Source organism: Phyllostomus hastatus, unplaced genomic scaffold (genome assembly GCF_019186645.2).
Source record: "Phyllostomus hastatus isolate PE091 unplaced genomic scaffold, TTU_PhHast_1.1 phas_scaffold_46, whole genome shotgun sequence".
Taxonomy (NCBI): Eukaryota; Metazoa; Chordata; class Mammalia; order Chiroptera; family Phyllostomidae; genus Phyllostomus; species Phyllostomus hastatus.
This window is the reverse complement of record NW_025334032.1, coordinates 31,761,592-32,338,307: the sequence shown is the minus strand read 5'-3', so window position 1 is coordinate 32,338,307 and position 576,716 is coordinate 31,761,592. Positions and strand designations below refer to the sequence as shown.

At 40.7% G+C, this 576,716-nt stretch overlaps 2 protein-coding genes and 1 non-coding gene across 6 annotated transcripts; 2 read left to right on the top strand and 1 right to left on the bottom strand.

Moving 5' to 3' along the window:
• Positions 1 to 178,892: 178,892 nt before the first annotated feature.
• CUNH8orf48 (chromosome unknown C8orf48 homolog) lies at positions 178,893 to 181,338 on the bottom strand. The gene has a single exon (XM_045821572.1). It carries the CDS (start codon positions 181,226 to 181,228, stop codon positions 180,362 to 180,364), a length of 867 nt encoding a protein of 288 aa, XP_045677528.1. The 5' UTR covers positions 181,229 to 181,338; the 3' UTR covers positions 178,893 to 180,361.
• A 34,297-nt stretch (positions 181,339 to 215,635) lies between these two features.
• On the top strand, positions 215,636 to 555,689 carry DLC1 (DLC1 Rho GTPase activating protein). 4 transcript variants are annotated; one of them, XM_045821281.1, is made up of 18 exons: positions 215,636 to 215,847; positions 229,360 to 230,513; positions 300,642 to 300,791; positions 308,064 to 308,204; positions 374,949 to 374,982; positions 526,119 to 526,190; positions 531,023 to 531,104; positions 537,728 to 537,791; positions 540,340 to 541,766; positions 542,171 to 542,347; positions 545,434 to 545,593; positions 545,712 to 545,910; positions 547,494 to 547,707; positions 549,397 to 549,511; positions 550,052 to 550,270; positions 551,306 to 551,523; positions 552,207 to 552,380; positions 553,136 to 555,689. In XM_045821281.1, the coding sequence occupies exons 2-18, from the start codon at positions 229,485 to 229,487 to the stop codon at positions 553,254 to 553,256; spliced, it is 4,596 nt and encodes a 1,531-aa protein (XP_045677237.1). In that variant the 5' UTR covers positions 215,636 to 215,847; positions 229,360 to 229,484; the 3' UTR covers positions 553,257 to 555,689. The 4 variants fall into 4 exon arrangements, with proteins under 4 accessions (XP_045677237.1, XP_045677239.1, XP_045677240.1 ...); XM_045821283.1 differs by lacking the exons at positions 215,636 to 215,847; positions 229,360 to 230,513; positions 300,642 to 300,791; positions 308,064 to 308,204; positions 374,949 to 374,982 and adding an exon at positions 399,003 to 399,354; XM_045821284.1 differs by lacking the exons at positions 215,636 to 215,847; positions 229,360 to 230,513; positions 300,642 to 300,791; positions 308,064 to 308,204; positions 374,949 to 374,982 and adding an exon at positions 511,153 to 511,676.
• LOC123807845 lies at positions 508,642 to 508,804 on the top strand. Its single transcript, XR_006783719.1, has one exon. It is a non-coding gene; the product is annotated as a U1 spliceosomal RNA (small nuclear RNA).
• Positions 555,690 to 576,716: the final 21,027 nt, after the last annotated feature.

The following is a 576,716-nucleotide window of genomic DNA, read 5'->3' as shown; positions in this document are numbered from 1 at the left end:
CATAGAAAATAGCTCAGAATATTCTCTTTGAAGTGAAAGCAAGTTGCTGGGCCTTGCACTGCCCACCATGAAGAAAGACGTTCAGTACTTACTCAGACCCTTGGATTTTGAGACACCATGCATCATGTTTATGTGTGCTTCTCCGACCCATTACTGGATAACTCATTAATCTGCCAGGTTTGAGTGGTGTCTAGAATAAGAAAAGACTCTGCAGCAGAGAAAGATGCCTTTCAATTTGGATTCAATCAGCAGACCTGATAGTATTGGGAGTGTTTATGGCAGACAGATGCTCTATGGAGCTCTAGGAAGCCCCAATAGGAGAAATAGCAGAGACCCCTAAGTTTTTAGAGGAAGTCATGGATCTTTCAGTCACCAACTCTTCTCTGCTTGAAAAGCATCTTGTGACTTTATACTGGTCCCCAACAGAAACAAAATACTTGACCACAGGATAACAAATAATCATGTGTCCCTGCCTGCACATAATCAACAGGATATTAACTGATCTACTGAGTCATAAAATTGGATGAGTACGGTAGGGTACCACTGTGTAATGGGAAAAGAATTTACAAGACTGGCACCAAGCAAGTCTGGAACCACCTCTCTCTCAGTCTGTACCGGTGACTAATGTGACCATAGAGTTCACATCTAAACCAGCACAGTTTTGAGAGTGAAAAGTGGCACTATGAATAATTAAGAATGGACAGTGCGTGTAAGTCAGAAGTGTTCCAGGCAAACCAGGATCTACCACCACTCCACATGTGACATTTAAGAGGGAAAGGAATAAAAGAAAGAAAATGTATGGGTTTAGTTTCTAGAATAATGTGAACCATATGCCAGAAACTGTCAAAACTGGATAGTTCCTACATTATAGTCCCATTCAGGAATTTCCTTGAAAAGCCATAGTGTAGGGACATCCCTGTAGTCAGCAGACTTTTGGGAAGTGGAGGTACATCACTGCATGTAAAAGACGTGATAGTCTGAGATGCACATCTGTGATGATATGGGAGTAGTGGCTCATAGGTTGGCTGGCTAGTCAAGGACTTAAAACAAAATGGGAAAATCAGTGATGAGGAATTCAGGGGTGAGGTATGGACCTGTCCAAATAAGCAAAGAGTGTAAAAATATTTTGATGCCTATAAATGCCTACCAGTGGACTGTCACCATAAATGAAGTTCTCAACAGTTCTGAGATGGGGCATATGAACTGTGCTCCATTGAGAAGCCATCCAGGTGCTTTCCCAATAGGTCTATTTACTAATACAAAGAAGAGACTGATGTTGGGAATGGGAGATATGTATCAATCAAACAAGAGGCATTTAGGTATTTCCTTTTCCAGGCTGCTTTACCTACTGCTGTTGTTCTCGACTTGCCAAAAGTAGAGGCCAATATTTCACCCCCAATTCTGTTTTATTTCTTGGGGGTACTAACTGACCACCTGGTGACATGATGATTAGCATGAAAGCCTGATATGATGGAGATCTTGATTAGATTGATTTTGTTATAGTAAAATCCAATCTTAAACGCTCAATGGCTTAAAACATTATCAGCAGCAAAAACTATTTCTTGTTCATGTAACATGTGCTTACTGTGGGTCTGTTCCACTTGGCTTATGTTCTAATATACTAATCCGGAGCCCACTGTGAAGGAGCAGCTCCAGTTTAGGGTATCCTGCTATTGTGACAAAGGGAAAAATCAGAAGAGACTGAAACAAATTAATTACATAATTAAAATTCTCTTTTCTATGTGTGCAAATAATATAATCACAGCCACTCATTTTCTTTTTTAAACATTTTATTTATTTATTTTTAGAAAGAGGAAAAGGGAGGGAGAAAGGGAGAGATATATCAATGCGTAGTTGCCTCTCATACATACCCCTGGCCAGGGACCTGGCCCACAACCCAGGCATGTGCCCTGATTGGGAATCAAACCAGTGACGCTTTGGTTTGCAGGCCAGCACTCAAGCCACTGAACCACACCAGCCAAGGCCCATTTGCTCTTGACCAAAACAATCCACATGATGAAGCCCGGTAGCAGCATTGAGAAAGTAATCTCTGAAACCGTTTACAAGGAGGATGAGCAAATGACATAAGCAAGAGGCACTGGCATATAATACATTTCCAAAGAAAGGAGCTGATATTTGTGACAATAATTCAGTCTTCCACAAAATAAGAGGAAACCACTTCACCTCACCCTGCAGATACACGTAGGAATAGATACGTATTCCAGAAACACATCTGCCATCTCTATCCATAATTACTCTGCTAGAACTACCATATACGCAATTACAGAATGCCTTATCAACTGTTATGATATTCCATACAAAATATCCTTTGATCAGGAGATATATAGCAATGCAAAGGTGATACACAGAATTTATAGGTATTACCATATCTTCCATCACCACAACACGTAAGATACAATAGTCTACTAAATTAGGGTATCAATCAAAAGGATGTATTATATGCCTTAAACCCGTGGCCAATATACACTGTCATCTCCTTCATAGATAGCATGTATTTAAGAATCAAAGAGTAGAATCGGTAGTGATTTCTCTCACTGTTAAAGTCATAACCTATTGGACAGATTTTAGGTCTTCATCTCCATTGTTCAGGCTCTCTGCTTATCTAGATTTCTGTACTCACAAAAGAAATACTTTCACCAGGAAACACCATTATGATTTTATTAAATTGGAAGCTGAGGCTGTGCTCTGATCAGTTTGTGTTCACTCCTATTTCTCTTAATCCTGCAGACGGAAGAGTGATTATTGTATTACCTGAGGTGACTGATCCTGATTTCAGAGGAGAAAATACCTTTCTGTAACATGGGAGAAAGGAGGGCAATTCCAGGAACCCAAGTGATTCATGATCCAAAAGGCTCCCCTTAGTAATGCCTTACCCAATGGTTCAGGTCAGTGACAAAGTACTAGAGGATAACCAAAGACTTAAATCCTATAGAAATAAGAATTTAGAGGTTCCTCCACCAGATAAACAGTGCCATTCAAATGGGGAGTGGCTAAAGATTAAAAAGCATATGTGGTTTGGTAGCAGAAGGTACCTGTGATTACCAGTCCAGGCCTGATGACTAACTAATTATATGAAAACTATCATATCTATGTTTATGATAATTGTTTCTTTTCTTTCCTATTTCTAGTAGTATCTATTAATAGGATTTTATGTAGTTTCCAGAACTTATTGTGTCCTTTGTATTAGGGACATGCATTTTTCAGATGAAAAAAATGATGAGTGGGTGCCAAGAGAGAAAGGGATGAATTGTGTTCTATAATTTTTATCTCCCTTTCCAATAAACTCCCCATTTCTTTTAAACCTACTCTGTCACAAGCTGGAACAGTATAAAGTACACCCTCTAACACATAAACAGATTTATGAAAGTAGGCACAAAGAATTTAGATCTTGTTATTGCATTTTAGCATGCAGAGAGCATCTGCCACAAAATAAATAAGAGACATTAAATAATCCGGTAAAAAAAGCAACCTGAGCAGGTGATGTCAGGCAGCCTCTGGCATTAGCCATGAACAGCGTTGGCACATTTCTCTTAAATGGAGTATACATGGTGTAGTGATGTGGGTGGAGGCGAGGCATGGGCTCAGCAAGATCACCCTCCTATCAAGGCTATACCAGCTACCACCAGTGCCAAGTGTCCAAGCTTTTTGAAGTGGAACCAACTCTGGAACCTCAGTGAGACACCATCTCTAGAGACCAGTTGGAGTAGTAAGTTTTGTAGTTAGTTTTATCTTCCTACTAGTCATAATCCTGGAAGAGCTGCCCCAGATAAGGTAAAGTTGTGTACAAGGGAAAACGGTTATAATGTAGTGGGAGCTATGATGAACCACTCAAATGCCCCACCTCTAGTGTTGGACCAGTCATTTTCCAGGCTGCTGGGTATATTGGCTGCTAATGGCTAAGAGCTAATTCTCTCTTTAACATTATATGCTTTATGTAGGTCTTTACTTAGTGTGGTAGAGGTTCAGCTAATAATTTCAATCTGAAGATGAATATTTTCCATTCTGGGGAAGTTTCTCCTATCATTGCATTGGTTATTTCCTCTTATGATTTTCTCTTTTTCTTTCTGGAATTAATAATAGTTGGATGGTTTTTATTTGTTCTCTTCTGCTTTCCATTTCTTTGTCTTTTTCCTCATTTTTGGTAGTGGTAAAGTCTTTTTCCTCATTTTTGGTAGTGGTAAAGTAGAAGTTTAATTATTAGAGATAAATTTAACAAAAATAACATACCCTTTGCCTATCTTTCACATCAATCACTGATGTTCCAGTTAGTGGGAACTGTATTGTTTTGCCCATATTGAGGTCAATGTGAAGCAGAGCTTCCCTGTCTGTCAGTTTGTAATGAAAAATAAACCTCTGTTCTTTGATGTGCTTGAAATCTGACCTGGTTATGTCAGTGCCATTTGGTCAAAGATGGTCAGGAATAACCATAGTTGGGGTTTGGGGATACCTGTTGCAACAAAGGCAACCATACAAAATATAGAACTGTTAGGAATGTAAGTTACTATTGGGGTTTAGAAGAAACTTGTTCATAAGATTTGGGCTCAGGTTAGGTATTTGGTGTAAATTTCAAGTAAGCAAATGGGGTTTGCTCTGGACTGAGTGTTTTCAGTAAGCAGAGACAAGTAGTCAAACAAGAGGGGTGTTTGAGTATAATCAAGGTTTGCACAGAGTTCTTACTTTATTCTGTGCTCAGACATGATTACAGAGTGGTCTTGTTTTTGCCTTGCTTTTTCATGGTTAAGTAACCTTATCTAGTGATGGTGTTCTGTGGAATTGTTTATGTCTAGTGTGATAATACTACAACTTTAGCTGTTAGGGCTATACCAGCTTCCTGCTGAGAGCATTATGAGCTACTTTTAACCTTTTCCTTTTCCAGTTTCTGCTTTTGTTTAAGGTTAAAGTCAGGAGGGAGGACTTTAATCCAAGACATCCACATCTTTTCCATTGCCAAAATTTTGCTGAGGAAGTTGCCCAGATAATGTGCCTGTTCTTGGCCTGGACTTAGTCCCTCTTGCTCCTTATATTGCAGAATTAATTGTCTAGTCATATGACTTTCATTGCTGTGCAGTTGCATCTAAGACTATAGATAGGATATGTAAGCTAACTGCAACACAGGAAACTATCAGAAATAAAATGGTTGTATTAGTTCTTATAAAAAAAATTTCAAAGCAAGGGAACTAGATTATTAAAAAAATGCAACAGAAACATGTGAAAATCTAGGTTTCTTCTAGAGGTATATTTTTCCTTGAGCTGAGACATAGATTATTCTATTTCATATATATTATTTAAATGGGTTCAGCAAGAAGAGTTTGCTATAGCACAACCTCCCTTTCCTTGACTAAGCAGAGAGGCAATTATATGATCATAAGGACTCTTGTGATACATTTGATCTACTCAGGTAACTCTCCCATTTCAAAATCCTCAATCATATTTGCAAAGCTCCTTTTCCACATAAGGTAACATCCTATTCATAGGTTCCTAGGATCAGGACTTTAACATTTCATGGGGGAGGCATTATTCAACCAGCTACAGTCTGTCCCCTGGCCCCCAAGCAAATGCATTCATTTCACATACAGGATACATTCACCCTATCCTTATGTCCCAAATAACCTGAACACATTACAATATCAAGTCAAGTTCAAAATCTTCTGTATTATTATCTCAAGAGCCACAAATCTCATTATCTAAACCATCTACAGTAGGGAGGTGAGCTCTGAGTATATTTCATCCTAGGGAAACATTTTTCTCCATCTCTAGATGTGTTAAGTAAAAAAATAAGTAATATACTTCCCAAATAAATGTGTGGAACAGGCATGGAATAAAAGTTATAAATAATCCCATTTGAAGTGGAAGAAAATGAATAAAACAATGGAGTTATTAGTCTTATGCAATTTAGAATCCAACAGAACTAACTCTATCAGGTTGCAAAGTCTAGGGATGACCCTCTGTGGCCATGGCTCCACACTCCTGGCTCAGAGCTCTGCTCTCAGAGTCATCGTCCCATGTGCATGACTGGTGACATGTGTTTGCAGCCGAGTAGCCTTATTTTAAAAACTACATAGGCAAGACATGAATATATATACATTATAAAAATGCCAACAATACAGAAGTATATAATTAAAGATGAAATATCCTTATATATACCACCCCACTATCAACTGCTTCCACTAAAGAAACACTGGAGTTGTGAGTTCGATTCTTATTTCTCTAGATATTTTTACATCACTTTGCATATATATATATATATAAAATATGGAGATGATAGGAAGGAAGGAAGGAAGGAAGGAGGAAAGAATTGGTCCTAATATTTTAAATATGATGGGAAGGTAGGATCTGACTAATGTACTTGCTAATATCTTCTCTATGATCTATAGGAATATAAATTTCCATAGAATGTGCCAAGATGATTAGTCAAGAATAGTCCATTTTTTAGGATGTACTAATGGAAATGTCGACATTTTCTTTATTGACATATAAATAAAGGGGGAGGGAGACTGGATGGAAGAAGGAGCAGGGATTAGCCAAGGAATATGTATGCATAACTCATAGATACAGACGACAGGGAGGTGACTGACTGCCAGAAGGAACGAGGCACAGGGATGGGGGTTGTAGGCAAAGACAGGGACAGGGGGACATCTGCATTAGTGTCAATAATAAAGATAAAGGGAAAGAGAAAAATAAAGTGTAAATATGTGCATATTTATAAAATGTTTCAAAATAGTTCAAAATAGTCTAATTTCCAAATCAGTCTTCTATTTGCAATAATCATACTTTACCTTCACTTTTGCCAACATCTCACCTGCTTACTCGTCTCTATCCGAAAGACAGGATGTCTCACATTATCTCACATGGGGGTGGTATATATCGTGGCTACATCTCCTCCCAAGAACTTGTAATTCTGCAGTATTCATGAAATGTTCCATCTATTTCTTTAACAGCAGAGGCCTGATTATTTAAAGTAGAATTGGCAGCTAACGCAGGGGTATGAAATCAATGTTAGCATCCACAGAAGAGTTCTTCATATCGCTTTTTAGTCACACTCTCAGTTTTTCCTTTCACTACCCTGCTGGAAAATATTCTCCTTTTCCCCTTTAACAGGTGTTACTAAGAGTCAATTTCCATGCTATGTTCTTTGTTGAATTTTTGAAAGAAGTTTAACCTTAACAGAGATTATGAAGAAGTGCTTCTCTGTGGGAATCAAATGTTGTTTTACATCCATCACATCAGGATTCATATGATCATTTTCCATTTTGTGTAGAGTTCTTAAGCACCAAAAAAGGGAAGGACCACATATTCTAACAGTGCTGGCTGCTTAAATTGCCATTTCCACTGTATTTACATCCTCCTACAGTGTTGAACGTAACAGCACAAATCTCATAAAACAGAGTGCGCTGTGCTGAAAGAAGAGTTCAATCACATGGAACAAAGCATCTCTGCATCCTTCATGCCTTTATTCTGTTGTGTGACAAATACTGTCCTTGAGGCATTGGAAGATTTATTGATAGATTCTATGTATTATACTTGGTGAATAGAAGTACAAGCAGTGTTTTGCAAATTTAAAAAACTGCATAGTTCTACCACAAATTTATAGACAGGAAGGAAAATCTCAAGAAGAGAAAAACAATCAGAACCATGGATGGTTCTCTTAATCTCTAAAGTAAGACACATCAGCAACACTAAAAATTCAGCCAGGTGAAACTAAGTATCTTGACGTCTTCACTAATACACATAAGTGAATTAAATAATTACTTAGACTGAGACCAAATCCGACACACTCCAGGAAGCTCCACAACCCAGAATATGGAAAATGTGGAAGAACATTATTAAATTTGGAAACTTCTTGGGTAATGGAAATAGTTTCTATATTAACTGAGATAACAAATTCATGGGTATTACATTTGTAGAAAGTCTAAACTGCATACTTAAAGTTCATTCTATGCCATGGAAGTTATTAATTAAGAGAGAATCAGATGCAATGGAACAAGAATGTAAAGACTTCCATGTGGCCTGGCATGCAAGATGAAGTAGAAGTGTGTCCAAAAGAAACCATTTTCAATGAAAAAGAACACCATATCCATTTTTGATAAAGAGATAAATCAACCAAATTCCTTAAACATTATTGGTACCAATGTAATTTGCTAAAACCACTTTGAACTACAAATGCATGTATATCGTATAACCGAGTATTTCTACTCCTGGGTATATTCCCAACAGAAATGTGTACACACAACTTCATCAAAAGTTGTTTGATAGACTATTTACCACTCTTTTAGTAAAAGCCAAAAGCTAGAAAACAACCAAGTTCCACCAACAGTAACAGATACAAGTAAATTATGATATAGTCATGAAGCATTATAAAAGTAAATGATTTATAACTATATACAATATAATGGGTAAAGTTCTAAAACATAACTTTGAGCAAAATAAGTCATACAGACATAAAAATAGATATCATATTTAACATACTAAATATCATGTATACTTACATATATAATGTACAAAAGCAGAACAAGTTAATCTACAGCATAAAGAGGCAAATAGTGACTTGTGTGTACAGCAGGAGAAATGGTGTTTCCAAGCGTGTGATGGGGACTCTGGAGTTTTGAACCACAAAGGGTCTTTCTTTGATGAAGTTGTTGTAAGTCAAGGAGTGGTCAGCATCTGAAAATGTATCAGGTTACACACATATAATATATGCACCTATAACTCAATGCAGTTTTTTAAAAAATCCTTTTTGTGAAATCACATATTAAATAATGCAAAGAGGTATTCAATATCCTAATCTAAAAAAGCAAACAGCTAATTGATGACTTAACCAATACTGATTGCTCCAACCACTTGCCACAAAGTTTTAGAATCTATGTGATTTTATGAAAGGAATTCTGAAGCCAGGCTCAGAAGCCACTAGAGTCTTGGCCCCAAATGTAGTTAAAAATATAACATATCTAACTATTTAATGTTTGTAGGGCTTTACATTTTCACCTACACAGGATGGGGCAAAAATAGGTTTACAGTTGTGAGTACATGAAACAGTTTATTCTATTATTCATTTATTAATTATTGTATCATTTTCCATATGAACAACTGTAAACCTACATTTGCCCCACTCTCTAAGATGGGAGAATTGTATTAGCATCTACATAATTATTTCCACCTCTAAAATTCTTTGGATCGTTTGCACAAAATAGATTTAATAGTTTAAAACATTTTTTTAATTTTAATGAAATTGTAGAATGGTGATATGATGTTTAATTTTTTATTTAGTTGTAAATAATCTCCTAATATTTACCAAAAGGGAGAAATAACTTGTTAAACTCTTCATCTCTTTGGGTTTGGCAATAGCTACCAGGTTGATTAAATTGTAAATGAAATCCATTGAAGAGCCAAGGAAACCTCAAGAGTGGCATAATGCCAGCAGCTTTTGTGAGCCTCCATTTCTCTACATTTTAATGTGATTTCATTATATGAGCTTTGAAATATTTATGTAAGGCTTCTGTTTCGGAGAACAATTATCCCGTCTTCATTTTTATGATTTCTCAATGCAATGTTAACTGCATTGGTATTGATTCAGATAATAAAATGGCAATCAGTATTCAATGAATTGGATAATATTCTTATAAATATGGGGGCCTAGTGTCTATCTGCTTTTATATCCAGGCTTTTATTTCAGCTCCCAGGATGCCTTTCTTTCACAAACCATTAAGTTTTGCAGTGTGTAGAAGCTTTTAGATTGTTTAGATTATCATAATAAAACAGTCCATCCAGTATAATCTCTAGAAAAGGTGGACCACATCTGAAGTAATTTTTATTTATTCCTCTTTTTTTATAATAATAAATGATGTGTATTGGTTTTGCAAATGCATAAATAAATATTTTAGGAAAAACTTTTAGGCATCATGACTTTTAATTTTTGTTCTCACTCCTGAGCCAACAGATTTATATACTGGGAGTCTTCTCACTGCCAAAACAAAACAAAACAAAATGAAAATTAAAGGTCTCCCTATTGAAAACTATAAATGTTAGGGAAATAATAAATTTAATGGAACAAGAACTGTTAACATTTATAGCAACCATCTATCACTTTTGAACACAACCTCTCCATCCTTCTTAAGGAGTTCATGTTCCAGCAAGAACGGACCAAGCTAGTGCTAACCTTCTGCCTTTCTCTCCCTCTGCTTCTTATGTAGCTGGTGCATGTGCAAGAAGAAACCAAGTATGCTTGCCTCACATACTTCAGGGTTTGTTTTTACTGAGTTTATAGAGAGGATGCTGTCCGATCCTCTTTCCCACAATGCCTCTCTGAGGGAGGTGTCCCCAAAACAACTCTCCTTATGGCTGTGTGGATCAATCTGTTTAATTCAGAAGTAAAGATTAGAAGTTAATTGTGCCCCCATAGGAAATTGACATACTTCAGTTCTGCTCTATCTATTATATAATTATTATTTTGAACTCCACTCACTCATATACCTACCTTTCAACTTGGGGGAATGAGGAGGTGGTTATGCAAATAGCAAGTTCACCAAACCTGTGTGTGTGTGTGTGTGTATGTGTGTGTGTGTGTGTGTGTATTTCTATTTTGTAGAGATATAATTCAAATACAGTTATATTTACCCTTTTAACTTGTACAATTCAGTGAACTTTGGTATATTTACAAAATTGTGCAACCATTACCACTATAGAATTCTAGGACATTTTTATCCTTCAAAAAAAACATGCCATACTATTATGGCAAAAACAAATAAAAATTTATCATTGTCCCTGAACGATCTTTTCTTCTACTCCCTGACTCTCTGACAACTACTAATCTACTGTCTAACTCTGTGAATTTGCCTATTCTGGGCATTTCGTGAAAATGTGATTATACACTATGTGGCCTTTGGGTCTGGCTTTTCTCACTTAGCCTAATGCTTTCCAGGTTAATCCATGTTGTAGTATGTCTCAGTACTCCATTCCTGATGGCTGAACACTATTCCATTGCATTGATAGCCTCATTTTGTTTATCAATCAACAGATGCTTGGTTTGTTTCAACTTCTATCTTTAACGAATAATGCTGTTGTGCATATTTGTGCACAAATTTTCTCATGGATATACATTTTCCACGACCTTGAGTATATTTCTGAAAGCAGAGCCCTGGCCTGCGTGGCTCATTTGCGTGGAGCATCATCCACCCAGGGGTCAGGGTCACACGTTCTTTCAGGTAGCAGAAAGGTTACCCGTTCAGTTCCCTGTCAGGGCACATACCAAGGTTGCAGGGTCACTTCCTGTCCAGGGAGTCTATGGGAGGCAACCAATTGATGTTTCTCTCTCACATCAATGTTTCCCCCGCCTCTCTGCCTTCCTCTCTCCCTAAAACATCTGTGAACATATCAAAATAAATAATTAGTTAAATAAAAGTGAAATTGCTTGGTCATATAGTAACTCTTTGAGAAGCTGCCAAGCTATTTTCAAAGTGGCTGAACTCTTACGTTCCCACCGGCAATATTTGAGGGTTTCAATTTTTCTATATCCTAATACTTGCTGGCATCTACTGTTTTTATTAGAGCCATCTTTGTGGGTATAAAGTGATATCTAATCAATGCTTTGATTTGTGTTTCTATAATGATCGGTGGTGTTGAGAATTTTTTTCTTGTGATTATTGGCAATTTGTTTATCTTCTTTGGAGAAATAGCTTTTCAGATGCTTTGCCCATTTTTAAATTGGATAATTTGTTTTTTACTGTTGAGTTGTAATGATTTGTATATATTTTAGATCCCACACCTGATCAAATATAGGATTTGACGTTATTTTCTCCCATTCTGTGTTCGCTTTCTTGCTAATACCCTTTGAATAATGAAAGATTTTATTTTTTATGAAGTATAATTTATTTTTTGTTTTGTTTTGTTGATTGTGCTTTTCATGCTATACTTAACCATTGTTTAATCTATGGTCATGCAAATGAACACTTAAATTTTCTTCTATGAATCTTATATTTTGATCTCTTACATTTAAGTCCTTGGTCCATTTTGAGTTAATTTTTATACATGGCATATAGAAGGAATCTACGCCTATATTTTAAACATTCTCAACTTGAGAGAGAACAAAAGGGTTATTATTCACTGGGCCTCTGTAACTTCAACAAATACAATACAAATGCTAATGACTCCAAATTTTAGGTTAGTGAATTCAGTCTTAAACTCTCCTTTGAGCTCCTGTTGTTTCCATGCAACTTCTTGCTGACACCCTTAATTGATACTCAGATGCTTTATGGTCCTCTCAATAAATCATATGGCCAAATTCTAGAAATACCTTCAAACATACTGTGAGTTACACAACCTTCAAAATAAGCACTGTACTCGACTGCACCACCTTCCCACACCTGGAGAACAGGTACAGCCTCTGAACTCTCTCTGCTTCTAATCTTCCTTCCTATGTTCCAGAAAGGTGGACATATATATTCCAGAACAGTAGATTTACAGACCAGAAAAGTGGACTTCCTTCTTATACCCTCCAGAAAAAGCAAGGTGGACAATTTTTAAACACTCAAATCACTCCATTCTCAAAATGCTCCAGTGGCTTCCCGGGAGAGTGATTTTGCCTCCCAGGGACATGTGACAATTTTTTGAGATGTATATGGTTCTCACAATGACAGGGATGTGCTGTTGACGTCTAGCATGTACAGACGTAGTATCCTATTACACAGCTACAACAAATAGGAGAGCCCAACAACAAAAGCCAGTGATCTGGCTACAAATTTCGTTAGTGGAAAAGTTGAGACACCCAATATTTCACTTAGAATAAAATTCAAAATTCTTACCTTAGACTAGAGGGCCCCAGAGGACCCTGGCCTACCTCTCAGATCTCGTCTTCCATTCACCACCACCTCTCTTAGTACGTACGTTGTGTTCCTTCAGCATAGTCAATACCTCGCTGAATCTGAGCCTTTAAACTTGCTCTTAGCTTTGCCCAGGATACTCTGCCCCCAGGTTTGTGGCCTGAGTGACTTCTTCTCCTTCATTGGCCAGACACCTGCTCAAGCATTACCTCCTAAGAGATTTAAGCCCTCACAGCACAGAGGAAAATGGCATTTTAAAAAAGGTGGGATTCTGAGGGAATCATAGGGGAAAAAAAGAAAATGAAAGGATTATACACCATCTTAATGAATTGAAGGCGTGAGTAGCTGAAGTATGTAGTGGATACCGTCTCTCTGAAGGCGAAGTTGCCTGGAATTCACAATGTCAAACATAAATGGTAACTCCTGATTGGGAATTGATAGGTGGATGTGATAAAATGGCAGTAAGAGAGAAGATTGAGATTTTAATTAGGATTCAGACTGGATTGGAACAATGGCAAAGGAGGTGAAGAAGGTGCTCCTGGAGTGTGGAAAATACAAAAAAGGGGTCATCACAAGGCATACCTAAGTAAAGGGCACAGTAGGGAAATGTTTTATAAATGCAGAGGGGCACAGGTTATGGACAAAGGTATTTCAGAGATTCAGATCTCAAAGGCAATAATTTCCACTAATGATGAGATAAAAACTGTAGCTATTTCATTTAGGAAAAAAAGAGTTAGATGGAAATCCGTGCAGCTAAAGAGATTAAAAAAAAACTACATGTAGAAGGGACAGAAGAGTCCCCACATAAATATTTAATTTCACAATGCGACAACAGGAGATCAGGATGAGAAGCTTCAGATTTTGACCTGAAGATAATCAAGAAGGTGTTAAGCAGGACTGAAAGTTCATGCAAGCAAATTAATGTCAATTAATAGTGGCTGCCGGGAACACTCACTGAGTGTGCAGAGAGTGATTCTAAAGCCAGGCCAGGTTCAGCAGGAAAGCATGATCTACGAGAACTGGGAGAAGAGAAAGTGGGGGTGCCTCTTCTGGGGACTCCCCCTGATTATGATAAGAAATGGCTTGGCCGTCAATCCGTCGCAGAAAGTATTATAAAGGGTATGGAAATGCTAGGCTAGGAGTAGCAGGAAAGTTATGTAAAAGAATGTGTAGTGCAGAACAAAAGGAATATTGATACTCTCCCCCCAAACCTGCGCAGCGGGGACATAGGAGCAGCAGCAGCAGCAGGAGACTCTGCGTGAGGGAATTGACCACATTGGAGTGGAGGTGAGAGGAAGACTTGGATTCAATTCTTTTGGAAACAAACCCTTTTGGAGAACACAGAACTCAAGACATTTTTATGAGACTGAGTTTGGGTGTGAAAAGCTAGTCCTCTTCCCTGACTCAGCACCCCTGTGGCTGCACGTGGAGGAGACTAGGGGAGATGAGCGTCTTCTCCGCTTCCTCCTCAAAGGTGGAAATAAAGGGTTTTGTTTTCTTTAATTGCAATAAAACATCTCCCACTAGATAGCTTACCCTGTGAGTGTTAGATTTGCTACATGAGTTATCATTAGGCCCCATTACTTTTCTTAAGCTGTTTTTAAGTTGTTTCATGTTGATATCCATTACGTAAATACCATCAAAGGAAAAACATAGGATTTGATTATCAGTTAAAATGTCAGTTGAATTGAAACTCAGTGGGTGGAAAAGCTCAAGAGCCACTTAGGATTTTCAAACTGAGCAGACAAATCCCAGTTGAGTAAATAAACATTGCTTTTAAACATCACGTAACTTTTGCTACCCCACCTAAAGAAAATAGTATTATGGATGGTCCTTCCACTGCTGTAATTAGAGTTGTTCATAATTTTGACATGTCTTTCTAAAACACATGACCCACTGTAAAGGGAATCTGGGTTGGATGCGCTTACATTACCTCATGTCAACAAAAATTGTCGTAAAAGACCTATGTATTTTTATTCACAGACATATGGCTAGTTTCGCATCGTATATAAGAATAATATTCTTCTAGCACCTAGAGAACAATAATAACAGTGTCTTTGGTGAAATTCACCTGTGATATGAGCAGCATTATTTTTTCAGACATAAAGATATCATATAATGAGGCTTCTATTGATAGTACAGGCTTTCCTTTGGTGATATGAGCTGATTGCAACGCTTTTTTCTAAAGCTGAAATAAGATTCGCATATATTTTTATATCCTACAATTACTTCTGAGCCCTGGGGAGCACAGTCAGTAAGAATTCCCTCCCATCCCCATACTTCGTGGATTCCTAAGGAACACTCATGCACGTTCAGCCATGGAGGAAATATACTTGGCCACAATAGAAGTTACATTTCTAATTTCCCAGATGCAAAAGAGGCAGGTCTATCATTATTAGCAGTCTTTTCTTTTTTGCATACTACCCAACTACATAGATATGAGGCTGTAATTTTCCAAGAAATAAAGCATTAAAGTAACAAGCAGTAAAACACTCTGGAAAACGTTATAGTATGATAGAATGAAATGACATCAAAATAACCAAATTGGTACATGATAATGTTTATTATTTTATTACTTAGTATCTCCTCAGAATGGATAGAGCGCTATGAGCTATAGGCCTGAATGGAGTATCACACACACCTGCATGTACTCACACACATATTTTCTCCAGGCAGTCATATGTAAAGAAATCTAAAGAAGAGAAGTTTAAACTCAAAGCATACGGGATTTAATATGCACATAAAATAAAAATGCCACTTATATATTAACGATTTATTTGAAATTGTACAAGACTGCATTAAAATGAAAAAGTAAAGAGCATAAAAGATCAAGATCTCAAATTGCATACATTATGCTTCAGTTAAAAATCAAACATTAGGAAAAGAACTGCAGATTTACTCTGAGTACTCATTCTAAAGGATGCAACAGACACTTGTTTGTATGCAAATGTGTAAATTTATATCTTAGTTGTGTAGCTAAAGATAAGTATCAGTAAGAAAGACAATTAGGTTCCCCAATTGTGTTCTAACAATTTGTTTCCAGTTAAGTTCTATTTTCTGCCTTGTTGTGATCCTGTGCAGTGCAGCCTGCTAATGATATGACAACACTTGGCTCCAGCATTTCAATGGCCTCCAATGACACACATGCATTTGTCACTCACATTACACGGCCATGCGAGCCAGGTCTGGCTTTGCTCCCTGTCATTGTTATTCTGAGGCTCAAGCTCAGGAGCCTTCTCTACCTGAGACCCCGCAGGTCTTACAAAAGACAGAAAAGAGCTTGGTAAGGAAGCTGCTGGCAAAAACAAGACATCGATATGGTGGTGAGATAATCCTCTCATGGGGAAGGAGACTCTTAGGTAGCAAAAGTAAATCTACTAACAGTAAGTCAAGACACCCCGATACATTAATATGTATTTTCATCTATATTTGGTACCCCAATCTGAGTGAGGAGGCAAGGAGGTAGGACAGAGAAGCTAAAATGGACAAATTTTAACAGCTTTTATATCCTTATTCCTCACACAACTTCTCTGGCCCCATCTCCTATGTTTTTAAGTTGTCTTATTATTTGCCGCCTGTTTTCAATTAAATCCCTCATCTCTATGTTTTATGCCTTTTCCTGATAAACTGGCCGCTTTCTGATCATGTCTTTGGGATAGCAATTTAACCACAGTTCTTGTTTTTTTCTGGGAGGCTTGATACTTATAATTATTATAGACAAAAAAAGAAATAAGGTTGTGCTTACAGATCTACTTCTGCCTTGACTGCTGTTCTTACCCTGGTAAATCTAACCAAAACCTCTCAGGGAGAGAGACTGGAGATTCACTTTTTGGCATCTAGCATGTGCTTATACACTAGTCAGGAATTGCATGTTTTAACAATTCTCGCGGCACTCGGGTTGCAAACAGCTGTGCTACAATTTGACTTGAATTTCTGGAAAACCCCTCTGGCTGGAATGAAAAGGAGGAGCATGTGCGTGGGGGAATAGTTTACTGAAGAGAAAAACACTGAGAGAACTTTGGCAGGTTTGGTTCTATCACAGAATTATCTTCATCTCCCCCATTGTTTTGAGTCTAAGAGCATTCTCCTCGAGTCTTCATTGTGAATTCCACCAAGGCTCATTTATTCAATAGTCTCATAAAAAGCTGCATTCATTTGTGCTTTGCCCCATTACTTCACAGTCATGCTGCATACCCAGTCCTATCACCACTGGTAACTTCTTTCTCCAAAAATCAGTTCGTATCCCTAGTTCCTTCATTAAACCTCCCCAGACCTAGCCATATTTATGTCTTCCCATTTATTACAATGTAATCAATACCACCAATATTTTTATAAAACTACCAGAGATATGTTATTTGTCAACATGTTTTTTCTTTACCCTTCATGGAAACAGAGTGCATCTCATACCTTGTTTTATTTCTATAGGATAATGTCTCTAGAAAATCAAATAATAATTTTGTATCACTGTGCAGGTCAACTTGGCACAGAGCACCCCCTCAGCAAAGTCACCAGTAAGAAGGTCTTCCCCAAAACCCTGGGACATAAGGAGACCCAATTGCCTACAGCATCTGCCCACCACTGGGCGGAGGTGGTCTGGCAACTTGGGGCTGCAGGGTTAAAGCGTGTGGGTATGAACAAAATGAACAAATTAATAAACTGAACATATATAGAAATTGATGAACAGTGCATTTTAACCATCTCCATCATAAATTCTTCCCATATTATCAAAACCAAGGAGATTAAGATAAATCACTTATACTCGTATATATTTTAAGTAACCCAAATGCATCGGGTATTTTATTTGCAGTTGTTTCGGAATGCTAATTTCTAGCTATTACTTCTACTTCTGATGACAATGATGATAGCAAATGCTGATATGATGCTTACTCTTTTCCAGGCCCTGTTCCAAATGCTTTGTATATATTATCACACATTTAATGCTTTCAGCAACCTTTCTATTTCCATTCTACAGCTGAGGAAAATGAGGCATAATAAAGTTGAATAATTTGGCCAAGACCACAGAGCCAGCCAGCCATAAGTCTGGGATAGGAACACACATACCCAGGTTCTAACGCCTACACACCCACCCACTATGTCCTGCGACCTCCCTTATATTTAGAGTCTCCCTGCTGTAGAAGCGTGTGTCACTGTGCTCAATGTCATTTCAGAAGTCAACAGGATAAGTCCATCTGAGAAGCACTTATCTGCCCATCTCGTTGTAACAGTCACTTCACTTGGTCACGCATTTGTTGAGATGTTGGCGATAAATACTAAATAAGGGCGACGATCATTCACATAGGTACCTGAGTAACTCTAACCATTCACAGAAAAGAGGAAGAGCAAGTGCTGTGCAAGCAAATGTAATTTGCTTCACCTAAATATATTTTCATATAGTGTAATGGAGATAAAATATAAACAGCATTGCTTAGTGGACACTAGCTATATTTTGACACTTTTTAGTAATGAGGACAAATTTATCACACTTGGGCAAAAACAGCTGCCAGTATGGTTCTGAGGTATTTGCAAATAGCTTTGCTTATGAGGTGCTCCAGGAAAGTGATAAGTGAAAGTATTTAAATCAATAGGCAAAAACATAAAGTTATGCTTCTGGGCCTCAGCATAATAAAAGAACTACACATAATTGAATTCTGGCCATCGTTTTTTTTTTCAAATATGGTCATTGAAGCTAAAACTAAAGTTATAAATATACCACAAAACTCATTATAACAAGCAGGGGAAGAATGTTATTGGGCCCACAAATCAATAGAATAGGTGATTCCATTCTGCCTCAGCCTCCAAGAGAATAACAATGCTTTCTTTCCTGTTTTTTCCTTCAGTAAAATGTGAGGTTTTTTGTCATTAATGCAACGAAAAAAATTATCCTATCTTAGGTGTTATTTTCTTGAAGTTTAGTGTGTTGTTACATTAACTTTCATCCCTTATTGGATGTCAGAATGCTTAAAATTTTCATTTCCTGGATTTGATGCACCAAAAGCATTTTTTCTGTTTCTCTTTTCCTTTTGGGACACTCATCTGCTTTTTCTAGAATTTCTCTCTCTCCCTCTTTCCCTTTCCTTCTCCTCTTCCTGTCTCTTTCTTTCACTCCCTCTTTCTCTTCTTCTTCTCTCTCTTCTTCTCTCTCTCTTAACAAAATATAGGATCTCCGAGAACATTGAGTGTCGATTATCCTTCTTCCATTTTTCTTCTTCATTTAAACAGACAATAGACTGAAGGTCGCGCTCTCCTCGCTCTCATGCAATCCCCCAGAGGACTGTTTCCATCCTGAAGCCATCCACTTGAGTACTCTTACAGGATATAAAAATGTTATCCTTTTCAATTTTTGAAAATCATATATTCCTATATTTTTTTCTCAAAATATAAATAAACTATAAATTCTGGACATTGCTGTTTTCATTTAAGAATGTACCTTAGAGATTTGTCTGTGTCAATTCAAATGATATATTTTCACTCTTAATCTTTCTTTTTTCTCAGGCACTATAATTTTAAAAATTACTTAATATTGAATATTATACATATGTTATATAAATATGTATTTACTTATAAGTAAAATAATTAGATTCCTGTGCATTCTCTGTCCTACATAATAATACAAATATCATTTCATCTATGAATGGGCCCCTTTCTTCTTTTCTCTCCCATTTTTCCCCAGAAAAGAGAATTATGCTGACGCTTATGTTATAATCATTTTGTTTTTAAATTTTGATCTCATTTGTTTTTGCTCAGGAACAATATTATTTCATATTTTAACCTATGTAAATATGGTATTATATTGTATGTATATGAGAATATTCAACTTAAAAAGAAAATGCCATTTTTTCCTAAGTGATGGTACAACTTTATACTTTAACCAACAATACAAAAGTGCTTCCATTGATTCACATCCATTCGACCACTTGGTATTGCCAAAATTCTTGTATTTGTGCTCATTTCAATTGTACATATATGTAGGCACAGATTTACTTGTCACGGGTAGTTGTATGTTTTACAGAAATCATCAAACCGTTTCCAAAGCAATGATATAACTTATTTTACCTCAGAAAAGTAGTATTTTTAATCTGCTTTTATCTGTTTCTTTTCCTCTGATTTCTTTTGCTTTTCTTTAATGTGATCGTTCTGTTAAACAAGCACAACTTTTCACTAAGTAAATATTCAAGCCAGGAGATGGATGCCAATCAGAAAAAAAACCACTGACATTTCCTGTTTCTTTCTTCTGTCATTACTTTACCCAGAAGAATTCTGTCCTCTGTTCTCTCAACCAGAGGATATCAGCCCAGATGTCAACATTTTGTGGCACGAGCAGGCTAAGACATGCCTGGAATTCTCTGTTTACTTAATTTCCTTTCTGAACGTATTTAATCCTGTTCCTCAGCAGCCTCTAATGTCTGCAAATCTAGATTCTCTCTGGTTACAATTCTCTATGGAGCAAATCTGCCAGTTACTGTAGGCTGGAGGAAGGGTAGTCACCTATCTGCCCAGGATGGAGAAAGAACTGAAAATACTTTTTTGATAAACAGACTTGTAATCTGTCTTCTCATTCTCAGGGTGCTTGTATGTACATCGCCATTTTAAGAAGTACCACCTTCTCTCAATTCCCAAGTCTTCTGGAGAGAATTACATTGTTAATTTGCTTGCTTCAGCTCCTATTTTGCATTTCAGGGTAGGTTTCAGATTTCTCCTGACAACTTAATTAACACTTGTCTGGCTACTTTTCACCTTTAAGGTTTGTTGCTGTCACGGTCTGTCTCTCATGCCTCACCGGTGAGTGTTGATGTAAATTCAGCCTCATTTTCCGCCACTTTAATTTAGCCTCAGAAGGAAAACTAGGTAAATCAATGTATTTTATCCACCAGGTTCCTCTCCCTCATCTTTCTAGTTGAATCCCCAGTACTGAGACCAAATATTTGTCTGGCTCTTCCTTTCTGGAGGCCAGTCTAAATCCATTTTGATCCTTTCTGAGCAACTTTCTAGCTACTCGAAATGTCTTCCATTGCATTATATAAAGCAGTTTCTCTCATACTGTTTCAGTCCGTGGACACTTTTGATAGTTTTTATGTAATAAATTCAAAAACACAGAGCATACCTCTCTTAAGAATCCCTATATTATCTTTAAACGACAAATGGCATTTTCTTTGTTTTCTGTATTTTGCATTAACAAAACAATAAAATTTTTTCAACAGAAAATAACATTAAATAGACTATTTAATATCATGTCAAACTGCATTGACCCCAGAGGAGTGTGACCCTGTTTTGAATAAATTATTTAGAGCTCTCCAGTGGCACAGGCACAAGAGATTTGAGTTGTAGCCAACTTTGTCAATAACTCTTACAAACTTCATTTAACCCCTCTAGAATTCAACCTTCATATCAGTAATTTGACAGGATATGATTCAATGGTCAAGGAGCCCTAATACACTTGACTTGGAACAGTATTCAAGTGGCTTCTCTCAGGGCTCGTTGTGGCACCATAATATCACATCCCTCTCTGTAATTTAGCAAGGAACAACTGAACGTCCTTTCTGTACAAAACTTTTAAAATAAATAGCTTTATAAGGCTTCAAAGAAAAATTGTTTTATAAGATATTTGAGATAAATTATCTTGAACATAGAAATATTAAGAGAAGTTTGGGGAATAAAACAGGAAAATAGCCATAGATAAGGTGTCAGCTAAGACAGATAGCTTCTACAGAACAAACTAGAAGGGAAATATTTAATAATTCTTTTTCTGTTAGGAAATACTTCCTTAATGTAAGCCATTGATTGAAGAAACACAAAAGCTTTTTCTTCAGTTCTAAGATCTTTGAGTTATTCTTCTGGTCTCCTCTGCACTTCTGTATATACTCACACAATTGATGAGCAGTAACCTGGCTGTAACACCTTATTCATATTTAATGTTTTAATCTAGTTCTCTGTCTTCTCTGAATTTCTTTTCATTTGTCCTTGTCTTTTGGGCAAATGACTTCTGGTAAACAACTGTATATAGTATTCCAGATACTGCTGTACCTCAGCTGTATATACGAGGACTTCCTACGTATGTGCACATGACCCATCACAACACAAAATTGTGTCCAGGTTGTTACTTTTTGTGGTCATCGGGTGCCTGTGTTAAATATATAAGCAAGGAAATTTGTTGTGATGTGTGGATAGATATTTTTCCAAAGGCATACCAGCATAATTCTAAGAAATCTTTCTGTTTTCAAAGGACTAACACTATGAATTCTTTGTTAATACATGGAGAATTAGATTTACCAGGTGCTCATTCAATTGAACATAGTAAAAACTGAGTATGACACTCAGCACCCACTAGTCCCAAAGCCACTGACCCAGGAACAAAAGGTGATCCTCAGGAAAAGCCCAGCCCTGCAAGCAGCCTTCCTGCTGGACAAGGAACACATGAGACACCTCCCTTCACCACAGAAGTCTGCCAGGAAACACATGGTTCTGTATTCCCAAATAGGTAGGATGCATGTGTTTTGAAACTAAAATCTAGAACCAGAACACACCTTTCAATTTCCCTGCTAGAGATGACTTCGGGAAATTTGTCCGCCTCATCCCAGTAACATTAGGGTCTGTTGGAACAGACACCCGGCTTCCAGAGGAGGGCTCTGCTTCTGCTAGAACCACACGAAAGGAGTTCCACTAACCTCTCTCTTCGTGATTTCAGTAAGACTTTTGTTCATTGGATCTAAAATCTTTCTGCTTACACAGATTATGAAAGAATTTAGTAGGCTTCCTATTGATTTCACTTCTAGGAAAACCATGACCAACTAGCCAACACCATAGAGCTACATGCACCGGACTATTCTGATTATGGCTGAGACTCTGCTGTCTGTCATGGCTACTACAAAGCCTGATGTATTGCACTGTATGTACAGCAGCAGGAAAAGTATAGAATTTTCAGTTATCTCTGCTGGGACATCATTTGGGAGAAAAAATAAAGATCTATTTCTGTAAAAATCAATTACAGATGGGTTAAGGATTTAATTGTGAATAGAAAAATCTTTAAAACATTAAAAAGAGTACAGAGAATATCTTTATTGCCTTTTCAGGAAGGTAGTGGATAATATTTCATAGACATGATATAAATCTTAAAATCAAAATGAAAATACTGATACACTCACACAGGGAGAAGGTATTTGAAACATATAATTAACTATCAGAATGCATTAACAATTCCAGTGATTCAAGTTTTTTAATCTATATTTTAATGATTTTAAGAGACATACAGTTTTATATAATTGTTTAGCATTTATTGTATAAAGTATAATTAGTAAAATTGTAATTATACATTAATATGCATGTTCACTTAAAAAATTATAGAAAGCCAGAAAATAGTAACCTGTACTGCATGTTAAATAATAAACAAATTATAAATCCATACATGTGTGTTCATTTTTTTCATCATTGCCCATTTTTTAAAATTATTTTATTGTTCATTAACAGTTGTCTATATTTACCCCCATTGCTCCCCCACCCCAGCCATCCCCAACTCCCCCCTTGCTTCCACGCTCCCTTGGTTTTGTCTGTGTGTGCTTTATAGTCATTCCTGAAAACCCATCCCCGCTTCTCCCCTTTATCCCCTCCCATCTCCCCTCTGGTTACTATCAGATTGTTCTTAATTTTGATATCTCTGGTTATATTTTGCTTGCTTGTTTGTTTTGATTATGTTCCAGTTAAAGGTGAGATCATATGGTATTTGTCCCTCACTGCCTGGCTTATTTCACTTAGCATAATGCTCTCCAGCTCCATCCATGCTGTCACTAAGGGTAGGAGCTCCTTCTTTCTTTCTGCTGCATAGTATTCCATTCTATAAATGTACCATAGTTTTTTGATCCATTCATTTACTGATGGGCACTTAGGTTGCTTCCAGCACTTGACTATTGTAAATTGCGCTGCTATGAACATTGAGGTGCATAGGTTCTTTTGGATTGGTATCTCAGGGCTCTTGGGATATAATCCCAGCAGTGGAATTGCCGGGTCAAAAGGCAGATCCATTTTTAGTTTTCTGAGAAAATTCCATACTGCTTTCCACAGTGGCTGCCCCAGTCTGCATTCCTACCAACAGTGCACTAGAGTTCCCTTTTCTCCACATCCTCTCCAACACTCGTTGTTTGTTGCTTTGTTTATGATGGCCATTCTGACTGGTATGAAATGGTATGTCATTGTGGTTTTAATTTGCATCTCTCTGATAGCTAGTGATGCTGAGCATCTTTTTGTATGTCTCTGGGCCCTCTGTGTGTACTCCTTGGAGAAGTGTCTGTTCAAGTCTTTTGCCCATTTTTAATTGGGTTGTTTATCTTCCTGGAGTGAAGTCACATGAGTTCTTTATATATTTTGGAGATCAAATCCTTGTCCAAAGTATCATTGGCAAATATGTTTTCCTATACAGTTGGTTGTCTTTTCATTTTAATGATGTTTTCTTTAGCAACGCAGAAGATTTTTAATTTGATGAGGTCCCGTTTGTTTATTCTTTCCTTTATGCTGCTTGCTCTAGGGGATATATTGGTTAAAATATTGCTGCATGGAATGTCTGAGCTTTTCCTGCCTATGTTTTCCTCTAGGACTTTTATGATGTCGTGATTTATATTTAAGTCTTTTATCCACCTTGAATTTATTTTTGTGTATGGTGTAAGTTAGTGATTGAGTTTCATTTTTTTGCATGTAGCTGTCCAGATCTCCCAACATCATTTGTTGAAGAGGCTATTTTTACTCAATTTTATGCTTCTGACCCCTTTGTCAAATATTCATTGACCATAGAGACTTGGGTTTATTTTTGGGCTCTCTATTCTGTTTCATCCGTCTTTGTGTTTGTTCTTATGCTAGTACCAGGCTGTTTTGATTACAGTGGCCTTGTAATACAGTTTGATATCAGGTATTGTGATCCCTCCTATTGTTCTTTCTCAAAATTGCTGCAGCTATTCAGGGGCATTGATGATCCCATATAAAATTTTGAAATGTTTGTTCTATATCTGTGAACTATGTCATTGGTACTTTAATAGGTATTGTATTGAATCTATAAATTGCTTTGGATAGTATGGACATTTTGATTATGTTAATTCTTCCAATCCATGCGCATAGTACATGCTTCCATTTGTTTGTGTTTTCCTTAATCTCTTTCTTGAGTGTTGTAATGACAGTTTTGCTTCTTCCTTTCCAATTTGGATGACTTTTATTTCTTTTTCTCATCTGATTGCTGTGGCTAGGCCTTCTAAACTAGGTTGAGAAAGAATGGTGAAAGTGGGCATCCTTGTCTTATTCCTGACCTTAATGGGAAAGCTTTAAGTTTTTGCCCATTGAGTATGATGTTGGCTGTAGGTCTCTCATACTTAGCCTTTCTCATGTTGAGGAATGCCCCCTCTATTCTCACTTCGCTGAGTGTTTTTATCGTGAATGGGTGCTGTACCTTATCAAATGCTTTTTCCACATCTTTTGTTATGATCATGGGATTTTTGTTTTTCATTTTGTTTATGTGATGTATTACATTTATTGATTTGCGAATATTATACCATCCTTGCATCCCTGGGATGAATCCCACTTGCTCATGGATTATGATCTTTTTAATGTCTTGCTGGTTTGCCAATATTTTGTTGAGGATTTTAGTGTCTATACATGTGTGTTAATTTTTTTAAATAATTTAGTTTTTAATTTGATATATTTTAACTGCTAGAAATTTCTAAAATATGATTAATTGCATTAAAACAAAAATATGGTTACTTGCATTAAAATTATACTTAGACTTAAATATGTATTTATATATGTATACATATGTATTTAGACTTAAAACTTAATTGCTAGGAATGAAAATTATCCATGTAATTCCAAGTTGTATAACTACAGAAGAGCAGATTCAGTCAATCCATAATATGTATAAGCAATTTTACAGAAATTTTACCCCTTAAAGAATAACCCTTTTCAAAACTAAGCAAATAACATTGATCAGAAAGTACAAATGGGGCCGCACCAAGGGACCTCCCATTTGAAAACTGATAAGCTGAAGCCCTGGGAGGGAATTCCAGTTTTCCACCTCCATACTGTTCTCCCTCCTGACATACATTCCCTTTGAAGCCCTGCCAAGCAACATATTTTTTGTACGTACAAACCAAAAATATTTATTGCACATTATGTATATCTGATCCATGAAAGTGCAGAGGAAAACAACAATAACAACAAAAAGAATAGAGCAGCTCTCCCTGAAAGTGTCATAGGGAAAAGGGAAATTGGGAAATAATTAAGTATTTATAATTACAAATTTAGTGCTATAATGGAAAAGAATGTACTGTGAGGTCTCAGTTGAGATCAGGAAGGTGAGCAAATAAAAGTCAAACAATAAAGAGACAGGAGAGGAGTGGAAACATCCTGGGAAGAGCCTGGAGTACAAATAAGGATAATGCATTGAAGGAGCTAGAAAGAAATCACAACAACTGAAAAATACAGACTAATGAAAACTAGTATGAGATTATGTATAGCCTTGGTCTTTCCTGAAAAACAAAAATAAGCCAACAAAAGATGTAAAGCATTGAAATTACATGATCAGATTTTCACTTTATCAAGTGTGGGAAACAGACTGGGAACAGGGAGGAATGGCCATAAAGAGCAGTTAAGGCATCTGGGCAGTGTTCTGGGCAAAAGATGTCAGCAGGTTGTAGACCTACTGGAAAAATAGAGGCAATAGAAATACAAAAAAATGTCCTGATATTAATTCTCTTTTAAGAATTCCAAATAAATAGATACTATTTGATAATTAAATAATCGTTTTCCTCTGCTCATTTCAAGCACTCTCCAAGCAATAAAAGTATCCAGATAGAGATATATGACAATCTGGTAAATGATGTGATATTTCATCATGGCTCCTATTAAAAGTCTCAAGGTGATATTGTTCCAGTTCTATTTGTTAGTCCTCTCAGTACCTGCATGTTATTTGTAAGGTAATTGTTATTGAGAGATGGTATTTTATTGCCTAAGAAAAGTGGCTGTAACCTGAGAGTTTGGCATGATATGGTAGCTATATTTCATTCTATTCCTGGATACTAAATTAATCATAGTCCTGAACTAGACCTCCTAGGATTTAGTCTAGAGAGCATCTTTGATCCTCTCTTGCTCCCACTCATCAATAATTTGCATTTGTGGGCACAAAGCTGTTCCAAAGTTTTGGCTCCACATAGCTCTACATTTAGCTTCCTTAAGCAAGTGCTAGGTAAGAAAACATTTCTGTTCAAAAACAACGGGTAAGCCAAATAAATGCTATCTTCATTCCAACTCTTTAGACATTCTGTTCAATAAAATTCAAGTAGTTTTTCTCTACACTAAATTTCATCATTGTGTACTCGTGTTTCCAAGCATATTACTTCACTTGTGACAGAATTTTATTTCTGTCAAACTACCTATTGGCACTGTACAATAAAAGTGCATGCACTTGAAAATTAGTATATTTTCCCATATTCTGTTTTCATTTTCCACCATTTTTAAAGGTGATTAATCACGGTGTCTATAACTGATAGTTCCCAGCTGCATAAAGCAAAAATGGGAGTCCATCACAAGCCATGGGAAGCCAGCAGAAGTGCTTGCAACTTTGCAGTTTAGGTTTTATTACAATAGTATGAGAACTTAAGGATCTCCCAACATACTTTTAGATTGATATCCCACTGAAACCTATGCCAGCAGTGTCCTTGGAAAAAAAGCAGGTAATGTAAATATCCAGAGCATGTATGTTCACAATGTGGGGGGCCTTTGCAGTGCAGAATACACCTGTCTTAGATCTGCCCCAGTAACACTAACTAGAGAAAACCTGGACACCTCAGACCATCTAGAAGTCTCTTCACCCACCGTGTTACTGCAATGCAGCTGTAAGTCTTTCGTGCTAAAGTTCTCACCAGAAGTCAAAATTGCATCCTTTTCTCAGCAGAATTCTACTGTAGCTCTTCCTAATAGCTAACAGAAGGCAGAGATGGGGGGAGGGAGGGAGGGGGGAGGGAGGGGGGAGGGAGGGAGGGAGGGAGGGAGACTTGGGAATGAGACCCAGGACAGATCTGAGTTGAAAATCCTGACATGCCACATTACCAGTTGTACGACCTTGTTGTGCATTTTGCTTCTGAGACTGGGAGTACTTTCAGGATGTCCTCCTTTGCTGTAACAGTTACACAAACTCTTCCTTTTTTTGTCTAAATTTACCTGGATATATAGTGCTTCCCTTATTATTTTCTGAGTAACACTGTAGTGTCAATGAGAATAAATGTAGAGGGGAGAGAACAGAAGGGCAGGTGGGCTTTTCCCATTTCCTGGCCATCTGTCATAGAATGACGGAGCAGAAACAACTAAGGTGAACTTTGGAGAGAAGGGACAACGTGCTAATATTTGGATAAGCACAAATTAAACTATAAGCTAATGTCATTGCCCAGGGTAAGAAATACCCTACGTGCCCTAATCCACAATGAGAAAGTTTGGGAAAGTTTCCAGAATTGGGAAAGACATGGAATAAAAGATAAGAGTTTTTTTCCTAACACATAACCATTTTTTTTAATTGACAAAAGACTGTTCTATGATCCACACAGCTTTGGCCCCTGAGACGCTATTTGCTGAAAAAAAATCTCAATGGTTCTCAATAAGTGCCTTAGATTTAAGAGATCATTGCTTAATACTAGTTTCATCTTTTTAAATTTTAAATAAACACTTGTCCAACTACAGTAATTAAAAGGCTGATTTTTGTCTCAACTTTGCAGAGAGTCCAGTTGCAAGGTATGAATATAAAATTTAAATTGTAGCGAAGTGAAGGTGGTATTGTCTTAGGAAGCGTGGGTGAGCTCAAGAGCAGCCTCTCAGTTTCTACCATATTTGGAAGCAGGTGGATGGAAGTGGAGTCCATGGGCCCACCCCTAAGCCAACGGCCAATGGCTGCTCCTCCCTGCTGCTCCCAGCTGCTAATAACGCCTCCCTCTCCGATTGCTGATCACTCCCCAGGGGGCCTGGATGCAATCTTTCCACATCTGTCTGCCTTCCCACATTTTACCAACAGTGGGGGTAAATAAAGAACAAAGTATAGTTTTCTTAACGTTTCTACTGCTTCATTTTCCACACAAACACTCTGATATGTTGCCAGATATCAGACTCTATTAAAATAAACTTGTCAAATTTAAGAAAATAAAATATAAGAGAAAAAAACTTAAGTGCTTGCTTTAAGTAAGTGCTGGAGTGTCCCAGAAGAGAATTTCTTTGTGTGGGTCCATTGCAGGCACACTCCAGCTCCTAGCTGAGCTTCGTGACCTCAAATCATTCGATGCCGACTCTTTGAAAGGCAACATAAAAGCTATTGATTGAGCAAGTTAGTTTTATTAAACTAGAAGCAATGAAGAACATCACCTTATCAAAGTCATAGTGGGATCTCAGAGGGGTGATGGCAAGGAGCACCGTTTTAGTATTCGAGAGTCTGGGCTCAAGGAGTGAAGGCAGGTCTTTTAATGTAAGGCCTTGGTTGCAATTGGGAAAAGTCTGCGATACAGTAGTTTAAGATGAGTGAACCCCAGTGAGGTGGGGTTCCTGAAGCAATTCATTGATTGCTAAGCAAGTACTTTTCCTGGTGAGCAAGATGTTCGCCCCAGGCATTGGTTTGCACGATTTTCCTGCAGTGAATACTTAAGTGATTTATTGGTTTAAATATTTATCTTCCCAGAGAAGTATTTCCTTGCCCAGTGGTCAGCCCATGTTGACACAGATTAGGTCAGTCCTTCGTCCCAATGGTTCTGTGCTGTTGATGCAGGGGACCTTAGTTCTCAGGTCTGCCTGCCCAAGAGAAAGTATTTTCTTAGAGCTTTTAAAATACAACCCTCCATGCACTCCACTTTAGAGCAGCACACACCCTGTTAAACACGGAAAGTGTTTTGACTTAAGATCTCAGTGGTTCGATTTTCCCAGTCAGAGTCACCCCACCCAGAGATAAGGCCTTTGCGGGGAGAACAAGGAAGGTTGAAGGCAAGCATCAAGGAAGTCTTCAAGAGAGGATGCTCGGATGGACTTCAAGACTCCAAGCCAGACCCTTCTGACATTTCCCCCACCGATAGCTACAGAGTGGGGTGCTTTCTTGTAACCCAGAGGGTGCATTGGTCAGTAGTGTCCTTAGACCTTGGCAAGAGTGCCTACTAACCTGAACCAGAGCTTTTGCGGCACCTCTCTGGCCCTACTGCCTTGAGCCTCTTCCCATGTAGTAAGCAGTTTGAGACTCCAAGGGAGCTGCCCCCTGCCCCCCAGAGCCCACAGATCAGCTTAGGGCATCAAAGACCTTAGAAATGTGTTAGCAAAGTAGCTCCTGAGCCTATTCTGAGATTTGCACAGCTTCTCTGATGCTGTCCTGCTGAAATCAAAAATCATGCAAACTAGTTGTATAGCCTTACGTTCCAGGTGCAGCCAAGTGGTAGCTTTCATGAGAAAAAGGAGGAAGAAAGAGGGGAATGAACCTAATAAAGTAGGGTGGCTACTGCACCTAAATACAAGATTCTATGAGACTTTATCCGTGCACCAGAGGCAGGAAGGAAAGAGGAGTGGGCTGTAGGCGTGGGATAAGGAGTAGCTTGCCCTGCGCTGCCAGGTTTTAGTCCTAAATCCCAAGGTCTCTAAAAAATCTAAACTTGAGCTTGACCTTCCAGGTATCTAAGAAGTTGTTTGTCAAGATATGAAGATAAGATGTATTTTACTTAAGAGCTTACTGACTTCATACATAACTTGGAATAGTTAGACATAAGCATATACACGTGTGGGCTTCCATTTTTGCTCAGCTCCCAATCCACAAATGTTAAGGGTATGTCAGTCTTAGTTCAAATACATACATGTATGCGTGCACATGGGTCACATGCACACACATGCCACAGTGTAGTCTAGACCAGAGCTTTCCTCAGAATGTTAATACACTTTAAGTGGGAGGACTAGACTGCCTACATACTGATCCTACAGCTCCCAGAGCAACCAGGCAGGGCCCAGTCTGCAAATCACCTGCCCAGTTACCTGAAGCAGCAAGCAGCTTCGTCTCTTTCCGCCCAGCATCACCACATGCAATGCCCTTTTCTAAATGTGCTAGAATGTAACCTTTGTAAAGAAAGGGATCTTTGCCTGTTCTCTTTCCAGATTCATTCTAGGGTCTTAGAATGATCATGCTTAATAATTATTTGCTAATTTAATAAATGTGAAACAGTTGGGAAACACTAGTATAAATATCAAGGGAAAAAAGTTTCTCAATAAAAAATTTTCCCAGAGCCTTACTCAAGAAACGGTGCTTAACATTCCCGTTGATATCATGTCTCCATGCCCAACAGTCCTTACATTAGAGCCTCTGTCTTCGGGGTGGACTTTACTTGCATTAAAATTGGTTCATTAACCAGACAATCTGCCCAACTGCCTACAAAAAAAAACCCTCCAAATACTATTTAAAGAAATCTCACTTAAAAATACTTTGATTTTAATCAATGTTTTCACTGCATCTGAGGCCAGACTCTCCCTGCGAAGGCATCAGCAGCGGCTCAGTATACATGGGCTGGAGGAAGCGTGGCGGTCCTCGACCCCTTCTTTTCTTTTCTGCGTTCGTTCTCTCTGCACCCAGACTCCCTTTTACAGAGCAATCCATAAAATGTAATATTCCTTCATGTGTCACTATTTCCTTTTCTTGGCAGACTTTACGTACTTAAACATATGAATTATATTATTGAAAAACAGTTATGCTAGTCCCCCATTTCCAAACCTTCTCTCTTCCTGAAATGTATAGGTTGATCATGGCTGCGTCTTAACTTCTGACTATATTATATTTTAAAAAATCATTTTTAAATTTATCTGTATGGCCCTTTCAGTGTTCACTACAGAGCAGATGCTTAAGTAAGTAAATAAGAGACAAAGAGGAAAAAGGAAGAAAAGATGCATGGAATTCGTTGCACACCTTCTCACTTTATCCACTTCCCACTCCAGGAAGCTTTCCTTGTTTGAATCCATTAAAAGTGAGAATTCTCACCTCCTACAATCCTCTCTGTAATATATACACTTTTGAATACTACTGCTTAGCGCCTACTTGCTGTGTGGTGTGTGTGTGTGTGTGTGTGTGTGTGAGAGAGAGAGAGAGAGAGAGAGAGAGCGAGGAAGGAAGGAAGGAAGGAAGGAAGGAAGGAAGGAAGGAAACAGAGTCAAAGGAGAAGGGAAAGAAGAGATGAGGAAACACAAACATGTCCATAAGTAAATCTAACCAATCAGGAAAATTCCAGCATTCCCAATAAATGGAAGAAAAGTGATAACATAAAGTATTGGGCCTGGTCACTTGCAGTTAGTTGTAGCCAAACCATGATGTCATTACATACGCTGCGAGGAGAGGTGCCCTGAGAAGTTGGTTGATTTTCTGGTGAGGTCTGCACACCCCCTGGGGGCAGCACAGGTTAGGGCACTGCAATACAAGACGCGTTGCAGGGGTTTGGTAGTGAGGTCACGTACCTTTTTTTGGCTGCAAATCTCGTGATCTCTTAGCAAAATTCATTTTCCTTTACAATTGGAAGGTATTGGAACACATAAAAAATATTCTTCTTCCTTTCTTCCTTATAATAGTTTCTAATTAGCTCTATCTGGAAACCAGTGGGTCATATGCTGATAGAGGTCATGTGCTTACTGCAACATTTAAAAACATCATGATTGTTCAATTATATTAAGCTACAACATTTACAAGATTATTTTTGTTTGCCTCTATTATTCATGACAGGAACTAAAGTAAATATGTTACTAAAATAATTTCGTTTTCTAAGAATTTACATTTCCACTGGTTGGAAAGTAACTTAGGTATTTATCATTATAGATGAAATGCAGTTCTTACCTTCTGGAAAGCTTCTTCAACTTGCTAATACATTGTGCTATATTCCAGTAACAGCGGTATTCCAGGACTATTTTTTAATCAGTAGAAAAACTTGGTGTTTCTTTTGCTAATTTTCTTTCTAGTCATTCAACCAAGAGTGTGGGAATGAGTCACAGTACTATTTCTCCTGCCTTTTCCTCCAACTTTTGGAATTATCCTTCATATGCTAACTAAATGATCAGCAAGATGCCAGCAGACAGAGGCAAACCTAGCCTTCGTATGCCCTTTCTTTCTTCCAGCAGTCAAGTGCAGTCCTTTTTGAAATTGCAGAAGTCTCTCAAGCATATAATTTGTGGCTTCCAATGAGTTTGAACTTCATGCTTGGAGAGATGCACAAGTCAGTGATTAAATTCATGCACCTGTATCTGGATTTTTTCCAGTCATAATGAAATGGGTAACTACTCCAGGATTTACCTAATGAGCGTTGCAGCAAGACATCAGACAGGCGTTGATTGGCATGTCTGGGCAGGACAGGGAAAAATGAGCGTCCAGTAGAGCTGTGACAGGCGCCCAGGTTCCGCCCTTGAGACAAACACTGAGCATTTCTCAGCCCCCAAGGCCAAGCCCTTTGACTTCAGTGATGTACAATGTTCTCATTACAAACACTATTGTACCCAAAGGAATTCCCATCAGCTTTCTAATTATTTTCTCAGTTTGAAATAAGACCTTGTCTTTAATAAGAAAGGGGATTTGGCGTGTGATTGTTTTCAGCACCGACACACAGTGCAGAGAAAGAGAGCCCTGGGAAAAAACGATGCTTCTCCTCCCCGGCCCCACACTCAAAGTAAAAAGGAGAAAGGCCTTTGGGGAATAAATGCAAATCATTTCCCACTAGTGATTATCAACATGTAAAGGATTATGCTGAGGTCAAGTATGATAGTCTTTGGCTAGAGGAGACTTAAAAAGTAAAAAATGAAAATATTGCCTTGCCTCTCTGTCTTTGACAATAACATTTTCATACTTATTATTGATGAAGTCACACAAACCCTAATCAAGATGCTTTAGGGTTTTGGATCCACCAAGTATCCACATAAGCCATTTTCTACATACCCTGTAGTCTCCATGTATCCTATTCCACGTGGAAACTCAATAACGCCATGGCAGATAATTGCTGCATTTTTGCAAAGTTTATAAGTGTTTGATATAAATACATTTTTATAGTCAGTATTTTAACAATCATCCAAGACTGTTTTAAGAACTGTATTTGCTTTATTCTATATTTTGTTATACTAAAGATTACATTTACTGTATGTTTCCTGTTCTCTCAAACAAATATCAATGGAGTAAAGTGCAGTAATCCATAAACTGGACCTAAACTGAAAATATTCCAACAAACAGAAGAGAATAGGGCATGATAACATCATCAAAAACATTTAGTTGAACATAAGGATGAACTGGGCAGGTGAATCTAAAGGACAGAGCATTGAAAATTCTGGCAGTGGAACAAAAGTCCTACCAGCATCTCCATGTTTCTCTCACCTCGTCCACTCAAAAGTCACAGAACTTTAATGCTTCAATTCCCTCCTCAGGAACAGAGAGGAAAAGACATAGTTCTTGTACATAACAACATACAACTGCAGGAAAATTAGTTGACTAATCAGAAAAATAAACAAGACCCATTCCACTTATGTTTTCATTCACTGAAACAGATTTGGTTATTTACTCTCATGACCAAATATTGAATAAATTGTAAGTTGTAAGTTATAAGAAATAGACCATGTGGGAGAGCTTTGAACACAGAGATCTGTATTGACCACGATATGAGAAACTGTCACATAAATTGAGTTCTGAAGGGTGAGTGGGATGGGTAGGAGCGAGCTGCTAATATTTCAGGTATGGTAACAGCATGTGTAGAGATCCGAACAAAAAAGAGCATAGGACTTGAGAGGCACTAAAAGCAAGGGAGTGAAAATGTAAACTGTCCTTGAAGGCCATGTAGAGGTGTTTTGTTTCTATATTAAGAACTATGGGAACCCCCTGGCTGGCATAGCTCAGTGGATTGAGCGCGGGCTGCGAACCAAAGTGTCGCAGATTCGATTCCCAGTCAGGGTACATGTCTGGGTTGCAGGCCATGACCCCCAGCAACCGCACATTGATGTTCCTCTCTCTTTCTCTCTCCATCCCTTCCCTCTCTAAATAAATAAATTAAAAATAAATAAATAAATAAAATCTTAAAAAAAAACACTGAGAAATTTCAAGTAAAAGGATTAGTAGTTTCAAAATGACTTTTGAAAAATAGTTTTGGATTAAGTATAAAGAAAGACTGAAAGAGATCAAAAGTAGAAGGTAAAAATAATCATGGATTATTGCAATAATTTTAAGATTGACTTGGAGATAGTTAGGTGGGGTGTGGTGACAGCGTAAATATTAAGGTTTTTTTTTCTTCATATAACAGTGGATGATGACGCTACTGATTACTTAGGAAAGACTGGAGAATAAGGAGACTGTTTATATGTTTAGGGAAGTAGTTAAAAATTCATGTTTAATTTTAAAAATGTTTGTTTGGACCATAAGAGCCTAAGTAAATAATAATAATAATAATGCATTTGGAACTTGGCATAAAAATGGAAATTAAATACAAAAGAATAGATTTAAAAAGTGTAGTGATTGTAGAAAATGAGAAATGCTAAAGTAGACCAAAGAGCTGTTGAGAGAAAGAGAAAAACTATGTAAGTGTGGTGGCAGGAAGACTAAGAAAAGTACATTTTGAAGAGTAATGGATGGCCAGTAGTGCAGAATCCTGCTAACAGATCAAGTAGGATGGGAAACAGAAAAGTGTCTCTAGGGTTAGCACTATGGAAGTCATGGTGGCTTTAGCTGGAATAGTTTCTAAGGAGCAGTACTACCCAATACAGTATTTTGAAATAATAGAAGTGATTCGTATTTGCACTGTCTCATGTGATAGCCACATGTAGCTATTAAGCACTTAAAATGTGGGTATGTGGAGAAATGTCAGATTTCAGCAGGTTGAAAAATGAAGCAGGTCGTTATACATAACTTGTGCGTGAAGTTTGCCTCCGAAGTAGGAAAGTGAGGAAGAGCAGATTCTGGAAGGGAGTTTGAGATTGAGAAGTGGTTGCTTTAAGTGAGACCAGCGTTAGAATATGTTGAAATGGTCAGGAGCCAGAGGAGAGGCAGCCACTTAACACATGGCACAGAGGGAGCGATTGGTCTAGATAATCTTGTACCCAAAGCAAAAAACAAATACATAGGTATGAACAGAGGTCAGTTTGTGATTCGGAGGTAAAAATTAGGATAGTTGCTCTTTGGAGTCTACATTCACTCCGTACAGGAGGAGGAAAGGAGATTGGCTGAGAGAGTAAAGGACAGTGATAGGATGGAGGGGCTCTGTGACTCGCTTCCAGGTAATTTTATCTCTTTCTGGCCGGTCCACACGCATTTCCTGCAGGCGGGCTCACACATTTACAGCACAGGTATTCCATTCCACGGTATGATGTGGGGAGAGTGCAAGACCCACCTCCTAAAAATATCTCACAGAAGAAGCTTAAATAAGGGAGACTATTGGGGGACAACTGTAGTCAAACAACAATAAACATTTTTTAATTTAAAAAAAGAAGCTTAAACCTCTCCTCTATTTCCTACCATTGGAGTCAATTCCTGTGATACTTTGGGAGAAATATGCATTTAATCAGGGGAGAACATCAGATAAAATACAAGCATCTACCTCATATTAACACCAGTTAGTTTACCTGATTCACTCTTTAATAAATATTGCAAAAAAACACTAACCAGAAAAGAAGCAAGACATGTTTCTGGTCATGGAGGCTCCTGGAACTCACTAAATCCTAGGCTTCTGTGTGGTGAGGAGGCAGTCCTAACCTTGGCAGCACTAGGCTCGGAGAGTGCTGAAAAGGACAGACAGACAAAGCACTGAGACGAAAACTAGACTGGTAACTACTCTTAAATCTCAGCACTTCAAGTCACATTTCATAAATCCAGAATCTAATCCCCATAAAGCACCTTCCAAAGCGAATGTTTGGTTTGGACCTCAGTCTACAGAGGATACATGTGGCTGGTTGAGGAGGAAATGTGTATATCTTCCTTCCGTGGCTTATCAGAATTCTATGGAAGAACATCAGATGGATGCAATAAACTTCGACTAAGGCTACATGTGAAGGTCGAGACCAATTGCTGCAATAGTGGGTATATGAAGCCTGAGTCCACTAAACAAGTCAGCATGGGAAGAATGAGGGTGAAACAATGACATGCAGATAGAGTCTGCAAGCCGGCCCAAGAAGATCAAACCCAGAGCTCCAAGAGGATACCATCCTGTAGCGACTCTCAGCTTCTCAGCCTCTTAAGGGAACCATGGTAGCTTTTATGACATGGTAGGTTGGTAACGACCAAGGAAAGTGAGAACCAATGCCCATGGTGTTCAAGTACAATAAACATCTGCCATTGTTCTTAGAGTGATGTTAGGTGGCATGTAGCCATGTCCGAGAGCTCAGAAAGTAGGCATCTTAACGGCCTTTGGACCTAGAATAACTTTAGCAATTGTCAGCGTGAATGTGGACACCTAGCCCCACAACTTCATGTAATGCAATTATAACCTTTTATTTTCATTTTTAAATATTATTTTAAATTATATTAGTTAATATTTTATAATTAAATACAGTTGGAATTTTTCTTATTAAATTGTCTAAGTTCAAAAATACAGTCCTAAGGTCTACAGATATTCCACAGAGTTAACCAGAGCTTAACATAGGCTTCTCCTTTGCTTTATAATGGTCCTGGCCTTTATTTAAGCCTTCTTTCTTTTTTTATTTAAAGTTAACTCTATGTTTTATTACAGAAATTTAAAACAACTGCATCTGAAACTTTGTTCTAAAAATATCATCACTAGGCATTAATAACAAGTCCTAGAAGCTTGAAGGAAAGAATTTAAGAAACCTTTCTCCAAATTCACTGAGTACCACAATATGAATGTCTAAAACTAATGACCATGGTGAATGCTTTCAAGCATTCTCATACATGCATGTCATAAAACTCTTTATTGGTCTATGTATTTTAAAGTTCTCCCATGCTTTCAAACTGATTAATGATGATGAGAAAACTAAGAAAATCACTAATCTGTAGAAATATGATAATAATTTTGTAAGATTAGGCATCAATATATGTGTAATTCAATAGCCTCACCAAAGCTTCTATGTGTTTGCCACCAGTATGGTCTATAAATTTATTAATTAATTACTTGCAAAAGTGCCAGACATAGCAAATAAAAATATTGCATGGGACATACTTATATTAAAGCTTTTATTCATTGTTTACCTGAAACTGAAGTTTAAATGGCCATTCTGTATTTTATCTGTTGGCCCTATATATTCCATTATTTTCATGAACAATGTGTATAAAATTTTCTTAGAGAGTTCCTAGGAGTTTCCATCCAAGGGATTGCCAAGTTATAATCCCTGAATTTTCAAGTTCCTGCAACCGTGCCAGGTATATTTACCAGGAAGAAGGCCTTTCACCAAGAACACAACCAAGCTGGCACCCCTAATCTCAGAATCCCAGGCTCCACAACTGTGAGAACTGAACAGTTGTTTAAATTGCCCAGTGTATAGTATTCTGTTCCTGCAGCCAGAACTAAGGCAGCAGGCTAAACAACAAGAAATTCACTTATTTCCCCAAAACCTGTGATGATAGCCTTGCAGATTCCTTACAAAGCACTCACTCAAGTATTCTAAGGACATTAGAATTGTGTAATCCTATTACATATCCATTTTTGAAGACTTCTTTTGAGAGTATTTAGTCATTTTCTATTCTCTTGGAGTATTGGGGTAAGGGAGAAGTATCTATTAATGTCACTGACAGAAAGAGAAAAATTGTGCAGAAGAGCAATGTAAAATAGATTCTAATAACCTCAATTTTCAGAAGCACACTGGGAAATTTACCTATATAGTAGTAAGAGAAAAAGCAAGGAAATAGTGTGGCTGACCTAATAGTAATTTATTTAACCATGATTAAGCCATGAGCTTTACTGAAAAAATATCCACTGCTATGTAATGTGTCCATCTTACATCATAGCCACATGTGTATGTGTGGTGTGTGTGTGTGCATAAATTCACTGAACATGCCTGTGGTATACAAATGCTGCCTGAAAATGATGTACAAATAAATGAATATGTACATACATTCATATATTTACAGCCTCTTTAAATGCCTACAACTATTGTTTGTGCCATGCGATTTAACAGTCATGTATACATTAAATATACTTTCAAATCTGTATATGCAAGTCAACTTAAATCCTAAAGTCCTTGGTAGTTTGACTTCTCACAGTCACACAGAAGAATGAAACCATCAGGGAAAGATAAAGGTGAGAGGAACAACATGAAACACAGGGACCATGCCGGGACTGGACACCAAAAGCAACTTGGCAAGGGAAGAAAACCCACTTTATTAGACAGGTGCCAAGCTGGACAAGCAAGCTCCATATGCAGGAGTAGCATAAAAGCAAATGCCAAATGCAAACTGAGACAAGTAGGAGACTAAAAGCTCACAGAAAAAATCTGAAATCAACACCAGCCAGAACTACAAAATGATAAACCAGGGCCTAATGTAGGCCCGCGAATGACAACACCAACTGGTGTGAATGGTCTCTAGTATCACAAGAGAAAATTAGAACGTCTAGTGTCCTGTTTCTGGACACATTGCCATCAGTGTTAAAGACACACCCTTTAGCACAGCAATTTACTATTCTTTTTTGTTCACTGCTTCTTTTTCTTAGAACCTTTATTTATTTTATTTAATGTTTAATTAAAATTTGATTCCAATGTACCCAGCACAGTTTGAGTGCATTCAAATAAAATGTTGGCTATTAATGGATTAATGCTCACCTTTGGGTCCTCACTCTATGCTGTTTCAACACCTTACTTTTAATGACCGCTTCAATTTATGTTGCAACAATAATTCACGGAAACACATCTCTATGTATTTGTCTAAATGCATCTTAATGCATCTTCTCTATGATTTGTCTAAAATACAACGGCTAGATGAACAACAAGTAGAAAGTAAAAAATCATGTGAAACAAACATTTATCCATAAATAACAAATTCAAAAAACATATTTGTTTATCTACTTTGGTTTCTCTAATAATTGTTGAGATTGCATAAAACAAAAACAACAATCCTTGATGCCATATTGAGGAGCCTGATGAAAATATCTTTTCTACCGAGGCAGAATGTAATGTACATTGGGTAGTTCAGCTATTTCCTAGGCCTGGGAAATGCGCATAAATATTCACAAATAAAACGGAAATAAACATTGATGTGATGCTCTTCAGCCTGAAGTGTAGTTAAGCCCAGCAATAATGTTCTTGCTGTTTCTAATTGGATGCTGGTTTTAAATTATTGGTTGGATTTTAAACAATAAAAATCCTGAAATTGGAAGGACTCGGAGGTACTAAGAACTGGTTATGTGACAGCACAGGAAACCTGGCTTCATTTGGCAACAGAAGGCCATCAGCTGCACGTCACACGGCGATGGCCCTCGCAGGCCCCATGCAGCACTCTGCACTGTGAGAGGAAGCATCTGCTCACTTCGGGAGGCAGGACAGTCCTGGAGCTTTTCCACAGACCTACCCAGGTCCATTCAGATGTGTTTGTGCATGTATTCCCGGTGGAGCAACTTTGGATACATGGGTCATTTGGGAAGTAAAAATATAAGTTTAGGATAATGGTCAAAGGTTTCTTCCAGAGAAGGGATACAATCAAAGGATTTTATATTCTAACCCCTAGTGATCAAATCACAGTATGCGCTGTTATTTAAAAATAGTGGTGTTCCACAGCGTTTTGGCAAAAATTGAAATTGAAGGTCAGGGTGGGAATGGCAGCCAATAATAACACTGAAAAAAATCTTTGGATGACTAATACAAATAATACTAATGAGCATTATTTAGGGCTGACTATGTATCAGGCACTGAACTTAGCACCTATAAGAAAAGTTTATTTAAACTTTGAAACAGCCCTGTAATGTAGGTATTGATATCTCCATTGTGTATGTGGGAAAAGTAGAGTTTAAAAATATTAACTGGTTCGCTCTTTGTCACAGAATAGCGAGTAGCAAAGCCTACATCAAACCGAGGCCAGAGACCCCAGGAGCCTGTGTCCTGGAGCGTGAAATGGTTGTTGATTATCACATCGACTATCAATTATGTGCACGTGTTATGCCTGGCTTCAGCTTCTTTCATCCCCCTGCTTACAGCCACCCGCGTGCCCATATTCATGAGCAACCCAACGGAAGTTTAAAGACAGAGCCATTTTACCCTTTTCTGGATCAGAGAAGAAGATGAGACAGGCCCGTTTGTCATTCGTACAATTTTTCTCTGAAACCACTTGTGATGTTGGGTAATAATCCCAGATGGAAGTCATTAAAGTTTAATTTGTATGCATATGTGACATCCTGCTTTTCAAATCTTTTTGACTTTACTCTTTCCATTACTGAAACTAATGGATATATATGGGAAATAACTAATTAAAATGAGTGTAAAGCAGTTTTCTCAAATATAAAAACATGCCATAAAATGCTAATAAAACTATAAAAATATATGGAAAAATCTGTCAATTACAAAATTAACTTTACATGGAAAAGCAAATATCATTTATCCTTTACAATGCCCAAATAAATGACTTGTTTGACAGCTACATGCTCTTTTTGCTGAATATTAATAACATCTCAAGATTAATAGTTGTCTTTATTTCCTAATGCTCACCAGAATAAAATTTTGAAGATGATCATTGTAGTTATAAGTTAAATTTGAAACAATTTTCTAAGTAGCTATTTGCCAGGACCATTCTTGGTTATGGTTAAAGAAAAGTAATCTCTAGTTGGCAAATCATATGCGAGTGGAAGAGTTCCCTTCTCCTCTTCATGAGTGACTTCCATCTGGGTGATGGGGAAAGGAGAGGATGCCCTGTGGGAGAGAGAACCACCATCAGTGGAGGTGGACACAGTGAGGAAATCAGCAGGACTCAGGTTCCCAGATGGCCCTGGGTTTAAAGGGTCCCTCACAAGAGTTCCAGGAGGCCGCTGCACTTGACCGGGAAGATGCTCAGGTAACATTTGAGTGTAGTCTCAAAATAATAAGAAACTGGCATGGTTTGTGTGCATCCATTGAAAGAAAGGTCTAGAAAAGACAGTCCTCAAATATGTCAGTGTATTAAATAGAATTAAGTCAAGCTATGTGCTGTATTTAATAACTTTGTAGAAATTTATTTTTTTAATGAGGTGCTTTTCTTGATGACCACCTAGATATATGTCTTCATTTCTTTAGTCACTCATTTATTCACTCTTCTTACAAATATCTATGGAATGTGTGTTTATGTCAAACGCATAATGTTTTTATTATCCCTGAAGATGAGCCATCCTCTCCATGGTAGCTGATCTCATAGAGCTTACTGTCTAATACAGGACACAAGTATTTTCTGTATAATTTCTTAAGTAAGGATTGGGATATAACTTAAATGAGTGCAAAATACAGTGCTGGACAACTTTCAGCCAGAAACTCTGTCCCCTCTGGAAATCACCTTTCAGGAAGTGCCGGGCTCAGCAGTCAGGAAGGTCATTGTGCCCTGCAACGCATAGCAACCGACGGAGCTCCTGGACCGTGGAGAACGCAATTTAGGAGAACTTTGCCAAGTGACCCTAAGGGCATACATGTGACCCAAAGGACACAAGTAGGACCACAATTCTTTCTAACTTTATTATTCTCTAGATAAAATTCTTAGCTGGAAGCAAGCAAGATTTGATTATAAACAATCAACTCAACTCCTCCCACTATTAGGAAAGCAAGATAAAAGTAACATTGTTGTGTAGGGGACCAGCTTGTTTTGGTCTGGCAACTGTGACTCAGCTCTGTATGGAAAACCTACAGAAGTGATGTAGTGGGCAGGAGCCAGACCTTCAAACCGAGTTTTCCCATGGGAATCAGGCCTAGAAAATGCATACAGACTGTTATGGTTTGCTCTTGCTAAAACTCTATCACTGTGGTCTAAAACAACAAATGTGTACTATCTATCTTCAAGGTAATTTCCAAAGCCTGTGTGAATTTTCCCAAGAACAGAGCTCATCAGCTCGCCGCCTTTCCCTTCTGCATGTTATTTTCATTTTCTTGATTGTACCTAAAATGTAGACAATATTCTATGTAATAGATAATAAATCCTTCTTTGACGTAAAACCTGAGAAAAACAATAAAAGCCTGTCTAGGCAAGGGTCGGCACACTCTCCTCTTGAGAAAGTGACCGATGCACCCAGAGGTGCTCTCCCCTTGAGAGAGTGGCCGTGCAGTCCCCCTTTCCCCCACAGGATTGCTGTCTCCTGTGCATTTACTCTCGTCTTAACTCACAACAGACAGACTCTGCTGGCCGGAGTCTGAGACATTGTTGGGATAAGAATAACATTATCATATTATCCTTGGATTACAGGTGTCTAGACTTCCTTTCAGAAGGGGCTATGCCTTTCTCTACTGCTTATCACCACCCCTGATGAGCATATTGTGGGACCGGCTGACAATAACATCCAGGAGACAAAGAGACAGGGTGGAATACAGGGAAAAAGGAAAAGTTCTGAGTAGACTGGTGGGGAACACAGTCATTTAGGTTTCCCTCCTGACCGAAAGGCCAGGAAATCTGGAGAAAGATGCGACTGAAACAGAGGCATCTTGGAGTAATTATGACGAGGTTTTAAAACGTGGTCTCAACATGTACAAGCTACTGACTGGGTTCCTTCTGTATAGACCGCATGTTCGGGCCCCAGCCCCAAACCCTGTGTGGAAATGCTAGTGCCTAATGTGACAGTATTTAGAGATAGGTCCTTGAGAGAGAACTAGGTTTATTTGAGGTCATAAAGGTGGGGCCCTGGGGGATAGAATTAGTGTTCTCGTACGAAGAGGAAGAAACACAAGGGTTCTCTCTTTACGAGCACACAGTAAGAAGTTACCTGTCTGCAAGCCAAGGAGGTGGGCTCTCTCCAGACACTAGATGTACCAGTGACTTAATCTTGGACTTTCAAGATTCTCTAGAACTGTGAGAAATACATGTTTCTAGTTTAAACCACTCAGTTTATGGTAATTTGTTACAGCAGCTGAGGCAGAGTAAGATGTCTTCTCAGGAAAATTTGATTAGCATTAAGATCAGTAGCCAAGTTTCTTCATAAGATGTAAGTTCTTTCGTATGGCTTTGCAAAACCACCGTTCATGTTTGTGTTTCAGGTCCAGATCATATTGGGGTGATGCTACAATACCCTAAATGCTGAAACTGTTTGGCCAAAATGTCTGGCTTCTTCATTTATGCATAAGCAGACATTCTACATTTAAGGAGGGTCCAGATAGTATTAAATAATCTTCGTCAACTTTGTTCATTGGGAACTAATGAATCAGGACAATTGGGGGACCTGGGGTATGGGAATATATAAGTAAATCAACAAGAAAACTTCAGTGCACCCAGCTTTACTTCTGGTTCTTCGGCATCATGACTGCAAGAAATAGCTCATTAAGAATGATTTTCTACAGTCATCAGCCAAAGAAAGAGAAAACATAATATAGGATTCTGAGTACAATCCATTAAGAGGGTTATTATTCATGAAAGCCTTAGCTTTCCGTTAAGACTTAACCTAATGAACACCAAAGAGAGGGACTGACAGCTGAAGAAAGTGATGCAGAAAACATAGAAAAATTCTTTTGCTTTACAGATAAATAGGAGAGCAAGATCACTTTAAATTTTCCCGAGTTTCAGACAGAAAAGAGGTAAAGAGGATGTTGTCAAAACTGAATTATTTATAAGCCTAGTAAGTATTTTCTTCACAATACTGAATCGGCTAGGGAGTGTCTTCTGACACGTGACCTCAGTTTTTGTGCCACCATGGAAATATGGCAGCAGCAGCCATGCACCTCTGCTGTCCCCAAACCTCAGCCACCTTCTGGTCCACCTGGACACAGAGTTATTCTTGTGACTTCCAAAGTTTAAAAGAAGAGATCTAGAACTTCCCAGCTATAGAGAATCTAGTGTTCACTTTGCTTATATTCTACAGTGGCCATGTTCCAAAGAACATTTTTGTATACTTCCTAGTCTTAGCACTCAAAACACTAAATTCAAGAGCATCAGTGAAAGATATTTTATAAAATCAGCTCCATTCCTATTCCTTTTCTCCAAGAACAAGCTATCTGGGAGGGATCTGCCCTGAGCCCCAAGAAACAGTCAACAAATTCATGTTTCCCTGCTGTCTTCTTCTATACCTAGCGTACTTAATTTTTCCTGTATCAAGTACATTTCAACAAGTGTACTTAACAAGTCTAGATTCTTATCATAATACAGAAATAAGCAGGTGTCTGGGGTTAGTCTTTAAGCACCTCGTCAAAAGTAAATGTTAATCCTTATTTTCACTTCTCTGGCTGATGAACTCTGTGTCAGGGAACATCGACTTTGATAAACAAACCTTTTCTGTGAGTTTACAGGTTGCCATCATTGAAGTAAGAGTTGTAAGCAGTAACCTTTCCTCTAATCCTAATATCTTCAATAAAATAAATATTCATTTTTTGTACATGAGGCTTCGTAAAAGCAAAAAAATAATTATCAAAAAATTTACATTGTACTCACAGTATTTCTTAAACACACGTCATGTGCCAAGACCTGTATCAAACAATAGATTATTTATTTAATCCCGGAACACAATGAGCTGGGTTCTTTTAGTTTCTCAATTCTGAAAAGAGAACTAGAGATGTAAGGAGAAATATTCTATCTCAACAAACTTAAGATACTGTAAATTTTTAAAAAGATTTTATTTATTTATTTTCAGAGAGGGGAAGGGAGGGAGGAAGAGAAGGAGAGAAATATCAATGTGTGGTTACCTCTCACACACCTCACTACTGGGGACCTGGCCCAAAACACAGGCATGTGCCCTGATGGGGAATCGAACCAGCAACCCTTTGGTTCATAGGTCGGCACTCAATCCACTGAGCTACACCAGCCAGGGCAAGATACTATATGTTTTAAATTGCACCATTAATTTTACATATCTATGAGGAAAAAATGTGGACAAAAAATACTGACTATTCTTTTAAACATCCTGATTAATAATGTAGTAAAATGTGAAAAAAAATTGACTTATAATCAATAACGTGAAGCATCTTGTTTAAGGTTAATTACCAAGAGAGATATAATCCTGTAGAATTCTCGAGAGGAAAGCGGTGCAGTACCAGACTGTACAGAGAAATATAGCTGGAGAAGGTGGGCTGCCTTCCAAAACAGGTGCACGGGATAGGCATGTATCTTCTAGAATCTACCACAGTTCCGAGTCCAGTGTCTGCCGCAATAATTCAAAAAATGTATTTTATTAATGTTCCAGAGTTAATTGGCAAGTAAATGCTGATTTATGTAACCAGAACTCACAGGAGACTTTCTAGAAGGTCAATTTAGTAGGTTAATTTATTAATTTGTCACGAGAAATATAGTATCTGTCAAGACTGAACCTGACCAATTTGTTTTCCATGAGTTAGTTACATAGGGAAGGCAAGTTGTCAAGAAGTTTCTTAGTAAGCGCGTGTTACAGGCTGAATTGTGCCCCTGTCCTCATTCATATGTCTAAGTCCTAACTCCCAGCTCCTCAGGATGTGACTGTATTGGAACATAGCACCTTACAGAGGTAGCTAAGTTAAAATGAGGCCATAGGATAAAGCCTGACCCAATCGGACTAGTGTCTTTATAAGAGGAGAATGCACACACTGATAGGTAGACACCGGAAATGTGAGGGCACAGAGAGGAAGTTCTCGGGCACAATAAGAAGGGGGCTTTTTGCCAGCAAACAAGAGACCTCAGAAGAAACTGAACCTGCCAGCTCCCTGATCTTGGACATCAAGGCTCCAAAACTAGGAGAAAATAGATGTGTGTTGTTTAAATCACCCACTCTATGACATTTTGTCATAGCAGCCCTAGCTAACTAATAGCAAACAAAAAGAAAATGCAATTAGACATATGTATCAAAGTTTTAATGGCCTCAAGTCCTATGACTGGGGGCATGGCTGCAGTGAGGATATACCTTATCCTCACACCAAAAGTGGGGCTGATCTCATTGGAAAGGCAGAGAGCGTGTCCTGGTAGAAGGTATTTAAATGAGCCTTCCAGCAGAATTCTTTCAAAAAAGAGACATTAAAAAATGTCAGTGTTTGCCAAAGGCCAAATACATATTCTGCAGCTGCATTTGTTTCATCTTGTAAATCCTTTAGGAAACTCTCGTTAAAGGAGTTTTGCATATTTATGGTGATCCGATATATCTTGATTTTCAATATTTACTCTCAGACATTATTTTTACTTTAAGATTCATCTCTTATATCCATGCACGATCAACAAGACAAGCATAGCAATAAATCAACATAAGTATCATAAAATCAAAGCACCACATAAAGTCTTTAGAGAGGCGAACTTTATTCAGAAGATCCAGAAAAAGATTCCTGGGAGATGGTCTTGAAGAATGGGTAAGATTTTAATAAAATGGAGCTTAAGAGGCAAGTTTATTTTAAACTGAAAGAAACCTCATATTGAAACCAAAAGAAAAGGGAAGTATTCTGTATAATAACAGAACTTAGAATAGACTCCCTGAACAAAGTTGTTAAGGTAAGAAAATAAAGGGGACCAAGCCTCAGGTGGAGATCATAAAGGCCCTTGAATAGCAAGGTAAAAAAAGTTAATATATTTTGGAAGACAGTAAAGCCTATAGTGGTACATCCATTCAGCGAAATGCAACTCAGCACTCAAGAGAAAGAAACGATTACTACCCGGCACAACCTGGATGAGTCCCAAAGGCATTTTGCTGAGGGAAGGAGGCGAGTCACAGATTATTGCATTCTGTCAGATTCTTCCACATGGCATTTTAAAGAAGACAAAAATTTGGATGGACTTTGGACAGAGAACAGATCAGTGATTGGAGGGCATTAGAAATGAGAGGAGGGCGTGACTACATGAATATAGCATAAAGAATGTTGGTGGTGATGAAACTGTTCTGAATCATGGTAATGGCAGTATTTATCTAAAGCTATCTATGTTTCAAAATTTGTAGAACTTTACAGCAGAAGAAAAATAAATGTCTATTACATGATATTTAAAAACAAATTACTAAAAGGTATGAAATAAATAGGATGGTAATTTTCTTATAAGAATGAAGGATGGATGGGAATACACTGTTTTAAAAAGATTTTATTGGCTTAAGCTAATAGTTTAGTATACAGGAAGGAGAAATAAGGAAATCAAAGATTTTTCAGAGGTTTAACAGTGGGCCAGTGGATAAATATTTTTTGTGATGTTAATACAAAAAAAAATAGTGAACTCAGAGAGAAGATTTCATTGACTACAAGAAAAAAGATGATTTTAGAACTAATATGTTTTCCTCCTAAAATAAGATCTGGAAATCATCACCAATTAGTTAGAAATATGGCTCTGGAATGTAAAAGAGAATTTTAAAAGGAAAGTCTCATTAAACACATAGAGTTTAGAGCCTGCCTTTTTAGAAGTGCTCATCGCAACTCTAGTCATGGAGAAGGTCATTCAGCAGGGACCATAAATACATGTGATGATAAAATCCTACAGGTGTCAGTTTTATGGGAGACAAGAAGAGACACTAATGAATCTTTCTCTGAAAGCACCAACCTATCATGAGCCCTTCTCAAATATATTGCAATATTCATTTGGCATTAAGTATCCATTTTCTATTTTTAAAACCAGTATGAGCTCATTTTAACAAAGTGTATGCAAATTTGAGTGTTTACCCAATGGGAGTACACGGCACACCTTCAACGTACAAGACAGTGCTAGATGATATAACCTTACTATTTATTCCCTGGAGACAGGCCTGGAGTTTTATTAAACTCTAGGAACAAATTATGTAAGTTTTTGAGCTACAAGCTCATTCTTGCAGGGAACAGGTGATAAATCGAAGCAGTGAGTGTGGGAGTGAAGACGCAGAGTACATCTCATCGATTAGATCTCAGGCAGATGAAACTGGAGACTCCTTTCTTATAGTACTACGTTTTTCTCAGAAAATGTGCCCTACAGCTAACTAACATTTCCTTACTTTTGTTATAAATAATCTCTAAAAGCACTTTTATTCTTCTAATATGAACCTTTATTAGAAGCTTGTGTCTTATTTTCTTGTTTTTCTGTCACCGCTGTGCATTATAAGGAGTCATGCTGGCTACAAAGTCAGGTTCAATCACCCAGTCAGATCCATGCAATTTTTAATAATATGTACATGTTGTGAATGATCTAAACATTCTTTAAAAATTATTGTTCCTGCTGATCTGTTTTTTGTCTAGGAATTCTAAGAAAAGCTGAGAACATCCCTTCTATCGAGTTGTGATTGAAGCCCCAGAAATTGTTTGTTGGAGACAAAAGTTAAAGAAAACCATTTGAGAGATGCACCATTGTGGTCTTGCTAACAAAACCCAATAAACTTTATAAAATAGGGGTTTGGTTAACTACGCAACTGTTGCAACTTAGGAAAAAACCAAACTGGTAGTTTTTCTAAAAGTAGCATATACTAAAGTATTTGTAGGAGGACAGAATTAAGGTGTATAGAATCCCCCATAGCAATTAATCTTTAAAACAAAAAAGAAGAAGAACTAAAGGACATGGTAGATTGGTTTCCTCAACCTGTATTTCACTTTTCATTTAAGTGAGAAGCTTATAAATCAAAAGGAAACAAAAAAGAACATATTTCCCAGATTCCTTTGAAACAAAGGATCTGGAGACAAATTAGATCTGTCCATCATAGGCATGGACACGAGACTTGGAAGGCAAAATTGAGGCAGAAGTTATCCTCCTGTCAAATTCTATCTGCTTCTGCTCAGAAACTCATGGGGGAGACCAAGATTTCTCTGCAAGGGCGGGGCATGTCTTCTTCACCCTGCTCTGCCCTGTGGAGACTCTCCAGCCCCCTGTGGGTACGGAGCACCTGAACTGTGGCTAGTCCAAAGGAGATGTTCTCTAAGTATGAATGCACACTGGATTTTGAAGTCTTTGTACAAAAATAAAGAAAGAGGCCCTGGCTGGTAGTAACTCAGTGGATTGAGCACGGGCTGCAAACCAAAGTGTTGTAGGTTCAATTCCCAGTCAGGGCACATGCCTGGGTTGCAGGCCACAGCCCCCAGCAACCACACATTGATGTTCCTCTCTCTTTCTTTCTCTCTCTCTCTCTCTCTCTCTCCCTCCCTCCTTTCCCTCTCTAAAAATAAATAAATAAAAGCTTTTAAAAAAGGGAAAGAGAGGGAGACGGAGGGAGGGAGGGAGAGAGGAGAGGGAAGGAAGGAAAGAAGGAAGAAAAGAAGGAAGGAAGGAAGGGAGGAAGGAAAGGAGGGAAAGTTATTCCATACATTTTTCTATGTCTTATATTTTCAAGAGCTTCAATTTTGGCTAAAACATGGTAAATTTAATTTTACTCTTTCATTTTACTTTTTTTTTAATAAATGAGGCCATTAGAAAATTTGAAGTTACACACGTCCTTCTCTTTGCCCTTTGACTAGACAGTGTTGCTGCAGCTTCCTGTGTGGGGAGGGAACGTCATGGGGTGGAGCAGTGACCAGGCTCCTCCTTGCAGCTGCCAAGCAGCTGGTTGGCTGCTGCAGATGCAGGTTCTCCAGCTCATAGGCTGTTCAGAGGCTGTGGGGTGGGCTCCTGGTTCTGGCTTAGTCTCACTGACAACCTGCGAAGTGGCTCTCCCAACAGGTTTGTCTCAAATGGTTCTAGCATTTGTGCCTACATACCCTGCTTAGAGTCCTTCCCTTTAGTACTCTGTCTTATTCTTTAAATACCCTCTTCTTTATATTACATTTCTTAGTCTTTCTTGTTTTTTTTTTTTTGTTTGTTTCTTGAACTGACCCTTGATTGATTTTTTTTTTAAAAAAGGATTTTCTTAAATAGTAGGAGTAATTTCTGGAATAGAACTCCTTTAGTTGAATTTTTTTAAGTTTCTTGGAGGGAAAAAAATCTATTCTGATGACAAACCTTCCGAAGTTTTGAAAAGGTCCCTAGTGTATATTAATGGGGAAGATGTGTCCATCCTCTTGCCTGAATATAGCACTTCTAATACCTGTATTTGCATGTTCCAAAAAGGTACTATCCCTGAAAACTCTAAGCTTTAAAAGATAGACCTGTTAGCATAGGTAGCTAGATACTAATAAAGGAAGCAAAGGAGATTGGACATTATTAAACGTAATCAGCTGGGGAGCGGGAGCCTACTGGCCTAGCCAGGAAGCTGCAGCTTCTCACACTCGCTGGGAAACCACCCTCTGTTCCCCACAGATCACTGTGGGGAGCGACCACACAGAAAACGCAGAGTAAGTTCATGGGGACTAAGAGCCAATAAGGTGGCCACAGAGGCCTGTCAGTCTAGCTCGGGGAAACAGTGAATTGGCTGGGAGGCGGGCCCAGCGCCAGCCTGGAAAAGCTTGAAAAGTAAATTGGTCTTTCCCAAACTCAAAATAATATAATCCCAGGGAACAAAGACTTTCTCTCTCGCCCAGTAACATGAGCAACCACGTGGGACTAGCAGCCAACTGGGCCTACAGCAGATCACGCAGGCTTCAAAGGACTGAACTTGAATATGAAGCAGAAACCCTGGACATAGGGCTTTGATTTGGCCTTGCTGAAGACAGGGCTGCACTTCTTCCTTGCAGGCCAGACGGAGCTGGGACACAGGGGCAGCCCTCAACTTCCACCCAAAGAAATCCTGCCGCACCACAATCTTCCGAGCATGGGCCTGTGAAATGCTTTTCTTGGGGTCCAGTGAAAGGGCCCCGCTTCGCTGACAACACCTCCGCAAGTAACACTGTTTCTAAAAAACGAAAGTTTAAGAGAAGACTGCAATAAAGGAAGAAGAAATTCGTTGGCCTCAATCTGAGGCATAAACCATTCCCTGGTGGAATCGATTTCCATGATAAGGGCCTACAAAATTACTTGCAGTTTTTCTCATTTCAGCATATCATAAGGGCATCAAAATAGTGACCTCCCTCCCCGTGTTCCCATGTCTGTGCTGTAAAAACTATTTATTAATCTGCCTGGTTATCACTGGCATCATTCTATTTTATATAAAGGTTGTTGCCTGTTTCCCATCTAAGCTTCTCCGTGCACTGGTACTGGGCATTCACTGATGATATCACAGCCTTGGAAAATTGCTGCCATCTCTGGTATATCTCTCCAGGTTGCTTTTGCAGCCGGAGGAAATGCATGTGTTACCCCCAGCCGTGCAAGTTGTTAGGTGTGAATTAATAAAGCACCAGCCTCCACCTGTCACAGTGAGGAAGTGCAGGAGTTGTTTAAGTTCAAAAACGGTACAATAATCGTTTGGCCACACACACTCACATACACACACAGACTGTGTTCTGTAAGGAGAAATTCACTTTTCCCCTATCCTTAGTGTATCCTTAGTAAGAGATTTTTAAAACAGTATTTGGAAGAAAAGGCCTGGGAAGTGCTGAATAAGATTTTTAGTTTGGGGTGCTACTTTTAAATCTCATATTTTAGATTGACTTAACCTAGTCTTAGCTCATTACATTTCTTGGTATGGCTTCAACTGCAGTGATGTTAGGGTAATGGCTAAAAGATTATATAAGCATGCACCTGGCTGGCGTAGCTCAGTGGATTGAGCGTGGGCTGAGAACCAAAGTGTCGCAGGTTTGATTCCCAGTCAGGGCACATGCCTGGGTTGCAGGCCACGGCCCCCAGCAACCTCACATTGATGTTTCTCTCTCTCTTTCTTTCTCTCTCCCTTCCCTCTCTAAAAATAAATAAATAAAAATATTTTTAAAATATTTTTTAAAAAAGATTATATAAGCTTGGACAAAATTTGAAAACTATAACATGTTTGAAGCAAAGAAGAGAAGACTGCTGTGTGACTTTCAGACCCAAGGTCATCCTAGTTTTAGAGTGAGAAGCTCTCAAGTTATCTCATGTAGAGATTTATAAATTTTTAGGTTTAAACTTTTATAGAAATACAAGTACAGACTTGACAGAAAGGCGTAGATTTACTTATAATGTGGAGAGAATGGAAAAAGCAAAAAGAAAAAAATAGGAAGAGAGAAAAGATATAATGTAGAAAATGTTGGGAATACAAGGAGAAATGGAGACTTAACAAAGGAAATAAGAAGAAAAGCAGGGAAAGGAGAAGGAGAAAGAACAGCATGAAGAATGAAGAGAGACTGGTGAGAAATCTGTGAAGACTTAATTTTTGGTAAACTAAAAATTCAAGTGCTGTATTCTTTTCCTCCGTGACCACTTTCCTGTTGGACCAGAGGGTCTCTCACCCCTAGGTGGGGCATCCATTGTTTACAAGAAAGTGTGGCCTAATGGATCCCATTTCACTCCATCTGCCCTCACACCTTACCCTGCACAAATGGAACACCTGCGGTGGAGGGAAGAAAACTCAAGAAGTTTAGGAGGAAGAAGTACTCTAATGCCCATTTGCTCTGGATAGGAGGGAATGCCCATATTTAAGAGTCGGTAAATTTCACTGTATTTCCTATAGGAAAGTGTTTGGAAAAAATACAGTTCTATACTCTGGCTCGTATGACTAAGTGTGGGGAGTGACTACTAACAAAGCAAAAAAAAAAAAAACATAAACAATTTTGTGCATGTAGACCCAAAAAGACTAAATTCTCTTCCCTTCATGTGTTTATCACAGTAAGCTTATGACACAGAAGACATTTTTTGAGTTATGAGTGAGAACCCCAAAAGTGAGTTAATGGAATGAGAGGGAGAGGGAGAAAGGAGCTTTTAGCAGATTGATTTCTGAAATGGGAAGGGATTTGCATCAGGGGGAACTTGTGAATGATTCACTAAAGATGAAGGATAATGAGGCTGCATCACAGTTCACCAAAATGAAGAAGGAAGGAAGAAGGCAATGCGTTTTTGAACCCTTATTATGTACCTTCACATTTAATTCACAATGGTCTTGTACTTTAGGGTATGATCACTCCAATTTTCTTTTGAGCAAGAAGAGGACAGGAGGGACTACTAGTACAGACACTAGGAAATAGTATTCTTGAACTGACTATGGGTTCAAGGTCGAGACAAAATAGCATCAGTGAATAATTTGCCCAGAACAAGGGTAGCAAACATAAATCGATGAGGGAGAATGTAAAGAAAATTTCCTTCTTGAAAAGACAAATATGTGACGGTCCATTTGCAATCACTCTTCTTAATTCATATAAAAATATTTGTATATTTCAACAGCATGTTGTCAACTAGAATCATATATGGTATGTACCATCAGAATGATACAGTTGAGATAGATGCAGCATCATTAGTAAAACTTTTACAACTTTCTCTTAGTGTTAAATTTGAAGCTCTAAATACAAAATTATTATTTTTAACATATAAAAAGAAGTCTACAGCTGACTCAGTAACCTTTTTCCTGAAACAAATAAACTAAACCTAAGTACAGACTATATAAACATCATCATAAACTTAGATGTGAAAAATTTAATCAATTCCTATAGTACTTTTCTAAATTGACTTTGAAAAGGACTTTAGTAGATAGCTTATTTTCAATAACTACTTTATTAAAAAGTAAAATGAAAAAAATATTATTACCTAGATGAGAAAAACCTTTATACAAGAAAAAGAAAAATTCAAATTATGAATTTGAATTTGGGGCTGGGAGTACATGGGAAATCTCGGTACCCTCGTGCCAGTGTTGCTGTGAACCTAAAACTGCTCTAAAAACAGAAGACTATTTTTTAAAAGTTGATATGATTAAACATTATTAAGTAATTAAAATAATTTACTGACAGCCACACAAGTCAACATGATTGAGTCTTAGAACATAATGTCAACTGATGAGTGAAAACAATTTGCGGAGTGTGACCCCACTTCTATAAAGCAAGATAGAATGCAGGACGTTTTCTTGATAAAGACACAAAATTCAATGCAAGCAGTGCCTTTGGGGAGAAAGGAGTGGACTGGCTTTGTCGCGGGCTACAGAGAACACCGGCTGGGTAGATGAAACTCAGCGGCAGTTTCACAAGTGCTAACTTAAGTGTTAACTTAAGTTCTGTTTCATTTTGTGTTATACTAATTTGTATAAGCAAATATATCTTTTTGATATGTAAAACTATAAGATTTTTATTACTTTATAAAAATATGTTTTAGAAAGCCCAAAACAAATAAAATTAAACTGTAGGTGTTTGAAATAACCTGACTAAATCAAAGGTCTTCATTTCTCTTCTGAAAGAACTCACAACAACCTTACAGTAGTGTAATAAAGCAGAGCACGGTTAAATGCTATCTCAGTTGGGAACTTATTTCAAATTGATTTATCAACTAAGTAAATGATTTTATTTAATTGCAGATTTCTTAACAGCTCATAGAGAGACTTTGCAAAATGTACCAGAGGTAAAATACTTAGGTTCTCAGAAAATGTTTCCTTTTTTTGTGAGAGACTTTTGTCTACTTTTCTCTTATAATCATAGTTGAGGAGAGTTGGGGGAAAACACTGTATTGAAATCTTACTGACTCTTTTCTTAACAAAACAAAGACAACCTCCTGTTCCACAATCTTCCCTGGGTGATTTGGCAACACCGGCTTTCTTCAGAATTAAATCTCTAGGAGGCACATAATTTCCTTCTACTTTGACCCTCTTTTCAACTCTGTTCCCAAGTACCTGTTATGTGATACTTATCCAAACTCTTAGTGAGATAAGTCTCTTTGCATTTGATTAACAATGTAGCTTAAAGCAACATCTTATCAGCATTAGCCACTCATATGCTAGTGTGCTCCTACACCATGATTACAGGTCCAGTTCTAGATCATAGGCATGTTCGGATTTTTATTTTTAGTTACGAATCACATCATATTTAGATTTTAAATAATCGGAAATATATTGCAGCATTTTTTCCAATGTATGTGTAGCATTTATTTCCAATGATACTATACATCCATTTTTTTTTCCGATCAGAATAAAATCTAGAATCTATTAGTTCTGTAAAACCATAGTTCTGTTAGTGAAATGCACCTTGTAATTTGTAATAGAGTATTGATCGTGTTAATTTTAACTGGTTCTAAAATGTTAGCCAAGTATCTAACTTCTAAAATCAATTGGGTCATTTTACACATTGGGAGAGCTAGAGTCACAAGCTCATCAAAAACAGCTGTGACACGCAGGTTGTGTTCCATTTCATTATGAACAACTATGGGAAATTTCTGGTATCCTGGAGGTTTCAAAGGCAGAGCTTTAAAATATAGAGATCAAGCACCATTCACAAACATGTAAGTGTTCCAGATTCTCTTTTAATGAGGCAGATTCTGTGAGAGACAAGTCATGCAGGGACATTACTGGGGAATGCACTCAGCGACCACTGTTAAGTAAGGCAGTGCAGAACACAGGATTAGACAGAAGGGGCCAGTCAACCTCTGAGTTGCTCACCAAAGAATACCTCGATGTGGAGGACATGCAAATTTTCAGAGGTCTTATTACCCAACCTTTGGAATGCATGTGTCGTCACAATAGTCCAACATCCTTTGCACCTCCCACTGATCTTGGATTAATGGAATGTCACTGATAAAATGGACTAATGCGATGTTGCATAGAGTATCTAGTTGAGCCAGGTTCTTTCAGACTATAATTATGAAAAAGAGCAGGGGAATCAACATGATGCTGAACGAGACCATCCATGTATAATGCTGTGCTAGGATGTAAAGCTCATCAAATCCTCCTTCCTGATGGAAATGGGAAGGTTGTTACATTCTGGTCCATACCAGATACTCAAGGCTTGGTTAGACAGCCTTGCAGAGACACCACATCTGTCGCCACAGCTATGAAATGGGTCCACTGCTTGGTTTGATTTGTGTTAGTCTACTGTCATCGCTCAGAACCCAAGAGTCAAACTGGTGAGTTAGTAAATGGTGACATAATGAAGATCATCATCCCTGCAACATTTAGATTATTGAGGGAAGAGCACTATTATCTGGCATTCTTCCTGAGATGCAATATCATTTTTGATTTACTAGTTTGGCCAGATTTATTATACTCACTGTGATAGCTCTTACCACACAGGCCAAAAACAATTGTGATACTCCACCAAGAATGCAATATGTTACATATATTTGGACCAAAAAAATGTTCGCTTCATGGTGCATGAACCCAACGGACCCACTATGAACCTGGCTTTATTGGGGATCTATTTTTTATCTGTTCCCCATAATTTCTCTCTTTAACAAATGCTTTGATTCCTCCAGACAACACCTCACTTATCCTGTATCCAAAAGTCTTGGAAATGGTTGGGTATTTGCATTTCCCAGCATATATTTATCCAAGTTAATTGTTTTATGTCTTTGGGCGATATATCACAGAAATTAGTTTGGCATACATTTGCTGTGGTGTTGCAGAATCCTTCCTTAGGGCAAGGTTCTGGGTCTGAAAGTGGTTCAGGTCCACAAACTAAGGATTGGATTATGACTTTGTTTTGGAGCAGCAAACTTAATATTTATTTTGCCCCCTAAATATTGTTTTGATTGCACAGTTTCAGCAACCCTTCCATTCTCTTCCCATCTCTCTTGCTCTCAGGAACACCATGATCTGATACCTATCATCAGAGCTTTCTGTAGGCTAAGTCTCCTGGACTATGACCTTAACAATCATATTATATTTGTGTCCATCTCATTACTTACAGTTAAGTATCACTGCCTAGAGTTTATCATTTTGAGAGTCTATTATCCAGAGTTCTGTCATAGCACCTCCTGTCATTGGTTCTGGTCTACAAGAGGTAGCCACAACTGAACTTCTTAGTAATTCTGGTACCACTCTCAACAGTATATAACTTAAAAGACTGGTAATTATAGGTTTTCCTGGGTCTCCATGGAACATAGCTGATTGGTAGACTTTCTGGTCTTAGGTAGTATGTGCCATTCTAGTCTGCTGATTTCTCTGGGGTTTTGATCCCATTCTAGTACGCTGATTTCTCTGGGGTTTTGATATCTATTCTCCCACCTACCATGGTATGCCTTATATTTCTACTTCATTATGTTGTGCCACTTTTTCCAAGCTTTCAAGAGTCATATAGCAACATGTTATCACTTTCTGTTCAGGCCCTTCACAAGGTATCAAAAGTTCTGTTCCAACTGAGTGTTTTCCTAACAATAAACTCTTCCTTATCCAACTTTATATGGAATCCCAGTAGACCTAGCACCATCCTATCCCAATACCATACATTAGTCTTCTAGTTCTTGCTGACACATGTTGGCTAGGTCACACAACTCATTTGGTGTGTAGTTTTCATCCTGGTCTTCCCTTAGCTAACCCAGTATTACCTCAGCTGGGCTATGCTGTGATTTGACCTTACTTATCATCATGAGGACCAGGAGGAAAGCCAGAGAAGAATCTGAGGGTAAGGGCATGATGTTTTACAAAGCAGTGGCTTCTGCATTGTTTTCAAGCAATGGGAGCGGGTCTTAACCTCTAATATAAAAAAGCATAACTTCTGCAGGCCCAACAGTCTGGTGTTTCAAGGTTCTCGAGTGCATCAACCAAGATATCCCAATCCCAAATTTCATTTTCCTACTTCGTCTACATTAAGGCCATTGCCTAGGCATTGGAGACATACTAGAATTGAGACTTAAATATTTTGTAGACATCAGCTCCTTTTAAGGCAAGCTGTGAGCCTCCTATTTAGCTTTTTCCATCCTCTAACTGGAAAGAATCAGATTCTCTTCATATACTGCCAAAAGGCCCTCTGACTCTCACACCTTGCCTTGGATTGGTGATCAGTCATGCTCAGCATTTTAATATCTTTCTCCAGTGCATTGATTTTACCCAGCAACAGCCATTACTTCCTTAATATTTAGAAGTATTTCCCCCATATGTCTCAGAAAAAAAATGAAAGCAAATGTGTTCCAGTCTGTTAACGACTAGTGAAAAATTCAATAATTGTACACAAAAGCATGGCAGGGGGGAGACCAGAAATCAGGTCCTAATTGCCATTTAACCAGTGGGCGATCCATTTTACCAAACCTCATTTTTAACCTTATCTCTAGCACAACTTTGGATACCTATTGTCTTGGATAAGTTTTTCTAGAAAGGAATTCCAAGATGAGGTTTGTCTGTAAGAAGTTCATTGGGAAGTGCATTCAGGAACAGCTTGTGTAAGAAAGCGGTGAGAGTGGGACTAGGCAAAGGGCACACTCAAACTATGCTGCAAAACAGCAGAGATCTCAGAAGATTCCACGGGGAAATGTAGGTCTGGCATGGTAACTTCAGGTTAAGGCAAGGTCTCCATAGCCACTGAGCAGTTATTGGATGTAAACTGCTCTGGGAGAAAGAACATGAACTTGAATGAGGCAGCATTCTTTGGCTGAGGGCAAGTCCTGCTGCAGGGGTATCTGCCAGCCATGAACATCCACTAGGGCCATGAATGCCTCACATCACAGCATCTTCCTGACAGGTCAATACGAGTATTAGAGTAACATATTTTCCTTTTGGGTAAGAACAAACAAAATATACTAATAGCAATGAGAGCGAAACTCCCGTTTTCTGAGATCAGTCTTAGCCAGTTTATGTTTACAAACCCTTGCTTTCTTCTGAAAGCCATTGGATGGCACACAAGAGCCAAGGGAAAATGATAGAAACAGCAAAATATGATTAACGTGCTTTTTCACTCTACAGCCTAAGTAACTATTTCGAACCATTTAGCCACTGATGCTGCTCATTCATTTTCACGTACTGAAGGCCTCCATTTCACTGTTTGGTAGATTGTTGTTGTTATTGTTGTTGTTGTTTGTTACCAAGCTGATTCCTAACATGATTATTCTATTTTTACACTGTGAAATTATTAATATGATAAGAAATGGTCAATAAATCTTTTTCTGGCACAGCGATTATGAGCACCACCACAAAATATGCAAGAGTCCCTAGAACAGAGAAGCAGTGGAAGATGAGGAAGACGCAGTGGAGGTTCACCAATCATAAAAACGAAAGTTCACATTTGCTCGAATCAGCAAATGCCCTCTGAGGAAAGTGGCTTCTCTGCTTACCTCTCTCCCTGAACTCTGATTTTCCCCTTTAATTTCATCTGAAATTTCACCCAATCTTCTCAAATTTTTGTTTCTTCACAATAGGCAATTAAAATTTATTGTATCCGAAGATTTCGGCTGCTTTCACTCGGACATTTGTTCTGGATGATGTATGTGGCATTCTGGGAAACAAAGTCATAACAGTTCATTTCTCAGCATTACACGGTGTCCTTCCATTCCCCCAGCTGACGCTGGCTGGCTGACGTGTGCAGTGGGCACGGGGGTGGATCTCGAGGGTGGGACATAATTCATTTGTGAATTGATCTTTACAGTGAGTGCAAGTGGGGATCCCAGACATTTCCCTGTCTTTGACCACATTCAGCTTTACTCCTGGATACTCCATTCTGAAAACTCTCATGGGGTCATGAAAACAGGTTAATACAAACAACATTTCTTCCTCTGGATGAAATCAAGGTGTGTGTTTGCAAAATGCAATTACAGTCAAAATTGATCTGCCTTTCCTTTTTTCTTTACAAAATAACCTACATTATAGGCTTGACAAATTGGGCTGGATTAACAATTCTATTGAGCCAGGTTGGAAAATTAGAAGCATACTAATTATGTTTCACTATTTCTATCATCTCTCCTTTGTTCTTGCATACTGTGCAATTGCTTCTGTGACCGAAGAGAAGGAAAATGTCCTTAGATGACCCCATAAATCATTTAAAGGGTCATCAGGTGAGTTGGTACAAAAGAGTTTCTTTCAGTCTCTGAGAAACTCTCTGAGCATGGGGCCTGATCTTTCAGGAAAAATATGGTGTCTTCAACTTTCTGTGTACAGGACATTTTTTCTAGAGTGACAGGTTTAATGAAGGTAAAAGAGGCTTAATAAATAAGGTATATACCGAGATCTAGCAAGCAATGATAATAGTTATCCCTGCCCAGAAGAGTGTGCATTTTTGAACTTATAGTTGGCTTGTGACTTTACTTTGGAAGACAAAAGGTATTTTGTGCCATAAAAGCAAACTCAGGATTTTTTTTTAATTCTTAGTTTTACTTTAGAATCTTTATGACCTTTTTGTGATAGAGAAAAAAGTGAAATAAAGGCTTCTTGTTTATAAGCCTCTTTTGAAAGAAGGCTAGTGGAAGATTAACTACTATCTTATATAAGCACAGAATAGCTAAAAAAAAAAAACCACGGTATCATCCATGTGTCTTGGAGGATCTGAGAGAATAAATGACTTCCCATGTGGCCCTGTAATGCAAGTCTCTTTTTTTCCTCTTATTTTTTTTTGTTGTTCAAGTACAATTGTCTCCATTTTCCCCTCACTACTCCCCCGCACCCCAGCCATCCCCACCTCCCACCCTCTATCCTACCCCCCTTTATCTTGGAAGCTTTGATATAAAAAATTTAAAACATTAAGATTTGCTATCAGGATGAGATGGAAGAGAATAACAGATAGAGAATATACCTGCAAATGAGAAATAGCTGCAGGTGGAATACAGGGAAATATACCAGCCAGATCAGGGACAAATATAAAAGAAGGGAATATTTCTGTGTTTAGTGCCCAGAGGTGCTGTCCAAATAGAAACATGTTTTCTAATTGGTGATAGGGGTATTGCAATGGCTCTTTATCAGAACTGTAACTTTTTTGCAGTAGAAATTAGATTCACTAGTTGAATGTTTTCCTGTTCCTCTGGCTACAAAGGATATTGCAGCAACTTGGGACAGGAATCTGTAACATTCAGTCTGGTAGTCACTGAAGGTCAGCCTCCTCATCCGACCACAGAGTCACAAACTGATAGGAGGCATAAATGTAGCAGTCTCATGTGAGTTGTCACTGGAACAACCACTGTGAGTAGGGCCTCACTTAAGTCAACAAGCACTGAGCCTTTTGTTCCAAAATGCTCTCTCAGTATAGTCCACCCCCATCTACTAGATGGCCACCCAAACTTGTCAGAGTGGTTTTACCCTTCCTGTAACGATAGGGAGAAATAACGGGGAGGAGATTTTTAATAAAATGCAAATTGGCCAGAATAAAACCCAAAGAAACACTTGCAGCGTGAAATACAACATGTGTGTGGCATTAAAAACCTTAGTAAACAAGGAGACGCTAGGAAATCTTGACTTCTAAGAGCACTGTGGCTCGCACCTGTGTTGATTTTGGATTCGGGTGCTTTTAGGACATGAGAATGTGCAAACTATGTTCTAACAACACTGACACAGCGGAGATGAAATTGTTACTCCACTGGATATGCTGATCTGGATCAGGAGACTGAAGTTCGATTAGGGCATTTGGCCTATCAGAAGTCTGGGCTGTTCTATAATTCTGAATATGAAGTTAAGATGAAAATTGTTTTCAGTGATCTTCCCCAAAGTGAGGGTCCCGGCAGAGTGAGGGTTCCACCTTAGATGGAAACCTTAACCTCTTATTGTACCCTTTCTGACCTCTTTCTTTACTCCTTGGCATAGGACAGGGTGTGTTCTCTGCCATGCCCCCCTTCCTTATGCCTTTGAATTTCTGTCTGATTTGCCACCGTGAAGCATCATAGCTACATATCTTTGAATTTCCAACTTATTTCTCCGGGAACTTAAAAATGCTGTAACCGTAGTGTACTGACATGAAATAAGCATGGGTCCACATAAAAGAGATATGTACTTGTTAGGGGACTTTGTTTCCATATTTCTGTTCAAACTAACTTACAGCTGAGCGATCAGCTTCATAATAAAAAAAATGAATAGCACTCATTAGTATATACATTTTACATTGAAATAACTTAGACATGGAAAGAATTATATTCATTTAAAAGGATGGCTGGAGTTCTTCAGCAAAATAAATTCATATTGCATTTTTAATTTTTTAACAGTCACTTACCTTTGAAAAGAAATTTAACTAACAACTCTAAAAAGCTTGTGCATTGTTATGGGGTGAATTGTGTGTTCCAAAAGATAAATTGAAGTTCTAATATCTCGTCCTTCAGAATGTGACCTTTTGTGGAGATAGGGACATTGCACCTGTAATTAGTTAAGAAAAGGTCATAGGGAATAGACTGAGCCCTTAACCCTATAAGACCGCTGCCCCTAATAGAGAGGAGAGGACACAGAGAGGCTGAGATGGAGGGACACAGACGCACAGGGGACAGAAATCAGACAGAAACTCAAAGGCATATGAAAACAACAGCAGAGATTGGAGCAATACATCTGCAACCCAGGGATCCCCAAGGATTGCCAGCGAACCGCCAGAAGCCAGGAGGAGGCAAGGAACGATTCTTCCCTGCAGGTTTCAGAAAGAGTATGGTGCTGAGGCCTCTGGATTTCAGCCTCCAGAACCGCGAGGCAAGAAGTTTGCATTGCTTTGAGCCACTCGCCATGGCACTTTGTTGTGGCAGCCCAGGCAACCCGGCCCATGCTTTCGCTCACTTAGTTGCCATTCCCCGTAACCTTCATTCTTTTGTGTAGATCTGTATTTCAACTTAGTATTATTTCCCTTGTGCCTGACGGGTTCCTTTTAACGTTTCCCGTAGTGTGGTTCTGCTGGTGGTGACTTATTTTAGCTTTCGGATTTCTGAGAAACCTCTATTTTTACCTTCGCTTTTGAAAGGCATTTTGCTAGAGATGGGATTCTACGATGACAGATTTATTTTCACAACTCCAAGATGTTACTCAACTCTCTTCTCACTTGCATTGTTCCTGACAAGAATTTTGCTACGTTCTTAAGTTCGCTCCTCTTCACATAATGTGTCATTCCTCTCTGTTTTTCTCTGTTTGCTTTTAAGATTTCTCTTTATCATTGGGTTTGAGCAATTTGATTATTATATGTATTGGTGCCATTTTCTTTATGTTTCTTGTGCTTGGATTTCATTGCGCCTTTTGTATTTGTGGATTTATACATTTCAACAAAATCAGAAATGTTTCTGTCATGACTTCTCCAAATGTATTTCCTGGATACCTCCCTCCTTTTGTGGACTTCAGTTACATGTGTACTATGTTGTTCTGTTTCTAATAATTCTGTTTATTTTGGACAGTTTCTACTGTTATGCCTTCATCCGGTTGCTGTTTGGTTTTGTTTTCATTTTGTTTTGTCTCACTTTCTACCATTGAGTCACTTTTAATTGATTGATTTTTGTTTCTCTTCTTTATAGTTCATGTTTCCCTGTTCATATATATGCCTGGCCATTTTTTTTTTTACTGGATGTCCAATTTTTGAACTTTAACATCCTGGGTGGGAGATCATTTTACTTCTGTGAATATTCTTTAGTTTTTTGCTGAGCTGCAGTTAAGCAACCTGGACATTTTTTGATAGTTTTGGGCTTTGTTTTTAAGATTTGTTAAGCATCACTGGAATAGTGTCCTGCCTGGTACTAATCTTGGGAGCCAAGAGGCTTAAGCGTTCTCTGCGAACTTCTCCATGAGTCAGGAGATTTCCTCATCAGTCTGCTGGGAGCAGGCGCTCCTGCTGGCCCTGTGCGAAGCCAAGCACTGTTAGCTGTCACCTTTTGAGCTGCTTCTTCGCCCAGTCTTGGCTAGTGTTCTCACATATATGCACTGAGACGTCTCCAGGGAGACGTCTGACTATCTCCAGAATTTTCTCTCCATGTACTTCTTTTTTCTGTGGTATTTTACCCTGTCTGTGCTGCTACCTTGATTTCCCTGAACTCTCAATTTCCCTTCAACTCAGGAAATCTTCCAGGCCTTGCCAGGGATTCCCCGCCCCGCTCCTCGGCCTGGAAACTCGGGAAGCTGGGCCAGGCATCGGACTTACGTCATTTGTTCCCCATAGCTCTGAGCTCACCGTCCTCCACTGCCTGTCGTCCAGTGACTTTGGGTTTAGATGCAGTTAAAGTTGCTACTCAAGTAACCTTACAATAAGGAGATTTTCCTGAGTTATCTGGGCTGGCCCAAAGTACTAACAAGTATCCTGAAATGGGGAAGAGGGAGGAGGAAACTAAATACCAGAGCAATGGCATAGGGAGAAGGGTTTGGACAGGGGTTGCTGGCTTTAAGACGGAAGGAGACCATGAGCAAAGGAGTGTGGCAGGCCTTGGGAAAGACAAGGAATGGACTTTCCATCCAGAAAGGAGGGCAGCCCTCCTGGCACCTGGATGTCAGCCCCAGGAGACCCATTTCGACCTTCTGATCTCCAGATCTATAATGTAATAGTTTTTGGATGTGTTAAGCCGCCCAATTTGGGGTAACTTGTTATAGCAGCAATATAGAATTAATGAAAGTGGGCTGCTAATAAACGCCATCAAGCATTCAACGCCTACTGTTCGTCTTGGGTGAAAACCAAGGCCTAAAGCATGGGTTTTATATTTTTTAGATTTTTTTCTTTTAATGTATTTTTTCCATGACCATTTATTCCCCCATACTCTCTCCCCCATGCAATCGCCACACTGTAGCCCGTGTCCATTGGTCCCTTTTCTTTCTGTTCAATCTCTCCACCCACTAACCACCCCCAGAGCTGTCAGCCTGCTATCCACCTCTGAGTCCATCTCTGTTTGCTTGTTCGTTCAGTTTATTCATTAGATTCCACATGTGAGTGAAATTACATGACATTTATTTTCTCTGACTGGCTTATGTCACTTAAAATCTATTAAAACTATTAAGAATATATTTTTATATGAGGGCAATACAGATTTTTTAAAAAGAAAAAATAATAAGGCAGATATGAAAGTGAAGGGAGGGGAACATTCAAGGGCTAAATCCTGAAACACGGGTCCAATGCACAAAAGGAGAGTGAGGATTTCACAAACTCGAACAGTGTCTTTGTTCGTTCATTTGTTTACATAATCCATTTCCTCCAAATCTTAACCCTGTGGGAAAACAGCTGAAACGGAGCAGGGCCCAGTATAGAAGCTGCTTTCTTTTCTACTCCCTCTCCCCTCCCCACCAATATAAAAACCTGGATATGTGTGTGTGTGTGTGTGTGTGTGTGTGTGTGTGTGTGTTACAGAAATTAATGTTCAAGTAAGCAAACTTCCTCTTCAGGTTGAACAGAAAGGTGAATTGAAAATGAAGAGAGGTCAGACTAAAAAGTGGGATGGCTTATTGAAGACAATTAATACTAGATACGGATATTTGGATTTCACAAGTCTGTAATAAGAAGACACTCTAGATTATTGTCACTCTAAAAGCATTGTTCTTAAATATTCTCCTGGGTCATATTCTTCCAATTAAAATTTTTGCAGACTCAGGTTTATGAAAAGACCAGAGGCAAAGCTTTTGCAAACATAATCAATTTACAACCAGTTTTTGATGACGGGCATTGTTAGATTTATTTTTGTTTTGCTTTTAGAGAATACTCTGGTTGTATTTTATGTTAAAATGTGGATTTGCAAAAGAAAAACTGAAGGCAGAGAAGCCTGTGGGGAAACTACCATGGAAACATGGGGAGAATAATGAAGAATTACAATAAGACAGAGGCTGAGCTGACTGGTGCTGCAAAAACTGGGTACTCAGCTAGAGGCAGAAGCATGCGCCAATGTAGAGGACATAAATTGGGGAGCATTAGATCAGTAAGCAAAACATGGGGCTTTGTGGTAGGCATCATTGTTTGAAGTGACCGTGGTAAACGGAATAAAAAGGCACAACAGGCAACGGAATATGCAGGTCTACAGTGAGAATAGGGACCATGCACCTACTCACCCCTAATGAGTGCTGGCCCACTTCTAGCACAGTGTCGCCCAGCTCGGTGGGACAATAGATGCAACGAGGTTTGCTACTTCCGGCCACGTCTCTATTTCAAGAGGGCAGCTTACCGCCACCTCCAGAAAACTTAGCATTCCACTGGCTTCGCAATGTTTCCATTTCATCGGCAGCACAAATTCCTCTGTCTTAAATCATCAGACAAATTAATCTCTAAGGCCGCTTCCTCCATTGCAGCCATTATTCTTTCAGCTTTGGCAACCATAGGAGCTTTCTTTCTCTGATAATGCCAACTAAAGGGCAGGCACTTTAACGATGTTTAGAACCCACCCTGTTTTTCAAATGAAGAAGCATGCTCCTGGTTGATGATTTATTTAGACAGGATAAAAAATAAATCAGAAGGAGGGCGCTGGATTTTAAAAGTCTGAAATGTGTGATGGCCTTGATAAAAGATTGAGCTAGGAACTCTTTGGTGCTGCTCTCGGAAAGTGATAACCACTTGACGTAGCCAGAGGATGATTTAATGTCTTGCTAATGTATTTAGCCCTGATGGCAACAATTCTGCTTCTTCAGTACAGCTCTTCCATTTCCCGGTTTTCCATGGGTAGGAAACTTTAGCAAAGATGAGACATTTTTTTCTGAAGATCATTGATATCCTAACAAGATAATGCACTGAGTACTGAGTTGATAATTAGAGCATTTGGGGACCATGTATCTATCTCACACATCTTTGACATACTAGAAATTTCTAAACTCTCTGGTCATAGCGACGTCTTTGTATATGTTAGATGGAGTCTGCATCATCAAACCCAGCTTCCTCTGCTAAGTTTTAAAATTTGTTCATGATCAGACCCCACTGAGAAGCAGATTTTCCATGAAAGTAATGAAGCTTTGTATCAGGGCTACTCACTTGCACTGCGGGAAGGGCTCACAACACCATATGTGACATGGGCTAAATCATACTTTCTTTTTAAACATAGTTAGGATAGCTGCCCTTTCCACCCCTACCTCCCACTTGCCTTCATGTCAGGTAATATTGAAATGACTAGAGGGGTTTGGGAGGTGCAGCCAGGGGGAAGGTGAGCCCACAGGACATTTCATTTGTGCGTAACCGTATATTTGTGCAGCCAACAGTCATCACTGTGCAAGGCTACACTATCGCCTTGTACGGGAATGACTTCCGGGGAGACATCTGCCACCCGCTGCACCCAATTCCCCCATGTCACAGAAAGGGGTGCAGGGAGAGATGATATATAGATATCCTACAGGGTCTACAATCAAAATGGGAGTGAAGGGGAGGAAAAACAAGGTTTGAAATGTACCAGGGAACATTTTATAAAGGATTTTCCCATCTCCAGTAATTTAAAACTCTAAGCAGAGGATTTATTTCTCACCGGTCACTAGTCTAACTCATCAATAATGAAAGATAAAATGCTCATGCTGGAGGAAAGGCAGAACCATCTTTCTGTTTTCCCTGTATTAAATGATACTTCAACGGGATCATCCTGTGAAGAGGTGATTATAGAGGGTAGAGCCAAATCACATGGAAAAGAGTGTCAGAGAGGCGTGCCTGGCACTACGTAACACAGATATTATATAATTTTTCTGAACTTTTATTAGCTTTTCAGATTTTTTATTTATTGTGATTACTTTCCTTAATCCAAGCAAATATTTCCCTTTATATGTAAGAAAACATCTAATTGTACTGTCCAGTCTTACTCCTATAATTCACCTATCTTCTTTCCACAATAATTTCATAGATATAAGCAGAGGCAGAGATATGAGGCAGAGACAACACAGAAAAGGACCAGGACCTAGAACGCAACTCCCCAGGGAATCTCTTCTCACTCTTGAGCCCACGTGAACACAAGACATCGTTAAGCGAAAGGCACCGTCACCTCACTTACAGGGGAGCCGTGTGGATCCTGACACATTTCACACACAGATGGTTACACGGTTCGTGGGACATTTTCCAGTCAATTTGTAGATTCCAGGTATATTTCCTAGAAGGGCTCTATAACATCAACCTCCTTGTATGTGTGGTGAATACCATCCCCACCCCACCCCCAATGCTCCTCCTTAGCATGCTTTTGACTATGCTACTGTCTCTCTGTGATTGGCTTTTACTGGCTTCACCATCCCTGTTTGAATTGAGGTCACCCGAACCCTGATTGGTACTTCTCACCTGAGCCTCCTCCGACATGGGTCGTTTCCACGGCCGCCTGTAGAAGCTGCAACTGCTTTCTAAAGGTCTGTCGTGAGCAGCTGCCTCTGACAGTGTACAAATCCAAAGCTAGGCTGTCTTTGCCTTTTTTGCTGCCCCCCAAAGGCTTTGCACTATGTATATTCAGTTGTGGTTCATAATAACCACGGGACTGCTTGTAACACCATCTTCTCTGATTGTTTCAATGTAGATTTCTCTGCTGGGACGCTCTGCACATTCATTCATTTTTTTTCCATTGACTCTGGGAGCAAAGGCCATCAAGATTTCCAGAAGAAGAAGATGATTTCACCAGCACCCGAAGAGTCCCAATGACCTTCTAGTGTCTTTCTCATTGGCGAGGCCTGTGAGAACATGTTTCTCAGGTAAAGCTCTTGGTTGTTCCTACGTAATTCCTAGAATTTCATAGACTCGGCTAGGCCTTCACTTTCCGCTGGTACGTCAGCCAGCTTCTGTTTGCCCTCCAGTTGCTGACTCGGAGGAATCTGTCCCAGTCATGTCATCAGCGCAGCGCGTTCACGTGCTCTGTGGTTGGTAGCAACTTCAAATCCTGCCTCCACAGATAGTGGCCAAGTGCCTGAGAACTCAGATTTCCCTGTATCAGAACAGTGAATACATGCTAATTTTCACTCCCAAGATTGCCAACTATTCCTTTCTGGACCCCAAATCTGGTATTAAAAAGAATGTATCAGCTGAGTAGGTAGCCTGCCAGTCCCCGCCGGTCTGCTGTACTTGCCCTGTCATCTCTGTTATATCCAGTACTGCTGAAGCAATCAAAGAAACCACGTGGGCTACCCTTCAATAGTCTAGTGGTATCCCCTAAACACTGTTTTCCATAAGCACTGGTCAGACAGGACTATTAAAAAGGGAGATGGAGAAATCAAAACCTCACCCCAACCATTATCTAATGACAGCAGCAATTTCATTTCCCACTTGGGAGTCTCTGTAGCTCACCGTTTATTACTGAGGAAGGTTTGGTCGCCAGGGTTCCCACTTACCACGGCCATCTAATATTGCCTGCAAGGCGGGTTTAGCAGACATCTACCCTCTAAAGAGTAACTCGTCCCATTTGCATGTAACACCCATCCCAAGCACTCATTCAGGGAAAGGGGAAGGGAGTATCCTTATTCAGTCACTCTTTCCACGCGGCAGTGATCCCACCCAGATGCTGGCTCACTCGGGGAGACCTCTCAGGGTCCCAGGGTTACCTCTGGTCGTTAAGAGCACAGTTCCTCCCACCACCTCCCCATACGAGTCATTCTGCACTGGACACCTCTATCTAACACCCCCACAGAGGTTCTGTTTCCCAGGAACTTGATCTTATCATTGCATACAGTCAAAGATCCCTTGTCAGATTAAGCAAGCCGAATGTGGCCTCTTGTCAATCTTTTTTTTTTTATGGCTTAGCTTTTAACAGAGAGAGCAAATTCTTCCACACAGAACGTGTAGGGGAAATTTACCATGGCCCTTTAAAAGAAAAGAGGGAGGCTGAGGAAGCTCCCTCACCTTCGTATGTTGCAGCTTGTTAGTTGCAGACCATCCAGATGCCTTTGCTCATAAAAGGTCTCAGGCACTTGAGGGTCAGCCATCAACCAATATAATAACTTCCATTCAGCAAGATATAGTGTCAGCAATAGGTTCCCTGACTGCTGTTTCTAAGAGACCATGCCAATAATTATTCTCCAGGATTTCTTGTGGTTTTTCTTTTTATTGCCCTAATGCTTGAATGGAAAGAGTGGGACTCAGTTACCTGGATTGGGCCTGCAGCTGCTTCTGTCATTTTTGAGCAATCAACAATCATAGCGGAGTTTCTTTGCTAGTGAAAATAACATCTCTCTCGAGTATAAAAGAGGCATGGGAAGCCTTCTAGGACTAGAAAATCTGATCTTACTGATTTCATATTTTCCCACTTCCACCTACTTTTTTCAAAGTCTAGCTTTTATCAAGACTGCTAACAACGGCCAGGAAATAACACTTTTAATTAATTCACCCTTTTTCTGACCACTTCCTGTCTATCCACTTAGCTATTTCTCCCAAATCTAAATGGATTGCCTACAAACAACATTGATAATGCACATCCCAGCAAGAGGCATTGGATTTTACCATTTCATACAAAATTTGATAGGTTGCTAACTTGGCATCAAGTTCTCATCACACTTTCTCCATCTCATCATTTTTCTTGCCAAAATAATAATAGTAATGATAATAATAAACAAATAATAATAATAAATGTCATTGCTATTGTCACTTGTGGCTCTGAAATAGAACCCTGCTCCGTGTACCAATCTGTTACAACATGAAGGGTCATACTGTCACATCAGGCTCACACAAATCAGAGATCTCGCCGAGCAGCAAGCTTCACTATAATGTAAAGAATTCAAGTAATCGTGAGGCTCAGGCAAAGCAGAGAAAGTCCAGGACCTCCAGGGCAGCTCCCAGATGCGTCCCGGCCTACAGTAAACATATGAGATGTGTGCAGTGACCCCTCACATGGAGTTAATGTGACGCTTTCCCCAGAGCCATCCTGTGAAAGTCTAACTTTTATGTTTGTTGGCCCAGCAGCCCTAGAGAACCAGGTTTATTCTTTGGAGAAAGCACTCCAAAGAAAGTAACCCTTCTGCTAGCAAACACCATCGATTCGCTTGCTGAGAGGTCTGTCACGAGCGAGCTTACAATGAATTGTGACGATGTCAGGTGTTTCTCTCCTGGAAGCATCCCTTGTCCCTGGAAAGGGGATAGACAGGATTATAGATCTGCTGCCTGCTACTTACATTACAGGGCCTAAATCTGTATTTGTCATCTTGGATTCTTTTTTTTTCTCAAAAGCAGAGGGCTCCAGATATATTTCAAGTCCCCCAGATGGATCAACCCCTGGCTCCGCTTGCATGAGCAGCTGGAGAAGAGTTAAGATACATTTCCATCTCACTCTCTTAATTCTTATATACCTTTTCTGCCGCGCTTTATCCAATCTCCTGCACATCCCGTTTATCCTGTGCACATTTCACCCTGGGCTCCTCCTTGTCTGTTTAACTTGGCCTGAAGTCATTTCCTCTCTTTTTGGAGCAAGTGCTTCATACCGCTCAAATCACAGCTTACTTCTCATTAGCTATGCAAACCTTTCTCTAATTTTGCTGCCCCTTGCAAATGTGTCCTTTCTTTGAAATTTCATGGCTTATGCAAACTTCTTTGAAAGAACATTAATAATAGCTCTTTCAGCTGAGTGCCTACTATCTGCCATGGACTTTTTTAGGCAAGGTACAGGCTTAATGATAGCTACATCAACCCTACAAAGCAATAATCATCGTGCATTGTGTCACCACTTGCCCAACATCGTATAATTAGCAGGTAGTGGAGTCTAAGCTCAGATCTCATTTTGTGTCTGACTGCCTTCCAAGTGCAAGATCCCTTCATCATAACAACATATCAATCCTTCTCTGTCATTTGCTCTAAATGCTTAATTTTTATATTTTTAACTTTCCCATTAAACAATACACATTCATAGGAAGCATCATGCATTTTAATCTTAATATCCCCATTTGCATTGAATATTGTCCTATCCATATTATAGCAGTTTAATATTATCTGCTCGATACATACCTGAATGAATAAATTAGATAGTAAAAGCAAAGACTACACTTTGTGCTTATTTTGCATTCCCTGTGGAGGGAATATAGTAGAAAATGTATCTATAAATTCTTGTTGACTTACTATGTGTTCAGGTTGATACATTTGTTAAGGTAAAGATATGACGATTGCAGTAACCACTCCAAAATGCAGGGACTTAAAGAACATAGAAGTTCTCTATCTCTTTCATAGAGAACACGGAGCTAGTAGGCTGCCTCTGGTAAGTTTAAGTCATCCGTGGACCAACAGCACGGGGTAAGCTCTGCCATCCCCAGCACGAGGCGTTCCTGCCGGCTGCGGACATCGTCCTTCCTAACCAGAATGGAAGTGAAAGCGCAGCCCAGGGAAACAGACATCCTTTCAAACACACAATGTAGAAACTGGAAACATCAGTTCCCTACCCATGTGTTGGGAGAAACACAGTCACATGGCTACAAGAATGGACTGGAGAATGGTAGCCCCCGGCCCTGCAGGTGCCAGCATGGCAGGCCGACACTTGATTGACATGTGCTGGGAAGGATAGGCTAGTTCATTCCATGATAAGAGTCCATCATCATCTCAGAGGCTTCAAAGAACAACGTTTAATTCTGACCCATTTGCCATGTGCAGCGCGGGTCAGGCAGGAGCTCCGAACAACATTTTTCTCTTCATCCTTCCTCTGAGATCCTCGCTGATGTACGCCACTTCGTGGATCTATGCCAGATGCTATGATAAGAGGGAAAAGCAAATTTTAAGAGTCTTTCATTGGCATTATATGGCCTAACCCAGTAGTGACACATAATAGCTTCCTTTAAAAGTTCACTGGCATATATGTGTGTGAGAGTACAATATATATACACAGAGATGCATAATATGTACACACATACCACTGGCACACACACACACACACAAGATCTCAACAGCCACAGGGACCACGAAGCACAGTCCCCTTTTCTTCAATATTCAGTGAGCCCCAGTGAGGTTGGCCACAAGTTAGAGAAGGCAAAGGATAGATTTGGTTTTTATTCAACACTGGCTGCCTCTGTATCTGAAAAGAAGGCAACCGACATAATTTTTTTAAAGTTAGATCCAAATAATTGGCTTTCCCATTTTGGGATTCTTACTACTTGAGGAGAGAAAACCCCCTTTTGGAAGAGTTGATAATTGTTGGTATTATTGGTCTCTTACTCAGGTCTTATCGACCCCAAAATTCTCGCTGGGCAATGAACCTCCCCCTGACCGCACCCCGTGGTTTGCATGAACTGAGTTCCCACTCGAAACCAGGGGTAGGCATTTGTTTGTCTACATCAATCAGCATAATCTTATCCACAGGATCATAGTGATTTGATCCAGAAATAGACATGTACGAAGTAGTCTAGTCAGCAAAAAATCCAGAATTTTAATCTTTTTTTATAAAGTTATCTATTTTATTTTTTTAAGATTTTATCCATTTATTTTTAGAGAGGGAAGGGAGGAAGAAAGAGAGAATCATCAATGTGTGGTTGCTGGGGGCCGTGGCCTGCAACCCAGGCATGTGCCCTGACTGGGAATCAAACCAGCAACACTTTGGTTTGCAGCCCGTGCTCAATCCACTGAGCTACGCCAGCCAGGGCCAGAATTTTAATCTTAATGTTGAAGGAGAGACATGCTCTCAGCATACACACAAGCAAGATGAGGCTTTGGTGAATGTCAGCACCCACCTTTTCGAAAAAGCCCACCCAAACATGAAAATTATCATTTTTTGACACTGCTCAGTTGCTAGACCAAATCAGCCTTGAAGTTTTATTATATAATATAGTTCATGCTACTTTGTTAGTGGTAAAATTAATTCCTAATTAATTAAGCAATTTGACCCACAAGGCTTCAGAAACTGCATGTGTGTCACTGCATGTGCATATAAGGAAACAAGTGTTGGAAAACCAAACTGGAGCAATGTCACTTAACCAAGAAGTGACCCCAGAATTTCCCTTACTGACTGTGTCCAAAAACAACCTCATGCAATGAACAAATCCCTACCCTTAACCCATGTCTTTGTGTTGGCATTTGCTAATTTTTCCAATAGAAGAGCCAATGACTCTGTCAATTGCAGAAGAAAGCGTTTAGAGTTCTTGAAATAATCGGAGCCAGAGGTAACAAAGAGAAATGGAACACGGGAAGCAGGGGCTGGCCGAAGGGCAGGAAGCTGTGAGCTCTGTAATCAACCCCTTTCTCCAAACAGCGGATCCCCCCTCCCAACACCTATAACCAGTCAAGTCCACTAACCTGATGAATGCTTGGCATCAGAGGCTTACTTTGTGAATGAGTCCCACCTAGGGTTGGGGTGGTGTAGAAACAAAACTCCACATGGAGAAGCCAGAGCCCAGACAGCAAAGATGGCCCAGAGAACAAAACCACACTTCAACCCGAAGAATTAACAAAACTTTGGGTGAGGGCTTTGGACTGAAGACATGATGCCATTTGGAGGAGAGAAGATTAACAATAAATTATAACTAAACTTTGAGAAAATATGACCTCACTTATATGTGGAAACTAATGAGAAAAATAAACTGCCGAACCAAACAGAACCAGAGGCGTGGATGCGTAGTGCAGATGGACAGATGCCAGAGGGGACAGAGGTGGGGGGAGCGCTGGACAAAAGAAAGTGAAGAAATTAAGCAAAGAACGTATAAGCATAGCCCATGGACACAGACAACAGTGTGGTGAAGGCCAGGGGAGGGGGGTTGAGGACAGGGTGGATGGGGGGTGAAAAGGGGGGAATAGGGGACATCTGTAATAGTGTCAACAATTAAAAAGAAAGAAGAAAAGAAATCTAGATTACTTTGAAAGTTACATGAATAGAAGGAGTTTACCTTGAATCTACGTAAAGGAGGCATGCTTCTCTCTTCTCCTCCTGAGGAGCATCTAAATTAGCCCTGCTTTACAATGAAGCCAAACCCATCCACACTGCACACACACCAATGAGAAGTCCGTCCAAAATCATGGTATAAACGAGCCAGGCCAGGAGACAGGTGTTTTAAACCCCACTGCAGGTTGGTCATTAATAACCGGATGGAGGCTGTCCGGCCTTACATGAGAGGGAATAGTGTAACATTGCCTTAGGTTCTGTGAATTGTGAAAAGTAATAATATCTTGAATACATGACATTAAACAGTTATGCCATGTCTTTCTCTGTTTCAGTTACCCTGCTTGCCTGGAACAATATGATTTAACTCACTTGTATATGACATTATAACTTTCAAATTCCTTTCCCGGATACCCGGCATTTTCTTTGTATAAATTCGGTGCAGTAGAATGACTAATTAATATTATGTCCATTTCACTGATCAGGAAACTGGGCTAAAGTGAGGGCAAGGTATTACAACCAATAAGTTGCTGAAACAACAATGGAATCCAAGGCTTTTTCATTCTTACTGAGGATGTTGGGATGACAACGAGGGAGTACAGCAAAATGCTTTGTATTGCTGCAGAGAGAATAAGTGATGGAGGAAATACACACCTTGTGGTGATGTAACCCAGAACAGAGTTATGTGGAAGAAACAAAAGATGCTTAAGAGGTAAATAATTTTGTTTGGATAGGCAAATTTGCAACACATATATGCCAGCATTTTTATGAAGAAATAATATCGCAGATCTGACTGAAGTAAAGCCCAATCATAAACCACAGTACCTTAACTTAAGTGAGCTTTTTAAAAACACATCAACAACCAAAGATTAATTCCCAAGGACAACAGGCACTGTTGGCAGCATAGCGGAGTGAGTCCAGAGACAAATGACTGCGAGAACGGAGGCTCTTCAAGACCAAGAGTAGTGACAGGGAGGTACCTTGGGAAGCCGTACAGAGACCAATTTGGCTCACTTTCTGTCTCCAAGGCTGGGGAGGAAGCAAGCAGTTAAAACAATGAGGTTGCAAATGCTAAAAGAAAAAATAATAATAATCCCGAAGAGAGGGGATAAGTTAGGAAGGCATAACTGAATTCGGAATAACTTCGACAAAATTGGAGTCCAGGGAAATAATTTACTAATGTAATTCAACGTGAGTAAATAAATATGAAATAATAAGGCTCGTGACAAATATAGCAAAGCGAGCGAGATGCAGCAATGATGAGCAGAACGGGGCCCTCCTGAGGTTTTCAAGTACCCAGTGACGGCACATTATACTAACCAATTCGGGCACGATGGCCGCTGAGGGTAGCAGCTTTCGCGCATCGATCTTGAATCTGGGATGCAGAAGGGAAAGGGACATAGTTCGATTCCTGTGTTGCCTGTTTCAGAGGCTCCTTGTTTCATATTTACCAAATTTGAGTTCTTGCTTGTTCTCATGTTTCACGAGTAAAATATTTTTTGTTTTATGACAATCCCAGATATTTATAATTTAAGGAAATTTGAATGTATCCAGCCCAACAGCTTTGCTTTATAGGTGGAGGAAACTGAGGCTCAGAATCAATATTCTATAAATTTATAAGATAAATTTTATGGTCGCTTTGGTCCTATCAATCTCTGGAACTTTCAAGCATGCACGAGTATCCTTCCACATGGCTGTACAGGACTATAACCTAGTTCTATAAGGCAGTAACAAGGAATGCCTTCTACAACACAGATGTCTAATTCATGCGAAGGGGTATTTACATTTATCCCAAATGCCAACCATATAGCTGCTATACATTGTAGCTATAATGAACATTATTTTTGGGCTTATATTCTGTCAGTGGAATCAACATTTCCACCAGAATTAGGAATGTCAGATTTAATAGCTCCCCCAAGATCTTTCTACTTGCTGTAATTCCAAAACTCCCTTACAATTTATTGTCGCACTCATTACAGCTGTGGGACATCTAGTCCCATCCTTCTGCCAAAGCTACTGCTGCTAAAAAATAAAACAAATCATGTTTTGTCCCTCTCAATGAGGAAGAGGAGAGCTATTCCTGGAGGTGATTTAAGCAGTAGTAAAATCCAGAACCATCGTGAGTAAATAAATATAAGGTAATTATATTTATTATATCATATCTGATATCTGTAAATATAAAACAATTATCCCTGATGACAGCAGCACCTCCTGCAGAAGAAGCATTTTGGACACAAAGGTTAACAGAAAGCAGAGGCCTTGGGAGAGCGCCAGAGAAGAGTGGGCTGGAAATCGCAGGAAGGAGCAGGCTGAGCTGTGGGCACTGTTAGCCCTTCACTCCCACTTCCTTCCGTCTCCGCTGAAATTCCGTCGAGCAGTCCTACATCCAACCACACACAGAATATCCAAAAACAACCCACACCAGTGCTAGTGAACCGGACCCGAGATGGAAGAGCCCAGCTAAGAGGGGTGCCGCCGTTCAGCTCATGTGGCAATGGGGACCCCACCTAGCCAAACCTTAACTTTAATTTTTTTAGAAAAGCTGCAAATATGACTTTTTTGTGTAAAATATTTAATTTTTAAGATATTGACCTTCAGTTCAGTGTTATTTTTAAAATACTGTGTTGGCCAAAGAAAATGTATCTGCAGACTCTCTGTGGTCCCCAGGTAGCCAGTTGGGGGTTTGTATTCTGGTCCAAATTCTAACATGTAGTAATATAAAAACACATCTATCCCCAGCCAGGATGTGTTAAGAGAAACCGTTTCCTTTTTCAGTCAATCTTTTGACGACCTCCGAGGAGCCTTGTGCCCTGCAGGTTTTAGGGGACACCCTGTTTCCCAAAACCATTATGACAATGAGGGCAAGTTGAAGTTTTGTGTTGTTCGTCACCAGAATTTGTTGAAAGAGTGACACGAGGCCTGTCACCAATCATCCACATAACCTGACATTTCATTTTGAAATTTATTGCCACAGAAAATTTGGAAAATTAGATTTAGATTTTTAAGTGAAATTAGCACCCTACTAAAAGCAACTATAAGATATCTTAAGTGCATTCAATCTTAAAACAAAACATTGACGACCATAAATTATCCAATAGTCAAGTAGAATAAAATTATAATGTATGAAACCTATGTTCACACTGATACGACTACTCTATTTTTCATATTAGATTTCATAAGCTAATGGGCAAGGACAGGAAAAGCATTTGCGGTATGTTAATGATATCACCAGCCAAGAAGGACAAAGCTTGAGTGAACAGAAATTTGGTGGCTAAACTATAAAAGACTCACTTAGAGATACTGTTTTAGATCTCAGCTGGATGATTTATAGATCCTAAATGCATTGGATTAATCAATGTACGAATTTGAATCAACTCTGTGAGAGTTCCTTTGTTTTTGATTGTCTTTTCCCCCTCTTCATTCATTTCTTACATGCCCAAGAAGTCAAAGAGAAATATTTAGATGTAGAACGTTTCTTCTTTTCTGTTCTTGGGGCATCTCTTTAAAAAAGAGCATGAAAGTACAGTTTGAAGACTAAGAGAAAGAAATAATGACAACAAAATTGTCAGTATTTAATTTTAAGTATTACCCCTGAAATTAGTATTATTAAACCAGGTGTTACATTTGCATGATGCGATAGCTTTAGAGTCCAAATAAAGCAAATTTGGAATAAGCAAAATCTTATTTTAGAGATAAATATTATAATAAAAATATTATAATAAAAATATACTTTTATTTTCAGTGTAAACCGTTTTTATGTTACTGCTGAGTCTTACTGTTATTTCTCATGTTAACAAGTAAAAAGGTAGGGAAGAGACTGCTTTCAGTTTCCCCCAGTATCTATTTTCTTCTTCCCATTAAAAAACATAACAAAACACAAAAAGAACAAGAAAAAAAACCCCTGCTGAACAAAGGCTACATTTCCCAAGCGATCTTGCATCCAGGTGTGACCACATGGTCAATTTCTGGTCAATGGGATGTATATGTGTATCTAGGGTCATTGAAAATGTAGACCACACAAAGCCTTGTATATATTTGCACATTTGTACAGATTGCACATATTTCTTCACAGCAACATGATTCATAATGGCCAAAAGTGGAAGCAATTTAAATGTCTGTCAACTGATGAATAGATAAATAAATTGCAGACACATCCACACAAGGGAATATTATTCTACAACAGAGAGGAGTAAGGCAGTGATCCATGCTTCAGCGCAGATGAACCTGAAAACATTATGCTAGCTGAGAGAAGGATGTCACAAAAGGCCACATGTTGTATGACTCAATTTATAGGAAATGTTAAACACAGGCAAATCCATAGAAGAAGGAAGTACACTGATGAGTGCCCGGGCGGAGCCGGGAGGTGGGGAGCTGGGAGGTAAGCATTTCTTTGGGGGCAGAGATAAATACTCTGGAATTAGGTAGTGATATGGGTGCACAACTCTGTGAATATGCTGAAAGACACCAAAGGAACACTCTAAAATTTCAAAATGTGAATTTTATGTAATGTAAATTTAACTCAGTCTTTGAAAAAGGAATTCCAATAACGAAGGGGTGTGACCTCTCTTTCTCTTTCCTTCAGCGGCCCAGCCAGGGAGCAGGCGTAGTGGCAGGACTTGTCTAGGCTGCGTAGATGGAGGCAGCTCACCAGTAAGGGGGGAGGAAGAGGAAGAAGCGTCGTATCTGATACCACGAAGTTACCCAAGCAAACCTGCACGGCATTTTCCTGAACAGTCGGGTGGAAGATCATTAAAATTCAATTTAGTTGGAGCTTTTGTTGTTTAGGATCTCTGTGATAGGAGATAAACCTTTCTCGTAACTCAAGTATTAAAGGGACAGTCACATAACTTTCAGAATTGTGGGTAAATTTTTGCTATTATTGTCGAACTTCAGTCCAGCCCTCTGGATAGAGGCTGAGATTCTAAGTAGCATTTCGAGAGAGGCAGAGTGGTGCTGTGCGTGGGTGCACAAGCTTTGCTGTTAGACAAAGAACTGGCCCCATCTGAGGCTCATTTCCCACACAACTGACAAATTTATTCCATCACCCCTGTTTTTTCTCACCTGTAAAAAGAAAATAATGGTATAAACTATATGCTAACGTATAGCAAGGACTCAATAACCTGCAGATCTTTAGGGTGAGCACTTAACACTTGGAGTTATTGTTAAAGGTTTTGATCTTTGGCTCGTTATGTGTGAGTTTTTCTCCAGGCAAATTGCTACTTTCCTTTTCTGCCTTCTGCTCTTCCAGTCCTCTATGGTTTTAAAATTGATTGCTAACCATTCAGTGAAATACCGCTTCTCAATTAATGTTCAATAACACTGATTAGGAAATGAATAAGAGCAGTCGACAGCTATAATTTCTTAACACTAATGATATTAGTAACGAAATGAACAGGTAGTATAAATCAGAAATATTGGTAACAAGCTATTTTTTAAAGCAATTCACATTCGATTGTCTTTGGTAGACACCCTCAGGAGGTAACAGTGCTCTTGAAAAGTTGTTACTCATGCCCACGAGACATGCAGAGAGCAAATTACAATCTCCAAAAACCCGTGTCGTCCATGCTGACGCATAGTGCCAAGTCTCGCTTGGCAGTCTGGGGGTAAAGTGCTAAATTACTGTACTTGCTGACACCTTCACTGAACCTTAAATGAACAATTCATCTCTGGAGCTCAGGAGGCTATAGGCTTGTTATTAAGGGAAGCCTAAGGAAATATTGTCTAACAGTAGAATTTCCCTAGTCCATAAGAACCTAGATAATAAAAATTATCTCAAATATGCATTCAACTAATATATAAGCTCAACATTATATGAAGCACAAGTTATTCCAATTGAATACTGTAGATTCTAATTCATTGCAACTTTATTAAATCAATGTATATGTCTCAAAGGTCTGACTTTAAGATTTAAATTTCTATAGATTGTTTTAACATAAATATCATAAATTGCTTTAACTATTAAGTTGAGTAAGGGGACTAACAGAGTGTAATCAGATTATTAGATTTATTGTATAGTAAAATACAATAAATAGTTAATGTAACTAAACCCTATAAATGATCATATTAGAGTTTCTCGTACTCTGATCTCTACTTATCAGTAAGAATATGATCAGTAATGAACTAGTTGAATGGTTATTTTTGTGGGTACCAATCTGTATGTCTATACTTCAATGCCATGTTTGGCTTCTTAGTCAAATACAACATTGATTATGCAAGTTAATTTATTATGCCTTATGACCATCTGCTAATATGTATATGTATATATGTCTGTGTGTGTATATATATATGTGTATCACACACATGTTTATATGTATATATATATTGCCTGAAGTTATTTTCAAACATATTCACAACCCCCTTGAAAACTCAATCTATTGAGAGCTGATGTCTATATCCCCTTCCTTTGAAGCTAGACCGGCCTAAATGAATCAGCAGAATAGAGTCAGTGGAACACTGCAGAAATGACACAGTGTGACTTCCAGAGCTGCCACCTCTTTTCCCACTGGAGCGCTCATGCTTGGAGCCACAAGCCACGAGACATGGACTACCTTGGTGTCACCACGCTGAGAAGAGGCCCAATACCAGAGAAACTGAGAGTAAGTTCTCGGTTGAAAGATTCATGTTAACTTTGTCCACATTACTTTGTGTGCATTGCATCTGACTTCGGAGAGACACGCCAGAGCCCTGTGTTGTTATGCCTTTTCCCTGTTGATCAAGGTATTTTCTGGAACTTTTATTAAGAATGTAGTTGACCAAAAAAAGGACAATGTTTCTAAAATTCCAGTATGATTCATTGTTGGTAGAACACATTCAGGGGTGTTAACAAAAGATGATCTGGAATAAACTTTGGCCACAGGGGTCTTTGATGACCTTCCAGAGAAAACTTAAAGGAGTCCAAACAAAAATCTGTTTAAAAGCTGATACACTGTTGTGTAGTTTGTTCAATGCTAAAAAAAGGTATGTTCATCTAGAAAGGATTAGAGACTGAGGGATATTTTGTGTTTGGTATTTTTTGACATGCATTGTTAATTCAGTAATTTGTACTTCTCTGTATTTAGCAACTCACCAAGGAAGACTTCTCCTGGTACTTATTATATATGAATAACTGTAACTTAACTGAATTTTTTTAAAGAAAGTAAATGGAAAGTGGTAGTCATCCTACTTTCCCAGACCTGTTAAAACTAGGCAGTTAAAAACCATTACACAGGTCTTATTTTTAATACTTAGAATAGAACGTCAGAATATACCAATTATTTCCCTAGAATGATGGGAGAAAAATTTCTGAACCATATATGACACTTGGTCCAGGCTTCTTAAACTTCCAGAATTATGGTTATATGCACTCTGCCTTTCTTTAGGGCAAAAGAATTCCAAAGAGAAAGAATAAAATGAAGTGATTAGCCTTGAAGTAGATGCTAATCAGTTACGATGAAAAACACCTTTCCTCTGTTTATGTTTCATTCTCTTCATCATCTACACATCCAATCAAATATTTCCTCGAGGTGTATTGATTGTTGCATTCATAATTTTTGTCTTGTAATAATATAAAGGCATCAGTAATAAATCTAGACCTTAAAATCTTTTCTTCTTTGGAATTGTATGAGATTCTCCAGTGACGCCAGTGACTCCCAGCATGGCTCTGGGAGGCCAGCGGCTGCCACCCCAACAGCCTTCTGATGTGGGGACAGTCGATCCCCCAAGCCCCAGCTGCAAGTCAACCACAGCGAGCAGGTGTGCAGGCTGGAACTTTCTGGCTCACGCGCACGTGTGTGTGTGTTTAAACAAGCATCAGTGCACTTCCTGGAATTCTCCTTTCAGTGTGGTATCTGTTCTGTATGAGCAGGACCATAAGAAGCAAAACTTTCTAATATTTTACTCTTCTTCAGGAGCATAAATTAAATATATAGACCAGAAAGCAAGCAGGCATGGCAACTCCCATTTATTTTGTATCACTCATGTGTTGTACTGACACTGGGCTAAAGACCTCAGGTAAAACTCAATCAATCCTGAAAACCCTGACTTCACAGACGAGGAAACTGAGGCTCATAGAGATTAAGCGATTGGTTCTTGTCATGTAACAATGATGAGGCGCAACACAAAAATCTGAACCCAGCTACTGCTGATCCCACTGCCAAATGAACCTGCAAAGTAGCTCTAATATTCAGTGATTGACAGTGGAATCCTTCTGTTTCAGTCAACAAAAATGTAACTGAAAATTTCTGAAGGTTTTGTCAATACTGTACTTCATTTAAATATGAAATAGATTATTTGCATAATAAGTCTTCCTAGTTCATGAGCCCTTCTTAATTCCTCTCTATTAAAATTCATCAACTTGTAGTTTATCAGATGAAAATGACCTTAAACAGCCAGGTGCCAAGGTTCTAAAAGGTCACACTTAAACACTTAAAATATATATATATATATATATATATATATATATATATATATACTATTTATACAATATTATTTGTACATCTCTTTTATGATGTGAAAATTTAAAAATTAATAGAAATTTTTTTCCAATTAATAATAAAATTAGATTGACAAATCTGATATATTACTTACTGAACATGGATAGGTAAAGAAAATTCATTTTGATGAAGTCATAGACAAATTTTCCAAAGTTAAAGCTTGAAAGCAGAAACCATAAGGTCATTGTTCATTACAACAAATTAATATATAGGCATACATTTTAATTTTTAAAGGAATGTATTAACATATTTTGAAAATATCAACATCACTTTTATGTACTGTAATACCTGTTTAATTTTTATTTTTAAAAGTTTTACTGGCATTATTGAATTTTGAAAGTCAATAAAAAATTTTCACTGTCTGCAATTTTACTGGCTGCACTTATTCTTTCTTTCATTTCATAGTTAATATTGAAAATAATGTCATATTGTAGAGGAAATATCAAATATATGAAGAATACCACCTCTGTGAGGTACATAATACACTTCCAGTACCTGTTTCCTTAGTGTAGTCAGAACAGATGCTGTCACTCACAGCTCAGAGCCCTGGCCCGCGGGGTAACCAACGGGGCTGCCGTAAGGGATTTCACAGGCAGAGAAACACGGCCGAACTGTGCCAACGGAAGGAAACCGGGGAATGACAAGAGTCTTGTGATTATTATGGAATGTCTTCAAGGTTCAAATGAAAATTATGATATCACCTCATCTGTACATTTAAACAATAGCAAATATTTTAGGGCCTAATTTTGCATTTCCCTGTTCAAATTCCCATTTATTTGGAGGACCTCTATCCAACCAAATATTGATAATAAGCTAACTGTATTGAATCTCATCTATGTGTCAAATGTCAACTGGTATGAGTTCAGAAACAGGATGGTGGACACATTTTTTGCTGTTGTTTGGACAGGAATGCACATGTATTTTTAAAAAGTGAAAATTAGAGTTGTATAAGCTCCAATGTCGATGGGCAAAGGTGATAAGATTGTCCTAAATATGTTAAGATAATGAGAGTTTGAAAAATATTGTTTTAACTTTCCCGTTGTTCATTGTTGGTTGTGTCATTGGGCCCAACGTCCTATGAATATTTGTTTCATGTCACGAAAAGTAATAATAGCATTAATATCTGACCTTAACTGCCCGCTTCTTTTGTGCGGAACATTCTTCTGAGCACTGCATATGCTTTCATTTGTGAACTTAGATTATTCCGGGCCTTGCACTAGCTTTCAACCTTAAAATAAAATTAAAATCAATCTATCATTAAAGAAATGCAATCCTAAATCATGCAAGTATAATTTATCAAGGAGAAATGTTTCTCATGCTTTTAAAATTAACAGAAATAATTTGTTTAAAATATAACATAATGTTCCTTACATCTATTTCTCCCTTCAGGTATTCATGTTTCCTGAGCAACTTGGACACTTTTGCTCTCCCAGGGTGTCATCGAAAGCTTCTCCCGTCCACAGCCACGGCACTCTGGGTGCACGTCTCTGCCCATGTGAACCTGCCTCCTGTGCAAATGCCACACTCCCCTGTGTCTCCAGGTGGTCTCCGCCATCAGTGGAACCTGGGGGATGATCATGAAATGCACAAGACACGAACCACATTAAGGAGCAATGGTCTAAAGGACCACATGCACTCAAAAAGTCATTTGCAGCAAGTGGAAGGTAAGAGCTTCTTTATGTAATCGATTTTACTTAAGAGTTCATTTTTTTCTCCACTATAGTGTATTAAATAAAGCAGCCCATTAACTTTAATTAAATGAGTAAGTGCACTGATGATCTTCTCAAACAAATACTTTGTAAAGTATTTATACCTTTTATAATTAATAGTACTAATTTATGAACTTTTGTAATAGCTTTATGCCTTATGAATTTGTCTGGTGTTAATGTAGGTGCCAGTTTTTCCGGAGGGCAGTGATAACAGGCGGTAACAAAACGAGCAGATAGACTTTTCAAGAAATAGATTATGGCTTTAATAAAAACAATGTACCATTTAGGACAACTAAAAGTGGAGATAACAAATGTTATTACAAGGCACAGAAGCTCACATTTAGAAATAGCTAAGAAAGAGTTTCCAGTATCTCTGCTCATTTTGTCATACCTAATGCTTATATAGGAGGTCTAAGTTTAGTCGTAAAGCAAGGTTACACCTGAGTGTGTTTGGAACAATCCCCGTGCCTCCTCCTGTAGCATTCCGCTGCCCCCACCTGTCCTTTGCCACACAGGTGCCTGATGTCGTTGAACTCCCAGCGATGCTCTTCTCCCAAAGCCTCTCATCACAAAAGCAACAGAATCATTCATTTACCTAAAGGATAAAATAACTGATCACACCATATATATATATATATATGTATATCTTTACTTCCTATAGGGTGTGTTGATTGTTTTAAGTTATGAAAATAAGTCCATTGAGATCGTTACAAACCTTAAGTTACAAGGTAAATCTTCCAACAGAAAGAAAAGTTCTAAGATTTGAATTTCAGAAGTTTTAGTCCACTTACTATAGCTCAGTGAAGAAGTAGCAGCCCTATATTTTGAATAGTTAAATAGGACTTATTTTCTAACCAATATCAAAACAATTTAATATAAGGTGGGAGTTTAGTGGTGTTTCAATAACAAAATCCAAATTTTCATACATAGTTGGCCAACTTTTCTTTGTACTGTCTTTTATATTAAGTAGAAATTTCTATATTTAAGCTAAAACATCTATGTAAAGCCATATTTTATTTGAATAGAAATTTGTATTACAATACCATAGTTATTTCAAAGTGTATGAAATTTTCAAAGCACTTTTATTTTTTTCTTTTCTGGAAGAAAGAACTTCCACAGTTATTCCTGAGTGTTCTTAAAATGTTTTTAACACTTATTTTTACTTTTCTAAGTTTTAAAAAAGAATTTAAAAGTTGCATACACACACACACACACACACACACACACACACACACATATATATATATATATACAGGGCCATGCACAAATAACATGCCTTTTATCACAAAGTCTTTTATTACAAAATCATAAGCATGTAATTCTGTAACATAACAATATCAAGTTACACACACCATATGACATTTTAGGTGAAATGTTCAAATTAAAACTATACATTATTACATCCATATTACTACCCTACCAACCACACTGAAGCAGGCATTACTTCTGCTGGACGCTGTGTGTGTATTTATGGTTTGGGAACAGTGGTTTGCTACGGAAAGGAAGAGCAGCGTGAAAATCGACGCACCTGAAGCAGGCTTCTCTTCCGTTTGCCTAGAGGCAGACAAGGTCCTGCCGACAAACCCAGCCTGGGGGTGATCCAAGAGCAGTGACTGAGCTATTATTGCCCTTGGTCGGAGAGTGAATAGATTTCCATCCCCGTAAAACGTTCAGCTTCATTCAAATAACTCACGTTCCCTTATGAATGATAAATGTTGTCCCTAAATGATTCTGTTTTCTACATATTTTTCTTCTGTGGTGATAAAAATGCTCCCGTTGGAACAAAAGTTTGAATCCAGTTACACTACAATAGTCTGTGTCCCCTTTGGACAGTGAAATACAATAGGTGGACACCGTATCGTACAATAGGTGACAAGTGGGCTGGTGTGCCCATGTCTTGGGAAAGCCTTTATTTCTTGAGGAGTACATTTTTTGCTTTTTTTCATGAATGGTGCAAATTGTAGAATAAATCACCTAAATAACAGCATCACTTTTTTACTTACATTTGAGTGCATAAGATTTTTTTAAGAAGTCACAGGCTATAAACTCTGTAGAATTATCAAAGTACTATGTTTTAAGACTCAAGAAATGGTAAGGTAATAATGGGAATCAAAAACTAGAAAGAAAATATTATGGACTGTAAAAAATATATATATAGTGTTAACTTTGTAAATTCCTTAGACACTCCATAAAAATGCATATATTAAATTTTGGTAAATTTATCATTTGGCAGATTATTTCTCATAGAAAGATTTCTTTATAATTTTTAACTCCATTAAATAAGAATAGCTTCCGGTCTTTAATTATATTTTTACTGAATCTTGCAGTTTCTTGTTTATAACTCCTTGAGTTATAAAACATTCATGATCATTACAAGCCCTGTTTCACAAACTACGAAGTAAAGTTCTGTTTGAAAAGCTTAGCTGTCTGCATTTCCAATTACATGGCAGCTATCTTTAACAGTATTATTACATGGGAGGTTCCTGAGTAAAATCACAATAGCAAAAGAGGTATGAATTGACCAGATAACCCCAGTGCACCCTGTTAACACCTGAGAGCACACACTAACAGCGACGTCTTTTAGCGAAAGCAGCTTTTAAGGCTCCCAATGTTGAATGCTGGCCCTTGTTCACAAACTGGTCTTCTGGAATCAATGACTTATTTAAAGGGGGCTACATAGCCATCAGGGATCGAAAGGTTGCTTTTAGCAAATTTTGATCAAATAATTTTTAAAATCTTTATTTTGTCGTCTACCTCCTTTCATGAAGTTTTTAGCCTAATTAGAAATACATGATACCTGAAATACTATGCTATCAGTGAGATAAAATTAGAGTTTTGGAACTGTTTTCTTTTTCCTTCTAACACCTTGCCTATTCTTTTCTCACCGTGAAAACTGGCAGTCAGTTTCTATTTCTTCCCCTAAAGGATGGCTATAGGAACACAGGGAAACAACAGTAACTCCAAGCATTTCCGTTTCCAGCTCTTTTCTCCAAAACTCTAAGATGTGAGTGAACGTTGTCTTTACCAAAGGGTAAAGATTGTAGAGAAAAGACTTTTTGTGCAGCCTGTACAGTAACTGGCCTGGGGTTTCTGAGTGTATGTGTTGGGGGCGGGGGGACAGGGAGGTAAAAAGAAAGGGGGTAAAAAGAAAGGGGAGAATTAAAATGCGAATCATGGGTCACAAATTATAGACAGCAAGAACATGCAGAGGAAACGGCTGTTAGTTACACGCCTGGAAAGGTGACAGCGGAGCAGGAGTGAGACACCCGTAACACAGGTGTGGTGCACAACCAGCCAGTGACCGCCGGGGAGAGATGTTGCTCCAGGCCCCAGTTTTCCACTGGCGTAGAGACTGGACCCAGAAACTGCTCAAACTTCACTCAAGCCAGCTTCATCCCTTTGCTCCTGAGCCAACCAGTAGTTTTTCATGTCATCTACAGAAGATTTCAATGTATTAGCAGTCAGGACTGTGTCCATCCTCCCAGAAGGAGTGATGTCCATTCGTGTTAGAAATTTTCCCAGAAGCCCCATCTGAGTTTCCTCTGGTTAACATCTTTCCTCCCAAAGCTGAAGGATCCTTTTAAACCCAAAGAGAGGCAGATATGTTATTTTAAATTAAATTATTATATTAAAGGCAATTTTGCCTTTTGATTGAATTGTTTAATTCATTGGCATTTAATGTCTTAATAGAGTTAGATTACATCTGCCATATTATTTTGATTTATATATCTCATATCTTTTTTGTTCCTTTAGTCATCCTTTATACCAGTGAATGTTCCACCAAGTTCATATTTTTAATGCAGTTTTTAATTTGAAATGATTTTTTTTTTACTTTTTAAAAAGTTATTTTGTTAGTAGCTGCTTTAGGGATTTTTATATGCCACTTAATTTATTAGAACCTAATTTAGGTTTATATTAGATTAGTTCCATATAGAAAGATTGTTTCCATATAGCTTGGTTACCTTTATTTCCTTTGGTGGTATTCTTATTATACATATTACATTTATATAAGATATAAACAAAACATTATTGGAAATTTTATCATTTTATTTTAAAGAAGCTGAGTAAAAAGAATAGGTATATATTTATAGCAATTATAGTATATGTATTTATATATTCTTATACATTATTTCCGGTTCCCTCCATTTGACCCTGTGGGTTCAAGTTACCATCTGGTACCATTTCCTTAGCTCAGTACAGCTTTACTCCTACTCACCTCCTTTGTGCTGCTATTGGCAAATCAATTGTGTATATTTTATAGGTCAAACAATACAATTACATACAAATCATTTTATACAAAATTTTTGTGATTCTCACCTGAAGATATCACTATTGATTTTAGAGAGATAGAGGATGGGGAAGAGAAGAGAAAGAGAGAGAGTGAGACATTGAACATTGGTCAGTTGCCTCCCATGCCTGCACCCAGGTGCCTGCCCTGACTGGAACTCAGTCGGCAACCTTTTGGTGCAGGGGACAATGTTCCAACTAACTGAGCCCCACAGCCAGGGAATGATTTATTTTTAAATCAGTTAAGAGAAGAAGAGATAAGCTTTTTACCACTTCTATGTCTCTCCAAACTTGAGGAATGACTTATACTTTGTATAAGCCTTGGACTGTGAATCTGAGTGACTTAGCAGACTCATGCTACTAAGGAGTTCTTGGGAATTCATACCTAGATCTTAGTAAAAGTAGGGCTAACTGGAAGGGATGAAGATTCAGAAACACATGCCCTGTGTCTCCCCAGTTTGCCCTCAAAGCTTAAAGGACATTACAATTTCAATGTGTCGAGGAGCCCAGCCCAGTGAACATTTGCCAGCCTGTTTTAAAATTCCCACATGCTCAAGGTCCGATGACCGCGGTATAATGAAAAGCTTAAATTGAGCCCTGGCTGGCGTAGCTCAGTGGATTGAGCACGGGCTGCGAACCAAAGTGTTGCAGGTTCGATTCCCAGTCAGGGTGCATGCCTGGGTTGCAGGCCATGACCCCCAGCAACCACACATTGATGTTTCTCTCTCTCTCTCTTTCTCCCTCCCTTCCCTCTCTAAAAATGAGTAAATAAAATCTTAAAAAAAAAAAATAGAAAAAGCTTAAATTGGTAAATTAACAATTCTGTGTGCGGAAAAAGGGAAACATTAGACTTCGATGCCACAGAGCCCCAAAAACAGATTTCAGGCCCATTCTCCAGGCTGACGTAACAGCAAATTTATTTGACGATGCAAGGGTGAAATAAATGACCCTTGGAAAGGTACCATGCAGCCATGCATGCTGGTGATTTCAATGGTCACAAACATTATTACTCCCTCCCCTCAGTTTTAGTCTATTTTTTGTTGAAATGTAAAAATCAAATTGTATATGTGGGAGAATAAAGCTTTTACGGAAAGGAAAAAAGAGGTTTTATCTGAAAGAAGCAGTGCCTCTCATTTTACAACCCTGGTATCAAAAGAGACGTATACCCTGACCTTGCATTTGAAAGAATGCTGTATATAGTGTGATAAAAAGTCGTGCAAGGATTAGCAGACTTGTAGGTACAGGCACTAGAGTCCATGGGTAACAATGCAAAAGTAAAACCATTAAAAAAAAAAACCTGCCTAAGTGGAATGATTCCTGCCCTCTGGCAAAATCATTGCCTCCAAGAAATACAATGTAGCATCCAGATTCTTTCAAGACAGACCCTCTGATTTTTCCTCACCGTAACCCAGGGGTCATATCCAAAGCCATCCTGCTCTTAATAAGCATCAAGGTTACAGTGAATGTAAGAACTATCTAAGGAGCCGCACTACAAATGGGAATGCCTGTAAGTCAGATAAAGACAGCTGAGGAAGGCTACAAAGGAAAGCCCAAAAAGCCAAAAAGAAAATTAATGTGGTACAATTGAGACCAAAAAAAAAAAGAACTATAAATTCAATGTATCAGAAAAAAATGTTTTCTTAATTTTTGACACTTTCTACCCTAAGTTTGGAAGGATTCTGAGAGTTCATCTACTCGAACTTCTTAGTCTTCTAGATGAAGAAATTACAGCCTAAAAACATGAATACTGCCCCAAGTATGTTATTGGAGAGTCTTCTGAACCTATCATTCTAGAAAGAGTAATAACTGAAAAAAGAAAACTCATGCAGTTGGGAGGGTATAGGCACAGGTTTAAGGGAAGAAAGTACATCAAAAATAAAAAGTTAAACTTAAATCGATATTTCTTTGTAGATATACCCCAATGAACTAAAAGAAATAAATAACTGAAGGACCACTTTTTAGAGATTTAGGGTGAATTTTAAGATTAGAAAATTTATCATAATATTTGGGAAATGACTAACAGGTAAATGTAAAAACATTGCATTTATTTTTGACAAGGTATGTGTGGGGAGTACCAGAAAATTTCCACTAAGGAAGCAGGATTATGTTTCAATATCTTTTTCAAAAGTGGAAAATGGTCAATGTTTACTCCTGACAGCTAAAATGGAAGAGGCTGATGATGACTCTGAAGAAGATTTAAGAATTTAAATTGTATATAATCGTACCTACTAAGATGGATAAGCCCAAGGCTATTATTTGGCTTATATCAAGTAATGCCAGCCTTCAGTTGTATAAAGGGCTTTTACACAGAGAAAGAGTTAGGATCAGTTTACCATAGAAGAAACCACAACACAATAGCTACAAGAGAACAGAAAATACAGAGAATACATAAGAAGCATCTGTTAAAGTCCTTCCTTTCTCTAACTCATATTGTGCAGTGGATTATGGAAAGGAAAATAAAATATAAGCAAGCACATGCAGGTAGACACTTGCAGCCAGGAATACTACATTATTGTAGGTCCTCAAAGAATCTACAAAGCCTGAATTATTATTTACCCTGGATATAGACAGAAGTAACCTCAATAATAGGAATCAGGCCATGATGATCTTTTCTAGAATAGATTATTTACTTGCATAACATAAATAAGATGAGAAATGGTTTAAGCACTAAAAGGCAAACCTCTAAAATGCCACCTACTACATACTGATATGAACTTTTCTATCCACTCAGTTATCTCCTGAAAGTATAAAATTTTCTTGAAAAATCAATGGAAATTTATTCACAGCTTTAAAATCTAGCCTGACACAGATATTCCAGGTAGGTAATGGCTAGCACGTTAGAGGTTCAATAGATATTAAATAAATTACAAGACTAGGCGGAATTATTCTGTTTCTATTTTGAAGGGATAGAAGGGCCCATTTGGCTTCAAGGAAGGCTGGAAGTGTATTATTATAACTACACATTAACACTCCTGCTAAAAATGAAGTTCAGTTAGAAAAATAAGGAGATAATGAACATTCAGTAGGTGTGTAACATTCTACTGTAGTAATAATGAAATAATCGACCCACTTCCTCACCAGAATCGCTGATGAAACTGGACCACTCTTTCATATTATTATCACTGATTATTATTGTTATTATTATTATTATTATTATTATTATTACCAAAATAAGTCTAGTTCATTTTCTTTTCTGAAATTCAATTTTTCTCTGTTGTGGCATCATAGTCTACATCACTATGATACATAACATTCGTATTTCATGGATTTTTATCTGAGAACAGAAGCCAACATAATGTCTCTCATTTGAACAATACTGGGCTCTTAACTATTAAACTACAATGCCTTGTGATTTCAGAAGTTGTCTCAAATGGACCCAGGGGCCAATGGACCATGAGAGAATGGAGTCAGTCATTTGATTGATTTGTTTACAAATTTCTTCAGTAAAGTTACTTCTACTTTTGCAATCACAACAACAAAAATGTTCACCATTACACATATGTACTTGGGGTTACGTATGCCTGTAATTTTTGGTAGAAAGACAATAGGAGTAAAGTCAGTGCAGCCTAGGTTCTAGCTCAAAGGTTCTTTGGCAAACAGGCTGGAGTCTTGAGCCTTCTCTTCAGAATCTGCAAACAAATGCAATAACACCTGGGAAACTTAGGCTGCTACACAACATGCCCACACGTGCCGTGTGTAGCCCGCATCACCTCTGATTGGTTGGTGCCCCTGCCATTCCCACTGTTAAATATTCTGAGTAATCCTTGTAATATCTATCATACAGGGCATTTTGAGGAATTAAATAGATTGTGACTTCGTCAAGCTTCAAAACGTAATTCCCTCCTTTGACTCACTATTACTGTGTAACAGAAACACGAACCAAATTATTGATGCAGTTGGAAATGCATCTTGTATACTTTTTGTTTGAAACATGGTATTGGAAGAAGATGGTTATATTGCTCTATCTGAAAACAGTAAGTATTCTCTTACAGATACGTAAGGGTGAAAGCTATGTCAATGTCTCTCTAAGACAACTTTCTAATGGTAACTTATGTTAATACATTAGTATGTTACAGTAATATATTCTTTACTTGACAAATATTAAGAAAAAAGGTTCTTTTGTGCTATATTTATATCACTTTAAATGCTTGTGATAACTCATAAATTAGAAATGTAGTGAACATGTACTTTTAGTTGTCTTATTTTTAGTTTTCCAAAGGTTTTATACACTCATTTAATGCGTCTTAAATGAGTGTGTACAAAAATTTAATAATTCAGACATTGCAAAATAATGAGAAAGTGTGTTGGTTTTTTAAAACTCCAAGTTCTTTTCAAGGATAACAACTGTTACAGGCAGAAATTTTTAATTTGTTATTTGGAGTTTGACTGCCACCTACAGGGGTAATTTATTCTTGTCTTCCATTTACAAATGGTCAATATAACTAAATCTCTAACTTGATAAAATTTAGTGGGAAAATACTTGTAAAAAAAAGCATTTATTTCACTTAAAGATTGCTCTTAAGAAAATTTAAATGATCATCCTTTAAGCTCTATACGTGATGTATTGTGCATTGATTTACTGTCTCATTGAGATATGGACTAATCTTTTTAGTTTACACGATAAAATGCTTAAAAGCTCATTTTAGAACCACAGCATAATAACCTACATACAAAATGATCTCAATTTAATGCCTAGTTTATTCCTTTACGCATTAATTTTCATAAAACTTCTAAATGCTTCGGCCAAAGGTATTGATAAGACAATGAATGCACCAAATATAGTTGTACAAGATAAATAGCAAACGGTTTTGTGGACCTGATTCAGAAAATCACCAGGCTAATAGCAAAGTAGAAAATGCTTAAGTTAAAATGACTGAAAGGAGGAAATCCTTTTAAAAGCAAGCTTTATTTTTTTGCATGGCCCATACTTACAAGCAGTTCATGCATGAGTTTCTCTGTACATATGGAAATATTCATTTTTAAATAGTAGAATTAATGCATATATCCAGTAACAGATAAATGTCCATGTGAACTGTAGACTATATGACAAAATCCTTTCTATCTAGGCCCTTTCCCCGATTTCTAATTTTGTGTCTAGTAGTTGTGCTTGTTAGTCCCATGATTTAAAAAAAAACATATCGTTTCAGCATGCGCGTGTGCATATAAATATACCTTTTAAACATAGCATGTATGTATGTATCTGCAGATAAGATTTATTAAGACACCCTGCGTCTGACGGCAGCAGCCCACGCCAGGCAAAGCCAACCTTCCTTAAACTGCCCCCCAATCCCGTACCACAGGCCCAGCTTCTGTACACACCTCTTCTCACACATCTGGTCCACAGGCCCCACAGCTCCCCACGGAGTTCTTTCCCTGCTGTACCCAGGAAACAAGCCCAACTTGTTCAAATGCAGGAGGGTCCCTAATGGCCTTTGGCTGAGGAACACCGACTCATTTAAGTTTTATCACAAGAACAACACAAAATATTGGTTACTGAAACTAGATTGAGAGCGAAAGTCAAAATGGAATTTTCTCCAAAATGTCTGAAAGGCTTGTCGATGTTAACTTCTAGGGTTTCTTCTTAGTTAGGACTCTTCCGATTGAAAGAGTCCAAAAGTGGTCTGGTCTTTCCCCCCACATCACCCGTTTGTACTGTTCTCTGCCTTTATTTTGAGTCTGTGTGAGCTGCATTTCTTTGTTGTGTAACCAACATCCATCTTCCTTAACACAAGCCTTTTTGTTCCAGTTCTCCTCCTTCATACATAGCACTTTGTCTCGGGAGAAGCTGGGCCACCTTTACGTCCAGATGTGGGCTGTGGGGCGCCAGAGGTAATGCCGCTCCCTCCACAGCAATTGCCCCCGAAGGGCGGTGGCCCATGAGGTGCCACAGGCAATCTGCCAGAGGGGTCCTGGGGAGAGATGCGCAGCTCTGGGTGATATCACAGCCGGAAGCAGTAACTGCTGGGGTCCCAACAGCCTGAGGACAAGGGCCGCAGTGACTCCGGTAAAGCAGAGAGAGGAAAAGGGCCAGGTCCTTCAAGACACTGTTAATACATAGAGTCAAAAATCCTGATGTTTGCTCTCCTTTCTCACTTTCCTAGAATGAGATATAATAAACGATGTTATTGATTAATCTAGAATTAAGTGAGATTTCTTTTAGAGGCAATCAGAAATCTCACTAAAGCACTCATTATCTACTTCACATAGTAGATGAAGAATAACTATCCCTTGGTTCTTGAGCTGAAGGTTACCACCCCAAAAAGTAAGTCTCTCTCTCTGTGTCAAATGCTCTGTGTCATTCTCTCTGTCTGTGTCAAATGCTCTCAATTTTGCTCTCACTCTCACAATTTCCAACTTTTTTAAAAGATTTTATTTATTTTTAGAGAGAGGGGAAGGGAGGTAGAAAGAGGGAGAGAGAAACATCAGTGTGTGGTTGCCTCTCACATGCCCCCTACTGGGGACCTGGCCTACAACCCAGGCATGTGCCCTGACTGGGAATCAAACCAGTGATTCTTTGGTTCACAGGCTGGTGCTCAATCCACTGGGCCACACCAGCCAGGGCACAATTTCTAACTTTTAAGGAAAGAACTTGGTCCAGGTGCCTCCCCTTGTTACAGCCAGCTGTGGCCGGCGACTGAAACAGGGCACGGAGGATACAATGTCCTTGTGAACTAGCACAGTCATGTGACATGCGTGTGCACACACACATGCCACAGGGCCCACGAGGGGCAGAAGGCACAGTTACAGAAGAAGCGGTGACTGTGAAGCAGGAAGAAAATACAAAAGGTATCTACTACAAATAATCATCCTGTGAAATAAATGTAAAATAAAACTATATTTGGATCATCCCTTTCAAATGTCTGTAACTCAAGTATAGAATAAGCTGCCTTACCCTACCAGCTGTGCAAGCAAGGCAAGGATTTAATTATTCAGGATGATGTCATTTATGTAGTTAAAAACATTTTTCTTAATAATTTTTTAAAAAAACTTAATTTCTTGGAAATATCCCCATTTACTGTTCATGTGGCTTAGATAATTGCTATAAATAGGAATATGGTTGCATTATCTTCCAAGACATTTTCAATTAACCTCCATATGTGTAGTATAAAAGAAGTCATTTATTTAGAGTAGTGGGAAAAATAATAGCAACTTTTCAAAGCTTCTTTATTAAAAGCAATTTAAAATACTAGAGCTATTCTCCTTGTTTCTATTTCTCCATTAGCTGCAATACATATGTCCACTTAGTGCTCCTTGTGCATTTTGACATAAACATCATGCAATACATGTGAGGACCAAGGCCAGGAACATACTCAGAGTATCTTTCTAGTAGCCCAGTGTAGCACTTGCCCTGAAATCATAGAATATCAGGTTTGGGAGACAGCTTAGAGCTCGGTTGTCCCAATAACACGATGTTACAGAGGATGAAATGCAGCTCGGGGTCACACCAGAGCTAACAACTAAGGCAGCGTCCTATTAATTCTACTCAGTGCTCTGGGCTTTGGGAAAACAGGGATCCAGAGAAGAGTCAGAGAACAGCATAGGAGGGTGGATTTGGCTTCCCTGCTTGGTCCTCAGGAAGAACTGAGGTTCACACGGCCATGAAAGAGGCCAGATTTCAATACCTTCTGGGCCCAGGGAGCCAAAGCTAGTTTTCTATAAGTACAGCTTTATGTAAAACAATACAATCACCTTGCTTATTGTTATGAGTTGCGTTATGCCCCCCAAGTGCTCAATTCCACAAGATGTGGTCTTACTTGGAAATAGTTTCATTGTATCTGTAATATGGTTGCCCCTAATCCAATATGACTGGTATCATCATAAAAATACCAGTATTACAGGGAGGAAGCCTCATTGGGCAGAGTGCAATTCAGGTCAGGCAACAGCTTTGGCTGTAGTGACCATTCTCATCAGTCGTGGGGAAGGGCTTGATTCCGGGAGGAAGTTGGCAGTTAAAGGCATTCCATGGAAAGAACTCCCTGGCAATGGGCAACACATCTTTTCTTGATCGGGATGTGGGTAGCTCATCTCCATGCCCGTCGCTCTACACTTGGAACCCCTTAAAAATTTCTTGAGTAGCCCTTTGAGTAGCCCAAAGTAATAAATAAATAAGAAGACATGCAGCCCCTTTGTGAATGCTACTAGTACCCCCTCCTTTTATAGAAAGGCAGTCAGTTTGTCTGAGTATGCATGACAGTTTCCCGGATTTGGAGAGTGACAAGATTAAACGTGGAACAAAAGGAGGGCCAGTGTGGCGAAGGTGTTAACTGCTGACTCCGCAGTTCCTTTCTGAGGTCTCCCTCTCTCTGTCTCTCTCTCTCTCTACCCGCACCCCGTCTCCAGTTTTACCAGCAGGAACCTGCCCTTAGATCAACACTAACCCTGGAGTTGAAGAGTGCTGTGTGGGGCTTTGGCAGTAAGACAAAGCATTCGTTTGAGAAGGTGGCGCGAGAGCAGAGATGGACGTCAAGAATGATGGGGAAAAAGGAGGCGCTGGCAGGATCTAGGGGGCGGGAGAGCAGAGAACATTTAGAATAAAACTCCGGGGTTCATGTTCACATTCTACCTATTGAAAGATTTTATTCTGAATGTGGTCTCAACATAAATTTCTCAGTAGTATAAAAGATGGACTAGAAAGACAGTGTAAGGGCAGAGAAAATATTAGGGTATCTATGTCAGGATTCAGGTAAGTTGGAAAAGACAACTAGTATAGCCGAGAAGATATATTAAAATGAATAGGATATGATGACCTTTTGATTTTTGTTTTTTTTAATTTTTTTATTTTTTTAACTTTTTTTTTAAGATTTTATTTATTTATTTTTAGAGAAGGAAGGGAAGGAGATAGAGAGAGAGAGAAACATCAATGTGTGGTTGCTGGGGGTTATGGCCTGCAACCCAGGCATGTACCCTGGCTGGGAATCGAACCTGCGACACTTTGGTTCGCAGCCCGCACTCAATCCACTGAGCTATGCCAGCCAGGGCCAGGATATGATGACCTTTTGAAAATGAGTAGACGAAAGGGGTGAGTCAAAGGAGAACTCAAAGGTCACACCAAGCAGAGCTTGGAATGAGAAGAACACCCACCTTGAGGAAATGTCGCATGCCTCTTTTAAGACACATTGGAATTTGAGGGGAACAATCAGTCACAAACTAGGTTTGTATCAGGGCTCAGAGGAGGACACAGCTAAGAAAGAGGTTTATTATAATCGTATTGAATACAAGAAATATAATGTTTTTTAAGTACATGTTTCAAATTACTGGATTTTTTCCAGTTTATACTAAAAAATAATGGACCCATAAAGACACCATTAATAATGCATTTTATAAAAAGGCTATATCTAACCTAATTTCACTTTCCATCTTTCAATATTTAAATTTTAATGATCATTATTTTAAATAACTATGATGTAATCATTATTTCACATTAAAATTAACCATGTTTTGTTATTCTATTCTCATATGCAATAAATCAAGATACAGGCAAAATATAATTATTAACTTACAAATTGGTTACATTACAAGTTGGGAATATAAGATTGTGAGGTTTGACAAGTGATTAAAAATTTTAATATTAATTCAAGTGAATGTATTTTTATAGTACTGTAAGTGCGTTCTCCCCCTGATGTTATCAAAGTAATAAAAAATGAATGCAGTAAGTTTAACTTTGCAATTAGAGGTTTTTTGGACATTATGCTTGTATCAAATACTGTCTGAAGTCAGTAATTGAAATTAGTATTCTACCCATGCAAAACAAGTACTTTTGTTTTATTTAAAAAAGGTAGAGATAATTCTCTGTGTACCTTATACTTGTGATTAGAGCAATGCTCTTGACAAGAGGTTTTATTCATTCTCAAAGAAAAAAGATTAATTATAATTAAATGGGTAATTTCAGTAATTCATTTATCTTGTAAGCCAAGATTACTCTCGATTGAAGTAACGCGTGATTCAGTAATGTAAGAACGTTAGTTCAGGGCACGTGAAAAAACTTTTTTGAGAAAGGAACTAAACACCCACGAGATCCAGTCATGAGTTAGTAAGTCCAATACAACTCTTGCCGCGCGGGACGGGTGTTGATTTGCTGGTGTGAGCACATGTGGCCTCTCTGAGGAAGACGTAGCCGAGCAGGGAGAATTCCAGGTGCTCCTCAGTGCTGCTGCCACCTCCATTTCCTCTGTGAAGCAGACGTTCTGCTGTAGTCTGGCCAGTTAAATAATAAATGGGCACCCAGTGCTAACTTGTATGACCTGGTGCTGTATTTTAATGCAGAGGAAGCACTGTAAGATGGCTGTGTATTATCAATGTCTTAGAACCTGGAGAGGAAACCCCAGGCCTTTGCAATCTGTATATTCTTATGGTAAAGTAAGTAACACTTGGACAGAAAATAACACAAAAAGTAATTCCAGAGAAGCTCTTGCAAGAAAAGCAAAATGATAAAACTTCCAGACAATAGAGGAAAATATCTTCATTGCCTCGGTATTAGGAAAGATCTTTTCAACAATACACAAAAACCATTCATCTTAATGGAAAGATCAATAACATAAACCACTTTAAAATTAAGAACATCTGTTCATCAAAATAGTACTATACTATACAAAATACAACCTGCAATAAGTAATCAAGAAGAGCCTTGCATCCAGAATGCTTTTTTAAAAACTCACATTAATCCATAAGAAAATATGTAGATGACACAATAGAAAAAATGGACAAAAGTTATGAAAATATGAACAATTAAAAGTGGGCCAAAATTCCTTAGCCATCAGGAAAATGTCAATGGAAACTTTATTGAGATACTACTACATAGGCATGGGTGTGGCTAAAACAGGAAAAAATGTCCCCAGTCACTACTAAGACACAGAGCCACAGGGACTCAATGCTCCCTGCAGGACAGTGTGTGGGTTCAACTATTTAGAAAGAGCACTGGACTCCCTCCTCATTTGAACAGATGTGTAACACAAAGATCTCACAATATACTCCTAAGTGTAGTACCAACAGAGATATACACCTCTGCATCTGCATATGTATTATACATAATAATCCCAATTAAATATGGTTGCAAGGCAGGGGAAACTAAATTATTACATGAGAAGTCAAGAGAGTGGCTATGGTTGGGAAGGAAGGGGGGTTTTCTTTTCAATAAATCTGGATCTTCCTACTTCCAAAAGAAAAGCCCGTTACCTGAACAGGCAGATATTTCAGGTTTGCACAGTACTGATCTCCTTCAGTGCCTTCTGTGGGACAGAGAAGCCCAGTCACCTCACAAAACAGTGCTCTATCAACCGAATGTCATTGCATAACAACTGAGGACAGGTGTGATGTCAACACACCAGAGAAATAGAATCCCATGCTGATTGGAGGGAGTTGGTCTGAGCCCTTAGCCATACTGCATCTTCTTCGGAAGATAATTGCACAGAGATATGTTCAATTCTCTGGAAACTGTTAATTGAAAAGGGAAGGACCTTGGGAGAATTCAACCTCCATGCCGCATTGTCTAGGAGAGTTCTGATTTGAAAAAGTATTTTTCCTTTGCATTGCTCAGTGGGAACCCTGCCCTGCAAAACATTCAGCTCTGGAGTTAAGTTCCCTTGAGAAATACAAATTAATATTTTAGGAGCCAAATTCTTTTCACTGTCAGAGTTTAATGTGGATAAGAAGCATATAGGCGACTGGAAGATTATGTTTAGCAGATTAACCATGTCCTCCAAAGTGCCGCACATCTCTGAGGCTGCTCATGTGATGAAATGAGAGCTTCCAGACGAGCAAGTGGTTGCACTGGGACCCACGCTGTATCTGAAGTCAGGCCAAAGGCTGCATGCTGCTCTGAGCAAAGAAAATCAATGTGAAAAGCAGTCTCTTATTTTTCATATCCTGTGGGTAATGGTACAATATTGAGTGAAAGAAGTGATGAAGACTTTTCTAGGTTATTAAATGGCTTACATTGTCCTTGAGACATGGGGCCCAAAGTCAGATTATTTCTGTTGGACAAAAAGTAAAAGTCTGGGCTTTGAATGTGGGTCTTAATAGAACATTAAGAAATAACCAGGTAAGAGAAGAGCCAGCCAGCCCTCGAGCCTGCTCCAAGACAGTTATTAGAGGAAATCCGACCCTGTCCGTAGAAAGTGTTCAAATGGAAATGAAATCAAATTGACTACCTGGATTGGTTCGGCATTGCAAAGAGGCAGAATTCATTGTGCTTCCTAGTGAAGGCAAGAACTAAAGCAGTAAATCAAAGAGTAAATTCCATGGCCTTTCTTTTTTGCCCGTAAATGTAGTATGCTCTGGTAGAGATCTGCATAAAACATAAAGTGAAATCTATTTCCATTAAAGAAAACCCTAAAGCAGATAGGGGACCTTCTGTCTGGTAATTCCATGTTTAATTAATACCATGCTGGCCAATCAGCACGTGAACTACTTCTCCAGTTTAGAAGGTGCCTTTCCTACCAGCTGGCTCTCTGGGGTTGGGGTGTGGGGGAAGGATGTAGAATTGGAAAAAGAAACCCCTCTTGAGACTCCTCCCAAATAATCAGGAAAAGGTACCACCCCACTATCTCAGCCCACCATCATCTTGTACCTTCTGACGGAACACAGGATGCGGTTTCACATTGCTTTAGGGATGCCGGATGATGTAACTCTGCAAAATGTCAAGTACTTCTCTAGATACAGCAAATTGCATGAGATTCCCCCACCCCCAAATTTACTCTCAGATAAGTGTCTTAAATATCTATTATGGAAATACAAGCCTATCCTACCTGTACAAACTCATAAACCTCAACCATAACTCTTGTTAAGTGGAGCTTTATTTACATGCACTGTAGTATATACCTCCAAAATTTATGCCATTATTGTCTAAGATTTTTAAATCTCTTTTTTCTAATTCCACCTATTAAATGTATCATTACTAATTCATGTAGTTGGTATTTGTCTCGGCTTACCCACAAGTGTCCCACTTCCAGAACTGGCCTCTCACATCTTCAGGGACCATTTTCATGTTCCCTGGAGCACATTTGTTCACCTGCTTTTTAGTATAGTCTGTTGGTAATAAACTTTCTCCGTTTTGATTTATCTGAAACTCTTCATTTCACCCTCGTCCTTGAAACATTTTCCCCAAGTCTATCACTCTAGGTGGAGAGTTATTTTCTCTCCCTATTTTAATCCTATTACTCCACAGTCTTCGGACTTCCTTCGCTGCTGCTGAGAAGACAGCAGTTTAGCTACAACTCGTTTATGTGTAACCCATTTTTCACTCTGACAGCTTTTAAGATCTCTTCTTTTTCTGTGCTTCTTTGTCGGCCATATCTATTACACATAGATTGAATTTGCCTGTATTGTATTTGGTATACAGTTCGCTTCCCATAGATGAGGATTATTATCTTTAAACAGTTCTGGATATTTATCAGTTTTCATATGTTTGCATTATTATATGTTGTATATTTCTCATTGCGCTTCTTCTCATTTCCTCACAGAATTTAGATTATGCCCATATTAGACTACCTCACTCTATCTTCCCATTGTTTGTATTCCAGTAACAAATGAGGAGTAAATAACACACCCAAATTAGAAAAATTCAAAGAGAAAGAGGTTGCATATAAAAACACCTGTTTAAAAGTTGGGCAGAAAAGGGAACCAGGAGACAGGCAGCAACCACGTCAAGCGGTACCGAATCAGATCGGACCTTGGGTCCCCAGGAACAAGGAAGCGAAGCGGCCTCCAGCACTCGGAAGGCCAGAGAGCTGTGTGTTGCAGCCCGCCTTGAGGTAAGCAAGGACGTTTGGAGAAGGATAAAGCTACCAAGGCAACTAGTCAGAGGGTTAACTACCCTTATATCACTCTTCTCCCTTCCTCTAGTTCTCTACCAGTGCTCCCCACCAACTGGCTCCGACTCAAAGTAGAGAGCAGGGATGCAGGCCAGACAAGTGAGCCTGGGGCAGACACTAAGAAAACTGGTCGGAGAGTGGGGTGCGGCTATAACAAACTCCTAGAAATGTGAAAGTGGCTTTGGCTCTGGGTGATGGGCAGTGTCGATTTCGGAGATGCACGTTTGAAAAAGCCTGCCGCGCTGGGCACGAAGGGTCGAAGGCAAACCTGGCGAGGACTCACCAGCGGAGCTCTGGAGGGAAAGCCCCAGGCTCCTGCGAGAACATCTCAGCGGCCGCTAACTGAATGTTGGTAGAAATACAAACAGGGAAAGCTGTTCGATAAGGCCTCAGACAGAAATGAGGGACGTCATTGGAAACTGGAAGAAAGGTGACCTCTGTTCGGAAGCGGCTAAGTGTTCAGCTAAATTGCGTTTGTGTCCTAACGTTTTGTGGAAAGCAGAACCTGTGAGCAAAGACACTGGATATTTGGCTGAAGCCATTTCTAAGCAAAGTGTTAAAGGAAGAGCTTGGCTTCTCTTCAGTGCTTACTGTAAAATCGAGAAGAGAGAAATGGCTGAAAGACAATGGTTAATGAAAACAAAACCAGAACTTAAAATTTTCAAAAAAAATTCTCAGTCTACCCATAAGGAATGCAATAAGAAACCATGTTCAGTTGAGAACTCAAAGGTTGTGTCCAACCTTTGAGGAAGGGAGTGGTGTAGATCAACCATCTCAACGGAAGCTAGGAGCTATCTGTCTAAACATAGGGCATCTGTCTAAACATAGCCAGGACCTGTTGTCCAAAGCTGTGAGAAAATGACCCTGCAGGCATTTCAGAAATCTTCAGGGTTGGCCCTCACATCTCCCATCACCAGAGCAGTGCCAGGGTCTGCTGGGAAGAATGATTTCAAAGGAGGGATGTTTGCTACCAGAGCTACTTCATATCCTGGGCTCAGCTGTAGAATTCTAATCCTGTCACTGTAATCCTCAAATGCCCCAGGTGTGACCATTTGTAGGTTGGCCACTCCTCCAAAGGGTGCCTTCTCCATCAGCCAGTGGACAGCAAGAGCCATGGAGATGTGGCTTCCTCAGCCTGGATTTCAAAAGACATCCCGGGAGAGCCTCCATCCAGGCAAGAAGGCCACCATCCCTGCGATGGGGGTGCGGAAGAGAGTTCCCCTGAGGGCGTTGTCCAGTGGAGCCATGGGGTCGGGTAAGGTCACCTCTACCCCGTATAAATATATCTGTGCATTTCCAGATCAACCTGTCAGAGCTACAGTGTGGGCTTTTCCCGGAAGAGTCATTGGGATGGCCCCCCAAAGTCTTGGGGGCCTACCTGCAGCCCCAGCAGGTCCATTAGGTGGGGCCCTGAGCCCAGAAGGATTGTTCTCAAGCCCTAGGGTTTAATGTTGTTTTCCCAGTTAGACTTGGGACTTATCTTGGGCCTGTTAAATCCCCCCTTTTTTTTGCCTCCTTTTTAGAATGGGAATGTTTATTCTGTGCCGGTCCCACCACTGTCTCTGGGAAGCACGGAGCGGTTCGTTTGATTTCACAGGCTCACAGCTGGAGAGCAGTCTGCCTTAGGACGAACAGCGTGTTGAGTCTCCCTCATTTCTGATTTGGGTGATAGATGAGACGGGACTGAGGCATTGATTTGATCCTGGAACAAGGTAAGACTTGGGAAGCAACTGGGATAGAATGGATGTGTTTTGCATTTTACGAAGATGTGAATTTTGGGGCTCCGGAGGCAGAATGCTATGGTCTGAATGTTGGCCTCCCAAATTCATATGTTAAAATCTTAATGCCAGATGTGATGGTGTTAGTAGGTGGGGCCTTTAAGAGGTGCTTGTGCTATGAAGGCAGCACCCTCATCAATGGGATTAGTGCCTTAGGAGAAAGATCCCTGGCCCCTCCCACCATGTGAGTGCACAGAGAGAAAACGCAGCTGTGGACCAGGACAAGGGCCCTCAGGGGAAGGCAACTGGGTGGGTGCCTGAATCTTACATTTCCCAGGCTCCCCACCTGTAGGAATTACATTTCTGCTTCTGAGCCACCCTGTCGAGTGGTACCTGATACAGCATCGCAAACAGACTGGGACAGGGACACTAAGCAATCTGGCCCGAGTGTCTTCAGGCCACAGAGGAGTTGTAAACTTTGACTCCAAATATGCAGGTAGTCGGGAGTTGTCGGGGGATATTTCCATTTGACTACTCCGTTCAGAGACTAGAGTTCGACACACACATGCTCCTTACTCTGCGGGACAGAGTCCCCCCAGATAGCCACATGACTGTGCTGTGTTGGGGGGACTCCAGCATTCTTTGCAAATCCCTGGTCCCGCATCGCACTGTTTTTATACCCCAGGCTTGCTCCCTCTGCCTTATTCGCACAGCCCAAGGAAGCCACGGAGGTTAGAAAGATATTTTCAAGTCTAAAGCTACTTTTTTCTTTTTGTTTAACAGCTTTATTGAGATGTAATAGACAAATAGAAATTGTACATATTCAAGAGATACAACTTAATGCTTACGCATACATGTATATATGGATATGTATATGTATACATATATATATATATCCATATATATATGTAGTGAAATGATCACCATGATCAAGGCAGGTAATGTGTCCAGCCCTGCATATATAGTTAGCATTGTGTGTGTGTGTGCATACATGCATGTTGAGAACACTAGAGATGGACCCTCATAGCAAGTGTCCAGCATACAGTGCAGCATTGTTACCCGGAGGCTCCACGCTGTACCCTAGGCCACCTAAACTTGGAGGAGGAGACCTGTCAGAGCGTGTGCCTCCTCATCATGTCTGTTCTACGAGGAGTCCTCCTGCCCTCCTGTGCTCCTCACCTATGCGCTTTCGGTGTTGCTGTCGTTGTCACATGCGTGCTCAGCATCTCTAGGACCCTGTGGTGTGAGAGTTTCTTTGACCATTTGGTCTGCCACACTGGTTGAAATGAAAGCCCATATTCACCTTTGGGAACTCAGCAAATGAATTTGATGAATATGCTTCTTTGAAAAGTAGAATAAAAACGACTGAAGTCCCATCACCATTATGGGAGTTCACATACTTTACTGCGCATAATGGCCAAAGGAAAACTGTTTTTCTGTGCATTGTTACTTCTTTGCTTCTCATATTGATCTTATTCCGCACTGTTTATGCGGTGCTGTGCAGTCACAGTCGCTGCTTATCAGCCCCAAACACAGGGCTACCTGCTTTCACCCAGTGTCTATGGCCACAGCTTCCCCAGTGGCTCCACCTTCTCTGAGATGGTGACTTTCAAAACGCGCCCAGGAGACCACCTGGCTAAAAATCACCTGGGCTCACAAAAATGCAAATGAAGTGTCCTCAAGGCTTACGAGAGTCATTATATTTACGAAGGGGAACAGACGTCTTCCTGTGAACTCAGTCTCTCTGTGATCAAGAAGAATCATTGACTTATAGCATAAGAATTTGATGCAAACACCTTCATTCTCTTTCCTACCAGGTCCCTGGAAAAGGAGTTTAAATATCATTAGGTAGAAACAATCATGACTTCATACAGAAAATAGACTCTTCTAAGAGTCTGTGACTCTCCTGTTTCAATGATTAATGTCTCTGTAAGAGAAGTTCCAAATTCATCTATTTTTTTCTATAAAACATATGGATATTATTCAAAGTCTGAAGTGTAAGATATGTTTTATACATACCCTACCTCTGCACTTTAAAAATGTCAGAGTCAGTGGGAGTGAGATCAGTGGAGACCTCGTGAAGCGAGGAAGACTTAAGGAACAGACGACGCCAAGTGAGGGCACGTGAGAGAAAGAACGCCAACAAGGGGGTCAGACGCAGGTGGCAGAGGAAGGACACTAATGCAGCATGTGAAGAACAGTGGCAGCTTCTCACTGCCATAAAGAATCCTGTTTGGTTACACGGAAGATGAGTCGGGGCTGGACTGTGCAAGGCTCGCCAGACCACTCTGGGATTTTAACCTGTGGTGGATCCTTTGGCTTAGTCGAACCACTCCCAGTCCCAACCCCCGTGGCACTTGTTCAATATGCTTAATTTCTCCAGGGAGTACGTGAAAGATAAACACCCCACCCCTAGTGTCACCGGTGGGTGTGGTCGGGCGGGAACATTCTTGGCGATGAGAAATCCCGGGGAGGTGTCAATGACATCTGCTGCTTTCCTGTGAAAGGAATAAATAAATACAAGGACCAAAGCCGCCTTTCCTTCTTCTCACCCTGAATACAGACGGTGTCTTCATCTCTCATGACCTGTCTTGTGACCTTAAGATTTAAAAACTTAACATGTGAACAGAACCAGTTTGCTCATTTTGGTGGATGGATATCAGAGCTCCGCTGGACCAGGGCCAGCAGCTGACCTCTGGACTTGGTGTTATGTGAGAGAAATACGCCTTCGTGTTTAAACCTCCCCTGGTTGAGTTTTCGGCTGTTTGAAGCCAGACACATCCCTACCTTACATTTTATGAATGTACAGAGTAGGTCTTAATCTTCAACACTAGTGGGGAAAAAATGTCATTTTCCCTTTATTTTCCCAAATGGAATGTAACTTGCTTCAATTCTCCAGATGCTTAAATAGGCAGAAAGTTCAAGGCCAATCATGTTTGAAGGATCCCAACTTCTACTTTTAGGATAGTGTAAAAGTGTTGGTGTTTTAAAGATTCGTCAACGTTGAAGGAAATAACCCCACATATTCTTCCCTCAGCGGTCATCAATATCATGACTCTTGTCTGTGCTTCACGGGCAACCTTGGCCTTGAAGCCTTCTGTAGCAGCTCCCAAGGCTGCAGGTCTTACTCTTCAGTTCTAACATCTTTCAACAGTAGTAGAAGTATTGTCGGGAAAGACTCCACAGGAGATCAAGAAGTTGGACTTTAGTATCTACAAAATCCATGGAAACTTCCTCTGATTTCGAGGCTGAGGTAAGGTCTACAACTGTGTCTCTAGGCTCCCCATTTAAGATATCCAATCAGACAACCCTTGCCTCTGACCCATCACTTCTGAAATGATTCTCCCTACATTCTCCATCAACATGCAGAAGCTTTGACAACCTGGATACTGGTAATATTTATCTGGCTCTTTGGCACCATGATATAAAATCTCCGAAAGCATTACCTTCTTGAGATGAGGGAATGGGGCTGGGGGGTATTATACAAAGCTAAGAGAAGAAAACATACACTACTTTCTTAAGAAGTCATTAAGACACACCCAGGTGGTGGGGAGTCATCAAAGATTTTTAAGTGTCAGTAGCATTTTAAGGATAATTAATCTGGTATAGTAATGACATGAATTAGGAAACTAACTCTTATGTTTAAAGATGTTATCATTTGCAAGTGAATAATCTAAATCTAAAATAAATTTATAAGCATGTTTTTATTGGAGCCAAATAAAACCACTAATTGCATGCACAAAGAATGCCAAAATCCAATCATCCATGCATGTTCTGATGCACCATAGTCAAAAACTGGAGGCCACCCCAATGTTCGTGTTTGTGAACGGGTGGACAAAATGTGTTACATCCACACGGTGCACCATTACTCAGCAATAAAAGGAACAGACTACTGACATATGTAACAACAGGGATGCATTTCAAAGTAAGTAAAGATGCTCCTCAGCTTACAATGGGATTAGGTCCCCAAAACCCCATTGGGAACTGAAAATTTCAAGTTGAAAATGCATTTAATACACCTAACCCTCCAAACATCACAGCTCAGCCTCACCTACCTGAAATGGGCTCAGGACGCGATTGCAAAAAAACACAACAACACAGGCCACTGTAGAGCACCAGCAGTTTACCCTGGCAATCGAGACAGGGGCTGCCTGTCTGTTGAAAGAGAAAAAGCAGATGAAAAAAGAAAAGAAGAATACACACAGTATGGTTTTGTACATACCTAATTCTAGACAATGTGAGCTCAGCATTCACAACGGAAAAGGCCTATGGGTTGTTGCCTGGGGCAGTTGGAGGGTGTGGGAGGGGCCAACAGGGAGAGTTTACTTAAAGGCGCAAGAAAATGTTGGGAAATGATATGTTTGCTACTCTTGATTTTGATGGCGATTTTATGGACTAAATGTGTATCAAGATTTATCAAATTCTGTACCTTAAAAGTGAGCAACATATTATACATCAACTTCCTCAACCATGTTGTTTAAGGGGATTTGTTTATTTTGTACTAGTCCTTTTAGCATTAATCCACGGGGCCACTGGTTGTATTACCTTAATTCCTAAACATATTTCAAATTGCAGCTAACATATATACTTCTTAATGTATTTAATTTTTCTTCTTTTGCTTTTAGAATATTATTCCCTGGTTCTTTAGAATTAACCTAGTTCCTGTCTTATTTTCTCATGTGCTTCTTTATGCCCCTTCATTCTAAGTTAATGTGATTTCTCAATCTAGTTGTAAAAAGGAAAAAAAATGAGTTTTATATAACTTTCTGAAAATACAAGTCATTGTTACTTAACAATTATGTATATATAAAGTGCTTCTTGCTCTATAATCTTCATAACCCCCTTTAAGACAGATAAATGATCTTCCTAATGCAGATAAGAAATTGAGAAACCTAGGTGTTAAGTAACTTTACTTATTTATATTATAATAAGAAAAGCTAATTATTAGAAGAGATTTTATAGTCTAAAAAAGCCAGAATACTTTAAATCATGTTTAATATAAGATGTATTATTGTAGTACCTATGCAGGAACCAAACTGACATCATTATTGTAAAACAAACATAAAAAAAGTGATATAGAGGCAGAAAGGAAGTAGTTAATACTTAAAGACACACTAACATAACTTTAAACATAGGCAGAGATGAAAATGAAAAAAAGTAGTTCAGACTGTCACTATTCAGAAAACCCAGATTATTTTATTAAAGATAAAATAAAAGTAAAATATGTGTGAGGTAGAAATTCAAACAAAATAAATATTTTAAAAATAATAGAACCTTCCTCCCATTAAGCCTTGTGCTCCAAAGTAAACACCAAATTAAAAGGTTAAATATATAATATCTTCTATTAAAGTTATTCAAATATATACATTTATGTACATAGTATATATTTGAATTAAAACAATAATACAAAAATACACACTGTTCTGTACCTCATATCTAATAAATCTTGAAAATTTTTATTTCAGAATTATTTAATTGTTTTTAAACACTATGTAGTATTTTTAAGTATAGTTTATTGATTATGCTATTACAGTTTTTCCAATTTTTCCCCCTTAATCCCCCCTTCACTCTGCAACCCCCACCCTCCAGCATCCCCCCTGCTTTAGTTCATGTCCATGGGTTGTACTTATAAGCTCTTTGAGTTCTCTGTTCCCTATACCATTTTTGATCTCTACCCGTCTATTTTATGCCTACCAATTATGCTTCTTTTTCCCTGTATCTTTCCCCCCATTCCTTCTCTCCCTCTCCCCACTGACATCCCTCCATGTGATGTCCATTTCTCTGATTCTGTTCCTGTTCTAGTTGTTTGCTTAGTTTTTGTTTTCATTGATTTTCTTTTATTTTAGGTTCATTTGTTGATAGTTGTCAGTTTGGTGTCATTTTATTGTTCATAGTTTTTGATCTTCTTCAGTTTCTTAGATAAGTCCCTTTAACATTTCATATAATAAGGGCTTGGTGATGATGAACTCCTTTAACTTGACCTTATCTGAGAAGCACTTTATCTGCCCTTCCATTCTAAATGAAAGCTTTGCTGGGTAGAGTAATCTTGGATATAGGTCCTTGACTTTCATGACTTCAAATACTTCTTTGCAGCCCCTTCTTGCCTGTAAGGTTTCTTTTGGGAAATCAGCTGATAGCCTTATGAGAACTTCTTTGTAGGTAACTCTCTCCTTTCCTCTTTCTGCTTTTAAGATTCTCTCCTTCTCTTTAATCTTGGGTAACTTAATTATGATGTGCTTTGGTGTGTTCCTCCTTGGGTCCAGCTTCTTTGGGACTCTCTGGGCTTCCTGGACTTCATGGAAAAGTCTGTTTCTACCAGACTGGGGAAGTTTTCCTTCATTATTTGTTCAAATAAGTTTTCAATTTCTTGCTCTTGTTCTCCTTCTGGCACCCCTATGATTAGAATATTGGAATGTTTACAATTGTCCCAGAGGTTCCTCAGCCTCTTTTCATTTTTTTTTGAATTCTTGTTTTCTTTCATTCTGTCCTGTTTGGATGTTTATTTCTTCCTTTTGTTTCACATTGTTGATCTGAGTCCGGGTTTCCTTCCTGTCACTGTTTGTCCCCTGAATATTTTGCTTTATTTCGCTTTGGGTATCTCTCTCATTTGCTCTTTCATTTTGCAACCAAGCTCAGTCAGTTCTGTGAGCATTTTGATTACCAGGACTTTAAATGTTCCATCAAATAGGTTGGCTCTCTCCTCATCGCTTAGCTCTCTTTCTGGAGTTTTGCTGTGTTCTTTCATTTGGGCCCTATTTCTTTGTCTTGGCACACCTGTTAAGTTGTAAGGGGTGGGGCCTTAGGCATTCACCCAGGCAGGGCAACCCCCCTTGCTGCACTGTGGCTCTGCCTGTGGGGGAGGGGCCAGAGAGGGAACAGTGCAGCTCACCTGCTCGGCTCTAGCCCCACTTTCCAACGAACTCTCTCATGTGAGACTGGGAGTCCTCCCACCGGGGCAACCCTCGCTGTAGTCCACAGTCAGCTCTGGGCCTCAGTTTCCCGTTCAGCCAGCCCGGCCTGCGTGGTCTGTGGCCTCGCCGACAGCCCGTCCTACCCGTCTGGTTGATCTGGTTGACTGTGTCTTTAATTCCTTGGTTGTTGGAATTCCACGCAGTTTGATTTTCTGGCACTTCTGGTTGCTTATTGATTTTAGTTTGGTGGTTATCCTCCTTGTGGTTGTGTGAGGAAGCAAAGCATTTCTACCTACGCCTCCATCTGGGCCGTAATTACTACTATGTAGTATTTTATTGTATAGATATAGTATATATGAAGAAGGTGAATCATTATTTCAAACAAAGTTTATGGTTATTTGTAGCTCACAAGACTTAAATGATGTTTATTTGTCCTTCTACCTGTTAGACATGCTTTCAAGCCTTTAGTGTCAATCTCCTTAACTTCCAGCAGATGGCGATATGACAACATGCCAGAAAATGTGAACTGGCTAATAGGAAGCGAAGCTACTCAAAGTCCTTTCCAAAGTGGGGGGAACAAATCACAAATGGCATTCTGTTGTGACTTAAATGGAACTTTGAACAAAATTAGCCAAGTTGCTCTGTGCTTCAATGATTTAGGTGTTCGTGTAAAAGCCTTGCCAGAGGGTAGTGGCAATGGGAAAGGGGCCAGATGATGAACATGAGCCCCGGTAGTGATAGTAGTAGTGATTTGTGAAGTCTCATTACTGGTGACAAATATACACTTTCTGAACCAGTCCATACAATGACCCCAGGAGGTCAGAAAGCCAAAAGTTATCTTCCTTACACAGGTGGGAGAGCTGCAATTCTCGGGCTTTGCAAAGGCTAATGGAAACAGGGCGGAGATGGGGGTCTGCTGGCTCCCAAATCCGGAGCTGCTCCCAATGCAGCCAATCACGTGCTGAGGTCCATTCTTGGTTTTGTTGGCTTTGCTTGCTGGTTTGTGCATGACAGCTACACATCGTAACACTTCTAAGAGGAGGTAATACATGAGCATTTGATTAATGCAACCACTGTTAACTCTCGCCCAGTTGTGAGGAGAAGGAAGAAGGGAAAAAAATGAAAGATAGAAGATCAGAAGGGGGAACAGGGAAGAGGTGAGGAAGATGGGAAAGGCAAAAAAAAAAGGCAGGACTGAGGGGATGGAGAGAGGAGGCGCCAGGCCACTCTCAGTTGGGGGTAGACCACACTGATGGCGCCCTCTGCTGCTCACATGGCCGTTACCCACAGCCCGAGGGAGTGCTTCAGCTGCTCTAATTCCTGAAGGCTTTTATACGGAGAATGGGTGATGTGTGTGCATACAATGTTCGACAGGTAAATACTTTAGTATTTTAAGTTTTAGTATTTAGTATTTCAAGTTAAGTGTCACCCAAAAGCAAAAAGAAGAAAACAAAGAACTGCATTTTTTCACCAAGGTTTGCAACACACCTTCAAGTGAAGTTGAGTGGCTTAAATCCTCTTAAATCTTACTTCTCATCTACAAAACTGAGAATTTGAAAATAGAGACTTATTATGAGACTTAAATGCAATCATCACACAACAGGTATGCAAATGTCCATTTCATTTCAGCCCTACACAAGGGCTGTCAGTGTTGGCGTGAAAGCACTAAGCCTGGGTGAGCTCACCCATGTTTATTTCTCCAGCCCGATCTTCTTATCTTGTCCCCAGTCTCTCTTCCACCACAGCAAAGCTGTGTCCTTCCGGGTCTTTGTTTGCTTTGTTTAATGTGTGTTTTTACTTCACTTTGCTCTTTTCCTCTTTAAACTCTTTTCATCTCTCTCATTTTCTCTCTCTCTCCCTCCCTCCCTCTCTCTCTAATGCCCACTAGAGTGCACACAGCAAGGTAGGGACCGTGCTTACTTGACTTACAAATCATGCAGCATATAGCTCAGAGCACAGAGCCAAACGTGTTGCAGGTATTCCATTAAACCATGTGCGTTGTATTTCTTCAGGCAAATTAGTCTGACAATATTGCTAATTGCCATCGAGGACATCAATTTTTGTTTTAACCGAAGACCACCCAAAACTAGCTACCACATCTCGTTAGTAGACTACGCGTCACTTAGGCTGTTTTCGTCACCCTGCATTGGAGGTGGCAGGACATCGGTGCATCTCTGTCAGGGTGGCGTCGGGAGATTGGCTGACGTTGCCCGCGTAACCTCCAGCACTCTGTCCAGGGTGGGCTTCTTCAGTGTCTAGGATCCTCGCCGTGCCACGGGTCACTCAGTCGAGGCAGCTGGTAGGAACAGATGTCATGGCCAATAGCTAAGCTTAGTGTGGGGAACACAGTGACTGCTTCTGAGTGACATGCTATCTGACTCTTTTTTCCACTTCCTCTCGAGCAACATGATTAAGTGCAAGGTGTCATCCATTCACTTTACCCTCGCCTTAGGGCAGGTTAGAAATGACATCTAATTACCCACTGATCTGAGACACTAATTAGGCAGAATGATGTCCAGAGACCCTTAAAAGAAGCCAGCATGATTTTCAAGGAAGCATAGAACCGAAGATTCTTTAGATATACTAATTTCTCCTCCTCAATATTATCTACACTTGCAGAAATGATGTTCACCGATCTTGAGGCATATATGTAAGGCTAATAGACAGCAGTCGTAATTAGATCATTGCAGCTTTTCCACAAGAAAGGAAAAGGTGTCACTGGCTAACTCCCTGCCTGTTCGTTTCTGGGAGAGGAGATTAGACTAACCATCTCTCCAAACAATTCCAAAACTCAAATATTAATTCTTGGTTGAATTTTAGAAGAATTCTGAAGCTTGCTTTGAAAAATGGGAAAGTCAGTTTGTAGTTAGATTGTTACTTCTATTCAGTACAAGACTTGTGCCGTGCTTGTTGATCTGGGACGGGAAAAGAGTGAGCAATGGGGATGAAGTCTCCATCTCGGTCCTCATTCTCTCCTCCAGCTCATCCATCTCCTCAGGTTTCCCTTTGGTCCCAGTGTTTTCAAACAGCAGGTAAAGCATGGAGCTGAAAGCTGTCTGCCTTAACTTCCCATAAATTAAAACGAAAATATAATGAATTCATACTGAAGCACAGGACACATTATTCTTGCCCTGAAATACTAGGCCATCCTAAGTATGACTATCATTCCGAGACTGTAGTTCTCTTCTTGATGTTCAGTAGAATGTTAATGTGTTTTGTCAATCAATTTCAAAGACATGCAATGAATAAAATACACTTTCAGCAGCACGCTTTCCTAAAACCTTTGAGAGGGCAAGGGTGCCCCTGCTATAAAAGTTGCCACAAGGTGGCACTCTTGCTTAATACTAACCTCTGAAAGTCTGGTATTGTGCTGAAATGTGTTAGACTCCCAGCTGGGAGGGAGGAGTCCGCTCTATTCCTTAGCTCCAAGGAGTATGTCCGTCTGGTGCTTCAGTAGGCTAGCTGATTCATTTGTATGTGACAAAATGAATTTATTTGAGTACAAATTTTCATAATTTTCCATGGATGGAAATGATGCCGTTGTGAAGAGGTACTTTTGAAGATGGAGGGTGTTGATGAAGAAAACACGATGGACTCTGGAGCGGGAAGGCTTGGGTTTGAATTCCAGCTCGACTGATTTATTCCCTGATGAAGTGGAAACACGCTGCACTCAGTGAGTCAGAATGTCCTTACCTAGGTCACGATCGTCGTTATTCGCTCCTCGTGCAGTCACCTGGATTATTACACTGGCGCATGTGCACACACACACGGCACACGGGAGGAGCCGCCCCCTGCACACACCCCCGGCTCTACGCCAACACGGGCCGACCTCGTCCGTGAGTCACAATGACGTTTTTTATTCTCTGAAACAAAAATTGTACCGCAATTTGTTTAATCGTTTTCAACCCACCTTTTTTTTCTTTGGCTCTTTAAACCAAGGAAAACCCTGTATCATATTTAGGATGTTAGGAAAATCTATATCACATTTAGCCTATATTTTGAGTGCCTACTACGTGCCAGATACCTGTAGTCTGTGTGTTTAAGACATAGAGCAGTGAAGAGAAAACAAAGACTGCCTTCGTAGAGAAGACCAGGCAGTGTGAACCGAGAAGGCCGTATAGAGAGACCCAGAAGGCTCCCTGAAGAGGTGACGTTTGAGTTGAACCTAGATATTGAGGGAAGCCATCCTTGCTAAGACGCAGGGGAAGAGAATAACAAGAATGAGGAGCGGCAAAGGCCCCGCCAATGTAATTCTTCTGAATTGACTGCAGGCGAAAAGAAAGCTGACGTGAAGAAAGAGCCAGGAATCCACAAGGCAGTGGAGGGAGAAAAGTTGGAAACGCAGATAAGTCGGAGGGTATTGAGGGCCCTGAAAGGGGTTTATTTAGATTTTATGCTGAGATGAGATGCCTCTGGGATTTTAAGCTGAAGCGTAATTTATTATTTTATGTGCATTTCAAATATATAAACATGATGTAAACAGTAAGTGATGGATGGCACTGTTTAGTCATATTGCTTAATAATTCCCGAACTAGTGCTTGTTTACGAACAAAAGCATCATGCTTTCTGAACACATAAGAAAAATAAACATTGGATCCTGTGGTTTCAACATAATTTAAGAGTTGCTTGTGAGAGAATAATTTCTTGCCACAGTGAACACACTGAAACTATTTCTCAATTGCATTTACATTCATGTAGAAATATATATATTTTCTCCAGCCTCGGAGATAACATTATCAATTCTCTAACAATGCACGGTTTCCCTCCCCAAAAGTGCAACTGTTTCCCACGGGCCTGCAGCATGCAGCTATGTTGTGTGGGTGCACAGATGAACGGTTAAGTGAGTGAATTAGCAGATCAAAGCTTACATCTTCAGCTCCTTGGTTACCATCTTGGCAGATGGAAATGAAATGATTCAGATTCACTGGATGGTCCTTCTCACAGTTGGGACATGCACCTTACCCCCCTGCATAATCCTTCTCCCCGTAAGAGTCACTCCAAGAATCACCCTGAGGTGCTGGGGAATGAGCGTGGCACAGTGACGAGCTTCAGATTGTTAAGACGAAAGTGGGGAGTGTAGAGTAGGGTCTCAGAGTCACTGATGTGACCGCTCTTGAACTTATCCAGCTCTGATTTCAGTTCTCTCTGTGTTCTCTTTTTTTTTCTTTTTTCAGTAAAAGCAGTTTGTCCATTTTCTTCTTTTTCTTTTTTTAAGCATCAATGTGTGGTTGCCTCTCAGAGGCTCCCTACTGAGGACCTGGCCAGCAACCCAGGCATGTGCCCTGACTGAGAATCGAACCAACAACCCCTTGATACACAGGCCAACACTTAATCCACTGAGCCACACCAGCAAGGGCTGGTTTGTCCGTGTTCAAGGTAACATTTCTCTTTGGCTACCCAAAACAGATTTTAGTTTTTCTAACAATCTAACCATGGCCTAGCCGGGCTGAACAACCTCACCGATCTCAGGGCAGCAGCCAAATGTGGACCTGGATCTCTCTGATCTTAAGGAAACCTCTCTGAGTTCGGTCTCCTTATTAGTAAAATAGAAATAATATCTTACTTGAAACAGCTGTGGTGAAGATTGATGAGTTAAAGCCTGCAAAGCAGTAAGCACAGTGTCTGATACACGAGAAGTTAAATGATAGGTTTTGCTTTATGTCTCTTTCTGATTTTCAGGGTGAGCGCTGCCCACTAGTTACCTGGGAACTAATCTACCTGAGTCTCCTGGAATGCTTCTCCCTTCCTCTATCATTGTACCTGTCACTTTGCAACCTCCATTCATTCTTTGGGAGCCAGCTACAGTTTTCCCAGTTTCCATAATCAACCTTGGGGCTGCCAAACTCTATTGATATTTCTGCTACAACCTTGCCAAGTTATGCTGTTACTTACCTGTTTGTTTGAACACCAGCATCTTCCCACTGACCATGACCCTCCCAAGGTCAGAAGCTGTATTTCATTCATCTTTGTCTTCCCAATGCATAGTACAAAGTACAACACTTAGGAAGTCCTCAGTAAAGGTTTGCATTGATGAATAAATGAGTGACCCTTCTCAGACCTCACCTGGACCACGTGTCAAATCTCCCAGTTCCCACAGTCCTCTCTGAGTGGATTGCAAAGTCAGTTTGCTCTGCCCTTTTCCCAGGACGGTGGGAGGAACTGCTTATCTAGTCCCTTTGATTTGGGGCCAAGAGGAATTACTGGTGGGAAGATTGCCCTGCTGGAAACAGTGAAGCTTTTACTCTTTTTTTTTTTCTTCTTGATTTCCCTTTTCTAACTCTCTTTGTCATATCAGGCTAAGAGGATTTAGGCCGTGTTTCTGTGCCCACTGAATGCTCCTGCCAAAGATAAGAAAGGAAAAGGTAAAATTGGAATAGCTTTGTTAGATTTCTGGCATTATGGATAATTGAGCTGTTTATGATATAATTTAATTTTCACAATTAAAAATAGAGGAAAGAACAGCCCATGGTTGAAAAGAGTCTCACTGCTCTACTAAAATCTATTTTCTACTCTACCGAAGATAATCTAGCCAGTAATGTAATTTTTTTAATGCAGTTACGTGGCATTTGGGAGACTAAGGAACAGATTGGTTGGCTGTTTTATTTTTTCCACTTTTCCACTGCAAGTTGTGTGTTGCTACCATTTAGCTAAGTGAAAAAAAAAACACACAATGACCCTTCCTGAATTCAAATATGATCTTTAGTCACACCTTTTAAACTCAGACAGTGCTTACCTCTTACACCTCATACCTGTCTGAAGTCCAAATCCATCATCTGTTAGAAAGGCTCAAGATAGAGCACATCTTTGCCAGATTCTGACAGCGGCTCGGAGATACTGCAGCCGTTCCACAGGAATTTCCTATGTCTTGAAAAATAATGTGGCTTAAAAAATAATTTATTCATGGAAACTCAAAAATGGGGATGAATCACCAAGTGAAAAGGAAATTTGAAGAGCAGCATGAGAAAACTTAGTAAGATAGCCCCCGTGGTGGTGTCCCAGGTGCACAGGAGGTGGGTCCAGCTCAGCCGGCACCGGCAGGTCATCGCCGCTAGGAAACGCCCGGGGTCCACGCGCTCCCGCAAGGGCCTGGTGAAGCCCAGGAATCCTCCCCGCGGGGGCCTGCAAACAGATGTCCAGGGGTGCAGTGATTGTAATTGAACCTTTCAAAAACTGGTTTCTAAATGTCTTTAAAGACTGAGTCCACGTGCTTTGGGGGCATCTGCCCATTAGGCCGACACATTCTAACTCAAACTTACAGTCATCCAAGCCACTCAGGGACAACCAGCCTGTGAAGGATCAGCTTCACCTTCCAATAAGGGGTTAATGTATAAAGACTTTCTCTTAGGATTTCAGACAGCAAGCGCCCTCTCACCTGGTTACTTTGGTTCATATTTGATCATGTAAACACATTAGCTCCACTGCACGTCGTTGCCTCTTCTCCTCGTCTTCTTTTTCTTTTTTTTTTCCCAATTGTCAGTATGGGTTTTCCTTCTGTGTATCTTATGATGGAGATTACTAGTGTACCAGTACTGGTGTACTAGAGATTACACTCGTAATCTCCATCGTAAGTGTGGAGCTATTTGGGAAAACAACCCATCCCACCGCAACTGGCTCTGATGGACATTGGTCCAGTTGGGCTTCTCCCCAGCACGTGACGTGTGGGTATTTGATACAACTTAACTGAAAGAGAGGCAGGGAGGCAAGTGGTAAATGATGCTCTAGGCCAACTTCCGGCAGGAGCATCCAACCTGTGGCCCGAGGGGCATGTGTGGCCCAGGATGGCTGTGAATGCGGCCCAACACAAAATCGTCAATTTACTTAAAACATCATGAGATTTTTTTTCTGTGATTACGTGTCACAGTCTATGACTGTGTGGCCCAAGACAACTCTTTTTCTTCCAGTGTGGCCCAGAGACGCCGAAAATTTGGACACCTTTGTTAGAGTATTCCTTTTATTTCTCCCCCATGCCCCAACCATCTGGTGTTTACGAGACATCACAAACTTTGAAGTCATATATAATAATCACCTTCATAATAAAGTGGGTTATATTAAATATGCCAAAGCAAATTAAAAGATAACTTAATCAGAAAGTGCCCAGGAGGGGTATGAATTTTGTAGTTAGCCATTAAGAAAATTACTCGGAAATTAGCTCTATGTAATAAATTATGTGTAGAGAGATCAAAAACATAAATCGTGTGACAGGCCAGAGAAAAAGCAAAGGAGTCAAAACAGAGGAGATGGACCTGAAGACGCAGGATCTGCTAATGTCTTCCCAGGACCAGGGCAAAGTCAATGTCAAACTCTAACATTCTGATTCCTGGGGATGTTTTAAATGTCGGCAAACAGAGTCAAAGTGAACATTTAATTTAAAAAACTACTTATAAAAAAGAGTAAATGTCTCTGATCAGAGTCTGCATGCTCCTTTCCTTGGTCCCTCAGAGAGGTAACAGCCCTTGGGCTGTGTTCAAGCTCCTGCCTCCACATGCCATGGGAGTTACTATTAGCCAAGAAACAAGGGCTCACCAGTCCCACTTGTGTGATATGAGGGCTCCGCGTCGCAAAGATTTCCAACCCTATGAACATGTTGCTACAAACAATATTGAATAGTAAAGATCATATTCTGTTAGCCTTTACACAAGTTATTCCACTTAAAAATTATTCAGAGGTTAATGGCTAATTTGACATCAAAATATGGCAGCACATCAAACATAATTAATAATTATGCTTAATTTATGTTGCTAAGTGATTTATCACTAACAACTATTGAGTACTCCTAATATGGAGCGAATTGAAACCTCATGTAACTGAATAATTATTGGATGTTAACAAAGGGGAGATTATATTCAGATCTTGTGCAATTTATAGTGCATGTGATTTTTATTAGTTCTTGGCTGTTTGCTTTCATAATTGTTCCAATTTTTTTTACTAAAATTGGTCTGAATTGAGTTTAGTGAGCAAGATGAGTTCTCATTTCATTATCAAAGTTTCCAGCACATAATAATAAAAATCTGTGATGTAATTGTATAAATATCTCAATTGCCTAGCAATGAGAAAGAACATACAAATAAGAAAAAAATTATCAAGTGAGGCTCACTCCAGAAAATTATCACAATATTTTTATTTAAATCCATTGTTTCTTTTTTTATCAAAGGTAATAGTACCACTTTTACCTATTTGAATGCAGATACATCTTTCATTATGTTCAATTTTTAAATATCACTGAGATGAAGTTATTGGGTGGACATATTAGATAATTGAGAAAATCAATTCATAGCAATTAAAAGATTTTAAACACATCTAATGTTTCAGAAATTCTATTACTAATTATCAATAATAGGCTTCTAATTTTTAAAATAATATTTACCTGAGAAACACAAAAAATACATGTGTTTTCTGAAAAAATCACGTTTCTGAAAAACTTATGGTGAAAACAGCAGTGATCTGCCTAATGACTATTTTTCCTCATTTTTGCTTTCAGAGGGAAAAACCATTTGTTGTTCTAAATTCTTCTCATAGTTACCACTTTATGTGTAAGTTATGTGATTCTACTGATGTTTTCAAGTATACATTATTGATTATGCTACTACAGTTGCCCCAGTTTTTTTCTCCTCTTTACCTCCCTTCTGCCCCGCACCACCCCCCTCCAGCACTCCCCACCCCCTTAGTTCATGTCCATGGGTTGTACATATAAGTTCTCTGGCTTCTCCATTTCCTACACTATTCTTAACCTTCTCCTGTCTATTTTGTACCTATCATTTATGCTTCTTATTCCCTATACCTTTCCCCCCACTCACCTCCTCCCTCTCCCTACTGATACCCTTGTGATCTCCATTTTTCTGATTCTGTTCCTGTTCCAGTTGTTTGCTTAGTTTTTGTTTTTGGTTTTTAGGTTCAGTTGTTAGTAGTTATGAGTTTGTTGTCATTTTATTGTTCATAGTTTTTTATCTTTTTCTTTTTCTTAGATAAGTCCCTTTAACATTTCATATAATAAGGGCTTGGTGATGATGAAGTCCTTTAACTTGAACTTATCTGGGAAGCATTTTATCTGTCCTTCCTTTCTAAATGAAAGCTTTGATGGATGGAGTAATCTTGGATGTAGGCCCTTGCCTTTCATGATTTCAAATACTTCTTTCCAGCTCCTTCTTGCCTGTAAGGTCTCTTTTGAGAAATCAGCTGATAGCCTTATGGGAGCTCCTTTGTAGGTAACTCTCTCCTTTCCTCTTTCTGCTTTTAAGATTGTCTCCTTATCTTTAATCTTGAGTAATTTAATGATGATGTGCTTTGGTGTGTTTCTCTTTGGGCCCAACTTCTTTGGGACTCTCTGGGCTTCCTGGACTTCCTGGAAGTCTATTTCTTTTGCCAAGTTAGGGAAGATTTCCTTCATTATTTGTTCAAATAAGTTTTCAATTTCTTGCTCTTCCTCTTCTCCTTCTGGCACCCTTATGATTTGGATGTTGGAATGTTTAAAGTTGTCCCAGAGGTTCCCAAGCCTCTCCTCATTTTTTGAATTCTTGTTTCTTCGCTGTGTTCAGTTGGATGTTTATCTCTTCCTTTTGTTCCAAATCATTGATTTGAGTCCTGGTTTCACTGTTGGTTCCCTGTATATTTTGCTTTATTTCACTTGGTGTAGCCTTCATTTCTTCTTTCATTTTGTGACTGAGCTCAATCAATTCTGTGAGCATCCTGATTACCAGGATTTTGAACTCTGCATCAGATGGGTTGTCTATATCCTCATCATGTAGTTCTTTTTCTGGAGCTTTGATCTGTTCTTTCATTTGGGCCATATTTCTTTCTTTCAGTGCACCAGTCTGGATGCATGTTTCTTCCTTAACTCCTTGGTTGTTGGAGTTCCATGAAGTTTGATATTCTGGCAGTTCTGATTGTTTATTGTTCTTAAATTGGTTGTTATCCTTCTTTTGGTTGTTCGAGGAAGCAAAGCTTTTCTACCTACACCTCCATCTTGGCCGGAGCTCCCTGGTGTTTTTGATTTATTGACTATAGACATTGTTTATTGTCTTTTTGATAGCAGAAAGGAGAATTCAGCTCATTTAAGCCACATTTTTTTTCCACTCTTTCCTCTCAATAGTGATTTTTATTGCTTACAGATGCTTCCCTGGTATTGTTACAACTTTAAACAATCAATTTAAACCACTCATTTCTCATCCATTAATGATAGTTTCACTTTGTTCCACACTTTGAAAAATGAGAAACTTCTCACTTGTACCCCGTCCTCTCCTACCCCTTCCAAATATATTGTCAGCTATGCATTTACTTTTGTATCATCAGAGTTGATCATATTTATATTCTATTATGTCTAATTAATCTCTGGAATGAGTTGACTAGTAGAGTGTAACAGCAACAACAACAAAAAAATATTTTAAATCTTCACTTACCTTAAACATATTATCAAGTTTTTCCAAATTTTCAATCTTATTTTAGACGTCCCTTTTTTTCTCAGAAGGGTGACTCTCACATAATTCCATGAACTCTTCTCCTTGTGGTTTTATGAGCCTGCTATCAACTGGCCATCCATAATGACCCTTTGTTATTGCTTTGGGTTGGATTTACTCTTTAATGAATCCTACATATTTCTCTTCCATGTTTTGCTAAAGGTCATTCTCAAAAACTGCAAAGAAATGATATATAGAATGTAAATTTTCAGTGATTATACATATCTAAATATTACTTAATTCTACTCTTGTATTTCATTTGTAGTTTGGCTGGGTATAGAATTCTAGGCTACAAATAATGCTCCCTCAGAATATTGTTACATGTTCAGTTAATAATCAGTGATGCTGCTGAGACAGATACTTCCTGAGTTTTGTTCCTTTCACATTTATCTGCATGTTGTCTCATGAAACTCTATGAAATATATTTTACATCACTTGTATCTTCCCTCTTAAAAACTTGTTAATAGTCTGAGATTGTAATGATCCTCTATGTCTCTTAACTTTTCTGTCAGTAATTGTAGTCTCTTTGTCTCTTTGTCCTATACTACAGAAGTTTACCCTAATTTATTTTTCAAGACTTTATTTTGTAAGTTATATTTTTATTATTCAAAACTATTATTTCTTAATTGTGTTTCCTCCAAAATGTAACTGAGAGTACATATATGTGTCAGAACTCCTTATATTTCAAATGTGTGCATTTTATTGTATGTAACTTATACTTTAATAAAGTTGATTTTATAAGCCCCATTTATCTCTATTTTCGCTGTTAACCTCTCTTTCTCACTCTTCCAAATATTTTCCTTGGTGATCCTTTTCCTTCTACCCTTGTCGATCTTGGAAATATCATCCCCACCCAAAAGTAAACTTTTACTGGACACTTAAACTGGACACAGAATTGGCTCTAGACACCTGGGCATAGACCAGAAGGTCTATCTATTGTCTGACCCCCCTCTCTGACATCACTGATGAATTTTCTCTCCCATTCACCAAGTTTCAATAACAGAGCTACTGGCGGGGGCATGTTTTTGAAAATGCCACACTCATTTTTCCTTCACAGCTTTCCGTTACTTCTACCTAGAACTCAATCCCTCTGGTGTTTGCATACCTGATTCATCTCATCATTAAACCTCATTTATACTTTACCTCTTCAAAGGGGCCTTGCTGACCACCTCACATAAAAGTCTCCTCTATTTACCACTCTGCACTTCACATGTCCTTTGTGGTATTTAGCACTATCTGAAATTATCTTGTTTTCTGTTTCCCCTCAGCAGAAGAAAGATCCAATGGATTACACAATCTTGATCTTAAAAAAAAATCCTGGACCGAACATGCACAGGTTTAAAACCAGAAAGCTCTTTGGAAGAATTCTGAGTTTTCACTCATTTTGGGATCATTGGTGAGTTAGTCTCTGGAATTCAGTTGTCTAATCAGTAAAATAAAGATTGTGTGTGCTATGGAAGGGATTATTTGAATAAATTATATAACTATTTTTCTAAATAGAAAAATAGTTGGTGCTCAATAAATTCAAATCATCTTCCCTATCTTCACTCATTTATTCCAAAAATATTGAGAGACTACCTGCTCTCTGCCTTTAGAATTCTGGGTCTGCATGCATGCCCCCAGCGCAGGAAACTTACAGCCCTCCAGGAAAACCTATTCCATTTTGAATCAGCACTAACGTTAGAATGGTTTAGTTTACGTTGATGGGAAATTTGACCCCTATTATCTTCACAGATTCTTCAAATGACAGCCTTGTGACAATACTTCGTCTTCTTCTTTACTACAGCTTAAATATTTCCATTTGTAGTAAGCATCTCTCCAATGACACAGCTGCTATTCAACAGTTTCTGGGTGAATTTCTGGTTGTGGTTTTCCACACAGTACTTACTGCCTGGAACGCCACAAAATTCCCCACGTGTTTTCACCGTAGGGCATCCTGGAACAACACTGTCCTCTCCTGAGTGTATTTCACTCGTCATCACATCAACTTTTACTTTTTTCAAGTGGCATCGTATGAAGCCTCATGTTGAGGCTCCCAAGTGGTTTCCCATATGTTTCTGTTAAGCACAGAAACCTATCATCTGTCATCTTCATGTCGTACATTTGCAGATGACTTTCTGTCCCTTAATTCAAGATTTACAATTATTCTTAATACATTTCAAGGAAAAAGACTTTATCTGTAGCCTATTCTAATTCCCTGTGATTTCAAATAAGCAACGAGTAGAATATTCGAGAACATTCTCAACTCTTCCCCCAGATTCCAAATGATGTTGGATGCTAACAATTATGTATTGCATATTTGTGTTTATCCCCACTCATTAAAAGTGACATTTTGAAAATATTGACATCTGGGCTCTATGTGTGTGTAGTTGTAGCATCTGGTGCATGTTACCTCCCTGTGGAACGAAAGAATTACACAGTATTCTAGGAAGGCTGGCTTGGCACACATAACCATAAATACAGAACAAAATGAAAATAACAAATCAGTCGCTTTAATTCCAAATCTGTATCCATTAACAAGCAAGTAATAAATGTAAACATCTGGAGTATGTAATGCTGGAACAAATTTTAATCTAATTCTTAGATACATCCTTATTTTATTTCAATGGTAACTGATATTTTTGTGGCATTGACGCTCTATCTTATGTTTACATTACAAATTCAGAGTATCCATTTATCAGCTAGTTTTATGTTCCAAGTCAATTATTTTCATTCATTGTCTTACAGAACATCATTTTCCCTAAGGTGTTTGCTGAGCATCCTTTGAGGGTAGGATCATGGTGTCAGAGTTTAGCTGAATCAAGTTTTGTATTGCTAGAAAGTATCCCTAGAGGTTGAACTCAACTTAATAATATTTTTGTGGTTTTCCTTATCCCCCCACCCCCCAAAAAGCAGTTGTATGTAATATTTTTAAAATACATTAACCTAAAGTTTACTTGAAAAACTATGGAAGACAAATTGGTTAAATTGAAGCATATGGTTGGTAGCTATTGTTTTTGCTCACCCATTTTGCATTCCCTTAGTTTCTGATATAATAGCTTGATTTGCCTTTGCTTAATTTCATCTACTTCAGTTTTAATCCAAACCCATCCCATATGTCCAAAGAGCAGGAATGTGATGTGCACCTGGCCAGAATCCATTAATCTTTAACCATAGGTATAAGGCATGACCATTGGACTTATGTTAGAACAATAGCATTATCTCTAGAACTTTTGCTGATATAGGGGAAGAACATTCATGGGCTTACTGAAATACTAAGCAAGTAGGATATAAACCCAGACATACTGCAGACTATTTTTAAATTGCTTGGAAGTTACTAATCTACAAAAGAAAGACCACATACAGATAAACATAATGGAGAGATAAGGATATATTTCTAAAAACATCGTTTAATCCTTTGGACCTTTGCTATACCCGAAGATCTATTTCTGGGCTCTTCGGTTATGTCAACCAATAAAGGTTCTTTTTTTCCTTAAACAAATTGGAATTCTGCCAATTTGAAATGGAAAGGTCCTGATTGTAACACATTGCAACTCTTAACAGTTCTAACAGTTTCTCCCCAAGCCCTATTCCCACAATCGACAAATATTTCCAGGACAAACAGCTAGATTGCTATGACAGGTATGTGTAATCTCCAACCCCGTTCCCCAAATATAGTTACAATATATAAAGATCAATGCCAACTTAACTATATTTAATTATAATAACAATTAAAAAGCTACAGTACTCATAAGAAGACAATATAAGGGCTAAATATTTCAAGTAGAGAAGTAATCAGAAAACTATGGCCCGTGGACCAAATCTAGCTCACTACCTGTTTTTATAAATAGTTTTATTTGAACACAGCCTCACCTTCCCATATTGGTTGGTTTTATATGACGATGGCTAAGTTGAATAGTAGCGACAGCGCCTCTATCACCTGTAAAGACAACAGTATTTATTATTAGGATTTTTACAGAAAAAGTTTGCAGACATTGCTATTGGTGAATCACCAATTAAAATTTACACTACCAAAGTGATTAAACATGGTGTTTGTAAGCCCATAAGTAGCATCTGTCTGCTCTCTGGAGCCCAGAGTCCAAAACTAGGCTGAAAATATACATTTTTATAGTGTCAAAATCCATCATCAACATTCAGTGTGGGCCAGTGGGAAACAAAGTAGGCAAAGTCTGGTTGCCTTTTTATTTCTACCTGGTCACACAATCAGACCATTTCCCAGACTCCCTTATAGTGGGGTAATACAATGTGCACAGGAATAATGGTAGAACTGCTGCATCTCCCCATCTTGGTAGTGTGGTCTTATGTAATAGATGTCTTTTAGGGTCCAGAGGCATAGCCTCCCTGTTCACCCAAGTAGGCCACTCCAGGTAACCCCCACTTCCACCCCCAATATGGGCCATGCACACCCTCCTGTTGTAGTTGAGTCTTGATTACCGTTGGGAAGTCAGTGTGAGGGGTTTACCCCCAGGCCTATCAGCAGTAAGGACCAGCTGGGACCACCCTGGAGGATTAGCTGTGCAAGGGCCCACCCCATAGAGCAAGACTCACTTCACCTGGGCTCTGGCACCTGCTGAGTCTGCCCCTTGAGTGTGTCACTTGTGGAGGTGGTTGGGTGATGTTTCAAAGTGATCTGAAGCTGCCCACTGGGTGCACTGGCTCTGGGGCTTCCTAGGAAGTACAGGCCAATGTCACCCACCACCTGCATTCTGCCCGGGGCCACCCGGCATGAGCTGCAAAGTTATCTGCAGGTGGCTGCTAATTGTGCTGGGCTTAGAGGTGCACAGGTAAGGCCAAGCTGTGAACTAAGGCCAGCTGCTGCTAGTGCCAGGCCTGGTGCCACTTAGTGAGAGGTACAGGTCACGCTGGGCCAGATGCTGCTTTTTTGAGAGACTTTAGGAAAGTCTGAAGCATGGACCAAGACAGGCCATTTGTATGGAAAGGCCACAGGAAGCAGCTTAGGTATGCCAGCAAGTTAGGTTGGGCAGGATCTCAGGGAATCACCAGGGTGGGACAAACAGTAATAGCCAGGTAAATGGAGACTCAAATATAGTGCCTGTCTGTCAGCTTGAGGAGGGAAGGCTCAGAAAAAGAGCAATGGTCGCAGCCAACACTTCTATCCTGAATAAAGCTGCCTCCTCAGGTCTCGCCCTGATGCCAGACAATTGGGTTTCTCCCTGTATGTACCTGATGCCTTTTGAGCCGGTGCCCCAGTGCTGCAGCTTAGACCGGGTGAGTCTGATTAAGTTCAGGCGTGAGCCTTTGAAGAGGAACTAGGTGATACAAATCTTACAGATATCAGGTAAAGTTAAATCTCTAGCTACAAAAAAATTAATTAAATTTAAATTTTAAAAAACTCTATGACTGCAATTACTATACCACAGCTTTCTCTGTGATCCTGGCACCTTTTAAATATATATTAGGCAGTATTTTATCTTTATTCCATTAATAAACAATGAAGCAAAAAACCTTTGTAATTAAGAAATAGAAATAAATATAAAAAAAACTTAACCACTCTTTTTTTCATTTGCTTAATCCACTGATTTGTTTTATGTGCAGCGAGGTTTGGAAACCCCATGTCTTTCTCCAACATAAAGCCATAAGGCTCAACATGTACAAAAATACTTCCTCTCAGATACTGACCTCTGGCCATCATATGATTTTAGCTTCAACATGATAATAGGTACATGTATAGTCAACAGTGTGATGGTTAATTTTATGCATCAGCTTGAGAGGACCACAAGGTGCCCAGTTGTTTGACATAAATAACATTATTTTGTAAATGTCTGTGAGGGTGTTTCTAGATGAGATTACATTTGAAACAGTGTATTGAGTCAAGTTGATGGCCCTCCAAGTATGGATGAGCCTCATCCAACCTGTTGAGCCCTGAATGGAACGAAAAGGCTGAGCAGGAGAGAAGTAACTCTCTCTGCCTGTCCTCAAGCTGGAACATCAGTCATCTCCTGCTTTTAGACTTGAACTGAGCTGGAATGGATACTATCAGCTCTCCTGTTCCTCAGGCCTGTGGGCCCATGGTGAAACTGTACCATTGGCTTCCCCAGATCTCCACCTAGCTGGACTGCAGAGCTTAGGGTATAGGTATAGACACACACCCACACACATATGTGTGTACCTATAGATCTATACATGTATATCTTCTATATATATGTCATATATATCAATATAGAAATAAATATAGATATAGATAGTTCCTTTTGGTTCTCTTTAGAGAAAAAATGGCCACTTATCTGCATTTGTATTTTAATAATCACATTAAAATAAGTTCATTACAAAACTAAATAGATTGAAAACATTTTATTAGTATCTTAGGACATACAAGAGCAGCAAGGTATGTTATTTCAACAATTGAATCCAGGACATTAAACAGCTCACAGTCCAAATACAGACTAAAAGTGTTGGTTTTTATGGTGCCCCAATCAGTCATATGAACATTCAATGCCAAGCATTTTAAATGGTTTTTATGAACCCCAAAATCAAAAAGAAAAAAAAAAGAAACTAAATTTACCTAACACTATCTTAAGGGGATATGTACAGCTATAAAATCTAGAACTCCCCACATCCTTTATATGTAGTAAATAAAAGACTGAAAATAACTTTGTTATGATATGCAGATATCAAGAGACTTAGATCACTGAGTGCTTTAGCCCAGAACTTAATTCATCTGGCTTGGTGTTTTTCCAAAAAACTCCGTGTGTGTTTGCAAAACTACATCTTGGCTTTGAAACACTTTATTTACCAAACATAAAACAGACCTGACTATTAAAGCGTGTGTGTGGTGGTTTTCCTCTGCGACTCTTCCGCTTTCTCCACTTGCATGAATCTAGCAAGGAGGACAGCTTCAGGGGGGTCTCCAAAAAAATGTCTCATTCATACTTCTCTTGGGGACATTTCTGCTGCCACCACCAGAAAAAAAGATGTTTTCTCCAGAGGTGGGGTCTGTAGATGAGCAGCCCTCAAATTTCCATGTCTATAATAATGATTGGGTCATATATCTATTTTCAGATTCCTCCCCCCAAAGAATCTGATTCTGTGGGTCTGAGGTAAGGTTTAGGCATCTACAATCTCACAGAGCACTAAAATAATGCCAATATAGGAGGTAGAAGGCCTGTGCTTTGAAAATCACTGCATAGATTTCCTGTTGCCAATGGAATGAATTTTTTCATCCAGTTGGAATAGTTAATTTTCCCTGTTTAACAGCAACACAGACAATGTCCATAACATATAATAATAAGCATTTATTGTTCAAGTAGCTGGAATCAACTGAGTGTCTCTAAACAGCTCTGTGTTTAAAGACAGAGCTTGCTTGCACATCTGGGGATGGGCAGGCCGATCTGCCCATCCAGACTGGCCTCGGTGGATGTAACTGGGGCGCTTCTCATCCTCCGGGGGGACAAGCTCAGAGGTCCCTGGATGACCGTTGAGATGCAGGAAATGCAAACAGAAGCACTGCAGGTCTCTACCGTCCTACGCTCAGAACCGACCTGCTGCCACTTCCACCTAACTCCACCAGACACACCACGCCACCGAGCTGAATTCCAGGACAGACAAATCTTTTCTGACCTTTTTTTTTTAAGATTTTATTTATTTATTTTTAGAGAGGGAAAGGAGGGAGAGAGAGAGAAAGAGAGAGAGAGAGAGAGAAACATCAATGTGTGGTTGCTGGGGGTCATGACCTGCAACCCAGGCATGTACCCTGACTGGGAATCGAACCTGCGATGCTTTGGTTCGCAGCCTGCGCTCAATCCACTGAGCTTTGCCAACCAGGGCTTTTCTGACCTTTTAAGGGAAGGAATTGAAAAGTGACGTGACGAAGAGCATGAGTACAGGGAGAGGTGAAAAACGGAAGCCATGATTGCAATCAACCCTTTAAAAGTACTGAAAAGACTACAGATGGAAAGTGAGCCATGAGGCACACATTTCACTTGGGGGGACGTGGGTTTGTGGACATACTGACTCAAGGCCATGTCCAAAATGTGTACTCAGTGGAAATGGGGCAGGCAGTACAGTCCTATCGAGATGCTTATCTACAGCCTATGCCGTCTTTTCTTCTACTGTAACTGTGGAGTCTGTATAAACAGCTACGGAAGTTCCCACTGAGCATGACTTCTGCCCTGAGCTGGTACCAACCTGCCGTAGTGCCACATCTCAGGCATGTTTGATGAGGCCATCTGAGGAGTCTGAGCAAATAAATAAAACAGAGCTTTGTATTAAATTTAAGGGTCCCAAACAATAGTCATAAATGCTTATAAATATCATCCATTTGAAAATCAACTTATTTTGGTGAAGAAAATATCTTAGGTTTCCACATTTTAAAATGTGCAGTGTCCTGGAATGACATGATCTCAGCCAAAAGCTACTGGAGCTATGATAAAATGTATTTTTGAGTATGAGAGAACGTATATTTCCAAAGCAAGATGTTAAATGTTAACATTATTTTAGAACTTTTTTTTAGTGATTTTCATATTCTGGATGGTTATTAACTCTAGCTCATTCCTACCCATTTATCAGACAATGGTATCTCAAGACTTGGATCAGTCACAGTTGTAGCCCATCAGACTGGCTCCCTTTAAAGATCTCCTGAAACTGACACTTTAATTCAGCCTCGTTTTTGTTTTAATTAATAAGGATTAGTGGGATTTTGCATTTTAAAAATACCAATATATCTTTATTTTAATAAATTATCCCAGTACTCGGAAAACTGAAGCTTCTGTGTACATAACGTGTAAATATTTAACCGAAATTATGTCTGACACACATAAATCAGTGCTGGAAGAGTTACTGTTCCCCAAGTAAACGCAGAGTGAAAAGATCAATTATTAGTCTTTTGCCTGCTCTTGTCATGGGAGAACATGAAGGACCTCCCTCTAATAAATAGACGAGTCTTTCTTGTAAACTCACATGATCTCAGGCATTTATAAAAATAGAAATTACTGTTGATAAATACTCTTGACTTGGAATGCCAGCGAGACATCCTGCTGAGGATTTGTTTTTCCAGAGTCCTTACTGAATCCTAATATTCAAAGACGTTTCTAAAGAAAAACTTGAGGAGGGAGAGAAGAGCTGAAGAGGCCGGAGTGTTGGAAGTTCAAGTATTTACTGCAAGAACATGTTCACCGTTCACAAGAAACAAGTGCTGTCAGCTCATTTTCGTTACCTGGCTGCAGTTTTGACCAGCCTTTTGAAAATGCCAAGGACATCTGCCAGGGATATGATGACATGTGTTGATTTTGTGTTATAGACCGAGACACCAAAACCAAGTGAACGTGGTGAAGATGCTCAGACTAATTCAGAGCTATTTAGTGGTGAATTAGCTAAGGCAGGTCCTTAAACCAAAAAAAAAATCAGCCACAGACTACCTATTGAAGCATCGTTCTACTTTATTTCTTATGAGTCTGTAAGGCCTTAAATCTTTGCTGTTGTTTTGAAAACTTCCTTTAAAAGTATAACAGCTCTGGAAGTATCTGTCCTTGAAACTTTATGGCATTGCGGTTGATACTTAAGTTAGTGTGATGGTACAAAACAGATTTGACATTAGAAGGAAGAGATTTTCAAAGCAAGTCTTTTCCTGCATCAAACCCTAACTTGACACAAGTGCAGACTTTTCAGCGGGAGGTACCTTTGCTCTCAGACTGTAAAGGGCTAATCTCGTGTTCATGAGTCTTCTATCCGGCACCCTGGAGGCCTACGCTCCCGGCGGAAGACTGAAAGGCTGTCCTTCCTGTCACTTGTGTCACGAAGCAATCAGTGAAGCTCCATGAGGGCAGGATTTGCTTGTTCACTTCCGCATACACGAGGCCCAAAGCCCTCTTGGCACATAGTTTGTGCCCAATTGTTGAATATATGAACGACAAATTTAAGATCTTTTCTAAGTTCCCTGTAAAAATAGTGATTCTGTTGCAAAGGTAAAGCACTCATGAGATGTGGGCTATGTATGATTCCGTAGTTACTGGCTTGAGACAAAGGTCTAAAGTGTCACCCTGGCTGGCGTAGCTCAGTGGGTTGAGCGCAGCTGTGAACCAAAGCATCGCAGGTTCGATTCCCAGTCAGGGCACAGGCCTGGGTTGCAAGCCAAGGCCCCCAGCAACCACACATTGATGTTTCTCTCTCTCTCTTTCTCCCTCCCTTCCATCTCTAAAAAAAAATAAATAAATAAAATCTTAAAAAAAATAAAGTGTTCATAGCAGGACCTTCTGGAGACAGGGTTTGCATTTAATCTGCACATCAGTACACATTTCCTCCCAAGCCACCCCCCACACCAAGAAAGATAGCTTTGAGTTCTTTTTGCATTGTCATTGATTAGAAGTAAAAGAAATCAAAGCTGTTTTACCTGTTTAATAACAACATTACCTAACATTTGCTAGTGACTCATCCATACCCAGGTGTGAGTGAAGTCAGTAAGTATAAGCATATTCTGTAACTTGTGCTTCATTAACACAATGTTAAGCATACATTGACTGCTAAGAATGTCCAGAGAAAATTCTCATAAACAAGTAAGTTAGGACAGAAGTCAATGCTTCTAGAAATCCCTTTAAATACAAGAAACATAGTACATAGAATGATGATGCCTCAGTCCCCTTCAGAGTAGGCACATTGGGACCTCACACAGTTCTATCAATCACCATCAGCTGCCCGTTGTATTTTCCTGAATTTCATCAATAGTCTGAAACCTCTCCCTTTTCAAAGGTGATTTTAGTTTTGGGAAAGCCAGAAGTTGCAGGGCACCAAATCTAGGCTGTCAGGGGGCTGAGTCACCTGGGTGCTTTGATGTTTTGCAAAAAAACTCTGTATAAGACATGATGCATGAGTAGGCGCATTGTTGTGATGAAGCTGCCAATCACTAGTTGCCCATAGCTGCAGCCTTCTGAATCATCTGAATAGTTTTCCAGAGAGGACTGTCTAAGCTTAAGGCAAAACCCGATGCAGATTCATTGCTCTACTTGCTCAGTCATTTTGAATGCAATGGCCACACAGTACACATGCTCACTCTATGGCTCTACCCCCCCACTGACTAGTACAGTGAGGTCATCATTGTTCACACATGCACATTCCAGTCCACTCTCCTTGGCTGCCAGGTTACACGGGTGACGGACAAACTGTTCTCATTATATTAAAACAATTACTGGACTTTTTCCAGATAGACTTTGTATGCTTGTGAAACCACTACCACAATCTAATCCATAAACATATCCATTATCTCCAAAGGTTTCCTCCCACCTTCTGTTTCTGTTTCTGTTGTTGTTGTTGTTGTTATTATTACTATTATTAAAGCAAAAAGGAGCACGTTAGTTGTCAGGGACTGAGGGCAGGGGGATACAGGAAAATATTAGTCAAAGGACACAAACTTTCAGTTATACAAAATGAAAAAACCCTAGAGACCTTCTGTATAGCATACCTATAATTAGCAGTGCTGGATCATATACCTAAAGGTTGGATGAAAGGGTAGCTATGCTGTTAAGTGTTCATACCAGACACAAAAAAAACTTCATTTTCATTGATTCCTTTGAAGAGCTCTGTCGTGATTTTTAAGGGAACAACACTGAAGTGAATAATACTAGAATCATTTGTCTTAAATAATGCTAAGAAAGGTTGGCTTGTTTTTATTCTTTTTTATTTGGTCCTTCCTTCAAAAAAAAAGTGTGCTAATTTAGACAGGGAATTTGATCCACAGAGGAAATGCATAAGGATGCTGAGGGCAAAATGAGCCAGGCACTTGGATTAGTTTAGCAAAATCTAGAAAATCTGTGGTGTGGGAAAACTAACAAGCAAAGAAAAACACATGCTCCAAATATTTTTGAAGTTTAAGAGCCAGTTGTTGACTGTGAAGGACTCAGTCCTGGTAAGTCTCCAAGCTGCTCTGCTTCCCATTTCTTGAGAACGATTTTGTTTAAAGGACACATTGAAAAACTCTGACATCATGTTATTTTTCTATAATCTGGTATCATAATCTTAGTCTCCATATTGTTAATAACATACATTTCCTATGGAGTATTTTCTTGGGTATCATAGAGTGTTGACTTTCCTTAACTTTCAAGATTATATATTATAAAAGATTATAGATTATAAAAATATATATATTTTATTTTCTTATGAATACTTCTAGTCCTACAGATCTAATTCTTCTTTCCTGTTGTCTGGGTTGCTGACTGATCCCACTAGTTTTTTTAATTTACTTTCATCGAACTTTTTCCCATGACCATTTATCCCCCCATACCTTCTTCCACCTCCTCCATTAATCTCCTTTGATGGGAGAAAGTTATTTTTACATGGCTGGGGGGAGAGAGAGCAAAGGCCCACCTGTGCCATTAAACCCTCCCCTCAGTGTGCCAGACCTTCAGACACACACTCCATCTCTCACCCTCCGCTCAGTGTGGATTGCGTCAGAAGATCCCTTGCCTCCTGATTTCAATTTCACTTGAGTGAAGAACTCAAGCAGAAGAAGAAAGAGGGATGAGAATGGGGTTAGGGATTTCATCCTCCCCTTTTTTCCCCCCACAGGAGGGTCACCCTGGAGACCGGCTGCATTCTCAACCAAAGGAGTGGTGGTGGATGTCAGGCTGCCCTCTTCACGCAATTTCTCTCCCTTTCTCTCTCTCTCTCCCCTCTGCCCCTCACCCCCATAATCCCACGATCTTAATAGCTCTGGGATCCTTGCATTCTCTCAGTTCCCTTATACCTAAATCATATCTTTGAAAGTAGTCCTTTATCAAACTTGCTTCTTCCCTAGTTCTCCAACCACTACTCTTTGTCTGCCCCTAACTAGAAGTGAGAGCAATTTATTTATTAGAAGAGTAATCTTTGTCCTCTGCCTCTAAGTCTTTGCTGCCCATTACTCCACTGAGCCTGTTATTATCAAAGCCACTGGTTGGTTGGCACGCACAAGCCGGATCTTTTAGAAATAGCCTTCCTTAAATTACTTGTGCCCTTCAAAGCCCTGGGGAATATTACTTATGCTTTCTTTCTCAAATATTTGTTTTAGGTTCAGCTTCTGCCGTATCACTTTCTCGTCTATCTCCTTAAAAGCTCCTATTTGATACTCCTAATTTAAATGATGTTGTTCTCCAAGTCTCTGTATTCACTGCTGTAATTCTATGTGATTTTATCAATAACTGTGGCTTCAACTACCACTTATATGATGAAACTTTCTAAATCTATAATTCAGATCTTTGCTAATTCAAGGCTCACGGATCCTACAGCTCCATTACCAGACCTAGTTGGAGGTTCCTTGGATACCTCAAAGTAAACATGTCCATTAATTAACCCACCTTTATCTCACACCCATCTCTTCCCCTGAATTATTGTACATTAAAACCATCTGCCTGGGCACAGCAGATGAGGAGAAGGGATTCTGGGGAGTGCCATCCAGATCTCCCCTCTAAGTCCAAGGCATGCCTTTCCCCAGTTGCTAAAGGATGCTGACAGCTTACTGGTGAGCTCCTCTCTGGAAAGGGCCCTTGGCTAAAGGGAGCTCCTTTGCTGGTGGCTAGAGCCCTCTCTTGGGAGGTCCAGCATCTGGAGATTGCTATATGTAGAGGAACTGAGTCTCACCCTTCTTATCTCCATTGGGGACAACTCTGGTGGCCACCCCAGCTCCCGATCTGCATGCGGGACAAACACAGCCCTCCTTCCCTGCAAGCACCCTCACGGCTCCACTCGGGCTCAGCCCAGTTTAACAAAACTTGCTATTCTCTTTCAACATAGTGCTTGTGAGTCCCATCCAAAAGGCTGTATACCTCTTGATTCATGTCTCACCTATGTTTCCATTACTTTGGGTGGTCATGCCGCCATTTATACACTCATTATCCTATAGATTACATTTTCTTTTTCTGGTCATTTGCTAAAACTCACAATGCTACTATGATCATTGTTCTAAGTGTCTCCGTAACCTGTAGAAACGGAATTTGGAAATGGAATTGCCAAGACGTAAATTATACACACCCCGAATCTATCAGATCATAACCAGCTGCTCTCCAGCAGAGCTCAAACCTCTTTCTTCGTCAGTGAAAAGAAGTCCTGGTGCTCTACATCCTCACTAGCATTTGTTGTTGTTGGACTGTTGAGATTTTTCCCAGTGTGAGGGCTGAGAAATGGTATTTCTTTGTGACTTCAATTTGCATTTCCCTGATTTCCAGTGAGCTTGAGCATTTTTTGTGTGTGTGTTTTGGCCATTTGTGTTTCCTCTTCTGTGAATCGCCTTTTCATATCTTTTGCTATTTTTCTACTTGGTTGTTTTCTTTTTCGTTTTTGATTTGTAGCTTGAAAAATCTATTTTGAATACTAATCTCTGTTAATTTTTTGCATTCCGAATAACTTCCCCCAGACTGTCTCAGTCGCTTCACTTTCTGTGTCTCTTGCTACCCAGGCATTTTTAGTTTTAACAAAGTTATTAATCATTTCCTTTAGCATTTGTGCTTTCTCTAAAGAAATCCTTCTTCTCAACCCAAAACTTCTACAAATTTTTTATTGTATTCTAATTGATTTGACAGTTTTATTTCCTCTCTTCTTTTTCTTTCCTAGGATGCCAATCATCATCTATAAAATTTGTGTGTGTGTGTGTGTGTGTGTGAGAGAGAGAGAGAATTCTTGGCTTCATGATTTTGGTACTATTGACTATTTGTTTTTGTCTCATTTGTCTATATAACAGGAAAAATACACCCATTAGGCTTTCTTCCTTAAGATTATCTTACTTCTTTTGGACTCTGATTTTTTTAAGCATTTTTAGAATCATCTTGTCAAAATGCCAATCAAAAACCCACTCAAGAGTTTTGTGAGAATTGTATTATCTTTATAGACAGAACTGGTAAAAAATAATTGACATTGTTATGATATTGATTATTCTTCTCTATGAACATAGATAGACTATGTATTAATTTTAAGTTCTTTGTAAATATTAATTTTAAAAATATATTTTAGTAAAGTATTATACTTTTTCCCAGGTAGCTTATCTGATCTTACAATTAATTTACTCCTAGGCCCCGTATGTATATATTTTGTTAATGTGAGTCACATATTTTGAAGTTTATGTTTTCAAATGTTTTATTCTGGGAGGTAATAAATTAAATTATTTTTGTAGATTGTGTATCTAGCAAATTTGATGCATACATAAATATATCTCATAATTATATTCCATGTTTAAATTTTAATATTTATTTGTACATTCACTTTCTCTTTTCCTTTGAAAAAATCTTCCAAATTTGATTACTTTAATAGTGTCTTCAAAGAATCAACTTTGATTTTGTTAATCCTTTATAGTATAATTTTTCTCTTTCACTAATTTCACACTAATTTTTATTACTGTATTTGTTTTACCATCTTCAGGTCTATTTTGTTTCTTATAATTTTTTGAATTTTTATGTCACTAATTTTTAGCTAGTCTTCATTTCAAATATTTGCATTTATGAAAATGTATCTTTTCTAAATATTATCTGATTTAACATAATACAGTTGAAAAACCTCCTGCATACCCTCCCCAAGTACATTTAATAAATTATTATTATTTAATCATAAAAATACTTATAAATAAACATATTTACAAAATAACATTTTATTGGTGATTAGTTTAAAAGAATATGCCTTTCCTTTTTCTAGATATGTCCATTTGATAAGTATGTTAACTGTTATTTAAATCTTCTCTATGAATTTTTCTTTGAAGTCTATTAATTATTGAGAGGTGTATATTAAAATTTTCCCTACAAAGAATAATTTTAAAATATTTTCTTACAGTTCTAGTAAGTTGTGTTCATAAATATTTGTTATATGATAACTAAATTCTAATTTAGAATTGTTACATTTCTTAGTGAGGTTGAACCTTTTATCCTTACGCAGTAACCATCTTAATACTCATTTTTCATTTTTGCACTAACGGCTATTTCCTTATACTAGTACAGTCACTGCAGTTTTCTTCTGTTATTATTTGTCTGGTTTATCATTATCTTGTTGCTGTCAACTTTTCTTCATTCTTTAGTTTTAGATGTGCCCTGAGCTTGTAGGTAGACCTGATGTATTCAATCTAACAATCTCTCTCATAATTGAGAAATTAGATCCGTTTATATTTATGGAGATTGTTGATATTTTTGCATTTATTTCTGCTGTCTCACATCTAGGTTATTTTCTTTCTCTATTCTCCTTTACCTTTCCTGACTTACGTTTTTCTTGATTGGGCTTTTAAGTTTTGTTTTCTAAATTCATTTAGAAATCATATGCCCTCTCTTTCCTAACCCACCGTTCCCCTAGCCGTGGAAGCATTACCCTCTTCATCACAGATTTATTTTACTTTTCATACATGTATGTGTGTAAATTCAGCTATGCATTTGCCTTGTTAGATTTTTATTTTATCCACCATATTTAGGGATTTTTTCTCACTGGGAGGGTTTTTCTCCCTTACCAGTCCATAATGTTAGCAGAAATGAAAATCTCCACCATGTACTCCCTCACCTGTTAACATCCCCTTCAAACTCATCACTTGAATAATGTGGAAGATAACCTTTACCTAGAGATAATGCAATTTTTTAATAATTACAAAAAGACAGAGAGGAGAAATTCACTTTTTCCTTATTTCTGTACTGATAATAATAATAATCAAAGTTTATATACAGGAGTAGTTCTCTAAAACATGTTCTCCTCAATTTCTGCTGAAGAAGTGGTCACAATACCTTCTAGTAGACCCTGATTCTCAACAGTCAACAACAGAATGTCTTGTATTACTTTTAAAAGTTTCCCTTCTCTCAATTATGTTATGTGGAGAAAAAGGTGAAGGGATTGTATGCATTTCTCTGAAAAATCATCTTCAGAAACTGTCATTAGATTTCAGGGCATACACTGATCGTGTCTTCTCCACTTTGCCACCACCTGCCATAAGCCAGCCTCCCACTGCCATTCGAACTGTCCACGTTCTGTGCCTGGAGTGTCGATGCTATTATAGGGAACAGAGACCATTAGCTGACCACCGAAGTTTCCCATGGTCTTTGCTTAAACAAGAGTCATCTGTCTAACTCACTTTAGACTATGACATGAGCAAAACAAACATTTTTATATTAATCCACTGAGGTTTGGCAGTTGTTTAAAATATCAGTTGCCTAACCTAGCTTATACAATAACACACCCTTTCAACAGACACCTTGTACCTTAAACCTCCTAAATCCACAGCCATCACTGGGTGCTTTTATGGTAAACATATCCACATAGTAGGTTTGATAGTGGACATGTGTTTTCTGTGAAATATTTTATAGTATTTTAACTTTTTTAATTTTTATCCTCAGCTAAATGTATAACTATGAACATATACTTCTTTGGAGATAGCTGTGTTGAGAGTCAGAGGTATTTTTTAGTTTATTGGCATATTGAGGGAAGTGAGTTTCTTATTCGCATTAACTTGCTTTAAGTTAATAACGATATAAACTATTTCCAATGTGGTGGTTAAGTAGAGCCAATTGCATTATTTTAACTGGTACTTAAAATGCTTCTAAGTCTTCAACCATTTACTGCCTTAAGGCATTATATAAAAATGTGCTAGATGCTTTTTTTTCTGTGAATGCTTGTAAGTGTAAGAGAAAGCTATGTAAGAATTCAACTTTGAAATATCTAATCCAATAACTATAATTTTACTTCTTAAAACCTAGATAAATATTAACTTTATCTTTAAATAAAAATAACTGTATGAAAAATTTCCTAGTTAGCTAATTATATTCTAATTTTTCTATAATTAGAATTTGGTGTGACTAAGAAAACAATATTTAAAAAATAATGATGTAGTTCATTAAGCTCCTGATGCAAACCTTCCTTTTGGGAACACTTGATAGTCTCAGAAGGAATGAGGGAGCTTTTCCCCAGTCCTGGCCTAAATAAAGGTACAATTGGTACCACATATTACTCAAAATGAAACAGTTTACCTCTCTACCAAGGTCATGATCAGAAGCTGTATTTTCCCACCAGATTTGAGCTGTTTTCCAATATTAGGATGCAAAATCCATAGCACTCAATTTCACGATACTTTGCAAACCTGCAGGGATGGAACGTGCGCTTATTTCTTAGGAATACTGCTTTTAAATGCAAACAAATGCAGAATTCAGTTAGCCCACAAATACACCAGATTATTAACCCCACCTGAGTGATTATTTGTATGTATAAGTAAGAGTGTGCCATTGTCCATTTTCTAGATAGACCATGCATACCATTAGAAATATATAAGATATACATTTTTATTATGATAAAATGAATATAATATATCCATTAACTATAATAATAATAAATAATAGTTACAAAATATATAAATATGTAGGGAATAAATGATATATATGAAAGTATGGCTTATATATATTTATAATAACATGTTTATGTTATATTTATATTATTAATAATATAATTTATATTTCTATGAATTTATTACTATCACTTATTATGTAGCTGGTATGTGCCAGGAATTATGATAAATGCTTTGCAAGGGGAGGCCCCAAAACCCCAGAATTAAATGACCAAAAATTGTGTATTTATTCTTCCATGTTTCAACTTTGGTCACCCATTCAATGTTCACAGCATCCTGCAAGTTAAATTCTCATTTTACACGAGTAAACTGAGTCTCTAAAAGGACAAATGAATTGCCCAAGGTCACATGGTTACTTAATGGCATACCTAAACATTCAGTGCTTCCAAAGTTGGTGCATTTTCCATAAAAACCACACTGTCTGGTTTCCTGACTATTTGATATATTTTTATGAAAAACTCACATATATTATATTGTGTTTACTCAGAATTTAAGTATTTTTTTGTAAATGCAGCTATCCTATCCCAAATGACTGGAAAACAAAAATGCCACTATTGTTACTGTTATTTTTGTTCCAGAAACAACTGGTGGCTCACGTTTTCTGGGAGATAACATATTGAACAACTGCAAGGAGGAAGTATAAATCTGCCTCCTAGCAGAAAGAGTCCCGAGAAGGAAGCCCTCTCTGGTGCCACAGCCGACACTGGCTATGGACCACCCAGTGCCAATGCTCTCTTTCCTCCTGATCCAGACACCAGTGGTGGAGAGTCCGTCATTTTAGCTAAGGAAGTGGCCCCTGTTGGTCACCAGGAGAGAAACTGTGAGGAGCATAAGCCAATTCCTGAAGTTCTTTCCCCTTCAGAAGTGGCTGGACGCACTCAAGTTTTATGGATGGAGCTACTAGAAAGTCTGTTTTTCTAACGCAGATGCTATTTCTCACCATGTTGCAGTCGTATTATGGGTGTGCAGACAGACAGCATTCTAAGAAGGCTGCACAGAAGGTGGGGCGAACCCCTTCAAGCTGCGTGATAAAACTGCCTAATCTTTCTCAGCTCAGTTTTCAGGTAAGTGGGTCAAACATTGTAATACCTAATTATTCTAAATTTATAGACACTATATCCGTATAGGAAACGATACCCTAGCATGTATAAAGAACTTCAAAATGCATACTTTATATGCTTACTTTTCTTTTTTCATTCAATATTATAAACAACAAAAACAGTAAAATTAATCAAATTTTTTCTCTGCCCATGTTAGAATATTAAGATTAAAAGCAAAATTTTGCATTCACTCTTCTATCTTGAAGCTTTTTAAAAGTGTCCCTCTAGGGCCTCAGTAGATAAAATCTAGGCAGTTTTCATGCAAAATGACTTCTTTCAGGTTGCTTACATGGAAGTCAGTGCAGATGCTGTTTGCTCCTTCCCTCCAATACTCTACCTGGTCCTCTCTACCTGGGGGTAAGGAGGGGACAGGTGAGTACTAGGAGTAGGGAGGATACCTGGATAAGAAGTAAAGAAAGAACTGAACTAACAGACAAAACAGAGACAGACTCATAGATAGAGAGTAGGGTGACAGCTACGGTGGGGGCTGGGGGGTTAGGAGGTGCAGGGATCAAGCAAAAAAGAGAAAGAACTCATGGTTATGATGGACAACAGTATGGTGACTCCAGGGGGGATGGGTGGAGGTGGAAGAAGGTACAAGGGGGATAAGTGGTAATTGGAAATACAGTAAAAAAACTATTAAAAATAAAAATGTCATGTGTACAGCATTAAAAAAAAGAAATAATGAGCAAAGGAGATTTTTAAGACATAGGGTACAGGAATTGGGGTAGATCAAATATGCTTTTAACATGCAGATACTCTTTAAATCCATTTTGTAAAAATTTTGTTAATCCTGTGGCTTAGTCCAGAAGGGGCAAAGAAGATTAGTGTAACGGGCTTTGTTTTAGCCTCTGACAAAGAGGGCTTTCGACAACCCGAACCCTGTGCAGAAGGCTCTGACATTCTTTCTCCTGAAGAAAAGGTAAAGACACAATGGGATGCCTATGATTGGGAAACATTTCAGAATAAAGATGATGTGAAATGCAAATCATCATTTCTAATTTTTCAGCATGCAGGGGAAAAGGTCTGTCAAATACAAGACGAGGCCTCTGCCAGGTGAGTACATGTCTGCCATCTCCCATGGGACACCGTCTCGATGGCGAGGTTCTTTATCTCTTCCATCACACTGCAAATTGCATCAGCAGTTAAAACGACAGCTGCGTGAAAAAGGTTTTCCATTTTCAAGGGGGAAGGATTATTTTATGAATTCAATTTTCTCTAAGAGAAAACACAGTCAATCTGAAAAAATGGAGTAAGATAATTTCATTAACATCTAACTATACCTTGGCCACTAATGGATCCAATGTTCCGTAACCAGTGTTAAATTCAGAAAACACGGCTGCCAGATTAAGCCTCCCTAAAGGAGCAGTAAGACAATATATGTATCTAATCCATTTATATCAGGAGAAATGACCTAAGGCGGTAATGTCATTTTCTATTAAGGTAATCTAGAAAGTGGATGGAAACCAGTTAGACAGTAATTTAATATAAGCGCAACACAGGACTCAGAAAGGAGCAAATTTATTCTTTCGCTGAAGAACAGTTAAATGGTATCTTGTATGTGATCTGAGAAAATGATTTTCAAAGCCTGATATATAGTTATTTTATGAATATTGTTACTTCAAAGGTCATTGAGAAGTACTTTCCAAAACCAATATAAAGGACATAGTTTCTCTTTAGTGGTTATAAAATGTGTTAGAAAACTATCACCTTAACTCTCTTTTTCATGGTAAAAAAAGACAATTAAGGTTAGCAGATTTTACTCAGAATGAGATCTCTGTACAATGTAGTAAGTCAACATTAGATCCCAGTCTCCAAACAGACTTTTTACATATTTACATTATGTATTTATATTTAAACTTTGTCTTATCAGAAAACAGGTGTCATCCTTATAAATTGGATGTTTCAAAAACAACGCAGACATCCATTTATAAAACAGTCTGTGTGTGGAGTAGTCAGAGACCCTTCCAGATCCGTGTCTGTGCGGGAGGTGGGGCTCTAAGTCAAAGCACGCTCTCTGTGCCCCTGGCCCGTTCGCTCCGGTGGCCGCTCAGCGTGGCGGAGGAAGGACTAGCAGGCAGTCACGGCACCCATGGACTGGACAGGAACATGGACAGAAACTGGCTGAGTTCTAGTTTTAAAAAGTGTCATAACACTGCTTCCAGCTATTCAGACTGAACCGCCAAGGCCCCAAATAATGCCATATTGAGACTTTATCATGAGGCAAGTGTGATGTTCTTTCAAACATTTATGTACATATTCTCTCCATTTGAAGACCAAGTGTTGTCAAGGACACCTTTAATAATGGCTTTTTAAGAGAAAAAATTCAATAACCACTTTTAAGCAATAGAAACATTTTATTTGCCTTAATAACTACCTTGCATGTACTTTAGTGACTGCATGCCTTCTGCCCCTTCAAATCCAGAGAACAAAGATTCTCCTGCATCACTCACCTTCACCGGTGAAACCTCTGGCAAAGTTACATCCTGCTCTTGATCGACTTTGCTCTGGATCTTGACCTGTTTAGCATACAAACAGCACCAGGATGATTTTTCTCAAATTTCCTATGGTTAAGCTCATGGTTTCACTTTTTCTTTAATTCTTTTGTATATCTCTGGAAACTGAACAACCTCCACTGAAGCCAGCAGTAAACTTGCTGGAGAATGTTTTAGCATTTGCTTGGCAGTTCATAAGGATGTATACATTAGCAACTCCAAGGTCATCTATTTTTCCAAAAATATCAAACTATGTAATCTAACAGTACACGTGGCAATTTCTACTTCAAATGTGTTAAATTGTTCAATGGAATAAGTATAAATGCCTTTTTATCATACATGATTCGAATAATACAAATATAACTTAGACTCCATTCCCTGGTCCTTATCTAATACTTCAATATCTCAATTCTCTGTACTAATCTTGATGGTCAGTTATCTTCTACACATTGATGTAATGAGAAGAGGAAGAATACAAACAAAAACAACAATAGAAAATTAGCACAGATGAGGGTTCTCCTTCTATTATGTGCCCTTCATTAGCAAAATCACTAAGTAGAATCTGATGACTCAGCCAGAAATTTTTGAAACTTATTTGTAATATGGATTTCTATCCTTTAATGTTAACAAGAAACTGTGCTCTAAGAGTTTATTGTAACTAAAATATTAACTAATAATTATGTACAGATATAATAATTTTTGTTTCATTTTTCTTTCACCCTTCCAATTTGCTTTGTGCATGTGTGTGTGTGTGTGTGTAATTTTAAAATGCAGGGCTTACATAATTTAACCAGCTATACATCTGGTTAAATATTAAAACACGTCACTACCAGTTGGTCACTAGCTGTCGCATCAAGTGCCCTGAGCATCCTCACGCAGCTCAGTACCTACGCTGAGGCTTGTGACTGTCTCTCTAATCCAACAGACAGAGTCTTGGCAAAGGAAGGAGCCTCCAGAACCCTGCTCCAGGGATCACCATCAGCATGTATTCCAATTAGTTACTGCTTCAGCTGTCCCCACTGTTAAATATTCTGAATGTCTCCCCTTCACAAGTATGGGAAGAGACAGATGGGGGAGAGGGAGAGAGAGAGAAACATACACACACGTATATGTGTACATACACACATAGAGACATAAGACACAGAGATGTATAGATAAATAGTTTATGCTAAAATCCTGATAACAATATGAAATCAAAAATATTTGGAAACAGTTGTTTGAAAACAATCAGGACTCAGGTATTATTCACTCCTTGATTGGTTTACCAAATTTATAGCCACTTCAATTATACTGCTCTATTAAGAGCTTTTTAGAACCTTCAGAGAGATTATTAGAAGAAACAAACCAGTTTTTATGCAGAGAATATTTTCTTAAAGACAATTAAGTCAGTTAAATGGATATCAAAGGAGATTTTTAAAACCTATCCATAAGTTCAAATTTGGACCAAAACATAGTCCAGACTGGTAATAAAAGATTAATCATGGTGAATGTTAACAGGTCTTTAGGTTCTAGGATCTTATTTTATTTTACTTCCTTTTCATCAGATTTATGGGTGACACTGGTTCTAGGATTTTAAGAAATATTTAATAGGTGATTTATACAACCACACAAACCATTACTAGAATAGAGTGAAATTTCATTTATTCCATTAGATTTTAATTATTAAACTACAAAATGTAGAAGAAAGAAAAAAGCTTAAATATTTATTAATTTAAAAAATATTCAATACCTACTCACTGTAAAGCCTGATTCAGGATGCTGAGCTGTGTGAGTAACTACAACAAAGTCCCCTCTGTCATGGAGCTTATATTCTACTGGGTGTGACAACTAGTGAACAAATAAAAGCATAAATTACTGAATAGTAAAAGAAAAATTAAAGCAAGGTAAGAAGGGCATGAGGAAGTATATATTCGCTACTTCTATTGGTAGTTAAGGAAGAGTCCGCAGTTAAACTCATCTAGGGAAGAGTGTTCTAGGAGAGTGATCAGCAGGTGCCGGCTCCGGAGACAGGAGTGCCTTTGGCCCCGTTAAGACATGGCAGGAAAGCCAGTCTGCCTGGAGTGCAGGGGGCCAGGGGGCCCGTGGAGGAGAAGGGGTAAGTGTTACATAAGGTCAAGAGCTGGGGTGAGGGGCCAGGTGTTTTAGGCCATTGTAAAGAATTTATTTTATTCTGAATTCGGTTAGGAGTTATTAGAGAATATTCAAGGTGACTTATTATAGTCTGATGTAATTGAAGGATCAGGAGAACGACATGGCCCGACTTACGTTTTAAAAGGATCCGCCAGGCTGCTGTAGAAAGGACAGATGGCAGGGCCTCAGTGTGGATAAGGGGAAGCTGGTTAGGATGGTTATCTGATCATCCTTGATGTTAGGACACTAGTGGTCAAAGTGGTGAGAAGCTTTCAGATTCTAGATACAGACCTAAAAGAAATTCAGAGACTTGGATGAAGAATGCATCAGAACAAGCTGGGAGAGCTACACAAAAAGGAAAAAGTATTTCTGAAAAAATGCGACTCTCAGACACAATCAAACAAAGATATCTTATTTGTAATACAATATAAGATATATGAGTTTGTATACAATTTTTTTAAAAATAACTGAGGGAATACAGACTGGTGCAGCCACTGTGGAAAACAGTATGGAATTTCCTTAAGAAATCAAAAGTGAGTTTGCCTTTTGACCCAGAGATTCCACTGCTGGGAATATACCCTAAGAATCCTAAACACCAAGTCAAAAGAACTTATGCACCTCTACATTCTTATCAGTGCTATATACAATGGCCAAGTGCTGGAAACAGCCTAAGTACTCATCAGTAAACAAATGGATTTAAAAGCTGTGGTACATTTACACAATGGAATACTATGCAGCAGAAAGAAGCAATTCCTACCCTTTGTGAAAGCACAGATGGAACTGGAGACCATTATGTTCAATGAAAAGTCAACTGGTAAAACACAAATACCATATGATCTCACTCATAAGAGGAATCTAATGAACAAAATAAACTAACAAGCAAAACAGAACCGGAGGCATGGAAACAGGGAACAGCCTGACAGCTGCCAGAGGAAAGGGGGGCAGGGGGCAGTGGTGGAAATAAGGGGAAAGGATGAGTCAAACGGCATGAATGAATGACCCTCAGACACGGACAATGGTATGGGGATGGACTGTGGGAGCAAGGGTGGGCTGGGCAGAGAAGGGCAAAGGGGAGGGGGGAATTGGGACAATGGTAATAGAATAAACAAGAATTAAAATAATAAAGAAGAGAAGTTTTAAATTTAAAAAAAGAAAATATTACGCATAAGAAATCATAATATAAAAAGACATCTAATATGGAACACTGTCCTGAGTTGAATAGGGTGGGTTCCAAAAACAGTGAGCCTCCATTCCTTTCACGAACATTTTCAGGGCGGAGACCACATGTATCCATGCCCAAGTCTTGTTCCAAAGGGCATCCCTGTATCCTCAGGTGAGGGAGACGCTGCTTGCAGTTAAGCCTTTTTATGATTTTCACCTCAACAGGGAAAACTTAGAAGAAATGACTACACAAAGGAAAAACTTCAAAGCAATGAAAGATGAATCTTATTTTCATATAATCCTTGTTTCAAAATACTCTTCATAGCATAAACTTCAATGAAATACACGTCCTTTCCCTCTACTGATGCATGAATACACCCACAGCAGATTGTCCATACAAAACCAGGGTCAACAAATGGAGAATAGTTTCATTGTCTGCAGTTGCATTCTCTGATTGGAAGCAGCCCCTTGGGAATCCATGACTGAAGACAAGCGCCTCCCCTTGAGACTGCAGTTGCCCTCACCCCTTTAAAGTGCAGCCTCCTTCACTCAGGATTATCAGATCAGACCTTGCTGGGGAATCCACTTGTTCTCCGCAGCTTGAGACCAACACAGGTGATTAGCCAGGTAAGACTTTTACTCCTCCTTTGTGTTTAATATCACATAGAACAACATATGTGCATTATTATGAGAGAGATTTGCATGTTCACATGTTTCTGAAAATATAGTAATCATACTTAATGCATGAAATGAAGTTCTATAAATAGATTAAAGTACCTATGATTAAATGTACATAAAAAGCTTAAGATGCTTAGTGTCACTGACATTGATTGAAATTGTATCCACCTAAAATTGTGTCATGCTTTCTCATGGAAATATGACTTTTTAACAAAAATCGGTCATTGCAACGCTGTGCCATATAATTGTTTGGAAAGATGATTTCTGCTAAATAGTTCCAAGGGAAAATATTTGTTCAGTTTAGAGCAGATGATACTGTTTGGGATTTGCATTTGCATTTTTTCCATCTCCCTTTTGTTATTGGATAATTTCAGTACAGAAATCGTAAGATTATCATTGCTCTTTAAAATAATGTTTAAATATGTATATAATTATTTTGATTATAAAAATAATTTGTAATGCCCTTTTATCATAAACTTTTACATAGAATTTATTGTTTTTTTAGAATTTATTATTAAATAAAACATTTACCTCTTCTGACAATTAACTAAGGGATCCAACAGATCTAAGCAGAGCCAGAGAAGCATATTATCAAGGCTATATTGTCAAAAAGCATATCTTTTTAAAAAATTGGAGCTGCTTAATCAACAATGTTGTAAGTGAAATGATCACTTGCCTTGAGGTTGAGAGTTAATTGAATGAACAGACAGCAGGCTTTTCCTTACAACAACCTATAACACTGATGGATAAGCTCATTTTTTTTCTTTCCTAAAGTAATTGCACAGACATCCTTCATTTAAAATCATTGGCATTTACTCAGTTGCTTGTTTCCAAACAGGGCAAAGGTCTTGGATACTTATACGAGGGAGATTCAAAATGTCAGTACAATGCAGGGTGTAGGACCTTTCAGTATAAGCAATTAAAATTTACCTTGCATGTTTTTTATGTTGAATATGTTACCTATTTTAGTTTGCAGAAAAGGAAATGCTACTACAAACTAATCTTATAAAACCCTAGTAATGATTTTATTGTTTCTCTGTTGGTTCAATGACTTATCTTCTGTTTTGATACCACGTAGAAATTTCTGACACAATATGAAGAAAACATTAGTGATTCTCATTAACCAAACTCTGTCTAGATTAGTGAATTGTATATATTAATTAGTATTTTAACATTGCCAGGACCCCTACCTCAGTGAACAATGTTAGAAACATCACACAGAAAGGAGTGAGGGTGAAACTCAGCACCCCAGTGCCCAGATGGGAAATACTAGGTCCATAGCTCCATCAGTGTATTTATGCACAAGAATAAATGATCACAAATTAAGTATTAGTCTTCGTGTTCTTAGTACTTCTCATTAAAATTTTCAGAGTAATATTTTTTAATTTTATTAAACAAACCTGTCCTTCTTTGAACAATTTAATTTATTCATTATCTTACATTTAATTATCTTAAAAGCATGTTCACTCTATGTTATATAACCGCAATGTTATGAAAGTTACTACCACCTAAAAAACTTAAGAAATCTTAATTTCTGGTATTTTAAAATAAGTCTACAATCTAGCAAAAAGATCTATACCTTAAAATTCAATCGTATTATCGATACGTGTGGAATTGTCTAATAATAAATAGAAGAGTATGTGAGCCACAGATGCTTTTATATGAACAAGTTTTCAAAATAAAGGTTAAGACAAAGTCCTTTTCCCTTAGCCTTAACAGAATCGGATATTATAAAAAGCCAAAGTTATGGGAAACAATAGGAATTTGAAAAGTTCATTTTATTTTTATTGTCTATTCAGTGGCTTGGAACTGCCTTTATTTTGCCACAGCCTTAAAAATCTATGAGGAATTTTGAGCACATTAAAAAATCAGCAATGTACTGAACTCCCAGGCACCCAGGACCAAGCATGGAGAATCACACATGTGGCCATTTCTGTTTCACGCCCAGCCCCTTCCATTTTTCCTGGTTCCCACGTTATTTTGAAGAAAATCCTAGAGAGCATATCATCTCATCTGTAAATATTTCAGTATGCCTCTCCAAAAAATAAGCTTTCTTCTTTACTTCACTACAATACTATGGATCACAGTTTTACATCCTTAACAATTAACACCCTTAATATCATCAAATAAACAACAAATGGGTAACTATCCTGTAGTCACCTAAATGTCACTTTCAAACATTTATTAAAATCAAGATCTAAATAAAATGATTGATTGATTGATTTGTTAGATTATTTGTATTTTTTAATCTAACAGTGATTGCATTTTTTCCATTACCATTTAGTGCCCCCAGCAGTCACCACCCTGCTGTCTGTGTCCATGTGTCCTTTTTCCTTTTTGCTCAGCCCCTCCACCCCCTCACCTCCCCCACCCCCACTCCACTAGCCGTCACCCTTTTCTCCATCTATGAGTCTGGATTCTTTTTCTCTCCCCTTTTTCTTTATCTTTCACTTTATTGAGAAAAAAAAAAACCCTGGATTTTTGTCTCGTAGAATTTCGCCGTCTGGATCTTGCTGATTGCAGTCCCACGGTCCAGTCGAGGGTATTTCACTGCCTTCTGTGTTTTTTGCACGTTGGTGTCTGGGTCTAAAGCGTTGCTTGGGTTCAGGTTCCCTGTCTGGGCCAGGACCTTCGGGGCTGGCCTGTGTTCTTCCATCAGGAGCCACCTCACTCGTGGCTGTTTTCCTTTCTGTGATGTCAGCAGTCATTGGCGCTCAGTGTCATATATTTTTTTGAAATGTAAAAACACAGAATTGATTTTGAAAAATAGTGGACACGCTGAAAATTCCTGTGGAAAAACAACCCAAGATGAAATATAAATAGTACTTCTGGGTTCCTTGGTTAGCAAAAATGCCAAAAGCAGGTTTTTTTCCTTACATATGATACAGTTTCTAGAACTTGAAATTATGTAATATATATAGTGAAAGTTAAAGGTCTCGGATTTCTTAGAAAATGCACACCCTGTTCATTCCTCTATTCCTCTTTCTCTATTTTCTTTGTCCTGTTACTCGAGCTCTTCACTGGATACTTAGCCAAGTTATCCAAGCTGCCATCTCATATACCAGGTTCATATTGTTAGCCTGATTATTCTAACAAGTACTTCCTTGTGATTATTAATGTGGTTAGAGCAATTATGTTTCCAGGAATCAAAAATAGGGCACGTAACCTGAAAAATAATATTTGCCCCATTTCTAGCAACCTGAGAAATATGGCTCACATGGTAAAACGTCAGCATTTCTTTACAAGTTCTGTTATTTATGGGATCCAATGGATAGAATATTTTTAAAAATCATTTTCTCAAACAGGAACTTAGGTATGAAAGTATACGATGGCATCTGCTTAGTGGCAGATGGGAATTTGAGCTCAAGAGCTAGTCAAAAGTGTGACTATTGGAATGCAAAGATGACAAGCCAGACCTAGAGCAAGGCTCACTTACTGGTAGGTGGCCGAGCGTTGTATTAGAACTGCTTGGGGCTACCTCGTCTATGACAGTTGTAACTGAGACAAGGGTGTGCCTGCAGAGGGCTTCGTGTGACTTTGTAAAAGATTGGATGAAAGCAGAGACCGAAATTTAAAAGTGTTGGGATCCAAAATAAAAGAATATGTATTTGTTAGGAAACAAAGAATAAAATACAACTTAAATTGGGAAAGTATCCATGGTGATTGCATGAGTATTATATGTAAAATGAGTTTACTCTATTTGCAGTAGTTGTTAAAAGATTTTAAACTGTAAATAGGCAAATCTATAAAAATAAATGTCCTGATCAGTCGATGCTTATAAATGTATATATGTATACAATATGAAAATAAAATTAATAAAAATAAACTTCATTTTGGATGCTGTTTATGGAAACCTCATTGTTTTATGCTAAAATGAGGTTACTTTAAATAAAATAGAATTCTTCAGCTACCTAAGATTTTGAAAAACATAAATATAAAAGGAATCTCTATTAGGAATAAAAATAATCTTATACAGGAATAATATGGTGTATTTTCATATTGCCATTTTTTCCTTTATTTCAAATATTTCTACACTAATTTCTGACTGGAGTAAAGATGACGGTGTGAGGATTGTGCTAGTAATGACAGAAACTGCAAAATGTCTTTGATGTTCAGCTGTTTAAAAGGCACTCCTGTTGCAGCTAGCTTTCTGGGGTTCAGACCAAATGAATAACTAAATATTTTTTCCAGTAGAATTGTTGACTGCTGGGCCTCATTGAGACATTTCCATGACTTTAGGTCTGAATTTCCCCTAGGAATTCCTTAATTTATTTCCTCTTACTTAAGATTTTAGTTATTAAATTCCTTACAACCCATTCCTCAAGAGCGTTTATAAATTAAATGAAAGGTTATCAGAGAAACGGTATGTCTCCTCACATTGCACTTACTTAGATAAAAATCCACAGAGAAATCACTGAGAATTACATAGTTTGGAACCCTCTGTAGTCTGACTTTTTGGCGCAGCTCCTAAAAGAAAAGAAGCATGTTTTCCATGGCCCTCTAATAACAAGGTGTAGGGTTCTTGAGATACTGCCGTCTGTTCCAATTTCTCCAGGTAGTAAAACTGAATAGTGCCTCTCAGTCGAGCAAGACCATTTAGGGAGGGTGACCATGGTGAGGATGCTAAGCCTGAATCAGACTGTCCAACAGGTCCATACCTCATACAAACCAGTGCGTACATAGTGAGTTTGAGATTTGTTTTCTTTCTCAACTCTGCATTCCCTTGTTATTCTAAGGACTTCTATAATTCTTCAGTATTTTCCTGGCTATTCAAGGATCATTTCCCAACTTACAACCAGCTTGTCACTTTCTATCAAAAAGGGAAGATTTTGCCCTGGCTGGCGCAGCTCAGTGGATTGACTGCGGGCTGCGAACCAATGCATAGCAGGTTCGATTCCCAGTCAGGACACATGCCTGGGTTGCAGGCCACAGCCCCCAGCAACAGCACATTGATGTTTCTCTCTCTTTCTCCCTCCCTTCCCTCTCTAAAAATAAATAAATAAAATCTTAAAAAAATGGAAGATTGTTACTGAAATTAAATTTAAAGAAAATGCCAGTGTATTCCAATGTAAATGTGTTAATATTAGCTTGTAAATTGAAGTAAAAGAAAGATAACTACTTTTGGAGAGCTTTACATTGTTTTCTGGTTCACAAGAGATAAAATACAAAAATAGTAAATTAATTCTAAAAGGAATATTAGAAATCATTAATCAGGTACTCTTCTATCTTATTTAGCCAAGAAATTCATTCTCCAACAAAAACATCTGTTGAGTGTGTAGATGATAAAAGTGACCCAAACAGAACCCTTCTGAGAGGGCTCAGCACAGCGGGGGGAGGCACGTGCCCCCTTCTCTCCCCAGCCTGCTCAGCAGAGGCAGCCCCCGAAATGCTCCGATTAGTAGCGTGCACCAGACACGGCTCTTACATGTTTAAAAATGACATGAGTGAAAAAAAGTGAAATTTTCATTGGGTTTCACTTTCTCTGGTATACCTCTCTAACATGATATTATTTTTTATTTGACACTTTAATAATTCCAACTGTATTTAAAAGTTTGAACCAACAGTCCAAAAAGCTCCAGAAAATAAGGCTCTCTCTTGCATGAAAAACTTGAAGCTGACGAGCATTGATTTAGGCAAAAGGCAGACCACTACCAGCGGCAAAATAAAATTAGTAATCAGACTCTGATACCTCTTTTTTTCTTTTCATACATAAACTTCTTTAACTCTCAATAACTTATGCAAGTCTGCATTCCACACAAAAGTGGCTAAATGTAGTTGTCTCTTGGCACCCTTATTCTATATATGATGTAATGTCAAATCTTGCACGTAGCAATGCAAATTAAAAATAGATCAGAATGTGTCTACAAGGGTTTTTTTTTTAATTCAGTCCTTCTGTGCAGTTGTGAAGTGTATTTTGAGTGGGGACCTGCAAGAGGGCAAGATGTTGACTTCGAATAAAAATGTACTCATTAGATGTGTGCACACGTCACACGCCATCATGGAATGTATGAGAGCCTGGCCAGTGCCTCTCACGTTTGTGCGTACGGCAGTCCCGCTCAAGCTCTTACCCTTTGACACACACACACACACGGTTCTTACCCGACTTCAGGGACACGGAACAGAAGTTGCATATTTTAACTTAACCCAAAGCAGTAAACTATCTCAATTTATCAATATGCCGAGAAATAGAGCCCAATAAATGGGATGGTGTTCTAGGCAAATTTTTTTACTAGTTTTCACAGGGCAGTAAAACTCATTCAAGTGGCCAGAATTAGCTGTCTCAACAATATCGGGTGATTAATTATCTTAAGCAATGGTGTAACAGGGTGCAGCCAAGGCAGTGAGGGCAAATAGGGGTTTGGAATGGGGTCCAGAACTCAAGGTGTTCAGGAAATATCAGGATGTCCTCACCCCATCCCCTTCAGGTGTGAGCTAGGGGAAGGGACAGATGGAGCAGGGGATTTGAGAGCTGTTTTGCATAGCAACAGCTTTGCAGCTAACCTCTGGTGTGGTCATTTAACATATCTATAACCTTTAACTGGTTGCATAGATATGTTAAATAGCTGTGGCCATGCTCTGAGCCACAGGAATGGAAGTAACTTCCCCACCAAGATGTAACTGGGGGGCAGGTCCCCTGAGTTGTATACAGTGCCTGCATGGGAGCTTGGAGAAGATGGGCTCAATGACATGGGGCCACACCTGCCCAGACTCATGATAGCAGCCCAGTAAAGCTGGAAGGATATGAGAGTGCTGGCATGTGTAGCCAATTGTAGGAGGAGTCGGAAACGGGGCTGCAGAGGAAGATTGGTGCGGGGATTTAAACCCAGACGCGGCAGCCACTGGGGGGAGAACAACGCGGTTTTGGCTGAGTGGGAACTCCCGTGGCTATTGTGAGGGGAGAACCACTCATCTGTGGCAATCAAAAGGAGAGCCACGCAGCTGTGGACATGTGAGAGAACCACTTGGTCTTTAGCAGAGTGAGGACTCCCACCCCCTGTGAGAGAGAATCACCATGCAGCTTTAGCAGAGAATCACCACTCAGCTTTGCCAGAGTGGAGACCCTCCCAGCATTAGTAGGGGGAACCACCACCCAGCTTTAGCAGAGATCCTGGCAACACAGCTGATGGTACCAGGAACCGAGGGAGGCCTACCAGCTGAGACGGATAACTGGGAAGAACTGGGGGCTGCCTGAGCCATGGACTTCTATTTCTTTTCCTGAGATATGGTACCCCAGACTGGGCAAAGGGGGAAGGAAGAAAGAACTGTGAGTGTTTGTGGGAGTTTTAAGGGACTTTGGGATTTTGATGAAGACATTAGGTCACTACTTTAAGTTTGTATAGCATTAAATAAACATTTCCTTTCCTTTTCACGAACTCTGGCATTGAGAGATGTCTTTCCTCTGGCAGCGGACATAACGAACCTGGGGGGTTCCTTTTGGTAATAGTATATCATCCCAGCTCGACACCCTCCTTGTTGTTCTGTAACAATGGGAGAAGCAGAAACCAGCTCTCCTGGGCCTCCAGCCTGCCAGCCCACATTGCAGATAGTAAACCTGCCAACCCCATAAACACACAGGCCACCTCCTTATAATAAAACTTACTCTCCTGATACACACATCATATTGATCTCATCTTTCAGCTGAACACTAACATAACATGTTATGAATTTTTTTATTTTTAAGTGAATAAATATTTTGAGCATTTCTTAGTTTTAATATCTAATATAGCAAATATATATAATCCACATATAAACAAGATCTTTTTAGGTTTCTCAATAATTTTTAAAAGTGTAAAGGGGTCTTAAGACCAAAATGTTTTGAGAAACACTGGCAAAATCTATATTTTACTGTTTTTAATATATTTTATTGATTATGCTATTACAGTTGTCCCATTCCCCCCGTATTCCCCTCCACCCTGCACACCCCCTCCCACCCGCATTAACTGCCCCCCCCACCCTGCCTTTAGTTCACGTCCATGGGTCTTACATATGTTTTTTGGCTTCTACATTTCCTGTACTATTCTTAAATTCCCCTTGTCTATTGTCTACCTACCATTTATGCTACTTATTCCCTATACCTTTTCCCCTTTCTCCTCCTCCCCCTCCCCTGATGATAACCCTCCATGTGATCTCCATTTCTGTGATTCTGTTCCTGTTCTAGTTGTTTGCTTAGTTTTTTTTCTGTTTTTGTTTTTTAAGCTAAGTTGTTGATAGTTGTAAGATTGTTGTCATTTACAGTTCATGTTTTTGATCTTTGTCTTAAATAAGTCCCTTTAACATTTCATATAGTAAGGGCTTGGTAATGATGAACTCCTTTAACTTGACCTTATCTGGCAGGCACTTTATCTTTCCTTCCATGCGAAATGAAAGCTTTGCTGGACAGAGTAATCTTGGATGTAGGTCCTTGCCTTTCATGACATTGAATACTTCTTTTCAGCCCCTTCTAGCCTGTAAGGTTTCTTTTGAGAAATCAGTTGATAGCCTTATGGGAACTCCTTTGTAGGTAACTATCTCCTTCTCTCTTGCTGCTTTTAAGATTCTCTCCTTATCTTTAATCTTGGGTAATGTAATTCTGATGTGCCTTGGTGTGTGCTTCCTTGGGTCCAACCTCTTTGGGACTCTGAGCTTCCTGGACTTCCTGGAAGTCTATTTCCTTTGCCAGATTGGGGAAGTTCTCTTTCACTATTTGTTCAAATAAGTTTTTAATTTCTTGTTCTTCCCCTTCTGGCACCCCTATGATTTGGATGTTGGAATGTTTAAAGATGTCCCTGAGGTTCCCAAGCCTCTCCTCATTTTTCTGAATTGTTGTTTCTTCCTTCTGGTCCAAACCATTAATTTGAGTCCCAGTCTCTTTCCCGTCACTATTGATTCCCTGTACATTTTCCTTTATTTCACTTTTCATAACCCTCACTTTTTCCTCCCTTTTGCAACCATACTCAACCAATTCTGTGAGAATCCTGATTAACAGTGTTTTGAACTGTGCATCTGATAGGTTGGTTATCTCTTCATTGCTTACTTGTATTTTTTCTGGCCTCTTTTTTTTTTATCTCAGCACACCTGTTAGTAGTAAGGGGTGGAGCCATAGGTGTTCACCAGATGGGGCAACCCACATGGCTGCATTGTGGCACTGTATGTGGGGGAGGGATCTGAGAGGGAAGAGTGCCTTTTGCTCAGCTCTCGGCCAGCTTTCAGTCACTTGCCCCACTACTTACAAGCAAATTGTAAGTACCCTTCTGGTGCTGATTCCCAGGTGAGTGGGCTTGTGTGCATTCTAGGACCCTGTAGGTCTCTCCAGCAGGCTCTCCTGTGAGGCCGGGAGTTTCTCCTGCTGCCTCAACCCCCACAGGTGTTTTCAGTTGGAGGTTTTGAGGCTTTATTTCCCTGCACTGGAGCCCTGGGTTATGCAGTCTGTCTGGCTCCCCAGTTGTTCCTCCTGGTTTATCCATACGCAAATATGGGACCACCCAATCCACCAGCTGCCACCTTGCCACAAGTCCTCTCTGCCCCGCTGCCTGTCTCTGCCCCTCCTACCAGTCTAGGTGAGTGTTTCTTCTTTAACTCCTTGGTTGTCGGACTTCCATACAGTTCGATTTTCTGTCAGTTCTGCTTGTTTTTTGTATTTTAAATTGGTTGTTGTCCTTCCTTCAGTTATGGGAGGAGGCACAGTGTGTCCACCTATGCCTCCATCTTGGCTAGAAGTCCCAAAATCTATATTTTAAGTAAAATACCCTTTATTTTAAAATTTCTTTAAAAAGGAAAGAAAGAAATGGGATATGTTACTTCTTATGTCATTCCTCTAGTTTAAAAATTATCCAATGCCAGGTATAATGAAAACTTGAAACATAAGCTGGAAAAACACTTATCTTTAATCTAAATTTTCTTTCCAATTAAGTGTGAATAATATGTTTTAAAATGTTAATGTCACTTACTTTGATAAGTACTTTTGGCTCCAATGATGTGAGTATAATCGCATTACTATATATGGCCAATAAAAGTCTGTATATAAATTATCCTTGTCTTTGCTGAACTTTTTAATGAGGAACAAGATGGCACCCTGTTCTAACCTCTCCTTCACACTGAACCTTGGAAAAGAAATGAGTGTATCTATATCATGAGAATTTAGAACTCAGAGTTCTAAAAGTGGTTCCAGTCAAATGTATGATTATGGATAGGGATTTGACTTTGGGTGGTAAACACACAATGCAATTTACAGACAATGTGTGATAGAATTGTGTGCTGCAAACCTATATAAACTTCTTCATCAATGTCACTTAAACTTAATAAAAATAAATAAAAGCATGCTTCTGATTTGTACCCTACCCCCATACTGGGTACATAAGCATTTAACAAGACAGAAAATTGTAAGAATGTCAAATAATTTACTGCTCTCAAGATTGACATTATGAAGAAATTGGTTATGACAAGTGTTGGTAAGAAAAATTGCTCGAGTTCTAACTTTTTAGCACACCCCTGGCTTGTGTGAAGCGTTACATGTGATTATTTTTACTTCAGTGAAGTCAGGGTTCTGGAAGGAGCCTGGAAGTTGCTGGGGAAATGTGGAAGGGAAGTCAGACTTGCATTTGAAAGACTGCCATACAGGGAGTGTCTCCATTCTCCTTTCTGCCTCTTTTCTAAGCTCATGTGCTCTCATTGAAACCACAGATTCTTCCGAAAATCTAGTGCTGCTCCTCTGCTAACCTCCTAAGGAGCTAAAACATTATCTTTCCCATGAAAGTATAACTACGTTTAAGAAAGACCACCAGAGCCCTGGCTGGCGTAGCTCAATGGATTGAGCGCAGGCTGTGAACCAAAGCGTCGCAGGGTCAATTCCCAGTCCGGGTACATGCCTGGGTTGCAGGCCATGACCCCCAGCAACAGCACATTGATGTTTCTCTCTCTCTCTCTCTCTTTCTCCCTCCCTTCCCTCTCAAAAAATAAATAAAATCTTTTTTAAAAAAGAAAGACCATCAGAAATCTGATTATCAAAACGCTTGAGCAGGTTGAAAAAGTGCCTCAGAGCCTCGCGACGGAACAGGAAATAGGAGGCATAGAGGCTGAAGCGTGTTTTTCCAGGGCACTGTGCTCCACGGCAGCTCAGGGGCTCTGCCGAGGAAGGTTTCCCTTCTGTCCCCAAACTGCCTCCAGCCTCCCAGTCCTTCCACGTCAAGAGAACTGGCAATAAGGAAATAGAAGGCCATATTGGAAGGGTTCCCAATGCCTTCCCTTCTATACACTGAGCTGCCTTATGCTGAAGCTGCCATCCAATCACGGACTATAAATGTGGTGCTATTAGGATTCACTTATTCATCATTTAACTCTATCCACATGACTTGTATCGTTTTCCTTTCCAAAGAACATTTCTAAAGTGAAAAATGAGTTACTTCAGGGAATAATCTCATCAGATGCACTTCTAGGAGACATAAGCATATATATGTATAGGCAGGGATTGTATATATAAAAGGAAGAGACTTAATATCTTATTTTTCTAGGTAATTTTTGTGCAACATATTTAGAAGTGAAAAATTCCAGTTCCATAAATAGCAGTGATCATAGGTTTTCCACAAGATTCACTGAAAACATTTTATTTAGGTTGATTTAATGATTGTGCATCTACAGAAAAATAAATGTGTTGTTCTATTTAAAGATCTTCTTTAAGGCACCGTGATACAGTAAACCACAAGCAATTTCTGGCACTGCATTTATGATACATATTTTCACAATTAGTAATCTTTCTCTACTTAAAAGCATGTTTGTGTTTTAATATGTTATTTCTAATCAATACCAGCATATCTTTCACCCAGATTTCTTTAACTCAGCAAGAGTCAAAGCTTTTAAGATATCTTTGAAGACTAAAATATTCGATGTAAATTTAATATCTGATATTGATTTTGCTCATAGAGGGTATGTTGAAAATGCCAAAATTAGGACATATTGATGAATTTTTCTTTGTCATCAAACTTTCAAACACAGAACTGACTTTCAGGTACTGAGAGATATGTTAATTCTGCTTACCTAATTATGATTTCTATTATTCTAAGAAGCTATATTCAGTAATGTTGGTTTGATAATATACTTTCATGGAAATTAGTACATTTATAATAGAACAGTCAGGAGAATGGCCACCTGACATCTAGTACACTACTCTCATTCAAAAAAGGAGCATGCTTGTGATTTTTATTAGCAAAAAAAAAAAAAACCTTTAAGTAACTAAAAGTGCCTTTGATTAGGGAGGAAGAGCAGGAAGCATCTCTACAAGTTCTTTCTTAGTGATCCTAATGCCTGTGACCGTGCAGAAGAGCAATGATGACAATGCCACCAATGACCATTCATCTTTCCAGTCGGATGCTCCAGCTGTCTGAAGCGAAAACTGATGTCTGTGACTCAGACAACCTTATTGTTCCACAACAAATGTGTATGTGCAGAAGTGTATACAAGTCGCAGTGAAACAGGAATCAAAGACTGAGAGTCATCTTCAAGACCCACTGAAAGGGATGATGCAATACATCGTTAACATATGCATGCTTTACATAAAATGTTTAAATTAAATAACATTAACCTGACATTAGGCTATTGCTCCTAACTTGCTTGTTCTGCAACAATCTCTGTATTACAAGTGTGTTCCTTGCGGGTGATCAGAACCTTGTTTTGAAAAGGCGGTTACATGAAATGTAAAGACACCGGGTTTAGAAGAAAGGGAAACGTACAACATACAGCTAAGAAGAGGGCTGCATGGAGGACAGAGGAGGCTTGCACAGAAAGCGGAAGCACTGCGGCGAAGCACAAAGTTGGGAAAGCCCGTCAGAATGCCCGCAAAGAGATAGAAGAAATGAGGGAGAATCTGATACCATGTAAGGAGAGAGCCAAGGAATTAGATTGTTTCTAAAAATAAATAAATAAAAACAATTGCCATACAATCAACAATTAGAGAAAACTCATCTAAAATGAAAGGTAGGCCAAAATAGCCTCATTGAAATACCTTACACTGTCCAAGGAAAAAAATCAATAAAAGAGGTCTATGGGGAGGGATAAGTAGTAATGAAAAAATACAGTAAAAATGAACTATTAAAAACAATTTTCAAAATTAAAAAATAAAAGAGACCCAATCTTCAGCAGATCATAAAGTTTGTTTTTTGTTTAAATCAGTCAGTCTGATATTCAGGCTTCATGTTTACTTTTATTCAAGTTGTATTATTAACTTATGGTGAGAGGATCTTTGCACGAGTATTTTCTTTCAACTTCTTGGCCTGTGCTTTGTCACAATATTACAATTTTTAACTTGATGAACAACAATTTTACCAGCATGAACAAATCTACATGGGTAGTCAAGTTCTTTGCCCAAGGATGCGCTCAACTGATTTCCTAACCAATTTGTACTGTGTCAGTGTGGTGTAACTATTAACAGTATGTTTTTCTTTCAAAAAATAAGTTTTCAAATGAGATGAGTACCATAGCAACCCACTACAAGTTACCAATCCTGTATCAGTCAGGCGGTGCTACATTACACTCTAATAATAAACCACCCTGTAAACTAAGTGACTTAAAACAACGCTTATTTCTCACTTGAGGCACATGTCTGTTCACACTGGTCCATCTCCAGCACCCAGCTGCTAGGGCAGACAGTCTCTGGCACTGGCAGGTCGGTGAATACTGAGTCTTACACCTCCCACCTGGAAGTGAGGCACCTCACTCCCATTCAGCAGTTCACTGATCCATGCAGATCAGATGGTCACACTCAGTTTCAGGGAAGCAAAGAACTGCAATCCTACCATGTGCCCAGGAGAACTGGAGATATTTGATGGACAAAACTAGTGGCTGCCACAAGTACCCTGCTGAACTGAAGCGGTTAAATTCTCTGATGCTAAAACTGGTGTGCTAAAAAAATAAATGGATTAATAAGGGATCCAGGCATTCGGATTAGGGATGCCAGATTCTCTCTCCAAAGCACCTCGTCTGGGTCTGCTGCTAACAAAATTGATGATGGGTCTCATCGAAAGTCCCGGCCAACTGGAACACAACTGGGTGGGAGTCAGTGAGGAATATGGCAGTGCAAATTCGGAAGAAATTTTAAACAGCCTTACTACTTCTTTCTTTTAAGATACTACTTCTGTCTTAAAAGAAATAACACTCAGGCTTGAAATATTGGGTGGGGAGAAGAGGGAGCAGGGTAGGAGGGTGTGACTGTTTAAAAAGCGTGACTCAGTAACATTTCTGGGATGAATTACAAACGACAGATTCACACAGAATAGTTGGGAAGCTGACATGACCAAACCTGGTTAGCAGAGATTCATCACTGCCTGGACACTGAAATCAAACCAAAACAAAACAGAATCCTAAGGCTCACAACAAAAGAGGCTGTTGGCTCAGGCAGTATAGGGTCCTGTGTTGTTCGCTGCTCCCCGGTCCCTCGGCCCCTCGCTGGGGCAGCGCTCAGGGTTCTGCGCGGGGAAGTCCCTTCAGTAACAAGAACCTTGCCAGCGAGATTGGCTAACCGAGATTCACTCGGCAGTTTCAGCAAATGTCTGCTCAGTTACCCAAATGCATTCCAGATGAATTAAAAAGCTGAAGTGATTTTTAAAATAAGAATGTATCAAAATTGGGAAAAATACATTGGTCAGTGTTTATCAGACTTTGGATGGGCAAGTACCCACTAAAGGAAAAAAAAAGCAGTGAGTTATATAGTACATTACAGTTATCAGTAGATTTGGCTACAGAAAAACAAAAATGAGGGAGATACTAGAATATAAATTAAACAAAAGACAGAACGGGGGGGGAATTCAAACATTTTATAGCAAAGTGTGTTATTGATATATGAAAACTTTTTACAGTTAATAAAATATAAATATCTCAATAGTAAAAAAATGGGGAAGTGGAGACAGAATACTTGAATTAAAAGTCATTCCAAAAGTCAGTAAATATAAGACCTTTTGTCCCATGTAGCTAGTTTTTGTCACCCTACTTGCAGAACCTCCTTGTTCTGGCTTCTAACTTTTGGGCCACCCAGGGACCTTGTCTTTGGTCTCTTTCTTTATCAACAGGTGCCCCCTAGGTGACCTCACCCAGTTCTAAGGCTTTAATCCCCAATGTGTCACTGAATTAATATCTGATCTCTACCCCTAAACTTCAGATATTTAATTCCAAGCTTTAATCCCCAACCTGTTGCTGAATTAATATCTGACCTTACCCCCAAACTTCAGATATCCCAACTGCTGATTTTAATAATATTATAATATTGTGCCTCACAATAATATTCAGAGGTACACTAAACTGAACAAGATCGAACAGAACCCTGGATCTCTCCCTATCCCATAAATCTAATCCTCCCTGAGTTTTCTCCATCTTGGAGGGTTTCACCACCATCCATCCAAGTTGCCCAAGTCCAAATCTGTTCATGACCATGAGCCCACTTTCTCTCAAATCTCAGTAGCTTATACACCCGTACATTCTATCAACTGTACCTCTGAAATATTGCCCACATCCTTCAGGTCTTTCTAATGGCACTGTCACCAACCAAGTTCAGTTCACCCTCCGCTCTGGCCTTGCAATACAATGAGGGTGCTCGTTTATCAAGTGTATATTAGATTATTTCGTTTCCCTCTTTCATATCTTCCCAAGATTGCCCACCACACTTTAAATAAAACCTAGCTCCTTACCATAACTTAGAAATGCCACCCAGTAGCTGTTTCTTTTTCTCTCATTTCACGTCGTGTACATGTATTCCATCCGTTGTGCTCACTCACCCTGACCTTGGAATCCCTTGAAGTTATCCATTTTAAAAATAAAAATATTTATACAATATCTGTTTTTTAAAAAGGATAACTGATCCAAGAGGTGTATAAAATGCTCCTTAGATCCGTGAGAATAAAATGGAACATTCCATATAGAATTGGGCAGAAGAAACAAACAAACAGAAAAATCTACAAATTAAGAAATACACAAACAGCTGACCAACTTGAAAAAAATCCTCAAAGGACTAGAATAAAAAAGTGGAAATTAAAAATGACTTTCCATGATTCAGTAGTTGAGCTGCTCAGCAACACGGTCAGTTCAACACCACTCAACACTGACCTGAAACTTACTCTCAAAGAGTGCATGCAAGCTGGCCAGCAAAGTGCCTGCCTCAGAGCTGTTGAGAAGATGTGTTAAAATTTCCCAGAAAAAATAGAGAATCATTGCCCCTGAGTGTTGTAAATGTAAATGTTGTTTTATTAGATCTTCCCAAACATTCTTAGAAAGATTTGGTTTTGGTTTGGGTTTTCCAATTAGTTTTTTTTTTTCTGTAATTGTTATATATGTAATGCAAACATTTTCATTTTGTTGTAACTTTTAAAAAGCATGCATAAGCATGTCCAGGCCAAGAATGGTTACGTTTTATAAACTAACAACAGCCTGTTGTTTAGACAGATGAGGGATAGCCTAATGAAGAATATGGATCATGTGGTTAAAATACAAAGAAAAACTTGGCAAGGACGGGCTTTGGTGTTTGACTTCTCACTGTGCACTAGCAACCCATAATTGTTATCAGATTCTGTTTTATGCTGGGTGGATATGATCCAGAACTGTGAAAAAATATCTTCTCTTGTAGGAATGTGTGGGTAATCTAACTCCATCCATCACCTGGTGGACCGCCCTTGGGTAATCTAGCTAGTTAGACAGGTGACCCCTCCCTTCTCACTTATCTCACAACTATGTGCGTGGTCACAAGACAAAAGAACTTCCCTAGATGTAGAGCAAAAGAGTAGCCGTGACCTCTCCCAGCCCCCACACTCCTCCTAGTCTAATAAATATCACTTAAGCATGAATCCCAAGTCTGTATCTTTAGTCTTTGTGAAAACAGCTGCTGAGATAGTTAAGTAGCCATAATTTCTGAATCATCTTATATTGAGCCAAAAGTTCAAGGTAAATGGTACCAAGATTTTTATGTGAACTTTTATTTAATATTTGTTTCTGTCATTTTTATGGAATATACTTCAATTTTATTGCTTGATTATCCAGTAAAATTGGAGGGTTTAAATATACTATACCCCAGGCCATATCTTTTTTGTAGTAGAGTGAATTCATATTTAATGGTCTTATGTTGGATGAATATAGCAATTATATTTTCCTACTGCCTCCAAAAATGTTAATCTTTGCCTTTGCTCTCTTTCCCTGTCTCTCAACTACTGTGGAATAAATAGATGTTATATACCAAATTCAAAATAATTATTTCCTTCTCATTCTGCCAGATTTCTCTTTCCTGGGTTCTCTCTCACTGGTAATCTACCCAGTGGCTTAAGGTAAATATTATGCTTAATACCATTTTCTCTCTTTTAATCAATTGGTTAAATTGATTGGTTTAATTGGTTTAAATCAGTCAAGGTTTATTCATTCTATTATCCCCAATCTTTTTTTCATTTTTCATCTATTTCCTCTGCGGAAAACTAATTTCAAATCCTCAAAAGTCATCAGTTAAGCTAGGATGTGAATCTTTGCAAAATGCACTTATAATTAGGAGAACTGCAATTCGGGCCAAAGACTTTAAAAGCCTGGAATCTTAAGTCCTGTTGAAAAGAGAACTAGGACCTAGATAATAAAGTCAAGGATTTTGAATTTTAGTCCATACACAATAGAACTGATGTTTTAGAAGATTAACCTGGAATTATTATGTAGAATATATTGGTATAAAAACATACTATAGTCAAGTGAAGAAAGAGTGAGTAAGTTGTAGTACTTAAGGCATGACATGATGAGAGTCTAGTTATAGTATTTTCCATGGGAAAATTTAAGGAAAGGGGTGAGTCCAAGAACAAATTACTAACACACTTGAGAGATAGGCTAGTACATTATGTTAGTTGTCTAATTGTCCTATTGAAATATTAAATAATAAAAGACTTAATTTTTACTTCCCAGTTATATGGTACCAACTGATTAAATGGCCAGCATTATAGTTAACAACATTGCCCAATTACAAATATAAATTACATGTCACATCAATTATCAAAAGCAAACCATTTGTGCTGCTTAAAGGTTTAGTTTTATGTTTGAAACACACACCAATGCTTTGGATTCTATAAAGCCCTTCAAACATGTCTCTTCCACATTTATCATTTTGTTCAACAGAGTTTTGTTTGGAAAATGTCTGTGATAGCCAAAAACAAAGCTCCAGATGGAGGAGGTGAAAATAGACATATGTTCCAGCTGTTTTTAATCACTCTTTTTTTGGTAATGGTTAAAATGAAAACACACCCTTTAAAAGACAGAATCGTCACTTCAAATGTGTGGGGTTCATACAGTGGCCACTCACAAAATCTTGTGTCTTCTGTTAAGAGCTGCACCTGTGCATGTACGTGCTTGTGGGGCATCTGTGCACGTGTGTGTGAGTGCGTGTGCATAAGCCATCTCCCCGAGAATTTCTTGAGGTCAGAATGGCTACCTATATGTATGTGCAACTGCCTGCTGGGTGTGCATTATGTAAAATCCTAAATTTAAAAAATTCCACTGTGTATTATTATACTGAGGAAGCTGACAGTACACAGATCTTACTTAGTTTTGGTAGATTTATATGGCCTTTGAGCACTCAAAACTAGGTATAGAGCACTTGCTACAGAATGCATCCTAGCAAGTCTTACTTGCCCACCATCTACTGGCACCTGAAACTCAAAATGTCCCTGTGGTGATGGAACTGTCTGTTTCTTGAATACATCAGTGTGCCATGGCACAATAGGTTTGCAAGATGTTACATGGAGAGAAACTGAGCAAATGGTACATGAGATCCCTCCCTGTTATTTCTTACCAGGGCATGTGAACCTATAATTAGGTCAAAATAACAAGTTGAGTTTTTAAAGGCCCAATTAATTCAATGATTATGCTCTTGGCAAAAGAACCAACATATTTTATCTTTAATATCTGCTGATGACACCAGCATATACCTGATGGGACACAGGTGTCACCTTTCACTCTTTGCTATCACCACCCCTCTCTCCAATCACTTACCAAATCCTTCTGACTTACTTCCATTGCTAGAAACCATCTATCTTATCCTTTCTTCCTCTTTCCCACTGCTGATGTCTTGTTTCAGAACCTTATATATTTGTCCTTAATTAATGAGGCAGCCTACAAATTTACCTTCCTGCCTTATGCTTTGCCATCCTAAAACAGTAGTTCTAAATGCACCTTTGCATCACCCCATCTTGGGAAGCTTTTTAAAGATACTACTGCCAGACCTCTACCCCATGACAATTAAATCAGAATAAACACACACACACACACACACACACACACACACACACACACGAAGGTCTGGGCATTGATAGATTTTGAAATCTTCTCAGATAATTCTAATGTACAGCCATTATTGAAAAAAAATTACCTTGACTACCTGCCTTCAGCTAAGAGTCTAGAATGATCTGACAAGAATGAAGTTCTGGGAATTCCATCCTGCTGCTTTGTTGCCTCCTCTACTATGGTTTGACTTTTTTGTCCCCCTCAAAATCTATGTGCTGAGGTCCTAACCCACAGTGCTTCATTCAGCATGTGACTTTGTTTGAAGATAGGGCCTTTCAAAAGGCAACAGAGTTAAAACGAGGTCATTTGGGAAAGCCCTAATTCAATATGGCTGGTGTAGTAACAGGAAAATTTGGACACAGACAAGGACACAGAAAGAAGCCACATGAGCAAAGATTGGTGTGATGCTTCTATAAGCCAGGAAACACAAAAAATTGTCAGCAAACCACCGGAAACTAGGCGAGAGGCAAAGAACAGATTCTCTGTCACAGCCCTCAGAAAGAAGCAACCCTGCCAACACCTCGATGTTTTACTTCTAGCCATCAGAAGTCTGTGACAGTAAATTTCTGTTGTCCTATAACTATCTCTCCACTCTTATTTCTTCCTTCTTTCTACTCCAGAAATATATCCTTGACTACTTTTATCAGATAGTATATTCTATTGAATAAATTTCCTTAAAGTACCAAGATCTCTGACTGTATTCAAAATATATTTATCACTGCAATAGCCTCATTGTATTGTATACATATTAGTTTTGTGTTCCAAAAAGACAGTAAGTCCCTTGAAAGCAGTGTCATGCCTTATTCTGTAAACTCCTAGTGTTTACAAAACAGTAAGCTCTCAACAATATTTTTAATGAATGAATGAATGAATTCCTTTATACCAAGTATTGCATTAGTTTGGGTCCATAAGAACCAGGGGCCAATATGGGATTGGAGGTGGGAGAGGTTTGCCAGGAGGGAAGGCAATGGCAGTTGAGGAAAACCTTTAGACAGCAATGCAGTTTTGCTGGAAGGAGTAAGGGAAGGAAGGAGGAGTGAGTAGGAAGAACTTTTGTGCACACTTCCAACAGAATTTCCATCAAATCAATGGCCAGCATCCTTGAGCCAGCATCACTTTTGGGAATCTTCATCTCATCCACATCTCACTTGAATGGGCCTGCCTCTTCGCCCCACCTAAGCTAAGGTATAGACACCTGCCACAATTTCGGTTCTCTCTCTGGGGGTCTTTGCACCTACAAAGCATGACTTCTGCCTGTGTGCAGGCCAGATTTTCATCCTATGCTTTTTTGCCATGTTTTTGTTGTCTCAGATTATGGCAGTGATCCAAAGAATTAACATAAGGTCCCAGTTTCAAGGAGATTCTAATGTGGTATGAAAAATTAGACAATTTAAAAATTAAACATCACATAGTTGATTAAAGCCCACTGGAGGAAATAATGGTAGATATCAAGTGCGAAGTAACTGGTGGGAAGCAACATTAATTTATACAGGGTGAGCCAGAAGATCTCTGAGCTGGTAGTATTGGGGGGAACTTTGAAACATGAGAAGCCAGAGAATAGCAATTGAACTGAGGGGTGGGGAACTCTGTTGCTTTGAGAAATGAAGAAAAATCTGAGTGCCAGCAGCAGATTTGGCGACAAAGTGAGATGCGGGAGACTGTTGGTGGGGGCCACCTTGATTTTGTCACCCCTTGTTTTGTCCCCATCCCCTACCCTGAGCCGGCCTCTAGATTGCCTGACACCTCGGAAGCCCCAGGGTTCAACACGGAATGATGGCGGGGCCCAGGTAATGGTACAGGACATCTGCTTCAGGATGTGAAGAAGCAGTGGGATGCTCCTGTGCTGTTTGCTAAGGAGGCCCAGCTTTTACCCAGGGTCTCCCAGAAGTAGACAAGTGCCAGAGTCTATAGAAGAATGATATTGCCATGGCAACCACCAAATCTGATCAGTTTAACTTTCTCAGTGGTACTTTCCCAGGAGATCAGGATTGCCAACATGTCAGGAGCAGGCTCTCTGGCTGAGCCCATCCAGTCCTACCTCACCCTGGCTTAGCAGCTCGCTCCTGCCCAGGGCCAGGTCCAGGGCCAGCATCAAGACCAGCGGACCATCAGCTCCATGACCACCATCCAGCTCAAGCAGATCGTTATAACAATGTGGCCTCCGTGAGGCCAGACCACACTTGGGAAGCTGCAGGCTAGATCAGATCAGCAGATCCTATCACCCCTGCTCCTGGCACTCAGATTTTTCTTCATTCCTCAGAGCAACAAAACCCCCCACCCAACCCCTTTCAGGACATAGTCAATTGCTATCTCTGACTTCTCATTATTCAAAGTTCATCCCGAATGCTATCAACTCAGATATCGTCTGGATCACCCTATTCAATTAATGTTCCCTTCCCAGATCCAGCCGCAGGACCAAGCCCAGCAGATTCAGAGCAGCCCTGAACAGACCCTGAAGGTGATGCAGTGGAACGGGACCAGCACAGGAAAGATCCGCAGGTGCATCAATCTGCTGCTACAGCTAGTAGCGGGCACTCAGACACTCCCACCAATGCCCAGCAGAACACACAGACAGAAGTACACCCAGCACAGCACTAGTTCGGCCAGCTCAAATGAGAAACAGCTTTCATGGATTCAGCAAGCCACCATGATCGCTGGCCAGGATCCCACCAGTGATCACTCCATAAGCAACCAGCTCTAACAAGGACAAGCTCCTGAAGGCCTGTGCTGACAAAGTCAGTGACACCCAGTGCAATTTTTACAACTTCATTTTACCATGCAAACAACCTCAGGCATTGAGTGTAGTCTCCCTCCCAAAGGAGCCAACCACACTCAGAGTCACTGACTCACAGGAGGATGCGGTATTAATTACTTTCCTTTCTTGCCTAAAGAATCAATATTTTGCTTAAAAAAAGTAGTAATAGGTTTATCTGTGTCACCAATACACTGAAATGATAATATTATATACTGTATTTGTGATGCTGTATTGTACAGAATAGTTGTAAAAATGTTTTTTTCTGTTTGTTTTTGTCTCACCGCCTAACCACTTCATTATGGGAGAAAATCTCTCCAAGGGTGTGCATTCCCATGTCATGTGTTTTCAAAAAGTTGCTGCCCTAGGAGCTCTGTGTGAGTACCTCCAGAAGTTGTAGAGATATTCATGTTTTTAAGAGATGAATTTGTTCTCCAGGAAGAGTGGATGGGGTTTCTTGTTCCCTAACATTTCTTCTCTTTCTCTCTCTCTCTTTCTCTCTCCCTCTCTCTCTGAATTTTAATTTTATTTTCTTAATGCATTACATTTTTTTCTAGGTGTGTACTCCAAATTGAATGAAATACAGGGTGGGGCAAAGGTAGATTTACAGTTGTGAGTAGGCGAAACACAGAGTTTATTCTCATATTATTATTTTATTAATTATTGTATTATTTTCCATAGGAACAACTATGAACCTATTTTTGCCCCACCCTGAACAGTAAATCTCTTTTTAGATAGGAAGACAAAGCAGAAAACAAAGATGAGGAAGAAGAGAGAGAGCACAAGAAAAGGAATAGGCATTTCCCTGTGCATAGTACAAGGTCTTATAAGCCCAGTTAAATTCCTGAAAATTACTTGGTAAGCTGAGAGTTTCTACATCTCTAATATTGCCAGGAAGAGCAATTGACTCTCTCTACACCCACAGCATGCAAATGGGCTTAATATTTTTAGGCTTATTTTTGGATTTGGAGGCAACAGATTCCTCATTTACAAATTTTACTTAAGCATATTTAATTTGTTATTCACAAATTGGCCCACCTTGAATTGGGACCCCCTATAATAGAGAGCTCCAGTGTCTATTCAAATTTTAATACAATAGTACCTCCCAGTAGTGCTCCCGTCTCTGTGCCCCCAGAGAGTCATCCACTGGAGAGGCTTCAGCAACCTCCCCATGTAACTTCTGAAATCCCTGGACCATCCCTGAGGACCATAAGTTGCCCATGGATTTCTGGTGTGGGAAGGTGCCCACCTCAGCCCCATACCATGCACCATCGCAGTGATAAGTGCTGACCACATGCACACAGGGCTCTCCTGGAAACAGAGGTTCCCGCAGGTCCTGAGCCTGTGACACACCATACATTTCCGTGGGGCAAGAAGCTGCCTTCCCCAAGCTCAGCCACAGTCACCAGGGCCTCTTTCCTGTGACAGACTGTCACCTAAAGGATACAGCTACGTTTGGGCCCTCTGGAGTATCCCACCCACAGGAGAAGGTGGCTTCTTCTGTCCTCAATCCCAGGTCAGTTGACAAGGTGCTAGAAGAGTTCTCCCCTCTCAGACCTCTGGCTACCTGGAGAGCTCTCTGGGGTCAAATGACTGAAGAGCGGTTGGAGTGTACATTTTATGAACAGTGTCCAAAGTACCCACAGTGAAGACTTGTAGAGGGCTCCTGCTTTCATTTCTTCATCCAGACAATCTTTATAAAGAATGGGATCAAGGGTTCACAAAATTAGCTGAACTTGAGGCAGTCATCTTACCCTAACCAACAATAGACGCCCTCCATGCATTTCTACAGACTCTTGGGCCATTGCCAATGGAACTAGCCACAGACCTGTTCTGCCAATGGGAGGAACAGCTATTACTTATCCAAAGTTTTCTACTTCAAGGAAAATAACTACAGGAATCTCTTGTCTCACAAATACCCAAAATATGAATCAAGATTACATAGTAAAGCCAAAATACAGGCCTCACTTTATCTACTTTGGAGTTTCAGGCATTAAGAGTGACCACTTCTAAAAACAGACAAAGCTGGGCTCTTGAATAAGATATTCAGTGGGACTTTTACCACCCTTACCGGTCAGGCTAACAGGCCTGATAAAGCACCATTGTGCCACACTTAAGCAAGTTACAATTTAATTAAATGAAACATGGCACACTTCCATCATCAGTCAAACATCAAGGATGCATTATAATATAGTCTGATTCCATCTCTGGTGCTTGACAATCAAAAACTTTCAAGCCTTACCCTCTGCCCCAGGTTTGGGTTGGTAAGAAAACCACATGCTCCCTCCTTTGGTACTGGCAGGAATTTCAAACCACGTGAGGAGGTCCAGCCTGCAGGTGGGAATCCTCACCTCAGTCCCTCATCCTCACTCCCTAATCATAGAAAAAGCCAAGCCAGTCTCTTCTCCTCTCTCTCAAGCCATGCACAGATCAGCTTGAGAGCCTGCCCTGTCTCCCCAGAAGCCCTCATCCTACGTGCGATGAACCTTTTCATACCCACTCAGGCATTGTGTGGGGCCATCCATCTTGACATCCAAAACAGATTTTCAGTGTGATGACCACAATCTACTTTCTCCTAAACCTCAGTTTATACTTCAACAAACAGTGGAATCATCAAAACTGGGCCTCAGGATGATTAGAGCCACCCTCATAGAATTTTGCAGTTTGCACTGTACTCTGAGTCTACTACAAATTGGAATTTTCTGAATTCTCTATTGTAAAAGATGTTGTCAACTAAGAATAGATGTTAAGCTATCTTTTCCTTTTCTGTTTCTTAAATTAACTACTTTGTATTTTTCATCTGTCAGTTCCAGAAAAACTTGAGGGAGAACCCATGCCCAGATAGAGCCAGAATCCCTATTTCTTTGCAACCTGTTTAGCTATGTTGCTGCAGAAACAACTAAATTTCTATATTAGGCTTCATTATGAATTAAACTGACATGTTGAAAATTGGAGGTATTCTCAGCTGAGTGTCCCAAACATTCCTAAACAGTTCTTAGATTGGAATTTGAATGACTCAGATGTTCAGGACCAAACTTCTTTTCAAGGATTTCATTATTCTTGTGTTCGTTAAATGCGTAGCTTTGGTTTTTGGTGCAGGATTTTATTTTTTGGTAAAATATCTATAAGACAAAAAATAGATGCATGTTTATATAATTTAGGTATTATAGTTACATAAATTAAATATTAGTATAATTCTGTACTGAGTTGCCAGGTACATTTCTAGTGCATTGGAGAAATACATGGTTTCTTAGCATCTGATCTGATGGGATTTCTTTTCCTTTCCAAATTTCCAGCTGTGTTGGAATCTCTTGGGTACAACTATAAAGATTTTGGAGAAAGAATATTCATTCCTTTTACATTTATTCAGAGGCAATAAAAATTACTTTCAAGCATCAAGAATGTTCACACCATTTCAAAATTGCAAAAAGTCATAAACTCTCTTTAAAAATAACAATTCAGATAAAAATTTTCCATGTAAAATGTGGATTCCAGAGAAATATTTTCAAATTAATTCTTTTAAATGAATACTGTATTGATTGACTGCATACTTCCTGGAAATATGTCTTCTCAAAAAGCTTTCCACTAATTTCTACTGAGATAAATTATGTACATACATTAAAAAAAGGGAATCCAATAATCCATGGAGACAAAAATTACGGAAAACAACAACACAAAGGCAAAACACTGACAGAAAAGAGTATGCTACCAGATTGTTTTCTTCTTTTGGTGCAAAAGACATTAAATTTCATTGTTCAGATGCTCCTTTTATCAGCCAGGAAACTCTTGTCAAGCACCATATGTGAGGCACTGTGCTAAGTAGTGTAGATAGGACGTGAGATAGAGTCTCTATCCTTCAGTTGCTCACAATCAGGTAAGAAAGAAATCAGATTACTTGAGACACAGGTTATAGTATGAATTTATCTTGGCGCCTGAGGAGCGCACAGGCCATACAGGCTTTAAGTCTGACAGTCGCTGTGTAAGGGTTATGGGGTGAGTGCAAAGCTTGGTAAGGTTTTAGGCTGGGCAAGCCACAGGATCACTCATCTGGTCAAAATGAAACAAAAATTTTAAAAAACTTTTACAAAATCCAACATCCTTGTATGATGAGAACATTGAATAAACTAAGAGCAGAAGGGAACTTTCTTAACATGGAAAAGGCCATATAGGAAACCCACAGTTAACATCATACTCAGTGGTGAAAGGCTGAAAGCTCCGCCCCTTAGGTCAGGGATGTGATGAGCATGGCTGCTTCCAGTACTTCTGCTAGTTAGGGCACTGGGAGTGAGAGTCTGGGGAATTGGGTGAGGAGGGGAAAGTATCCAAATTAAAAGAAGAACAGTAAAATTATATGTGTGTAGATGACATAATCTTATAGCTAATGAATCCCAATGATCCATTTAAAAAAACTGTTAGGACAAATAAGTAAAATCAGCAGGTTCAGGATACAAAATTAACATGCACAAATCCGTCGTATTTCTATGTACTAAGCAGTGAACATGTAAAAAGAAATTGGATTTGGGGAAATCTATTTGCAATAGCAATCAAGGTAACAAATTAGTAATAAATTCAACAAAAGGAGCACACAACTTATACACTGAAAAATAAAAAATCTTGTTGAAAGAAATTAAAGAATGCCTAAATGAATGAAAAGATATCCCTTGTGCACAGATTGGAAGACTTCATATGGTTAAGGTGACAACACTAAGCAAAGCAATATACAGATTCAACGCAATTGCTACCAAAATTACAATGGCATTTTTCCAGAAATAGAAAAATCCATCCTAATATTCATATGAAATCTCAAGGGATGTTGAATAACCACAAAAAAAAACTTGAAAAAAAAGAACAGAAATGAATACGAGTATTTAACACTTACTGATTTCAAAACTAACTAAAAAGCACAGTCATCAAAACAGTGTGGTCCTGACATAGGATGGAGATAGAGGTCAGTAAAACAGAATAAACCTTCACATTTATGGTGAACTGACTTTCCACAAGGGGTACAAGGCCATTCAACAGGGAAAGTACAATCTCTTGAAAAATGGTGCTAGAAAAACTGGGTATCTACATGCAAAATAATGAAGCCTTATCTCACACTAGAAACAAAATATTAACTCACATTAGATTACAGATCTGAACATAAGGTCTAAGACTATAGAACACTTCAAAAGAAATATAGGGACAAATCTATCTTAGATTTGGCAATAGTTCTTAAATATAGCAGCAAAAACATTGACAACAAAAGAAAAAGCAGACAATTTTGACTTCATTAAAATTAACATCTGTGCAGTAAAGGATACTATCGAGAAACTGAAAAGGCAACCCACAGAATGGGAGAAAATATTTGCAACTCTTATATCTGACAAGGGCTTCATATTCAGAATATATAAAGAACTCCTATAACTCAACAAAATAGACAAACAGCCCAATTTTAAAAGTGGGTAAAGGACTTACATAAACATCTCTCCAAAGAAGATAAACAAATGGCCAATATGCACAAGAAAAGATGCTCAACATCACTCGTCATTTGGAAAATGTGAGTCAAAAGCAAAATGGGACAGCACTTTATTCCTACTAGGATGGTTATACTTTTTCAAAAGTGGAAAATGGGCAAGGATGAGAGGAAACAAACCCTGGCATGTCACCGCAAATGTAAAATGCTATAGCTCCTGAGGAAAGAATTTTAATGTTCCTTAAAAAGTTAAACATAAAATGACCGTGTGATGCAGCAATTCTACTCCTAGGTAGCAACCCCAAGCAATTAAAAACAGGTGCTCATTAGCCCTGGCTGGCGTATCTCAGTGGATTAAGCATGGGCTGCGAACCAAAGCATCACAGGTTCGATTCCCAGTCAGGGTACATGCCTGGGTTGCAGGCAATGACCCCCAGCAACTGCACATTGACATTTCTCTCTCTCTCTCTCTCTCTATCTCCCTCCCTTCCCTCTCTAAAAAAAATAAATAAATAAAATCTTAAAAAAAAACAGGTGCTCAGATATATGTCTGCTAATGCTCATAGCAGCACTGTTCACAATAACCAAAAAGTGAAAACAAAGTGCCCATCACAAATCAATGAACAATGTTAATATACACAAAGAAATATTATTCAGCCACAAAGGGGACAACATTCTGATACATGCTACAACATGAATAAATCTTGAAAACAGTATGCAATAAAATAAGCAAGACACAAAGAACAAATGTTATGATTCCACTTATATGAATATGTAGAATAAGCAAATAAATAAAGATAAACAGTACATTTGAGCTTGGTAAGATCTGGGAAGGAGATGAGAATAGGGAATTATTGCTTCATGAATCAAGAGTTTCTCTTTGGGGTAATGGAAAGTTTTGGAAATAGTAGTAACAGTTGCACAACATAGTAAATGTAATTATTACCACTGATAGTACAATTCAAAGCACTATTCAATAGCACTGAATAGTAGCAATGATTAAAATGGCAAATTTTATTTTATACAGGTATATATATTTTACATATTATGTGTATTTTATCACATATATATTTTTATCACAAGAAAAAAAATAGCAAGAACAAAAAGGTACCAAAGAGAGTACATAGTGAATTATCTTTAGTGTTTGTATTTGTATAAAGAAACACTGGAAAAATACATGAGAAACTAATATAAGTGGCCTCTTATGAGCTACATGCATAGCTAGCCACATCCACTAATTTGGTTGTACTAGTTGCAACACAAATATTCTGTCCTGGTTGGTAAGTAGCCACTCCCCAGTTCCCTGCATTGCCCCTGCCTCTGCTGCTATCCCAGGATGTCTGACTTCCCCACGATCTAGCAAATGTCAACCCTGGCGGAGTAGGGGTGCGACAGGCCAGCTTAGAATGAAGTCGGTTGGAAACAGTGTGGAAGGGCAGCTTTTCACACCAATTCTGTGATATCCTTTTGATTTTTGAGCCATGTAAATATATTACTTATTTTATAGTTAACATTTAAAACTAAATGAGGAAGAGGAGGGAGAGTAGGAGAGTGGAGCGTGAGGAAGGGGAAAAGAGAAGCACACCAGCTGGAAAAGGCAGTTAAGAAAATTTTAGTAAAACAAATGTGTACTTGTAAACCATAATGAGCTCAGAGAATTGCAAGTCTCGTACAGAGGCTTAATATAGAGGGGTGGGGAGAATAGATGAGATTATACAGGTAAATTTGGGCTTTAATATGTGGCCTTGATCAATTTAAACTATTCTTATGCACTGATTAGTCATTTAAATTTTTTCAGTCAAGGGAATTAATTGAACGGACGTGTACATTGGAAAGATAATGCTGAGAACTATACGGAGAAGCGCCGAGTGGGAGGGCTGAGATGCGGAAGTAGGTGGCAATGAGCTGGAAATAAGAAGTTATGGCCAGGAGACGCTGAAGAAGAAAGATCTAATGGTCTTGCTGAAAAATAGCTTCGGGTTTGAGTTACAGAGAGAAAAACAAAAGATGATTCTATGATTTCTAGCTTAGTTAACCACATGGGTGGATTATGACCTTTAATGGGGGGATTCTAAATGGGAAATTATTCAGAATTTTGATTATGTGAAATGTGACTACATGGAGATGCCAAAGATAAAGTATGACATAATGTGTATTTCAAATAGAAAGTTATTATGCAAATGTTAATGATTTGGTTTCCATTTTATTTAAGAATGACTTAAGAAATGCAATAAATTGTAGAGGAGAAGGAATATCTTTATGCATAAATGAACATCTAAAAATCAAAGAGTGGTATTGGAATATATTATAAATACAATTTTATGCTGATTTTTACAAATTTCTTTTTTGACCATGATAGCTTAGGTGTTAGACATGTAGAAAAATGACTTCTAGGTATTGTCACAAATTATAGGATCTATATTTTTATGAAAAATAAGTATAATTCCTCAGAATGCTAGCTAACATTTTCCCCTATAACTATATTTTCAAAAGACCATAGTATTTTCAGGGGATAATACTGTTTCATCAGAATAGAAATCAGGATGGACAAGAGAAGTTTCATAAACTCTTTATGACCAAAATAGTTTTTTAGATAATTTATTAGGGCATTCTTCCCTCAATTATACGTATACCTCCAGCTACCTCACTTTCTTCCACAGCTGAACTTCGAGAAGTAGTCTATACGCACACCCTTCATTTCCTTACATTTGTTCCTCAACACACTTTGCCTGTCTGGCTAATTTCTATAAGTGAAGTGGCTGTTGCTAAGGTAACCAGAGCCCAAGACGCGACTACAGCCTCTCACGTGAACTCTCTATGGCATTTGTGTGCTCATGAAACCCCTCCTCCTTGAAATAGTCTCTCTTTGCTGTCTGTGGCACTACACGTTCCTGGTTTTATGATTTTATGACAATTTCTTCTAACTCTCTGCTGGCTTGTTCTCCTCCATCCAGCCATTAACTGTGGAATCTCTCAGGAGTTGGCCGTACCTCTTGTTCACTTCTCACCCTCCCCTCTTCCAGAGCAGCGTACCACGTCTATGTCTTCAGTTTCCAACTACATGCCAATGGTCTGTGGCCCTTTCCCTTTACTTCAAATCTGCAGACTGTGAGCACAAATAACCAAAACTTTCTCAACCTCTCAAAGGGGATGCCTCCAATGTACCTCGAAACAATCCTGTCCAAATAATCACTCTTAATCAGTCTTATCAAACATGATCCTTGCCAATATTTCTGTATGTAATTTAGTGAAATTACTATTTATTCAAGTACAGAAGTCAGAAACTTAATAACACTCTCAGTATTTACCTTTCATTAAATACCCATATCCATTTCTTCACCAAGACGGTCAATGATTACCTCTCTAAGTATCTCTTACATTTCCGTGTTTCTATCTGTACTCTCAAAACCCTAGTCCAAACCACCAGGATCTCCCTGAAAAGATGCTGGTTTGGAAGTTTTTAGTCCTCGAATCTATGAAAAAAGCATAATAAAGTTTTAAGTTAGTTTCCAGACAGCCTGTAGAAATGATAATTACTCAAATACACAACAGAAACATCTATCCACATTACACATTATCATTAATAAACAGCATCTCCTGTTTGGTTAGAATAAAAGGTGTGAGAAGTGACAGAGCAAAAGCACTATTAGAATGCCAAGCGCTATTTCCATTCTGCTACATCTTCTGCTCTGTATCTGACCTTCCAAACCCAGAGTATCTCTTCTGACTTTTCTCCTTCAGTCTTTTCCAGATCATTCTGGGGTCATCTGAAAGCCTGGGAAGGCCCTGGTGTGCTTCTCCAATAAGGGTAAGAAAGTCTTTGGTATGAAGATGTTCATCTATTTTCTCTTGGAGTAGAAATGACTCCAGTAAAGTCTTCTTTCGTTTCAGGAAGGCAGATTGAGCCAATTCTGCTCTTTTTCTGTTACAGTTCGGACACCTGGAAGGAATGTGTTGCTTAGCCGTGGCCACCTGCTTCAGTGTTGCCATCATGTTTTTTAAACAGATTCTGTTCATAAGCTCATCAGGGACGGTACAGTTTAAGGCACCTATGTCTAAAGCCTCTGCATCCAATCTATACGGCAGCTTTTTATGTCTGCTGCTTTTTTTCTCCTTAGAGGTTGTTCTGTGATGGATCAGGTTTACCTTACTGGTGCAAAAAGACTGCAGGGCATTCAGTTGTTCATCAGATACCGGAGTGATTTCTGTTTGAAGAAGTTTAGTGTCTGGTTGGTACCGTCCACAGTTAGTTTCTTTGCCCTTGAGGTAGTTGATCCTTTTCCAACTAAACCTCCTTTCTGAAAGTTCAGATGGTTTGTCTTGATATTCCCAGCATGTGGTCGACTTCCCACTCCCAGGCCTGCTTCCAGAGTCCTGGGACCTGGGGGGCAGTCCTCCGGAGGAACTGAATGAGCCGGAACTCTGTACCTCCTCAGTGAAGGACGGGATGGTCTCACTGGAAAGGTCGGCCGTAGCGCTGATGTCCGTTTGGGCCAATTCACCTTGCTCCCCTGAATCCTCAGCTTCTAGGCGGGTGGCCATTCCGTTGCAACAGACTCAGCTCCTCGCCTGCTTTACCTTGCTTAAGACTGACTCAGGAACCAGTCAGACCCGAGACAGCACGGAATACCAGGTCCCTCTGGGTGCCGGCAGCTGAGCCGGGGCCCTCTTCCAGGTGGCGCCTTTCCGCTGCCTTGGCAACGCAAAGCGGTCATGCGCACTGGGTTGCAGCGCTGCGCTCCTCCCATTCCCCCCGCAACCAGTGCCGCTCCCAGCTCCCAGCAACGCAGACTCCGCCTGCAAGGTTTGAGCTGGGGTTGCAGGTTACCCTTTCTGTTCGCTGTGCGGCCGCTCTTCTCGATGCTCTTTTAAGTACAATATGTAGTGATCCTTGAGCAAAGTTGCAAGCACCTTTTCCTCGGGGGTCAAACAAGAGTATGTGTGCGAAGCCAGCAGGGATAGGCAGCCTCTGAACAAAGCCGAGAAAGTATGACCTACCGAAATGATTCATTTTTTTTCAAAGCAAAAAAACAAACAAAAAAACCCTGCTGACTAAAAATCGCAAGCAGAAACATGGAAACCTGTCTGCCCATGATTATAGCCAGGAGATAACCCATTTGAAGACCCTCTTAGTTATAAAAATCAAAATATTGAACCAATCCTATAAAACTCCTACACAAGAGGCTCCTACCTATATTTCCCCAGCCTCCTCTGAAGACTTTGCAGTGTTTCCAAATGACGGTGTTTCAGCTTCTTCGGTTCTGGCAGGGCTCCTCCGAATGGCACATCAGCAGCCCCCTTCCCTGCTTGTATGATTGATCACTGCTGCTCCTTAAAGTCCCTTTTCCTGAGAAGAGCCACATAGTCACCCCAGCTCCCAAACACTTGACAACCTTCCTTTCACAGCTTGCAACTATGTGTTTGAGTATTTGATTATTATCAAATCGCGCCAGTAGATTAAAAAAAAATCCCTGAGCGCAGAAACCTTGCTAGTGTGCCCCCACCTCCTCCCCTGTTCAGCAGGTACAGACACACAGGAGCTATTCGGGAAATCTCTGTTGAGTCAGTGAGGTGAGCGACTGTGGAAACAGAAATTAGTATTACCTCTCACAGTCCAGTGGGTTTTGGGGGATAAGTATTAACAGCGCAGAGAACTTCAATCTGTTCTTCCTCTGAACCCCCCAAATTCAGCTGTTACTCTTTGTACAACAGCCTTTTAAAAAACACAGTAGTTTTACAAACCACTGTTCTCAAAAATTATAAAATGTTGTCTATGGAGACTGACTTTTTCTAGGTCTTAGTGATGATCTGAGTCTACAACTTAGTTTATGTTAGATATTATTTCAGAGTTTCAAGAGAATGGGCTTCCTCGCTCAGTTCCTTCTGTGTGTATGTGTGTTTGTGACTATGTGTGGTGTTGTTATTCAAGTCTAGCCAGATATAGTTAATGCTATTCCAAAAATGTTCACTTTGGCAAAGAGTCAAAAGTCTGTAATGTTTACAAAACATCTCTCAAATATAAGCCATATTCATAATGAAGAAGAAAAGATTACAACTTCATTTATTCAACCCAAATTATATACCATAATAAAATATTGGTCTTTAAAAAGAGGTAGCAAATAATTTGTAGATAGTTCCAAGTAATTTCCAAGGCTCAAAATTTTCTATCTTAATTTTTATTTTAAAACCTTTCTGCCCTGGCTGGTGTGGCTTAGTGGATTGAGTGCCAGCCTTCAAACCAAAGAGTCTCTGGTCCAATTCCAGGTCAGGGCACATGCCTGGGTTGTGGGCCGGGTCCCCAGTGGGGAATGTGCAAGAGGCAACCACACACTGATGTTCCTTTCCCTCCCTCTCTTTCTCTCTTCCCCTCTCTCTGAAAATAAATGAAATCTTAAAAAAAAACTTCCTCATTCCCTGAATATTAACACATAAATCACCATAATACATATTATTCTCAAAAATACTGAGCAAGAGAGCTATACTTTAAGTAAAGTATATTCACATTTTGTAATATGGTAAATACTTTTAAGAATAACTTTGTCCCAGAAGCAGGTAAGTTTGGGGGAATATCCTGTAATTACTCAATTTCTTTGCAATAACTACCATGACCCAGGAAACTGTTTAACACTCCAACATGAATTTTCTAAGCAAGTAAAATAGCTGACAATACTATCATCAAATAAGAGTCACAAAGACAGAGGTCAGAGTCTGCTTTTAAACATACAAACTATTACTCTTTGTATAAATCTCACACTCTTTATTTTCATCTCTAAGTCCATCATGGAATAAATTTAAAGGCTATTCTACTTCAAATCTACACTGCTCTTTTCTCTTTTCTATATATAAAATAAAAGTAAATTGTGCCTCCTTTCTTCTATGTGCGAGTTGTCAGTGATGTACAAGTGAAAAGAAAATTCCAACCATTACATAACTACTAGCAAGAAATCTATATTCTGTACTGTTAAGGGAGATTGTTAAGAGATCTGTGAAGAAGTATAATGTCTTACACTATTTTTTTAATTAGATGTTTCAAGTGAGACAAAAAACAAGAGTGTATAAAGGAGAAAGGGAGTGGAGAGTTGAAACTTTTATATTTTATCTAAAGTTTTTTTATGCTATACCAATGGATACAAATCATTCCAACTTGCTAAATGGAAAGCAGATTTAATCAATACTTTCAGAAAAAAAATTACAGTATAACATTTTAGGCATTGTATTTGTATTGTTTTATCAGTAAAAGACCAAGGGATTGATAGAGAGGAGATATTTATAGCTTTCTCAGAAAATTCATAGCAATATTTCAGCATCTCACTATGTTTTAGAATTACTCTTTATTTAGGGAATATCTGTGCACCTTGATGGAGTCATTATTTGTTGCAAAACTAAAATTAATTATCTAAAATTAAAACCAAATATTTCAACCAATACTCAAATGTACAAAGAAAATGCTGCCTATTTATTTCTTGTTATAAATGTAATCTTCTTTATAAGGTCTCACCCATTCTAGTAGCTATGGAAAACTATTAACTTGGTAATTAATGATATCCCAGACATTCTCATGTAAGTCAGTCTCCTTTTAGCCAATATTCAGTCAATGCTAAATTCAACTCCCAAAGGAACTATTTCTTCTTTCCTAAGATGGTGCCTACATAGAGGGAAACCTTTATCATCCTTGGAGCATTTGGTGTTTGGGGCCCTAACTTTGCGCTTACCCTTTAGCTGGTCTTCACCACGTAGTGCAGGTGGTTCTTGGGTGTGTGGCATTTTCCACTAAGGCCTAATTAGTCAGTTTGTTTCCAGGGTCCTGACAAAGTCCAAGGCTCAAGGCACTTCTCCAAACCTCCCCTCCTGGCTGTCTCCTGACACCCACTTTCCAAAAGCACCCATGGGTACTTTGACTCCTTCCTGGAGGCTGGTCCTGTTTCTTTCAAAATCATGCCGAGAAATGGCACAGGAACAAGGGAATGTGCTCTGGCACTCACAGCACAGCCTAGAGGCCTTGCCACCCCACCACCTCTCAGGAGACTGCCTCTGGCAAGCCTTCCCTCCAGCAAGTTCAAGCATCTTGACATCCCTTAGGGACTGCTGGGGATCCTGGGTCATTTATATATAGACCACCCTGTGGCTGAGGCAGCCTGGGGTGGGAGTAGGAAGGAAAGAGACGAATGGGGTGTTCCTACCTAACCACACTATGGCACTGCTTGTATTGTCCTGCCATCGTCATTTCTTTTGTCATAGCTCTTCTTTCAGCTTTTCCTCAAAAGTCAAATATGCTTTGTGGTTATAAAGCTTACCCAGAGAGAAAGGGAATAAAAAAAATCAGTCTTCCTGTCTGATCCCCTTCCTCTCTCATCTCTTTCTTTGGAGGGAGAAGGGCACACTTTCTGCTTCTTCCTGTCTGGTGAGCCCTTCTCCCAGGTACAGAGTGCCCTCCTTGCCACAGTGGCATTTCGCCTGCACCCCCTCCTGGAATATTCTTCCAATATTGCCAGTGCATTGCTCAGCATATCTAGATTTGTTTAAAAACTTAAGTTTAAATAAAATTAAATCCTGCCAGTATAATGATTTTAATTTTGAAATTTCCTTATAACCATTGCCTTGAACTCAATATCTGATAGTTGACTTGCCTGAAATAATTTTTAAATATGTGATATTTATTTAAATTTTTTTCTAAATAATTATGGGCAAATGAATTTAATGTAACTCTTATAAACTAGAAACACACTTTGAGCCTAAGCATTCAGAATATCATAATTTTAATCACCATATTTCTTAGAATTAAGAAAAATAAGCATAATCTCAGTTATCTTTTCTTAAAAGAAATTCCCAGAGATGTTAAACATTCTCAGTTTCTTGTGCAGTGTATGAATTTGCTACAGTTGCTATAATAAAGGACCACAAACTGAGTGACTGAAACAACAGAAGTTTTGGGAGGCAGAAGTTTTGGACGGTAGAAGTCCGAAATCAAGGAATGGGAACAGTTGGTTCCTTCGGAGGACAAAGAAGGAAGAATATGGTCCAGGTCTCTTGGCCTGGCTTGTAGGTGGCCATCGTCCTGTTCTTATGGCATGCCTCCATGTGTGTGTCCCTGGGTCCAAATCTCACCTTCTAAGGATACCAGCCATATCGTTGTCCACTCACATTGTAATAAACTCGTTTTAACTTGATTACCTCTATAAAGACTATCTCCAAACACAGTCACATTCAGAAGTCCTGGGGCCGAGGACTTCCACATAAGAATGTGTGGAGGGGATACGATGTAGCCATAGCGTGTGGTTTTCCTGGGAAACAGGTTAAAGGCTGATTAGACAGTCTGCCTCCCGGATAAACTTTTAGTATAAAAGTGCATGCAATTTACTAAGAGACAAAAATAGAGTTGTTTAATTCAGGGATTCCAGAAAAGACAAACTCCTTTACAGGTTTACCTAGAGCTACAGTCTAGTAAGTAAGGTGGAGTATATTTGTAAGTTAATGAAGAAGTATTTCAATACCTTGGTTTGTTTTATTTAAAGGCCCACGGGTGCCTGGCGATTGCAGTATGTTCTCAGACACTCTCACAGCATATTGACTGATTACTCACATTTGGGTTTTTAGTAAGAAATTATTGTCCTCATTAGAAAATAATTAAAATTTAGCATTAAAATTTTAAACAATCTTTTTTGGTGTAGTTCGGGATTTTGAATGTATTTAGACATTAAGCACTGAATTAACACTACTCCATCTATCTGGTAAAATTGCAAACAAGTTTAGCTCATAAATTATTCAGTTATTAGAAATAATATCTCCAATATATTTAAGGGCATCAATGGTGATTTTCTTCATGACAAATAATGTTACCTGTGAATGCAAAATGTATGATCTCCTTTGCCATTTTGTCTTGAAAATTCTGTCATAACAACATAATATGTAGGTTCTCTAGATTAGTCCAATAGATAACTGCATTCTTCATTTTCCATTCATTGTAGTTCAAATTTAGAACCAATCATTCTCAGCATCTTTATGCAATTTTATGCAGTTAGGTCCCTGAGTCTGTGGGCAATGCTATTTAAGACTGACATTTAGGGAATTAATATAAATCAGACCCTAAATATAATGTATTTCTGTTCAAAGCAAAGAGGAAGTATGAAATGAATTCAGAAAAGTTGCCATGAATTTGAACTTGTGTTATATAGTTTTGTGTTCTCCTTGAGGGACAGAAGTGGCTCTGGATAATAGGGCAACAGACTGGAATTCACAGTGGTTTTCCTGAAAACTACTACATAGAACTATTTTTCAATAGTTCCCACTCAATATCTTTGCAAAGCATTTTACTGTAATTTTCCTACTTACAAAGTAAGCTTTCACTGTAAAATGAATATTCATATGATTGCATAGGGTTGAATGACATAGAAATTGTGCATAATCTCATTTGAGGCCAATCTTTCTGTAGAACTATTTTATTGAAGTGTCCCGTGCAATCATAAAAACATCGCTCTGCTCTGCAGAGACATCTAATGCAATAAACTGAGCTCACAGGCTCAACGTATTTTATCTCCTTATTTTAGATAGGCATTTTCCAAAAACAAACTCTATCGCTGAAGAATGTATGACTGTTTCTTTAGAGCCTTCCATGCTTAACTTGAAAGCTGTCAACCCAGCAGGCTGAAACAGAGCAAGATTATGAAACCTGAGTGAATAGCTCATTCTTCATGCCCATGCCCTTGCTGCGTGCTGCCCCGTGGTACAAGCCTGAGAGGTATGCACTATGATAGCTAATGAAGCACTTCCTTTATGCCGCGCTGACCAGAACTCTTGTTTGAAGCCTGTATATTATGCCACGGAAACCTCACAATGTCAGCCTTTGTCTGGTTGGCGGTGGCTGTTTCTTGTTTTTTTCTGTGGCCAGATTTCAAGCATCAGACTTGTTAGACCCTTTACTAATAAGTGTGGCTGTCATTAAACTACTTTCTGTTGTTAGTAAAGCTGTTTTTGTTTGTTTGTTTTGTTTTGCTTTTGTCCGTCCCCTTTTTATTATAGCATCTTCAAAGCCAAGGTTTTATCATTTCAAACTACCTGGATATAGAAACCTGGAGGTGAAAGCCACTGGGCCTCCTGCAACTCTCTCTTCTATGTTAAGTATCGTGATAACAATTAACATTATAAGAACAAAAACAAGAGTAAAACTTACCCAGAATGAAGAGAATGATATTGAGTGGATCAAAATGAATCCCCTCATCCTAAATGTGACTGAGAAGTATTCAAAGTGGTCTGCTTGTGACATGTTAACATATTATTTTTATACCGTGTTATCTGATCAGGCATCTTCCTTCCCTCAACTACTACAGCAGAGGTATGTCCCCACGTAAGCTTTGATAAAGTGACCTAAAGAATAATCAAGAGTAACTGCCAAAGCTGTCCATAAAAAATATGTTTTAGCTAACTTACATGCAAACAAGAAAAGTTAAAATGTTCTTCAGAGCCTATAAATTTCAAAAAGAAAGTATTATAAACTCCTTCCTCTAACTTGAGTTGTATTAGTCCCTTCATTTTTGTTTCTTGTAATATAAAACAGGCAGCAGCACCCATCTCTTGGGGTGGTGGTAAGTATTAAATGGGATATCATAGGCTGGAGCTTACTACCCGATACAGGGTAGAGATTTTAATCACTGTCATCATTACACGTCTGGGGTAAATGTAATGGGCACCAGAAGACCAACATCTTTCTAATACTGGCTCCTCCATTATGAGTTATCTAATTTCTTGGCATATTATGCTTTATTATTTCTTTTTAAATTATATTTTGTTGATTATGCTATTATAGTTGCCCTAATTTTTTCTCCTTTACCCCCTTCCACCCAGCAACCCCCACTCCCTCAGGCAATCCCCCCACCATTGTTCATGTCCATGGGTCATTTGCAGGCAAGAAGGGATTGGCAAGAAATATTCAAAGTCATGAAGAGCAGGGACCTGCAGCCAAGATTGCTTTACCCAGCAAAGATATCATTTAGAATCGAAGGGCAGATAAAGAGCTTCCCATACAAAAAAAAGTCATCTAATTTTTAACAGACATTTCACTTTTGATTCTTAGGTTTTGTGTTTGTGTCTTACCTACCTGACATGATTGTCCAGAGCACAAGGAAACTTAAACATGTAGATATGCTTTTACAAATCACTGTTATTCTATTACAGTTGTATATAAATATACTTTGAACAAATAACTACATACAAGTTACTTCCTCAAACTAAAAAGTGAAGTAATTAAAATATATAACTCCATAGGCCCTACTATCTCCACATTTCTACCATCTTTATATATTTTCTGATCTTCTGGTTTTAGCAAGATTACCAAACTTTTCAAGTCAACCGAATGTAAATGCCAAAAGAGTACATCTCACAATGTCAGCCTTTGTTCTAGCTCATGGTCAAGTTCCGCCCTTTCCTTTGCTCAAATGTATGCACCAAACTTGTTAAACTATTCAAGCACAAATACGTGTCCCTCCTTCGAATTTATTTTGTTTTCCTCCATTTTCTTTCTAACTTGAGATTTAAAATGTTTTTTATCAAATTTTCTAATCTTTGACCAAGGAAAATGGCTTGAGTGAATAGAGCCATAATCTGAATTAGCTTCAGATTTCAACTTCATGTTGGAACATAAGACGTGGCATTATAACACATTCATATTGTAATCAGAACTGTAATAACATTAATGCATTTTGTTAGACTTGTAGTATTTCCAGTAATTGCTAAATCACTTCTCCCTTCCAGTTACATAGTAAGATATTTTAAAGTATCCCTTTAAAAAAACTACTGAATTCTAACAAATAATTTTGAAGTATATTTCTGTTCCTCATTCCCACCCAATACTTGTTCAGGATTGTCTTCAGAAACAAAATTTCAATTTTGGAGTGGAAATTGGAGTGGGAGTTGAAAACTACAAATATGGCTTTTGCCAATCTTTTAAGGATTGTATGCAAATCTTCATTTTTTAAGTATTTAACTATCTCACAGAAAAAGATATCTAGATAAGCATCTATTTTATACCTGCCAAGTATATCTGAACAAAATGATTAACCAAAGTAAAGACAAACTCCATGTGAGATGTCATGGTATTTTGTCAATGGTTTCGGGAATTTATGGGGAGTATCAAATTCTCATCTAGATTTGATGCTTCTCAGGGTAGGCACTATTTTTTCCCATCTCTCTGGCACATCTGCCCCTCCCCACCCCCAGCACTCTCTCGCAATCGGTACTGCAATGGCCCAGTGACTCAGAAACATCATGTTCTCAGTGCAAAAGGAATTCAAAAGGAATGCCCAACCATAAACTTCCACTTATATAGTATTCAATTTCCCATAAGAGCACACAATATTTTTTAAAAGCTAAGAAATTTGATTTTCTAGGTTTTTTCCTACTGCCACTAAATAAGGGATTTATGCCATCAAAAGCTTAGAATTACCATGTATTAAAAGTAATCAGACAAAACAGAAATTGGGTAAGTGGAATATGGACAAGAAATTGGTTATTAGGTTAAAAACTCATGAGACACAGAGCAGAAACCAGCAAATGAGCCACGGAGTCTGAGTCTTGGGAGTCGGCCGTAGGCCCCTCCTCTCCCCACCACGCATCTCCCATCAATCACAAAATCCCGTTGACGCCTCTCCACGCTGCTACTTCTCTCCAGCCCCTTTTCAAGGCCCCTGCTACAGGACACCATTCTTTTTCACAGGATCTAACGTGCCTGTCTTCAAGTTGGCCTCACAGCCTCTAGACAATTCCTGCATCCTTCACTTCCTTTCTCCCTTCTTTCCACTCCAACTCCTTTCTAAATAATTCTGCAGACACGGCAGCCAGAAGGAAGCCCAGCTCAGACTATGCCTCTCCCTCTCCGGCTTCGTGTGTTTCTTACTGCGTTTCATCGCTTTATCTTGTCTGAACCCATTAGCTCATGTGGATTGGCTTTTTCAAGTGGAGAGGGGAAAAAAACAGTAAGACAATTACTAACACAGTTACTAACGCTTTTGTCTAAAAATACTTGAGGAAGAAGGGGAAAGGAAATTGTTTAAGCAGCTGAAAATTCCCCCAAGAAATGTGTAACAGTCAGTATTGAACAGCAGCTTTCCCCCCAGCCCCCCCACCGCAGCCCCAGCTGACTACCATTCATCCTTCAGGCCTCAGCTCATCCGTCACTTTCTCAGACAAGCCTCTCCCTCAGATCCCTACCACTCATGCTCTCAGTACCCAGAATATGCACAGAATAATTACACATCGTAAACAAATTCACAGCAGTGTAATAAGTTGTTTATTGTCTGTCATAACTGTAAGCATTCCCAGGGCTGGGGAAAGTCTGTTTTCTTTACCATTAGATGAGGGCCTTTGATAAATTTTGAAAATCATACATGAACTACAGGATTAAACAATGGAATTTCATAGTCTGGCAACACTTCGGGCAAGTCAACGGCATCTCTGAGAGCGTCCTCCTTAGACGTGGGCATATGTTTTCCCTGCGGTTGCATTGCATATCATGGTGATTCAAGCTCCTGAAGTAATTGACCACCCAGGCCCGAGTCAGTAAAGGGTATGCCTGTCAGGGGTCCAGCCTGTGTTTGCATTTGGGTCCTGATTCCTGCCACGAGGTCAGGCCTGAGCATCAGCAGCAACTGATACAGCTCAGTGACCTCTACCCCAAAAGCCCTCAGAAGGAAACTGCAGGAAGCAGACATCTCAAGGGGTCCTCAGAAGAAGTAATAAATGTACTGGGAAGGCACCTGCCCTGGATCCCCTATCGTGGCTCCAAAGTCTGCTGCACGTAAAGGCCACACCCAATGCCAACTGAATCCGACTCTTTGGCAGTTGGGCCCAGACGTCGGAATTTACTATCGCTGCCCCGGGGTTCCAGTGTGCGGCCGAGTCTGAGGTGCCGCTCCACGGGACCCTGTCCGCGCTGCTCTGGCACCAGCAGAAGGGGAATCCCCTGGGACAGTCTCACCAGGACGGAGTCGCGGACCTCCCAGGGCACCTGCAGGGGAATTTGCTTGTTAGAGTGAATCTCTGGGTGACTCCTGTGTGTGCCAAGGTTTGGAAAACACATGCCCTAAATATGAGTTTATAAAATAGCCACACGCACACGCCTGCTTTGTGCCTGGCCACTGTCCTTCTTGTCCCTCCTTTTGCCATCTGCCCCACTCCCTCATCTTTGCTCCAGCCACCCGGAACTCCAGTTTCCTGAGGTGCTACTCACTGTCTTTCTCAGTAAACTACTTTTTTTAACATTATAAAATATTTTAAACATTCAGAAAGTTCAGAGGAAAACAATGCAACTTTAACCATTGTATTTACCATGAATATGTAACAAATTAAATCTTATCACAATCAAGTCCTTTATTGTTTAAAGAATATCATACAAAAAATAAATCCAAAACCACCTATTTATCCTTACATAGTTTGATTTTGTACCACTGCTCCCTAAATGGGCACCCAGAGTTCATCAAAAATAGCAGGTAGAAAGGTGGTATGCACGTACAGAAAAGCTAATAGGTGTTTAATTTGTAACATGATTTATAAAGGTTACTTATAATTAACTATCCATGGCAACTAGTGACTAATGCTATCAAAACTTAAGTAGGTTAATGTTCTGTGCGTACCGCTCACTGTAGCCTTCATGAGGCTGCTACTGTGTAAGTGCAAGTAACAAGCTTTTAGTTCAATATTTCTATTCCTGATTCTGTGTTTAACCACTGACAGCCAGCTCAGTTCCTTAAAAACATACCACAATTCCATACAGTTGTGTATTCACAACTGAAAACTTACCTTTGCCCACTCCTTTATGTCTGGAAAATTTTTATGTGCTTCCAGAGGTATGTGTATGTGAATTGAAAACCATAGTTTAGGAGAAAGAGTGTTAGATTTTAAAAAGCTAAAAGCTAAATTCTTGGTCTTGGCTCACAATAATTGACTTTTGACTGTGTAAATCACTTAACCCACTGAATCTTAATTCTGTCTTTTTTTCATTTTTAAATATATTTTTATTGATTATGCTGTCACAGTTCCAATTTTTTCTCTTTGCCCCCCCAACCCCCACGCCCTTCCCTCCAGCAATCCCCTCCTTAGTTCATGTCCATGGGTCATAAATATTAGTTCTTCGGCTTCTCCCTTTCCTAGACTATTCTTAACATCCCCCTGTCTATTTTGTTCCCACCAATTGTAATTTTTGATCCCTGCACCATTTTCCCCCACTCTTCCCCTTGCCCCTCCCAGCTGATAACCCTCCAAATGATCCCCACACTATCTTTACAAAGTAAGGAAGTCAGCTAAGGCCATATTTTCCAAGGAGTTTTCAGATAACTAACTATTCCCCGTAAAGTGTTCTTGGAAATATGTATGTATGGTCAAACCATTGGGAAGTGCTATAAACTGTCTTTCTGTGGAAAATGCAGTATACACTTGTACAGTAAATTCACTAAGAATTCTTACAGGAGAAAAATGCATTTAACTTCATATATCCCATTGATTTCTATACTCTTTGACCATAATTTTTTTTGGTGTTTTAGAATACACTTTGAGACTCTCTGGACAGGAGTTTTCTGTGATTCTTTCTAGCTCTACACCCTCATGAGTCAACGTTAAACATGTAGCCAGATTTAAGTCATAATTGCAGTCACCAATCTGATTAAATCATCTATCTATTCATTAGGGCTGAAACTTACTTTAAAATAGCTGAAGCGGCTTTAGAACTAACTAAAAGAATGTGCGTAATGCTTTAAGATTCCGTGATGTCACTTCTTTTCTATTTCTACAAAGTGTTTCTGCAGAAAACCATGTATGTCTCCATATATATTTTTGTCACCATTGAATAGGAAAGAGTTTTACCTTCATCTTTAAATTTTAAAATTTTAATTTCCCTTAATTATCTCAAGTAGATCATGCAAAACCTCAGACTGGGTTGGTGTCTCTCTACTGAATGGTCAGGATAATTGCCAGGTTTCTGATCAGACTCTGGAGTCTCAAGGATGAAGATAGGTCACGTGTCTCTAAGCTCAGTACCTGCCTGACACATAGTAGGCACAATGAATACTTTCTAAATGAATATGAATGTTTCTGCTTATTCATATGTATTTCTTAAACAAGCCAGAGAGTGGTTATTGAAAACAATGGAAAGAATAAAAGTAAAGGATCACACATTGCTAGACTGACTCTTTAAGCTCCAGCATTTTCATGTGATCCTGTAAAATCCAAAGGTATTACATCCCCGAGCTGCCTTTGTCTACTTTGGCAGTAGTATTCTCGGAGTTCTTTTGGAGATTAGTTTAATATGACCTTCCATTCCTGAAACCACACAGGCCTATTTCAATCAACCTGTTCTTTTCCAGATGTTTTTTCTACCACATCCTTTAACATGGCTTAAAATTTTAATTCCTTTGCTGTTTAATGTATCATCTTTTCTTAGACTAGCCGTGTCACATACATGAATTATGTCATGTGTGCTAGCTGCACAGCAATGTTTCTGTGTGATTTCACTCGACGTCTTACAGAAGTGTGGAAGCACAGAGAGTGGGAGTGCAATGGCAGGGTTACCGCAGTTCAAGCTGCTTACCTCACCTAGCGCTTCATGGAGAGTTTGTGAAACAGTTTTCAACACAGATGGAAGTGCCTTCTAATACAGCTTGTCATGTTCTTCCGAATAATGTGTTCCTAAAGAAAAGACTTTTTACAACACTATTGAGTTCCTTGTAATACAATTATTTTACCTGCCCTTCAGCATTTTGTCCTATTACTTGTAGACCTATCACTTCACTAAGAATAGTTATTGGACTTAACTGACTTTGGCTTGACTCAAAGTAATTCCTACTTACCATGTTTATTTCCTTCATGTGTTTTTACTGCTGATTTTTTCCAGCCTTAGAGCACAAAAAAAAATTAGTCTTTTTTTATAAATGGAGACTCATTTCTTGATTTTTAATATAGTTGGTAAATTATAAATAAATTTAATAGAAGGAAAATATTGAAAAATAATATCAATTTTTTATATCTTATAAATTGGGGTGATAAAGTATAAAAGAGAAAAGAATTCTTTCACTAAAATTTAGTAATTATAACTGCACTTTCACTCAATACCTTCCAACATTTTTCTGGAAACCAAGCAAAGTATTTTTTTGAGAGAAATTTTGTTGTCAAAAAAATACACTTAGCTAAAAAATTAATCAGTAATACCAAACCAAAGAAACCACATTGTGTTGGTTACCAGCTTTTTCATTGTTTATCAAAACAACAAAATGTTTTCATAGAAATGTATCATATTTCTTTGCTGTCAAGAGGTAGAAGTCTCTTAAGATACGATGTCAACCAAAACCATAATATTGCTAAATGTAGATGAGAGCTGAGCAGGGTAAGATGTGGTTTCTTAAACCTCTAGTGTAGCTTTTTATATCAAACTTCTTTTTCAGAAGTGATAATATTTGTGCATATTTTAACAATTATATTATTGTTGTCTTAAGGCAAATATTTGACACTACTTGTTAAGTACCTATTATGTGCTAGTTTGTGACAATAAAAAGAATGAACTCAAGTTCAAATTGAAGAAGACATAAACAAGGCACATTAAGTTAAAAAAAATCTTGGCAGCTGATATCAGGCAGCTCAATATTTTTAATGGAACTAGAGTAAAAGGGTGGGGGAAGATGCGTAAATTCATTAATTTAACAATTCTCTACCATTTCTCATGAATAATCCCTTGGGGGGGCATCTAAGGAAATGCTTAAAATGTCCCTTATTTCACGTTTCCAAATATTTATTTTGTATTTCTATAGCTTTTAAAATTTCCCTTACAAATTCCTTAATGTTAGTCATTGTCTTCAAATCTACTTCTACGTTCCAGACTTCAAATCTCACTTTTCATTTTCCCCTGGGACCTAATTTCTTAGTTCAGTTTAATACCGGATGCTTGGTTCACAAAAGTGACTGAGATGTGCACAGAGAGAGAAATATATGTCCAATGTGCAGTTATTAAATTTGGCCAATGCACAAGTACAGAGGAACAGAGAAGCATGTAATAGACTTAGGTAGTCTAGTGTGGAAGGGTGGGGTGAAGGTAAGGAGAGGGTTGTTAAATTTAACATGAAGAACTAATAACAAAAACCAAACATATTGAATTCTTACTAAATGCTAGACACTATGCATTTGTGTATATATTATGTGTATGCACTTAGTTTAGGATTTAATATTAGCATTCCATATTTTGTGTTATTTTAAATTCATTTATGTTGGTTTGGGTCCATTGAGAAAATTCTAAGAGATGTTAACACCTAAATCTTGAAAATGAAGAAATTTCATCCAGAAGACAAGGAAGGAAGGGAGGTTCCAAGAAAGGAAACAACCCGTGAGAAATAAGTGAGAGATGAAAGTGTTTTAGAAAAGGGTAAGTATTTCAAAATGACTAGATAAAGCGGCTGTAGAAGCAAGTGCTAGGAGAAGAAATTAGCGAGAGAGGAGGAGTTAAGTACATCAAGGTGGGGACTTAGGTAAGTGTACAAATAGACATGAAAGTTGTAAGTCAAGCTAACAAACTTCTAGATAAAGCATGTTGTATTTTCCAGCCTCGACAAATATGCCTTTTAATTGCATGAGCCATGTCTGTTTGTACTCGCAGCAGAGGCAAACCCTCAAGCTTTCCGACAGTCAGAACAACAGGATGTGATGCCTTTCTTTGGAGGACAGAACACAGGAGATGGAGAGAGATGTATTGCTTGGGGTCGGAAGAGTGTTAGTCAGAGAGAGGTATCTATAGCTACAGGCGGTGCTACGTCACTGACAGAGGTGCCCACTTGCTTCTTTAGTAAATTTGGTAAATGATTTGGGACATGAGTGGCCCTCTCTGCTCTGAGTCCACGGCAAGAGAGCTCTGCTTACCCAAGTCTGTATGAAGACCATTTCATAGAATGCTGAGGGCTTTAACTTTCATTCATAAAGCCACAGAAATATCAATATTTGATTAATAATAACTATTAAGAATCTCTAGAGCATAAAAATGTTTTCAGTTGTTTATTGCAAGTTCTGATTTGAAAATACTACTATTCCCCATTAAGCTGCTTTTGTTGCAAAATAATCTCTCTATTATATAATCAGCTTTCTGTCCGATATATGTGACATTTTTTCCATCATTGAATTGAAATAATCATATGCAATAAAAGTAGTTGATTCATCAAAAGATTTTAAGGAATTATGTGTCATAGATCATTAATGCATGATTGATTATTATTAAGCCAAAATAATGTTTTTATATCTAACTTAATTCAAGAAGAAAGAACTTCTCTGGACCCCTTGACTCTAGGATATATAGAGTGTCTATTTCAAGAAATGTAGGACTGTTTTAACAATATGCAGCATTCTAGAAACTCTTGCCAAGTTATGACAGAATCCATGATGGATGAGTAAAATACGGAAGATGGAAAAAAGCCTAAACCTAGGATACAATATTCCAGAGCAATTTGGGCCAATTACTAAGATGTTGACCCCACTGGAAGCATGACCTATCTTGATGTTGGCTTTCATTACCAGAAGGCAGGGCAGACTGCGTGGCTCCTACAGTAAAAGACCTAAGAGAACAGAGGGCTCTGGTATTTCCTTCATTTGCATAAAACATCAATGCAGAAGCAGAATGACATGCTGGTGATTCATGGATGAACCAGCCATATTCTGTAAATGGGACATCTGGAAGGTGATTTTAAGTCGCACCTTAAACATGATCTTGTAAAACTTTGCCACTAAAAATGCCTTTTTAAAAAGTGCCTCAGTGTAAAGGATGAAATGCAGTCCTTGTTGTTGCTTTTTCAAAGCATTTTAAATATTTCATCAAATTAAAATAGTTTCGTAAGATTGAGATTCATAAACATTTTACAATGCCACTGATGAAAAGAAAACAAATTCTGGAATTCTTGGTCTATTTTTAACGCTTAGGAATTAAATTGCAGAATAATTTCAGACCACGAAATTCCATGGGTATGTAGAATTTATGGTGGTCTGCGATTATTGCTGAAACAAAGATTAATGACCGATATGAGAAAACCATTACATCTGACAAGCTGACCGTAGCCCTATAAATAGCATATCCTTTACAAGATTTCCAAAACTATTTTTGACTTTATAATAGACAAGATTTCCAAGATACCATAAAAAATTGTTTTTTTAATCCCCTCCCCTATTTTCTTCAACATACTTTGGAAGCCAATGCACACATTTAATGACTATATATGTACTATTTTGCTTGGCTGGTATCCTAATGTGCCTTTAAAAAAATTAATCGACTTAAAGTTACTAAATGATTAATTTTAATACATTTCATAGAGTTCGTGGCATTTTATTCACCGTAAAATATAGACATATTAAATTCCAAATTGCTTAATTACTAGTCATAATAGAATAATAATTGTGAAGTTTCTCTTCACCTCATAGACAAACAAGAGAATCAGGCAAATTGAAAGTCTTTTTTTATTTAAATATGATATCATTTATCTTAGCATAAATGGTTTAGCCAGATGTAGAATTTTAAGCTCCAGATTCCAAGTCCAGTGCCTTGTCATCATTAGTATTATCAGCTAGCTAATGTTCTGTGTCTACAGTACAACTAGCACTGACAAAGTATATTAAACAGAGAAGAGTCCACGGAAACAACTTACAATAGACTAGGGTTTTCAGGACAGAAAATAGAAAAGGTAAACCAAGAAGGATAAACCTTGTCTATAAAATGTACTATGGTCCAATCCTGAGGCTACAGGAAGCCACTCCGGGCCCCACTTTTGGCCAGGAAAGGAGAGACCGCTGGCAGGCCAAGGTGACTTAGAGGAAAACCTAAGCTTTCCTCCATTACATTCATGAACTCGAAGCTTTCTAAGTTCTTTCCTTTCCTGTACAGGCACCTCTCTATTACCTTTCAGTCAAATGTTTTGCTCTGATTTAAACAGGATGTCCATAATATTTTGTTCATATTATAAAAGGGCATTTAATAAAATATTAGCTCTTCTGAGGACTAATTTATATTGTTTTAAAATGCTGCAATTTATATTTAGTTCCATACACATTTATTCATAGTAAAATAAATGTTGTCAAGTGCCTGCTTTGTGCGGTGCGCTGTCCTTCCTGGCCCTGGGGATTCAATGGTCAACAAAAGAGAAGCTTAAAACCCCAGCCTGGGTGGACCTGACTGCAGTACCGCACAATTCCATAAGGGGTGCTATTAAACTTGAAGTTGTACCAATAGCGCCCCCTGAAGTTGGCAGTATGCGGACTGTGCAGCTCTTCCATGGTGAGTGCTCCTGGGTATTCCAAATTCCTTATTCAAGCAGCATTACTGAACAAATGGATGATGAAATGTGTTGTCCAAGTGAATTTCCCAAGAGAAATAAAGCTTACTGCAAAAAGTGTCAAAATATTTTTTAACTATTTTAATGGGCAGATTTTCAAAATGAATTGTACACTTCCATGCCTTGTTAAACAGAATATACTGATCAGACTTAACTTATTCCTAATGACTCCATTTCATCATCTTGAACAAAGGCTATTAGACTGTGCTTAAACTTGGTGATTATTCTCAGGGGCATGAATCCATGCGATCACTGAGCAGCCCCAGCTGCTACACTTTTCAGGGGGGTTTTGTCTGCTTTTTGTAATCGCTTCCTTTACAATGTTGGTTCTCAGATCCTCCCATCTCTGCACCTAATGCTAAAGCTCATTTTCCCATGCTAAAGTACTGTGTTTAATGTCCCATGCAGAGATTAGCCACATACTCGAACTTGCTCCAAGCACTTATACTATGCATGTCGCATGCGTATCACTGTATTATCTATCTACCTATATACTGTGTATACATGAATTTGAGTGTTATAGCCATTAGAAACATATATGAAAATAACTGATAAAATTTGCTTAGTTTGGCTGCTCTGAGACCTTAGTTTGGCTTCTGGACTGTAAATTGTTTGGTTTGTCACTTAAGTGACCAATGTTTTCAGGCAGTCCATATTTGCACACATGTGTGTATGTGTGTGTGAAAAAGAGGGACAATGATGGAAAAGAGTGAAACTGATTAATTTGCCTGTGTGTCTACAATTTATGTATCTATTTTACATGAGTTGCAAATGATATAAAATGAATAATCCTATAAAGCTTTGGGCACATAGTAAGCATTTAATATTATTTAATAATTATTACTAGATAAATATTTAAATTACAATTTTTAAATAGCATTAATTACTTTTATTACTTCAGTGAATCTTTGTGAGATTTAAATGAGGTAACTGTTGCGAGTAGCCTAGCCCAGAACCTGGAGCGTAGTAAGCTTTGAAGAGTTAGCTGTTACTACTATAACGGTTAGTATTCTTGTTGCTGTAATTATTTTTACCATTATCAATAGTTGCCCTCCCTCTGCACTGACCCTTTTCCTACATGTGTTTCAGTCTCATAGCGTGTGTGTACTTGTTCACTAAAACTTTGACTCAAGACTTGAGATTGTTTCAAAGCATAAACAATTTGTACTATTTTTGATTGAGAAACTGGGTGGAATCTTCAGCTTGCATTCCTAACAGTTTCAATGTCTTATTGTACTTTCAAAGATGTCAAAAGAGCAATCTATGATATTAAGTATTGCCATTCGTATTATTTTACAACAATACTTTAGAATGATTAAGTCTAGTGAACGTGAAATGTACCATATGGTCACGGTTTATTATAGAGAGTATAATTAATAGAACCAAAGTGCAACTACAAAAAGTGATTCTTGATGTTTTAATAGAAACACAGGGTGTTTGTCTTTCTTAATTTTGTTTTCTTTATCTTTTTTTTTAAAGATTTTGTTTATTTTTTAGAGAGGGAATGAAGGGAGAAAGAGAGAGAGAGAGAGAGAAACATCAATGTGCGGTTGCTGGGGGTCATGGCCTGCAACCCAGACATGTACCCTGACTGGGAATCAAACCTGCGACACTTTGGTTCACAGCCCACGCTCAATCCACTGAGCTACACCAGCCAGGGCTGTTTTCTTGATCTCAAAACAAGTAAGACCTTTCTAGCTTGAGTTTCTGCTTATATATAGCATACTGGTGTATTTTTATCTACTGTTACAATTTTTGACTAAATAGTTAACCTGCTTAGAACAGAAACTTGAAGATTCAGAAATATACTACCTTATTAATTGCATCACTCCCAGTTTTTACAGATACTGTCAATGTATACTTACACTGTTTTATCAGAAAGATGTTAATAATTTTGGCATTTTGACATACAATTTTCTTATATCTAATGATACCCAATAATAATATGTTTTCTAAAAATATGGTAACTCTGAAACAGATACTTGGATGCACTGAGAGTTTTTGAAGTGCTGATGGCCTAGTACTTTATGGTTACAAAAGGACTAAAACAAAGAAGATTGAAGATGCTCTAAGTACATGACTTATTTCATCATAGTATATGGATATGCAAAATACCTAATCCAAAAGTCATCATTGCCTGTGGTTTTAGGTCATTGTGAAAGGCTGGCCTGTGACTTTGAAATCAAGAGGCCACCTGGGACAGTGGAAGAATCTGTGGCCCTGACTCATGTGACCTGGGTTAGTCCCGCCCTGTAACTCACTCACTTCCTACCCAGGCCCTACTCATTTACTCTCTCTTCACTCTGATCAGTTGTAAAATAGGGGATGGGAGTAATTGCCTTACTGTTTTATATAGTCCATGAGAAGTTCCTGCTGGGTACTGAATATGAAGAAGTTTGTTCCTTCAGACCGTCATCCTACCTTCACCGGAATCACTCCTAAAAACACATCTTTTACCTGCCACTCTAAACTACATTAAAACAAAGCTTGGAACCCTGTCATTCCACCCTGAGATTATAACCTACGATCCTTAGAATTCCTTATTCCCTCCACTTCACCTCCTCCCCCTCATGATGGAACCTCTTAACTTCATTGGCCTTTCCATGGATCCTCCTGCCTTCCATGTCATGCATGAAGTGTGCCTCTCCTTCTTTATAAATCATGATGTGCAACTTAGCTCAACACCATTGGTGTGTAAGCAGGGAGATGCTCTTCACCGTTCCTAGCTGTTACTGCCACTGGTGGTAAAATAAATCTCCTTTCCCCCAAATTCATTTTATGAGCTACCAGATAGCTGGGATCGCACAAGTTACCTCTGTGCAATATCTAATACGGTCATAGCATCTTGGATGTGTTAGGGGCTCAAAAATGTCTTTCGAAAGGTGATTTGAATCTACACCCTCACCCAGGAGTAAATGTATGGATGGTTCTATTAGGCTGAAAAAATTCTATATAAAATGTTGAGCTGTCAAAATCTATTAATCATGTAAGTATAGTTATGCATCTCAATAGACACATTGTAAATATTAATAATATACTTCAAAAGATAGCACATTGTTTTATATAATAATCCCTGATACTTGTATCACAATATATCTTTTTGGTGAGGGAATGTTTGTTTGTTTTATGTGCAATCATACCCGCTCCCTTATTTAAATCTAACTACAACCCAGTTTGATGGTTTTAGGGGACAATCGAGTCTTCCAACAGTTATCCTTTATAAAGCCAATTGTTGTTTAGACATATAAATATCTACATGTCAAAATTTGACCTTATAAGTATTTTTTAGACAGTCTATCTCACTTCTTTATAAACCAGTGAACGGTGTATAGTGGGAGAGTCCATTCATTCATGAGAGGTGTCCACCCTGACTGGCGGGGAGATCAGGACACTCCCTCCTTGTGCCATCTGTATTTGCTTCTCGCTCATCAGGACACCCCTTTCCCCATGCTTGCAGGCAAACATCACTTTCATATGGAAAACTTCTTTCCCGATGGCCTATATAAAACAGTACATGTTAGGACCCCCCCCCACACACTTCTTTCACAGATGAGGAAACTGAGACCCAAAGAAACTGTTTTCCTGAAACCACACAGATAGTTGCTTCACAATCCTGTCACCCTTCATGTATGCTGTGGCTGCTACATTTCAAATACAGCATGTGGTCCTTCCATTACTGAAATAGTGCTTGCTCACTAGGAAAATATTTAGAATCTACTACAATTGGAGAACTTAAAAAATATATCACCAAGACCTTTTACTCAAAGACAATCATTTATATTTTGATTTTTTTTTCAGTGTTTTTCTCTATGGATAGATTTGTGTGAGTTTTTTTTTCACTTTGTTGTGGTTTTATTGCCTCCAATGATACTAATTAGTATTTTAATGTAAACATTATTAATGGCATGCAGCATTTCAACTCATGCATACTCCAGGTTTATCTGGCAATTACTCAATAGGCTATTCTGAAATTTTACATGAGGTTTTGTTGTCATACACAACTTTGAATATAAGTTGGAAGTAATGGGAGTTTAAAGTACTTATTCCTTCAATTTACTTTTACCTTTCAATTTATGTAATTGGAAGATTTCAGGCCAGTGTCGAAGGGAACTTTGTAGGCGGTTGAGCACAGTAGTTTGGAGCTGGAGAGGTGAAGGCTCACAGGTCGAGAAATGATCATGAGGAGTATAACACAAACATTTGAGAGGCAGTAGTCAAGAGCTTGCGCTTTGAAGTCCAACATGCTTTCCAATGTGAGAACTTTGACAAGTCACTTAAGCACCTCTGCCGCAGTCACCTTATCTACACAAGGAACATATTAATAGATCCTGCTCTCAGGATTGTTATCAGGTTGAAATAGCAACCACATAGCCCTGAGAATAGAACCTGACAATTAGGGAGCACCCAATGCATATCCATTATGATTCCAAAAGTTTTAATAATGAAAACAGAATCAGGAATTACAGTTCCAAATGGAAACAAGATCACATGATGGCTTCCTTACTTAAGGGAAATGGAAGTACTTATTTTTTGGACCATAAGATGCACCTAGGTTTTAGAGGAAGAAAATAGGAAAAAAAATTTGAAGCAAAAAATGTGGTAAAAATTTGATAACATAAATAACATAATATTTCACCAATGTAAATGTAAACAGAACTCAACGGCAGCATTAACAGCCATTATTCCTCCCCAATGGGGGGGTGGGGGGAAGAGTGCATCTTATAGTCCAAAAAGTACAGGATATATAAATATATAGAAGGAAACATATGAAGAGGGATTCTGAGAGATGTTATCCTTAAAATACCCCTTAGTTTGAATTAAGCAGTACAAGTTGGTAGTTACAGAACAGTCACAGTGATGGAGATCACAGCACAAAGAACATAGTTGATAATGTTGTGATAACGATGGTCGGGGCCAGGTGGGTTCTCAAAGCAGCGAGGGGACCGTTCTGTGGAGTGCGTGATTTCCTGGACATGTTGCTATGCATCTGGATGTAATGCAGAAGAATTTTAAATGTGAGTTGCAATTTAAAAATAAAAAAATCATTAAAAAAATTATGTCTCCCTTAGTTTGGCAGAATCATATTTGGAAAAATCTTTTGCCCAGGATTCCCTTTTCCCTTTTATTTTCTTGTTCTCATCCAACCCTGTTAAACTAGACAGCCCCATGCCTACTGCCTCGGGGACAGAGATGTGTTAGGATAAAGGAGGGAATGGCAGCCTCTTTTGGCTTTTGGAAGAAGCCCCCATCTCTTTTATATCTTTATTTTTCTTTTTTGGCCCTAATCAGGCCTTAATGAATTCAGAGCATGCACAAAAGGTTTTGGAGAACAATATCATAGGCAGAAGTTAGGTTTCTGCCCTGAGACTTTGCCTGGGCTGGGAGGAGGGATCCTTGTCTCTAACCAGCTGAGTGACTAGAGGAGTCCCCTAAGCTATTGGAAGTTCTGTAACTGAATCTATTTTTAAAAGTAGCAGAGATAGATCATTTTTTTCTTTTGAAATATATGAAAAAATATCTCTAAAAATATCTGTGCAAAATGTTTAATTTATCTTGCGTAGAGATAGCAATGCTGAGAGTGGTTCACGTGTTCACTGTGAGCAGCGCCAATATTTATTTAGGTATAAAGATAAAATTTTATCCCCATCTTAATCGACTTTTCTCCAAGAATTTTAGTGAGAGGATATAATTTATTAAATCCCATCCATCATCATCATCATCATCGTCATCATCACTATTACTACTTATAGGCATTGAGTTTTTTAAATTAAGTTTTACTTTAAATACAAGCCAATGAAGTTTCCAACCTTGTATAGTGCTCTTTTTCACCTTAAATAAATAGAAATCCAGATATTTCTCCAGCAAAATAGATTCATTCAGGGAAAAAATATCATAATTAAGGAGATGAAGTCTAATGGCAAACCAGGGGCAAGTCCAGAGAAACAAAGCAGAGGAGCATTATTTTATGGACTCAGGAATCGCTATTATAAATGAAGAGTCCATTGAAGGAAACAAAGTTTGAAGTGTAGTGACTTTTCATTGGCTGAGCTACATCAGCCTCCCATTGGCTAAGATGTTACTGGGCAAGGAGGAATATTTTCTTCCTCCTGCTGAAGCAGTCAAGTGCTTAGAATCACTGTCTGTCAGATATGCGAGGTACATATTCCTGGTGGGTTTAGGAACGTGTGTGGAGTGACACGTTTGTGAGGGTTCTCTTCTAGCCTCTCCATTTTAAATGAGGTTTATTTATTAACTTCATACTGTATTAGTCTTCTCTGACTGCTATAACAAAATACCATAAACTGGAGACTAAAACAACAGACATTTATTTCTTATAGTTATGGAGGCTTGGAATTCCCAAATCAAGGTGCTAGATAATTTGGTTCCTAATGAGTCATTTGCTTCCTGGTTTACAAATGACTACCTGTGTGTCCTATGTCCTCCCATGGCAGAGAGAGAGAGAGAGCAAGCGCTCTGATGTCTCTTCCTCTTCACCTAAGGGCACTAACCCCATCATGATGCCCACAAAGGGACCCACCTTCATGGCCTGATCTAAACCTGTTATCTCCCAAAGCCCCCATCACCAAATAACAATTGCATCATTGTGGGTCAGGTCTTCAACATATGAATTTAGAGGAGGGAGCACAATTCAGTCCATAGCAACTGCCAAAATACTTACATATACAATTTTAAAAATAAGCAAACTACATCTGGTGACTCCAGAATTAATTTGTGTAATAGCTTTTGGATCTACAACTACATTTCGCTTGCTTGTATTTGAAAATCTTGATAGAACACACTCTTCCTTTCCTTATTAAAATATGAGTACTAATGTAAGATTGGAGCAATATGTCATCTGATTTACTGTATTTTGGGTCAAGTGGTGAAAAAACTATTCAGACAACCTGCCAGGTTCTGTTAGGTTACACCCAAAGCTTCACAGTTTAAGACAAATGCAGGCTGAAATTTTGACTCATAGGCATGTGGTCTGGCTCAAGAATATGCTACATGTTTCTGGAAACAGACACACACATATGCATACACACAGCCAAGAAACACAGAAATGTCTTTAAAAAAATGAAAGAAAAACCAGAGACTGAGTATCTTGTCCTACCAATTTCCTCCATCTCTTAGAGAAGCAACTAGGTATTTCCTCTGTGGTTTGCATTTCAAGGAATTTTCAAAAATCAGCAGTAAGGGGTTTTTTTTTTGTATTATCTCATAATTCCATTTCTGTTAAGAAATGGATGTATTAACCTTTGACACCAGCAGGTTGGCAGGTAAGAATAGAGGACTTAGAAAAAACATATAAACAAGGTTTTTTAAAATTTGGGTCAGCTCCACTGGGTCAGCACACAGGTCAACTCCAGCTAAGGCTGAAAACAGCCCTCATTTTTCAGCATTATCTTCAGCCCTTCAGGTGCCATACATTTCACTCCAGTTTCCCATAAGCCTGCAAGTGTCATTGCAGACCAGCCGCTCAATCCCTCCATGCCCAGACGTGCCCCTTGTTCAAAATTACCCTTGCCTCTCCCACAGTCCACACTAATCAAAAGTCCTGTTCCTTCCAGTGCACGGATAGGAGGAAAACAATCTAATTAAACTAATGCTTAAATGTGATTTCCTGATTGCCTTTCATCCCTTTTTACCTAATCTCTTCACTCTGAAGTATCAGGAATAGAATTACAAGTAAGATAAGGCCTTGAACTCACAGTAAGAGAGTCAGACATACTTCCTCTTAGCCTGCAGGACAGTTACATACATTTACAATACAGGAAGAACAAGGACTCTGGCAGTGACATCCCTATGGATTTCTAGGATTTAGTAATTTCATCTTTCCGGGTTTGTTTGTTTTTTAAGTCAGCACTTGAAAAAAATAGATTACTGCTGACAAAGCTACTTGATCCACTTTAACAAAACTATTTCTTCTGATTCACTTATTCTATTCACTTATGTGTCTTTCACATTCTTTAGTTTCTATTTTGTCATTGGTTAGCAACAAATATCATTGTTATTATCATCCCATCTCAAAGAAAAGCCAATAATCATGTTGGCATAGCTACACAGGCATAAGCTTCAAGAATTTTTTCTGACCTACTAATTTTTCTTAACTATAAATGTTTGAGCATACATGCTAGTCATGGGGTGATCTCCACTGAAGAGCTTCCATGGCATCAGACTGCCTTCACGGCCGAGAGCCCAAAGAAAACAGTCTCCGAGAGAACCATCACCCAAGGGATTCCATCTGCAAGTTCAATGGGTCTGTTGCTCAGAATGACTTTGCACGTAGAGTTGTTTTTGTCCTAAACTTTAAAGTCAAAAGTCTGTGTTTTTGATAGTTCACACTTTCTACCTAAAACCCAAAATATTATTTTAACTCAGTAAAAATCCTGAAGCTCAGCAAGGCCCCAAATGAAATAGCTACTGGGTTTCTGTGATTCATTTGTCTACATAGGAACTTGGCAACTATAATCAACAGTCTACTTTGGCCCACAAATATCTAATATAAGTAAAGGAAACTCTGCCATATTTTATTCCACAATAGAATTACTTTAGTAGTAAAATTCAACCTTTCAACGCAAGGATAGAAGAAACCTATTATGACATGTGTTTTACAAACTCTTTCAAACTATTTTCCTAACATTTAAATTTTGGCAAAGTTTTTGCTACATTCTGCCCAACATAGTTTTCCCCAACTTAAAATGAGATGTGTATTTTTATAAAAACTTTAATTTTAAATATTTAAAAAATGTTCTTTTTATACTAAATGGAAACATGGTCATTGAAACCCATGAAAGAAAACATTGTTGTGTGTTGTTTTATTCAAGAAAATATTTCAGGCCAGGCTGTAGAAGTGATACTATGGAAATATGGGTATGTCCTATTGGATACTAAAGAGAACCTCACAAATTTTCAAGAGTTTGGGAAAGAATTATGTCCTTTCAGTTCTAATTTTTGTCTTTCATTTCTCATGGTTACCACACCACTTCTATGAAGGCTGATAATCTGTAAGTAAAACAACAACTTCTATTGGATGCCTAAGCAGGCACATGCATTGCTATGTTTCAACTTAAAAATTCACTGAACTCAATCATCAAACCTTTGGTTAATACCTAGTTAATACTCATTTCAAATATAAATGATTGTTTTACTGATATGTAGAGTTTAAACTAGATAATGCTTAAAGTCCCAGGAGCAGGGTGACCTCCGTTTCAAGATAATACTGGATTACTCAGCGGGAGCCCACTGAAAGAGAGGACTCTCTAAAGATAAGCCTCCAGTTCATAAACAATGGATGCTATTTATTGTGCTGAACAGAACAGAGGTGAAAGTTTTTAATTATTTGTACCTTAGTCAAATACTTCAGCTATAAAAACATTATAAGAAAAAACAATACACTTCTTTTCAAATGCACTTACTGAAATGGGCCATATGTTTAGCAGTAAAACAAGTCTCGATGAATTTTTAAAAATCCAATTATTCAGCCCTGGCTGGCGTAGCTCAATGGATTGAGCATGAGCTGGGAACCAAAGTGTCCCAGGTTCGATTCCCAGGCTGGGTACATGCCTGGGTTGCAGGCCATAACCCCCAGCAACCACACATTGATGTTTCTCTCTCTCTCTATCTCCCTCCCTTCTCTCTCTAAAAATAAATAAATAAAATCTTTAAAAAAATCCAATTATTCATAATATGTTCTCCAACCATAATGGAACTAAATCAGAAATCAATAGCAAAAAGAAAAAAACTAATTATTTTGAACACAGATGCAAGAATTTCAGCAAATTGAACTCAATGGTATATAAAGACAATACCACATGACAAACTATGGTTTATTGAAGGAAAGCAAATTTGTGTAATGTCTCAAAATCAGATGGCACTGATGAACAATGCCATCATTAAGAGACTAACAAATAAAAATTTATGTAAATTAAATAAGAAAGCTATTTACAAAAATATTTTATTTCCAATATTTTTTCTTGATTTTAAAAAATACTCTCAGCAAACTAGAAGTAGAGCAGGGCAAGGTTTCTCAACCTCAACATCATCCACATTTTGCGTCAGATAGTATTTGGTGTGGGAAGCAGTCTCGAGCATTGTAGTATATTTTGCAGCCAGGAGCATCACTCTGCCCCTGTTGTGATTGCCAAACACATCTACAAAAAGTTCCAAATGTCCCTGGGGAGCAAAAACCTTCTTGTTTGAGAACACGGACTAGAGGGAATTTCCTAAACCTGACAAAGAGCATCGACAATTAAACCTTGCAGCTAATATCATAATGAATGGTAAAAGACCAAATGCTTTCCCATCTCAACCCAAAACAAGACAAGAATGTCTACTTTCACCAAGTTATTCAAAGTTGTAATACAGATATGGCCTGTAGAATAAAACAATAACAAAAAATAAAATGCTTTATTAATAAAACACATTTTATTTCTTCTCAAGAAAAAATGCATTTTATTTCTTCTCAACAAACAGAAGAAATAAAAAGCATTTAATTGGAAAAAAAGCAAAACTATCTTTATTCATATATAACACAGTCACCCTATACAGGAAATCTTAGGGATCTTCAAAACAGCTAATAGAACTAGTAAGCTCTGCAATTTTGGAGGACACTAATCAATGTAAAAAGTAAACTATGTTCTACATAATAGCAGCAAATAATTGAAAGTGAAAAATTTTAAGGTACTAGTTACAGTGGTGTCAAAAATATACTTAGTGATAACCCTGAAAAAAATATGCGAGACTATTATAGTTGAAGGTACAAAACACTGACAAAATTAAACCTCAATAAAAGAAGAGATACATAGTGTTATGGAACAGAAGACTCATTATTAAGATGTTAATTCTCTCCCAATTAATGTAACTGCCAAATTTATCAAAATTCCAACAACCGTCTATTTTTTGAAAGAAAAGCATAAACTGTTTCTAAAATTTGTATGGAAATGTTATGGTAATAGATTATCCAAACCAACTTTTAAAAAGAAGAACAAAGTTAAAATGTTAATAATACTTGATTTCAAAACTTCTGTAAAGCTATAAGATATCTCACAACTCAATAAGAAGAAAAACCACCAACCCGATTTTCTAAAACAGACACGTCATCAAGGAAGTACTGATGATAAATAAGCACAGGAAAAGATGCTCAACATTAGTAACTCTTGGGAAAATGCAAATGAGTTATGACTACATGTCTTTTATTAGAATGACTAAAGTGAAAAAACTAATCATACTGTTTGCATGCATATGGAACAACAAAAATTGTCAGAAACTTCAGGTGGAAATATATAGTGGAACACCTGCTTTATTTTTTTTATTTTAATATATTTTATTGATTATGCTACTACAGTTGTCCCATTTTTTCTCCCCTTTGTTCCCCTCTGCCCTGCAGTCCCCTTCCCACCATCATTCCCCCACCTCAGTTCATGTCCATGGGCTGTACATATAAGTTCTCTGGCTTCTCCATTCCCTATGCTATTCTTACCCTCCCCCTGTCTATTTTGTACCTACCATTTTTGTTTCTTATTCCCTGTACCTTTTCCCCCATTTTCCCCCTCGCCCCTTCCCTGCTGATAACCTTCCATGTGATCTCCATTTCTGTGAATCTGAAACACCCACTTTAGAAAACAGTTTGGAATTCTGAAAAAGTTAAAAAAAAACTTGTCTATCAAATGGCGCTGCCATTTACTCTCAGGTATTCATCCAAAGAAATGAAACAATACATGAGTGCCAAAATTTATACATGAATGCTCGTAACAGTTTTATTTGTAATAGTCAGATAACTTTATCCCAATGTTATGGTCCCAACTGTCCATTAACAGGTGAGTCAGCAAAAAGTTGTGATACATGCCTACAATAGAACACTACTCAGCCGTCAAAAGAAATGGATTATTGACACATGGAACAATATGAATGGATCTCAGATAATTATGCTAAGTGAATGAAGACAGAAGAAATACATACATATGACTTCCAGTAAATAAATGTCTAGCAAATGTAAACTAATCTGCAGTGACAGAAAGCAGACCAGCGGTTGCTGGGGGGTGGAGTGGGAGAAAGGACCAGCAGGGGAGGATGACAAGACGGCACGAGGAGATTTGGAGGTGATGGATACACTCTTTATTTTGATGGTAGTGGTGTTATCACAGGCATAAGCATTTGTTAAAACCAATCACATCATACACTTTAAGTATGGGCACTTCATTGTGTATCGGTTAAAGCTCAATAAAGGCATTAAAAATACATATGAGATATGGCAAAAGCAACTTAAATCTAGAAAAACTGAGAGATTAATTAAACAATAAAAATAAATAAAGAAATTAGCAAAAGGACTCAGAACTAGAAAACAACAGCAGAAATACACTGCCTGAAGATGAGAGAAACAAAGTATCCCCTTTCTTTACAGCTTTAGGGGATGGAATCCAACTGCACGGTGCTGGGAAAAGGTTCTCCAGCACCTGGTTGGACCGGGTTGCGTCAGAGAAATACAGGAGGTGGAACAGTATAATCATTCACACAGGCAAGCACATTTGCAAAATTGTGAGTTTTGTTCCTTATATATCATCTATTTAATCAATTATTTATTTGGGTATGATCTTTATGTGACTAAGAGCAACAAAAAAAAATAATTTTAAGTTCAATACTGACGAAAACCATAAGAGTGGTTAGCTGAAATCTGTTGAGTGACTAACTGAATCGTGATATCTGGTATCCACTAGTCTTCACAAGAATCATACTCCCATCTAAAATCTGTCCCTGCTCCTAGATCCCAAGTTCTCTGTCCTACTCAAAAATTCACTCCAGCATTTCTTCACCCTTTTCTGTACAGCACCTTTTTCCTGCCTTCAGGAAGATGCCCTACTGAATAAAAACCAAAAATAGGCAAGCGTATTGTTATTCATCTTCCATCCTGATAATAGCTTCTCCTGGCCCCAGCTGCCCAGCCTTTGGTTTGCTTTGTTTCTTTTTATTATTATTATTTTATTGTTGTTCAATTATAGTTGTCTGAATTTTCCACACGCTGCTCCCCGCCACCCCAGTCAAACTCCCCTCTCTCCCTTGCTTCCACCCTCGCCCTTGGTTTTGTCCACGTGTCCTTTATAGTAGTTCCTGAAAACCCTTCCCTCCATTATCCCCTCCCACCTCCCCTCTGGTTACTGTCAGATTGTTCTTACTTTCAGTGTCTCTGGTTATATTTTGCTTGCTTTTTTCTTTTGTTGATTATGTTCCAGTTAGAGGTGAGATCATATGGTATTTGTCCCTCACTGCCTGGCTTATTTCACTCAGCATAATGCTCTCCAGTTCCATCCTTGCTGTTGCAAAGGGTAGGAGTTCCTTCTTTCTTTCTGCTGCATAGTATTCCATTGTGTAAATGTAGTTTTTTGATCCATTCATTTACTGATGGGCACTTAGGTTGCTTCCAGCACTTGGCTATTGTAAATTGTGCTGCTATGAACACTGGGGTGCATAGGTTCTTTTGGATTGGTGTTTCAGGCTTCTTAAGACGTAATCCCAGCAGTGGAATTGCTGGGTCAAAAGGCAGTTCCATTTTTAGTTTTCTGAGGAGATTCCATACTGTTTTCCACAGTGACTGCCCCAGTCTGCATTCCCACCAACAGTGCACTAGGTTTGCTTTCTTCTGCAGTAAAACTTCAAAAGAGTTGACTCTACTTGTTGTGTCTTCGATTCCTTTCTTCAAAGTCTCTCTCAGACCGTGCTAACCAGACTTCCACGATTCTTTGTCATTATCAACAGTGATTTCCACATCATTAAATCCAATGGCCAATCAGATGTTTCTCTTCTTATTTTCTATGCACTTGACTCTATGTTAAATATTTAGAAAATTATCTCAATATTTATCTTTATATTCATATTTGGTAAAGCCTTTATAAGAATATAAATTCTGAGGTTTGTTTGGAGTCAGGCAACTGAAGGATGAAAAATAAATAAAAGTGATTAAAGATTTGGGAAGTAATCTTTCTAATAATAGAAAAAAGCATAAGGTCTTATTTTGTTTAAAGAAGAGAATGTTAAGGAGAAAATTATAAAATAGAGTAGATATCTAAAAAGGCATTTATAAATGTATATGAATAAGGTTTTGTCATTTTCTCAGTCCAATATAAACAGAAATATGGCAAAATTACCAGGGGGGTGGAATTACAGCATTCATGAGGAGAATCTAGCTAAGAAGAATTAGCAGAATACTAACACTGATTGAGCACCCACTATATACTAAGGGCAGGACTAGAGGCAGAGATAGAGATATATGAGCTATTTTAGGAAAGAACTTACGTCACTTCTCATTCCACTCCAAGGCAGTGTTTCCTAAGGGAAACAAATAGAGATTTATAAATATTTGCATATACAAAGTTACTCCTGCTTTCCCATCGGTGAGTTATGTGAAATTGTCCCTATGTTTAAAGAGGAATCTAAAAGTGTGTGTAAGAAGTCTTCCCAATTTCACACAGAGGCAGGGACGGGGAAAGCATGAAATTGAGAGTTCTAAAATCTGGGTTCTAGTGTGTACTCGACTATTTTCTACCATTTGATTGTGGGAAAATTACTTTCTGGTACTTTATGTGTAAAATAAAAGTAAGAATACGCACAAAGAATATTGGAAAGATTTAATGGGCGTAGTTTCCATGAAAATATTTTGAATATAAATATAAATAGTTCTTCAAAGAACTTATGAAAGTACAGGCGTCCTTTTTGCCATACAGTTGAAGGTTAAAGTAAAGGAATTTAAATGATCATTCTTAGTGAGTCATATTTTATATAAACTTTTAAAAATTGCTCCTGCTTACATGTTTATTTGATTGCTTCTCATCTTCAAACTCCTACACAATTTAAGTCATTACCATTTAACATTTCTTAGTAGTTCATGCTCTATATTAATTTTGAGAGATTTTAGTTTTCCAATAAGAAAAGGAAGAGTAGCTATCACATCAGGCTTCTTTGAGTTATCACCTACCCGATATTCTCAGGGAGTACGAAAAAGATATCCATTGTGACATCCAGGTGTCTGTCAGCCTGTATAAAACTTACTGCCAGCTGAGAATGGACGTGAATAATGAAAATTCCTTACAATTCCAGAGACAGACAGTATGGATCTTAGGCCTAATTGGTTTACTATTTCTTATACCTCTTTCTAGGGTACTCACGTATCATATTGAAAGGGAAATTGTTCTTATTCCTCCCATTATTGGAAATCTCTAGAAATGTGTAAGCTGCACACAGACCCAATAATCAGATTGATCTGATCACTAATCACTGAAAAAAAAATGCTTAAGTCATGAATACCAAGAGAATCCATTGACTGTAAACAAAATGGAAGTGAGGCATTGCTGAGCAATTGCAGCTGAGTAAGATAATTGAGCTCAGAGATGCTGTTTCCTGTTTCTCTGGGATAAACAAGGCCACTGCCCCGCCTCTCCACAACCTGGATGTCTCACGGCCACATCTCTATTCTTTTCTTCCACTTTCCCTAAGGAGAAGTCAGGGTCATGAAAGAATGAGAACTGGTGTAACTTTCCTGAAACATTGTGAGCTCCCTCTGTGTTTATATGTACGTTATCTTATTAGAAGACGAGGTAACATCTATTATTAATTGATGCACTAATTAAAGCCATGCTTGCCATTTCCATTAGCTTATTCCCTGAATTCTCCGAGTTAGCTGTCTGGTTTTAATCAAAACCAAATGGTAGTCCAAGTTCCCAGCCTGGAGCAGCTAGGAGGAAGTCATTCAGTGGGGGCATAAGAAAGCAGAAAAGATAAACAGATGATAGTTCACAAAATTTGTGTCCGACGCAGGATGCAGATACTGGGAGCCGCTTTAGCGATGTGACTCAGGGACCCTGTCCTGCTGGAGGGAAGCAGTCGCAAGTGGTTAATGTCAACAAGGCTGTAATAGGATCAAGATGGAGTCTGTCTTCTGCTTTTCCAGCACTGCATTTCTGTAACTGGAGGCTTCTGACTAGAGGTAATGCTGCTGAGCCAGGGCACAAACTTCTTTAATTCTGGGAAGGATTCTTGGGATCGGAGAGATCTTGAAGAAAACATTCTATTTCCTGGACTTGGGGGATTTTACTTACAGATTACCTCAGGTAGAGTCTATGAGGCTTGCAGCATTTTAAGTTGTCAGCGGTGTCAAGAAGGATTTCAAATTTAGAAGAATTACGGTATCAGAACTAAATTCGTCTTGCTGCTTGCCTTAAAAGATCTTTTGAAAGGAGAACTGCAGTGGTATTTTGGTGCAGTTGTGTCTATACATTTAATAGTGTGGAAAAGTCGTACAGGAGGGAGAGAGCTGTGTTTTCTTTTCCTTTTTTTCTCATAAGCAATGCGGGATAGAAAAAGCTCTAGGACTTTATGACTCTCCAGCTAATCACCTCAAGAGCTTTGACAAACTCACTTCAGTTCTGTGTAAAATCAGAGCTCCTACAACGCCCAGGCGGGCGGCTCCCCCCACCCACCCACCCGCCCCTCTGCTTCGTGCAGTCTCTCTCACATGCACACTCCTCGGAGGCAGGAAATGCTTCCCAGGCAATCTGGGCCTGGTGGTGGAGGCCCCTCTCGCAAAACATCAGTCTGAATTTAGTAGACAGAAGTCACTAGGAACGCCTTGACAGACTCCTGCTGTAGCTAAGGCTCCCTCCAGCTGCGGAGGGTGTTTTTGTTAGAATCACTCACTGCGTAAAACTGCTTAGAATAGAGCCATGATCTCAACCACGAAATGTGAACTCACATTTTGGAGAAACTCACGGGGACGACTGCTCTCCTAACCTGAGAGTTGAACAATGTCACGCCTGGGCGTCTCGGCTGCTCCTTGTCTAGGTAAGAGGCTGTGGGCTCTCTGTCTGTATCCTCGGAGGTTATCTGTGCAGAGGCAGAAAGATTGGGATAAACGTTAGCATCTTGCAGCGAGTGGTGATTTCCTAGGATTTAGAGCTAAGCCATGAAATCAGAAGTGGAAAATGTTTAGTGAGTAGAAAACTGTGAGTCAAACTGTTTTAGCAAAATGTCAATTCTAAAATAGGCTCCGGAGAGACTTGATTCCTTTATAAACTAAGATTTTTCTATGAATCCCTTTTTATTCTTAACTTATATATGAACAGAGCTGTATGTCCAAGTTTCCTATTATATGGCATAATATGAAACAAACATATCCTCCCACGTAAGTGTGAGATGTAAATGAATCCCTTTTATCTCACTTCTTTTGCTCACAGGGAGAGTAGATAGCACTAGAGCAACTTTTCTTAATAATGAATCTCTAAAGAATATTTTGTGTCTCATTTAAAATCTGAAGATTGGACGCCTCAATATTTCCCCAAACCAGTTTTACCTCTAGGTCAAGCTGCTAATGTATAGCTTAAATAGTTGGTTAATAAAAAAAAGTAAATACATAAATTTTCGCCTCTCCTAAGTAGTATTTAATCTGATTTTCAAAAATTTAAATATCAGAATTGGATTTAATTTATATCACATTAACTTTCTTGAATTCACTATTCAGGCCATATTTTTGTGAATATTTATGAATAGTTTGAAGTAAATCTCAATGACAATATCATTCATTTTCATTATTTTAAGGCAGTCAGAAATCACTACAATTATATGAAATACTGATTATGTGTTTATAATTTGTATAATCATAAGATTACATTTCCACTAGACTATAGTCTCTTTAAAGTATCTTATTTTCTTTCTTTCTTTTTTTCTTTAAAGTGTCTTAAATTCTTAAATGTGCAATATATGAGGAAATATTTTATTAATGATTAAAATGATATTGACTTTTAATGCATAACATACTGTTACATTTATATTTCTGATATTTAGAAACTAATTATTTTATTAAAATAACATGCAATGGTATGTAAAGGTAACAAACATTCATGTATATTTCCAAACTTATTAGATGAACATAAAATATACTCAATGAGAAAAAAAATATACTCAATGAGAGATGAGAGCTATTTGACAACTGAATGACAATAAATTGTGTTTTAATTATAAACTTTCATATATTGCAAGGTGACCATTGGCAGTATTAGCTACTTATTCTTAAATTCTATGCTAGAATAACTTATAATTTTAACTATTCCCTAACAATTCAAGTCATGTTAAGACTTTTAAATAAAACCCCTGAGTAGAAGTTCAAGGAGAGAAGTAACATAAGACAATCACTCTTCTAACACTGTGACGCGGTTGCCGCAGGAGCAAAGGAAGGACATTTGGAAATGACCTGTCCAAGGTCACACCATTGACTAGTAGAAGAGATGCCAGTGGAACCACAGTGCCTTGATTTACAGTTCAGATATCTCTGTCCTACAGCAGCACGCTCTCAAATGTCACTGTGCAGAATGGAGCACTCACATGTCCAGTAGAAGTCTACTTCTAGACAGAAAATTGGAGTGCTTCTTAAGTAAAAAAGCTGCCCCCACTCTTACAGTGTGGAAAAAAATATGGCTTTAAAAAAGTCAAATTTACTCAGCAGTAAAATTTTCTCAAATGCGAGTTTTCTCAAAAAGACGTAACATGCCTTCAACGAACATTTTAATGGAGTAACTTGTTTGTGACTACTTTGTTACATTTTGTGATTCTGCCAAGAAAATCAGTCCATATGCTAATCATCATAGTAATTTTAAGTGCATGTTACTTAAAAACATAGGGCTAGAAAAGAGCTTGTCTGGTTCATACCCTTGTATTCAGACAGTATCATAATGAGCTTACCCAACCAATGAAGTTCAGAGGAGCTATTAACAGCCCATTGAAACTGGTTTAATGTATGCAGACTTTCTTTCCTTTATCTACTTAAATTTCTATTGCTAGAGTCTATTTCCAGTTCTACAGGGTTTTCCTCCATGGGACTATAAAAAGCCTAAGTGGACATATGAAGACATAAGTGTACATTTCTGGGCTCAATAAGCCCACTTCCTGTCACGTTCCCTTCTATAGCTTATTTTCAATTCTTTCATTGACTGTATCTACTCCGAGCCTTCTGCAAGGTCCTTCGGTTGTAAAATGCAGAATTTGTTACAGCACACAAACAAATGTCTGATCAGCGCAGTGTAAAGTGGGAGAGCTGGCTGCTTTCTCTGCGCTGCACCTCACACATGATAACGTATGTTGCTGTGCATGCTGACACACAGCGCTTCCCAAGGTAACAGCCTTTCTCAAAAAAGTAATATATGCCATTTCTGTCACATGCTGTTTCTTTAGAGAAAATGTGTGTAATGATGCTTTTATCCCCATTTTTATGAAACAGATTGAATGTCATTACCACTTAAAAATTACACTGTTCAACACCTCTGGTGTTACCACACTCCGCATCATTGGTATGAAGAATAAAGGCAGTGAAGAAAGAGCTTGTATAACTGACTGCATTATTCTTACAGGGCTGAGTAAACGAGAGCACATCATTCTAATTTTTTCTTAAGGGCATTATCATAAAAAAGGAGAATTTTTAGGCATGGTGTAATCTTACAAAGGATTGGGTCTTATAGGCTTAAAATAAGTCTTAATAGGGACAGTTAAAATTTACCATTTGTTTTTATCTTTGTTGTTTTTTCTGGGAGAATGAAGAAATTGGTGTCATTAGTCAGTATTATCTTACAATGAGAATCTCTCTGGAGAAATAATTACAGTACAGCGAAGTTCCAAATGAGAGATGACCTAGATCTGGATCAGAGAATTTTATTATCAAAATAGGAAAATGTCCAGAATTTAAGGCATGAGAATTTCAAGAGGATGAGGGAAAAGCAGAAAATACCCCAGATTTGAAGGAAGTGGCGTGGGTGCTGTGCCTTCCTCCCCACGTGAATGAGAGCCCCCCATGTGCACAACTTGAACTAAACAGGTTTATAGAGAAGCCCAACTCCAGACTGAATTTGATGTGGATATAGAAGTATAACCTGTAACCCTGGCTGGTGTGGCTCAGTGGATTGAGTGCTGGCCTGTGAACCAAAGAGTCGCCAGTTCGATTCCCAGTCAGGGCACATGTTTGAATTGCAGGCCAGGTCCCCAGTTGGAGGCATGTGAGAGGCAACCACACATTAATGTTTCTCTCCCTCTTTCTCCCTTCCCCTCTGTCTAAAAATAAATAAATAAATAATCTTTTAAAAAAAAGGAAAGAAAGAAAGACAACCTTTACTTGTATGGTTCTATTTTGGCATTAAACTATTAGTCAGTTCATTGAGAAATAGATGGGCTTAGTTGTTAAGGAAGTTACACAGAAAAAAGTTGGAATGTGTTCCTTGAGACCTAGTTAAAAAAAGATTGTTGATTTTGATTCAGTGGATTATAGAGTATATAAGTGAACTTAAAAAGATTATACAGGGACTCTGATACACACACACACAAAAAGCTGAAAGGCAATGTAAACAGTGTGCACGTGAACTTGTACATTACTTTAGATGGGTAGAAGAAGCTATTGTAGCTAGTTGTATGGGTGAGTTTCCCACAATGTAAATGGGGTGATGTACTGAAAATCCCAATGGGAAGAGCTAGGAAACTGGCTCTGATTTGCATCTTTGCCACTTGAGGCTCTATGATGGGAAGCATGCCCCATCACTGCCTTGCACTTCTGCTTTTTATTAGTACAGTGGGCAAGATAATGAAAATATTTATATCCCCTGGTCATTTAAAGCATCAAGTGAGATTTTGTATGTGCAAATTGGTTTGTATAGAGTATAAGAAATATTTTGTTTAAAAAAGCATACGTCAATTAATCGAGAAGGGAAATGTGGTGTTTCACATTTTGGTCAAAATCACATATCTGTATTGAAATAACATGGGTGTACAAGGGACAAGTCCGGCTCATACTCAGCCATGGATTCTGTAGCTAAGATCAACCACAAAGTAAAGGAGTCATTGTCATTGTCATCATCAGCAGCAGCATCCTGTCACTTAGCATCTAGTGAGCTCTTATAACACGCCATAAATTAAGTGTTCTACATAGACTATTACTTATTGTTATTAGTTTAGCAGCATATTTTTATTATTCTCATTATAGAAGTGAGAAAACTAAGGAGCACAAACTCAGGTGACTAACTGAAATCAAGGGGGAAAATATTCTTTAACAGATATCTTGGTCTTTACAAAAAAAGTGACAAGAACAATCCTTACCCACCAATATGTTTGACATTGAGGTAGTGACTTAGTAGTGCCAAAATTTTTCCCAGTAAAATTAGGGTAATGATAGTACCTGCTTCATAGAGTATTTATGAGTATTATTTTTAAAGAGACAGGGTAAATAAAACACCAGACACAGCACCTGACCCATAGCAAGTACTTAATAAATGGAAGCTTTCTTACTGTTACTATTTATTATGATCATCGAAAGTTTCTAATGCACCTGCTATTACTCAGATATATAGAAGACCACTTGGTAATGACAACAAGCTTAAATGTACATAGGTAGATAACAGAATTAAATGAGAATTATAGGTATTAAACACAGGAGACGAAAGTTGGTATCAGAGGCATTGACCCCTGATAGGATGATACCGACCTAAGAGAAGTAGCAGAGTTCCCAGTGATTTTATATCCCTGATTTTAGTGAAAGGTGTACTTATTGAATGACTGGAGTCTCAGTAGCCTGTTATCGCCTAGCTATCTGAGCACCTGTGTGGATGTAGCCATATCTCTTATTTATATTTAGTGATTACTGTGTCTACCATTAGAGTGTTCCTAGAAATGATAGCAAAGTTGAAAATAGAAAGTGACCACTTAAGCAAAGCCACATCTCACCATGCTGATGATAAAGCGTTGTAATCTGTGTCCCTTGTTGAATAGAAATATCATTTTATAATAAGGCAAAACCACATTTCAGTCATACTGATTTGCCATAAAAAAGGCAGCCAAATTCTTGATATCAAATTTAACTCTAAGCTATTTCCTGTTGCATGAAAAATTTCATGTGAAACAAGTTCAGAGCATTATTTTGTGTGTGTGTGGTTGTAAGGGATTCCATAGATAAATAGATATCAAGGCAAAAAAAAACCCAAATTACCAATTATTCATTAATGAATTTAATAGCAGAATTATCTAAGATACAATGTGCTTCTAAATGCTCAAAATGTTCTGCATAACAGAGAACACTATTGTTGAGAATACTGTATATTTTAAAAATAAAACAAAACATGGAAATCCAAAGACAACACAGATATGTGGTATGATTACATACATGTTGCAATATTATTCTCCATGATTGTGTTCATTTTGACATCTCTTGGAAACCACTTTCCCCCAGGAAAGTCCTAGTGCTATCAGGCTATATCATTAAATGTTCCAAGATCTCTTCAAATTACGTGTGGGTTACTTAAGAAAACATTAAGAGAATCTGCAAATCTTGGGGAACTGAGCTGTAAAGTGGTGGCGAGTCAAACATTGCCAGTATCTGGGCTCCTCCCTGCAAGAAAATTAGAAACTACTAAGACTACATTAAATGGCAGGAACCTAGAGGTAAAAATAGAAGGTACCATGGAAATAATACCTTGTAATTTTGTAACACCCTACTCTTTTCCGATGAGCTGTTTTCGAGTGGATTGACAGAGTTAGTTTTCAAGTTTGCCTGATTCCTCGAATATCTTTGACTCTGAAAACTAAGAATGAGAAAAAGTTCTCCAATCTCAGGAAAACTGAGATAAGCATAAAAATAGGAAAATATTACAGAGAATATTTTACTGGGTACCCACTTCATCTTCCTTTTAAAGACCCAAAATGATGAAAGCTTGGATGTTTCCTTTGGAAAAGGTGATGCACTGCTTATTCCACTGACTTAGTTCATGATAGGTGGTTTATTCTCTCATTCAGTAAAATTTTTAATGATTTCTAGACAGCCCAAAGCCATAAAAGCTATTTCATGTATAATATTTTAAGCTTCATTAAGCAATTTACCAATGAAAAAAAAATTTAGCAGGAGTTTGTGATTTTTTTCCACATATAGTTAATGAGGCATAATGTGTGAATTCCAACATTTGGCAAGAATCGTGAATGTAGATGGGTAATGATTTTGTGAAGGATTAAGACACAGCCTGCTAGCAGAGAAAGGAAACCTGCGTGAAATCGCATGGAGATACATTCTTACATCGTGTTATTAAAGGTCTCTCTCTCCCATAGCCTAATTTTAGCCTTATCTAATGTGGATTAGGTGGCATGAAAGGAAAGGCACTAGATATCTTTTAATAAGAGTTGACTACGGTGACTAGCCTCACAGAAATGCTTTTTTAAATGTGTTGTTATTATCCCCCTTTTGCTGTTGGTTCACACATTTACATAAAGGAATTTTTAAAAACAGAATCTGTTCTACGCTTTCTTGCAGCTCTGAGGCACCTTGCATGGGGAACATCAGTTTGGTAACGAAAAGCAATCCTCTTCACGTTGTCATTGAGTTAGGGGCGAGGGGAGGAAGCCTGAGGATGCACAATTTAGTTTGCTAAATAATTTGTTCTTTGACGGCTCCATCAAGAAAATGAATCTTATTGTGGCCTCCACAAATGCTCACTGTAATAAATATTTACTTTTGGCATTAGTGAGCATACATTTGAAGAACTGTATTGAGCTGTGAGCATGTCTGTTTCTACGTTGTTGATTCTGTTGTAATTATCTAATTCAATTCAAAGTGTTTCGGGGACACTCACCCTATGGACATGTGACTTACTGAGAGTAGACTAAGATACTTTAAGATTTCACATCACTATAGATGTTCCCAATCTTTCCATCTTCCCAACTGGACCCTTGTCATATCATAACAAAGAAAGCCAGTGCAGAAATGTTTTTCTTGCTTTAACTACATTCTTTATTCTTGCAAAAGTGTATTTCAGAGAGTTTACCTTACTTTTAATTAAAGGATTATTTTCCTTATACCTTCTTTTCCTTCCCAGAGTGACTGAGAATAGGCTAAGTGATAGATTACACATTGCTATGCTTTGAAGTAGTAGTAGAAGTGCATGTCCTAGGAATTCAACATGGAGTGGGTAACTAAGAAGAAAGACTCTGAGGGAAACCTGCAGTAACTCTGGCCATCTAAGGAAAAAGTAAAAAATATATATATAAAGAGAAATGGGCAGTACTATTATGTCTATATTTTCCCTTGTATTAAATATGCAGGATCTGTGTGAAGGTGTTTTAAAAATTACGCAAGGGTCAAAAATATACATGTAATTATATAATCTGGGTTCTGAAAGGACAAAACAAGATATCCATGTTTGAAGGGATGAATCAAACATTTGCTATCTTTTCAGGAACTGTGGTTGAACTGTCCAGGAAAAGTTGGAAAATCACATAATAGAGAATTCCTCTTTTCATAAGTATTTGTTGGGTTAGCCAAAAATTTTGTTTGTTTTTTTTTTCACAAGATGGCTCTAGTAGCACTTAGTTATCTTTAACCTCATTCAAAATGGTCTTGTTAGATTGTATTGTGACAGGTGTCATATCAGCATGCATTTTTAAAAAAAACATCAAAATTGGTGAATTTTGGTGCAGGCATTTAAATATTGAAGAGGGAAGAAAATAAGCAACATTTTTGGAGTATTATGCTTTATTGTTTCAAGAAATGTAAAAACACAACTGAAATGCAAATAAAAAAGATTTGCGCAGGGTATAGAAAAGGTGCTGTGACTGATTGAATGTGTCTAAAGTGGTTTGCGAAGTTTTGTGCTGGAGAGTTCTCACTGGATGATGCTCCACAGTCAGGTAGACCAGTTGAAGTTGACAGTGGTCAAATTGAGAACAATCAATGCTATACCATGCAGGAGGTGGCCAACATACTCAAAATACCCGAGTCAATAAAGCTGTTGGTGAAAATGAAATGTGTCCTTTATTTTGTGGAAAAATCTAAATGGGCCTTTTGGCCAAGCCAATAGTGCTATTTATACATTATTTTGTATGTCTTAAACTTCTATTGCGGTAACATTTTTAAAAGACTATAGCGAAGACAATTACCAAGGACGCCTACCCTGACTTTCAGGAGTTCCCAGAGGGGTTGGGGGAATAAAGGAAGCCATAACAGAGACCACCCAAGAATCTCATGGGAAACAGCCCTGACGGTGGTGGTCAAAAATAAGTGCCCCAAACTGGCACCTTTACTTTGCTGCAAGTGTGAGGCAAGTGTGTGTGTGGTTGTGAGGTGGCGGTGCACTGAGTGGGGCAGGAACAGAAGGGTTGGTTGGGTCCTGCTGGATGTATTGTAGAGGGACTGTTGGCGTGCAGGGGTGGGCAAAAGTAGGTTTACAGTTGTTCGTATGGACAAATATGTAAGACAAGAATAAATCCTGTTTTGCATACTCACAGCTGTAAATCTACTTTTGCTTACCTCTGTATTTATGCATCAACTCAATCTTAAAGTGACTGCTCTGGAACATATTAAAATTTAGAGTATTACTTAATATGCTTTCTGAGATTGATAGATGCGACACTCTTTTGCTATCTTAAGCAAATAACACAGAATCATAACACTTAAAATTATTTTAACTGTTTCTCCTGATATTTATTTCCATACTTCTAAACAATGCAATTATGTTATTCTTTCCATTTTACACATTATCAGTTAACATTAGCTCTCTGAAACTACTCTGCCCACCATCCCTAACCCCTCACGCCCTACAACCTTATGCTCTGAAAACAGTTGTTCCATCATTTTTATTAATTCAGTGTTTACTATTTGCATTATTTTGGTTACTGAAAACTTTCACAACTAAGCCAGGTAGTATACAATGATTACATTTCCTTTCTTCTAAAACTTTCTTTTTTCCTGGAGTTAAACAATTTCCTTAGCTCTCTATGTAATTATTACTAATTCTTACTCTTAAATTGTATGTCTTTTATATAAAATTCCTCTCAATATGGTTACATACATCATATAATCTATTATTTTCCTGGTTTTTTCCTCAGAGACATCTCTTATAGAGCACATTAGAATTTATGTGAAATAATTTTCCACTGGACCTACTACATAAATTTCACCCTGGAAACTGATTCCCTGGTTATTGTGTTGAATTCCTGGCTTCCATGTTTTTGTGTCCTTTCCACATTTTTTATTCTTCATTTGGGTGGAACTATTCCTCCAGTAATTTCTTGAGAGGAAGGAGAAAAGATATAAGGCTTCTCATATAATTTCAAGGCAGAAATAATTTCCTACCAAAATTTTGAAGGTATATTTTCCTGTCTTATTCCTGGTGTTGCAAAACCTAATACCATTCTAATTCCCAGTATCTCATATGTAATCTCTATATAATCTCTTTTTTCTCTCTCTGATTATATTTATGATCTTTTGTTTACCTCTAAATTTCTGAAATTACACAATAAGGATTGTTGGCATGGTCTATTTTTATTCCTTGTATTATTGCATACTCCATGGGTTCTCTTCAGTCTGAAAACTTAGGTCACTAGTTCTGGGAAATTATCTATTTTTTTTCTTTGAGAAATTTCTCCCATCGATTTTTCTCTGCAATGCTCCATAGAAGTGTGCTTCTGTTGTGTGACCAATGCGTTTTCAATTTGTTAAGTAATTCTCTAGAGCTTATTGTTGCCTCTGCCCTCTTTCCCAAAGAAGTAATTCTAGAATAGTAAAAATCTGAAGCCAAAGAAAGAAAGACTTCCCACATAGAGGAAGAGATCTATCTCAACTCCCATTTTTACCTGAATGTATTGGAGGCAGGGAGTTGTCCACGGAGGGCCTCATTCTCGCGTTTCCTCATCTGGGAACCTATCAGACATTTGCACCATCCACAATACTACTGGGAGGAAGGAACACAGGGAGGGAGGGAGGGAGGGACTTTTACAAAGACTTCACAGTCTTACAGGGTGGATTCTAGTCAATTCAGATGATTTACAAAATGAGGCCAATAGAAAGGAAGGAAGGAAGGAGGGAGAATTGATGGCCCCTCCTTTGTGTTAAATTTTCTGTGGTATTCGTGGCTATGCAAGGACTCATTATCCTTGTTTACATGAGTTTCTCCCATAAAACTTTAAGCTTCTTTAGGAAAGGTAGAATATATCATTTAGGTTGATATCCCCAATGTTTAGCAGTGTCTGCAGCCCACTGGGCACTGAATAAACACTTGTTGAATGAATGATGCTGATCAGCCTTGTCGGCAGTTCTGCAGTACTGCCACCTCGATTCCAGCCGCAAGTCCTTCATGTGCGCCGTGCTCTCCCGGGCTATAGAATCAGCCATGGTGGTTAGCATCAGGCTCTTCTGCCTTAGGGACAATTGCCAGGCCAAAATGTAAGGTATGTGTTTATTTCAGCAGCAAGTTCAAAGGACAGCATGATCATTTTTTGCTATCTGATAGATGTCCATGATTCTCAGTAGAATTTGTTTGTTGTCATTTTTAGCACAATTATACTTAATTTAAGATGTATATACTGTATGCCATAAAAATGCTTCTTTTATAAAGTGTTAACTGTTACAAAATTAATCCAAACAATACATTTGAAATCACTTTGTGTTTAAACATCCTATGTACTAATATCACAAAAAAGTAAATTTAGACATTTCACAAACATTTTTCAGGAATCTTACATAATTAAAGGTACACACAGTCTCTCGTAATATTAATAGAATGGTGTTTGAACACATACATTTAACAAGTGAAAAATCCCCATGGAAACTCACTTCATGAAATCAACACCCTGGAATGACCTATACTTTTCCAGATCCTCCATCCAAATCCTCAGCAGCTGATCTCATTCTGAATGAAGTTGCATAAAAAGGATTACCAAAAGAAAAGGAATAGAAATTTACATAATTAGTAGTCAGTAGTTAGAAATATAATTTTAAATAAGACAGCCTGGGGAGATGGTTTGCAGGGAGTCGGGACTTTTACAAGAGTTCACAATCTCCCTTACAGGATGGACTGTAGTCAATTCAGATGATTTAGAAAATGAGAACGATATGCTGAGATGCAATTGAAAATAATCCAGTGTTCCTTTTTATTAACATTCTCTTCAGCCTTTACCTCAAGGAGGCAGATTTTAACTATAAATATTTTAAATCAGAATCTAAATAGCAAGTGAAAATAAGAAAGCTTGTAGAGATGTTTTTTAAAAAATATATCAGACCACAAGATATTATGGAATGAGCACTCAAACTGTAGTAATGATGCTCGTGATGATAATTAGGACATTAGTCTTAAAAGTAAAGACTCTGTACATTCACAGGAATAATTTAGAAATAACCGAAAAAACCTGGATTAGAAATTAGGACAGAATCAATATTGTGATGTATATATCTAATGTATAATCTCTTTTTGTAGCCAGACTGTCTCAGAACTAGTTGAACTGTCTTCCTCTGATGGTATAAAAATACTTACCTACTTGTCAAGGATGAGTAAAATAAGTTAATGATAAAAAATAAAATAAAATAATGTTTATTTAAAAACTAATTGATATAATGGTTAGGTCCTAAAAGAAAAATTTAATGTAATCTGTTTCCCAGGGAGTTAATAAAATTCTGTGTCTCCTTAGTAAAAGAAATGGAACCAGAATTCAGTGTCAGCTTGAATGTAAATGTGGGTTAGGAATGACACAGTCATACCACTTGGCATTTCTTCAGTGAGCCGTCTCTGTCTACACCAGATAAAAATAAAGACAAGAAAGCATCTAAAACTGAACCACCCTATTACAACCCAAATTTGACCATGAAAGTGAACATTACCTGACCCGCACCTATGCGTTTTTTCCACTTTCCGCAGCCTCCACACTAGAATGACTTATGCATGGAATTCAGGGACTTTATATTTTCTTTTGAGTGCAGAATGAATGCCAACATGGAAAGTCTGAATGCTGACCGTTTTCGGTGATGGGCACAGACCTGTGAGGGAACCACATAGTAGCCATAAAGACATTTGGCTGGGCTGGGGAACCATATTCTAGTCTATTCCTTAACTTCACTGATCTTCACAGGATGGGAATATTTACCTTTCTGGCATGTGCTGAGCGCTTAGTCAGAATTGCCTGAAATTTTTGGTGAGAAGTCAGAGTCCTTTTCAGTAGACTGAAGTGACCCAAAACCAGCACAGCAGTTAATCTGGTTTATGGCTGAAATCAGTAAGCCAGCCCACGTTATGTGCTGACAGTTCTTATGCGTAGTAAAAACCAGAAGTGTCTGTTCTTTGAATGGGATTTTTCTTGTACAACTCTATTAATTTGGTTTCATTATGGAAGAGTCTGTAAGGCTGAGTTTACACTGGTATAATTTGTTTCCTTTATCTTGGGGTTTGAATAATTCAAAGCAAAAAGTATGGATACCAGGAATGTGTTTATCTTCTGACCTTATCTTATGCCTGGTTTTCTTGTTTATTTAAATTCTTATGACCAAATTCTAACAGAAGTATACAAACTAAACTCCATAGAATCTAAAGAAATGAGACCGAAATTTCTGAAAAACTATCCCAATTGTCTTATCATTCTCACAGCTTCCTTTGGGATCCCCTAAAGTCCTGCCTGAGGAGCTTAGATTTTATACACACTAAGGATATGCAGAGGGAAGGGGTGGGAGTGGGATCTCACTCCACAGAGATAATACAGTGTGTTGAACATCTACGCCTGGCCTTAGAACCAGGGCCTAGTTTGACTCCGGTGAATTGGCTTACTTCCTACATGTATGTGTAACCTTGGGCAAGTTATTTAATTTCTCTCAGCTTCAACACTAGCTAGCTAGCTAGCTAGTAGTGGCAGTAATAGGATGCACGTAAATGTGTTTATCCTGAGGCACTGTAAATGGTATATGTTATGCTCTCTTACTCATGAATTATGTGTTAATGTGAGCTAAACTGGATTATTTCATGTTTCTTAGTCACTCCCTGGAGTAAATACATCCTGAGAGTTCGTGATCTGTATTAGCTCTTTCACACACTAATACATTACAAATGCAGTCTTAGAGCTCAAATTGTGCATGAACAGTTCCCTGGTGGCCTTTGTGGAAATTCAAACCAAACAGCAAATAGATTTCTGTAAAGACTTGTGTTCACCAAACTAAGTCAGGAGAGCATGTAAGCCAGAGCAATGCGTTTCTTCCGGTGAATTGTACTAAGTATTGCGGTCCAAATATTTTCTTACTGGAATTTTCAATGTTTAATAGTTATGTATTATTCATCAGTAGATCAGTCAACCCAGCTGCATTTTAAACTATTGTCAATGATGTTTTTTATCAGAAATATTCAATGTGAAATTTTCTTCTAATATTAGGCTGCTTCTTAAAGAACTAGTACTAGTAAAGCTATTAAACAGGAATTTTATAAACTCTCTTATCTTTCTAGCACAGATTAAGTACTGTTTTTCTCTAAGATGTATTTTTACTTTTGAATCACATCCTGAACTACATATATATTTTTAATTTTTTAATAGGTGATGAAATGATAAAACTCACTCTCTTCTTCAGTCAGCGAATCTGAAGTAATCTTTCATCAACTTTGATCTCCTTTTGTCTCGTATGGAATGTCTCTCTCTATCTGTTGTTAAACTACAATGACATGTCTGTAGCTATCAGAAAGAGAAGCTGGGAAGAACATGTGACCCAATGGATGGGACAGCCCTTCAGTTCTGATGATCACAACACAGCATGTCATCATGGACTAGTAGCTGACAGCTTGCAGGCAAGGATGGAAAAAGATGCAACTCTAAATGCGGACCGCAAAGAGAAGTGCGTTTCACTACCAGACTGCTGTCATGGATCAGAGCTGAGAGATTTTCCTGGGAGGCCCATGGGTCACATTTCAAAGGAGGTGGATGAAAATGACAGCCACGAAGGTGAGGGTGAAGATTCGTTTCTTTCTTTGGAAGCCAGCACGGAGACACTAGTGCACGTCTCTGATGAGGATACCGATTCTGATCTGTATCTTACAGATGGTAAACAGATTTTAACTTCCCAAGAGCATAAAACGTCAGACCAACATAGCATCAAAGGAGCAGGCTCCTTGGTGAAGATGCCACCTATCACTAAAAGAAACCAAGATTCTTGTAACTCCTGGGGAATGGCTGGTGGAGCTGATCTAGCACTAGTAGGAGAAAGACAGGAGAGAGAAGTTATCGACTTTATCAGTAAAAGCCTGGAGCTTTGTGATGATATAAGCCTAAGTGAAATGAAAGATGCACCCCAAACACATGTATTCGATTCATTGAATGTGAAAGATATTGTGCCTGAGAAGCAATTGCTTAATTCTGCTGTAATTGCTCAGCAACGAAGGAAACCCGACTTCCCAAAAGAGGAACATGAAAGAAACACCTGCTGTGTAGTACAAGATGAGTTTTTTGCTTTTCCTTGCGCAGACAGAGGACTGCCATTATTAAAAGCAGATACCAGAAGCTGCCTTCTGCAGCCTCCTTCCTGCCCTCGGGGAATGTCAGCTGAAAATCGCCTGCAGGAGAGTGGTTTCTCAGAACATCAAAACAAAAGTCTTCCAGAGGTCAACTCAGGAGATGGCATGCAGTGTTTACACTCAAAGGAACCTCTGGCCACCCAGGAACCCACAGATAATCAAGTCAGGCTTCGCAAAAGAAAGGTAAGACCCAAATTATCCAGCTTTGGGAATTTTGTAAACATCTTTGTTTCCATTGCTTGGTATTTCGGTAGCATTAAAAAGCTATGTAGATGTTTCTTTGGCCCTATAATCTAGCCATGTAATGTAAGGAGTATCTTCTTGGGGAAACCATCAAAATGGGTAAAAATTAAAATATAATAACCTGCCCACTTCACTAATATTTACAATGGTTTATGAACATTCTATTTTGAGATTGTGTTGAAGGCGGAATTGGTTTCACTTTCTTCAGGTGGAATTACATAGTCATCAGAAAGCCCAGTGTTCAGAGTCCATCTGAAGAATTATCTATTATTTTTAGAAAAAAAAAAGTCAAGGTATTTTTTCATTTAGTACCATTTCTTTGGGCTTATTTCTTTTTCCCTTTGAAAAGCATATTTAATCATAACAAAAGTGATATAAATTACATAGTAAAATGACCCCTTAATATAAATAAAGGCAACAGCACTCCCTCCCTCCAAATATGCTGGTATTGTTTGAAACGATACCCTGACACATTTGTTATCAATAGATACATGAACTTTTCTTTAATTCTGGACCAAAAATGGCCAATAACTTCAATTAATTTTTTATGCCAAGGCTCCAGGACTAGCCCTGTGGATGCCACGCTCCCCTAAGTAGTCTGCAAGTGCGGGAAGCCAGGTTAGCATGGAGCTACGTGAAGCAGGGGGTGGCTCGTGAACTCTTGGCCCAAGTTTGTCTTGTATTTAGGGTTTTCCCCAAATGCTTCCAGTAATGTAGTACTCTGTAATCCTGGTGTAAATATAATTATAATTTCTTCTATAAATCCAACAGGGCCATAGACATTGCAAAAACAATGCAGATTGGACATTGTAGTGTAACATCCTTGCCCCTCTTTTGATATCATATTAATCCATGATTGAAGTTCTCACACACAAATAATGTTCTTAGTTCTATTCAACTGAGCTATCTACGATGAGGGTTAAAAATCTCAAGCTCTCTGTGTGGTGAAGAAATCTGGTTTCCATAAACTGCGGTTTCACTAACAAACTAGATCAGTAACATGTCATAAGTCAGTTTCAGTGAAGGCAAAGGCAGAGATCGATGTGCTCGAACTATATGCCAACAGAGCATGCTGTGCCTCTGGCAAACCCCTCCTTCTGTCTATAAATCGTATTAAAATGCTAATGCTCCATCGAATTGTTTAGATTGGAATGCTTGGGTCCGTTTTCAGAAATTTCCATATATCCTATCAAATCCGTTGGAGGGAATGCAATAATGACATAAGAAAGTATTAACTGACCTATGACATAGCTTCCCTAAAATAAGACAAACCCTGCCCAACTGCCGACAGAAACATTAAACATTCCAGGAACATATGCTCACCACTTGGACATTTATACCAATACTAAGAATGGTGGAAAGAATTTGCTCTTGGATATGTCACTATAGCATAGCTGCATTATGAGAGCTGTAATTGTATCTCATTTACAAGTGCTAACTTAAATATTCTATTTTAAGCATTTCATCATTCTGAAGTGTTATGGCATTGTCTGGTGGGATATTTGCTTTGACTCAACAACTCATTTGTGATGCCTTGTAATAAACAGATTTCATGCAAAATTTTAGGTTTGGAATTTACTCTGGAAAAGTCTAAGAGAAGCCTCCAGAATCAAAACACATGGGAATTTTTGTTCTATTTGATACTTAGGAGTTAAAATGCCTTTATTTATTTTACTTTATTTTGTTTTATTTTAATCATTGTTCAAGTACAGTCTTCTCCCTTTTACTCCCAGTGCAGCCCACCCACCCAACCCTCCCCTCCCCCCTTCCATTACCACCCCACCCCCCAGTTTTTGTCCATGTGCTCTTTAAATTTGTTCCTGTAAACCCTTCCCATTGTCCCCTGAAATTCCCTCTTCTTTCTCCTGTGGTCACTGTCAGCCTGTCCTCTATTTTAGTGTCTTTGGTTATATTTTGCTTGTTTCTTTGTTTTGTTGTTTGGGTTCCTGTTAAAGGTGAGATCATATGGTATTTGTCTTTCACTGCCTGGCTTGTTTCGCTTAGCATAATGCTTTCCAGCTCCATCCAAGCTGTTGCGAAGGATAGGAGCTCCTTTTTTCTTTCTGCTGCATAGAATTCCATTGTGTACATGTACCATAGTTTTTTGATCCATTCATTTACTGATGGGCATCTAGGTTGCTTCGAGCATCTAGCTGTTGTAAATTGTGCTGCTATGAACATTGGGATGCATAGGTTCTTTTGGATTAGTGTTTTAGTGTTCTTAGGATAAAGACCCAGCAGTGGAATTGCTGGGTCAAAAGGCAGATCCATTTTTAGTTTTCTGAGGAAGTTCCATACTGCTTTCCATAGCGGTTGTATCAGTCTGCAGTCCCACCAACACTGCACTAGGGACCCCTTTGGAGTTAAAATACCTTTAAATTGGCAATTAGCCATATTAGAACATTACCAAAAGAAACAATAAAACAAAAGAAATAATTAAACAACAACAAAACATTTTTAAAAGAAATAATAAAACAATTTCATAAAAATATATGTATAGAAATGTTCATAATTATATTGTACGTTACTGACAAAAAAAGAAAAAACAAATATCCATCGATAAAGAATGTTTAATTATTGCTTAGAATGCTGTGGCTGAAGTTAATATTAACATTTTACGTATACACTGTGCTGCAGTTTGGAATACTATGCGACCATTAAAAAGGTGGAGTGAGGTCGTCATACACGAACGGCATGATGCTCATGGTATGGCGCATCTGGAGAACGGCAGTGGCAGGCCAATATGTACAGCATATCCCAGCCTCGTGTGACAAAATGTGGGATGCAGTGACAGAGATAAGGATAGAGATGGAGATGGAGATAAAGAATGATGGAAACAGAGGCATAAACCTATGTGACTCCATAAGAATATTCCAAATTTTAGCAAAATAGCCACACAATTGTTAGCAGAAGTTACTTTAAGATCATAGGATGAAAAGGGTAGAGGCAGGGTGGGGTTTTTTTTACTTTTTACCCTATATGAATTTTATAAAAGGTCATAGAATTATGGGTGAAATGCATATAATTAACAGAAGTACAAAAACAAAATAATATTGGGTAAAATATGTGAAGCATTTTTGCATGGCACAAAGCACCTTTTATCCAGTTTTCATGATTATTACTGCTTTTAGGAAGTGGAAGCAAATATCTATCAAGTTGTTCAAAGTATGAATAAGAGTTTCAATCTGCTCCTCAATTCCTAATGCCAGTGCATCTAGTTTAAAACAGCTAAGTCTTGTTGAGAGCCACATGAGCCACATTTTCATGTCTAAAGTATTAGGTGCCAGATTCTGAAAAAAGTTTCCTTAATTGTCTGTATCTCTTGAACTATTTGTCGGCTGCAGTGATGACTTTAAGATTAGAGCTTGGAAAGGTGCAATAGAATATAAGCTAATAAAATTTTAATTACAGAACTTTATCTGATGGTCATGTGAGTGAACTAAATCCTTCTTTGAATTTATGAGCATGAGTTTTGGGGGTTTTGAGGAGGTTTTCTGGATCAGGATATAATCAAGATTCTACAACGTAATAAAACTAACAACAAAAATCAGAGTTTATAAGAGTAAGCTTCAGAATGCACTGAAGTTGTACTCTAGAGATACTGTACTTTAGATATAAATTGTTATTTCTTGAAGTCTATAAATCTTGGCAGGCATTTATTGTACTGCACGATGTGTTTTTTGTTGTTTTCCAATGACACTTCTGGCTTGCAAGGATAGCCACACATATATTTATTAAGAGTTTCAATTGAAGAGGACTGCAATTGTAGTATATGTAAATATTAATTAGCCTTTTAAGCTAATGATTTCCCTAGATACGATGAAATATATCATTAAAGTGACTTCACTTTAATGATAACCAAGTCGATTATGAGCAGACATTGGAACTCAGCCAGCCAGAAGGTCGAGTGGCATAGAACCAATGCTCACAGGGTGTGGGTGGGCCTTGGGGGTAAGGCAGCTGCTGGTCAAGAGCAATTCTCAGACACAAATTCCAAAGAAATCTGGAGGAGGGAGGCAGCCGAAGAAGTAGTCTCTTTAAACCAAATGAGATGTGAAGATGGAAAATATGTAGGGAAAGACTTGAGGTTAGACTTTTTTTAGAAAACTAGTGTATTTGTTCTTGATGGTGGTTTACTAATTAAAGAGAGTCCAAAATTCAGTCTTCTCTCGAGGCTATTTAAATAGTTCCCAAATTTTCAAATAACCACAATAGTTACATAAATGTATGAACATATTTTCATTTGCTCACATAAAACATAATTCACATTGGAAAGAAAAATAAACTCCAAAAGATAATGCAAAAATGACCTGAACTTTGAGAAGACACCTCCTAGCACATTAAAACAAAAACCTCACATTTGAACAAGAAACTGAATGTTACCATTTATACTACAGATTTGACTGCCAGCACAGAAAACCAGCATGACAGTGGCTTATACAACCTCTGTTTCTCGCAGACACATAATAATTGTATATAAGCACTTCTGGATCCAGGTGTTGGCTCTGTGTTTTCCAAGTTCCGGGCCCCTTTCTTCCAGCTGCTCTGCCACCTGGAGCCCTTATCCGTACTGAGGTCAGTGCGGAGGGGAAAGGGTGCAGGACGGCCACGCTTCTCTGTGAAGCGGGACCCAGAGGCACACACTTCTCCCTCTTCCACATTCCGTGTGCTAGAACGTAGTTTCATGGCCACACCTACCACGAAGGGCTGAGAAATGGAGGCCGCCTTCTGGGCAAGCGGATGTCTGCACACCACTCCGTTGTTAAGGGTGAGATAATTCATAATGTAAACAGGTTAGTGAACAATATCCTAGCATAAATATGTTCCAGTATATCGAACTGTGGAAGGGATAAACGGGCTGCCAATATGTTCTGTATCAATACCTGATGCTTTAATTTCATGCTGCAGAATACCTTTCCATGTCAGGAACTCTTGTATGTGGAAGTGCGTTTATCAGATCATACACTTGTTCTTGTGGAGAACTGCCCAGGAGCAAAACATTGTACTGTGTCTACATGGATACTCTAATGGAACATTACCTTAATTAGCAATGATTTACAAAAATCAAATGTTTTAGTTTTACTCTATTTTTAACATATGTATAAATTTGGTAAAATCACACCTATGTCTCAAATAACTTTCTCATTCTTTTCTGTGACTTTCTCATTCCTTCTATCTCCTAAAGACCTATTTGTGAGCCGTGTGCCATGGGGAGGTTAATACTGGCCAATGGGTGACACAAAGGACATAGTGGAATGTGCAAAATGTAGAAGGGGCCGAGAACAAAGGCCCGCTGGCAGAATATGAAAGGGAAGGAAAAACTTATGTAAAAAATAAAACCCAAGAAGATGGTTAAGGCCCAAGAAGGTATGTAGAATGACAGCAAGGATGAGAGTTTGTTAATGAGCCTGGTATTAGTTGACATAGGAATGGAAAGCAGGGTAAGTATATACAGGGCAAAGAAAAAGTAGGTTTACAGTTGGGAGTATACAAAACACAGGGTTTATTCTTGTATTGTTATTTATTAATTATCGTATTATTTTCCGTGTGCACAACTGTAAACCTACTTTTGCCTCACCCTGTATAGTTCTGTAGATAGAGTCATAATAACAGTGTGATTTACACTAAGTCACCCTGATTGTAAAGACACAGAACTGTTGAGTAGCTTGTATTGTTTTTAAACTTTGTTTCCCTGGGTCAGGTATTAGAGTTGGCAGAGGAAAGGTGTTACTGGGTGGAAAGTTGGTCTGCAGTTGGATAACACCAGTTCACCTCAGCCACGCTTTAGTTGTGTTTGAGTCCCAGGTAAAGCTGGTAGCTCTGTGAGTAGCTCATTCTGTGCCCTTAGGTTACTCAAAACCATCCTATTACTTCATGGCATTCAAACTGGTGCTTGCCTTATAAACAACTAGAAAGTCAAAGAACATCGTTGCAGATATTTCAAATATTTTGCCTCATAACAAACATAATTCCCCTTAAACCAACTAGAAATGCAAAAACATTTAATTATATGATAAAGGATAAAGCTAGATAAGTGTCTGATGAAACCCATCAGTCACAAATATTGAGCATTTTCAATGTCTCGGGCCCTGTTCTGTGCACCTGGTACAGCACCGTGAGCCAGAGAGCAGACAGTCCCTCATGTTGTGCACCATATAGTTCCTGAAATGCCGCTGGGGTTGCCAGGTAACGCTCCTGTTTGGCTAACAGTAACACTCCTGTAAGGCTAGCACTGAGGACAGTGGGCGACAGTAGTGAGAAAGAAAGAAGAGGGAGGGGGTACAAGGAGTGGCAGGGGTGAGGGGTAAGAAGGAAAACAGAGAGATAGAGATGGGGTGTGGCAGGGGGTGACAGAGAGAGAAAAGACTAGACCCAAATAGGATACCAAGAGAAGCGCCAGTCAACTGCAAGGAGAAGCAACAATGCGAGCTTTTGTTTGCTTGTTTTAGTGGTACAGTATTTCTTTCTTTCTTTTTTTAAAATTTATTTTATTGTATTTTTTCCATTTTCATTTATACCCTCTTCCACCTCTGCCCACGCGTCCTCCCCACAATCGCCACACTGTGTCCCATGTCCATGAGCAATGCCAGTCTTTTCAAAAAGTGGATTTGTGGCAGCTGAAATCAGACTGTATTTCAACATGATGAAGTTATGGTTATCACAAGGAGACAAAAATATGAATTTTTCTCCAGTGATTACAGAGCAGGCGGGGATGAATTATTCCTATCATTTCACATAAGGAACTCTGCTCACCTGGGCTGTAGCTCCACCTGGCCAAAGGTGAAGCCCTGAGAAGCTCCTATCTGAAGATCCAGAAATGTTTTCACGTGGGGGTGGGGAGGCCTTTCCCAGTTTCCTCAGCCAGGTTTGTTGCTTGAATCTTTCTTCATTCATAGAGGACTTATTCCTATTCTAATGTTTCCCACAAATGTACCTGATCCCACCATTGCTAACTGAAACATAAGGTCACTGGGGGGAGTTTTGTGTCTGTACCTATTCGACTTTTTGTCTATAGCATCCAGCCCTGTGCTTAGAACCCTGTCCGTAAGTGTTGGAATGAGTAAATATCCCTGTCATGGTACAGGGCTTATTTTCAGATGACAATATCAGGTGTCAAGAGCTCAAGTTATAAAGATATTGAAGAAATGAAGTCATACAACCAAAACCAGTGACCAAATATCCCAGCCTTTATACCATAACCTCCTCTCTGTTCTTCCTGACAGTTCCAAGCTAAATCAGGGCATGAGATAATAAGAGAGAGCAAAGAATTATGTAAAATTTGGGTCTCCGAGGCAACTTTAAAGTTTAAGATTATTACTACCCTTTGCCACAAAATAACTAATTAATTGTACCTAGTTAATTATTTAGAATGTCCTCAGTCGTCTCCAGAGAGGAGTGGGCCAGGGTCAGTGAAAATGAAGAAAATATTAGAATGTTCATTTACATTTATTTTAAAATTTATCCTATAATTTTGTATATGTTATAAAGATATGCAGTATATTACTACAAAAGCATACGTGTTACAGTTTATAAGTAAATCGGAGTACAAAATAAAAAATGTTGGGGGCCATTGATTTAGAAATCCTCTAACTTTTCTGTTTTGTGCCACTCTGAGGACATTGGGAGTGGGGTGGAGGGGAGGTGACAAGAATAACAGAATAAGAGATTGAAAGACAATGAGTGCAGGAGACTGAGGGACTTTTATTTACAGAGTATCAGACAATAGTAAATTTCTTTAAAACTTCTATTGTGAAAACCACATAAAGGAGGGAGATTTGTTGCCAGGTGCCTTTAAGGCTGAAAAAAATATGCTCTGAATGAAATAGAAGCAATTAGATCTGAATTTTTCTTGTTCCAGCTATTTTTTTAAGCAGCTATGAAGTGTGATGGGCCTCTGGTCCAACAGTGCCTTGGCCCAACGCTGCACATTTACATTATTAGTAACAGGATCATTAATAAGTTCACATTTACCCAACATCAGCTTTTATTGGAACAAGAATTAATACATTTTACGATGTTATTTTAAATAATTAATAGGTATTTCGGAGCCAATTGTACATTAAAGGCTATGGTAAGAGTGAAACATTTCGTTTCTTCCTCGTGGATTTCTGTTACTCTAAACCAGGACCGACTTATTAATCTTTTAATACCAACAAAACCACCATAGGTTCTGGCTGCCTCCCTCAAAGAGAGGCCAACATCCACAAAGGCTGGGATAAGTAGCATACCCTACATAACAGGGCCATGTCTCTGTTATCTGGGCACTCGACTCGGTGCTGCCAGCAGACTCTGTTCGCTTTCTGGCTCATGTTCTTAGGGATAAAGCACTTCCCTGCTGCCAACAAGATCTCTGTTCCACAGATAATTTTCTAGCTGTCGAGACAATTATAGTGCTACTTGAGAGATAACCTTACATTTTCAAAGGAAACATAAGCAAATCGGAAAGTACACTTTTATTCTTTTTTTTTCCCAGTTCTGGCTCTACATTGGCATAGGAATAAAACTAGTGATTAATGAACCACTTCAATTTTTCGTTCTATTTTTTGAGCCAGTGAAACTTCAAAGGGATTTGCTGCTTTTTATATACATTAAAAGTCTTAACCCAGAGGTTTAAAAGAAATTAAAATAGCACCATAATTTAGTCTAGGAAATGAATAGCTTGGTCTGAGCTTGATTTTCTAACCAAGAGATTAAGCTGGGCTGAGGAGAAAGAGCACAGTCTAAATTGAGGGGCGTTGCTTAATATTCTTGAGTCTTATAGGTCCCTGAAAAGTTGAGAGAAGAGTTCCTACATCGGAACACTGTTGGGAACATTCAAGGAGGTAGAAAATGTGATGAAACAGCTACGTATTACAACCACTAAAATGATCCATTTGTAACCAAAATTTGAGGTGAAGCTTTGACAGCTAAATGACTTCAGAATTGCAGAACTCTATCTGGAAAGAAGTCAAATTCTAGAAAAATCTGTATTCACAGCATATATACCCAGCCAAGGTCACTAGCTGTTCTAGCTGATTGCCGGAATGTGGCTCAGCCCACGGTAAGCCTGAACAGCTCCTACACAGGGCAAAGTAACGAAGCCAGTAGACTCAGAAACCAAACTGCTTCCCTCACTTACCGCTTTGTAATCTTGCATGTTACGTATTCTCACTGTGCCTCAGTTTTTTATCTGTGTAATGGGATGCTTCCCTCTAGGGAAATGAGATAAGTTAGTGTATAAAGTACTAAAACAGTGCCTGACACACAGTAAACACCATGCAACTCTAACTAGTAATAGTTGCTATTTTTTGTTTGTTTGTTTTCCTACGTTGCCCTAGTGATAGACGTGGGAGTAAGCTGAAATACCTAGGGATGATTGTGGGGAAACCAACAAAATGTAAGACCGGATTTAGAAAGTAAGTCACCCCACATAGGCACGGTTGCTATCTAATTATCCTTATATAGTAGAGCCTGGAACATCCATTCACTAACTAAGTATTAAGTACCTTCTCCTTCCCATACACTTGGCTATGTGCCAGATACATTCTGTGTCTGTGGTACAGAACGTGAATACAATCATGCATGCATCCTTAGCGAAAGGAGCTTCCATACCAGTTGGGGCAATGTGACACAAAGAACACATTTTAAAATACTCATTTGAACTAACCTTGATAACTATTAGAACCTAATGTAATTTTAAACCTATACGTATAAATTAATACATACATAAATTCTATACAGATATAAATTAATTGCTCATGTCTGCAATAATCAAGCGCAGTCTGAGATGCAGGATTGGGCTTCCTGTGGTAAGTCCGTCTCTTTGCCGAGACTTGGAGTAGAGGAGGTGAAAAGCAGCAGGAACTACGTGGAGGTTGTGCACTGCAGGGACTCGAGCGAGTTGGCTGACGGAGCTCTGCTCCCACGTGTTTCTAAGGAGGTGCCAAAGGGATCTGGAAGCAGGCTCGGTGTCTACAGTAAGCATCACCTGTGCAGTCCATGGGCCGTTTTCTCTCCCCCAACCCGCCCCCAGAGTCACAGGGAAGTGGAATTTGAGTAAACACAGCAGACCAGTGCCTCCCTTAACAAACAAACAGCTGAGCTCTTAAGTGCAGAGTAGTTACATCTCATGGGATGTATCTGTTGTTGTGTGGGTGGAACATTAATTTTCAATTCGTTCCTCAATAGTGCTCTTGGCATTCTGTCTTCATTTTGCTGTAAGATCCTAATACAAAGCTTAATGCCCTGTCCCACGTTCACTTACCCGACAAGCAAGACATTGCTCAGTTGGCTAGGCTGTTGCAGGCAGCATCCTACAAAGCAGTATGGCATGGGACACAGAGGGTTTGCTTTCATAGGTTCGTGGCATGGTCCAGCTGAAAGAGGCTTTAAACGGTCTTGCATTTCACTTTAACTGGAATAATCTGCGTGTATTGACAAGGTCAAGGAGCTGTAATTTAGAGTGTTAACAGTGGTATGTTCTGTTACCAATGCAAAGTCGCGGCCCCACAGAGAAGATGCTGAGTTGCACATTATCATAGAAAAGCTATAATTTAAAAGTAATCAGAAAGAATTGGCCAACAGCGAAATGTAACACAAACCTAATATTAAGGTTTTTTTGAACGATGAAAGGAAATGTTTTATCCTTCTATTTCAGACATTTGTCTACTTTGTGTGCAAAAAAGAAAAAACAGCTTTGGGAATTGAACTACCCTTTCAGGTATATGCTGACAAAAATATAAAATAAAATTTTAAAAACTAAAAATAGAATCCAAAATGAAGTGTGTTTTTCTGAGATTCCCCTGGTTTCCAGTTTTTAATGAAAAGTTGCTCTTTCCTGAGGCATGATTTTCTTGTAATTCAATTATTCTGTAATCTTTCCCTAAGACCAACCTAGATTTTTATCGTATATATTATCTCTATCCACTTAGAAGTTACAAAGTGCTTTCTCTCAGATGTCCACAGTGTTTGGGTTGGGACATGATCATTTTAAACAAGCTGAAAAGTATTTCAAACAAGTTCCATTCTGTGAGCCATCATTAAGGAGGCAAGGGGAGAAAGGAAGCTAGCCAGTGCATTCCAGTATAATCATCATGCAAATTTTCCTTGTAAACGTATTAGTAATCATGTAAATCACTAAATTTTTACACTTAAAATTCTATCTAGACTGGAAACAAAAAAAAAAAGCACTCTAAGTTGTACCTCAACCTATTCTGGGCAATTTAAAATGGAAATAAATCTGTTTTTCACATGTAATATCTTATGGTTATTATAATCCTACATTTCCCATCCTGGCCACGGAGCTCATTTATTTTCCTGATAGAGAATAAATGGGCAATAATTGTATTGCTTACAGTAAGCCCCTTGGTTATGGAATTAAATTACTGTCACGCAAATCTTTTCATTTTCAAGGGGACCGAATTTACCCAAGAGGTGTCAACAGATAGGTCACTAAGTCGATGTAGTGAGGGAGGCACGTGACTGGCCGCTCCCCTTTCCAGCCTCCATGTGCCTCCCTAAAGTCAGAGGCGGAGCTCTGCTTATTGCACAGAGCATCGCAGCAAAGCCTCTTAGGGGTGGGGCTGCTCTGTGAGAACTTGACTGCTGCAGGCTCAGAGAGGGGACATCTTTATGCTGTTTGTTACCAGCTTACGTTAAAAAGCCACTTCAACTCTATGGGTTATCCTAAGAGACTAAAACAGAATATTTCGAATAATAAAAATGGCCACATTGGTTCCCTCCCCCATATGGAAGCTTGGGGAAGAAATATAAAAGTTTCTACTAAGCAGAAACATAGTAGAAATGTTAATAGAACCCAGAAACCCCTGTTGTTGGGAGGGAATATAAAGCAGCCACAAAGTCGTGCTCAAAATACCAACGAGGTGAATGGGCATCCCCGACCTTGTCTGGGGATGTATGTGGTGGTGGTTCTACGTTTCAGATCCAGGAAGGTTATACTTAACTGTGTTTTCAAGTAATTGTTACCATTGCAACCACTTAATGATAAAACTTGATACTGGAAGGGTTATTAGCAAATTATCAAATATCTCCCCCCTGAGGTTGCTTTGCAGGCCACTTGAGCAGCCCAGTAGCCTTTCCTGCCTGCAGGTCATTAGGCAGCCCCGCCCCCCACCACGTGGTCAGTGGGCACACAGGTGAGAAACAGCCCGACATGCACTACTGTTCATTCTCCTTGACGAACTGCTTATGCTCAAAGTGACCTATTTACCTTCTCCCACTGCTGTTGCCTTATGTCTCTCTGTACAGAATTCCCTTATCACTCTGATAACACCGTGCTGCATTCCAATCATCTTCTAGTGTGAAACTGTTTGAAACCGAAAGAACTATCCGGGAATATAGAACTAAGAGTGAGTCATAGACAATATCGACCACCCAAATGCCCAGCCCCGTCCTTTCCCTTAGGAAGGAGTTTAAATAAGCCAGATTTCCTCTGAAGCAGTGCCAGTTCAAGTGCATCCATAGCTCCAAGACCTAAAGGCAATCAATCCATGCAAACGTCACGTTCCACAAATTTAAAATGCTTGTTAAAAACTGCTGTTAGATTTGTGTTGTTGCATGTCTCTATATACTTGTGGGTAATCATAGTTCTAGAAAGTTCAGCTAAAACATTAGAAACAATGCAGAAGTATACCTGTGAGTTTAGCAGTCCCTAGTGATTGTTATGAAAATAATAATTCTACATCCTCCATATGTCTGCTCTCCATCCCCTTTACCCCTCTGCCATCTCTTGCTCTAATCACTGCAGCAGCACCCTGACCGTTTCTCTGAGGTCAGCCCTAATCCCTACCCATCCGTTCTTCGTACTGTAGCGCAAATTACCCTTCTGCAGTGCGGATTTGTCTCTCTGCCCTCCGCAGCCTGAAAACACCCAACTGCTAGACAAGATTTCCAAGGACAGTTGCAGTCTGGGCCCCATGTACCTGTGGAGTGTTAAGTTTGTACATCTCCTCATCACATTTTACAGCCACGTTCACTTCTCTGAGACACTCATCATCCTCTTGCACCCAGAAAGCTCTCCTCAGACTACCTTTCCGCCCTTGCCATTCTTCAGGTTTCATCGTACACCTCACTTCACCCCAGAAGTCTCCCCTGAGCCCCTCTGCCTGAGCTGGGGTCTTCTTCCAAATGTCCTCTGTGCATGCTCTAAGCCCCGGTGCGAACCCTGGCATGGCACCACGCTGTGTGGGAATGACGTATTTACCTGTCCACACTGCAGTGGCAAAATAGTGCCCACCCCCCCAAAAAAAGTATGTGAGTGTTCTAACCCCTGGAATCTGTGAACATGACCGTATTTGGAAGAAGGGTCTTTGCAGATGAAATTAAGCTAAGGACCTCAAAATAAAATGATCCTGGACTATGCGGGTGGGCCCTAACTCCAATGCCAAGTGTCCTTATAGAAGACGGAGAGGAGAAGACACGACCCAAAGGAGATGGCCGTGTGAAGATGAAGGCACACATCAGAGCGGCACAGCCACCAGCCCAGGAACACCCGAAGCTGCCGGAGCTGGAAAAGGCAAGACAGGGATGCATCTTCCCCTGGAGCCTTCCGAGACAGCGTGGTCCCGCCAACTCGCTTTAATATCTGGCTCCAGGAGCCATAAGAAAAAGAAATTCTTTCCCTTAAGGCACTAAGTTTGTAGTACGCAATTTGTTACAGCAGCCTCAGAAGACTAGTGCACATACCCACCTTCCAAGCTGAACTTGTTGAAGGCAGGAAGTAGCATGTTCATCCCTTGCTCACCGTTGTCCTTTTGCTGCCTGGCATGTGCCTGGCCTACAGGTGCACTTACTACTTCTCTGTAGGATGAAGGACTGAGTGGAGGCAAGCACAGCATTTGGAGCATTATCTTGGTGTGCATTACAATTGCTCTTCTTAACGTCTTCTTGTTCCAAGGAAATCTCTTAAGCACCTCACGCCATACTTTCTCATCTTTAATTCTACCTCACAGTTCTTTGGAAATTGTAACAAAAAAATACATATAAGCTATAGAAAATGACATGAGTGCATTTCTACATAAAAGGTACCTTTTTTCATTTGAACTGATGAGAGAAGGGAATCCAGTGTCCAGGAGGGACTGGGTTTAGACTGGAGCTGAGAGTTTTTACCTGTAACCAGAGCAAAGATGAAAAACGTGGCGTGTGTTCTCTGCTTGTAACTTTGCTAGTAATACATTCATGTGTTGCAGATACAGTTCTCTAGTATTCCTCTGAGAATACTAATTACCGTGGTAATTCAATATGAGGTTTGGAGGCTTTTAACGTGTTGTTGGTATTACATTTTTGTACAGCAGCCTGGTTCCCTGCTATTGATTTTTCTTAAAGATTTAGTGATTTTAGTTGACCTTCCCAGGTTATGACTCTAAGGAGATGTGATTAGAATAGGGGATTAGTGCGTGATTTCTCTGTGATTCTTGCAGGACTGTATTACTTGTGTGTCCACGTCTCATGTGTGCACCCTATCCGTGTGCTCAACTGGGCATGAGGAAGAGCTGTTGGTAAACTCCTCGCTGTCTCTCTGGTCCCAGTTTTTTCTCTTATTTTGACTAATGATACACAGTATAATAGATTTAACCCTCACAAGGAAACTTCATCATCAAGTACTTCCCTTCATAAAGAAGCTAACCCAATCTCCCGGTTTTTCAGATGAGGATCATCTCCCCAGCCTGTGTGTTCAAGTCCTCTGTACTGAGTCCTTGTTAAAATGCTAAGCTCACTCCCACTCCTCCAACGAGTCCTGTAGAAATGCGCTCCGAAGTCACACTCTCCGGCCACTGTGTGCTCCTGGAGTCTCTCAGCAGTCACTCTGTACACCTACTTGCCTCATTCCAGCATTCACCATTTAGTTGTCTGAACTCATTCAAGTTCCCAAAGCCACATGCTCCTCCCTCTCTCCCTTGAAAAGTCTTTACTGAGAATAAAAGTAAAATGAGTGAAAGTTATTAATTTTTTAATGTGTTTGAGGACAAACCTAATAAATTCCGGGATTTGGTGGTCCTTTGTGCACATTGAGGGCAGAGGCTGTGTACTGCCCCTGTCTAGTCTCAGGAATCAACCTGGAATAGTGAGAAACAGGAAGTCATCTAGGGGATGATGGATGGATGGATGGATGGATGGATGGATGGGTGGGTGGATGGATGGATAGAGAGATGGATGGATAGATGGATGTATGTATATGCAGGCTCATAGATGCATGAATTAGTGAGTCTGTACTCCCCAACAACTGGCTACTAAACTGTCTCCATTCAGTGAGACTGACATAGAAAGAAAGCAGAGTATCTCTGGCTATGTGTTTGAATGAAGGGAAGAAATTCACTCGCTATATTGTCTTCTCATGTCCTTCACTCTGCTGCTTTCATCTTCCTTGATTTCACATGCATGAAGGAGTATATCCTACAATAAAATTATAACCATTTGCATAAATACATTTATGTTAATTCATGCAATCATTAATTCATTCATTTAGCTTTTTTAACCATCTAACATTTGAGCATTAGGTTCATTGCCAGATAATGAAAGCTGAATAAGTGACTGTCATTCTCCTCAAGAAACTCGAAAACCTTGAAGCAAAAACCTTCATAACTAATATTTGTGGTGCATGCTCCATCAGCGTGGTGACCGTTCATGATGGTTTGTCTGGACACTCAGGTTGATGCCTTTGTCTCCACATCCTGCCTGCTCAGGTCCCCCTGTCACTCTCTAACATCCCATTTGGGTGACAGGTGACATGGGGCACTTGTGCACGAGCCACACTGAAAAGAATTGTGGGGGTCAGTGTGTACATAAAAATGAAAATGGTTCTTGTCTCCTCATCTAAATTTAAACTTCCTAGAGGTACAAGGAAATTCTGTTGAAACTATAGAATATATTTGCTTATGCTTTTAATATCCTTAATATTTTAAGAACTTCAACGAAATATTTTTGATACATATAAAACTTTTAATAACTGATATAATGCTTTAAAAGCATCATGAAAATAAAGCTCTTAATGCTGGATGTTCACAGAAAGTCATGGAAAAGCTAATATTCACAGAGCAAGAAATGGCACTAATTAGGTTCGTGAAACAATATTATAATAAATTCTTTTTTATTTTATTTGAAGTTCAAAAGTATAAAATGCTTATTACTTTTAAATGGATACATTTCCCACACCACAATTCACTCCTACAGCTTCCATTTGCTCTAAGAGATGACCTACTCACTTTCCTTATTTTGGGAGATGGTAAATGTAATGAGAACTGTCCATCTTATAGACATTTCTGTACCACCCAATCAGAACTCAGTGGAGAACTGGTTCTGAAATAGTGACCCCTGCATGTGGGAACGACAGAAAATACCTAATTGAAAGAATGAAGGAGAGTTCAGGTTCATTTTTCTTTTTAGAGTCTACATAGTTCCATTTAACTCTGATTAGTTTTCCAAGATGACATCCTGGTCTCTTTCCCTTCACAAATTCAGCTCTTGGTGCCACACACCCAACACCAGTCAGTCATTGGCTTCCATCCATAGCCCCTCCTTTGGAGGGTCTGGGTAGTCGCTCAGCCCCGGCCTTTCCCCAGTTCTCCTCCGAGCCAAAACACCACACGGAGCCTCCCCATCTCCGGAGGAGATTTTGTGGTTACGGTTCTTTTTTTCTTTGTGAAACTACTACTGTTTTTCATTTTTATTTTCTATGGTTACTATTCATAATAAAGTCTTTTATTCACTTTCTCTCTTTAATTCATTAAGTAAGTCCAAGAATCTCTATGGTCTCTGGGCACCGGCTAAGAATAACAGGAAATTCATTATGTTAGCCATTATTTTTTTTAGCCAAAGGCCTGATAGGAAAGATGGTCTTATGTGGGCTACTCGCCTTCAGAAAACTAAAGTCCTTTTGAACCAAAATTGAAAACCAATGTTTTTTTCAGAGTAAAGATTTTCAGAAACAAACTTTAATTATTAAGATGCTGTACTGTATTATAGGTAACACCTTTTTTTAAAAGGCTGTTTTAAAGAAATTCAACCCTGATGCAACAGGTTTAAGTCAGAAAGAAAAACCAGCCACAAATATTTAGAAATTTACTACTTCTTAAAATTAATATTATAGTCTGGTCTTCTTTGTCCAAAAAAATGCCATTATAATTGTGTCACTACCTAAATATGTTCTCATTCAATCATCAACACCTGCACTTGGATTCAGTGAAAAATCACCAGAAACTTAATGACCAAGTAAAAGAAAACCAAGACCAACTATTCAGGGGAATCAACCTCAGAGGTATTTTATTCTAAATAAACCCGACTGACAAGTTTTATATGCATGCTACACAACAGTGACGACAAACCTGTCATTGTTTCTTTTGTTATAATGGAGCGGGTACAGAGTTAGCTCAGGAAGAGTGTTGTTCTTATCCCCGCTTTGCAACACCTGTGACCCAAAGCAGGTCTGTCTCTGCAAAGGCCTGTCTCCCCATCCTTCAGGGGAGTGTGTTGAAAGAGGAAACCTTTCTATGTCTCCCAGCTCAGCACCTCCCTAATTCTCACATACTTGTTAGTAAATTAGTTGTGTTTGTGTCTCAGTGTAACGATTGTTGTGTGCTTCTCAGTGTTTACTCTCAAGCATTAGAGTTTGTCACATGCACAAAGTTGTTACTGCAACTGAGAAATTGTAACAGTATCCTTTTTAAAAAAGGACTTCAGAATTTCTCTTTGGAAAATCTGTTTCCTGCTCCCTGCCGGTGGTTTACTCGTAGACTGCACCTGAGAATTGGGTGTGTGTCCTAGTCTGCTCAGGCTGCTATAACAAAATGCCATAGACTGGGGGGCAGGTACACAAAAGACTTGTGCTTTCTCACAGTGCTGGAGGCGAGAAGTCTGAGATCAGGTACCAGCATGGTCAGGCCTGGGGAGGGTGCCCTTCCTGGCTTACTGATGGCCACCTTCTCGTTCAGTCCTTATACGGTAGGAAGGGGAAACTCTGCTTTCTCTTCCTTTTCTTATAAGGATGCTAACGCCATCATGGGGACTCTACCCGTGTGATCTCCTCTAAACCCAAAGGCCACACCTTCTAATACCACCACATTGCGGGGGACACAGGTATTCAATCCACAGAAGTATCTCTCTGGTGTATCAGGTTGCCTGTCACCCTCCAACCCTGACATGTCGCATCACGTAGTCTGGCTTTTGGCAGTCCTCTAATTTCTTCACATTTGTCTCCTCAACTGTAACATCTTTAAGGCAAAGACAGGCTTTTCTTTTTTCCTGTCTCCTGCAGCGACTACTGTTTAGGCACTCGATAGATACTTACTGATAGATTGGTTGACCCTCTGTAGTGGTAAGCAAGATACTGTACCAAAAAAGAGTTAAGACATTTCTGAGGGCTTTGTACATAGTACTCTGCTATAATACCCTCATTAGGACTATCAGTATAACACAACTTGATTACTTAATAGTCCATTTTGTGTTTCTTGTGCATAGGGATTCTCTACCACTACAAATGTTAGCATCACCCTGATTCAGCAAATGGCACGGTTTTGTCCTAGACACCAGTATTCATTCTCTGCCAATTGCAGCCCAGGGAGGGCTCTCCCCAGCGAATCATGACCTAGCAAACCAGTACGGAGGTTGCAACTATGTCTTTAGAGACTAATGCTGAAGATTTCTAGGGATGCAGGCCAAGTCTAATAGTGTATAAGGAAATCCCAAAGATTAATGGTCATTCATTCAAGATATACAATGGATTCCTAAGCAGGGATAGGGGTTAATTTCATAATGTTTAGAGTAAGTTATAGAAAACAAAACACTGAATGAAAACATAAATATTTCTGCAACATTTCCATCCTTCTCAAGTCCTTACTCATTCCCCTCCCCCAAGAAAATGAACAGCCACTCCCTTCATTCACTGACATGTGTATGTAAACATACACGTATGTCTGTAGTGAGAGCAGTGGCAGTTTCTCCTTGAAGGAGAGGCAGGTTTTTAAAGGGACGAACGCTGCTCCCAGCCTCTCAACCATTCCCTGGGAAAGTTAAAAATAAGTCCCACTGAAAAAATAAGTTGGCACTTGTTATTTGAGAAAATTGCTTTATTCCAGGAACTGCCTCATGTAGCAGAAATTTATTTACCATCTGTGTGGACTTTAAAAATTTTCCATCTTAACTGATACACAACTGAAATAGAAACAGACTTCCCGTGCGTAGGTTTTCCACAGGCCTCAGTCTTTTAAAGGGTGTCAGCAAAGGAACGTTTGGGATTTTTGTGGTCCCCGGAGTGAGAGAGCCCCATGCCTGCCTCCTGGCCCCAAGACCTCCTTCTGGGGAAGGGCCCCAGGCTGACGTCACCCGGTGAGATCAGGAGTGACTGCAGGGTGGGGCAGGAGGGTAGGAGTGGAAGAGGAGAGGGTATCTGCCAGGGAGCACTCCAGGGCTTCGCTGAAAGGCATGCTTTATTTTAAATGGCTATTAGAATGGTCGTCTAGCACATTATGCTCAAATAATACAATAAAAATAAAAGCCCATTGGGCAATACATTTCTTTTTTCAGAACAGCTTTTAAGTTATGTAGTCAGATAAGACAAATGGGCTTTTCTCTTTTTCAGCAGTATCAAAGGATTATTTTCTCAAACGTTTTAGTAAATTCTTCCACAAGAGGAAGTCACGTTGTTCACTGAGGGAGGAAAGGAGGTTGAATGGGCGGCCGCACACAGCGGGTTTATTGTTGGACAGTGCTCTGTATAAACCGCAGGGAAATCGAGGGGCATCCCGTTGCTGCTTTTTATACAAAATAAGCTCTCCTGACTGGATGTTTTCCTAAAATACTGAGTTTTTGTACCATTATCCCAGATGACAGAAACAAGAGTTACTTATGTATTTATTTCTCATCACAATGTATGCTTTCCCTCAGAAAACTCAAGAGCTGGACCATTTATATGTCCATATAGACCTTAGCAAGGTAATATCACATTTCTCTGGACACGCAATTTTAATAACTGTTAGGTCAAAATCATGTCAAATTATGTAGATTACATATTTCAGTTGGATCTTCCAATCATTTCTTGTTGCAAATTTAACATACAAACATAAATTTCAAGAAAACTTTTAGGATGTGGAAAACTGCACAACCTATTTATAATTTATCTTTGCAAATAACTATAATTTCCACTTTGTAAGCGTTAATTTGTACCAGCCCCAGACCACAGTTCTTTGTATGCATTATCTCATTTAATCACCACTGTGATTACAGATTAGCTACAGAAAGGTAGAGGAAAAAAATGAGCCTTGCCCCAGCTGGTGGGGCTCAGTGGATTGAGCGTGATCCTCAGAACCAAAGGGCTGCTGGTTTAATTCCTAGTCAGGGCACATGCCTGGATTTTGGGCCAAGTCCCCAGTAGGGGGCATGCGAGAGGCAACCACACATTGATGTTTCTCTTCCTCTTTCTCCCTCCCTTCCCCTCTCTCTAAAAATAAGTAAATAAATAAATGTTTTTTTAAAAAATTATAAAAGAGAAAAATAATGTGTAAAAGAATGGATTCTGGAGACTGACAAGATTCAGTTTGACTCTTAGGGGCTACCGCACATTAGATTGTGACACTGGGAAAGTCTTCTGACCCGTGAGTCTCAATCATCTGTCTATAGCATTAGAACAACAATGAGACAAGCGTGGAAAATGATTACCATGAAATCTGTCACAAAGGAGGCAAATGAGCCGTAGCAAAAGCTGATGGTGATGTCTGACTCATGGGAACTGGTTGCAGTTAAGGGTAGGTACAAAAGAATATATGAGAGGTAGTACAGGTGTAATAACTGGATTCTACCATATTCTCGAATCACAGTAATTGCTTCTGCGAGAACAAAAACCCGACCACATCCTTACTCTGCATCCCATCAGCGTTTGTGTATTACTGCTTTGCACAACTGTTTTGCATGTTTTAGTAATAGCTTTAAGGTTAAAAAAAAAAGAGTATGGAGTTGAAATTTTTAAAAATAAAACCAAGTGTTCAATCTCTTCAATTGCTGTTGTATCTCGTGCGAGTTAGCTTTTCTCCGTCATAATTTCTTCAAGGTAAATGAGTGAAAATAATGCCAACTTTACTGAATTACTAAAATCTTTGAAAGGAGACTTCCCTTACAGCAATCTCGCCCCAAAGTAACATCCTTTTTCAGTTCACCTAATGCCTGGGAAGGACAGACTCTTCCAGGCTCCCTGGGTGTCACAGGGATGGGGGAGATCACCAATGACGGTCTCTCCTAAACACATGACAAGGACGTGAGCTGGAACCTTGGCAGGAACCTGCGACATGAGCAGACAGGTAGAGCAGGGTGGCCTGAGGACTGATGTTGACACTGCAGCTAGGGAACTGCATCTCGAGTCAGCCCAAAACAGGAAGGGGGGCCTGGAATTCCCAAGCAGGGCAAAGACCCTCGAGCTGGACAGTGTGTCTCCTAGCTACTGACAGAAGCAACACCTCTTTTGCAAGAGTTTTCTCCAATCCCAGCCCTGGCTGGCTTAGCTCAGTGGATTGAGCATGGGCCGAGAACCAAAGTGTTGCAGATTCGATTCCCAGTCAGGGCACATGCCTGGGTTGCAGGCCACGGCTCCCAGCAACCGCACATTGATGTTTCTCTGTCTCTCTCTCTCTTTCTCCCTTCCTTCCCTCTCTAAAAATAAGTAAATAAAAATTTTTAAAAAAAGAAAAAAGTTTTCTCCAATCCCTTATTTAGGCCCATGGAGTTCCCACCTATTAAAACCAACCAATGAGAGCCGATCACAGACTATAAAATAGAAAAGACAGCTGCTGTGACTGAGTGTAAGTCAGAAGTGTGATGATCAGAACAAAAAGGTCAAAGTTCCTTGCATGTTTCAAGAAAGTGGAGATTGAATTAAGACTTTTTTCACTGTAAAATTTTTGATGTAAATTTGCCATGCTAAAAATAAATGGCAAAATTGTAAGGATAATCACTGAAGGAATAGAAATAAGGTAACTAAATTTTAGAGAAAAAAGTAAGATACCGCCCTAGTTGGCATGGCTCAGTGGATTGAGTGTTGGCCTGAGAACCAAAAGGTCACCGGTTCGATCCCCAGTCAGGGCACATGCCTGGGTTGGAGACTGGGTTCCCAGTAGGGCATGAGTGAGAGGCAACCACACAAAATAAGATACAAATTAAAAGTTGACCAATATCCAACTATAAGAAAAAATATTTAAAATAGAATAAATAAAATAGAAAAATGTTAAAAGGATATAACAAAATCCACCTATATCAATAACCACAATAAATATAAATGGACATTTGTAATCAATTAAAAGCTTATTATATGAAAAGTAACTTTAGCCAAATGCTGTTTAAAAAGATACATAAAGAATAAGGATTTGGAAAGTTTGAAAGGAAAAGGAAAAGATAAAAGGTAAATACAAATGAAATAAAGACACTTAAGACAATAAAACATTAAAATCACCAAAAAATGTCAATAATGATAAAAGTTTCTATTTATTTTAAAGATATAGTAATTTTATTTACTATATACAAAAAAGTCAAATATACAAAAAAAAAGACTTAAAATGTATCAAGAAAAATCAACATAACTAGGTCGAAATTTTGAAAAAAATCTACAATTTTGGTGGAAGCCTACAAGGTCTCTTAAATATTGAAAATCCAAGTAAAAAGTTAAATAAATACCTAAACAATTTAAGCAACATAATCCAAAACTATCATAGGAAATGATTAGAACATATATGTTGTTCTCAATCACACGTGAATCATTTTGAAAATTGATATTGTAACCATGACAGATGCCTCAACAAATTTCACAAAATTGCTATCACAGAAACCACACACATACTCAAACCACAATGCAATTAAGTTAATTAGGTTAGATTTTAATAATAGGAATTCCCATACATGTGGAAACAAGAACATATTCACACTAATAATTCAAGAGATAAATCAACACTCATAATTGAAACTGTAAAAACAATAACCAAATGACAGTAAAATAATAGAGTGCATTTAAACATGTGGGATGAAAGGACCCAGGCAAATTTGTAAGGGGACGTTAAGCATTAAATGCTTATGTTGTAAAAGAAGAGAAGCTGAAGGAGAGAATACAATGTAAACTTTAGGCCAGTAAACTTGAAAAATTAAAAGAAATAGAAAAATTACTAGGAAAATACATCTTAACTAAACTTAACAAAGAAAAAATATAATCCTATAGCACTTTTAAAAATAAAAGGTCTTTAAAATTCTCCTGCAAAGAAAACCCCAGACCCAAATGATTTTACAGGGAAATTCTACTCAGCTTTGAAAAAAAACTAATTTCAATCTCTTGCAAACTCTTGCAAAGAATAGGAAAGAATAAATCTCATTCATAAACATTGCTGCTAGAACTTGAACAAAAGTCAGCAAACAAAATTTGCAGTGTAATACAGATAAAATAACTTAACCAAAATGGTTTAATCCCAGTAATAAAAGCATGGTTTAACATTAGAAAAGCTATATATGTCATTTTAAATATTCATTTATGGATTAATGATTTATGTATTAAAGGGGAAAAAATGTATGATCATCTTAAGAGATGTAGAAAAGCATTTGGAAAAATCCAACATCCATTTTTTTTAAATAAGAACAGACTATACCCTTCTTAACCTACAAAAGTGACATGTGTTTTTTTAAAGTCTACACAAACAGCATTTGTAATGAGGTCTCACTAGCACGGCCTCTCTTCAGCTTGACACTGGAGAGCCACACCAATAGGACTTCAATTGGCATTTCTTAGTGGCAGCAGCCATACAAGGCTAAGAATCAGCTGTTTCACAGATGATATGATTGCCTACCCAGAAAATACAACAAAATAATCAGGCCCTATTTAAACTAATAAGGGTCTAACAAACCCACCAAAAATGTAGAAAATGTGAATGTTTAAATTTACCATTTATGAACACAACAAGAATTATAAGACAAAAAGAAATCTGTATGCATTGTACCTTTGCATCTTTATACCTTATGCAGAAAATTCTAAAATTTTATTGAAAGATACTAAAGAATATTTGGAATATATCATATTCACAAATAAAAAGGCTCAATATTCTAAAGATGTCAGTGCTTACAATATTGTTCCATAGACCAATTAAAATCAAAGTTCCAGCAGGGTTTTTCAGGAAGCCTGGCCAGCCAATTCGAAAATGGGCGTGGAAGAGCAATGGGCAAAGTGTAGCCAAGAGACTGTTGAAGAAGCAGTGCAAGGTGGTGGGAGGACTGGCTCATCCAAATGCCTAAAGTTTTAAATGCGCTGACTTACTGCAATGTGGTATTCATGAAAAACAGACAAATTAACTAATGGGACAGAAGAGAGAAAGTCCAGAAAAAACCACATGGTTAGAAATTCAAAATAGATTAGAGGAGTCTTGAGGGAAAGAGGGCTGATACCCACAAAATTGGTTATTTGTACGTAAAGGTGTAAAATTAAATCCATCTCTCTCTCTCCCTCTCTCTCTCTAGCTGTCTCTCTAACTCTCCCTCATACACACACAATTCTAGATGGATTACTGATTTAAATATGAAAGAAAACTTGAAATATTTTAGATAAAAACAAACAGCTAAATATATGAACTTGAAGTGGAATAGTAAAGAAGAAATAAACAATATAGAAAAAACACTGATTACATAAGCCAGGTATATTTAATTTGTTAAAATCTAGAAATGTTGTTTATTAAAACACAGTATACACAAAGCACAGTTAAAACCACAATGATGCATTAGACACAGACAACACCATGGTGATGACCAGAGAAAGTGGGGGCGGGGGAGGGAGAAGAGGGTAAAGGGGGGATGAATGGTGATGGGAGACTCAACTTGGGGTGGTTGAGTCTCACAGTACCAAATGCAGATGATGTGCCATAGAAGTGTACACCGGAAACCTATATAATTGTATTAACCAGTGTCACCCCAATCAATTCAATTAAAATTTTTTTAAATAAAATAAAATCACAATGATATATATCTTATGCCCTCTAGAACGGCCCTAATTAAAAAGTGTAGTGTGCCACCCGTCAGAGTTGCTCAGAAGCAACAGGGGCCCTCCACACTCTGGTCTCAGTGTGATGGGTGCAGAGTTTTAGAGAACAATCTGGCATTACATCTTCAAGTTCACATTCACATACTGTATAAATAATCTCACTTCTACATGTACATCCTTAGAAACGATCTTGAATTTGCCCTCCAAGAATGTGTACAAGAATATGCATTGCATTCATGTCCACAATAGCAAAAAAAACCCCAAAATAAAAAACCTAGAAATAATCCAAATATCTATTGATAAGAGAATGGATAAATATAGGGTTGGACAAAATAGTTTTGCAGCTGTTTGTATGGAAAATAATATAATAATTGATAAATAACAATATAAGAATAAACTGTTTCATATACTCACAACTGTACACCTATTTTTGTCCCCACTTTTACATTGAGTTATAACAACATAAAGGCATATGACACAGACATAAAATAAATTAAGCATCTCAATCCACAACACTAGATGTTTGTAAAATAATGCTGCAGGAAGTGAGAGGCAAGTTTCAGAAAACTACATAGAGTTCAATGTTTATAGAGATCAAATAGAGAACTAAATTTTATCTTATTTAGGCACACATATATATGAAATTTAAAATCTACATATTTTAAAGCAAGAGAATAAAAATAAAAACTTAACACAGTGGAAGGCAGTGAGGCTGAGTTAGGAGAGGGGCATATTAGTTCATTTGAGTCATTGCTAGTGTTCCAGTTCTAGGGTGAGGTGTGGATTCACAGGGGATCGCTGTGATGTGCTTCATAATTTACACATCTGGGATATGTTTGATAAGTAAATTGATATATTACTAGATGATATAGAAAAATGCTTACGTGGGATAACAAATGTGAATGCACTTTAATCATAAAGATTTAGAGGGATTTTTACTGTCTTCTTTTAAAGTATTTTGCTTAAGATCTATTTTCCCTAGATTGTAAACTGCTTAAAGGCAAGGAAAACTTAGAGCTCTAAGTAGCACTGGGTAAATATAATAATACATCAATGCATTAAGTTGGTGAAGAAAAAAAGCGTGTCTACTGTGGCCTTTTGATTATATGTGCTGCTTTTCTGGCTTGTGTGGCTCCAGATCACATCCGACCAGTGTGTGCACTGGGTCACCAGCTTTCTTGGCCTCTGACATAGAAAGATAAAGGTTTCTCTCTTCCTAAGGTGCTCAGGGCTTTAGCAAGCTTCTGTCCTCAGTGTCCCCCAGGACCAATTCTACAACTTGTCCCAAGGCCTCAGTCACATCAATGAGCCTGCGATTTGTCCTCATTTTTAGCCTTGAACTTGAGTCTTTCTTGACTTAGGGGGAAACTTTTCACTGTATTTCAATTTTTTTTTCTCTTCCTCGCATCTCAGTTTATCTCTTTCATTTATTTCATCCCTTGGGCTGCAAGAAAAGGAAGCAAGTTAGCTGCCTTTCCCTCTGTATAGCTCTTCTTTCAGGCCCTACAAACACAGCCAGTCCCAGATGGCCCTCGTTCCCTCCCAGGCAACTCTCTGGGGAAAGTTGATAATCCTTGTCTTTACAGACATAGGTCCTGGGAATCCAGCAAAATGTCAGGTTTCTGCTTCCTCATCAGAGAGTAATAAGCCAAAAATAATAACTCTAAACAGCTATTAGAACAATGTTGTTTCCTCATGACCAGAAATGACCAGTCCCGATGTGGAGACAATAAGCACGAAAAGCTCTTTTATCTAATCTTCATACAATCTGTACCAAACTCACTGGTTTTCAACAGGCCTGCTCCAAAGGAAAACAAAATTAAAGCTTTTTCATAAACAAAGATCTACAACAAATCAGTAAGAAAAACAAAATAGTGCATGTCCATGTGGTTTGAATATGTATCAGATGATGGTCTTTTATTCCTGGAATAAATCTCAAACTAATCCATGTCCTAGAAGGTCATATTTTTAAAAACATTTCCTTTCCATGATCACTCTTTTTTACCTTTCACCTTATAGCACAGAGGTTGGAATCACCCAACCAGTTATTCTTCTCTGCAACTAACAGAACCTGAAACTTGGGGCCCTCGTGGAGGATCAGATTCCCACAGAATGGCCAACCTGGGGCACATCGCCACACCAGGCTGTCCCAGCAGATAACAGTCTTTTGTGTAGTTCCTTGGATGTTGGCACCAGATAAAAAGCATCTCCCAAACTCCTTTGCTTGTTTTTCTAAGAATATATAAGAAGCTATCTTAGATAGTCAAAGAATATTTCAATTCAAAATTGCCAGATGTATGTTGTCCGTGATGACAAGGAAAAAGGCCAGTTGCTTCTGATTTATTTTTAATCTTTGACTAATGACACCTATGCATCATAATGACCAACAATAAAACTGCAGGGTTATGGGATTTCCAGAAACAACCGCAGCAACGCATAAAACATGTGTTCAGTCCTCTCCTCTGAAGACTGTTGGTAGAGAGCGAGCCTCACCACTTTGGAAAGGTACTTGGTGCATAACCCTGCTCATTTCTTCTGCCTTCACAAGGACATTGTACTGAGATGTAAAGAACAGACACTCTGCGACACAAACAGAAACAGCAGAGGTACTTCAGTCTCTTGTTCAGGATGGATTGCCAACTGAGTTAGGGAAGGAAAGGACTCAGGTGGACTGAGGGTTTTTCAATTATTCTTGGCACATATGGAATATGTTACCATAGACTCCAGGTTGGAAAGACAGCTGAAGAATGGTTTTGAACAGATTTGAATAGAATTTATATGGAGTAAGTTCAGAATGTATTTGCTCCATTATAAGGCCTGGGCCCTCCTAGGAGAAGGCTGGAGTGGGGCACAGTAACTCTCATTCTGCCCCATCTGGCCCTCCAGTGGGGTTTCCCCCTTTTAGTGCAGATACATGATAGAGTGGAAAAAGAAGATCCCGGAGCCAGGCTTTCTCTGCATGACTGCTAAGATAAAATGAGCTAGATATAAGCTGAGACAAATGTCCCACTAAAATTCTGTGTGCTAGGCACGCTGAAGCATCACGCAGTATTTCTCATGCAGCAGCCTAGCACGCTGTGTGCCCTGAGTTACGTATAAATGGGAAAGATATCGCGGGAAGACAGAGCACTGGCATCGGAGAGGTGAGCCCTCTGCCCGAGCTACCGCTGTCTAGCTCTGGGATCTGAGCAAGTCTGTGAACCTGCTCCTCCGCCTCTACAAAAAGGGGGTTGAGTCCAACACTTGGCAAGAGAGATGAGCGTGGGGTGGGGGAATGCCCCCTTTGAAGGACCATGCACAGTCTGAAATAAGTCATAAATATGATTTTATATTTGAGAAAGAGGCAAAATAACCATTGTTTTTAAAATGTATTATTCTTTTTTAAAAAAACGATGGGAGATTAACTCTGTTAAAAATGTGGCCTGAGGGGGCGTGGCAGACTAGTCCTGTTTGGCACCTGAAGGCGCAGGCGTGGCCTGGACAGGGCGGGGCTGAGGGGCAAGGGTCGAAGGCCTGCGTGTTCGTGAACCCGGCCGAGGAAGATGACTGGATGTGCAATGGAATGTTGAGAGACACCGTGTGGACCGAGGTGCTGAGCTTTCACGTGAAGAGGTGGCGGAATCACCTCGGGGCACGTTGACACGGGATGCTGACTCACTGGCACAGTTGTTTCCATCGCCACATTATTTCTACACATATTTTTACGCCCATAGGGCCCTGCTGTAACCTCACACCGTGAAACATAAACCACCATAATTCCCAGAAGAAACGAATGTGTCTTCAGAATTAGTGCTCCCGGTAGTATGTTTGTGATCTGCATTGCGACTCTTAACTCTGCTTGGACTTAAGGTGTGCATGTACAGATCAGACACCACTCCTTACATGAGGTCACCCACCCTTTCCCCCCTTCCGGTGGCAGCAGCGCGCTATGGGGAGCCTGGGGGAAAGCCTCTCCCCGTGCCCCTGCATTTGGATCCGCACCAGCGCCTCCCCAAGTCTCTCCCTCTCCCTTCTCTTGTCTCTTCCCAGAACCCTGTACCCCCGCAGCTGTGCTCTCAGAGAGTTCCAGTGACGCTCCTTACCCAACGCCAAAGGTTTCTGTACTTTGTCCCGACTCTAGGAGATCCTCCAAGGTAGAGACCACTTTTGAGTTGCCTTTGCAACTCCAGCACATAATCAAGTCTATGTAACTGTGTCACGATGACTGAATGAGTAGATGCATAGAACATTCACAACTTGAGGAAACTCATTGTGGAAGTCTTTTCATTAGACAACCAGCATTCGCTGAGCTATCACCGTGAACAAGGCAGGTACTTCACAAGGAGATCGAAAGTTGCTATGCAGAGAAGCAGCACAACCCTTTCAATGCTGTGAGTCAATCAGACAGGCAGGCCTTTTTGCACGGAAAGGGTCCCAGGGTGGCAAGAAGGCCCTGCACGATTTTTTAAAATCTGCAAGGGACACAGAGAATTCGTATCAGCAGAGGCAACCTCGCTTGCTGCTGGGATTCATTGGTTCGTGGGCTCACCAGTTCTTTATTAACAATAGTCAATAGTGCTCCACAAGTTCCGAGCACTGCCCTGGATGTTAATCCTGTGGCCCTGAGCAGAATCCTCCCGGGGAAGTTGCAGAGTGGGAGGTATGAAGTCATTTCAACTTCACTGAAGGCTGGGCGGGCTCAGGAATGGGCAGAGCGGAATCAGGATGGTATTCCCGCCCATGGACACAAAGCAGCATTGGGTGAGTGTTCCCCGGGCCATCCTCCTACTCATAAACTTATAAAGAGTGGTGCACAAAAATCTTTTTATAGGGTATGTTATGTGGCATTTGTAGGGTTCTCGTTTTATTATGCTTACTCACAGGAAGCCGTTTTCCCATAACATTTCCCTTCTCTAAAAATCAAAGTGGTCACTACTGAGGCCAGATGGGGAAGGGAAATGATAACAGCAGCCCTTCAGAAGCGCTGCTGTGCGGGAGAAGTAGGTCCACAGTGTGAGTGTGCTGCTGCCAGTGACCTGAGGGCTCTGGGAACCGGAGGGCTGGTCACTGCGTGCTCCGGTCCCCACCCTCACCCCTGTTAGGAAAATAGTGCAGTTTCAATGAACAAAGAGATAATACTTATTTCTCTAAGAGCCCAGTAATTAGCCTCAAAGGAGTCACTGGCTCTTTTACAGCTTTGAAGAAGGAGGGGGAAAAAACATTTAGAACACACTTATTGACACAATTGCTGAAAAATAAAATCAGGAAGAAATTCACAACTTGGCCTCTGTGAAAAGACCACCTTCTGACACTGGGAAAGATCCAGATGAGGTCAACACCCTCGACTTCCTGTCCCAGAGCAAAAAAGAAAAAAGACGGGGAATGACAGAGGGGGAGGGAAAGAAAGATATCTGGAAAAAAAATAGAGCTTCACAGAACTTAGAAATTCTCCAGAGATAGAGCAAGAAAAAACAAAACTTTCAAGAGAACTGCTCTTTAGATAACTTGTAAAAGAAATGCTACACTTCAAAAATCAAACTATAGTTTGTTAGTCGTTTAAAATCATATTCTATTAAGAAAGAATTTTTATTCACTAGCCAGACACAAGAAATGGATTGATCTCCCATAATGGAACAGCATTGAAGGATAACATTTTTTAGCTGGTTAGTAAGTTAGTTGGTATTTTTCCTACAAAAAGAATACTCCATTATCTTACATGAGGTTTTATGTTTAATATGCTATTTTACATAGTTGGTTACCTAGTTAACAATACATAAACTTTTAGGGCATTTTTACTAAAAGTAATAAGTATGTCATTTTTTTCTAAGTGGAAAAAAAATTATGGACTTGGTTTGTAATGTTCATTACAGGTGACTGGGCTAGGGTAATGGTGGAAATGTCACCAAATCTGCTTTGAGAAGAAAAAACAAACTGCAATTAAAGATTTAGCTCATATTTCAAAAGGTCACTTGAAGCACTCTCCACTGCTGACTTATGAAGTGTTAGCAACATCCGCGATTTCCAAATCGTAGTAGTGGCTTAACCTCAGATCACTGTTTTCACGGATTGTACAGGGTGTGCTCCATGGCAACAGAGGACAAAGTATCATTTGGGAGTTTTCTCAAATGTCAGCTTAGCATTTCAAACAACAAGGGGATTCTTTAATGGGCTCACCCCATGCTAAAACATTTTATTGACTGTATCTTATCAGGCCTCCCCAAAAATCAAAGCTTCAATTAGGAGCAATAGCAGTGGGCTGGGAGTTAGCAGTTCTGTGTTTTAACTCTTACCAGCTTGACGCTGGAAACGGCACTTCATCTTTCGGGGCCTCACGTTTTTTATCTAAAGTGAATGGGTGAGACTGGATGATCAGTAAGGGTCCCCCCAAACTCAGAAAGTATGGAACTTGCCAAAATGGCTTCACTGAAGCGGCACACTTCGTGGAAATAAGCTTACAACACTCAAATTTGGGCAAGAATTAAAATTTCTCATTCCAGTAACATTTGATTGTCACATGTCCACATAGGACTTAAACTTTGTGTTTGAGAACCATTCTGGTATCCTTGTGCTTTCTTTCTTAAAAGGCTCTGCAATAGCCTGTCCCAACATTTAGAGGACTTTTCTAGTGTCAACTGACCACCTAGAAATTCACCCTGAGGCTCATAATCCTCACACAGCCATTTGCTGTCCAACCTCGTGGTGTGTGTAGGTTCTCTTGGAACCGATTCTATACTTTAATAAAGTATCTTGGAAAAGATAATAAGTGATTAAAATTGGGAGAAATGATAAGTAATTCCTCTTTTCAGCTATTCACACACGATAGCATAAGACAGAGGCGAAAAGTAAAGGTTTGATTACTTCCTGGTGGGGAGGAGGGTGAGTGTAATTAAATCACATCATTGAACTAAATCCCCAAACTCCCAAGGAGGGCTGGGGTGGACTCTGTTTTTACTTTCACAATCTCACTCAGCGTTACTTGTTTACACTGCCTTCCTCTAGAAAACTGCTCATGTGTTATTCTTGTTGATCTTCTTAGGATCTTCTACACCACCAAGTTATTTAATTACATGAACCGCACTGGCCTTGCTCTTTTGAAAATAGCTATTATACTACTTTTCTCTTTTTCTCTCATTGACAGATATATTTATAAAACAATGTCCTAGTTTATTTTATAGCTTTTGTAAGATACATCTTACTTCTAGCTTCATCCCCCCTGAATTCACATCTAAGAATCTTCCAGCCATTATTATAGTACAATAGGACAGGAGTGTATTTTTTAATATGTAATAGCATTTGTTTGACAGAAGAGTATCTTAAGTTATTCAACAAAATATACATAGACATGGTGGCTTTTAAAATAATTTTGTCTTCATTCTCTCACTCAGTAAACATTTGGCAAGCAATGTGAATGGGGGCATAGTGCTAGACTCAGGAAAGGAGCTCACGATACTCTGAGAAAGACAGCTAAAAAATGCTGAGTGTAACCAAAGAGTCCTATGCAGAAATAGAAACATATCAAGAAAAAAAGACTTTCAATCCAATTTTGAATTTAATACAGATCATCTCAGCCACAGTTAAGGGGGTGTTCTAAAAATGGACGTGTTATCAGTTATCAGGACTACAAAGTGAAATAAGCAGTACAGCCGATCAAACCCACTGATAACACCCCGTATTTAATTATGTCGTCTTGGACTGATTTTCCGCAGCATTGTATATAGCTGGAACAGCCTTTGTGAGCACCTAGCTCAGCGCCGTGACAGGAGCTCAGTCGACACTAGTGGGATCTGCATTTGGAGCTGACCCCAGCTTTTAAACCTGAGGCTCCCCAAAGGCCATTTTATTTGGGGACTCTGCCACCTGTCAAGCCCCATATTTTAAAAAGTTGTAAACATGTAACTCCTACTTTCAAGAGCAATGTACACCATGTTGAAAACGTTCACGTGTGGAACTACTGGTCTGCAAGTACCACACTGTCTGATACTGGACAGGAAAGCAAAAATCATTGAGAAGAAAAGGTACATGTAAACAGAAACAGTAGAGAAATGCAACATAAAAGAACCATCTGTAGATTTTTTTAAGCCAGAAAAAGTCTACAGACTCTATAGAGATGCCTGACAATGTTCCTGAAATTTCATTTTGCCTGGGATGCGGGTCGCCTCCATTGTTCTATGTATTGATACACACCTGACAGCATGGAAAACTCAGTAAATGTCTTGAGTGCTGCTGGAAATGTTGTGGCTGCCACACGAGGAAGATCCTTGTGAATTATGGTTGGAGGAAGCTCATTAGCAGAAAGTAAACAGGTAGCATGAAAGAACCTTGGACTTTGCTTTGAGAACCAGGTGTCATCATTTCTCCTTAAGCATGTTTCCTTGCTGGGGAAAAAGGAGAATACCTACCCACCTCCACAGACCTCACTGGCCTGTTGAGATGATCTTGTCTGTCTCCCACAATCTTTAACATCTACGGACCTCTCCAAACTGTCCCGATCCTGAACATTCTACAAGTTTTTTGTAAAAAAAGAGCTTTTCTTATCATCTCCTTCTCCATTATGCATTCATCAGGCAGTTTTGTCCTCTCCCGACAAAGTTTTGTGCTTTTTCCAGAACTTGGTGGAAACGATCTTTCAAAAAATAATACATTTGTGAATGTGCTTTGCATATAAAATATAGGATTTTAAGAAGACAGTAACATGTTCTTAATAGATATTTCAATCGTAGAATCAAAATCTTTCTCCAACCACTTCTTTACTTTCTCATATTACATGTTAGTTTGCTTTTACGAGATTTTTTTTATGCTCATGAAACTATGACCTTGTATAAGTTTCCCAGGAGACATGATTCTCAGCATTTTGCTGGACAAACATTTGTTTTTTGTAACTACATGGACAAGCCAAACTGCACGTAGTCCAAAAAATAATTCTGCCTTTTTCACCACTCTTTTTAAAATCCTATCTCCAAGGAATACTAGTGTAGTGGCAATTAAAATATTTTAATTTTATCATTTAACCATGAGGAAATTTGAAACCTTGGCACATGTAATAAAATCATTTAGTGTTCTAAGAAAGGTTTTGCATTGTGTTCTCACTTTTTTGTTGTTAGCCAAGTGGGCATGGAGTAAAGAGAAGGCAGGAATGTTTCGCAACTTCAGAATGCATTTGCTTAAACAATGAGCAGAAATCAGTCTCTTTTGCATTCTAACATTTATTTTAGCAGATCGAGAAGGCACCTTTGTAATTAAATTTAGCCTATAAAATAATATTTCCACAATGGTAAGTACTACTGAGTTTCAAATTACAGGAAGTTGAACAAAAAGAAAAGTTAGCCAGGCTAGTGGCATTTCTATGAATTCTTTTGAGGACAGTCAGAAGATTTCCAGCGAGATCTGCTCCCTCAAACCAGACAGATGAATTGGCTCCTCCGTTTAGACTTAGTCACATTTCTACCTAAGGAAACACGTAATACCCGGAGCCATCTTTTTTGCAAGTAAACTTAGTAAATTTCTCTATTGTCATAATTATAACAAACAAAAGCAGGAATAGCTATACATGATTTACTAATCTATTAATCTGTTTGATAAAATAAATCTGTTTTTGTAATTGCATATATAATTATATTATATTCTGCTGTATTTTTGTCAATAAGTACATGCTTTTAAACTATTTCATCCTTTGGTTCTGGTGAAAATATTCAAGTGACTCATTGTGTTGTAGGCTAGTTACTTACCTACTTCTTGGTTCTTCTATAAATGAGGATGAAATTGCCTGATAGGTTATTATGAAGAACAAGTGAGGTAGTAACTGTGAACTCATTCAGAAAGAAACAAATGTTGAAAAGGAAGAATCTTATGAATTATAGCAATCACATCATTGATTTGGCATGAGGATATCTGGATATTTTGATGTCAAATAGAAAATGTTTTTCCCTGGCTGGTGGGGCTCAGTGAATTGAGTGCCAGCCTGCAAACCAAAGGGTCGCTGGTTGGATTCCCAGTAAGGGCACATGCCTGGGTTGTGGGCCAGGTCTCCAGTAGGGGGTGAGAGAGAGGCAACCACACACTGATATTTCTTTCCCTCTCTTTCTTCCTCCCTTCCCCTCTGTCTAAAAATAAAATAAATAAAATCTTTAAAAAATAAGTGTTAGAAAAATTTAAAAATTAAAAAAAGAAAAGAAAATGTTTAGCGTCTCTTCTAGCCATACATAGAATGACATGAATTGGGAACCCTTTCACACTCACTGTGTGATATTTCATTTCTAGAAAGATATAACTACTGTGGTCGGTCAAATTATGCACAGGTATAGATAGAACTATGGTCTGCTACAACTCTGAGAAATTAAATAATGTTTAAATTTTAATATATAAAGAAATATGTATTTATCAAGAAAAATTATTTAATTCTAAATATTAAATTCACTTTAACATTTTTTATGAGACAACTCTTCAAATGTTGCTGTAGTCTTACTGCATATTTTACATAAGACTTCTAAAAACTCAAACTCAAACTCAAAATTGGATATTAGATGCAGTTGAAAATAAGGCAGGCTTAATATCAATAAAGTCTGATTAAGAAATAGCCAATAAATGGATTCAGTGTGACCTAAACCAGGCAAAGATAATTGTACACCCTTGCTTTCTCAAATATATTTACTCTATATTTTACTTTATCTCAGATAAGATGAAAAGATTTGAATGCAAAAAACTCTAAAATCTCTGCATGTCAAAAATATTTCACCATTAACATGATTAAAGGCTTTAAAAAGTGAAATAGATGTATATATCTTTTATTTTCATCGTGATTATAATTTTATTTGAAAAATTATCATGCTCATTAATTTTTTAAGAATTATTTAAGAAAATTTCCAGTCTTAAAATATGAAGTCATCAAAATAGCATTAAATTGCATACTAGAAAAAGAAAAAATGTTAACAAAATAAACTATACAATTTCAGTTAAAAATAATTTACTTCTCAGATTTTCATTCTAACTTTATTTTTTTCTACTTTATTTTTATGTTCATTCCACAAACTTTCCAAGTTTCATTACCTCTGATTTTTCATATATTTTATTGTAGACACTCCTTGACTTTAAAAATGTGTTTTCTTAAGTTTTTGAGAAAATGATATCAAAATAGTTATAAATTATGGTAAGATTTGGGGACTAGACACTGACAATCCCACGGGCACAAATGTAACTACAACTTCCCCAGTAACATTGCATTGGGGAAACTTACAGCCTCAGTATCATGAAGTTAGAGTTCTCACCAGGTTGAAAAGTTTCCTCTAATTTGATCAAGAGTCTGATTTTTCCTTCACATCACATCACAACTTGCCACGAGCATGCACAGGGACAACACAGAATTCACTTATCCTGTGGCAGGTTCCTAAACCTTGTCCTGTGATTGCCAGTGATCCATCCAATATCCAGCGAATAAAAAAGCCTGAGCATTGCACTTTCTGGGACGACTAAACCAAATGTCAACACGATCTCCTCTTTTCAAGAAACAAGTATCCCTCATTTGGCACTGAAACTATTGTTCCATGAATTCCAGAATGATCCTTCCTTGTTCTTCCTCTTTTAAAGGCAAAGGTTACCTCTACTTCTCATTATATATCAACTTCGTTGGAACTGAACTGTGTGACAATCTCACCATCCCCGAAGGCTATTATTTACTTAAGTCCAACTGTATACTTAGCTTTCTACATTAAAAGAGTCTTTGTCAAGCCCAGCAATCTCTGATTCTAGGTCATTTCACAATACTGGGGTGATTTTTCTTAATTGCCTCATAAGGTTAACCTCTGGAATGGTTGTGGCTTGTAAGGTACAAGATGCTCATTAAATCAGCTTCCTCAGTAATCCACGAAATGCCTGCACAATGGCCCCAGTAGCCTGAGTTCATCTTGGCCTCAGAACAAAACAGCTAAAGGGGACCCACAGTAGGAAAGCACAGATGCTCCTAACCCTCTTGGCACAAGAACATGATTTTTTAAAAAAAAAATGGTGTGACCCTTGTTGCCAAATCTGCTATTGTACATTTATGGCAGTATATTAGAACTATGTCATCTAACCACAAAACATTCTTGACTAAAAAAGAGTGTTCTTGAAGTTAGAAGGAACATTAGACACTAAACACCTTTAAGGGACGGGTGCCATGATGTGAGGGATAATGGAGACACTGCTGCTAAAAGACACTTTAGGAGATGCAGAAGAGAAAATCTTGCTGGAAACTATTCTTGGGAAATCCCACGAATATGGCTCGAAAATATGCTTCTATTCCAGGCCTTCATGATTCATACCACCCCTTTTTCCATGCAAACGTAAGCGGATACCCACAGTGACATACCAGGGACTGAGCAAACGGGACTGAGTCACGGGGGATGGGGGAAGAGGCCTGCCCAGCCATAATTACTGATGGCGACCAAGTCAACCAGAAGGACTTTCCAAGATGACTTTTGTTTAAAAAATTGTGCTATTCAGAGTCAAAAAGTTATTAACATTTAGTTGTCCATGTTGCCAATATCCTGAACCTTAAGTTCCTCACATACGCAGTACCCTAGAGACAGAGCTTAGGAGGATTTGCACGTGCACTACTCTAAAATTGTTCAGAGCCCGATCAAGTGTGCATATATGTTTGCTGAAAAAATGTTAAATAAACAAGCAGGATATTTTAATGTTTGAGATTAGTTTTTCTGATTCTCAAAAAATCAGGAATACCACCTTAGCTGGTCTAACTAAAAAAATAAATAAACATAGAAATTAAAATAAAAGACAAACTTATAATACCACCTTCCGCTCCAGAACAGCAGCAAATATTAGAAAAAAAATTTTCTTTTTCTTTTTTTTAAAGATCATATTTATTCACTTTTAGAGAGAGGGGGAAGGAAGGAGAAAGAGAGGGAGAGAAACATCAATGTGTGGTTGCCTTTCACATGCCCTCCACTGGGCACCTGGCCCGCAACCCATCCATGTGCCTTCAAACCCATGACCTTCTGATTCACAGTCCAGTGCTCGATCCACTAAACCACACCGACCAGGGCAAAACTTTTCTTACATGATCTTGTAACTTAAATTGCAGCCCATCTTCTGCATAAACCAACATTTAAAAATATAGGAGAAAGATTTTATTGTAATGCTTATCATCTAGAAGAAATAAAGACCTAATATCTGGTAAGCAACTCTCTTTCTTTTTTTCTAAAATAGTATTGAGAAGTTGTAAAGAACAAAGTCTTGACTTGGCTGGCGTAGCTCAGTGGATTGAGCGTGGGCTGCGAACTAAAGCCTCACAGGTTCGATTCCCAGTCAGGGCACATGTCTGAGTTGCAGGCCACGGCCCCCAGCAACCACACATTGATGTTTCTCTCTCTCTCTCTCTCTCTCTCTCTCTCTCTCTCTCTCTCTCCCCCTTCCCTCTCTAAAAATAAATAAATAAATAAAATCTTAAAAAAAAAGAGCAAAGTCTTTGGAGTCAGATTGTCTGGACAAAAGTCCCATCTCCATCAATTACCAGTTGAGTGAATCTGGTCAATAAGGAGAAAATATTTTAAAATGTATGGCAAGTCAATTCTCCATAGCCGCACATTCACCTAAACCAAACCTAATTTATGCCAAACAGATATTTCTCAATGTCCCAAAGAGTTAATGATAAATTAACTCTTATTAGGTAATATGATAAACCATATACCTAATAAGAAAACATAAGAATTACATGATATGCACAAAATTCAATGAATGCACAGCAAGTGGTTAGTAGAAACCAGCATATATTTAAATCTCAATAATGAAGATGATGTATAGGATGACCATTTAATCTGATGGAAAAATGACCTACAAAATAAAAATTTAAAATATTTTTAAAAATTTAAAAAAAGAAAATGAACTGTATTCTGATTCCAAAAATCAACATTTGGGGGAAAAATTGCCAACAAGTGAAGACTTATAGCATAAGTGTTAGTTAATGCAGAGAAGGCTAGAACCTTGAATACTGTAAAAGTTAGGAGGAGCATTTTAAAATCACAGAAGAGCCCTACTGGTGTGGCTCATTTGGTTGGGCATAGTCCCATAAAGCGAAAAGTCATCGGTTTGATTCCCAGTCAGGGTACATGCCTGGGTTCAGGCCCGGTTCCCCTTTGGAGCACTTGCGAGAGGCAACCAATCCAAGTTTCTCTCCCAAATGGATGTTTCCCTCTCTCTCTCCTTCTCCTGCTTTTTCCCTCTCTCTAAAAATAAATACATAAAATTTAAAAAATTTAAAAGCCAAGTTTTAAAAATAAATAAGTAAATAAAATCAAAATAGACATGGAAACTGAGTCCTAGTTTCTTTTTCTTTTTCTCATTTTTGTTTCATTTTGTTATGTTTTTAAAATTTTCACAGAGCCAAAGTTTTCTGCCTGCAATGTCTGATGACTTAAAACTTAATTATGGCAAAATAAACATGTCCAGGCCATGGTTTCCAATAACAATGTTTCCCACTGGTAAGGGTTTGTGGAAATCAGGAGATGCAAACAATAAATGTGCTATTTTTCATTTCTCAAATTATGAAAAGTACAGAGAAAGAAGTTTCTTATTTAAATGCCACAAAGTAGGTAGTATATTATTCACGAGATTGAATTCCGCTACAATCTTGCTGAAATACATTATATCACATATTTTACATCCCCTGAGAGTTCTTGCGATGAGCAAGATAAAAACTGCATTTAGAATGAGGGTAAATATTATTTTCTACCATCGTTTTTTATGTTTCTTTGTTCTCAACTATGAAACATTTGTCCGTGTTATTTTTTATTCTTTTCACAGGCAATTTTACCATTCCTTCACTAAATACTGCAAAGCTAATTTAGGACTACACAGTAAATGGGTTTTGTGTTTTTGTTTTTGTTTATGTTTTCATTTTTAGAGAACAAACCCAAAGTTCTTTGTTTTGATGTGATTTTTCTGATTTGTTATTAATATACTACTAAATCTTTTCCCACAGCTCACAGGGAGTAAATATGCATATAAGCTGTTTTACCAACAGGCTGATCACTATTTCAGTCAATAACTATATGATTCAATAGCTGGTTATTACATACACCATTTCATAACTCTTAGGATTCTCTATGACTTCCTTAGAAATGAAGTATACTAAATATGGGCAATAGGTTTGAAATGTGCATTTCTTGCATCTCTTAGTAGCACACAGACATGCTGAATTAACTTTGGCTCCTTGGAAAACTCTTAGGTGCTGAGTATGCAGATTCCTCGGGTTTTTAACCTAGAAATAGAGAAATGTCTGGGTTGTATTATTTTTTTTACAGCTGCTGTACCTCAGGGTAGGATGATATCACTCAAAGAAGAGGCCTCCCTACAATAATGTCTAGTTAAGTCTGTAGTCACCGTCATGTCATAGATACTAATTCTGTCTACGCTCATTGCTGTGGCTTTTGTGGAATTAACCAGACCATCTGCTCTTTTGGGTTGTCAGTGTGACAGCTCTAATCATTGGCAGTTCCTTACTTTGTGCCTACGTGTATACCTTTGGGTTTCGGGTGGAAAGTCAAACACGACAGGCTCTGCAGCTGTGGCTTCGGTCCCTGGTTTCCAGGTTCTGTGAAGATCTAGACTCTGTGTGTGCGCTTTTGTCTCAGAAACACAGGCTCGTGTTCGCTAGTGCCTGGAGCTTCCTGCTTCCTTCTTCAGATCACTCATTGGCCCTCCCACCTCTCCTCCAAAATAACTCTACTTTCTGTTCTTGGTTAAATATGTAATGAATACAGCAATCTATGGCCAACTGCCCGCTGACTTTTGGACAGAAGCGGAAAGATAGCAAAAGCATATAATGAGATCAACCCGTGAGGCTGTTAACTACCTCTTTGCCTGCCTTCCTTCCTTCCTTCGTTCTTTATTCCTTTCAACATGGAGTTTGGGAAATACATGAACGCCAGGGGAAGAGGGCAGGTGGAGTTAGAAGAGGATATAGTGGGATAAATGGTGATGGAAAAAATAAAATAAAATCTTTAAAACACCTCAATATTATTTTAGCCTTAAAATACTACATTAAAGTTTTTTGGTTTTTGTTTTTTTTAAAAGATTTTTTTTATTTATTTATTTTTTAGAGAGGGAAGGGAGGGGGAGAGAGAGAGAGAAAGAGAGAGAGAGAGACATCAATGTGCGGTTGCTGGGGGTTATGGCCTGCAACCCAGCAATGTACCCTGGCTGGGAATCGAACCTGGGACACTTTGGTTCCCAGCCCGCGCTCCATCCACTGAGCTATGCCAGCCAGGGCTTACATTAAAGGTTTTAACATTAATTTTCTTCATTCCTTTGAAAGTATAAAATGCACCTAAACTTACCTCATCAATAATTGCAAATTCTGTCACCCATTTGACATAAATTGCTTAAAGACCAAAAATTCTGAACTTATCCTCTGAGCTTATGATTCCAAAGTGGATTTGCTTTGAATTTTAAGAAGAATTTGTGCTTTACAGAACTACACTAGAGCATTAGAAAATTGTATTGGTGTCTTTACTTACATCATGGACATGACTGATAAGATGCTTTGCAGAGTCTGGATAACCACAGAATATTGCTGGCTAATCTTGCACCTAAATAGGAGCAGTGAATCCTGGAAAAGGGGGGAAGAAGTGAAATGCCAAACAGAGCCACCCACTCATTAGCAAAGACATGTTATAGAAATGCAATACAACAGCTGCCTCTTGGATATCATACCATGGCTGAGAGAAGTATTATACCTTCTCTGAGAACATCTGTGCTGTCTGTGTTCAACATAGTGTTCCTTAATTAAATAGCTCCCACAACCTTTTTTCATGAAAGACCTATTAATTATCTTTGAAATTAACATAGGATAGAACACTTTAATAACAAACTAAGTAGTCTAAAACTTCAGCTGTCCGAGGGGTAATTTCATATCAGGTCAACATAATGTAACAAATCATGAGGACCAATGTGTCTAACAGACAAATTCAAGACATGGGAATTACAACATATTTATATATAATCTCTCTAGTTTGCTCTTCTTTTAAAAATTACTAAAAGAACTGTAGGAAATCAATGTAAGAGAAAAACAAAGTTGTTCTATGTGCTCCTGGCATTTTTCTCATGTTCTTCTTTGGTTTCAACTCAAATTGGGTAAAAGAAAAAAAATGAGATGAATGATAATAATAATAATTAATAATAATAATAACAACAACTATAACAACATGTTTCTTCTGGCTTTCAAATCAGGCACATTTGTCCACTCAGGGGTTTTAAATATACAGAAGATAAAGGAAATTCTTCATAAGGGTACTTTAGTAGAATTATCCCAGGATATATTTTAAGTTTGAACTGCTTGACTGTTAATATCATATATCATTAATTGGAATTACTTTCCAAAGAAGTGTGAAGAAAACAGTGTTCTTGAAAAACATTTCTAAACATGTAAGTAGAGGGTAAAAAGGGAAAAAGTAGTTCAACATAAAAGCTAGGTAGTAAAGTGAAAAAAATATTGCTAAAAAGAGAGGTCTTTTTAAATTGACTTATGTTTTAAAATTGACTTGTATTCTTCCCCTAGTTGCAGTATTCCTGGGGAGTATTTTTTTAACCTAAAGTCCCATGAACTGTACTCTTTCATTGAGCTTTTATGTTTCAGAATTTACTACTTTGAAATATTTATCTATTACATGGAAACAGGACTAGATGCTTCATCTAAAAAAATGAGCAGGGTTCCTATAATTTTATACTGAAATTTTAAATATGTGAAAAGCAATATCACTCTTTAAAGATAATACATTGAAGTATGTAGCTAATCCACCAGAGGTGAGACAGGAATGTGGAATTTTTTAATAGCAAACTACATTTCTTTTTTAAAAATATTTTATTTTATTTTAGTTTTTAGAGAGGGAAGGGAGGGGGAAAGAGAGAGAAACATCAATGTGCGGTTGCTGGGGGTCATGGCCTGCAACCCAGGCATGTGCCCTGACTGGGAATTGAACCTGTGACACTTTGGTTTGCAGCCCGCGCTCAATCCGCTGAGCTACGCCAGCCAGGGCACATTTCTATTTACATTTACTAACATGTTTTCAAAAAACTAACAATAAATAAATAAAGTAGTTTGAATCAGTCGCATTTGTGAGACTTGGTAATACCAAGGAAGTCTCCAAGGTTATAACATAGCTTTTCATGGACACAGGATTTAATAGTTTCTCTCAAGATGGACTCCATGGATCCCTATTTCTGCAAGATACACTGCAAATAAAATAAGTGTCCATGATCAAAAAAGAGTGGACTCCAGGTAGAATATTCATGAATTTTGCAGAATACCCGTGATGGATAAAAGTAGCCATGGGTGTTCTGAAAATCCTGCAGTAAAGAAACACATATTTTCAATATTTGAGCAAAAGCTCTTTTCCTCCTAATACCTATCAGCCTCTCACAGATCCAGTGTTAAGTGGAATACACTTGAAGGGACATTGAGCTATTTTTATTTCATCCTTCTGCTGGCAAGGACATTGTTATAGTAAGTGCAAAAAGCTGATGGTCCAAAAAATTCATTTCTCTGTGATTGTGTTTAGAGCTATCACAATCTTCCTCATCAACAATCATGAAGGGAAGACCTTCTTGCCCCTACTGATCGGGTTTAGGAAAGACACAGGCACCGAGTGATGTTCTGGCAGCTGGTTAGTAATGGTAATCAGGAGGTAATGTAACACTTCCTTCTGTGATCACAAACAACCAGCTGAAGTCTTTTGCTGTCAGATCTGATACAGATCCCCAAAGCACTGGAGAACAAGTTTGGGCTTTATCCTTCAAAGGATTTTGACTCAAAAAGAGCATACAAAGTATATGCTCCCATTAGAATTAAAAGAAGAGCAGGATGGGCCTAAGTACTAATTACCCTTGAACTTTGCTCATTTACATTCACATACATTATTACTTTGGAATTTTTTAATGGAACGTGTTGTATCAGTAACAGAAAATGCAGCACCTAAACCCCCAAATGTGGGAAAATCTCACTTATATACCAAAGGTCAGCAAACTACCACCAGTAATCCAAATCTGACCCTCCGCCTATTTTTATGAATAAAGTTTTATTGGAATTCAGTCACATTCATTGGTTTACTTATTGTGTACAGGAGCTTTAGCACTATAACAGCAGAGTTGAGTAATCCTGACAGAGACATATGACATTCCAACTCTGCTACATTTACTCTCTGGCCCTTTATAGAAAAAGTGTACTGGCTGCTGGGTTCGAAGGTGTTGCATGCATTTTGATGAAGTGCATGAGTCAGGGTAAGTGGGAGGAGAGTAACTGTGGAAGGTGGGGGGCTGTTTTGGAAAGGCCGCATCTCTGTTCAGAAAGGACATCTAGAGACATGAAAAAGAGAGGAAGCCAGCCTGTGAAAATCCTGGGAAGAGTTTTCTTGGCAGAGGCAGTCAACTTGGCGTGCTGGAAAAACATCTGGACATCCGGTGGGAAGAGAGTGACATGAGAAACACATGAGTGGCGGAGATGTGGTCGTAACAATAGGCCAGTTCGCAGCTTCTCCGCCACGTGAATGTGGACTTTGAATGATGGGAAGCCTTTGAACTGCCTTGAGTTAGGGATGTAACACAAACAGACTTGTTTTAAAACAATCGTCCCAGCTGTTTTGTTCAAAACTGACTCCAGAGAAACAACTGAGAATGAAGTAGGGCAAATTTGAATTTAACAAACAAACAAAAAGCTATATGTTTATGCTACCATCAGACCACAAAGATGCTACTGATGCAGTACCTGTCACCAGGAGAGGCCATCCGTGGGAGCGGTGGTTTCGAATCCGGCAGCGCAGGCAAACATCCTCAGCAGCTCTGAGAAGTACCAGTGCTACAGTTCCCAGAGAGATCCTGCTTTAGTTCGATCAGAGTGGGTTTGAGTATCAGTGTTTCGTTTGTTTGTTTAAAGGTCTCCAGATTTCTCTAATGCACAACCAAGGCTGAGAAGCACTGCTTTCAAGAAAAATATTGAATATGAAAAAAAGGTCCATTTTTCCATGATAGCTCAGAGGAAATCAATATGCAACATAAATTATTAAGGAGTTTGCTCTTCCTGGGGACTTTTTAAGCATCTCATAATTGGTCAGTGCCCCGGGCAGTTTTAAAATCAGATCGGGGACCCGTTTGCCTGAAGCACGCCTCACTCTGCTTAGGAGCTGCATCAGTGTCCGATGGCCTTGGGAGACACCAGGCAGCCTCCTGATTCTGTTATTTGAATCAGTTTGTACTATGTATATGACCTGGTGGTGTCTGCTGGCAGGAAATTTCATAGGTTGGAAGTTTAAAACACAGTCATCTGCACCCCAACCATCCTCTAAAAGACAGCCTACACAGTGCCCCCCAAGAGCTAGTTACCTGAGTAATGCAACATTATTATTTGTTATATGGAAGCGTGTGGACCCTCTGAGCCTCAGGCATAGCCATTACGTGAGGTCATGTGTACTGATGGGATTTGTTGAAAGAAATAAATATAGAATTAATCATGAAAAAGGAGACCTTATTACTTAATGCGAAAATGATCCACTTGGCTTAGATCATGTATGAGATCAAATTCTGTGTTTTGACTGTAAGAATATGACATTTGACTGTTGAAAGGATGCTTAAATGACTGAAATATCCACCCGCATGTCCTGGAAATGCCGGAAGCCAGCATAAACCTAAAGGAGAGCCAGCAGCACCTCTAATGACAATCAAGCTCCAGGCCCAAAATCCATGGTTGCTCCTTCGTCTCCTCTCCCGTTTTTGCTTCACCTTCATTCGAAGGAAACTGAGTCTGTTTGCTACAGCCTTCAAGTCCAAATTTCTCAGCTTGAGAAACAGTAGGAGTGGCACTAAAGAGAGGAAGAAGGCAAAAAGAGGTGAGGGCTATGTTAATGTTGAGGACAAAGTAGAAGTTCAGTGGACCATCAGGGCTTTGGGGAAATCTTGGAGTAATGACAGAAAACTATTTTGATGTTTTGGGGCTCATAACTTGAGAGAGTCCACTCAAAAACTCTGTGTCTATGAGTTGAAATATATTCTCTCAAAATTTGCATTTTTATATACACTTCTAGAAATGCAGATTTTTATAGAATATTTTATACAAGGAACACTCACTCTCCTTTTACACAACAGCTAGGTCACAAACCCTAGTTTCCCCCCAGAAAAGCACAAAGATATAATGAATGTTTTTTTTCCAAGACTCAAATCTGGGAGCATCCAGTGACTAAATACATCCCTATATTTTCTGTAGTATATGATTTTTTCCTCTAATATTCTGTGCACTTTGACCACGTGTCAAATAAATAAGTCATTATGGCAACAAGCACCTTTCACACGGCACGAGATCTCACAAAGCAGAGCAGTGGAGCAGAGCTCTAGGCAAACAGTTTCCTCCTTAGCTAGTCTGTTTTCTGCATTGTCCCATTGCTGTGTGCTGAAAAACTGCTTTAAAAAGTTTTTTGTAACTCCTAAGGAACTTTTAAATTTGTAAAGCCCCACTTGTCCAGACATGATACAATTTTTTGAAAACCTAAGAATCTGTTTTTACAAGAAAGTCTGGAAACATGCAAGTACTGTAGACTGGAAAGGCTCTGTCCTTTGCTTTACTGACGGTTTCTCATTTCCAGGATTAGTCTTGGTAAGGAACTGAGCACTGGACAGTGAAATTTGACACAATGGTGTCTACAGGAGAACCATAGCACCTGTTGAAATAAAATAATAAGGCAAAATCAGGAGACCTAGTCTCCTTTCCCAGTTTATCTCTATAGAACGAGACAGGTTTCCTGCATACATCTGGACGAGATGAAAAAGGAATGACAGAATGGGAAGCAAGACACCTGGATTCTGGTTCCTGCTTCCCATTAATCAGGTTGGGGGAGGTAACTGTTACCCCTATGCTCCTCGAGTTCCTCATTTATAACTGAGAAAGTTGTGCTAAAGCTCTAAAACTCCTCATCTATATCTCAGTGTTGGTAAACTTCACGTTTCCACTCCTTTGGCGGGGTATCATAAAATGTATGCATTGGTCTCCTAAGGCTGCATAACAAAGTACCACAAACTGCATGGCTTAAACCAACAGAAGTTTATCGTCTCACATTTCCGGAGGCTAATTTAAAATGAAGGTGTCAGAAGGACCACGCTCCCTCTGAAGGCTCCAGGGCTGAGTCTCTCCCCATGTGTCCTAGCCTCTGGTGGTTGTCAGCAACCCGTGGCGTTCCTTGTGTTAAAGATGCACCACTCCCCTCTCTACCCCTGTCGTCGCGTTGTCTTCTCCCCTCTGTGTTCATGTCCGAACTTCCCGCTTTGTGCAAGGACACCAGCCATTGGAGCAGGGCCCACTGTCATTCACTATGACCCCATTTGAACTAGATTGCTTCTGCAAAGGGCCTGTTTTCCAAATGCAGACATGTTCACAGGCGCCAGAGATTAAGACTTGAAGATATCTTTGGGGGAACACAATTCAACCCAAGACAATGTGTGTTAAGACTTCCCGCTACCTAAAACCATGTCTAGGTGGGAAATAAGCAGAATATTTACTCTCTGATCTCTGTCTGATGTTTATTTGTTTAGCTGTCCAATAAGCAGCCTAAAACTTCAAGTATAAATTCAAGAAGTGGTTAGATTTTTTTTTTTTGACAGAAGGCCGAGAAAAGGCTCACGTCGATTTTTCTTACACAAAGCTCGGTCCACGCCAGCTCGCTAATACCCACTTGGACAATTTCTCACATATGGATTTATATTTTTATTAAATGCTTAAGTAATTGTATCATGAATTCCCAAGTCTTCAAATGTATGTTTGTATTCCTGCCCCGAGTCTAGTATGGTGTTTTACATACCACAGATACTCAATAATGTCTCAGTTGAGAGAATATCACAACAGTAAAGGAATTCAGTTTCATCCCGCCAGCACCCACCCAGAGTCCTCAGCCACATCACCCTCTCTCTCTCATTCTCTCCTTTGTTTGCACGCACGTGCCCAAGTGCACACGCACATACACGCATTCTCAATCCATTCGCATTATTTACTCCCATGCCTGCACATTTTCACAGCTGCAAAGATAATGCTAATAACGTTGTGGGCTGAGAAGGGGAAACTAAAATTACTGGTTTCCTATGTGTGTGTTTAAAATCTAGAGGAGTGACATCTTGAATTATGGAGACCTATTTGGTAAAAAGAGCAGTGGCTTAGAAGTCATTATTCTATCTCAACTCTATTGCTAGCTGGTTATGGAAGCGGTGTCTGGCATTTTATCCTCATTTGTAAAACTACAGAATTAAATTAGAGTGTGTCATCAAATCCATTACTCCTTTTCTTTCTCCTTCCAATGAACACAGAGTAATTGGGGAAATCATTGTTATGTTTTATGTGTTCCCAGAAGATTTTTTTGCATTAACAGAGCATGACTTGTAAAATTTATAAAACCAAAGCACCCTGACATCATACATAATTGAAGATAACAGCCTGCACATAATTGCATAATCTCATTCAGTCTGTCCATTTTCTAGATAAAACAACAGTTACTTGCTACTTCGAGAGAAGACAAGAGTCTTGCAACTTATAATTGGATTGATCATTTAGATATTTGACAAGTGGTCCTCTGTTACCTACAATTTCAATTTCCATGGTTTCAGTTACCTGTAGTCAACCATGGTCCAAAATTACGTGGAACATTACAGAAATTGATAGTTCATAAGCTTTAAATTGTACGTCTTTCTGAGTAGCATGATGAAATCTCGCAATGAAATCTCACGATGAAATGTCAGGATGAACTCTCCAGACTTTCTGCTCCTCTTGCTGCAGCCAGGACTCAGCCCTCTGTCCAAGGTCCCCACCCTGCTGATGCTCCCCACCCGCTAGTCTGTAGCAGCGGTGTCCATCACTAGATGGACTCTCCAGGTAACCCAGTGCTTGTGTTCAAGTCACCCTTATTTTCCTTAATAATGGCCCCAAAGTGCAAGAGTAGTGATGCTGGCATCTTGAATACACCAAAGCAGTAAAGTGCTGCCTTGAAGTGAAATAGTAAGTGCAGTCGATTAAGACATTAAAATATTTTGAGAAAGAGAGACTGAGACTGCATTCACATAATTTTTATTACAGTATTTTGTTATAATTGTTCTATTTTATTATTAGTTATTGTTGTTAATCATTTACTGTGCCTAACTTATAAGTTAAACTTTATCTTTGGTGGGTATGCGTAGGAAAAAACACAGAATATGTAGGGTTTGGTACTATCTGTGGTTCCTAGCATCCACTGGGGGTCTTGGAACATTTTCCCCATGAATAAGGGGGTGGGGGCGGCTACTGTCATCAGAAAAGCACACTTGGTAGTAACTCTTCACACCTGGGACAGGCATTTGTGATCGGTTTAGGTAAGAGCAGCTTTTAATGCGTGCGCTTTCCTGACCTGCAGCTACCTTAATAGAAGTTTCCCTTGTGGAAATGTGATACACCCCACCTCCCGGGGAGGCGATCCCAGAGATTTCTATTACCACATCCCTCCAGTCTTACAGAGCACCCTCGCCCCAGTACACCCTCACACACTTTCAGCAGTGAAACTTGCCTCCTCTTATTTTCAAAAAAAAACAAAAAACAGAGTCACAGGTCGAACAGTCCCTTCAAGTTCCCATCCTCTCCCCACAAATGTGCATGCTTCTTTATGATTCATTCTTTCAGCCTCAGGGAAGAGGGAATCTTCTTCCCTCCCATAGCCAGCATCTTCTTCACCTGTGCTCTGGACCCTGCCTCTTCTACCTCTTCGGGGGCTTGGGTCCATCAACTGTCCCCAATTTCAATGCGATCAACAACTTTTTCTTCTCAACTAGCTTTTTATCTTGGATTTACAAATGAGACTGAAGAAGGAAAAGAGAATGAAGGAGAGGTGAGGCAGGGTGGGGCAGCGCAAGGAAGGGAAAGGAACCTTAGCAACAACTTAGCAGCTGTCCGGACATGTGTTTTTCTTCTCAGCCCAGCTTTCTGTAAGGCCAGTTTGATATCATTGTTTTCATTTGCTTACCTCCTGTCTACACTGCGGCTAATTCTGCCTTCCAGCTTCATTACTCTCACAAAGTTCACCCGACACCTCCTAGTTGCAAACATTTTTTAAAAATTAATTTTTTCACCCTGGCTAGCATAGCCCAGTGGATTGAGCATGGGCTGTGAACCAAAGTGTCACAGGTTCGATTCCCAGGGTACATGCTTGGGTTGCAGGCCATGACCCCCAGCAACCGCACATTGATGTTTCTCTCTCTCTCTATCTCCCTCCCTTCCCTCTCTAAAAATAAATAAATTTTTTTAATTAATTTTTTCTTTGTGTTTTCACTGAAGCACTTGACACTCTTCATTCCCTACCTCTCTTGCTGTAAGTGAAAGAGATTTTCCAGCCCTGAGTGGTGCAAAGCACAGATCAACCTTAAAGTAGACTTAAAACTTGGCCTTTCTCAGTGAAATGATTTGAAACACTTCTCCGGTGATCCAGAGGTTAAATCTCCTTCTGTTTTTGATAGTTTTCATTTGTAGTTATACATATTGAATGTAAATGCTACCTGATGCTTACACGAGCATGTCAGAGGTCCATCACCTTGTTTAAGCATTAGAGTCACACAAGGGTATTAGGTCAGAATCTTAGCTGTAGGGGAGAGGGGAACTTGCATTTCCAACTCCGCAGGTAACTGCTACACATTCTCAAATTTGAGAACTATTGATCCAAACAGCCCTGTAGCCCCACCAGTATCTACTCTGAACTCTTCCATATACTGGTTTGCTGTGTAACACAGTCTTCGAAGAAATAGTTCAATGTCTTTAAAACTTTTGAAAACCACAAAATTAGTCCAATGTTTGTATTTCAGAAATGAGCTAAGTCCTCAGAGAAGTTTTCTTTGCTGCCCACAAGCCTGAAACTAGAAAATGGGAGAGCTTAGAAAAGCAGAAAAACAAGAAAGTTTTTAAAAATGTACATAATAGTAATAAGATATGTCCCCTGTTCTCAAAGAACCTAAAGTGTAACTGTAGCACAAGAATGTTGGAAATGAAGTAAGACACAAATAGTACTAATGTAGGTTATATGGTAGCATATGCTTTGGGGGGACCAGGAAAGGTTCTATACAGAAAGCAGAGCTAGGGCTAGGCTCGAATTGGAGTAAGAATTATAAAGAAAGAAAATATATGGAAGGTCAGCCAGTGCCCTTGCCTGAAGGAGACGCCTAGCAGGACGTATGAGCAGGCTGAGGAACAGACTATACCAAATGATCCTAGCGGCCCTGGGCTGAGGAAAAGGAGAAAATGAGTGTGGGTTGAGGGCTTCAGATCATTGTATGCAGGACCTTTTGAAAACAGCACGAGTAGTTTTCTCCTAACCCATTTCCTAATTTCTCAAATTTCTCAATTCTTCTTTTACCCTACTCAGAAAATGTCCACTAGAACAGTATCGAATAGGCAGGCACAAAGGACCAGGCAGGAGACTCATGGGCTTTCTGGAAAGGTATGCCGATGAGGGGAAACACAGACGGGACTGGGAGCAAGCACGCAGTTGCACCACCGCCCATCACGCCAGCGGGATGCGCTGTGATCTAGCTGAGCAGAGATCAGACTCTGCGCAGGGCAGAACTGGGCCCACACGGCCACATGGTACTGCAGAGCCTCAGCCTCCGGCCCTGTCCCGCTCCAGCGGGCCTTGCTTAGGAAGCACCAGTCCGTTCCCAGGAATGGTAATGGGACCGGGGTCCTCAATGGCTCCGTGGCCTTGTGCATTTGGTCAGCATTCCACTACCTTGCAACTTAAAGGACTTTGTAAAAGCCAACATCATCAGTATCACCACAGAGTCTGTTAGAAATTCGGAATGCCAGATCCCATTCCCGACATACAAAGTCAGAATCTGCATTGTAGCAAGATCTCCAAGTTGTTTGTATGCCTATTAAAGTCTGAGAAGCACCGCTTTATTAAAATTGATTGACTTGAGCAGTTATCTATAGCTAGCATCTGGAGAGCCCTTCAGGGGTCCTTTCCACTGGGAAGGCCCCCAGGTAGGAAATTTGCTTGGACAACCTATGCCTTACCTCTCAGAGATACAGCAGATGCAGAGAGGGCAGCCTGCAGTCTCCCAGGGCGTATTTTTCTTCTGAACTCAAGCCGCTCTGGAGTAGTTGGTCAGCATTCCTCAAACAAGTGTTCTATGAAAAACAAACAGCTAGATAAAAGTGTTTCATGCTTGGATATGTACGAGAAATGTTTCGTTCAGTAAAGCTATGTAATTTCACTGACCTCATGAGTTCTCAGAGCTTTCAGTATGCAGGTAGACATTATAATGCTTTAGTAAAGAATGATGGAAAGTAAATATTATAGAAAATAGAATTTCACACATTTATTGGGTTATTCATTTTTCTCAAGTCAAGCCGATTAACAGCTCAAAATAAAAAAAAATCCCTACTAACATCCTCAAATACCAGTTCAGGGGATATTAAAGTAGGCCCATGTATGTGCTTGAAACAAATTCATAATTAAAGTAGAGCACACAGCATCTCTTGCCAATAACATGATTTTTTCATCCTCTGATTTCTGTGGACCCAATGAATGTTTTTGCATCTGTCATTCCTCTCCTCTTTGGCTACCTTATCTTTTTACACCAGCTCACACCTATACAAAGACCTAGAAATGGCTGAGATTAAAAAACTAACAAGAGAAACTAAATACCTCTTCTTCCTGGGCCCTAAATTTTAATCGTATTGGCCTGTTCTCAAAAGTCATTTGCATATGGGTTTCGTCTCTCTGTGACCAAACTGGGAAACTCTGCTACTGGATGTCTGGCCAGATGATCAAGCAGTCAGTATATCAAGTGATCGCCATGTGCTTAACATTTATTAGGTGCCGTGAGAAGGACAAAAGCGTAAGAAGACATTATGCCTGCACCCCAGAGCAGTCTACTAAAGAATTAAGAGTTGCTTTGCAGCAAGGACAGAAATTGTAAAAGGCTCCAGAAAAAAAGCACACAATTGAAAAGTAATAGGTTTATTCCTGACCCCAAGAAGGTCACAATTTTTTCAAGAAGATAGAGGAAAATTACTTTAAGAGAACAGAGGTTTGTGAATACAGTGGGGAAGAGTTGTTCAATTCTGGGAGAAAAGGGGATAGGAAAGGAGTCATAGAGAGAATGACTAATAAATTATGCCCTGGGGAATGAATATGATATTTCCACATGAAGTAGGAAAAGATACGAATTCTGAGTGGAAGAGTAACATAGATTTTAAGTGAACAGAGACAGAACCATGATTTATTTAATCTTTACAAATGTTTCGGAAATCCAATTCTATACAATTCAGAACAACGGGGGTGAAATTATATCGCATTCACTAGAATGAAATGCACGTGTGAAGAAGGGCGACATGAGTGAGACCAGAGTGGTTCTCAGGAGCTGAGCCTGTGGAGGGCGCCAGGAGAATAGGACAGAGCAATCCAGTGTCAGGACAGGGCCCCAAGGGCCAGGAATTGTCAGAGACCTGTGGCAGAACCTTGACGGGAGGGGGCAATGCACTGATAGCTGATGGAAGTTTGGGGAAAAGAGCTGGACGCCTGGAGCTCACCTGTAAAGCAGAGCATTGAACTGGGTAGACAAGGAGAGAAACTGAGAGCTACTCACCACCTTTGCACAATCGTGAGAGAAGAGTGTGAGGCGTGTGGGATCCAAGTGAATAGCAAGAAGTCCTGAAACACAGATTAAAGTTCGGGCCACATCTGCAGCAGACAAAAGTCAGGAAGATGGACGTTAAAAGTGACAGGTGCAGGCTAGCCCTGGACAAGTCTAAACCAAAAAAACCCTACGATATGACAAGAAACGTTTCAATAGGGCCTCATTGTAAGTAACTGAGGGGAGAATGGGAGGAAATTCAGGGGCGAGGGGTAGATGTAGACAATTTTTAAAGAGAAGGAAGAAATGTACAGACTTAGGCAATATTAACACAGGAATCCCTGTGAGATAGGAGATTGTGTACATAAGAGATCAGTAAGACACAGATCTGAGCAGAGGAAGAACTGAGTTTTAGTTCTACCTCGTCCTTACTAAGAAGCTTCTTCTTGGCCTCAGTTGTCCTGACTGTTTAAAGACAATGATACCCTAAATGGTCTCACGGTCTCCTTGGTGCCTTTAAATGCCATGATCCTCCAAACAAAGATGGCACTGAGGGAGAGAAAGTCAGGCAGCCACTGAGTTTTCTTTGAATAGAGAGATTGTGTGGGAAGAATTTTATCTGAGATATGAAAAGAAAATATTTATTGTGATGTAGAAGTGTTTAGATAAGTAAAAATACTGGTATGCTAATATTACTAATAAAAAAACCTTCACATCTGTAGAGCAACATATAATTTTTAAAATGCTATTGAGATAGTAAATAAGAAATTGTTTGTTGAATGTCTACTATAGCTTGACACTTAATGTTAAATATTTACATACATAGTAGCTGTAATTTCTTGATTAAAAATTGACTGTTACTAAACAGTTACTTGTACTATTAATCATGGACAGCTACTCAGTTTGTATACAATCATGTTGGTCTCTGCAAAAAAGGGAGAGAAATAGTTTTCTGCTGGTTTTTTTTGGGGGGGGGAGGGTAGGTTGTTTTTGCTTTATATGCATTACACTGCAATCAGTCTGACCATGGTAATGTGATACATTTTTGCTACAAAAATAGTATAATAACGATTGTGACCCGATACTTCAAAAATTTCAGCAAAATCCAGCAATGCCATTCACCAGGAGGTGTGTAGGACCCCGTCCCACCTTCTGTGGACACACTTCTTCGCCTTGCAGGGTTTTCACGAAGTGAAAGAGTGATTGAGATAGCAGACCACTCTCTCACTAAAAACGTCAGCCTGTCCGTGTTGCTGGTAACGTCCCCACTGCTGTTTGTTTGTTTTCTGAGTTTTCCTCTTTGGCCGAATGAAAACACTCAGCCCCGCGAACTCTGCGAGCAAGATGTGCCATTCTCTTGACCCACCGCACGGCTCCGTCAACATTGATTTGAAACAAACCCTCCGGGGCTGTCTGTGTTCCTGGCAGCGTTTCAGTACTAACATGTGGTTAGTTTTTCAGAGGATTTTTCTTCCCCTTCCTGTGCTCCAGAGGAGCCGGGGAGTTTGTGGGAAACGGCGGCTCGACTGGTGCATCTGTGGCGCTCGCGTGTCTGCCTTGGAGACGGCGACCCTGCCTCTGAAGCTCGGCCTTCTGCGGCACATTGTGTTCCAGGAACTCCGAAAGAGAAACGGAGCCTACATTCTGATCAGTGTCTTATTTTCTTATTTTTTTTACTTTATTTATATTGTTGACACTCTGGCAGATGTCCCCACCCCCTCCCCTTTGGCCCCCTCCGGCCATCCGCTGGCCCCCTTCCCTCTGGCCAGCACCACACTCCTGTCTGTGTGCACGAGTTATGGACTCGTGTTCCGTGGCCAGTCCTTTCACCTTCTTTCATCCCGACGCCCCCTCCCCGCTCCAATGCTCTTAGAAACTCATGTGAGAGAATTCGCGGAATTCTCACCACCCTCTCCCTCACAAAATTGAACAATGAATACATATTATCGCAGTTTTAGCCCTTTCTATCCAGTGTACATCGGTGCCTTGTGTTAGTAAATGTAGGGGTGTTCGTTAGATGTCCTTGCTCAAGGCAGGTCGATTCTACTAAATAACTAATTTCTGACCGAGAGCATAAAAAACATCTTAAAGCAAACAGTAGAGATCTGATTTTTTTTAACCATTACTGTTATTTTTTCCAGGTAGGAAAATGAGTTCTGTTTTATTTCCGAAGTTCATGAGAACTGTCTAATAAAGTATTGCTCTTTCTATTTTTAATAACACAAGGAAATGTCCCTTTAAAATCCTAATAATGGAATAAAAACATGTCTTAGGATTATTTTATTTATTTCCTATTATCTTAGTCATAGGAAAATTCACCTTTGGTTTATATTTTGCTGAATAAATAACGGAATCTTAAAAATAAGACAGTCATAATTCCTATTTTCTCCTTGGTTGGACTTTCTAAGTCTGGAATGGATCAACACTCATCTTCAAGAAGACATTTAGAATATCCAGTCCTTCCTTTCACTTGCTCTCAGTAGAAGAGCATGTACTCCCAATTATTTTATCAGCAATGGTGACAGGTTCTACTAAAAGATCTGTGCTTTCTCATGCATTGGACCTTTTAGTCATCAGCAAACATCTGCTTTTGAATAAAGTTTGAATAGAATTGTATTAAATTGAGTAACAGCATACACCAAAGCAGAAATTGTGTGGAAATGCCATTCCTGATTGAATAGTCACAGGATGTTTTAGAAGTGCATTGCAACTTTATACATGCAAAAATGTATCCGTGTGAACACTTTCTACTAGGACTTAGCTGTTAGCCAGAGAACAGCAAGGTAAAACTTTGTCAGCCTAGCAGAGGATCCCGCCCCCCCCCCATCAGCTTATAAAACATCTCACATCTGCACATCCCTTAAAGGGCAAATACAGGTTCACCTTGAAACAAATGGGGGAAACGTTGTCGGAGACTCTTATACAGAGGGGCCCCTGTCAAGGAACAGGGATTACAGAGAGAGCGAAAAGGGCACATTTTCTCTTCCCACTTTCAACATATTTTTTCAAAGGTATAATTATTTTTCTCATGAGAATAGCATAATAAAGATCTGCAGAACGGAAGCTGGTGGAAGAAGAGAAAAAGTGGAAAGGTAACGTGCATGGTCGGCTTCGGGGACGAGGCAAACCAACGGAGTTCAGTTTAATACTTTTTATGTATGTTCAGCTTCTATCATTCATTGTGCTATCTTTGCACACTTTGGGCAGAGCTGTGTCGTGCCTCTCCTCCACTCAGTCAGAACGCAAACCTATTTTTTTAACATGTTTTATGCCCTGTTACCCTCCCAGCACACCTTGTGTGCCTTCCAGTCTTCCCAGTCTGACTCAGTTTTATCTTCTCTGTGAATCTGGCCCCAGCTCACTACGCGGAATATCTTCTTTCTTATTTTTATTTTTTGTTGTTGTTGTTTAGTTTTGTTTGGGTTTAATTGTTTTCTTTAATAAGACTTTGTTATAGCATGAAACTCAGACTCATTCCATTTAGTTTTGACAGTCTGCATGTCAGTCTACTGAATGTCATATTAAATTCTTGAGAGGAGAGGATTTGTTTGCTCTCCTGTACACCCCACAGTGTTATCTATATAGTAGTTGCTCAGTATATATGGGGGGGATTTACACAGCCCCCTCCCAGAAACCAGGACCAACAAAAGAGAAGTTGGCTAAATTTGCTAATGGGCCAAGAGGAGCTTAAACATTCAAAAAGAGGAGATTTATAGGAGATTTAGCCAAATGCCCATTGGTCTACTAATATATGCGGTAATCGTGTGTAGTTTTCCAGGATATATTTTAACCTTCTCTCCAGCTACCCTCTCCTGCAGTCAAGACCTAGAATGCCAATTGCTTCTTGGTATTACTAATCTTAGATAATTCTTTCATTAATAAAAAATTATACAATATCTAAAATCCTTCCCAGCTCTAAATGACTACTTTGTGGCCTGTTTCATAATTTTACCATGAAAATAGAATTTTATCACCACTATTTCATCTACCTTGGATTTCTTTTTTTTATTAGTTGTATTTTTCTTTAAGATTTTATTTATTTATTTTTACACAGAGGGAAGGGAGGGAAAGAGGGAGAGAAACATCAATGTGTGGTTGTATGTAATGCACCCCCTACTGGGGACCTGGCCCACAACCCAGACATATTCCCTGCCTGGGAATTGAACTGGCAACTCTTTGTTTCACCCACCAGCACTCAATCCACTGAGCCACACCAGCCAGGGCATACCTTGGGCTTCTGAGAAGAGTTATACTTTATTGTCCTAAATCCCACTTTTTGGAAATACAGAAAGTTGCTTTTAATAATTGGTACAACTCTCATTGAGTATGTATTCTAAATATGTACTTTAAACCATAATAATATTTTAAGAGAACTTAAATCCCATTTTAAATGCTATTTAATATTATTCTTAAGTTCTCTAACTCATAAACCTTATCAGTCACATTTTAATCTGAGCTTATTTGTGTTTATATAATTGATAGCCAAAGAATTACTCCTCATTATAGGAAATAGGTGCAAATCAACGACACAGGAGACTCACATATTATTGAATTTGACCATTGGAATTAAAAACTATATAAACTTTTGGGTCCCTTTTATGATTACATAATTTTTATGGAGAATGAACAAGATGTATAGATAAAGGAAAATTTTTCTTCAGTGTGCTGGATTCCCTAGGCAGAAATTTGGGTTAAGAGTCACTGCCAAGTTGGGAAAGAAGGAGGCACAGTTTGGTTTCCTCATGCACAAGGCAAACAAACAGGTCTTAATGATCTCAGGGAATTAGGGGATGAGTAACCTCAATATTTTGGAAGTGAAAGGCTATTTTCCAAATGTCCCTTCCCCTCAGAGATATCATACCACAAAGACATTTTAGAGTTTTGAGTAAGTCTTGTAAGGACACAAACAATGAACCACTCTCCTGCCAACACATTTTCTAATTGGTGCGTCTGAAAGTTCCCTGCAATTAAAGAGTCCCCACAAGAGCTATTTTGGCTTGCTTTCTGTAGAAACATTGGCTTTAGAGACTGGTCATATTGTCTTGATGCTCAGTCAAGACTGGTATTATTAGATAACTAATTGTTAATTAATCAAAAATACTTTTGAGTCCTACTATGTGCATTGTCTGTGCTAGGTATTTCAGTGGTTACACAAAATGAGGCTCTGTTTCATCTCCCATGAAGTTTTAAAATTGACTGAGGAGACTACATATGCATGAAATGCTTAATAATATAAGGGAGTTATTACTGCTCAGTTATTCTTTTTTAAATTTGTAGTCACCAAAAAAGGATCAATGAAAGAAATTTTTATGATAAAAGTAAATTATATACAGCCTGGAATTTAATTGTCATGGATTGTTTTTCACGTTTTTAAAACCCCCAAAGATAGGTATCTTTCCAGATCTTTATACATATATATATGTACACACACATACACACACATACAGAATTTTGCTGTGTATGTATGCATTTCTGCATGCTTCTTTGGTCCCTAGAGTTTCACCCTGTAGGATATTGTTCTTAACCTTTCTTTCTCCACGTAACAAGCCTTCTTGGTGCACTTTCCGATGAGCAGCAGAAGCCCACGTACAGTTGTGTAGGTACTAACCTAAAGTCCTAAGTAGAAAATGATGAGCAACCTGTGTTTTATCCATCAAGCATGATCCCTCCAAAGGGGCACACTTTTCTTACTCGCACTGAAAAGTTGAATAGGTTACTCGTGGCTCTGTCCGTGCACATAAATCTACCTCATATTTGCAATGATGTATAACCACCCAAAGAATAATAGTAATATAACTTACAGTTCTATCAATGGCAACATAGGTTATTTTCAGTTTTTTGTCCACTGGGAAGATAATTTTCAATGGATATTATCAGGCACACTAATTTTTGCACGGGTACAGTACTTCTCTAGGGTAAAGGTGTGAAACCAGAATGCTGGATCTTCATAGGTACTGCCAAACCATCCCCCAAGAAAAGAGAAAATTTACATTTCCGAAGATATTGTTAACCTTGAGTACGATCAATATTTTTTTCTTTAGTGATAATCTGATCCGTGTAAAATAATAATTCTCATTTTTTATTTAATTTGCATTGTTTTGATTACCAGTAGTGTTTAGGGTTTTAAATTATTAGTAATTAGTCTTATATGAGTAGACTTTTTGTATGATTTGACTATTTCAGTTAGGTTGTCTTTTTCTAATTTCTTAATCCTTTGTGATATAAGCTCTAAATATTTTCTCTCAGTCTATCAATTGCCTTTTAACTTGTATTGGCCTTGTAGTTGTGGATTTTTGTAGTGTCGTGTTCCATGGAATGCCTGGATGATTTCATTTTTTTAAGATTTTTTCATTAACACTCATTTCTTCTTGCAGAAGAATTTTAAAATCAGTTTAACACATTGAAACATTTGTGGGTAAAATACAATGTCTGGGAATTGCCTAAAATACTACTTTCAAAGTAAAAATAAATAAATATAAAAACAAAATTGGAGGAGTATTCATCATTTCAAAGTTAGTAGTTGCATCAGAGTTTATTATATTCTTTTTTCATTGATCTGTTAATGTAAGGGATTGATGGATTTCTTTTTTGTGAATGACTCTGGGTGAGAGTCTAATCCATATTGTCCTAATTTTTGTAGAAATCATAAAATGGCTTTCTCTGTAATATATTTTAGTGTTCCTTCACTCTCTGTCTGCTTTGAATACATCTGTGGAACCTTCTGAAAACAACACTAGTTTGGCCCCGCCCTATACTTACTGAATCAGAATTGGGTGGGTGGAGCCTGAGCCTGTGGGAGTTTCAAGGCTGTACAAGTGCACTTACCATCTGCCTGGTTAAAATCTGTTGCTCTAACCTGTGGCGCCAAGGTTCTCAAAGCATGGTCCCAGCAGCGTCAGTGGCAGTATTACCTGGGAACTTGCTAAAAATGCAAATTATCCGTCTGCATCAAAGACCTACAAAGTCATCAGCTGTCTCTGTGTTTTAACAAGTTCTTCAGATGATTCTGGTGCACATGAACATTTGAGAACGGCTGATAGTATTGGTTGTTAACAGACAGAGAAAGAAATAGAGAGAAGGAGGGAGGAAGAAGGGAGGGAGGGAAGGAGGTAGGAAGGAAAAAGGAAGGAAAGAAGAGAAGGAGGGAGAGAGGAAGGAAAAAAGGAAGGGTAGAAGAGAAAGGAGGAGGAAGGAGAGAGGGGGAAAGAAAAAAGAGGAAGATGGAAGGGGAAAAGAAGGGATGGAGGGAGCAAGGTAAAGAGGAGGAAAGGAACAAATTATTAATGATATGATTATTTTATCTTCTAAATTTGTAAATTTATAACAATAAGATGATGCTACCCATATGTGACTAAGCCTATATTTTTAGTCTGCATGTATTCAGCCCAGGTTTTTTAATGCATATAAATTTGTGTTAAAAATATTTCCTTTTGGGTCACCTGTAGAGTTGTAAGTTTCTTATAGTACTACTTGGGTAAAAAGAAGCAAAGATTAATCAAATCAGGAGACCTAGATTTTCAGTTCTGCAATGAACTAAGTTTGTAGAATTGGAAAAGTCTTAAACTTGCTAAAGCAATTACTTTATCAGAAAAAAATGAAAGGATTGGGCTAGATAAAAATAATCTTCATTAATTATTGTAAAGTTAAAAAAGCCACAGACATACCTTACATGACAGTAGTGAGAAAATATACAAGTGGCAAAAATTTACCAGAAACTTACTCATCCACAGATTTAGTAGAAAACATTGACAATTTAGGTAAGTTTGCAATTCTAAAAAGATCACAAGAGCAGGCTGATGCACTTTTCACAATTTATTTTGTTACTAGAGAAAAACCAAAATGGCAAGTCTCTGTTTTGCCTAGGATTATAACGCTAAATAAGATACCGAGAAAAGAAAATTTCCATTTATTGAAGCTGTACAACCAAACTTAAGCTGCAATCACTGTTTACTCAGTCCAGGGAAGACCTTGTCAAACACCTGTCTATTGGAGTGCCATTGTACCTGGAACCAAGGGCTGCCTCTGATACCCTCAAGCAGAGAAGTGTGTGAGACCGAGGGAGTATTATTACATGGGTCAAAAGTAGAAGTTAAAAAAAAACAAAACAGGATTCTTATTCCATTTGAAATGTAGATAAACAACCAAAAAAATGGTTTAGTATAAATATGTCCCATGTAATATTGTTCCATATGATTTTTGGTACATATGCCCATAATACATATTTTCTACTTTTTCCAAAATTTGAAATTTAATTGGGCATTCCATGTTTTTATTTGGTAAATCTGGAAATCCTAATTGCAGATCTGAGAGAACATGGATTACTTGAGACACTAAAGGAAGTTCTGTCCTTTAGCAGAGCATTTTCTAAAACACAGTTATGGTTTATGGGAGATTACATCAGATAGTAAAGGATTTTTTATTTCTATAATTGTTGGGTTAAATATTCATCAAAAAATATAAGATTATCTATGTACCATTTATACATTAAAAGTGCCTCTTTAACTATAAAAAGGTGAGCCCGATTAGAGAAATACACTAAGGAATATATAGTGGTGGTCCGCGGGGTAACTGACATTGGAGGAACGTGGCAGGGTCAGGAAGAGTGACAAGGGGTGAAACTAGATAATCAGCAAAAGCTAAGTCAATAGAAGACCTTTTTTCTAAATTTTCACTTTTGTGGGGGGAGACAGAAGAATGAATTTTATTCATGCCTTCATTTGTTATCTAAGGAAAGACCATCATAACATTTTTGAAAACATTTTATGGAATTTTAATGTTAAGTGGATGTTTTTCTTATGATTGCAAACCAGGAAAAGTCTTGTCTCCTTTAATGCCTGAATCCAAGCAGAGAACTGCTGAGAATGGCATCAAACAAACGAACAAACAAACAAACAATGCTGCAAGAATTTGCAGATAGTATGCTGGCATTATGGCACAGAACAAATGATCAGTCCAGAAAGCTGGTTTTGTGTCTATCAACGTATTAAGTAGCCACAAATGTCAAGCTCCACCTTTAGCACCAAAAGTGAAGACTGGTTCCAGCATGCACACCAAATTATTCAGGCCCGAATCGTCTCCCAGTCCCAAGAGTGGGCCTTTGCAGCCAGGGGAGGAAGCCATCCTCAGACTTTCCTGGGAGAGAGAGGACTTGCTGCCCACACAGTTCTCTCCCTGGTTCACACCTGCCACTTCTGAGCACTCCTTAGAACCAGCTGCATAAATGTCCCTTGATGCTATTCAGGAGACTGCATAGACAGGTTACAAAAGTCTCAGCTCAGAAATGCTCCAACTGAAGTCTATCTGGAGTTTAAAAATCAAGCAAAAGAGAAGTCTATTTTCTTCCTGTGCCTTATAACTGGGGGGAGATAGATAAGGAGTGGCCATAAACACTTACTATAAAGCCACCATTGACATGTCAGTTCAAAGATTCCGTGTAGCCACTTTAAATGGGGATATTATTTATCACTCTTCACCACCTAATATTAAAATGATGTTGACACATGTTATTAAAGATAATATACAAAGATTTTGTGGTCGAACAGACTGTATCTGACAAATAGGAAATAGTTGCTGGTTTGTTTTATTACCTCCCATTCTACATAAGTTTCAGCTGGAAATGCACCAGAATAAAAATCAAGGTTGACTTTATTTAACTAGCCTAGAAACTCTGACATGGGGTAATTATATTATCTCTTATCTTCTGACTGTCAGTTCAGATGAAAACCTTTACTGCTTCTGCAGAAAAAAAAGGAAGATTGAATAAATTTCTGGTTCTTTGGGCAGGATATTATTTTAAGAAAGGAAAGTCTAGAATGAGGAATTTATTGTCAAATAAAATGTATAACACTAATATGAGATTTCAGACTAGTCCAGCTGGCTGCAGATCAAATAGTTCAGAAGGAAGCTGAGCCAAGCCTTTTGCTAAAAGGTCCCTTTCTTTTACGGGGGAGCAAGGACCATTACCAGCCCAGAATAGCCAGTGAGATGTGTATGGAATCAAAGGCAGGGTAGGAGCCAGAACCTTGGATTATGAAGCAGGAAGTCTTAGTTCTATTCCTAGCCCAGCCTCTAATTTATCACGGCTGTCTATGCGATGCCGCAGCTCATTGACGAGCAGAATATTCAGGCCGTGCTGTATCGGCTGAGCCAAATATCCAGTCTTCGGAAGCATCTGGGTATTTTACTGAGTCTTTTTGGTTTTCTTCCAAATGCTCCCGATTAGGAAAACAGAGCCCGTGCGCCTCCAGGGGAGGCGCCCTCTTCGCCGGTCTTCATGTTTGCCCAGTCTGTAAAATATCCGGTAATTTTCACCTCCTCGCTACGTGTGTGTGCCGTGCTCTGGATTGCCCCATAAAGAGCATCTGAGAGAAGAGGAGGGTTGGATTATCCTCCCCAGATGTAAGGAAAGAAGGGTAGTATAGGCTCCTGTTCTCCAATTCAGAGGCTTCCTGGAGAGAACGACCCCCTGAAAACCCTGTTTCACTCTCCCCCAGATACCACTGCGATCAACGGGACCGCACTGCCCAGCGACTAACTCGCAGTTGGGAGTAAGGAAGGAGCATCTTTCAGGTTTCCCAATGAACACCAAGTGGCTTGGCCACGCTAGGTTTTTGACAACAAATAAAATTCAATATACTGTTCTCTCTTAATTTGCCTAAGTATCCACTGACTTGTGTCTGAAAGAGATATAACTGGAAACTTCTCCACATCTGCTACCTATATCATCTATACCTTGCTAACAGCTGCTTACAGTCTCAAGAAAACAGGCTGGTTCTGTTCTCAGCAGCACACAGGCGCATACTGGGGAAAGGAGACATATCCCACACCATGGACTCAAGGGCAGCTCGCAGTCAACTACAGGCTATTTCTTCACTGAAAAACCAGACTGTGGCTAACCAATAAGAATAGTCCGTTCATGTTCTAAACGGGCACTTCATTCTTAGACTGCATGAAAGAGCATATATAGAACACGGGGAAGTACTTGCTTACTCTGCCTTCATCAGAAAACATGTAGAGTAATACATTTAATTCTGGGCACCCACCATTACTTGGGTCATTGACAGAATTATGTCATATCCAGAGGAGGGTTAATGAAACTAATGAGGACTTGGAAACATGTCATAGATGAAATAATTACAGGAAATGAAGATGATTCACCTAGAAAAGGAAAAAATGGGCATAACATAGTTCTTCAAATATTTGAAAGGCTATTTCATGGCACAGACACTACTTATGCTGTCCAGTTCTGGAAGGAGGACCTGGGGCGTAAGAGGAAGTCTAAAAATTCCAACTGTACAAATATGAAATAGGTTGCTTCCAAGAGGATGATATATAGTAGTAGATGGTCAACAAACATGTCTTGGATAATTGTTAAGTAAAAGTATAAAGAACTGGACTAGCTGTTTCAAAGATTTTTTGCAATTAATTGTGGTCATTGGTGTTCTTCTGAAACATGGTTTTGGGAAAGAATGGGAGCGAGGTCGCAGAAGTTGAGAAGAGAGTACATGATGCCTAAATGTCTATTAAATTAAACATTGTATCCTCAGAATTAAAGCAAAAAGAAGTACTGGACAAAGACCAAGGCAGGGAGTAGGGTCAGCTGGGCTGCAGTCTTAACCAATGTGTCAATGAAAGAGTCACTTGAACCCTCTGGAATCCACTTCCTGGCCTGCAAAGTCCAGACACTGGAACCAATAACCATTGTCCCTAACTAGATTTCTAATGTCTTAAGTGAAGGGTTGAATAAGGTATCCCAGTGACATAATGAATAACTTAAACAAATTGTTTTGACTTACATAAATAAAAATACAAACACAAAGATAAATTAATTATAATGAATTTTAAGAAATTCTGAGCCCTGGCTGGCATAGCTCAGTGGATTGAGCGTGGGCTGCAAACCAAAGCATCACAGGTTCGATTCCCAGTCAGGACACATGCCTGGGTTGCAGGCCACAGCCCCCAGCAACCGCACATTGACGTTTCTCTCTCTCTCTGTCTCTCTCTTTCTCTCATCTCTCTCCCTTCCCTCTCTAAAAATAAATAAATAAAATCTTAAAAAAAAGAAATTCTATAAACATAGATAATGGATAGCCAGAAAGGCAGGTAAAGGAGGCAACACTAGAAGAAAAGAGAATCCTCTAGAACACTAAATTGAAATTTACAGTTTATACCAAACTCTACCTGGACAAGAAGAAAAGTTAAGGCAGATAAATGTATTAAATAAATAAAATGCATTAATTTAATATGTTGTGTGTTTGTCTTCCAACTCCAGATTTAATAAAATCTTATTTGTAGCTAAAAATCAGCCATGAGAGTATTGACACCACAGGAATCAGCACACACCACAAACCAGGACTTGATTTTTATTTGGAGATCCAGTTATTAAACATTTACCAATATATCACCACCCACCTACTCCAAACTTCTATTAAACAGGTTCCCGAAACAATTTCTTCTTTTCACTTTGATCTAAAAATATGTAAGGCCTCGTTATAAAGCCATCTGTTATTTTTTTATTACCCTATAATGTGGGCCCAATTCAGACTTCAGCATAAAATGGCCTATGGTTAGAACTGGAAGTATAATCTGGAGGTAAATTGAACTACTTAGCATGTATTAGTCATGCCCCCCTCCCCTCCCCTCTTCTCGCCATTTCCTTCCTCATCTCCATTTCTTTCTCTCCTCTCCATCATTCTCCTCTCACTTCCTCAGAAAGCTTGCTCAGCCCACCCCGTACAAAGTGGGACACTCCCTGCACAGTTCCTGTGTATCTCATTACCCTTTTTATTTTCTTCATACATTTGTCCTATTTATGAGTATGTTAACTTTCATTGTCCGTCTTCTCATAGTTGACTATAATATTCAGGAAAGAGACGATTTTATGTTTGTTATTCACTGGTAAGTATTGTACCCTTTAATAGTGGTTGGCCCAGAACAGATGTGACTGCAAGGAAGAAGGAAGGAAGATAGGAGGGAAGAGAATTTAGTATCTTGGCCTTCATTGAAGAGGGTCAAGTTACTGAAATACTGAGAAGTTCATTAATAGGCTACTTCACTTCTAAGAAGTTAGTTCCTCTTCTTGGACTGTAATGACAGCATGAAATGAAAGCTTCATTGTAGAAGTAAATGTAGCCAAAATCTGCAAATACACATCTCTGTTTTCAAGCATAAGTATTTATTGGAGTTTTCAAGCTTTAGTGTTCATTAGAGTAGCCATGGGCATATGAAAAGTTAGAGCTTTGCAAACTTAGTTCTTGGACTTTAAAAACAAGAACAATAATATTTATCTCTAATTTGTGGTCAACTCTCTTTTGTGAAATTTTATGAATGTGGATATAACATATGATACTGATTTGTGTACTTGACACTTCAGGCTGAACGTAATAATTAGAGACTAAGTAGAAGCATCATGAAGGAAAGGGAGGAGCAATTGGCTTATTTCTCTTCGGAAATGTTGTAGACCAAGGCTGTTTGGTTCTGCTCCTTTTGGCAGATCATTTGAACTAATTTGACATTCAGCCCTTGGGTTTGAAAGCATTTTTAAGGCACGATCTCAGCATCCAGTTAATTCAAAGGCAAATTGTTTCTGAAGCTACTGCTTCAGGATATGCTGCTTTATTTAATATTAATTTAGGGGGAAACATTGAAATATATTTTCTAAGGCTTTGGGGTATTATTGCACTGACTCCTATTGATTTTATTATTATTGTTTCTGAAAATGTATTGCATGTGCAAAGTATAACTTGACTCTATGTCTGCCAGCTAGAAAAATGTAACATTTGTGCTTGAGGATGTTATAACTGAGAAAGAAAAGACAACTATACCAAAACGTATGTATATGTTGAAATGCAAAGAATATTTATCTTGCCAAACATAACTTAGATATAAAAGGGAAGGAAATTACAAACAAATACATTGGAGGAATAATTAATGGGACTTTGAGTCTTCTTTTCAGTCAGATTTTTTTCCATTTTTCTGGATTACTGAGAAGAGAATGAAACTGTATAATCTCTGATATTTCTGAGACTCTATTTTAAGGTATAAGCAGAAGTTTACTACAAATAATGCTCTTTTTAATATAACAAGTTTTGTAACATTGAGAGATATGGTATAAAGTTCAAGTTTGTTTATTTGCATATACCCTGAACCCTCTTAAGTACAGTAAAGCTTTATCATTATAAGAGTTCTGTAGTTGTCTGTCTGAGCCTCATTACATTGTTTAGAAGCAGGGACAATGGAAGTAAATTGAAATACTAATCACAATATAGTATTCTAAAGGTTAACACAACCCCCCAAATTCTTAACTTATTCTCAAAATTAATGGATTTGTTGAAAGATTACTAGCTTTTTACTTTGGCATAAGTCTGTTAAACCAAGCAAAAGTTTAGCTTACCCAAATAATTTACTAATATTAGATTAATGATTCTTTGACCAACTTAATATAATAAAGCAATTAATTGACATCTGAAAGATAATGTTTGTGATATTAACAATCTGTTCTAGTTGCTTGAGGTACAGAAACTGCTACAGAATTAGATTAATCCATGAAATTATTCTGGCTTCTGTTCTTTGTTGGTTTCTCCCAATGGTAGCTTAGAAATGTAGGAAGATTGAAAGAAAAATGGCAAAAACAAAATAAAAGATCTCATTCAGACAGCCACCTCATTCATGTCACTACTGATACCATCCCCTAAGCAAAGACCCCCAACCTTCTCCCTTATGTCCACACTCTTTGGCTTCTTTTGTCATATAGTGTCCCTTCAAGGTTGCCTCTGGTGGTCCTTTCAAAGCTGATGTCACCTATGTAAATATTTCCGACAGATGAGAAGATGATAACATGAGACACACATGATGATTTCTCTCAAAAGGGCTCTCTCCCTGAGTCCACTACATCCCTCAGTAGAATCTTACTGTGCTTCCCCTGATGTTACTTTTTTTCACCCAATACTCTACCCAACCCTGACACCTTACACAGCACACAAGGAATCTGGAAGCTTTCTAATATTAATTGACTTGCTTTGATCACACAAGAGTAGTAAAAGTGATGCCTAAATAACTCTATACGGTCAATGAGAAGCTTTAGCTATTTCTATAAGCAACAGTATTTCCATAAATATATGTTTATATTGTACATAATTCAGAATAAGTAACCAACATAATTTACAAATATATATACCATCTTTGATGGTAGCATCTACCCATATGTGACCCTAAAAGTATATCCTAAAACTTACTCAAATACTTCTATGTTTTATATATATGTATATATAGCTTAGAAATGTATATATATATATATATATATATACACATATATATTCACATACATATATATGAATGATTGTGAGGCTTTTGAAAGAAGTTTGTGAAAGAAAAAGAGGTTGCAAAGAAATATTGACAAAATATAGCTTCTCATTTTTTTACTATGCTCAGAAGTATTCTTCCCAAAATATTTTTTTATATTTTTAAAGTATATTTTATTGATTATGCTATTACAGTTATTCTATTTTTTCTCCCCTTTATTCCCCTCCACCCTGTACACCCCACCCCTCCTGCATTCCCCACCCCTTTAGTTCATTCATATAAGTTATTCATATAACTTATTCATATAAGTTCTCTGGCTTCTCCATTTCCTATACTATTCTTAACCTCCCCTGTCTATTTTGAACCTACCATTTATGCTTTTTATTCCCTGCACCTTTTCCCCCATTCTCCCTTTTCCTCCTCCCTACTGATAACCCTCCATGTGATCTCCATTTCTGTGACTCTGCTCCTATTTTAGTTGTTTGCTTAGTTTGTTTTTGTTTTAGGTTCAGTTGTTGATAGGTGTGAGCTTGTTGTCATTTTACAGTTCATATTTTTTATCATCTTCTTTGTCCTAGATAAAGCCCTTTAACATTTCATATAATAAGAGCTTGGTGATGATGAACTTCTTCAATTTGACCTTATCTGGGAAGCACTTTATTTGCCCTTCCATTCTAAATGATAGCTTTGCTGAATAGAGTAATCTTGGATGTAGGTCCTTGCCTTTCATGACTTGGAATACTTCTTTCCAACCCATTCTTGCCTGCAAGTTTTCTTTTGAGAAATCAGCCAAAATATTCTCTTATATGTATTTTTAAATGTCTAACCACAAATAATTTAATGATTTGTATGTTATAATTAATGTGCACTGTGACAAGGGTAATATATAACTTTTCCCAAGAATAAGTAATTTGAAAGTCGTGAATATGTATCAGTGCTCATTGATGTTATACTTCCTTTTCATTGTGCTTTGCACCAGAAGACATGTATTTAATATTCATGTAAAATGCTTTCTTGGCAGCCGGTTACTATCTTCGCAATGAAGAGCCCATTGATGATACAGAACAAAACCTTCCTTTCCCCTTAAGTAGAAGACTGCCTATTATTCAGTGTCCTTTTTGTCACATTGAAGAACAGGGCACTTCTTATTCTTTCTAAGAAATGGCCTTTCAGATTCAGTAACAACATGTTCTGTTCCTCAGGAAATAAAAGAAGATCGAGATAGGGCGCGGCTAGACTCCATGGTGCTGCTAATCATGAAACTGGACCAACTGGATCAGGACATTGAGAATGCTCTCAGCACCAGCTCCTCGCCATCCAGCACACCAACCAACCTGCGGCGGCACGTTCCTGTGAGTCTTCCAATTTCCACTTCTTTTCCCACGAGCATGCTATCTCTTTACTTCGTGCAATCCCTCTTGCACATGAAACATCTTTGATGGTGGCATCTACCCCTATGTGACCCTAAAAGTGTTTCATAAAACTTACTCAAATACGTCTATGTTCCATGCAGGGTCTGTAAGAGAAGGGTGTGACTCAAAAGAAAATAGTTATTATTAGACCGAAAGAGGGTCACCCTGGAAAATTATGCTTCCTGTTAATCAAATCCTCTTCCTTATGGTCATTTCCCTAATTATTCAACAATATGCTATGAACACCATTAGCAATGCTATGTCTATCTTACTTAGTATTTTATTTCCAGTATCTTCAAATTTGCATTGCATGTAGAAGATGATTAATAAATATTTGCTACATGGATGGGTGGATGAATGGATGGGCACATCCAGCATACTACAAGAAAGAACTTACATTAATTTGAAAATGCTCTAAAATTAACTCAGTGAATAAGACAGAAGTGAGAATTTTATTCTATGCATTCATTTTATATAAGAATGATCACTCCTCATAGATTCTGACACTCATAATTTGCATGACACAGATTCCAGACTGACTATACACTTTACATATTTATTATTAGCTCCATATTAAATGACTTGGATTTTACAGATCCAGCGAATGTGATGGTAAAATGTATTCATAATTAAGCCATGCATTTTTTCATTTAATCTGTTACTTTCATTATACAGTAATAAACACATTAAGTCAAAAAAATATGTACTTACCTAAATCAAAGGGACAGGAAATCCTACACATAAATTTGAGCTTCTATCAAAATAGAACTATTCTGTATCAAGTGTTTTACTTAGCATAGTTCTACCATGGATTCTGTCGTTATTCAAGACTCATTTCTGACTGTGGGACAGAATATTTCAAGGTAAGTAAACAAACTAAAATAGTAACTAACTTTAGTATATACTAGGTATTATTCTAAGTTCTCTACATACGTCAACACATTTATTCCTCACAACACGTTTCAAGTGAGTGAAAAGCATAGAAAAGTTGGTGATGGCATGTGCCAGAGACAGCATGCACACCTAGTCCAGAGACAACATGCACTGGCTAGTCCTGATCCAGAGCCAGGCCATGTAACCGCCACACCACACTGTGTTCTCTAGCTGACTTAATGGAAATACCATAGCTTGCACAAAAAAAAATAATTAAAAGTGAATATGAAATTAAGTACTTCAACCTAGAAAGCCAATGGGAATTTTTGTTTTTCCTTGTAACCTTCCAGATAATTTTTTCTTATCCTTCAGGATTAGTCTCAAATGTGTTCTTTAGGGTTAAGTCTTCCCTAAGTCTCCTCTGTACTCCCAGACAGAACCAACTGTCCCTTCCCTGGTGCTGCCACAGTGCTTACGCACGTTTTTCGTAGGACAGGCATCCAAATGGAGGAAATGCAATCAAAGGAATCTAAAGACTAACAAGAAGGGATGTTTAATCTTGTTTACATAGGACAGGTGTATAGAAATGTCATACTCATTTTCATTAACATTTTTAAAGCCAGAAATAACCATATTTTTCGATAGGAGTACTCCTTAGCACTTCTTTGCTATAAATGGAGACATAGAACACATTTTTTTCTTTTAAAATTGCCTAGTGTGAGTGGTTCATCTCTCTCCTATCTCTTTAATCTTTCCCCTGTTCCCTCTGCATTGAGCTTTCCTCAGTCCCCGAGTATTTCGGAGAAAAGCCTGAGCCCAGAATTCTGCTATGTACAGCTCCGTGGTGTTCTCTTCATGCCAGAGAACAGGATAGCCAGTGTCCGTTAGACACGCTTCTCTGTTGAACGATAAAGACGAAAAAGGAGGGGAAGCAAATGTGGGGGATGGTTTTGAAATTCGCCTGTATCTCCATCTTCCACCTCCACTGGAGGTATAAACTGGATTTTATATTCTATGCACTATCTCGTGGAATATCACCACCATTGCCGAATGCGGGTTCATTCTGTAAACAAACATCTACTTCCGGGTCGTCAGTTCAGCGGATCCTTAGAGTAGGCAAAACAGCATATTAGAAACATTAAGAACCTTGAAGTCTCCAGGCCTGCGTCCAAACAGCAACTCTACAGCTGACTGTCTGAGAACACAAGAAAATGATTAATTTCTCACCTCCACGATGGTGTGAAGAAGGAGAGGTTGTTTGCCGGCTCGTTGGGAAAAGTAGACGAAAGAATGTACGTAAGACCTGTCGCGCAGGGTGGCCAGAGAGTGCGGCTCGGTGTGCGTGCACTCCCCTCCCTTCCCCCACGTGCTCACCCGCACCCGACTCTGGGCCAGGCGGAACAAAACCTCTCCTGCAGCCCTCCACACTTTTTTTTCTGGTCTTTATGCTTATGTTGGGTCATCCCTTGTTCTTTACTGATGTTCCTTGGTATTTAAAAGCTAATTTTAAAACTCTCCCATCATCAAAATATTTTCCACAGGCGCTTTCCATTGCTTTTGATCATCGTGCCATGGAATAAAGGGATTATAACAGAATGATCAGGGCCTTGATTATCCACCAAGAAGCGCTGCCCAGATGCAGAGACTCCCTCTGCCGCACCCTCACACTGTCCTGTGAATTTAGAGCTTAGGAGGCAGGACAAGACGCACAATGATACAGAGACCTCACTGTGAGACTATTTCCGAGCAAATGCTGGAGCAAATTCTACTTATAATAAGATATTTAAAGGATAGTATAGGCTTGAGTCTTTCAGGTGCAAAATAGATATACTAAAAGAAGAATAGAGGTAAAGACTTTAAGGAGGCTGCCTTGATAGAGCCTAACCAGTTGGGGCCAAATAGACCTCATTGTTAAGGCCAGCTCTTCCACAGAATGTGAACTTGGTCAATTGAATTGCCTCAAGCCTTGGCTTCATCATCTTTCAAATGATAATGAGACATTAGCTTCTGCGCAGACTCGGTGAAAATAGAAGCAGAGAATAGCTGTAAAGTGTGGTCTTTAAAAAGTAAAAACACCTAAGTGATTGATTTTTAAAGTTTTATTATTTTACCTCAGAATTGTAGTACTATTAGAAAGATTCAAGGTCGCCCTGTTATTTATTGTCAAATTATAGACAAGAAGGAAAAATTAATGCAAGAGATTTCTGATGTACGTAAAGGTCAAGCATAAATAGCTTATAAGTTATCTGCTACCTATAATTATGCTTTTGATGTTTATAAATGACCTGCTATTGGTGATTGTTCACGTGAAGTTGGTTCCATCTGAAATTTTAATGAATCATATTTCTCTTCAGTAAACTGATATCTTTTCCATGCAAAAAGGGAAAATATGGCCACTTATCTGAAATCACTCAGGGGATGAGAAATTTGGTTAGGGTTATATGTTTTTAAACACACACACCCCTAAATATTGTATACTCCATTTTTATATTCATTATCATTGAGTATGTCATTTGTACTCCTTTTTAATTTTTATCCTACCTTTTTCTTTTCTTTTTTGCAGTTTTGAGATATAATCGATTTATAATCATATAACATTGTCAACACTTAAGGTGTGCAACATGGTGATTTGACACACACATGGCAAAAGGATGACCAAACTGAAATCAGTTGACACAGCCATCACCTCATGCACTTACCATTGTGTGTGTTGAGAACATTTAAAATGATTCTCTTAGCAACTTTCAAGTATATAATACAGTCCTATTAACTACAGTCACCGTGTTGAATGTTAGATCCCAGAACTTACACGTCTTATAACCGGAAACTTTTCCCCACTCGGACTGACATCTCCCCATCCCCCTGCCAGCCCCTGGCCACCACCATTCCACTCGGTCGCATGAGTTTGGCTTTTTGTTTTGTTTTGTGTTTCTAGATTCCACATTTGAGATTGCACAGTATTTGTGTTTCTGCTGATTTATTTCACTTGTCCTAATGCTTTCAAGTTCCATCGTGTTCCCAGAAGAGGCAGAATTATCTTCTTTTCTATGGCTAAGTAGTATTTTATTGTATGTATGTATGTATATACATATATTTTTTGCATCTATGTGTGTCTATATATGAGTGTGTATATGTATACACACACACACTCTTAATTCAAATAGGCAAAATAATACATTAGAAACATTAGGAATGTTGAAGATGTGATATGATATATGTACCACATCTTCATATAAATACACACACACACACACACACACACGCACACATATACATAATCACATCTTCTTTATCCACTCATGTATCAGTAGACACTTAAGTAAGTGGTTTCCCTCTCTTGGTTATTGTGAATAATGCTGCAGTGAGCACAGAGATGTACACATCTCTTCAAGGTAATGACTTTACTTTCTTTGGATAAATACCCAAAAGTGGAATTGCTGAATCATATGATCATTCTATTTTTAATTTTTTGAGGACCCTACATACTGTTTTCCACAGTGGTTGTACCAACTTACTTTCCCACCAACAGTACACAAGTTTCCCTTTTCTCCAAGCCCCCATCAACATTTGTTACCTCTTGTCTTTTTTTTTTCTTTTTTTAGGGAGGGAAAAGGAGGGTGAAAGACAAGGAGAGAAACATCAATATGTGGTTGCCTCTTGCATACCCCTTACTGGGTACCTGGCCTGCAACCCAGGCATGTGCTCTGACTGGGAATCGAACCAGCAATTCTTTGGTTTTCAGGCTGTCACTGAGCCACATTAGCCAGGGCTCTTGCCTTTTTGATAATAGTCTTCTAACAGGTGTGAGGTGATATCTCATGGTTTTATTTTGCATTTTCCTGATAATTAGTGGTGTTGCACATCTATTTATGTACCTGTTAGCCATTTGTATGTCTTTTTTGGAAAAAATATCTACTTACATACTCTGCCCATTTTTTTTTTGCTATGAAATTGTATGAGTTCCTTATGTATTTTGGGTATTAACTCCTTATTTGACATATGGTTGCAAATATTTTCTTCCAACTCTGTAGGTCATTTCTAATTCTGGTGGTTGTTTATTTTGCTGTGCAGAATCTTTTCAGTTTGGTGATATCTCATTTATTTTTGCTTTTATTGCTTGTGTTCTTGGTATTTTATTTAAATAATTATTGCCAAGACCAATGTTATGGAGTTTTTCTGCTGTTTTTTCTAGGACTTTCATAGTTTCAGATCCTACATTTAAGTCTTTAATTCATTTCAAATTAATTTTCATAAGTGATGTAAGAAGGGATCCAAATTTATTCATTTGCATGTGAATATCCACTTTTCTCAAAAGCATTTACTTAAATGACTATTTTTTCCTTACTGAATATTCTTGACCCCCTTGTTAAATATTTGTTGACCGTGTATGCATGTGTTTATTTCTGGATTCTCTATTCTAATCCACTGGTCTGTATGTCTGTTTTTATGCCAGTACCATACTCTGTTGATTGCCATAATTTTGTAATATAGCTTGAAATCAGGAAGTGTGATGCCACCAGCTTTAGTCTTCTTTCTCAAGCTTGCTTTGGCCATTTAAGATCTTCTCTGGTTCCAAAAAAATTTAGGATTGTTTATTTCTATGATACATGTTTTTGGATTTTTGGCAGAGATTGCATTGAATCTATAGATCACTTTGGGTAGTATGAACATTTTCACAACTTTTATTCTTTAAATAAAAAATATGGGACATCTTTCCATTTATGTATGCTTTCAGTCTCTTTCTTCAATGTCAGTGTACAGATCTTTCATTCACTTCCTTGGTTAGATATTACTATTTGTTAGCCCAGTGTTTCTTTCCTAAAACAATGTTTAATGAGTATGTTCTAGATGCGGGCATTGTTCTAAGATCTGGGAAATGTATCAGTGAGCAAGATGCATAAACTACCTGCTTTTATGATCAGTAGATTACATTAGAGGAAGACAGACAAGGATTAGAAAAAACGAGATTAATTGAAGTGGATAGAGAGCAGATAGGTAGACAGGTAGATACATTGATTTAGATAGATAGATAGATAGAAAACAAATGGATATAATTGATTTGGGATAGATATGCAAAGTGATAGGATTGTAAAAGAGGGAATGACATGCTGTAAAAGTTTAAGGGAGGAAATACTTTAGCTTGAAATGTCAAAGGATGCTTTTCTGAGTTAGTGATACTAAAATTGAGATCTGTGTGACAAGAAAGAGCCAGCAAAGGGAAATACTAGGGGAGGGGACAAGAAAGGACCTAGTCCCTGACATAGAACCTAGTTCATGTACCAGAGGGGCTGAGACAATGAGCATGGCTGGAGCATATGAAGAACCAAGATAATGATAGAACATAAAACCAGTGAATGAGGATACAGGGTAGATGGTATTTGACCATGTGGGCCATGGTAAAGTTGAGGTGTAGAAAGAGTAGACATAAAGATATTTAACTCATCATTTTCTCAGATCAAAATTTTGAATGATAAGTGCCTTTATTTTCATCCTTCTCCATTCTGCTAACCCCATCTTTCCTCTGTGTTCTCAGGCCACTGTCTAAAACATACAGAGCATTTGATGAATGAAAAGCACAGCCTTTGGGGAGATTAAGGAGTAACTGCCTTCACTCAGCAAGTGTTTCAGCCACATATACATACTTGTTACTAATAACAATATTTATAGTAACAGCCAATGTTTAATGGAAATTGTGTCCATTACACACACTTTGCATATATTCTGCTCAGTCCTCATGAAACCCTATGAGTGCATGCTATCATTACACCCATTTGCAAATGAGGGGATTGAATGGCACATGACAAAGCATAACTTCTGCCCTCAAATATTTCCTAGTTCATTAGATAGACACTTGAGCTTCAACTGTTAAATTACCAAAGCTGTATGTTACCTCTGGCTCCAAAACTTGCCTTCTGAAATCACAGAATAATGCATAATTATGGGTGACATGTCAGTTGTCAACAACTCATTTTTTAAAGGATTATTTATTTATTTTTTTAGCTTTGAGGGCTGCTCCTTTTTTTTTAAGATTTTATTTATTTATTTTTTAGAGAGGGAAGGGAGGGAGAGAGAGAGAGAGAGAGAGAGAAACATCAATGTGCAGTTGCTGGGGGTCGTGGCCTGCAACCCAGGCATGTACCCTGACTGGGAATCGAACCTGTGACACTTTGATTCGAAGCCGGAGTTCAATCCACTGAGCTACACCAGCCAGGCTGTCAACAACTCTTTAGTGTGCCCATATGTGTTGGGAGAAGGAAGAGGCAGGAAGTTGCTGGTGGCAGGGAGAAAGGCATGGGAAGAGTATGTGCATGCCCTTCATATCAATGCATTTTTTAACAGGATCTGGAGTCAGGATCTGAAAGCGGAGCAGATACCACTTCAGTAAATCAGACATCAGTAAATTTGTCTTCTAACACCGAGTCCTCTGACCTCCCATCGTCCACCCCAGGCGCCAATTCTGGAACAAAACCCAAGTCTACGGTAAGTCATAAATGATAGCAGCCAGTTTCAACATGAAGTGTTGAAGATCATAAGGTAAGAATTGATATTTCATCCATTCAATATAGAAGAAATACTCTCGAAGTTTTAGTTGCAGTGACTCAATAATATTTAAGTGCAACCCAACATGTGCTGTTTGTTTTATAAATGATAATGCAAGTGCTTCACTGGTACTTCATGGTTCCAGAATTGTGCAAAATATGGTATTACATTTTGTTGCTGGATACTCAGAACTTTAAAGAACCAAAAATGTAAAATCTGAAGATTGCTCTCCCTGCATTATTTCCTTGACCATACTGCTTATCAGTTGGAAAATTGCCTCTGCAAGCTTAGATAGAGAGATATAAAATCACACACATCATAAACTTTATGTGAGCATTAAATTGGCATCGCTCATGGAAAGTGCTTAGTGAAACGCTTAGTGCAGAACAAATACTGAATAAATGTAAGCTACCATCATTGTCCTTATGATGCTTCATTGACTTTAAAATGCTACCAAAACAAATGAAAAGGAGAATTACCACATATAACATTATAACATGGTGAACTGTGAATAAAAGACATTTTCCTTTAAGTAAAAACTTGAGCTGCAACAGAAAAGCTGTATTTGACTCTAAAAGGTAACATTTATGGAGGAAGTAATTACTACTTCAAATATCTAAGGTCCCAGCAGCTCCAAAATAACCTTTCCTAGTTTAGTGAAAATCATAGTGTCGTATTATTTTTTTAAATGCCCATGTTAGCTAAACACAGAGAAAAGGTTGGATTCCTTATTTCCCTGCCTTTAAAATAAGAGACAAGTCTGAAATAAGACCCAAAAGAGAATACTGTCTTCTGAATTTAAAACATAGTGGATATGTTCATTTGCAAGAATATCTAAACATTTTTGATGGAATAAATATTGATTGAACATCTACTATGTGCCATGCATTGTGCAAGATGATAAAAACTCAGAATAAAACATATTCTCTGTCTTTAAGCAGCTCACAGTCTAACAAAGGGAGGTACACAACTAAACAGTGAAATGCAGTGTGTGCTGTAGTACAGTATATATTGAAAATAAAAGAAACCAACAGCATACTACACAATCCTATTTGGGGATACACTGAAAAAATAGGGTCAAAAAAATCGTGTCCAAACAGGCTGACTTCAATGAAATGGTGCTCTTATTTTTTCATAGTGGGTAAAGAAGGTTGAGATGCAAAATTATAATACGAAAGTCGGTGATCTCATTTTACCTCTTTCTCATTAAGGCAAAAGATAAAAGCCACTCAACAATTTTAACTTGAAGGTTTAAGAAATATTGGAGCATTGACTTTTTGAATACTGGGGACAAGTGTGGGGCTGACATATAAGAAGGAAATCAAAAAGAAGGTGAATTAGCTTTTTAAAGGTCCATATGCTGAAGAGCCGTTCTTTTGCCTCTGACATTTATTGCATGAAGTCAGAATTATTCTAAAGTAAAAGACTAATTACCGCTGAACTGGCACTCACTACTTCTCCCTTGAAGCATACATAATTTAGTGTGTGGCCACCTTACAATTTGTTACAATTGCCATAACTCCGTGTACAGTTCCTTAGTCTTTTCTTCAGTGTCCCCATGTTTATAAATGGGATTACTATAGTTCTATTAAAATATATGCATTATTTTTATGGTAACCATCTTCAGTAAAGTTTTAAAATGAAAAGTATAAAGTCATTAGTCTTTCCAAGACTTTAATCCATTAGAGCATTTTATGACAGGCTCTTATTCAAATTTTTCATGTTTTGCCTTATCAGTTGGCCAAACTATTCACTCCACAGGCAAAATTAGAAAAGAGTTAAAATCAATTATTGAATAGAAACATATTTTTTCATGTGCCACAAATCAAATATTTACTGATAAGTTGTCAATTTTGAATGAAATTGAATGTGAATGTGTATTCAGCTGCTCAGGTGTGAATTGTCACCTGGACACACAATCACAGCTTCATAGTGATGCCACACTCATTCGACAGTGAGTGTGTAACACAGTATTCCCCTTGAAGACAACCCCAAACTGCTTACCACGTCATCTAGGCCATTGCCACAGGGGGAGCTAGATGATTTGGACATGCAACTCCATTCAACCACTGAACTTGAATCTTGTAAAACTTTCTAGCCAGCCCTGGGAAGTGCCAGTGGGGAAAAAACACTCACTCTGCTGTCAAATGCAACTGACTTTTAGGAAATTTCTCAAAGCAAATGGCCAATAATGAAAGTAACCTGAAAAAAAGACTTTTGTTTTAGGGGAGAATGATTGTTTTAATTTGTGGGTACATCGTATTTCTTGAAGCTATTGGTGGTGTTATTCTTTTGAGACCTCCCTTTTTACTACGATTTGAAAATACTTTGGGACAATGGGTTAAGTTTATGTTTCTAGGTGTTCCTGGGCTAGAATATTAGGATGAAAAATTTCACCTACTTGAGAGATTAAACAGATACTTTTTCCCACCATTTTCATCTTAGGGAATAAATGATGTGTGATGGCTTTCTGGCTAATTTGTGAAAAGAGGGAAGACTATGGTAACCTGAAATGCTGTTCTTTTCATCATGAACTAAAATTTCAATTTTATGATTAAGTAGGAACATAAAATTCTAAAAGCATCCTCTTCTAACATCCACCTAAAACAAACTAACCTTCTGCTCCATAATGTTGCATTTTTACAGAATGCTTACTTTCACTTCAGAATTATTTAAGGTTATATTTGATTTGCTGCTGTGAAGTCTATTTATAATGGTGACTAACTACCAGAAATATTTGGCTTTCCTTTTGAGTGTAAGGTCTCTGGGTTTCTAAGTGCCTATTTTTCAATAAGATTTCTTCTTTTATATTTATTATTAGAATAAGAGCAATGAGTAATCTTCAGATTCTTCATAAATACTACATGTATATCCACACAGGGTTGTGCAAAAGTAGATTAATAATAATAGAAAATAATACAAACTAATAAGAATAGAACAACAAACTCTGTGTTTTGAGTGTTCATAACGGGAAACCTACTTTTGCCTACCCTTTGTGTATGTTTATAGACCATGCTGAAAATTGAACATTCAAGTAGATTTCTGAGATGTATTTCACACAAGCATTGAAATGTTAGAACGTAGAGTATCCACTACCAAAAAAAATTCAAAAAAAGAGATCTAGTTCTTCATGTCAAAAAGCTCGTCAATTTTTCCCCTAAATTCTTTGCTTTGTCCCCTTGAGGTGGTCGCATAGTGCCCTTCACGCTAGACGCTTCGGCAAATGGCCCGCGAGTAATTGTGTCATTTCATGTCAAGTGCTTTGAGTCTCTGTAGAGTGCCGCACTGGCATCCCCCTGACCACGGGATTTGGTTGCTCGGACTGTCTGGTATTAACTGACACACAGTTGTTACATGCACGGTTTTAAAGCTGAGCACTAAAACCCCAGAGGTTCTATTGTTCTTGTTCTTGTCGTTGTTTTTCCTAAAGATCCTGGTAAGTGTAGGTGTTCACAAAATCACTATTAATCATACACTTAAGAAAAAAGAGACCAAGTCCTAGATAAGGAAAACAAGGTATTTTGATTTGTGGAAAAAAATGTAACAGAGGGAGTATAGCTGTACAGAATAACTGAGAGCATCATTAAGAGCAATATCTGTTTTTAATTTAGTCTAAATTCCCTTCCCCACCCCCAGAAATGTCTTTATTTTCCTTGTGCTAGAGAGAGTTCTAATACCAGATGAGATGCTCAATCATTTGGGCATGATGGAACCCAGCTAGACAGAGGAGCTTTGAGTGGATCCTAAGCCCTCTAAAGCAATGCTGTAATATATTGGCATTCATGCTGGAATTACAAAATAGTTGAAGACATCAAAAACAGCAGAAGGTATTAACCTTCATTATTGTAATTGTTACCAGATTTTTTTTAAAAAGACAGATACATCTTATTCTAGCTCAAGGTGGCAACAGTAGCTTGAACTCAACCCCTAATCTTTTCATCGTTACCACCAAACAACGACGAGAAAGATGAAGGGGGAACACGAGGTCGTGGAGGAGCGGGAGCTGAGGGCAGGCAGAATGGCGCACGGCCAGAGACCGCAGCTTCGTTACAGAGGGCTTCAGCATAGACCCTGCCAAAAGGCTACCAGGGAGGGACCAAAACAAAGCTTCGAGAGTATGTCCTGACAGCAAGTTTATGGTCATTTCTGATAAATTTAACAAAGAAAAGACTCCACTGCCATGGTCGACCTGACACTGCTTTCCACAGACATTTACATGCCCACGACCCAGCTCCAGAACCCATATAATAAATTGGTTTGAGGTGTTACTATATGAGAAACAAATGTCACTACTGTTTGGGTTCTCGAGGTGCACAAGACCAGTTCCCCTGAGGAAGGAAGAACAGGGGCCCGTTCATCAGCGCATGGCACAGGTTACATTATTTTAACGTCATTTTCTAAGTCATTCATCTCTCACAGCTTTTTGTATGTATCTATATACATACATGTGGGTGATTAGATTAAATGTACATGTGTGTGTGTGTGTGTGTGTGTGTGTGTGTGTGTGTATATATATATATATATATATATATACACCAGATTATAGATAGATATAGACATAGAGATAGACCATACAGACATACACATAGACCAGACAGACTAGATATAAACATAGACAGACCTAGGCCAGACAGACATGGACATGGACATGGACTAGACAGATTAGATATAGACATAGATATTGATGTGACATATAGACACACATAGACTAGACAGAGGCTTTTGGAAAATAACATCAAAGAATGGGTATTTCCTGATGTTATTTTCCAAAACTCTGTGTGGAATAATGCTTAACTATATAAATTTTAATAAAATGAAATTAGTGATCATAAAGGTCTTTTTTCTAATTTTTTATTTTTTAATTGCAGTTGGCACTCAATATTATGTTACTTTCAGGTATACAGCATGAGTGGTTAGACATTTACCAAACTTACAAGGTGATTCCCCAAATAGGTCTAGTGCCCCCCTGGACCACAGAGAGTTATTACAATATTACATCTATATTCTCTATACTGTATTTTACATCCCTGTGACTGCTCTGTAACTGCCAGTTTGTACTTCTTAATCCCTTCCCCTTTTGCACCCAGCACCCCACCCCCTGCACACACACCCCCTCCCATCTGGCAACCATCAGTTTATTCTCTGTATCTCTGAGTTTATTTCTATGCTGTTGTTTATTTTGTTTTTTAGATTTCACATGCAAGTGAAATCACATGGTATGTCTTTCTCTGTCTGACTTACTTCGATCAGCACAAAACCCTCTAGGTCCATCCGTGTTCTCACAAACGTTAAGATTCCATTCTTCCACAGCTGAGTAATATTTCCTGGTCCACATGAACCGCCACATCTTTACGCAGATGTCTGTCGATGGACACTTACTTTGCTTATAAAGTTCTCATAGAGTCACATAATTATGAGATGATATAAATTTTAGTAATATATTTATTAACTGTGTATAAGGCTGTTCCTCGGGATGAACTGGAATGCTGGTTTATTCGCTGTTGCCAGGGGTGCAGTGGGACGGTGTCTGTATCTGGGATAGGAGATTGGAGGTTTAGAAGGAGCTGAGGATGGGTTTCGGAAGAGAAAAGCCCGTAAGGTGGAAGGAGAGGGGTCAGGGGTCATGTTTTACAACCAATAGTCGACTTCATTGTTGCGTCTGTAAAATGAGGAGTTCCATGTAAAGCTGATTATAAATAAAAATTATAAAGCCTCTAAAGTATCACTTTGATGGAGAGTTACTTATTAGAGATAAAAAAGACAATCTGACTGATAGTATGACATTAATCCATGATGAAGTAGCCCCACGAAATCAGAAAAAAAAAAAGAGTTCTTGACCTCGAAGTCATCGGTGGGGCCAGGAGGATAACTGAACCCTCCGGAACAGTGTTGTAAACTATGTTCACATGCCGGGATCTGCCCACGGGACGGCTGTCAATAGTGTTATCAGACTCTTGAAAGACTTGGCAACCTCTGTAAGGAAATGCTTATTCATGTTTTGATGATTCAATCGGTTATTCTCAGGGGAGACCTGATAACTGTGAAAATATCTCTTACAGATAATGCACTTCACACACATTGACAGGAATTGCTTTATTTCGGTTTATTTCCTCGTAGAGAATTCCACAGTATCCCCTTTGCAATAAATTAGGCTGTGCTTCCTGGTTAAGCTCAAGTCAGTTTGCCTGTGATATATTTGAATGGTATATTCAATTGAATATATTGAATGGGATATTTACTTCACTAAAATGGAAAGTAAGTATGTAGATGCTAGAGTCCAACTCACATCAGTTTAAAATATCACTTAAAAACCAATTCATAGGCAAAATTTTAGAATATGTCTTATTTTGTTTTACTAGGGTATTATACACTATGTTTTTATTTAAATGGTTATCAGACAAAAAATTTTTAACAAAGCTGGTAATTTCACTAATGTCCACTATTTAAAACAAAATAGAGGGATAAAGCATTGTCTTTTTTACAATAGGAATTTCAAATACTCATTTTTTCTGAAGTCTTTGAAAAAATGCAAGGTAATATAATGGATTGGCCAAAAAGTTTTAGTTTTTCTGTAAAATAAAAGACACGTTTTTCATTTTCACCAGTAACTTTACTGGTTTGGGTATTTTGAGCATGTCAGCTAGCTCCCACCACTGGCTTCCAGTGGGCAGAGGCCAGGGGTGCTGCTGACCATCACACATCGCTCCCGTATCCGCCAGTGCACAAGACAACGCCACTGCAAAGAACTATTTGGCCAACATATCAATAGTACCAGGAAACCTCGCAAACCACTTTCAAAACGTTTGATCAGTCACAGCCCCTTCTCCACACATACCCTGCACAAATCTTGTTTTGTGATTTCAGTTGCATTTTTGCCTTTCTTGAATAATGAAGTATAATACACCAAAATGTTGTGTATTTCCTTCCATCTTCAACATTAAAATGCACAAAAACTCACCAATTTTGATAAGCTTTTTAAAATGCATGCTGATATAACAGCTGTCACACAATTCAAGTTACTAAAATTGCTTTGAATGAAGTTAAAGACAACTAAGCACTACTAGAGCCATTGCACAGAAAAAAACAAGTGAACTTTTCAATCAACTCATATAAAATTGACTAGAACTTAAATAGTATTTCATAATGTCACATGTGGTAAGTAAAAAATAATAGCATAGTAAAGGAAATACCCATGTACAGAACTTTTAAAGAATGTTTAATAGTCTCCTATGGAACATGAAAAATTAAATTAGTACTGTTCACAACAAATACAAACAAAAATGTAATGGTCTTAGAAAAATGCCTTTGATTGTAATGTTTTTGAATGTGGCAGTTCAACTCGGATAGAGCTAAGCAATAATATTACAGTGATTTTTTTTAAAAAATTGTCTTTTTTCACTAAGGTCCTCATTGTTTATAAGAAAGAAATATTAGACAAAATATATTACTTTTTCTTAAGAAAAAGTGAACCCTGGCTGGTATGGCTCAGTGCATTGAGTGCCGGCCTGCAAACTAAAGGGTTGCTAGTTCGATTCCCAATCAGGGCACATGCCTGGGTTGTGGGCTGGGTCCCCAGTAGGGGGCACACAAGAGGCAATTACGTATTGATGTTTCTCTCCCTCTCTTTCTCTCTTCCTTCCCCTGTCTAAAAATAAATAAATAAAATCTTTAAAAAAAAAAGAAAGAAAAATTGAGTCACCAGAAAGCTGAAAGAAAATGTTTCTAAAAAAGAAATGATTCTGTGATTATTATAATGAGATATTTCTTAGAAGTCTATGATTCTGAAGCATTAGAGTATTTCATTTCCATATTCTGGATTTGAAATATAAATAAATATGTAATTCATTAACCTTGGGCTTTGAAAAATAGAAACATTTTTCATAGCCATTGTTTTTACATTTAACATAAATTCGAAATTTTGTCATTTCTTGCGTTGGAAAACACTGCATCAGTTTCCATTTACTGCCCATGAATTCATGACACTATTGTTAGGAATGGGTTGTTCAATCTGCACAATGACCTCCTCACATAAGCTTTTCCATGTTAAATCTTGAGGTTTCGTTTTGCCAAGAAAAGTATAATTTGTATCCAGCTACTTGGATCCTTAATTTTTTTAAATGATGAGCACATGGTATTTAAATAATTTTGTTGGAGTTGACATTCTTTTTCTATCTTGTTTGTGTCTAGTTGAAAATAATCTTGTTAATTGGATGTCTGGAGCAGAATTCCTGAGACCAAAAGAAAGATGGGGAAAATGAACACGTATGAATGATGACTTAAAACTGAATAGATTCTCTTAGGACAAGAAACAATTTTTTTCATCCTTTCTGCAACCTAGGATTTGGGCATATGAATAGTACTTTTGTATGTTATCATCACTACAATGAGAAAATTTTAATTTTTCCGTGTGCTGGTGTAACTTCTTGAATTCAGTTCACATTTTCATCCAAGAGAAATAACAACTTCCAGTTATTTCTGGGCAATGTAAAAGGGCAAGCCAACAGCATGCCACATCACAGCAACCAAGAACATAACTCACAGCACTGAGCGGTAATAAGAGCCAGCAAGCCGGTTTCACAGAGTCCTCACTTTCTTCACTGCAAACCTAGTTGTCCCAAAATTCTGATCTAATGAAGGAAACATGTGTTCAGTATGTCCCCTTTTCTTCTACTTCTCTACTTTGATTCTTTGATAGTTAATTCTTCCCCTGATATCCGATGGCCTCTACACTCACTTCGTAAGGACAGTTGAGTCTGTTGAAATGTTTAAAGAGGGATTGCACGTGAATAGTCAGCAGTACTTATACAGTTTACAAGGAAGGTCTTCTTGATCATCGTTTTAAGCTGTCGATCACATACCAGATTTATAAAGGAAAAAAATAGAAACATCAACGAAGTACTTGAGTATTCTGAATATCACACATCTATAGCAGTTGGAGTCATGTAACCAGAACATGAAAGTAAGGGAACTGTTTTCTCTTTATCTTCATGGGGTAGGACACCATCATTTGCAAATACCAATATTCCCAACTGTTCTGGATATTTAATGACTGTTTTATATGCTATTTTTTAAATCAGTAGTTTGCATTCTTTAGATTATTGTTGCCACTGTTACCTTTTAGTGATTATTTCTTCTTTCCACTTTCACAACTTGTAATCCATGTGAATTCTGGATTAGTAAATTCCTCCAAAGGAAAATCAACTAATGTTCATAAAAATGCCTCCAATATTTTCCTCTTTACCATAGATTGCTTTATCCATCTTATTTTGTTGTTGTTCTGTTGATTCATTCCGAAGGTCCTATACTTGTGTAAATAGCTTAGTAACTTACTGAACGGGCATTTCTCGAATTATCCATCATATGAAGTGCAGAGAACCAAACAAACAGACAACAGTAACTGAAAAATCAGTGTTGGTCAGGCTGCACCCTCTGGGGTAGTTCCCACCTCCCGGGAATGCTTGCATCCTCCCACCCCACCCAAGCTTAGTTACTTTTCTCTTTTTTATATATTAGCCTTCTGAATGAGATCTTCTTTGATTAATCCACAGTTTAAACTTCATTGAAATCCTAGACTAAAAAAATTATATGAATGAGGAAAATGTTTAAAAAATTTTTTGTGAGTCCAGGCAGCCTCTGATATATGTTCTACTCCATTTCCGAGAACCTGCAGGTGAAGCTGCCCCAAAAACTGCCCTGCTGCTAGGGCAACATGCTCATTCCTACAGCATCTCCTTCATCGCCGAGTCCTGAACTCTAGGGACAATCAGGGACAAAAACAGTGTGAGAGGGCGCAGACTTGATCAGAGCCACTCAGCTCAGCCCAGGTGTGCGGCTCTGCCGGCCCAGATCATTCAATTCTATGCTCAGACAAAGTAAACAACCTTAACTGGTTGAACACAGAGTAAACTCCTTAACTGGTTTGAAGAATATTAGTATAGTGGATTATCCCTAATTCCATTTGCTGCATAAATTGGAAGAGGCATTACAGGGGCGTGAGCTCTATGCTCCCCTGTGCATCTCTTCAATGCAATTGAAGTTGTTAAGTTAAACACATAAAGGAAGTTCTGTTACTTTTTCTGGCTAATTCAGGACTTCCAATATTGTCATAAAGAAAGGAAAATATGTAACCAGATGTATGAGTTTAAAATAGATTTCAGATAAGAGCACAGAGGTTTCAAAGTTTTGTAAACAGATAAAATTTATTTATATAAACAGGTAAAATTGATTTATTTACATATGATATTTACATATGATCTCCATGGAAGAACATCTTTATGTTTTTAAATTCTGTTTCTATACAATACCTTGTACAGTGCACAATAACAATTTCTCCACCTCAAACAGATATTTTGGAGAAAAATTCTAACACATTTAATGTCTTTCTGGATCTTAAGTTTTATTACCACATATATTATGTTCAAATATTATTTTTTTATTCCAAGAGAAAACTAATACACCACTGACTTCAAATTCTGTAGCCTTTACATAATTGTTGGATCTTTCAAAGGATTTTTTTTCTTTTTTTCAGTAAAAACAATAGTACAGGTAGGCTTTTAGAATTACTAAGTTATTTTGGAGGAAGAAATAAGGACATCTTGCACCTTGATAAGGATAATGTCCAAAAACAGATCAACACTAATTAAAATAGTTTTGTCAAAACTTTGAAGAATAAAAAGGCATGGTAATTGCATTATCTTGCTTTTTGTTTTCATGTTTTCTTTCTTATTGGTTTTTCCTTCAGAATACTGCCATCTTCTGGTCAAATTGTAGATCCTGTCACACACAAAGTAGATCCACAATGGGAGGCAATTTAGGTTTATATAAATTCACCTTTTAATCATTATAAGTCACCTATTTAAGATTTGTGCCTCCAATGTTTTAAAAGACTTTACAGGAACTTTAGGAAGTTAAATTTTCAGAGAAGGTTTCAGGACTTGCAATGCTATCAAAACACATCTTGCACAGTAAATCCATATGATAACAATAAGGCTAAGTACCTCCAGGGAATATTTGTCTTTGTTTATTTCTGTTGGAATCTATGGCTAAGCATAATTAAACAATTTGACATATAGTTGCTATATTTATTTCTACAAACTTTTAATTTTCAAAGTGGTTCACCTTGAAAGAAATTTTTATAGCATTCTATTTTAAAACCCCCCTTAATTAATGTCCTCCTTACAACAAAAAGGGTTCTTGTGGCCAATCCCTGTCTTCTTGTCAGGGTTTTCATATTTGTAACTTCTTTTGGAGTTATTTTCTAAAGGATAATCATGTGAAGGTCTAGCTTTGGTATACTTGAATGTGATCACTTCCTACTTCCATATTATAACTTTTTCCTTTTTATTAACTTACTAAACAAAAATTAGGGCTCTTACCAGGTTCCATTTCTATGGTAGGCACTGAAAATTCCAACAGAAGGTGCTGGTTTTGGGCTTAAAAGCGTGCAACTTAGGGGGTTCTTTCCGCCAAGTCCTTGGAATCTTCCTGGTACCATGCTGCCCTTAACTGATCCACCAAAACCAAAAACGTAAATAACAGTGCAAGAGACTAAAGCATCTGAAAGACTCAGCAGTTACTTTGATTTTGTCTTTGATGGTTTCTACTAGATTTTCTTTTTTTCCCCCTTCATCATATTTACAATTTACTGCCACATATAATTCACATCTAATAGTCACGTAATCAGGGGCAGTGATCAATATTTAACAGGTGAGGGACCTTGACCCCATGAGACTTGCTGACCTGAGTTACTCATCGAGAGCTAGGATTACGTATTGGCTGAAAAGAACAGCCTTGTCTTGATTTTGTCACGTGCGAGACCTCTCCTTGCGAATGCTGGCAGGTCTTTTGCCAGACTTCTGAATGATATCGGGCAGAATCCTCCAGAAAGATGAAAAATGTACAGACCATGTTAAATTTCTCCTCTCCTCAAACTAGCTATAAATTCATAAAACAAATCACTTCTACTTCACTCCCACACACACACTTGCCTTATTTCTTAACATTTCCAACTAGTATTACAAAATTACACTTCCTGTTCTCACTATATTGCCTTTCCCATATTCAAAAATTGCCTAATTAAAAGGGTCAGTAAGGTCGTGGGCAGGGAGGAAGGGCAAGGGCGAAGGAGGGTTACATGTCTTTAGCGGGTCTTCCACAGCTTTGCCTTATTTCACTGGCAGTACCCCACTGGTATTTTTTAGTATTATTGAGAAAACAAGTAAATGGTCACATGCATGGTGGAATAATATTTACTGTGAAAATGCTTCCATATTCTCTGTAAGAGAAAATATTATCCACTACACGGACATTAAGCTTAAGAATTCACATGATCAGTTCCTCCCAAAGCATTCTCTTCTCCAAGAAGACACACTCTGACTACATGGGAACGGCTTTCTTCTTTGGGGTACTTTTTCTTGGAGCAATCATCAGAGCATAATTTCAATTTCTTCAGGATTCATGCTGGTGCAAAACATTAGAAGAAACTTTAAAATCTGCAAATCACTCTAACAAGTATTCTAGTTACCGATATTTCCTAATATTTTGGAGTTGATATAACATAACATAACATAACATAACATAATATACTTATTTTCCTGGGTTTTTTAATCCTAGTTTAATGCATTACTCAATTACGTGTAGTTTATGCTCTTCTTTGAATTAAAATAATACCCAAGCTTTGAACGATTTTTTAAATGATTTTTTAAAATTGCCATCATGTGCACAAAAAAATTTTCTATAGAAATTTCCAATTCAGATATTAGGTTTAAAGAATTTAGGATTGTGTCAGCCTGTTGTTTGGCCTGCTGGGGCCAGAGGTTAAGTTGTAACTTGGGCTTGGAGAGCTCACTGTGGGGGATCCAGGCCCATAACAAACTATATGACCATTTCCATTGCACTTCTATTCCACTGAGACCTATTTCTAGAGATAAAGTTTTAAAGTTTAAAATTCACAAACTAAAAGAAAATATAATTCTTTCATTTATAGCATTTCTACACAGACATCGAGTGAAAAAAATGCCTCATTGTAGTTACGTATAGTTTTTCCTTCACTAATGCTTTTTCTATTTTATCAAATTCTTTTGAAAATTGACTTAGATTTACATTGAGTTTTGGTAAAGCAATCCCAACCTGGAAATCATGGTAAAAATTTCCATGGAACAGAGTAATACAGATTCATAAAATTGTTCTTAACATTTTTTAAAGCTGGGGACACTTTATATATGAATTCACACTTGTGTGTTTTATCTTTTCTCTTTTTTAGTATAGAATAAGCTAGTTTGAAAATATTTTTATTTTAATCGAATAATTTAACCATTTTAAATGGCAGTCACGAAGAGTTAGTTGATTGATGAGAGTGAATCCCTTAGCAGAGCGCTCAGTGCTCTGTGAACCCTCCAGCCACACAGCCATGGTCACGCCTCAGCTTCACCAGCAGATGCGCCCTTTGAAAGAAGTACGTACCATTATTTTTTGTGAGTCAATTAATATTTTAAATAGTATATTTACATTTTGCTTAAATTCTACGGCAAATTGTTTCTTGAGCAGAATCGAATTCTGGCATTTTCTATACGAGGGTGTATTAAGGAGCAATGCATGTAATTGAGAAAGGGACCCAGACAATGAGGTTAAGAAGATCAACAGCCCACAAAGGACATCCTTGTCCTACATGTCCTAGCATAAGATAAGAAGCAATTGACAGAATCGAGTTCCCAGAACGACTGGAATATTCGACCACAGGGAAACGTGAAAGATGTGAAGGAGCCTTTTTGTCATCAGGGAAGCGCCACAGCACACTTCTGTGTTCACAATGACACTAATAAATGTGATCATTATCTGGGAAGACAAGGATTATGAACAAGATTAATAATTCAGCCACCCCTCTTTGCATCCATCTTGCTAATTGTCATCTGGGTTCCAGCTCCAGCCATGCTTGCTGCCTTTGCCAGCTCTGCTGCTGTGTGGCTGTGCTCTGAGCCAGCCATGGCAGATGCCGGGTCATGGCGGATGCCGGGTCACGGTGTGGGTGGCATCTTGACCCTCTTACCTCATTAGGGATATTCTGAAGAATGAGCATTATAAATGAGAATGACATACATTCCTGGAAAATGTGTGCACCCAGCTTCTTAACAGCTTAACGCATCGGCCCCTTTCACTATGAGCCAGAATTGTGTGCTGAACAGCACATTGAGTTAATATGACGACTCCTTTTAAACAGTAAGTTGAGTTAACACAACTATTTCTTTTAAAACGAAGTATCTTTTGCACCCCTATTAAATTTCCTGTTTCAGTCAATGGCATGTTCCTTAGCACTCCAGCTGATGAGGAAATGCTTTAACATTTGGTCAAAATATGACAGAAAGTTCATGAACTGTGTTTGTGTTATGATTGTAATAAATCAAAGGCCAGCGAGGAAGCATCAGAGCTACATCGGTGATGAATGACCACACTTGGCGCAGGGGTTTCGGCCCCGTGCTGGCGCCTCCGAAGAAATGATGTTCTTTCCACGTCACCGTGGAAGAATTTGTTTGGACGTTTTGTTGGAATGCTCGTGAACTGACTACCCATCTTAGAACAATACTGCTGTTTGTGTACCAAATGGCTATAAACAGGCTACCCACGGAAGCTCTGATTTATACTGATTGCAGTTGTCTCCATAAATGTTTAATCTTTATTAGCAAGTATTAAGGAAAGCATGATTTCGAACCTTTGATGTGAAGTTTTCTGGAGCTTTTAAAGTGATCCCTAGTAAAGGTCAATTCTCTTTAGCCTCATTTTTTTTCAGACATTTAATAACCTACTTCTCATGACCAAAACCACACAGACACACACACATTTTAAAAAGGAGTAACTGGGGGAATGAGAATGATAAAGAAGGTAGAGCCATTCCCCAAAAACAAATCTTAAACTGCAGGTCAAATGAGTGATCCCCCAATCTACCATTGGGGAACCAAGGGAAGAACTTTCCGGGCAAAACCGTCAGTGAGAGCAAAGGCATGGAGGTCAGAAAGCCCCCAGCCCGTCCCCACACTACCAAAGGGCTCCGTCTGGCACAAAACAAGACCATGAGGCCTGAACTGCAGGAGCAGAATCGTAGAGGAGGAGGCGTGGATGAGTCCAAGCTATATCAAGGAACTATAATCTAAATTGTAATCTATATTGAGAAGGGAGGGAGAAGACCTGGTTATGACTGAGCAACTAGAAAGATGATAATGTCCAGACAAGGAACATCTTTGACATCCACTTCCCATTCTTCTGAAAACCATCCCTCATTTTCATTTGAGGATCCCTCCTCAGGACTCAGTTCCTAAGGCTGTCCCCAAGAACACAGCAAGTGACCCACATCAGAGCCCCCAAAATTACTGCAATTTCCCTGGCCAGCGCCATGTGGGGGGGCGCAGGAATGTGTGCATGGCCAGGGGTGCGTGCGGGAGGCTGGGATCCACCTGTCCTGAGGTTTTGAGTATCAGGAATCTTGTGAGGCCTTCTAGAAGAGGTGCTCTCTCTGCTCTTTGCATTTGGATTTAGAGTCACGAGAATATGAGACTGGGGCTGCTGGGGTCCTCTGGCCACCCCAGAAAGAGAAACTAAGAGTGTGGCCCATGTAGAAGGGCAGAAGTGACTGAGAAGGCAAGAACGTGCAAGTTCTGGTGACATTGTTTGAGCCTTGCTTTCGGCCACACGGGAAGCCAGCCCTACACCTGGACTTTCCAATTATGCCCATAATATGCTTAAGCCATTTGTAAGAGAAAGAGTCCTAGTGAATACAAAAGTCAAGGGCAATGCCTGGGATGTTTAAATATACATACCTGGAGCTCCAAGGAGAAGTCTTGCATGCAGTGATATCTGTGTGACTTTAAACAGGAGGTGATCACTCAAGTGACATGAGAAAAGGGTGAGAGAAATCCATGGGAAACACCAAAATTTAGTCAATTCGTCACTCAACAAATGCTTATTGAGCACTCACTCTGGCAAACACTACATTAGTAACAAAAGTGGCAATAATAATTATTATAAGTCCCTGCCCTTTTAGAACTGATAATATGTTGAGAATAACCCAAAGAGTAGAGAATATTAGCATATTTAATAACATATCCTAAAGAGAAAGAGAGGGAGAGTGGGTGGGGTGTGGCCTTTCAGACAGTGATCAGGTTGGGTCTCACTAAGAAGCAGACATTAGTATTTTTGTATTTTACTTTTTAATTAAAGTTCACATTCAATATTATTTTATATTAGTTGCAGGTGTACAGCACAGTGGTTAGACAACTACATAACTTACGAAGTGCTCCCCCAGTACTTGAAGCACCCACCTGGCACCGTACATAGTTATTACAATATTATTCTCTATGTGTCCTTCACACCCCCATGACTGTTCTGTAACTACCAATCTGTACTTCTCAACCCCTTTAGCTTTCTTTCACCCAACTCCCCAGCCCCCCTCCCTTCTGGCAACTGTCAGTCTGTTCTCTGTATCTGTAAGTCTGTTTCTGCTTTGTTGGCTTATTTTGTTCTTTAGGTACCACATATCATTGAAATCATATGGTATTTTTCTTTCTCTGACTTACTTCATGTAGCAGTAATACCCTCTAGGTTCATCCACATTGACTAACAGTAGTACCCTGAGTGAGGATGGGAAGAAAGTGGGAAGGCAAACCATGCAGATCTCTGATAAAGAGCCTTCTGGGTGGGGAGCAGCAAGTGCAGAAGGCTCAGAGCAGGAGTGTGCTAGATGTGCTTGGAAATTCAGCAGGGGTCAGTGAGCTAGGGCTGGAGGAATGAGAGAGAGAGAGAGAGAGAGAGAGAGAGAGGGAGAGAGAGAGAGAGAGAGAGGCAGAGAGAGAGGCAGAGAGAGAGGCAGAGAGAGAGAGACCAGGGCATCGAAAGCCTCATGGGCCATAGTGAAGACTTTACCTTTATTCTGAGAGAGATGGGAAGCCTGGGGAGGGTTCTGAATAATGATGTCACATGATCTGAGCGAGGCTGTAAATGAACTGCTACAACCGCTGTGTTTGGGAATAACCCACCGGGACAAGGGAGCAGCCAGGGAGGCCGGTTAAGAGGCGAGTGTAACAGCCCGGGAAAGACAAGATGGCAGCTGGGCCACGGCAGTAGCAGTGGTTGTGGTTAAAAAAGAAGGTTATATTCTAGATACAGTGTTAAGAAGGAAAAAACAAATAATCCAATGGATTGAGTGTCATGTGTAAGAGAAAGAAGCAAGTTAAGGATGTCTTCAGGGTCTCTGCCTGAGCTACTGGAAGACTGAGAGAAACCCCCAGAGAAAGTGAATTGGAGTATCAAAAAAAAAAATATATATATATATATACACACACACATATATATATGATGCCACAGAACACAGTTTTGAGAAGGAGGGCATGGTTAACCTTTTGAATGCTACGGGAAAACCAAAGCAATATGATCACGACTAAAAATTGCCCGTTTGATGTAACAATAGCAGAAAAAGCAGGTCTTTGATGATTTGTGTGAAAAAAATTATCATCCTTTTGTATTTTATTGTTTTCCCAGCTCAAAGATACTGAATTTATTAGACTAAAAAGAGGCAGAACAGTAGATTGAATAGAAAGAATAAATCTATTTGAAGTTCAACCAAATTCAACCAATCTCATCTATGGATACAGCATGCCAGGAGAGAGAGAGGGGAGTTCAGGACACGGGACTTCTTCTCCAGGCACTGAGGGACTGCAGGGAACACGTGTGAGCACGGCCGTGGCGTCCACAGCACTGCCCTGTGTGACCCTGTTCTCCCAGCATCGTCAGGGAAGGGGTGAGCAGGGAGGACATTGCTAACATCGGCACCACTTAACTTCACTCAGGGAAGACTTCTCTGCTTGCTCTAGAAATGAGGAACCGTTGACATCCCACCCTCACCTTACTATCTGTGAAGTCTGTTCAACCTAAAAGCTTGGAGTATATGTGTCCACACCAGGCCGCCTATGTTCTTCGCCCAGGACTGACGTGTGCCAACTCAATTCACAAATACGTGTGGCTTGAATGGAATGTGTCCTCGGATGGGAAACTGATATTTTGTGAGCGTTCCTTTCCCACATAGGGGAAAACTGCTTTTAGTTGGGTAACATCCCAGTGCATCCACCTCAAGTCCTTCGTGATTTCCACGCAGCAAATAAGCACTTGACCTTACTACTGTGCTGCCCCACAAAGTACAAGGGCAACACTTCCATCAGCCAGTGATGTCCTTACCATGGAGGAGGAGGTGCCAAGGCTCTGAGGAAAGAAAAAACAAACAAACAAACAGGAGGTGAAGAAAGGAAGAGAGAAAGAGACACCGCATAAACTTGGACTTGGGTGATAGAAAATAACACTGCCAGAGGAAATGGAAGATGTGGCGTGTAAGGGCCCTTTATCACAGTGGCGCATTAACCTCTCAGCGCTACAGGGGGGATCAAAATCTCATCTATCTGAAAATTCTCTATCATTTCTTTCAGCAAAATGGTTCTAATTTTCTTTTCGGCTCTGAGTTATATGTTACTGGAATAAACTCAGCTGTTTGGAACAGAGTCATCACTTGAAGCCAAGGTCAAATATTTGGTCCTTGACTAGTCTTATTAGCTTTACACACAGAAAACATCCCTAAAGCCATGAACACAGTTCAGCCCCACACAATTATGGATCATAACTGGGGCTAGAAGAGAGTATATTCTCATTTCTGCAAAATGACTCTCTAAATTGAAAAAAACTTCTCAAGGTTCTTGTCCTAATAATATCACGTCATCCTCATTTGCGAAGTTCACTTCAAGAGTCCCTTCACACCGTTTCCTGGGATCTTTGTGTTGCTGCCGGCGGAGAGGCCGGGCCCACTGAGTCCACCCTCAAGGAGCCCAGTTTGCATGGAGGAAAGACGGGAACGAGACGAATGAACCACAGAGTGGGTCACTTCTGCAAACTCCGTTAACTACAGATGACAGAGAACCTGGTTCTAGGATCTGAAAGGATACAGAAAATAGGCAGTGCGCTACACTATAAAGAAAACAACCCCTTCTCAAAACTCGCACCGTTCTGTTTTGTTTTGGTTTTTCCATAATGAACAAGGCTGTACAAAGAAAGAGGAAATCTTTGGTAGATGGAGGCTGCTGTTTGCTCTCCTTCCATCAGGCCCCTGAGTGAGGATTGGCTGTGTGAGCTCACATGTAGGCAGCTCTCCTGAATCGGCTGTTGAATGTGTTACAGGATCTTTAAGGATAGCATAGGACCATGGCCAGCTGTTCTCCGTGACACGTTTGCCAGCAGGTTAAGGTCTGGACTGACTGAGGAGCATTCCACATCTATATACATGGCAGGTTGCCTTCCTCACATGAGCCTGATCAGATCCAGCCTTGCAAGCCCTGGCAGGAGGCAGGATCGCAGCCGGTCTGAAGGGGAGGGGTGCACAGCAGGCAGGCCGAGTGCCCGAGTCTGAGGTTGAAACCCCAAAGTGTGAGGGACTATAAAGACAGAACGAGAGGATGAGGCAGAGGTGCAGAACCACAAGAAAAAGAAACTGAATTCCAGCCTGCCCCTCCGCTAGTTTTCAGCTTTGCAAAATGCAGTGGCACAGCCTCCAGGGTGACAGAGAGAGAAAAGGGAAGCGAGGCAAAGTTCACGGCTGGGAGAGTGAGCGGGCAGGACTCGGGCCGGAGAGAAAGTGTTCCAGTGTGTACAGGGAAGGAAGGAAGGAAGGAAGGAAGTGATGCAATGCGGCAAAAAATGCAGATAGCCTGAGCGGTTCCACAGAGACTGGACTGTGCGAAAGGGCCCCGTGCGCAGGGAGGAGCTGGTGGGAAAGCTCCTGGAACAGACCGCAGCCAGAGGACCTCCCATCGGAGGGGAAACAGGGACGCTGGCCCGGGAGGAACGAGGCACATATGTAGGCCCGCGCCAAGGATGGGCGTTCAGCCTTGATTGCATCTTAAGGGAGCACTCGAAAGGATATAAAGGAAGATAAGACCTAGTCAGAGGAAGTTCAAAGACTGAAATTTACATCCTCTCTAGCTGGAGCAGATCTCTACATTTTTTATTCCTCCCCTTCCTGTCTGAACTTGAGAGGAAGAGAACGGAAATTAAAACCGAGGTCTCTCAATCCTACCCCCAACCCTTCAGTGAGCTCATTGTGGGACTGGATCTCTCTCGATTCCAGTTTATGCAGCCCCAAAATGAGTGTGTTGGGTCGGCCACTCATGTTGTTAGCAGTAAGACATCCTTACTCACACTCCTCCCAGCAGCCCACGGAGAACCTTGCATAGGCTGCAGGCTCCAGGGGGTCAAGGTCACGTCTGTCTTGATCACTATCACATCACCACGTTTGGACCAGTGCCAGGCACGTCATAGCAGACACTCGGTGGATGTGTGTTAGAAGAACTGAAGCAGACCACAATTCATGACACAGACACAAGCAGAGCTGTCCCGGCTGGAGCCGTGTGTCCCCTACTAGGTCTGCGGCCCTCCCCACGCTGGGGTCCCCGTGGGAACTCCAGGACTGCAGGGAACCCAGTTGGAACCTCGTTGGACCAGAGGTAGAGGCTCCCCTACAAGTCCTAATTCTACGGCCTCTCTGCAGCACATGTTGAGTGAGTGGAGTAGAAATTAATCTGGTTTGGCCCAAATTCACCTGACTGAAGGATCACTTTTCCCACTTCACCCTCGACTTCAAAGTCTCGGTCTTTCAACCCTCTCGCTAGCACATTTTTCCCTCCCTTTGCAGGAGATGAAAGCATTTTTCCAGACAGGCCTGCTGTGAGTGACTTCATGGAAATGAATATCTTGCATCCCTAATATGCCTCTCACATGGGCAACTCCTTCTATTTATTTATTTTTAAGAATAGGGCTGGGAGGTTGACGTTTCCATTAGCCGTTGAGGGATATTTTTTTTTAAATAAAAACTGCACTCCTCGGTGAGACATGCCTCACATTCCGGTCTCCCCACTTCAGGCAGTTATGTGCTACTAAATATGCGGTGGAAATGACACACGTCTGGAAACCCAGAAGCAACGCCGTCTCGAAACGGCTTGCTCCGTTGTATACAATGAGGGTGTTGTAAGTGGTTAATTGAGGAAGGCAGACTCCAAGATTCTCAAAAGCGAACTCTGTGGCACCTTATGCATCTGGCATTTGTCGCTCCAATGTATTCAGAGGGGACTTATATCTGAGGGCTGTTCATACGTACAGCGGGACGAAGGCACAGAATCACCTGGTCTTCCACAGGAACCCAGGAATATCCTCGTACCTTGAGATGAAGTGAGGCCAGTACTTCTATCTACAAGGGAGGAAAATATAAACATACCTCATACTTCACCTTAGATACTCACAAGCCGGGTGGGTACACGCCTGGTCGCATTCTACATAGCCTAGCGTGATGCTTTCTGTTCCCAAGGACAGAGGTAATAAATTGAACTCCAAGTGTTTTTCTCTCACTTTATGGCAACAGAGACGTTGACCTACGCGAAGGCTAGTAATAGGATAGAGGTTGTGAAATGGAAATTAAAAATGGCATTGGATTACCAAGGATTATACTAATGGAATACAGAGTGAATGAAATATAAATTAAGTATCAGAACAGGAAGATGTTTGTCCCATTTGAAGAAAGCGTTGAAAGTCTTTGGGCACAGACTCACCACGCAATCTCAAACATACCAAAAGTTTAATCCTTAGCAAAATACGATGTTCATTAAATATGAGGGGGAAGTTGGCAATTACCTTTTAACAAACTCAAAGAATTTGTTAGACAACAATTAGATTGCATTATATAGGTGGCCTGTAAGTACCTAAATTAGAGATACAAGACAACTTTCTTTTAAATATATGTTTTTAATTAATGAGGGGAAAGGTGCTTAGTTTTGATTGATCCTTGAAAGGTTTGGGGGGAAAAGTCTCTCGTATAGGATAAACTTAAAAATCACCTAATTTGTTCCAAAAAAGGAATCCAGGTCAGTTTAGAGATTTATGTGCCAGTACTCAGGGCCACCAAATGGAAGGAGAGCTAGGAGTGGCATTACCCAGAAATCTGGGTACTTAAAAACAACACTGGGCCACCAGTGGGGAGCGCGCTGGGGGAGGAATCTGAGGAGAAAGCTCACAGATGCTCCAGGCGGAGCTCAGCGTTCACCACGTGCCTGTACCAGAAGCCGCCTTATTAGCTGTTCTCCGGCTTCTCTTCTGTTCCTGCCTTTTCTCTAGAGCTGGGCTCTATCCCTGTATCTTCCAAAATGTGGAAAGAGGGATCCCAGGTAAAAGAGGAAGGCAATAAAAGCATACACATGAGCGAAATCACACCTGGGCGTGCATGTACAGACACACACATGCACACACACCCCTCTCCATGCTCACACTCAAGGCATAAGTAACAAAGAAACCACTGTGGCATTTTTTTTTTCAAATTTCAGATAACTTCTCAGAGTACAGAAACAGTTAAGACCATGCACCTTTGTACCTGGTTTCCTTTAGCCAAGTAAAGCAAATGCCACACAGCGTACGGTTTTGTTCTGGATGACTCAAGTCATCATTTCGGTGCCAACTATAGAGTGATCCAAGTGAAATCCAATTTTGCAATCACCAAACAGAGAAATATTTGAGCCTGCTTGGCGGGGTCAGATTTTGTTGGTCCTGCAATACTGTTGGAAAACGAAGTCGTAGGATTCCTCTGCACGGCGGTAGGGTGTTCTTGGGTTTCGCCTGTGGTTTTATGGGGCAAACACACGAGAATAATTTGGCTCGTGGGCTTCAGTTCTAATCGTAGGAAACAATTCGCAATAATTTATTCTTTGTATTTCCCCTACACTTCGTGTGACAGAAAAAGCAATAACTTGGGAATCAGGACTAAGTTCAATTTCTAGTTCTGTCACCAGTGTTAGAACCTTGGACTAATTTCTTCTCTGAGCTTCAATGCTGTTAATCCATAATGTGGCGATAATGGTGTGTAGTTCTCATGTTTATCTTGATGTTTAACAGAAACAGTCCATGTAAATGCTCAGCACTCTTTTATTAAATCTCCACAATGTGCTGCTCTGGGGCTACAGTGCAGGACCAGACAGAAAGCAAAGACTCTGCCCTCAGGGAGCAAATATCCAAGTGCAAAGAAGATAAAAAACTACAAACAAATTCCCAGTGAAATTGTTACAGGTTAGTTCCATGGGCTCTCATTTGTACATCTCAATGGCATTAGGATTTTGCAATGATTTGTGTGAGTATATGATTAAGGTGGTGGTAGAGACCGACTATTGCATGCCAATACCATGCACAGAGTGGGCAAATATGCATAACTGCAGAATAAATGAATGAATGCATTGCAACAAGGAAATGAACAGAAGGCTACAATGGAGAAAATGGTGATATGAGGCAGTAAATCTTTTCATGGCTTAGCCTAGAAAGGTCTCTCTAAGATGCTTACCTGATGGGAAGAAACCAGTCACGCGGATGAAGAGAGCCAGCAGGGGGAAATTCTGGAGAGGGAGCATCCGCGGCAAAGGCCCAGGGACAGGGAAGAGCATGGGATGCTTGAGGACGGACGGAAGGGGCCCGTGTGGCTCATTCAGGGTGAGTGGCTAGATCACACAGGGCCTGCAGACTGTGCTCAGTTTGAGTTGCATCTAAACCTGCCTAAGGTCCATTTCTCTCCTCAACACTCCTCTTGTTTTACAGTTTTGTTTTAGTATCAAGATTAACACACATTTAAAACTTCGGCAACAATGCTAGAGCGCAGGGGATGAATCTCGGATTAGGAGAAGCAGACATCCGTGTTCAGAAGTGGAAGGGATGCGAGCTAACGCACGCAGGGAAGGTTAACCTCTGCTGGAGTTTACCTCTAAGTTCAAGCTTACCCTTGAAATTATTGCACAATCAGGCACTTGGCTCCCCTCTTTAAAGAGCACCCAGAAATCGGGCTGCCCCAGGATGAGCGCTCTCATTCACACTCTGTTGCCTAGCCATTGGAGGACTTTAAGAGAACTGTCTAAAGCCAGACTTTGCAATGCCCTGACGCATGGCTTTTCTCCAGTTTTACTGGTAGATTTCCATCCAATCCTTTAAACTTCACTGCTCAGCTTCTGGTGTCAGCGAGTTCACCGTCCCTGCAGACGGTGTCCTCGGCTTCTACACTAACCCCCAGCCCAGTTATGTGCTGACTCACGTGTGCCCTAGAAGCAACTCAGCCTGAGCCACGGCTCATCCCTTCCCTCCTCTGGGGCAGGAAACTGGAAAATCCTGCTGATTTTTCAGAACTTCAGTGTTTGACATCTACTGCGTCCTGTGACTCTTTGGCTCTGAGTTTGGATTTATTCCTTAGGTGTTAGGATATCTCTGTTCTTTCCTCTTCTTCCTGCCCTGACCTTTGGAGATCTGTCTCAGCTTGGACCAGGATTCGGATCATGACCTGCCCAGCTCGCAGGACCGAATGCCGTGACTTCCTTATAGAAGACCGCTGGTACAGGCAACCAGTGAGGGCCTGGGCAGCAGCACCTGTTCTTGTCAGCCTCTGAGTACTGCCCTGAGCAAGAAGCTGGGGTCTACTTCCCGCACCCTACCAGGGGGGCCTGTGGTTTGGTGGAGGGAGGGAGCCAAAAAGTTCCTATATACTTCATCTGGAACCTCCTTCGAAATATGCGAATGAATAATGTGTAGGAAGACTCTTTATAGATATGCTGCTTCTTTAAAACAATACAATGGCATTGAAAATGCTCGGGCCGCATGATAAAAAAGGAAAGGAATATGGGACCGTGTATGCAGCTCAAGCCCAACCAGGCAGAGAACAGTCATCACATAGGAAAGCAAACAAGTCCAACTGTTGATGAGATTTGAATATGGGCAATAAGATAGTGGATTTTTTCATTATTATTTTCTTCATAGTTTTCTGTATGTAATAATTTTTATGACATATATTCCTTACACAGTCAGAAAAATTACACAATTTATTAAAGAAAAGAAATCACACAGAAGGCACAGGATGAGTGTTATGCTCCTAATTAGCTGCAGTCTCCAACGTGGGCATATTAGGATTAATGAGAGAAAAAGAAATAAATGCAGGGGATGGGAGAAAACTTTCAGAAACGATGGGTCTGTTTTTGGCCTTGACAGCAGTGACGGTTTCATGACTGTATACTTCTCTTCAAGCTCAAGTTGTATAAAACACATATGTACAGCTTTTTGTATGTCAGTCATACCTCAGTAAAGTGAGAATTTTTTTCAAGAATTAATGGGACAACTTTTTAACACTCCCAATTTCCAGGCTGAACTGTGTACCAATTAAATCAGAAACAAAAGCCCAGACACCGATATTCTGAAGCTCCCAGGAGGTTTCGGTGCCCATCCCAGGTTGAAAAGCACCAGCAGACGACCTGGATGGGCTAGAGCAGTGGCGTGCCACCCTGGCTGCAAGCAGAATCTCCTAGGGAGCTTCCACGGTGTGGTCCCCAAGCTCAGGCACTGATGTGAGCTGGTTGGGAGCGGGACCCTGGCGAGCACGGTTTAAATGTCCGCAGGTGGTTCTGAAGCACAGACAGGACAGCACCCCACTGTTTTAGGGAAACCAACATGCACTGGGTATCCACTGAGCAGGCCCCTGTGCTGAGTCTTTTATGTGCACTTAATTCTCAGAACAAGGATATCATTTTTCTCACCTTCCAGAAGAGAAAACTAGGATTCAGGGACAGGAAATAAATCGTTCAGGGCAACTCAGATTGTTTGAACTGAGGTTATCTGTCTCCTGTGGGGTCAGGTAAAGAAAGAATTCTCCCTAGTTCTGGAAGAATGCTTTCCAAACACCTGAGTGGAGAATCTGCTATACACACCACTAAAATGTTGCTGCAGACGCTCTTCTTAAGTCTTCCAACGAGCAATTTTTCCCCTCTTGTCGAACGCTTATCAAGGGTAAACACATCTGCAATATTCTAGGCGTTTCTGTTTATTCATTCTGTAACAACCTGAACACATAAGTTTAACTTCATGTATGTTCCGGTACATACTGCAATGCTTTAGAACTTAAACTTCCAACTTGTTCAAAGTTACAATAGTGTCCCAGTGCTTAATTTTATAACACTGTCCATCTTCTCTCCTGAAAGTGTGGCATGGTTCGTGTTTTTATTTTATTTTATACCATTTTTGGTAATATACAGTTAAGTATATTTTGAGAATTCCTTAAAGAATCTTGAAAAACTCCTTGCATGTCTGAAGGCCATGGTTGGATGTCACAAAACCGGTTTTAGGATAGCCGTTCAAGACAAATTTCAACACCACTGGATCTGCCGAGAGTTCCTCTCCGATGCTTTATAGAATGAGCTGTGTTCTGCGGAGCCGGCTGAAAATAAGCTTTACCTCTCCCCACAGTCAGGATCCCCACCGACCTCAAGCAGAGCTGCAGGTGTGCGGCCCTGCAGAGCTGGGCCCTTTTCGCTTACCATCTCGGGCCCAGGTCTTTGAAGCAAAACTCATTTGCCCAGATTTGTATAGCGTTACCTGAGCGTAACATTACCCAATAAAGCCAAGTTGATGGGTGAAGGATACAAAATAAGCCATTTCGATGCCGGGAATTCCGGATCAGCTTATGGAGGAGGATTTGTGAGGCGGCAGAGGGGGCAGAGAACAAAGGCTGCGTGGAAAGATCACTTGTAACTGCTTTTGCTCTTGCACAAGGAAATAGGCATCGCTTCCAAATGGTGTCGCAAACAAAGGAAGGGTATCGTCCAAAAGCTTGCAAGGTAACATCATCTTACTTTGAATACCATTGTCAGTGAGTATAGACAAGAAAGAGAAAAGAAACAATAGTTAGACGAATGACCATCTTGGGTGCTTAGGTTCAGATAAAAGGGGAATCCTTTCTGCTCACCGCCTCTTTCTCACTTCCTCTCTCTGTTAACACTTTAATTTGGGCTCTTCCTTAGCAAGAGTTTTATGTTGTGATGTGTTTTGTGATTGGGTTATCTAGTTTAGAGTTATCATGAATAAAGTGGAAAAAAAACACGTTCCCGTCTATTTTTCTAAAGGAAAAAACCTTGTCATGTGTCTTATACCTACTGTAGACCACAAGAAAAAGTAAAAGGCAAAGGAATAATAGTCCACGCAGCTAAACCAGCGCACAGGAAAAAACGCTACCAGGGAAACTGAGTCCTTTCAGACTAGCTGCAAACCAAAGGCCGTCCCCATTCTCACACCAGGAGAGCACATATTATCTGCAGTCTCGCTGATCTGACTAGAGCTTCAATGAAGTTCCTTATTATTTTATCTTTAGTATGTAGTTATTTATAAAGTTCATATTAATATTTATATAGATAAATGTTTAACATTTATATTAATTTCAAAATAAATATTTAATATTTAAGGTTCTTATTTATCAGTGAAAACATAATTGTATGTGTCTTTTTATATATGTAGGTATACTTTATATGTGTGTTTTGCACATGTGTGAAAGAGACTTTGCAGATATCATTTGTTTCAATTAATTAGTAAGTAAAAATCTTTTGACAGCTATTAGTTCTGTAAAAACTTAAGGTAGCTGAATGTTTGTTATAAAGCCAAATGTTATAACACCATTGGCCTTTAAAGATTTGGCTGGGGATTTTTTATAAAGTTCTTATTTCTTTTAAGAGAATACCCAACTTATGAAAATATTATACAGGTATTTATATAAAGTGTGTACCCTTAATGGAATGTATGTTATGTGTTAGCAAGTGGCCCTCTTCTAATTTCTCCCACTTTTACATCTTCAGAAAATTGCAAACTTTCTAATATGTTATTAATTCAGGATATTCATACTGCATTGAAAAAATAGGTGTTTTTTTTGTCCACTTCAATTTTCATAAGAGTTCAAAACCTCTGTTCCAAAATCATCTTCACTATTGTAATTCCAAAGAAAGCTGAAAATGAAAAGAATTGGGATTTGGTTCACAAAAGGAGAATCAACCTGTCTTTTTGCAACTTTACTCAGAATTTCACAATCCTTGCTAAACCACCAGGGAAGGGCCAAAAGCAATAAAACAGCAGAAACCCAGTAAAAATGTGCCAGAGTTCACAGAACAATTGCCTCGGGCTTAACTCCATTGACCTTTAATCTGTTTGGGGCATCAGTGATTTTTCTATGAAGCATCTCAAAACGTGACCACAGTCAGGCCTCACAAAGTTCTTCCAAAAGCCAGAGTTCTGACAGTCCAAGTCAGACACGTTTCTGGGCGGACTAGCTGGGTTAAATTTGTCCCATAGGAAATGTAGCCGTTTCCTCCAGCATGGTGTGTTTGAAACATGCAGAGGTCAGACCGTGAATTAGGATGTGATCTCTGACTCTGGGAAAGACTTTTCTGAGGCTTCTCTGACCTATGCTTAGGAAGTGTTTGGGCACAGACGTCTCTCTAGAACTCTAAAACTAGCATCTTAAGAGTGAAGTTAAGACTGGTGAATACAAACAAGGTCAGGTTGCTGACTTCAAGAAGCTCATCATTTAATGAAGAGAGTAAAATAACACAAATGACTGGGATATGATTGAACAAGTGATATTTAAGCATTTGGGAAAATTCTGAAGAGAGAGAGAAAAGAATAATCAATTCTGTCTGGGCAGGCAAAAACATCTGGAAAGGTTTCAGTCATGGCCTTAAAAGATAATTACCAAGTGATCTAGTATGAAAATATATAGTGAAGGAGAAGCAAGGACATTTTAAATACAATGTAAACTGAGGCAAATTGTGAAAGGCTTTGAATGACTTGCAAGGGAACTTGGGCAACTTGGGCTCTTTGGGTCTAAATTTTCTCACCTTTAAACAAGGGAATGGAGTTGGACTGGATAATTTCTGATTTCAGGACCAGATCCCAAAGTCTACAAAAGATGACATTAAAAGTTCAAGAAGAAACTCCTTATTTAAAATTTGGCCACAGTATATCAATTCCTGTAAAGACAATGCCAAGTCGGTGACTATTACTTTAAATTCCAGAAAAATAACCTCCCTTGCATTATGATAACAGTGGTTTAGCTCTGTCCAGAAAAAGTCCAGCCATTTTTATATAAGGAGAATGGCTTGCATGACATGGATGAAACCTAGCAGCCAAGGAGAGTGGACTGGAATGTGCAAGCATGATTAATGACACCTACACTGTACTAGTCAGTGGGGGCGGTAGACACCGCTGAGTCAGCATTCAAATGACTGAGAGAGTGGAGCAACGAATTTGCATCAAATTTTGCATTAAGCTTGAACATTCCTCCATGGAAACTATTTGGATGATTCAGAAGGCCACAGCTATGGGCAACTGGTGATTGACAGCTTCATTATGACAACATGCCTGTTCATGCATCACATCTCATACAGAGATTTTTGGCAAAACATCAAATCACCCAGGCAGCCCTGGCTGGTATGGTTCAGTGGATTGTGTGCTGGCCTGCGAACCAAAGTGTCCCCAGTTCGATTCCCAGTCAGGGCACATGCCTGGGTTGCAGGCCAGGTCCTCAGTAGAAGGTGCACAAGAGGCAACCACACAGTGATGTTTCTGTCTCCCACTTTCTCCCTCCCTTCCCCTCTCTAAAACATAAATAAATAAAGTCTTTTTAAAAATTCACCCAGGTGACTCAGTCCCCGCTGAAGCCCAGATTTAGCACTGTGCAACTTCTGGCTTTTCCTTAAAACTAAAATCACCTTTGAAAAGAAAGAGATTTCAGAGCACCAATGAGATTCAGGAAAATACGATGGGGCAGCTGATGGTGATTAGGAGAACTGTGTGAGGTCCAAGGTGCCTACTTTGAAGGGGACTGAGGTGTCATTGTCCTGTGTGCAATGTTTCTTGTATCTTTTATCTTCTTCAATGAATGCCTCTGTTTTTCTTATTACATGACTGTATACCCTCTAGACAGATTATATATATATACTTTTAATGGCTCAATACTACCTTGTGTTATACGTGTCAGAAGAATTCTTGCTGGAGCTTCAAGATAAATTAGTTGCAAGGCTATGCTAGAATGATCATGCTACAGACTGACTTGGGTTCCCTCAAAATTTATATACTGAAGTCTTGACCCCTAATATAACCGCATTTAACAAAAGGAAGTAATTAAGGTTAAATGATGCCGTAAACGTGGCTCCCGATCCCGCAGGACCAGTGTATCTACAAGAAGAGACACCGGATGGCTCACTCTCATCCCCCCCGCCCCGCCCATGTACTTAAAGGAAAGACCTCAGGGGGGATTCAGCAAAAACGCAGCCATCTACAAACCAGGAAGAGTCCTCACTAGAAGCCAAATGTGATGGCCTTGATCTTGGTCTTCTAGCTGCCAGAGTCGTGAGAAATGTATGTTGTTTAAGCCACCTCGTTTCAACAAAACCAGCAGCCCAAACTGACTAATACAAACATCAAATAAATGAGTGCTTGCTGTGCGACAGATTTTTTTTTAAGTTTTGGTTCAGATAACAAAATCTGTTTTAAAAATGTGGTTTTAATATTTTAAACATTTGAATTATTTGTTCTTTAGGGTAATTATCGAGCTCTGGAAAAAATGTTTTTAACTGATGATACAGCAATGTGATGGTTAAGAGTACAGCCCTCCCCAAAATATTTTTCACTGAGATATAATTGATATAAGACATTATGTGAATTTCAGATATACAACATAATGATTTGATATTTATATTAAATGATGTTTTACTTCATTTGAAATGATAAAATTCATCCGTTTACAATTTCTCCTTTTCTACATGTCTGAACTGTATCAGTGAGCTTAGTATTAGTGGCATTCAAACAAATGAATTGAGCTGATAAATTTGACACATAAATGAATTTCAAATCAAACAAGTTAATTTCAACTTTTTAAGATTCTAAGGTGGTTACATTTACATGCATGCCTCTACTAAAAACTCCGGTAATTATTTACATTCACTCACATGATACTTGTCAGTAGCTATCCGACGCCAGTGTGAGCCCTGGGGAGAACGGCAGACCCATTCCTTGCTCACAGCCAAGCCCACGGGACAATGAAACGAGCAGTGACAGGCAATAGCATGCTCATGGCTATAATAGAAGTACATGGAGCAAAGGCACCTAACTAGTTAGCAGTACCAGGAGTGTCCTCCTAGGTTGGCATATAGTAGGTACCAGTAGTATGTTATATATAAAGCGATGTTAGTCAATAGGAATCAACCAAGCAAAGAGGCAGGGAATGAGTTTTCAGGCAAGGTAAGCATCATATTTGAAGGTCTGAAGTGAAAGAGCATGGCCAGTTATAAAAAGAAGTTCCACGTGGCTGGAGGGGCTAAAACATGTAGAAGCGTATGTCCACGGACAAACCCATTAGGCTATTTCACGCTCCACCATCACTAAGTGAATTAAAAACAGTGCCCCTGATATACATAGGATAGACCTTTAGACTCGAAAGGGGGCTTTAGAATGGCAATCTTTTGCTGTTTTAAATAAGCAAGCAGTGAAAAGTAGTAAAACCTTTTACAGGTATTACATGACTTCAAATATATTTTCTGACTCAGAGAAAAATACCGCATACCAGAAAAAAAAATTCTTTAGATAGTCTGAAACCCCTGACCATAATGTCTATCTGTCCTTCCTCCACCTGGGAATTCCTCTTGCAAGAACTGGTCAGAGAAGCCCTTGTCTTGGCCTAACTTCTGGAACGTGTCTGGGGCGCAGCCTCAAAGAGTAGTGCCACTTCTAGCCACCATTCGGGGCAAAGCGATCTATGTTTGTAAGAACAACTAAGGACATAAGCAGAGTGATATCACCTGGGACATAAAATTTGTGTATCTTTTAAAAAACACAAGAGGGCTTAATTTCATATTGAATTCATTAGAGTAGCACTGGTTCATAAAAGTATACAGGTTTCAAGTGCACATTTGTATATATAATACATCATCTGTTTATTGTATTGTGTGCTCACCACCCAAAGTCAAGTGGCCTTCTGTCACCATTTATTCTCCCTTACCCTCTTCTACCTCCACCAGCCATCTCCCCCTGTTGTATCACCACACTGTCGTCTGTGTTCATGAGGGTTTTTTCCTTAACCCCCTTCACCTTTCCCACCCAGCCCCAACTCCCCTTTGCTCTGACAGCTGTCAGTCTGTTCTCTGTATAAGTCTGTTTCTATTTTGTTTGTTTATTTTGTTTATTCAGTTCCACATATTAGTGAAATCATATGGCATTTCTCTTTGTCTGACTGGCTTGTTTCACTTTGCATAATACTCTCCAGGTCCCTTCATTCTGTTGCAAAATGTTAGAGTTCCTTCTTTTTTATGGCCAAGTAGTATTCATCTGTGTAAATAAATGTACAGCTTTTTTATCCACTCATCTGCTGGTGGACACTTGAGCTGCTTCCTGATCTTCACTATTGTAAATAACGCTGCAATGAACATAGGGGTGCATATATCCTTTTGAATTAGTGTTTCAGGTTTCTTCAGATATATTCCCAGAATTGGAATCACTGGGTCATAAGGCAGTTTCATTTTTAATTTTCTGTGGAAACTCCATACTGCTCTCCATAGTGACTGCATCAGTCTGCATTCCTACCAATGGTATACAAAGGTCCCCTTTTTCCACATCCTTGTCAGCACTTTTTTGTTGATTTACTGATGATAGCCATTCTTACTGGTGTGAGGTGACATTTCATTGTGGTTTTAATTTACATTTCTCTGATGATTAGTGATGTTGAGCATCTTTTCATATGTCTATTGGCCATCTGTATGTCCTTCTTGGAAAAGTGTCTATTCAGGTCTTTTGCCCATTTTTAATTGGATTGTTTGGTGGGCAGCAGGGTTCAGGTGGTGGTGTATAAGTTCTTTATAAATTTAACACCATATCAGATGTAGCATTGGTGAATATGTTCTCCCATTCAGTGGGTTATCTTTTCATTTTGTTGATGGTTTTCTTTGGTGTGCAAAAACTTTTTAGTTTTATGTAGTCCCATTTATTTATTTTTTTCTTTTGTTTTCCTTGCCCAAGGAGATATAGCAGAAAAAAATATTGCTCCAAGAAATGTCCAAGATGTTACTGCCTATTTTTTCTTCTAGGATTTTTATGGCTTCAAGTTTTATATTTAAGTCTTTATTCATTTTCAGTTTATTCTTGTGTGTGGTGTAAGAAGGTGGTCTAGTTTCATTTTTTTTTTGCATGTTATCTGTCTAACTTTCCCAGCACCATTTATTGAAGAGACTGCTTTTATCCCATTGTATGTTCTTGCTTTGTCAAGTATTAATTGACCCTATGGCATGGGTCTATTTCTGGGTTCTCCATACTGTGCCATTGAACTGTATGTTTGTTTTTATGCCAGTGCCATGCCATTTTGATTACTATAGCCATGTAGTATAGTCTGATGTCAAGTAGTGTGATTTGAGGGCTCACTTTTCAATAAAATGGATTTCTTGTGGGGCTTTGTGTTTATTTTGCTAAGATAGTTTTTTTTAAGGACAATTCTACACATTTCAGCTTTTGTTTATCCTCTTTACATAATGAGGCAATTGCTTGGATGATTTAGAATACTCATATTACTGTCAGATATGTGATCAGTGTTAGAAATGTTCTGACCACAAATTTAATTAGTTTTTTTAATCACAGTTATCATGTTGCCTAATGATTCTTTTTTCCCAAATGCAATGTTTCATATTAATGAGATAATCACCATAATGGGTAAATCAATATTTTTACACCATAAAAGTAAATTTGCTTAAGAAGCTTATTGGACAAAAAGATCCCCCTTCACTTCCTTTTCCATCAGAAGATTTTGTAGGTGTGTCTTCATGAATATGAACCTGTATATCCATGGCTCACATGTGTCTCACAAGCACACACATGCACACACACGTGCTATTCAGCAGCCAACATGGATAACAGAAACTTGCCCTTTCATTGAAAAGTGCAAATTTCTGTTATCCAACTATTTTTAACCAGTTGCCTTAGCCAACTACCCCCAGAGCTAAATTTTTTAAAAAATCCATGTTTAGCAAGATAGAAACTTTATTTTCAGTGAAGACTCATGAGTGTTTGTATGCAGTGTCTTATCGAGAGTCTCTTAAAAGACTGCGTGTATATCTTTCAAATTTAATCTTTATTAAAATAGTTATTTTCATATTATTGTCCAATTGAAATAATAAAAGTTAAAACTCTAGATGCACAATATCCAAATGAACTTGCCCATCTCTGCATATCTCTAAGTGAATCATGTTTTGAATTGAAGAATAAAGGGGGAATAGCCAGAAATTTTTTTAATAAAAAAATTTTCAGCTTTACCTCTAGTCTGATCAATGTGTTTAAGTATCAAAATTATCTCTACTACTGTATACTAATCACTGAACTTTGGAAAATAGCAGGATCAATAGGCTTATCCACACATGAATGAACATTCTATTTTTCAGAGAAGGACAAAAGAATCCATCTAATGCTACAAAGCAATGTTTAATGTTTAGCCAACAGTAAATCTTTATTTGACCTTGTTCTTATCTGTTTGTTGTCTTACGCCACACAAAACAATGTCTCTTACTAGAAATGTTAAAAATTGAAAACCCTCATACCTGTGCCTTACGGTGAACGTATATGATCATAAACTCCTTGAGGCCTAAGTCCACAGATGAGGAAACTGAAGCGAGGGAGAGGGGACAGTCTGCCCAGCAGGTCCAGCAGGTCCAGCAGGTCCAGCAGAGCGAGTGCGTCGGTGGGCGACCTGGGCTGGGAGTCCGGCGGCAGCGGGAGGCGGAGGCAGACAGTCTGGCCCCAGGGCCGGCTCCAGCGCCGGGCTCCCTGGCCGTTTTCTAGCTGTACTGAGTGTTCCACGTTTTTTCATCGTAAAGTTGTCTCTGCACGGTTTCCTTTTATCTTTTTATAAGCATATGGAGCCATTCGGCACGTAACGAGAAACACATTCTGTGTAAAATACAACAAAATTAATCACTAATAAAGATTTATTGATCTCTTAATGACCTGCAAAGCACTATATACATGTTTTTGAGAGCTTGAGAACTGGTGGTAATGACACTACAGTTTTTATTTTGCTCTTTGTACTTTCCAAGCATTTTTAACTTTTTCAACAAGCAATAACTAGCATGTATGAATTAAATGTGTATTGAATGAATGGATATATATTATTATATGCATGAGAACATTTAATTAATATAAGCAATGTCAAATCCAATCACTACAATGTAAACTACTGAAACTGGTTTCTTTTGGAATTTCTTTTGAGAAATGTGTTAGAACATAGTCATCTAGATAAGGATTACTCTTCTAAGTCAGGGGTCAGCAAACTTTTTTTCATAAAGGACCAGAAGTAAATATTTCAGTCTTGCTAGGCTACTTAGGCTCTGCCACAGCTATTCCATTCTGCTGCTGTATTGCCAAAGCCATATGGGCTGCTATTTTTGTTACAGGCTGTATAAAAACTGGAGAACATGGCTTTCCCTCAAAGACATAAACATGCAACTCATTTCTTTGTAAAGGATTCTATCAGAAAAATTAGCATCACTAAGACAGTTCAGTGTCATCGGTGGTGAGGTGCATGAATTTGGGACTGAATCCCAGTGCTGCTCCCTAGTGTGTGACATAAGGTTTTAAATTCTTTGTATGTCAGCCCTCCATCTCTAAAGTGGTTGTAATAATAATAATACCTTCCTCATAAGGTAATTGTGGGTTTAAATGAATTAATAGATATAAAGCACTTAAACTGTGCATGGTATATAATGAATACTACATACATGTTTACTCAATAAATAGCCTTATTGTTTAAAAACACTTGGGGCTCTTTTAGAAAAACTTCCAAAGCAATTTATAAATTATAGAAGATAACATCAGTACATTATAGCCAACTGCCTTATTTATAAAGTGTCCCTGAATTTATTTCTCTCAAAAATCTAACTCAAAATCAAACATTTGTATCACAAAACAGTAACAAAAAATATTTAACTTTGAAAACGATTACGATATAAAGATGGCTTTCTAGGTCGGCTGTGTGTACAGCCTCGTGCAGCATAACAACGGTTCTGTCCATGACTAACCGCATATATGAAAACGTTCCCGTAAGATTAGACCACAGCCGAAAATTCTCACCGCCTAGTGAGTGACTTCGCAGCCATGGTAACTACCTAGTGCAACACATTACTCACATATTTGCGGTGATGCTGGTGTACACAAGCCAATGTACTGCTAGTCGCATAAATGTATAGCACATACAATTATGTACAGTACATACTACTGGATAATCAACGACTTTGTTGCTGGTTTATGTATTTACTATACTCTACCTTTTATCAGTATTTTAGAGTGTACTCTTCCTACTTTTACAAAAATGTGCTGTAAAACGGTATGTTGGGTTAGGCTGACAGCAGCCTCAGGCATCTCAAACATCTCATGCATCTCCTGATTGCATCATTTTCCCCTGTGCTTGATTTAGTCTCAGGCTGTTTAGTACAGTCACCTGCTGTACAGGCTGGTAGCCTGGGAGCAGCGGGCTATCCCACAGAGCCTAGGGGTATAGCGGGGTTTTGTAAGTGCACTCTACTGATGTTTTGCACGAAGAAGAAATCACCCAGCAATGCTTTTCACAGAAGATATTCCCATTGTTAAGCAGCACATGATTGTAAGGGAATCATTAAAGTTTGCAAACTCTTAAGTTGACTCTTCTGACATGGACGATTCTTATAAAACCTGGTGTTTGCCTGTATAATTATACTTTACATTTTCAAATAAGGTGCTTAAAATCTTGTAGTATGCACACATGAAAAGTTCAACAAAGTACAATAGATGACAAAGGATGCACGGGTAATAAAGCAATGGGTGTTGTGGAAGAATGCTACATGAAGTCCAGTTGAAGCAACCATAACATTTGTCATTAAGGTCCATTTGGGTTGGCCAAAGAGTCCATTTAGTTTTTTCCATACAATAAAAGATACATCTTTCATTTCCACCCATAACTTCATTGACTTGGCTATTTTGAGTATGCTGGCTATCTCCTGCATGGTATAATGTTGATTGTTCTCAATTAATGTCTCAATTTGATCGCTATCAATTTCAATTGGTCTACCTGACCATGGAGCATTGTCCAGAGAGAAATCTCTAGCATGAAATTTTGCAAACCATTTTTGCTATGTTCAGTCATTCGCAGCACCTTCTCCATACACTGCATAAATCTTTTTTTGCATTTCAGTTGTGTTTTTCCTTTCTTGAAGTAATAAAGCATAATATGCCAAAAATGTATATTTTCTCCTATCTTCAATTTTAAAATGGCTACACAAAAATTCACCAATTTTTATGTTTCTTCTGAATGCATACTGAAATGATAGCTGTCATAGTGCCATTTAACAAAATTGTTTCAAATGAAGTTAAAAAGACAACTAAGCTCTATTAGAACCATTGTACCAAGAAACAAACTCCCTCTTTGGCCAACCCAGTAATAGCTCCAGCCACTGACCACAGAGGGGACTGTATGATCAGGCCTGGATCATTATAATACTTTCAGAATTTTGAAAACCAGTTAAATAAGACTCCTTATTTTACTTTCTGGTCACCAACTAAAAGATGTAATCCTTAGTATGCTGACAGTCATGTTGCTTACCTCAAGAAGAAGCTGGTCTCAGAGACTCAAGTCAGCAAACGAAAGGAAAGCAAAGAGGAGAGAGTTCTGATACAATAAGATTGAATCATCCTGAGGCCACATCCACCTTCACACACAGGGTGTCTAAAATGCAGCTTACCTTCTTGTGTCTCCCCATATCTCTTGTTACTGGATACCTATTTCTTTCCTCTTCTCGGCTTCATATTGGCTAATGCAATCATTTGTCTAGAAACTAGTTCAGATTTCCTCTAGTTTACTCATCTCGCCCACCCAGTCTACATCAAATCCAGATGATTTTGCCCGTTTCCTTTTGTGATATTTACTCTATTATTTGTATAACAAAAATCAACAAACCCTTGCTTCATCTTTCTGCTCCCCTGGTTTCTGCTCCCCAAAACAATCATTTTCAGGGTTTTTATTTTGTTTTTGTTTTTATATTTTTGTTTTGCTGGTTCTGTTGATATTTGCTTCTATCTTTCTAAAAATAATACTTAACTGATAATTCTTGATTTTTCTCTTTTAGTTATTTAACTATAAAAGACAAGAATGTAGCTCTTCTACTTCACATACACACACCCCATAATATTATATTATTACATTCCCTTATATAAAACAACTTTTTCCCCTTAGTTACCTCCTTTGAGGAAGACAAGGCTTATTTCCTATGTTCCTTTCACTTGTTCATTTCCAAACTCTCTGCCAAAGCTGCATAACTTTTAAAAAATATATTGATATTATTGATCTGGAAATCTATCAGGTTTGTTTCATCTAGTTCATTCTTTCCTGAAGATATTTCACATGGACATTCCTATTTTTCTGCTTTCCTCTGGACAACCTGTAATCCAACCCTCTTCCCAGGTGTCAACCTGCACCGTCACCCAGGGTACTGTGCTGGACCGTCTGTTTCTAGAGTTTATTATATTCCCCACTTTCAGTTTACTTCCTTGCTGCAATGGAGCAGATCTTCCAATGTCTTCCTAAGAAGATGTTGAAATTAATTTCCATGTTCAAAATGATTTAAATCTGCCCTGACATTTGATGGATAATTTATTTAATTACAGAGTTCTAGGTTGAAATAATTTTTTCTTAAAATTTCTAAGCATTACAGCCCTGGCTGGCATAGCTCAGTGGATTGAGCGTGGGCTGGGAACCAAAGTGTCCCAGGTTCGATTCCCAGCCAGGGTACATTCCTGGGTTGCAGGCCATAACCCCCAGCAACCGCACATTGATGTTTCTCTCTCTCTCTATCTCCCTCCCTTCTCTCCCTAAAAAATACATAAATAAAATCTTTAAAAAAAAAATTAAAAAAAAATTTCTAAGCATTACATGATTGCCTTCTAGTTTGTAGTTTTGATTTTGAGAAGTCTAATGTCACCTTATTCCCAGTCCTGTGTCTAATCTGTTTTCCTCTTCTCAATAAAAAATTTAGATTGATGTTCCTTACTATTATTCTCTTTCTTCTTTAAAATTTTTCCAGGCACTTGTTTATTTATACCTTTAGCCTTTTATTTCTGAAGATACTCTCTTATTTTTAAAAAGAATTTCTTTCTCTTAGTTTTCTGTGTTCTCTCCAAATATCCTACAGTTTAGGCATTGGGCTTCTTGGCCTTATTCTCTGTGTTGTTTTTTTTTAACCTTTGTCTCTCATTATCTATGTCTTTGTCATTGTTATCTTCTTTCTGAGAAATTTTTTGCTAATTTATTTTCCAAAACTTTTGAATTTTTAAATGTGTCACAAAAACACATGAGACCATTCATGTTCTCTGCATACTCCTTTTCTACGGCATCCTGTTCTTATCGCGGTATTTTTTTTATCATTTACTTCTTCACTGATTATAATTCTTGTTACTCAATTCCTACCACACACAGTGTTTCTCCCAGCATTCAGTCTCGAAGGAGCAGTGTTGATCTTGGGTATCCCTGTAGCGCAACAAGAATATACCTTTGTCAGAGTGCTACATGGTGAACCCTCACCCTTCAGACAGACTTAGGTGCTGATAACGCCTCCCCAGGGAATAAGAATAATTCACCCACACTTTGGTGTAGTTACAGAGCACAATTTAACTTTCCAGGAAGTATATCACCATCAGATCTTAGGCTTCTCAGAGGCAAGGGACATCCATTCTACTTTGGTGGATGAATTATTTATGGAATTTATGGCTTAGGCCGGATGAGTACTGAATTTGGGACAACTTTGAAACATGTGAACTTTATAAAGACAATAAAACAATAGTAAGCACCACAGCGTATTAACATTTTAAGGAATCAGCTGGTCAAAACCTTGGTTTTATAAGAGAGGAAACTGAGAGCAGAAATGCATGTCCCTTGGGCCTATGAAAGAAAAGCCACCAAAAAAAGTAGCAACACAAAGTGAGCAGGACCATATGCGGGAGTCAGCATAACACAATTAAAGATAAAATCCAGCCTAGAGAGTGCCTGGGTTGCTCTTCACCTTCCTCCTGCTCATCCCTGAGGCCTCTGTTCTGAAGTCCCTGCCCCAGAGACATTTCCCTGCGCCCCTAACACCATGCCCTACCTCACCTCTCAGGCTGCCCCTCACCTCTGCTTCCTTTTCTTTCTTTCACACTTGTTGCTACCTGATTTTATATTTTATTCATTGCTTTCCATTTGCCCCCTCTAGAATATGAGTCCAATGAGAACAGCAGGGACTCGGTTGTGTCTTATTCATTGCTGTGTTCCTGCTACTAAGCCATAGTAGTCATTCAGTCAAGATTCATTAAATGAATGGAAAAGAAGAGAGAAACAAATGTGAACCGTTTCATTTGTGAACCACAAATGAAACACGTTATAAACTACTCATGCGAGAGACTTTCTATACCAGTAATTCTTAATCTGAAGAGAATCACCTTCCTTTTGTGGTTTTACAAAATCTAGGAATTGTTTTCTTAAGAAAAAAGTACACACATACACAAATAAACTTGGTGTGCAATGTCGGGGGTTCAGAAACTAGGGGCCCCAGGTAAAGAAACCCTGGTTCATGTAGTTTTTTTTTATATTGACTTTTGGAGAAATGAACTTCTAAACATAAGTCAGAAATAATCTCTGATTCTTAATTTTTTTCTGGAGATGTGAGCCCTCCACTCTCCTTACTGCAAAACAGTGAAGTAATGACAGCTCACTTCTCCCCTGTGTCATGTCAGACACCAAGCGTGATTTATAAATATCAATGCAAATATCAACACATTATCTAGAATACTAAACTCTCACGGGTTGCCTGATGTGGTGATTTCTAACAATCTACACTCTACAAGGAGAAAACGGTAAACTGAAATTGGAGGATTGAAAAGATAACACTTTATTGCTTGAGCGCTTCTTTGCCTGGCGCTCTAACTGCTTCCCAGGCATCACCTCATCCTTGTAAACTCCTGGAAAGTTGTCACCAGAAACTAGAAAAACCACATGCTGTGATTTATCCTGTCTGACTTAGAAGCCAATTACGGTGTTATTTGCGCATGTTCATCCCTGCCATTTTAACTTTGGAAATGGTTTTTTATATGTATCTCATTGTCTTTTAACCACACGGAAACTCTCTGATAAAATTCCTATTTTGGCAAGCAAGAGAATGGTTCAGTGAATTTAATATCAGTCATTGCACAAGCATTTACTGAGCTCCTACTCTTAGTGAACTTTATCTCTGTCTTATTCGAACTATATGCATTGTCGTATATGAAGTGCTTCTGGTTTATAAAAAATCCCAGTCAGTCAACCTGTTGGGTTTAATTGCTGGATTAATTCATGGCCATTATTGGGGGAGAGAGAGGTGAATAAGGAAACAAAGAATACAAAAGTAAAATTACAGACGTTCGTAACAGTTGCTGATGCTGTGGAAGTCTTTGATGTCCATAAGCAAACGGTATAGGCTGTCTATTGTTACTCTCCTGTTTCTACAACTGACCAGGCTGATGCACACAAGCTGCTAGTGAGACTGGGAGCTACCTTCTGCGGGCCGGGTGTGAAGCCGGCTTGTACCTCCTTGCGCAGCTAAGATGTAGGAACAAGTCTGAACCCCTCAGCGTCAGGAATCAGGGTTTATACATGTTTGTGTCTTCACAAAAAGATGGCATTGGTAAAGAATAAATGCTCGCTAAATGCTGATTTCTCCAATTGGTATCCAAACTTGGTATTTGTACATCCTAGAGTATGTAAAACAATTGAATACCTGAAGGACCGTTTCTCTAGTTTAGGGCAGTAATTGCCACGTGTTTCTGCTTTGTAACACAACCCACAAGCCTGCTCCTATGCACCAGTCCTTAACTCCAGGATTGGACTTCAGCGGAGATGGTAGCCACAACCTCAGCAACGGTTATTTCCAGTTACACTAGAGCCATAATTTATTTGAACCCTGACATTGCTACCCTAATTTACTTTTAGCCATTTCAAACATACATGATCTCACTTCAGCTTCCAACAGGCCTCTTGGACGAGGCTTGGATGAGGACATCGTCCTGGTTCCCAGGGGGTGGATTCTGAGGGACTGACAGGCCCAGTGACTTGTCTAAGGTCAAATGCAAGGTGGAACACAACTGTCACCAGTTAAGTTTCTTTGAATGCAGCAAACCATCTGCAAAGGCAACATTATGACAATCCTGAGGATTTTAACTAAGATATTTTAGTTAGGTTAAATTTAGCCAATTTAACTAAGATATTAAGTTCTAGCTGTTCTGTTGGTCTAGTAACATTGAAGGATGTTGCTCAACATATGGTAAGGGGTCAGTAGTACCACTTGTAGGAAAGAATAAGTGAGAGCAGCATAATTGGTCAGAACTGACTCTGCAGTTAATATAGGAAATATTTCCTTGTGTGCAGTTTATGTCAATAGCAGCGGAAAGAATGGGACTTACTGACACTAAGGAACTCATGTTTAAGTAATTTAGTGACTACAATATTGAGTTTGTTGCTTAAATCTAATTCTGTTAAACATCAATAACATTATGCTTTCTAGTTTAATTTTACAAAATTTATGGGAAAGGTGCTTTGTACATATAATTGCATATATATATACACATATATGTATAGTAACATATACATTGTCTTGGAAATTCAGTATTCTTCATTTTGTCTTTCCCCCCTAAATTCTCTGGTATACACACAGAAAAGCTGAACAATGTGGGAAGACATCAGAATCTGCCCTCTAACTTTTTCATCTATTTACAGTCCATGACACTAATACAATTATTCAATCAAATCAAGGAATTAAAAATAATTAAAAAATACAAACTTCCTAGAATATATTATTACCCTGCATCATGACCTTTGAAAATATTGCACCAATTATTTCACATAACTGTGAGTGAATTCATCCTTAATTCCAAATGAGGTAATTTATTATTCTAAAATGAGACAAATAAAGAGTAATTTAATTTTAAAACAATCCTAATTGAATCAGAAGTTTCTTTACTTGAACTCAAAACCATATTGCCAATATCTAATGTGTGTAATGGAAATAATATCCACATGCTGTACTCTTTCATATAAACTTTCTCTTATGTGTTACATAACTAAGATTTTTATATAGCAGAAATATAAAGATATTAAATATCTTTATACTATCCTGGAATTCAGGCCCACAATAAAGGCATTATCAAGCAAGTATCTGAACAAATCTTCATTGTATTTATATTTTTTTCCTCTAAGAAAGAGGTTATAGTTTCCCTTTGCCTTTGGCCAGAAATAATTGATATTTTGTTCACTGTTTATATTTTCTATTTTGTCTCCTTTGGCTGATTATTTAGTAAATCATTCACTTCTATTCAGTGATTTATATTACCTAAGTTATATTAGAAAAGAAGAAAAAGTTGATACCAGTCTTAATGTTTTGATTTTGTCTTCTTGAAGTAATATTAATATCACATGACAAGTATATCCATTTATATTTGGGTGGCACGCTACGTGGTGTTTTCAAATTTTTATTAATCATCCCAACAACCCTACAAGTACTGTTGTTCTTATCTTACAGATAAAGAAGATGAGGTAGAAGCCAAGGGATGTGGCCCAAGTGACTGAGCTAGTACTGAAACCCAGGCTTCTGATTAGTCCAGTTCTTTTCCACCACACAGCAGAGCCCCAGGAGCAAACACACAGCTGAGCCGCAGGAGCGAACACACAGCTCAGCCGCGTGGGCCAGCACAACTGCTTAATCCTGACTGATCTATCGCTATAGGGCTTCAGTCACTATAAACTTAACTACAAAGCCCGAGCCAATCTCATGCATTGACAAAACTAGACCTCTCTTTTGGAGGGCGAAAAACTTCCCCCGGAATTGTTATTTTTCTAGCCTGAACATTAAAATAATTTAGCAAACATCATAATCTATATTGATAAATTATAATTTCTACCATTGTAATTCAACCTCCAGTCCCAATAAGAAATCATATTATCTTCACCTTAGGACTGGGTATCTGTTACTAAAATAAACTTCATTAAAGATTCCGCTTCTTTGGATTCTAGCAAATAATGAAATATGCTTCATGCATTTAGAGGAATGGTCTCCAGTTCCTACTGAAAGTGAAGTTGAATGTGAAAGTTGAATTTTAGGGGGTGGAGGGGGTCAAATCCATGAAGATGGAAGATGGTTGACTTTGGGTGGTGAGCACACAGTGCAATACACAGATCTTGTAGCATAGAAATATGCACTTGGAACATGTATGATGCTAATAGCCAATGTCACCCCAATAAATTTAATAAAACGAATAAATCAGTGAAACACATGATGACCAAAAAAGTTGAATTTTAGAAGGAAAATAATTCACCCAGTTGTATTATCAAAGATTCTGAATATCACACTTTTTTCTTCTTCTGGCTACAATTCAAATGTCGCATGTAATAAATTTGACCTTCATAAATGAAAATGTAAATTTTTTCAAAATTTCCAGGACAACTGTTTATGAAAACCTGTTTTCTTATCAAAAAATAAGGTTGTTTTACAATTAATAGTCATAGTTATACATGCTTTAGCATAAGTCCAATAAGTATTAATTGATTAATTTTGCCATGTGTGTAAGGAAGAATATGGTGTGGTACTACGTTCCATGGAACAATAGATCTAGATTTGGCCTGGACATTGTGTTCATGACTAGTGTTTCCTACGAGGCAGAATGTATGATACATATTGTCCTATGGTTCTTGAGGCCAATGGATGCATGACAGGGTTCCCACCAGTTTGACCAAAGGATGATTTACCATGAGGAAACTGCGACGTTCATGTCAGACATGCTTCAGGCCGGGTTTAGACAGCTCTCCCTTCATTGTCCTTCACCCTAATGTCCGAAAGTCCCATGACTTCACAGCAAGCATGAAGTTATCTGAAAAAGATTCTCTTGGGTGTTCACATTGTCTTCTCTACGAATAAGAGAGCTCCACAGAGAAAAATGTCGGGCCTGCGTGTCTTTGGTTCCCATGTTCTCTGAACATGATTTCTGTTTTTTAAGAAGTTCTGTATTTGAACTCCAATGAACTCCAGACAGATTCTATACCCATTTGCCGAATTTTCTCCACTCGCAGTAACTGCCATTTGTCATTCCAAACCATTTAGGAACTCACATGTAGCTTGGGCTCCTGTGCTTTTTGTTTTTATGTATCCCAAACAAAACCATGTTTGAAGTGGCGGAGAAGAGACAGGAGGACACGTGCACAGATCGGAGCCACTTCCTGCTGTGGCTTTACCTTCCCCTTTTGAGCAAGTTAAGTCTTAGAAAATTCTTATTCTTCATTATATAATGCAGGTAAGGAAAGGATATTTTGCAAGAATTTTTATGAATTTAATAATAAAACACACATCACCTGGCTGGCATGGCTTAGTGAATTGAGTGCCAGCCAGCAAACCAAAGGGTCACCAGCTCGATTTCTAGTCGAAGGCACATATGCCTGGGTTGTGGGCCAGGCCCCCAGTAGGAGGTGCACGAGAGGCAACCATACATTGATGTTTCCCTTTCTCCCTCCCTTCCTCTCGCTCTAAAAATAAATAAGTCTTTAAAAAATAACAATAAAAAAGCACACATCAAAGAAAAATTTAATTATAAATAAGTAGTAGTAAGTGCTATATTAAAACAGTAAAAAACAAATTTAAATTATTGAGTTATTTTACTTAAATAACTTTTGTAGAATCATGGTGCTATGGAAATTCCATACAAGAGATTGAATCCATTGCTGTGCCTCCAGGGAGAATAAATAGAGACCTCACTTTGGAAACTTCTATGCAAGAGATTCCAGAATTACAGAATCGCTCTTATGCATCCATTTCAGTAGAAATTCAGTGTAATTCTGAAAACATCACATTTAAATATACTGTTCTAAATGTACTATTTTAATTCTCTAAAATACTGATTAACCTGGGTTAGTTGGTGGTTTAATCAAGTAACCCATAATTTACTTCTCAGAGAAAAGGCAAACCCAAGAAGATCAGCCTAAGTGTGTGTTTACTCTCCCAAGCAGCATGTAGGGTACTCCGTGTGCATTCCGCTTGCTCTCTGACCTCACAGGTTCTTCCTGAAACCAGCGGGTGGGGTGTAAAGCTCTGATGTTTGGAAACAGAAGGCACTACATGAACCAAAGTCTTTAAAGAGAGATTGCACTGTGGTGATTATGCTGTATTTGCTATGGCAGGAAAATAACCATTGAATACACAAATAAGTGGAACAACAAATCAGTGTTTTTCTCTCTCCATAAAATCAATTAAAAATCATTTTTAAAAACTCACAAGTATTGAGTTAAAGATCTAATAATCAATTTTTTTACAAATATATATGTACATAGTCTGCTAAAGCTCCACTGCAGCCACATTTTGCCAGATGAGTCTTACCAGTCAAAAGCGAAAATCGGGCTTGATTTTAAGCACAAGATAATAAAACAATGCTTATTTCTCTTCTATTACAAACTAAGCCTGGGCAGCAAATGCAGACTTCACACACCTACATGTGTACCAGTCAATGAGCACGACGCACACCGTGAGAGGCACTCCACTGGCCCTGGGAGGGCAAAGAGAAAGCAGATAGATTCATAGCTCTTGTCCTTAGAAATCTTAGAGTTTAATTGAAGAAATAAGGCATGATATTTAAATACGTAACAAAAATATGTAAAAAGATTTTAAAATAATAATATACATCAGACAAATGCTATACTAGTAGTGGTAACATTTCCTAATCATACCACAAAGGGAGGTCAGGAAAATACCCAAAGCCAGGCACCCCAAAATTCAGAATTTCTCTCCCATGGACCTCTTGAACTTTAGTTTTGATGGGAAGAACCTAGGTAGGAATAGAACCGGCCATACCTCGGTCGGTTGACGTGATAACAGCTTGAGCCAGCCTGGGGGTGACTCGGGCTCCCTTTGTGCTGCAGGCTGAAATGAGATTTTCCAGGACACAGCTTCAGCCTTGAGAAGCCTTTCTAGCCAACTCAAGGATCTATGCCAATATTGCCATTTCTTTCATTCGATACAGTTTATATTAGTTTTGGGTGTACAGAATAGTTGTTCGACTTTATACAATTTACCAAATGATCCCTTTGATAAGTCTAGTACCCACCTGGCACCACACATAGTTACTACCATATTATTCACTGTATTTCCTGTGCTGTACTTTCAACCCTGAGGAAGAGGTGAAGAGATTAAGAAATGCAAATTGGTAGTTGTCAATAATATCATTTTTTATGTATGTCTGGACATGAAAAATTTGGGGAGCTCTGTGAGACCAGTAGAGAGTCACAACACCAGGAAGTCATACTTGTTTTGAGGAAAGTCTGGGCAGGGCAGGGCAGGGAGAAGGTGCTTACTTGTTTGTCCCGCCATTCACACTGTGACCAGCCATTCCCAGGCAGGAAACTGAGTCTTCATCTTTTCCACAGGGCCATGTGGTTGCTCACATTACAGCTGTTTAACACTGAACTGGATGAATCAATGTCTGGATCAATGATTCAGGGAAGAAGTGTCTGGTTCCTCCCACTCACTCTTGAACTCACTGCGGCCCAGCTTCCCATCCCCACCAGGTTCCCACAGCTGCCCTTGCTGGCGTTTCCAGGGACTTTTCTGATTCCCACGTTGCTAGACGAATGATTGCATTTTTATTCTCATCTTACATGATGTCAGCAGCACTTCCATCTCCAGACTGTGCCTCCTGTTCAAAATGCCTTTCCCGTCAGCTTCTATGCCGTCACACGCTTCTGGTTTTCCTCTCCTCTCCGGTTCCGATCAGTTCCCTCCTCCTCCTCTCCTCGGCCCTTAAATCTGGCCTCCAGTCCCAGACCCACTCTCACCCAACAGGGACTCACCTCTCCGGCTCTGGGTCCCACCAGATTTATATTCAGCCCCCACCTCTTTTCTGACCTCCTCACTTCTGTAACCAACAGTTGAAAAATCTCCACGTTGTCCCTATTGAACGTGTCCGACCCAAGTTCAGCTCTGTGACCACCAGTCCACTCCCCATACAGGCTTCTCCCCGTCCTGTGCCTCCAGTGCTCCATCCATTCAGCTTTGTGTGGCGGCAGCTCAGTGTCTGGCTTGGCAGCTGCCTCTCCCACACACCCACCATCAGTCCATCCCCAAGTGTCTGCAGCTGATTCTCCCTCCAAGATGTAAGCTGGGTCTGACCACTTTTCCCTGCCTTCGTCACCAGGGCTGCAGCCTAAGCACACTCATTTTTATCTCCCCAGCTGTCATCTCTCACCTGTTAACACCACCTCTGGTCCTCTTCTCCCGGATACGTTCTACTCAGAACAGGCAGAGTGATCTTTAAAAGTGAAAATCAGCCCTGGCTGGCGTAGCTCAGTGGATTGAGCGTGGGCTGCGAACCAGGCATCGCAGTCCCAGTTCAATTCCCAGTTCAATTCCCAGTCAGGGCACATGCCTAGGTTGCAGGCCATGGCCCCCAGCAACCGCACATTGATGTTTCTCTCTCTCTTTCTCTCTCCCTTCCCTCTCTAAAGGTAAATAAATAAAATCTTAAAAAAAAGAAGGAGCATCTTGAAAAAAATAAATAAAAATAAAAGTGAAAATTAGATCACGTCACTCATCTACTTCAAAACCATGGATAGATGCTCAGCACTTAACATAAACTACAAGGTGCTGAGTAACCTGGTCACTACCTAATTCCATGGCATCATCTCATGCCATCCTTTCCCATCACTCACAAGGTGATGCCCGCCACAGGTTCTGTTTCCACAACTGAAATCAAACCAGTGTGTTCACCTAGCTCAGCAGTTCTCAAAGTATGGTCCCCAGAGTAACAGCAGCAGCATCGCCTGGGATCTTAAGAAAATATAAAGTACCCAGCCCCACCCCAGACCTACTGATGTACTGGATCTGAAAGCTCCAGGAGTAGGACCCAGCAGGTGATCTTGATGCGCACTCCAATTTCAGAACCACTGATCTAGCTCATCAGAGAAAGGCATTCTTGGAAGTCCCACTTTTACCGAATTTGTTACTTAGACATAACTGATTTGTCGGGCTCTTTTGGTGGACTTAGTGAAGGAAAGATACTGGAGACCAGTGTTGTTTGCCCAGCTTAATAAGTTGGCTCCTGTTGGAACAGGGCAAGCAGTAGGTGGCTTTTGAGTTATGAGTGGCAAGATATATACATAATATGCGTACTTTTTTATGAGCCTTCGGATGTTCTACTAGAGTCCATCTTGACTTAAGGAGAGGTCAGCTGGTACTCAGAGCACTGTGGTCTGAGGGCAAGCAGGTCTTCCGTAAATAAAAAGCCAGACCCTGTTACTAGCAAACATCGCTTCTCAGCTTCTTGAATCATTCGTGAGGTTTTCCTATGTGTGTCTTTTTCTGTCTCAAATCTCAAGTTCACTGAAACTAGGAGTTATACTTCACCATTTTTAATACCCTCCTCATTGCCTTGCAATACCAAGTTTTTAGTATATGTTAGATGAGTAGTTGATAGAGCCATTTCTCTTTAATTTGGAATATATATAAACCACTGCATGTTTAAAATGTGATGCAAAAAGACAATGTTTTTTCTCCAGAGAATATCCAGGGCTGACCTTCATCTGTGAGAGCGCCAAAAGTTCTTTCTCTGCGCATCCTTACATCTCTCTAGCATTTTCCCGAGAGTTTCAGCAGCTGTTGGTCTTCACATGAAAGTTGAAAGGCCGTTATTTACTGAGAATCGTTCCCTCACAGCCTGCTGCATTTATGGCTCCACCTTATGATCAGGCCTCGGAAACCACCCACTCGCCAGCCTCCCTCCTTGAAGCAGAGCAACGGCTTCGGCCTTCTGAGATTTCCCTGCGTGTGTACAAAATTGTGGTCCCAGAACATGTTTAAGTGTTTGAGAAGGGTTGTAGGAGTATTGTGCAATTTAGTGGACTATTGGAAGCAAGAAAAAGATTTTTTTTTCTACATATCACATTATCCCTTCTTGCCATATGAGAAATAATTCAACAGTCTCCTCGAGGGACTGGCTCTCATCTGAAAGCCAAAAGCTCATTAGCCTCAGTCCTCCTTCCTTTCAGGACGTCCAAGTCTCTGAACAAGCTGTAAAAGCAAAAACCCAGGGCTGATGAGCTTCTGAGATTTCTCTTTTCTCGTTCATTTTTTCCAGTTGGTTTATAAAATAAATGCCATAAATTACAGGATCCTAAAGAAAACGATCCTCAACTTCCAGTGAGTACCTCTGTCATATCTCTTTTCTACATAGTTCATTCATATGCCTGTAGAATTTCAAGAAACACAAAACATTTTTTTAGCATTTGGTATTCGAATACATCAATCACTTGGAATATCTTCTGGTAAATAATCTTTACATAGCATCACCAAAGCACTGTCAAAAGACTGCTTGACACCCTCATAGTTGCCTTATATACAGAGTCTATAGAACACACAAACATGACATCTTTGGGATTGATCAAGGGAAACACCACTGCATTTGCATTTGGGATGGATTAAATTACAAATTTTAAAGTTTCATAAAGACTTCACAATAGCTCGATGTGTAGGAGTCTAAACTGAAAACTATACACATTCCACTTTTCATTTAATAAGTGAAAAAGTACATGGTTTGAATTTGGTCTGGAGGGTAAGGGCTTATTCAGATTAACCCAGAAAGGACAAAGAAACCGGTGTTCAATTGCTAGAGTGAGAGCTTATGTGAAAGTCACTTGGAGTGCCCTGGAGACATGTGTGCTACGTGTTCCCTGATAATATGAGCTACGGAAAACCTTAGTTTACTGTCTGTGCTACCTCTAGAGAGTCCCCTTGGTAACACCTTTGAGGTAGAAAAAGAAAAATTTAAAAACATGGCTGGATCTCTCTCTGATGTAGGGCAGGACAAAAACCCAGTCTAATTAGTTAGACCGTGTGCTCCCTGCTCTCCAGTAGCAGCTGTCCCCACCCTCTCGGAGGCGCCTCTCGTTAAGCCACGGAACTGGCTGCCCTGAGATGCGGTCGCTGTCTGACACACCTGGTACGCCAGCGTGCTGGGTTAATGTACACTAATACCACACTAAGGTATCTTTCTGTATTTTCAAAGTCTCCAAAATGTGTTTATAATCAGAAGAATCTCTAGTTTCAAAAGAAGCAATACCACCACTAGGGAAAGGCTTATTTTATGCCTCGTAGGATTACTGTGAGGATTAAATAAGATACTGTATATAAATATTCAACAACAATAGGGTATTCATTCTGCTGCATTACCTTATCTCTGTATATATGTCAGCATGGTCTGAACCATATGCCCTGTACATTCACATCGTGTTTTGTTGAAAAGTCTAAGTTCCTTAAGTGGAGAAATAAATTTTTATTACATTGTATATAATTTCTATTTTGACTTGAAATGTACAGGGCAGCTCAATAAGTATAAATTAGTAAGTGATGACCATCAACCCAAGCAAGATGCTTACCTGTGAAAAATGATGGAAGAGAATAATAAAGAACAGAGGCCAGCTTCCATTAGGTCTGCCACAAAAGAAAATGCTATTTAACTGTAGAGGAAATTTGTATTCTTTATATTAAATTAATGTCTTTGAACATGAAATAGTCTTCTAACGGAGCTCTGAAACACCTAGTTCCTCAGGAAATAAGATGGGTTTTAATTTAGGTATAGTTTTGCAGATACGTACAATAGATAGTGTTAAGTTCCTCATTTAAATATATGGGCAAAGGTATTAGTGACGTGTTGCTGCATAACAAATGTCCACCACATTTAACAACTTAAAAGAACAATGAACATTTACGATCCTTATGGGTCAGAAATTCAGGAGCAATTCGGTTGGACAGTTGTAACTTAGCATCTCTCGTGAAGCTGCTGCCAAGATTTGTTAAGGTGAGGCTAGGACTGGAGGACCTGTTTCAGAGACGGCTCGTTCCCATGGCTGTTGTCGGGTGAGCTGCGCAGGGGGCTCGAGTGTCCTCATGACACGGGAGCTAGTTTACATCAGTGCGGGCCGTTCCAAGAGAGAGCAAGGAGGAAGTCTTGATGCTTTTTAACATACCTTGTCAGAAGTCACACACCTGTCAGTTCTGCCATATTCTATTAAGCAGGGGGATGAGGCTCTATCTTTTAAAAATAGGAGTGTCAAAGAATTTGTGGGCATGTATTAAAGCCATTGCACTAAGCTCTGCGGGCAGTGCCACTCCAGGCAGTAAAGAAATAATACTTCCTAGACCCCACCTGGATTCAATTTGCTAAGGATTTTTCTGACAGACATTTCCAAGAGAAACACAAACATTGCAGAACAAATGAAAATTATTTAAATTTTGGAACTATAAAGAAAAGCTAAATTTGATAACTAAGGAAACAGTGACCTAAAGCACTTAACCTGTTGAAGGCTATAGGGCTAAATCTGAAGGCTCTAGAAACCCAGTTGAAATCTTTTAGGCTTTAATTAAATGTTTGACTGTCAGATCCATATGAAATCCAAGGTAAAAATCTAAATTCAGGTTAACAGTTGGCGTCCAACAAAGTAAGTTTTAAAAGAGGCACAAGTAGATAAACATACTAAAGTACATGCAATCTAAGTAGAACAAAGAGATTCCAAATATAACAATCATTCGTTTATTTTATCAATTGACAAAGGGCTGTCTACCAAAGCCAAAATAGCATGGGTGTTCAACAGCAGTGGCTACCCGTTAAAAAAGCCAGTAGATAGATAATATCTTAAATATTCTGATTAACAAATTAAGTATTTAATGAAAGCAATTTTGATCTTCTATTTGCAATGCCGTTCATTATAAAGGAAATTTACTATTGTTCTTAAAGAAAAAAGTATAAAACACCGATGTAAATAACGCATTTGAATAAAAATATTTTTCAGGGTTACTTCGATAAATCTTTCAGTGCGCAGTGTTCCCCGAGTGAAAAACATGTGGGAAAGCACATTTGTAAATGATATTTTTGATTCAAATACTTAAAAAAAAGAGTTGGAAGAATTTTAAAAAGAAGCTTACCAGAGAATATAACACATGTACTGAATTCTTGTAAAAAACACCTAAAAATAGGTCTCCTCTTTTTGGGCCTTATGGATTTGTTGTGCATCATTATCAGGAGAACCTGCAAATAATGGCCAATTTTAAAATGTGTCTTTCTTATTTAAAAAAAGAGAATGGATGGGTAGATAGATAGATAGATAGATAAACAGACATACATTTCAGAAAACCCTCCACCCAGTTTTGCTGACAACTGGAAGAACTGTTCTCCTGACTCAGGGCTCCTATAAAGGTAACTTCCTGTAAAAAAAAAAAAAAAAATGGTGGTGGCTAATTGGAGAAAGAAAAGTCTCATTACAGGGGACGCATTCTCTTTGTTACTAAAAGGCACTGAACTGCTTAGGTATCTCACTTTGGAATCACTTTATAATCTCTACTTCCTTTATTGACCATTTTCCTGTTTAGCATATAGATGAATACGCATGAATAGTTTAAAATATATTATTCTCTCCTAGTGCTACATTTTGCATTTTAAGTCATTGGAATGATATCAGTTTTGTGGGCTTGGGATCCTGCTATATTTTAATCCTGAAAAAAGGAAAATATTTGAAGTTGTGCTACCAAAAATTTTCTTCTGTTAATTAGAGAAAATAAATCATTGGATGAAGTTTCACCAATGATTAGAGTTACCCCACGAGGAGCCTCAATTCGCTCTTGACCACAGCTTATCTCTCTGACTTCTTCCCATTCTTCTTAAAGATCCTGATCCTAACTTCTTCCCTGTGTTCTACACTCTCTTCCCCTGTCTGGCCCCTCCTAGCACCGTCAATTCAGCCCCTGCCCACTGTGTTCCTCTCTACCACCGGCATGCACAGCCCCCATAGACGTGAGCATTAGTTCTACAGGGATAACTGGTCCAGAGAACTGGACATGGCCACTTCCTCCCAGTTTTTCTCCTAAAGCTAGAGACCATCGCCTTCTTTCCCCATCTCTCACATTCTACTCCACCTTTAATTAACATTTGTTGGAAAGGTATTTTTAAAACACTGAGCTGATGATAAAGTCAATTTTCTCTAACTTCTAAAGGTATATGTAAATTTCAATTAAACGTGCTATCACTATACTCTTTATTACTAATGTGTAAAAACATTTAACAAGTTTTATGTAGAAAATTAGTGTTAAAGCAATTCAATCTGGACATAAATGGCTTCATACTTGCTAGTTAATTGTCTTTTCACCTATGTTTATAAACAAAAAGGTGGCTAATAATTATTACTTAATTTTTTTTTACATTCAGTGATTGTAATGTTTTCACCATTAGCCTTAGTTCAAAATGTGTCAGTGCCACAAATGCTATCTCACGGAAGCTCAGAATTCACTAACCCATTTGGAAATGCAATTTTCTGGGACTAAGGTAGACCTAAAAGACACATTAGTGGTTCCTAAGACTTTTTCATATATTACAATCTATGCCCTAAATAACCCCCAGAGAGAAGAGGCAGGAAGAAAAACAGAATTTCCTCGCTCATTCATAGGAGAAAGAGAGGAACAGGAGCAGAGGTGTGCTGATCAGGGCTCCAATACGAAATAGAAGGAAAACTTGAAAAAGGAGTATGTGGGGGAGGAATACTTACAAAGAGACTACACAAAGGAGGTGTGGGGTGGGAGAAGCACAAGGAACAGTGCAGAACCTGGCGGGGGGAGCGGGGCTTAGTTGCAGCTGAGCTGTGATCACTCCAAGGCCCCCAAAACGGAGAAGCAGTTAACAAAACCTAGAGGGGAAGAGGCTGCCAAATCAGCTGCCTTGAGAAGAGTAATGACCTTGGATGGAAGGACACAACCAGTTCAATGCCACGTCTCCAGATAAGATCTAGGGGAATAAACATTGCTTCCTTCTTTAAATAAACACTCTCTCCCCCAATTTCCAATGTGGGATAGGATTTCCCTCACACCACCAAGTGATCTCCAGACACCAGTCTTGTGTCCTATAATTCAACCCAATTCTGACACTATCTACCCGGCAATAACATCACATCCCACAAGATATGAGGGTCAATCCCACAAGGCTGCCCTCCACCACCCACTTCAGATGCCAGTTGTAAGTCTAGGTGTGCCCTGGCTTCTGACTGCCCAGGTATAAATCAGATTTCAGTGACCAGCCTTCCCTTGGGTTCCGTCAATTTGCTCACGGAACTCAGAGAAAGAGTTTACTCAATAGATTACTGGCGTATTATAAAAGGGTGTAACTCAGGATCAGCCAGGTAAAGAAATGCTTAGGGCAAGGTTTGGGGAGAGGAAACGGACCTTCCAAGCCTTCTCCAAAGAGCCAATCACACCAAATCTCCGTGTGTCTACCAGCAATAAGCTCTCCAAAGCCCTTCCTTCCAAGTTTTCACAGAGGCTTCATTACATAGGCATGATTGATTAAATCGTTGACCAATGGCAACCTACTCAGTCTCCAGCCTCTCTCTTCCCACCCAGAGGTGAGAGGCGGGGGGCGGGGGCGGGGGGGGGGGACGACTGCAAGTTCCAGTCCTCTAATCATGGGGTTGGCTCCACGGGCAACCAGCCCCCATCCTTAGGTGTTTTCCAAAGGTCACGCGTCACTAACATAACCAAAGGCACCCTCATCACTGTCATCACTTAGGAAATTCCAAGTGTTTTAGGAGCTCCATGCCAGGAAGGAGACCAAATATATTTCTCTTACGGTAAATCACACCCTTACATCCTCTACTGAATCTCCCCATAGGCCCAACCTACCTGGAAGCCAGGGGCATGGGATGCTGTAGATGAGAGTGTAGTATACAAAGTGTTTCCACATACAGCATCACCCAAACTGGGACGCTTCTGAGAGTTAAAGGGGTTATTAAAATTACTGTGATTACTGCAAAAAAGCAAACCAAAAAAGAATGCAACCCAACAATTACATCACCATTATAGATTTTTATACCGTGCAATACATTATGAACCCCCTGGAGCAGAAACGCCCCTCCTCCTCTACACCTCATGGCAAAGCTGCCACTCCCCTGTTTGTCCCCGGTGTTTCACATACACCTAACCCACATTGCCCTCCTACCCTGCCAGGCTCTGGGTAGCCTGCAAGCTGCAGCCCCGGAGCAAACCTGGCTGGGACACCGAGGAACCAGTACAGCAGCAGTGTCAGACACTTTTTGTCACCGACAAAAACCAGAAAAGTTAGCTGTGCCTAGCCACTTGTGTCTGAGTGTACTTTGTTAAGTCAGGGAGCAACCTGCCTGCTGTTCTTAGAAGGGAGGTGTTTTTCAGATAACATCTGGAAAGGGTTGGGGAAAGAGTCTGTTCATCACTCGTCATCGTCTTTCACGTGTAACCATAGATTGAAGTGGGAACAGTTCTCTGCACACGAATCTCACACACTCCTCGACAAGGCTGTAGGAGCTGGAAAGACAAACCCACCCTGGCTTGTATTAGTACAACTATTTGTAATTTTATGTCATCAAAAAACAAATATTCCAAAATTAAGCATATTCTTACCACACAATCTAGCAATTGCTCTCTTTGCTATTTACCCAAAGGAGTTGAAAACTTATGTCCACACAAAAAGCTGCACACAGATGTTTGTAGAAGCTTTATTCATAATTAATTGTCAAAACCTGGAAGCAACTAAGCTGTCCTTCAGTAAGTGGATAGATAAACTGGTAATTCAGACAGCAGAATATTATTCAGTGCTAAGAAGGAGCATATCGAGCTATGAAAACAGATGGAGAAGTCTGAAATGCATATTTTAAGTCCAAAAACCAATGTGAAAAGGCTGCATGTTATTTGATTCCAATTGTATGACATTCTGGAAAAGGCAAAACTTTCAGATGGTAAAAAGATCAGTGGTCCTCAGAGGTCAGGGGGAGAGAGGGATGAGCATTCAGAGCCCAAAAGATTTTTAGAGCAAAAAATACTTCTGTGCGATACTGTCACTGTGGGTATATGTCATTATACATTTGTCCAAGTCCATAGACTATGCGACACGCAGGGTGAACCCTAATGTGGACTACGGGCTGTGTGTGATAATGAGGCTTCAGCGCAGGTTCATCATTGTGACGAAAACACCACTCTGGGGGGCGGGGGGAGCTGCTGGCAACGGGGACGACTATGCATGTGTGAGGGCAGACGGGGTGTGGGGGAAATCTCTGTCCCTTCTGCTCAACTTTGCTGTGAACCTGTAACTGCTCTAAAAACTTATTGCTGTGAATCTAAGCTTATATTGGACTATAACTGGTAGTGATTAACCTGGTCAAGTTCATATGAATAAAATGTTTTATTGCTCAGCCTTATAAGAGACTAAGTGAAGTTACACAAAACAAATACATTCATAATGCTAGTTATCTTGTTTATAAGCTACATATTGCATGCAATTCCTTGTTAAGCCATTAACAAATACTTCACCTCTCTACTTTTATCCAAGACTGTTAACCAGTACTATAATGCATATATATGTAATAATAGTCCATGGACTTGGAAAAAAGTATAAATGTCACTAAATAATTTAAAATAATAGTAAATTTTTAAATAATAAAAGTACAAAATAAATATAATAATTTCTGATTTATGTATGAAATTCACTTTAGTCCAGAAAAATTACATGTGATCAGTCTCATTAGGTGTCGTGGTCCAATGTGAGTGGTGTCCCCAGTCATCCTGTACCATTCAGAGATCACCCAAAGGTCCCACAAGTGCAGATGATAACTGTTCTACATCCTCTGGTCCAAGGTTCACTTCCATATGTGCCCTCAGGCCCCAGTGCTCCAGGAGGCTCAGATCTGGAAGTGCATACCTTCTTTGTCAGGACCCAAGATGAACAGTGTCCCTTATCTGTACCTAAGGGGACAAAGAATAGACCCACCTGGTCACAGCTGGTGACAGGCTTCAAATTAAAGATGAAGGCTGAGAATGGTAGCCTCCACGCTGGGCTTTATGAGGCTTAAGGGAAATAGCTGACGTAAAAGAAGAAATCTTTTTTCAAAATAATAGAAAATCATTACAAATAGTTTAGAATAAAGAAAGGAGAAATGAACATGAGGAAACAAGTTAATCTGACAGGAGGAGGTGGCACACACAGACAGTCTATGCTCTTTGCATATTTCAGAATAAATATACAGTCACTTTTTATGTCATAAGGACAAATCCAACAACAGGATTTACACTTATGGAGTTCCAGGGCAAGAACTGTGACAATCTTCTTTCATGCAATAATTCATTCAATCATCAAATAGCCCTGAGATGTAGGTATTTTTCCTGCCATTTTTTTTACAGATGAGGAGACTGAGTTCAGAGAGTCCAGAAACTTGCCAAAAGTCACAGACTTAATTAGTGGTGGCAAGGAACCTAGTATTTGTTCATATCCACCATTTTCTGTTTTAATCTTCAGTCTTGAAGTCATAATTAGATTACTTATTTTTACAGTGTATTTTTTATTTTTTTATTTAAGTGCCACCAAAGCACTTTGTAAAAGACCACGTGAGTAGTAGTTACTTGACATATGCCTGTAAACTGACAAACTAGAACTAGGCGCAAGAGGATGAGGAACTCAGAGCACAGCATGCAACTAACAGGTGAACATTTCAGGAGGACAGGGGAGCATCATTAAAGCATTTTAAGGAAAACAGTGTTAAAGTAATAAACTGTAACAGGAACTGTTGCCTTTGGAATGGCCACCAGATACAGCGAGACAGAGGGTGACACACCAGCAGAAAATTATGACTCAGGCTAGAAAAATGAGGACATAGACAAAATGAAAAAACATCTATTCTGCAGGTCACCAGGAAGAATAAAAGGGCATGAAGTTTAACACTGAAGGGCAGGTGAATTGCTGGTTCACATCACCCAATAAGAAAGATAAACAGTCATTCTGGGCCCATTGCTCATTGGATAAGTCACCTATCTTGAACCTCATTTTTACTTAAAATAAGTCTACATACCTATGGTGCTCCCTAATTGAGAACTGTCATAAACCAAGCTGTAAAAAAAACCCAAAGCTCTCTTGAATAATCAGTTGTATTTCTAAACGGCCACCACATGCCGATCACCCTACCAAACATAAAAGAATACCTCTGAAGAACTCATACATTGAAAGATCTATATATAAAATATCTAAGAAGGAAGAAGCAATCCATTTTTTCTAGTGAAACCTATGGACATATTCAGGTGCTTAAGCAATGATTCTTTTTCCAGAATTACTAAGGTTGAAGACAATATCAGATCATGGTTTAAAATACATAATGTACATACTTACAAAAAAACAGCAACTTACAGGAAAACACAGATAAAGAAGGATTGATAAGATTTCAAAATTATATAAAACTATGTGAAGGGTAAAATGATTACACCAAAATGTAGGTTACTATGGTTACTCCAGTTGAACGTATTATTTAGCACTGCAATTCATAATAACAAAGCTGGGAAGGGAGACATGGTTGCTTAAATTTTAAAAGGAATTTATAACATGAAAATGTATCTCAAGCACAGTGAATTCGGTCATGAATACTATCTTCCACAGTGATTGATTGGCAATATAGAAGCATTATAATTAAGAATTTCAATAAATACTGATAAAGGAGATCAGTCATGGGTTTTCCATTTTTCCAGCTTGCTAAAAATAATTTAATTTAGAATAGTAGTAACTTGTTTTCTTACACCATATTTCCAAATAAAAATGCCCTCAACCAAGGTTTTGACAGGAGTGAGACAGCCTTAATTTCAATATTTAGCTATCTGAAATGAGCATGGAATGATATATTCTATAGAATACAGTAAATTCCTGTTATGAAAAAAAACACAATTTTTTAAAGGTTGGAAGCCCCAATTGCATTTTTATCCAGTAGAAGGCCCCCTCACCTCTACTCACAGGTGGCTACAGATGGGCCCATGATCAGCACCAAACATCCCTTAAGAATTAACTTGGCCTTTTTTTAAACACTTGCACAGCTGTTTTGAGCTGAGACCCCTAATTCCTACATCATAGAATATAGATGAAAGTATTCTTTTGGTCTGCAAACCTGTAAAGACAGTTGTTACAGGCAATAGTCTTGGAAACAAAAGAAAAAGTTCCTCAGTATGGACGATAACTTTTATCAAATGAGACATGTCAAATTCCTTTCATAGATAATAAAAATGCACAACATGAACTACCTTTCTCAGGTAATGATGCACATATTTATTTCACTTTCGTTGTACATTTATGTGTGTGCTTAAGACAGTCCTCTGTAACCGAATTCCCATTGTCTTCCATTGCATGACTGAGAAGCTAAGTTAAACTGGAATCATGAACTAAGGTACTAAATCTGGGGGACCTTTGACTTTATCAGTCATACGAAGAAAGGTATGACAGACAATGCTCTAAGACCCAGATTCTAGACTAATCTCCATTTGGCCAACTAAAACTCTGTCCCACTGGGCAAGACACTTGATCTCTCTGGAACTCAGCATCCTCATAGACAGAATCAGATGAGTGTTTGCCAAAGTATGGTTGTAGAGACTACTGGTGTACATCATCTGATCTCCAGATAACAACAATTTTGTAGTTGCTTTAATGTATATTATAAATAATATAACCAAAAATTCAAACTGATAAATGTATGCATTTTGTTTTTATTATTTAAAAAAGGAATATTCTTTTTATCCATTTTTTATCCTTTTTAAGTTTTCTCAGTGATTTTTTTTTCATATACGGTTTACATTTAATATTATTTTGCATTAGCTTCAGGTATACAGCATGCTGGCTAGATACTCACATAGTTCCTCCTGATGCTTCCTGTACCCACCTAGCATCACACGTGGCTATTACAATATCATTGACTTTATTTCTTATGCTGTACTTTACATCCCCATGACTGTTTTGTAACTACCAATCCATACTTCTCAATCCCTTCACGTGTTTCCACTCAGTCCCCCAATGCCCTCTGAAATGTATTTAAATTTAATATTTAAAATATTATTAAATAAAGAGTTTGTAGGTGATTCATGTACATAGTAAAAAATGTAAAGGTGGTATTTGAGGTGCTGCAGTTTGGGGAACGGGACTAAATGACACTCAGCTCTCTCCGCCAAGAAGAGCCTATCTTTTCAGTGAGAGAACGGTGACTCTCAGCGCTGGAGAAGTGCTTTGAAAACCAAAATGGATGATATCAGATGGTCAGTCCGACACCGCTTTCCAGTAAACTGTGTTCAAATGAAAGCAAACAGAAGTCGCTGACTGGCTAATAATATCACCGACTGCAATGATTCCAAGAGTCTTTAAATAGCGAGCTAGAAACAAACCCATTTTGCAGTGTACCTTTTGTAATGTTGTCTTTCAGGTCTTCCCCCCAAAAATGTGATCCCCAAACTCTTCTTATTGTCCATTGTACCCAGAATGTGCCCTCGTGTCTTCCTCTGAGGCTGTTCCATCACTGAGGGGAGGGAGGTTTTCCTGAAATTTCTAAGGACATAAGGAAATTTTCTGAATTTCCCTGTAAGACATTTTTGTGGGAACAAAAGTGAATGTTTTTAAGGGAAAGGAATACATTACTCTGTCATTGATTCTTGCAATTTTAAGGAAGGCAAATGAACAAAATCTGTGAGGAACAAAACAGAATATTCTATACAAGCACATCTAATATGTTAAAAACATGTCAAACAAGTACTACCTATAAAGAAAGAAAACACAAACTTAAGGGTAGTATTTTGTTTTTGAATGCAGCACAAAAATGAATCGTTTCATTCATGGAACTTTCCAGTCTATCATAGCTGCCCATCATTTGAAAGGGCTGACTTTCAAAGGGCCTTCTTATTGGTGGTACTTTGTGGTCCTGATTCCAAAAACCTAATAGGAAAAAAATGTATATAAGTGGGGGACATGGCATATTAATAAAAATAACATATTAAAGAGGGAAAACATTCTCAGTTTTCACCTAAAATGGTCAAGAACAAATTGGACCAATTAGAATGTTTCAATTGTCATTGCACTTAAAAAGATTCAGACATGGCGTCTATTACTTGTGTTATTGTTTATGTTAGCAGCTTCTCTGTAGTCAGAGTTGCTGCAAGTTGCTGAAAGGTGTTCGGCTGAGGTCCTCCCGTAAGTGCGGAAAGCCAGCCGAGCACAGACCGAAAGAATCAACACGTGTCTACAGCATTTCCGCAAGGCATGTCAAAATCCGCATTTCCCCAGCCATTTTTTACGTCCAGAAATACAAACAGACTCACACACAGGCTAGGCTCCCACACACAGCTTTTAAAGACCTCATTAAGAGAAGGCAAATTGCTTCCTCCCCTCTTACTAAAAAGCTTTCTCTTGAAAGGCTTTTTCAAAATTCAGTAATAAAACACCTTAACAGATTAACTTCGATGAAAATCCTTTCATGAGGAGGATGGTTGGCAGGCCAGCGCGGCCACACACGGGCTGGTTCTTCTGTCACTGGACTATCATGAAGAAGAATAGCAAAAGACTATGAATTATTTTTTCCTCTCATTTGGAAGTTATTAGTAGGCTTCCCTTTGTTCCATTGAGAAATGAGAGAAGAAAATATGAAGTTACAGCGAACCCATATGGCCAGCAGGAAAATCCTATTTAATTGCTTTATTGCCAGAAATGTTAAATCACTTCCTGAGGATACAGTTCAAATGAAACATATGGCAGCTATTAACAAAAGCCCCTAATGAATTCAAAAATATGCTTTTTATGGGAGCTTTCTCATAAGCAGCAGTCATTCACGTACATACCAGTATGCACGCGGTATTTTAATTCCACAAACGTTTGATGAACACTTACTCTGTACCGGACTACGCAGCCGGCTTGCATGAAGTGTTTCTTTCCAAGCGACAGACATGACACGAATGGACCCCAAGCCCAGCAGTGCCTCTTCTCAGAAGTCAAAGGCAACAAAGCTCGTGAACAACACCTCCTTCCTGAAGGTTCAAGGCCAAGAAAACCACTTCATTTGCACCTGAGTAGTCCTAATTATCCACTACATTTCTACTCCTTTAATGTCACACCAGTGACGATGTTAATCCCTGTCATTTAGCCTCCACAGCATGGAACGCTTTATCTTTTCCCGTAGCTTCTTCAATCGGGTTTCCATTCCACAAAGAAGAAAACTTTACTAAAGTTTATGTAGAACAATGTGAGGCATGTAACAAGAATCAACAAATAGCTTTAATTAATTGAAAACCTACTGTCACTAATTTTTTTTATTTTAATGCCTTTCACCCCCTGGAAAATTTCACAAACTTAATCAATTATTTCTAAGCCATATTTTAAAGAGACAGTTCTCCCGCAAATGCAGAGATAAATCAGCTGAGGGACATCCAGCTCTTATTACTGTGTGGTTTTACTTCAAAAGAGAAGTTATCAGTTCTGGTTACATCGGACTCTGGCTTGCCTTGCTCCACATCGTAAATATGGCCACTGCAGTTATTTAATGCAAGGGAGCTTTGGCAGCTTAAAGAATCATGCGGAGCGTGGTAAGATTTAAAGCAACTGGCACTGGCTCCGTGAAGGATTGGCGCTGGCTATGGGGAGGCTAAAATATCTTTGCTTCATAGTGCAACTCATTATCATTTTTATTAAATATTTACTTACACATGCTCAGTCACATACTTAGTAGTCAAACAGAATGAAATATGGAAGGCCGGTCACTGGTCTACTAGTGCTTTGGAGCCAGACATTCAATCTGCCTAAAGTGCCTTAGCTGTAAGAAGAGAGGGCTTCTTTGGACTTTCTAAGTGTCTAGTACAGTTATGCCCACGCAGATACTCTGTGACCGAAGTCAGCATGTGAGCATGGGACCTCTTCGAATCTTCTCCTCTGTGGTCTGAGTGTTGGTGACCTCAGAGCCCGGCGTGTCAGCGGCAGCATCCTCTCTTCCCCGACTGATTGTGACCTCACAGAAGTTGCTCTGATTTCCAGGACTTCCTGGGATCGTTCTAAGGGTTGAGTGAGACTATTCAGGTGGAAGATTAAAACTGTACCTTGTCCACACTAAGAACCTGGTAGGAAGTGTCAGCTACTCAGAGATGGAGGAATTTTCTTACTAAGCATCCTTTAATTACCTATCACCAACCTTTACAATCTTGTCAAAGAAAAGGTTTCGTTTCTGTTTCGTTTTGTGTTTATTTGCTTTTCACAAATGCGGAAAGTTAATTTAAAAGCTATGATCTCCAGTTAGGGGAGAAATCCAGGAGTTAGGCTTCATATATAACATAGTATGCATTTAATTCCATTGTTATATCTTTTCCTAAAAGACACATAAAAGCTAAACAAATATCACCAAAAACTGGAGGGTAACTTTCCTGTAAAAGGAAAAAATAGCTTTCCTGGAGTACAGAATCAGAGTTCTCCTAGAAGGAAAGGAAAAAATCAGATGACCTGGCTATAAATGAGGGAATACCTAAAGCCTTCTCAGGCCCCCACCGCCCGCCGATGCCCTGCCTCTGGGTGTGATGCTCCGAGCCGCCACTTCAGCACCTGATGGTCTCTTCATGGCCATGTGTCTGTTGGGATGCAGAGTTGATGGAAACATCCAAAGAACAAGACATGAACAACTAAACGTAGGCTGAGGTTAAGTCAAAATGTACTTTCACTGTAGGTCAACCTTGCCAATCAAAAACCTCTCAATTTTCTTATCCATAGAAAGACTTTTTCTGTTATATGAAAAATTACATCAATCTCCAAATCCCATAAATTCCAAAGGTGAGGATCTCCACAGTAATATATATCTCACAAAGTTACAGGTGTCTTCCTGTTTGATATTTCTGGAAATCAAGGCTGATGCTGTTTTCTGAGGCTGAGCTACAACAGAAGTGCCCTGAGCCTTTTTCTCCCTCCTTCTCTTTCTCTCTCTCCCTCTCCCTCTCTCTCTCTCTCAACAACATTAGTTACCTATCTGAGCCTACTTTTCCTACCCTAACTGTAAGGACTTTGCCTCTTGAAAAAGGGGAGAAACTCCCCTTGTGGATGACTTGTGCGATCCGTGTGGCTGTGCTGCAGAAGGCGTCACATCCAGTGGGTCGGACAGCGTTGTAAAAGGTTTCCAGGACAAGCTGCTGCCCTCATGCTAACTGTATTTGACACACCAATAACTGACGTGAACGGGAAATGGAAGTTCAGCGTCCTAACATTTTTTAGAGTCTCCACAAAGAGCAGAACTAGACATTTATACTTTAAAATCTTTTGTATGCATCTCATTCTAAACTCTATTTTTTTAAGTAATGATATTGATAGATAATAGTTGCTGGGAATTGAACTTCCGAACTTCTCATGGCAGAGAGGTTTAGAACCATTGGCCCAAAGCCCATGGTAACAAACAGTAAGAACAGCTACCGTTGTTCCTGAGGGCATTATATGTTTTCTAGAAGCTACTCCAGTTTGTCCTCTCGGCAGCCTTGCGAAGTAGGAGTGATTTCCCTGTTTATAAAAGAAGATTCTGAGCCATAAGAGACAGGGTAGAAATTTGAAATGTCAGAGATAGAATAATTTATATTTTCTGCTTCCAAAAAATAGGACAAAACAAAAGAATTCCAAAAATTTTACCCAAATTTAGAGTGTTTCAGTCTCATTTATTGCCAATATCTTTTAAGAGCGATATGAGTCTGTCTTCAGAGAAGGAGATAATCATATGGTGATTTAGAATTATCATAGCTGGATAATTTACTGATCGTTCCACAACTCTCATTTTTCTTTTCAGCTTTATTAAGGTATGATTGACAAGTAAAATTATAAGATATTTAAAGTGTCCTTTGTGGTAATTTGATATGTATAATATGTATACACTGTGAAAGAATCCTTCACATCTGATTAATTAACACATCCATTACCTCAGATATTTACCCTTTTCTGGGTGAGGATGTTTAAGTTTCACTCTCTTAGCAAACACCAATGACATATTACAATGTTATGAACTACTCTCACCTTGTTTTACTTTACATCCTCAGACCTTATTCATCGTGCAGCTGGAAGGCTGTGCCCTTTACCAGCCTCTCCCTACTCCTCTCACTTGTTGCCCCCTCCCCGGCCCCTGGGAACCACTTCTGGACTCTCTGGTTCACTCAGCATAATGCCCTCAAGGTCCGTGTTATACTGCAAGTGGCAGGATTTCCTCCTTCTTCCTGCCTAAGTGCTATTCGATTATATACGCCACACCCATATCTGCACTCTGGCGTTGTCTGCAACATTACTCACAACAGCCCGCGTATGGATGTGAGATATATTTACCTCCATCCTCCTTTTATTTCATTTGACTCTATACCCAGAATAGAGTCAAGTAGAATTGCTGGATCATATAGTAGTTTCCTAATTTTTTCAATTTTTAAAGTATTTTGGCTGTTGACACCATTACAGATGTCCTGTTTTCTACCCCCCTTTGCCCACCCCCACCCAGTCCCCACCCTCCATACTGTTTTCCATGGTGGCAGCACCCACCAATTTACATTCGCACCAGCAGAGCACAAGGGTTCCCTTTTCTCCACACCCTCACCAATGTGTATTATTTCCTGTGTTCTGGGTGATAGCCACTGCCCAGGCTTTCCAACAGGTGCAAGGTGACATCTCACTGTAGTTTTGATTGGCATTGCCCTGGTAGTTAATGATGTTGAGTACCTTTTCATGTTCCCACTTCCATGTCTTCTTTGGGGGGAAAAAGTCTACTCAGATCCTCCGCCTTCTCATTTTCGTATTCCCAAGTTCTATTTAATTTTGCTTCATTTTATTCCTAATAATGTTATTTGATATTTCTTTCTGATAATACAAAAATTATATGCCTTTTGTTTTCTTTTTCAGGCTGTTCCGGGTATCCCAGAGAAGGAAAAGGCTGGTAAGTGGATAATGGTTGTGCTTTCTTACCTATCTAAACTTCCACCTTCATATAGGCCTCTTACTAAATATCTAAAATGTAAAATCTCACCAATCTTTGGACAAATATTGCTGAATTACTGAAAAATGCATTATGTTGCTCAAAATGTAAGAAAAAGTGGGGTTTTCTAATATAACATTTCATCCCATTAGGATAAGATGTGTGCTTCTCATGGTCTTACTGCATGTTGTAATGACAACCACAGTGTTTTTCTTGAGAAAAAGAATAAGGTGTTGTTCCGTATCCTGAGAATGGTCTTGGAAATCGGTTGTTAATAGTTACCAAGATTGATTTTTTAATCTTAAGTAGCTTATCTAGTGGTCATAGAAAAAATGTACTTATTTAAAGCTGGTGCCGTACCATCAAAAATACCATTGTAAAGCAATATGAATAATTATATAGAAAAGATTATACTATTTTTCTATGGTCTATGTGATTATTATAACTATTTAGTGGTATGGAAAGATGGAGAAGGACTGATGAGAAACATAGACTAAGAATAATTGGAGTTGATTTGATGGGATTATGCTTTTCAAAAGACCTGTTGATCTTCCTCAATATTGTCGTATGTTTCCTGTGTAATAACAATAGTTTGTAAGAACACAGATTAAAGGTATGCTCCCAATCTTGAAGCGCAAACTTAGTTCTTAGACATTTGTGATTTTTAAGAGCCATATTAAAAGTGTACAGTATCATCTAAAAGAAGGTATTACGACTTTAATTGACTTTATAGTGAAGCATTGAAGCTTGCCTGATATGATGTTTATACGGAAGATTTTTTCTTTCTAGTTCAGTGATCTTATTTTTGCTGCCAAATATTTTTCACACAGAAGTTTTTATGGTTTGTCTCCTCCCTTGGCTGAAGTTTTCTCTTGTGTCAGGCTGTTTCTGATTTCTTCACTCTTGTAGGTTGAAAGGTAACTTCACTCTCATAGGTTGAAAGGTAACCCTTCGGAATAGGAGGAAGATATTGAACTGGCATCACAGTCAGTTCCAGAGGAAAACTGTTCAATTTAACAGTGCAGTGGCACTACACGGAATAGTCACAAATATTAAACAAGCTAAAATTACAGTTCCAGGGCTCTAACATATATCTCAAATAGATTGTGTTAACTGTCTAGTTAGGGCACGAAATAAATGGCTAAGTGGTCATTCGCATCACAGAGGAAAAGGAATTTAGCCAAAGTACTGCTCCATCTTTGGTTGTGACATGCTGAGTAATCCCCAAGATTAGCTGCCATTTAAACCAAGTATGCAACAGGGCAAAGTTGTCATCTTGTTCCAGAATATCAGCAACCTCCCTCATACCCCAAAAAGGAAATTAGGGTGTCAATTCTTGGCTGGTGGAGAAGTGGGGAAAGGGGGTGGAAATGCCATTATTCGACGGGATGGAGAGCCAAAGAGTTACCTTCGGAATGGTTAGGAGAAGCACTTCATTTTACCATGTTTCTCGAGTATTTTAAATATGTATTTGTTACAACAGGGAACTGATTAAACAGAGAGTATAAATATAATGCAACTACCACTTTTTATCATAATCCTGGAAGTTTTCCTCCTCAAGAGCAACAACAAAAAGATTGTCATTCTTTATTTAAGATCCCTTTGGGTCATTTCTATACCACAGGGCGCGAATGCAGCATTAATAAATGTCATTCACAGAGGTTCCCCAAGATGCTTTCTGAAACTGAGAGCCACCAATCGATATATATTGTATGACCTACCCAGGTCCTGAGCACCTTGACCTCAGCTGTTTAGCCCCGTATGGAATGATTGGAATGCAACCTGGCTTCTGTATCTTAAAACATTAGAATGATTGGAATTTACTCCAAAATGGGTTTTTATTTAGATTTCTTAAGAATATGCTGATTTGTTTAGAAAGAAATATAATTTTGTTTGGTAATATAAACACAAGAAAGAAATTACATTTTTAAAGATTTTGTTTATTTATTTTTTAGAGAGGGGAAGGGAGGGAGAAAGAGAAGGAAAGAAATATCAGTGTGTGGTTGCTTCTTGAGCACCCCCACCTGGGGACCTGGCCCACAACCAGGCATGTTCCCTGACTGAGAATCGAACCAGTGAACCCCTTGGTTTGCAGGCTGGCACTCAATCCACTGAGCCACAGCAGCCAAGGCAGAAATTATTTTTTAAAAAAGTATCAGTGAATTTGTGTCAAAATAAAGGCTTATTTTTGATTATTTAATTAATAATGGTAACAGATTTGACAATTCAAGAGAGAATATGATTTATTCCAAAAAGTTTCAAGGGACCATGGCCGTCTGAGCGATCTAATCCTTGTGTTCCTAAACTTTGTATGCCCTATTTAGAATATTGACAGCATTTGAGTGTTTTACATACAAATACGAATCTCTCTATTCCTGTCTTTAAGCATCTCTATTTTTAAGCTCTGCTGGGTGGGGGAACGACATTGGGGGAAGGCAGAGGACCCACTCAGTCTCCTGGAGGTTAATTGAGCTCTTAAATAGGATTAAGCTTCATACCCACCCCTAAGGCCTGCCATTTTTTTTTCCTGCCTTGCTAAATGAATGTAGCCTATTGTTCCTTATTAAAACAGCCTATTTTTAATCTGTGTGACCTCTCATCCAAGCCAACTGGAACCAACTCCACCAGCCTTTGTGAAGCTCTAAACGCAATCATTTTGGTTGCATTCCATTAATAATTCTTGAACTGCAGTAGCACGATTGTCCCCGTGTGTCCTCTAAGTGGACATCGATTCTGGTCCATGTTGCTCTGTAAAGGAAGCCCAGTGGAATCAGTTTTGCTGCTTGTCTGCCACTTTGTGATGGGAAAAAAAAACTCGCAGGGGAAACAGTTTTGAAGCAGCCTCACATGGGTTCATTCATTGCACAAATACTTACTGAACAGAAACACGTACTAGGCATCATGTCAGGGTCCATCGAGGAAGCAGTTATGAATAAGGCTTTGTGCTTGCCCTGAAGGAACTCCAGCTCTAATTGAGAATTTCTGCTAGACCAGTATCTTCCTTTTCTTCTTCTCAAGAATTCCTTCACCCAGCTTATTCGGAAAGCTCCCCAGGACAAGCATCAGATTTAAAAATTATCGTTTTCAGGAAACTCTGTCAGAATGTGCATTCTCAGGATCTGAAATAGAATACGATTGATTAATTTGTTCTTTAAAGATCAAGAATTAATCACACAAGTATCAACATATGCAACACATAAGTTTTCAGATAACTTCTGTTACGCCACTGGAGTCACTGTGCCCCTGAAGAGGGGCCTCTGTCACTGGGACGTTCTCCAGCACATCTGCTGTTTATCCGTGTGGCCTTGGGCAAGTTACTCAACCTCTTCCCTTTCTCATTTCTTGAGTATAAATAAAGAAGCTGTCAGGCTGTTGTTGTAAAGCAACAATGCTTGGCACAAAGTAGGTCCTGCGAAATGGTAGCTGTGTTTTATGGGAATCAGTTGTGCTTATAACCATCATGTGTTCGAGCCAAAGAGAAGCTAGCTGTGTCGGTGCCGCCCGGGATGCTCCCAGAACCCTTAAACACGTCCTCGGGGCACAATTAACAGCTGAGCAGCTGTCCGCGTGAAAGAAAGAGATCCCTTTCTCCACAAGCTTCTGAGGGCATTCATCAGTCCAGATGGAGGCTGTCACAGGCTAGGCAGAACTGGTCATATTTACACTCTCATTAGAGGCTCCTGTCTCTGTTAGACTAGAAGTCTCTCTTGTGAACAGATAATCTTTGGTTTTCACCAAGATTAGCCCCTGAGAAATAAATATCCTGCGTCCTATTTTCCTGGGACTCCCTGTACCCCAAGTCCTTAAGGTAAAAGGAATCCCTCCTCCCCTGCACACGGTCCTGTCCACACCAGCTCCCCCTCCTTGTCCGTCCTCCCTGCCACTGCTCGAATGCAGCCCCCGCCTTCCCCCGGGCTGTCCCAACAGCGCCCAGACAGGTTCCCCCGCCGTAACCTGTCATTACCTCGGTCCACTCTCCACACTGTCACCAGACTTATCTTTGAAATCATGACCTGATGACGTCAATTCCTGCTTCATCGTGTTCTCTGCCTTCCTACAGGGTAAGGTCAAACTTTCCTGCTCGACATTTGTCATCTGGATGCAGTATCATTAGTTGTACTGGACATGTCCACTTCCCCGCCGCTCCGATCCACCCCGTCCCACGCCCTGTGTCTCCTAGCTCTGTGCCCTGGAGGCTGATGGCGGCAAAATCAAGGGACTGCCTTCCTTTCTGTCTTCCCCATTCCACCAATGAGGATCTCCGGCAGGAGACTGTGACTTCCGGCGGAGTCAGTGCGGGCTTCTCTTAGGTGGCCCTTCCAGGGTCTGACAACCATTCCCTCTTCTCGCCCTTGTGGTTTCCCTGCACCGTTATAAACAGTTCCGTGACTTAACTTCCTTTGATGCGTCCAGTGTGGCATCTGCTTCCTGCGAGAAGTCTCACTGGCATACTTACCCATACTTTCTCTTCTTTCTGCTTCTTTGTGTATGTTTATTAGTTTCTGTGTTACGCCTCAGCTACCACCTCCAGCCACAGAACCCCTCCTAACTCTATATTTTTCCACTTCTGCCAAACTCATGCAATTGCCTTTTTAAAAATAAAGACCAGTAGATTTAGAGGGAGAAGGGGAGGGAAAGACAGCTTATTCAGGAAAAAGAATATGGACCTTGTTTCTCTTCATCCTAAGTGAATTCAGCTTCATGTCATTCAGTCACATGGAAAAGAAAACTATCCTTATGATTTACATGTGTCCTCTACTGCACAAAAGTATGTAACTGAGAAAATTAGCACTGCATTTTAGTTACTAAAATGACTCTCGGCATAGTCGGAAAGTAAGAATATGGAGATATAGGAAATCTCTCATTCTAAAATTAAATCATATGGAAAACAGATCATTATCGTTGGCCCAAAATGGACAATATTTTTGCCCTCCACCTGATATTTCTTTCCATCTTGATTGTTTCACTTGTTTTACTAGATCCAACAGTACCTCCTCCGTAATGAATTCGTTTCCAGACAGTTTAGTCATTGATTCTTCCGTGTTCCCAGAAAATTTCGTGTTTTCTATTTCAGTCCTATTATCTTGCCTCACTGTGTGCCCTCTTCTGTGGGCCATGAGCTTTTCTAGATCAGGATTATTGCCTTTGTGTGCCCGGTAATTAAAACAGCTATTAGCTCGTAGTAGGTATTCTGTAAATCCACATTAATGAATACATTGTAATTGCAAAGATGCTTTGGCATCGATCTTAATGATTTAAAACGAATAGGATTCTAAAACTTGAACACTCCCCTTGCTTCCTCCATTATTCCTGCTACCTCCACAGCTGCCAACTGTCTCCACCAGATAATTAATTAATGGTGTTCTTTGGCGTTCTATCCCACACAAATATGTAAATGGTACTACTGAGAAAGATGACTTTAGAATCTGACTTTGGCTGCATTGCTTGGTAATTTTTTTTTAATGTTTGCTGTGCTGCCCCAAGGTTCTTTGGTTGGCCAAGAAATGTTAAAAATCCAGATACTGTATGTTTGTAGCCTGAAACACTTGTGAAAGATAGCTTTCAGAAGTGTACAACGCATCCACAGTCTCTCCGAACTTTGTGTTGTGGCTTTGTAAGGCAGGACATAAAAAGCCAATGCTTCTCTCCGTGACAAACGTGTAAGGGGGAAAACCAGAGTTTTCATAATTTCACTCCAAATGCCTTGTAAACATACCAAATAACAGAGCCCGGATGTGGCACCTTTTGTTATTAATTTTTTTGGCTGCCTTTGGTCACTGAGAAGGGAAATGCAGAAGACAAAAAGAAAACCTAAAATGCAAAGGTATTCCCCTTTCTCCAGCCTGATGCTCATTGCTTCGACTCAGAGGATTGTACCTGCAATCTATTGCTCTCTAAGCCATGTTCCAGTGTCGGCAGATCCAAAAGGACTTGACGAAAACACAAAAATAGGACTGCTCTGTTTCCGAGGTGTCCTTTAAAAGACTGTGTTCTTTCTTTATGCCTCCATTTCAGTACAAATTAGATCAGTTTTGGTGCAACCTCAGCTACTAGGCTGTAAGCACCTGAAAGACAGAATTTTGTTTCATTCAACCCTGGACCCCCAATGCCACTGTAGTTGCTCTATGTTTGGTAAATAAATGAATAAGTGAGGTCTTTTAAAAATCCAAAAATGCTTTGCTCCATACACAGAACACCCCCAAAGCCCGTGTAGAGTTTTATCATTCTCTTCTAAGTACAGCACTTTCTGTACTGCAAAGACCCCTGGCTGTTTTGCAGCGTTCAGCGGGATCTGAAAACTGTCTCTATCTGGCCGGGCTGGGCCTTGGCCAACATTCCAAATTCTTTATTCCCTTCCACTCTCGGAAAATGGATTTCATTCTTTTTATACTAATGGCTTATAAAGACCCACTTGCTTCACTTTTCTTAGTATATGGTCTCTGCTCGCCTGCTTTTTTATGAGGAAGGAATTCAGGGTATGCCGCACACAACCTCTCATTTCTTCTGAAGCCTAATGTAAACTAATCCATGAAAAGTTGGCTGTGGTTGAGCGGGCTGTTGAGAGGAAACCTATTAGCTTTCAGGTATCAAGGAATTCATGAAAAATATAAGTAAGCTATTCTGAAATGGCAGAGATCTTGAATTCGTAGGGTATTTTTCAATATGGATAACTTTCTAAATACCTTTCTTACTGTTCTTTTTGGTATTTTGTTTATTGCCAACTATGTAAAGTAAGTCTCCTATGCCACCAGAACCAACCAAACATACTTCCTTCCCTTCTCACTTGTATTTGAAGAAACATGGACACACGATAATTTCGCTTTTAACAAGTTCCTATTTGAATGATAACTCCTACACTGGGAGTAGATCTGCCCAAGTCTCTATAGCTGGTGGTGGCTGTATTGTTCTGTGGCATTGAATGGTTCTTTTTTTATATATTTTTAAAGATTTTATTTATTGATTTTTAGAGAGGGAATGGAGGGAGAAAGAGAGAGAGAGAGAGAAATATCAATGTGTGGTTGCTGGGGGTCATGGCCTGCAACCCAGGCATGTACCCTGACTGGGAATCAAACCTGTGACACTTTGGTGTCCGCAGCCCGGGGAACGATTCTTATGATACATCTCTGTTCGTGAATTATCGTCCACATCAGGCTGTGAGTTCCTTAAAGGCATGAAGTTCTCACTTCATCTTTATCACCCACACCCCAATGTAGCATCTTGCCCAGAGCAGATGCTAAAGAAATAGTTTTGAATTAACCTATTCATCTGACATACCAAACAGCTCATGTGGGCTCCTGGTTAATCTCCAGTCTTACAGCAACCATTACTTTTCACAAGATTTGACGAACTACACATTTCTTCCTCCAGAAAGTCACATGCACATTTTGTTCCTCCGCTTTATCCTTTGAAAGAATCTCCATCAGAGGTATGAAGAGGTGACTATGAACTCCCAGTACAGGCCAATGAGGCAGGTTTGCATTTCAGTACTTTAATTGACATTGACCTTTTATTAGCAGAAAAATTAATTTGTCATTTTCAATTTTCCCTGAAGAAGGAAAATTTGTGAAAAGGCCCTCTCTGTCAATTGTATTTACAAAGCAATAGAAGAACTTACATTTAGTTTGAAAATCATATATAATCATTTTAGATGCCTTCAAATATTTGCCTTTATAGGGTTCCCAGTACAATCTGCAATTCAGTTACTGCTATTAATAATGTGAATATAAAGACATATATGTACCTGAAGATCCTAGTACATTGATTTTAAATTCTTGGGAGAGGTACATTTATTCTGGGCAGGTACCTATAACCTTGGTTAACATATAACAAGTACCTATAACAAGGTTAACCTTGTTAAACCAAGTATTACTTTGACCTGTCTCACTATGAGATGACCTCATCAGACCCTCCATGGATTTGAGGGATTTTCATTTGTTTCCTTATAGGCAAGAGTTTTAGATCCATATCTCTTCCAGAGTGATCCATAAACATTTCTATTGAAGAATTAAGATGTGATTTTGAGATACAGCCTATCAAAATGGAAAGCCCAAAACAATGATTGACAGTCGTGAGAAATGAACCCCTGCTCAGGAAGAGGCTGGTGCCCGCCCTGTTGGCAAACTCCTGTGGCTGTTGCAGAAGAGCTCATCGTGGATTTCAGAGGCCATCTTGTCCTGACCACTATAATCAGGAAACATCTCACAGAATTTCACAAGTTTAAGCAAACTCAAAAAGGCCTCCCTCGCCGACCATAATGGGATTTTGTTCTTTTGATTTTGGGGTTTTTAAAATTTTTCTAGCCACTATATTTTCTGAACTGCTAATATTATAAACTTCTTGTTAATATAAATGTTAAATCAACTCTTTCCTCTGGATTTAAGGAAATAGATAAATAGGGATAACACTACAGTTTATCACTTCTTGAATTTACCTACGTTTTTAAGTCTGTGGTCTTCTGGGATGTGTTCAGGCAAATGTTTTCCTGCTGTGCTGTGACTTCCTGGGAGGCAGGTATTCTCTTCGCACCCGTGTAACGCCAGTGTCCTGGGGTGTTTTTGACTTGATGTTTGTCGAATGAATGTTTGAATGTATCACAGCAAGCATTTATTCTGTGCCTGCACTGTTCTAAGCGCTGGGTAGGTATGAACCCTTTTGATCCTCTAGCAGCCCTATAAAGTAGGTGTTACTGTTTTCCACATGACAGAGATGAGGAACCCGAGAGAGGGCTTTCCTCAAATACCCAGAGTCACCCTGTGGCCCAGGCAGGGTTCAACGCAAGCAACGCAGTCTAGCATGCTTTCAACCAACGATGCGGTGTGCAGTGGTTAAACGCCAACACTCCTCAGGCTGACAAATACATTTTTTTCATAACTGACCTTACCCTTCCCTTTCAACCTTATCTCCCATCCTCCTCTAACACGTACTTTCCTCGGAAGGCATGGCGGCAGCCTCACTTTTCTCCTGAATTTGCTTCTGTATGACTTGACCTTTGTTCCTCCATGTTTCCCTTCCAGAAACTGACTCCCTCATCCCCCAAAGTCTCCTTTGGGTCCCCGCTTCACTGTGAAGCCTTCTGTGATCTCCTGCTCGTGGGAACTTGACCCTTTCTGGAATGATACATCCACAGCATGTACAGCGTGTACCGGTCATTTTCAACTTCATTGTATGCGGGTTGTCATTGTCCCTTGAGGGTCTCATCTGTCTCAGCCTTGACTCCCGCTGGTCTTCCAAGCATCTTTTTAAAAGTCACTTGGCACAGCGCTGTGCACCTGAAAAGGTTTATTTAATCAATACTTTATTTTTAAAGAAGTTTTATATTTACAGAAAAACTGAGTAGGAAGTACATTTCAAACTATATGACATTTGTTTATAAGCAAAATGATGGTCCTAGTAGAAAGATCGGGGTTGCCAAGGGTTGGGGGAAGGGAGTCGCGAATCGATGGGGCACAGAGGGGTTTTAGGGCAGGGAGGCTCTTCTCTGTGGCACTGTGGTAGTGCAGCATGTAGCCTTTTCAGCTTGGGGTTTGTTTGTGTTTTTTTCACTTAGCAATATGTATTTAAAGTTCCTCCATGTCTTTTTATGACTCGATAGTTCCTTTCTTTTCAGCAGTGAATAATATTCAATTGTACGGAAATGCCACAATTAAGGGAACTTATTTCATATGCTTTTAATGTAAAAACTTTTTTAAAACATTAATCATCACAGATATTACAATGAACCTTTATCTTTTCTTCTTTAGCCGTTGATTTTGATTACTTCACTTCTCTCCTTTGGAATTTCTTCAAGCTTCCAAAGGAAAAATACTACTGCCAAATACATTATCGGTAGCTATCCTCTACTGTGTACCTACCGAGAAGAGAGCCAGATGCTTCCTCTACATTATCTTTAATTCCCACTAAGCTACTGAGAACATGAATCTCTCTTGCCCCAAAACTGATGCTGCTTCTACCTCTTCGTGCCTAACACCACCATTTCTCCCACCTCTAAGTGTTCTAGTAAAAATATGATCAAAAGTATAAAACTATACATGGACACAGACAATAGAATGATGATGATGGGGAGCCAGGGGGTGAGGGGGTATAAAGGGGCTAAATGGCAATGGGAAATACAATAAAAACATTGAAATATATAAAAAATAGTAATGATTCATATAATTTATATATCTATATCATAGGTGGCAAACACAAGGCCCACGGCCCAAATCCAGCCCTCCACCTGTTTTATCTGGCCTGGCACCTTGTTTCTACCCAGCGGCAGGGCCGAGCTCCCTACCCCTAATTAAGGAGTGGTTACGTTTACACAGTCCTAAAATCACATTTGGTCCTTTGAAGGCAACTGCAAGGCTGATGTGGCCCCCAGTGAAAATGAGCTTGACACCCCTGGTCTATATATTTCTGTTCTTATGCCTTTGTTCCTGAAGTTTACTCTCCCCAAAATACTCCCCTGTTATTTTTTTTCTCCAAATCACATTCTTTCTTCAAGGACTCACTGGAGTGTCACTTTTTGCACAAAGCCTGCTGAAATTGCTCTACTTCCCCTTTAAATCAGACAGGTTTCATTGCTCATCACATCTTCTTCCCTGAAAGGAGCAGCCCATGTGCTCTGTGACCCCTTATCCTAACAGATGGCCAGAGCCAGTTACACTGACTTGACTGAAGGCTAGAGAATACATTGGCTGATCAGTGACCAGGTTTCTCTCCCTCTCTCTCTCTCTCTCTCTCTCTCTCTCTCTCTCCCCCCCCCCAAATTATGAGCAAGGAAAACTCAGTTCAAACTGCAGCAGGTACATCAACTGGAAGTTCCCGTAGACTGAGGTGAAGGAATAGTAGAAACCATTCTGCAAAAAGGAGCAGGACAATGGAGCAGATGGGCCAAGACAGAGGCATTAGAGACAATGCAGACCAGAGAGGGAGGTGGAGGAAGTGTGTGCTCCCATCCCAGGTGACTGCCTAGGTGTCAGCCCCAGCTCCCAGGAGGCCTCCCTCCCTCCCGCACGTGTAGAACACCTCTGTATCCTCCTCGAACCTCGGGCTTTTCGTAGGTCCTAATATGAATGAGCTCCTTGCACTCCAATGACTGGGCATACTTCTCCAAATGCCTATTTAATATACAATTAGAATCAGCAATAGTTGATTATTTAATTTCACTTGATATCTTCAGTCATTCTGGGTTTCTGTCCAGTCCCCCAAATTTAGCATAAGCAACCTCAGTGATGAAACAGGACCTACCTTGATTTCCTATTTGATTTGTTCTACTCCATAAGACCTGGCAAGAACTAAATACATAGTGAATATTCAATGACACGATGGTTTGTCACGGTTACACTGACTTTTTAGGCTACAGAGCTGTATTGCTATTTCCTAATTACCTCGCAGCCCACAGAGCACACGCCCAGCACTTCCAGCCACACTCTCTACAGGTGTGCCGTCATCTCTTGTGTTTATGAGATCCATGGGTTTTCTTTTTCCCCTTGACCAAATAAATTGTCTCCTCTTTAAAATCACTGAAATTCATCCTGAACCTGTCATTCTACTCGTTCCCTCAAATACAATTAGTGAGATATCAAATAATAATAGTTATCACTGGAAAACCAAATGGGGAGAATATAAACAGACAGGGGTGAGACACTAGATGCATTTTTTAAAATAAACTATCTTTAAGAGAAAAAAATTAGAATTCTACTAGACTTACTTGTATCCTATGACTTAGTATTTTTTTTATTTAAAAAAAAATCACACGAGTAAACATGGGGGCATTTTCATGATGTTTTTCCTCTAAGATCCCCAATGGCTGCATTCCAGCTGCAGCGATAAAGATAGTAGGTTTCATCCATGAAAAACACAGATCAGCCAGGTAAGCCAAAGGGGAACGTGAGCTTTTGGTATTTTAGAACTTTGATATAGCAGGAAACTGGATTATTTATTATATCATGAAAGCACTCATTGCCTTTTAATATTTTTGAGCACCAAATTTGGGGGACTTTAAAAAAACAAGTCATGTAGCTCTAACATGTGACCCAGCTCCGAGATGGGACTCATTGTCCTGCAGCTACTCAGGAGCCCTCTCCCAGATGATCCCCGACTCCAGAACATAAACTGAGCAGTGACCCTGTCCTCCTCATGTGCAGGGGGCACCCTGGCCTTTCTGTGACATGGACATGGGGACTGTGACAAACACACATGAGGAATGTTCCGAACGGAGAACGGAGACACTCCAGCACACACGCAAACACCTTCAGGCGTTCCGAAGGCACTCCCATCTGGAATGTAAGCCAGCCTTTAAAAAGCAACTGTGGACTACGGTTATCAAGACGTTTTCCTAAAGGAAACAAAATATAACATTTCAGCAAAGGGCGTTCGGTTAGATTACAGATAGAAGTTGGGAGGAAACCATAGTTGCGTTTTGTTTTTTCCTGGTAGAACCTGAGTGAGCCAAGTTAACAGCACTGATGCGTAGAAAGAATTCCACATCTGGAAAATCTTCGCTCCATCTGTGGTAGGTTTCCAGCCTCTCGCTTGCTCTCTCCCTACCATTTCCCATGACTTCAGCCTACCTCCCTTTTGTTTTCTTTAGTGAGATTTTTTAACCCTTAGGGGTTTGGGGGTTTTGCTTTGTTGTTACAAGGAAGAAGAGCAAGGGAAGGCTTTACAGTGTTTTTGAGATTCTCTAGCTTTACTTGTATTTCTCTAAGTGTGTACACAAGTGATATAAACAATAAAATATAAACATCTGAGCAAATCCATGGAATTATATTTTTAAAATACCTTAGGTAAACACAGTAATTTTAATAGTTTCACGTATGTGTCATTAGCCAACCCAATCATTATCCAATCAACTAAAAAACAACATTTTAAAGCAGCAAAAATAATTTCATGTGTAGACGTGACAGGACGAGAAAAAGAGTGGAGGCCAGGCAATGCGAACTTGAACATCCCACCACTCACTTTCAATAAGATGTTTATTTGGACCAGGTTCTTGTTTAATATTTGAATTTCTCTACACCCTCTGTCCTCATATCCCAGGGGTAAACTTCGTGCTGGAATAGCCCATCCAGTATTCTCAGCCACCCCCGTAACAGGAATCCCGATCTCGGTGAGACGGGGGTGTTTGGGAAACCAGAGTCACCCACTGTCCGGGGTGACTTTGGACAGACGGATGGCAGCAGGATGGAATGCCTTAGGGAAAAGGCATTTTTAGTTTAATTTGCAACTCTGTAGTTCTAAAAAGAGCCCAAGTGACAGTGAAAAATTGCTGCCATACATTGCTGCAAACAGACATAAATGTTAATGATTCTTTAGTGAGGCCACAATCTTTAGCTCTCCCTCAGTGGAATGTATTATCCGTCCGCCAAGTTCATCTAAGTCCAGCCACATGTCAGCCCATCCAATTCTCGTCTTTAACCTTCCTCTCTCACTCCCTCTTTCCTCCACTGGCAAGTTAGGGGTCGGTAATAAAGGGGAAAGGAACTTGGAACAAGTGATGTTACTTTGTGTGCTCCCTTTTCTGCCTCCCCTGTGTAGTTGTCGCAGGATTCCCTTGTTCTAGACCTTGAGAGTGCTTCCAGCCTGCTGAGCAAGAAACATGGTATGAGCCATGTGGTAAGATACAGGAGACTCTAGACGTTTAGCTGAGAGAGGTCATGTGAGCTGAGTGGTATAGTGAGGATCTGGGGGGGAAGAAGGCCTTGAAAATCTGGGAAGGAAGTTCTGAGATATTTCTAGGCAACAAAACGATGTCGGCAAAGCTTGGACACTGGGAACGCACGAGGCCCGGTGATGTAATTGTATAGCATGGCCAGCTGGAGCACAGAGTTTGCGTTTGCAAGGAGAGAGGAGTGGGAAAATGGGAAGGTTCCGGCCTTGGAGAGGGATTACAATTTCTACTAGTAATAGTATCTTATTAAGTTAATCAGTGGTTATTATCCCAGCTGCAAAAATCTAGACATCTTTGGCTTTAACTTTTTATTTAGTAGTCATTGAAACAGAGACAGAAACAGGTTTATAATTTAAACATGCACTACAATACCAGAAACCCATTAGATAACTATTATCACTACTGATAAAGGATTTTTAATAAGTATATTCATAGGAGATTTAGTGACAAGGTTAGGAAAAGATCAAAACATTTTCATTTATGCTTTTATTTTTGGTGAGCCACTTTTAAAACCCAAGTTCTCCTTTATTATAATTCAACCGTTGGCCATAAAAATAAATAACAAGTGACACCATGAAGACCGAGAAGAGATAACAGGAATTTAGAGAACTAAAGATAATCGCTGCTTATAAACATTTCTAATTTTCTAACTTGAATTTAGCACAAATCATTCTCCTAAGAAATGCTATTTCTTAACATCAGCTACATAAGAACGTTTACCTTAGAATGAACATTTCATGATTATGACCAAATTTCCAGTTATATTTCCTGCAACCAGCCATCCTTTTGTTTGTTTGTTTTTAATGTTGCAGTTTTCAATGTTCTTGTGTCATCGATGATCTGAAGTCTTGTGCGGGGTGAGAACCACTCACTGCACATGCGACCTCAGAGACAAAAATAGTCCCGCTTTATTTAAAGGGTTTTTTTTTCAACTTCTAACAAGAGATATTAACAATACTATTGTGATTTACCACACAACTAAAAAATAGCAAGAAATATGCAAATACTAACAATTATTTAATTCAGAGGCTGACTAAAAACTTCACAGAACAGTGGTTTACCGTTTTCTCAGTTGAAGCACAGGAAACGAAAGTACCAGTCACTGAAATACTAGAGCAATCCTCCTCTGTGGGTAGTTCGCACACCTGCTTACAGCGGGGTTCCCTAAACTGTTCATGGTGTCCGATTTTCATCTCTCCTGGACACATAGCATTTTAAAATATTATGAAAACAGATTACTAGAAAAATAAAGTTGGGCAGGGGAGCGACACAAACCTGTTAAAATGGAAGCCAAAGTGTTTTATCATTAAATTCAACAGACGTACAATTACTCCATCAAACCACATATTCTAAGAATATTCTAAATGCTTCCTCTTTATTTCTGTGCTCAGCTATGACCGTCCAACTAGATCCCGGCCAGCCATTGGCCACAGGTTGAATTGCCTCAGAGACCAAGGAACTCAAGCTGAGTAACAGCGTGAGGGGACGCTCCAGTCAGAACTCCCAAGTCTGTCAGCTGATTTCTCAAAAGAAACCTTGCAGGCAAGAAGGGGCTGGAAAGAAGTATTCCAAGTCATGAAAGGCAAGGACCTACATTCAAGATTTCTCTATCCAGCAAAGCTTTCATTTAGAATGGAAGGGCAGATAAAGTGCTTCCCAGATAAGGTCAAATTAGAGGAGTCCGTCATCACCAAGCCCTTATTATATGAAATGTTAAAGGGACTTAATGTAAGAAAAAGAAGATCAAAAATATAAACAGTAAAATGACAACAAACTCACAACTATCAACAACTGAACCTAAAAAAAAAAAAAAAAACTAAGCAAACAGCTAGAACAGGGACAGAATCACAGAAATGGAGATCACATGGAGGGTTAACAGTAGGGAGAGGGAGGAGGTGAATGGGGGGAAAGGTACAGGGAATAAGAAGCATAGATGGTAGGTACAAAATGGACAGGGGGAGGTGAAGAACAGTATAGGGAATGGAGAAGCCAGGAACTTGTATGTACAGCCCATGGACATGAACTAAGGGGAGGGCATGCTGGTGGGAGGGGGAAGTGCAGGATGGAGGGGAATAAAGGGGAGAGAAAAATGAGGCAACCGCAATAGCGTAATCAATAAAATATATTTAAAAAAGAAAAAGAACTCTGAAGTCTCCAATTCAAGATTAGGGAAGCAGCACAAGCTCCAGCGTTCTTTGGCCCCTGCCGTGTTTCTTAAATCTATTAATGAGGGTGTTCCCACATTTTTAAAAAATGGAATTTGTCCCAAAGAAGCACTTGCTAAAAATCTTCACTGTCCTTCCCCTGTCAGCTTTTTGCCTCGACCTGCCCGACAGATGTCCCCTCTTGGGGGAAGTTTGCAGACTGTCACTTCCCCCGCCCCGTGTAAGTTTAATTTATGCAAACGAATGGTGATGTTCCATCTCCCACAATTTATTTTTTGTCAAGGCTTTTATTTTTAACTTTCTTCTCCTGACTTATCTTTCTTTATCTTTTCATATGCTAATCAGAAGAGTAAGTGGGGTTTTTGGCTTGTTTAAGATATTTGAAAAGAGATTTTTGGCTTACTTTTTATCAGGAAGAGGCTGGGAAAACTGTGTGTTCTTTTGCTGCTAATGTTAGAAAAATACCTATTTGCTTAAATAAGCATTTTAAAGGTCCCATTAGGTGCCCTGAAGACAAATAATATGTCTTCCCATATAGTATATCATAATATATTGATGCAATCTAATAATAACCTATCACTACTGAATTAAGCTGTTTTTATTATTTTGGTTAATAACATGTCAATACTAATAATATTACATGAATTTATATTATTAATTATTCTACAGAGAATGAATTTTTCATGATACCATTCAAATATTTTATTATTGATAACATCTGAAGTGCCCTCTAATAAATTTCTCTCATATAATCTGTTCCAACAACATAGCACTGAGCCCGTCATTTCCATACGTACGTATTCTAAACCAGTGGTCATTCTCTAAGCAGCAGTTTCCTGCCCCCTCTCTGTGAAGACACACATCTGATTTTCTTTTTTTTTAAGATTTTATTTATTTATTTTTAGAGAGGGAAGGGAGAAAGAGAGAGAGAGAGAGAAACATCAATATGCGGTTGTTGGGGGTCATGGCCTGCAACCCAGGCATGTACCCTGGCTGGGAATTGAACCTGCGACACTTGGGTTCGCAGCCCGTGCTCAATCCACTGAGCTACGCCAGCCAGGGCATACATCTGAGTTTCAAAGATTCAGAGTTCTGATGATTTGCTTGTCTCAGAGGATTTTCAGTAATACCCATATTTGAACCCTGAGCTCTATTTATGGATTTTATCGCTTCCATATTTTCTGTGATATGTTTACTCACAGACTCCATTTATCTTTTTTCAATTGAATGGTTAATGTGTGTGTGTAAGGTTATAGGGTAAGGGTTAAGTTTCATTTTTTTTCTACATGGTTATCCGGCATCATTTGTTGAAAAAGATCATCCTACCCAATTGACTTACTTTGGCAACTTGATCGAAAATCAGCCGAGCGGGTACTGTGGACCTATTTCTGGAATCTTCCCTCTGTCTGTTGGTCTGTGCGTCTAGCCCTCAGGCAGTGCGTTCCCGTCTTGATCACTGTGCGTGTGTCTTGAAATCGGGGAGTGTAAATCCTGTGACATTGCTTTTCTTTTTCAGTCTTTCTGGTTAATTTAGATCCTTTGTATTTCCATACAAATTTTAAAATCAACGTGTCAGTTTAAAAAAAAAAGGCCTACTTGAATTTCACCTGGTTGCATGTCAACTCTATAGATTAGTATGGGAAGAATTGACATCCTGACAATGCTGAGTCTGCAGCTGCATAAGCGGGGTATATCTGTTTACTTAGGATCTTAACTTCCCTTGGCAATGTTTTATGGCGTTCAATGTACAAGTTTTGTACACATATTGTTAATGCTAAGTATTTCGTATTTTTAATCATGTTGTAACTGGTACTTCCTTATTCTAATGATTAATTATTCATTGCAGTATATATAAATACAATTGACTTTTGTATGTTGACCTTGAAACCTGTAACCATGCTAAACTCAGTTTTTATTTCTACTTAATCTGACTAGAGATTAATCAATTTTATTGACCTGTGCATATAACCAGTTTCATGATTTCTGCTCTTTATTGCTTTCTTCCTTCTGCTGGAGGGTCCAGAGTAGTCATTATTCTAGGATAAATTTAGCCCCACTACTGAGGCTGAATGACTCCTCTGGGGTCCCACCCCATGCCCCATATTGCATGAAGGCCCTTCACGCTGGCTGGAGGGAGCAGGAACTAGCCCCGGCCCTGTGGCAGCTCCAGGAAGCAATCTGCCTGCTGACCTCCAAACTTCTTTCCCCGGCTTGAGCGACTTGCTTCTCACACCTGTGCAGATAGTAAGTATGTAAACATTTTGACTGATATGAACGTGTATAACACGTCAGTGAAAAGCTTGGGAGACCCCTCGGCAGATCCTCAGAGCTTACTCTCCGTACTGCTCCCTCTTCCTTGGCGCCTAACCTGCAAATTCCAGCTGCCTTAGTCTCCATCAGCTCTGCTCTCTGTCTCCTCAGGACTGCCAGGTTGTGTTTGGTTTTCCTCTCTCTGCTCTGCAGCCCAGAAACTACCCCAGAGCAGTGCGATTTCTATTTACCTTGGTTTCAGAGATCACAGTTCTGCATTACCTAGTGGGCAATTCCTGTAATACCTTGTTGTGTGTGTGTTGGGTGTGTGTATCAGGAAGATCCCTTCATGGACAAAAGCTGAGTTAACATGTAAAGCAGCTTTTTACAAAAACATGTGAGCCTATTGATACTGGTAATCTTTTGATTACCATATGATATTTATTAAAATATGGTAGAAAGGGTGTAATCAATAGGTTATATTAACATAGAAAAATAGTTGGGTTCCCATTTGGTCCGACTTTTAAACTATCCTTGACTGTATACGCTTCAGTCTCACCACTCAACCATTATCCGTAATTGCTTTTGACCATCACACCCACCTGCCTCTCTGGAGCAGAGTCAGCATCCATCCGGCCCATCCCCTCTTTAGCAAGCTGCTATAGCGGAGTGCCATCAACTGGGTGGCTTACAAACAACAGAAATGTATTCCTCACATTCTGGAGACTAGGAAACCCAAGGTCAAGGCACTGGCGGCAGATTCGGTGTCTCGTGAAGCCCCCTTCCTGGTGCAGACAGGGCCATCTTCTTCCTGTGTCCAAGCTTGGCAGACAGGGCAGATTAGCTCTCCGGGGTCTCCTTTATAAGGGGACTAATCCCATTTGTGAGAGCTCCACCCCCAGACCCTAATTACCTCCCGAAGGCCCCACCTTCTAATACCATCACACTGGGGATTCGATTTCAACAGACAAATTTGGGAGGACCACAAACAGTCAGCCTGTAGCAGTTGGCTTTCTCACAGGTGTCTTTTCTCAGCCTCAGTGCAGAATGTTGTTTCAGGAAGCAGAGAGAGTAATGAGAGTCAGCCGTGAAAAAGGAAATAAGGTACTGTTACATCAGTCAGGAAGCAAAGGAAGTCCTTCCTTCTCTTGTTCCTAATATTTACTTCTCATGCTCCTCCCCGGCCTCCCGGCACACATTCACTCGGCAGGACTGCTCTGCATCTACCTTGTTCTGAAGGACAGCGTGGTTGCGGCATATATCAGCAGTTGCAGAGACAGTGTGAGCTTCTTTCATGACTAACCCCTGTCCGGAAAACTTCCTGAGTGTCAAACCCCAACACATACAGTTATCATTATCTACAACATATCCATAGATTATTATGCTTCTGGGCTTTGTACATTAGATAAAAACATGAGTATTTTTTAAATATTTTGTTTTCAGAGAGAGTGGAAAGGAAGGAGAAAGAGAGGGGGAGAAATATCAGCCCTCAACCCAGGCATGTGTTCCGACTGGGAATTGAACCTGTGACCCTTTGGTTCACAGGCCAGTGCTCAATCTACAGAGCCACACCAGCCAGGGTAAAAAACGTAAATATTTAAAGAACTATATGCATGGATGTAGACATAGATTCTAAGGATTTCCTTTTGCCCTCTAAGGGAGATCTCATCTGCCCCCAGGTCGCAGATGAAAGATTTAAAGAAAATCATAATTGTGGCTTATTGGTCCATCAGGCATCTATAGATATCTAACAAACAGTATAGACAACCTTCACCTAAGCCCCCTGGTTAAGAACACTTAACAGAGTTTATCATAAAGGAGATTCTCAACCAAATTCAATGGAATAATTAGGGTTCCAGATGTAGAAACAGATAAAGAAGTAAAATTTCTACTTGTACCAGAGCAGTGTGCTAAAGATGGTCATATTAAATAAATATTTCAAAATCAAAATAGTCATCTGCAACACACACCCTACAGGCTAGGTGTTATTAATTGGAGTACACAGAAAATACACATTCCTCAGAGTTCCAGGGGCTTCATACTGTGAGTTCTCTTTGTCACGGCCTTCTGGATACCCGCACAATGGAGAATTCTGTTCTGGTGGACTTACCACCCCTTAGGCAGACTTGTTATGCCAGGGTAGGCACAGCCATTCACTAAGCCTGGTGTGCTGATGCAGGGCCGGATTGCTCATAGGGCTCAGCCAAATAGGGTTTTAATAATTTCCTTTCCGTGCTGAAGACCCAGATCCAAGCATGGCAGTGACTCAATAAACTCTCCATTTCCCATCATTGTTCCCATTATTTTGATAGAAACTCTCAGCCATTTGGGTAGTCCTGAATGTTCTAACTGCCCTAAAGAAGGCTTAAGTGAGTTGCATCAGCAAGTGGAGTGGCCCTAAGACCACTCTTATGCTACACAGACATGGACAGTAAGGTATCCCTAACACTAGATCAAAGCAAATGGGACCTCGAAACACTATGGCATTAACATTTTTGTTTGCAGTAAGGAGACAAAATTTATAACTTAGACAAAACTAGATAAAATTTAAAATGCACTGCCAAGTATTTTTCTTAGATGGAAAATATTAGGGACATACTGGAGCCAGAATCTCTAGCTGACTATACAAGAATCTCTGCTCTCCGGGGATCTGGAAGAGTTTGCAAAGCTCTCCCAGGTCAGAGAGCAGCCCTTCCAATGGCTAAAATGAGCTCTTTATCATCAAAAATAAGGAAGTGAGAAGCTGTCAAAGCATTATGTGGCTATTCTCATTTTGTCTTATAATTCCCAGTGGGATCTTGAGAGAAACCAGCAAACTTCTCATATTCCCCCTTTCCCCATCTGCCAAGCTGAGACAACACTAATTATCACAGGCTGCCCTCACCTCTCACAGTTTCAAAAGACTTGGATTATTTAAAATTTGCAGAAATACAACTTGAGAAATTATTCTATAAACAGTGGATTCTACAGAGCAATTTTTCTGTGTGGAATATTTCTAATGGCCAATAAATACAGAAAGCAAGCAAAAACGAGAATCATTTAAAATTGACTATGTATTAAAGTGGTTTTTATACCATCCCCATGATATGTGGCTGAAATTCATCCATGATGAGCTGAAATATTCTTGCAATGAAATTTGGACTTAATGAGTTTTCAAAAATGAGGGCCAAGTTGCTAGCCCTGTGTTGGACTCTGGTAAAATCATCAATTAAAGCCCTTTCTGCTGGATAATATTTAGCTGTGCTCCTCCTCTCCAGTAGTCTGCCAATACACATTACATTTATGTTGGTACATTTCCTTTAAAAAAAAAAACCATAAAACCTGTTAGATGCATTAGGTCTGTGGATCAACCTACCAGTGAAACCTGTTTTAAAATAAGTAGATTTTTCCAAAACCTGCTGAAATGAGTTACAAAGAATAATAAGTATTGTCCTGGAAAAGAAGGAGGGTCATTTTGTAACGCTTTGGAGACCAGACCTTGGTGCCTGTCATTAAAATGTATGTTGCCTACACCTTGGTTCTCTTGACTCATTGCCCTTTGAATTCCATAGCTGGGACCGCCTTCAAAACCCATCTGAGACCCAGGCTTCTTCCACATCATGGGTCCAATGGATGATCTTATTTGACTAAGATTAAGGAGCTTAGGCCCATAGCTTAGTATGAACTGAGCCTAGATTACACTAATAGTGGGTCATTTTCATCAATATCATTAATTTATGCCCAAAGACATTGAAGGCTTAATGAGCTCAAGGTACAGACAGCTCTGGTTGTGAATCCTGGATCTGCCATTTACCATGTGACCTTTCTCAAGTTTCTTCTTCCTAAACTTCAGCTTCCTAATCTCTGAAGAGGAGCTATAGCATCTATACTGGTTTATTCCTATGCACGGGTCTATAAACAGCGCTAGTAGAGTTTGTGGTATGTTGCAGGTACTCAGTAAATGTTATTTTCCCTTTCTTTCTCCTCTTTCCTTACATGTTTAGATATAGCAAAGCTTTGTGCCATTATAGTCAGTCATTATTCATGACTCACACAGCCAGCTATTGGTATTTCTGCTAGGGATGATTGCATATCCCTGACATTGTTGCAGGACTAGATTAGACATTTAGGTGAGGTTAGTGACTGGGAAGAGTTAGGAATCCAGGCTATGTTTTTTTCCCTCCCATGTATGCCTAGTAACACTTTGTACATGCTTCTATCATGGAACGTATTACATTATTTTGAAATTACTTGTGGTCAGTGTGGTTTCTCCGGTCCAAAGGCTGAGTTGCTATCTTCTTTATCCTCTGCGTCCCCGTGCCTGGCACAGCGTGTGGTTCAGTACTTGCATGATGTGTACTTCCTGCTGTTCTTCTGCAAAAGGGGGCCCACGTCCACCTGTTCTGTCCGGCGTGACCAGGAAATGCGCCAACCTGCTTCCAGGCACTCAGATTTCTTTAAAGGGGAAACACACACACACACACATTTCGTTTAAAATGGAACCTGGTGTTAGTGATCATTAATGGGAAATTTTCCCTGGGGATTAGCTGTCACAGGCACTGAGGTCTATATACCCCAGCAGTGGGTGCTCGTTGCCCACTGATCCATGCCCAGCCCAGCAGTAAGGCGAAGGAGTAGATGTCTACCAAGAACCACAGTCCCAGGGTTACTCCTGAGCTTTAACAATTTGGAAACAATACAATTTAGGACTCATGGTTTACTAACAAGCAGTAGTACCAGTATTACTTGTAACTTGCAAGCACCTTCTTACTATTTTAATTATCAGTCTTTGCATGATTAAGTTGTTGTCAAAGTTGATGGGAAAGAGGATGCATGCTATAGAAATTTGGAAACTCCAGAGATCAATGTGGGTTGAAACTACTTTTATGAATATAAATAATTATGATAATGATTAGAATGTGTTTGGTATCTGGCAATTTACCAAGTGATTTTACAGCATTATTTAATTTCCTAAAGGTTATGAACCAGTCCTTAGATATTTCATGCCAAAACTTGAAAGTTATAAGATGGGATTTAAGGAAGAGCAAAAAAAAAAAAAAAGGTTAAAAATGCATTAAAAAGCAGAAAATCAGCCAAATTCATTGGCAGAGAAATAGATTTATTTGGCATTTTAGAAACTTGACATATCTTGCAAAAGAAGCAGTTGGCTCATATTTTGACTTCGCAGTGTTGGCACTTTTTTATTGTTTGAGGGAGAATTTTGATGTGCAATTATAATGATGACGTCTGCTTACTTGGAACTGAAAGATTCACAGAACCGGGAGACATCTGAACCTTATTTAGAGGCAAACCCCAGAATTATTTGATTAAACCACTGACTGTGAGTAGAAGTCTAGTCAGAGAGGAAATATGAGGAGCTGATTAGTAGTTCGTTTCGAGCTCGGGTACCCATTTCCTAGAGAGACTCCATCCAGACTGGTCAGCAGGGTGCTCATGGCCGCCACACAGCTTCATTCCCACGCCCACGAGTGAAAGCTTGAACTCCCTGCCTCTTAAACATCCTACTCTAAAACCACGAGTTAACAAAACGCAAAGGAGGTAATCAAAGGCGAATATAAATGAGAATTAACCTTGAAAGTAGAAGAGCACCCTACCTGCCACCCTTCCTCAACCTCTACCACTTTTTTACCTTCCGCCCTGCCTTTCCTTCAAAGCGCAAGGTTACGTGGATTGCCAGGGAAGGAGAGATGTTATTGAATAGACGAACAGCCAAGCAGGGACCTAGTCGAGTGATTGGATTACACAGGAAGCTAGAATCATCTCGATAGCCACGAAAGCAGCTCCAGAGCTGCGCGAGTGTGTCGTTGGCTCATTTGTAAGCCTTTCCAGATGTGGCAGGCGCGCAAGCTTGCGCTTGGCGGCTGTCCAGGAGGCCGCCTGCAGTCGGCGCACTCCGGGCCGCAGTGCGAGTCGCAATGCCGGGCTCCTGACGGCGCAGGGCTCGCTGGCGGCTCGGCCCGGACCCTGTCCCCGTTCCGGTCCTCGTCCGTGTCCCCCGGCCCGGCGCGCACGCAGCCCCGCCGCCTGGCAGAGCCGCAGCCGGCAGCCGTGGCAGGACGTCTGTAACAGGAGGAGCCGAGCAGAATGGTCGTGGCGCCAGGGCTGCACTGAAGTCCTCTGCGGGGATGGGGGACCCTGAGGCCCACGTGATGGCGCGGCCCCAGCGAGCCCCTCTCCGGAGGTCCTTTAGCGACCACATCCGAGACTCCACGGCCAGGGCCCTAGACGTTATTTGGAAAAACACCAGAGACAGAAGGCTGGCAGGTGAGGGGCGAACGGGGAGCGGGGGATGGGAGCTATTAAAAGGAAAACAATTAAATACACAGACACAGTTATTAACTTGAATAATTTATGATCTCATCAGCTGGGTAAAGTTCATCACTGTCACGGCATTGATTTCAATCTCGCTTCCTCTGATATTTATTTAAGGCTTCTGGTGTCTTTTGATTTGGGTTCCCCCCCACCCCGCCTCTGATGCCTCTGATTATTTCTAGATAAGGTTTTATGAGAGATGTTTGTGTTTTTTTTAACCTTGAAAACAAAAGCAAGGTCGTTTTGCCTATCAGGAAATCAGTGGTGATGGCCAGCCTCAAGCAGAAGCACAGGGCTCTGGGGACTGGGGAGGGCCAGCTGCGGAGGTGGCCTGTCCCAGGTGGCTGGGCATGGGTGCAGCAGAGGGGCCTGGAAGGGCTGTGTCGGTAGAGTAATCTGCACTGCCCAGTCAAAGCGCTGGAATTTCCTCTGGCAGCTTGGAGCCGCGCTGAGTTCCAAGAGGGTGTCAGGTATGCTAGAGGCAGGCATTGGAAATATAATAAAACATAACCACAGTGGTGCAGTTCAATCGTTCTGGGGCTCATGTGACAGCAACCAAATGGCAGACTGTGTTTGAAGGGGTTCACTGAGGAAACAGGAACTTCTGCCTGGTTCTGGTGTTAGGAATTTTCATAACTGGATGCTGCATAGCATCTCAGGCAAACAAACAAAAACTCCAACTCCCAGAAAGGTCTCCCAATAGCGTTGAATGGCTCTTTCTCATTTGCATTCTAAGTCTGTATGCCGGTGTCGTGTGCATGGATGGGTCAAAGATTATGTTTTCTTACCCCTCTTGGTTAATCCAGTTGTTTCCCATATACTGAAGCTCTGCATTGTTAAAAATATTGGAAGTGGCCTTCAAGTGTCAATCCGGAGTTCCGTGCTGTGTGTTCTTGATAAAAGGTCGTTTGACTTTCACACAATTGTCCTGACACAACTTGGAAAGGGGAAATTTAAGGTTTGTGATTATGAAGCAGATTATGAAGAAGCCTGTCTGTACTTAGGCTGTAAATTTTCCCGAAAGCTCATAAAAGTCTTTTGGTTAAACTAAACAATATTGCCCAGGACTGGGAGAAACTATAGGAAGTAATGTTGTTTTGCCATAGGTAGGGGAAATAGAGCAAAATATTCTCAATTTAACCATTTTAGGAGGATTTTACAGTAAGATGTACTACCTTAAAGCAATCCAACTTGTCAATAAAGTGGGTCGTTTTAAGGTGTGTTATCGATGGCTAACAATTTGTAATTGGCTAGAGGAAGTTTAAGAAATAAGATTTGGGAGTATAAAGTCCACAACTATAATTGTTTGGCCTTTAAAAATATAAGGCGATTGCTTTATTGTTGTCTTTTTTGACAAATTCATTGTCACAACTGGAAAGATTCCACACATAGTGTCTTGTAAAAATAACACAAAAATATCTTAATGTGGTATGGCGTTTTATTTTAAAAGTAAGACTAACCCAAACATTCCTGCGTCCCAGATTTCCCCATATATTTTCATAAATGAAGAGCTTTTGACAGCTGTTGATTTCTTAGAATCAGGATATGACCCCTGGCAAGTTGCCGTCTGTGTCTCATCCTTTGTCTGTTATATACTTACGGTCTATATGGAGTCAAAATACAGCATCAAATTAAAAACACTTTATGTGTGATGAAAAATCACACATTTCCACAGCTCTAATAGAAAATAGGATTTTTGCTGCTCCAGGTTCACTGAAGGAAGAAATTCTTTATATTGCCCAGTTTTTCTAAGATGAGTATGACCTCTCAGGTACTTCCCACAGTAGAGGTCCTATACCAGCCAACAAAGGGCTTTGGCTGCCACCACTGACTTGGATTCCTGAGGACTCAGACCCTTTTTGCGTCCTCCCCTGGGCTTGGCACGTGGCTCATAGCGCAGTCAGTGCTTGTCAAATGGGGACCGATTTGGTTCACATCCAGGCCTCAAAAGCACCTATTTCTGTCCTTCCCCTCACACTTCTCCCCTGCACCCAACCCTCCTACTGACCAAAGGCTAAATAATAGCTGTCAATTATCCACAGAAAGTCACTTCTCTAAACACCAGGTGCAATCACTATTATATATCAAACTACTTCGCAGTGTGGAGGGCAAGAGAAAGTCCAAACCTCCCGCTTCACTTTTTGTTTTGAAATTAATCCGGTGAAAGTTACAAAGTGTTCTGCAGCCTGGACAGGAAAATACCTCTGTAAATAATACCAAACACATTATTTCTATGGTGATCATTACCTTAATGAATTATGTCTTTTATCTGGTTCCTCAAACATTAATCTAAGATTTTGGTTTCTTTTTTAAATTATTTTTATTGAATTTATTGGGGTGACATTGGTTCACAAAGCCATATAGGTCTGACGTGTGCAACTCAATCAAGCATCATCTACTCACTGCATCGTGTGCCTGTCACCCCCAGCAAAACTTCTTTCCGTCCCCATTCCCCCCTTTGCCCACCTCCATCTATCCTCACCCCCCATCACCCTGTCGTCTGTGGCTGTGTATTTTATGTAAGTGTGTGTGTGCTTTTTTCAGTTTCATCCACAGATTTAATCTGACTGAAGTGCTTGGCTCAGAGACAGAGTTTTAACTTTCCTTGTTAGGATATTGTCTCTGTAGTCAATCTCAGTCTCTCTCTCTCTCTCTCTCTGTCTCTCTCTCTGTCTCTCACTCATGCACACATGCACACACACACGTTCTACAAAACCTAAGAGTTCCTAGTTCTGCCTCAAGTGATGTCATGTACAAAGACGACCCTTTACCTCTCCTTACCTTGAACTCCCTTACAAAAAAAATAGGAATTTTGTCTGTTATGTTTAGGGACCCACAGCCTTACATAAACAAAACACAGCAGTGCTGCTAGAACAAGGCCTTCAGGTTGTAGGAGTGACAGAACAGACTGTTTTAATTGCACGCACCTTTATGTGCAGTGCAGTTGTCTCTCTCCACCCAGCGACACAACCCACAGGGGCTCCCTCGCTCCTGCTCTCTCTGCAACTGTTGGTGCCAACCCCACAGGGACTCGGCCTTCTTTCCTAAGAGCGGAGTTGAGTTCTCAGGGGATTGGAACTCTGAAGGTAACAGTGGGTGATAGACGGGGTCGACAGCCCTTCTCTGTCTTACACTTGCTCTGTGTCCTCCCCACCCGTCAACCGCTACCGCATCTGCTTGAGTACAAGGACATCTTGGAGTCAGGGTGCATGCATTCCTGAAAACCTCTTGCCCCTTCAGCCTTTCCTATAGGGTCATGGAGGTGTTCGTAGCCTTTTTTGTGTTAATTGATCTCTTTTGCATTCTGGCGGAGCCAGTGGGTCATTGCTCAGAATAATATTTTTAATGTATAAATAAAATACACAAAAATTATAAAGGAAACCTATAATAATGAAAACAGTTATCAAGGTGTTCAAAACACAAAGCTGTAATTTAGTAATATAACATGAGGGAACTATATAATAGACCACTGTTTGAAATGTGAGGAAGTTAATATAAATTAAGTATTTTGTAAAGATCCCAGCGTGCAGATTGTTGCTGCTTAGCTAGAGGAAGAGCGCTGAGCTGTACATTAGTCTTTGGCTCATCTCCTGTCACCAACCAGTGCGGACGGGGAGCACTGAGGACCAGCATCCGCACCTAGGTCGCCAACCTGCACACCTTCAGCTCTGCGGTTGGGTGCCTGACTGGGGCCAGCGATGTCCCAGGAGCATCTGTGATCGGGGCAGGTTTGATAACGACCATGACTGTGCAGCAGGGATGTGTGTAAGAAACATTCTGCGATTTCTGCAACAACTTCAATGAACGGAAAAGTCTGGCTTGTCTGGGTAACAGAGTCCCAGGGACAGCTAATACCATGGCGTGGGGGGAGGGGAAGCAGCTTGTCCACCTTCATCATTGGGAGAAATGTGGTTTCAGTTAGAATTTAGTGAAATGAGAAATGAAAGTTTTCCTCATCCAAGTTCATGCACACCCTGAATTCTATCCAGAGACCCTAGATGAAGAATCCCTGCTTAATACTTCCTGTGACTTCCAAATACTTGTAACCAAACATCTCAGAGACTGAGATACTGGGCTGTCATACATGAGATGGCTGGAATTTTTGATGTCTGTTTGACCAAGCTCCACCGATGACTTTGGACTGATGCACCAGCAACACTGCCTCCAAGGAAAAATTTAAAAAAAAGCTAAAATTCAGACGAGAAAGAGACAGAGACTGAAAGTAAGGCAAAGCCCAGACTACACATGTCCCGTGGCTGCCATCAATTTGGAATGTGCAATGGATAAATAAACTAAAAAAAGAATATAAATATTTGTCTTTATTTAATATCTAATAAGGTGAAGACAACTTACATAGTATAAAACACACTGATTTAAAAAAAAACTCTTCAAGCCATTCTTTCAAGTAAGGAAACATGATGTATAAGGGAAAAACCTTAATGTCCCAGCTTGTTATAAGACGTGTGGCACGACTTCTATAGCTAAATGTTTAAGACAAGGGAGAAAAACTGAGTTGCCTGTAAAGAAGGCGGAAAAATTTGGACGAATCTCAATCCAGACGAGAGTCAATAGACCTACAATAAATTCTTCAAGTCTCTGCATCAGGTAGGATCCCCCTGGGATATTTTGTTGAGTGTCTTCTGTCTTTTGAGAAATAGACACTTACGTTCCAGCTGACCAGGTCTCCAGTTCGCTAGTGAGAGGACAACTTGGCGTGCGCTCTGGTGCATTGGCTCTCGGCTCCGTGGGGCATCAGGAATTCTGGCCCACGTCCCACGGCAGGCAACCACAAACACTGACTCCTGTGAACTGTTTTCTGCTCGTTGGTTCACAGGGCAAAGCAAGTAAGGGCATATGTAATGCTTTTTAATCAAGGGTGATGCATGCCTGAAAATATGCAGGCTCCTCCAGTAAACAAAGGCTTCCCTAGACATGTGCAACTCTCTGCACCCTTTTAAAAGGTCTGAGAGACAGCCACTAATGACGCTTCATGAGACACGCATACCTGGGGGTAGTAGACACGAGCATGTATCTGTTAAATTGGATGCCACTATTTCCAATAAAAGAGGGGCATGTTGCTGTCGAGGCCGACTTGGAGGAGAGAAAACAGTGGCTAAGCAAGCGGGCTGTGACTTCAGAAGCCTGGGTCTGAGTCCTGGCTCCTGCACTGCTAACTCTGGACAAGTCCGCCTACTCCTCGCCCATATAGAGAGGGTGATAATAGTACTCAGTCACGGGGTTGTTCTCAGGACTGCATGAGCAACCATGCAGAGTGTACAGGAGAGCCCGTGGCATACAACAAGCGTGTCACCAGTCTGGATTTTATACCCTCCCTTCCCTGTCCCTCCCACCCGGCTCCGCTGGAAGCTTCACCCTGTTAGCACGACACTACTATCATTTTGGGGTTTTTTTGGCAAAACTAGTTCAACCAGTCCAAAATGTAGAAAAGAAAGGTTAAAATGTTAATGGTACACGGAATTTGTTTCTGCACATCTGGAGAAAAACGAAGACGGCTCTCGTGGAGGGGACATTTATGCAGACCCCGAGCTCCGAAGTGAAGAGACCTGAGAACGACGGGTTCGGCACATTCGTGAAGGAGTCAGTCCCAGCGTATGGGTTTGTCGGGCCAGATCTACACCATCTGAAAGTCTTCCCAAGCGAGTTGGAACCTGCTTTGAAAATTGCTGTGTAGATGGAGCCAAACATGGGAAAGAGCAGCAGCACAGCAGCAGCAGCAGCAGCAGCAGCAGCAGCAGCAGCAGCGAGCTGGGGTTGCAAGCACGTGGCCCAGCTCTGGTATGGGAAAAAGTATGTTAAATGTCAAGGTTGCGCTTGAAAGGGATATTTTTCACGGCTCTCCTTCTGGAGCAAGACTTGTATCACTTTCTTCATGTGAAGCATTCTGCATAAGCTGTCTGCATATTTTGCCAAGGGTTATTATACACAAATAATGAGATGTGTCCAAAGTCAAAGGTGTGGTAGGAAGGGTATGTTAATTAGTCACAAATCTGCTAAAGGATCTGAAGCCAAATCTGGATTTGAAAGAACATTCCTGGATGTTCTCTATTCCAGAGGAATTATTAAGGCATAGATGCAAGTTAAACTTGTCTTTGTGTTTTCCAATTCATCATTCTAGCTCCTTTTAATAATAATTTGTCATTCTTTTTTTCTCCACTGAGGTGTAATTGACATACAACATTATACTAGTTTCAAGTATTCAACATAATGATTTGGTATTTGTATATATTGCAAAATGATCACCACAATAAATGTAGTTAATGTCTGCCACCACACGTTAGTTACAAAATTATTTTCTTTGTGATGAGAACTTTTAAGATTTACTGTTTTAGCAACTTTCAAACACGTGATACCGGATTATCAGCCACAGTCACCAGGCTGCACATTACATCCCCATCACTTTTCACTTTATAACTGAGAGTGTGTAGCTCCCTTCCCCCACTTTGGCCCCTGCCCCTACCACCAATCTGTTCTCCGTATCTGAGAACTGGGCCCTGTTTGGCTCTGCTTTGTTTTTTAGAGTCCACCTGTAAGGGAGGTCATATGACACTTGTCTTTCTCTGTCTGACTTATGTCACTTAGCATAATGGCATCAGGGTCCACCCATGTTTCCGCAAATGAAGCGATTTCATTCTTTATTTATGGCTGAATAATACTCCACTATATGTATCTGTCACCTTTTCTCTACCTATTCACCTGTCCAGGGACATTTAGGTTGTTTCCATATATTGGCCATTTTAAATGATGCTGCAGTGAACGTGGGGGTGCATATATCTTTTGAATCTGTGCTTTTATTTTATTTTTTTAATAAATGCCCAGAAGTGGAATTGCTGGATCATCTGGTAGTTCTAGTGCTAATTTTTTGAGGAACTGCTATACTCTTTTCCATAGTGGCTGCACCAATTTATATTCCCACCAACAGTGCACACGGGTTCCCTTTTCTCCACGTCCTCACCAGCACTTGTTATTGCTGTCTTCTTTATAATAGCCACTCTGACACTAGGGGTGTCAAACTCATTTTCACTGGGGGCCCCATCAGCCTCGCGGTTGCCTTCAAAGGGCCGAAATAATTTTAGGGCTGTACAAATGTAACTACTCCTTAGTTGTAATTCCATGCGGCCCTTTGAAGGCAACCACAAGGCTGATGGGGGCCCCCAGTGAAAATGAGTTTGACACCCCTGCTCTAACAGATGTGAGGTGATACCTGATTGTGGTTTTGATTTACATTTCCTTGAAAATCAGTGACGGTGAGCATCTTTTCACGTACCTGTTGGCCATCTGTATGTCTCCTGTCATCTGTGAGTCCTGAAGGGCGAGGCTGTGCCAGCTGGGGGGCACGTGCCGGCGTGGTCCAAGTGCATGCGCTGATGAGCGTGCGCGGACCCTTCGGTGCGCTTCCCCCGTAGTTTGCGAATCAGCGCTGATATTTTGAAGCATTTGCTGGGAACTGTTCCTAAAGACTTAACGAAAGTTAACCAAAGAACAAAGTTATCTATGCCCCAATAATCAAATACATGACCGTAGTGCTACTGCGGGTCTTCTCAGGCTCAGCCAAACACGAGGCACATCATGCACACTTAAAAAATGTTGATAATATGGCACCTAGCAATAGGTGGCACCCACCTGAATCTGGCACCTAGCAGTAGGTGGCTATTGCCATTCGGACGTAGTCTTGATGACAAATAATATGATAGCGATAATTATGTTGTCATTCGAGTGCCTACTAATTGCCAGAACCTATGCTGAGAGCTCCAAAGGCATTTCCCATTTAATCATCAAAATAATCTTCAGAGGTATGTCCTGCTATTGCTATGCCTCTTTAAGGGAGAGCCTTTTCTGGTAAGACCCTGAAAATCCATTAGTGAACGTCCATGGACAAAACTCAGACACATCCACATCTGTCGCTCACCGTTGGCTGATCTCACCAATGCGTATGGAGGACGCTTTGTACGCAAAGCACGGTGCTGGGCCCTGAATGGCAGACAAAACAGACACGTTTCCTGCCCACCAGCCATAAATATGACACCTGAATTCCACCTTTAAACTCAAGAGGGGGCCAGCATGGGTAAAGTGAACGCTGTTTTATTAAGGAAGATACGACACGGTGTCTCCCGGACACGGAGGGGTGTGTGAAACTCATCACTGATTTGTCCTTCAAACCAGCGATCCTCAGGGGGATGGGGGAAGACACACCAACAAGCAGTAGTGTCAGAAAGAGCAGGTGTAGCTTTTAAAATATGTTCAATCAATAGATTGTCTTCATAGTGAAACTGTACCTTACAGAATGCTGGAGAGAGAATGGAAGCACAGGCGGGTGGGAGGGATGGGACGCGAGTATAGAGGTTGAGAAACACCAGTTCAGACTGCTGCACAGGTCCCGGTAGGCCAGCTCCCATCCTGAGCAGTGTAACCTGTGAGCAGAGATAAAGAACTCCGCGTGTCAGAGTGCCCTGGGGACCGAGGGAGGTCCTCCCTGCGTAGAAAGGTCAGGCAAATCCGTGCATCATCCTCCCTAAGGAGCTGGCCCTTCTCTTCCTGGGACAGATACCTGTCACTTCCCAAGGGCCATGAAGTCACAACTCTAATCCCCTTTGAAAGATGAAATGCTGACCTTTTTTCAGGTGAAGTGTGTGAAGGTCTAAAATATGTCACTGTCCAAAATAAGGTGCACTTGACTGATTGAAAAATCAGGATGAACTAAAAGCGGAAGTTGTACTTTATCTCAGTTGATTGACAAGACTGTCCTCAGACTTCAACATACATGAGCTATTGAACTGAAATCAACTTAACAAATAAATCTGTTTTATTTCCACAGAATTTCTTTATGGAACCAAAGTGGAAGTCAGTTTTTTTTCTTCCTCATGTTCCAAATCATTTATTTGATTCTCAGTTTCATCCACTGCTGATTCCCTGTGTGTTTTTTCTTTATTTCACTTAGTGTAACTTTCATTTCTGCCTGGGTCCTTTTTATGCTGTTGAAATATCCAAGGAGTTCCTTGAGCATCCTAATAACCTGTACCTTGAACTCTGTATCTGATAGGTTGCTTATCTCCATTTTGTTTAGTTCTTTTCCTGGAGTTTTATTCTGTTCTTTCATTTGGGGAACATTTCTTTGTCTCCTCATTTTGGCAGCCTCCCTGTGTTTGTTTGTATGTACTAGGTAGAGACGCTTTGACTCCCTGTCTTAGTAGCAAGGCCTGCTGTAGAAAAGCACACCTGTAAGTTGGATGGGGCAGAGGCTTAGGTAATCACCAGGGTGGGGTAGCCTGTGTGAGCCAGGTTGATGGAGTCTCTGATATGGTCTCTCTGCTCTGTGGCTCTCTGCGGGGGAGGGCTCAGAAAAGGGACTGTGGCCACTGCCTGGCCTCTGGGGTCTTGTCCAGGGGGAAGCTGTCCCCCAACACTCACCCTGATGCCAGACACTTCAGTTGCCCCCCTGTGTGCCACAGCTGCCCTTCCAGCTGCTGCCCTGGTGCCAGAGCCCCGAGGGAGTGAGTTCGTGTAAGTTCCAAGTCTGTTTCCGGCCCTTTAAGAGGAGATGCCTGAGAATCCTGCAGGTTCTTCCTCCACCCCAAACCCGGCTGGTTTTTACACACACCAGTTACAAGGACTCATCTTCGTGGCACTGGAACCCCGGGCTGGGTGGTCTGGTGTGGGGCTGAGAACCCCTCACTTCTGAGGCATCCCTCCAGGTTTTTAGTCCACCACACGTAAGCACGGGACCACCCCATTCACCTCCATGTCTCTGTGTCTCTGACCCCTACCCCTCTGGATGAATGAGACTTCTCGAATGCCTTGGCTATAGGACTCCCTATATATTCAGTTCGATTTTCTGATGATTCTGGGTGATAGCTGTTTTGCATTTTAGCTGTAATTTTTGCTGTGGTTGTGAGAGGAGGCAAGCCAGGTATGCCTACGCCTCCATCTTGACCAGAAATCCCAAAGCATATTTTGAATGTTCACAATATAGTCATGCATCTAGTTAGTTTTGACTTCTTCTTGTTACCATGTAGACAGGCTGAAGGATGAAAGACAGCAAGAAAGTTTTTGAGGTTGAACACTTTATCTTCAAATAAGGGACTTAAAACAGAGGAAGTCTAGGACCTTGCTCACACTGTACAGTCAAGAAGGCAGACAAAGCATCCGCTGAAGCAAAAAGTAACAAAGAGTGTTTTGATACTAGATGGACATAATCTTTTAATAAATATAAATGTCCTAGTATTGATTGTGCACTGACTATATTAAAGAGATGATGCTAGGCAATAGAGAAGACACAGAGATAAATTTAAAACTCTCTCTGGACTTTAGTAGTCTAGAGTCCATTTGGAAGAAAAAAGTAACCTACAGAGAAAATAAGACTTTAAGCCATGATTGACAGGTACTATAAGGTTCTTCATGAGCCAATCAATATTTGCCCCTTCCTCCCTCCCTCCCTCCCTCCCTCCTTCTCTCTCTCCCCGCTGTCTCTCCTCTCCGCAGCATGAATTTACCTCTGGTCCAAGTGCACTGTAACAAAAGGATATCCACACTATTTCATCATCACTATTTTTTCCGTACTTTGTCAGAGTCACGCTCATTTGTCCGCTAACAAACCTTATTTATAAGTGGGAATGTTCTTGACACGACTAACTTTTAAAGTTGCAATTATCCCTTTTCCACTATTGATCATGGAAATGAAAACATTTGAGTCATCGCAAAGAGCCTCTGTGCCACCATGAGAATGTGACAGTCGTTGTGGGGGTGTGTTAACAGTTAAATATAGGTACTATTTTAGATAACAGTTTGTTCACAGTAACATTGATATGTGCAGCCAGGTAAGTTATTGGACATTCCTCGCCATTAGAAGAAGTCCTCACACTAGCCACTAGACTCCCTCTGCTGAATAAAAATAAAAACGTACAATACCCCACTGTGATTTTACCTCAGCATGCCCAGGGTAGTTGTAAGGTCTGTGCTTTTTGAGACAGTCATTGAGCTACACCCTGCATTCACTGTAACCCAAAGGCATTCCGGATGGAAAGTGCCGTAAGGGCCTGAGAGTGGCCCAGGAAGCGTTGCATGAGAAGAAGTCCATTTCTATGATTTGCCAAGAGGCTGACCCTGAGGGCCATGACAGAGGGGTGTCAGTTTTGATCCTCTATAGCAGTAACCTCCAATCAGTAAAATTATTTCATGGAAGAACTGCAATGCTCTTAATAAAAACAAATTAATGGCTTCTACACAGTGAAAATCACCAAGACATAGCAAAAAAACAAGGCATATTATTATTGCTTGGTGAAATGTTGTTTGGCGATCTCTGAACATCCTGACCGCACATGTGGCTTTCTCTCCTTTCTCTTTCTCTTTAGGGGATTTATTAGCATGCACACACCTATCAGTTTCACAGATACAGCCCCACACCTCAGGAAGCAAGGGCCCTCGCCTCATAAAAGATGGGGGATTCCTGATTGACAGGATGCTGATGCAAGAGTCACAATGCAGCATCGGGTGTTGACAACTTGCGGCAGAGGTGGGGGTACAGCACATTTAGTGATGTCTAGACTTTGTTTTATCGTGTAGGGCTTTTTGTGACATATTCAGCTTTTTGCAGACAACTCTCAAATCCTGACTCAGCTGTTCAGCAGGGTTCAGTTTATCGTGATCCATCATCTCTAACCTGGTTTTGAATAGCAGGATGTTGTAGGTCCAGATTGATGTGTGACCTCTGAATGTTTTCCACTCATGCTTGATTACTGCATCCTAGAGGTCTAGACAGTGTTACTGGTTTCTCACCAACATAAACATCTGGCAAAAAAAAAAAGAACTAAACTAGATGAGTAAGAACATTGCTAATCTACCTTTAGAATATGCTACAGTTAAAATAAAACTTTTCAAAATGGAGCCCTCAGGTTGAAAGGATGTCATCAAACGTATTGTTTTTCAGCTCTGATAAGACCGTCTTCGGACTCTAATTTTTCACTGGCGAAAACAAGTTTGAACTTGCCACTTCTTCCCCTTGTACTATTACAAGAAGCTAGAATTTCATTTAGTGAATTGCAGCCAAATGAAATTAGCACGCACTTGTTGACTCATGTGCGGCTCCCGGATGGACAGGTGAGATGGCAAACCACGGGGGCGAGCAAGGGAGGAGGCAGGGCAAACCCACAGCAGGGTGAGAATAGGTACAATCAGGCCTTCTCAAGTTTTATTTCTCACAGGTCGATTTTCTCATTCTCGGGGACGCTATATTAGAACTACAAGGGAGCTTTTTTAAGAACCATAACCCAACAGCGTAGAGTCCTGCACCACTGAACACAAGGAGAAACGGAGGCCCTTTTCTGTGTGCTGGGGCCGCAGGCCACACCCAACCCAGCACCCGCCAGACATGCCCCCCGCCACCAGCGCCAGGTGGGAGAGTGCAGAGGGGTGACCAGGCAACTCCGAGAGTGTGCCTTATGCATGTCTTTTGTATGCAAACGGCATAGATAGCAATGCTGTGAGAGAAAACTGGGCATTTTATACTTAAATACTATACATGTATGAAATGTAGATTTAGTCATTAATTCAAGTTGCGTATAAAAATTTGTACATAAAATTCAACTTCTTTCTTTTTCTTTTCTTTTCTTTTCTTTTTTTGCTAGGGTAAAAAGGGAAGGTAAAGGTTCCCATCAGTCCTTCAGTAATCATTTGTATAAATCAGTTATTCAGAATCCAAGACTGTTCCCAGCCAAAGCTCTTTGGCACAGCCCAGTCATTGCACAACTGGAGATAAACATGGAGGGTGAATCCAGAAAAACTACTTCACAGCAGTGCCTGAAAATCTATTCTAACTGCCCTTTGCACCATTTAAGACAATAATAACAGTCTGTGACCTGCCACTCTGCGCATACCCCAAGGATTAGCCAGCACACCAGAGCCAAGTGTTAATAGGCTTGGAAAAGAAGAAAATAAACATTTAACTTTTAAAGAAAAGAAAGAAAAGGCATTAACAGGGGGGTGAGGGTAAAGCATTGCCTGCTGACGTTGCCCTCGGAGAAACAAGGACAAGGGCGTCAAAACCAGGCACCCACCTTCCCGGCCACACCACACGCATTCCAGACTCCCATTCTTCTGAGGCCACTTTGTAGAGAATGTTTTCATTTCGGTGACCCTGACCATCACTCCCACTTTGCTGCGTAAAGTATTCCCCGAGTGAGCCTCCGTGGCCTTTCATCCTCTTGAGTCCCCCCCGCCCCCACTGCCCCACACATGCCCTGTCTCTCAGACTTCCTCCGTGACGGCACTTTTTCTTCATCCATTTTGTACCCAAAGCTTGCGCCTGATTTTAATAAGCTCATAATGCATAATTCCTCCTGTGGGTGCCTGCTTTCTGTTCCTTGGTCCAGAATTTTCTCCCTATTCAGACCTGAAATATTTTAACTGGTTAATAAAACACCATTCCTTGAGTTATCCACTTGTCTTTTCATAAAAGTGCATGTGTTTGAATCACAGTAACTTAGGTAATGTCTCTGTTTTTAAGTGGAGTCCAGGAGAATGACATCTGACAACTTTTATTAAGATAGGAAAAAAAAAGCTGACCCATACCTCCTACCAACTGAGTTCTCAGGGTCAAAAGCCAACTGCTTTTAATAACTTTCTAAGAGTAGGTAATCCTTGCTCACTTTGAAGCCTGAAGCATGTACTAATTGCTTTTGTGAAATGAAGGTGATGTTGTTGTAGCTAATGGACCGTGCAGTCGGACCCTGGGACACTGGATCCCAGAGTCCCGTGTGGCCTGAGTCCATGTTTTCATAATATACGCATTGGGTGTGATTGGACACAGTTTGGGCAATGAATTAAAATTGGTGTTTTTGCTTCTCAAAAATCTTTTCTCCAAAAATATTTTTAGAGATGTTATCAGTTAATAGCAAGATCTTAGATTTCATTAATATTTTAGACACACACAACAAAACCCTATGTTTTAACCACTAACTTAAGTAATAAAGCAGTAAAATGACCGTTTTAAAATTTACAATTACAGTGGGCCCCTCCTGGATCACGGGCCCTCCCTCCGCCTCCTCCCCAACTCCCTTGAAATTCCTTGGCCCTGCACTTGGTGTTTAGTCATTCCCCACTTTGTGCTCGTGTTACACGTGGAGGTAAGCTACAACAGTAATTATTGTTTTGCACATGTAAAAGCTTTAAGTGGTACCATACTGCAAATATCCTTCTGCAGCTCACCTTGCTCAGAATTATATTTTTGAGATTTGTTCATGTTGAAACATAAATATCACTTATTCTCACTGCTATTATATACATATGCCACAATTTATCATTCATCCTCCTACTGAGAGGCAGGTAGGTTGTTTCCAACTGTGTATTATTACCGCGAGCACTCGCTATTAGAAATACTATTGTCAGGACCTCCGTGCACGTGTGTGTGGCAGTTTCTCTATGGTAGAATAGTTCACCTAAGGGTGGAATCCCATCGTCTAAGACATGTGCCACTCACACGGCCAAGTTGTTCAACATGTATCACACACCAGCCAATGGTATGAAAGAATGCCCATTATAGTAAAGAGAAATTTTCAAATGCTGTAAAAGTCATAGAATATTTACTTTAAAAAGCATAGAAATGTAAATTATATAGATGTTAACAAAGTCAAATTTATATATGTATATAGATTCATATAAATACATACATGTGTGTATGTTTATATATATATACACACATGTATATATTTATATAAATATACATATATTTGTATAGTGTATCCCATATATAAATATATCATAAAGAGTTTTTAAATTAATAATAGAGTTAACCAAAGACTAAATGAGCAAGGTTTGGATTGTAGGTTATAAACAACATTTCTCTCATTTTAGTGGTGGTTTTTTATATACATTAAGCTAAATAATATTAAGATCTATTTAAAGGTGATAATAAACATCAAGTTGATTTATGCCTAACTTTGGCGTATATTCAGGTCCAAGAGCGGCTGAACTAGGTGATGAGAATGGAAAAGGAAAGGAAAGTATCTGAGAATTAGAGGGAGTAAAAAGAACGTGACCCAGAGAGAATGCCCTCAGCTAAGAAATGTGTATAAGAACACCTGATAAAACACCTCTTCCCCACCACGCAATAGAGAAACCTTCAGGGCTTCCGTAAAGACCGAAGATTCCCCGAAACCAAGGGTGAAAGCCTGGTGTAGGGAGCAACTATTTGAATGTCACTGAAAAGCAGCTCTTCCCTTAAACAGTGAATAATTATCTTCTCGCATCAGATATATTAATTTGAAAAATAAGCATAAGTTGTATTTTTAATTTTACTTCATTATATGAGTAGTAGTAACACTTCATGTTTAAAATGTCTCTTGTAAGCAAAGCAGCATGTTTTAGAATGATATGCACGTTAAAAAAGAGCGTCCTTACTCCATCTCCTCTGAGAAACACACTAGCTAATGACGGTTATTCAGTTTTGAAGTTCAGACCAAGTGTGGACATCCGGGCCTCTGGGCTCGTATTCATCCATCCACCTAGCAATCTTTCTTCCTAGCCTATTGATAAGCTGGGAGCCACGCTCTGCTTAGTGTTGTGAAGATCAGAGACGTCATTTTAAAAACGGGCGCATAGTCCTGACCAGGTGGCTCCATGGGTTGGAGCATCATTCCATGCACCAAAAGGTTGCAGGTTCAATTCCCAGTCAGGGCACATACCTAGGTTTCGGGTTTGATCCCCAGTCAGGGTGTATACAGGAGGTAAATTGATCTCTCTCTCTCTCTCTCTCTCTCTCTCTGTCATTCATCAATAAACATATCCTAAGGTAAGGATTTAAAAAATGGGGGCATAATTGGCTCCTCATAATTGCCTGGAAATATTGGTGAGTTTATAATTTCCTTAGTTAAATTATCTTTTTTCGTTTTACTCAGTTGACCACAAGTCATTTCTTTATAATGTAATATCCAAAAGGACACAAGCCATACTTTGTAAAATACATGGAGATTTTCTTCATAATCACTGGATTATTCATTTTCCTCCTGACTTCAGTGATTTTTATCATTTCTCACAGAATATGTGCCCCTCAAGCAATTCTTTAAAATATAAACCCCTACCTCTCCTTTGAAGCCTCCTAATTTCAGTTCGAATGTCCCTCTAATAACCACCGTTACTATTCCTAATTTACTGATTCCGTCACTGTCCCCATCAGAATTATTGGAGGTAGCACATGTGACAGGAGTAACACTTCGAACTACCATTTTCCCCCACCACAGTAGCACCATCTCCTACAAGAGGGGTCATGGGAGAAATTTGAGCATGGGCTTTTTAAGCCTTTTTTTTAAGATGCAGAAAGAACGTGAGATTGAAGTTTTTGCTCAACTTCCTCGTATCTCCTTTGAGCTGGACACCTGCCATTCAGTGGTAGCCTCCACTCGGGCTTTTCTTGCAGTATTTACTGCTCATATGACCCTATGAACTACGTCCTGTTATCCTTGTTTTACAGACGGAAGATGTCCAGAGAGGTTTAATAACTTGCCAAAAATCACTTACTGTATCCAAAACTGAGCGCCTTCACTTTGCCCTTTCCATCTGAGTCCGTGGCCGTCATCTTTGACTCCTGTTTTCCTTCATACTCCACGTTCCTCCCACCGGCCACTTCTGTCAGCTCTGCCTGCACAATTCTTCTCGAGTCCGACCACTGGCCACCCCTCGCACTGCCACCACCCTGGGCCAAGCCACCATCACCTTGTCACCTTGAACTTGGATTCTCACAACTGGCCTCTCCACTTCCACCCTTGTCCCCACCCCCACCCCCCATAATTCATTCCAAACTTGGCAACCAGAGTGATATTTTTAAACATCAATCATGTGCTGTCACTCCTCGACTCAAAACCCTTCAATAAATAAAATCCTTTCCACAGCCAAGACGGCCTTACCCGGCCAGGGGGCTGCCCTCCTCTCCTGCTTCCCCTGCTGGTGTTCTCCCCGGTCACTCCACACCATGCTCTCTGGCCTCTCTGCTGTTCCTGGGAAATTGCTGTTCCTTCACCCTGAAAAACTCGTTTTTTCCCCCAGTCACATGACTCTCTCCCTTACATCGTTCACATCTCCGCTAGAATGTCACCTCTAATGCAGGACCATTCTGTCTCACTGGACTAAAATCACATCTTTCAAACAATCACATTCTCTTATTAACCAAGTACAATTGATTTATCCCGGAATCTTATATATATTTGTTTATTGTCTCTGTCTCCCTCTAGTATCTAAGTTCATCTTTGAGGCCAAAACCAAAATGCATACATGTTTATACCTACACTCAGACATGCAGACATGCTGTACTAGATTTTATATTATACAGGTACATTTTGTATAAGACCAACTAAAAAAAATAGGTATCAGCAAGTTGAAGCAAAACATCTACCTCCCATTCTCTCAGCATCAAACACTCAGCAGCTATTTGAATTAGCACTCCCTCTCTTGTTCATCCCATATACTGTTTTTCATCAGTTCTTTCTAGATTGTGTGCTTCTATTTCGATCATTCCAAAAGCTCAAACTACCATATATGTAAGTGATAGGATATTTATCCTTGTACGCATTCGGCATCGGTTGAATCTTTTTCATCTGTCGATCGATCTACCTGTCATCTGTCCCATCCTCACCTTTAAACTCTAATCCAGACAGCTCAGTAAATATTGGAGGTGTTGCAACATCAGATTAAAATTGACAAGTCCAAGGTTAATGGGACTACTCTGTCTGCCTCATCGTCCTAGTTCCACATACACCACTACAGCACAGGCTGTCATTCTCACCTATAAAGCCAGGGTCCTCTCAGCGTGTCCCTAGGACCCCAGCACCCGCCACTTCAACCCATCATATATGCCACTGCCATTTTGTCACCGTTTTGCTCAAAAGCCTTCAGTGTCTCATGCAATTTCCAGACACATAAAATCAAAACACGTCGCCTGCTTGTGAAGACCCCACATCCAGCCACACGCTCTGTGGGCATATTGTCTTCTCACACCCCACTGAAGCTGTGCGTTCGTTTCTTCTCTAGTTCGCTCCTGCTCTTCAACAAATGCGGCACGGCCCCTCAACCCAAATCATGTCCCTTAATCCAGGAGCAATTCTCTTGTTTTCATAACGTTGAGAACAGTGTCAACATTTCCTGATGTCCATTTTATCTGAAGTCTTGTAGTACCTACTGATTCTTCAAATGTCTGTAATTAATTACACGCTTCTTGCTATATATTTCATCTCTTTGTTGCTATTTCATGTGTTAGTCTTCTCCACCAATTAGATAGGAATCTACTTGAACTGAAAAAACATCTCTGGTATATAGCGCTGGTATGCACCCACATAGCGTGCCAGCACTTTTTTTTAAAATTTTCAGGCAGCATGCGCACACACTCACACCCACAGCCACACACACACCAGTTCAAATAAGTCACCATTCCCATCGTTTACTCAGAATACACAAGTTTACATGCCAATTCAAGTAGGGCAAGTGGGAAAGGAATAAAGGAAATACAACGTATTTGGAGAAGTTGTGAAATTTTCAAACACCATAGTATCTATGTTTTTAAATAACTAAAATAAGCCAGTCATTTCCTATAATCCACAGTCATAGGCAGATTTATAATGAAGTTAATGAAACTTCAGGGTCCCCCCCACTCGCCCAAACCCCTCTGAGATCCTAGTAGAACCCTGGCACTGTGTTCACATGTGTTTGTGAAATTTGTAAAATTAAGATATTCTGTGTTCGGTTCACATCATTATGGTCCATTATGATTCATAGCATGGAACTCTCTGTGGGCATAAATTCTCCTGTTGGATGGCATTGGAGCAGCCAAGACCTTTTGCATTTATAATTTTTTACACCAAGACCTACTGGAGTGACTGAGTGGGCATTTTGTAATTAAATTTTAATCTTTTTATTTTCCCATTGCTTCTTTAGTTGCAAAATGAAGTTGAGTATTCTAAAAGCTAGCTCTAGAATGTCTCTGGCCCTTAGGAGAAATGACAGAACCCTGGACAAATGGGAAATGAAATATCAGAAGAGATAGAAACTAATTTTCACTGAGGATCTAATGTATTTCCACAGTTTACATGTCATCGATCTCTTTGAGTGCTGTAACAACCATTTAGGGCAGATGTCATTTTCCCCATGGACAAATGAGAAAACTCACCCTGAAAGTGTTAAGTAACTTGTCAAAAGTCACAACACATGTAAGACTTAATCAAAGTCCATGATGTTCCTACATCCTGATAGGACTGAGGCAAAAAGCAGGAGGTAGATTATAAATTAATGGGGGCAGACCCAGGTAACCACTTTTGGAAACCAAGAGAAATCCCTTCCTATCTCCATACTATTCTATGGCATATTTTTGTAAACACAAAGTAATGTTATCTCTTCCTCGTATTCTCTGTATTCCCTTGCCCTACTACTTCAAGAAATGCAGTGACTTTTTCTTTGTGAAGTCAAAGATTTATACTTTGTTCCTAAAGAAAAATGCAAAGGAGGAGGAGTCGAAAGATCTGAAGAGTTCGGAGGCTATTTATCTTCAGGTGCTGGAATGCTGTGTTTCCATCACCCTTGCGCTCGCTCGGAATTTGCTGGGTGATTCAAGTTGAGATACTAGCCCCTCTCAAAAGGTGGAAGTGAATTGAAACTTGCTGTATTGACGTCATTATTTAATTGCAGCTCCCTGGCATTGAACAGCCTTAGACAATTCTGTTGTTATGTTTATGTATGTTTTATTTCAAGTTAAATTTTGATGATTTCCCTCCTGTATTTTCTTAGACACTTCTGTAGCTAGGAAAAAGCTCCGTCATTGCTTTAGTGAAATGCATACAGGGTTTGCTACTCACTGAACTCATTATGAGAGAGAGAGAGAGAGGCTGCTATTAAGTTCCCATGCATTCAGGGAAGGACAGCTGGTTAGGATTAGGAGAACATTCTGGCTTCAGCAGGCAGCTTTCCCACAGCTTCTAGTCCTCCTTTTTTTTCCACAGCTGACATAAACAATGTCAGCATCATATCCTGTACGCAGTTCACATTTTTGATACAATCAGAGTAGTCCGCTAAACAATTTTTAATGCTGAATACAGCAAACATTTATTATTATGAAATTCACATTTTAACCAGAGCTTACATTCCTGCGATGACTAAAACATATAAAGTAGATTATTATCACTTAAGATCATTCTCACCATAACTTCATTGCTATTCACTGGCTAGACAGGCACGTCAGAATTTTTTCTTTTTCTTTATTTTTTTAAGCTAAGCTCATGTGGCCCTGGGAACTGATGACAAGATTCAGTATAAAATTCTCCCCAGAAAACTTTATTTTGTGACCCAAATCGTGACCCCCACGGACAGCCGTTTTGCGACACCCTGATGGCGGTGCATCGGTTTAAGGTGGAACTTGGTCCCTGATGGTATCTTCCAAAACAAACAAAGCAGCCCAGACTGCAAATAACAGAGTCAGAGATGAAAAATGTGTGTAAAGAATATCCTTCATGTGCACACTGGACAATGTATCACCGGGAGTCACCATTTATTCCATTCACCTCTGGCCGTCGCCAGGAGTCTACCCTTGCCTCTTGAGGAGTTAAACTGTTTTTAAAATCTGCAACCAGAAAATCCATTATTCTTGCAATAATTGAGGCTAAGCAGGACCTTGTTTGAGTTCTTATGAATTTCGAAAGCTTGAGTTACATAATCATAAATACATGTTCTAAACCTCCTTCAGCTCTATTTTTTTTTTCATCCATCCAGTCAAAACCCAGCGTGGAGAGGTCTGATTTGTATTCCCTACCCTGGGGCTACAAAGCCAGCTCTGAGACCTGAGCGAGTCCATAGCCCATGTAAGCCTCATGTTCTGCCTCTGTGGAGATGAGTTTCCATTGCGCTGTCTCGGAATGTCCTCCAAACCCGATATGCTATGTGCCTGAGTACTCGTTCATGCTGCACTGCGTGGTCGTGAAAGGGTGTAGGACATGGGCTCTAGACTGGACTCTGGGCCACGTGCTGCAAAGACGACTGAGTGATGTCAGCACTCAGTGCCGCGGGCCCGACGAGGAAGCCGAACCTGGAGTTGTCTGGGAAGTGGTCATGGGTTCATAAATTGTGGGTTAAAAAATTCAAGCCCAAGTAAGCAAGGCGCAAGGAGAGGAGGGAATATTTGAATCCTGGGGAAGGGTTCAGAGAAAGCAAAAACAATGGCCAGGCCAGTTGTTTTCCAGGAAACAAGGAGAAAGCTCTCTTGGCTAAAGCCGAGGCTGTGGTTTCAACCCCCGAGCCTGTTCATTTACTCTTCTCTCTTTCATTCATTCATGTATTTAAAAACTGCTTGCCGAGGACTTCTCCAGTCTCTGTGTGCTGGGATACAAACCTGGACTCATCTCTGCCTTTATTATAATTAATAATGTCACCTACTGAGCTGTTATAGGCAGTACTGCTATAAGCTTTTCACACTTGGATCACTCATTCCGACAAAAATACATTTGTATAGCAGACAGAGCTGACAGTAATAGTTCCTCCTCATCCCGGCGGATGTAACTCCTCCAAGATCGTACAGGCTGTGAGGGAGTCAGGGTTTGGACCTGGATCATCTGCCCCCAGGGTCTGTGCCCTTAACCAGCACTAGTCTGCCCTCTAAGTATTTGTTAAGTGAAGTATTTTGTTTCATGCTAAGTGATTTCTAAGCATGTCACACAACCCCATCGTATGAAATCACAAAAAGCATGTATATATTATATTCAGAACGTCCGTCTATGAGTAAATCAGAAATCTGTATCCCTTTTCCTTCTCCCAGAGACCCTCTTTTTTTTTTTAACTGTAGTTTCGTCTTTCTTCAGTCAATGATGTTTGACAACTGGGGGTTCAGGTTGGTTAGGAAATAGCTACTGAAATTTAGTTTCATACCATTTTAATCATCATTCCCAAAATCAGCTCATGTAGCATAGCCTTATTAACGAGTCAACTGTGAGAGCTATACAGGACATTAATCACACATGCATTCAATATAGCGATCACAAGTGGAAAGAAATATAAAATATGGTCTTCTTTTCCAACTGAATTCTAGTAAGTCTTCTCTTGTTCTCCGCCTGCCTAAAAAATACGGAGGGATAGACATAAATCATCAAAATCTGGACGCCCCTCCCAGTAGGCCTGCCCCTGAGTGGGTAAGCAGAGTATCCTGACTGACAGCCACACGTCGATTATGGCTCAGGACTAGTTACTTCTCATTCTTACATTCACAGTGTCCCTTCTTGCTATTATTTTCAAGTGCTTTTTATTTATTCTTTCATGGGGGAGGGGGCGGGGGGAGTGGGATTTCTAAGTAAGTGACCGCAACATTCCAATGAAATGAGCACACCTACAAAGCTGGTGCATTGGATAACCCCGAAGCTGGTCTCCTAAATATTTGGTTGACTACTTATGTTCTTAAGCTGTTATGTTTTCAAGGATTTTTTTGCAAAGAGGATTTTGCAAATTAAAGGGAAGGCCACACTCGCCCAAACTTTAGATGGTTACTATAGCTAACATCTGGGCTGTGTCCTGACGTCAGGGCTGCGGTGATGAAGTCCAGATGTTATGGCTTAGCCGTGTTTTCGTTACCCCCAAGCATTCGCTGCCTTGTTGTTGTGTTTTCAGACTCCAGCTTCATAATACGTGCTGGTGAGGGCCGGGGGGGAGTGAACCTAGGCTGCGGCGTGGACCCAGAGTAGCTGCATCCCTCCTCTCTCCACACCCACTTCCAGGCCATCACAGGCTGTGTGGCACCCGGGAAGGCAGGCTCCAGGCCCTCCTCAGATAAGAGGGTTTCAGTTCAGTTGCTGTTTTCATTTAAAACAAGTTATGTGATTTACCAAGTCTTTTCAAGTTTAATATCATGTAGGAAGGAAACTGGAAAAGGAATAAAATCCATAATAAATACTCCAAATTTTCTGTAGTTGTGTTTTTGGTCAGATTTTACTTTTGCATATACCACATGTATATAAATATCCCACAGACACAAAAATATTGTTCCCAGAGAGAGGACCGCAGTCACAGAAAGAGCAGGTTCACACCACAATGAGCTTCCGGAGGCAGTCTGAACAAGGCATTAGTACTCCAGCAACCACACCAAGACAATAGGAAAATCCCCAAGAGCAGTTTCTTCCTTCAAAACCCATTTTAGACCTATAGCTACTAATTTTTCTAAAATGTCTGTGTGGTTATTCACATTCATAATGGGTTTCACTTCTTCCATCAATGAATTCCATATGCACACCACACACTCAATTAACCTGGTGTTCGTAGCTCGGGGTTTTTTAACCTGAAACTCTGCTTACAACGTCCTAGGAGTCACCCCAAGTTGTGTGCTGTTACTGCAAGATCTGCGAAATAGATCAGCCACGTGATGGCTTCCCATTTCCCTCGCTCCTGTAGATAGCTTCATGTGAAGTTTTCGTGGGGCCAGTATGACGTATTGTGCCTGCGCATGGCAGTTGCACAGTAAGCACACGAGGTCTGTGTGGGTGGGATTACCTTTCTGGTTTCAGTTCTTGATTAAACCTACTACTTGCTTTAACTACATCCTGATCCTCAGTAGAAGTGTGACTATAGGTCAAGACACTGTTCTCGCTCCCTTTCTCGTGCTATTAATGCTTGGTCAGAAACCCTAACAGGACCATTGTAATGGATCAGTTCTTTGAAGCATCACACGAGATGCTTGCTCACTTTTCTACATGATGAAGCTTCGTATATTAGAAAGCAAGCAAGAAAGATATCCTCTTTCCTCCAGCACATATCTCCTTACTTATTTCAGTGCGTTCTTACTGGGAAGGGTTTCAAGATCTTTAACAGTCTCTTCTAGATGCTTTCTAGTTTGTTACCAGCCTCTTTAGTAATAAACAAGATACTTGGCATCGGCTCTGAACTAGGTAGGATTGGGTAGGATTCCTTCTTTCCTTATTCTAGGCCATGTGGCAAAAGGTAATCTAATATATAATTGCAACATATTTATTTTTTTGTCTTTGTATCCCCTGTACCATATTGATGGTTCCTATTAAGTTTATGATCACTTATAAGCAACAGATCTTTTTAACATGAACTAGAATCCGCAGGCCTTCTCTCTGGCGCAGCAAAGGTTTGTTGGGTTGTTTTTTAAGACTAAACAGAAGGTTGGCATGTATCCCAGTGAAATCTTATCTTCATTTTATGTACACCTTCCTTACCCATCATTCCAACCTATTGAGATAACTCTGAAGCTTTACCCCTTCATATATTACTAGTTCTTTATTTCAGCTTTGTGACACCCCTAGACTCGGAACTTTTAATCAAGGATTTTTTATTTAATTTGATCAACATGTGACTTAGGCCAAGATCAATGGCAAAACAGAGATCTCACTCCAGGTCCATATTCATTCAATTATCAGTCCTCTTAAAAGTCAGTTGCTCAGCCAAAATATGACTTGATCCAATTATTCCAGCACCCATTCAGTATAAAAGAGCATTACTGAAACTTTGTAAAATGCTTTGCTGATAGCAGAAGGCATGCCATTTCCTTGATCTACTCATCTGATAACTTCATAAAATGGAATTATGTATTCAGAATGTCTTTCTTCATCTATTCTTGCATGTTTCAATACTTTTAACCCAACCATGTTGTATCTAGTAATTATCGTGAGCCTTTATTTGTATAGTGCTCTACACATCAAAAAAAGGAAAACATCAGCGTAAGTCATCCTCATGGAATCCTTTCAAACAGATTGAGGAAACATATGTGATTATCTCCATTTTAAAGATGAAGGCACAAGCTCAGAGCAATGGCTATAATCCAGACCTTATTATTTTAAGCACAACTTTCTTTCCATGACACCACAGCTGACAGGATCCAACTGCATGTTATTTACATGGTTAAGGGCTCAATGAATGTTTTTAAAGGATGAATAAATTTGTGCAAGGCCAGAACTTAAATACTGTAGTACCAATTACATCAACCAGAACTATACCTATAAATAGATAAAATGAGGAAGTTTGTAGAGGCTGTAGATGGGATATTTACAATGTTGAGAACTGTGTTCCTCAGGTCCTGGCTTACAGATGAATGCCAATCCAGCATGAAACTGCCAATGACCTGCAGCAAAATGAGAAAAGAGGAGCAATTGTTCTGGACAGAATCATACCCCCCATTTATATGCTGAAGCCCTAACATCCATTGTGACAGTATTTGGAGGCAGGGTGTATACAGAGATAGTTAAAGTTAAATGAAGTCTTAAGGTTGAAGTCCTAACCCAGTAGGACTGGAGCCATAATAAGAAAAGAGAAACCAGGAGAGCACATTCCTAGAGGAAAGGCCAGGTGAGGACACAGGTATAAGGTGGCTGTCTGCAATCCAGAGAGGGTCCTTAACAGACACTAACCTTGCCAACACCTTGATCTTAGCCCTCCAGCCTCCAGAACTGTGAGAAAACAAAATTCTGCTATTTCAGCCACCACTATGGTGTTCTGCTATGGCAGCCTGAGCAGACCAACACAGCCATGCACTGACATTTTTATAGTATTAAACGTGTTCAGTTCAAAGCCCTGTCCTTGATTCTGTCCTTCTTACTTGCCTCTTGGTATTAAAATATCCTCACACATAAGAAATTAATATGGAAGTTAACTTGGGGTGCAGTGGACTGTGCTTTTACTTAAGATAATAAAAATTAGCAATCCAGTCATATGCCCTTGTAGTCTGGAGTGTTACTGGTCTACGCCCTCCGCAAGTGTAGACGTCACCGGAGGAGAACATGTGGGTGAACAAACGGTGTTCTGTCGGCCAGCTGACTTCCACCCAGAGAACTCTGTGCACTGCAAAGAACCATCTGAGATCTTTGCAGAAACTTAGCAAAGCAGATGGGAACAATATTGTTCTGGCAGGGAACAATAATTAGTTGGGTCAAAATGATCAAATTATATTAAAACAATAATATGAATGAAGTAGAGTCATTTGGTAGAACTTTATATGAGAACATTTATTTGATGCTGGCTGGTCCTCCTTCCTGCACCAGGTGTTGTGCCAGCCAATGGTGATGCAGTGAACGTGACACATCCCTTGCATGGAAGGGTCTCGTTGGCCAGTACTCAAGCAGAGCGAGGGGAGTGTTGTGGAAGAAGTGGGCACAAAGTTCCTAAACAATTCCAGGGACAGGCCCCAGGCCAGCCTCGGGGGTCCTGGCAGGCAAAGACATTTCAGGGAGATAGGATAACATGTAGGAAGGCAAGAAATGGCCACGCATGTAACAAAAATGATGACATCAGTGGAGGCTCATCATTTGGAGACATTTGCTGGGAAAAGGCAAAAGAATGATACCCGAAGATATGAGGATTGTTTTCGATGGGGAGAATAGGTTCAGCATTATGTTTTGGTTTTCTGTTCCTTATTTTGTTGTTTTGGTTTGGGCTGTTTGCTTTTTGATCAGGATGAGTGGGACTTTAAGCTGAGGGGGAAGTTGCCAGTCAAAGAGGAGAGGGCGATAGGAGGAGGAAAGGGGGACAAAAAGGAAAGGAAAGGAAATAAATAGAAGTTGAATTTCTGAGAAAGGGATAAGAAAATTGTTGAGGTGATAATTCAGAAGAAAGAGTGCAAGGCCCAAGTAAAGAGGAGTCTTGGCTGGGGGAAGGGTCCTCCCACCCCGAGACTGGAAGATACAGGGTAGAGACTGTTGTAGCCTCATAAATAACTTGACAAGGAGTGTCTGGGGAGCTGAGACAGATCATCGCCATTCATACCCACTTTCTTAATGCAGCTCAGACAAAGCAGTCTGCTGAAAATGCATCAGAGTTTGAGATGCTGGGACTGGTTTAGAGGAGTCACGGAGGAGTGGAGAGAGAGAAGTCCAAGAACGTGTAAAAGGGCCCCCCCAAAGTCAGGGGGCCTGGATTGGTAACTCCAAAGCTGTGAGGTTTTCTCCGTGGTAACTCGCCACTGCAGGAAAGGAAAGGAAAGGAAAGGGTGAGCTGCAGCTTCGGTTCTGTGTGGGAGTTTTCCTGGCGGAAGGCAACAGGAAGCCAGGATTCTACGCAGGGTGCGCGCCAGGAATGAGTGGCTGCCTTAACCACGGCCCAGCGGCGGAGCAGGGACACAGGACGGGAGGCCGAGGTCAGAATGAGGTATCAGAGTTGAAGACTTCTGAATGAAGCAGTCTAGGGACTACAATGGACCAGTCTGTGGCCCACAGGTGGTCTTGGCACTGCAGGGTTATAATGTATATGGGCTGCTCTGGTGCGGCTGTCAGAGCAGGCGTGAAAGGGAAATATATGGACCAGTGGCTAGAGTCTTCCATGAAGAAGGAGGAGCAGTGAGAGATTAGATTTGTACTGATGGACGGCTTCAACTTCCAAAGAGATGGGAGAACAAGGATTGGAAAACAGCAGCTCAGAGAGAGAGTGTGTCTCTCCCTGCAGCTTACGCAATGCGGTATGGAAGCAAGAGAAGAGGTGGGCTAAGGGGTGAGCCAGGTCTCCAGTAGGACCAGGAGGTGCAGAGACAGCTGCACCTAATTCATTGTTCAGACAGTATGTGAACAATTAAGTGAAGATGCCAGTGGTCCAGGAAAAGAGACTGGGAGGAGGGTGCAAAGGAAAGAAGAGTAAGGAAGTTCCAGGCCACACATTGTAAGAGGTGCTTCAATGAGCTGCTGAGCCCCTGCTCTGAGCAAATACAACCAATGACCAGGACAACCTGGTCATTGAGGCAATATGTCCCTGCTTCCCTGCAACTTCAGTGTCAAATGGTTCCCCTTTCGCTTCATAACTAACTAAAGATTATAGTGAGCAGAGGCACGGTCTCAAGTAACTGCAAAACTCTAGCTAAACATGTACACATTATTTACTAGATTTGCCATAAATGCAATATCACTAAAATGAGTTGCAAACTAGAAAATGTTTTTAGCTTTGAGCATTACAGGTAGTACTGTGGGGCTAGCTATGATATTCATAAAATATTACATAGTTTGAAAAATATTCTAGCACCATTGTTAGCTTGAAGTCTATGATAATTAGCCTTGAAGGTAAAGCATGTCTGTTGTTTTGCACTTGTTTGAACATTCTTCTAACCGTGTCTTCAAAGTCAGGCATTTGCATGAGATTGGGGCAGCCAATGAGGAGCAGGATTATGTGGCTACTGAGAACATGGATCTTGGACACAGACTGAGAGGGTTTGAGTCTCATTCCTCCACTTACAATGTGGGTAACTGTGGACAGGTCACTTGACCCCTTTGTGTCTTAGTGTCCTCATGTGAGAAATGAGTATGAGAACAACACATCTACCATGTAAGGTTTTCGTGGGGATTAAATGGGCCGCTATGAGCAATGCACTCAGAAAGCTCCCTGGCACCTTCTAAGTGCTATGTTACTGTGATTGCATATAGCACGTCACCCTTTGAAAGGTATTATATCGTCTGTAGCCGATCCTGCCGGACAGAGTATTGGCAGTACTGGCTTTGCGGTTGTAATCCTGACCTACTCACAACTGTGCCAGATTGCACAAGCAGATAGCAATGTCTGGCAGTGCCTGAGGTTTTGACTGCTAATGGAACAACTGGAGCTGACTTGGACTTGGCACCCAACCAAATAATGAACCCTTGCTATCATTTCAGCAATGGTTTTGCCTCCTGTCTTCCTGTCGTCAGTGGCCATGCACTGAGTACTCATACAAAGCAGCCGACTTCCTTCTGGGGAATAGGTGAACCTCCTCGCGATGTGGTTCAGAACGTGGGGCAGCTGGATGGTATGCTTGTTAACAGAGGAGCCCGTGTCTGCCTGTATTTAAGAGAGACACTCAGTCTGGGTTGAGAGTTTTGCAATCAAGGCTCACTTCTAGGTGGGGCACCGTACTGACAGCAGAACAGGTATGAACAGTATTTATGAGCCTCGTGATGGGATGCGCTGGCCTCACGACGGCTTTATTTACTCAACAAATATTATAAACATGTCGCCGGCACTGTGCTAAACCTCAGACGTACTATCTCCAGATATTTAGGTAGGACCTCAGAAAAATGTGATAAAGAAATGAGTGAGTGGTATGCAAGCGAGCGCTCGGTGATGGAATGTGGTGTAAAAAGTTATTTGATGTGCTGTGCGTAGGTGGTATCTGTAGTCCGCACACGGGCGCAGACAGGATGGATGTGACTGCGGTCTGCATACTCTTCAGTCAGCGAGATTTCTGAGAGCTCCCCCTCTTCCAGTGTTTTCTGAGCATCAAGTTCTTCTGTCTCGAAAGAGACTCACACACAGAAAGCTGACGTAGGACTGAGTTCATCCACTAAAAGGAAGAACACTGTAGATGCTGAAACAGTAATAACTTCACTCTAAACTAAAAGTGTCCCTATGACTATCTTAATTCCTAATTTTCTCTTGGTCATACGTTCCTTTCTGAAGAGTTACCTATAATCCTACAGAGAAAGATCTCTGATATTTAAAAAATGTGCTTTCAGACTTTTAGAAACAAAGTTTTTTTTCTCCAAAAGAAAACTATGCCATAAGTAAAAACATATCTTTAACCTCCATTCCTTCCTTTAATTGCCATCTTCCTTTAACGGCCTCTAAAAACCTCAGGCCCAGGCAAAAGTGTTACCGGGCTCCTTAACCACCCCAACTGCATTTCCACTGAGCGTGTTTCTCAGGGCACCACCACCTCTGGCCCCAGCTTTAAACAGGTGCACAGCCTGCTTCAAGTGTCATTTAAAGCATTTGCAGATGTTTTACATCCATCTGATTAACTTCTGATGCTGAGGGGTTGGCCATATCTTAACTTCGATTTGCTTGAATTTTAAAAAAAAAATCCCTGAGACGATGATTTGGGTGCAAGCAGCTTATTCAGGATGTGATGCCCAGAAGCAGAATGAAAGAAGGATGAGGAGCGATCAGTAAGCGAGGAGAGCCAACGAAGGGTCAATGAGCAGATCGGTGCTGTGGGTGTGGGTTCTGGTCACCACTGCTGCCAAACCACCACCAAGCTCAGCGATGTACGACAAGCATGTATGGTGCTCACAGAGTGTGTGCTCAGAAGGTTGGAGGCATGGGGCCCTCCTCTGCACCAGATCTGGGGGCCTCAGCTGGCAAGGTTCAAAGGCTGAGTGACTCCACAGCTGGGCCCTGGAGACTCACGTCTGCCATTAGCTGGCACCTCAGCTGAGGTTCAGCGGAGCCTCTGCCTGTGGCCTCTTCCTAGGGCCTGGGCTTCCTCCCAACGCGGTGACCTCAAGGCAGTCAGACGTCTTCCTGGGGCGCCCAAAAGGAATGTCCCGGGGAACGAGGAGGCAGCGTCACCTTTCAGGATCTAACTTGAGAAGTCACGCAGCCGCCCTCTATCGGTTACAAGCAAGTGATGACCCTGCCCTAATTCAAGGGGAGAGAGAAAGAGAGCTCAGCTCTTGATGGAGGGACATGAAAAGAATCTCCATCATTCTTTATAAAAGCAAACAAAAAAATGTGCCTCTGTGTAGAGCAACATCTTCCTTCTGGGCAGGAATCATCAAAGGTGTGGGAGGGATTACGAATGAACAGACAATCACAAGATAATCTATACAGGTGAAAAGAAACAGGTGTGCACAGGTGTAATAGGATCGCAGAGGAGAGGCACATAGCTTGGTCCTGAGGTCAGAGAAGGTGGGTTAGAATCAATCAGGTGAAGAAAGGTAAGGAGGAGATTTCAAGTAGGAGGAACAAAAGCATCGCTAGGTTTGTGCAGTCTGGTAAAGTGGGCCGGAGAGTGGCAGATGAAAAGTGGAAACGGAAGGTCCTGAGTCTTGAATGTTATATTAACAGGCAGCGACCTTACTCTTAGGCAATGGAGAGTCTTTGAGAGCCATTGTAAGCATACAGAGGAAAGATGACGAGAGCCTGAGTGAAGGAAGTATGGCCGAGCTAAAAGGTAGGAAGTGGGTTTGAGCAATATTTTACGAGTAAAATAATTACTACCCGGGGATTAATGGAGAATAGAGTTTGGGAGAAAACAAGAAGCCTAGGTTTGCAACCAGTTCCTACTCTGGATGCTTGTGGGGGTGGCGGTCCCATGGAGACAGGGAATTTGGAAGAGAAACCGTCTAGGGCGGCAATGGTGTGCCTGCGGTGTCTGTGGCCATCCAGGTATGTGTGGCAAGTGGACAGGTTCATGTCAGAACCTGAATGTGGGAGAGAAGGTAGGGCAGGACGTATGGTTTTGGGGAGTCATCAGCAAATAGAAAAACAATGTGAAAGTGCAAGAAAAATACATGGAAAGACAAGAGCAGCTTTTTTTAACCCCCAAAATGCAGATGTTGTGGATAACTTGAAGTGATTTTTACCTGATCACCTCCATTTTCTTGATGAAGACAAAGTTATCTGTTAAGAGAAGTTTGTACCCAAACACTGAGAACAATATTAAAAACATTGAACAAAGTAAAACAGCATTCTAATACAGACCCTAGCTCAGGGGAGGGGAAGGTTTGCTCTGTTAGTACTACGCAAGTCTTTGTCATTGTTCCTGACGTCAGCGTGCCTTCTACTCGGACTCTGGGATTCGAACCTCGAGTCCTATTCGCTAAGTAGGCAAAAGCATTGCTGGGAACGTGTTAGGGCCATCCTTTTCATCATCTCCAGCACCCGCACAGTGGATTTCAGTTTCTTCTGACTCTCACATGTATTGAGTCGTCACTGAGCAAGAAAATCATGAGCCCTCTCCAAACGTAAGCCTTCAAGAATAGAAACACCTACAATGACACGGAAGGGGATTCTCTTTCCTTTCCCTCAGTGTTTAGGGGTTCATTATCCCAGACGCGTTCAGCTATCTGTACTTGTGTGTCGGTGAGAGTTTCCAGCTGATGACAGACACCAGGCTCCGTCTGTAAACCTCTGTTACTGTACTTGGGTCTGAACCACAAGGAATTCAGAGTGCTGCTGCCCTAGGAGAGATGTCTTTGCAGGCAGAGGAACAGAATGTGTCTGAAGACCACGAAGACAGAATGAACTAACCTTTCTTTCCTATGAGCACATGCTTGCCTCACTCAACAGATATTAACTGTGCAATTACTGTCATGTTGAGGTCCATAGTTTCTGGTTGTTGTTTTTTTTTAATGTGTAAAAGGACACCTTGTTAAAGGGGTTGAAACCCACTGCTTTAAATAAAATCCTAATCCTTGGATAATCCCCCATCTCCCTACAATGACTTCAATTGCCTTCCTCAAGAAAGCCCCCGTCAGAGCCCCTGAGGGGGAACCAAATGGGCAGATCTGAGCTTTACCCCTGTTAATGAAGCATGGTAAATGACCAAAAGGCAGGCTGCTAAAAGAGAAATGAAAGGAACCCGGGGTCTGGATACTCCAAACTGGCTAATTGGGCCCTGAAAGATAGTGAGGGGTGTGCTAATGCCTCTTACTTCCTACCGACGCAGCGGGGTCTTCATGGAAGAATAGCTCACCAACCGCAAAAGGGAGACCCTCGGCCAGCACCCTGTGTACCTATTGAAAGAACTGAAAGCTTCCCTTTACAGTGAGTGTTACATTGCCATTTGCTGGGGGCGGGGGGCGGGGGGCAGGTGAGGAAGGGAAGCCTTTTCTTAGGGTTTCTCAGCTACATTGACACTCAAATTAATTTTCAAGATATCTGCCTTTCACGGTCTATAGTTGAACCAGACCTAAAATATGTAAACAAGGGTATAATGCGTCTGAAAACCATAAACCGGGGAAAAGGAAACCAGAGGGGGGAGAACACGCGCCCCAAATCGGGCTGGGGGTTCTCTCACAGGAAAGCTTGTGTGCGTGTCATCGTGCCTCCTGCGTGTTGGCACCGAAGGTGTTTGCGGTAGACATTTGCATATTAATTCCTTCCTGAGTGGCTTTTTCTTAGCTCTTAATTGAAAGCACTTTTCACCTCTTTAGATAATTTTTAAATAGCTGCTGCTGTTTCAGGTGAGAAGGTCAAAGCCTGCATCCAGGGGGCATACAGACCCACAGTTTGACCCCCTAGAGCCCCTTTGTAGAAGGGCAGTACTTCTCAACCAGATGCTGAGTCCCTGCAAGAATCACTTGGATGTAGAAAAGTGCCTCCCCGCCCCTGCCCCCGGCGATTTTCTCCTTATCTCCCCAGCTGCCTCCCTCTCTCTCTCCTCAGAGATTTATTGGCCTTTTCGCCCAACCCCATCTTTGGCCTTTCTTGCCCTCTCTGTGTCAGTCTTCTGAATCTGATTAGGAGAGCCAAAACCATCCAAAACTATTCATAACTGAATACTTTGCATGCTGAACCACACCCACCTGCTGACAGGGTGACCGTGAGAAGCGGCCAAGTCTGTGCTGGCAGCGTGTGGCTCCAGGAAGGGTTCAGGGTTTACACATTTAGGGGTTTTCCCCATGTGAAGATATTTTGCAAATTAAATTCTATTCAAATTTTCAAAATGTGAATTGAAGTTGGTCATGAATAACTTGGTTATTCCAAGTTGCTAAAAACAAAAAAAAAATATTGACAAGTGATTATTGCATATCTTTTTTCCTCCACCAAAACTGAAAAACCTCTGAAGGAAGAATAGATGGGCTAGTCCGTGTGATCATCACATGACTCAAACGCAGGTCATTTTTATGTTCCTTTGAACTGCCAGCCCTTGCTGCACCCTTGAATCTGGTTAAGCCCTTTCCTTCTTCTGAAGCTTCTGTGGCTTAGAGGACGCTATTATGGGAAAAGCAAGTCCTGTCTGGTGAACTGGAGGGAGACGCACCCGAGTCCCTGGAGATATCTTCTTCTTGAAGTGAAACTTCCATCATAGGCTGAAGTTTATTCCTTTGGAAGTTTCCATAAAGAGCTAAGAAGAAGAGTCCCCTAATCCTGCTCCCATGTGTCTACCATTCATTTGAAGATTAAGAAGATTTACGTTTGGAGAGCCCCGCAGCCCCTGAGCAGGCCCTCCGGCGGGCAGAGGGCGGGAGGGACGTGCCCGCGTGTATCACTGGCACGGGAACGAGCGTCGCAGCGATGCGGGCTCCTTGGCCCACCTCCCAAACTCTGCCTTCTCTCCGACTGACTTCAGGCCACTGTGTAAGTTGTCCTGTCGTTTGAGGAGAACATTTCTCTCCGGGCCACAGTTCTGCCGCAGTCAATATTTTAACACTCTTCTCCTGGAACACTTCCCATTCCCACTACTGCCCCCTCCACGGTTTCCCCTTTGAAGTCGGAGAACAGAGCACAGGCCTGAGATTACGTATCAGGATCCTTCCCTTCTTGAGGTCTGTGCCCACATGTGAGTGTGTGTGTGTGTATGTGTGTGTGTGTGTGTGTGTGTGTGTGTGTGTGTGTGTCTGAGCTGGTTCATTGTTTCCCTGGGTGTGTGGAGTGTGGAGTGGAGTGTAATGTTGTCCGGGACCCTGGATTCGGTCCCCGAACATTACGCAGCACTGAGGATGGCTGCTCGGCAGTCACAGGTCCAGCTCGTGTCCCCGGGGAAGCCTTCGGCAGTGGTGCGCTTGTGATCAGCTTGGAGAGGATGGAATGACAGACCCTCTCTGCCTCCCCCGTACGGCCCAACCTCAGCACCCCGCTCCGGTTGCCTTGGACCCTTCGCCGTGCCACACACACGCCTAGCAATTCCCATCTTTGAGCTTTGGCCTGTCCTGACCCTGGAATACTCACCCCAGGTTTCCCCAGTGACTTAATAGTGTGCGATATGACACTGAATGCTTAATCTGGGGAGCCTTCCCGCTGTTTGCACATCACAGCCACCCTCGTTTTGCCTTCACAATAAGCACTGGGTATAACATTTTGCTAGCAGTTTTTGTGGATGAGAGATAAGAGACCTATTACCCTGGGTGGGTACCCTCAGAAGCCTCCGGCCCATTCTCCTTTTTTTATAAAATGGGAAAGAGGAAAACCAAGTGGTGGTGCACCCAGAACCAGCCCTCCGAACCACACACCGCACTGCGTGGTTTTGTTTCGGCTTCCCAGCCAGACTGTGTCCTGAAGGCAGCGCCTGTCTTCGTTTCCCTCGCCCACTCCCGCACCGCCCAGCCAAGTGCAGTGCACACAGTAGGCTCAGCAGAAATGCTTGCTCCGCTTCGGGTTGCTAAAGACACACCCTCCTGGAACTGCACCTCAAAGAGCATGCCCATCATGGGGGAGGAATGGCTTTTATAAGATTCCAGGAACTCAGCCTGACTGCCGTTGCCAACTGTTGTAACCCAGGCCGCGGGGAGGCAGGATCTGCCCTGCTCAGGGGAGCTCGGCCAAGCCGATGCCCGGGAGCTGACGTCGGCCCATCCTCCGGGCTGCAGACCCTGGAGGGGAGCTGCTCCGCCTGAGAAAGGGAGGCCTTGTTCTGATCTGTTAAAAGGCACTGATACCTCACTAAGCCTCTCACCTATGGCGCCCTGTCTTGTGGGAGGGAGCCTTTTTCTAATTAAATTTCCTTTAAAAAGATAAAATACATCTGTCTACAATATAAATACATATGTCAACACATATTTATATGTTCACATACAAGCACACAAGGTATTTGATTTGGGGGTAAAAACTGAGGATAAATACAAATGTAAATGTTTATGAGCATAGAGCTCCCTGGTATGTATTATCTTACCCCAAAGGATATTAGAATAATGCTTTTACTTGTTCGTTTATTCTTTCAACATGTGTATTAGGTCTGTACTATTTCAAAAACTCAATTATAACCCAGAAAGAGATGAGCATCTTTGTGTGCTCTACACCGAGGATCCTACAGATATTTCCCCAGTGTGGCCAGAAAGGCCAAAGAAGTGGGAGTGTGAGCAACAGACAGATTCAGCCTGTCCTTGCACACGATATGTGCACGCACCCCGGGACCCCACACGTGGTTTTGTCCCCTGCGCTGCTGGCCCTCAGGAGAACAAACAAAACAGCTGAAGTGATCTCAGGACTCATGTATGAGGGTAATTTTTATAAAATCATAAAAGATTAGCGTTGGAAGGGTCCTTAAAGCCATCTGAGCCAGCACTCTCTTCATTTCACAGAGAGAAATTGGAATCTGATTTATATTTCATGTCTCATTTTAGAAAGCTGAACTTATTTTTAGGACCAACATATCTCCTCTTTCCAACTGATGCCTAAAAGCCAAGAACATCTAACTGTAGCTTTGCTCCTCCTGCACCTAACATCACCTGGGCAAGGTAGTGAGTCCTTCCAGATAAAGATGACCTTGTCGTGTTGATCTCAAGTTGTATGTATTTCAATAAACTCATAATAAAGTGTGGTAATCATTGCCCTCCACAATACTTATTTGAAATATACCTAATTTATTTTTTGGAATCCATCTCCAAAGCCAATGCAGTAAGATTTACCTGAGTCAGAGTTGTTACTGGAATACTGTCAGAGCTTAATGTATTTTTTTAAAGAATCCAAGACTCTATGGTGTCATACACTCAAATGAACTACTATTTTTCTTGTGTTCATTGTAGACATTTTTGTAGGTGATTTCATATAGATATGGGTGAAGCCACTGTATGACAAGGTTTATAGTTTAATTTGTGGGCTAGGGATTTTAAATTTTAATTCTGTTTTTAATATCAGTTTATGAAGAGGAGCAGGCAGAATCTTTTAATCACAGCTTCCATGAGTAAAGTACAATAACACCACTCACTGGCGTCAGACAATCAGTTTGAAATAAGATTATTAAAAATAATTAAACTAAAAGATATAATCCTTTAGATTCACAGAAAATCAAGAATCTGTTGAAAAAGAGAAGGCGACTTACAAAGATATATTCAAAGAAAGGTGTGCGTACCTTGGTCCTGTGACAATTCACACTGCCAAACACCGCAATAGATGCTGCCTTCGGCATTCTCTTAACCCTTAAGGAAATTAACAATATCTTGAACTCACATGGTTTTAAATGTTTTGTGTTCACAGGATGTATTTTAGATTTACCATAAGTAAATTATTCAGAATTTCAAAAATGAGTTTCATTTTAACTCCAGAAAATGGATAGTATTGTAATTACAGCTTTTTAAAAATTTCACTTTGCCTTGTACTGCTTCTTCCTGCTTCCTACTCTTAGTGTTCTGTGTGATGAGTACTGAAGGCTCTAGTCTTCGACCAGTCCTTCTGGAACTGTCAGCTATTTATAGTCCCTTCCCCTCGGTTGTGCTTTAATGGATGCTTTTAAAGCTGTTGGGGATTAAAGTTCTCCCAAGGTGAATGTATATGTGGCAGTTTGTCCAAATTAACTTCTTATTGTGGCCTGGTGGGCAGTGATGAGCCATCTGGCTCCATTCTTTAGGCATATCCTTCAGGAGGATGATTTCCATGAGAATATTTAATTATCGTTCATCTTAAAAAAAAACAAAAACAAAAACAGCCCTGGCAGGTGTGGCTCAGTGGATTGAGTGCCAGCCTGTGAACAAAAGGGTCAGCGGTTCAACTCCCAGTCAGGGCACATGCCTGGGTTGCAGGCCAGGTTCCCGGTAGGGGGCACGTAAGAGGCAACCACACATTGATGTTTCGCTCTGTGTCTTTCTCCCTCCCTTCCCCCCTCTCTAAAAGTAAATAAATAACATCTTTTTAAAAAACCCTCCAGGTATCCTATGGATTAATTATTAAGTTTTAGTTTAAAGAGGGGTCTGTCATTCAACAACTCATTTTTTCTAGATACAAGAAGATTGACACAAATTGGCTCCAGAATAGCTATTTTTATACACAGATCTAAAATATCAAACTGAAGAAATTTATCATACTGCAAAGATAAAAATGACAAAAATTAGAGATATTAGATATACGAATTTCCTTTTGGCCTAAGACTTGAGGGGAATGCAGTACATTCTCTGCACATTTTCCTTACATATCTCAAATGGGAAAAAAAAAGTGCCACTTTAGACCAAGCCTTTAGCTGTTATCTCATTTTGTAAATTTAAATGAGACCACTGTTTTCCTTGGCGCATTGTAGAGCACTTCATACTCAACAAGATATTAGATACTTTATTTTTATCTGTAAAATCGGAGTAAAAGTTAAACTATACCTATTCCTTTTACTGCCTCATTTTCATATTTTCACTTCTAAAAGGCTATACTTACAAAAATGCAAGCACACTTAAACTTACTTTCATTATTAAATGACTAGATAAGACCCTATGTCGATAAAAATACCCAGAAGATAATAGCCATTACACATAAGTTCCCAGTTAACGAACTGCATTTTACACCTTTATTCAACTCAGTTATATGCTCTAAACAAGTAGATTTTTCTTCAGGGCAGCATCTGGCTGACATCATGCAGCAAATGTTAAAAGTACACAAGTTACTCCATTTTTAAAAGCCTTCTTTTACTGCAGTAAATTTGCTAAATCTTACCTTTAAAAGTTAATAGACCAGGGCAGTTGGTTCTTTGAGTGCAACATGTGAAATAAATGCATATTGTCCTATGCCCATCGTACAAGAGACTCAGGCACTTCGTGGGCACCCGCCCTCCGCATGCTGTCTCCACACCATAAGGATGGGGAGGAGCAGGGCACCCCACTCACTCTGCCCTTCCAATGGCCCGTCCCAGGTAGTCTCACCTCGGTGTCTCACGAGCTCCTGACAGCCACCCAGTGCCTTGCACATTATCTACCCTCTGCCTTATGGACTCAGACCAGCTTTCAGAAGCTCCAACGTGTGTAAAGCCATGTTGCTGTAGGGCAAAGAGCATATGCTTTGGAGTAAATAAATGCAGGGTTCAGATTTTGTCTCAGTAGTTCCTAAATGAACAGCCTGGGCAGAATGTTTAACTTTTCTGAATCTCAGTTTTGTTGTTCACGTCAAAATGAGGTTCAGTGTTATCTGAGTTATAGAATGGTAATGACATTTAAATGAGAGAACTTAGGCCCTGGCTGGCGTAGCTCAGTGTATTGAGCTCAGACTGCGAACCAAGGCATCACAGGTTTGATTCCCAGTCAGGGCACATGCCTGGGTTACAGGCCACGGCCTCCAGCAACTGCACATTGATGTTTCTCTCTCTCTCTCTTTCTCCCTCCCTTCCCTCTCTAAAAATAAATAAATAAATTCTTTAAAAAATGTTTTAAAAAAATGAGAGAACTGAGGTACGCTGAATACAGTGACGAGAGCGCAGCCAGCACCCTGGACGTGAGAGTTCCTTCTCTGCCCTTTTCTGGAAGCAGTGGAGTAAGGACGAGACCTAACGGACGAGGCTGCTCAAGCCTACGAGCCCCAAGGTTCAGTCTTAACTGTTCATGCTATTACCAAGGGTTTCAAAATATTTCCTGGTTTCCCTTCTTTCAACATTATGTTATTTACAAATTCACTGTTTTGGGTTTTGTTTTTAAGGACAAATTTTTCTTCGCCAGGATCCCATGCCAAAACAACCCAACCGAATTCCACTTTTCAGCAGTTGTGTGCCTTTTATGATTTAGTGTGGCTTCAGAATTTAATCCTTACACTCTCCAGTGCTCACTTGACAAATGGAACTTACATGCACCATTGTTTTATTTTAAGTGGAACTTACGACAGATGTTTAGAAAAGGAACGAGCAAAGGTATTCTGCCACTTAACCGATGGTCTCCTGGCTACCCTCCTTTGCTCTAAGATGGTAGTGCTAAGAAACAGCTCGCTTCTTTTTTAACGTTGTCTTCAGATTTCCGTATATACAGAGCTTTTCTTCATGAGTGTGTTGTCTTAAGTTAAATAAATGGCCAAAATAAAAGTACTGATTAAGACTGATTTGGGGATGTGAACTAGAATTGGACTAGGGTGCTTATGTAAACAAGAAGTGAGCTTGAACTACCTAGCTATTTAGCATGTTGTATCGGAACCTGCATTTAGCTTCCACTAACGGATCAGGGACCAGTATCTAGTTTAGAGTTCATTACATGTTCTTATCAGTTTTTTTTAATATAAATAAGTTATATAAAAAATCACTTTAGCATGATCCATGGTTGGAAACTGACTTGAATATACCCCCATTGTTTTTAAAATAAAAAAGAAAAGACAAAAGCAAGAAAGAAAACATTCACTTGTTATAGCTTGTGAGTGGTGGAGACTCCCAAGGCATGTGGTGTTATGTTAGCCTGAGAGACAACGAGCCGACAGCATCCACCTCCCTGCCACCAGATCCCTGGTTCAGGGCTCTCGCTCTGAGGATTCACGGAATGTGAAGGTTGTATTTATTTAATACCAAACAGCTGAATGACAATGAGCAATTCAGGCGTATCCAAGTATCAAAACATTGCATTGACAAAAATATCCAGATGACAGGTTAAATTATTCCACTTTCATTCATGTGTTTAAATATTTTATTGAAACCGAACCAATGTGACAGAAGATGAGGTACATGTTGATTGTGAGACTATGGGACGTTTATTTGAAATTTCTGTGGCGTACAGGTTTATCCTGCACAAATTCCCCTTTATGAATATAGTCCGTGTTTTGAGTAAAGTATTTTTAAAATAACATTCAGTTTTATAATATCTTATTTTTGAGGAAAAAAATTTAACTGTTAGGAAAAAAGAAAACATGCTAAAAATGTGTTGAAATTTTTCTCAGGTAAAAGCATGAGTGTCTGAAATGAGGACAGGAATGACCAAGGGCTGTAAACAAATATCAACCAGAGTTGTAGAATATCTACTTAACAGTGGCCAAAAGGGTGAATCAATACTGTATTTTTAATACTTCATTTTGCTTAGTATGTCACTGTTTTTTTCCAAAAATAGTGTTGCTGCTTCTTGGAAAACAAGCAGAACCAACAAATAGAAAATTTGTATTTCTTATATATTAAAAATAAATTTCCACCTAACACAGGAAGCAACATAAGAAAATAAATAGCTATTTCTAAGGACACTATTCAATGCAATATGATATTTTTGCCATTGCCAGGGCAACATTAATGTCACTTAAAATGAATGTGGGTAATGGGGGGGCAGCCTTTCAGCCACAGGCCCCTTCAGACTCTAAGACTTCAGTTGAATCATCAGGTTGGAATGGCCGAGAATTAAGAATGACTCCATGCTGACTTTGCGTGTGTGCCGGACTGTGGGGGAGGAGAATCCTGAGTGGTCCCTGCTCACCATCCCCACCCCAGCTCCAGCACCCACTGGCCCGGGACTGTCTTTGTTCCCCCGCCCTGGAAGCTTGGCTCTTTCTCCCGTGACGCCGATGTGCCACTGACCCCATCCTGTGTCTGCCGCAGAAACCAATGGCCGAGGGAAACGGGCCCCCTCTGTGTTCAGGAGGACAGCTGCCACCACACTGACCAGAGATCTAAGGAGCCAGGGAGGGCCATGATAGCAGCCTTAGGGTGAGAAGATGCAGACATGGGGGACTGACTGGGATGTGTCCGACGTGTGGGGAGCCTTGGGTTTTTTTTGTTTCCTGGAGCCACCGACGGCTGGCCACAGCAACCTATTAAAAAAAATCCACGAAGATTCCCTTTGTAAAGAAAATATAACCAAGCATATCTACATAGGAAAAATTATGATTTAAAGTTGATACTCTTGTAGAAGGCTCTCAAGGTGAAGATCAAAAAGTGGCATTTGCAAACAATTTGAGGACAAGACATTTTAAGCTATTTCAGCACAGGGATGTGCTCCATAAGGTAGGCTGTGTAACCTGGGACAAGTCGTACATCAGTGTCCCCATCTGTTAAATAAGAGGGTGGGACAGGATAACGGCTGTCCTGTCACTCTGCTCTGACCTCCTTCGATGTTGTGTATGAGGTCATGAAGCATTATGAGCTAATGAAAGTGAAAGAAGTATTCAACTCTTTGCTTACCTGTGTTTTCTATAAGTAACACATATTCCTTTTGTAAATTAGAAAGTAGTAACGGATCTGCATCCTTTTTAAATATATATATATAGAGAGAGAGAGAAATAGAAACTCTAGAGATCATCTCATTAAATGAAGGGAGACACAGGATAGTCAGCATTAGAAGTTTAAGTCATTTGCCCAAAATGTATAGTAGTCAGTGGTGAATCTAGGATCCTGACCAAATTCCTCTGACTACAAAGCTAGTGCTCTTTGGTGATCCATGCGTGTTCGTGACCCAGTGGCCCACCATTCCCTCCTCCACGCTACAGGCACGGGTTTCAGGCAGATGCCTCAAACCCTTAGACATGGTATTCCTTTACAAAGGAAACCTAAAACTGCTCTCTCTGTGGACTGAGGCCACTTTTCCAGAGCTTCGTATAGCCAGCCTATTTCCCTTCAACTCCCCGAGTATCAAATCCTAAAGGAGGAGTGACGTTAGCTCTTCTACATGCATTGCAACCTAATCTGGCTCTATGAATTACCAGTATGGTGAGACACACAGTGATTTTTAGTTTGTTTGTTTATTTGTTTTTTAAATAAACTAGAAAAGCAAATTGTTGCATGAGTCTGATGAGGACTTCCAAGGTGTTCTTGACTCTGGGCTGCCACCCTGTTTCACACCAGCAGAGACTGAATACTGCGTTTTTAAAGATATCCTGTAAACACCATTCCCTGGCTGAATGTGCAAGAAATGGTTTATTGGCTAGTATTAGTCAAACATCAAAGTCCTTTCTTAGAAAGCAGCGCCGTTTCCCGCCTGTTTGGTGTGCACGGAATCAGTGAACCTAATAAAGCAGGGAAGGCTCATTAGGAAAAGCAACAGAGTTCCCGGTGTCATTTATGAGCAAGCAGCCACCACAGAGGAGATCAAAGCCTCCGTCCGTGGTGTGTCTGTACATCTGTTTTCTTTTTATCCAACATGTTATTTGGTTAGTTGTTTGACAACATCAAAGCTTTTGGCCATTAGGTTCTTTGATCCACTTGGGGCCAAATTCATTTTGCTAATCCCTCTGGCCTAAGATGTAAATACTCCCCATAATTGAAGGTCACCAATCAGTGAAATGAACACGTTCAGAATTTATCATTAGATTTTGAGGGTCCACATTCTCTGCGTTAATCTGGAGGTAGAGAGCTTCTAAGCATTTTGTGAAGTTATCCGCTTTCACTAAGGAAATCTTGTGGAAAATTTAGAATCCAAGAAAAATAATTCATTTTCCTTTTCTGTCTCTCTCTCTTCCCCACCCCCCACAAAGTTTTGCTGAGACATAATTCACATATTACTTAATTCACCCATTTAAAGTATATAATTCTATAGTGTTTAGCATGTTCACGGGGTGCATAAGTGTAGAGCACTTCATGACCCCCAAAAGAAACTCTGTACCTATTAGCAATCGCTTTCCATTTCCCCCAACCCCCTGTCCCACTTCTAGTCAACCACTAATCACTAACCCACTTTCTGTCTCTATGGACTTGCCTATTCTGAATATTTCATATAAATAGAATTATACAATATGTGGCTCTTTATGACTGACTTCTTTCACTTAGTGTAATGTTTTCAAGTGTCATAATGTAACATGTGTTAGCATTTTGTTTTTATTGCCAAATAATATTCCATTGCCTATATAGTCTACATTTTATTTATTTATCAATTGATGGCCATTTGGGTTGTTTCCACTTCTGGCTGTTATGAATAATGCTGCTAGGAGCATTTATATATGAGTTGTAAAATGTACATACATTATCATTTCTCTCGGGTGTTTATATATACCTAGGAGCGGAATGGCTGGGTCATATGGTAACTCTGTGTTTAATCTTCTGAGGAACTGCCAGGCCATTTTCCCAAACAGTTGCACCATTTTACATGATCACCAGCGGTGTATGATTCTTCCACGTCCTCACCAACACTCATTACTGCCGGACTTCTTGATTCGCATTCCCCATTCCGTACGCATGGCTAACGGTGGTGGGCATCCTTTTATGCTTCTTGGCTGTGTGCATGTCTTCCCTGAAGAAATGTCTATCCCGGTCCTTTGCCCATTTTGGGGGGGAAATGTCTATCTGGGGTTATTTCTTTTTATTATTAGGAGTCCTTCATATTTTCTAGTTATAAATCTTTTATCAAATACACAATTTACAGACTTTTTCTGCTTTTTAATTTTATCTAGATCTTCTCAGGTAATTGTGTATTTCCCATTCATATGAAAACTCCCTTAAAAGGAGCAGTGAGTCACAATAGAAGAAATAAAATATATTTCAGAACCCTCTCCTGCCAAATATACAAACTAAAAGAGAAAAAGTAGTGCTAAAAGTTGCTTAGTAAGTAAAGTTGCTAATAATAACTGTTCATACCGTATGTAGATTTCGAGTTCACAAAGTACCTACCCTGTATATATATGATCCCTTGTGATCTTCCTAACAGCTCCATGAAATATTACAATTATCACAGTTACTAATGAAAAACTAGGACAGAACACGAGGTGGAGACACGTGGTGCCGTCCTTTGTCACACTGAAGACTGAGTTCAGCCCAAAAAGCAGCCACATAGATGCCAAAATATTCAGACCAAAGTTCATTCAGTGAAATGCAAAAGCCATCAAATCAGTTGTGTGAGACAATTTCCTTTTTATAATGTATACATTGGTGCATGAGGCCTAAAAGCGAGAGGAGAAGCAACGCGATTGCCTGTGTCACGATAAATTAGCCTCAGTTATGATTACATGATATGAAATATTCAAAAAAACTGCATTTAACTTTTACCATGTCTTACAACACACACATGGACCCCGCTGAGCATGCGCATTGATGTCGGGGAGCTCAGCACCAGCACAGGGACTGTGTCCTCAGTGTCTTTCAAACGGTGATGTGTGTACTCGAGAGGCTAGCACACGCTGTCTGCCGTTACTTTTCCCGTGTGGTATCGGGCCAGCCTCCAACTTCTCCCAGCCTCAACTTCGTTACCTAGGAAATCCTCTAAGATTTCTCTTCCCAGCTTTTCAGGCCTATAGGTTTTCGCCACCTGACCTCTGAGATGACGTGGAGTTGGGCTTAAGTAAAAGGGGAGAAGGGGCATCAGAGAAGGGGTGGCCTCCTGGTTTCTGAACAGGAGAGAAGGAGCAATAATAATGTGGTGGCCCGGGTCTTGTTGACTAATCACCATGCAACATAACACTATATGTGTTGTAGAACAAGGATGAGCTGTTTTACTAATATTATCACTGAAGTAGGCAGGTGAATTTAGATGAAGCTGAGCAGGCAGTCCCACCCCCACTCCCCATTGCCCTGCGCAGAGTGCTGGTGAATGGTTTCTCATTTGTGTCCAGTTTTTTGCTGCAGTTGTTCATGGAAATTACCACCCCCCTGGCATTTGTGCATGAGCACCCAAGACTTTGCATTGAACCACTTCAGGAAAGCTCAGAACCAGGTCAATCTACTAAAATAGGGAGTAGAATCTTCCCTCAGATCAAAGTCCAGGCATTTTCCAAGGTTACCAAAGCTACCAAGAGTCAGGGGAACTCAAAGTTACATTCATGACAAAATCTGAGTAACCTCCATCCACTCGTAGAGAAAAGTGTTTTCTCAAGCAAAACAGATCACGTGGTTTGACCATGGAGAATATGATGTATACAGAGCATCCTGGAAAATCTAGGATCTCTGATTGCCATGTACTTGTGAAGTCCAAGAGATGCCATTAGCATCTCCCCCAAAGGACAGACGAGTGGTGGCCTGGAAAGAGAAGTTCAGATTTCCAGAATTTAAGCTTGACCACGCCATCTGCCCATGGAATCAACTGTGAGAAAGGGTGACTGCTCCCTAAGTCCGTTTTAGCCAGTCTGTCAGTATTTACTGGTGTTAAATTAAATGCTAGGGCAGATCACTATAAAGCACAAAGTGCCTGGTAAGTGTCTGTGCTACTCACTGTCAGGTAAGTAGCACCGAGTTCTGTCTTTACCAGCATATGAAAAAATACATACGTGAAAGTACCTCTAATTCCCTTGAGAGAAAGCTCAAATACAAACCAAAAACAATGTTAACCAAGGTTACTTGATTCATCAGTTTTTGGGAAAAAAATAATTTTCCAACTGTGGAAAAAAAAGAAAATACCTGTTTTTTGTTATTTTTGCCAAAAGGACTCTCAGACATAGGCACCTCCCGCTCACAGGCTGTACGTTGAATTTAGACTCCGTAGCTTCCTTCTAAGCAGAGGTGAGGTCAGAAATTCCTTCGTCAGGAGGAAGAGAGTGAATGAGATGTTTGCCCTCTCTGCTTGGAGGTGCCAGCCCGGTGGTTCACATTCCTTCCTGAACTCTTGACTTGCCCTGTTCGGGAAATCTTCAAGTGTAAAGCTGAGGATGACATTGGCTGGAGTGCCCGGAGGTCGAAGCCTTGGAGAGCGTCCTGGGCTGCGTCAGCAAAATGCTGGGGACCTTGCTCCGGGTCAAGAGCCACTTTGGAAAAGAAATACAATCTTCTAAAAGGTAGAACTTCCACCCTTACCTAAGAATACCAGCTCTCTATTTAAGATTGCACGGAGGTCTGGAAGAACAGGCGTTTCCGCCCTGTGCCCCAGACTTCAGTTAGCTGAGGCTCAGTGGCGGGGCTCTCCAGGAATTCTTCAAAGTGACCTTTCATTTCCTGATATAGACCGGAAAACATTAAAAACCTAGCAAAGGAGAAAATGATGCGGTCTCTACCCCGAGAGCCCATCTTCCTCAGTTAACTAGAAAATTCCTAAGGAAGTTTCCAATTTTCAGTTTTTTGGTTTTGTCTTTGGCAATTAGTTTACTTGCTGTGGAATACTAGTCTGGGATAGGTTACTTGGCCTTCGGCCCTGGGGGGAGCTGCCACCGCTGACATAGTGGGAAGAGAGAAAATCCGTGAGCCCTTGGCCCCTGTAGATACGGCCATATCTCGCCCCTACTGAGCATGCTGTTCTGTGATAATATTGGGGAGCGAGGAAATATTGTTTAGGGGGAAGTAGCTCCTTATGGAAGGAAGTGGGTGGTGCAGGAAAAACAAATCAGAACCTCACCAGAATAGAATTCTCCTTTGACAACCACTTAAAGCTCCCCACCCCATGTCCGAGCCCTGCCGGACATGAATACACATGTCAAAACCGGTCTGAGCCTGCCATGCCCATAAACAACCACAAATACTCTTCTGAAATTCACGTCACCAGTGTTTGTAGATCTCAGATACCGCTTGGGCTCTCAAGTCCCTAATAAACAGATGAGTCTGGAACATTTGTTCTCACTTTGCAAAGAATTTCACATTCCTCCCAACAGCAGCCAAGAAGCAAAAAAAAAAAAAATTAATGAGATTTGGTAGTCATTTATTTCATGGATAAGCTCTTCTGACTAACAGGAGTAAAATCTGTTCATAGACCGTGAGGTCCTCTAGAAAATAGATTCCATATGTGTATGTCTCAAAAACCAGTGGATATTCACTATTTCCATAGAAGATTCACTGTATTTATAAGAGCTTTATGGTTGTTTTACAGAGGAATCAAACTTAGTGGATTTTATCCCTCCAAAGACTTTCAGCAGCCTTAGATTTAAGTAACTTCTTTCTTTCTGTTGTTTTTTAAATTGATTTCTTCACATTATTGTTATTATTTGTTTGGACAACATTTCTTCCTCATAGCTCTGGAGGCTAGGAAGTCCAATGTCAAGGTGCCAGCCGATTCAGCATCTGCCAGAGGCCTGCTTCTCCTCTTTTCCTTCTGAGCTGCCATCAGAATTGCCCTAAACACCAGTGTTCTCCTGGTGGGCGTTTTCTAGCACGTATCTCAGACCTCTTCCAGACCCTGCTGGGGCCCAGTTCTGGTCACCTCCTCCCGCTGCTCACAGACCTCCAGAAGTTTCTCCACTGCTTTTGAAACATAGTTCAAACGCTTGTGCCTGGCACTCAGCGTCTCCCCGGCCTCCCTTGACCACTGCTTTCCTAGGGTTTCTCACACTTCTCACGCTCCGTATTCCATGCCCCCTGGCGTGCCCCTGTCTCGCAGGCAGGCATCATTTTTCCCTACAGCCTTTCCACGGTGGTGGGCCACGGACACTGGCGAATTGCTCACTAGCTCTTAAAGACTTCTGCTTAGAAATGGTCTGTGGTCCCAACAAGCCATAGGGACACACCTGTCTTCAAGGAGGCAGTGAAGGGGACATAGGAGACACAGGGCTGGCGGAAGGAGACCAGCCCTGATGACCGCCACATTCTGAAGTCGCGAGATAGTAAATGGAAAGGGTTGATGTGAAATGATAACTTCTTGTAATCCAAAGACCCCAACTGTTTCATCGCACAAGAAAAAGCTGTTTTGTGTCAGATACTTTATACGCTCTGTGAGCCTATAGTGATTCCAAAAATTATATAAGCTGATCGTGGCGATTCAGGGTAAACTAAGTGTAAAAAGAAACAGCTTCTTAAACATACTCTCAGTACATTTTCTTTTTTATTAGGGTAGGTTTCAGACATTCTTCACATTTTTAGGAAATCTTTTGATTTGTTTCTGTTTTACTGTGTAATTTAAAACTCTCCACCTTTCAGTGAAATGTATTAACCACTGAAAAATTAAAAGCAATATAAAGTAGGAACAGTTGAAGCCAGTTTTAAAGACTCGAAGACTAAAATAAATTTTTCAAATTACAATGCTCTACTTTCATATATATGTATTCCTAGCAGACCAATAAAATGGAGTACTCGTTGTTTATTAGAAATTGACATTCCAATGGTGTTAGCCAACCAAGCAATTCTTTTTAAAGTTTCCTGCGCAAAAAAATGGGTACAAAGAAATGTTTCCATACCAATTAGTGTTGATAGTTTGGTTTAGAACGTTAAGTTCAAGTTAGTTTTATGTGCACTTTTTACCATATTTGATGCATATCATGGGCGGACAATGTTCTTCTAAATTTTTAATTCTTACAGCATTGCAGAAAAGTAACAAGTGAATGATCAAAACAGACATAACACTCACACACAGACAAGCTTTCAAAGAGGTAGACAGATTACTGTGTTAATTTAAATGAGCATTTACTCTTTTTCGAAGAAAGCACAGCTGGCATATGTACAGAGATGCCACACAGAGTATTTGGCAGCAATTGAAAGCCTAGAGGAACAGGGTCGGTTCTAGTCTGATGGGCCAGAGGAACGAATTTTAGTGAGTTCCTACTAGTGTGCTGCTCTGTGATAAGTGGTTTATATATAGTCTTTCACATTATCCTTTAACAAACCTGTAGTGTCACCCTTCCTATTTTGCAAATAAAGACACTGAGGCACGAATATTTAAGAAGATGGCAGAAGGTCACACAACTAGTAATGGACAGAACAAGGATTTCGGCCAGCTTCCTTTGATTCCAAATCCTAAGCACCTCTCGTGATAACAGAGAAAGAAGATTCGCAGAACCATGTAGTAACCTAAAACACAGAATGGTGAGGAAGGACAGTGTCACAGGAAAACAAGCAGCGGAAGCTAGAGGGAAACGGCTGAGAAGGAAGAGTTCTGGAATCACCAGGTGGTGCTCAGATTTCAGAAACAGTTTTAAAATTGGAGCAAGTAGAATTTGGGTGAAGCAGCATTCCAGTGGCCAGGACTAAAGGGCACATTAGAAAATAATATGTTACTTGTCTTTTAAAAGAAGTATCTAGCCTACATAAAACATCAGCAGTATACTCAGCAACATACCAATGTGAACTGTGGTTTTTCTCTCTCAGAACACTTAGTATAGTAGCTCAAGACCGAGTACAGGATAATCTGCACTACCCACCTTTTGAGATTTACTTTATCTACCATAGTCTGAAGGAATTGAAGATGTAGGACTTTCTCTCTCCCTTGCCTTATAATTGAAAGGGTGGGTAATCAGAGATTTAATAAAAAATATATATATATGTTTTTGAGGATGACCCTAAATTTCTGGATGGAACCGGCCTGTGATACATTCCGGTGCCCAGTACCATGAATGCCAAAAATTTCTAAGTAAATATCCATTGATGACCATCAGAAGGCCTTAGACTTCATAATTCCAGTCCTCTTTGTTGTGCCCTAGCAGACAGCCACGTTTGACGTGCCTTCCTTGACGTCAAGAACAGGAAGACCTTTGGAAGTAACTTTCCCAGTGAGCATAACGGTCCCCGAGTGAGGGTCCCCAGGGTAGATGTCTCCACTTGGGTGTGCTGCCAGCGGCGGGCACCCCGCCCAGTGGTCTCTAACACCCCCCATGGAGAGAGGAGGTGGTGACACAACAGTTTTGTTGAGTTTGCAGGGGAAACTTGTGAAAGGTGACGACCGTAGTTCAGGGCGGAGAAAACCCAGTGCGTTGAAAGTGGCTAGGAAATGAAGACTGAAAAGATAGTCCCCTCCCGGGAGTACCTCCCAGTGCTCCTTGGCTCGAGTCTGTGCCATTAAGTTTAAAATGCAATCACCCAACACCTTCTGAGGGAGGGTCGCCTTTCATCACTCATCCCCCAGCCTGTCTCGCCGACGTTCTCGGCTGCGGCTGTGGCCGCGGAGCTGCAGGGCCGGCCATCCCTCTCGAGGCTACTGATCTCCCTGTGAACAGTTAACAGTCCCCGCTTCAAAAGCTGGGTATTTCAGGTTTCTCTTTACTGCACTGATAAATCAAAGACAAGTTTAGCTCCTAATGCAATGATGTATGGATTCACCCTGGATATAGAAAAAATAAATATGCCGCGTGCGTCCCCACCTCTCTCCTCCACAGGAACGCTGTATTTATAAAACAAATGTTATAAAAATTGATGAGCTGTGAGTGATCCCAAGGAATATATGCCTTTTTTTCTCAAGGGTGATAAAACAATCACATCTGATTACACGATCGAAAGAATATACTCTCTCATTTTATGTGTTCACTTATTGATAGTAATGCTTATTAACAATTTGGGAGCATTTGGTCTCTGATGAAAATATACTTAGTGCTTGAAAGCAATTCTTGCTTGGATCGGAGTTGTACAATATAAAGAGACTTTCCTTAGCATTTCCACATGAACCCCCCACTTGTTCCACCAGCTACACGGCTCGAACTTCCTTCTTTATCTGGATCACCCGTATTTCTCTGTCTTCTTTGTGCTCAGGAGCCCACCTTGTTCACAAAAGCCCTCATTGATGCCGACCCCCTGGAACCATTACATTTTATTTTCTGTGAAAATGTACACAAACGTAAAATTCATTATTTCAAACATTTTAAAATGTACAATTCGGGAGCATTTAACATATTCACAGTGTTGTGCAACCATCACTGTTATCTAGTTTCAGAACATTTCACTTTTTTCAAAACATTCTAAATCACCCTGAAAGGCAACTCCATGACCATTAAGCAATCACCTCCTGTTGCACCAGCGCCCCAATCACCTCCCATTTCGCCAGCACCCCAATCACCTCCCGTTTCGCCAGCGCCCCAGTCACCTCCCATTTCGCTAGCACCCCAGCACCTTCAGACTGCCGATCCTTCTGCCTCTGTGGCTTTGCCTATTCTGGATATTTCATGGAAGTGGGATTATATAATATGTGGCCTTTTGTGTCCAGCTTCTTTTGTTTTGCATAATTTCAAGTTTCATCCATGTTGTGGCATGTATCAGTATTTCCTTGCTTGTTATGGCTGACTAATATTCCACTGTATGCTTACACTCCATTTTATTTATCCATCTATCTATTGATGAACATTTGGATTATGTACACTTTTTTGCTATCATGAACACATATTTATTATGACATACATTTAACTGTTTAGCTATTGTTCGGCTGCTAGGAACATCCTTATACAGGCTTCTGCCTGCACAGCTGTTTCAGATCTAGGAGTAGAATTGCAGGGTCACGGTAATTGTGTTTTTGACTTAATAACAAACTGCCAAACTGTTTCTCACAGAAGCTGTGCCATTTTGTATTTTCACCAGCAATGTACGAGCGTTCCAGTTTTTCCACACCTTAGCCAACATCGGCTATTTTCCGTTGTTTAAACTACAGCTGTCCCGGCAGGTGTGAGGCAGCATCTCGCTGTGGTTTCGAGCTGCCCTTTCCCTACGGCTCATGACCTGGAGCATCTTTTCACGCACTTGTTGCCCCATGTTTATTTTCTTTGGAGAAATGTCTACTGATTTGCAAATATTTTCCTCCCTTGTGTGGGCTGTCTTTACACTCTCTCAATAATGCACAAAATTTTCATTTTGATTAAGTCCAATTTATCTAGCTCTTTTTTATTTATTGATTTTGAGAGAGAGAGAGAAACATTGATTTGTTGTCCCACTGATTTATGCACCCATTGGTTGATTCTTATATGTGCCCTGACTGGGGGGTTGAATACGGATTCAACATGACCTTGGCATGTTGGGACGGCACCCTAACCAACTGAGCTACCCAGTCAGGACCTCCTTTTTTTCCTTTTTATTTTTCCAAGCAAAAGTTTATTTAGAAAGTCACAGAGATAGAAGTGAGCCACGGAAGAAGTGAGCCAGCTGGGCTGCATGGAAACAGATTACAGAGGCAAGAGAAGTGTCCTTGGAGTTCAGGAAAGAGAAAGCAAGGATGTATGCGCTGGGGGAAGGAGCAGGGGGTGGTTCTTGAATGCCCCAGCGAGAGAACACGCTGGGGAAAGAAAGGGGTGGGGAAAGGCACAGGTGTGCTTGAGAGAGAGGGCCTACTGGGTGCTGCATCCTAAGAGCTTTTAAAGGTGGAGACTTTAGGGGAGGTCCCAAGGGCGGATATCAATAAAATATCCGCCATCATCAGCTTTCCAGGTGTGTCCTTTCAGGTCTCCACTGATTGGTCAGTGCCAGAGAAAGTGCCATTAGTAACTGCAGCCTGTCCTGACGTCAGCCATGGTGTCACGTCTGGTTTTGCTGGTTTTCTGGGCCTGGAGCTGAAACAAACTGAGGCCTAGATGTTATCTCTAGGGCTTATTGCTTAAGGGAGTGGTCATGCGCCAAGTCTTGTGTGGGGCTGTTCTCCCGCCTGCTTTGTTCCTCCTCTAAGGGGATCTACTGTACCGCTGGGGACACCCCAGGGGAGGGGAGGTCAAGGGAGGGTCTGAACCACATGACCAGTGATATGCTAAGGGGAGGAAAGGACACCTATGGGCAAGGGCTCACCCTGCAATTTTCCATTGTTAGGCACCCAGGGAAGTTGTTTGGAGTTGAGAAAAATCGAGCTCTCACCCTGGTTCCGCCATTTGGCAACTGCGCAGCATTGAGCAAATCACTTGATGTTTCTGAAACCCTGTGTAACCCCCGGTCAAGGGAGATAATTATAATCAAATGAGATCCTCTGTGTGCAAACAATTTACAGCTGAATATACCACGTAATGTTAACCTTATCGTTGTGGTTATTACCACACTAAGTTGGTTCCAAAGGGTGAGAGCCTTGAAAGCCTGGCGAGGAGAGGACGCTGGGTCCGATGGGACCTTCTGGGGCAGCAAAGCCACAGAGGGGGGCGGCGCTGTGGAAGGTTCACTTGGACACGGCGTGCAGAAGGATGGGAACAGGGAGGGAATGCAGTGAGGCAAGTCTTCTGGGACAGCTCACCGGGGAAACAGCTAAATCAAGGAGTGGGGCCAGAGCAGAGGCAGCTGGAGGCAGGCTTAGCCCCACCACAGTCCACAGGGAGCTGCTCTCCGTGGCTCCACAGCGGGGACCTGGTGGCAGTAAACTGACTCGGGTAGCTCTTGTGTGGAAGTGGATGGAAAAACAGGCAGATCCCTCCATGAGTTTGTACCCTTGTTTACATGTAACGAGATGGAATACGTGTGAAAAACACACGTGGTTCCTAAGACTGTTCCATATTTCATAATCAACACAGAATTCTAAGAAAATCTGGATTCTGCAATTTCCTTGAATTTCACCCCACCTTCAACAGCACTACAATGGTAATATTTTTTGAAGCATACGTGTATCAACCTCTTTTGGCCCTCTTGTCATTTAATCACATTAAACATTTAATACTTAAATTCAAATTCTCCCAGCCTGGGACCAAGGCAGAAATTTTCCCATATTAATTATTCTTTAATGAAACTCATTTGCATTATGAGGCATCTGGGAAATGGCCTAGCGGTTCCACCGTGTCGTGAGAATGCTGAGCATGTAGCCTCCACGCGGCTGTAAGCTTCCGAAGGGCAGGGGTGGGCTGTTTTGTTCATTGCTGCAACCCTTGTGCTTAGACCAGTGCCCGGCACGCGGTAGCACCCAGCGCATCATTTGTCCCGTGAACGCCTGAATGAAGGGAGAGACAAGAAGTACGTGTTGTCCGTGCACTCTCTGGGGATGGCTGTGTGACTGACCGAGTGCTGTGTGCATCTGTGGTGCTGGCTGTGATGGTATCTGCCATCCAATCAGGAGCGAAGGCCGTTATCACAGCTGCCTCCCTGAGACCCATCTATTGCCACTCATTGCCACAAGCACTCAAATCAAGGGTTTTCTCCTCTCCTTTTTGCCACCTGTGGGACGCAGCAGGGGTAAATCAGTCAGGTTGGAAGTGGCTGTAGATAAGAGCACAGAGGGATCAAATCTTCCCCCCTCGGAAGTGGCAATTGGTTTGTCTCCCTACACCTTTCCGCGGGAGTGGCCTTTCCATGTTCCCGGGGAGGAGCACAGGGCTTAGCCAGTGTGCGCCTGGCAGGACCGCCGCGCTCCTATCTCCTCCGCTGCTCCAGAATTGAGGGCTCTTCACTGGGACTTGACAGTGTTCCAGTTCCCCCGGGAGATAAGGGAGGCCCGAAACACCGGCAGTCACGGGGCCGCGGCCCGCCTTCCACTGTGTCTGTCGACTGCAAGGCCCGTCCAACAAAGCAAACAGAGAGCTGGCTGTAGGGCCGGCCGCCGCGGCCTGGAAATGTGAAAAGCAGCTTTCCTAAGGAGCTGTTCAAACAGAAAAACGAACACGAAATTGATCCCTTAAGGACACTCTCCATAGTCGGAAGGATCTTTACTGGCATATTTTCCCTTTCCCTTTGCCACTTTGTGTATTTCCTAGATATTGACGTTTCCCCACTTTTTCCATCAGCTAGCAAGCAGCTCACTATGTTGCTTGGAGGGGATTTTTAGTTGGAGGGGAAGGAAGCCCAAAGATATTTTATTCAGAATATATCTTCTTATAAAGAAAATCAAATAAACAAGTACCCACTCTGAAATGCTCTGAATGACGACGTTTTCATGAAGCACCGGTCAGAGACTTCATCGTGTTGGGGGGCCTTGCTGCAGACGCGCGTGGCCGGGGCTCCTACCAGAGGAGACCTCGTGACTGACGGGGTCCCACAGGGGAAGGCAGTCTGCCTTGGGGTTTCTCTTCCCTGGAAATGGAAGCCCCTCAAGGTTAAAATTGGATTCATAGAAGCCACCTTTATTTATTAGGTTTTAAAAAGGTACCGTGGCCTTTAAAATAGTATATCCTTGGGTTTAAACCTAATAATTTTCCAATATCTTTGCAAATTGGAACTTACTGGTTTTCTGAAAATCTAAGGAATCCTGATAAATTCAGGGACATTCTCTTTCAGTTTTTTTTCTTTTTATTATTAGAGTGCAATTGACATATAGCACTATATTAGTTTCCAAAATAAAACCTAATGATTCGATATTTGTATATATTGTGAAATGGTCACCACAAGAAGGCTCATGAACATCATCACCAAACACCATTTTCTTGTGATGAGAACTTCTAAGACCTACTTCCTTGGAAACGTTGAAATAGGCAATACAGCAATACTAACTATAATCGCTGTGCCATACATCACATCCCAGAGAAGTGTGAGACTTTGACCCCCTCCCCGAGCGCTCCCCGCAGCCCCCTGGCCGCTGCCAGTCTGTTCTCTGTCTGTGCCCTTGGGTTTTTGTTGTTGTTTTCAAATTTCACATATCAGTGAGATCATATATTTATCTTTTTCTTATTTCACTTAGCATGTTGCCCTCAAGGCCTATCCATGTCATTACAATGGCAAGATTTTATTCTTGTTTCATCTTTATATTGAAATGTAGAACTATATGTTGCTGTATCTGCATATTTCAAGGATATAAAGTATATCATAAATTGGAACAGCATCCTTGAAGGTGTGGGATACACAACTGTGAATATGTATGTAGTAGGTATAGGTGAAACATACATGTGCATATGTATATATATGTCACTTGGCTTGACTGAGTTACATATAGCCAATAATGATTCCTAAAGAAAATTCTGCTTTCCCAGTGTTTATAAGTTCATTACTGGGGCATTTATTTTTCTCCTCACCCAAGGACTTGTTTATTGATTTTAGAGAGAGGTGACAGGAGGGAGAAAGAGGAGAGAAACATCGATGTAAGAGAGAAGCATTGATCTGTTGCCTCTTGTACGCTCCGAATCAGGGACCCAACTCCCCACCTAAGCATGTGCCCTGACCGTGAGTCAAACCAGCAGGCAACCTTTTGGGTTACTGGATGCCACCCCAGCCCACCGAGCCACACTGGCCAGGCCTGGGGCATTTTTAAGGTTGATGTTATCATGCAGAATTTTTATGAAAAGTCTTTCACCTCTTCTCTGAGTGAGCCTAAAGAGAAGAGCAATAAATTAATAAAGTGAATATAAATAAATGTTACTTACCATTGTGACATGACAAATAAATCATAGTGGTTAGACTCCCACTACATTAAACAAACTTAAAAAATTCAAAAGAGAGCGTAAGTCATTTTTTAATCTCTGCCATCGCAAATTGAAACCTATACAAATAAAAACGAAAACCGTGCCCTTGAGGAAGGCAAACTTTGAGTAGGTCAAATGAAAATAAGCAGAGTCCAGGACTAGAAACAAACACTGGGTCAAATGGAAACCATTTCTGGACGTCTGCCTCTCAGACCTGCCTGCCTCCCAGGCTGTTATAGGGTGATATTGAAAATGCTTCACGTATCACAGAGATAACACGAGGATGAAAGGCATGTTTGAAGTTCTTGAAACTATTCCGAGAAAGCTGCTTGAGAAAACACAAGCGCTGTCAATAATACCCTGTGGTCCAGTATTAAAAACAGGCAATCACTTTCATCCGGTTCCTCTTTGTCAATCTTACATTATAATGAACATTTTCCGTATCAGTCTTTTTTCACAAAATCAATGCCTAAAGCAATACCAAAATCAAATCCTCGTAAACCGAGACAAGAAGAAAATGTGGTCTGAGTAAGTGAACCAACAGGTTCATTCATGCATGTCAAGCATTGTGCTAGGCACTAGAGACATAGCAATAAATACTACAGACCTACAAGGCTTATGGGACTTCTGGTTCAACGGAAGAAACAGCCGTTACAGAGTGGTCCCAAGGGTGCTACTGAATTCTGTGCCAACAGAGAGACCTAACTTAGTCAGGGGAGGCTCAGGGAGACCGGCAGGAGCAGAGACAACTCTTGAAGCTTGGAAGGCCCGCATGGTTGGTCGTCTCATGTGACAAAAATTAAAAGAATGCGTGTTTTTTGTTGTTCAATGGAGATGGAAGTCTTTCTAATCTTAACTCAAAGTCTCCATAGAGTATTTGCATATGTATGCACAGGTTGCTTAAACTGGAAATACTGGTTATTTCTTGTCTATCAGGCGCGGAGCCAACTATTTGTAGGAATGACTTCTCTGTGCTGTGTTGATGTCCCGGTTAGGATTTATTTAACTTCACTGTTGGTCAGCTTTAGTGTGGTAACGTGCAGTGTGTGAGTTCTGTTCAACTTTCACTGTAGGATGCTGGCATAAGCAATACAAGGGACTATTTTACCTGCCAGGACTTCATGTGGATTCAGGGACAGCCCAGCAGTCCTTGGTTTAGGGGTTCCTTTGTGTTCTCTTTATTTTCTTTTTAGTGTCAGCCTACCTTTTATTTCTATTTTCCAATTGTTTCAACTATAAGGAAATAGAAAAAAAGACATTGGCATTTCCCCTACTGAATTATGTTATGAGATTCTTATGTCATTTGCTAATAGAGGAAACATGACTAATATGACTAGTATTTGTTGGTAGGTAATATGGTAACTTCCAGTGAGTTTTTACCCACCTATTGTTTGTTTGGTAGTTATAAGTCTGGAAGGATGAGAGAGCTAAAACTATTCATTTTAAATTCCAGTTTTATTATTACAGATGACATGACCTAAAACCAATAAAGTATTTAACTCTTACTTATGAACTTCAGACCAGTGGAGGATTAAAAAGCAGCAAGAATAACAAATGCTTTCTGTAGTTTTCATTTTTAAGATAATGAAGGCATAAAACAATTTCTTCAAAAGTTTTTGACTGCGTCACCAAAAGATGGAAAGCTGGAAGTGGTTCTATTGAACCACCAGGTACCAAATAACAAATGAGGATGGTGGTATCTGCCCTGCAGTACCAGAGTATCAACTTCCTTCTTTCCAAAAGTCAGAGAAAGGGCATTTGCAAGACTGATTTAACATCATATAAGAATTTGCAAAAATGTTTTTGAAATATGGATGTCTTATCAAAGATCAAATCCTATCATTTCTATTCATTTTAGGTCCCAGTGTTACAATGTATCAGTAGGATTAGTTTATTTTGATGAATTTCTTTTTAATAAGTTTTACTCCAATTAATATTATAATTCTTGTTCATATATTTTAACTTTGATCTTCTCCTTTAATGCATATTTTTGTATTACTAAAACAGTATTAAAATAGCCAAAATACAGAAGATATTTTTTTAAAAAAGAAAGCAAGAAAAAGCCAGAATTGGAGGGAAAAAAAATTTGCTTAAAAGAACAAAAGAACAAGAGGGAACTGTTAGAAGATACTGTGTTGTGTTAACTATTCTGCAAAGAAAATAAAGGCAAGAAATTAAATTAGCAAGTAATCAGTAAATGAGTGACAGGTGGGCAGCAAGTTTGCAGCCCCGCCCTCCCCTTGCTGTAGCTTAACTACAGAGACTTGATAGAAGTTAAAAACTGCTCCTCTCTACCTTCCACAGTCTCCCAAACACTTAGATTTATCAGCCACAATCTTCACACTTGAAAGCCCATAACCGATGTTAGTTTATTGCTTAGACTTGCCATTCCCATATTCAACAGTGAAAGGAATTTTTTTGTTTTCCTGTTTTCTTCTATAGTATTTCTATGAGCAATACCATATTTTATCATCTCAAGTAACCCTTGATCCCTTGACTTTGTCATAGAGGCTGATGGGCAGAAGTCATCTAGTTTATGAGTGAGTTTAGGCAAATGCTTAATATCTCGTATCTCATGATGATTTTCTTTTTCTCTACTTAAAGTTGCATATTTAGTAATTGTCCTAAAGAACTATGCTTTTTATGGGGAATATTCTATGCAATTGTGGAAATTAAGACTGCATAGATTCTCAAAATCTTGAAATAATCTTTATAAGTTTACCTGCATATATATCTAGAAAGAACATGCGTGCATCAATATATATTAACTATATCTGCTAAACTGTAGAAACTTCCTAAATTGACAGTTCCCCCATTACTATCAAAAACTGTTTTCAAAGGACTTTGATTTTTCAAGAACTCACAGGCATTAGGAAAAATAGTTAGAAAAATCAAAGCCATCAGTGACACCTAACATTCTTTTTATTTACCTATTTCTTAACATTCTTCATATTCTTTAAAATCAATGAAAATAAAGTGATATATGGCGTATAATTAGACAATTAAAATGACACTTTTACAACTTAAGCTGTACATAATGAATATGGGGCAAGCAATTTTCCTTTCTTGATAAAATGTTTTTATGATCTTCTTCCCAACATCCTCTCCTCCAAGTTTCAAAGAAATACTTGTAAAACTGTCATGCTTCTTTGCATTAGAAAGGGTGTGTGTGTGGTCCTATATTCAAATCTCCATTGCCTTTTTAATTTTATAATTCAGTTCCTAAATCTCTGTTCCAAAGTCATGACTCATGGTTGTCCTGAAACTCTGGCCACTGCAGAAGGGAAACAGAAGTCTGAAGAGCATCAGATAGGAGCAGTTTAAAGTTGAGGAATGGCTATTGCATCTCTGGGCACTTGTTAGTCCCAAAACACTGCACCAAAGACAGTGAAACAATTGTGCTAGTCTTTAAAACTGAAATCGTAAATCTGCAAATTTGGGGTAAGATTTATTACTCTTTAACTGAAGAAAATGATTGATAAGGACCCAAAATCCTGCTTCACTTCACAATGTATTTTTGAAAACTGACCAAATGGAGACAAGGAGCCTGATAACGGAAGTCTTTACCCTTGCTTCTAAGTTTGGTTCTCTGCCTAACAACTCGTGATAAGATATGAATAAGTTTCGTGAAATTCATTTTAGCGCCCACAGTTTGAGATTTAATTTCTTGAATTTTTTATGCAAGTGTGTACATAACCCCGTGAAAATCTAACTTTATTTTGAACATTTGAGTATTTTAGAAAAACAATAAAAAAAACAGTGCTAAAGATAATCAACAAATGTGGCCTTGCTTACGGAGAAGTCCTTCTCCTGCCAACCCATGATTTATCGTTGACAGGGGTAAAAGTGAGGGGAATTTTGAATGGAAATACTGCGGTGAATTTTTTAAAATACCAGATGTTTTGAGCTTGGAACCAAAAAGCACCTCAACTAATAATTCAGCTTTGCAGAAGTCAAAACTTAGAGTGGTCTTCAAACATGTTTAATCGAGTACACATATAGTAAAATATTTCTCAGTACATATCATATATGTATAAATATTTATATCTCTCTAACACAGAGTTTCTCAACCTCTGTGCTGTCGACATTTGGGCCAGATACGTCCTTGTCATGGGGACTGTCCTGTGCATTGGAGGATGTTTAGCAGTGGCCTGGCCTCAGCCAGCTAGAGGTCAGCAGTAGTTTCCCCAATGATGACAGCCCAAAACATCTCTAGACACTGGGGGAGAGGGGCAAAATCCCCCCCACACACACACTACTATAAATCTTCTACAAGTAATACTGTGCTAATATATTATGTACAGCAGACATGAAAAATATCTGTTTTAGTGTTGAGTTTATTTTACTTTTTAATAGTACCAAAAAAATTATGCTTTCCCCATAAATGTTGTCACTAATTTTAGGGAAACAAATGTGAATATACTTCAAATAGTGTTTTAAATTTTGGCTTCATGAGAGATTGCACCCTAATTCAAACCTCAGTTCATTTCAGTCCTTCACTTCAAAGGCCATCAGGGGAGAAAAAAAATAGGAAACTCCAAATGGACAAAATGTAATTTTTTTACTGAATCATGCTACAAAATTTTTCAGCTGGTCCAACAATCATCCAAAAGATTTTGCTGAAATTTTGCTAATAAATACCTCTGCTTTGATGTCTTGAAAACAAATTGCCTTTTTTATATTTTTAATATGTATGTTTGAAATTACTGTAACTTTTCATTTAGAAAAAGTTATAGCTGGTTAGACACTTGTATTCAGATATTTTTAACATTGCTTATGGGAATTTTAATAGGTGTTACATACACATTTTCACTAATAAATTCACATAATACACACATATTTCCAAAATAGTTTCCAAATGCTGTGTACGTAATACGTTATTTATTTTATAAAGCAGTTACTTCCTTACCCTTGTTTAAATATCAGCTTTATTTGATAAACAAATCATTTGGCTTTTTAAAAATATCTGCTCAGTTATTATAATAGTGACGGTAACTTGTCATCACAGAACTGTCAGCAAATTTCAAATATTTGCTTTTGTTAAAGAAAAGTTAATAACTCATCTTCAGGTTCAAGTTCTTTGCTATGATACAACCCAGTAAACTCTGAATAGCAAAGGGTTTTGTTGTCACTCCCCATCTCATTTCAAATATTGTAAAAAAATTCATTATATGTTATTTCTTTAATTAAAATATTAGAATATCATTGTCATCCTGTAGCATTTTGTGTACATTGGCTTTAGCTACTTTGCTAAAATAGCTTATCTATTAATTTTGCAATGTTGTCTCTGTAAACTAAGCCTAGAATTCTTTCTGTGGTTAACTTAATAGTTTTTCTACAAAATGCCATTTTATTAAATGAGTCATTTATTATGGAGAATATCACCTCATTGGTTTTTCTTTCTTTTAATGGCTCATAATAAAAGTGGAAAGGTAATTATTCATATTTCATCACTGAAACAAAATTTAGCAAATACTACACACTGAAGCCTATTAGAAATATCTATATTTTCATTTCACTATATATGCCAAATCCCTTACACTACATGGCTGGTTATAAAACTTGTTTCTTCAAGTTTAAAATAATGTGTATGGTGCACTTTCTATCAGTGTTTACTCTCCGAGTTTCTACCAGTGTTGACTGTCAAAGGACAGTAGTCTAGCTTGACACAGTGTTTTCAAGGATTCTTTTGGCCATTTTTATCACGGCAAGGACAGTGTTTCCTCAATGCGTCTTTAGGTCATTGGCGATTAGTAAAATCTTTTAAGTATGGTTTCTAAACGTTTACCATTAAACATTAAATTGAGTATTACATCATATAATGTCATGGAAAAATTCAGGAAAGTACGTTTTAGATGCATGGGTTTAAAGTTTCTTGCTATCCATGCTGACTTTGTTCTATCTTTATCTGACGTCTCTCAAGGCACAGTCCTCCCCTAAGTCGGTCAAGGTGCGCTTTGAAACATAAGGGATGTGTATCAGTGTTTTGATAATCCTCTTGATAATTTCACAGCAGAGGGGGATGGAGGCAGACGTCCTGCCAAATCCGATTCCATTGTCAGCACATCAAAAGTTTATATTAAGAGTAGAAGAAATATCAACTTTTTCTTGCTCTTCACTTTGTATTGACTCATTACCATTATTTTCAGTCAACTTTCTTTCAAAGGACTTAAAATATGTCAAATCTCGTAAGCATCCTTCTGTTCGCTCATAGGCCGATTGCAATATGTATGATTGTGCTGAAAGCAAATGAATGGTTGTGCCTCTGCTGGCCCATGCTCACCATGAGAATGCCCAGTCTTCTCTCGGGAGACTTGGAGTATTGTAAGCAACACACGGCCTGTGGAACGAAGGTGGGTGTCCACATCAGTCTACATATTAAATAGCAACAAAGCCTAAATTATTCTTCTTTAATCAAAAAATAAATAAAATATAACTAGAAGTTAATCATATTTTCTCTCTAGACTCCAAAAGACCATTTTGCACACTCACTAGAGTGCAAGACTCCACTTTGGGGGCCCCTGCCTTAAAGTAAGCACCAGCTACTCTTAGAGGTTCAAATGAGACTGCATGACAGGCTGAAATGAACTTTATTTTCCTAGAGAAAATTAAAACTTGCAGTGCATTTTTTTTCCTAGTGTGACCACCCAATAATGCCATCTGGTCTATAACAGTTTCATTTGCACATGTGATCACAAAATGCTCCAGTGCAAGACTGGCCAAATTCAGGCCGTGTGATCAAGAAGGTGCTAAGAACCAAGCCAATTAGTGTCGTAGTTATAGTTATGGTGCAAAATACAAGACAGGTGTTTATAACCGCTAACCGATTGAAAAGCATTCTCTCTACTTGGTCGTATGTAAAAGGCAAGGGAGGAATTTGACCACAAGCATTTTCATAAAATTTTAAAAACAGTTCCCTGGCTGAGCTAATAAATGAATGGAATGGTTCAGAATTTCCAGCCAGAGTGTGACAAATAATTGGTGAAATCTGCAAAATATCTAGTGACCATTTAAAAAGATGTTCTGTTTTCAGATCATTAAAGTGCGGCATTTCATTTTGCAGTGATTTATTTCATTTGTAAAATATCCCACTCATAATGAAATGAAATAGCCATGAATTTAGCTTAATATGATATTTTATTGCTTTTTAAAAATCTGTGAGTATGTACAGGATGGGGCAAAAGTAGGTTTACAGTTGTGAGTACACTATACAGTGTTTATTCTTGTGTTATTACTACCTACTAATTATTGTATGGTAACTACCAGATGGAAAGGCGGTGGAGGAGGTAGCGGAGGGTAAAGGGAAGATAAACAGTGATGGAAGGAGACTTGACTTAAGATGATGAACACACAATGCAATATACAGCTGATGTATTATAGAATTGTACACCTGAAACCTATATAATTTTATTAACCAATATTACCCCAGCAAATTCAATTAAAAAACTTTTAAAGTTAAAAATAAAAATAAAATTTTAAAAATTATTCAATTATTTTCCATACAAACAACTGTAGACCTACTTTTGCCCCACCATATAGATACATCTATATGCATGAGAATTGAAATTACCCTGAAACTATCTACAGCTACTGTAATTTGTGTCTTTATTTCTAGGTAGAAAGGTTTTTAGTCTGGAATTTGAGCTTTGACCTTTTTAATACTTATCAACAGAATACTAAAGCTATCTCTAAAGTCTAAGGGAAATAGTGTATTTAACCTTAACCTAGGCCTGGAGTTCTCATTACCTGACCTTCCAACAACTGAAAGTAAGTGAGCTTTGTAAAGCTCTGAGCTTTTACTCCCGTCAAAGTTTAGTGCTGCCCACGGGTCCTCTGTTTTCCAGCCCTCCAGCTCACACAGACCCTGTGTTTTAGCAACCCCAGCAGAGTTTCTGAGTCCCTGGGACCATTTGCCCTAGTCCTTGGAGTGACTAGACCAAATGAAGACTTCAGAAATATCTCTGGCCTAACAGGAGTCTTTTATTCCTCGGCAAGGAAGAAAAGGCTTGCCCACTCCAAGCCTCAAGGCTGTCTTCAAAGCCACTCCCTATATAGCGTGATAGGCGTGCTCTAGTGATTCTGTTGACCCAGAACACATCAAAGACCCAAGATGTTACTAATGCTCATGAGTATGTGCAAGACTCGTAATGGTGTCTCCCCCCAGGGTAATAGCAGAGGCAGGGAAATGAATCAGCACAAACCATTAACAAGTCCTCCTGTGAAGAGAGTGGATTTAAAATTAACATGAAACTACAGAGCTATTTTCTTATCATGTTATTTCCCATCCGTTTTGTTTCCCAAAAGGTTTATTTTGTGTAAGGCACAAGAGTCCTATCGCAAAGCTATTTTAAAAGGAATTTCCTCTTCTGTCCATAACGCTGAAGAGCACTTGCCTTAAAAAGTAGAAGCTTGTTGTTTACAACTAAGTACAGAAGGAAGGGGAAGATATTCTTGGAGTAGAAATGTCAGGAACAGAGAGGGTGGGCCATGAGGCCACTCTGTCAAGACACTCTTGTTCACACGCAGCCAACTCACTGTTTCGACGGGAATACACACAACGTCCAGGTTTGTTCCACTTCCTCCTTTCCATAGAAAATTCAGTGTTCATTTCACTTTTTGGAACTGTCCTAAGTTAGAAATACTCATCCCCAACATAAAACTCCAAAAATAAGAAAAGGAATCTGGACACTTCTTGTCACCTCTTATTTCGCTTCCTTGTTTCTGATTTCCTAGTGAAATTCCATAGTCACTGTCTTGGCTGAGGAGAACCCAGGTATCATTTGGAAGATAAACCATCCAAATAAAAATGTAAAAAAGAAGTGAGCGCGGCGATTACTGGCATTCGATGCTGAGTTCCCAGTGGCATTTTACCACCTAAAATGGAAGACGTAGAAACGAGTAATTGAACAGTATGGAAGTGAACACAGCCTAAACACTGTGTCAGCAGCGACCCTAGGTTTGAGAGAGGGTCAAGAGAGGTCACGTGTGAGAGGGGTGTGTTCAGAAGAGGCACAACAGGGAATCTCACATTCCTACTATTTATTTCTCAAAAAAGACTCTAAAACTCAAATCTCAAGCTCTCCTGGAAACAGAAAAAAAATACTGTGTTAAAAGGAAGAAGCTTCAATTTCGATCAAAGTGAAGTCATGGTGTAGGAAGTGAAATGAATATGGAGTGAATGAATAAATAAAGGTGTAAATGTATGAATGACTGAAGGTGGCAGTGAGTGAATGAGTGAATGAATGAGTGAATGAATGAATCTATAAATAAGGAGGGGGAAATGCAGGCGCCCAGGGAGAAGGGAAGGAGATGGGCAGGTTAGGATATACAGGGGTAGGCAGCAGTAGGTTTACAGTTGTGAATGCCTGAAACAGAGTTAATGAAGCTCTTGTGAGAATCATAACCTGCATGTCTTCTTCCATACAAACAACTGTAAGTCTACTATTGCCGTCTCATATGTAGGGATAAAATAAAGGAGGCAATTTAAGGAAGTCTGGAAATTAAAGACCAAGTTCATTTGCCCTAAGTGTCTAGGAATGAATATTTTATATGCAGTATTTGAGATGTATTTTAGGGAAACTATCAGAAATGAGGAATTCCATATTGTAAAAGTGTATACAAGAATGTCTAGAATAGATTTCAGGGATTTCAGAGACCAAAAATCTCAGTGGCATAAATTGTTTTTTCTTAATTACTAAACTACAATAGAATTCAAATCATTATAATAGTGACTTTGAATTTTATTGTAACATATTAGAAATTAGAAGTGTTTTGTCTCGGACATATTCTCAGCTATATTTTAGGGTTTCATAATGGTTAAACATTGTTTTCTTAAACTTAATTTCATAGTGAAGGAAGTTTTTAAAAAGACCTTATTTATTTTAAAGAGCTGGCAAGGTAGAGAGAAAGAGAGGGAGAGACACACTGATGTGCGAGAGAAATCCAATCAGCCAGCTTTGGCTCAACCCACTGAGCCCCACTGTCCAAGACAATAAAGGGAGTTATTGATTGATTATTATCACAGGGCATAAAATATTTACAAAATATGTGTTTTTATTTGTGCTTTCACTTGATTTCTATTCAGGTTTTGTACTCAGGGTCTTTACAATATAAACTGTACTGAATATTTTTGTTTCATTTTGTATTGCTCTACATGTCAAAAGTCTTTAATGTAGCAGCTCAATATAACATATTTTACAAGTTTTTTTAAGCTCAAAGTTGTTTCCAAAGAGAGTAGCTGTTTTGAAGGTTCTGAAATGCAATTCTGAATGAGTCCTCCAACCTGGAAAGCAATCCTGCACAAATCAGAAATAAGCTGTTGGCTTGTTGTTGGTTTTTCTCCCCGCCCCACCACTGTCAGTTTGCTTTATTATTTGAAGGTAGGAAGCAGAAAAATCCAAAAATAAAACCCAGTTTGTCCCCTAATAGCTACCCACATGAAACCCAATGTACTCGGTCATCCGGATCAACCCCCTCTCTCTTTTGTGCTATGAAATTATAGTTGAGGCAATGAATGGTGAAACAGAGGCAAACCTTGGTTCCATACATGCACTGTATCAAAATTGAAACCAATCTTGGAGACAGTGTTCATGTCCAAAGTTTCACTAAGGGGAAAAAAATTAGTATTTACATATACTTCCATTAAAAGTATGGGTTCAAAGCCAGACCACCTGGAGATCATTCTCAGTTCTGCCACTCTTCAGCTGGGTGACTTCAGGCATGTTGTCTAATCATCCAGCCCCTCAATGTCCTTACCTGTAAACTAAAGGTAACCGTATGTTCAACCTCAGGCTCTAGAACTTACCAGCTCTGTGTTATCATCCAAAAAGACACAGAAGTAACATCTTCTTCTCACAGCCTAGTGTGGAAGACATATTTGATATCAAATTATTTTTATATAAGAACTATTTTTAACATAAGAGAAGAATAAGTTTAATCTAAAGTAAGGACTATTCAATGAGTACATGCCACCTGCAGTGAGAACACAGACAAGGCAGCAGGAGTGAGTCTGGGCCAGCGGGGCAGGAAGAGAAGCTCCCCAGAGGAAGCGCTGTCTCCGTGGTGTTCTCAGGAATGAGGACTAATCTGCGAGTCCACGTATTACGTGGCATAAAAAAGGCACGTTTGGAGAACATTGGGTAGAGATGAGTCTGCATGGGAAAGCCCATTAGAAGCTGTAAATCACTATTAGTTGTAAATGTTGGTTGAACTTCGCGATTTAATGCCATGCCAATGAGATGGTTGTAACTTTCTCTGAGTCTGTGATACTTTGGGAGAGCTAGTATGTAAAACCAGTGCCACATCGGCACCAATGCAAGACGAATGGCAGAGCTGTGGAAGTGAGGATTGCTGGTGCTAATTTGGAGAGACCACTTTTCCCATTGCCCCTTCGCCCACACTATTTTAAAAATTAATTTTTACTTCAGATCTTACTCCCAATAGTGAGTTTCTAAGACTGACCTTAGCTTCCAGGAGATGTCTTCAACCTTTTGTATTCTTTCAATCTTTCCTTTCCTTCAGTCTTACTCTAGTCCCATTCTTCCCTCCCCATCCAGAGCTCACCACTCTCGTGAGCTGATAATCCTTTTTCCCATCCACGTGCATGCGTGTGTGTGTAATTATCAATGCAGAATGTACAGTATTGGTGGTTGTGTGTTTTAATTTACATAAATGGTATCTCTGTCATGCAACTGAATTTATGAATTTATTACTCAAGAACTGTTCTTCGTTCTTGCATTATTTCTTTTCTTCTTGGCTTAAAACATCCTTTATATTTTAAGTGGTGATAATAACAAATGGCAATTCGGGTATCCTTAACTGGCAAGATGAAAAAGCTGCAGTCTGTGTCCCGGCAATGATCCCCTTGCTTATTTGTTCTTAATCATCCTTGCCCTCTGGGAGAAGGAGGACAATGATGTAGTATAAGCGGTGTTTCTGCTGCATGGTCACAAAGCATCCGCTTGGACACCTCCAGGGAAGGGCATGATACGTGGCGCAGTGCAGCATCTCAAAGGAGCTGCGTGAGAAAACAGTCCCCTGAGTTGGTCTGAAATCTCCATTCCAGTGGCCTTCTTCAATGCTTTGAGCTCCCACAAGCAAAAACAAGTTTTAATTCTTCTTCACAGATGTTCTTCAATCACAGAGAGAAATGACTCCATTGTTATGAATCTTCTTTCCTACAAATTAAGGATCCTCATTTCCCTCAAGTATTCTTCACGGAACATGGTTCTAATACCAACAAGCTGCATTCACAGTCGCTCCAGCTTGATTGTTCACCATTGACAAGAGCTGTTTCTTTTTATACGTGAAGGCTCAAAAATGCCGTTGTAGCCACTGTTACATGTAAGAACATGTTTGATGAGATGACTTGTCTGCTTTTGATCTTGCAACAGAATGACTGCTATCCCCAATTACTGACACAATTTGTTAGTCAACACCAATGAGTATCCCAGGGTATCCATGCAACTGCAAAACTACATGGCAAGTTGGTCATGTATGGGATTAGAACCCAAAGACTTTGAGGTGCCAGCTATTTTTTTCCCATATGATACAATTACAGTATCAGTTTGGGCCAAATAAATGAAAACTAGCTATAGCAAAGGGTAAAAAAAGTATGCTCAGTATTTTTCTTAGTGTATGTGTAGCATTGTTTTAAGAGAGATTGATTTTCCTAGATTTACTTTCTTATCCATAACAAAACAGAATAATTCAGGATCACAATGCTCCTTCCCGTTGACTCTTAAGGGGATAAAATTAGTTGCGTTTTTTTTTTAATTCTCAAAACGGAGTCCTTGTACTTTTGCCAGCCCTGCCAGCCTCTGCCTTCCAGATCAGGTGTGTTGACTCAGACTCAAAATAGCATTTGCAAACACTTTTGGAACTTATCCAGTTTCAGGGTACACAGCTCACCAGGGCCTGCTTTTACTCCAGAACTGTCTGATGCCATAAGGAAAACATTCTTTAAAAAAAATGCAAGGTTTTATTTTCACATGACCTTCCAAGGAGATCAGTACCGAGGTGTGCAGTGGAGGAGAGATCTTGCATAGCTGCCCACTCTGCTACCAGCGAAGATGCCGAAGCTGATGCCGCATCACTCCACACGGCAATGGGCGTGGGGGCCTTGGAAGCCACCCCGACTGCAAACGCAGCCCTCGGACATGCCTGAGGATGGGGATGGAGGTCCCCCCTCGGGAACTTTGGTTCCCTGGAAAAATATGGCAGTTCATAGGTATTTTGAACCCAGACGGGTTTTCTTACTAAAAGAGTAAGTGTGTATTTCTCTGTAGTTAGATAATGCAGATTTTGGTGAGCTGAGAAGTTTGCTCTTCTTCTGAGACCGAGTGGTGGCCACTCTCTGTCATCAACTCTCTAGTGAATTACTTTGTTATATTTCATGCACATTTACACCTGCACAGAAAGTGCCGACAAGAAGCACAGTTTTATGAAACTCTGCATCAAGCACACTTGGGGCCTTTCAGGGGCCGCAGATACTCCCTTCACAAAAGACCAAAATAGATGCTCATTTCCTTCGATGACTTATTTAAAATGAATTGTTGGTTGAAATCCAGTGAGCACTGGCAGAGGTCCACCTCCCGGGGAAGCACTGCGGTAATTACAACTTGTTGGCATTCTTTTCAGCAGTTTCAGAAGGGATACCGAGAATTAAGCACTCAACGAGGTTGAATCATCCTCTCACCCTTGAATGGACTCACTTCCTTCAGTTCTGGCCAAAGGTTTTTGGAAGATATTCTTGTGAACTTCCGTTGCCGGTGTAAGCAGTGGAAAAACAGAAGGCAACAACCGGGATTGGGTTGCTACGGCAGAAACAAAGGCAAATTCCTCTGGCCCACTGGTTAGAAGGGAGCAGTGGGGAGACGTGGGGGACTTCAGCCATAAGTGTTGTTATGCTGTTTCGGTCTTTTTAGTGCAGATACAGCACTATCCGTTGGTGAGGAGCATTCAATTGTCCATTAGCATTGGAAATAACATTTTTAAGGCTTTTTTTTTTCTTTACCATCCACAGCCCTAAATGGGCTTCTGTCTCCTAATTCAATAAAAGATCCTTCAAGACATTTTTCTACTATTCTAATTTGATACGTTATTGTCCTTGATGGTCTGTTGAAGAGTAAAAGCAACACTATGGGATAATAATGTAAAATCCGTCACAAGGAAACTCATATTCAATGGCCAAATGAATAGTGGTCAGCAAGCATTAGCGTGCCCTGAGCTGGGGAGGTCTCACCGCGAGAAAACTTGAAGAGGAGAGAAGGCTCTAGCTGGGCTGCAGCAGAGCAGAAAGAGAGGGGGTGGGTGTTTCTGAGCAAGGGCATGATGCAGGAAAGGACCAAGTCCATAAACAGAGGGGGCTTTAGCAAGAAGCTGATTGCGTTAGTTCGCTCGGGCTGCCATCACAAATACCGCAGCCTGGGCAGCTCGAAGGACAGAAGTTCATTTTCGTATGGTTCTGAAGGCCGCAGTCCAAGGTCAAAATGCCATCGGGGTAGGTTTCTCCTGAGGCCTCTCTCCTTGGCTTCTAGCCACCTGCTCACTGCTTCATCCTCACGTGGTCTTACCTCTGGGTGCTAGTGTCCCTGGTGTCTCTTCCATTTCTTGTAAGGACACTGGTGTCCTTACACATGTCGTCTGAGGGCCCACCCTAAGGACCTCATTCCACTTCTTTAAAGACTTTATCTCTGAATACACTTGGGATTCATTCTGAGGTGCTAGAGGCTGAGACTTCAACCTGTGAATTTCAGCAGCCAGTGCAGCCCCTAACACTGATGAAACTTACACTTTAGAGACCCCACCGTAGCTGCGTGCCAGTGAGTGCCAGGGCCTGCAGAGTTTTGGGGGGGGAGGGAGGGAAGAGACGCCAGGTTGGAATCAAAGAACACTTCTGTGTGTGTCTGGTAAATCGCCAAGAGAGGCATCAGAAGTAGATCTACATCTTGTAATCTCCAATAATTCCTTGTAATGTCTTTCTTCACTCTAAATCATCGTTCACTTGCCCTCCTAATGGTGTAGGAGTCACGTTGTTGCCTTTTTCTTAAAGAGGGCGTCATCCAACGTTGAATAACATTAGGTTTCATAAAACCCGGATCCACGTTTGGAGGTATAAAATGCACAGCGGATTTCAAAGACTCACTGTGAGCCAGAGAATGTGAAATATCTTATTAATAATCTTTATATTGAGTACCTATGGAAATGATGACACAGCAGACCTATTGGGCTAAATAAACTGTACTCTTAAAATTAATTGTACCTCTTCTTTTTATGTTTTTTTTTAAAGTGGCTACTAGAAAATTAAATATTGTGAAAGTGGCCACATCACATTTCTGTGAGACGGCCACTGTCCAAAGTCCCCAAACACACGCGTGCCGCGCGCAAGGCTGTCCCGCCCCGGCGAAGCCTGGAGCTGCGGCAGAGCCGGGGCCCGGAGTCCCGTCTTCTCTCACCTCCGTGCCACTCGCCTTCCTCGTGTGGATCCGAATGCACTTCTCTTTCATTAAACTTACATGGGGTGGTTAGGGCCCGAATGTTATCACTAAAGTTTTTTCAATTCAACAGGTGTTTTCTTTCTTGGCTGAAATTTTAATCATGTTGGTGCTAAAAGAAGAGTATTTAGAGTTTAAAATAAAGACTTATAAACAAACGAAATGAATCGCTATATAACCTTAGTAGAAAGAGGCTGGTGTTGCCTCTACTGCTGATGTCTCTTACATAAAATCTTTCCAAAGGGAGAGCTGAAATGCTTACCATTATTTTATCATGGAAAATTGTCATGCTACTAAAGTGACTTTGGTGGGTTTAAATCAAATATATATTAAAAATCTTTAAATAATTGTTTGAGAAGAGTCTAGGTCCGGAGGAGCAGTTTCTTTTTTAATATTTCCTAAAGATATATATTTCACAGAAATATAAAAAAAATAAAATGGACACCTTGTACTCACCCTCCCACTTAAGAAATTAAGTGTTTCTAGTAACTGAGAAGTTTCCTCCCACCTCCCAGAGGTAACTACTTGTCTAAATTGCATGCTTATCATGACTCCTTTTAGTTAGAATTTACTACTGAAGGGGCAGCTTAAAAAGCGGTTTAGTCATTTCAAACTGCCTCTGCGTGAACAGATAGGACAGACTGACAGACCTCAGAGGTGAGGGCGGGGAGGATGGGGGAGGGGGAGGGATAGTGGGGGAGCCTAGGAGAGACTAGCCAAAGGACATATATGCAATATATGACTAGCTCACGGGCCCAGGCAACAATGTGGTAAAGGCAGGTAGGGGGGCTGAGTGGGAGGAGGCAAAGGAGGGGAAAGTGGGAGACATCTGTAATAGTGTCGACAAAAAAAAATAATAGTTTTACATAATGAACACAGGGGAACAGGTACATTGAAACTATTGCATATTTCACTAGAGACCACTTAAATGGAATTGGTATTTAGAATATACACTTTAATGTAAACTGTGAATCTTAACCAGGCAGACTCTTGGTTGAGCGTGATTCAGAAGGTTCACAGTCTTGTGTGTCTCTCAGACCCATTGATAACTGAACAGCCGTGTGGATGGATGGTCTGGGCAGGGAGGACGGGACGAGCCAGGAGTGGGGGCAATGCGATGAGGACTTCCTCGGATCGGTACCATTTGCGGAGCCGTAGCGTGTCTGAGAAATAGCGGTGAATGGGCTCTTTTAATATTAGGAGTCACTCTATACTGTTTTATCACAGCTCAGCCTTGGCTGTTCTTTCAATTTGGGTTCCCTTTTTTATGCTAAATACCAGCTCCTTTTAAATAGCCTTCAGTACAATAAGTACTTCACTCTATTTTCATTTCCCGTGCATTACTAGTCAAAAATATTGTTCTGACTCTAATAATAGCTCTCTTTTATATTACTCCTTATCTATGAAAAATAAAAAATTTTGTAGCACAAAATCTGCCTCTGTTGCATGGACCTGCTTAAAATAATTATTCTGGATTCTGTGTAGCCACCTAAGCTGCCAGAGCAACTATTCTATCTCTAGGAGTGCTGTTCCATTAAGGAGAAGGAGGGGCAGGAGAGCCGATAGAAAAGTATTATTTAACGTAGAGGGTTGTACTTTTTATATAAGGAAGTGTCGCCATAGAGAGAGACACAACTATTCAGTCTGGACCTGGAGAGTTGGGGGGCCTAGGCAACACTAATGAGCCACCCCTGGAAGTGGCGTCAGAAAGTCTGGCACAGAAGAAATATCCCACAAGTGTTGGTGGCTCTCCTGAAGAGGGAACAATGTTGAATGCCTCAGGTGTTCCCAGGTGATTAGGATTCATTTTCTCACTCCGAGTCTCTTGATAGTAAAGGTCCAGAACCTGTCTAGCTTCACTGTGTTTTCCAGATTCTGTCCACGTTTGTATGTAATGTAAAATTTAATAGCTGCGTATTTGTTGGTTAGCTGATTTTCTCTGTCTCTCCTCTGTACCGTCTATATAGTCCTCTACCATCCTTCTGTCTGTCTTGGAATGCAATGCTCAGAGAACCATAGAGCATGTTTTTCTTCAACAGCTCACTGCAGCAAGTATTAGTGACCACCAACTCTTTGCCAGATACCATACTGAACTCTGAAGACAGAAAGACAAATAGGATATGGTCCTTGCCCCAAAGGAACTTATATGTTAATGAGTAAAGCAGAAAGATTAAAGAAACCTTTACATTCAACAAATATTTATTGAGCACCTATTACATGCCGAAAAGTCGTAGGCTTCAGGGACATGTCAATGACTAAAGCAGACAAAATTTCTGTTGTCATAGAGCTTACATTCTACTGGTGAGAGGCAAACAATAGAAAAAAATAAGTGAATAAATTACATATACTATACTATGTATGTATTATTCTGTTGGAAGGTAGTAAGTGCAATGGGGAAAAAAGTAAAACAGAGGAGGGGAACAGTTTGAAATGAGGTGGTCAAAGGATCACTGAGCAGGTGACATTTCAGTAAAGACGTGAGGCATATGGCAGCAGCCACGTGGTTTTCTGGGAGAAGAGCTTTCTAAGCTGAGAAGAGTAAGCACCAAGGCCTTGAAGGGAGAACCGTCAAGGAGGCCAATATGGGAAGAGGGTGGAGTAAGGGAAGGCTAGTGGAAGAAAAGGTCAGAGAGGTCACGGAAGGGAGAACCTGGAAAGATATTGGAAGGACTTCAGTCTTTAGATGAGACTCAATTTTTGTTTTAGATGCAAAGCCAAGGGAGTGAAGTTAGTTGACTTAAGATTTAATATTAGAATCACTCTGACTGCTAACTGATAACATACTCAAGGGGAACAAGAGTGAAGCAAGGAAACCAGAAAACTATTGGAATAATCCAGGCAAGAGAGAATGTCGGCTTAGACTAGGTCGACAGCAGTGGAGTGGGGAGAAGGGTTCGGCAGTGGAAACATTCTGAAGGTTGAACCAGCACAATCTGAGGGAGAGGGTATTAGGGTGTCAGAGAAAGAAAGGAGTCAAGGATGGTTAGAAGATATTTTGAAAAAATGGAGCTCTCGGGCCAAGATAAGTAAGACTAAGGGAGAAGCAGGTTTTGAGGAAGAGATCAAGAGTTTGTTATTGGTTCAGTAATTACATTTTAAATGCCTATTAGGCATCCAAGTGGATGTGCAGTTGATTGGAATTCAGGGGAGAAGTTTGGGCTAGAGGTGTAAGTTAGGGAGTTATTAGCATGTGGATGATATTGAGGTCATGAGACTGGATGAGCTCACCAAAGAGGGAATTTAATTAGACAAGATGTCAAAGGTGCCTGAGCTCTCCAGGGCTTCCAACATTAAAAGTCTGCAAGGTATAGTAGAGCCCAGCAAGGGACTGAAAGGCATGACCAATAAGATAAGAGGAAAAGTAGGAAGTGTAGTGCTCTGGAATCAAGAGAAAAAAAGTTCCTCAAAGATGGTCGAAAGCGATTAACTTACCAAATAACGCTGATTGGTCAAGAAGATGCAGACCTGAGAACTAAGCGTGGGATCTGGTGACAGGAGAGTCGATGATGACTTCCAGATGAGCAGTTCCGGTGTCGTGGCAGAAGTTAAAGTGTAGTCAGGGTGGGTTCAGAGGGAAGGGAAGGAGGGGAATTGGAGACAATCGAGAGTAGAAGACCCTCAAGGAATTTCACAGTAAAAGGAAACGAGTAGATGAATTGAAATACCCAGAGGGGGAAGTGGATTCAAAGGAGGGTGTTTACGCTGACGGAATGGCTTTGAAGAAAGAGGAAATCTGCTGATGCAGGAGAAAATGGAGAAAAGCGTGGGAGTCCTTGCGTGGGCCAGGGGAGGTGGGACCTGATCTTCGCTTACACTTATTAGAAGGCATCCGTGAGATTAGGACTGCCTGACAAATAGGCACGTGGGGGGAGAGGTGGAAAAAGTAGGAAATTACCGAACTGAAGTGTTTCCTTCTCTCCTTTCTACTGCTCCTAAAAAATCATCTTACAAGACTTTCCATTGTTCCCATTAACTGTTTGCACCACTATGGAGTTTCATGCCAGACATTCATAGATATTTATTTTAGCTAAATGAAGCCTTAATTCTGATGTGTTTATAAATATATATATGCACCTTCCACAGCAAACAAAAAGGGAGCTACCCTTAAATAAGTAGAAATTACGAATGAGAAGACGAAAATTGATGCTCATCTATATTTTATGTGATAGTAAAAGTTTAGATTTACCCATATGAGGCAACTCTCCATTTTCAATGTTTAAAGACCATAGATGTTCTATTTTCAGCAAATTCATTTCATGTGCTGCTGTGGTTTTAAGAGGATTCTTAGTGAGGAGTTGATCAGTGTAGGACAATAGAAGCCTGCCCCAGACCGAGGTGAATTGTACAATGAATAAAAATGGCATTGGAGGTATTTACATATGATTGAGTTAATTTAGTGACCAGTCCTGTCATGTTCACTTTAGGAACTCTTGAATTCAACTGGATACTTCTCAGTGAAAGTTATTGCCAAAACTGTGTTCTTTCTATTCATGGTTGATTGGACAGTGGCCCCCAAAAATACTTAGTTTGGGGTTCATAATTATCAAAGTTAACATTTACTGAAGAACTTAGCCTCGTGACATTTCTGTAAGAAGAAGATTATTTTCAATATCTTAAAGCGAGACTCCCTGAGTTTAAATAATGAGTGGAAATTCCTGGGACCCTCTACAAGAGAATACTTGCCAAGGCTATACAAAGAAAAGAGTCAGAAATCAAAGGCAACTTCTATTTGAATTCTGAAAGCCACATAAAACTTTTTCAGTCTGGTCATGTTGGAGGACAGTTTAGAAGACACACTTGGAAAATAGCAAAGCGTTTATTTAGTTAATCTTTAATAGTCATTGAAGAAGAATTTTTTAACTTAGTTTATGTTTCCACTGTAAAATTAAGTAAAGTATATATTCTCCTTCAGGTGTTACAGTTTGAACCCTTGTATCTGAAAATAATTTATCATTATGAATTCTTCATAGTTGTTTAGTAGGAAACAATTCTGAAAAAGAAAGGGGAAATGTAAGAATTACTGGTCATTTGAAGACAATCAAAATGCTGCTTTTGTTTTTTTTCAATCCAAAACAATTAAATGGACTTTCTTTTTAAGGTAATTTTTTTGGAATAAAGCTGCATGGATGGGTGATGGGTGGATAGACAAATGGATGGGTCAATGAAAGGATGGATGGACACATGGGTAATTAATAGGTATTTCATAAACAGTTCATAATGTGATTTAAACAAGGAGTGAAAAACTTCTGAAAAGCGCTCCCTTTACATTCATTCTGCTACAACTTTTTTCAGCCTGTTCTTTAATTCATAACTCTTCTCTTACCTGGTCTAAAGCATCTTAAAACTCTAAACTCTTGCCATATGAAAGCATGATCTTAAGAAACTGAACAAAAAAAAAAACAGTCGAGAAGCATCTTCTGTGAGGAAAAAAAATGAATTTGTGTTCTGAGCCCTGTTACTGTGAATTTGTCAATGTACTACCTCCCCTGCTTCAATAGATTCTGATATTCATCAGTGAGTCGTCAAGTCATGACATGAATGTGTCAGTAAAATGCACCAGCAGGTCATGGTTAAAGCAAAAGTCGATTTTGGCAGGGGTCGTTTACCCAAATCCGTGGACTTGGGCGTTGATCTCTTGCGTTTCTTACCTTACGCGTTAGGAGCACCACCTGCACAAACACAGCAAACGCCCCTCCAGGGCTCTCCTCCGGCACGGAACCAGTGGCACCTTCGTTCTCTATATAATGTGTGTTTTCTGAAGTTCTATTAAGAATCATAAAAATGTGGTGCAACATGTCTGAAGATCAGACGTAGGTTTGATTTTTAGCCATGCCTGGCTTTAAAAGGCTACAGACCCGGAGAACTAAAGATAATCTGACATTGCTTATCAGGTGTGTATCAATACAGCCACTGTGCTCTGTGACTCTGAAAAGGGAGCCAAGCATCTAATGGATAAGACAGATACGTAAACAACTAAGACACACTTCCTAAGTTACACAGTAAGTGCTATAGCGAGGTACAAACAGAGCACCATGGAAGTACAGGGCAACCGACAATGAGTTCGAGTGGACCAAACACAATGCATCAGTTTCAGGAAAGAGACATCCGTCAGTGGGAACCTTGAGATATGAATTAAGGAAGTAGAGGAATGTCTGCAAACACAGTCTGCAGTTGGTAAATACCTGGATTACTAATAATCTATATAAATCCACCGCAAGCTTGAGATTTACATCTAAGGCTGCCACTGATACTCAGTAATCCACAGCAAATCCACTACCACAAAGACAATGACATGTATGTGTTGTCAAGAGAATCAAACCCGAAAGGCACACCAAGCCTGCATGCTAAGCAATTTTAAATGTTTAATAAGGAATAACATACATACAAAAAAGTGCATGTCAAAGTGTACAGCTTGGTAAATGAAAAACTGAGCATACCTATTTAACAAGAATCCACGTCAAGAAAAAGAACATTGCCAGCGTTGCAGAAGAACCCTATGCTAACCCCTTCCAACCACCACCATGACCCACCCTCAAGGTTCCTGATTTCTAACAGTAGGATTCATTCTGCTTTCACAGTAATAATGTCACATGCTATGCACCATCTCCTCACTCAGAATTATGCTTATGGATCCATCCAGTCTATTGCTGTGCACAGCTGTGCAGTGTTCCTCCTCACTGCCCTGTAGCAGTCTGTTGTATTGGTACGTGGACCGCAGTTTATCCTTTCCACTGTTGACATGCACCTGGATGGTTTCTAAACCATGACTGTGGTGATGTGTCACGATTGCGGTGATAGTTACACGAGTCTATACATACCTTTGAGGAAGGGTCACAGGGTTATCCACGAAGACATAAAAAGAAATGAGCAAAACTGCAGTCTGACTGAGGTCTGCCTCTAGTTCGTTGAATTATGCCAATCAGCCTCCTGGTTTTAGTAATGCACATTGGGAAAAGATGAATGATAGACGTAACTATTTTTGCAATGACTTGTGAGTCTATAATTATTTCAAAAATACTTTTTAAACATTTGTTTAAAACGTGAGAGGGAAGTGAGAGAGCAGACAGATGGCCAAAAGTTGAAGACGGGCACTTAAAACACTTGTCTGCAGTGCTTAAGATGGGAAAAGTGGCCTTTATTCCCCTCCGTAGGTCCCGTGCCACACCATCCATTTCCCCGGGGCGCTGCCCGTGCGCACAGTGACAGATCCGGCCGTGACTGCTGCAGACACAGGCCCCCACTTTCACCACTGACAGGTCAGCACTAGGTTTCCATGAACAGTGTTGTGTCATGGGTGACCCTGGACCCCCGCTGCTGCTTAGCCCTTTGGGGAATATAGGCAGTGTTGTACATCTCATCCACTGCCTTGAAAAGTGTAGGTTCTCTCCCTCCTGTCCACAGAGCACATTTTAGACCATGAAGGCAATGTATGAAAGATGGTTTATGAAAACAGGAGTGCACAATTCTCTTCAAGTTTATATACTAGGAGATAAGGCGAAAGCATTTTCTTTTCCATGCTTCTGTGCACAATGAGTAGCTGCCACACCCAGTGTGAGGAGATGGTCATGGAGTTCAGAGAAGAGCAGAGGTAATTCGAGGGGAAGCGACCCCACTGCCAGGAGCGGTATCACAGGCGAGCAGAGACAGAAACGGCGGCACCCGCATCTAGTCCATGTGGAACGAGAAATGGTTCCCAGCTGAGGATACACTGAATCTAAATTGCATCATCTGTAAAAGCAAATTATACTAGTGGCTGATGCTTATTGAAGGATTGCTGTGTTCCACACCCAATTCTAAATTCTTTATGCGTGCCTCATTTCACCCTGCTATCAAAATAACACTTCATGAAATACTACTACTTTATCTCACAGAAATGCTTAAATATGAGGACTAAATGGAGTTACCCAGTAGTGTGTGTGTGTGTGTCTTAATACCTAACATTCTAGGTATTATGTAACTGTTGATTTCCTTGCTTTGGTTTCTCTTGTTCAATTATTTTCCTCGCAGTGATTTGGGCCTGAGGATCTGCTGGCCACGCCCCGTCAGGGGTCTCTATTACTGAGGTTAAAAGTGTACTCGTGAAATATTTGCGTAAGCGCCTTACAAGGCTAGGAACCTAAGTCTTAAAATAAATAATTACCTCTTTAATTCCCCAGACTCTACAAATTAGTTATAAAAATAGCAAGCCCAAATGATGTCTATAAAAAAATACATTTTTCTCTAAGGAATGGCGCCATATAGATGAAGCATAATTATTGCTCTTGTCGGGTTGATGTTATCATGATTAATTTTTTATGGAAGTGATCTTGCGTAGACTTACCGATCTTCTCAGACTTCGTTCTGAGCCTGCAAGCCAGTCCTGAGCCCTGCTCCACCGCGCATACAGGCCTGTTCCCCAGGTCAGGCACTCTCGAAGCTGCGGTAATGGGATTTATCTGGACTTCTCTCTGAGCTCAGACTTCCTCTTCCTTCCTCCCCCGCCCAGGAAGTCCGCACCTGGAGACTCACCTAAAGCACAAACACTGACTTGCCCCCAGAGATTCAGGCTCAGACTGATGGATACCTGTAGCCTTTGCAAGACCTTAATTCAGTGTTTAGTGTCAGATCTCACACAGAGGCCCACTCTCGCCTGTAGGTCAACTACTATTCAAAAGGGAGTGGAACTCCTGTGGAAGTTCAGTGAACTCTGTCAGTCCCCACTGACTTCACATCTATTAGAGATTTTGAAAAGTCATATGAACTGAGAATGAAAATAAACTTAGGCCAGCTCAGCCCAAAAGAGCACAAGGCATACTGTTCTTAAAAGTTGCACTTGGTCCTTCATAAAACCCTTTGGCATTTAATTGGGAGGAGGAGATCACTGAGTAGCAGGTTTCTCTTTCCTCCTTGCCCACGTCCCCGCATCGTAACTAGAGGGGAGGGGTGTTCTCTCGTTTCTCCTACACCGCTGAAGGATTTCTAAGTCTTTCACAAGCTCAGCAATTTACTTTTTCCCACTGATTCTGCAGCTTCTGAGATGGCTACCCATACCATGTTCTAGTAACCAGTAAATAGAAGTGAAATCAGATACTCAGAAGGTGAGGAATGAGTTGTGTTTCATAAGTCACAGCATTCCAGAGTTGTAGGGGCCCTCATCTTGATCCTCTGAAACAGTGTGCGGATGGCTGGATGCTCAGGCTAGAAGCCCCAGGTTAAAAGCCCGTGATTGAAACCACCTCTTTCATTTTTCTCACCAGACATCCTAAGTGACTCTCTTCCTCCAGCATTAGGTGTCTGCAAAATATTGGCTCATGTTTTCTGTAATGTATAGAAACATATTTTCATAGTGGTCTTCTGGAATCAATAATGCACGTTCACTTATATCTTACTAACTCAACTCATAAGACTTCTATTAATTTCTAATTACTGTGAAAGGCTGTTTAATGAATTTTCTTCTCCGAGACCATTACTACATTTCAAATGAGGCATTCTACTGTGTTTGCTTCATCATACAAAAACTATTGGCTCTTCAAATATTAAGAAACATAGAAATGCATTTCATAACTTTAGCTCTAAAGAATTTTATTATATACTTCAATAGCTTTCTCCAGCATAGCATGTCCTAATAATAATGAGAAAAAAATTTAAATGTTATGCTAAATTAGCTTGAAATCAGCTTTATTTCAAAAGTCACAGAATTTAGAGCTTAAGGGACTTAAATCGTGGAATGTCACAAAATGTTGTTCCATGTTCTCAATGCCTTGCAAAATTTGATGAAAGGAAGTACCACCAATAGTTTTTTTTTTATTTTTTAGATCACCCCTTTAATTTTTCAGGGAAGCTAACAGAGGTTCCACAGGTTAAGACTCGGCCAAGGGCACAGACCGAGTTCCAGGGCCCAGGGGGGACGGAAACCCTGCCACCTGAGCAGCGGCGGGTTTCTCCGTAAAAAGAGCTGCTCTGGACTGAGTTTCTCCTGGAAGCCCGGCAGGAGTCCAAGATGCTTTACACATATTGGCTCTAAGTTTAAAAACCATAAGACCCCAGAAGGTATGGATTATATCCCTCTCGTACCAATTCAAAGGATTAAGTAATTTGGCCAACTTCTCATAGATATTTCAACAACAGAGCCAAGATCGGAATCCTTGCATATTCCAAACATCAAAGCAAAAAAAAAAAAAAATTACATTCCACTGCTTCTTTCTGGTACTAAGATATTAAAATATAAACATTAGGAAAAGACTGTCTCATTGGACAGAGTGGATGTATCAGTGAGAAGCAAATAAATCAAAACTTAAAAATGAGTAATGCCGAGTAGGCCCTAACCTTGAGCTGTCCAGTAGTAAAGCCCCCAAATTTCCAAGTACTACGTGTCGTGCTTCCTGCAGCCCCCTGACATGGCAAAGAGAAAGACAAGTGCCTCCGGACTGTGTCGGGACTAATAATAAACTTCACAGCAAATTCCGAATCTCATTTCCCACACCCATGACCTTTTCTACCATGCACAGAAGAGTATGTGTGCCCCCTAACATCACGATAATAAATTAGACTCTTCTATCTAACGGTCATAACCACAGGGTCACCATTAAAAAAAAACAACACCCTAATCACTGAGTCCGTTTCCTGACTGCTGAGGGGAACGTGGGGGCCTTCTCAGGGAAGCAGAGAGCCACAGCAACGAGAAGGTCACTGATGCGGCTCTCTGACCGAAATAATGCCCGTCCATAATTGGTTTGGTGTGGGCTTCACTTTGAATTTTAAAAGCAAATGTAAAACAGCCAGTTGTTTATCTCTCCTCCTTCCAAGAGGAAGATCAAAAGGAGGCTCAAAAGCAGGCTTATCGGGGGCTGGAGACAGTTTACTTCTATCTCAGAACAAAAGACAAAAGATACTATGTCTTTTCCTTTCCTTTGAGGTTCCTGTGCCTGTTCCTTTCCACTCCCTTTCCTGATTGGCAATAATATCCTGACCATTAATCTATGTATTTTAAGCATAAAAATTCATTTCTGGGACTTGTCTCATTTATTTTCATGACAAGACCAGTGGAAATAGCATCAAAGTTGCTATTTGGGGCCAAAGAGATTGAAAACACCGCGTTCGATTTTCCTTTCGGACAGCTGACGTTTCAGGGAACTGAAGTGTATCCAGACGAGATCTAGATACAGCAGACCTGGAGCTCCAAGAAGAAGAATCTCATCTGGGGAATAAAACTGGCTCGTCCACCCATGAAAATTTTGGAAAGCCATCAAATTAATAATTAAAACTTTTGGAATGCCACTCAAATTAAAATAAATGCCTTTGTAAAGAAACAATTTTAAGCTAAAGACTATTTTGCTGCTTTGTTCATTCAAAAAGAAGTCCTACAGACACTTCTTATTTTGCCTTAGAAGTGGCCTCCGAGGAAAGAGAAGGGAATAAGGAATGGAGAGTGAGGGCAGTGTGGCATCCTCATTAGGGATGCTGTCCCTGCGGCGCGGAGCAGCCTCATCTGAGACCCATTCTGGCCTGATCCGCATTTTCAGTCGCTTAGTTTCCCTTAGAGCACAGAACGTGTGGACTTGTTATTTGTTTGTTAAGAAAACAAAAGAACAGTCTACATGGACTAAGAAAATGGCACTCAGTGTATACTGTCAGTCATAGACAAACACACTGTGTGAGTGGTCTCAGGATTAGTTTCGTGTGTGCTTCTGTTTGAAAGCGTGGTTTTATGAAATGATGAATGTAAGGTTCACTGCCCACTTGGAGATTTGATGGCTAAAATAATCCGCGCAGGTGAGGGAATTTGCAGGACTGTGTGATCACACAAATGCTATTTCGTGGGGCTCCTCCTGGAGTTCAGTCACTGACCCAATGGCAGTTGTCACGGGAAGTTCGTTTCTGTAACTGCCATGGTCACTTATCACACAGCAAGGTTCACGTGAAAAGCCGGGCTCTCCTCAGGAGCGGGGCTCTGATTTCGGGCATCATCAATCAAGCAACAAATAACAGCGCCAAGACCCAGCACATAAATGACCCAGCTTTCCCCACTGAGAAGCCATTCAGTTCTCACCCATAATCCTGAGGGAACTGAGTGGAAGAACCTCAGGTAAATCTGAGGAGAGCTATGGTCCAGGTCACGCGCATAATGCATGTAATTCTGTGTAATCAGAGTTGCTTACTAGAGAACCCCCAAATCCCTCATATAAAGATTAAATTCCCTTGCAAGCTTGCAGGCAAAGTCACGACCAATTAGACTTAAGGACATGGGAAATGTGGAGACAAAGGGAGGCTTAGCCAAGTTTACTTCGGTTAGCTGTCGTGCCTTTCACCCCCTTACTCCCTTTGTAATCGTCCTCCGAATTGTCTTCCTGCTGAGTGTTTACCCTAAAATGTACACAGATTCCTGCCGCTAGGAAAGGCCTTTTGTTTAAGAAAACAAAAGAAGGGTCAACATGGACTCAGAAAATGGTACTCAGTACATGCTGTCGGTCATCGACGACCGTATTGTGTGAGCGGTTTAAAAATAAGTTAGTGTGTGCTTCTGCTTCGCGGCCTGTAGCTGGGCAGGTCAGCTCACTCAGGGCCTTTTTATTGTTCATCCAGAACTCCATCCGTTTGTCGGGGCTTGGGGTTTTTTTCCGAAAGGAGATGAGCTGGACCCAACCTCTGCCACTCTTTCTTCATTCTCGTCTTCTGGAAGTGGGTTCCTGGCTCAGGAAGCCTGCCTGCTTTCCTGCTGGCCCTGGCCAACAAGGAATTCTCTCAAGACCCACAGGACAGTGAATTCCCGTGGCCTCTGGACTCACCTGTCAGCCACACCTGGTCTGAGCTTCTGCAGCCTTCCTCTCCCACAGCTGTGCTTGGCACGACATGGGGAGTCTCTGTGGGGTTTTAAATAGCCCACTACGTAATCAGAGGTGTGTTGAAGAAAAATTAGTCAGCAGTCTATGCAACTTGGCTCATTCAACCAATTTAAATAAGGTGACTTAAAAAAGCAGAGAAATCAGATACAAGGAGACCAGTGAGTGGTCCTCAGTCCTGATGACAAGTAATGATGGCTTCAAGGAGGGTGGCAGCGAGAACAATGGAGGGTACACTGAAGAGAGGGAATGTATTGGGTTTAATAGCTCGTCAGCTGCAGGGCAAGAGAATAACATGAAGGTGCCAGGGTGACTTGGATGCCATTAAGGAAAGACTGAAAGGAAAGGTTATGAGTTTAGTTGGGACTGTTGTTTGGGCAAACACTTTAAGATGGAGAGACACAACTTCTTCCCAACCTCCAAAGCCTGCTTCCCACCTCTAAGGAAATTGGCCCTGACTCAATGGCTTGATTAGCGGTACAGTGTCAGGGTCCACCACTAGGGGGGCGTAATACCAGCGGACCTGGATTAAAGGCTTTTCCCTGGCTTTGCCATCTGAGTGACTCAGATGAGCCACTATAACCGTGTGTGCTTAAGGCAGTGGACCCAAGGAGACCATTCACCCTCCTGCTAGTGGAGGCCACAAGACTGAGCGGAAAGAGAATCGCTGCCACTCGTGTGTGGTCAGCCCATTTCACCACAGCAGGGGGCTACACAAAGGTGTGGGGGCTAATGTTTTCATTGGAATTTCCACTGCTTTGGCTACACTCTTCAGGAAAATGTAGCCATTGTAGCAGCTATTTAAGTTTCAGCGATCCTAGCCAGATCTTTCTTTCTAAAAGGGCCAGGGCAAACAGAAATCCTGACCATGTGGCACCTTTACAAGCAACAGGGTTGTGTCAGAGGTGCCAACAGAACATGCAAGTAGAGACCACTAGCTGGCTGCTGAAAGGAAGGGCTCAGGACTGGAGCCTTTTGTGACAAGGTCAGAGTGCCTCTGGAAATAGGGAAGTCCTGCTTCTCAGCCGACGTGCCCTTTGCCTAGCCCCTGCCTTTCCGGTGCGTGCTGCCCACACCACAGGCCCCAGGCCGCCTTATTCCCTCTCTGAATTAGGCCACTTATCTTCCTTTCATCTACCTGTTAAAAATTAACATTGAGGATCCCTTAAGACCACAGTACAGAATAGGGTTGCTACTAAAATATAAGGTTGCTGGTAAAAATACAGAACACCCAGTGAAATTTGGGTTTCAGATAAACAATGGGGTGGGGTTTTCAGTATAAATATGCCCCAAGTATCACAAGGGACATACTTATACTAAAAATTACTTGCCGTTTCCTCGAAATGCAAATGTCACTGGGCATCTCGCATTTTATCTGACAACCCAGGTACAGAGAGAGCCCATCGCAGAGCCAGATCGGTCTCCGTTCTGTGACCCACCTGTTCTGATGGCACCTGCACTGACCTCCAGGGCCATCCCATGCACGTGCATTTGCAAACAAAATACAGCAAAGCCCAGCAAGGATGGAACATCCAGGTTCACAAGCTCAGCTGATTCAGGTTTAATTTCATAACCATCATAGCTCCTTTCTCACCAGTTTTGCAGGCTCTTCCGCTGAATTACTCACGCTGACAAACAGTTTGAGTCCTGGTGCACCCCTCAACAGTTTCTGTGTAAAACACCAGTAAAGGTCCCAAAGGAGAAGCTCCTGGATTCAAATAAATTATGAAAAGAGTTTTTCCTGATGTATAAATATGAACGTCTGCTCTGGTCATGCCTTGCTAGCCCCGGAAGGGTTGAGTTCCCAGATCAAACCATACACTGTGGGCCCCAATTAATATTTTTGTATAGATACAATCTGGTTAGTCACTGGAAGGCTTCGGGAGGAACATCAGGAGTTGATGCCACAAAAAGGTGCTAGGAAACCAAAGGAAGAGCCGAGGCCATATCCCCCAACAACTGGCCCAGTCGCTTTGATTGGGTGAATATCATCACGCCGCACTGGACCATAAGAAGCGTCTTGATCTTGCTAGCTCCTTCCTCCCAGACTGCCTACTACATAGTTTTAGCCACCTCGTTCTAGAAGCAGTAAGTGCTTTTCCTCCTACTTCCCACTCTTTCACCCACCACAAGGCACCTCTGCCCATGATCTCTCGCACCCACTCAACGCACACAAGGGCGCCGCCACCCCCATTGGCGTTTAGTTCATCTGGCTGAATTAATCTCTCAAGTGAGGTCAGAGGGCCACCCCTCCTCCGCCTTGGCGTGTGTCAACTCTAGAATGAGGTGCTTGCCATCCATTTTCAGAATCACTTCCTGGTTCTGGGGGCTCCCTGGGAGGTCCTGCCGGCAGTGCTGAGCACTAAGTAGATTGTGTTCCTTTCCCACAAGTTTAATTTAATCATGCAGTTCACCCATCAAACAATCTCATACTGTCTAGATGCAAGGAAAAGTGCTATGTAGGTATGAATAATATTTGTACTATAATGCAATTTTAACTTATATTTTAAAGGGATGGTAATACAATAAGAGGATGGATTCGAGCTGACTACTAGCCAGGTAGCATGTATTTGGGGCTGAGGCTAAAATCCTGGGCTACCTGGCTGCCTTCAGCCTTCGTGTATACCTTTGGGAGTATGGCTGTAATAAAAAGATCTGGTTATTACTTAGGGAGGCTCAAAGACTTCATTAGGGAGGCTATACGGTACCGACCTCATACACGAGTGCAGACAATGGCTTTTGGAGAGATCGTCTGCCAAGGTGATAAGTGTCTAAGAATTCCCAGACCCACTTGTTTTAAACTACAGCCTGCCACCATTTAGTTCCCAAGACAATAGCTGCTTTTACTTTAATATTCATCAATCTCCAAAATTGTTTTAGTTTCTCTGCCAAGCCATGCATTTGTTTATCTTTTCATGGACTCCTTATGGTGTTTCTTTTAGGTAGTAAAGCTGTTCCATTAACAGTAACTATAGCGCCTGGTTTTATCACGTCTCTGTACCTAGGCAGACCCTCGTTAGCAGTGGTTCCTAACCTTTCAGGCATAAATTCTTTATTAAAGGAAAAAACTCTTGTAAATCCCCACAGAACTGTGTCTGTACTTTTATTCCCTGTTGATGGAAATATGGTACCAAAAAAAAGCTGCTATAAATTTGGTACACTTGGAAATGAATTTGTATTTGAATCATCACAAAATCATCTACCTGCATTTTACACATCTAAGTGAAATAGTCCGCCCTTCAGCCTACAAACACAACAGATATTGATTTGTGGGCCTTTCATAAGAAGCGTAAGGTTCCTAACAAGGGCTCATAGTGCACAGGTTCAGAAACACTCTGCCGTTTGACATGTCCTTTATCTCAGAGAGGACACCAGCCAGGGAATGCTCCCTCTCAGGGATGCGATGCATTTCCATAAGTAACGGGGGCATGTCAGGCAGTCAGTCTCGCGCCAGAAGTGCAAGGGTGGGGGGTGGGGGTTAAGTTAGGATCAGAATTAGGGGCAGGATTTTTCTCTGAAAAGCACCCACAGATTAGGCTAGAAGATCACCATCAGGCTTTCGCTCCAATGAAAACTGCTCTTAGAACCTCCAGGTTTATTGTGGTGGCCGCTCTTAAGCCAGAGTTGTTAACAAATGTATTCATCAAGGTTTCAGTTCTGCTTCATGTACACATAGGTGGTATCTTGGGTGAGGAGGGAAACTAGATAAAATTAAGTTAGAAACAGAATCATCTTTTATAGGCCCATCTTCCCCACGCCCAACCCCCCAAATCCATCCTGATCACTACCGCCTCCTCCACAAAGTACTTCCCCCAAACACTAAAGGACAGTGACAGTTATTGCCTGTCCCTCTGCCCTCCCTGGTGAAAGTCCTCTCTTTGGACAGAGAGTTAATATGCAATCAGCTTTCTGTGGTTTCAAAGCCTAATCCTTCTGCGGGCTTCACTAAGACCAAGGAAGACAGAGAGAGAGAGGAAAAGCGAGGAGAAAGGGAGGAGGGGTTCCCAAGGCTCGCCCCTTGGAGGCGAGGTGCAGTGGAGATGAGACAGCCTAGCCACCAACTCCGGGAGGGCAGCACCCCTGAGAACCGCGTGCAGGCGATGAGAAGCGTGTCGAGGTTCCACATCGAGCTGAGACAGGTCCAGGAATACTTACTCTCTGAGTCAAACAGCACTCAGTCCACTCCTCAGAGATGTTCTTGATGATTCAAAGGTGTATGGCTTGAAGCTGGTCACCCCCTGCCCCTTTTCTTGCTGGGTTTCCTCTCCTCCCCTCTGTCTCCTCCTTTCCTGTTCTTTGCCATTTGCCCTTCAGACTCACACAGCAGTTGGAAGAACATTCCACGGACCGTGCATCAGCTAACCCACCGAGGGCTCCAGGGTGGAGACAGACCCTCCCCTGGATGACGCCCGGAGAGACGGTGGACATGTGTGGGACCTGTTCTGTAGGATGAGTGCCAGCTCACCCAGGAACGCTATGAGATGATGGGGAACGGGGGCTTGGGGAGGGGAAATCCCCTGTCTGGGTTTATAATTGAGGTGATGCATATACAAGTTGCATAATAGATAAACAAAAGAGAGGATGTTGAATGAGATGGTGCCTCCAGCAAGGGAGAGGGCTCTCAGGCTTCAAGTCGGGGCACAGAGCAAGGAGGGCCAACGGAGGCGCTGCTCCACCCGTACCGAGACCTCAGAGCCAGAATGTTTAACTGCCTCCCAATTTCTTGATAGACGACAGTGCCCCAGAGTCATTCTGAGTGACCCAGTCCCGGGCCTCTGGGGTGGCTAACATCGCTGCCTAGCAAGGGGAGCAGTACGATGTACCCAGCTTTGCTCCCCCTGGTTGAATTTCACTTGGAAACTGTGAGCGCAGAGCTTGGGGAGTGGACGCATGAGAAGTTTCTGCCTCGATCTCTTACAGTTTCTTGGGCTCCTGCCACAGTGCTGGTATTTGACTTAGAGGCCTAAGAGGGAAATCAGTCCCATGTGGGTAGATAACAAAACACTCTCCACCTTAGAATCACACAGTGGAATTTGAATCTGAAGCCAAAAACCCTATCTTTGCCTGCTTCGCTAATTAGATAAATTTCCTTGCTAGATTCCGCAGCTGTTTACATGAATACAACTCTGGTTCCCAGACCTGGCACCTCTTACCCCAGGGGCTCGGGCACTCGCGTCTGGGCGGGGACTCAGCGCTTACCAGTCCTGTTTCTGTGGGCTCTGCTGGGCGGGCCCGGATTCAGCTCACTCTTTCATACTAGGAGGCTAAACGCTGCCCTAGGATGCAGAGATGTCCAAGGAAAACGAGAGAGACGTCCAGAGAGAGAAAATGGGTGTGTGTACTGCCTGTGAGCAGGAACTAGCAATGAAGATGAAGTGCAGAAACCTTGCGGATGGAGTGTCGGGAGAGAAGCAGGGACATGGCTGAAAATACTTGTGCGTGCCCCCCTTTAGAATGTTCCATCACCGTGGGAAGGATCTCAGGTGTCGCAGATACTCCGCTTAAAGTACTGTTTGGCCCAGGAGAGAACAAGCAGGTTATCATGTGGTGCATTTCCCCCTTTTTTCATCTGTCCCAGAAACCTGGCCTCCTTCCTTGTCTGACAACTTTCCCCTCCGCTGTGGCTGAGAGTGAAGGTCATGGGTCTATGATGTACACCTGAAACTAATATGATATTGTTATGTCAGCTGTAATTTTAAAATAAATTAATTTTTAATTAAAAAGTTAGAAGACAGGTACAGTTGAATAATTTTGATTTCCCCCCACATACTCAAAGTATTTTCACGCAAGTGCTTCTAAATTAAAATGCAACCTGATTACTCCACGAAGAGCAAGTTCGCCGTAAAATCTTGCCTCTTTTGTTTATTACATTCCTATTACTAGAAAGCCGAACAAGTCCGACTAAATGTGGCTCCCATAAATAAGCACTATACTTAATAGAAGTGAGACTCACAATTAACCTTTCTTGATGGTATGAGGTGATAGGGCTGGGAACCTAGAGGCCTACTATGGTTAAAAATATGAAGGACTCTTTCTATGACACACAGATGAACCAATAAAAATGTGACCTCTTGGCATCTATTAAAAAAGATATCTTGGGTTTCTTTCACTGAAATATTTGAAGGCTTTAAAATTTAAACAAAGCCCAGCTGGTTTATCCACGCAAGTTCCAAACCCTGAAATATTCCCATGGTATCCAGTTTCAAGGAATTCTACTACTGTAAACTAGCGAGTAAACTAAACTGGTAAGAGATATTTTCTCTTTTAAAATGTTATTTTTGTCATTCAGTTATTACTTGTGATAAATAAAAAATTGAAAGGAAAACTGTAAATTGATCTGGTGGGAAAGGAAAAAAGAATATAATTGTGATCCAAATAATAAAAATTATACAAGCTAAATTCCCACTCAGAGTGTGAAAAGTCTACCAGAGAATCTCTAAGGACTTACACTTAGGTGTAATTTAAATACTGTATAGTCACCGTGTTACACATTTAACGGCTAGGGCTCAGAACCGCATTTTGGAAGAATTCCTCCTTTAAATTGCAGCCTGCCCCTCCCCCCATCCACTCACCCCCCCACCCCATCACCACCACAATGCATTTTTTATTTCTGTGTGGAGACAGTCCTCCTAACCATTCTTTACTCAATTAAGCTCAGTAGGCCTGTGATTTGGTAGGCAATAAATAGCTACGTGGCTATAACCAATGCTTTGTTATTTTTCAAATGCTAAATAACCTTTAATCACTGACTCCCACCCCCTTTTTTTCTACTCTACTTATTCTTATTGTGCCCTCTGGAGCTAACTACTAGCAGGCTCTCCCTTGCAAAAACACAATTTCTTCTTCTCTCTCCTGAGCCGTCTTTTCCTCCCTCACTCTTCCAGGCTCCATTTCACTTTCCATTCCTGCTCTTCCTTTAGCCCCGCCTCTTCAAATGGCATGTAAGTTTTTTTCTTTGCCACCAAAAATTCTTAATGTCTCTGAGTTCTTACTGTCTCAGCGTTCCAGACTTCCTCGATCGTTTCCACCTGAAAGGGGAAAGGCTAGTTGCGTTGGATCCTGGGATTTGATTTTTAGATTATGGTGCAGAGAAGTATGCAGCCCACTTCTGATTTAGGTCATTGAGTTCTCGAAGTCGGTGCAACCTGATACGCATGGCGGGCCCCAGAGAGCTCTAGGTAAGCCAGTCTGGAGGCTCTGCACGCGCACCATCCACCCAGCCGTTTACGCTTCCTGTCCAGGAATCAGATTCCAGCCACTGCCCTTAATCCTCGTGTCGTAGTCTGACCTTCATACCTGAAAAAATAGTTTACTTCCTCATAAAAGCAATGGAAGGCTGCTATTCTTTTCATCCCTGAGTTTGGCTCTGAAAATCTACCTTGACTGCGGTCCAAGGGGCAGGGGCATCAGGTTGCTCCGGGGTAGACCTTGGAACCGTATTACATGCTGGCTGCATCCCTCCTAGGGATGCTCTCCGCCAGCCTTCCGCCAGTAACCCCTGACTTAGGGTTGCAAACAGTCTCTTTAGCCAGGTCACATACAGGAACAGTTGGATTTTTTATGACCTTTCATTCCAGACTTTATAAATGTAGGAGCCCACCCTTTCCTGCTCCTCACCAACAACGGTGATTAAGCCCTGGCAGGAAAGGATGAGAAGCGTATGAACACACAGGCCACCAATGACTGGAGAGTCAGAATGTCCAAGAGAAAATAGTCGAGGGGTTTCTCTAGGCTTTGGCGGGAAGGAAGAGTTTTCCTCCAGGCCTCTCACAAGGCAGAACAATGGAAGGCAAAGTTGGAGCTAATATATACAAAGTATGTGGTGCGTCCAGCACACTCTAACCTTGTAACCTTGTAATCATCCAGCACAGCGGGAAGAAATTCCGCACAAAACAGACTATGTTCCCAATATCTTTTGTGGCACTGTGACTTGGATCCTTTGGGGTGGCCTTTTGGCCATGATACAATGATAGGAAATCATGCCAGGATGCGGCTTGGGGTGAGGGTTCGAGCAACTGGTTAACAGTAAGCTTAGTAATATGTTCATTGAAAAAAAACTTTCCAGTAAAAACAAATAGTGCCATATTTTGGAGATCATTAATCTCAAATACTGTAGTCACATCTTTGCAAGTTGCCAGGTTGATTCCCCTTACTAATTAAGCCAACAACAGGAAAATAAATGGCCACATTTTTCCAGTTTTAAAAGTCAGAGAAGGAAGACTCCAGACACACTAAATCGAGAGAGCACATTACTTTTAAACTACCCTAAAAAAGCAGGAGTCAGAATGAAAAACTAAACAAGATTAGCCTCTTTTTTCATCTACCTTTACATGTTGCAGTTTTATGAAACAAAAACTCATTGAGGGGTTTCTCAGTCCGTTTTTATAGGCCTTTGGCTTGCCGCTAATACATTCAGATAAAGTTACCACTGGCCCTTGGCTCTCGGCTCTTTTATTCTTCATCTGAACTGTTAAATGACAGCTTTACTGCATTTTTATCGCTAGGCATTATTTACCAGGAGACCTCAAACTTGAGGGAAATGCTAAATTAGCAAGATTTTTAACAAAGTCATGATGAGGGCCTTCAAATTATTAAACTGTTCCAATGAGATGTGAAATATACGGGGAGCGCAAGTGTCGGTGCCGACCGTTGAGTCTCCCTCTATTTGTCCTTTGAAGGAGGTTCTGTTGCCACGCGCTCAGCACACAAAACCTGCGTGCACAGGATGCTCACGGAAGCAGAGATGCAGCAGCAAAACACTGAGCACATTATAGATGTCCTCCAACAGAGGCCTGGGTAAGGGATTAGGGTAAATCCACATAACAATCCTACGCAGACTTTGAAAGAAATTGGGTACCTCTGTATACAGTGGCATGAAGACCTATACGTTATATACTTCCTTAGGAATCAAGCGTGTGAATATAAACATTTGTGAACGAAGAAGAATGTTTTATACATATGCGTACATATACAGAGAGAATATTTATAACATGCTAGTAGTTGAAGAGGAAACTATTTCAGCCCTGGCTGGTGTGACTCAGTGGATTGAGCACCAACCTGCAGACCAAAAGGTTGCTGGTTCGATTCCCAATCAGGGCGCATGCCTGAGTTGCAAGCCAGGTCCCCAGTTGGGGCATGTACAAGAGGCAACCAGTTGATGTTTCTCTCCCTCTCTTTCTCCTTCCTTTTCCCTCTCTCTAAAAATAAATTTTAAAAATATTTTTAAAAAACTATCTCAATAATCATACTAGCTACCACCACAGATGAGGGAGCTTCACTTTTTAGTTCATTCGGTTGTACAATGTTTGATTTTTTTCAATGTGAGCATGCTTTATATGTATAAGGTTTTTAATTTGAAAAAAAAAAAAAACCCTGATTGCTATAAGAAGATTCTTTTCTCTATATACTGAAATAGTAACAGTGCTTATTTTAGGACGGAAGGTAAAGTGGGGTTTTTTTTTCTTCCTTGATCATCTGTACAATCTACTTTTCTACATTAAACATGTACCTGTGTAATAAACCATGAATTTTACATTTTTTAAAGCAGAGAACAGAACATTCCCAAGAGAGGGGAAACGTTCAGAGGCAACACACGGGGAAGGAATATGCCCAAAAGTGTGTAGCGGTCAAAATAGTTACCAAGTTTCATTATATCATAAGCTTAAAACAAATTCCTCTCACCAGCTCATTCCCCAAGGTCAAAGTGGCAGCCGCTTCCTGGATAATTGATGAAGTCCCAGGGGGCTGTTTATGACCATCACACTGAAACATACTGAAAACACAATATTCATTTCATATTCAAGATAACAGTCAGGTTTCCAAAATGTGATACTTAACTGGGAATAATTCACTTTTAACAGTTGCCCCAATATTCCATGGACATTAAAACCATGACTTCATTTACTGAGAATAACCTGTAATCTCACTACACAAAGATGCTATAATTAAAGTTCATTTGAGATAATGTTGAAACTAATCAAGTATATTGAGTCCCTTCTTTTGGGTTTATAAACTCAGAATTATTGTGTCTTAGCCAGAAACTTGCACACAAGCCCAAATGAACGGTTTGTATCTGTCGAGAAAAGCGCACAAGCTTGTCGACCGTCGTGAGCGACGACCAATGCAGACTGTCCTCTCGGCTGTTTCAGAGCACTTCTCATGCACGAGGATATGAGACCTTGAGAAAACCGGACGTAATTTCCACCTTTGGGGGGTGATGCACTTCTCGGAAGGACCGGCCTTTCCCCGCACAGCGTGCCTCCGAGTCCAGCCGTCTCTCACTCAGAGCAACGCAGACACTATATTTAGTAACCTAGAGGGAGAGTCCACACTGTTCAGTCAACAGGAAACTGTAAAAGTGAACCATCCGTAATACCACGTAGACACAGACACGGGGCAGCGCCGTCTCCCTGGGGTGGAGTGAATCCTCAGAGGTCTGTTCCTTCGGGACCGGGGTTCAACGCCCCTAGCTCATTCATTCACACGTGCGTATACACACACGCATGCGCACGTACACGACAGCCCTACCAGTCCTTTCTTTCTCTTTTAAAATAAACCATTTCCACAGACAGTAAATGCAAATAGAATAAAGCTTAAAGTTGTCTTCTCCCAACTTCTGCCAGTCATCCAGATTTTCTTTGGGTAGTTTGTCTTTCCTGTTACACTTTTTAGCCTCTGATACATTTGACAAATACTTTGGTGTAAAGGGTGGGCTACGGTTCGACTTTGTCTCCAGATGGCGGGCTACCTAGCTGTCTCATCGTCAGGTGTTAACTGATCATCTGTTTTTCCTCCCCTAATTCAGTGCCACATGTCGTAACGCTACGTTCTTCCATTTGAGTCCATTTCTAGGCTCTCTATTCCACCCCACTGAGTTGAAACTACGGATAATGCTTAACTCTAGCAGGGGTGTCCAACCTGCAGCCCACGGGCTGCATCCAGCCCAGGATGGCTGCGAAGACAGCCCAACACAGAATCATAAATTTACTTTGAACATTATGAGGTGTGTGTGTGTGTGTGTGTGTGTGTGTGTGTGTGTGTGTGATTAGATGCCGCAGTGTATTTAATGTGTGGCCCAAGACAGCTCCTCTTCTTCCAGTGCGGCCCAGAGACACCAAAAGGCTGGACACCCCTGCCCTAGAGCCTGCCTCCTTGGGTGTGAATCTCAGTTCTGGTGTTCCCTGGCTGTGCAACCCTAAGCAAGTTGCTTAATTTCTGCTTAAATTCCGCATTCATGAAATGGCGATATAAATAATCATGAGATCATTGTAGGGGTTAAACTATTTAAGAGATGAAAACACTCAGCAAGTGCATGACCTTGATGTCACTCAATGTCTATCAGTGATCGTTAATCTTAAAATACTGTTGTTTTTATTGGTATTTGATTACATGGGCAGATTAAGGGGGCACTGACACGTGTGAATATTGTCTTCCCAAGTAAATAGCGTGTGTTTTTTTAATGGAGGCGAGTCTTCTTATATGTCCACTTTCTTCAGACATTTGCCCCACAAGTGTTTATCCATGTCTCACAGGGATTCACATCCCCCCCCACACAGTTCCCCTTCCCCAGATATTCCGTCATCAGGCGGTTCTGCTCCATTCCCGGTAATTCTGAGTTATGCCCTGCCAACCGCCCTGCCCCCTCCGCCTTCGCATGGCTCTTACCCAAGATGCTTCACTGAGCCCCTCGCCTACAGCCTGCCCCTAATGGAGGGCAGTAAGTTGTTGTATTTCTTTAAAGCAACTGAGATTCAATTTTACGTAAAGACGCTCATGCATTCTCAGGGCTGGTATTTTTTTCTCCAGTGGAAAAGCTCACTGTTGAAATATTTTTTCTGGATTCGAAGTCTGAGTTTAGAAAGCACATGGAGAAATCAGACCCTTCAGTAAGACTTTGCGCTTGAGCCCTTTATCTGAGTTTTCGCTGCGTGCACATTAAACTGTTGCTGAAAAGCACGGGTCCTTGAAAGTTCAGGAGGAAAGTGTTTATAAAGATCTAAGACTGAACTAAAGACAAAGCTGTAGCCAGAGGCCTGGTTTCCTGAGAAGGAAGGAGTCCCCCGCTAATCTGTCATGCTCCTGTCGAACAGGATATGAAAGCCATCCAGGCCCTCTCTTTTACAGCCAGCCCTGCGTCTCACAATCCCGTGTCTGTCCCAGCGAGCCGCATGCCCAGGGGTCCACGCCACGGCTCCTCCAAAGCTCCTTGTAAAGTGCAATATAGTTGAGTAATTAGAGTATTGGCGACGAAGGGAGAAAGAGAGACAATGAACCCCTTATTATTAGGCACCATCCTCCCAATCGCCGCCTAATGTAATTAGAAGACAGAAATGCAGCTGTGAAGGAGTGACGGAGCCTGCCGGGCAGACCGTCAGGGTCCTCATTCTCCGTCAGTGCGCCTTGGCTCAGACTCTTCGGTAACATTAAAGGTGAGGTGAATTTTAAAGGAAAACACTCATTGAGCTTTATTTAATTAAAAAAGAATGGTTGTAACAAATGGATGTACAAAACAAAAAGTAGTCATAGAGCTTCCCCAACCCAGCCTGTAGCCCTGTTAGTTACACTTCTCTTAAGCTGCGCAGCAGGGCGGGGGGCTGTTTTCACACGCACACACCCATCCGTGTATACACCCCAGACCACTAAAGACATGCAGGTGCTGCTGGTTTTACGGGCAACGCTGCACCCTCCGGAGACGAATGGGCGATTTAATAGTGGCCCAGAGCCAACGGATCTCGCGAAGTGCCTGTTATATCCTTTGGAAGAGTTCTATAAACAAGTGCTGTGGTTACAGCAGATGAAGTCTCAGCTTCAGACTCAGAGAGTAAGTCACTTAGGCAGGTCTCCCCGAACCAAGTGCAAACGAGAGGCCTCGTGACCCCGGCGACTGTTCATGGAGCCTCTGGTCTCACAATCACCTGTTTCATTCCAGCCCCAGTCAGCCGAGGCTTCGGCTGTGTAAGCCTCACCCCTTCCCATGCACAGATGTTCTTCCCGCTGGTGCTCGGGCTGGCCAGGTCTATAGGATCTCTTTGCCTTTCTGAAGATGAAGGATCACGTAATCAACCGTAAACTACAGCTTGAGAAATATTCATGCTGTCCATGCTTGTCTGGGAAGAGCGAAGGTGCAGGTAGACCCGTGTGGAGCCAGGAAGAGGGACCCGGGTTGGACTGAGTTGAAAGAGATGAGAAGTAGCCAGTGAGGAAAGAAATACCAAGATTTGATGGGCTGGCAATGAGCAGAACATTGCCTCGACACAAGGCGAGGGAGCACGAGGAGTTACATTGGGTCGTTTGTCTCTAGGCAAGAAAGAGGATGTTTCAGAAAAAGTTCTGGGAGTGGGAAATGAGATGATTATTAACGTTCAGAAAATAACGGGGCAGCTTAGTCGCACTGTTTTGGAATTTCAGGGAAATTAAGGGAGAACAACAGGGTTTGTGCATGAGCAAGAAGCGAGGAGAAAGTTTGATTCTTGGGTGGGATCTGAGGCAGGCAGGGCAAATGGAGACACTCTGAGAGCTCGCTGGGGCTAGGCTTCGGCGGGACTCTAGGAACGAGAGTGTGTACCTCCCGCAGTTTGTTTCTGCTGAGAAATTTTCAATCAGTACCAGAAAAATATCTGCCCCATGACCCACCAGCTGGGTATTTGCTGCCCAGGAAAGGCCTGGAAGAGTGAGAAGTGAAAGCATCAAGTGTGAAAGCTTAAGGTTAGGTCTTCAGGAAAATCCTCTTAAGTTCTCAGATGCCACCCGTTAAGAAAAACCCCATTTTTGTATCTCAGGCACATGCACACACGTGAATACATGCACACATGCAAACAATCACACACACACACACACACACACACGGGATTTAGTTGTTGAAAAGCATTTCTCTCTGTAGGCCCTGCTTAGCATATAGTGGCCTAGCAGCCAAAATTGGATGTTCCGTATCCTGACACCCTGCTCTCCTCAATCACAGAGGACTCTGGCAACACTAGTCGAACCCTAGTCTTGAGCGGTGCACCTGCTCCATCACACATGTAATCTTCAGGTGAGGCTCCTGCCGCTCCAGAACCATGCAGTATCCTGATGGGGCACCGTCTGAATGAGCGTAAGGTCTGCGAATCAGCACGAAAGAACTTCCTTTCCTGTTTTTAAGCTCTGAGATTGGTGATAGAGGGAATAAAAGCGACTAGGACAGAATAGTTTGGGTCACACAGCTGTTGGTACAGAGAAGCATTAAGTTTTTTTGAAAAGAGGAAAAACAAGTCTATGCATACTAATTTGGGAAATCTGGCCGTTCCCACATTTTCTGGTATTCAGTTCTGTACTGGAGATTTATTTAGGCCAGAGTTTTGGGTTCGATCTTCCTCTCTCCCAGGAGACTGAGAATATTGTTTAGAAGCTAAGTCCTTAGGAGAAAGAAGTCCAAATAATTCAACTGGTTCGTTCAGTTTCTATTATAGCCTCATGAGGGGAAAACAAATTTTTGACTGCATGACAGCTCTTGGACGCAGACAGGCAAACCCACTCTATCCGGCAAAAGGAGAAAAAACTGTATAAACTGTGAGATGATTGAGTCACGTTCAACACTGAAGAATGCTGATAAAAGCTTTTGTCTTCATTTTGCCTAAAATTACACTGATCATACCAGAGAGATCTAAAGTTTCTACCACATTGAGCAGTGTTCCTTCATTCCTTCTAAATTCAGGGCAGATTTCGCAGTGTCGTTTAGGAGCGGGGCTATCTCAGGACCAAGTCAAGTCAGAACTAGAATTGAAGTACACATGAACCGTGACTTCAGGTTAAATTTCCTGGTTTGCTCTTCCCTCTGATTCTCGGTGCTGCAGAGCATTATACGTCTTTCTGTAACCCTACGGTGGACTCTAGTCTCCCAAATTCAAACTTTCTAACAGTGTGAACAATAGCAGCAAGACATATTTTTTTTTAACAGCATAGAATTGAAATAAATATGAACAGCCTGTGTTTGAAATGCCAAGTGACAGGAATAAACTTTAACATTGAAAAGTTGATGTTCCCTTTCAGAATTAAATTACTATCACTACTATTATCATTAGTATAATTATCAATATTAATTTCGATAATGCAGAGAAAGATAAAAGGAGGAAGGCAGGCATCAGGGATTTAAATAAGTTTAGATATTGAAAAGTTAATGGTTATCATTTTCAGCATCACTAATTCACAAGTTCTGGGACTTTTCAATAACAACACAACAACATAGAACTACTAATACAATAACTGAAAAAGGAAGCCTTTTCAAGACACAGGTAAAATAGCAATATAATTATAACTACAAACATAATTTAAGAGCCTAAAGATCAAACACACACACCACAAAAGTAGATTTTGAGTTAAGGTTTCAGTTACTATGGCTTACTAATTTAATAAATATGTATCAAGGTCTTTATAAATATAATCTATTTTAATCTTCACAACTATATCCCCGTGTTATGGGTGACCAAAGTAAGATTTGAAGATAAAGTAACTTTTTCCAAGGGAATGCAGCAAATAAGTTGAAGTTTCAGGATTCAAATCTGGATCAGACTCTAAAGTTGAATTTCTTGTATAATATGATAAATTTTCTTCAGTGTTATTTCTTCGATAAAATCTGAAGATTAGAATGTTGAATACCAACAAGAAAATAGATGTGAATATGAATTATAAAGCTTAATAATACAACAGCTGTTAACCCCCAAGTCAACTAAATGACTAGAACGTCCCTTCCTTGTCACAGCTGCCCACGCTCTCTTCCCCAGACCTCTCGTGCCCCTGCCATGCTCCGGAAGTGATCACAACCCCGAGTGTCGCACGCATCCTGACCTTCACCTCTTGTGATTCCTTTACTGCATAAGCACCTTATTTTTAGTGTTGGTACTTCCCTCCAAATTGTTTCTGAGACTCATCCCTGTGGTCGGTCATGGCTACCGCTCAGTGCTGCTCACTGCTGTGTGACATTCCACTGCGCACACATGCCATTTGTAGAGGTCCATTCTCCAGGCCGTGGATCTTTGGATTATTCTCTGTTGTTTTAACAGAATGTTACCGTAAGCATTTTCAAGTTGTCTGCATGCGCATAGGCAAGGGTTTCCGTGGGGAATACACCTCAGAGCAGAAATGCTGGATCACAGCACAATGTTCTTTTAAAACAAATGCAAAATTATTTGCTGATAAGGTTGTACCAATATGCACTTCTCTGAGCAATACATACAGGTTCTCCATCCACATCCTTAATAACACTTATCAGTGACAGCTGGCCAGACTTTTAAATTGTAAGTCTACTATACTTAAAATGGGAGCTAATTATGGCCTTGATTTGCATTTTGGATTACTAATTAGTGTCAGCATATTGCCATGTTTGTTTACCATGGGTTTTCTGTGCCTGCTCATACCTTCTGATTTTATTATTTATGCTTCTTTGCTTATTAACTCCTTTGTTTTGCTTTCTTTATGTTTACTCTCTTGTTCTTTTTCTAAGATGAGTGCTTAATTCACATTGAGCCTTCCTCCCTTGCTAATATAAGCAATAAATGTATACATTTCCTCAAATACTAGCTTCCACTATATCTCACAGGTTTAAATATGCAGTACTTTCACCATCATTCAGTATTTTAAGTTTTCCAGTATGGTTTCTTCTTGAATCATGAGATGTGTACTTTTTAAAATCATTAGTTACAACATTTAAAACATATCATTGTTACTGATTTCTGATTCAACCGCATGTTGGTTGAAGAACATGGCTGTTCTAGTTATGTATTTACCTAGTTGTCTAACAAACCACCCCAAGACAGCGGCATCCAGCAACAGAAGTTATTTTACCGGCAGACCTGGGAGACACCTGGGCTCAGCGAAGCAGCTCCTTCTCAAGGCCCCCGGAGCAGCTGCGGTCAGACGGTAGCTGCAGCTGGGGGCTCTTCGAGGGTTCTCCGTTCTTGTGTCTGGTGCCTGCGCTGGGAAAACCCAAACAGCTGGAGCTCCTCTGGTGTCTCTCTGTCTGTCTTTACATTTTGTGTCTCCACATCAGGGCCTCAGGGTAGCCAAACTTCTTCTGTGGGAGACTCCAGAGTGAACAACTGTCCCACGAAGAACTCACTGACGCTCCATGACCTTTTCCCACCCACCTTGGAAGGAGAGTCGAGTCACTCGGGCCACATTCTAATCACTGAAGGTCACGGGGATGTAAAAGGCAACACACACACACACACATTTGGGTGGTAAAAGAAGGAAGGTGAGTGAAGAAAAAGGTCAGAAGAAAATACAACAAAATACCTTGCTCAGTTATTGAGTGTTGTAGAAACTAAAAGTTATACTGAAGAGCACTGCAAATGTCGAGTATTGTTGCATACCAGACAGACTACCTAATGAGTCAGATGCAAAAAAGACTGTAGCACCAGAAAGCAAGTCAGCCCACCACATATTGTCATCTTTTTTATTAGTTTGGTATTTGTTTTAAAAGTAGTCTTCGTGTCGCCGAGAGGAAAGGCTTGGGTCCAAAGTGCCTCTCAGTGCTGCTCTGACTGTTCCATTGTAATAATCACAATAGGTTTCTTGGAGGAAGGGAAATTAAACCCTGCCTGGTGTAGCTCAGTGGATTGAGCACGGGCTGCAAACCTAAGGGTTGCCGGTTTGATTCCCAGTCAGGGCACATGCCTAGGTTGCCAGCCAGATTTCCAGTGGGGACCATGTGAGAGGCAACCACCCATTAATGTTCCTCTCCTTCTCTTTCTCCTTCCCTTTCCCTCTCTCTAAAAATAAATTTTAAAAATCTTTTTTAAAAAGGAGGAAGATTAAGTGTAGGAAAAGTGGAAAAGTACTCAGTGAAAAGCATGAAAGAAATCTCACAAACAAGGATAGACACATTCCATTTCAAAAATGTGGTAGGAAGGTTAAAATCGAAATATGACTGGGAAATGAGAGCAGCAACACAGAAAAAAAAGAAGAGAAAAGTTTATTTTTAAGAAGGTCATTTTCGTGAAGAGCTTCGACATTCTACCAAACCAAACAGCGTGGTCTGCATTCCATGGGCAAGTATAGAGACCACGCCACATACCTCGTGAGGCCTCCGTGATGGTGAAGGAGGAACATGTGAAAAAGCCTAATTTGTGGATTTCTGAGAAATGAGGTCCTGGTCCAGGTTTAGGAAACGTGAGAAGCAGGCCTTCGGGGTTGGGGGAAGAGTCCCACCACAGCAGGTACAACCCAGGCATTCACAGCTCCCTCAGCGGGCTTAGCTTTCTGTTTGGAATCGGTGGGAGGCGTGGTATCTACTTGGTGGATGCTTTTTCCTTATCACCGCCGTTTTGTGTTCAGCATGGTTGAAGGCTGGATGTGTTTAAAGCCCTATTCAGAGACGTGAATGTGAATGTTAATTCAGCGTTGCACTGTGTATTGGAGAGGTGAGACGTGGAACAGTGCTCTGTGCCCACGTGGTCAGACCTTAGAGCCCTGGCCGTGTTCGTCACCGCAGGGAGACTCGGATTCAACTTACTATTTTTTACTGCTTGTCATTCACAGCTGACATTCAGTATTATTTCATATTAGTTGCTGGTGTACAGCATAGAGGTTAAACATTTATATAATTTATGAAGTGGTCCCCCCCAATAAGTCTAGTAGCTACCTGGCACTGTGCGTAGTTGTTACAATATTATTGACTACATTGCCTATGGCATCCTGTACCATCCCCATGACTGTTTTGTAACCGACAATTCGTACTTTGTAATTCCTTCACCTTTTTCACCCAGTCCCCCAAGCCCCCTCCCATTTCGTAACCATCAATTTGTTCTTTATGAGTCTGTTTCTATTTTGTTTTGTCTGTTCGTTTGTTTGTTTTGTTTTGTTTTGTTTTTAGATTTCACATATAAGTGAAATCATACAGTAATTGTCTTTCTTTGTCTGACTTATTTTACTTAGCATAATACCCTCTAGGTTCATCCAGGTTTTCTCAGATTGTAATATTTTCATTCTTTTTATGGCTGAGTACTATTCCATTGTACATATGTACCACATCTTTATCTACGCATCTATTGGTGGGCACTTGGGCTGCTTTCATATCTTGGCTATTATAAATAATGCTGCAGTGAGCATAGAAGTACATGTTATCTTTTCAAATTAGTATTTTGGATTTCTTCAGATAGATACCCAGAAGTGGAATTTCTGGGTCATAAGGTAGTTTTATTTTTAATTTTTTGAGGAACCTCCATACTGTTTTCCATAGTGGTTACACCAATTAGCAATGCCACCTACAGTGCACGAGGGCTTGCACTTTCTCCTCATCCTTGCCAACACTTGTTACCTGCTGATTCGTTGATGACAGCCATTCTGACATATGTGAAGTAATATCTCATTGTGGTTTTCATTTGCATCTGACAGAGGCATCACGTTTCTTTTCATGTCTATTGGCCATCTGTTTATTCAGGTCCTCTGTCCATTTTTTAATTGGGTTGTTGGGGGGGGTGTTAAGTTGTATTAGTTTTTTGAAAATTTTGGGTATTAACCCCTTATCAGATGTATCATTGGTGAGTATCTTCACCCAGTTAGTAGGTTGCATATTCATTTGGTTGATGGTTTTCTTCGCTGCACAAAAACTTTTTAGTTTAACGTAATCCCATTCTACAAAAAAAAAAGTTTATTTTTTGTTGTGTTTCCCTTGCCACAGAGATACATCAGAAAAAAGTGTTACTGAGAGAAATGCCAGAGCATTTACTGCCTGTTTCCTTCTAGGAGTTTTATGGTCAGCTTCAAATTCTTGCTTCTTCAGTGATTAGTGTGAGATCAAGCAAGCAATGCATCCTCTGGGTTGAATTCCCTGTCTGTAATAATAATTTTTACCTCCAAATTGTATTATGTCTTCAACTTAAAATCCTTAGTTAAATGATCTAACATCCTTGTTTCACCATGTAAATCATATCCATTTATTTATAAATAATAAAATATATCCTTATAGATAATAATATATAATTTATGTAATACATAATATGACGGGTGACTTACGAATGTATCTGCCCACACAGCGCTGACGGTTCAGCAGTTTTTGAGCAAAAATGGCATGACCCCCTTGCCCCAGCCTGCCTGTTCACCGGATCTCACCCAGAGTGAATTTTTTGTTTGTTTGTTTCCTGGGATGAATAAAGTCCTCATGTGGAAAAGATTGAAAGAGGTGAAACAAAAAGCGGCAGAAGCACTAAAAGTCATCAAAATCGATGAGTTTAAAGACTGTTTTGAGTATTGCACCAAATGGAGAGTACTTTGAAGGTGACAGAAATTGAAACACATAAGAATAAACACACAATTTCTTATAAATAAATTCTGGTTTTGGGAGGTCCCCTTTCGTATCATATATGTTATACATAAAATTTTAATAACAAACCAAGGAGTGAGAGAAACCATTATGTGAGCAGCTCACGGCCACTGGTTATGTCTGACCGAGTCAGGAACACGATTTATATCAGATCTCTCTACCCACGCGTGGGCTTTAGGACCCTTACAGATTTATTGTTCTAATTCAAACCCAGAGAACTCAAGTACAAATTCAATCGGGTTTTCGAAATTTGGGGTTTTTTGTATTTGTTTGTTTTGTCAGCCCATCAAAAAGATGGCAACAATCAGTACAAAAACAGTTGTTTGTTCAACAACAGAATGTTTGTATAGGAGAGATTCAATCTAGTCTGTTCTCTCCTGGTAAAATCTTCAAACATCGGTCTTCCACAATTCACGACCCTGATGACCAGGTCTACTTTTAAAAATGTATAATTTCTTGCCTTGAAATTCTCCCCAAGTCCAACGTGACTCAGCTGAATTCATTAGAGATAATTGCCCGAGTTAGCTATGCATGAAGAGCCGAGCTCGACGATTCCGTGCAGCTCCCTCCTCCCGCCGACTGTTAAAGCCAGTTAATGATCTGGAGCCGTGTAGGGGTTTCCAGAAATAACACCATAATGGCCAACATGCTGTAGTTAGCAGCTCGAAAAAAGAACTGTTTATTATTTTTCAGGCAATTGCCCAAACCCAGGCTGTAGTATTTTTTTTTTGAACGAACCAATCTACTATGAAGAAACAGCAACAAATCCCAACCGAAATGAACACAAACATCTCCTTAATAAGGACAGTCTTATGAATGATTGCACTCAGATTTTCAAAGCTGTCATAATTTCTTTCAGGAAGTGCTTATAATGCTAGATATTGATTCAAATGTCAGCATGTACAAGGAACCACGTAAATGGCTCTTGTAAACAGGCTGGTAGAAAACAGTATGTTTTTTGCCTACAAGGTAAAAGGCTAAACATGGGTATTTCGGCATTGTACTTAGTTCCAGACAACCTCTTAGGTGGTCCAGGTTTTATTTATTAGTAGATATATATGTACACACACACACACACACACACATTGCACTTATGGAAAATCTGAAAGTTTCTCAAAAACTCAATGCCTGTGTCGAGGTCTCCAACTTATATCCTGACCCTGCCCAGCTTTTGCAACAGGTTCTATGGAGACCTCATTTTATGCAACACATTTATTTGTGGTGCTGGGGGAGATAGAAAAATCAGATAAGACAGCTAAAGTATTTTTTTGAATAAATAATAAAACCTATTAGTAAAAATAAAGCAAAAATCCCACTTGTTAAGTGACCTTGTTTTGCAAATTGATTTTGTGTCTTAGCATTTCTGCTTTCAAAACATGCAGGGAAAACTTCTTAAGTAAACTCCTAGTTAATAATTGAAAAAAAAACAAATAAGTAAGACCTTTGAATTTTGTTTGGATCTTGTTGATTGTTTTTTGATATCATAAACAAACCAGCTTAAAAGGCAGAGGACAAACTTGTAAAGGTATTTTTATAATAAATGGCAAATGACTAATATCCCTAATGTATAAATACTATTTAAAAATCAGCATGAAAGGACTAAATGCTTCATCAAAAAAGGGCCATATGATTAAGTAGACAACTTTAAAATATATAACTGATTTATAAAAATGAATATATTCAATCGTAATAACAAAAGGGTCAGACATAAAAGGACAAATCTGTATGACTCTACATACATAAGGTACTTAGAATAGCCAAGTTCCTAGAACATAGAAAAATAATCCCAACTTTTACTTTTCACTTGGTTTGATTTTTGTGTTATCAGAGGCCGCAGGAAAGCATTCGAGCGGTCTCTGGTGAAGGTCAGATGGCAGGTGGGGGAGGGGGGGCACTGGCCAGGGGCCAGTCCTCCAGGGCTCACCTCTCTGCCATTTGGAGCAGAGAGGCCTTGAGCTAATAACCAACTACCTGAGCTGTTAGATGAGATAGCCTTCAAAAGCAGATCCTGCAAAAGTATTGTAACGACTGGTATTTCAGGATAGCATGCCGTTGATTTATCAAACCAGACTGGAGAATTCAGCATGGGCAAGCCCTCCACTGAACTGCTGCAGAACCGGATCTGTTCCGACGTCCCACCTGGTAGCTTTCTCCTCCAAGCCCTCTCCTCATGTTCGTTGTTTTAAGTTATTTTTTACTGAGATATAATTGACATCTAACATATGAGTCTCAGATGTAAAATGTAATGATTCAATAATGTGTTGGGAAATGATCACATTCTAGTTAACATCTATCGCCTTATACAATTTATAACTTTCAGATATACAATATGTTTTATTATTAACCAGAGTCACCATGCTGTGATTACATCCCTGTTACTTATTTATTCATGTTCATTTTTGTTTCAGCAGCACACTGTCTTTTCTAAGGGTTAAAAAATATTTTTAAATGATTAAAGTACTATGCCAGAGTGGCTCATATTTGGAGTTTAAGTGATTATCCAAAAAGGACACTTGTATCACATTTATACAGAAACAAGGGACCCCTCCTCTTAACTAAAAATGCCACTGGTAGGCTAAGTAAACCTTCCCCATATTTTAAACTTAAATTTTCCAAAAAATATTGTCCAAAAAAGGCTTTACTGAAAAATAGAGTTCCTTTGGGTAAAATGTAAAAGGGGTGAATTTATTTCTCCACTTAAGCCTCTCTTGTTCTTCTCTTTCCCCCTCCTACCCCTCTAGCATTTGGGTTTTAAACGTTTCTGAAAAGAATACAGACCAGGGTACACGGTGGCGAAAGGGCCCGGACTTGAGTCACTGGAACTTAAGCATCAATGAAAGTTTTAAGGACAAGCATTAAATTTTGAATGTCAGTACTTCTCTGAAATTAGTACTGTTTAAAAATTATTTTCAAAACTTTCTATTTGCCATATCTCCTATGAATATTACAAATGAAAGTATTTTATGCAATTGAACGACAATAAAAAGTTTTATGCACTAATTTCACAGTGCTGCATTGAACACAAATTATATTACGACACTTTCCAAGGGCAGGAATCTCTTAGTTCCTGTGGGAACGAAATAAATTTCCAAAGAGATTGCTTGGCTCATATCACTAGAGCAGAGGTTTAAATTAGTTGTCCCCAGGGCTAAATGAAGCCTGAAGTTGAAACTACTTGGAATGGGTTTAAATTGTTTTAAACTTGTTACCAGCATCTAAAAATTGGTAGATTTAATATGAAAGTACAGAAATCTAGGAGATCTTGAAAACTCTTTAAACCCCAGGCAGGGAGGTCAGTGTGTCAATGTCTGCCAACAATCCAGGGGGCCTCGGTGGTGCTGTCCCCTTGGGAGGGTCCTGGGCGCTTCAGTTCCCGCCTGCCTGCTGTGGCTTGCTTTCCCAACCAGTATTACCTGCCCGAGCGCCTTTAGACACTTGCTGCTTTTTTTTTTTTTAACATAGTGTAGTGGAAAAAAATGTGAGAGGGTGTCCTTAGTCACTCAGCCATCTGCCATGCAGTTTAGGACTTGGCTGTGTGCGTTTTCTTGCCTGGGTAATATGACAGTTGAATGTGAAAACATCCAGAGAGGGAGGGAACAGCTCTTCCTGTGCACAGCTCCCTTGCAGCTGATGCCCAAACAGAGAAGAGCATGGAAACAAGAGAACAGCATAGGACCTCGCGTCAAATCTTTGTTCTTTTCTTTTTTTCTAGTCTGCCATAGAGAACAAATAATTGATGCCCTGGCTGGATATCTCAGTTGGTTAGAGTGTCGTCCCCCTATGCCAAGGTTGTGTGTTCAATCCCCGGTCAGGGCACATACAAGAATCAGCCAATGAATGCATAAATAAGTGGAACAACAAATTGATGTCTCTCTCTCTCTCTCTCTCTCAAATCAATCAATAATTTTTTTAAATCTCCAGAATCATGTAATGAAGTAGAGAAGATGACATCAGTAATCTAGGAAAAAGGAATGAGGCTTGGGCAAGAAGAGACAAAAATATTAGTATGCGTTATTCTGGAAAGATGAACACTTAGCGGGGGCGGGTATGTTGGGATTGCACAGACGCATAGACACCCAGTTAAACCAAAATGCACCTTCTCCTAGCTAATAATAAACATCTAAGAACTTATTCTGAGAACTGATATGCTCTGGAGGAGAAGCTTAGAATATCTACATTTTTAAGGTTTGGATTTTTAATAAATAAGGGAAATTTGTATGTTTAGGAGGTATATTCTGTATTTCCAAGTCTGAAATACACACTGCAGCCTGAATGATCTTTTCAAAATGCAAATTTGATACTTAGTGGGCAGGGGAGATGCCATGATCAGGAAGGCAGTTTTCCCAGGCTGAGGCTCACCCATTGCATTCCGGATGTGCTGACCCCTGCGATCTCCCCAAATGGGGGAAACTCGATGCAGAATTTGTGGTAGTGGGGGACTGAATTCACTCTCTCCCTGGTAAATTCCTTTATTCATATACACATATACATATATGCAAATTTGATCATGGGATGCCTCCTACCATTAAAATGTTTTCTCATTGTTCATGCCAGAATCGAAAGTTCTTGCCCTTACTTTTCCAGCATCTCTTGGACTCCAACTCCCCCCTGCCAGCAATTGTGGGTGCTTTGACCATTGCTTCAACATGCAAACTTCAGTGGGCAGCTCTCTCTTCCTGTCTTGGGCCAGAGCAGGTCCCCACTTCCTGGCTCTCACAGCACCCCTTTGCCATGTGCCCCTTTTTACCTCCCCACTAGACTGTCAACCCTGAGAAGGCAGAGATGGGCCTGCCCTTGCTTTACCTTTGCGTCCGCATCAGCTGTGTTACTGAACTTAAGTGGTTTCTAGTATACAATCACTTGGGATGTCCTATTTGAGAACAAGACATGTTAGGTAGCTTCATTTACCTGAAGCAAGTAAAGGAAGGTGGGATTCACATCCAAAGCTCTGTCTCCGGAAAGAGAAGCTTAGCTATTGCTTACATACAGTCTTTAGTTAATTACATGTTAACTTCTTTTCAGTTGGCTGCAGTTATCTATCTGGGTGAGTTCCTATCAAGGTCATCCTGTTTAGTGCTGCGTCTGCAAAAAACTGTGCTACATTTTAACTTTTCAAGCTTCTAAGAACCACCCAGACCTAAGACCCTTGTCCTATGGAACAACTGTATGTAGGCAAAAGCCCTGAAAATATTTGTTGAGTAGAGAAGCCCCATGCCTCCTGAAATGCGACTCGTCAGAGCCTAATTCTGGGTGGTGGGAGTAGCATTTTTATCTTGTTTTTGAAAAACGGATGAAAATGAATTTTGTGTATGTAAACTGAGACAGGACTATGAAATCAATACATTTTAAACTAAGAGAGACTAAATTCTCCCATTTGCATGCAACCCTATTTAAAAATAGACTCTGTCTCCAGCTCCTCTGTCCTCCCCCTTGCTTTGTAGAGTGCCATCTAAGATACTACACACAGAGGGTCCAGCACAAGTAACGTGCCTTTTTTATCACAAAATCTTTTATTACAAAATCTTATCATGTAACAATATCACACTCAAGCACACCATATGACATTTCAGGTAACATGTTCAAATTAAAACTATAAATTCTCACACCCATATTATTACCCTACCAACCACACTCAAGCAGGCCTTACTTCTGCAGGACCGTGTATTTCACTTGTTAATTGTGCATCTTCCCCACTGGGAAGTAAACTCCAGGAGGGATGGGATGTTTGCCGGGTTTGTTTGTTTTGTTTTGTTTTGTTTTTTGCTCACTGCTTCATCTCCAGAGCCTGGAACAGAATTGGCCACAGAGCAAATGCTCTTCATACATTTGTTGAGTTAAGGGGTTTAGGTTACTAGTCGTTTTCTTTGCCCAGAGGTAATAAGTAGAAAATCAATTAGCCCCAAAGTAAATTTTCATAGAACTCTGGTTTGGATTTTTAAAAATCTTACAGAGTTTGTATTCAATTATGAGCTTTAAAAAAGGTAGGCTTCCTAGTATGTCAGGGACCCTCAAGTTACAGTCCATCAGAATCACTTGAGCACTTACTTGTAAAAACGAAGTTATCACCATCAGAGATTCTAACTCTGCAATCACGGGTCAGGTCCTACCAGTTCCAGGAGCCCCATTAGGTTGTAGCCCAAGGGCCAGAATTTGGGAAACACTGGCCAGGACGGCCCACAGCAGACTCAAGGCGTGGGGAGTAAAAACTCATCCTTTCTGTCCTGGCCCGGGGGGCTCAATTCAGGTCAGGGTGCAGGGCAAAGAGGCAGCAGGTTCTCTCTCACATCGATGTTTCTCTCCCTCCCTTCCCCCCCCCTCTCATCAATAAAAGAAACAAAAACTTAAAACTCATCCTTTTCTACAGCAGTGTTAATTACTTACATTACACCTACGGGCTTTAGCAATGAATAATGAATGAATAATGAAGGTACTTTCACCACTTTACATATTAGAAAAGGATAGTTTATCCCTACTTTCCCGCTTCCCCTCTGTTCATGCGATTCCTACCACAATGAAAGGGGGAATTACAAAGATTTAAGCAAAGTGTGCTAAACTCCAAAACAAAACAAAACAGGGAAAGTCCGTGCTGTCCAGCTGAGACCTCCCGCACTACTAAACGCCTCGAGGGTACATCCTTTGCCTTTGCTCCAGACCCCAGAGGTTGGAGACCTTTAAGCGGCCGCTGCTGCTGAAGTGCACACCGCCGGGGGGAAACATTCCGGCTCCGGCCGGGCGCGGGCGGGGCGGGGCGGGGTTAAGACGGGCGGGGTCAGAGGACCGCCTGCGGCTGTGGCTGGTGAGCCTGGCCGCGGGGAAGGAGCGAGGACCCAGCAAGTGGGAGAGGCAGGGGTAGTGGGGTGGAGCCTGGGGTCTGCAGGAGGCCGCGGTGGGGTACCCAAGAGGGGGAGAGGAAGCCGCGCTGCCCCGCCCAGTCCCTCCCCTCGGGGTGGGCCCAACCGGAGGGTGCGGCTAGGAGGTCGCGCGGGAGGCAGTGCGTTGTAGCCGCCTGTGCGGAGGCGCTTCGCTCCAGTCCGGGCTATGGCCCATCTTTACCGCAGGAGCAACCGATCCTGGGCTTTTCGCCCGGCTTCCTGAACGTTCTCTCTTTTCGATCTCTGAAAAACCCCACGTTCTTTCTGGGCCGTGGCGAGTGGCACCGAGAGTCGAGCAAGGATGCGTTGAGGACCGCTGGGGCGCGCGTCTTGGGTGCCGCCGTTTGTCGCGGCGCGGGAGCCCAGGTGCCTCCGGCTGCCTCGATTTCCTCACTGTGCTCCCGTCGCCCCCTGCCGCACTTGATGTGCAGAAAGAAGCCGGACACCATGATCCTAACACGTAAGCTAGACTTGTGCCTTGCCGTTAGGCCAGCTGCGGGAGCCAGCTGTGGAAGGGACCCGCCGCGGAGGAAGTGTCACCCCACCTTGTCAAGCCGGTGCCTGGCGTTCTGTGCTTTTGAAACGCCTTACGAGGAGGCTTGGGATCGAGTCGCCCGAGTTTCTTGGAATGGAGGAGGTGGAGTGTGGGGAAAACAAGGGGTTTGGGGCGGGGAGGTTTTAATGTGGGGTAATGACCCTTGGCTGCACATGCCTTGGGGCTCAAGGGCGGGCGCGTCCGGTGGGCTCGGGGAAGGGCTGCGGGCTGGGAGGCGACCGCGACTAGTTAAATGAAGCCCACTTTATCTTTCCGCTGTGGCTCGGGACGTAGGGCCGGGCTGGGGGTGCATGGCCGAGCGAGGGGTCCTGGGCCAGGCGTGGGGCTCAGGGCCAGGCTGATTCCATTCCCGCTGGAAATCCCAGGCGACGATTGTCTCTGGCCGCGAGGGCCGTGGCGTAACCGCCTTTCTAGTATCTGCTCCTCGGGGACCTTTCATGGCTCGGTACTTGCTGTCCTTCACCCTACAAGTCCAAAATACGTGTCGACTCCCTGTGAGTTTATTGTTTAGGAACGTTTAGATGGTGGTGGTTTTTGGAAACTTTTTAAGAAAAAAAAAGTAAATCAAAAATTGTTTTAATTTCATACTGATTTGTTGAGATACTTTTAATGCTGGACAGTAACTCAGAAAAGTCTCAGTTTGGTGGCTGCCGCCCTGGAAAGTGTTGAAGCTTTTTGCTAGAAAGGCTGCAGTGCGCCTTCACGTGCTGGCTCGTTGAATAGGTTTCCTAAAGTGTCCCATCGAGATGCCCAAGCCCTTGGGTCCTGAGAGGGCGCCCGCGCAGAGCGAGTTCCCGGGCCAGCAACGGGAAGGAAGGACGCCTCCCTGCCCGATTTTTTTTTTTCGGAGCGAGGCGACAGCCTTTTGGAACCCTGCCACAGCGTGTGACCTTGTCCCTACCTCCAACGTCACGAGCCGAGCCTTTGATCTTAGGGAAGGAGTTGCACCCTTGGCCGCAGCAAACGGGCCCTACCACGTGTAATTTACTGCGCCTCTTTCCACCCCACATTCCCAGTTACGAGGGGAGTTAGAGAGGACCCCTGGCGAGGCTGGCGGGCGGCATGGGAATCCTGGGTCCGCAGCCTGGTACCTGGGTGAGTCTGGGAAGTGACAGGGCCTCTCTGTACCTCCTTCGTCAGCGACATGGGGGACTAGCCGTATTTACCGCTCACGGACGGAGGTTGTGAGGATCAAATGAACTAATACGAGTGCTTGGCACAGTGTGTGGGTACAGATGTCCCACAAACACCCAATTTGTGCTAGTTATTGTAGAAGGAAACCCCTGTGTGTAGTCCGTCTGCTCTGTGGAGAAGAAAACCCTGCCCTGTGCCAACTGTGAATCTTTATGCACCCACCATGGTTAGCAAATGGATTCGTCCTCGGGACCCAGAGGCTGGTTGGGCCATTGTTGGGGTGGAGGAATGCAGCCTAACTAAGCAAAGCCACCCACCACAGAAGGATTCATGAGGGTGGCATCTCTGACGCAGTGGGGTAGAAAAAAGATCACAGCTCTGGAGCTAGAAGAATACTGAGTCTCAAATTACATTTTTTTCCCAAACTCTGCTGAAAGGATGAGGGAAAAATAATAGCCCGGCAGAACTCTGAATGTAAATCTATCAGCAGCTCCAAGAGGTTGACTAATTCAGCATCCATCTGGTCCTCCGCAGAGATAATTTGCAGACCATAAGTGTGGAATTAATGGAGGCACCCAGTGCCACCTTGGCTTGCAGACGGCAGCAGATGGTCTGAGGGCTGCCCTGTAAGTCAACAGCCCCCCTAATGGAAGGACTAAAATCCTGGAGAATGAGTGTCAAATAGTTAGCAGATGTACGTTCAGAAGTTATTTCAAGACATTTTCTGAGAAAATGCTGGCGATTGCTCATATTAACTTTTATTGTGGCATGCCAGATTTATGGCATGGCCCAAGCCTGGGTGCATATTTTTATCATTAGCACTACTGTTCAGAGTTTAAAATGAAGCACCACAGACTGACTTTCTCTCCCAGCTGCTTTGAGAAGTTTGCTTTTGACAAAAACAGATTTCATTTTAATTCAAGCTGAGTGATACCTTACACCACATTGGCTAGAAGCTCCAGAACAGAGACTGACTTGGTTTCCCAACTCTTCAGAAGCAGAATAGGCAGTTCCCAACTTCAGTCTTTCCCTAGAATGGATGGGAGAAGTGGTTTTGCTTACTTCTATGTGTCTTAACTTTCCAACTGTAGATCTTAAGAAAAACACCACTTATTCCATAAAGAGTGAAAAGGTTGAATAGACAAGTAGTTAACTGGCTAATTATAGGCAGTGTTCCAAGTTTTTGTACACTGGAGCAGTCAAATGATTTTCCTATATTTGTGGAGCGAAGGTGAGAGGTGGGTTGCACTTTAACCTAAAGCCTTTCTTTCTTTATTCCTTTTTTAAAAGATTTTATTTATTTACTTTTCAGAAGGGGGAAGAGAGGGAGGGAGCCATCAACGTGTGGTTGCTTCTTGCGTGCCCCCTACTGGGGATCTGGCCTGCAACCCAGGCATGTGCCCTGACTGGGAATTGAACTTGCGACCCTTTGATTCTCAGGCCCACACTCAACCACGGATCCACACCAGCCAGGGCTATTTGTTTCTTATTTTGTTCTTTTTCTACACTGTATTTCAAAGAGCAAAGACCAAATACGTTTCTTAAAAAGTGATGTTTGGTTGCTTCTGGAGAAGATACCACATTAACAGAAACATGTATTACGATTAAACAACGTATGCCTGTGAAATGAGTGAAAAATGTGTATAGTACTCCCCCCGGTAGGGGCTTTCAGGGGATGTGGCGGGCCCCAGTGAGATGCCGCCACTCAGAGACTTGGTGGGATTCCAAGAGGTGGTTTCAAATACAAAAATAAGTCCTTGGGTTTCCCTTGGTGTCCCCATGGAGATTTTAAGCCATGATGCAATGTTCAAATGAGAGTGGTATTTTTATGACTTAGGCAAGTAAATATGCAATTTGAAAATAGCCAGGGAAGGGTGAATTGGTCCAGAATACTGGGGCATGCAAAGTACAGTGGGTGAAGTGAATTGTACTTTTTTGAAGAGAGCCTTGTGCTGGACAGGATGGTCCAGTATTGTAAACACGAGTTTTCTCATACTTAACTCTCCTTCCTAGCAACAGGAAGACGGAAATGAGGCCATGCAGAGAGGAAAGAAAAAAAAGACCCTGACCCGCTCCAGACAATACTTGACCCACCCTAGCATTCACCCTGTACAGCCATAAGACTTGCAAAAGTAAAAATAACTTCAGATGTTTCCCCTTCCTCCCTGGCTGTTGCCAAATTGCTGAAGCCCAAATTCTTGGTGTTTTAAAACAGTGATTTTCAGCCATTGTGCCACAAAAATTTTTAAAACGTGCAACACCTGACTCTTTAGTCAGGGGCACTGGCCTCCTTTCCCTTAGATGGTCAAATAAAAAAATGACAACAACCAACACAGCAATAGCCGTCCTTCTGAATGAATCAAAATTATACCTATTTTTTGTCAGGTTGGCAAAAATATATTTTTGGGTGAGCTGCAGTATTTTAGTAATTAGTTTATGTGTGCCACGAGATGAAAAAGGTTGAAAGCTGCCATTTTATAACATTATAGACATTTTATAATATTATAATAATATTATAGCTGGCATCAGGGTACATGTCATGCCAGCCAGGCCTGTTCGTGAAATTATGAAGCAGACCTGGGGAGAAAGGAGATTGTCATTTTTAATGTTTGCACAGCCCAAGGATTAGAATTATATGAACTGAGATCTAGTGGAGGAGAGAAAACTTAATTTCTAAATTTAGTCCTTCCTCTGCATTTCTCCGAGCGTTCATTTTTCCAGGATTTGCCCCTCAGATACTTACATTGGAGCAGCGGGGCTACAGTGCAAAGGAACAATCTACATCCAGCGTTCAAGACCTAGGTTCCTCGCTGTGATGGTCGAGGTGAAGTAACGCCCAACCATGAAGTGTAAACAAGTGATCCTTCGGTCCTAGAAAGCAAAGCAGTCCCACGGCTCTTTTCAGTGGCTGTGAAATTGGGAGGAAAATGCTTTTCTGGAACAGACATTTACAACTGTCCTTCCAGCCGACTCTGTGGCTGTTGTGTGTGGAGGATTTCAGAGGGTTGAGGGCTATTCCTCTTTTAAGAGAGACGCCGCTGGAGGGTTAAAATATGTTTCCTAAGAATGGGTTGCTGGTGCCAGTGCCCTGAGTGTTTTCTCTGAGCCTCTAATTAGTCAGAAATCTAATTACTGTAACGGGGGTAAGATTCCCAGCTGAGAGGGGCTCTTCCTGTCTGTCTGCCCTGTTCCTTGGGGGACCCTGTGTTGTTGTTAAGGATTATCCTGATCAGTGATAAGGAGCGGGGAGTAGCCCTGCTGGGGGTTCTTGGACGCCGTCTGCTCTATCCTGACATTTTGCATTTTGTTCGCTAGCTGCTCCCTCCTTGCCATTGAAGTTGACGGAGAACAGGAAGAAAGCCTTGCACACTCAGCCCGTGCACAAGAAGCAGTCAGCCTTCTCTCTTACAGATAACTCCTTTTGTTAAGTTACATACAAAAATTTGCAGACTTTAGACAAGATAGTATTAATATTACGGAAGTAAAACATAACCGTGTTTGCATTCATAGCCACACATATGTTTTTGTTTTTGTTTTTACCGCAAGGCCACCAAGGAGATGCAGTGATTTCCATTTCCCAGATGAGGAGTCGGGCTTGCAGGGGGAGACACATCGGCATCCATGGCGGCGCCTGGCAGAGCTAGGATTTCAGCGGGCTGTGCATGGCTGTCAGATCCACCTTAGGGAGACGCATTTGTCAGGAGCTGATTCCATTTAGGAAACAGTATTTGTCACTTGGCCTCGTGTAGAGCCTTGCGGTCACTCTGCGGTTTCCTAGGGGACTGGAGCTCCTAGGTAGGGAGCTACGATGTTAGGGTTCAGGATTGAAGAAGTGGTAGGTTTTGCCTCCCTTCTCTGGGAGCCTAGTGAATGGAGACTTGAGCCGCTGTCTCTCCCATGGAGACAAGGGGTCTGGGATGCCGCCTTCTAGCCTGTTACTGACTGTACTGAATAACACCTTCTTCACTGAAAGTGCTTTAAAATAATATGTCTAAGGGAAAATTTTCTCGCAGATGTCACTGAAAACATGTGACTGGCATCATGAGAATGCCTGCGTAATAACGAACTAATGTTCTTGGGCACCCAAAGGTAAAAATGTTAGAACTTGGCATTCGTTTTTCTTAATCACACATCCTTGCTTTTTATTCTGCCACGAGACTGAGTTGCAGTGTGGAAAGTACACTCCTTTTCCATTCACACAAGCCTCTGCCCAGTGGCCTTTTCAAGTCTTACCCCCTCCCGCCCCCAGGAGGAAAATCAAAAGCTGACGGAAGGCTGAGGTCAGTGAAGCAGAGTCCTCAGATGCCTTCCACACGTCCCATCCACATTTTGTTCTCCTCCCTGCCCCACCTCCGAGTGTCCTGGGGAGAGGACTGGACGCTGCTTCCTGCCTTGTCAGAAAGGCGCCTTCCTTCTCGCCAGAGTCTCTAGAGGATGTCTGGGGGACAGAAGTTTTCCACACCCTGCGGTTGTAGCATGTCTCAGGCTGCAGCACTTGGGAGACCAGAGAGGAAGGGACCGCGGAGATGAGGAGGCCGGTGGCCTGTGCACTGGACTGCACCGCAGCCACATGGCGCCTTTTGTCACAGTCAGGTGATAAAGGGGACAGAAGATGCCGAGATTCTGAAATCATAGATACCTCCAGGGCCTGGAGAGACCATAAACTCGTAAGGGACGGGCTCCATAGAGCTTTCTTTTTCAAACTTTATAGCATGGAGAGGGGATGTTGCCTTCTCCTTGTGTGTTTGTAAAACACTTTTATGGGAAATTCCAGGACTTTGCAAAGCAGCCTGGAAAAACACTGCCTCTCCCCTACTGAGATGTGGGGAAGTTCAGTGACTAGTCCAAGGTCACATGTGAATTGAAAGGAACTGCAGACCCCTTCCTGCCTCATGTGTCAACAAAGGGAGATTAGCAACAAAACAAGATTCTTGATGGGTTTGTAGAAAAAACATATCAGGCACAAAACGAAGAGTGTTCCTAAGAGAGAAAGAGATCCCTGAATCAAAATGTCACCATTAGGTTGTCTGTGTTGGTGGGGGTTGGGGTTCTAAGCAGTTTTGTGAAAATAACGCTTTAGGTCACTGAAAAGACAGTAATATGTTTTAAATACTCTCTGAGCACAAACTTGGAGAGTCACAGTGAGCAGTGTCGCCTGTGGGAGGCTGGACATAGGCACGGCTGGAGAGGGCCTGTGCTGACGGGTATCTGCCGAGGGTTCCTTTTCACTGCTCTTCCATAAGGCAACTTGAGCTTTTATTCGACTCTTGATTTTCTTTTTCTCTTTGTCAGAATTAACTAAAGTATGGATGAACAGGGTTTTTTTGGGGGGGGTTGTTTGTTTTTGTTTTTGTTCTTTGTTTTTTGTTTTTAGAATTCCTCGCTATTCCTTTTATTGAGGGTTTTTTGGACAGTTTTCATGTTTCCTGTTTGATAGCACCAGAGACTAGGGCAAAAGCCACAGGTAGGGGGTGGGTGTGTGGGGACCTTAGCAGAGTAAGTTTGCTAACGTGTTAAGAGAGAGAACTGATATGCCTGCCCATCTTTAATAATGGAGATGGTAGGAGTTACTTTGCGTTTGTAACCAGATATTTTGCCTTAAAACGGGGGTGTCAAACTCATTTTCAATGGGGGCCACATCAGCCTCATGGGTGCCTTCAAAGGGCTGAGTGTAATTTTAGGGCTGTATGAATGCAACTACTTATAAAGGGGCAAGGAGCTGCTGCCACCAGGTAGAAACAAGGGGCCGGGCGGGATAAAACAAGGCGGAGGGCCGGATTCGCCCGTGGGCCTTGTGTTGGCCACCTGGCCTTCAATAACAAGTCTGAAAGGGAGTGGATTATACAGTCCTAACACATAATACTTCACTTTACAAAACAAAAAAAGGCTCAGAAAAATAAGGCCCTCAAATTGTTACTTAGATTTTCTTGAAGTTGCCTTCTTAATCTAGATGTATTTATCTTCTTTAAAGAGCTTGTTATTTTAAGAGCTATTTCAATTCATTTTTCATGACAATGCATGGTTTGAAATGCATAAGTACTTGATATAGAATAATAAAAATGTGTGTGCACGCATGTGTAAGTCAGGGGAGGGCTTTTTTTTTTATTCTGCCCAAGATTGAAATGAAATAGAAAGATGTGACGAGCACCATCCATTTCCTTAATCATTTATTTTCATTTCATTTGGATTTCTTTTGTGCTGGGCAGTTGAGTGCCGGTCCTGATTTGCTGGGAGATATTTTCTGCTCCTGGAAGTAATTGAATGAGCTCAAGTCTGGAGTGCCTGACAAAACCATGGCACACGTGGGCTCAGATTAATACTGAGCTGTCTGCCTTTGCGAGGGCCCAGATTTTTTTATGGGAGGTACTTGCCTCTTTTCTTTTTGGTTTCTGTGTTAAAAGCAGTATTTTTCAAATGCTTGAACTGAACGATCCCCAAAGGGGACTTCAGTTGACTTAATTTTGCATCACTGGAGTGTCGAGTCACGAGTCACGTGCCTGATCCCAGGTACGGGCTTGCAGGGCAGGCCTCCCGAGGCTTCCTCCTTTCAAGGTGAAACTATTTATTAAGTTGTCATCACATCATTGGGGAAAATGGGTCCTTTTCCCCCTTTATATGATTTCGAGGAATGTTCTTTCCTAGAAAGCAACATATCTGCCTCCAAACCTCAAGACAGGAGAAAGATTTTTTTTAAAAAAATCTTGAAAACTGTCCCCAAACTTCCAGTTTGTATTCGCACTAAAAAAACACCCCATGATTTAGAAGTGAGGGCGACCTTTGTGGGTGCTGCTGAAGTGTGCAGAAAGCGCTCTGACCTGTGAGCGAGAGCCAAGTAGCTCTGGAACCTTCAGCAAACCACCTAAACCTGAACCTGCCTTTTCATTTGTAAAGAGAAAAGGTGCAAAGCTCCAAGATGCCTTTCAGCACCCAATGCACTGATCCTGCAGAAGCCAGGATGCTGTTTTAACTGAAATGCAAACATGAGCAAAGTAAAGTTTTCCTGTGGGTTGAAGTGTTTTTCTTCCTTTAAAGATTAATTTTAGTTCAAGGACTATAGACACATAGGCAAGAACATGTAGGGTTTTGAGTTCTTTATAATATGAACATAGGCTTCATGGAACAAATCAAGAAATTAATCCATTAAAAAAATAGATTATTTCAGCAATAAACCAGTCAAGTTACAAAATAGGGACTTACAGCAGCTAGGATTGATCTGGTTTTTTGAGGGAAGAATGTCTCTGTGAAATTGACACTAAATCTGGAAAACTGACAGGAAAACTGGAACCGGTTCCTAAGGTTGTCAGTGAGAAGGGGAACTGAACATAAAGGAAATTTCAGAGACTGGAACCTAGGGAATTTGCAAAGCCTGTGGCAGTCCCGGGTTTTACAGATGAGAAAACAGGTCCAGAGAGATTATTTTCATAAAAGCACTGAACAATGGATTTTTTCCTGACCTGTTCCAGGTAATGCTTTGCCCCCTTTCTGTGATGGATTGATTATTACAAAGAGTATGGGGTATTCTGAGGCAAAACCATTTTACCATCTGAGAAGATCAAGCTGGTTGCTCATTGGGTTAACAGGCGAAGGAGATGCTTTTACCTGCTCCCTGCAATAACCTGCTTCCCACTTCACATTCTGTGTTACAGTAAATCCGGCTGCTTACCATTCCTTCCCCAACACCTGTGCTTCCCCATCCGTCCCCCTAGCTGATTCTGTCTCCTTACTCCGAATATCTTCTGCCATCTAATCTTACGTAGATCATAACCCTCCCTAAAATAAAGGCAGAACAAAAAGATGTGCTCAAGTAGCCCCCTCCCACCTCTGAATTCACACAGGTCTTTCCTATGTTCCATCACATTCTCTGTACTGTACAGAAGTCTTCAGTTTCCTTCCTTCCTTCCAGCCTCCCTTCCTTCTTTCCATGCTATCTTTATTTCTCCTTCCTTCCTTCCTTCCTTCCTTCCTTCCTTCCTTCCTTCCTTCCTTCCTTCCTTCCTTCCTTCCTTCCTTCCTTCCTTCCTTCCTTCCTTCCTTCCCGAAAGCTGTGCATGAAAATATTGCATTTCAAATAGCCTGCTTTGGTAGGTAACACATGAGATTTTCAAAATACAATAGAAAAACCATAAGGCTGCATATATTTCACCTGGGTTACTTGGTGAAACTTCTTTCAGTTTTACATATGCTTATACATACACCTGTGTTTTTGTACATGAATTTATACATGTTACCTGCACACATACATGCTCCAGGTTACAATGTAAAATATATTTCTTACGGCATATTTATGTCATATTTACTTATTGAGCAACTACTAGGTATGTTAGTGCCTGGGATATATATCAGAGAATAAGATAAACAAAGAAGCTTGCCCTTTTGGAGCTCACAGAGGGGAAAGTCAGAAAGTAAACACAATACATGTTTGGGGAGAAGAAAAAATAGGGCAGGAAAAGGGGCCGGGGTGGATGAGAAGCGGCCAGGATGGCCAGGCCCCTGAGCCCGAGAGAGAGGGGCTGATGGACGGAGTGCAGTGAGGACCCAGGGCACATGCCCCGTCGCTAGGACTTTCTTTGGCTTTCAGTTACGAAGTAGTAACTCACTGGTGCTGCCTGGACAGGGTCACTTGGGACCGAACAAACACGGGGACCTTAGCATAGCCCTCAGGAAACCAGTTCACCCTAGGTAGAGGATCGTCAGACACCACGTACTCGACTGTGAATTGCCTTTCTGTTTGGCTTCCTGCTTCGGGGTAAGGACCTGTGTCTTCGATTGTCCCTGTGCACAGCTGGCAGCATGCTCAGTAGGGGTTTGATAAGCAAACACGGAGTGAAGAGGGAAATGAAGGAACGTTGGCTTCACTTACACGCATGCCCGTCCTGGAACGTACCTGACGGTGGATTTGAGTCAAGCGCTATTAGGCCAGCCGGCCTTAGGGACTGAATTAGGACCTGCAGGTCTTTCAGAAGCTTCCTCATCGGCTTCTTTCAGAATATGCGCAGAAGAGGTTTTGAATATTTTTAAGACACACGAGGGTAGGGATTTTGCTAATTGCTGGTCAACATCTTTGCTGTGATTAGGTAACATCAGGGTTTAATAAGTATTAATTAATAGATACTGCTGTCTGACTTGGTCCAGCCAGAATTCATTTTACACAGGTAGCTCCTGATAACCAGCCTTTAGCCGCTGTATGTGTTTGACATGTCTTTTTATTCATTGTAAAGAGAAAAGGATTCAAGTCAGAGTTCTTTGCCTGAGTTAGTCCTCCAGGTCCTTGGGCTTTCGCTTAAGAAATGAATTCGGGCAGCATCTGCCCTGAGCCCTGATTTTGCAGCATGTTGTTGAGGGGGGGCAGGGAGCCCAGGAATACCCACGGAGAGGGGGACAGCCCGGAGGTGCAAGCGAGCGCTTCCTGCCTCCGCCCACTTGCTGTTGCTCAACCTGCCAGGGGCAGCGGGTGCAGCAGAAGGATGACAGGCTCGGGGAATTTCGGCCTCACTTACCGTCGGGGGCACGGGGAAGAGAGGGTCATCCCATCCTGCCAGGAAGTGTGCAAATAAGGCCCGATGGTTCCCGGTCAGACACAAAAGGGTCCTGGCCCTCGGTCATCTAATCCAGCCGGCCACGAATGCTGATTCCAGTAAAAATTTCCGGTTTCCTCCTCAACACAGTTGTCTGTTGTTTGCCTAGAGAAGACCCAGGTAGAAAAGGGACATTGTCTCGCCATGGTGTTTTCCGTTTCTGACGGCATTTTGACCTGGTGGGGAATGTTTTTTAAAAAATCATCCTGACAGTCTTCCCACCACCACTCGAGTGCACTGAGGGCAGAGCCGTACCCTCACGGCGGGTTAGAAGGCTCCGAAAGCCAGACACAGGGAGTTCTTGTGACCGGAGTAAGGACACATGTACACGGTTTTCTTTAATATTTTGAATGCTGTTTGTCGGTGTCTATTTTTAAGGGTAGAGCCTATCCTGTTCATTTCTGTGAGTCTTAGTTCTCTATTCCACTGTGGCCTTTGGAGGTAACAGAAGCTCATTTTTAAGGAAAAGTTATACCTCTGCTTATTTCGTCACCTGCATATCTTGGGGATAATACTGGTAATCCGTGTTTTAGAATCAATATGAAGAGTGAATGAATGAATGAATGAATGAGCATTCAGTGTGTAGACAGTGCCTCACCCATAATAAGCACTCAGTAAAAGTTAGCCATTGATGAAGTTCGGGGGCAGGGGGCCGGCATCTGGAAAGACAGCCCAGAGGAGGCGGCATTTGACCTAGGCCTTGAAGGACGAGTGAAAGTTGACACTGAGCGGACGGGAAAGCGTCGCAGGCCAGAGTAGTCAGAGAGGTGTGGGAAGAGGAGCGTGGGGTTTACTTTGGCTGGAATACAGAGGGAGTACAGGGAGCTGAAAAGCTAGGTTGGACACCGCACGCAGAGCCCTGAAAGCCACGCGGAGGTGTTCAGACTTGACTTTCTGAGCCGTGGAGTTCCAGTGAATTTCATGGGGGCAGAGACGAGATCAGACCGGGAACTTGGGAGATTTGGTGAGCTTGGGTTGGATAGACTCTCTGAGGGAGAAGAGAACTGGAAACCCGGAGTTTTGGTTTTAGTTGAGAAACAAAAGTAAAAGTCACGAGTCAGGGAGATGAGGAGAGGGTGTTCCCTGGCGGACTGGGATGTGGGCATTGGTTCGTTCCTTATGGAATGAAAGGGAAAATTTACTTCAATGTAAAGTAGATACAGGCGCCCCTGTTTCCCATGGTTTCCTGTCTAAAAGAAAGACAGCTTCTCATCTATTTTAGGGAAAGGTAAAATGACAGGATCTCTGCAGTCCTCGGAAGTACTGCGTTTTAGCCATGGTAAGCCTTTAACTCAGTTTTCTGCTGGAGAAGCAAATCTTCACCTGTTCCCGTGGTTGTTTTCGAACCATCGGCCCTAAGAAGCGTGATGACTGGGACGCAGTTTTTTAGACCAGTTTTGGGGCATTTCCTTTTCTTGGTGGAGGAACACGGGTAAGAGAGCGACAAGACAGCAGCAGGCGCTGGGGGCTCCCCATGTGTCAGTAGGCCCTTCAGTCAGTCCTACGTGTGACGACACTGTGTAGTTGGTAAGGAGAGCAGCATATAAATAAGTGTCAAGATTTTGCAGAAAAATAATCCCTTCTATCTTCCGTGTCTCCTGACACAAAGCCATGTGAATGAGAAGAGTGGGACCACGCTCCGAACAGGGGGCCGTGCTGGCCGGTGAGCTGTGTCCGATTCAGGCTCTGCTCTGTGCACTGTGGCCTGGCGAGGCTCGCCGCTGGTTCAGTCAAGTGTCAGGAAAGCAAGAACATGTATTCTTGAACAATCTCTTAGCGTTCAGTGTCCAGGAGTCTGTTGAACAGAAGTGACCTCTAAATGGTCAGAAAAGGGAGTTATTTAAAATGTTTTTAAGACACAAACACTTGGCTCTTTTTTCCTTTCCCATATCTATTTTTCAGCAGGGGCCATGGAGATAGAGTAAAAGTAGTTTCCTCATTCTTTAAAATAAAATGTTGAGCTTTTGTATATTTTTCCAGCAATATGGTTTTCTAGAAAATGTTTATTTTATGATTTTATTTAAAGCTTTCTTGCCCTGGCTGGTGTGGCTCAGTGGACTGAGTGCTGGCTTGCATACGCAAAGGTCACCGGTTCGGATCCCAGTTAGGGCACATGCCTGGGTTGGGGGCCAGGTCCCCACTTGGGGGCATGTGAGAGGCAACCAGCTGACATCTCTTCCACCAATGTTTCTCTCCCTCTCTCTCCCCCTTCCTTTCCCCTCAAATAAAACCTGTAAAAGAAAATAAAAAATAAAGCTTTCTTAACTTTTTTCTGAGACAAGGTATGGATATAAATACATGAAAAAATGTTAAGTACAGATGATTCACATTGGACAATTCTGTTTATTCTTTTATTCAGTACAAACATGGAGGCTCATACATGTTTATCTCACTTGATCCTTCATCCCCAGTTCAGCCCTGAATCTGGTGTTTAATGCCGCTGCCTTCATGATAAGATTCATGGCCGTAAGCTTTGCCACACCATGTGCTTCCACTCTGCTGCTAGAACCGTGTGTGGTTTGGGTATTAACTAACTCATCAGAAGACAGCAGGTGGCTTTTCTCTGCGGCCTGCTCAATGAGGACGTTCCTACCTGCATTAATGAATTTGAGTGTTCATAATTACCTTTCTCTAAATGCCAAGGATCTCTTGAAGTAATAGGCGACAAAATGCTTTGCAACCTTACAGTTACCAAACAAAATTAAGATATGTACTTCCCCTAAGATGGGCTCCCATCTGGCTCAGGGGAGAGATGCTAAATGAAGGTTTGCATCTGGAATAAATTAAGCAATGTTGAGACATTTATAAATGGTGACATCCGTCGATACCTAAGAAGTCTGATGGCCTGAGGAAAAGGGGAAGAGAAACTGAAAGAATATTCTTTGTGCAAGCAGAGAAACTCATGAATGCGCCCTCGCCGCCTCTGTGAGTCAGCTTTAACGGGATTGTGACCGTGGGCAGGAGTGAGTTTGAGTAGAATGTGTCAGTGGCTCTTGGCCTTTCTGCTTATCAGTACCACCTACAAGAAGTTCATCACGGGGAAATAGAACCTTTATTAGGCAGTTTGGCCTCCCAGAATTGTGGGATTTGTTGACTTGATGCCCCCACGCCTGGCGGCCTGGACCTCCAGCTTGCCCCAGTGCCTGGGGCTTGAACGTGCCTCCCATGAGGTGGCCGAGGGCCTGTTCTTTGGATCAGACTAGTTCCCTTCCAGGGTGTCAGGCGCACTTGGTGGCCTTCTGTTGTTATGAAAAGTAAACCAAGTTAGGCCAGCCAGGCTGAAAATTCCGTGTATAATCCCTCAGCTCTCTCATTATGCCCTATTTTCACGATCATTTCTAACCAGAACATAGAAGCAGCACAGAGTGACTTAGTGCTGGGCCTAGGCGCTAAGACCTTTCATTTTTTTTTAAAGGAAAGACAGTAATTATGTGCATTTTTAAAAGTGTGGAAAAATGCACCAAATGTTAAACTGTTTGAATTAAGGGGTTTTCTTTTTTTTTTTTCTTTTTCTTTTTGGCTTATTCATGACCAGCAGACATCCATGTTCTGCTTATATAACAAAATCAATTTATTAAGGAAAAGAAACTTGTGAGGATACACGTGACTGACAGTTTTGTCTTTCATTCTATTGCAGAAATTGAAGCCAAAGAAGCTTGTGACTGGCTGCGGGCAACAGGCTTCCCCCAGTACGCACAGCTCTATGAAGGTAAGCCGGGAGCACTGTTTCTTTTTTAATTAGCAAAATCATATCCTTGGTTCATGGTTATTATAGATCTATGGTTTATTTGCAGATGCTTTAATGAATGAACTATTTTATTCATTCAAATAACAATGTCGCAAGCACCTAAGACCCGCATCACTCAAAACAAATGCTAGCGTCTTGATAAAAACGCCCACATGCTCCCCCGTGGGGTCCCTCTGCCGCTGCCACTGCCGAAGTCTCTCTCCATCATCCCGAAACCTCTCTTTACCATGTTCTTGCTTTCTTTTCAGGTAGTTTTATTGCCTTTCCCTAAAATGCATTTTTCTAAACTTATTTTTCCTTTATAAAAAGGATATTGTGCTCTATGTAATCTTGTAGGATTGAATGTTTTCACTTCTTATATTACGATTTCTCCATTCTGTGTGCACCCTGCACTGCGTTGACTGCTGTGTGATAAACACTGCATTGCGGGACTGTAACATGGTTTATTCATATGCACAGGCTGAGGAGCATTTTGGTTTTCTGTTTTGTTTGCACAAACTGTGCTGTTTTGCACATTCTTGTACTTTCGTGGTCCATGTGCAGTAACTATCTTGCATGTATACCTGCTGCTTGCTTGTAATAGGATTACTGGGTAATAGAGAATATGTATATTCGATTTTATAATGCAGGTTTTTAAAAAATGTACCGATTTTCACTCCTACAACGTATTCTCAACGCTTATTACCAGACTTTAATTTTTACCAATCAAAGGGATATGACATTATATCTTACAGAGTTTGACTTCCATTTCTCTAGTGACTAATAATATAATGCATATTTCTTTATGTCATCTGGTTGTATCTGTTTGCTGTTCTGTAAAATCTGTTGCAAATTTTCCCAGAGTTGATTATGCTTTTCTTAATGATTCGTAGGAGTTCTTTATTCCAAATGGCAAGCCTCCACTGCTTGAGCATTGCCATTTGTAATTAGGCTTTTCCCTTTTTTTAGATTGTCATTTGATGAATATTATTTCTTCTGTGGCATTCAATTTTGTAATGAACAAAAATGGACCTTTTAAAAAAATAATTAGGACCTAGGCTAAAGTTTCACTGCTCCATGTCCTCGTCGGTACCCTGGGGATGGCTGAGGGGCTGAGGGCGGGGGTGAGGAGCGGCTCCCGTCTCCCACCTTCGCTGAGCCTCCACCCGCCCTGGGTGGGCAGAGTGTCCTCCGCACAGCGAGAGGAATGGGCTGTGCGTTTAAGTGAGGGTTGTATTGCCCTGGAACACAGAGTTAAAAAAAATAAGAAAGAAAAACAAAGAAAAATTAAAATCGAATGGAAACAAAAAAATAAATGAGAATTGTATGATACTCTATATCAAATCATTTAAACATCATTTATAGTTGTGAACCAGTGAACTCCATTTTGGGAATAACTTTCAAGCAAAGGTTGGGTGAAAAGTGATCCCAAATTGAGAGTAAATTAAAAGACTTTCCGCTCAGTGCTTCTTCCCGACTGAGCATCCTTTGCTTCCTTAATATCCCTGAGATGACCACGCCAGGGGTCTCTGCTCTGTTCCCTTCTCACTCATCCAGACATCCATTCCGGCGATCGAGCAGCTGGTGTTAAGTCTGCACCAACAAGGTGAATACTACATGTCTTACAAAAACAGGACAGTCTAAGCCTGAAAGGAGAACTTTAAGGGATTGTCAAAACTTCAAAAAAGCAAACATAATTTTGGTTGATTTACATTTAAAACTACATCTTTTCCATCAATTAAGAAGGAAGGAGCTACTATGAGATAGCCCACTGTCACACAATATCTAAAAGATCCAGTTGAAATGATGTCACTTGAATTTATTTTATTGGGAACGTTCACTTTTCTCACAACAAATAGTGACTTTAGCGCTGACCGGTGTGGTTCAGTTGGTTGGGTATCATCCCACCAAGTAAAAGAGTCGCCGGTTCCACTCCTGACCAGGGCACATACCTGGGTTGCCAGTTGGGTCCCGGGTCAGGGCTTGTATGAGAGCCAACCCATCGATGTTTCTCTCCCTCTCTCATTTCCCTCTCTCTAAAAAGAAATAAATCTTTTTTAAAAATAGTGATTTTAAAACGTGTCTTTAGTTCTTCTCTCCTCCTAGAATAATAGAACAAGCAAACTGCTTCCTGTAACAATGGCAGTGGTCTCTCTGTTGGAGCTAGGCTCCACTGCTGACTTCTTTAATACACGAGCAGAATTGTGTGAACCCAGGCTGAGAGTGAATAAACTGTGTAAGCTTGGAAGCGCTAGGCATGATCAGCAGGGTGTCTTGAAGAGGAATATGGGTTTGGGTTGGGGGTGGAGGTACTCCCCAGGAGCACGTCAGTCAGGGACTTTAGATACCTAGCTGACTCAGCCAGATTCATTCACTACCAAATTTACAATACCTGGCCTTCCTTAGTGTAGCCCAAATTGAATGTACGATTTCCCATGAACATGGATTCAGAATTATTTTTATGTTAGACTGTGAAAAAGATTTCACTGCTCCTCCGTGTCAGAGAATATCTCTAATTACTTTTTTCTTTCTTTGTTTTGTGGTATTTGGGGTTAACTTGCCTGTTTATGGTGCAGGAGGTGCTTATCTTTACCCGTCAACACGGAGAGTATCTCAGTCCTCCAGCAGGACCTGCGGGGAGGGGAGGGGCCCGCAGTCTGTTGGATTTCCAATTCGCAGCTCTCCTGGAGATGGCAGAGATAATTGCATTTGCAGCGGCAGTCACAGACAGGGCTGGCCTTTGTTCCTTTTGTTCTCCTATTTAGAAATGAAATTTCCTCCAATTATGTCCATTTTTGGTGTTGATCTGCTGCCAAACAGCACTTTCTTGTGATGTGTGTGTGTGTGCTGAGACCCAGGCCCAGTCCCAGCAGTCCCTGTCTGAAGGTCTTCGCCGATCCCAAAACGCAGACTGCATTTCCCAGGCTACATTTCGGGGTCCCTTCGTGTTTACAGGTCCCGTTGAAGCATAAGCCTGCATTGGAGGTGCCCCATTCTGGGCTGTCATGTCCCCCTCCTTCCTGCCACTCCGTGCAGGGTGCGTAGCACACACACGCCGCACACCAGCCCACACATTCCTTGTCTTCCTGTTCAGCTTTATTTTGGTCCTTGGCGATTTTTACTTCCTGCCTTTAAGTGCAAGCTAGAAGTTTAAACCCTAACCTGAAGAACTCTAAGAACAACTTCTATACATCGATAAACCATCATCTTTTTAGGAAGGAGTTTAGGCAAAAAGAGAAAATTATTGATTTAATTATATCACTCCTCTCTTGCTGTTAGCCCCTATCGACCCAAGAATTGTTTAAACAGAATTTTAAAATTAATTTGAATGGTGAAGGTCATCTAAAATACAGCCCTGGGTAAATGAAGTTAGGAGCTGCTAAAATAGCATAGTTGCTGTGTAATATACATTTAACAGGCTTGTGGGTTTTTAATTTACATTCATAGATCTGATGTTATTCTCTGGAAGTATTCAAAATATATTCTTTAATGGCAGTGCGGTTATTTGATAGAGTTATTGGTGTCTTAACAGTGAAATTCAAGGCACGATCTTTAAGCAGCTTTGCGGTGTGCCTTGCTTGTGTTTACTGAGAGTTCACATTCTCTGTAAGTCCCTCTCTTATTTCCAGTCTATTGGTGCCATGGGTCATTTGCGTAAGAGACTTGGTCTGTCACGTAATGACGAGACACAATCCTGCAGTACTAAGTTTCATCTATTTCTTCATAAATCCTTGGGCTGTAGCTCCTTCATTGGTTTTCTTATCATTCAGGGAACGGTATGAGTAATCGAAATCTAGCCTTCAGAAAAACAGAATCGACTGTGACACTCATTAGGTTAGTTTTCCACATTGTAAAACAGAGAAGGCATTTTTAAGTGTTATCTCTAGAAAATTAACTACTTATTGACGCATTCTGTCCTATATGGGGAGGCCCAGTATTTCCCCTAATAGCCGGACCTCTGAAGAAGAGTAACATGCTTTTATCTCATGGTGATTGGAGAGCCGTTGTAACCTTCTAGCAGGGTTCGCTTCTCTTCCCCCTCCTCTCCCTGGATTTTTCAAGGAGGATTTTTCAGCAAGTAGAAAAATGAGTTCTTCATTGAGTTGACTCTCTCTTTCTGCTTTTCAGTTCTGACGGAACTCAGTGTTCTAGGAGTGTGGAACTCTCCTACAGATGAAGGGCTGTAGGGCCCTGTTGTTCTACTGGCCTTCTGTTTTAGGGGGAGTTCTTTAAAGGCCTGGAAAGCCATATGGAAGTGCTAATATGTGTTTGAAAACAGCACATCCTGAATTCTCTCTGGCTTTGATGTTATGCAAAGAGATTGGGTCTGCCACCGCTTCCCATTGCTCCGTGCATCTTGCCTTGGCCCAGTCTTCCAGGCCCTCTTCCCTGGTCAAATGTGAGCAAAAACACACGTGAGGAAAAAGAAAAAGCCCAACCACATGAAAAGGGATCATCCTGCTTGTTAAATTATAATTTATAGCCTGGGTCTATGGCCTGCTGATTTGTTTAAAGGTAGAAGAGTGTTTTGAACCACTTAACTTTGACCAGAAGAGATACTTTAGTCTCCAAACCTCTTCAGATCCTAAGCCCCTTTAGGGCACTAATCAGAATTATCTTAAGTTGCTTTATTCTCTCCCACAGGGGGAGATAGGGAATGAGGTATTTGTTCTGCACACAGTGGGTATTCAAAAGCACTTTGCAATATTCTCTGCCCCCCACCCACTCCTTGCTAAACGGGGTTAGTTTGACAAGAACTGAGCGTGCTGAATAAATGCATTTGTTTTTATTTGTCTGTGTATTTGTCTTTTCAGATCTCCTGTTCCCTATTGACATTTCCTTGGTCAAGAGAGAGCACGACTTTTTGGACAGAGATGCCATCGAGGCCTTGTGCAGGTAAGTGGAAATGCTTCCAGCATTTTATTTTGTTTTTATTTTTATTTTTAAAGAGAAAACACTGGGCTTATCACCAAGATGGTATTTGTTTGCTTTTGTTCTAGTTGTGTTAGGTCTTTGATTTGCAAGTAAGTATAGTGATTTACTTCATTATAAATCATTGGCCTTTTCATTCAGGTAAGTAAAATTCTATTATTTACTATTAAAATAACACTGCCCTAGGAGGTACTCAAATGCTATTATTGCATATTCGATACCATACAATTGCTCGGGCAGTGAACTTCAGAGGGTTCAGAAACCCGGAACAGGGTTTTTTAAAAGGCAGTGTGACCGACTGCACTAGCCCCAGCCAGGTGCCCTAACAGAGCCAAAGCTGCTGTCCAATTAGATGGAAATAACACACTGAGAGGAATAAATTGGGGGAGGGGGCTATGACGTACGAGAGTCAGGAGGGAACATTGCTTGAATTCCAGAAAAGCTTCTCTGAACCTGCTCCGCTTTTCCAGGCACGAAATAGTAACAGTAGCATGAAATAAGGCTGTAGAGTAATTCAGCCCGGCCATTAACCTACGGCGGGCCGGCAGTCCATGGGCATTGACGTGAACGGCACATCAGACCACCAGCCGGCCTTGCTCTCCGTGCTGGTGGACCTGCAGGCGCGGTTCATCGCAGCGAAAACCATAACACGTGTGGCAGACAAGGACGGGATCCCGATCCTCCTTCCAAACTTCATGACGTTTCACTCATTTTATTCCATTCACCCTGTTTCATTTTTCGCAAAACCTGTAAAACCGTAAAAGCTGGATTCTGGGGAAAAAATGTATACATGGACAAAATTCACATGCTGATTTGATTATAAAATTAAAGTAAATTTCCTTTAATATCGGTATTTAACTTTGAAAAACATTACTAAGATAGAAGGACGTATCCAGCATTTATTTCCACTTGGTCGGCAAAGAAAGCAGTGGTAGCTCTGTGAAAGTACTATTTTTTTTTCTTTTGCCTTTCTTATGTAATACAATGTTTTTTGAGGCAGCTAACTTAAGCAGTGGTTTTAGGGAAAAATAGGTAGGAAGATGGAATAGACTACCTCTCTTGGTTTAAGAAAGAAAAAAATGCCCTAATTAACCACAGAAACACTGTCACTCTTCAGCTCCAAGTCAGTGAGGGCTTGGAAATGTCCAGGGTTTGTGCACATTTTCTGAAGGGAAGCTGGTTCCGAGTCCCGCCCTGTAGAGCGTAGTATCAGAGCTATGTCCTCTGGAATGAGAAACGCGTGCCGTCGAGGAAGGAAGGAGGCAGCATCTGGAATAGGAGCTACTGCAGACATTTTTAAAATGTTTCAGTGCTTAGCTGTGCAGCAGAATTAATTTATTCCCAATTCATCATCGGTGATAACACGTAGAAATGAGGCCACTCCTACGACGTACCCTCGAAAATATTTACGCATTGCATCACATCATCCATTTCATACACGTTAAGCCACTTAGTGAGTGGGCCCCTGACCAGCAGCAACAGCTTAGGAATCCGTAGGTCATAAAAAAAATATCACTGCAGCATTACAGCCCAAAAGGTCCCGATTAGATTCTTGAGCACTTTTTTTTTAAAGAAATATGCATTGGAAATTTAGTTTCCCTGCACCGAGGGGCAGCGTATCCTCTGTCCTGGGTGGTGTCCACTGGCGCTCCTCACCGTGGAGAAGCTACCTCTTTTTGAAAAGGAAAAATCTGTGCTCCTAGGTGTTTTGTGAAAAGCCTAAAAACAGCCAGCGCTTGATCTGTGTTTGGATTCAGCAGCGTACTCTGACCAGGCGTTGGTTTTCTCTGAGCCCTGAAATAGTGCCTCACAGCATCTCACGGCTTACGTGTGAAAAGGGCATGCCGCGGGGGCTGTCAGGGGGCTTGAAATCTGATGCCCAAACCGAGCACGTGGGGGAAGGCTTGAGGTTGGGTTCTCTTTAGAATATGTACATACACATCTCCGGAATCCACAGTGACAGTCATCAGCTCGTTTGTGATGGAAAACCCAAGGGCTCTTGTTCGCATGATCACAGAAATAGACTTGTCATGGAAAACGACCGAGCTTATGAGAGAACTACACAAATACCCCCCAAAAAGAGGTGGGAGCACCGTCCTTTGAAATGCTGTCCTCAGAAACGGGTTCTGAGCCATCAGCCTAGTAGCTGAAGGTGCAGGTTTTACTGCTGCTGGTACTGTATCCATTCATCTGCCGCTGGCCTCCTCCATGTCCTCCCCAGCCCATGGCATTCGGGGGCCAGCGGACCGTGGATCTGGAGTGTGGTTTGAAACTTCGCCTTGTTGCGATGTTTTGAGTAGTTGATTTTAAATACAGATGATCGTATGGCTACAGAAACTCAGTTGAAGTTTTGCTTTAATCAATTTTTACTTTGACATTTTTTAATTTACTTTAAATAAAATAATTCTTCCATGATTGTCCTTTCCTGCCACCACTCTCCCAACACAGACACACTCACACACACAGATGTTACAGGTGCTCCCGTGTGCACACCAGTGCCCTATTTAAAGGTCATTATAAACATGTGTACACTTAACACGTGCAGATCTTATAGCTCCTTTGGTCAAAGATCTGGTAGGAACGGATTTCTTAACATAGTCTAGTTAGGGCAGAAGACTGGTAGACTTGAGACAAGTTTTCTTGAGAATGATGATGATTCTCTTAAATATAAAGTTTGGTAACGACCAAAAGTTATAATTATGGAACTGCTCTGTTTTTTGGGTTTGGAGTACTAGCCGACGTTCTGGCACTCAGACTGGTAAGGGACTTACGTGTTGGTTTCCTTGGAGAGGTTGGCTTTTGTCCCAGTCCTCTTAGCTTTGCTGTCCAATCCAATCCTGACGGGAAAGCCAAGATTATGAGAGTCCCATCCAGTATTAATATTGAGAGAGTGATTCGCTTACCTTTTTTTTCCCAAATTTTTGTCTTTTTTAAAGATTGTATTTATTTTTAGAGAGGGGAGGGAGAAAGAGAGAGAGAGGGAGAGAGAGAGAGAGAGAGAGAGAGAGAGAGAGAGAGAGAGAGAGAGAGAGAGAGAGAGAGAGAGAAAGAAACATCTATGTGCGGTTGCTGGGGGCCATGGCCTGCAATCCAGGCATGTGCCCTGACTGGGAATCGAACCTGCGATGCTTTGGTTCGAAGCCCGAGCCTCTTATCTTAAAGCCCACGCAGACAATACCCAAACTGCAACCTACTATTAGAATACCTCTTGTGAGATGTTCTTTCTCTCTCTCTCTAGCTTCTGAAAAATACTCCCCATTGCTGTTTTCCTGTGGAGTTACAACTGACTCCTCCTATAAATACTCCAAAGAATTGCATAAATAAGACAACAATCATATAATGATAAATAAATATTCATTCTATAATGTTCTAACACAGCCCTTGAAATGCCTAAGCTATGCAAAGCAGCCTGCCATCCAGTCGATCATAACTTTGTTACTATTTCTGGTCTATTAAGAGGGAAGCAAGTGATTTGTTAAAGTAATTGCACTAATTCCAAAAGAGTTGGAACAACTTTTATTTGTCAGGTCTTCTGAAAATTGTTTCTTTTTCTTTTCTCACTCTCCTCTTGGACTTTTCCCTGTTTCCTTTTTGAGTGGGAGCCCCTCCCCCCCCCCCCCCACGGGAAGCCTGCCTGCTCTGCTTTTATCAGGGCGCTTAAAGCTCGCAGCAGAGCCCTCGAACCTTTGATGGCCCACCCCTCAGCTCCCCCCCCCCCACTCAGAGCAGGGTACAAGTTGCCCAACAGATAAAACTGACACATTCCTGTGCAGCTGAGCCCTGGGAGGGCCCTGGACGTGGGAACAACCTGCTTCTGGACAGATGGTGTGATACCAGCGTCCTGCCACTCATTGGAGGACTCACGCTTAGGATGTTAGCTGTTCCCGTATAGTCCCATGATTCATATTTATTTTAGAAAGGAATGGAGAAGATACTGCTTTTGAGTGCCAGAGCCACCAGGTTCTCGTCCTATGGCCTTGGACGAGGTCGGTGACCTCCAGGCCCCCATTTTGTTATCTGTAAAAAGAAGCTCAAAAACAATATCTATACCTTAGACTTGTTGTGAGGACTGAGCTGGAACAATACATATGAGGTACAGGCATAGTGCCTGACCCGGAACGAGCCCCCGACTGGTGTAGCTGGAACTGTTATCTCTAAGGACATACGGTCCCCACCAGTAGGCGTGCTTGGAGGGGTCCTGGGGGCGCAGATGAATCCCACACAAGCTCCAGGGAGTCACTTTCGGGCTTCAAAATTGAAAGGCCATTAGTTTGGCACTACCAACAGAAAAAGATCATGTTGACCTTTGTAAAACTGGCCCCCTGGGTCTTTTTTGTTTGACTCGAACCTAGAGTTTGTGAAGTCAGCCCCTCTGACACCCCCACGGGCCTCCATGCCCAGTAAACTGGGTTATAAACACCACTCAACCATTAAAGCCCAAATGAAGTCGAGTGGGTGTTGGGTTACAGGTGTGATTAATGAAACCCAGACCGGAGACGAGCGGTAACCAGTGCGGAGTCTTTAAATCTTGAAACCATCTGAAAGTTAAAACACTGTGGGTAGAAGTCCTTTAAGTCATGATGCCCCTTGGAGAGGGGGGGACCTTGCAGCCACTCATTTGAAAGTCTGTGGACCTTCCTTAGTTCCTTGTTGTCTTTCTCTTCCTGTCAACAGAGAGAATCCTCCTGATCATAGGTGCTCCGAGTTATCTTTGTTTATTTTCTAAACAGGCTACCACGTAATCTGTGAAATCAAAGGCAGGCTTTATGGGCAGGCAGAAAGTACTTTCTATCCCCCTTTGCGTCAGAATCGTTAGACAAGTTGCAAGGGCAGGGCTCCAAACCGTACAACCTTGAAGAGGTCTCGTGGTCTGTGATTCACGTGCATTAAATGCTCTCATCCTGTGAACACAGAAGAATGGCAATTGTAGGAAGACACGGAAGACTGATGGTGTAAAACTGCAGATCCGTTCCTTTTTTTTTTAAGATTTTATTTATTGTTTCAAGAGGGGAAGAGAGGGAGAAAGGTTCATTTGAGTAAGACAAAGTGATAACCACCTGGAAGATGTCAGAATTGGGGCCTGAAGGGCTACCCTTCCCACGTTTGCATATCAGTTATTCTTGCAGATCAGTTAGAAAGTAAGGGGTTTCCTTCTGCAGCTATCTCATGATATACCAGTGAGGGGTTTTTTCTAAGTATTTCCTTTGCATGGAAACTGAGTTATATACCTAGGTTTAAATTGACATTCAGAGTTACAATATGGTTCCCGTTCCAAAGAAGAATCTGATCCGAGTGCTTACTCTTGAACTCTGGAGGATTCTGACCCTTGCAGCTTCAGTCCACAGGTTCGCCAGTGACCGTTCGCACTGTTGCTGTGAGGATACCCACCATGGTGCTGTGCTGACACAGGAAGTTGTGAGAAGAATACCGTGTTAGAGAGGGCTCTTAATTCTTTTGGTATAAGAACTCACTAATCTTTGTTTTAAGAACTTACTAATCTTTGTCTTAAGAACTCACTAAATTGTTAACAGGCTATCTACGGTTATTATTTATTGGGGATGAGTGAAATTATTTTGTTGTTATATGTGGATTTTGACTCGAGATAGAACACGTTGGTGTTTGGTTTACTGACGACCCGCGTGGTCCCTCGTTGCTGCGGCTGTCTCTGTGAAAGTGGCCATCGCTGGCACTTGTTTCACGACACTGTGTCCCGCCCCCTCCTGGGGCAAGAGGCGTTCGTCCCGTGAAGAGCAAGACGCACCTGACAGTATTGGGTTGGCCAAAAAGCCTGTATGGTTTTTTTTTCTGTAAAATAAAAAAGACACGTTTCTCATCTTCACCAAAACTTGATCGATTTGGACATTTTGAGTATGCCGGCTGTCTCCCACATGGTATCACGTTGGTTGTCCTCAATTAACGTCTCCATTTGGTCGCTGTCAACTTCAACTCGTCTGCCTGACGGTGGAGCGACCTCCGCCGAGACATCTCCAGCTCGTAGCTTCGCAAACCACTCCTGACACGTTCGGTCAGTCACAGCCCCCTCGCCACACACCACACAGACCCCTCGTTCCTGCTTTTGTTTGCATTGCCTTTCCGTTGCATTTTCACCTCTCTTGAAACAATAAAGCACAACATGCTGAAAATGTTGAGTATTTCTTCCACCTTCAATATTGAAATGGCTATACAAAAGTTCACCAATTTTGATAATTTTAAATACACACTGATATGACAGCTGTCACCCTACAGCCTAACAAAATTGTTTCGAATGAATTGGAAGACAACTAAGAGCTACTAGAGCCATCGTATGGACAAAACCAGACGAACTTTTTGTCCAACCCAATACCATACATAGCATTGTGCCATTGCACTATAATGGTAAAATAAAATTGAAATGAAAAGAATTAAAAAATATAGAGAGGTATTTTTAAGCTACTCCCTTCATAAAAAGTTTCTAATACTCTTCTAAATTACAGATAGTAATGGATTCAAAGAAACTCATTAAACACGCCAGCTGTTTGGGAAAAAAAATATTTATCTTCCCGTCAGCAGGGTCCTGTGTTTGCTAATGTTATTTCTTTGCTCTGTAGGCGTCTAAACACTTTAAACAAATGTGCGGTGATGAAACTGGAAATCAGTCCTCATCGGAAGAGAGTGAGTATATGAAATGGACAATGGGGCGGGAGGAAAGGGGCAGACCAGAAACTCAGTTGTGTGTTCTGGAACAGGTTTTTGTTTTCAAACTCTCACTTCCTTGTTCTCCAAAAAATGGGCATTTTTAATGTTAAAAAGCAGTCGAGTTTACCAAAGACTCTGTAGTATTAAGGTAGTTGAGACCAATAGCTGCAGGCAGCCAATAAATTGTTTTTCCTACTGTATTTTTTTTATTTGAGATGTAATTGACATATAGCATTATATCAGTTTCAGGTGTACAATATAATGATTGGGTATTTGTATATATCCTAAAATGATCCCCATAATACAAGAGGAACCCCCAAAACAGAATTATCTTCAGGAGGGTGGTGTTCTAGGAACCCATCTGTATCAGTGTACCAGCTGGTGTTGTTGTGAGAGGCTGCATTCGGCCTCTGTGATTTTTTTAATTCTTTTCAACACATTTGCCCACGTCTTGGTGGGTGATTTATGAGCGCACCTGCCACACTGAGCTGAGCTGAGTGTTCAGTTTTTGACCAGAAATGTCATGACCCCTGTGCCCCGCCCTCCCTATTTATCCGATCATGCCCAAGTGACTATTTTTTGTTTCCCCAATGAATAAAGTCCTCAAAGAGAAACATTTTGCCCATGTGGAAGAGGTTAAAGAGAAAGCAGCAGAAAAGCACTAAAATGCATCAAAATCAATGACCTTAAAACCTGTTTTGAGTATTACATCAAATGGAGAGTACTTTGAAGGTGACCGAAGTTTAAACATGTAAGAATAAATACACAGTTTTTTTATAAATAAACTACGTGCTTTGTGGGTCCCCTCTTGTAAGTCTAGTTCAACATCTATCACCACACATAGTTGCAAGTTTTGTTTCTTGGGATGAGAACTGTAAGATCTCCTCCTTTAGCAACTTTCAAATGTGTGATACAGTATTTCTAGCTACAGTCACCATGCTGTAACTATACCCCAGGACTTACTTTATGATGAGAAGTTGGTGCCTTTTTACCCTCTTCACCCATTTCGCCCAACCCCCCACCTCTGGCAACCACCAGTCTCTTCTCTGTATCGGTGATTCTTCCTGTTGTTGTTTTTGATCTAAACAGATCACCTATTTTGTCTCCTTAACTCAACATAGCCTCAGGCCATTGAGGCTACTCCATAGTAAAGGGGTGGGGCTTAAGGCACAGTAGTAGACTTAGCACTGCTCCCTACAGAAATGACAGCTAGTCCCCATACATAACAGTTAAGCATGTTTCCAAGCTGCGGAGATTTGAGTGAAGGGAGGAAAGGAGTTGGGAGACAAGGGAGAGCGGGAAGTCCCACACATTCTAGTCACGTGGCAGCACATAACTGAACGGGATGGCGTTTCCTTCTGTGTACGAAATGTGAGGGCCTGTTATGAGATCCTACGAGAAGAGGTGGGCGTCGTGCTGGGAGTGAGTGTCACAAATTAGAGTAAACAGGAATAAGTTTGGTCAAAAACGCACGTCTGACCGTTCAGAGCACAGATTTTAATTATCCTGGAGTCCCTGACCTGCAACAAGCTGCCTTCCTGGGGGAAGTGAAACCTTCTAAACATGTGAACTGGAACCTCCGAGGCCACCGAGCTGTGCGGACGAGGCTCCAAGTGGGCGTTTACTGCTCTTGACTCACTGTCCTGGGGACCTTGGGACATATGGCGTTTCCCACGCCAGTGGGGAAGATGCCCATCGTACTGAATCATGCGTGCCTCTTGGCATTCCTGCTGAAAGGCTCAGGGGCAGTAGCTCGTGTTACAGCATAACCCCGAGTCCTGCCTGTAGATCAAGCACAGTCAGCAGAGACCTTACCTAGCGTTTGCGCGTGTTGCCTGTTGTCAGGGCTGGGTATTCGGGAAATTGCCTGCAGGGGGTCTGAGACAAACCTCACAGGACACTTGTGCGTTGTCTGCGCTGCACCACGGGCCTGGTGCGGGGAGGAATGCACAGAGCAGGTAAGAGAGGGACAAGTCCTGCACTGAAGAGACGTGACAGCTCACCTCGCTTGGTGTCTCTGCCAGCCTGTTAGGAGAGCTGGGGAACACGTAGGGTGTCCAGGGACTCCAGTTACCACTCTCCTCAGTGTTTGAAAACCACCCTTCTAATTGCAAAAGGGAACATAAACACGCGCTATCCACAGACGGCAAGATCGGAGGCAGCGCAGAGGCGGTCCTACCGGCTCCTGCCTCCAGTTCAAAATATTTTGCATGCCTGGAATTTTCTCAGATCTCGACTGTCTCCTCTGCGAGCAATTAAAGAACAGCCTATAGATCCCAGAGTTTCCATAAAATAACTCTTACTTAGCTTGAAACACATAGTGAGGCTTTTTCCTGTTACATTCTTCACATGCGTTGTTGTTTTTCTTTTTTTAAGTGATAAAATAAAGAAGGAGGGGAGGGGGAATCGACCCCGACGGTGTATTATATATAAGCTGTCTCCTAAACCCTGGGACCTCGGCACGTGCCCTGCTCCCTGCTGTTTGGCTGTCCCAGGGATGAACGACTTTATTCTGTCTTTTCAGAGTGAAGATTCGGATGAGGATGAGCCTTGTGCAATAAGTGGCAAGTGGACTTTCCAGAGGGACAGCAAGAGGTGGTCCCGACTTGAAGAGTTTGACGTCTTTTCTTCAAAGCAGGACCCAGTCCCTGGGTCCCCAGAGGATGCCCACCTGAAGAACGCCCCGAGCCGTGAAAGCATGCTGACGGACCTCAGCGAGCCCCAGGAGGTGGCTTCTGTCCGCAGCCTCAGCAGTACCAGCAGTCTCCCCACCCACATGCCCCCCAGCGGGGACGCTGCGACGCCCCGGACTAACTCCGTCATCAGCGTCTGCTCCTCCTCTGTCAACTTTGTAGGCAACGACGACTCCTTCTGCAGCCTGCCCTCTCCCAAGGAACTGTCCAGCTTCAGCTTCAGCATGAAAGGCCACGAGAAGAACGCCAAGTCCAAGACGCGCAGCCTGCTGAAACGCATGGAGAGCTTGAAGCTCAAGGGCTCCCACCACGGCAAGCACAAGGCGCCCTCCAAGCTGGGGCTGATCATCAGCGGGCCCATCCTGCAGGAGGGCATGGACGAGGAGAAGCTGAAGCAGCTGAACTGCGTGGAGATCTCCGCCCTCAACGGCAACCACATCAACGTCCCCCTGGTACGAAAGAGGAGCGTCTCCAACTCCACGCAGACCAGCAGCAGCAGCAGCCAGTCCGAGACCAGCAGCGCCGTCAGCACGCCCAGCCCCGTCACCAGGACCCGGAGCCTCAGCGCCTGCAACAAGCGGGTGGGCATGTACCTGGAGGGCTTCGACCCCTTCAGTCAGTCTGCATTCAGCAACGTTGTGGAACAGAACTTCAGAAACCGAGGGAGCTACCCAGAGGACACGGTGTTCTACATCCCAGAAGATCACAAGCCCGGCACTTTCCCCAAGGCCCTCTCCAACGGCAGTTTCTCTCCCTCAGGGAATAACAGCTCCGTGAACTGGAGGACTGGAAGCTTCCACGGCCCCGGCCACATCAGCCTGAGGAGGGAAAACAGCAGCGACAGCCCCAAGGAGCTTAAGAGGCGCAACTCGTCCAGTTCCATGAGCAGCCGCCTGAGTATCTATGACAACGTGCCGGGCTCCATCCTCTATTCCAGCTCAGGTGACCTGGCCGACCTGGAGAGCGAGGACATCTTCCCCGAGCTGGATGACATCCTCTACCACGTGAATGGGATGCAGAGGATAGTCAACCAGTGGTCGGAGAAGTTCTCCGACGAGGGCGACTCGGACTCGGCCCTGGACTCGGTCTCTCCGTGCCCGTCCTCTCCCAAGCAGATACACCTGGACGCGGACCACGACCGAGCCACCCCCAGTGACCTGGACAGCACAGGCAACTCGCTGAATGAGCCGGAAGAGCCCTCTGACATCCCGGAGAGGCGGGATTCTGGGGTGGGGGCCTCCCTGACAAGGTCTAACAGGTAAGAGCTTCCGTCCCCTCTCCCGACTGCGGAGGGGTAGTCAGGGAAGAACTGCCTCCGCTTGTGGTGTAGGGGAAATAGGGTAATTTTAAGTGTGGCATTCGTAGCCAGGGAAGTGCCTAAGAAAGAGGCAGACCGGGAAATCCTAACATCCCCAAAGAATGGATATTGTTTAATGGGAAGAGGAAGTAAGTTCTGTGGACGGTTGCACAATAGTGTGAATGTACTTCAGGCCCCTGAGCTGTACACGTACGAATGGTAAGGGTGGTACATGTTAACGTTGTTTTCGATGTGCATGCTCTCAGTTCCTGAGCTGAGAGGCCAGGGGGCAGCCCGCTGCCGACCTGGCGACCCCCCAGGAAAAGCCCCGGACGCCCTGACTCGGCCCCGCTCTTCTCTCGCAGGCACAGGCTGAGGTGGCACAGTTTCCAGAGCTCTCACCGGCCGAGCCTGAGCTCTGTGTCCCTGCAGATCAGCTGCCAGTCCGTGGCCCAGATGAACCTGCTGCAGAAGTACTCACTCCTCAAGCTGACGGCCCTGCTGGAGAAATACACCCCTTCCAACAAGCACGGTTTCAGCTGGTAAGAGTTTCAACTGCTGTGTGAACGGTGATTGGAGATGTTTTCGGTCAGCTCCTGAGGCTGTCCCTGCAGAGTATATGACAGTTCTGTCTTTTTAATCTCTTAGCTGACCTTCCTCATGTAGTCACGCTTTGCCTTGTTGAGGCCGGGGTTGGCTGATGAGTTTCTAGCCCTCTGAGTGACAAATTGTCAGTTGACGGGGTGAGAATACATCACTGTTCTGGCAGCTCGTGCAGGTGCCTCCTTCCCGGAGGTAGGAGGAGCCCACCATAGGTAAATATGCGTGCAGTATCAGGTCACATGAGGTCTGTCCCAAAGGTATCCAACCAGGTACTATGAAAAATAGAGACATTTACTGAAGAAAATACAAGAAGTATTGTACATAGGGCGATGATACCTCAGTCCCCTTCAAAGTAGGCCCCTTGGGACCTCACACAGTTCTCCCAATCACCATCAGCTACCCTGTCGTATTTTTCTGAATCTCATTGACAGTCTGAAATCTGTTCCCTTTCAAAGATGATTTTAGTTTGGGGAAAAGCCAGAAGTCTCAGGGCACCAAATCTGGGCTGTTTGGTGGGCTGAGTCACCTGGGTGGTTTGATGTTTCACCAAAAAAACTCTGCACGAGACATGATACAAGAGTGGGTGCCAGTATGTTATCGTGAGGAAGCTGCTAATCACCAGCTGCCCATAGCTATGGCCTGCTGAATCATCTGAATAATTTTCATGGAGGAATGTTCAAGCTTAATGCAAAATTTAATGCTGATTCGTTGCTGTACTTGCTCAGTCATTTGAATGCACAGCCACACGGTACACGTGTCTACCATCCCCACTGACTAGTACAGTGAAGTCATCATTGTTCATGCATACACCCTCCAGTCCACTCTCCTTGGCTTCCAGGTTATATCAGTGTCATGCAAACTCTTCTCATTATATTAACAAACAATGGCTGGACTTTTTCCCAACAGACCCTCTGTTTTGGAAAGAAGGAAGGGAAAATGTTGTTTAGGTCATAAGATGTTACGAGGCAGACTTTAAAATGCTCCGTGTACCATACATGGCTTTAAAATCCTATTGTGTGTTTTTAGAAAGCATTTTGATGTGACTGTTTATATCACTCAAAAATCTACGTGTGCTAAAGATTTTAGGTTATGTTTTTTTCCAACACAGGCTTTTACACGGTGAATAATAAACCTAAGGAATTCACTAGTCTAAGATATCATAGAATAAAATATATATGAAGGTAAACTTTACCAGCTGTACTATCTATAACTACTTACAAAACTACAGCCCTTGGTGTGCATAACTGTTGAGCTGGATGGGTCATGGGTGTGACCTACTATGTGCCTCTCTTAATTTTTTTTTACTATCAGTGCAAAACAGAGAAATGTCTCTAGCTTGACATCCCAGCGCATTCCACAGTGTCAGCTGGGTATCCCTCAGTCTTTTTACTAATCTGCATGTTTGTTATCCAATTGCACAACTACTGTTTTTGCTAAAAACGGGGACGCAGCCTATTTCATTAGCTGTGCTCCGTTGCAAGCCAGAGCGGCCGGAGAGCCAGTGGAACAGCGTCACTGGGCTCCCCTCTCCTTGGGACTCGTAGTGAGTTTCGCTTCACCATCAAAGCACCTCCTGTTCAAAGGCTGTTATTATGTGAGCCTTGCTAAATACAGAAGTTGTTTGTTCTGAATGACAGAAATAAGTATTGACCGGTTTATCCCCACATGCTTCAGATTCTCGGCGGAGATCGTAATGTGTTCTTTGCACATTCCGCTGCTAGGCTCTCTGCTCCCCCGACAAAGCGGGTATTATGCACACTTATAGCCGTGACACCGTATACTTGACTGTATGGAAATACAAATTTGGCCCTGCGTTTCAGTTTCACCTTTCCTGGAGCTATAAACAGCACCGTGCCGTGGCTGTTGGTCAGTACTCAGAAGTCAGGCAGTCTGTCTCCTGCCATGGTCCTGTGTGCGGAGAGTCATATTTCCCTGCTGGCTATTTAAAACTGCATATTTGACATTCTCATTTCTGAGTCGTCCACCCCCCCTCCCTTGCCACCAAACCCTCAAGAATCTGAAAGTCCATAATGCTTTTTGAGTTCTGGTCAGTTTTTCCAGTGAGTCAAAACCAAATGTAAAAGCCTCACATTGTGGGTCCCACGGAGCAGGGAGAAATTCGACACAAAATCCTTTTCCTGTCAGTCCTGGCCCTCCCGTGTCTCGTTCACAGAGGTCGTTTGTGGAGCGTGGCCGCGTTCAATGAGTGGCCGTCGTTTCCCGCCGTCGCATACACTGCAGGGGCTGGGCCTGGTGTCAGGACTCGGGGGAGCCGGGGCCCGGCTACAGAACCCTCCTTGTTCCCCGCCGTCCTCAGACCCCTGAAGGTGTTCCATTCTCCGGGCTCACCCGCTGGAGGATTTGTTTGACTTCAGGTCCTTAGCATGGCCCCACCACTGAGCTCCGGAGTCGGTGGTGCTGTGTGTGACCCACACCGCGTGGGTACTTCTTCGTCGCCCTGCCTTACCTGATCCTTTTTCCCCTAACACGCTGGTTCTCATCGAGAACTTAGAAGTGAGTCTTGTCCGTCTTCATGACGACGGGGAACTTGTCTTCAGATTCCACCGTGAAGCACCTAATTGGGGTCTTGCGTGTTGTTTTCTGCTTCTGTTCCTTCCTGTGCCGCCATGTTATAAGGAAGCCCATCTGGTTCCCTTAAGAGAATAGACTGAGTCCTTGGGCTTAACAGTGAAAAGGGGATCCCCAGCTGAAGAAATGGGACCGGCCTTGCAGCCCCGATTCTGAGGAGCTCCATCACAGCCCTGTCCCACGGCGCCGTCTGGGGCGGTGGAAGTGTCCTGAATCTGCACAGTCCAGTACGGTAGCCGCTGGCCACAAATGGCTAGTGGGTGCTTGAAATGTGGCTGATACAACTCAGGACCTGATTTTCTAATTTTATTTAATTTAAATTTGAGTAGCCACCTTCCTAACATAGATCTAGGGCCCACGGGTTTTACCTGCAGAGGTGGACAGGAGTAGACAGACAGGTAAACATACCATCTCCCCACCGATGTTCTTTCCATAGGGCTGTGCCCAAGTTCATGAAAAGGATCAAGGTTCCAGACTACAAGGACCGGAATGTGTTCGGGGTCCCTCTGACCGTCAACGTGCAGCGCACGGGACAGCCCCTGCCCCAGAGCATCCAGCAGGCCATGCGCTACCTCCGCAACCACTGCCTGGACCAGGTGAGAGCGGCTGCCTGCCGGTCCCACCCCATCGCCGGAGCTGAGTCGCTCTCCCTTTCCTTGTTCCGCAGTGAAGATGTTGCTTTCGTCTGGACACCTATTGTTTTTCTTCCAACAGGTTGGGCTCTTCAGAAAATCGGGCGTTAAGTCCCGGATCCAGGCCCTGCGCCAGATGAACGAAAGCGCCATTGACTGTGTCACCTACGAGGGCCAGTCCGCCTACGACGTGGCCGACATGCTGAAGCAGTATTTTCGCGATCTCCCTGAGCCGCTGATGACAAACAAACTCTCGGAAACCTTCCTACAGATCTACCAGTGTAAGTGTCCTTTCATCTTGACGCTGTCGGGGGTGGGGAAGAATGGGACCGGCTGAAACCTCTGGCTTCCTTTGATATCCTTCTTTCGGGCCCACCTGACGGCCCCTTGGGAACACGTGTCGTCAGTTTCTTCCTTGCCACCTCGTTTGTGGAACAGGTTTCTGTAGAGCTGTGGAATAACGCAGAAATACATTCCCCTTGTCATCATTCTCCAATGACTGAAGCAGCGGTGCATTTTTACATTCTGGCCCCACAGCTGCTTCTTTCCCCGCTTTCTAGAACAGGGTTCTCTAAGGAGCTTAGAAGGGCAGGTGCAGAGGTCTCTCCACCTCACCTATGGAAATTTCGATTGCTTCACGTCTCTCCAGCAGGACCTGTTGTGTTTAAAACTTCGCAGGTGTCTCGAGTGTTTTGTCTCGATGTAAAATGAATAAATCATCTTTTTTTTCTGTTATTCATCTCAGCTTCTGCCAGAAATACTTGGGAAAACAATACCCTTGCCCTTCTCACTTTTAAGTGAAGCTTAAAGCAAACAGTTATCTAAATTAATGATCGAGATCGGGATTACAACTTGCACAGCCACGTGTTTTTCTTGGCTCCGTGTCGCATTACAGCAGTGCGATTCGAAAGCAGCTCCTCTCCGCGCTCAGATTGTCTGGAGCTGGCGCGTTGGGCTCTATTTTATGAGAAATGGAGCTGGTCTGGATTATTTCATTATTTGTTTCATCCTTTCAGATTTTATGAAAACACAGGTCACATTTTCCCCACCGAGGTATTTGTTATGTATTGTAACCATGGAGCTGTTTAATCAGCGTGGCCTATGGACTGCCTCTGAGTGACTTGGTTTTTCCACCACATGCCTCTTTTAGAGGGAAGATCTGCCTGGAAAAGGAGCCCCGAAGTTTGGGTTCTGCATTTTCTGCATGCGTGTTGGTTTATGGTCTAGGTCGCAAGCATGGATTTTTACAGTAATCTCTCAGGGGGCTTTCGAAAACTTAACTCACCAGTCGAATAAATGTCTGTCGTTTGAATTGACTGAGTATTTGAGTGGCCCCCTTTTCTCATTGCAGGGATGAGCAGATCGGTTAAAACTAGGAAAGGCCCCAGACGTACCGACCATTTTGTAGGAAAGACTAAGAAGTCTCCGTTTTTACCCTCCTATGCGTATCTTAGATATCTGATTTTTCATTGAAACTGAACAAGAGCCTAAGTGTATGATACTTTCAGTGATTGAGAAGGGTAAATTAGGGATTTCTAAAAAGCACTTAGAAAAGAAACGTCGCTCTAAAAACTAAACAAACAGGCCCCCTCTGGAGTTGAACTCTGAGGTGGATTTAGGAGTATATTGGCATTGTGGGTGTTTTAAGTATTTTAACTCCTCCACCGGCAGGAAATACTTGAGGGTAGTGACGCTGGCGCAACCCTAATTTCTTCCATATTAACCTCGAGTACACTCTCGGCGAGTGCTTGTTCAGGACTGGGCTGAGCTCTTTGATGCGGCTGTGTTTGCTTTGGGACCTTTCCTTGCAATGCACGTGGAAAATCACTGAGCTGACTGACGGGGGGACGCTGGTGTTGTGCAGATGTGCCCAAGGACCAGCGCCTCCAGGCGATCAAGGCCGCCATCATGCTCCTGCCTGACGAGAACCGGGAGGTGCTGCAGACGCTCCTTTATTTCCTGAGCGATGTCACCGCGGCAGTGAAGGAGAACCAGATGACCCCGACCAACCTGGCCGTGTGCTTAGCGCCTTCTCTCTTCCACCTCAACACCTTGAAGAGGGAGAATTCTTCCCCCAGGTACAAGTCCACCTCCCTCTCCTCCTAGGGTGGTCCGCATGGTCTCTGGGGCTCATACCCGAAGCGAGCAAAGAGCCGTTGGGCCTTCCTTCACAGCCCAAGTTCTTCTCCCAGCCTCCTCCCTCCTTTCTCAGCCCTGGGGTGTGACTTCCTGAACCATCTAGTTTTGGGGAGAGGTATTGGGGTCCACGCTTCGCCACGGGGGCGGGCGTGTTCACCCCCATGCTTCCGGAGCCCTCTGTGACCTTGTCATCACGCCCCCTGCCTGCAAGGTCACGCAGATTCACTGGACAAGTACATGGGGGGTGAGAGCCCCGCTGCCTTGGCTTCCGTGTGGCCAGGAAAGCCCAGCTCCCTGAAAGGAAGTAGCTGGGTCTAGAAAGAACAAAGGACAAGGCTGAGCCTCAAAGTTAGCACCGCACCGGCCTGAGCAGAGGGTTCTTGGAGTTTCTCCTTGAGTGTGCACAAGGTGGGCGTGGCTGTAGAGGAAGTCAGAGAATCTGGAAAACAACAAAGGCCGACGTTTGCCCAGGGTTTATTCTGTCCCGGTCACTGGACTGCACCCTTGACATTCATTAGATTCCCATTTAATCCTCTTAACAGTCGTAGCAGGTGAAGGTAACAGTGGTATCTGTTTCACGTAAGCGGAAAGTGGGACTGCCAGGAAGGTCAGCTAAGTACGTAGCCGGCCTGTGTCTACATGGCAGAGCCGGCTGGAGGTTCTGACCTAGGTGACTATTTCACCAAGGGGCCTCATGGTGCATGTGTGGCCAAAGAGTGGCTAACTGGGCCTGCCCCACGTGCCAGAGCTATCCCGCTGATCCTGTTCCTTCAGCTCCTGAGGAACTTGACAAATGTTTCTTATCTAGGAGCTCGGGACCTAGTTGTGCTAGTTTGAAGTAGCTTTGCTTCTGAAAGGCATGCAGTGCTTAAACATCAACTAGTTCTAACTGTTGACGAGACATTCCAGCTTTAATGGGATGGGGAACAGGGATGAGCAGGGGAGGGGCGTCAGATAAGATGAAGGCCCTTCAGGACACAATGGGTTTTCCCTTCACCTTCGGGCGGGTCCTGTTGGTTTCAACTGGGAAGAATAGTGACACTATTTACCCCAGGGCCCAGTGCCTCTCACCACTGGCCCCTCTTCCTTACCAGCTGCCCTATTTAAATCAGAACCTCTTTAAAGTGATCACTTTAATTAGCCTAGATTTCCTTGAAAACGGTCTCTTTTTCATTCATGGGTTTTGTATGTTGTTGATAAAACTGAAAAATTCTAATGACTAAAGTAAAGCTCTCTTCTAAAAAAATGTCTTTTGGGAGATAATTTATAATATGAGTTTATTTTTTAAAGGTGCTATTTATTTACTTTTAGAGAGAAGGGAAAGGAGAGAGAAAGAGAAGGAAACATCAATCTATTACTGCCTCTTACATGCCTCCCACTGGAGACCTGGCCTGCAACCCAGGCATGTGCCCTGACTGGGAATAGAACCAGTGACCTTTCAGTTTGCAGGCCAGCACTTAATCCACTGAGCCACACCAGCCAGGGCTAAAGTTCTCCTGAGCCTTTAATGACAGATAGCCTCCAGTGAAATGGTTTCTTTCTCTCCTTTGGGTGTCTTCAACTAACACACTGAATTCAAAATAAATAAGTATTTGAATCTTTCCCCTTCTATTTCTTCTTCTGCCTAGGGTAATGCAAAGAAAACAAAGTTTGGGCAAACCAGATCAGAAAGATTTGAATGAGAACCTGGCTGCCACTCAAGGGCTGGCCCATATGATTGCTGAGTGCAAGAAGCTTTTCCAGGTAAGGAGTTAGGAAATGTTGTTTGTTAAGGGCAATGTGGAGAGGAACAACATCTTGAGTGCAGTACTTGTTCCTATCTTACCAAAAGACCATTTCCTCAGCTGGAGATAATGTACATAACCTGAGAGGGTTATTAGATATATTATAATATGTAAGCTCATTAGAGTTAGTACATGTAATGAAATTGCCCACTTTTATACCCGCTAAAAAAGCAACAAATGATTTGAAATATTCTGTATCTGAAAAATGTGCCTTCATCAACGTAAGCCCTATTTTAGTCACTTACCCTGCTAATGTGACTTTTCAAAGGTCCCTTACACTATAATAAGCTGTTCAGATGCCTTTTTAGGAAGATTGTTAGTATCCTCCAGACGCCATGTGGGGTGGGCGGGGACTTCCTCCATCTGTGGGAAACAGGGTCGGCCTGCCTGCACTGCCTGGAGGGTCCAGTCCATTGCTTCTGCCCTGGCACTTCTGCTGGTGGGCAACGAGAATGCGGACAGGTGGATCGACCTCCCTTCGCTCTCGTGTCCCGCACAGGTTCCTGAGGAAATGAGCCGATGTCGCAATTCCTACACGGAACAAGAACTGAAACCCCTCACTCTGGAAGCATTAGGACGCCTTTGTAATGACGAGTCAGCTGACTACCAACACTTCCTCCAGGACTGCGTGGACAACCTGTTCAAAGAGGTCAAAGACAAGTTTAAAGGCTGGGTCAGCTGCTCCACGTCTGAGCAGGCTGAGCTGTCCTATAAGAAGGTAAGTCCTCTCTCTGTCGTCAGCCAGTTGAGTTCCAGGGGTCGGGACTTGGGTTCATCAGAGAGAAGACCCTGTTACCAATACAGCTAGCTTTCCACGGGGGTCTGGCACCCATTCTCGTTCTTGTACAGCTGGGCAGCCAGGTGTGCAGATGCCCAGGTGAGAGTGGAAACCAGCCCAGTGAGGAACAACTCATCTGACACGTGTCAGAGGAGTCAGAACAGCCAGTGTGATCCCGCTGCCACAGAATCACACTAGAGGGCCCCGGGAAATTCCACGAGTGGTCCTGGGCTTCAGGGGCTTCTACAACCTGCTTAGGTTGTCCCCATAATTTGGTGGGAATCCCTTTGCATACCCCTCTCTACTCTTGGCCTTTTTTTTTTACAAAAAGATTTTATTTATTTATTTTTACAGAGAGGGGAAGGGAGAGAGAAAGAGAGGGAGAGAAACATCAGTGTGAGGTTGCCTCTCACGCACCCCATGCCAGGGACCTGGTCCGCAACCCGGGCCTGTGCCCTGACTGGGAATTGAACCAGTGACCCTTTGATTCATAGGCCAGCACTCAACCACTGAGCCACATCAGCCAGGGCTACTCTTGGCCCTTTGATAAACAGGCAACACTTGGGGGAAAGCTTAACTTGTTGAGACTGAAAGCCCTGTGAGGGCAGATGCATGTTTCATGGCTTAGCAGGTGTTTGCTGACACTGTCTCTCTCACCCTAAAAAGAAATAAACCATGAGCGCAGTCTGGGTGGCCATGCAGGCTTGGGGGTGCGAATAAAGGATCCTCCTTCATGGCATTGACCCTGATATGGGTCCCAGGGAAACAGGTAGAACAATTTTGACCTGAAGTGACACCAGCGGTTCTGTTCGCTCCGGCCTACCCTCAAACGTGCTCAGTGATGACAGCCTGTTAAAGCCGTGATGGTTATTGGCCCCCGAGCAGAGGACCTTGTGCTCAGCTGGCAATCTGCCTTCGAAGTCTAGGCACCACGTGTGAAGTATCTTAGCACTGAAAACTACCTCCTCTCATCAGGTGAGTGAAGGGCCCCCTCTGAGGCTTTGGAGGTCCACCATCGAGGTCCCTGCTATGCCCGAGGACATCTTAAGGCGTCTACTCAAAGAGCAGCACCTGTGGGACGTGGACCTGCTGGATGCGAAGGTGATCGAGACCCTGGACAGCCAGACCGAGGTCTACCAGTACGTCCAGAACAGCATGGCTCCCCATCCTGCTCGCGACTACGTCGTTCTGAGGTACGATCTTCCCGTGGGTTAGCGGGGCAAGGGTGAGCCTGTGCAGCACTGATTGTTACAAGATGGTAGAATTACTTACAATAGAATATAGGTCTCCGTGAAAGTGCGGCACCCCTGCAAACACAGAAAATATATCTACTTTTAATCCAGGAGCGATTGAGCTCAGACGGAGAGGCACGTTGAATTGGCTGTGCTCATTGGTGACAGATCCTCACCCCTCTTAAGACTGATGTCCCTGTTAGAGCCAGCTAAGGACGCAGAAGCCGGGAAGTAACATTTGGGTTCCAAGTGCACTGGGGTTAAAGCTGATTATGTCTAATTCCTAATTCTCTGGAGACATGGAAAGAGGAATTCCAAAAATCTTCAAGGACTTGTCACATCGTTAGTCCAGAACCTTCCCAACAGAGCAGCACTCATCTAGATGCTGCTGCTGCCGTGACACGGTTGTGAAATGTGAAAATGGTTTCCGGGCAGGTTCTCTGTGAAAGCGCTGGCTGTGTGAGCATGCGCGCCCCCTGGAGAAGGGGCTGTGTACGGAGCTGTCAGCCAGGGTCCTTGCCCAGTAGTTCAGAGGAGGCCGTCCCCACGGGGCTGGGCCCTCGGCCGTCTCGAAGAGTGAGGCCCCACTTTCAACTTGGCTTCCTGGAAATTTTATGTTTCCCCTCTGGTTTTGTCTGTTGCAGGACGTGGAGGACTAACTTACCCAAGGGGGCCTGCGCCTTGTTGCTCACATCCGTGGATCACGACCGGGCCCCTGTGGTGGGGGTGCGGGCCAACGTGCTCCTGTCCAGGTATCTGATCGAGCCCTGCGGGTCCGGGAAGTCCAAGCTCACCCACATGTGCAGGGCTGACTTGAGGTACGTTCCGATCCGGACTCGGTGGTGGCACGGCGGGGGTCACGGAGGAGACTGAGACTTTCAGTCTGATGCAAAGAGTGGTTTAAATGAATACATGTGGTATCTTGGTCACTCCGTGAAGAGTGGTGAATAAGTAACACCTTCGTTTCCTGGCCTTTGGATACCACTTCCTAATTTTGATCTTTAGAAAATATGGCCCTAAAGCAGTGTGGATATTGTGGTTCTGCCATGAATTTAAAGCCGCAGGAAATGAGAGTCTGAGCTAGCAAGCAGATGTTTCTCATTTTATAGTCAGAGGTGTCTGAATAATGTGACATGCCCCTTTAGTAATTAATCAGGCCTATATTCTTTGCTGTAGATGTGTTGTGGTAGTATCAGAAAATTAGTGAAATTCAGCATTACGGACAAAAAAACAAATGAACCTCTGAAAGCTCTTTCCAACGTGGCTCTCGTGGTAAATAAATTCTCGTTGGGAGTCTTTGCATCTCAGTACCCCTGCAAGTTTCCGTGTGCTCGGTTTCTGTTCTGTATGCCAGAGCTTCCCTGAAGAGTTTTACTCAGTATCTGGACTCAGTATGTAGATTCCTCAGTTCCCAGGGCGTAGCGAGGGTGCCGGGAGATCGCCCTGGAACACGAGGTGATCTCTGCTCACGCCTTGTGCTGATCGAGAAATGGAAGCTCGTTTGAAACTCCCTGCAGCTCCTCCCGGGGCTTTCCAACCCGAAGAGTTCATCTGCTCTTCCTCTCTGTTCCAGGGGCCACATGCCAGAGTGGTACACGAAATCCTTCGGACATCTGTGTGCGGCTGAAGTTGTCAAGATCCGAGACTCCTTCTGTACCCAGAACACTGACACGAAAGACAGCAAGTCCAGGTGATTACGGAGGCAGAACCGCTGTGTCCACCGTCTGGGTGTTTGTTGCCAGGACCCTTGCCAGCCCTTGGGAAAACGGGTTCTGCGTCCAATCCTGAAACAAAACGACACGTTGGAGTCTAGGAATTGACTGTAGCAATTTGATACATTTTTAAAGCTGCTTCCTGATTGTTGAAGGTCTGCGTTATAGATCTTGACTGGAATATATAAGACTGTGCAAAAAAAATGTATTCCTACGCGAATTGCTTCTGAGAAGCAAAACCCTAAGTACATTGCGGAAGATAATGAAGACACTTCATTCTCTGGTGATACTGGTGTATGTGCACCTATGCCGTTTTATTTGCGACGTGTTGAGGGACTGGTGTATCCACTGGAATAGTTGGTACTCTTTGACATGTTTTCTCACTGAGATGAGCAAAGAAAGGTTTGCACAGAGAAGTGTGTGTATGTCTGTGTGTTGCTGGTTGAATGGCAGAGATGTCTAAGTGGGGACGCAGTGTCTGGCACACTGAGACGCTTCCAAGAAGGATACTGGTGCACCGGGTTCCGTTTAACCTGGAACGTCTGACTACCCATGGATCCACCCAGAAAGAGAGCCCATTTATTTGGGAGGGTTGGACAGCCTACCCTTGTCCATTTTTTTCCTTAGCTATTAAACAGAATCTTCTATCAAACTCTTCTTAACCTGAAAAGTAATTGTAATAAATTTACTGATATCCCATTTCAAATAGAGTTTGTCTCTAGACCTGATTGCGAATAGTGACATTGTTTTTAACCAGGACAGATTAGTAAGGGATGACAACTCCCCCTCACTAGTTTTAAGAAGTTGAAATGTCAAAACTGAACACTCTATCATTTACTCCTGAATTGAGCATCAAAACGTTTTACTTGTCACAAGTCTTTGCATTTTCATGTTTTTAACAGAAACTCTAAGACACATGATGCATGGGAACATAGGAAACTACGTATGTCTCAAGGAAATCCTGTTAATTTAATTTAACACAGCCACAAAGGTTGTTTGTAAGTTGTTATTAACAACCTTTGTTTGTTGGTTGTTTGTAAGTTGCATTTCTGAAAGCTGAACAGGTTTATTCATTAGATTGCCCTTAAAAACAAATAGGTTTTCTGGCTTTGACCTTTTTTTTTTTTGCTTCGTTTTCCCTATATTTTCTTTCCCTTTATAATGATGCTTTTGGAATACATTTTAGTGGTAATGGCAAACTGTTGTCATCGTAAAAAAAAACAAAAGCAAAACACCAGGACAGTTTTTTGAAAGGGTGGTCTCTATTCAGGTTTTACCATAATGGTCAAGATTGTTGTAAGAGACAGTATTAGTGAATTTATTTAGTATGGGTCGAAATGAATAATGTATGAGTGAGAGTTGTGAGAAGGATTTTTATATTGTTATAACAGAATTTAGTTACCATTGTCAGTGTTATTTCAGAGGTTCTTTGAAGAATTGGTGGGAACAGGTTAGAGTGTTAAAATTTGAGTATTTTGGATATCAGTGTTCCTCATGAAGATATACTTGTATATTCAATTTTAATGACGTTCAGATTTGTAAGATTATATGTTGTATATACCATTCTATGAAGACACATGTACACATGTCCACTGTGCTTTCAAACATAGATTAAGCATGATAAAGATTATTATTTAAAATGTACTTGTATTTATACCTCAGATAATCTTTTGGGTTTTGTACCTCAAGGCTTCTTTTTTTTTCCTAATGTAAATACACTTTACATGAATACAGTCTAAGAGAAAAAAATAAATAAAAGAAGAGGTTTATAATGTGCTCTGTATCTGTACAGAATGTAATCGGTAAGTGCACTATTCAATGTCTAAGGGAAAAGCCCGGCCCGCTCCCCTCCGCGCTGCATCTCGCCCCCGCCCCGGGAACCGCGGCCTGCAAGGCTAGCCGTTCTAGCATCGACCCGAGTGAAAGCCGAGAGTCGCCGAAGGAAAAATCAGACTGCAAATCATTCCGCGGCCGAGCTGCCGCTGAGCTGCTCGCTCACTAACAAACAGGAAGCCCTGGCGAAGGCTCGGGAAGCACAGAGATGCTCTCCAAAGGCTGTTAGGAAATGATGCTGAGAAAGTCACAAGAGTAAGCAACAGCCACAGAGAGATGCTCACGGGCAAAGCCAAGGTCACCCATTCATTCCACAGCAGGTCTCTTTCCCACTGTTGGGCTTTCCTGTCGAAAGGATTTCTTCCATATTTGACCAGAGGCGATTCCAAAGGGTGTGTGCATTTGGAAGAACTCGGCTCGCATGCCCTAGAGTGCATCCTCGTTGTGACCAGTGGCCTAGATTGTAAGCTCTGGAGGGCAGGGCTCTTTTCCTGCACATCTTTGTACCCCGCCCCCCTGCAGCAGCTCCCAGTGCTTTGTACTCGTAGGCACCTAATAAATTTATTATTTGCTCAAATGGGATTGATGGCATTGGCTTCCGTTATTTGAAAAGGAAGAGAATCAAGGATGCCGCCTGTCTCCAGCCCTCGCCCAGGCTCGCCACTGCCCATCTGGAGACTGGACATTGTTAAACCCTGTGGAATCGTAACCTTCAAACTAACCATGATGCATAGATACTGTGCACGGACGCTGTGCGTGCTGATGTTAAATGAGTTCTTTGCGAATGAATTTGAACCAAGTGCGTTTCTCAGGTAAAACGTGATACTGATCTCAGGAGAGGTAGGTTTGGTTTTTGACCATTATTCACTGTGAGTGTAGAAAAGGAGAAAAAGCCAACTTCATTATAATTTTTTAAAAGATACACCCAGACCGAAGCCTTTTTTTTTTCATTTGCTTCTCTCTTCAGACCCATTTGCTTCAGGGCTGAACGAAATCAAAATGTCTTAGGCCTGAAATACCGACTGTTTCGGTTTGAACCGTTCTGAAGCCGTGAGTTACTCATCGGCTTCGTGAGGTCACCGGGATGGAGGAGAGGCTCTCAGGAGCACGCAGGGAGATGCACATGACTTCAGTGGCCCCGTCAACTTACTTTTTAAAAAAGATTTTATTTATTTATTTTTAGAGAGGGAGGGAAGGGAGAGAGAGAGAGAGAGAAACATCAATGTGCAGTTGCTGGGGGCCATTGCCTACAACCCAGGTATGTGGCCTGACTGGGAATTGAACGTGCGACACTTTGATTCGCAGCCCACGCTCAGTCCACTGTGCTATGCCAGCCAGGGCTCTCCCGTCAACTTACTTATTCAAAACGTCCAGTCGGCCAGCACCCGCTGTTCACCTGATGTGTTCAGTGCTGAAGACACAGCTGTGAGGCAGACTGGCATCACCTGCCCTCCCAGGTGCTGAAACAGAACGAACGCCAGGTAACGAACGTTCGGATGGGCTTCTGTGTGCTGAGGAGAGGCAGCTAAGATCTTGACGAAACTCGAGGTACTTGTTAAAGCATCCTGCCTACCAATTTGTAGATGGAATTACTTGGAAAATTGCAGCAAAATTAAAGGGTTCTTTAAGAGATTTTTGTTTTCTCGTTCAGGCTTGATAGAGACAAGTGAGATTTTTTTAAAAGGAAAATCTAAAGAAAACTTAGGAAGATAATTCAAATTGGTGCTTTCCAACATCGCCAGTTTGGGGTAGGGAGGGGGGATGTGCAGGAAAGATGGGCGATAGAGGGGTGGGGTTTCCCAGCTGCATTCTCGGGTCTCTGTATCGCTTCTGTCCATTTTTACACACGTGTATGTAAGCCTCACAGTACCCCGTGGAGCATAGGCAGTCCCTTCTTTCTAAGGTGAGTATACGTGGAGGTACTGACAATTAAGATACCCAGAGCTGGAAGATGGAGTGGAGATTTAAGCCCAGGTCCACTGCCTCAGACCATCTCCCATTTGCTGATCTTTTCCTAATTGGGAGGCAAATTTCTTAGCATGAGCCCATCTACTTGGCCTCAGCATCACGAGTCAGGAATTTTAGGGCCCTTGCTGGTGTGCTCAGTGGGTTGAGTGCCAGCCTGCAAACTGAAAGCTTACCAGTTCGAGTCCCAGTCAGGACACATGCCTGGTTCCAGCCAGATCCTTGGTTGGGGGCATGTTAGAGGCAGCCAATTCCTGTTTCTCTCACACATTGATGTTTCTGTTCCTCTCTTTCTCCCTTCTCTCTCTAAAAATAAAATATTTTTTAATAAACATTTTGAGAAAGTGAAGATCCATAGCAAAATAACCACATTAGTCAAAGTCTCAAAGAAATTATTCTGCCACCCTGTTGCCAAGAAGCTAAGGAGAAATTAAGTCACGGTAAATATGCAGGCAAAGTTTTGTTTTAGGATAATGGTTGAAAGAATCTACAGTTCTGTTTGCAAATCGACTATATGATTGGAAATGTACAAAGACTCCATTTAGGCCTGCCTGTGAAACACAGGATACAATTCTTCCCATTTGCAGCATAGACCAGTTAGCCATGTGGTGTGGTTGCAACCTACCCAACCTTGCAATCTCACGTGGCTCCCTGGGCACAAGGGAAACAGTTAAAACCCTACGCTGCATATGCCAGCATAGGTGCTGAGAACTGCATTCTTTTTTTTAAGATTTTATTTATTTATTTTCAGAGAGGGAAGGGAGGGAGAGAGAGAGAGAAACATCAATGTGCGGTTGCTGGGGGTCATGGCCTGCAACCCAGCAGGGAATCGAATCTGCGACACGAGAACTGCATTCTTGTCCTTTGGTGACGTGAAGGCTCAAACACCAGTGAGAGCACGTACACAAACCTGGATGCTATGTGCCAAGAGCTGCGTCCTTGTCCCTAGGTGAGGTGGAGGTGCAAACACTGCTACAAGCACGTAGGCGAACCTGGATGCCACAGCCTACTGCTGTAATTACACTGTCATGCAACAGGCAGCACAGTAGGTCTGTTTACACCAGCATCGCCACCAACGCAGCAGGAACTGGAGTGTGCGCCCTGACAGATGGCTTTTCTCTGCAATGCAAGAACCTGACTACCTGGAAGGGGCACATTCCCGGCCTCAGGACTAGATAAAGAGGCCTGCTGCCTCTCCCTACTCAGGCTCCTTTGTTTGGAGATCTTGTTTGATAACGGATTGTTTGGGCTCCTTTTTTTATCTTCATCATGCTTTGCATTCTTGTGCTTCTGTTTTAAATTCACCAATAGTGATGAGCGAGTCCATCTGGGAAATCCTAGGCCCCCCTGTCCACTCCAAAAGCAACAGGACCCCAGGCCATCTCTCTCCACCCCCACCTGGCTATGTGCCCCTTGAGGTGCCTTGTCTGTTCTAGGGCCCGTAAGTAATAAACGTTCAAAGTTTGTTGATCTTTCTGAAGAGCAACGGCAATAGGAGTGCCAAGGGTCCATGGGCTGTCGCATTGGTTACAAAGGGAAGGTAGACGTCTATGGGGAGCTCTGGGCCCAGGTGAGTGCCGCGGGCATTCTAGATGGTAGCGACACTACGCAGAGGCTGTAACCACAGTGGTACGGGACGTTGTGCTGAGACCTTATGACGGCTGTGAGGCTGCTGGGCAGAGGGTGTTCTTCGGCTCCATCACAATCTTAACGGGGCCGCCGTAAACGCGTGTATGCAGTTGGCTGTTGACTGAAGTGTCGTTGACTAAAAAGGCTGTCTGTGTCCAGGAGCTTCCGTTGGGTGGTGGTTGCCGGAGGGGAAAGCGTGGGAGGGTGGCAGGGGGCCTAATACATCATGGTGGGAGTTGGTTTGGCTTCAGGTGGTGGGCATGCAGTGCAATGTACAGACCTAGTATCACAGAAATGTGCACTTGAAGCCTCTATGGTCTTGCTAACCAACGTCACTCCAATAAATTTCATTTTTAAAATAAATAAATAGAAAGGCGGGCCCCCCACTACAGTGTTGGATTTCCTTCTGGGGTTGGGTGGTTTTAAGATAGGCTGAAGGTCGGCGTACTGTCCACTTGCTGTGCACTCTTGGCTGGGCCTTGAGCCGGTGAAGGAGCAAGGGGGGAGGTCTGGTCCGAGGGGAGACCGGAAGCCTGGCCCGCCACACAGGTACACACTCACACGCTCACTCCCTTCCCTTTCTCCTCCTCTTTCCTCCCCGTCTCTCTCCCTCTCTCTCCTTTCCTTCTCCCTTTTATTGTTTCTGGATCTATCTCTCTGGGTCTCTTTCTATCTCTGCTCTCCCCTCTCTCCATTCTCTTCTTCCCTGGCTCCCATCCCCCTTCCCTCCTCCTGAAGTCTATTCCTCTCCCAGAGGTGCCTCCCTTCACGGCCAGTGTCGGCACACACGCATGCACAGTCTTCTATACTGTATTTTTACGGTACCGTTTTTATGTTTAGATAAATTTAGACACACAAACACCACTGTGTTACAATTGCCTGTAGTATTCAGTAAGGTAACGAGCTGTACGGGCCTGCAGCCTGGGGCCAATGGGCTGCTCATCCGTACTGCCGTGTGTAGGAGGCTGCACTATCCAGGTCTGTGGAAGTGCACTCACTCGACGATGTTACGATACAGTTCTTCCAGACTCTTTACCTTCCAGCCCTGCACCAGAAACCCGTCCTGTGACTTCCTGCTATACCTCATTATGCCTTTCCCCACACACCCGAGTATCGTAAAGGACAACTGAGATATCTGGGAAGGTGCTATGAAAAGCAGAGGCTGTTGAAAGGTAAAGGAACATTCATGAAAGCAGAATGGAATGGAGCCCAAATGCTTTCCCTCACCTGCCAGCTGAAGCACACATTAATGATTATAAGGCAGAAATCCTAAACAATGAGATAATGGCTTGCATGTCATCTTGGTGTTCCATCAGGATGAAATTTGCCTAAGGAATTTAAATTCCATTTGCCTAAGGAATGCAAATTACAAAAGACCTCAAAGAGCCTGTGGCACGGGAAGCTGAGGTGGGTCTGTGCAGTTGCAGCGAATTTGGGTCCATTCTCCAGGGGATGATCGGTCCTTGCAGGCAGGGAGTTTGCTAAATCAAGTTGGCAGCTGTAGCCCAAAGTAATTACCCTTGCTGTGTGTACACAGTTCCCATTAGCAGAGCTGGTTGCCTGTCTGGGCCCAAGGCTGTGTTGACTGCAGCGGTATAAACACCTCTGCAGAGATTTTCCACCTCATTGGACTTTTTAAAAAAGTGAGTTAGGGCTGGAAATGTTGCTCCTCATAGGGGATTTTCATTTCTTTCTTTCTCTTGCTGATTAAGATACCAAGCATTGCGGAAAGCAAAAGCCTTACATTCCTTATGACTCTGACAACGGTTCTCATCAGCCATGATGAGTGACCTGAGTGACTTGTTCCCATAAAAGTAGTCTGATTCCCAAGGAAAGTGTTTCAAAAAGCTTTGCAGGTACTTTTTAAAAGACAAATGTGTTTGGCTCCAGGCTGAGTGAACTTGTCGATCTACCTGTTATTAAGCACTATAATGTGCCAGGTGCTGGGATGAATGCTTTCCATACAATGAATATCACATTTAAATTCCCTAGGCCCTGGCCCGGTAGCTCAGCTGGTTAGAACATCATCCTGATACGCGAAGGTTGCAGGTTCAAGCCACGGTCAGAGCACACACAAGAAGCAGCCAATGAGTGCACAGAGAAGTAGAAAAACAAACCAATGTTTTCTTTCACTCTCTCTCTAATCAATACATTAAATAAATAAATAAATAAATTTCATAGTAGTCCTTGGAAGGAAACTTATTAGGTAAGGAGGCTTAAAGAAATAAAGTAGCTATATAATACTTGCAAAGAAAGAGACCCAAGAAAGTCTAGAGCGGCGGTGTACAAGAACGTTCTGCTGTGGCGGAAATAATCCACCTCCGTGTTACTCGGGCAGCCACTGGCCAATGGGGCTGTTGAGCACTTGGAATACCGCTGGTGTGAGTGACTGAGGAACTGAATGTTTCATTGTATTTCATTTTTTTTTATTTAGATTTAAATAGCTACATGTAGATAGCAGTTATTTTATTTGTACGAGTTTTATTTGAAAGATTGAAAACTATTCCCAAGCAATCCAAATATTTTCTCTCTCTTCCACCTATAATATATATTTAAAATGAAGGAGAAAGGAAGGAAGGAAGGAAGGAAGGAAGGAAGGAAGGAAGGAGGGAAGGAAGGAAGGAAGGAAGGAAGAAAGGGGAGGAAAAGAAGGGAGGGAGGGAAAGAGGGAAGGAGGAAAAAAGGAAGGAAGGAAGAAAAGGAAAGGAAGGAAAGATGGATGGAAAGAAGGAAGGGAGAGAGAGAAAGGAAGGAAGGAAAGACAGAAAGAATAAAGAAAGGAAAGAAAGAGAGAAAGAAAGAAAGGAAGAGAGAGAGAAAGGAGGAAGAAAGAAAGTGGTAAATATTTGAAAAACTCTGACCACACTTCCAGTCAGATAACTCACTCAACAGTCCACCAGCCATAAGACTATAATTGCATCTCCCCCAGCCTATGGCCAGCTTCTATTTCTCAAGCTTGAGTTGGATAAGCTCTTTTCTTTGCTGCTGGAGTATTTGTCTGTCTCCAAACCAGAGATAAAGCTGTAGCTAATAGGAAATAATGCTTCATGATTCACAGTACTCTCTTCGGCTCCCTGCAAGCACAGGGACCTTCACAGATGTTGCTGTTCTAACAACATTGTGCATTCGTGCTCTGTGCCTGTCCCCTCAGTTTCCTTGTGCTTCCTCTCATGCTGGAGAGCCTGGCCATGCAGCAGCAGCTGTCAGAGCCCTTCAATGGTCGTTTTCTTAATTGAAGTATAATTGACGTATAATACCGTATTCCTTTCAGGTGTACAACACAGTCACTCGACATTTGATGACACTGAAATGACAACCACAGTAAGTGCAGTTACCCTTGAGACTTAGTCACCGTTCAAAATGTGTACACTGTTATTGCCTATGTTTTCTGCACTGAACATTACATCCCCATGACTGATTAGTTTCATATCTGGAGGTGTGTACCTCTTGACCCCTTTCACCTATTTTGCATTCTTTTTTAAAAAAAATTTATTTATTTATTTTTAGAGAGAGGGGAAGGGAGGGAGAAAGAGAGGGAGAGAAACATCAACGTATGGTTGCCTCTCACACGCCCCCTACTGGGGGCCTGGCCTGCAACCCTAGCACGTGCCCTGACTGGGAATCAAACTGGTGACCCTTTGGCTCAGTCCACTCACCCACACCAGCCAGGGCCCTATTTTGCACTCACAATCTAGGTTTTGATAAGTGTGAGGTGTCTAAACCCAAAACAGTGGTATCACCTGTTAAGACAAAGACATTCCTTCAGTGCAGGATTCTAGCACCTTTTTGCCTCCAAAGGACTCTTTGTTTCATTGAACATGCTCCCCTCCTTTTCAAGCTGTCAAATATTTCTCAAATTCCATGATATAACTTGAATGAATGTACCATACTTCCTATTTACTGTATAGATAGGTATTATTTGTAACTGCTCATCAAAGCCAGAAGCCTCTCAGAACGAAGTGTGCAGTGACTCCCTGGCCCGTGATCTGAGAGTGTTCCCGGTAAAAAGAGCCTTAGGAAGGCTTTTAAAGCTGGAGACTGCCCAGGCCCCCGACCCCTCCTGCAGAAGCACAGGTAAGCATTACTACCTGCAGCCAGCGAAGGCTCCTGGCCCGCCCGAGCACGGAGCACAGGGGATAATTCATCAGGACCATGGGGTATTCACTGCCATGCACTAGAGAACCAGTTTCCCTGACTCCTGGGGCCAGCTGATAGGAGGCATGTTTCCAATAACGAAGATGAACTGAGCCCCACTTTGCTGCAGTATTTCAACATGTCAAAATATGAACGGATCGCGGAAAATCATTCCAAGAAAGCAGGAAATTAAAAGTTCGCACAGGCTGCAAAGATTATTAAAACAAGAAGAGATTTGAACCCCCGGGACCATGCAAAATGTTGCAATATCTCAAAAAGCTAGAGAATATTTCACCCGCTGACCCCGAATTCTGAAGATGAAATAGGTTCATCTTTGCCACAGCGCCACCCATGGGAACGGACAGTCGGCCTTCTACCCTGGGAGGGGCACCATGGCCACAGTCTGCCCCTTTGAAGGACTTCGTTGGATCATTCAGCCTGACATCAAAGGACCGGCGGCCATTGAAACTTCAGGGTGGTGTTTTGGGTGATCTTTGACAGTGGCAGTCCATGAAAGAATAAGGACGCAGTTTCAAAGACTGATAACTCCGTGTATTTGTTTGCACCCACTTCTTTCTGGTTTTCTGTGACCCTAAACCCACGTAATCCCCAAACACGTATGTACACAGATCAAATCAGGAAGCAGGAGACAGTGCTCCCAAATAAAACAACACCTTCAAACAACGCAGGAAGAACCAAGCAGCGAGGGAAGGAAGTACACAAAAGAGGGGCTCATGCAAGGGTTTAATTGCTAGAGTACACTCACTAGATTCTTGAGTCTCGACCACACCACACCCTACACGTGTCTCCAGGTTTGGAGACACCCAGGGAGCTGGAGTCTCCTCCTCATGTCGCCCAATGAAATGCCATTTCTCTTGCCAGTTTTCGCACTAACTTCTCAGCCTCTTCCTGTTCTCACCCTCTTGATGTTTGGATCTGTGTCACTCTGGTCACTGTTCTTCACACTGTTCTTCCCTCACTCTCCTGTGACTTTTCTCCCCCGATCCTTCAAACCAGCTTCGTTCCAGGGTCCCGAGCTGGCCCCCTCGCTGACTCCTCCTCTGCCTTCCCTCAGTCCCTTCCTTCTCCACCTCTCCCACTGCCCTGTGCCTACCCCTCCCACCTCGCATCCCTAAAAAAAATCTGTAAAAGGAAAAGACTTTTAAAATAATGTCTTAGGCTCCCTTGAACTTGCAAAGGAGAAAGTTCTCTTTGTGTTCCTGTTGCTTGTGTGATGATGCGAGTATTCAGTTTATCTCTGCTGGAGAAGCTGAGGGGTTCTTCATCCTTTGCCCCCTTAGGGCAAGGAGAGCTACCTCATTACAGAGAGGACATCAGTGGACTTGGGGTCAAAGCTAATGGTCACCCACTAAATTAGACAGGTAGAGGAGACAGCCATAGGGTGCTGGCAGTCAAAGAAAGCAAGGTTTTCTGAAGTTCAGGAGTGAGCACGCATAGGCTTCAAGACAAAGGCAGATTTGCCCATGGAGAGAAAGGGGTTGCGCAGAGCACCAGAGTCCCTCTGAGATGGGGAAGCAATGGGCCCTTTCTTTCCCAGGAGGAAGGGCGGCTTTCAAAAAGGGTGGGTCTCCCCAGCAAGGAAGGGCAGGTTGATCAAGTGTCTTGGGGAGCCTGAGTCTGAAGCGGTGGAGTCAGGAGCGTTGAACTGGAAGGGCCTTCGGGGATGCTGAACCCCAGCACCCCAGACTCTGCAGAGGTGGACGCAGGTCAGGCTGTGACCTCCTGGGGGTGTTGTACAGCAGCAGCGAGTGGGCAGGGGCCGTGTTGGGTGAGGACACTCAGCCTGCAGGGCCCGTGTGTCTCTCTCCTCAGTGACATAGCAGAGGTGCGCTTCCGTGCAGCCGTTTCTCAGCGTGACCCCCCGTCAGGGGGCCAGCCGTTTCTCAGCGTGACCCCCATCAGGGGGCCCTGGCGGGACTGTTGTTCACACCTCTGCCTCCACTGGGCTGGGACCCCTGTCTTGTCACTGCCTGCCAGCACTGCCACTTCCTCCCTCCCCACCTTTGCTCCCTAGTGCTGTGAGTGTCCACCGGGTCACAGGGGTAATTGTTCATTGAAACAAGTCGTCTGCACAATTCCACCTCTTGCGTGTATCATCTTACTTCATCCCCCCCTACTAACCTTTACAAAGGTCGGAGGCAACGTTACCCCACTTTACAGATGAGGAAAACCACGTGGTGCAAGCTTAGGTGGTCCAGGGCTCCCGCCTGGTAAACCACGTCAAGCATTTAGAACAGAACCTGGCGCGTGGTGAGCCCTCGGGCTCCGCTAGCTGTTGTGATTTTTGTTCTCTACTGGAGGTCATGTGACGGAGTGGCTGGGAGCGCAGGCTCTGGACGCACGGATTCTCTTTCACTAACTGTGATCTCGGGGAAATTGTCACTTAGTCTCCGTGCTCATATCTGCAGGACTGAAAGCAACAGTGAAGACATTAGAGCAATGCTTGACGCAGAGTAAGCTTATGTATTATTACTTCTGAATGTCTGTTTCTTATCCTTTCCTAGTTTAAACTGGTGCCTCAAATAAACTATACATACTCATAAGATCAATATTAATTAAGGTTAATACCACCCAAGCCTGGGTGGCCAGACTCCAAGAGCAAGGTCCTGAAGACCTGGAAGCTTCATTTCCTTAGGGAGTTTCTGCTGTAGAATTCAGCTTTGGCCCTAGACTTTTACCTGGTTAATCATGCAACAGATTTGTTGAGTACCTACTAAGTGCCAACAGAGGAAAGACACAGAAGTATCAGTGACCCCCCTCAATTTGGAGATGCTTATAGTCTTTTCAAGGAGACAGACAGAAATAATTTTAATAAACTGTGCTGGGGTGCAGACTCCACCCAGAGGCCCGCAAAAGGAGATGACATCTGAGCTGGCACTGGTGCTGGTCAGAGGGGAGAGGGTGCACACGTGTTCCAGGCGAGGCGCCCCCGGGCAGCCTGGGGGAGTCTGGCGTGGCGAGGAAAGAGGAGGGGCCTGTGTGGCTGCAGGACGGCGCTCTGTCCGGGAAGGTGTGGCAGGACGAGGGCCCGGAGGAGCTGGCACCCGCAAGGTGGAAAAGCGCCTTGCATGCCATCCTAAGGAATCAGAACGCTACTCCACAGGCAATGGGAAGCTCGGGAAAAGCTGTCAAGGAGGGAGCATAGAATTAGGTCTGACTTTTAGGAGAAAAATCTGCAGGTGATGTGGAGGCTGGATTCTGTGGAAAGTCCAGCAGAAGCGGAGCAATACTGAGTCCCTCACAATAATACCCACAAAAGATCCACAGCGTCAGAGCCAAGAGAGTGGCGTGGGGAGAAGAGAGGAGCTCCTGGGCAGAGTTAATTAGGAGCTACAATCAGGACTCTCTGACAGTCTTGCTTGAATGAGAGAGAAGTGGGAGATTAAGGACGGCACTCCAGGGCCTGGGTGGGGGGCTGGAGGCGGTGCCACCGAGATAAGCAGTGCGGCAGCAGATTTGAGATGAGGATGGGAAGCTACAGAGAGTTAAGCTGTGAGGCACTGAGGCATCTGCAGGGCATCAACGTGCAGCCATCTCATAGGGGATGGAAATATGGGGCCCGAGCTCCCAAGAGACGCCTGACCGAAGGATCGGGTTTGGAAAGGTAAATGGTAGCTGAACTCCTGGAGGGTTTGAACATCTCCTGGCTGGAACACGGGGAAACCCCGCCCATGCTGTTCCAGCCCCAGAGCACTAGCCTCAGGCCTGGAGGTCACCTTACCCAAGATCTCAGGGCCCTCAGATGGGGAGATCTGTTCCTTGATAGTTATCAGGATCCCGTGAGCGTTTTTATTTCTTAACTCCATGTCTTAGGTTCTTGAATTCCCTAGTTTATTGGAGACAATTATTTTGTTTATGAATCTCTTCCATAAGGCGCTGGAGGCTTTGTGGAGAGCTGGAATGGAAAAAAGGCTGGCTGGTGTCAACCAAAACACTTACTTACGTGGAATGTGTGCACGCACATCAATGAAAAAGGGGGGAATTGCCCTAGACTCCCTGACATTTAGACACAGACCCTGATTCACAATTAGTGTGTACCAGAGTGAAGAACCGGTTGCTGCGTCAGGATTTTAAAAATGGAAAGAAAAAGAAAGGGAAAGAAAAAACACTAGAAAATGCTAATACAAATCTCGTCTTGGCCCAGTGACTCTGTCCTAATAATGAAGGACGTTGTTGGCTACGATCAGGAGTTACTCCCTCTCCAGGGTAGGGTCATTGGCTGCCCTGTGGTCATCGGAAGCTTCAACTAGCTGTGACCGGTGTGGTGGATATATTATAATAAGAAAAATAATTAGGTTTACTTAATCAATGCACTTTGATTGACAGACATCAGTTTTCAAAACATGAAGTCTCTGAGGGCTAAAAAAAATAACAAAACAAAACAAAATGGTCTCCTGGCCAGTGAGGAGTTTGGGGACCCCCAGCGGTGCTCTGCCCTTGTTCTCTGTCCTCCTTAGTGAGTGGGGCGCCACCCAGCTGTGCCACAGGCGTCCTCCGAAGTGACCTAAGGGTCCTGCCGCCCAGGTCCCCAACACTTCTGAGAGAGCAGATGAGTGGGAAATTTCACCCCGCCTCCCTGACTCTAACACATCCTTCGAGAGACTCCAAAAGGCCCCGGAATGGGCGAGGCGTCCTGCCTCTGGTTCTGTTTTGCCACATTATTTTGTCACTGTCTGGGCTGCTGTTTTGTTCCCTTTTGGTTTTGCTCTGGCCCTGCTACTGGACGGTAACCCCTTTAGAAGCAAACATTACCTTACTCCCGCCTCTGCGCCCTCCCCTAACACAGGGCTTGGCCTCCTGCCAGCGCTCCACAAATGTGCAGAGCAGAACACGGACCATCTGCTTCCCAACAAGCCCTGCCTTTGAAGACGGGATGGAGGACATGTATTTCCTACCACAAAGGCTCCAGCTCTGGCTCCGGGCTCCGGCTCCTGGCTCGGGGAAACGGTGGGGGCGGAGGGCCGTCTGGTGGCCGGGGTCTGCTGGGTGGAGGAGCCGCTTCCGCTCAGCCACGCCTGTCGCACCCAGCAGACAGTTCCAAACACCTACAGGAAGCAAGGCTCTGGGGTGACACTGTGGCCCCCAGATGTGGTTATAGCCGACTTGGAGCCCCCACCCAGCTGGGGACACGGAAATCTAACAACCCGTGAGAGCACATCTTGAGGGCCCTGTGAATGCCTCCTAACGAGAGATGCAGAAAGCAGAGAGGGGACTGGCAGTTGGATGTCTTTCCTCTCCCCATTTGGACTCTGAAACCATCAGTCTCAATAAGGACTGTTTCACTCTCCCCCTAGTGCTTCTCTCCCTCTCTTTCCCCCTCCCTCCTCTCTAAAAACAAATAAATAAAATCTTTAAGGATTTATATTTATCCTCGAATCAGGGTTAGTGGGGGCTGGAGGAAATGTTAAGTAGGGTAAGGGGAGACAAACGCACTTGTATTGGATGCTGCCTTTTCCCTTTCTCTTGTGACAAATGGCCAGAGTAAGATTCCGCTCCTAATACTCACAAGGTGTGATTCTCCCGCTTCGGGACCAAGATCTCAGCTGTCTACTTCTTTATCGGGGCTGTGTGTCATTGCTTTCCTTGTCTCTCTGCCTCAAATTACTCTGACAATTTTCTTGGGGTCCCTCTTCATGTACAGCCTGGTAGGTGTGATTGTATCTTAGCCCACTTCGCCATTTACCTACTGGCTTACCTAACCAGCTCTCCTGTAAAGAATTAGCAATGAAGTCAAGATATTTAGTTCACTCAGCACAAACAGCTCCCAAATAGAAATCTTGGCTTTTGAAAAAGCGTTTTGGAGAAAACTTTAAAATCTTTGAACAGGTCAGACATTACTCTGCAATGAGCAGCAGGAAACACACACCAAGTAATTTTATCACCATTCTTTGTTTTCCAGCCCACATTTCTCTGGCCAGATAAAGCACTTCTCCTCACACCCCCTTATCTTCCTCTTAGCCTCGCCTCTGGGAGAGGGGGCTAGGAGCCCGGAAGAGAGTTAATTTGGTTGCAACAATCTGGAGAGAAAAAAAAATCAAAGATGCAAATGAGGTTGAAGGGCTGAGGTTTTAAGTTCAGGTTCACACCTCCCAGTGCCCTTTCAGTGCTTACAAAAGTAAGCCACCAGCGCCACGGGAGGGGGCTGCGTCTGGGTTCAAAGATGCTGTTTCAGACGAGGACTCTCCTGCTTAGTCCACAGGAGAGTCTGGCGTTCCACCCAGCGGGGAGGAGACCTCTGCACGTGTCAAATCCCTTTAACAATCCCCGGACACAAGAGGGTTTAGGGTCTCCTACCTGGTTTGTTTTTTTTTTTTCCTTACGCATTATCTTTAGCACCCGCTTTATCTCAGGTATTTGGGAGTGGAGGGGTGTGGGAGGGAGAAGGGAGGAGTGCGTTTCAACGTAGAGATACCCGGTTCAATGACTCACCATAGGATACTCTTCAAATGCGAAGGTGGATCGTTGGTGCTCCCCTGGGCTAGAATAACTCCCTACCCCCCCGCCAGGAATGTGGAGCCCACCCTGCAGGGTTGAGAATCACTGCAGTGTACATATGTACGTACGTCCAGGCCGAGCTGGCTGTTCCGCAGCTTGTGTGTTTACCAGGTGGAGGGGGAGCCAGATTCTGCGGCTGTCATCCGCACGCAGCCTGTTTCTTAATCTTCCACGCACGGCTTTGATATCACTAAGCACTGGTAGCAGGAGTAATAGGACATGATTGATGGGAAAATTAAGCGGGATGAGAATTCCAGGACTCCAGCTCTTAGTCTGCCTGAGCCTCCGTCTCCACGTCAAGAAATAGGAAGGTACATGTTTCCTAGACTTAAGAGTCAGCATAAGCATAAGGGGACGCCAGGTAGACCCGTCTCCACGAGGCGCTTAGGAGAAACACACCTTGTCATTGCTGGGATTTTTTCATGAGGCGGTGGACTGAAAAGCGTCAAGGATGGAATGACCTCTGGGCCTCTCTGGTGAGGGAAGCTGTGACTTGTTCATGCCTGCGGTGAACCCTGACCTGTGTCCTGAGAAAAATACCTAGATTCATCTGCCAGTACAAGGCAGTCTAATATTTCTACATATGGATTGCCCCTCAATTAAAAACAAAATAGAGTCTCTCTAAGCCTTTAACCAGATGCCTGCCAACTCTTATCAAAAGGCTAGGTGAGAAAGAGTTCTCTATAAAGGTTCATTTCAAAATTATTCAACCCACCACTTTTGGTATCTTAGGTTCTTTTTTTGAGTACAGCCAAATTATCAGAAAAGCAAGTACTTAGCCCTGACTGATGTGGCTCAGTTTGTTAGGCATCTGCCTGCAAGCTGAAAGGTCGCTGGTTCAATTCCCAATGAGGGCAGATGCCTGGATTACCAGGCTGGTCCCCAGTTGGGATGTGTATGAGAGGCAACTGACTGATGTTTCTCTCCTCTTTCTCCCTCCTTTCTCTCTCTAAAAATAAACAAATAAATCTTTGGAAAAAATACTAAGCAAATACTTAGACATTTAATATGTAGATTTGAGAAAGAGATATTGATTTATTTATGCATTCCTTGGTTGATTCTTGCATGTGCCCTGACTGGGGATCAAACCCCACAACCTTGGCCTGTTGGGAAGAGGCTCTAACCCACTGAGCTGCCTGGCCAGGGCTTTTTACCTCTTGATTTTACCATGACTTTGTTTGCAAGCTCTCTCAAACCCTTTCTGGAAAATAGAAAGTCATAACAAGGTATTTAACAAATGAAGTATTTAAAATAATCTGTCTCAGAGACTGATGATCGGCATTATGAACTGGCCAGGCCCTTCGTTTCCAATCTTCTGTCCGTCCAACTCCCCTTCGTGACTTCGGTTCTCAGCACACCGACAGAGCGAGGGTGTGACAATGAGACCAGGAACGCTGAGTGGCTCCCAACACTCAGCACGGACCCAGGTGAATAGAAGGCTAAATGTTTGTTGAACGAAAACCAGAAGATCTGCGTCGGGAAGAAATGGAAGCTTTGTCCTCCGGTTTGGAAATCTGGATGCAAACCGCACCCCCCCCCCCCGCCCTCCCTGCCCCCCTGTAGCTGGTTGGTCTGCTACTCTTCAGGAGCCCCCCTGGTTGGACGCTGCCAGGCCGGAGTCAGTCTGTCCGTGCCTGTGCCACCCTCCTTGCGGGACGGCCGGGAATGCTGGGCAGCTGGGGCTGGCACGCTTTTCTGTAATGGGCGGCGCGGTAAATGTTTTAGATATTGTTGTCCACGTGGTTTCTGCAGCAGGCACAGTCTATGTTCATTATTCTTGGATTCAGTACGTGCAGATTTGCTGACTCCCTGAAATTTAACTGTAACCCCCAAATCCACACTTGTGGTGCCTTTGTAGTCTTTCATGGACCTGTGCAGAGCAGTGAAAAATGCGGGTCTCCTGATGCCTTTGTCCCGGGCTGTGACGCTTGCACAGGGCAGCATTCTTCTGCCCTCAGGCTGCACACAAGTCCTTTCAGCGACCTGTGTAGTGCCAGTTTATTTTTTTTTTTTGCATTTGTGAGTGATTTTGCTGTTTGAAATGACACCTGAGTGAAGTGCTATCTAGTGTCCTTATGTGCAAGAAGGCCGTGATGTACCAGAAAAGGGAGAAACTATTTGTGTTTTGTCCAAGCATGAGTTATAGTGTCGTTAGCGTGACTTCCATGTTAGCAGATAAACACCTTTCCAACAGAAGAAACACGTGAAAGAAGGTTATGTATCGATCTGTTAACAAAAGTGTGACCAGAGGCTTGCAGGAACCTGAGGTGCAATGGTTCAGTATTTGCTGATTCCGTGTTCCTGGTGATTTTATAAAACATAACTACCGTGAACAGCAATAATCAACTGTATTCGACCCTGCATTTGTAATGTGAAAGCACCCATAATATGTGTTTCGATACAACATTGATTATAGTGTTTACAGCTGTAGAAACTTGACCTTTATACATTTTCTGTTATTCTTTAAAAAATCCACCCCCTCCAACTATTTAAAAATGTAAAGACCAGTCTTAACTTGCTGGCCTTACATGGGCTGGACTCGGCCTGCGGGCCATAGCTGGCCAACTCTTGCCGAGGAGCCTTTTCAGTACATCTCAGGTCACTGCAGAGGACAGGGAGCCACAGTCGCCTCCTCCTGGAAGTCTGCCACAGTCGCCTCCTCCTGGAAGTCTGCCATCGCGGGAGTACCATCACTCTGCTGTGACATGCAAGAAGCCTGGGTCTCTGAAAGAGAAGGAGACAATGTTGAAGTCAGTTCAGGTAGCTCAGTCTGAAAGCCGCCTGTGTCACTTCCTCGCTGCTTCACACGTGGCTGCTTCAACTTTGCTGGGCCTTATATGTAAGACCGCATCATGACGACCTTCTCTGATGGTAGGTTAAACTGCACAGGAAGAAGGGGTTCCGCAGGTGGGGCTCCTATATCAGCCTCTCCACTCCCACCCGAGACCAGGGAAGCAGCTTCACTGCCATGTGTGGGAGTCCTTGGACATATTTAGGCCTCACACAGAAAGCAAGCAGATGCCCGCACATCTCAATGCTTTGTACCCTCCTCCCCATTTTCAGGGTTCAGAGACGATGCAATGCTCCCATAAGATGAACCGGAAGATATTTCCCTAAAAACTGTAGCCTCTGTCCTGGCTGGTGCAGCGTAATTGGTTGGGTGTCACCCGTTCTCCCGAAACGAAAGGGTCACCAGTTCGGTTCCTGGTCACGGCATATCCATAGGTTGTGGGTTCAGTCCCTGATTGGGGCAAGCAACCAATAGATGTTTCTCTCACACAAGGTATTTCTCTCCTTCTCTTTCTTCCTCCCTTCTCCTCTCTCCAAATAAAAATAAAGTTTAAAGAAAGAAAAAACTGTAGCCCCACTTCTGTCACTGGCAGCATACTGTTTAGAGCGCGAGGGAGGCGCCCCCAGGTTGCCCCCACCCTTGTTTAGGCTCCTGTCAGTCAGACAATTTCAGGCGGGGCAGAAGCCTGCTGGTGAGAAACCTCTCAGATGTCACTGCTTACAAAAGAGGGAAGAAAATGGAAAACTCTGTTTATTTTCCTGACCTAAATGATAACATCGCTTTGCTCTTTCCTTTTGTTTGAAGGCCACATCCGGAGCATCCCTTGAAAGTGGTTCCAGAAGAAGGAATTTCTCAGATACACAAATTTATGTTTTCCTTTCGAAATGGATTACTTTTAGTAATGATGATGATTCCTATTATAAGAAACAATGTTAATCTCCTCATCTGTAATCTTGAAGTAATGTTTCTACTCCGAGACTGCCGTTGAAAGTGACTGGTAAACTACATAGGGCTGTTCTGGTTATCCCATCTAAATAAACATTGATTTCAAAGTGTTATTTAAAAATCCGGGGTGGGGGTGGGGGGCAGTCATTTTAGAGAATTTCACAAGCAATGTGTGACCAAATTAAGTCCGCGCTTTCATCCCAGGGAACTCCTAGCGCTTTACAGACACGGTCTCATTAAACACCGCAGAGCAGGAAACCAACATTCCTGAAACCACAGCCTCAGCCCTTAAGGAACCGGAAAGACCCTCAGAGCCCCGCCGAGTCTTTAGTGTAAGAATGAGGACGCCCAGGCTCAGGGAGCGGCGGTGAGCTCTGGTCCGGATGTGCGTCCGTCCGCACTTTTCCCCCGACTTTGGCGCGTGAAGGACGCAGGGGGCCGGAGGAGGGGACGTGCCGGCAGGAACCCGCTCCGCGCCGGTGGCCCCAGCGGCGGAGCCAGCCTGCAGGGCGCGACCTGGGCTGCGAGGGGTGTGGCGAGCGCGCAGTCACGTAGCCACCAGCCTGGACCGCGCCGGTGCGCTCTGCGCCCCCTAAGGACCGCCGGGGCTCCGGAAGGTCAGCACTCTTAAGATACGGGCGTGGCAGCGGAGAGGAGCGATCCTCCTTCCCTGACTTAGTTGCATCTTTCTAGAGATGAACAGAAAATGGGAATCTGGCACATTTGTACACGTTACACTTTTTGCAAACAAAGGAGTGTTTGGAATGATGTAATGAGAGGTACAAGGGGCTCAAAGAGCTCGAGTTTCTTGGGTTTTACAGATTAAGAAAAATGAATTTGGCCAAAATGGAAAGAGCCTACTTGCTGACCCCGCCCCGCCTCGCCTCGCCTCCCCGCACCTCCTTCCCACTCCCCCCAGCGCATCCCGAGGCCTAGCCTCACACAGCCCTGCAGTTCCACTAGCTTTATCTGATGGTTTAAGATTTGACGCTGCACTGAAACCCCCGGAGTCGGGAGGACTAACCCCGCCTCAGCCACTAAGTGAGGGTGTGTCTTTAAGCCATTGGCTTTATCTCCTGGGAAGCAGGGCTGTGGATAATCACAGGTAGGCTGCGGGCGTGCGCAGCCGTCCTGTGCTGTGGGTCTCGATAAGGTTGCAGCCTTCCCAAAGCCCGGACCCGGTTTCTATCTCCCATCGCCACTGAGGGTGAGCGAGGAACCCTGCACATTTTTCACAGGTCGGCCCGGAGCCCTGCCTGCATGCCTGCCTGCCCTCCCGTGTGGTGAACAGAAACGATTCATTGCACTTGGAATTGGTGATGCTTTAAGGCCACAGCTTCCATTGCCAACACAGGTGGCTTTCAAAATTCTGGCCGTGGAGTGCAGCCTTCAAAGGGACTTAAGGGGGAGGACGGCGTGTCCCACAGCCATCGGAGGCCTGCGCCGTCGGAAACAGGGATGTGGGAGGCTGGAGCCTGGAGCACACTGCCCCTCCCTCGGCCCCTGCACTGAGGCGGCCTGGCGCGGGTGAAACCCGGTTTGAAGGTCACCGCCCTATAGGTTGAAGTGAAAGCACTTCAGTTTGCTTTTCTCAAAATCTTTCTACTATCTGCCCACAACCATTCCCACCCCATGGTCCTGCCAACTGGAAAATAATACCTGTTACAGGTACAAGGTTCGCGTCCCCAATGCTTCCAAAGAAAGGCCAATATCCAATAGATCAGAGGTTTGGAGTGAGGAAAGGTTTATTGATCAAGAAGGCCTCGCTTGAGAAGAAGGGAGAATTGATTCTGAAATCCGTCTACAGTGAGCTCAAAATTCAGGGGCCTTCTATATCAGGGAAGGGACAGCAGATGAGGTGAAGAGGTGGGTGTAGACTACAGATAGCCAGGTGACGAAGAGGGATCCAAGGGTAAGTGGGAAATTTCTAAACCCCTTTGACCCTGGCTGACCGCCCCCCCCTCCCCAGATCTGAGTTTGGTTCTGGGGTCATTTGTGCATGTTTCCCAACCTCTTCCTCACACAAGGGCTGCTCAAGCCTCAAGCAGGATAATTAGCCTATTAACAACAGGAGCTACTAGCCCCAAGGCCACCGGAGACCAGAAGCATGGACTAGGTGTTTTGTCCCCGAACAATTTATCTGGGGGGTGGAGGGAGAGTTGCAACCTAGGGCATGCGCACATGACAAGCCACTTGCATAACCTGGCCTGTGTGCTCTGTGGAGGGGTATTTATAGAAGGGAAAGGGAAGTTAAGGGACAACAATTCAGAACCAGAGAGCTTTATTGCAACCACAGCTCTTCCTGCGGGGTTTTGTCGTGTCGGGTGCTGGGGTTCCAGCTGATGAACTTGACTCGATGCTGCAGACGCTTTCTGTCAATCCGGACGCATCAGAGCACGGCGTCCCTCCCAGTGGCCCACTTCCCCTGCTTCCGGGTCCCTGCTCAGATGTTCTACCACCGCCCCCCACCCCGCCGCCCTGTCACTTCTCCCTTGGCAATTTCTCAAGCGCTCAAGTGTCCCACATGTCACACTGTTGTTTGAGGTCAGTTTCTCCCGTTAGATGATGAGTCTCTTGAAAATGGGAACTGTGTCTTCTTGTTGCAATGTTTAACTGGTGTTTAGAGACCTCGAGTGCTAGGTTGTGGGGACGGAGTGGAGAGAAGAACTGCCCTCGTGGGGCTGACATCTCAGAAGAGGGGACACACGATGAGAAAGATAAACAAGTACGAGATGTGGCCTCCAGGGTGATCAGCACAAAGGAGAGCAAGAGAGGGATTGTTAAAAATCAAGATTCAGTGCAGTGAATTCAGGGACCTAGTTGGTTTTAGGAAGTGACTTGGGAGTCAGGCAGTACCCCGTACAGCAACTGGAGATGCTCTCCAAGGGCTTGAACAAAACGGAAGCTTTTTATAGGGAGAAGCAAGAGAGCTATTAGCAAAGGAAAGAAAGGATTGTTTTTAGACCAGGACACCTTTGGGGGAGGGGGTAGAGAAAGGCAAAGATTTTTTTCATCATGCAGATTGCCTCTTCTTTCTATGGGGGCTGGGATGTGGGGGTGGAGAGGGCCCATGTGACAGATTACCTGTGACAGATTACTGGTGCTCGACCAGAAAATTCCAGACTCATTGGTTAAGATTATATTTCTAGAAGAGGTTGAAACAGCAATTAGGTCAGGTATTTAGATCGAGGTTTGTTATCGTGGGCTTTAGCAGAAGTGATTCCATCTGGGGCCCCTGGTTTTCTGTTCAATGGGATAGAGTGTGTGTCGGCTAAGAAGGAGAGCACTCCAGTGGGATTGTTGGGGAAGGCCACACACAGAAGGTGACAGGTGACATGGGTCTCTGCCTATAGGTGGTGAAGGAGGGAAAGGTGTGCACCTTTGTGGGGAAACTTCCAAACACAGCAGCACCGAGGCAAAGACATTGAGGTGGGAGCAGGAATGAGGCCACTGTGGCTGAAGAAAGAGGAGAAACAAGAAAGTGGGAGGAGAGGGGGTGCAGGAGGCGAGATTAGAGAAGTAAAGGTGTGTGAGCAGGCTCCAGGGGCCCCCTGGGGCACTGTAGGGCTTTGGGCACCTGAGGTGAGAATCACTGGGGGAGGGGGTCGCCTTAGAGGTGACCTAGCTCA

What these genes read in the sequence shown, in the direction of transcription:
- DLC1 (XM_045821281.1), top strand. Translation starts at nt 229,485, where the DNA reads ATGTCTGTAGCTATCAGAAAGAGAAGCTGGGAAGAACATGTGACCCAA. An exon ending in AGGGAGAATTCTTCCCCCAG is followed by an intron (nt 547,708 to 549,396) that starts GTACAAGTCCAC and finishes TCTTCTGCCTAG; the next exon opens with GGTAATGCAAAGAAAACAAA. An exon ending in CGCGACTACGTCGTTCTGAG is followed by an intron (nt 551,524 to 552,206) that starts GTACGATCTTCC and finishes TGTCTGTTGCAG; the next exon opens with GACGTGGAGGACTAACTTAC.
- CUNH8orf48 (XM_045821572.1), bottom strand. Translation starts at nt 181,228, where the DNA reads ATGGCCACCCGCCTAGAAGCTGAGGATTCAGGGGAGCAAGGTGAATTG.